The sequence below is a fragment of the Leopardus geoffroyi genome, chromosome B1, assembly GCF_018350155.1.
Source record: "Leopardus geoffroyi isolate Oge1 chromosome B1, O.geoffroyi_Oge1_pat1.0, whole genome shotgun sequence".
Lineage (NCBI taxonomy): Eukaryota > Metazoa > Chordata > Mammalia > Carnivora > Felidae > Leopardus > Leopardus geoffroyi.
Genome location: NC_059327.1, coordinates 173,656,870 through 174,186,337, shown reverse-complemented (window position 1 = coordinate 174,186,337; position 529,468 = coordinate 173,656,870). Strand labels below are relative to the sequence as shown.

General features: G+C 43.7%; 2 protein-coding genes and 6 long non-coding RNA genes across 15 annotated transcripts; 6 read left to right on the top strand and 2 right to left on the bottom strand.

Annotated features, from left to right (window-relative positions):
- Positions 1 to 111,232: 111,232 nt before the first annotated feature.
- Positions 111,233 to 150,531, top strand: PGM2 (phosphoglucomutase 2). Its single transcript, XM_045474285.1, has 14 exons — positions 111,233 to 111,422; positions 116,435 to 116,602; positions 121,520 to 121,626; positions 125,319 to 125,403; positions 127,572 to 127,655; positions 127,796 to 127,989; positions 131,944 to 132,133; positions 133,328 to 133,425; positions 134,523 to 134,703; positions 134,792 to 134,885; positions 136,301 to 136,430; positions 137,547 to 137,736; positions 143,259 to 143,392; positions 149,152 to 150,531. Exons 1-14 carry the CDS (start codon positions 111,372 to 111,374, stop codon positions 149,252 to 149,254), a joined length of 1,809 nt encoding a protein of 602 aa, XP_045330241.1. The 5' UTR covers positions 111,233 to 111,371; the 3' UTR covers positions 149,255 to 150,531.
- Positions 150,532 to 186,276: 35,745 nt separating this feature from the next.
- TBC1D1 (TBC1 domain family member 1) lies at positions 186,277 to 410,988 on the top strand. Of its 7 annotated transcripts, XM_045474277.1 has the most exons (22): positions 186,277 to 186,388; positions 195,457 to 195,964; positions 291,802 to 292,320; positions 295,159 to 295,248; positions 298,560 to 298,664; positions 299,648 to 299,780; positions 305,333 to 305,424; positions 311,707 to 311,817; positions 317,598 to 317,726; positions 319,208 to 319,294; positions 322,931 to 323,211; positions 325,157 to 325,318; positions 326,125 to 326,244; positions 327,195 to 327,334; positions 364,168 to 364,353; positions 370,545 to 370,706; positions 376,371 to 376,529; positions 390,912 to 391,156; positions 393,152 to 393,311; positions 399,978 to 400,147; positions 406,634 to 406,807; positions 410,487 to 410,988. In XM_045474277.1, the coding sequence occupies exons 2-22, from the start codon at positions 195,548 to 195,550 to the stop codon at positions 410,688 to 410,690; spliced, it is 3,846 nt and encodes a 1,281-aa protein (XP_045330233.1). In that variant the 5' UTR covers positions 186,277 to 186,388; positions 195,457 to 195,547; the 3' UTR covers positions 410,691 to 410,988. The 7 variants fall into 7 exon arrangements, with proteins under 7 accessions (XP_045330233.1, XP_045330234.1, XP_045330235.1 ...); XM_045474278.1 differs by lacking the exon at positions 326,125 to 326,244; XM_045474281.1 differs by lacking the exons at positions 186,277 to 186,388; positions 195,457 to 195,964 and adding an exon at positions 260,287 to 260,470.
- Positions 410,989 to 415,294: 4,306 nt separating this feature from the next.
- LOC123596074 lies at positions 415,295 to 425,431 on the top strand. The gene is made up of 3 exons (XR_006711515.1): positions 415,295 to 416,090; positions 417,673 to 417,830; positions 425,207 to 425,431. It is a non-coding gene; the product is annotated as an uncharacterized LOC123596074 (long non-coding RNA).
- A 1,225-nt stretch (positions 425,432 to 426,656) lies between these two features.
- LOC123596073 lies at positions 426,657 to 449,370 on the top strand. Of its 2 annotated transcripts, none has more exons than XR_006711514.1 (4): positions 426,657 to 427,169; positions 429,404 to 430,117; positions 442,682 to 443,452; positions 447,806 to 449,370. It is a non-coding gene; the product is annotated as an uncharacterized LOC123596073 (long non-coding RNA). The 2 variants fall into 2 exon arrangements; XR_006711513.1 differs by lacking the exon at positions 426,657 to 427,169 and adding an exon at positions 438,342 to 438,452 and having other exon boundaries at positions 429,781 to 430,117.
- Positions 449,371 to 473,873: 24,503 nt separating this feature from the next.
- On the bottom strand, positions 473,874 to 478,407 carry LOC123596071. The gene is made up of 3 exons (XR_006711511.1): positions 477,311 to 478,407; positions 474,525 to 474,855; positions 473,874 to 474,323 (listed from the first exon to the last, which is right to left on the bottom strand). It is a non-coding gene; the product is annotated as an uncharacterized LOC123596071 (long non-coding RNA).
- Positions 478,408 to 478,532: 125 nt separating this feature from the next.
- LOC123596072 lies at positions 478,533 to 487,015 on the top strand. Its single transcript, XR_006711512.1, has 3 exons — positions 478,533 to 478,617; positions 481,539 to 481,634; positions 486,832 to 487,015. It is a non-coding gene; the product is annotated as an uncharacterized LOC123596072 (long non-coding RNA).
- Positions 487,016 to 487,574: 559 nt separating this feature from the next.
- Positions 487,575 to 496,944, bottom strand: LOC123583540. Its single transcript, XR_006704931.1, has 3 exons — positions 496,076 to 496,944; positions 489,278 to 489,286; positions 487,575 to 487,587 (listed from the first exon to the last, which is right to left on the bottom strand). It is a non-coding gene; the product is annotated as an uncharacterized LOC123583540 (long non-coding RNA).
- Positions 496,079 to 521,267, top strand: LOC123583549. Its single transcript, XR_006704936.1, has 5 exons — positions 496,079 to 496,172; positions 502,943 to 502,948; positions 506,853 to 506,855; positions 519,718 to 519,728; positions 521,256 to 521,267. It is a non-coding gene; the product is annotated as an uncharacterized LOC123583549 (long non-coding RNA).
- Positions 521,268 to 529,468: the final 8,201 nt, after the last annotated feature.

The following is a 529,468-nucleotide window of genomic DNA, read 5'->3' as shown; positions in this document are numbered from 1 at the left end:
TATAACAATAGCATTCATTACTTCATCCCTTAGATTTAACCCCATCCCATGGTGAGGGTTTCCTTCACCAAATCCTCACAAATTTTTATTTTAAGAAGTATTGTTACTGACTTTCTCTTCAAAGCTGAGAAGACTAGCCTTTGAGGATTAAGGAATCTACCCAAGTCACACAGCCTCTCCATGGTGTCACTGGGACTCAAATCAGGATCAGCTCACTGCAGGCCTGCACTTCTGCCTATACTGCTCTGCCTCTGAAATGAAGAATACTAGCCAAGCAGCTCCCCTTTTCCAATATGAAGTCTTATTCTGTCTGTGCATGCTTACTCTAGCCTTCTTGAGCTCCGCGTCAACAATTACGTGCTCTTTTCTTCAAGGAGAATATTTGTTTATAGGGAAAGGTTATAAACAAGAGTTTGGAGGAATCAAATTCACAAACTTATGCAATGTGCTGTCCTGTTTTTTGTTGGGTTTTGTTTTGTTTTGTTTCCAGTGTCTCTGCAAGAATTCAGTTAGTCATTCCCCTTAGTAGAAACCTTTCCTGTTTTCCTAAAGTGGTCATTTTCATCACCATCATTTAAATGCGTAAGACTTAGTTGGCTGGTTTTTACTTTAATTAATGTTGAAAACACTTCCGCAGAAGATCTCTGTAGAATTTATTCTCCCTGTGATTTAGATGTAGTCATCTTTCCTTTTGAGACGTTATATCTAGGAGAAAAGCTTACAATTTTACATATATATATCTACATATATATATGTAGATATACACACACATATATATACATAGCAGGGGAATAAAATGATATTTTATAAAACCTACAGTTATTTTGGTCTGATAGCAAGTATATACGATGTTCCTAGTACTGGGCTGAGGGTAGGCAGTTGGAAGGGAGAGTCACTGCACATTTAATAAAACATCCTAACCTTACTTAAAGAAACTCTTCGGGGCGCCTGGGTGGCTCAGTCGGTTGAGCGTCCGACTTCGGCTCAGGTCAGGGTCTAGCAACTCTGTGAGTTCAAGCCCTGCATCGGGCTCTGTGCTGGCAGCTCAGAGCCCGGAGACTGCTTCGGATTCTGTGTCTCCCTCTCTCTGCCCCTTCCCCACTCATGCTCTGTCTCTCTCTGTCTCTCAAAAATGAATAAATGTTTAAAAAAAAAATTTTTTTTTTTAAAGAAAAAAGAAACTTCACTATACCTGGAAAGAAGGAAACAACAGCATGGCAGAGTAGAAATGGTCAAAGGTTTGGGGGAGAGTGTAGAGTCCTGCCAGTAACTCACTCTGACTTTCAGCAGCTTCTCTTTGGTTAGTCTTCTTACCCATAAAATTCAGGGGGGTGATAAGCTGGTTTCTGAAGGTTGCCATCCAGCCCGAAGACTCTATGCCATAATAAGTAATCAACTGATAGGTTGCAGGGTGCCAAAGTCAGGCTAGACTGAAGCGTTTCTCAAAATTATGAAAACATTATGGGCCAGATAATTCTTCGTTGGGTGGCTGTTTTGAATATTGTAGGATATTTAGCGGCATCCTCTGCCTCTACGAACTAAATGCCAGAAGAACTCTTCCCTCCAAAACCCTGAGTTGTGACGACCCAGAATATCTCCAGATAGTGCCAAATGTTTCCTGGGGGACAAAATCACCCCTGGTTGAGAACCACTAGGCTAGAGAAAAATTCCAAGAAGACCAAAAGGATTGCAGCCGGAAGCTCTGAGCAAGGCTTCGCAGAGAAGGAACAATTCGGGCTGAGTCCTGGGGATTATCGCAGAGGTGAGGGAAGTGTATGAGCAAGTGCTCTGTGAGAGAATTTGCATGGTGTTGGCTGCACAGTGATGAGTATGCAGGAGGGAAAGAAGGAGAAAACGGGTTGACAAAACTGTGGGTCATAGCTGAGCATAATAGTCCATAAAAGGAGAATCAAGAACTTCAAATACCCTGAAATTGTCATAAATTATAATAAATTATTCTATCACTAAAATAGTTGTGTTTTTTTTTTTTTTCTTTTTAGGGATGGTGAGAAGAATTTCCATTGTTCAGTTTGATCTTTTTCATCCTCAGTCAGGAGCTGCACATACCAAAGTCCTAATTTTGCCAACGTGCTCGGTAAATGTCAGTGAAATCTGATGAATAAGTTAGCAATAGTGTCCATAGTCCCGGCCTCCTTTCCTGGACATGAAGTTGTGTTTTGTTTCATGGGCACACATTCTTCTGAAAATTGTGTGTAAGTGACTCAGGCCATGTGGTGGTAAAGCCTCAAAGCCAGGTGGATATACGTTGGCATGGCTGTTCTCAGTAAAGAACAAGAGAAAATTATAGGAGGGAACCGCATGGCTTGGGCCCAGTAAAACCCACAATGCACATTTCAGAGGACATGCTCTATAGGGTACAAGGTGTCTGTTTTAGTCAAGCTTCCTTTTGACTGCCATCAACAGAAATTTAAACACTAGCTCAATAAATACTAAATGTATTATAAGGGTAAACTCTCTCATGGATACAAAAAGGGCCAAGCCTCAAGTCCTCAAGCAAATTAGAACCAGGAGCAATAAAGAGTAAATGTAAGAGGTGAGGGGCCTTCTCCAGCTCTCTGGGCTGCCACATCATTCTCACTTCTACCTCTTAGCAAGTATGTGCTTCCTCTCTGTCTTTCTGTCTTTCTGTCCGTGTCTCCCTTCTATATCTCTCTTTCTTCCTCTCTCTCTCTCTCTCTGTTTCTCAGCCCATCTCTCTCTCTCTGTCTCCTCCCTTCTCTCTGTCTCTGTTTTCTCTTTGTCTCTATCTCTGTCTTTGTCTATCTCTCTTTCTCTCCGACTCTCTCTGCCATATGCTGCTTATTTACTACTTATTTATCTTGGCCGGGGCCTCCCAGAGCTTCCTCACACCCAGGCCCCGTGCAGCATGACCTCCACGGTTTGGCTGTGGATCGATCTCCCGTGTCTCAGGAGAACACAGGATTGCCCAGCTGAGCGCAGCTGGTCCTCTAGATAGAGATGTTGGGCATGGTCCTCACCCTAACCCGCAGAAGCCAACCGAGGCAAGGTTTTCCTGAAGATAGAAGTGATCATCAGTGTCAAATGGATGAAACAGTCCAGCAAAATAAGGGCTGAAAAGTTATCCGGCAAATCAGGCACCATGGAGGTTCCAGAGGCCCTGTGAAAGAACACTGAGGGGGAAGCCAGAGCGCAGTGGACGAAGAAGTAAAAATAGTCCCAGAGAGTTCTCTTTCCAGAGCGTGGCTGAGAGAGAAAAGAAAAGGAGTGGTAGAGGGGCCTTGGGCGCCAGGAGAATGCTTTTATGAAATGGAGTTCATTTTATGGGACAACTGGAAAACAGAAAGGAAGATGTGATGAGGGGGACAGCTAACGCAGCAAGGTTTAGGGAAGGCTCCTGATGGGATCAATAACGTAGGATATGTTGGCCATGAACAAAAGGCAGATACCTTTTGCTCTGTAATTGAAGGGAAATGGCAAAAGAAAAGTGCAGATGTGAATATACTTTCAGGTAGGAAATAGAAAATTGAGGAGGTTCACATTAACAGACGCAAAGCCATCCTCTGACAATGGAAGGGAAGGAAATGATACAAGGGTGTTGAGGAGACCATGGTCAGAGCCATCAGTACAGGCATCTGTGTTGTGTACTGCACAAGGGCATCATTTACTAACTTATCCCAGGACACGAAGGCAAGAGATTCTGGCTTTCTGGTCAAGTCTTGGAAAAGCAGAGGAGAGCCTCCCCTGCTTATGAGCTCGCACTGCCCACGAGGCTGTGTACTCGCATGGAAGAGCACACATGTACACTCTAACCAGTGCTCACACACACATGCACACTCAGGCGTGACTGTGTCCTATGTCAATCGTGATCTGGGCATGGCTTGAGATTTTTCTCTCCCGCCCACAGAAGCCTGAGTCATGCCAACCAAGATCCAACCTTGCTTTTCTTTCCCTGGGGAGGGGTAGAGTTAGCCCCGAATGTGCTGACTGCTGACACCGTGGAGACCCAAAGTCAGGGGTCGGTGGCAGGGGAGGGGGACAGGTTTTAAGCACTGGGGTGTGTTGCCTTATTGTGTGCTGCCAGGTACGCTTCCCCCTGGGACTCTGCAAGTCCCGTTTCCTCCTATCCTGAGGACAGAGCTCTCCAGATTGCACGATATCAGAATAAACTCACTGGAGGGAAGGGCGCTTTTTGCCAATGCTTAGAGATTCTGAGAGTGATGAAGGTTTGCACGGTCACTGAAGGGAACAGGAGAGGGGACTGGTGTAGGCAGTGCTGTGTGTCACTGAGGGAACAGCTGGAGCTGAAGCCCATGAATTTTTCATGGGCCAATCTGCTCAGTTGAATGATGCTCTGTTACGGTGCCTGGGGGGGGGGGGGGAATAAAGAAGGCAGCCTAGGAGATGTAGCCAGGTTTAGGGTTTTTCCAGGAAAAAGCCTGGCATCCTAGAGGGTTTTCAAGTCATTTAGCAGTTTGGAAGGCTAAGGGGTCCAGGAGACAAGCTCACGTGTGGGCTGGCACGGGGAGAACTTGAGGGGTCTGGTGGAGCATGAAGTGCATGAATCAGGGCGGCGGGACAGAAGCTATGAGATGACAAGGGCCCTCTTGCCACATAATCCAGATGCTGCCAATGTCTTTGGAGTTCTGAGAATCCCATATGGGCCATTCGGTTGCCAAGACCGTACGTAGCCACGCGTACCGTAGAGACCTGGCTTGAGCCCCTAATTCCTTTCTCAGGTGGTAACTGAAAAGCCTCTTGGACTCCTACCCTCTGCTTTTACTCCCAAGGGTCGTGCTTTCCAAGATTTCTCTATCTTTCTGAGCTGCAGGAGGCCCTGGGGACCTGGGACTCCTTTAGTGCCTCTGTGCCCCCTGTGTCTGCAAACCCCGTGAAGTCACAACAGTACAAATGAATGACAGCTCATGCATGGTATGCACTAAATAGAGCTTTAAGGTTCTGCCCCAGGGCTCAGCACTCATGCAGAACTGTATCACCAGAAACATGCTTGGCCGAAGGTGAGATTCAGTGCAGTGAACATCCCTCCCCCACCCAGCAGTGCACTCCCGTCTCACTCCCCACCGTGAGACTCAATGAAGAACTTTTTATTTATTTATTTATTAAGGTTTATTTATTTATTTTGAGAGAGACAGAGAAAGCATGAGTGGGGGAGGGGCGGAGAGAGAGAGAGAGAGAGAACGAGAGAGAATCCCGTAAGCTTCCCGAGGTGCACAGCCCAATGTAGGGCTCGAACTCACCAAACCATGACATCATGACCTGAGCCGAAATCAAGAGTCAGAAGCTTAACCGACTGGGCCACCCAGGCGCCCCTTGATGAAGAACTTTGATGCTTTGATTTGTAAACTTAATGCAGCTTTTGGGGTTTTCGTTTGTTGTTTTTAATTTTTTTTTTGTTTTTGTTTTTGGGGTTTGTTTCTTTGTTTTTGGTTTTGTTTTGTTTTAATTACCTCTCTTGGAATCGAGGAGTGTCTATGCATTCAGGTCATGGGCATGAAGCAGCAAACAGTATATTGAAATGCCACTTGGAGAAATCAATTCCTCGACCTCTCTTAAGCACTTGGCAGCAAAATTATGTGAGAAATGCTGAAATGTTTTAGATGCAAAATACGGTGAAGTGCAGCACATATCTCCTCACGGGGATTAAAATTAAAACTTGAAATTATTTGATCGTCATATGAACCAAGGTGACTTGGCAAGCTCTCAACTGATACTAAGGGTTCTTTGGTCCACAGCATACCTCAAGCAGCCACTCCATGACAAGGTGACTTTTAGGATTGTGGTAGGGAATTGCATCCATCATGATTCGGGGCAACATTGCAAAATGTTGGATGGGATTTGCCTTTAGCTCCTCCACACCTTGTTTTTGTTGTTGTTGTTTTTAAATGTTTATCTATTTTTTGAGAGAGAGATTGACAGAGTGTGAGCAGGGGAGGGGCAGAGAGAGAGAGGGAGACACAGAATCTGAAACAGGCTCCAGGCTGTTAGCCTCCAGCACAGAGCCCGACGCAGGGCTCAAACCCACAAACCGTGAGACCACGACCTGAGCTGAAGTCAGACGCTTAACAGACTGAGCCACCCAGGCACCCCAACAACTTTTTTTTCAGTAACATCTTTTTTTTTTTTTTTTTAATTTTTTTAATGTTTATTTTTGAGAGACAGAGAGAGATAGCATGAGTGGGAGAGGGCAGAGAGAGAGAGAGGGAGACAGAATCGGAAGCAGGCTCCAGGCCCTGAGCCAGGCCCTGAGCCGTCAGCACAGAGCCCGACGCAGGGCTCGAACCGTGAGATCGCGACCTGAGCTGAAGTCGAACGCTTAACTGACTGAGCCACCCAGGCGCCCCTCCACACCTTCTTTAATTCACTCTCTTCTCATCATACCCTCAAGAAATGTTCCCCAGCCTAACATCATGCCTTTTCCCATTCGCCAGCTCAAAAACCCACAGTACTGGTCTCAGCCAGAGTAAATGTGGTTCATGGATTCACACTCGGTCATGCTGATCAGTATTCTTATTTTCACTAGGAACTCAGCTTTTAAATCAGTCCCTTAACAATGTTCTCAGTTGGCTACTTTTTCACATTCACTAGATAACTTCAAATTATCCATGTATGTGAGACAGCCATTGAAAAGGAAAGACTGGGCAAAATTGGTTCATTGTAATAGCTAGTGTTAATATACTTATGCGTGTACATATTCCATTTGTCTTCATATCAATCATTATATATGGAAACGTATAGTACAAATACATCTCAAATGTAAAGTATGCAAGATTGGCATTCATTTACGAAATTGCTAAATCCCTTCCACAAAATGATAGGGAAGGATCTGCCTGAGTGTTGAGAACGTCTTCAGAAAGCTGCTTATATAAAATTACTTGTAAAAAGTTAAGAGAGTCTATTTTAAAATCATCGAGATTGGGTGAAGAAAATGATTTTGTAAATGACTTCATGGTTTTTACCTGAAGAAAGGTAAGATTTTGAGTTAGCTTCCTTTTCATGCAGTGACGTTTCGATCTTTCCGGGTTTGAAACGGCTTCCTTCTTGCCATCAGCAGATGGTCTGGTGCGTTGCCCTTCACTTCCGCCTCACCTCCCTCAATGCTGCCAGCCCGCAAACTTCTCTTCCTAATCACACGCATTAGATCCCCGAAGCGTAACAAGAATGAAGGCAGACTGAAGACAGTTCCTAGACCTGGAGATTGCTATCAACATGCTCTTAATGCCACCAACTTTTCAATTCCCTCTTGGAGGGAGTCCACAGGGGATCTGCTTTGTGCTTTGCATGTTACTCATCTATTTGTCCAAATTTCAAGTATTTGTATTTTTCAAAAATTTTTTTCTTGAGGCGCCTGGGTGGCTCCGTCAGTTAAGCATCTGAGTCTTAATTTCCACCCAGGTCATGAGTTCATGGTTGTTGAGATCAAGCCCCACCTTGAACTCTGTGCTGACAGTATAGAGCCTGCTTGAGACTCTCTCTCTCTCTCTCCTCTCTCTCTCTCTCTCTCTCTGCCCCTCATCCACTCAAGTCTTTTTTTTCTCTAAATAAATAAATAAATAAATAAATAAATAAACATTTAAAAAATATTTGTTTTCTCTAGCAACTAGTTTATGCTCATTGAAAAAACTACACAAAAATAAATTTTATCATAAGTTAATCACTGAGAAATTACCACATGGAGTGTTTTGATGTCATATTGCATTGTTGGGTTTTTTTTTTTTTTCAACTAATATCATTAGCATTTTCTCATGTCATTAAATGGTCTCCAAAAACATGATTTTAGTGACTGTAAATCATTAACTATTCTCTTAATAAGGGCATCTACACTGATTTCTGTAACAATGTGATGAGAAACAGTCTTATTCACTAACCATTATCTGCATATCTACATTTTTTAAAAAGTTTCTTTATTTATTTTGAGAGAGAGAGGGAGAGAGCCAGTGGGGGAGGGTAGAGAGATGTGGAGAGAGAGAGAGAGAGAGAGAGAGAGAGAATCCCAAGCTGGCTTTGCACTGTCACTGCAGAGCCCAATGTGGGGCTCGAACCCACGAACCGTGAGATCACCACCTGAGCTGAAGTCAAGAGTCCTACTGTTAACCGACTAAGCAACCCAGGCGCCCCTGCATATCTAAATTTTAAAGGATGTATTTCTAGAAGTAACTTTCCAGATTCTTAATGAATAAGAATTTCTAGAAGTAACTTTCCAGATTCTTAATGAATAAAGGAAAACCCATTTTATCCAAGCTTCTGCGAGGATGCTTTCTAGTTCTTTTTACTGAGTAGACCTTTTAAGGCAGTACCATTCAGAAGAACTTTGGGTGATGATGAAAACAATCCAGATCTGTATGAATACGTAGCCACTCACCCCATCTAGATATCGAACACTTGAACTGAGTAATGAGAATGAGGAACAGAATGTTACATTTTATTTTGTTTTAATTCATTAAAATCAGATTTAAACTGCCACTTGTGGCTAAAGGATACTGCATACAGAACAACTGGAAAAAACAGAATGCTATTGATTGTACCTGGAGTTTACAAAGCAATATATTTTTTTAAATTTTGCTTTAAGTGCAAAATCCACATTCTCTTTAGTTACTGGCATTTGAAACCTTAATTTTTTAGCCAAATCACCTCTCCTCTACCCCTTATTTAATAGTTTAGTGATTTTGATGACTGGCAGGATATAAATGATATCCAGCAACCGTACAACTTGTACCTTTATAGACATCGTGGTGATTTTCACAACCACAAGGGTCAAAAGATACTTAAGAAATCATGTTTGACAAAAATCAGTTATGTTATTCAGATTTTCAGAAGTAGCTTGAGAGAGAATAAAACTGTGGCGTGATTCAGAACACCAGAGAAATTTGAAAGGCATATTACTCTAGAGTTTTGCTAAGTATTTCATGTTCTGAAAAAAGGAAGCACAAAAATCAGCCCATTTTGTGGTTCTTAGTTCACATCTGAAAAAAAAGTTAAATGAAATTGTGGATCATGTTCGGGAGGACACTAATCAAGGTTCACACTTGCAGGAAAAACTGTGTCTCAGCTATGATCTTACCTAATTCATACCTGATTCAACTCTTTCACTGCTGATATAGCCAACATCAACAAAACCTCAGAATTGTCTTCTTTCTCTCATTTCAAATACTCTTTCTGCCTCCTGCTACTTTTTTCTTCCTCACCAAGAGGCTTCTACTCATCTTCCACCTCCCTATAGAGCTGGAAGTTCATATCATTCATTGCATTCCTTACTTGTTTTTTTTTTTTTTTTAATTTTTAAATTTTATTTGAGAGAGAGAGAGAGAGAGAGAGAGAGTCTGCATGAGCAGGGGAGAGGGGCAAGGGAGAGAGAGAGAGAAACCCAAGCAGGTTCCACACTCAGCACGGAGCCTGACATGGGGATTGTTCCCACAACACTGAGATCATGACCTGAGCCAAAATCAAGAGTCAGACGCTTAATCGGCTGAGCCTCCCAGGTGTCCTGCATTCGTTACTTGTTAATCAACACCTGTCTTCTCCTTTCTAGTAGAAACTTCTTGAAATTGGACCAGGGATCATGTTGTCTTCTCCATTGTTATATCTGCAGTGACTGACAAACAGCTGTATCTATATCTAACATGTATCTATATATCTATAGATATATATGGTGGGGTGTTCCATAAATATTTGATAAATGCATAAGTGAATTAAATTGCCATAACTACCGTGGGTGGGAGCAATGGGTTTTTATCCCTACTGTGAACGAGGAGAGTGAGGCTCAGAGACAGTACAAAGTGCTTCCTCCAGGTTGCACAGCAAAGAACTGGGTGAAATGGGATTTGAACCCAGATCTCTGACTTCTAGTCTGGTGTCCTTTCATTACATAGAAGCTGTCTTCTCATTTTCCTTCTCTAGAATGGCACTGACATCCATCTCTACGTCCCCAGCCTAAGACATACGTGAACAACAGAAGCAATTGCGGTAAGAACACGGCTACAGTGAGAACAGCTGCTGCCACAGAGGACAGAAATGCGAGCACGGGGCTGTCTCAGAGCCAGTGCTTTTCTCATTCAGAATGAGTTACCGTGCTCTCTCCAGTCTGAAAACCCAAGATCACAGGGGACAGCTCCCTTTCTTTGTAATAGATACCACAACTCCACTTCACCACCTTAAAAAGAAAAAAAAAAAAAAAAATCCACATGGAGTACTATGAACCTTTGACAATTATCACGTTTCTGCTACTGTCCCGTGGTTTCTGCTTTAGTTAACCAAATTGTGCCGCTCTTTATATAACAATGTATTTCACCAGATTAGAATGAGAATGGATTTTAGATATATCCCTTTCCTTCCATTTCTCTTTTCACATTTAGGAAGCGAGGTCCAGAGAAGTGAGAAGCCCTGCCCAAGCCACACAGCGCTAGGGTGAGAACAGAGCGATCGCTTCTCTGTCTGGTGCTGTCCAGTTTACCAATGATCTGCAGACCCCGGGGCTGCACGGGGCCACCACCTATGACCCAGCCCCTGGGAGTCCAGCCCATGAGAACGCTGTCAGTACAGTGAGCTTTACATTATAATGACCACAGTTTATAATCCGTTGTTTGCTCATTTGTATGTTTTGTACCGGTCTCCCTCACTAAAATATTAGCTCCACATGTCAGGGGGCACGGCGGTCTTGTGACAGTTCTTCCTTTCACACCTGGACAACTACCAATCCTTCAAAATTCAGTCCAAACATCTCCCTGTCAGGGAAGCCTTTGCTGATCTCACCACACAGAGCAAGAACTGCCTCTTTGCTACTTTTGTAGTAACTTTTCTTCTTCTTCTCCTTCTTCTTCTCCTTCTTCTTCTCCAAGATTTTAGTTTTAAGTAATCTCTACACCCAATGTGGGGCTCGAACTCACAACCCCAAAACCAAGAGTTGCACACTCCACTACATGTTCTACTACAGCCAGGCGCCCTGTAGTAACTTCTATTTGATGAATGAATGAGCCTTAAGTGATTTTTTTTTTTTTTTTAATCCTAAAGATGTCATCCGTACTGTATGTTTTAGGTTGCTAGGGCTGCTGGAGCAGAGAACCACAGACGTGGTGGCTTAAAACAACAGAAATGTATTCTCTCACAGTTCTGGAGGCTAAAAGTCTGACATTAAGGTACCAGCAGGGCCTGGCTCCTCTGGAGGCTGGAGGGCAGGATCCTTCCTTGTCTCTTCCAGCTTCTGGTGATCCCACTTTCTTTGGTTCGTAGCAGCATTACCCCACTTTTCTGCTTCCGTCTTCACACGGCCCTATTCCTTCTGTGTTTCTCTTCTCTTCTCCTAGGGCATTTGTCATAGGCATGAAGGCCTCACTCTACTCTGGGGTGACCTCATCTAACTAATTACACCTGCTACAAGCCAAATTCCAAATAAGGTCACATCCTGAGGTAGCAGGAGTTGAACATATCTTTTTGAGGAACACAGTTCAACCCATAACAATAGATACCCAAAAATGTACACTTAAGCACTCGGTTCTAACTCAAAGTGGACTGAGCCATGTAATCAAAACTCAGGACAAGAGACGGAACATGATCCGCACCCCGAAGTCCTCTCGTGCTTCCTTCCAGGCACCTGCCCACATCATCACCAGTAACCACTGTCTGCCCAACAGAATGGATTAGATTTTTCTTTTAGTCATAATTCACATACCAGAAAATTTATCTTTTAGAGTAAAAGATTCAGTAGTTTATGGTATACCCACAAAGTTGTGCAACCATCACCATTATCTAATTCCAGAGCATTTCCCTCACCTATGAAAGAAACCCCATACCCATTAGCAGTCATTTCCATCACACTCTGATTACTCTAGCGCCTGAGGAGCCACTAACCTACTTTCTGTCTCTATTGACTTGCCACTTTGGACATTAATTTCGTATAAATGGAATCACACAGTATACGTCTGGCTTCTTTCATTCATGTCGTGGCATATGTCAGTACCTCGCTTCTTCTTACAATAGAAAAATATTCTATTGTATGCATATACCACATTTTGTTTATGCATTCTTCAGTTGATGGACATCTGGGTTGCCTCCATTTTTTAGCTGTTAGAATAAAGCTTCTATGAACATTCTTGCGTATGTTTTTGTATTGATCCATGTTTTCAATTCTCTTGGGTATGTAAGTGTATGTTTTTGTACTCTAATCGTCCAGCACAGTTCAAGGCCAACAGTAGATACCAGTTGACTGATTGCAGGCTAAAAGCAACCCTAAGCTCTGAAAAGGCTAGCCTCTCCTACATAAGAGAATAATTTGGACACTTGAGAGGATTGTAACTCTCCTACGTTTATTGACGTTTATTGATGCATATTGTCTCTTTTCATTCATTCTTCCAAGGAGTTAATAATCATCTGCATTTCCACATCATTGTTAGTGCAGGAAGCAGCACACTGCTCATGTGCTCAGAAAATGTCATCTGACGTCACCATGAAAGGGCATGTGCTTAAAATAACAAAATAAAATATTTTGGAAACTGTGAATTTTGGAGGAAAGAACCAGCAGGAAATAAAGCATATGCCTATTATCTTTCCCTGATGAGGGCATCAAAGAAGTACAGTGCTAGTGAGATCCCATGGGCTCTGCCCTGGACATCTGACAACAATGATGTAGACGTAGTTATAGAAGCATGTTTCCAATTCTACCTCTTTACTTTTTATCATGTTTCAAAAGAGTGGATCCCTAGATAGATGATAGATAGATAGATAGATAGATTCTTTTGAATGAATGTATAGCAGATAAGATACAAAAAATAATAAAACAAATACATATGTATCTACTAACCCTGCTTAAGAAATAGAATCTTATCAAACTTGTTGAAGTCTATCTTCCCCAAAGAACCCACGATCCTGAATTTTGCGATAATGATTTGTGTTTTTATAAGTTTATTACATTTGTATGTATCTCTAAGCAATTTATTTAGTTTTGTGTCCCTTTGAATTTTATAGAAATAGTATTCTACTGCTGCATTCTTCTTCCACGTGTCTTTTTCACCAATATTCTGTTTGTAAGATTAATCCATATTGATACGCTTTTTTTTTTTTTTGTATAAATTTTTTTTTAATGTTTATTCATGAGAGACAGAGCAGGAGCGGGGAAGGGGCAGAGAGAGAGGGAGACGCAGAATCCGAAGCAGTCTCCAGGCTCTGAGCTGTCAGCACAGAGCCCAACGCGGGGCTCGAACTCACAAACTGTGAGATCATGACCTGAGCCGAAGTCGGGCGCTCAACCGACTGAGCCACCCAGGCGCCCCCCCCCCATATTGATACACCTTTAGTTTCTTCACCCTCGCTGCTCCGTTTTATCTAAACACTATACATTTTTTCCTTTATGATGTCAGACGCTTGTTTGCATTTTTTTGCTATTATAAGCGGTATTGCTGTGAACATTCTCATGCATATCTCTGGAATATGCATTTTTCTAAAGTGCGTATACCCACACCCAAGAATGGTACTGCTGAACCATGAGGTATTTTCCTATTTATAAGATAATGGTCAATTAGTTTCCAAAGTGGTTTTTATCAGTTTGTACCACTGGTATGTTAGGGATTCCCATCGCTTTATAGTCTCACTAACTCTTGGCATTGTCAGACTTCTTAATATTGCCAGTATCGTGGGTCTAAAATAGTACCAGGAGCAGCTAGTCACTGGTGCATACCAGCTACCACAAAACTTAGTGTCTTAAACCAACACCCATTTATTATTTCTCACTAGTCAAGGGTAGGCTGGATGCTTCTGTTGATCTGGGCTAGGCTCTGCTGATCTCACCTGGGCTTGCTTGAGGCCTGCAGACAGCTGTCAGGTGATCAGTGGGTTGGCTGCTCTAGGATGGCCTCATGATTTAGCTCCATTCCACTAATGGAATCATCTGGTAGGACAGTCCAGGCTTATTCTCATGGCTTAGAGAGAAGAGTAAGAGAAAGAACAGAAATGCACAATTGCTTGTACAAGCTCTGCTTGCAATAAATTTGCTATTGTCAGGTTGGACATGGTGAAGTTCCGAATGAGTGAGGGAGAGCACTACCAAAGAGCACGGACACAGGGAGGTGTGAAAACTTGGGACGCTTCGCACACTCAGTTCTCCTAAGGGATTTATGTTTCCTTGATTAGTATTGAGGTTAAATATCTTTCAAAACTTTTTTGGTCATTTGTACTTCCTCTTCTAAAATGCTACCCCGGGCCTTGGGCACCTGGGTGGCTCAGTTGGCTAAACGTCTGACTTTGACTGAGGTCATGTTCTTGTGGTTCATGAGTTTGAGCCCCCGCTTTGGGCTCTGTGCTGACAGCACGGAACCTGCTTTGGATTCTCTCTCCCTCTCTCTCGGCCCTTCCCCTCGCTTGCCTCTCTTTCTCTCTCAAAAATAAACATTAAAAAAAAATAAAATGTTTCTACATGTCTTTTGCCTATTTTTATGCCAAGATTTTCTCTTTTTTTTATTCATTCAGAAGGGATTATTGTTGTTATTATGATTATGAAACTAAACTTTAATCCTTTGTTAAGCAAATGTATGTTTCAAATATCTCCCCCTTTCTTTTTATTTTCTTTCTTTACTAAAATCAATTCATGATTTTTTTCTTATTTTTGGTATATGTGTATGCTTTTTTACATCTTATTTATGACATCTCTCCACATTCCAAATCATTAGGATACTTTCTTATGTTCTCTTCTAATATTTTAAAAGTTTTTGTTTTTCATACTTAATATACCAGGAGTTGATTTTTGCATCTGGTATGAAATAGGGATCCAACTTCCACTTTTTCCCATAGAAAAAAAAATCACATCCTGGCACCATTTATGGACTAAACTCCCCTTTGCCCACTGCTCTGACTTGCTATAGTGGTAAAATGTCGTGTTTCTATCTTTGTTTTATCTTTATTTCTATTCTGTTCCTCTGATCTCTTTGTCAACCCCTGTCCCACTGCCATACTTTTTGCAATTATAGTTTTATAATAAATTTTAATATCTGTTTGCAGCACATTTCCACACTTTGCTCTTCTCTAGAAGTATCTTGACTATTCTTGGCAATTTGGTTTTTCAGTTAAGTTTTGGGATCAGACTGTCAAGGCTCATGAAAAGCCTATTGGAATTTGGATTGAAATTGGCGTTTCCTATAGACCAAATTGGGAGAAAACTGATGTCTTCACCATATTCTGTTTCTCTTGCCATTAACATGATATAGCTTGGTATTATTTTATGTTTTTCTTTTTTGTTTTTAAGTTTATTTATTTATTTTGAGGGAGAGAGAGCACAAGCCAAGGAGGAGCAGACAGACGAAGGAGAGAGAGGATCCCAAGCAGGCTCTGCTCTGACAGCAGGCTCAAGCCCAGGAACCATGAGCCGAAATCAAGAGTCAGATGTTTAACCAGCTGAGCCACCGGGTGCCCCTACTTTATGTTTTTCAATAAATGTTAATAATTTTCTTTCTAAAGGTTTTGCCCAACCTTGTTAAATCTATTTATAGTTACCTTAATTTTCTTTCTGTATTGCAAATCCTTTTTTTAAGTATATTTTTAACTGTTGCTAGTATACAGAAAATATAACTGATTTTTATATCGTTCCTTGTGAGTTTTTTGGGGTTTCTGTGCCTATATGTGCAGATAGTCATATTATCTGCAAATGACCATAGTTTTATTTTTTTCCTTTCCAATCCGTAGACCTATTCAATTTTTGTCTTACGGCTCTGGCTATAACCTTCAGCACAATACTGACTAGACTAAAATTGGTGACAGTGGTATCTTTATTTTGCCCCTGATTTTAAAGGAAATGGTTCTCACATTTCATTCCTACATCTTTCTTCTTCTCTCATTGTGTCGCCGCTCGACTGGTTCGGCTCAGGACGCTGAGAAGTTCGCAGCAGTTCAGCCACAAAGTATTGCTTCCTAATAGTTAACAGTTTGCTGATTTTCAAGTGTCTCCACGATAGCAAAGCACAGTTATATTCTAGCTAATTAATTATTTTCTAGGGTTATCACATATGGTTCTCACCTCGCTGCGGAGTTAGACACTCTTTTTCTCCTGTGCTGTGACGGATCAATTATATAATATATCAAAATCCAGTTGTTTGCACAGCTCTTGTTTTCTTCAGACGATAAACTTGCTCGGTATTCTTACACTTCCATTCATCTATCTGATGGAACACAATAGTATGAAATCAGTGTTTTTTCAAACATCTAAATTTTTAACTAAGGAGTTCATCAGAGAGAAGAGACAGTGAATGAATATTTATTAATGGCCTTCTGTATATGCTTTACATTTTTACACGTAACCTATTTCCTATGTGTTATTATATACATATTACTGCCATTTAGCAACCAGAGAGCAACTACAATAATTCTATGATGTTGTCACTCTAAGTAAAGCAAGAAGTTAAAGGAAAATTTTCTCGCTTCGTCTCCTAACATAACTAATTCAAGACTGAAATTGTTCTGAGTCAGGAAGGGAAACTTTATCCCATAAAGCACCATTGTACTTCCCACCTCTTCCCTATTATTAGTAGGAAACCTGCAGAAGGAACTAGCACAGGCCCGAGATGCCTCCCCTCTTCTCTGAGTCACTTAACTTTAAATTACCTAGTGGTTCATGTGAGGAAAAGAACAACTGTGAATGTTGTCAGACTTCCAAAAGCCTGGTAACAGTTGGGATAAAAATATAGGTGTTTATGTATGATGACATTATTGGGATCACAAAGCTTTCCTAAGATATGTTCCGGCCAGCGAATGGCTCTGTTCTCCACTCTGCCTGCTGGCTCGCCTCTTGGCAGGGATTTGCTGCTTTTTGTATGAGTAAAGAAGCATTATAGTCATTGCCCTCAGAGCTAACTTCTATCCATCAGCTCATTTTATCCTCTGGTAAAGTACATGGAACCTGTATTGTATACTCATCTTCTATCTTACAGACCTGTTCATCATTAGGCTTAAGATTGTATAGCTGTTTATATTCAGTCCTAAAAATAGAACACGCTTTTAGGGTCCTTTGGACTCAAATGATGCATTTCCCTTTCCTTACCCTATTTTTCTGCCCGGACACCAAACCAAGTAACAACAGCAGCGGGAAAAATACAAAACAAAATGCTTCGCGTGTGTATCTAATTTCAGATGTACCCGAGAAGCTGCTTTCTCCTTTATGACTTCTTACAAGATCACCTGGGAGCTTGAGAGAAAAGGTTTTCCGTGGACTATTTGTTCTGGAGGAGCGGAAGGGAACTACAGATTGGCAAATGGGCTTCCAGAGGAAGCATCAGCTCTGAGAAGGTCCCAGGGATATTGGGCCTGATCAGAATAGGTGCGGCAGGAATAGGGACTCGCTCTAAGGTGCCAAGAGGGCGAGGGTGACAGGAGAGACAAAAACATGAACTTTGCAGTCAGGTCTTGAGCAAGTGGTTAACTTCTCCATGCTTCAATTTCCTCTTCTATACAAATTCAGTCTCGTAATATCATGAGCACCTACCTTAGAGGATAGTGATGAGGATTAAGGACAGTAATGCAACTTTAAAGTAGACAAAGCTTTCATAAATAGCACACACAAGGAATTGGCCACAAGAGAAAAGGTTGGTAAATTGGACTTCATCAAAATCAAGAACTTGTTTTTAAAGTTTTTAATTATTTTTTTTTTTTACATTTATTTATTTTTGAGAAACAGAGTGAGACGGAGCGTGAGTGGGGGAGGGGCAGAGGGAGAAGGAGACACAGAATCGAAAGCAGGCTCCAGGCTCTGAGCCAGCGGTCAGCACACAGCCTGATGCGGGGCTCGAACCCACAAACTGTGAGATCATGACCTGAGCTGAAGTCGGAGGCTCAACCTACTGAGCCACCCAGGCGCCCCAAAAGTTTTTAATTTTCATTCCAGTATAGCTAACATACAATGTTATATTAGTTTCAAGTGTGCAATATAGTGATTCAACAATTCTTTACTTTGCTCAGTGCTCATGATGATAGGTGTTTTCTTAATCGCCTCCATCTATTTCACCCATCGCCCCACCCGCCTCCCCTTGATGGTAACCATCAGTTTGTTCTCTAGAGTTGAATCTGTTTCTTGGTTTGTCTTTCTTTTTGTCCTTTGCTTGTTTGTTTTGTTTCTTAAATTCCACATATGAGTGAAATCGTGTTGTATTTGTCTTTCTCTGACTGACTTATTTCATTTAGCACAATATACTCTAATTCCATCCATGCCGTTGCAAATAGCAATATTTCATTGTTTTTTATGACTGGATAATATTCCATGGTGTGTGTGTATGTATATATATATATATATATATATATATATATACACACGTGTATACATATATGTATACATACACACACACACACACACACACCACAGCTTTTTTATCCATTCATCAGTTGATACACACTTGGGCTGCTTCCATTTTGGCTATTATAAATAATGCTTCAGTAAACATATGGGTGCATGTATCCCTCTGCACTCGTGTTTTTGTTTTTTAGGGGTAAATACCCATTAATACGATGTTGGATCATGCGGTAGTTCTATTTTTAACTTTCTGAGAAAACTCTGTACTGTTATTCACAGTGGCTGCACCAGTTTGCACTCCCACCAACAGTGTAAGAAAGTTCCTTTTTCTCCACATTCTTGCCAAGACTTGTTTCTTGTGTTTTTTATTTTAGCCATTCTGAGTGGTGTGAGCTGATATCTCATTGTAGTTTTCATTTATATTTCCCTGATGATGAGTGACGTTGAGCATCTTTTCATACGTTTGTTGGCCATCTGGATGTCTGTTTTGGAGAAATGTTTGTTTGTTGTCATCTGTCCACTTTTTAATTGGATTATTTGGTTTTCAGGTGATGAATTGTATCCGTTCTTAATATATTTTGGATACTAACCCTTTGTTGGATATGTCATTTACAAATATCTTCTCCCATTCAGTAGGTTGCCTTTTAGCTTTGTTGATCATTTCCTTTGTTGTGCAGGTTTTATTTTGATGTAGCCCCAGTACTTTACGCTTCTTTTATTTCTCTTGCCTTAGGAGACATATCTAGAAAAATGTTGCTGTAGCCAATCTCTGAAAAATTACTGTTTGTGCTCTCTTCTAACATTTTTATGGTTTCTCGTCTCACGTTTAGGTCTTTAATTCATTCTGAGTTTATTTTTGTGTATGGTGTAAGGAAATTAAGAACTTTTATTAACTATAAGATATCATCAGCAGAGTGAAAAGTAAAGTGTGGTAGATTGTATTTTCCATAATATTTCCTAGATGATATGTTCATTCAGAACCTTTGGCATGGTCCCATCAAGGTCTATGTCTCAGGTCTCTTCCTTGAACCTGGATGGACCTCTGTGGCTGTTTGACTAATTCAATATGGCAGAAGCAATGCCATGGCACATTTAAGGCTAGAGCATAAAAAAACAAAAACAAAAAAACCATACAGTTTCCACCTCTCTTGGGATAGTCACCCTTGGAACTCAACTACCATACTATGAAGAATTAGAAGCCATATGAAAAAGCCCATTTGGATAGGAACCAAGGCCTCCATCGCTCAGCTCAGCTGACAGTCCACATCAGCTTACATGAGTGAGCCATCTTGGGAGAAAATGTTCCATTTATATAAAGTTCAAGAACAGGCAAAACTAAACTACGGTGAGAGAGGTCAGAATAACACCTGCCATGGAAAAGTTAAAGGTATTGTCTGGGAAATGGGAATGAGGGAGTCTGAGTGTTGGAAATATGTTGTATCATGATCTGGGTGGTGGTTATGCAGGTGCATACATCTATAAAAATTCATTGAGACTCACACTGTATAATAAAGATTTATGTACCTTACTGCATGTTATATATCAATCAATACTGTTCAGTGCAAGTAAATCACAAAGCACAGTGTCTGACATATAGTAAATGTTCAGTAAATGTTTGATAACATGAACCCAGATGCTTCTTACAGTAGTCAGTTGCTATTAAAGAGTAGCAAAGAACCCATAGCCCTGTGTTTTCCAGTGGGGTGCAGTGTATTCCCTGAGAGTTTGAGTTCTCTGAGTTGAATGTGACTGGAACAAGGCAGAATATGGAAGAAGCAATCTGATCATTTTGTCTTCTCAGATCCAGGTTTGATAAAGCTCCGAGGCAAATCTTTCTTATTCCCAAGTGAACTATCAGCGGTACAGGTCCAAGGAAGAGTAAACACAAAATAGACTTATGTTTTAACAACCCTAGGACTGGGTCTGAGCTAATAAAGTGGCCACGATAAATGTAATGTCTGTTAACAAAATGCCTTCTCCAGGGTTACCTTTCCTCAGAAAACAAACAAAATTACATGAGCTGGTGCATTTCACAGGGAATGTGACCAGGTAAACTGCCCAGCAGATAATCTGAAAATGAAATTGACTGGAGAAAGTGTCAAACACAGATGAACTGGTTTGAGAGGAGTCCTTTGTCATAGTTCAGAAGGAAGCTATGATTACCAAAGCAGCCATCAACAACAGAGAGGAACTCATGTCCACACGGATTAGAGGAAATTTACCAGTTTCTCAAGTGAGGGTTGGATAATGGTAGTCGACATATTACCAAACTCTAATTTCTATAGGAAATGTTCATCATTTAATCTATGTTTGATCTTCCCAGCAAACCAATGGGAAGCTCTGATCATCATCCAACATGATGGTCAACAGTTACACTTAACTATGGACTAATTTCTCCCTAGCAAATCTTAGTTTCTTAATTTTTCAAGACAAGAGCAGTCTATTTAAAAATTACAATATTGGGACATCTGGATGGATCAGTCTGTTGAGCAACTGACTCTTGATTTCAGCTCAGGTCATGATCTCAGAGTTCATAAGTTCAAGCCCCACATTGGGCTCTGCAGTAACAGCACGGAGTCTGCTTGGGATTCTCCTTCTCCCTCTCTCTCTGCCCCTTCCCACCCCCAAATAAATACACTTTAAAAAAATTATAGTATTGAAGTAAACTCAAAAGATGAACACAAAGTATTGGAATATTTTCCAATATTGAAAATAACTTTGATCCTTCCAAGTAGTCTTTGTTCATCCTTGAAACCTCTATTTGTTCATTTCTTATAGTCAAACCATCACTGAGTCCTAAAAATACCTGGCATCTACCACCTTCTCTCCATTTCCATCCCAATAGATTGACTTCTTTCATATCTCACCTGGATAACTCCAATGGTCTGATTGAACTGGTTATAGCTTTTCATCTTAGTCCTCACCTACCTTTACCCTACACTAACACCAAAGTGGGGTCTTTTCAAAACACAGATCTGATCACTTTACCACTTTTCCCCTCCACTAAACCACTTCAATAGCTTTCCATTGCTTTGAAGATAAATACCAAATCCGTAGTATGTCTATAAGGCCCTGCGTAAGTTTGACCCCTGCTCATCTCTTCAGCCATGACCTTGTGGCCACCAAATTAATTCAGGTCACATCTTGATTGCTCTTATGCAGGGACTTTGAACATTCAGTTGCCACTGGCTGGGAAGTTCTTTGCCTCTCTTGTTACCTAGTCAAACTCCGTTATTTCTTCAGGTTTCATTTCAACCATCATTTATCAGTAAAGCCTTCCCTGAGCTCTTAGCATTTAGCACAGTTGAAAATTTTCCACTTATTTGTATGATTATTTGATTAATCACCAACCCAATAAAGCAGAGTGCAAGCTTCTTGAGGCCAGAAATGATGTAGTTTTTGCTCATCATTGTATCACCAATGCCTGGCTTAGTGACTAGCACATGGAGGTGTTCAATAAATATTTGTTGAATGAATAAATGCATGAATTAATGAATGACATTTCAAGGTAGTACAGTCAAGAGTTATTCTGAGCCAAAATTTGGCCTTCTCTGATGTTACGCTGTAGGTAATTCTGCCTCCAGGAATTGAGGAAGATACATGACTCATGACCCAAAAGCAGTGACTATGCCCATACTCTGAAAAGCCTTAGCTGAAACTCACGATGAAGCAGTTCATCCCGTAAAGGAATGCCCTATGGGAAAGGGGACTACAATAGGAATCAAATGTGTCACAGTAAAAATATCCTTGTGGTGCTCTTCATCCTGGTGTGAGAGAGGCTTCTCCTGAATGGAGATATGAGCAGCTGCCATTTTCTTAACCTGGCATCTGACTCTGCTTATTGTAATGGTTACAGAATTAGAATGTTCTATATTCATACTCAATGAGCCATTCCTAGTGTTTAAAATAGAAGAAAATGGACTAAGGGAAAATGGAAGCCAAGAGTGCACTTCAGAAGGGATGGCATCTGGGAAGAGAACAGAGAAACATCAAGATGTGAAGCTGGAGAAGACCATGCTAACTACATAAAGGAAGAATACTGTCCCACAACTCTAGCGTACGTAGTAAGGTCCAAGGAAGTAGGGGGTGTTGGTTATAATGGTTGATTACTTGAATAGATTAAGATTAAAATTAGAGCACATTAGGCACCTGCTACCAAAAAGTTAGCATTTGCTACAAGTTTCTGCTTAATCCAGGGATAGGAGGTACCTTGTGTTGAAAGTACATCTGAGACCATGATGATGTATTGATAATAAGATTACTTGAATGACCTCCTACATTCATGGTCTCTCTAGCTTCTAGGATAAATTGTCCTCACCATATTTCCCTGTCAATGCCAAAAATTCAGAAGCCATTTTATTTCACCAGGAAATAAGCTTTATATCTTGGAGAATGCCTCATATTAAAGACTCTAGTCCTGGTCAGAGATATTTTGTACAGAGATTTTTGTACAGGTCACATCCATATGTGAGACTCAAAAGTTTTTAGTTACAATCTAAGAAACTAGTCATAAGAGACCCTCAGTGTGCAGAATGTGGGCTCAAATCAACAGATGGTTCCAGTGTGATATGGAATGCATTAAATCACCCATCCAATACTGGAACCCAAAACATGACGTCTAGGTCAGTGAGTAAAAAGGGAATATGAAAGATGTTTTGTTTGTCCTACCTTGTGACTGAGCATAATTAGGATCATTATTCAGTACTGAGATGCTCACAGCTGGCCTGATTAGTGGTTGTGTCACATGGGTCAGTAGTTTCGTCTATGGATTGTGTGAAAGTTACAACAGGGTAGGTAGGCTCAGTATGTCACAATGCCTGCCTGGTGCTAATATTCTTTTCTCCAATTTTTCATTTTAAGAATGCACGCTCTTGGGGCGTCTGGGTGGCGCAGTCGGTTAAGCGTCCGACTTCAGCCAGGTCACGATCTCACAGTCCGTGAGTTCGAGCCCCACGTCAGGCTCTGGGCTGATGGCTCAGAGCCTGGAGCCTGTTTCAGATTCTGCGTCTCCCTCTCTCTCTGCCCCTCCCCCGTTCATGCTCTGTCTCTCTCTGTCCCAAAAATAAATAAACGTTGAAAAAAAAAAAAACTGTTTAAAAAAAAGAATGCACGCTCTTAAAGTGTGGTATTCAGAATATGACCTAGGGAACTTTGATATCTCTGTGTAGTAGTTCCTGGTTCCAGTGACTATATCATAAAATTGGTAGAATAGGATTATCCACTTACCTTACATCAATCCCACCCATTTCTAGTGTCAGTTATTGATGAGAGGCCCTTGGGAACAAGGTCATATTGATAGAGAGAATTCAATCAATAATGAAGGGGAATTGCTGAACTACTAAATGTACCCTGCTTGAATCAGAAAAATACACATACCTCAAAATTGTACTTGGCAAGTCTCCACAATGCCTGGTTGTGGGCACTTTTCAGTGTTATTAATACAAATACTTTTATGTGCTCCAAAACATGCAAAATTAATCTCCTACCAAAATCCATATACAGTATGATCATATTACAGATTTCATTTTCTAGAAATTCAGTGACTCGTGTGAAGGTTCACAAAATAAGAAAAACAACTTTATATTTTTTAATTTTTTTAATGTTTATTTAATTTTGAAAGAGAGAGACACAGTGTGAGCAGGGTAGGGGCAGAGAGAGAGAGGTTCACAGCATCTGAAGCATGCTCCAGGCTCTGAGCTGTCAGCACAGAGCCCAGTGCGGGGCTCGAACCTATGAGCTGTGAGATCATGACCTGAGCTGAAGTCGGATGCCCAACTGACTGAGCCACCAAGGTGTCCCGAAAAAAACTTTAAGTAATGTTAGTATTATTGGAGATCTGTTCAGAATCAGATGGATCTATGTTCGAATATTATCTTCTCGAATTAAACAATATGCAGAAATTATTCTTAGTTTTTATACTCTAGTTTTACATGATAAATTCTAATATAAGCTATTTAAACTCAGTAAAACAAAGGTTTCCTAGGGACTTGGAGAGAAACAGTAAATATAATTACCATCAAGTAAAAACTACTATAGTCAAAAATTCAAGTGAATTGTTCTTAGTTTCCTAGCTATGTCATAAATGGAAATAAAGCTTATACCTATTTTTTAAATGCTAAGATCATAGGAAACTTCTAAAATTTTGATGCAGTATATTTCTGTTAGAGATACTGATTTATTAATATACTTCAACCTAGATATAGTGGAGAACTTTGATTGAACTGTTCTAACCACAAATAAATTGGTGAGTTTTCCAACAAATAAGATGTAGTAGTTTATTAGAAACCAGAAAAATATTTTGGAGCAATTCTTTCCACTCACATTTGAGTTTCAAATGTAAAATGAAAGGTCACACGTTACACTGCAAATGTGCCAGTATTTGTGGACTGGCTGTCTCTGAGTCATCACTTTACAGTGATGTGGACATTCTGGACACCATGTCTAGACATCTGCTTATTCAACGAGAACATGGGGCTTCTTGGGCCTCCTGCCAACTCTTGTACTCTCTGCTTAGCCCTGGATGAATCACTGCTGATCCCTAGAGCAACGCTTTTCAGCCGTTCAAATAGGATGAAAATCTGCCAGCCATCCCATCTTCTGTTCAACATAGCAATCAGCGCTAAGCAAAAATATCATCTCCGAGGATTCTTCTGAGGTCTAAATAGATGATGTTGACACTCCCCAGAAGATGCTGTGTCAATAGACGGAAGGGACTTATTATGATGGAATTGAAAATCCTTATGAAAGTACTGCAGATAAGACAGAATGTTTCAGTGCCTAAATAAAGTTTGCATGTCCAGCATGGCATCACTTTTCTGATTGCAAAAATAATACGTGTTGGCTTTGGAAAAGAAAAATATATATATATAATATAATATATATTATATTATAATATTTTATATATTTTATATATTATATACATAATATATAATATACAATATTATATAATATGTAAATATATATAATATATGCACACATATAATTATATCAAATATAATATTAAATATTAATATCAATAATATTAATATATTAAATAAGTAATATTAAATTATTAAATAATATTAATATTATTTAATATTAATATTAATATATTTAATTAATATAATATATAAAAATATATAGTATATTATATATTATATAAATAATATTAATATTAATATATTTCATTAATATATAATATATTTAAATAATATTAATAATATTAATATATTAAATATATTAAATTTAAATATTAAATATATTATAATATATTATATGTGTGTATATATTATATATATTTACATATTATATAATACACATGTATATTTATATATAATATATATATAGACGATAATTAAAAAGCCTTGCCTATAATATAATTGAAAATATAAAAAAAAAATTTTAAGTAGATTGGCCCTTTTCCCCCTAAAAGTAATACTCAAAATAATATACTGATTTTCAAACAAACATCTTTGTTGAATTAAATGCATTAATATAAAATTTCGAAGTGTTTTTCTTCTCTGTCTCTCTGAGAAATGTACCAAGTTCCTGGGGAGAATTTGCTATATAGTTAGAAGGATTTATATACACAATTACTAATATATATACATATATTATATATATATATAAGCATGTAGTACACACATTTATACAAGTTTATTTATTTTGAGAGAGAGAGAGAGTGTGTGAGTGCACAATCAGGAGAGGGGCAGAGAGAGAGGAGAGAAAGAATCCCAATCAGGCTCTGCACTGTCAGCATGGAGCCCCATGTGGGGCTCGAATTACAAACCATGAGATCATGACCTGAGCTAAAATCAAGAGTGGTACGTTTAACCAACTAAGCCACCCAGGTGTCCCCACATATCTGATATTTATAAGACACACATATAATACATGTTATACATAATATGCATACATCACACATAAAGTACATATGTATATATATACACACAAACACATGAGTGCACAAACACACATATACTGATACCTATATGTACATATGCATGCCAATATATGTATGTACCTATACATGCACATATACATAAACTGAAGTCTGCAGGCTTTAATTTACCTTTTCTTTAGATCCACCTAGATTCCTTGGTTTAACAGTAGGAGCCCCATCCTTCTATTTTTCTCCCATTACCCCTTTAGTCAAGCTAAACGTTTTTTTTTTTAACCTCATCATGCATTTTCTGTCCTCCAAGACCAGAAATGATGTTCACATCATTCTCTCCACCTGCAAAGCACTCTGTATCGCTCATGCTTGAGTCTTACAGACCATTTAGTTATAGTAGTTAAGAGCATAAGTTTTGGTATCAGTTTGGGATCAAATTCCGAACCTGCTTCTGGCTTTGGGGTTTAAACAAGTTATTTAACTTCTATTTGCCTTTGTTTCCTCACCTAAAAAAGAAAGATAATAGTTCTCTATTTCATAGTTTTGTTATGATGATTAAATACATTAAAATATGGGAGTGCCTGGGTGGCTCAGTCTGTTAAGCGGCCAACTTCAGCTCAGGTCATGATTTCGCGGTCCATGAGTTTGAGCCCCCCGTCGGGCTCTGTGCTGACAGCTCAGGGCCTGGAGCCTGTTTCAGATTCTGTGTCTCCCTCTCTCTGACCCTCCCCCATTCATGCTCTGTCTCTCTCTGTCTCAAAAATGAATAAACGTTAAAAAAAATTAAAAAAAAATACATTAAAATATGGAAAGAATTGGGGCGCCTGGCTGGCTCAGTCGGTTGAGCGTCCAACTTCGGCTCAGGTCATGATCTCGTGGTTTGTGAGTTCGAGCCCCGTGTCGGACTCTGTGCTGACAGCTCAGAGCCTGGAGCCTACTTCGGATTCTGTGTCTCCCTCTCTCTCTGCCCTTCCTCCACTCATGCTCTGTCTCTCTCTGTCTCAGAAATAAATAAATATTAAAAAAATTTAAAAAATATATGGAAAGAATGTCCATGCTTGACTCATAGAATGCACTCAGAAGAAGTTATATAATATTACCCTCTTTTACTACTTATCAATTATAAATATACACTTATTTTTCATAATCTAGACTGCTTCTCCAATCTAGACTGCTTCATGAAATCAGTGATGTCTTAAAATTGCTCGTAGGTGAGACGACAGCAGTGTGAGAACATTGTATTGACACTTTTGGCTAGAAATGCTAGCATCGAAGAGTTTTAGTTTCCAGAAAACATGGATGTCTGGAACACATATAGAATCGCTGAAAGCATGAACTCTAGACTTACCCACTGGGTCTAACGCTCCTTGAGTCCTTGGTAAAGCTCCATAACCTCCCTGAGTCTCTCCCTGACATCTGTAATTTAAAAGTTTGTGTCATCATTGAATTACATAATGGAAAGCATTAATCTGGTACAGAAAAAATAACATGAGCATAATCATAACTGCAAACATCTTTGAGGGCTTACTATGTACCAGACATGTTAAAATGTGTGTTCTAAAGGCTTCACATGGTTAAATTTATTTAATCCTCCCCCCAAATCTCCTGACAGGGCACTACTATTAACCCTACCTTCCAGTCAAGGAAACCAAGACCCAGAGAGGTAAAGTAACTTTTGCAAGGGTCCCGCCGCCATTGCTAAATGGCAGAGCGGGAGCTCCTAATCCTTGTTCCTCATCTCCACGCTATGCCGCTGCTCTGCCTGAAGTAAAACCAGCCATTCTGTGAACGCTTCGGAGAGACTGTGTTCCGGGGGGGTGGTGCGTCTGTCTGATTCACGGTGGTATCACCTGCCAGCCTTACTGCTTACACTAAGTAAATGTTCAACAGAGGAGTGAACAGATGATGTACTCAATATCCAGTGATCTTTGGGGAGTTCAGACAAATCCCAGCAAGGACCAGTGATTGCAGACTTTATTAAACCTGAAAGAAATGGGCAGCACACTGACGTCTCTTATCCATTAAAAAACAAAACAAAACAAAAACCTTTACAAAGAGAGAGCCCTCTTGCTCCAGGCAATGGAAATGTCCATCCTTAAGAAATGTTAAAACAGTTTCCTTTTGTGGCAAAACCCCAGCCAGAGCCACAGCAAGGGCTGGGAGCCAACAGCCGTCTGGGAGTTCAAGAGGCAGGACTGGGTGTCAGGGTCTACGTAACTGAACTGGAACACCAGCCTCAGTTAATAGCCCCCAGTTGATTCCTGGCACAGGTCTTTGTTTCCCTTGAAGCAGAATGGGTTTCTTTCCATTATTCTGCTTCCCAGGTATCCCTTCAGGCTGCATTGGAGGACGCAGCACGGGAGGGACCCCAATATCTAAGGAGCATGGTGAGGTTGAGAGGAGTATTTTCCCTTTCCATGTGGGGGTCTACAGCTGACACAGTAAGTTCTGGCACTGCCCAGGGTTCTGCCCAGTGATGGACTGACTTCAGGACCAGTGAGTTTGGATTAAATGAGGAGGGGGTTGGGGGCATAGGGCAGCCTGGGCTGGGAGGCCAGGCTGACTGTAGAGACCACAGGCCTTGCTAGCGGGCCTGGACCTCACAGTGGCACATGCTTCAGGTTGGTGCTTCTTAACTACTGAGTCCCCAATCTTGAGTTCTTCTATAATTGTCTCTCTGAAACATTAACTTCTGTCATGATCCTAAGCAAAAAAATAGGTCAGAAAGCTTCAGTGGGAGATGTTGAATACATTTTTAATTAGGTGAAAAAACAAATACTTTTCTTTACCTTCCCTCCAACTTACTAATTAACTTAAAGTATATGTTCTACAAGGAGAGGAACACCATCTTATTCTTCATTGTCTTCTTAGCACCTAGCACATAGTAGGTATTCACTAAATTTTTTTTAAAATCAATACAGAATAAAGTGACCATAAGAATAAGTGGATTCAACTCTGGTTTGGGGCATAAAACCCAGATTGTTGATTCCTATAACAAGGATCCACATATCTCTGGGCTCCCAATGGTGCCCTCTGTTCCTCTCCTGTTCCATCTTGAGGCCACATCCGGCACAGTGATACATTTCCCCCTTTGTACCTTCTGGCCAAAAATCTAACTTCAAAAGGCAAAGAAGAGTGGTGGTTTTCATGAGCTGGGGAGGGGATTAAACAGGTGAAGCATGGGATTTTTTTTTTTTTTTTTTTACGATAGTGAAACCATTCTGTATGATACTGTAATGGTGGATAAATGACACTATGCACTTGTCAAAACCTGTGGAACTCTACAGCACAAAAAGTGAACCTTAATGCATGCAAATGTTTAAAACATCTTGTAGTACAGGGAATCCTAGGATGGAATGCTGAACGTGACAAAACAATCTAATGTATTACAGATGCTGGAAACAATTTCATCGCAGAGTATAGGGGAAAGAGATGCTGACCCAAGTAACTTTAGATGTGAGCAGAGTCTGTGAGACCAAAAGTAGAAGAAACCATACACAAGCACTGCACTCTAGTTGAAAAAGAGGTTTCCCACAGAGGTACAGGTTAGCAATTCTGATGCCACTATACATGTGTACTGAAATGGAACAATTTAGTAGATGGATGGTGTCTCAGCGTTAGAGTGGGAGTTTACAGGTAAGCAAGGGGAGAAGACTAGAATCACCCATAAGACAATGGGTTAGGGTCTGAGACCTCAGTATAAATGGATGTGTAGCTTAACATAGATATAGATGGTTATATATAGAAATATTTATAGATATGTGTATACACAGGATGAAATGCACACATCTATCTCCTTGCCCTGTCGGCTGAGACAGCCTGGAAGCCGTGACACCCCAAGAGCAACAAGCACACCTAGCAACCAGAACTTGGTGTCTAATACCGTTGTTCAATAAATAAACCATGGCTTCTTGGAAAAACTGCTGATTCTAGGGCTGGGTAGAAAATAGACAAGATGAGCCTGGAGAATCTTAATAGTTCCAGAAAGTAAGGAAGTGCTAACATACACACATACACAATTAAGGGATATGTCAAATGGACACAAGAGCCAACTGAAAGAACTCCCAAAGGTCAAAGCTGGAACAATTTGAGAAACGAAATCAATAAAGTAATATTGCATTATAACCCAAAGTATAAAATGAATATCCATGAGTTCATACTGATGTAAATAAATGATTAAGTAAATAAATAAATGAGAAGAAACAAGTCTGTTCAGAATTCAAAATAATTTATATAGATACTCTGCTCTCAAGGAGGTGGAGCCTACCTCACCATCCCTTAAGTGTGGGCTGTGCATAGTGACTTCCTCTCACAAAATAACTGTATGGTGGAGAATCTTGACAAACAGGTAATCAAGGTCAACTTCAACAGCAGCAAGCCATGTTGGTAGTATGTACCTTTGATATACTATGATGAGAGTATCACGTTGTCTTTGTAGCCTTCCTTTCAAAAACTTGTAATCCCAATCTAATCACGGAAAACATTAGACAAGTCCCAACTGAGGGACATTTTACAATGTACTTGACCAGTATTCCTCAACATTCTCAAGGGAAGCAAAAACAAGCAAGTCTGAGAAACTGTCACAGCCAAGAGGAGCCTAAGGAGACATGACTACTATGTAATGTGGCATTTTGATGGATGGGATACTGGAACAGAAAAAAAAAATTTTTTAAAGGACATCAGGTAAAAAACGAAGGAAATCTAAATAAAGCATGGACTTTAGTTAATAATAATGTACCAATGTTAGTTCATTTCATATCTTGTCTGTAAATCTAAAACTGACCTAAAATAAAAAGGTTATTGGCCAAAAGAAAAATCTAGCTATAAAACCAATTTTATAGATTTTATGGGAAGTCTAAGGAGAAGGTTATATCACACTTTGCAGCTAAGCTTAATCATGCTTCTCCACTCACTCCCTTTTCCCTCTCCAGATTCTTCCTTCTGTGTCCTCCCAGCCATGTCTCTGTTCCCTATTTTCACTGCCGCAATCCTTTATTTCACTCCAACCTAACAGCAACGAAAAATCCCCAAGCGTTTCAGGTTTTGTCCTCAGTCTACAAGGTCCCCTCAGCAGAACAAATTCCCATATTTAACTGACCAGCATTTGAATCTTTTTCCTCAAGCATGCCCCTTGGATGGATCTGCTCTGCTATCATATTCAATTTAGGAAGATGTTCTAAAAAGGTTTCGTTCTGACTCAGTGTGGTTTCCAGAGAAATTCCAAAACAACTCCTAAAGTAAAAACTGCATGTGGAAGAAGCTCCTAAACCTAACCTCAAACAGAGAGACGATGTCCAAAAGCCTATGGGATTGGAGGAGATTTTTATAAAGCTCAATTATAATTGTCATAAAAGTTACAAAGAAAAAAAGAAGGCTCAAAGTGCAGGCACTTAACAAGCTAAGAGACAAAATTGATGAGTGCCAAGAGAACACACACACACACACAAACCAAGCTAAAGGAAAAGGTTCTCGTTGAATTTTAGGGTCCCTACCACCAAATTATCTCCTGATGATAGATGCTCGTTACACAGGGATGAATTCATCCTCAGATGTGGTGATGGTTCATGCAGACTCACCCACTCAGTCTTCTGATTCTTCTGGGTAAACAACAAGTACCTGAAAAAGAGCCAGGCAGAGCCAGAAGTGCCTGAGGTGACCAGAAGGCAGCCGTGTCAACTGCCTGTGAGCTTGTCCACACTCCCATCATCCTCTACCCACACTGAGTTCAGTAGGCAGCTCTCTGCCTCTGGAGAGACCTAAATCTTTGAAGGTATTGACTCTCTTAATAAACCACAAACAGCAATTCCCTTTAATAGTTGACTAGCCAGCAGTATAAACCAACGATGCCTGCCAGAAAGAAGAAAAATAATAGGGTAAGTGACATTCTTCTTAAAAGAATCATTATGTATAAATGTATGTGTTTATGCATATGCAAAATCATAGCACTCTGCTTTTAAAGTCTTCAGTGTCTTCAAGATAGTTTTGTTTCAAGAAACAAACGCATGATTTTACTTGGTGCTAACCTTACAGTAAGGGCTGAGCAATCTCTACTCACCTCATCAGGTTCTGCATTGGCACACAAACCTCTATGATTTACCTGTGTTTCCTGACCTCCCATTATTGTGGCCTCAGAAGAAAACATAGAATGTAAACTGAAGGCAGAGAAGGGGTCAGAGCAGTGGCCAAGGGGGCTTGCAGATCAGGAAGTCGGAGAGCAAGAGCAGAGCTTGCCAATGGCCGAAGTAGCCACAGCAAGAGCAGAAATTACCCCAGGAGGCAGAAGCTCTAGGACAGGAGGAAGCAGGAGAGGGTTGGAACAGCCCTACTCAAGAATCACCAAAAGCCAAGGATAATTAGGGACCGAGTCCTAACATCTTTAAATCCCAAATTCACACATTGTCCATCCCCAGAAATTCTGATAATTTATTCTATTACTCCTGCATTCCTCATGTAGTAAATGGGACTTTGAGAGTTTTCTAGCATTGATGCATTTTTTTGTCTTCAAAGACTTCATCAGAGATGTCTTTGTTTTTTAATTTTTTTTTTAACATTTATTTATTTTTGAGACAGAGAGAGAGAGAGAGCATGAACAGGGGAGGGTCAGAGAAAGAGGGAGACACAGAATCTGAAACAGGCTCCAGGCTCTGAGCTGTCAGCACAGAGCCCGACGCGGGGCTCAAACCCACAGACCGCGAGATCATGATCTGAGCCGAAGTTGGCCGCTTAACCGACTGAGCCACCCAGGCGCCCCTCATCAGAGATGTCTTAATGGAAGGACTATCAATAATTTGGGGCCATAATTTAAAACTGCCACAGTACCTTTTGATACTAAGAGCTCTGCACTGCCATTAAGAAGTTTGACTACTCTGAGGTTGCCAAGGCTCTAAGGAAGCCCACGCAACATGGGGAGGCCACAGGTGAGGACTCCAGTCAACAATCCTAGCCGGGCCCATTCTCTAGTCATCCCAACTCAGATACGTAAGTGAAGACACCATCTTGGCAGTAAATCCTCCAACCCCAGCTCCATCCATTCCATTTACCTCTGGCTGTTCCCGTCACTCCAGCTAAGACCCCAGACATCGTTGTGGAAAAGAGAAGAGCGGTTTCTATTGGCCCTTTTTGAATTCCTGCTCCAGAAAATGCCATGAGCATGAGAAAAAGGTTGTTGTTTTACATGACAACACTTGGTGTGGTTTGTTCCTTAGCAGTGGACAACTGGAAGAGCTGCTCTTTATTAAGCGCTTATTCTGTACCAACAGTCCACGCGTATTCTCTAGTCCTTACGATACTATCAGATGGGTACCATGTATAGATAATAACGAGGTGTAGAGGAACAAAGAACTTATCACAGATCACATCTCTGGAAGCAAAGATGGCACAGTTAAACCCCATGCTCCTTCAAATCCGAAGCCGAAGCTCTGACCCACCCCAGGGGTCATGGGAAATCCTGCTGACTGGAAGCGAGAAGGAGGGGGAGGAAGGTGGTGGTCCTGCCTTCCTCCCAATCTGGATGGACCCCTCCACCTTAAAACGTACTTAAATAGTAAGTGCTTCTTTCTCTTGAACATTTCTCTTCTCAATTCTAAGTCCTCCCCAGGCTGAAAGATGCTTACCCACTAAGAAATGTCTGCAGTCTTCGTAATTTGGAGGGGGAGAGTACCTACCTTTTCATATGATCTTTGAAGTTGCTTCCTTTGTTTGCTTGAGATCATAAAATGACCCAACTGGGCTGCTGACTGTGGGTTTGTTGGTGACTCAGATGGGACATTCTCTCTCTCTGTCCTCTGTCTCTTTGTCATTTGCTTTCTGTTGTTTGTTTAGGTTTTTGTTGTTGTTGTTATTTTACATTCTGAACGTGTTTGAAGTTTCTAGGCCATGATCCTCAACGTAAAAGGAAGAAGGGTATTATATGGCTCAGGTGGCTGGATTCAGTTTATACATCATCCAATCTTTCTATCTGTTCCCAAAAGTTGCAGCCTCCACCCACAATGATCACTATAATCATAGTCAAAAACCAGCTGTGATGGAAATAATGATTTCTCCTGTTAAATACCTCTATGCAAACAAATAAACACTTTGAACAAACACCCACATGCTTGTCAATACTTAAAGTTTTTAGTGGGAAAAACGAGCTGTTTCTTTCTTGTTAATTTAGCTAATATATGTTAGATTTGTGGCAACGCAACTTACTGAGAATAAATGTAAACTGCTTCTCTATTTTGTCTTATTAATAGAACAGAGAAACCAGCATCACAGAAGTATGTGGATAGAAATGGAATAGAGATGCTAAAGCAATTTTAGCAAGCTCAGGATATTTATTGACTCATCCAAAATAATTCATCTTCAATCTTTCATTAGCAGCCAGTTTTAACTGTTTATTCTATAAAATTTTAGCTAAAATTGTATTATCTTTGGATGAAAAAAATAGATTCTAGCTCCAAGAACTTTTTTTTGTGGAAAATCAAAGTCCAAATGTTCTATCAAATTCATAGATTGTCTGGTGATAAGAAAAGGTGTGAAATATCTAAATTATCACCTACTTCACTGATAATTAATGTTAAGTTCAGAGAAATGTCATAATACTTTTTAAAAACTCAACTATTCCAAGTTTCTAACTTCCATTTTTGCCCTTTCATTTGTTTCTGTCATTAAAAAACAGTATCACTTTTTTCCTTGCATGGAATACTAAGATTATTAAAAATATGAAGATGTCAGACAATAAGAAAGTTGGAAGACGGGTTTCTCATCTTGCAGAAATGCTCAAAGTTTGCAGTTTTAATATTTCCAACAGAATTTCCCCCTCGAAACCCAGCATATCTCAGAATTAACAATTGTTTCGGTCAGCTTCTGTATCATAAAATAATAAAGAGGATAATCTTGAGTTTAACACGTTAACCTCTGCATAAATTCGCAACTGTTCTTACACCACAAAGTGCGTTGTTTAGTTCAGCCAACCTGTTTTTCTTTAAAGCAAGACTTGGTCAATGAAGAAAGCAGTTCAAGTTTTTAATCAGGATAATCATCCCAAAATACTGTTCTGTCATCGCTGCTGTGTCATGGGAAGAGACCTCTACAAAAACCTAAAACCTCAAACCGCATTTGCTAACCCTGTATCACGAGCTTGGATTTCATGGAGATATAAAATAGCTCTGAAAGTTTCAAACTGCTTACTCTCGGTTTCTGTACTGATCTCACCACCGACAGGTAACAAATGGTTCACAGACCAGCCCCATGGCCGAGAACACTGTGAAAGCACAGGGTGAAGGAGTTAATCACTGTTCTATAGCCCTCCCACGCTGAGGACAGGGCCTGGCCCGTGGTCGGCACTTGATAGTTGTTTATTGAATGAATAAAAGGAGTCCAAGGTTCATTCCTGAAGCACAAATTAGGCTCTTGTGCTCAGTGATGTGGAGACATAGAAGTGTGGCATGGTCCCTGCTCAATGCTTTCCAGCCTAGTGGGGACATGATATGTATACAAACCGCTGTAAATCAAACCACTGTAAGGTGGGTGCTCACAGGAGAGCCTGCATTAGTTTCATGGTTCAGAGGAGAAAAACAATCACATTTGGCTGAATGTAGAGGGTGGGGTTTGCGCTGGGCCTTGATAGATGAGCACAGCTTGGATGGGAGAGAGGTTTATGGGCAAGGCAAGAATGCCAGTATATCCCTAACTTTAGTCTGCGAATATGAGTTCTTATTCGAGAATTTATTTAGTCCTTATTTAGATTAGCCCAGAGCCTTGCTAACACTGGGGTAGACATGTCTGTAAGAATAAAGCAGCAACAGCCTGAAACTCAATTTTAATTTGTCTGAAACTCTTTAGAGCCATGTATATGTTCATCAGAACTATGTGAAGACAAATAACGAGAGGAAACTTTACAAGACCGCTCAGAAACTAGCTGAGCAGTCTTGTAAAGTTTCAGTTACGCAAGACGCATAAATTGTAGAAATGTGCTGTACTACATAGTACCTATAGTTAATAATATAGTCCCGTGCACTTTAAAATATGTTAAGAAAGATAGATCTTACGTCAAGACCTTTTACTACACACACACACACACACACACATACAATCCCACAAATGATTAGTATCAATCAAGGGATTATGGTGATGGCATCATGGGTCTATGCATATGTCCACATTCATCAAAATGTGCTCATTAATTATGCGTACATTTTTTGTATATAAAGTATACCTCAATAAAGCTTGAAAAATAAAGATAAGTAAATAAAAAGAGTGTAAATAGTAGGTGCAATATGGAGTTTGGGGTCAACCAGACAGCCTGTGCCCAAATGCCAGCCCTGGCACTTACCAGCTGGTGTCCTTGGACAATTTGCACACTTTTTCTATAATCTCTGTTTCCTCCTCTATAAAATTGGGGTGGTACCTTCTTTAAAGATTTTTGGAGAGGATAAAATGAGATAACCTGCGTAAAATATTTGTCTTAAACTAAGCTCTTAACTGAAACAGGTACCTAGATGTACTCTCAATATGGGACCTTGGAGCACCAGCAATCATTCTTTAAAGTCAAGTGGCATCCAAATATACATGAACTGATTAATACTTGAAAATGTGTCAGCTCTACAAAAGTTTATTCCCAAAGTGTCATAAAAAAAATAAAGGGCTTATTAGGTCTTACTTAAGAAATACTTGTTGAACATCTATTATGTGCTAAGCACTATTCTGAGGCTGGGGAGAGAGTTATGAATAAAAAAGGCAAAAATCCCTGCCTTTGTGGAATTTACAGTAGGTGAAATAGATACCAAAACTACAAATCAGCAAAATATATGGTAGATTTGATTATAATATGCGTTAAGGAGAAAGACAAAGCAGTGAAGTTGGGGGGGGGAGGTGAAGGAAAGGAGGAAAAAACTAGATTAATATCCAGAGAAAAGAATTCCCAAAAGAGGGAACATGGGTCCAAAGGCTCTGAGATAAGGTCATTCCTGGCTTGCTCCAGGAACCACAAGAAAGCCTGGCTGACTTGGAATAAGCCAGGGGATGGGATGGGTGAAGGACAGAAATGGGGGGAAAACGAGTGTGGTGCCCTAGAAGCCAGGTGGAGGAAGGATTTAAGGAGAGGAGAGAGACTGCTGTTGAGTGCTGCTGATGGATTACCTCGGGATGGGAATTGGCCATTAGATCTTACCCAGTGGACATTGCTGGTGACCTTGACAAGAGCAGGCTTGTTGGAATGGCAGGATGAAGACTTGATTCCAGTGAGTTCAAGAGACAGCAGTTGAAGACTTTGAATTCCAAAACCTCCTTCAAGCAATGTTGCTTCAGAGGGAAGGAGAAATACAGGGTAATACCTGCCAAGGAAGTGGGTTCAAGAAAGAGGATTTTTCTAATTTTAAAGGAGAAATGACAGCATGTTTGGGTATAGATAGGGTCCATGAAAGAGAGAAATTTTGATAAGACAAGAGAGAGAAAGAATTCCTAGAACCAAGTTCTTGCATAGGTAAAAGGGTATCGGGGACAGTGGATGGGTGGCAGTGTTGGCCTTGATCAGGAGCACAGGGTCGGCCTTAAACAGGAGAGAAGCTAGAGTACATGAGCATCATGTACGTGCAGAGCAAGCTCTTGTCTAGTGGCTTCTATTTTCTTAGTGGGTTAGTGAGCGAGGTCCAGCTAATGAGCCCAGAGTGAAGGGCTATTGCAGGTCTTGAGGAGAGCAGAGAGGTGTGAGCAGTCATCTAGAGGAATGAAGGGCAGAGGCAGTGTTCAAGGGTTCGCTTTGGTCAATCATGCTCCATGTTAAGTGAAACCAATCAATGTGGTTATGTGTGTTTTGCCCGTTTCTATCCAGCTACACCGAAAACGTACACACAAAAAGAAGGGGTCTCATGGAAGAAAAGATACCTGAATTTGATACAAAGAAGAAATGATGAGACTCTTAAGAAAATACGATCAGTTCTGAGAGAGGGGATTTCTCATGCTAATGAGCTACATTAATCAAGAAGAACTGGAGGCAATAGCTGAGATATTCATAGTTTGGATGTTTTATTAAAAATCCAGTGAGTGGAATTTCCTTTGGATTAAATGAGGAATTTTAATTATTCATATCACTTGCTAGTATGAAATTTTAAATTAAAGTTTTAGATGTATGAACCCAACTTAAATAATTCAAACTACTTTCATTAATCCTTAGCCTACATTTGATGGATTTTTTTTTCAAAATAATGTCTTTGTGAATCTAATGCTAAAGTTTAAAAGCGCTTCACATATATCATTTGCTAAGCATAATAACCCTATGAGGGGGGTCACTAGATCAGAAATTATCTCAGTTTTAGAAAAATAAAAACAAAAGCTTTTACCAGCCAAGTTACCAAGAGTCATAAGGCTATTTAGTCTCAACTCTGGGATGTAAATCCTGTTTAAGACAGGAGCCTATCTCTTATAGATACAGGAACAGTCAGGGAAATAAACTTCAGAAGACAGAGGGCAGGGCAAAGGGCACTTGCATGCCACCAACTCAGAAAATCTGGGTCTGGAAGCCCCTGAACTCTAGTCTACCACTGGTTCCTACCAACACCACTGGATTTTTTCTGCTGTGCTCTTTCTTGACATGCTTCAACATCAAGCAATAGCTGGAGTCACTGTGGCCAGAGGTCCATGCCCAGTGAAACAAGCTTCAAACCCCAGGGTTCCAACTGGGCCTGAGATTTGCCTACCTCAGTACATATTCATTCTCCCCTATTCCTTACTAATAGCAACACTGATTTGTATCATGGTGCACCGCTGCCTGGGAAATGACCAATATATTTCTGCAGCTTTAGCCAATGAGACGTACATGGGAAGGGAAGACAGATTTTAGGAAGTCTCCTTAAATTACAGCTGGTTCTCCTTTTGCCCTTTCTGATCTCTATCTTACTACCTGGAAAGATGCTGTAACTGCTACTGCCATCTTGGACCATGAGGTTGGGGGTCCCACACCCTGTGGATGAGAGAATGAGGAAATAAAAAGTGACCCAGCAAGTCCCCAGTAACTTTGTGGAGCCGCCATCCTAGCCCTGGACCACTCATCTCTAGACCTTGTTTTCAAGTAAGAAAAATGAACTCCTACCTGGTGTAAGGCATTGCTTTTTTTTTTTCCTTTAACACATAGAACCCAAATGAATTCTAACAAATATATCAACTCTTAAAAGAAATCTAGGACTACAGTCACCAGTGGAAAAGACAGAAAATGTGAGAAGTAAGGGGAGAAGACACCCATTGTACCATTGTTGTACCCTTGATCTCATCATGTCATTTGTTTCTCATTCCTCACAGCCTGTGAACACCACTTTAACAAAAATTGCAGGTCCATTTTGGGGATCTAAAATTAATAAGAAATTAATTATTGATTTTTTTTTTCTATCTTCACTGCTCAATCCTAAATTTCTATTCTCAAAGCCTGGTCCATGGGCCATTTGCATCAGCATCTTTTGGGGAGTTTGTTAAATCCATAGAATTCTGTACATAAACCCAGATTTTTCCCACCAGAATCTCTCAGGTGGGGCACAGGAATCTGCATGTTTAACATGCTTTCCACCTGATTCTTAAGTCTGTTCAAGTTGAGGACTGCTCCTGCAATCTCCCTGTGTGCCACTCATTTGTTTGTCTTTAACAATTATGTGTGTTCACATCTGTATTCCCCAGCGCTTTGCCTTTGGTGAGCCATATGTGTGCACATGAATGAATAAATCCTATATTTGCACCTGTGAATTTTCATTTGTAAATTTTAGTGATTTACACCATCTTGCTCAATTCTTACATCACTTCTTTGAGGTAGCAGGTCAGGGATTATTGTTCTTGTTTCAGAGACCAAAATAATAGATCCAAGATGGTAGATGGGTTTTTTTTTGTTTTGTTTTGTTTCACTTTGCTTTGCTTTGTTTTGTTTTTAGAGCTTGTAAAGAGCTGGTGTTTAAACCAAGATCTTCTGACTCAGAGGTCAAGATGCTTTCATCCAACATCATCTGATCCTGGGTGATCTATTCTATGTATTCATCTGAAGATCTGAAATTGCTCTACTCTGAGTATCTCATTCATCTTCATAAAATGAATATTTTATGTACATTCATAATCAGCCAACAAGACAACGTAACAAACAGTTCTCTTTCTTTCTCTCTTTTTTAATGTTTATTTATTTAGAGAGAGGAAAAATGAGCTCCTGAGCAGGGGAGGGGCAGAGAGAGAGAGAGAGAGAGAGAGAATCCCAAACAGGCTCTGCACTGTCAGCATGGAGCCTCACATGGGGCTCAAACTCACGAACCATGAGATCATGACCTGAGCCAAATCAAGAGTTGGTGGCTTAAATGACTGAGCCACCCAGGTGCCCCTCTTTCTTTCTTTCTTTTTTAAGGAGATGGAGGTTTATTGAATACACTGCAAGGGAATGGTGGGCAGAACAGCAAAGAAGAAACTTTCTGCCATGAGGGGGTGGTGAGGGGCTTTAGTGATGGGGAGAAGTGAGGAGGTATGGGAACATATGGAATTTTCTTTTTTTGGTGTCTGTGCCCGGTTGTAAGTAGCCCATTGGGCAGCTAGGGTATACGGTTATTTCAAGGTGTGTTGCTTAATGAGCCCGTTTGCAATCAGTCTAGTGACTGTGGGACCTTTTACCCTACTCAGGTTTCCACTGCTCAAGCCTGTTGCCTAAAAGCAGCATCTACATTTCCCCCCTGCCAGAACAACAATGACAAATCTTTGGCATTTGGGGAGGAAGTCTCATCTTCGGTAGCTGCTTCCTTGTGGAGGGGGTGGGGGTGTGCCGTCCTCCACCTAAACTTGGTCCTTCAGGGGTTCTGTGCAGTTATAGAGCACAGAGCTTGGTATTAGCGTTCTGACAGGCAATTTGAGTGAAATTCCTTGGGGACCAGGTGCATGGGATTTAGGGGGAGGGAACCCTCCCATGGTACGGACTGGGATCCTTATTGAACCATCATTCTTACACATGATTTTTGGATTTACTCAGACGCGTAGAAATACATTATATCTGCAGATCAAGTTGGTGGCCGGATCCGTGGGAACAAAGGGAAAAGGAGGCCCCGAAAGAAGTGAGGCAGCTGAGAGGCAGCTGGCATCAGGAAAGGGTCCCAGTGGAGCCTGTAATGTGTGCGGATTCTCCCTGGACGAGCAACCACTGCCAACTGCAGCACACGTTGTGAACAAGAGGCCTTGGGGAGATGGAGTGGGAGTGGGAGAAGAGAGGACTCCTTCACCCTCACAGGCATGGACAGTCCGACCTGTTCACCCTCAGACCTTCAGACCACATGGGGGAGCCGCCCTGGCCACAGATCTCGAGGTGTCTGGGACGTACTCGGGGCAGACCACAGAAGGGCCGAAAAGAGAAGGGAGGGGGAGGAATGATCCCTCCAAAGGGCAAGAGGGGAAATCCCTTGCCCGAAAGGTCCGGCGGCTTCCCTTGGATCCTCACCGAGAAGTAGGCTCAGCTGGAGGTCATCAGTTCTCCAAAGAATACTAGGAAAAGTCCTGAGAAATTCCTGGAGAATCCAGGGAGAGTCCCAACCGGCACAACAGAGGTCCCCCATAAGGGTGTCACCAAATGTGGGGTGGCCTGATCCAGAGGTGGCCAGCAGGGCCGGTGAAAGAATTCGCCCAAGCAGAACAAAGGAGATAGAAGACAAATAATTCATTTTTTTTGCAACCTCACGAGCGTCACATTGAGCTAAAATCTCCTCATTGATATTGCATGGAGATATGATCTAGAAACTCACGGGGTATAACTCAGCATTTTAGTTCAGGTTATCAAAAATTCAGCCAACTCCTACAAAGTCATAGGTTTGTTATTAGATACTGGGGGCACAAAAACAAAATAAACAATACACTTGCAATTCAAGACAAAATACACAAATATGATTCCTACCGTTAGGATGGAAAATTCTGGGCGTGTTGGAGAACAGAGGCCTGGTTCAGGCAGAAGGCCAGGGTTCTGACTAATGTGTCAGAATCCTCAAAATGGGAGATTTTAGAGATTTACTTGTGGAGGATTTTGCAGGGTTGGCAGTGTTGGTGTCCGGGTGTGACCCTGGTGACGGAAGACAATACGTTCTTATAATTTCCAACTGTGGTTTCACAAAAGAAATCATTATAAATGTGCTTCTGATGTTTAAACTTTGAAAAATATACATCTAACTTCAGAGGCAGATGTTCAGAATTGTGCATCTTAAACTTACGTTACAGAAGCATTTCTGATAGATGAGCCCCCCTTTGCCGAAGAAACCACACAGGAAGTCACAGACAGATGGCAGTGACAGGAGCTCTAGGGAGCACATAATGATATTCCATATGGCATATGGCGTGGAGCTCATAAAAGTGGTTCTAATGTCCAGAAATGAATGAACCGGCAGTCGCAGAGGAATTAAATCTTCTTCTGTGACCTTCTCTGCAGCACAGGACTCCATTTCAAATCAGCGCACAATTCAGCAAGAGTAAGTGTGCAGAGGTGAGGAGAGCAAACTTAGAGGTAAACCAAATGAAATGCAGATCAAGCCACCAGCAACCAAACCGTGAACATTTCCTGATTCACCAGCACCAGCTCCTGTACCGTTGTTGGCAGGGGTGTTGATCTTTTACATGTGCAGAGTTGGAATTTTACCACGGGAACAATATTCCAACTTGGGGTCGAGCATACCACAGCCTGCAGGCAAAATAGGGCCTGCTGCCTGTTTTTGTAGAGTCTACAAGCTAAGAAGAGGTTTTACATTTCTAAGAGATTGGGGAAAAAAAATCAGAAGAGGAGTAATATTTCGTGACACATAAAAATGATGTGACATTCAAAGTTCTGTTGGAATCTCCAATAGACTCGCAAGGCTTCCAATAGTTTTATTGGGCTACAGCCATGCTCGTTTGTGTAGATATTGGCAAGGCTGCTTGGTGTTACATCAACAGAGTTGAGTAGGTGGGACAGACACAGCCCATCCTGCAAAGCCTAAAATATTTGCTATCTCCCTTTACAGGAGAACTTTGTGTATCTTTGTTCTAGCTCAACATCAACAATTTAAAAATAGGAAACTGGGAGCGTCTGGGTGGCTCAGTTGGTTGAGGGTCCGACTTTGGCTCAGGTCATGATCTCACAGTTCTTCAGTTTGAGCCCGAGTCGGGCTCTATGCTGACATGTTGGAGCCTGGAATCTGCTTCGGATTCTGTGTCTCCGTCTTTCTCTGCCCCTCCCATGCTCACACTCTATCTCTCTCTCTCAAAAAGAAATAAAAACATTAAAAAAAATAATAACAAATAACAAATAAGTAAAAATAGGAAACTAATGTATACATTACTTATTATATATATATATATATGTATATATAAAATAAGGAACTATGATTATATAACATACGCACACACAACGGCCCTAAAAGAGAATGAGATCTTGCCATTTCCAACAATACAGATGGACCTAGAGAGTGTTATGCTAAGTGAAATAAGTCCACCAGAGAAAGACACATACCATATGATTTCACTCATGTAGAATCTAAAAAAAAAGGAACAAATAAATAATAATAACAAAAACAGAAACAGACTCACAAATACAGAGAACAAAATGGTGGTCGCCAGAGAGGAGGAGTTGGGGGGATGGGCAAAATAAGTGAAGGGGAATAAGAGCTACAAACTTCCAGTTGTAAAATAAAGAAGTCATGGGACGAACAGGACAGTGTAGGGAATATACGGGAATGGGGAATGAGAGACTGAAGCCTGCTATGCAGGGGTTTTACCACAAAAATAACTTCTTCAGCACGAGAATTGTATACTCAGAGCAAGAATCATTAAAAACAGGTTTCTCCATATAATACAAGTTTTTACATTAATAATTATAGTTTAACATGGTACAAACTTAGAAAGGCACAAAAAGAGATATGGTGAAAAGTGAATTTCCTCTTACTCAACCCCCTCCCACCTAATTCCTCCTCCCAAAGACATATACTGCTGGTGGTTTCTTGGGTCTCTTACCCCTGTATTCTATGCAGGGGTACCTGGGTGGCTCGGTCAATTGAGCATCCAGCTCTTGGTTTCAGCTCAGGTCATGATTTCATGGTTTGTAAGATCCAGACCCGCATTAGGTTCTGCACCGATAGCGTGGAGCCTGCTTGGTATTCTCTCTTTCCTTCTCTCTTCCCCTCCCCTGCTTATACTCATGTTCTCTCTCTCTCTCTCTAAAAATAAATAAGTATGCATTAAAAAAAAAGAATTCTATGCAGAAATAAGCATATATATATATACTCTTATTTTTAATTGAAGCATATTTGGCATTCAATACTCTATTAGTTTCAGGTGTATAACACAGTGACTCAACATTTGTATACATTGTGAAATGCTCACCAAGATAAGCCTAGTTACCATCTGGCACCATACAACATTATTGCAACGTGACTGACTACATCCCCCATGCTTACACTATATCCCCATGACTTCTTTATTTTATAACTGAAAGTTTCTACCTTTTGATCTCCTTGACTTATTTTGCCCACTCCCCCCCGCGCACACACGCATATATTCTTTATCTTACCCGGGGTTAGCATACTGTGTATACTGTGCTGTACCTTGTTTTTTCATTTAAAGGGCATTTTGAAGCTTGTTTTATACCAAAACATAAGATGGCCATCAAGTCTAGAAGCTAAAAAGACAGCTTATTGACATATAATATCTGACAAAATAATGTCTATGTTTCTAGACTTTATAGTCAGGCAGTGTACATACTGAGATAAAAATCTTCACCTGCCTTTAAAAATTTTTTTTAGTATGTATTTATTTTCAAGAGACAGAGAGCGAGTGGGGGAGGGGCAGAGATAGAGGGAGACACAGAATCCGAAGCAGGCTCCAGGCTCTGAGCTGTCAGTGCAGAGCCTCATACGGGTCTCGATCCCACCAACCATGAGATCATGACCTGCGCTGAAGTCAGATGCTCAACGGACTGAGCCACCCAGGTGCCCCCTCACCTGCCTTTTAAAATTCTCCCAACAGGCTCCTTCTTTCTCTCTTGGTCAGTGCTCTTCCTGCACCACCTGGTAGCCCCTCCAGTCTGGGACCTGGATGAAACACCACAGGGTAAGGCAGAGGTCCCAGTGTCCCAGGTGCCACCCGGGGTCAAGACATAACTAGGAAGTGAGAAGTTCCACCAATTGGAAACAAGAGACGGGAGAAGCCAAGCAGTTGCCTTCTCCCTCCTACCTGTCCGGCATAGACCACTCTGAGATGGCTCCTGCTTGTGACCCACCTGCAGAGAGAACGCTGCATCTCTACCATTCGTTGGTCTGGTCAGCATGCTAACACATGGCTCTCGTTCCACTGAACCTACTCTTGATACTCTGCCCGTTAGCCTCCCTCTGAACCATCCCAGGCTTGAACCTCCCTAAATTGTTAGCTTTTCTTTCTAGAGAACCTGATCTAGGACACTGTAGATTTGTCTAACTCTGTTTTAATAGCTGCACAGTTTTTCATGTATGTATATACAAGTTGTATTTAACAAATCCCCTATCAGTGGACATTTAGGTCATCTCCAATCTTGTGCAGGCATGAATAGTTAAAATATTAGCTAGCTTTCACATCATCTCTTGTTTGGTGACATCACATTGCTGCATAATTATTATTTTGATTCCGAAAACAATGAAACTTCAACACTTTTAGAAAGATCTGGCGCTTGCTTTCCCCTAGAGACTCATTTTCTGCTACTCTTATCTTTAAATTTCATGAGCCGTCAATACTGAACTACTTGTAATTCCCAAAGCTCTCTTAAACCTCCCTACCTTTTCACAGACTGTCCTCTCCGTCTGGCAAGCTCCTTAAGCCAGCATCTTGTGTCAACATTTTATCTTCTGTGAATCTTCCTCCAATACTCTTCCAGGTAGAGATTTCTTTGTCCATAATCCACCTCCGTCCTGAAGATGTGACCACTGTATCAGTTACCATGTTGAGTCTGTTTGCATTTCTGTTTCTCCACTGGTCAGTAAGTTCTCTGAGAACAGGGATCACATTTTTCACCTTTTTAATTCCAAGCCTATAAAAGTTTAGCAATAACTATGCAAAGCTACATTATACTTGCCTCTCAGGACATCAACAGCAACCCAGCTTACATGGATTTGGTACCCTTTTTTATGAACAGCTAAAGCTTTTATCCATATATCAAATATTTTTTCCTATGACTCTGTCAAAAAAAAAAAAAAAAAAAAAGCAGCATGTATTCTCGCAAAAAGCATGGGTCAGTTGAGACAGACCTGAGTTAATTTTGCTGCTTACTAACTTATCTTGCAAACTTCACTCCAATTTTCTGAGCTTCAATTTCCTCTCTGGTCAAGTGGCTATAATAATACTTACCTTGTGAGGTTGCTTGTACTGATGAACGTGACATAACACAGGAATGTGTATTGTCTTTTCTGTGCTGGAATAAGGATGATCAGAGAGGGTTCCTTCTCTTACCCTTCCCCTCTCTCCACTGCTGTCTCATTAAAGTACCATCTTTGTATCAATCATGTGGTCTCTTTTCATTCCAAAACAGTTTTGAGATCTCTAATAACACCACCAACAAACACTTTATAGAGGGCTCACTATATGTCAAGTAGTATTTTGTGTGCTTTACATATGTTGACTTAGTTATTGAAGTTGCTTAGAGCTCTGCCTTGGGGATGTTACCCTTGGATGGTCTCAACTCTCAAAGCACTGAGGTGGTGAACAATTTTTTATACGTTAGCTTGGGTTCCAGCGATGCTATGCAGGACTAGAGAATTTGTATGAGCATTGGTGTTTTACCCATACAGAGAATAAACACACATATTTATGGGCATCTGAAAAGTGGCAATTACCAAAAAATGATTTTTGAAAAAGTTGATATTGTTATCAAAAAAAAACAAAAACAAAAAAAAAAAACCAACGCTGAAGTGGTTACTAGTCATGGTGGTTACACGCTAAGACTTATGGGTTAGACTTTGTGTTTAATTTTAATCACTTGGGACGAGGTGGGAAGGAGAAAGAGGAGTCTCCAAATCTTCCCAGGGCTTAGAACTTGTGGTGTTATCCCATTACCACCGACAGTAGTTTCTCAAATAGCATCTGAACATCGATAGCTGAGAGCAAATTCCAGGCAAGGCATCTTACCCAGAACGTGGACGTTTCCTTCAGAATACAAGAAAAATACATTTCTCATGTGGTTCAGCAGCCTGAGCCAGAGCTGCGATAATAGGCGTAGCTATAGCTCCTTTCTTGCAAAACCGAGAGGTTTGTGGTTTCCTAATTCCTATTTCTCTTCTTTTTCCTCCTTTCAGCCATTTCATTGCTTGCTTGTTGCCAACAGTTTATTGGCTACCCGATAGCCAGTCACCCCACTTCTTCTCTGCTAACAGAACTCAGCCACTGGAAATCCATTCATCTCAGGGAGGGAGTCATCTGTTCCAGTCACTGGCGGTTCATCGTGTTAGGTCTGAACCATCACGCTGCCCCATTCCCCTTTGATAGTGCTGGGTTAGAGGTGGGTAAGTGAGTCTGTTCTGGCCAAAGAGATGTAGGGGGATGTGGGCTTGGGGGGGGGGGGGGTGTCCCCATCTCAGATAAAACGACAGAGCCTCAGGAGAATATAGCCTGTATGCACTACCCGCACCTCCATTCTACCTTGGACAGCTGACGTGAAGCCAAAATGCCTGAAGCTGCGGCAGCCATGTTGTGATCATGAAGTCACCAAAACAATAAGGAGGAGCCAATAGCTGACAATATCCTTCTTTGGAGACAGCAGGGGTCATTGAACATGGAGCTTCAGAACAAAACCTGGAATCACCTCCAGACTTCTTGTTAAATAAAATCAAATGTCTTTTGAGTTTAGCTTCTGTTATCTGGTTTTGCTGCTCATTTTAGCCTACAACATTTCTAAATGAGACGTTGCCTTCCCCATGGCACTTTCTGTGTTGTCACTTATAAAAGATGGAAGATCAGGAACATTTAGGATGGTGAGATTTTGCGATTATTTTTCACTCTCTTTTCTCCATTTTCCGTGTTACATGAGTAAGAGAAAGCTGATATGACTTTCTAAAAATCTTGAGAAATAGTAATCAGGCTCTTTAATTCCCCTAGGTGTCACAAGTTCTAGTTCTTAATACTTGTTCAAAACACTATTTTCCAAAACAGAGCCAAAGTTGTGGGGAAAGTCATGCATCCCAGCTTCCCTTCTCGGTAAATGCGCTCAGCTGTCCTCTCTGCAGACTGCCTTCCTCTCTGCAGATGCTCGCCTGGCTCTTGCTCCTTTCAAACTCTGACTAGCCTTGCATCACCATATTGGCAATGTCAGTTCCACTTTCACAGTCCTTTTTGATTCCAGAGTGCAGCAACAACTCATGACAATTATCTGTGTCACTCATCACAAGTTCTTAAGGAAAATTCCAGTGAGGTTCTGGGAAACTCATTCATTGGCTCCCCGTGGGTCAGTGGCCACCCACTCTGCCATAGGATCACATGATACAAACATGGGTGCCTAAGCCTGGCCCCGTGACAGAGCAACAGGGAAGGGATCTGTTAGCAGGATAAATAATGAAACAAGGGCTGCAGTAGGTCTCGCTGAGCTGGTATCATGTTCCTTGAATATTAGCAAGATTCTAGTGTATTTCTCAAACATCAACTGACATGAACCTACAATTATACTGTGTATCCTAATCAAAGGGAAAAGGTATTGAGAATGTGGTGGACAAAATAATGGCCTCCCCCAAATGTCCACACATCAATGCCCAGTACCCATGAATATGTTACATTACATGGCAAAGGGGAATTGCGGTTATTAATCAGCTATTTTACAAAAAGAGATAATGTTGGATTATCTGGATGGTCTTTATTTTTTTTTTAATTTTTTTTTTAACGTTTATTTATTTTTGAGACAGAGAGAGACAGGGCATGAACAGGGGAGGGTCAGAGAGAGGGAGACACAGAATCCGAAACAGGCTCCAGGCTCTGAGCTGTCAGCACAGAGCACGACGCGGGGCTCGAACTCATGGACTGTGAGATCATGACCTGAGCCGAAGTCGGCTGCTTAACTGACTGAGCCACCCAGGCGCCCCTCTGGATGGTCTTTAAACGTGGAAGAGAGAGGTAGAAGGGTTTTGGTGATACAGTGTGAGAAAGATTACTGGCCATTGCTGGCTCTGAAGATGGGAGAGGGACATGAATGCAGAATGCAGGTGGCTTCTAGAAGCTGGATACAGCAAGAAAACAGACCCTACCCTAGGGTCTCCAGAAGGGAATGTGGCCCTGCCAGTATCTCAAATTTTAGCCCACTAAGACCCATTTTTGACTTCTGGCCAACAGAACTATAAGATAATAAGCTTGTGTTGCTTTAAGCGACTAAGTTTGTGGTAATTTGGTACAGCAGAGATAAGAAACTAATACCCGGGACAAAATGGGTACAACTTTTATGTGCTAGCACATCTATTCTCTTCCGATCCAGAAAACAAGACTGTGAGTTAGCATAATTATCCTTCTTCTCCTAAAAAACAATTTAAGCTAAGAAATTACAGAGGTAGTGAGCAGCAAAGTTGTTTGATTCCCAAGTTCATGTTCTTTCAAGCAAACCACAGCTGCCTGTTCGGTGCAGTGGTTCCCAAACCTGGTTGGGCTTTGGACTCACCTGGCATCTTTAAAATGTTCTGATGCCTGGTTCCCATGCCCAGACATTCCCATTTAATTGATATAGGGTATAACCTGGCCATCAGGAGTTTTAACGTATCCCCAGGTAATTGTAATGTGCAGCCTAAGTCTAGCAACCATTATTCTGGAGAAAGGTCTATAGCGTCTTGATATTAAAGGGTGACCATTCAATTACTTTTCCTTTTAGAAATAAACTTCTTTTTCAGTGGTTCCCACCTGGGTTGCCCAACAGAATCTCCCGGAGAACTTTTAGGATATATTTCTGCTTGACCTCACCCTCAGGGATGCAGATCTAAATGGTCTGGAGTAAAAGTATGCTATTGGATATGATTATTCCATTCAAATGGATTACAAGCTTCCTGAGTACAGGACAAGCTTACTCATGACGTTTTTTCAGAATACTTTTATTGTCAAGAAAGTAACAATGCCAGCTGTTACTGAACACAGACTAAACTTTTTTAGTATCTGGTCTTATCATTGGCATCAGTTGTTTTTGATTGACTAGCATTCATTCCATCTCATTGTAACAACTCTGATGTTTCTTGGAACCACTTCCCTACTTCTAGTCCACATGGTTCAAACAGTCTGGCCTAACTTTAAGCTTATTGGGTGGACATGTAATTCAGACCTGATCAATCAGCATGGTCCATCTCCTTCACCATAGTAATTGGTTCTGGAATGGCCGTGTGATTCAAGCTGGTCCAGTGATACTCAGCCCTAGGGGTTTTACTGAACTGTGGAGGAGAGGCTCAGGAGCTCTCTTTACTGAGATTGCTTAACTTTGTAGTATGAAAAGTTCTAACCAACAGGACCCACCATATTAAATGAGCCAGAGAATGAAGCCAGTGCAAAGGAAAGCAGAGCCAAATGATGGAGAGACTTGAGTCCTAATGACAATGTTTATGCCCCTGGATCCAACCGTGCCTGAAGCTAGTTTATCCCTATGGACTTTTCAGTTATGTGAGCCAATAAATACCCTTTTTTGCTTTCTAAATAAATAAATAAATAAATGGTCTGGAGTAGCCCCGGGAGAGTTTAAAGCTCCCCCAGTGATTCAGATGTATGATCAGGGTTGAAGCCCCCTGAATGAGGAGAGCGCAATGGAGTGTGGAGTACTTGCTAGCAGCCTGCCTATTTTGTGAATCATTCTGAAAGTCCTGGGTGCTGGTGGAAAGTAAAGAAGATTTTCACAGCAAAGCCGAGTGCTCCACTACCCCATGGGGATGTTCAAGGGTAAATGTTTCCAGCTGTCTCTGACAGGAAATGTTTACACGTGTTTGCGGAACCTCTCTATCAGCATTGAGCAAGATTCTGTTTTAGAAGCACAGCCAGATGAACACTTGTAACCTAGGATTCATAAGAAATACAAAAGAGTTCGTTGAAGGTATTCAGAAATAGTGCTGTGAGCATCACGAGTTGTTGTCAGGCAGGCAGGGTAGCCAAGGCTGTCGTTTTTAAGGACTAAACCATTCGGCGAAGATTGCTACAGACAAGGAGATGTGCCAGGTGCCAACTTATCTCCCCACGGCTTTCCGGTTGCAAGGGAGGGGTGGGGGTAGGGGGAGAAGAGCATGTCCATGGAAGGTTCTAGCAGTTAGCACCTTCACCTGGTGGTCACATTTAGTGTCAAGGTAAGACCCCGTGGCGTTATGTGACACTTGCTAAAATACAAAGTGAAGTTCTCAGGGTCATCTATGCAGGACGCATGCCAGAGATGCGTAAGCTGAATCTCATCAAACCTCTGGACCCTCCTTCCAGCTGTCAGCAAATACCTGGATGAAAGGAACAAGGTGTGCGACACCATGAGATAAATCCAGACCATGGAACGCTCTATAAGACAACTGGCCTTGTCTCTTCAAAAGGGCAGTGTTTAAAAAAAAACAAAACAATACAAAACAAAACAAAACAAAACAATAAAAGCACACAATTCTTTCAGCACAAAAAAGAATGAAGGATTGTAATGACCAAATGCAATGCCTTAATTAGATCCTTGAGGGGGGCAGAGGAAAAAACTACCTTTACATATGGGAAAACTGACTTACAGGAAAGTTTCTTGGCTCGTTATTTCAGAGCCAGGATTCAAACTCACAAATTCAAAGGAGCAACGGACCATCCAAAAAGCCTAGCTTGCAATGTTTTTCAAACAATGCTAGTATTACCTAAAACATTTTATTTTATTTATTAGGGGGGAGGGAGGGGCAGAGAGAGGAGGAGAGAAAGAATCCCAAGCAGGCTCCACACTCAGCACGGAGCCCGACTCAGGGCTCTATCCAATGGCCCTGGGATCGTGACCCGAGCCTAAATCAAGAGCTGGATGCTTAACGGACTGAGTCACCGAGGTGCCCCTTACCTAAAACATTTCTGAACCACATTTAAAAGAATTATTTATCAGAGCCAGTCTGTTTCAGAAAATAAATATCACTGTGCATAATCACAGTTTGTGTTGGGACTGAAGGGAATGCCTGCACTTGCTTAACTTCTTTATTTACCGCTTGTGACCCCTAACGATATTTAGCAGACCTCACAAATCAAATCCACCCGTAAGGGACAAAGGTGTGCGACCATTGAAGAGAATGTAACATGGGTTCTGAAGGGCTTGCTAAAAAGCAAACTGCAGGGGCGCCTGGGTGGCGCAGTCGGTTAAGCGTCCGACTTCAGCCAGGTCACGATCTCGCGGTCCGTTGAGTTCGAGCCCCGCATCGGGCTCTGGGCTGATGGCTCAGAGCCTGGAGCCTGTTTCCGATTCTGTGTCTCCCTCTCTCTCTGCCCCTCCCCCGTTCATGCTCTGTCTCTCTCTGTCCCAAAAATAAATAAACGTTAAAAAGCAAACTGCAAAGCTCGTGTGTGCAAGATATGCTTCTGAAGAGGGTATTTAAATACATAAATTACAGCATGCTGTTTTCAAAAATGTCAACACATCATGCTCACACATTACTACTTGTTCTTTTAAGTATGTATGGACAGAGGCAAGGCATCATGGCGGCATGTGCATTAAGGAATGTGGCGACTCTAGTTGGTGTCCAGGTGAGCCAGCTCCTCAGACGAGCCTGAGGAAAGCCATTTAACTCCAGAACCATAAGGGCAAGATTGGGAAAGAAGTGGCCCATTGATGCGGGCAGCACTTAGAAGACCGTGCCCAGGACTCTAGCAGAAAGGCTGCAGGAATGACTTCCATCTCTAACACTCTCAGAGATCAGATCTTAAGGAGGCACTTTCTAGTGTGGAAAGACTAGGAATAGAGATATTTATCCAAATGTTGTGGGAATCAGTCTTGGCCTGACAGAAGCATCATCCTTTTTCCAAGACAACTGTAAAATGTGGAAAAGATATGTTCAAGAATGGGGGAACGGCTAGGTCCTCGTCAATCTGGTTATAGAAAGATCGACTTGGCTGAAGCCGTCTGGGCCGACTGCTAGTTGCCTACCCAATAATCATTCCTTTTATTCCTAGGGCAATATTGTGATTCATAAGAAATATGTATATTTGGCCTTCCTCCACAGTTCCTGGCCCACACCTCACAAAACCCTTTGAATCTCCTGAGAATAAGAACAATGCGAGCATCTTTTGTCGTATTTGGTCTCTTGTCCTCAGTCTCTGAAAAGCTGCAGACCCATGAAGGTGAAATGGGCATATTGTTTTTCATAACAAGCCCTTTTCCGCCACAGCTGAGTTTATGTTAAGGGGGTAACTTTGGGAAAACATCTAAGGATGGGGGCTTATTGCCGGTGAAACCAACCAAGAATAAGGGGTTGGAAATTTCAGTCCCACCTCCTTATTTCCAGGGAGGAGAGAGGGGCTGGAAGTTGAGTTAATTGCTAATAGCCAATGGTTTAATCAATCGTGCCAGCTATGTCATGGAAATGATAAAAACCCAAAGGGCATGGGGCGCCTGTGTGGCTCAGTCAGTTGGGCGTCTGACTTCGGCTCAGGTCATGATCTCACAGTCCGTGGGTTCGGGCCCCGCGTCGGGCTCTGTGCTGACAGCTCGGAGCCTGGATCCTGCTTCGGATTCTGTGTCTCCCTCTCTCTGCCCCTCCCCTGCTCATGCTCTGTCTCTCTCTGTCTCAGAAATAAATACAAACATTAAAAAACATTTAAAAAAATAAAATAAAATAAACCCAAAGGGTAGTGTTTGAAGAGCTTCCGGGTTGGTGAATGCAACCACCTGCCGGAGAGGAGAGTGGCACACCTGGACTGGCATGGATGCTCCCCGCCCCTTCCCACACAACTTGCCCTATGCATCACTTTCATCTGGCTGTTCCCGATTTGCACCTTTTATAATAAACCAATAATCTAGTAAGCTAATATTTCTCTGAGCTGCGTGAGCCACTCTCGCAAATTAAGAGAACATAAGGAAGGGTTGTCGGAGCCTCTAATCTATAGCCAGTTGGTTAGAAGCATAGGTGATACCCTGGGCTTGGGCTTATGACTGGTGTCTGAAGGGGGGTGGGGGTGACAGTCTTGTAGGACTGAGCCCTTAACCTGTGGAATCTGATGCTATCTTCCAGTAGATAGTGTCGGACCTGAGTTGAATTGTAGGACAGACACCCAGCTGGTGTCTGAGAGCTTGATGGGGGGGTGGGGGTGGGCAGGGGAGAAAGCGCTCCCCACCTATTGAAATTGGGTCCCAGAACACTCTTACCTCATTATCAGAGCCCCAATTTTCTGTAATGTTGGGCATTCCCATGTTATATGGGTCATTCGCCAGCTCCAGGGGGGTAAATAATGCTCAATCTAAGATGATTATTATAGTCTGGGTTCCTTCCAGAGTAAGGAACAAGGATCTGGGGAGATGATCCCGGAAACTGCCTAGAAACACAGTTTAAGAGATTAAGGGAGATGTGTGTATAGCACCAAGCCCAAAGCTCTGATCGTAGTAGGCACTGACCTGTCATAGCTTCATGATTACCTGGGTGTAACTCTGTCTTGCCTTAACACAGCAGTATCCAAAGCCCTGTGGGATCTGAGTGATATGCGTGCCAGAATCAACGATTTCCTGACGGTGGGCACATTGTCAGCATGTGCTAGAATATGCGCTTGGGGCCAACTAGCACACTTGAAACCCATGGCAACGGTGTTGATTCATGGCAACAAGGAGCACCGCGCCAAGGAAGGGAGAATAACAGCAGGACCGGACTTGCTCTGTAGGGATGGGGCAATCGCCTCCTTGGAGGGCAGGGGGAAGCATGGAGATTCTCCCTGTGCTTAATGGAAATTTTAAAACCTAATGACAACTCTGGTAAAGGGTGGGAGAAATGAGAAGGGATTTTGGTCTGGCGCTAAAAATCCCCACTACCGTGAGGAATGACCCCACCAAATCTTTTCTCACTTTCTCTCATGTAATGAAGTTTTAGCTCTGGCGCAGGGCTAGAGACTGCATTTCCCAGCATCCCTTGCAGCTTGGTATGGCCATGTGATCACATTGTCACCAATGCAGGGTGTCACCAATGCCACATCTATCTCTTTTGCTTAGAGGAAATTGCCGTCTTGGACTATTTATTTTCCCCTTCCTGGAAGCTGGATCTTCTCTTGACTCAGCTTTGACCATACAGAAGAGGGCTGCTTTTATTCTGAATATTAACTGGGAAAAGCATGATACAACCCAGAAGTTCAGCATGTCAAAGAGTAGTCGCTATCAAAAAAAGCTACTGATCACACAGACACACGCACAATTAATGCAACATTTACGTTTATTTCCTTCAATAGGCAAGCTGGGGGGCGCCTGGTCGGCTCAGTCTGTGAAGCATCCAACTTTATCACAGGTCACGATCTTACCATTCATGACCTCAAGCCCCACGTGGGGCTCTGCGCTGACAGCCCAGAGCCTGCTTCAGATTCTGTCCTCCCTCTCTTTCTGCCCCTCCCTGCTTATGCTCTCTCTCTTTCTTTCTCTCTCTCATAAAAAAACAAAAACAACAACAAAAAAATAGGCAAGCTGGTAGAGAGTTGGTGGGGAGGAGGAGGGGTGATGAATGCACACAACCTTAACAGTCTGTTTAGTCTTTCTCTTCCTGCTTCCCTGTTCACTCCCAGGCAGTATGTCACCGACCTCTGGTACCAAGAGTTCTTTCTGTTGTCCACAGGAGGCGATCGGGACCTCCTCCAAACTGCGCGCCACAACCTACAAAATCCAGTTGAGTATTTTCCCAAGAAGATGCATGAGATGGATGCCCAATGTTTGGGGACAGTAGGGAAGGTGGGGGTCTTCGGCAAAATGGGATCCCTAGGGGACTGGGAATTACAGGAGCATCGCCTTGGATACCAGTGCTTCGCACTGGCTTTCTCTCCGATGCAGGCAACTTATTTTTGCTGCTCGCTTTCGGGGATAAACACGCTCGCCTTTGTATTCTAAACTCTCCTCAAAAACAACATATGTAATAACAAATTCGTATCAACATGTTTATGACATCTCTGAAGTTCAACGCGTTTACAGCTTATCGCAGTGAGGCGTAAACACTCTGTCAAAACAGTTTCCCTTTTGTGGAAAGGGAGAGTGAGACATCCTTTAAGTACCGAGACAAAGCACATGCGTCCCCGGGGACAGAGTGCGGCATGGAAGAGCCACAAGATCCCGAATGATACACTAAGACACGCTAAGTAGACGATAACATTTACTGACGAAATGAATGAATGCATGAGCGAAGGGCAAGTGAAAACAAGTTCCTCATACTTTTACAATAACGAAGCAACATATATTGTTTTGCTTTGTCTGTTTCTGGAACGGCGTGTCTCCAAAGAGGGCTCCAGCCTGACAAGGGCCAGCCTGAGTCACCCTGCGCCTGGATGGCAGTGCGGGGAGCTGGGTCCACCTCTGCGTCCTACAGCTTCTAGGGACCCCTGAGAAACCAGGGCGGGGATTCTGGTCACCAGGGCCTCTGGGGGAGGAAAACAGCAGCAGCACCTACCCTCCCAGCACAAACGCTCATGGGTCAGGGAGTTTTGAGTGAAATATTGAAGAACAGATGGCAAAATAAAGGCTCTTTATACATGTGAAGTCTGTGCTTTGTGTGTATGCGTATTACACTTGTGTGTGCGGTGAATATTCATGCCACTTCTGCCAGATGACGAGTTGACATTGCCAGCCCCATTTACAGCTAATAACAATCAACAGTCCTAACTCTCGACATCGTCTTCACTGCCACCTTCTACCACATGAACATTTACGGTCAACTCTGACACGCAGAAAAGAAAATTATTCCAGAGAGCTACCAACCCGGGTCTCGGGGTAAAAAGCAGTCTTTTTTTGACTCTAGCCCCTTTGAGGAACCACTGCAAGATAAACGCTGACATGGCGGAAGTTTTGGCGGAAAACATTGATTGTTAAGATGAAGGGAGAGAGCCCGTGGGTGGCTCAGCTGGTGAAGCCTCTGACTCTTGATTTCAGCTCAAGTGATGATCTCCTAGATTGTGAGATCGAGCTCCATATTGAGCTCTGTGCTGGCAGTGTGGAGCCTGCTTGGGATTCTCTCTCTCTCCCTCTCTCTCTCTGCCCCTTCCCCGATTGTGTGTGCATGCTCCTCTCTCTTGCTCTCTCAAAATAAATAAATAAACTTAAAAAAAAAAAAAAAGATGAAGGGGAAAAGAAAGCGAGCCAGCACCCAGTAGGATATGCTGGATGTAATGATAAGCCAATGAGAACAGTCTACAGGTTCTACAAGCAAAGAGCCCGGACTAGTCTAAGTATTATCTTATGCTCAGGGATCATGTTAATGAGCCCCATTTCCTATACACGACAAAGTGGCTGGATAATGACCACCTTGACTAAAAGGGGCACAGAGAACATTACTGGAAAGATAGTCTGAGGGCAGGGGAACCTGGGTGGCTCAGTAGGTTAAGCATCCAACTTCGGCTCAGGTCATGATCTCACAGTTTGTGAGTTCGAGCCCCGAGTTGGGCTCTGTGCTGAACAGCTCAGAGCCTGGAGCCTGCTTCAGAGTCTGTGTCTCCCTCTTTCTGCTCGTTCCCCCCGCCTCACGCTCTGTTTCTCTCTCTCTCTCTTTCTCTCTCTCTCTCAAAGACAAATAAGCATTAAAAAATTTTTTTTAAAAAAGTCTGAAGGCAGATATTCTACTTACATGTTCCAAAAGTGACTGGTGGCATTTCTAAATCATAAACTCCTATCATCTTTAAACCACTAACCACTACAATTTTAGGTTTCTGTTTTTCGATGGCTTAGCTCTTAGCAAATACACTAAGCAAGACAAAGTAAGTTCTTAAACAGGTGTTGAAGCATGCATGCATGCAAGCTTAGTTCTGAGATGAATCCATTGGTATCATCGGGGTGGGGGGGAGGTCAAGGAGGGTGTGCTATCAGAGAGGATAGTTCTAGAATGGCAGAGGAAAAGGAGGGTGAAAAGAAGCCCTTGGCCTGGGGTTGGAAAGAGAGAGATCATAGGGGACTCTGTTTCTTCCAGTAACTTGTTTGCAGCTTCAGTAATGATGTTAACTCACAGTCATATGGTGCTTACTTCCTCTAGGAACTATTTTAACTTTTATGTGTGTTAAATCATTGTGCCCTCGTGAGAACCTTTGACATAGGTACAGCTATTCTCCCCACTTTATAGATAATGAACCCAAGTCACAGAGAGGTTAAGTCCATTGCCTAAGGTCACACAGCAGTCAGTGGGGGAGTGATGCTCCAATCCTGGAACTAGGCTTTGACCCATTCTGCCTTGCTGCCAGGGCCCAGGGGACCATGGGGAGTAAAATGCTCCCAGTGTTCTACCTTGGCAGGGGCTATGCTATGCAAAGAGAGGGGTACCTTTTACTAATTGGCTCAAAGAGATTTCTGCTGGCCCAGGTTGCTTCCGTCCAGAGAGGACCCTCTTTTCTATTTTTCCATTTGTGAGAGAGAACCCCTGGCAACCACCCGTGCACCCTCTGTCACTAGTACAGGCGAACGCTTAGGGCGGTCCGTCGGCGTGTGTGGCATCTGCTGGTGTGCCTGTTGGTTCAGCCACAACCCACTCCCACTCCTACCAATCCTGGCTCCCAGTCATCCACTTCCCTTCACACGGCCATCGCGGCAGAAGCGATCTACACTGAACAGGAGCTCGAAGCTGCGGGCTGGCCCGGCCACCTGCCAGCACCTCTGAGCGGAAAGAGCTGTGCTGAGTGGGGCAGGAGCAGGGCGGCTCTTCCGGGATGGTTGTGGACGCTCAGAACAAAGTCAAGGGCTACCCACAAAGTTACAATGCTCCACCACAGAAGGCTTTTACTGCTGCTTTCTGAGAAACAAAATTAAACAAATGTTCTGATGATTCTCCTTTTCAAAATAAGTAGCAAGAAATTAACACCTCAGTCTTGCAACCGTGAAATGTACATTGTGGTTCTATGTCAAAGACAGATGTGGAGTCTTTGTGGAGAGGATTCGGGCCAGGGTCGCGGCTCGGCCACCTCCTCCTACTCCGTAGAGTTGGCAAATTACCTCAACTGTCTGGATCTCACTGTGCCAATCTCTGACAAAGTAGGAAATATATATATTTGGTCTCTGTCCCTGGTCCCTGACACAAAGCTCTCAAATCCCTTGGAATGTCCTGGGTGATGAGAGCATATTTTGTTATAGTGAGGTGACCCTTAGTGGGCTCCTGAATAGCTTTGGGACAATCACCAGAAAGACTAAACTATGATTATGGAATTTACAGCCCCACTTCTATCCTCCAGACTGGAAAGGAAGGTCAGAGATTGAATTAATACTCAATTATGACTATAAGATGAAGCTTCCATAAAAATTCCTAAACTATGGGATGTGGAGAGCTTCTGGGTTGGTGAACACATCCACATGCCAGGAGGGTGGCTCACTCCAACTCCAAGGGACAGAAGCTCCTGCACTTGAGGCCCTGTGTACCTCTTCACCTGGCTGTTCATTTGTATCCTTTTTTATTTTTTTATTAAAAAAAATTTTTTTAACATTTATTCTTTTTTTTTTTTTAATTTTTTTTTTCAACGTTTATTTATTTTTGGGACAGAGAGAGACAGAGCATGAACGGGGGAGGGGCAGAGAGAGAGGGAGACACAGAATCTGAAACAGGCTCCAGGCTCTGAGCTGTCAGCACAGAGCCCGACGTGGGGCTCAAACCCACAGACCTGAAGATCATGATCTGAGCTGAAGTCGGATGCTTAACCGGCTGAGCCACCCAGGTGCCCCTGTATCCTTTTTTATATCTTTTATAATAAGCCACTCAACATAAGTGTTTCCCTGAGTTCTATGTGCTATTACAGCAAATTATCAAACTTGAGGCGGGGATCATGGGAACCCCCACTTTGTAGCCAACCTGGAGACTCACCACTTATGATTGTCATCTGAAGAGGGAGCAGTCTTGTGAAAGTAACTTCTTAACCTGTGGGGTCTGCCCCAGCTCTGAGTAGTTAGTGTCAGAATTTATAAGGCACCTTGTTGATATGCAGAGCATTGGAGAATTGGTTGGTATAAGGGAAATCGCTTCATCCTTAGTGTCAGAAGTGTTGTGAGTGGAGTAAGAAACAGACTTCCCTTCACAATGCAAAGGAAATAGATAAATCTGACTTACAAAGTTGTGATCAGAAACAAGCCAGACAACATACGTGAAAGAGACTGGGAGATGCCAAGAAAGGTTTGCTGAACCCAAAAAGACAGGAGGAAGAGGAAGAGAGGAAAACTAGCACTGATTTGAGTTGGGCATCCCAAAATTGTCTCATAATGGAGCATCTGGGTGGCTCAGTCAACTGAGCGATTTTGGCTTGATTTTGGCTCAGGTCATGATCCCAGGGTTGTGGGATCGAGTTCCATGTCTGGCTCCACACTAAACGTCTGACTTTGGCTCGGGTCATGATCTCACTTGGGATTCTCTCTCCACACAGAGAGGAAGGAGATGGAGAGGGGAGACAGGGGAAAGGATAGACACACACGGCAGTGAGAACGGGCATTGAGAGATGCCGATGAAGGTGCACAAGGCAGCAAGCAGAGGAAGTGGGTGGTCAGCCTGCTTCAGCTGTTGGGGGTCATGGGACTGGGGCCCTGCATTCATCCTGTCACCTTGTCACTTGCCTTCATTGTGTTTCGAACTAACTCTTCAGTAGTGAACTCACTATCTGAAGTTGGCTTTCTCAATTTTCTTCTTCTTTTTGATTTTTTTAAATGTTTGTTTGTTTTTTGAGACAGAGAGAGATAGAGCGCGAGCAGGGAAGGGGCAGAGGGAGAGGGAGACACTCAATCTGAAGCAGGCTCCAGGCTCTGAGCTGTCAGCATAGAGCCCAACGCGGGGCTCGAACCCACAAACCACGAGATCATGATCTGAGCCAAAGTCGGACGCTTAACCAACTGAGCAATCTAGGTGCCCCATCTTTCTCAATTTTCAAGTTTTTCCTTCTTGGAAATTCCTTTCTCCTTCCCTGGGTACCTGTACAAGCCTGAAAAGCAGCTGCCTAAACATGTTCATGTCCTAATCCCCAGAACCTGTGAACACCGCACCTTATTTGGCAAGCACAATTTGTATAGGTAATTATGTTAAGGATCTTGAGATTCGGGGAGTATCCTGGATTATCCAGGGGGCCCAACGTCATCACAAGTGTCCTTATAAGAGGGAGGCAGTCGCGTCAGGGTCCGGGGAGTTGCAAGGACAGAAGCTGAGGCCAGGGCGGAGAGAAGACGCTCTGTTGCTGGCCTGGCAGATGGATGAAGGGGGCTGTGACCCCAGCAACGGAGTCAGACTCTAGCAGCAGAAAAGGGCAAGGAAACATTTTCCCCTAGAGTTCCGGAAGGAGCCAGCCCCGCCGGCCCCTTGACGTTAGCCCAGTGAAATGGATTTCAGACGTGACCTCCAGAACTATAAGAGCATAAATTGGTGTTGTTCCCGGTGATTTGTTACAGCAGCGACAGGAAACTGACATATCTCACCCCCTCCCCTTGCGCACTTTCACCTCTACAGTTTGGTGCTGCTGGGCCTTGGTCAGAATTCCAAAATCAATAGTAGCTATGTGCACAGTGCTTCAAGATTTGCAAAGCAAGTGTAGTAAAGCCTGAGCATTTATCCTGTGCCAGACATTCTGTAAGGGCTCTCCATGCACTGACAGCCGGGTCCCACGGATATCCTACCATCGTCCACAGCGTGCTGAACCGAAATCCAAACCATGTATGTCTGCCCTCACAACCCATGCTCTCAATCAGAACCTTCAATTGCCGCTTCACTTTATTCTAAACATTCAATAATATCTCCTTTGCTCCTGTGCAAAGCCTTTAAAGAGGGCACTTTTAAAAAAAGTTTTAAATGTTTATTTTTCAGAGAGAGAGAGAGAAGACAGAGCGTGAGTGGGACAGAGAGAGAGGGAGACACAGAATCCAAAGTAGGCTCCAGGCTCTGAACTGTTGGCACAGAGCCCAACGCGGGGCTCAAACCCACGAACCGTGAGATCATGATCTGAGCCAGAGTGTGACCGACTCAACCGACTAAGCCACCCAGGCGTCCCAAAGAGGGTATTTTTTAAGTCATCCTTCACTTATAGAGGAGGAAGTCAAGGCTCAGAGAGTTTAAGTGATTTTACTGAGACCATTCATGCAAGAGGAGTCAAAGCCAGCCCTCAAACAGGTCGAATGCTTCCTTCTCTCTGACCCATTCATGACAAAGAATTGCTCCTCCCTTGAATCCCATAAGACTTTGTAAATAAATACCTCTGTCACCACAATGCATTCTAATTATGTATGTGTGTAATGTGAGCCTTGAGAATGTCAAACCTTTGTGGTTCAGTCTTTCTATGAGGTCATCGTTAAAGGGGCACAGGCAACCAAAAACAGGCAAAAAGGAAATCTTTATTCTTTGACTCTCAAAAATAAAGGGGGAAGGATCAAATTCAAAATCTCCAGTTGCATGTGTTGTGTGTGTGTGTGTGTGTGTGTGTGTGTGTGTGTGTTTTGAGAGAGAGAGAGAGAGAGAGAGAGTACACATACATGAAAGCAGGGGAGGGGCAGAGAGTGGGGAGGAACGAGAGAGAATCTTAAGCAAGCTCAACTCGGGGCTCCATTCCACAACCCTGGGATCATAACCTGAGCTGAAATCAAGAGTTGGATGAGTCACCGACTGAGTCACCCAGGCACCTCTCCAGCTATATGTTTGTATCCCCTCTTCCATTTCCAATTCCCTGAGCCCACAGCACCTACCCTCCCGACCCTGTCCTGTCCGGTCCTTAAGAGGCATTTTTCTTTTACCTTCTCATCTCCTCTCTCACTCAATTCTCTGTTAGGTCAACTTGGCTTCTCCTCCACATGTGTCGCCTCCTATCAGCTAGTTTTTTGTTTGTTTTTTTTTTTAAGTATAGTTGACATGCAATGTTACATCAGTTTCAGGCGCATCACGTAGTGATGTGACAATTCTATATGTTACTCAGCACTCAGCACAGTAAGTGTGGCCATCATGTGTCAGCATACAGACTTACTACAATAATATCTTCCCTGTGCTGTACTTTTCATCCCCGTGACTTATTTTATAACCGGAAGTTTGTGCCCCTTACTCCCTTCGCCTATTTTCAATTTTGCATCCGAATCTTTTGCCTCACCTCCAAGTGTTTCACACCTGCAGAAGCCTGCCAGGGAGCAGCCCAAGAAAGCACTCTCTTCATTTAGAGGAGCCTTGGGGGGGGGGGGTGGTGGGCAAGGAACAGTCTGGAAACACTATCGCTCAGTAACCTTCTACCCTGTCACACTGGGAATGACAGCAAGCCATTTTGTGAAGACCACTGTTGTCCCAGATGCTGCTCTGGTCAGCTCACGTACGCTTTTCCTCATCTTCCCCACACCCCTGAGAAGTAGGTTCTTCATTTGAAGAAACCAACTCTGAGACTATGTGGTGTATCCTGCTTTCCACAGGACTCGCCACGAAGCCCTCTTCCCCTCCCCATCTGACGCTACCTCCCGCCAACGTCTTCTCACTAGACTGGGAGTTCCTCAAGGTCAGGTAGCCTGTCTTACTCATCATTTTATTCCCAGAGACTACTATGGGGCCAGGAACAGAAAAAGTCTAACAAATGCAGTGTCCTTACTCCCCCTTCAGCACAGTCTGGAAGAAGTCACCCTCGCGCCATCCCATCCCCCACCTCAAAAGCGAGAATTTCCCTCGCCCTCCCTTACTGAGGCCACATGTTCACACCTCTCTGGGTTCCTAGAATCCTCCCTCAGGCACTGGTTTTGCATACACACCTGGTCCAAATCTCTTACTTTATCCATGAGTAAATGCGCCCAGGGAGATCGCTCCTGTGGTCAATGACCTTGTGCAGTACCTTTTCCATTGTGTGACCCGGTGTCTCCTTGCTGAAGGGTAGTTGCGGGTACAAAGCAGGAATTTGGCATTGACATTCTTCAAGGGGTTTTCTAGATGCCAACCTGGACCTATCCCCGGCAAGCTATATGGCAAGCAGGTTATCTTTGTGCATAATTTTCCAGGAAGCTTGATGCTGTTTCACTGAACTCTGAAATAGGTTGAGCCAAAATTCTCCTTCAATTCTGGGAAAGCCATTTGACCTCTTAAGTATTTATTCAATTAAAAAAAAAAAAAAAAAAAGGAAAAGTCACGGAGCTGAGAACCAAGAAGGTCTGAGGTCTAGTCCTGACTTCGATATTTGGTCTTGGGCAATTTCCCAAACATCTGACAGCCAACTTTCACTCGAGGGCTCCTTGATGGCCTTTCGGAAACTGCACAGCAATCTAGGATGCTTCTATCCCAACCTTCCTTTTCTCTCTGCCTTACTCATGGTCCAGTGGTGCACCCAGCCTTGCCTGCATCCCTCTTTATTTTGTCTTGGGTGCTTCCCTTAACAGAATCCCTGCACATTTTACGCCATCTTGGCATCTGCTTCGTGGAGGACCCAAATTAACACAGGGTTCCAACCTGCCTTTCCAAACACATTGCCTCCTTGTTCAGATCAACCTCATTTGCGTCCTTCTTCCAGACCCAGAACTTATTCTCATTCAACCGGTATTTACAGAGTGTGCATCTTGTACCAGGCACGTGTTGGGTGCTGGTGGCAACAGTGACAAATAAGCCTGACATGGTCTCTTCCAGAGCATTGTTCTTCCACCTTTATCTCTCCTTATCAAAATCCTGCCCCTTCTTCAAGGGGTCTGAGCCCTTGCCAACAATACTCAAACCATCCTACCGCAGAGTCATCTGGTGCCTGCAGAAACTCCCTAGCCTCGTTACTTATATTACTCTTTTGGTATTTACACTGCCTTTTGTATTTACATATTATCTGTGCAGCTTGATTACTAAATGTTTGAGAATAGGAGCAATCGCTCATATTTTTGTGTGCCAAAGCACAGTTAGCATGCAATAAAAATGATATTTAGCATTTACTGAATGCCTACTCTTTTCTGGTCAAAGAGGTTTTCAAAGCTGTGGGAAGGGGCGAGTGTATTAAGCATGTCTTTTTTTTTCTGTATTCTGATGCTTTGACGTCTGGGGCTCTGCGGACCTGGAGTGACTGCTTCTCCCAGAGTTGGTCAATTTCTAGGGAAAATAAACCACTCACCCACTAGTGTGCTCCTCAAATACAAACCAGCCAATCCAGAATCCACATCGCAAACATCTCCTTCTCTCACCCTCCGAACAACCTGTCTGCCCTAATCATCACAACGTCAGGTACCAGACAATACGAACAGCTCCTATGCCCTATGCGTAGTTCTCTGAAATTATTCAAACTAGCCAGTTCCCGAGACTCTCTCTCCTCTTCACCCATTCATGTCTCCAGTAACAACAGTAAAGACTCTTGCCCACATCTCCCTCTCTTTCTGCCTCCTGGCCGGGACCCCAGTGCTTTCCTGTGTGGTCCCAGGCCCATGGGATGGCATGTTCTCTCCTTCTGGGAACTATAACAAATGATCTTTTCAATGGCCGTCAACTCCTGATCTGTTGGTCTTACTATACTTCAAGTTTCTATTAACAGACTATATTTTAAAGCAGTAAGGGAGGTATCAGTTTGTTTTTTTTCCAGAGGGGTGAGGTTGTATGGGAAAAATTAAGTAAGATCATTTCATATTTGGTAAAAATATCCACTTTTCTGGAATTTCAAATAAAGCCAAGTCTGAGTCCATTTTTTTTTTTTTTTTTTTTTTTTTTTTTTTGGCGGGTAGAAATACCCAGAATCTGCATTTTCCACCAGAGTCAACAGTGGAGAAAATACGGGGCAGGGGGTGGGGGGTGGGTACGGAGAGGGAGAGACTTTTATGTTTGTCTAAATGGATCTATGTTTGTTAGGATAAGGCTAGGATGTCGTCACAAAAGGGAGCAACAGGAGCTTAAAGACAGTAGAAGTTTCCTGGTTTCCCACGTAACATGTGAGGTGGGTATTTGAGGTCGTTAGATGCTCTGCTCCAGGCATTCAAGGCCTTGGGGCCCTGGCCTCCTCCACAGGGTCAAGGCTGGGGCTTTGCCGGCTCTAACTGGGGCAGATGTAAGGAGGAGACACATCCAGCGTCTTAGCCAGTAGCCCAGAGTGGCCTGTCCAGTCGTCACATTCCATTCCACTGAGTCATGTGACTATGTCTAACTGCAGGCAGGGGAGTGGGGAACAGAGAGTGGCTGAGCAGTCACATGCCCAGCTACCGCTTAATTACCATGGCAGAGAGAGGACTGACCTGGCCGGAGACAGGCTGACACGGCTACAGTACCAGAGACTGGAGAAGCTGAGAAATACAGCTTCGCAGGCATCTTAGGAGGTATCATTATGTTCATTTGACAGATGGGGACGCTTGAACTCAGAGTGGGAAATAATTAATTAGTCCAAGGTCACAGCCTCATTCAAAGTAGAACTGGAATTTGAAGCCAGGACTATGGGATTTTAAATCTTCTTTTTCTTTTTCTTTTCTTTTTCTTTTCCCAGAGTTATTGAGGTATAATTGACAAAACTGTAAGATCTTTAAAGTACAACGTGACAATTTGCTATACATATGCAACGCGGAAGGGCTCCCTTTCCCAAGGTAACTAACACACCTGTCACCTCATGTACCTACTTTTGGGTTTTTTGGTGAGAACATTTAACTTCTCAGCACATTTTAGTTTTACTCTACAGTCTTATCAATCACCAAGTTTTACATTAGATCCTCACACGTTATTCATCTTAAAACTGGAGGTTTATTGTACCCCTTGACCAACATTTCCCTATTTTCCCCCAGCCTCCATAAACCACTTTTCTACTGTTTCTGAGTTAATTTTTCCCTTTCTTTCTTTCTTTCTTTCTTTCTTTCTTTCTTTCTTTCTTTCTTCTTTCCTTCTCTCTCTCTCTCTTTCTTATTTTTTTTTTTCTTATTCCACATGTAAGTGATAACATGATGTATTTGTCTTTCTGTGTCTGGCTTTTTTCACCTAGCATAATGCCCTCCAGGTTCATCTGTGTTGTCACAAGTTATAAGATTTCCTTTTTTCTTTTTTTGTAAATTTATTTATTTAAATTCTAGTTAGTTAATATACAGTGTAATATTGGTTTCAGGAGTAGAACCCCGTGATTCACCACTTAACATACAACACCCAATGCTCATCCCAACAAGTGCCTTCCTTAGTGCCCATCACCCATTTAGCACATCCCCCCACCCACCGCCCCTCCAGCAACCCTCAGTTTGTTCTCTGTATTTAAGAGTCTCTTATGGTTTGCCTCCCTCTCTGTTTTTATCTTATTTTCCTTCCCTTCTCCTATGTTCATCTGTTTTTTTCTTACATTCCATGAGTGAAATCCTATGATATTTGTCTTTCTCTGACAAATTAATTTTGCTTAGCATAATACACTCTAGTTCTATCTTTTTCTTAAACATTTAATACTCTTTGTATCCCTTTCTCTTCTTGCTAATATTCTTCAGTTAATATTCCTGACTCCATCAGTCTGCAGTGAAGTTTGTATTTTAGTCTCCCTTTTTTCCTTAAGCCTATAATTTACAAAATGTGTCTATCAATATTGATTTTTTTTCCAGCTCATGTTTCCCTAATTTGTTTATCTCATGTTCATTATTCTTGCATTATTCTTGCAACTTCTTTCTTATCCGAATTATAACTGAAACGTTGTTCTATTCTATTCACTATATCATGTTTTGCTGCTTTTTCTTACCTTACCTTTCTTCTAATAATTTATTCCTGAGGATGTAGGCTAACTCAGACCAAAGATAGTCCTATCTTGATTGAAATCAGTCGATAAAGCCCATGAAACGTTACCTTAGGTTTCCAAAATGTTTGTGTATTAAATGTCAAGCTATTTTATTAAATAAACTGGCATTCGTATTGATTCTTTTAGTCCAATGTACAAAACAAAGTGTCCTATACTAGGGTCATTAAAATCACATAGTGGGTTTCTGCAGGCAGCTAAATTCTAAGCAATGACATCATTGTTCCCAAGAAAAAAAAGGTAAGAAAGGTAAATGCAAAAGCGTAGGGACCAACTGGACAAACAGCAACAACTTTATCTCCTGGGTTTTCTATGTAGCCTCTCAATATACTTGGGCTTTTGTTTGGGACAATGTTTATATAAATTAATCAGATTGATAAAAGGAAACACAATTGGATTTCTAATTTACTAATTTCAAGAGAATATTCAGCTGGTAAGAGAAAATTTATTTTCCTGCTACAAGTAGATCTAAGCAGACATTGTCCTAAAACTTCAATAGCTTATAGAGTCAAAGAAACAATTGAATACCAGTTTATCTCCCCCACATAATATTCTCTTATATTTTTTGTGTTCTAGTCATCATAGGGTAGGGATTATGCTTTTTGTCTAAAAAAAATAAAGAAAAGTAACAAAAGCAACAACAACAGATCAACGATGCTCCTCTAAGTATCAATCAGGAAGCACATGCGGATGAGCCCTGTGGCCAGAGGCACGGTGAGATCCGGCTGCATTGGTCAGGAGAGGTTAACTGCTGTGACGGTCAGTGCCCAGGACTAAAAGTCCACTTTCACACATGAAAATGTGCTGTTCCTGGCCAGCCGGCCCTCCCATTTGACTCTTTTCCAAGCAATTACTCAGGACCCAGGCTCCTTCAACCTTGTGTCTTGACCATCCCCAAGGGCAGTAGAGCCCTCAGATTCCTAAGTTCCCAGATGGCAAGAAACCAAGGGAGTGGAGGATGGTGTGGGAGGGTAGTGCCTGGGCAGTGTCGTCTGGCTTTATACCCCAAAGGAAAAGGAAATGGTCAGTGAACACATGGCAATCACTACCACCATAGCCAAAATAAATAACAATTAATTTTCAAAGTGTTCCCATCTACACCTACTTTCCTGGGACAGCAACCCTGGAAATAAAATCGGTGACAAGGTACACTAGGTGTTCATTAGCGGCCCATATTTGCACCTCTGGAGGTTTAAAAAGTGCCAGCTTGAAGCCAGCTGTATCAGACTAGGGTCACTAGTTCCAAACATGAATCCATGAATGCTGGTGTCGGGGGGGGGGAGGAAAACATTTAGCAGAGGTAAACAGAGGTATCCAAGGATAGCCTCTGAAAGGTTAGCTTCCATTTGGAGGATACCTATGAATGGCAAAATTTGAAGATGACCTCTAAGATTACCACTCCATAAGATAGCACTCCTGTGATTAGGTTATTTTATATAGCACAGGAGAAGGGATTTTACAGCTGTAATTAAGGTACCTAATCAATTGATTCTGAGTTATTCAAAAGGGAGATTATCCTGAGTGGGCCTGACCTAATCAGGTGAAGCTATGGGGACAACCAAGGTCAGAAACCGAAGTCAGAGAGATTCAAAGCAGCAAACTCTCGGGGCGCCTGGGTGGCACAGTCGGTTAAGCGTCCGACTTCAGCCAGGTCACGATCTCGCGGTCCGTGAGTTCGAGCCCCGCGTCAGGCTCTGGGCTGATGGCTCAGAGCCTGGAGCCTGTTTCCGATTCTGTGTCTCCCTCTCTCTCTGCCCCTCCCCCGTTCATGCTCTGTCTCTCTCTGTCCCAAAAATAAATAAACGTTGAAAAAAAAAAACAAAGCAGCAAACTCTCTTACTGGCCTTGAAGAAATAAACTGCCACGTGGTTTTGAAGAAGTCAGAGCCCATCACAAATGGAGATAATTTCTATCCTATTTACAAACAAAATGTAGTTTTCCAATTTAACTATTTTATGGAGGTGGATGAATCAGCAAGTAACTTTATGCTGTACAGGTCACCACATATATATTATCTACATTTGGGCATGTGTACATGTGGTGGTTCCATTGTTTCCTGCAGCTCCTCTAAGGGTTTTGAGCCCAACATTGCTACCTAGCAAAAACAATTCCACCATTAGGCTTTTGCAGTTGCCAGCGCAGATACCATTCCTGCCCCAAAGCTTCCCAAGTATGCAGAAGCCATTTAACGTTGCACCTTTGGAAACACTGAAACCACAGGAGTCTTTTAAATTCACAGGTCACGCGCCCTGCTTAAAATTACGAGTGACGTACCACTGTCTACAGCATGAAGTCCAATCAGTATCTGACGATTAGCCACTGGCTCCCTGTCTTGCTTCATCTCTGGCCCGTGTGCCTTTCCAATCTTCTTGTTCTGAATGCAAGTTGTTATTGCTTCCCTGTGTGCCTCAACCGTTTTGGTCTTCTCCTCCGTCTTTGGGCTAACAGCTCCTTATCCTTGAGGGTTTTATTTCAAAGGCCAACTCCTGTTGCATTTGTTATATGCTTCAGTTATTTGGCTCTTATATAAGTCTCCCTACCTCTCTGAATATCCGGCTTCTAATATTGAATGGTGAGGGCTTACATAGCTATGGTGGATGCCATATCATCTAAATGCATTTAATTCCTGAGTTCCAAATAGTACTCAATAACAATGTGGTTAGTGTAGGCTCTGAGCTGTATGTAAGATCTATGAATACACACACGCACGCACGTACACACACACACACACACACACACACACACACACTGCCCTAATCAGTTTCTGATTTTGGATAGCAAGAATTCAGAAAGTGAAGGCTACTTGATTACAGGTTTGTTTCATAACTGACTTTTTACATGGGTATGTGATATATGCTATATAGTATGGAGCTAAAGGCATGGGGTCTATAGCAAAACTGCATGGGTCGAAATCCCAGCCCTACTGCTTATCAACCTAACTCTCTTCCTCACCACCATAGCTGCATAGTGGGGATAATAATAGTGCCAGTCTCATTAAGTTATGGGGATTAAATGACTTGCATTTGCTCCAAAATGATAGAAGGTGTGTGTGCGTGTGTGTGTGTGTGTGTGTGTGCATGCACTTTACTCTTCAAGTTGCTTGCATGCTCCCTGGGGGCAACAGTCATGCTCTATATTTCAGTAATGGTGAGCAGAGTGTCAAGTATATGGTGAGCATTTATTAAATATTAATTCCTCCCCTTTCTCCCAAGAATACACACCTACCAGTACCTCTGTCTACTCCCATGATGCTGAGCACTGTGCTTGACTCAATGGTAAATGTGCGTTGGTCAGTTGGCTGAACTAGAGTTAATTGCTGCCGGCAGTCATGTCCTACATAAGTGCCTCAACCTAGGAAGGATATTCACTGACCCATACAACAGGGTTTCAACGATCTTGGCCACCAACCTGTTCGCAGTTCAGGTGAGTCGTGATAATGGGCTGTGACGAGACAGGAAAGACCAGCCTCATAATAACAACTTAAAATAACCCACTATTCTCGAAGGCAAATAGTTGTAATTACAATGAAATACAATGCTTATAAAGAAGATTATGACTGCCCTCCATTTGAGAGTGTGTCTTACATTTAAAACTATGTGAAGATCAATGAGCCTGAATGAATACAGTGATTCAGAATGATCTAAACGGTTAGTGCTGCCAGAGAAGAGAAAGCTGTCCTGAGGAGTACCTCCATGCTACCCTCTCTCGAAGTATATTGCCTGGGCGCTTGATGGTGAATTAAAGCCTCGCAGAAAGCTGATTGGGGGATTCAGGTATGGGAGGAGGGTTGTTTCAAGCCATGACAGAATGTGTGGGTGTTCTTCATGACCTTCTTGTAACCTCGGAAAGCATGCTATCTACATCATCTCCTGGGGCCACAAGAACTTCTTTGTCCTTCATGGACTCCCCCACAGCCCGGCCAATGGAGAAGCCGGCTCCCGCTCAGAAAAGGATTCTGCACTATGCAAGTGGCACGATACTGCTTAGGAAGGCAAGATGATTTGTCAGGCTGAACAAAAACAAAACAAAAAAACCCAAAAATCTGCACAGAGGCTCATGCATTTAGACGCTAATATAAACTCCACAGCTTATGGGTTCTTTCTTATGTGTCCACCGTCCCTTACGTACCCAAATTACCCGTTTGCTTTTATTTTCCTTTGAAAGAGAAAAAGAGTAACTTCAATCCCTCCGCCTCCTCACATCTAGATGGATCTTAAGATGAGATTTTGCTCCTCCCCACAATTTTGTGGTGGCTCAGGAGGAGAAGAAGCATGAAAGGGGAGACAAAAGCAAATAGATATAAAAATAAATGACCTGCTTTGACTATGTCCCCTTTCTTGGTGGAATCTGAAAACTTCCTTTATAGGTTCTTTTATGGCTGCTTCAAAGCTGTCTAAGCGGAGACACAGGTAAAGAGCAGAAAGGGACTGGGCTGGAAACCACAGTGATTTCCTAGGGAGAGAGTGCCCCTGGCTGGTCCATGGATCGTCACTGTCTCCTACCAGACACACAGACTTCTCGACCTCAGATAAAACTTGAGCGTCACAAAGGTCTGTTTGGAAGGATGCTTTGTATGTATTTCTTTTATTTATTGTTTTCAATATTACCTACAGTTTCTGAGCATATGTGCCAAGATTTTGCAAGTGCAGAGAAAGAGCATTCTGGTTCTACACCTTCAAGGTCCTGGAAAACAATTTTAGCAACACAAAACGTGTTTGCATACTAGCTGAACAGCATGGAGTAGCTAAACTGGTTGAGTTTCTACATACTTTTTAAAGGGCAGCGTTACTAATTTGACTTAAATGCTCAGCATGTTAAATCTAAACCAAATTCTTTTGCATGAAGTACTCTCTCAACACTCAATTGAGCATGGGAAAATTCAGAATTCATACCTCTGTGACCTCAGTAATACTGGGGGTTAGCAGAAAGTAGGACCGTACACAAAGAAATCACAAAGCTGATCATCTAAGAGTCATGGAACAAAAATGCTCTGGGAGTTTATAGTCTACCATTGCAGCCCATTTTGTTAGCAAATTGATCGTTTTGTCCCTAAATACAGCTGGATTGATTTATCTCCAAATCCGTCGCCCTGTTGGAAATAACCCCATGGGAAGACACTTGCTGGTACCTGTCTTGAAGTGAGAGATAGCAGATCTGTGGGGTTTGGAGCTGAGTCAGGGTGGTGTTAGCTTCTAGAATCACCCTGGCAGCTTTTGTGACAGGCTCTATTATCATGTGATAGTTTTAAAATAACATTTTCTGATTAGAAAAGTACTGCAGTTTCATTGTAGAAAAACTAGAAAATACAGATGAAAATAGAGTAAGAGCCTTTTTATAACCCCATTATCAAAAATAAGGCGCTCAACTTTCTCATATACATGATATCCATTTAAATCTTCTTTTTTAGGGGTGCCTGGGTGGCTCAGTCAGTTGGGCGTCCGACTTCAGCTCAGGTCATGATCTCTTGGTTTGTGAGTTCGAGCCCCACGTCGGGCTCAGCACTGACAGCTCAGAGTCTGGAGCCTGCCTCGGATCCTGTGTCTCCCTCTCTCTTTGCCCCACCGCTGCTCATGCTCTGTGTCTCTTTGTCTTTCAAAATTGAATAAATGTTAAAAAAAAATTTTTTTTTAATCTTTTTAGGAGCTCCTGGTGGTTCAGGTGGTTAAGCCTCCAATTCTTGATTTCAGCTTGGGTCATGACTCACAGTGTCATGAGATGGAACCCCATGTTGAGCCCTCCCCCCAACAAACCGGGCTCTGTGCTGGCACTGGACTTGGAGCCTGCTTAAGATTTTCTCTCTCCCTCTCCCTGTGCACCTTCCCAGCTCGCTCCCTCCAGCAAGCTCTCTCTCTCTCTCTCTCTTTCTCTCTCTCAAAAGAAAGAAAAATAATTTTTTTAATGTGAATATGGTGAAGTATCAATTGATTCAAAGTTTAATTCTAAAGTCAGCTTGAAAGGAGGAAAACCTTGCAAACTATTCCTGAGCTGACCTCAAATCACTCAGAAGGTACAGCATATACTTTTTATGGTTACAACCCTGGAAAGTGCTTCTTAAGCATACTAAGAGAATGGCTCAGCTAGACTGAAGGAAGAAAGGAAAGCAATATCTTAAAATAACCTGGGGAGAGGGATGGAGAATTCTAAAGTCCTGCTTACTGGAAGTTTCTACTCTGTTATGGTTTAATATTAAGCAACTGTAACCTTGATACATATTAATAGATTGGTTATTATGTAGATTAAACATGATAATGGGGCCACACCTTCTCGGAGACTAAATTCTAAACTTAGTGCCAAAGATACACATATAATGCAATATGCTGCTCCCTCCCTCTCTCTCTCTTTCTCTGTCCCTCCCTTGTATATGAAAAAACTCAGGTCACACATACTGTTTTGGAGCCCACTTCTTCCATTTAGCAAGATATTTTAAGCATTTTCCAAGATAAATATTCTAAAACACGTTTTCTGTTTATAGTTACTGCTCGAAGTTTGTTTTAATATAATTATATTTCTGTTGCTTGCTATGGGAAGATATAACTTACCGATTTGAACTCTGCAAATGATTTCCACCAGAAATCATTTGTACCTGGGAATCTAAACAAACTCTATGCTGCTCTGGCAGGGGGCTAAAGATCTGAGGTTGAAGGACATCTGTGTTTGAAGATGGAGTTCGCAGCAGGAAACGAGGGGACATCTCCACCCCAGCATTAGGATGAATGTTTCTGTTGTTAGTTTCTTACCACCATCTAAGACGCTCTATTTTCTAGCCACTTATTATAGCATTCTTATGCTATTTCTCCTTGAGAACAATTTTGCAGACAGATAGATAATCTATCTGCAACAGCTAGATAATCAACAAGCTACATGAAGCCAGACTAGGAGAAAAACTGAAGGCAGAGAAACAAGGCAATGATGGAAATTCCCAGAATGGCATGAAAGACATGAGCTTTGAAGTTGAAGAAGAGACTGTGTGAAAGTGGCAAATTTGAAGACCACAGACAAGAATAATTAGTAGGAATTGGTGATTAACTAGAGGTTAGTTAGGATAACTCAGTCATGAGGGCTGATCGTTATGATTACCCCACCCCTCAAATCCGCAGCATGAGAGGCCCTAAGCTCTCACCACGATTTTCTGCTCTTTCTGGAAGGCTGTGTCCTCCCAGCCATTCCTGCTCTGTGACCTCTGACTCTCCTATGAGCTGCTTCTGTTCGCACCAGATCAATTTCCAATATGAAACTCATCGCCCTCGTTCATTTCCCAAACTAGCTCTCAGCAGCCAACATTTATGAGCTCAGCAGATGACCCAGCAGCAGGCCTTCCCCCTTGCCTGCCTCTGTGAAAGAGGATATCAAGGCTAATTATATCCTGTCACGCCTTGAATTCAGGGAGGCCATGTGGAAGTAGAAACCTGTTAGGGGTGTTTCCAGGAAAGATTTTACTTTCTTTAAAGAAGAACAGAGCCATCATTGCTAGACTTTCCCTCTTTTTCCTTCTTCCTGCCTCGATGTGTGAGCCCACAGCAGCTACCTGAGACCATGTGTGGAAAACGCGAGCAAAAAGCCACCAGAATTAAGGATGACAAAGTGGAACTAGAGAGAGTTCCTGGGCCCCTGATGGTATCACTGAGCAGCTGAATCCATGCCAGCAACTACATATCTCTGATTTTAAATAAACTCCCATTTATTTAAGCCACCAGGAGTCTGATTCTACTTGCTACTTCACAGCCTAATACGCCCCTGACAGTAGAGAAGATTTTTACTTGGGGGAACTAGGGAGGGAGAAAGTTGTACACTTTTACCATCTTGCTTAGCCCACCTCCTCTCTATTTCTCCCTTCCCCTGTCCCTTTAATTTCACCCTCTGGGCCAAAAAGCAAAGCAGGATGATCCCTTTGTCTCACATGCAGCGTTTGTAAACACGAAGCCCCTTCTCACTTAAAATGTAACTTAGGCGTCTCTTCCTTCATTCCACATATTCACCAAATGTTTTTTTATTTTTCAATAATATCCCTAAAAGGAATTTTGATGCCAAATATCCAGATAAAAATGTCCTCCACTTTCATCCATAAAATATAATGCATTTCTTAAAAGGATACCAGTGCTTACCACCCTAGAGACTGAGAAGAGAACATTGCCAGTATTGATGAGGTCATTCTGCACAGCAACGAGAATCGATCACGGGGTTTTGACGCCATCTGAACAGAGAGCACTGCCCGTCAAAGGCTGAAGGATCTGGTGTGCTCTCTCCCCACAGGGAAGGTCATTTCGGTGGGGTTTAGTCAGCTGAGCGTGCTCCCCATGTCGTGCACATTCACTTTGTTTTATTTGTTGTTTTTAAGTAATCTCCATGCCCAACATGGGGCCCGAACTCACAACCCTGAGCTCAAGAGTCTCAGGCTCCTCTGACTGAGGCAGCCAGGTGTCCCCCGCTCATCCACTCAGAGATGACTTTGTAAACACTGAGAAGAGGCCCTCCACCCTGCCAGCTTCCCCTACGAAGGAGCCTGCCCTGAGGCTGATAAGCCAGAAAATGCTCACCAGATAAAAATGTGAGAGCCTGCCCCAGACTAGGCCCAGAACGTTCCTGCACTCAGCCAGCAGGGGTCAGCTGCCAAGAACTTCCCAACCTTGGTTTGGGGAGCTCAAGAGAGCTGGTAGCTTTTTCAGAAATAATGTTTTGTGTGTTTTCTACCAGAAAGAATTGAGACTACGAGGCATAAATGAGAGTGTATTTCGTTGTATAGGTGTTATTAAATGTCTTTTTTTTTCTCTCTGTGCTAACCCCACACTCTACCCCGATATATTTGATCCTTTATTAAACCTAGTCACGACTTAAAAAAAAAAAAATACATTCGTCTAAATTAGCGTTTCTCAAGAGGGGTGATTTTTGTCCTCCAGAGGACATCTGGCAAGGTCCGCAGACGTTTTTGGTTGTCACACTAGGGTGAAAGAATGCTACTGGCATCTAATAGGTAAAGGACAGAGATGCCATAAGCATGCTACAATACACAGGACGGCCCCAAACATCAGGGAATCATCCTGCCCAAAGTGTCAGTAGCACTGGGTTGAGAAACCCCAGTCAAATCCAAAGACTAGCAAAAATTAAAAGAGAGAGAGAGTTTAATTTTTAAATGTATTGATGCATTTTTAATATATCTGTTTTGTTATTTGTTGTCAATGCCTCTGGTTATATCTATTGTATCCTAATATAATAAATATATTTTTATAATCTTATGACATTAACTGGATATTTAGAATCACTTGCCAATATTGATTTTCTTGCCTGCCTTTTTGTATTACATTTTTGTTCTTTAGTCTTAAAGCAAAACCATCCCTTATCCTTTCTAAAGTGGAATCATTTATCCAGCCTTTTCCCCCATCTATCACAACCTGAGCATTTCACCTAAGAAAGACTACAGACTTGCCAATCAGTGAACACAATTGTTTGGCCCGCAACAGAGGGCCCACCACTGTGCTGCCTCCTTTAAAGCTGTTTCCACAGGCTTATGTCTTTACCAATTCCATGATTGACAGAGAAATCATGTTTGGGGGATGGAGGAGGGTGGGGGTAGGGGGGCAAGTAAGAAAACTTTCCCACATACCATGTCCTCCTCTGACCCTTGTTATTTCAAATTCTTCAAATCTCATCTCCTTTTCCTTTCTAGAAACTTCTCTGAATTGTCTTTAATCAGCTCTCTCCCTTCAGAATTCTAAATGTATATTCTCTCTTCCATTTAAACGGTGCTTAACAAATAAATATACCTTATGATGGCTGCCATATTTTGGTCTGTAAAGTTATTAAACATTTGTTTTCTTTCCAACTACAGAAGCTCTTTTGGGGGACGGACCATGTCTCACCCTTTACTAAACCCCCGAGGTACCAAGCTATTATAGGGCCCGAACAAAAAGCCATCCAAAAAACAGTGTATTCATAAATAAAATATAGATCACGGGTGTATATGCTTAAGACAGTATGGATATACTACTTTATGTCCTCAGACTCCTGATTTGGCAATAATGAGATGGAAAAAAAGCATCTTGTCTCCCTGAGAAAACTTTTCCTACAATAAAAGTCATGGGTAAGCTTGGCTGAAGTTCATATGACTAAGTCATGACCAAAAAGAAACTTGATCCGTGACCTTCAGTGAAATGCTCGATGTAGAAAATGTAAATGTGCTTAATGATTAGTGATGCTTGTTAAAAATTAAGTCTTTAAAAAATCTATTTATCTGAATTTTAAGGCTACACATACCTGGAGGTCATAGGTGATACCCTTCTGACCAGATTTCTGTTTCTAATACTTTTATTCTAATGGCCTTCAAAGCAAATAGAACAACTAAGTCAATGAGAAAAGCAACAGGAAACATATTTTCCATACATCTATTGTCTAATTTCCTTTTAGACAAATCCTTGATCCTCAGACAAAAGACTTATTCCAAAATAACTTGATTTAAAATACCTCATTTCTGTAAGTTTCATAGTAAAACTATGTTTAGCATTCATACGGTATGAATGTTTATAACTTCCTTAAAAACTGTCTTTTGAGGGGTGCCTGGGTACTCAATCGGTTAAGCATCAGACTTCGGCTCAGATCATGATCTTGCAGTTCCTGGGTTCAAACCCTGCATCAGGCTCTGTTCTGTCAGCTCAGAGCCTGGAGCCTGCTTTGGATTCTGTGTCTCCCTCTCTCTGCCCCTCCCCCGCTTGTGCTCTGTCTCTCTCTCTCTCTCAAAAATAAATAAAAACATTTTAAAAAATTAAAAGAGAAATAAATAAAAGTTTCTCTTTTGACATAAATGTATATCCTATTTGCTGCAGCCTTGGAGTTTGCCAGTTTATCAGGCACTATTTCTCTCTAAAATATCTTTGGGGACTCCAAATGGAAAAAACACAACAAAAGAAAACGTCTTATGGGACAGTCCACCATTAAGGAAAGAAGTACAAGATGGGGCAGCTGGGCGACTCAGTCAGTTAAGCGTCGGGCTTCGGCTCACGTCATGATCTTTCAGTTCGTGAGTTCAAGCCCTGCATCGGGCTCTGTGCTGACAGCTCAGAGCCTGGAGCCTGCTTCGGATTCTGTCTCTGTCTCTCTCGGCCCTTCCCCTGCTCACACATTGCTTCTCTCTCTCTCTTTCTCTCAAATATAAATAAACATTAAGAAGAAGAAGAAGAAGAAGAGGAAGAAGAGATCTGGAGCACGTCCCTACTGCAGCCAGTGAGAGCCACGGTCCTTCCCCGAGTGCAGATGCTCTGAAGTAAGCATTGCTCCTCTCTTGTGCCCTCTCTTTCTTGCCGTACTAGCTCCCAGTTCCATCCATTGGCTGACAAAACTTGAGCAGCTGATAGTGCTGGGCCTGTAGTAAAAGGAAGACCTTCAGGCTGAATGTTAAAAAATGCAGATTTTAGGACAGCAAAAGAGCTATCAAGGAAAAGGTCAAGGAAATCCAGGATGAGGAGTAACAGGCGATTAGGCATCGGTGGAAGAAGCCCTTTGACTTTGTAAAGGGCTTTAGAAACAGCACGACCGCCCAGCAAGGCTGACCTATGCCAGAGGACACAGTGGCCACAGGCAAGGAGTGACAGACATCAAGGGAGAAGGGCCCTTGCCAACGCGTGAAGGATGGATCTCGAGGACTGGGATGCCATGGGCCCGTGAAGAACTCAATGTCCCTTTCATTTAGAGTCCTCATTTCCAGGAGGGAGTTTCATTGTCCCCAGGGACAATTAAGAATATGAAATCATTTGGGGCGCCTGGGTGGCGCAGTCGGTTAAGCGTCCGACTTCAGCCAGGTCACGATTTCGCGGTCCGTGAGTTCGAGCCCCGCGTCAGGCTCTGGGCTGATGGCTCAGAGCCTGGAGCCTGTTTCCGATTCTGTGTCTCCCTCTCTCTCTGCCCCTCCCCCGTTCATGCTCTGTCCCTCTCTGTCCCAAAAATAAATAAACGTTGAAAAAAAAAATTAAAAAAAAAAAAAAAGAATATGAAATCATTTATTTTTCTTCAAATTTAAAAGCAAGCACCTTGGGGCGCCTGAGTGGCTCAGTCGGTTGGGCATCCGACTTCCCTCAGGTCATGATCACGGTCTGTGAGTTCGAGCCCCACGTCAGGCTCTGTGCTGACAGTTCAGAGCCTGGAGTCTGCTTTGGATTCTGTCTGTTCCTCCCCCATGCGTGCTCTGTCTCTCTGTCTTTCAAAAATGAATAAACATTAAAAAATTAAAAAATAATAAAAAAATAAAAGCAAGCATCTTTATTCTCCACATTCAACTAAGTTAAGTTAACTAACATGTTAACTAACATCTAGTTAACTAACATGTTAACTAACTAACATCTGTTAACTAACAGATGTTCAACTAACATCCGTTAAGTGTCCTTTGCTGAAGACTGAAGCTGCAAAGGCAGCAAGACAAAGGTTTCTCATGAGAAGCTCACAGTCTCGGTGAGCTCGGTGAGTCCTGCTGGCTCAGTCAGGGGGAACATGTGACTCTTGATCTCAGGGTTGTGAGTTCGAGCCCCACGTTGGGTGTAGAGATTACTTAAAAATACAATCTTAAAAAAAAAAAGGAGTTCACGATTTTATAAGGGCAGATGCTGAATATTCCCCGTGGCCCCACTAGATCCATATACCACCCTGCCCAATGCCCCTGTGGGTTGACTTTCTGGACAGCATCAACCAGGCTTCTTTGGCCCCCCGCTTTAGATAGGCTCAGTCAATGGGCGGCACAGTGGGAGAAGGGTAGGGGAGAAAATAGTAAAGCTTTTTATTGCCTTGGCTCCTTCTGCCCTCCCATGACTTGCCAGTGGTTGTATCCCCTTCCAGCCACAGCTACGACCTTCTCCTAGAGCCACAGATGGAGCCAGATCTTAGTAACCATTCTGTCTCCTTCAGCCCCAGGGCTGACAGTGGCTTTCCCCCTGATGTAGAGTGGGAGTGCCTCATTACCCCTTTTGGTTCTCCTTGATGTGTAAACATCCTGTCATTAAACTCTTTCATCTGTTTCCTCTAGGCTGATATAGGAGGCAAGCTGGACCACAAGAAAATGTCATAGAGTATCAAACCCAGGGTGAGGGTTCAAAGGAAGGAGTCATCAGTCCTGACTAGGAGATCAGGTGAGGCTGTGGTTTATAAAATCCTTTTCCTATTTACTCTTTCAATTGCCCATTGACATTTCCCTAGGGGGATGGAATCGGCCACATTATTTTCCAGCAACTGCAGTGGAAAAATCTAACGACACCATCAGGGAAAAGTTCAGCGGCCATGTGATTGACTATATAATGAAGTTCTAAAATGTATCTAAAAATGTATCTAAATGTATCTTAAAAAGTATCTAAAAATGGTACGTAACTTATACTGGTGAGTCCGAAGGTTATATGAGATACACACAGAGGGTGAGGAAAACTACTTTTAAAATCCAACCCACTTTCTAGTTGACTAATAACTAAGATGACTAACAGTTATGTATTCTCGCTAATGACTGTACTAATTAATATAATGTAGTATAATATAGTAATTATATATGGAATTACATGTATAGATATTATCCATAGTAATTACTTACCACATCACCATGGGATACTATTATTCTTATGTCCATTTTAAAGCAAAGGAAACCGAGAATTAATGCCTCACGCAAAGTCAGAACAGCCTGTGAGTGACTGACTGGGGATTCCAAGCCCATTTACTTCCAATCTTAACCACTGTGCTCCCTAATAAAAAATTCCCTTAGGTTATATATTAGTTAATGTAGCATTAAATGCTATAAAAGACAAACTCCCAAATCTTAGTGATTATCCTGAAGAGTTTGCTCTCACGCATCTCAAATCCAATTGGCAGAGGTCCGTGTGAGAAGGGTCTGCTCCATGTGGACACTCAAGGACCCAGGCAGGTGAAGGCTCTGACATTTTCAGCATCTTCTTTCAGAGCTGCCCCAAATGTTGAAGTCCAGTCAGCAGAAAGGGGAAGAGAAAGAGAGAAGGAAGCATTTTATGGATCAGGCCTGGAAACGCCAGGTATAAATTCTATCCATATTCCATTTGCCGGCTATCCATTGTGTGACTGGGAAGGAGTGTCTGGGAGGAAAGAAAAAGGACTTGATGAAGGGCTAGGCACACTCTGCTTCAGATTAGAACCCCCCATTTGAACAGAAGTGTTCTCAGGTGACAGCAAGCTCTGAGTCTGATGACTTTGGAATTCATCTGAAGGTCAAGTGAATTCCACAATATTTAGTTTTCGCTACGAATATTAGATCAGCCAGGATCCTGTTAGAACAGCAAATACTTTAGGGCTTTCAAATAATGAGAACTTCAAACAATGAATTTATAAAAGGACTAGAGAAACTAAGTATGAACAGTGAGACTACCCAGATTTTAGAGATATGGAGAACCACCCCCAGGATGAGAAGGTCAATAGGATGAGATGTGTTGTCAGAGCCCCAAAGCTGGGACTTTCCAGTGGGAGATGCCCAAAAGGAGAGAGGAGCTAATGGGCAGGAAGTCGAGGTACAACTGTCATAAGAGACTTTACCAGAGAGAAAGAGGGACATGGTGGGGGGGAGGGGGGAGAGAGAGAGAGAGAGAGAGAGAGATGGAAGGGAAGGATGCACAGACACACAGACAGAAATACCCTGGCTTCTCTTCTCCTCCTTGGCCCAAATCTTCCTTTAGTGTCGTCCCTTTAACTGAACTTATCAAGAAGCCAGTTGACAAGGTAGTCTGAGAACTGTAGGTCCCTGCATTAGAGAGCAGATCAGGGAGAAGGCAGAGAATGAATCTAAGAGCAAACAGGTAAGTAGTCAGCAATAATATCTAATCCCCTCCAAATGCACCCTTTAAACCAGAAAGCAGACAAATGTACTGAAATTGTTTAGCTTATACCTATATAAATAAAGCAATATGAATACCTAGTTAATGAAGCAAAAATCTAATAAGACTGGGTTTTTTGGTCCCTGTGTGTCTGTTGTATCATACCTCAAAGCCATGGAGAAAATCAGATTCAGTCATTATCAGGGCAGATACTAAGCACAACTCTTTTTTAATAAATCAGAAACATAGCTCAACGGAAGGAAAAAACCTATTCAACATTCATTCACTTACATATTAAGTGCTGGGCTCTCTGCTATGAGCTCGGTCAGGTCTAACACATTGAGCACCACCTCTGTGCCATTCCTGGTGGCCCACATTTTCTTTTGGTTGGTTGTCATTGAGGTATAACTACATGGTATCCGCGCTTAAAAAACTTGTATGCTCTGCCTTTTTTTTTTTTTTTTTTTTAACGTTTATTTATTTTTGAGACAGAGAGAGACAGAGCATGAACGGGGAAGGGGCAGAGAGAGAGGGAGACACTGAATCCGAAACAGGCTCCAGGCTCTGAGCCATCAGCCCAGAGCCCGACGCGGGGCTCGAACCCAGGGACCGTGAGATCGTGACCTGAGTTGAAGTCAGGCGCTTAACCGACTGAGCCACCCAGGCGCCCCATCTGCCTTTTAATTTTAACTCCTCACATCCTACTCTCTGACAGTCTATCTTTCTAGGATTCTCACTCCTGACTTTCAAAAATGCATCAAAATCTCCAGTCTTTTCTCTTTAAAAAAAAAAATAAAGAGAGAGCATACTGGGACTCCTGGATGGCTCAGTCAGAAGAGCATGCAACTCTTGACCCCAGGGTTGTACATTAGAGCCCCGCGTTGGCTGTAGAGATTACTTAAATAAAAACTTAAAAAAGAAATCTCCAGTTCCTTTATCTCTTTCTTTTCTCCAAATTTTTCAACTACCCCCTTTTCCCACATCTTTTCCTGTCATCTCAGAACCAATAGCCCAATACTCAACCACTCTTTTATTACAGTGAATGCGTTGTTTCTTGGTTTTCCTATTCAATGTGTCTATCTTTCTAACTGGGGGGAGTCCCCAACGTGAGAATCTGCCATGAAGTAGAGATTCTTTCCACAATGGAAGCTGAAGGGGCCAGATACTTCTCCCTTCCTCCTAGAAATAGAAGTTGGACATACAAGGGTTAGTCACTTGGATATTCCTGCATGAGGTCAACTCTTGATCACTGACAACAAATGGATAGCTTCGTACATATTTATGGCTGCAGAATCCAGACAAGGTGGGTCCAGAGGCAGGGGAAGGGTGTCCTGGTAGTAGTGGGCCACCTTGGCAACAGTGGTAGCCATTCCAGCAGGGAGCCCCGGTCATTCGTTCCCGTGTGAGCCGTCTGATCTCCCTTGAGTCCCACCTGCTTTTTTCAGCCGGACTCTCTACTCTTCCCTTTGATCTATGAGCTATTCATTATATACTTAAGTTAATGTTTCCTTTCCGTTACTTTCAAGGGAATGACTGATGTATTTACCAACGCTTCAACTCACATGTTCATTGTCATTCTTTTCATCTCTCGATAAACTCACAACTTGTGGTTATTGACTCTGCCCCCATGTTTTGCTCCCACATTCTGGCTTTGGATCATGCCAGGAAAAAAGAAATCACTCTTCAGACTGGAACAAATTCATGATCTGTAACTTCAGTCCTAGTCCTTCCCAGAATACTTGTTCTTTATCCCATCCCCCAAAGCAGCTACTTAAATTCTTAGCCTCCTCTGGTTCCCCTCCATCATCTGCCTTCTTCATTCCCAAGCGCTTCCAATGAACAACTCAGTCATCTGATTCGCAGAGGAAATAGAAACCATGAGATATAAACCCAACTGAATAATCATTACATGAATGGTTTCAGCTGCAATCAGTATATGACTGTCTTATGCTTCTCCTTTTTACCTTAACATTATTTTTGTAAAAACAATTCCAAGTATTTACACAGACCACATTATTTTTTTCTGCCTAGAGAATATGTCAATGTATGTGTATTATATATGTATATTATATATACATATACACATATATATGCATATGTATGTATATATGTATGTATGTCTGTCCCATATTTTTTCTCTTTGGTAAAATAAACTTTCTTTCCCTCTCTATTTATTTTGTGCTATAAATGGAGAAGTTATATTTGTGCTTTTACTACTGATGTCCTTTCCTGTAAGTTTATTTCCTTAGGGTATATTTCCAAAATAGAATTAATGGGTGGAAGGGTATGAATAACTTTAAAAAAATTTTTTAATGTTTTTATTCATTTTTGAGAGACAGAGCACAAGTGGGGGGGGGCAGAGAGAGAGCGAGACATAGAATCTGAAGCAGGCTCCAGGCTCTGAGCTGTCAGCACAGAGCCCAACACAGGGCTCAAACTCACAAACTGTGAGATCATGACCTGAGCTGAAGTCGGATGCCTAACCGACTGAGCTACCCAGGCACCCTGGGTATGAATAACTTTTAAAGAGCCTGCTATATATTGGAAACTTATTCTCCAGAAAGAGGTAACTCTTCTGCAAGTGAGAAAGCACATTTTGTTTCCTCACAGTGACCAAGTAGCCCTAGCTCCTTTGAACATGCTAATTTTTATTAATTTTTGCTACCTTATTTTATATTCCTTCTTTCTATTGGCTTGTAGACACTGTCCATGAGACAATGCACTGTCTCTTGTTCTGGATGACCTTCAATGCCTACTAAATGAACCCTACCTGTTGATTTTTGCATTGATGTGCTGGCTGTATCTGAATAGTAAAGCTTTTATCAGATGTTGTTGTCACATTTGTTTCTTCTCTCCGGTTTGTTTTTTTCACTGTTCACTTCAGTATTTAGTATGCACACAAATTTTAGTCTGGCTTCACGTATTTGATCATATGCATTGTATCCCTGGTCTTAGCCAATACTTCTTAAGCATCAAAGACTTAGCCCTCCTCCACAGCTGGATTAAATTTGGCATCCATTTTTCCAAGGGTTTTTTTTTTTTTTTTTTTTTTTTTTGTCGTTAATAGATTGGTATTAAATATTTAACTCTTTGATCCGTCTGAGGTTTACTTCAGTAAATAATCTGAAGCACAGCTCCAAATGAATATCTCTCCCTACTATCCTGCTTGCCTGACAGCATTTATTATCCCCCATCATCATTTTTTAAAACTCTTGACAATGATTTTCAGTCCAATTATTTTTTTAGTAGGCTCTATGCCCAATGTGGGTCTTGAACTCACCCCAGATCAAGAGTCGTATGCTCAACTGACAGAGCCACCCAGGTGCCCCTCAACCCAGTATTTCCCATTGCTTCATTTACAGGAGTGAATTATTGTAGGAAATTCAGACCTGAAAACCCTCTGAGAATCAGGAATGTGGGGATTCAAAAAACCAACTGATCGGCACATGGGGACTTAGGGCTAAAAGGGATTTTCAAATTATTTGTTTCTTTTTTTTTTTTCTGTTCTTTTTTTTTTTTAATATATGAAATTTATTGTCAAATTGGTTTCCATACAACACCCAGTGCTCATCCCAAAAGGTGCCCTCCTCAATACCCATCACCCACCCTCCTCTTCCTCCCACCCCCCATCAACCCTCAGTTTGTTCTCAGTTTTTAACAGTCTCTTATGCTTTGGCTCTCTCCCACTCTAACCTCTTTTTTTTTTTTTTTCCCTTCCCCTCCCCCATGGGTTTCTGTTAAGTTTCTCAGGATATACATAAGAGTGAAACCATATGGTATCTGTCTTTCTCTGTATGGCTTATTTCACTTAGCATCACACTCTCCAGTTCCATCCACGTTGCTACAAAAGGCCATATTTCATTTTTTCTCGTTGCCACATAGTATTCCATTGTGTATATAAACCACAATTTCTTTATCCATTCATCAGTTGATGGACATTTAGGCTCTTTCCACAATTTGGCTATTGTTGAGAGTGCTGCTATGAACATTGGGGTACAAGTGCCCCTATGCATCAGCACTCCTGTATCCCTTGGATAAATTCCTAGCAGTGCTATTGCTGGGTCATAGGGTAGGTCTATTTTTAATTTTCTGAGGAACCTCCACACTGTTTTCCAGAATGGCTGCACCAATTTGCATTCCCACCAACAGTGCAAGAGGGTTCCCATTTCTCCACATCCTCTCCAGCATCTATAGTCTCCTGATTTGTTCATTTTGGCCACTCTGACTGGCGTGAGGTGATATCTGAGTGTGGTTTTGATTTGTATTTCCCTGATAAGGAGCGACGTTGAGCATCTTTTCATGTGCCTGTTGGCCATCCGGATGTCTTCTTTAGAGAAGTGTCTATTCATGTTTTCTGCCCATTTCTTCACTGGGTTATTTGTTTTTCGGGTGTGGAGTTTGGTGAGCTCTTTATAGATTTTGGATACTAGCCCTCTGTCCAATATGTCATTTGCAAATATCTTTTCCCATTCCGTTGGTTGCCTTTTAGTTTTGTTGGTTGTTTCCTTTGCTGTGCAGAAGCTTTTTATCTTCATAAAGTCCCAGTAATTCACTTTTGCTTTTAATTCCCTTGCCTTTGGGGATGTGTCGAGTAAGAGATTGCTACGGCTGAGGTCAGAGAGGTCTTTTCCTGCTTTCTCCTCTAAGGTTTTGATGGTTTCCTGTCTCACATTCAGGTCCTTTATCCATTTTGAGTTTATTTTTGTGAATGGTGTGAGAAAGTGGTCTAGTTTCAACCTTCTGCATGTTGCTGTCCAGTTCTCCCAGCACCATTTGTTAAAGAGACTGTCTTTTTTCCATTGGATGTTCTTTCCTGCTTTGTCAAAGATGAGTTGGCCATACGTTTGTGGGTCTAGTTCTGGGGTTTCTATTCTATTCCATTGGTCTATGTGTCTGTTTTTGTGCCAATACCATGCTGTCTTGATGATGACAGCTTTGTAGTAGAGGCTAAAGTCTGGGATTATGATGCCTCCTGCTTTGGTCTTCTTCTTCAAAATTCCTTTGGCTATTCGGGGCCTTTTGTGGTTCCATATGAATTTTAGGATTGCTTGTTCTAGTTTCGAGAAGAATGCTGGTGCAATTTTGATTGGGATTGCATTGAATGTGTAGATAGCTTTGGGTAGTATTGACATTTTGACAATATTTATTCTTCCAATCCATGAGCAGGGAATGTCTTTCCATTTCTTTAAATCTTCTTCAATTACCTTCATAAGCTTTCTATAGTTTTCAGCATACAGATCTTTTACATCTTTGGTTAGATTTATTCCTAGGTATTTTATGCTTCTTGGTGCAATTGTGAATGGGATCAATTTCTTTATTTGTCTTTCTGTTGCTTCATTGTTAGTGTATAAGAATGCAACTGATTTCTGTACATTGATTTTGTATCCTGCAACTTTGCTGAATTCATGTATCAGTTCTAGCAGACTTTTGGTGGAGTCTATCGGATTTTCCATGTATAATATCATGTCATCTGCAAAAAGCGAAAGCTTGACTTCTTCTTTGCCAATTTGGATGCCTTTGATTTCCTTTTGTTGTCTGATTGCTGATGCTAGAACTTCCAGCACTATGTTAAACAACAGCGGTGAGAGTGGGCATCCCTGTCGTGTTCCTGATCTCAGGGAAAAAGCTCTCAGTTTTTCCCCGTTGAGGATGATGTTAGCTGTGGGCTTTTCATGAATGGCTTTTATGATGTGTAAGTATGTTCCTTCTATCCCAACTTTCTCAAGGGTTTTTATTAAGAAAGGGTGCTGGATTTTGTCAAAGGCCTTTTCTGCATCGATTGACAGGATCATATGGTTCTTATCTTTTCTTTTGTTAATGTGATGTATCACGTTGATTGATTTGCGAATGATGAACCAGCCCTGCATCCCAGGAATGAATCCCACTTGATCATGGTGAATAATTCTTTTTATATGCCGTTGAATTCAATTTGCTAGTATCTTATTGAGAATTTTTGCATCCATATTCATCAGGGATATTGGCCTGTAGTTCTCTTTTTTTTTTTTTTTAATTTTTTTTTTTTAATGTTTTATTCATTTTTGAGACAGAGAGAGACAGAGCATGAACGGGGGAGGGGCAGAGAGAGAGGGAGACACAGAATTGGAAGCAGGCTCCAGGCTCTGAGCCATCAGCCCAGAGCCCGACGCGGGGCTCGAACTCACGGACTGCGAGATCGTGACCTGGCTGAAGTCGGACGCTTAACCGACTGTGCCACCCAGGCGCCCCTGTAGTTCTCTTTTTTTACTGGGTCTCTGTCTGGTTTAGGAATCAAAGTAATACTGGCTTCATAGAATGAGTCTGGAAGTTTTCCTTCCCTTTCTATTTCTTGGAATAGCTTGAGAAGGATAGGTATTATCTCTGCTTTAAACGTCTGGTAGAACTCCCCTGGGAAGCCATCTGGTCCTGGACTCTTATTTGTTGGGAGATTTTTGATAACCGATTCAATTTCTTCGCTGGTTATGGGTCTGTTCAAGCTTTCTATTTCCTCCTGATTGAGTTTTGGAAGAGTGTGGGTGTTTAGGAATTTGTCCATTTCTTCCAGGTTGTCCAATTTGTTGGCATATAATTTTTCATAGTATTCCCTGATAATTGTTTGTATCTCTGAGGGATTGGTTGTAATAATTCCATTTTCATTCATGATTTTATCTACTTGGGTCATCTCCCTTTTCTTTTTGAGAAGCCTGGCTAGAGGTTTGTCAATTTTGTTTATTTTTTCAAAAAACCAACTCTTGGTTTCGTTGATCTGCTCTACAGTTTTTTTAGATTCTATATTGTTTATTTCTGCTCTGATCTTTGTTATTTCTCTTCTTCTGCTGGGTTTAGGCTGCCTTTGCTGTTCTGCTTCTATTTCCTTTAGGTGTGCTGTTAGATTTTGTATTTGGGATTTTTCTTGTTTCTTGAGATAGGCCTGGATTGCAATGTATTTTCCTCTCAGGACTGCCTTTGCTGCGTCCCAAAGCGTTTGTTGTATTTTCATTTTCGTTTGTTTCCATATATTTTTTAATTTCTTCTCTAATTGCCTGGTTGACCCACTCATTTGTTAGTAGGGTGTTCTTTAACCTCCATGCTTTTGGAGGTTTTCCAGACTTTTTCCTGTGGTTGATTTCAAGCTTCATGGCATTGTGGTCTGAAAGTATGCATGATATAATTTCAATTCTTGTATACTTATGAAGGGCTGTTTTGTGACCCAGTATATGATCTATCTTGGAGAATGTTCCATGTGCACTCGAGAAGAAAGTATATTCTGTTGCTTTGGGATGCAGAGTTCTAAATATATCTGTCAAGTCCATCTGATCCAATGTATCATTCAGGGCCCTTGTTTCTTTATTGACCGTATGTCTAGATGATCTATCCATTTCTGTAAGTGGGGTGTTAAAATCCCCTGCAATTACCACATTCTTATCAATAAGGTTGCTTATGTTTATGAGTAATTTTTTTATATATTTGGGGGTTCCCGTATTCGGCGCATAGACATTTATAATTGTTAGCTCTTCCTGATGGATAGACCCTGTAATTATTATATAATGCCCTTCTTCATCTCTTGTTACAGCCTTTAATTTAAAGTCTAGTTTGTCTGATATAAGTATGGCTACTCCAGCTTTCTTTTGGCTTCCAGTAGCATGATAAATAGTTCTCCATCCCCTCACTCTCAATCTAATGGTGTCCTCAGGTCTAAAATGAGTCTCTTGTAGACAGCAAATAGATGGGTCTTGTTTTTTTATCCATTCTGATACCCGATGTCTTTTGGTTGGTGCATTTAATCCATTTACATTCAGTGTTATTATAGAAAGATACGGGTTTAGAGTCATTGTGATGTCTGTATGTTTTATGCTTGTAGTGATGTCTCTGGTACTTTGTCTCATGGGATCCCCCTTAGGATCTCTTGTAGGGCTGGTTTAGTGGTGACAAATTCCTTCAGTTTTTGTTTGTTTGGGAAGACCTTTATCTCTCCTTCTGTTCTAAATGACAGACTTGCTGGATAAAGGATTCTCGGCTGCATATTTTTTCTGTTTAGCACACTAAAGATATCGTGCCAATCCTTTCTGGCCTGCCAAGTTTCAAAAGAGAGATCAGTCACGAGTCTTATAGGTCTCCCTTTATATGTGAGGGCACGTTTACCCCTTGCTGCTTTCAGAATTTTCTCTTTATCCTTGTATTTTGCCAGTTTCACTATGATATGTCATGCAGAAGATCTATTCAAGTTACGTCTGAAGGGAGTTCTCTGTGCCTCTTGGATTTCAATGCCTTTTTCCTTCCCCAGTTCAGGGAAGTTCTCAGCTATAATTTCTTCAAGTACCCCTTCAGCACCGTTCCCTCTCTCTTCCTCCTCTGGGATACCAATTATGCATATATTATTTCTTTTTAGTGTATCACTTAGTTCTCTAATTTTCCCCTCATACTCCTGGATTTTTTTTATCTCTCTTTCTCTCAGCTTCCTCTTTTTCAGAACTTTATCTTCTAGTTCACCTATTCTCTCCTCTGCCTCTTCAATCCGAGCTGTCATCGTTTCCATTTTGTTTTGCATTTCGTTTAAAGCGCTTTTCAGCTCCTTGTGACTGTTCCTTAGTCCCTTGATCTCTGTAGCAAGAGATTCTCTGCTGTCCTCTATACTGTTTTCAAGCCCAGCGATTAATTTTATGACTATTATTCTAAATTCACTTTCTGTTATATTATTTAAATCCTTTTTGATCAGCTCATTAGCTGTTGTTATTTCCTAGAGATTCTTCTGAGGGGAATTCTTCCGCTTGGTCATTTTGGATAGTCCCTGGAGTGGTGCGGACCTGCAGGGCACTTCCCCTGTGCTGTGGTGTATAACTGGAGTTGGTGGGCGGAGTCGCAGTCAGACCTGATGTCTGCCCCCGGCCCACCGCTGGGGCCACAGTCAGACTGGTGTGTGCCTTCTGTTCCCCTCTCCTAGGGGCGGGATTCACTGTGGGGTGGCGTGGCCCGTCTGGGCTACTTGCACACTGCCAGGCTTGTGATGCTGGGGATCTGGCGTATTAGCTGGGGTGGGTAGGCAAGGTGCACGGGGGCAGGAGGGGCAGGCTTAGCTCGCTTCTCCTTAGGTGATCCACCTCAGGAGGGGCCCTGTGGCAGCGGGAGGGAGTCAGATCCGCTGCCGGAGGTTTGGCTCCTCCGCAGAAGCACAGAGTTGGGTGTTTGCGCGGAGCAAGTTCCCTGGCAGGAACTGGTTCCCTTTGGGATTTTGGCTGGGGGATGGGCGGGGGAGATGGCGCTGGCGAGCGCCTTTGTTCCCCACCAAACTGAGCTCTGTCGTCCGGGGGCTCAGCAGCTCTCCCTCCCTTTGTCCTCCAGCCTTCCCGCGTTCCGAGCAGAGCTGTTCACTTATGACCTCCCAGACGCTAAGTCGCGCTTGCTGTCGGAACACAGTCCGTCAGGCCCCTCCGCTTTTGCCCGCCAGACTCGGGGGCTCTGCTTGGCCGGCGAACCGCCCCTCCGCCCCAGCTCCCTCCCACCAGTCCGTGGAGCATGCACCGCCTCGCCGCCCTTCCTACCCTCTTCCGTGGGCCTCTCGTCTGCGCTTGGCTCCGGCGACTCCGTTCTGCTAATCCTCTGGCGGTTTTCTGGGTTATTTAGGCAGGTGTAGGTGGAATCTAAGTGATCAGCAGGACGCGTGGTGAGCCCAGCGTCCTCCTACGCCGCCATCTTCCAAATTATTTGTTTCAATCCCTCCTTTCTAAGACAAATGAGGAAATTGAGGCATCAAAGAATTAAATATGACACAAATCACTCTGCTTCAGACTGTGGCAAAATATAGAGAATTAAAGAACATAAGCAGTAATTAAGGAGATGGATTTCAGATGAAAAATGCATACAAGCATTAAAAATACCACTGACAAAAAACATACAGCTAATGATACACATAAAATATATAGCTAATAATAATAACAAATATACAGCTAATAGAAATATACAACTAGCAATAACAGCAGCTTCTATTTTTTTTTTATTTTTTTTCAACGTTTATCTATTTTTGGGACAGAGAGAGACAGAGCATGAACGGGGGAGGGGCAGAGAGAGAGGGAGACACAGAATCGGAAACAGGCTCCAGGCTCTGAGCCATCAGCCCAGAGCCTGACGCGGGGCTCGAACTCACGGGCCGCGAGATCGTGACCTGGCTGAAGTCGGAGCTTAACCGACTGCGCCACCCAGGCGCCCCTAACGGCAGCTTCTATTAATTGAAGATCTATTGTGTTCCAAGCACTATGCATCTCTCTCTCTCTTTTTTTAATATTTTATTTTATCTTATTTTATTTTATTTTTGAGAGACAGAGAGAGAGAGAGTGGGGGAGGGGCAGAGAGAGAGGGAGAGAGAGAGAATCCCAAGCAGGCTCTGCTCTATCAGCACATAGCCTGACACGGGGCTCAATCTCATGACCGTGAGATCATGACCTGGGTTGAAATCAACAGTCAGATGTTTAACCAACTGAGCCACCCAGGACCCCCACTATGCATCTCTTTTAAGCCCTATGACAACACTTTACAGTATATATAATTATTCCCATTTAGACCCCTAGTAAATTGCCCACAGTCTGCCACAAAGTGGCCAGAGCCAGCTCCCTGTTCTATCTCTCTCACTTGAAAGCTTTTTCCCACTATACAACACTGCCTCCCAGCTACCCAATGTTATAACACTGGGCATGCCAAATGCCCACGAAATCAAAAAACAGCCTGCTGCTTAAGTCCATTTGAAACTGGTTAAAAGAGTTATCTCAATTAGTAAAATTGTGTGATTTGGGACAAATCAAGTGAACACGTTAGAACTCAATTTACTCAGATGAGGGCAGCCGTCCTCAGTAGGGGACACAGACAAGATAAACTTTCACATCTAGTTTTCACTTCTAGTTTTAAAATTAATAGGATTTGAGGGGTGCCTGGGTGGCTCAGTCAGTTAAGCATCCAGCTTCGGTTCAGGTCATGATCTCTCAGTCCCTGAGTTCGAGCCCGGTGTCGGCTCTGAGCTGAAGGCCTGGAACCTGCTTCAGATTCTGTGTCTCCCTCTCTCTCTCTGCCCCTCCCTGCTTGTGCCCTGACTCTCTCTCTCTCTCTCTCTCTCTCAAAAATAAACATTAAAAAAATCAATAGGATTCTAATTTCTGTCATCTACTTTTTGTTCTTCCACACATAATGAAAATAGCATATGTTTTTAAAAGCAACACAACCCATTTTTTACTCAACATGTGTTTCTAAAACCATTTTACGGCCAGTAAAACCCCTCATAGAAATTCAGTTGATGGTAGCCATGAAAGAAACGAAAGATAATAACTCAGGAAATGTTTGGCAATTTTTCAAACTAGTGTATAATGTTTAAAAAGGAATTTTTTAAAGATTATTTTCAATACAATGGTGGCATAAGATAATCTGGGAGAATAAATACTATATTTAAGGTTAAAATGATAATAATCACAAATAAGGGCTTATTCGGTGAGTTAACAAAGGAACAAATTTAAATATATTGTAGTGGCTGGGTCAAAAGAATTGATTTATTAATCCCAAGCTACTGATGTTACAACTTCAACTATATTTTTAGTAATTAATGACTAAATGGTAATTTTTGTTCAGATCCTTTTTATAAACTGTAATGTAGTACATATATTAAATGGAGGCATAAGCTAAATATTTGAGCAAACCAGAGTAGTCCCCACAAGATTTTAGATCTAAATAGATTTTCCTTCTTTGAATAGAAATAGAATTCTGAAATATTTGCAAGAATATATAAGCTATTGCCAAGGACAAGAAACCCAGTCTTTCCCACCTACTGGTGTTATCACAGGCCACGGGAGGCATCTCAGGGTAAGCATTTCTGTGGCTGTATCTTAGATATTCCAATAAAGGACTCTAAGGAATTTCATATACTGATAAGAAATAGAAATTAGAATATAAAGGAAATGATTTAAAAAACTAAGCCTAGCCATATTATTAAACAAAAAATAGAAAAAATGCTTCCCTAGAGATTTCTAAAAATAAAATACTTCAGGCTGGCTAAGAATAGGTGTGAAAGACCTCACAAAGTACCTCTTAGTCATGGAATTCTATGAACGTCTGGTATTTTTAAGTCTACGTTTGCTGTGAAAAAACTTTCACAACGTTGGACGTATTGCCAGAAGAGGGCACCCTTTCCCACAAAACCAAGGTCCGTTTGCTCAACTAACCGGTAAACCAACCTGTGGAGTAAAGCACTAAATTAACTTCCAAGTTATCAGTAACAATGCTTTTAAAAAAATTATATTGCTAGTAATAAGTGTGGATGTATATGTATATGTATATGTGTATTAATAATTAATAATAATAAGCTATTAATAATTATTTTGACTATATCTTGTTTAACCTTGGATAAACTTTCTTAGTTTAAGTTTGTAAATAGACAAGATCCTGGAAGGTTGATATTTTCCAGACCACATCTTAAACTACCATGCCTTGACCAAGGCCATGTGTATATGTATATGTATATGTATATGTATATGTATATGTAATTTAAAGTGTGAGAGGGAAAGGAACTTCTGCATACCTGGCATGAGAACTCAGGAAATAGAAAAATTCCATTAACTTAGAAGTTCCTTCTGCTTTTCTCTGCTTTTCTCTTCTTCGTCCTTCCTCATCCCTATGGGAGCTGCTATTTTAAATTATATGTTAATAATTTCCTTGACTTCCTTTATAGTTTTATCACCTACGTATTGCTTAATTTTGCCCCCTCCCTTTTTTTTTTTTTTTTTTTGCCCTTAATGTAACTTACTTAACTTTTGCCCTTAACTTAATGTAACTTACTTAACTTTTGCCCTTAAGGTAACTTACTGCATGAATTATTTTGTGATGTGCTTTTTTTGATCAATATTCAATGTTTGGAATCTATCTGTACTGATACCTGTAACTGTATTTCATGCATTTTTGGCGCTTTGTAGAGTTCCGTCCTATGACTATATCACAAACTATTGTTCATTGTCTATGCTTCTTTGGTCCACTTTTTATTTAGTTACTATTACAGGTGACACTGCTGGAAACTTAGCAAGAGCCTCTCACTACAGATGTACAACACTTCATCTAGGAAATTCCGCTGCCTGTTTTTGTATGGGCCCATTAAGGTGGGAATATTTTTACATTTTAAATAGTTGAAAAAAGAAAGAAAGAGGAAACTATTTTGTGATAGGTGAAAACAATATGAAATTCAAATCTCACTGTCTACAAATAAAGTTTTACTGGAACATGAACACACCCATTCAGTTCCATGTTGTCTATGGCTGCTTTCCAACTACAGCAGCAGAGGTGAGTAGCTGTGATATCTTGAATATTAGCTACTGAGCACCCGGCATGAGTCTAGTCCAAACTGAGATATCTTGGCCCACAAAGCCCAAAATATTTACTATCTGGGTCTTCACAGAAGAAGTTGGCAGACCTTTGCTGTAGATTATATTCCTAAGCTGGAAGTGCTACAGCATAGAGTATGTACCTTTTCAATGACACTTGTTTTCCAAGGTAGCTCTACAATATACCAATTTATATTCCCATTGCCAGTACATGAACGTTCTCAAGGTTCTCATAATGGGGACAGGAAAACTAGATAGGCTATGGAGATACAGAAGCTACGGTTCTGCGCATATATGAGTTGTGGTACTCATTTGCAACACTTTTTAAAATTCTAAGCTGTTGCAATCAGCTATGAATAATTATTTTGCCTATATCTTGTCTAACCTTGGATAAACTTTCTTAGTTTAAGTTTGTCAGCAGACAAGACCCTGGAAGGTTGATATTTTCTAGACCACATCTTAAACTACCATGCCTTGACCAAGGCCATGCATGCCCTGGGACTCCCAGCTCCTTCACCTAGAAAGATTGCATCTAGCTAAGACCATTCATGGGCCTCCTATAAAACCAGAATGGTACAACATGAATGGAATGTAACTGGCCCAAATGCCATGTGCATGTGCATTTATCCTTCAATCTTCTGCTTGTGAGATCTAGAATAAGCTATAGAGTGCTCAGGTCCAAGCCGTCCTCATCATAACTAATGTGTCTTATGTAGCAAATACGTTAACACACAGCTACTGAGCACTGGAAATGAGTCTAATCCAAACTGAGATGTAATCCAGTGTAATATACTCACCAGATGTCAAAGAGTTAATATGATAAAAAGAATGTAAAATCTTTGTTGTTTTTAGGTGCTAAACTTGGGTAATTCGCTATCCAGCAATAGAAAAGTAATACAGTAGGGGGAAAAAAAAGAAGAAAATGAGATATTTCAAGATACTCTTAAGTTATTTTATTAATTTTCTCTTAATATTTGTATTATTTTAATTCGCTTGGCCAACACTGAATTTTTTAATAGATATTAAGCATGTAATACAACTATTTTCAGACATTTTTAAATGGATTGTTTTAATTCTGGCAATGGATGGTGCTGGTAGTAGATGATAATAGGGAAGTATTTAATACCGTAGAATCATACACTTAAAAATGGTTCATGGGGCGCCTGGGTGGCGCAGTCGGTTAGGCGTCCGACTTCAGCCAGGTCACGATCTCGCGGTCCGTGAGTTCGAGCCCCGCGTCAGGCTCTGGGCTGATGGCTCAGAGCCTGGAGCCTGTTTCCGATTCTGTGTCTCCCTCTCTCTCTGCCCCTCCCCCGTTCATGCTCTGTCTCTCTCTGTCCCAAAAATAAATAAACGTTGAAAAAAAAAAAGGTTAAAATGGAAAATAAAATTATATTTTATGTATACATTTTAAATAAAATATATTTTATTTATATATACTATATTATATTATGTGATATATATTTTACCACAACAAAAAAGAGTTGTTTTAAAAAAAAAAAAAAAAAAGCTTTTTTAAATAGTTACTTTCACTTTCAGAGAAGAGTTTTATAAGGTTGCAAAAAAGAAATAGATAACCATTAATGCAAGAAAAAGAATTTAGTTTTACTGTGACCGGAAGTCTTTGTGGCTTCAAAGATGGCTGCAAGGGGGCACGGGCTGGCTCGGGGGTAGAGCACACGACTCTTGATTTGGGGGTTATAAATTTGGACTCCACCTTGGGTAGTGATTACTTGAAAATAAAATCTTTAAAAGTATTAAAAAAAAAAAAAAAAGACACAAACTATCTCCAAGGTCTGAATAACAAGGGTGCTTGTGCATGAGAATAGACATCACCTGTAATAATGTGACATTCCAGAAGAAAAATCCCTCACAAAGTGCCATCCATTGACGTTCTTTAAGGAAAAATGAACATTTTAAAACAGGATACTGAAAAAGATACTAGATATGAAGCCCACATTAACACAAGCTTCAGATATGGGAATTATTATTGAGAACACAGTATCTCAAGTTTGAGAAAGGGCAGGATTTGTGGGTGTGGCCAATGCCCAACTCTCAGCTATTGTTCTGGATATAGTCTAGCCAGGCCTGTGTTCCCCAGGCCTTGCTGGCCACCAGAATCAGAACTTTGACTTCTTGAAATGCTAATTTCTTTTTTTTTTAATTTTTTTGAATTTATTTTTTAACGTTCATTTATTTTTGAGACAGAGAGAGACAGAGCATGAACGGGGGAGGGGCAGAGAGAGAGGGAGACACAGAATCGGAAGCAGGCTCCAGGCTCTGAGCCATCAGCCCAGAGCCCGACTTGGGGCTCGAACTCACGGACCACGAGATCGTGACCTGAGCTGAAGTCAGACGCTCAACCGACTGAGCCACCCAGGCGCCCCTTGAAATGCTAATTTCTAAGTCCCATGCCATAAAACCCAATGGTCTACCTATAGTTCAGGTTTGGAGTGTTTGTGACTGTTCAGGTGTGTGAGTGTAAATCCATGCGAATGAAAGAATTTTTTTAAGTTTATTTATTTATTTTGAGAGAGAGAAAGGGTGAGAGAATCCCAAGCAGGCTCCACACTGTCAGCACAGAGCCCTATGTGAGGCTCGAACTCACAAACCGGGAGATCATGACCTGAGCCAAGTCAGAGGCTTAACCACTTAACCAACTGTGCCACCCAGGTTCCCCAAAGGAGCTTTTTTTAAGGTCCCCAGGTAATTTTGGTTTGGGAATCACTGAACTAAGAGGCCAATCACTTCTTTTTGTCAGTTGGACATCTCAAACAAATATCTGCAACTTGCATGTCCTTTATTCCAGTGGTAACTTCTGGACTTCCCTTCTTTCCTCTCAGTGGCATTTAGGAAAATTGACCATTCCCCTCCAGAAGCACTTATCTCACTCACCTCTTGGAACACCACACTCTCTGGTGTTCTGGCTGTGCCTTCTCAGGCATCTCTGAAGATTGGGGGGGCGGGGGGGCAGAGCTTAGTCCTTGAAAGAAAACCAAGTGGGTCAAATTCACATACAGCCTATTTGGCTTTACCTCAAAGCTTCTTCAATAGAGATTTGTTGGTTTATTTAATACTTTTAATTGATTTTTTTAAGTAGGCTCCACACCCACTGTGGGGCTTGAACTCACGACCCTGAGATCAAGACTTGCATGCTCTACTAACTGAGCCAGCCAGGTGCCCCCAATATTTTTTATTAAATAAAGTTACTATGTCTATAAAGAGTTATACATAATTCTAAAAGGGCTGTTATGAAAAGCAGCAGCCTTTACCACCACACCATTTCCAAAACACAAGTTCATTTAACTCTTTTTAACTGGTTATTTGTATTTTCTTCAATAATTCTAAATAGCATGCTAATAGAAATAAGCGTTGATTTTTTTTTTTTTACTTTAAACATTATTTACTTATTTCCCACCATAGGAGATGATGATTTTACATTTTCTAACACATACACTCTCTCTCTCTCTCTCTCTCTCTCCTCAGTATCTCACCCTTCCAATGTGTTATAAGTTTGGTTAGATCAATATTCAGAGTTTACATTTTATGGCCATGTAACATGTAAACACTACTGAAAGCTAATTCATGGATTATTAATTTTTCTTTCCTGTGCCACTCATCTCTTGAGAGTTTTAGATGCTTTTAAAAGTTTTGTTTAAATTTCTAATACTTATCACTAATTTATCTCCAATCTTGTCTCCAGTTGAGTAAATCTCCCAGCACGTCCAAATACGTCAGGCACTTTATCACTTTCCATTTTTTTAAAGACTTAATTTTTTAGAGCAGTTTTAGGTTTACAACAAAATTGAGGTGGGGGGTGGTACAGGGATTCCCGATGTAGCCCCAGCCCCATTTATCTTCAGTCTTTTGAAACCATATCTCTTGCTGCCTTCTGACCTGCACTTAGACTTCATGCACTGACATCCGGGCCAGCTGCACAGGGGCCACTCAGATGGCTTCCTTCAATATCACCTTAGGGATACCTTTCATCTTATTCTTGCAGATACCTGGTCCTCAGATCTCATGTCTTCCTCTCATTTGGTTCACTCCCTCATTTGGGCAGAGTGTTCTGAATTTCACTATCCCGTGTTTTAATGCAGGTCTTTCCAGGTGTACTTTGTCAGGTACTCAGTGGGCCATTCATTCTAGAACCTCATGTTTGGGAAATTTTCTTGAGTTATTTTTTTGATGATTTCCTTCCCTCCATGTTTTCTGCTCTCCTTTTCTGGAATTCCTAAAATACTCTAATGTCTTTACATGTTCCCCCTTTGTGTATTTTGGTCTACTTTTTGGGAGAGTTCCTTAACTTTTTCTTTCAACCATTCTTTAGGATTTTTTATTTCTATTATGCTTTTAATTTCCATGATTTTAATTTCCACTATTTTCTATTCTCTAAATCCCCTTTTGTTTTTTAATCATCATGTTATTACTTAATAAATTTTCATTACTTTTTCAAGATACTAATTTTTCCCCCACATTTTCTTTCCCACAAATAATCTCTTTCATATAGGTTATTTCCTTTCTCTTGTTTTATTTTGTCTCTGTCTCTCAAATTGGAGGATGCTTAAAATCTGGTGATTCTTAGCTATCTTCTCATACTTAGGAGTAGAGCACATGGGCACCTGGCTGGCTTAGTTGGTGGAGGCGTGCAACTCTTGATCTTGGGGTTGTGAGTTTGAGCCCCATGTTGGGTGTTGATATTGCTTCATGATAAAATCTTAAAAAATAAAATAATAATAAGTTTGAAAAAAAAAAGAGTAAAGCACAAAAGAGCTGGTTGGAAGTCTGATGTACTACATGGCTTCAGGGTTAGATGACTTAGCTGCCCATTCCATTGGGCTTCCTTCTCCTTGGACTGGTTATACTCTCCAGATAAATCTCCACCCTCTACCCCATTCTGGTAAGATGGATTGTCAAGAACCTGGGGCAGTATCAATTCAGCATATAAATTTTTACTTATTCTTCCTATTTTCACTTTGGTAATCTGATCCTAACCCATATCAGGGATTCCTCAGTCAAGAGACCCTCAATTTAAACATCAGAGTATAAACCTGCTGTCCTCTGCTGGTATGTGTGTCAAAGGAACAATTGTCACTGGCATGAAGGGCAAGAAGTCTAGAGATCTAACTGCTTCTTATTTATAATTTCTAAAATGAAAATTTTTTTTAGTGAAAGAGAGAGCGTGAGTGGGGGAGAGGGACAGAAGGCGAGAGAGAATCTTAAGCAGGCTCCATGTGCATCATGGAGCCCAAGGTGAGGCTCGATCTCACGAACCTAGGATCATAACCTGAGCCAAAATCCAGTCGGATGCTCAACCAACTGAGCCACCCAGGTGCCCAAGATCTAACTGCTTCTTAAATACACTTTCAACTGATCTTTCTATTCTTAGCCCCATCTTTACTTCCGGAAGCATCTTTGTCTACCAATTCCTGAGTCTTTTGGGGTTCTGCCTTTGAACTAGATTGTTCCTGGCTTTCTGCACCAGTTGAGGATTCAGTGCTCTTAAGGCTGCTAAGTCAGTTACTTTCTTCCAATGGCTTCCCAGCCTCCAAAATTTGTTGCTGTCTCCCACCTCTTCCCATTCTCTTTGTCCGTGTGGGTTTATATCTTCTTAAAATGTCCCTTTCTTTGCATCCTAGTATGGCTTTAGAAGAAGGAGAAGGAGATACATAGCCAACCTGCTATTTTTGGTGCAAAGTCTCAATCCAGGTCTTACTATTAATAAAACTTATATCTTAATGCTTATCTATGGGATTGATCCTGTGGTTTCAGGTTGTTTACCTTTCTGTTTTTCTTGTTCATCATAATAGTTCCTGCATCTAGCCTTCTCTGTATTAGATTTATACCACCAATGTCGGAGAAAACTAAACCAGTCAATGTTAGCACATTCTTGTGAGACACAATAATGTTTTAAAACATAGTTTTAAAGCTGAGTGTGGAACTTTTCCTGCATTGCTAAAACAATTATAAAAAATTATACACACATACATGCGTACGTAACACGTAAGTGAATGCTAAGACATAAAGCTAAGCGATGGAACATTTGACATTCGGAAATGATAAAATTCACTGAAAACCTTTAATTATTTAGATGTCCAACTATATAATTATCTAAGCCTTTAATTTGAGAAGGAGCCTGTCTAGAGCAAATTACAGTTGTCAAGCCACATTTTAATAAGATTTCATCAAGTCAAAGTAGGACATAGCATTTTTCAGAATGTGATCATTACCAGTATTCAAGAACTGTGGAAAAAAATTCATTCGTGCTTTTTTGCATAAGCTATTTATCTGTGTGCTAGTCAGAGGACATTTTGAAAAGCCAAACATGAAAAATTTAATAGCAAAACTTTTCAGTTATTTAAGGCACGTGGTGCCTGGAGTTGGCTGAGAAACAATTGGGGTTTTTGCCATTAAGAGGAGGCTGGAAGCCCTGATTGTCCCTCATCAAGCAGGTGATCCAGGGGGAAAGGTCATATGATCTGCGGACCTTTACTGAATTGTTTTATCTTCATAGGCTACAGGAAAACTTAGGCTGACTTAAAACCCAAACATTCCCTTATTTCAGTCCTCTTCAGAGCAGGTAAAGGTCACTCTGGGATGACTCAGTCAGCTTTGCTGTGATAAGGAATGGTCCCCTAAACCCCTCGTGGTTCACAGTAGCAAATGTGTCTCTCTTGGCCACATTACACGGCAGTGGCTCTGGGTCAAAGCCAGACTGAACAGCAGCACCATCTGGGACACGTGGCTCAATGGCAGAGGGAAAGAGAACCGCCTGAAAGATGTGGCACCTGTTAAAACGTTTTTCAAACGGGACCCATGTCTCATGTGCCCACATTCCACAGAGCAAAGCAAGTCACATGGCCAAGCCCAACACAGTGATGAGGAGGGGAAGTTTCTCCTCCAGCAGGAAGTCCCTGCATGTTGTATGGTAAGGGGTGGATATAGATCTACAGTAGAACCTTTGTTCGCGAGGATAATTCATTCCGGAAACATGCTTGTGATCCAAAGCACTTACGTATCAAGGCGACCAACGTCATGATCAGCGTCAGCGATCAGGTGATGTTCAGCGTCATGTCCTACTCCCGTATTGCAAGGCATCTCTCGTTTGTCAAGTTAAAATTTATTAGAAACGTTTGCTCGTCTTGGAACGCTCACAGAACAAGTTACTCTCAATCCAAGGTTATGAAAATAGTATAATCTCTACAGGTAGAAAAGACAAAGTGAGAGAGAGAGAGAGAGAGAGCAAGAGCAGGGGAGAGTGAGGGAGCTTAACTGATTTAAGAAAGAAAAGAGAATTTGAGAAAAGTTGAACAGTGATTAGTATAGGAAACTTTACAGGTTGAAAACGTTTTTGTTTTTGTTTTTGTTTTACTTCAAAACAGTGGTACTTTAAGGAATTTAAGGTTGGATTATCCACCTTAAATAATGATTTGTCGGTTGTCCTTGCAACATAATTTATCGGAGACCAGTATTTCTTTTAACAGTACGCTCTTGGGACTCCTTTCTAACGCTATCCGTTCAAGCAGTACAAACTAAATTCCACTTTAACGCAGGTAGAATTAACAGACTGAGTTGAGAAGATTGTAGATCAAAATGATTTGGGTAAAAAAGCAAAACACAATGTATCAGCCGGCTTCATTCGGAGCACAGCCATTTACCCAGTGGCTACCCAAACAGAAACTGTGGGTCCTCTGGGTCCTGGCTTAAAAAGCGAGGCTTGGGGCGCCTGGGTGGCGCAGTCGGTTAAGCGCCCGACTTCAGCCAGGTCACGATCTCCCGGTCCGTGAGTTCGAGCCCCGCGTCGGGCTCTGGGCTGATGGCTCAGAGCCTGGAGCCTGTTTCCGATTCTGTGTCTCCCTCTCTCTCTGACCCTCCCCCGTTCATGCTCTGTCTCTCTCTGTCCCAAAAATAAATAAATGTTGAAAAAAAAATTAAAAAAAAAAAAAAAGCGAGGCTCAATATTCAGTTGACAAAACAGTAATGTCTCAGAAACACCAGGAATTATGTGGTGCTCAGGAAAAAAAGAAAAAAGAAAACAAAATTTCCCTTCCTAGTAAGTCTCTTAAATTCAACACTTTGTAGGGGGATGGATACATTTTTTAGTCTAAGGCTTAGTCCCAAGCTGAGTGTACTAGCACTTTAGCGTTAGTGTTTAGAGGGTGTTGAGCTTTTTTTTTTTTTTTTTTTTAAGGTTTATTTATTTTTGAGAAACAGAGACAGACCATGAGCAGGGGAGGGGCAGAGAGAGAGGGAGACACAGAATCCAAACCAGGCTCCCCTGACAGGGGGCTCAAATTCATGAACCGCAAGATCATGACCTGAGCTGAAGTCGGACACTTAACTGATTGAGCCACCCAGGCGCCCTGAGTTTTTAAACACAAACCTCTTAAGAGAGTTTTACCCTCACAGACTCTGACAATGTGGTCAGGGCATCTCTGCATCTGACCAAGGCAGGAACCAAGACATGCAGCAGTTCGGTGACAACACTTTCCTGAGCCTGCTGGCTCATCAATGCCTGGCCAAATAGCCCAATACCTCAGGCCAAAGGACACGGCGATGCTTAACTGGTCACCCAAGTTCTAATGAGAATGAACCACTCTTTCTCTGAGATCTATCTCGCTGTGACAGGTTAGAGGTGAGGGGTAGAGGGCGGTGTGCTAGACTGGGCACCACTGAGAAGGAAAAAGAGATGTGAAAAATTTGAAAGCAGAAGCTGGGGTGAGGGAACACAAACCAGGCCTGCTGTTCAATTTCTAATGATCAGAAGGCCCAGTGGGGATTCACGTGCAAACAATTGTTAAAATAAGTAATCAGAGAGGGGCATCTGAGTGTCTCAGTAGGTTAGGCCTCCGACTCTTGATCTCTGCTCAGGTCAGGATCTCGCAGTTCGTGAGATCGAGCCCCTCAAGAGCCAGCCTGCTTGGGATTTTCTCTCTCTCTCTCTCTCTCTCTCTCTCTCTCTTTCTCTCTCTCTCTCTCTTTCTGCACCTCCCCTGCTTGCACTCTCTCTTTCACTCTCTCTCTCAAAAATAAATAAACTTATTTTAAAAAAGTAATGAGAGGGAACTAAGCAGTTTCATGAATTTATTTAATGAAAATAGGCATAAATAACAGATATTTAAATCTTTTCACTGAGAAAGACCTTTGACCTCCAGCTGGTCTGCAGAAATAATTGCTCTGTTTAGGTTTATGGCCAGTAATGAGTACACTGATAAAGTCTATTGACGGATTATTATTCATTCTCTTGTCAACCTTGAAGTTGGGGCACTAGGGAATAGTGACAAGCATTTCATTTTCTTGCTTAAATTCAGAAATGCTGGCTTGTTTTAGAGAAAAGGTTTGTATGGGAGTAACTTGTATTATTATTATAATCCATCTTTTTTCTTTCTTCATGAATATAAGGGAACCCAATGACTCATTCTTCAATACATACTTATTGAACATCTATTATGAACCAAACACTGTCCTAAGTGCTGGGGACTCAGACAAAAAAGAATTTAATTATAGCAGAGTAGAGAGACAACATTAAAATCAAATGTATAATATCATGGCAGCTACCGATAAACACTTTGAAGAAAAATAAAGTAGGATAAGAGTGGGGGAGATCCATTTTAGGAGAGGCAACGGTGTGCTGGTAACAGCTCTCACCACTTTCATCAGAGCTGACTACGAAAGTTTTAGGAATTCTGCTGGTCAGATGTTAAAAACAGCTATTATTATAAATTAAATTGTGCAACCTTATAAGTAAAAATACATTATAATAAAAGCAAAGGTAATAAATACTCAACACTCACCATTTATATTTATTTTTCTACTTGTTACTATCATCTATGCTCTTTATTTACATCTATTATATCTGTGTGTTGGAAATTTTCTTCCCAACTCTGTGTTTAGTGATGCCACGGTAGCTTGAAATCAGCCATGGCGGGTATAATTACACCATGGAAATGGGCAAATAATACTAACCACGGTTTTTTCCTTTCTTTCTTTTTCTTTCTTTCTTTCTTTCTTTCTTTCTTTCTTTCTTTCTTTCTTTCTTTCTTTCTTTTTTTATTTCAGAGAGCCAGTTAAACATTTACCGCACTTTACAGAGAAGAGTCCTTCCGATAAGGTGATATTTGAGTAGAAGCCCGAATTAAATGTGGGCATTGTCATCAGGATATCTGGGGGAGAATAATACATGGTCAAGTATCAGCACAGAGAACAGCATGGCTGTTGATTGCAGTCAGTGAGAAATGTGGCAGGAAATCAGGACAGGGACAGATTAAGTAGACCTTTGAAGCCCGTGGTAAAAGATACTTTTTATGATAAGTACATTATGAAGCCATGGAAGGATTGAAAATAGGAGAGGCACACGTGCTGATGTCTATCACAAAGGAGCATTCTATTGTATGGAGGAGACTAGACTGTTCTATTAAGTGATTTGTTCTAAATTTCAAGTGAATGCTGTCTGAGAATTACTCCTTGCTTGTTGCAAATCTCCCAGAACCGTTGATATTTGCGATCATGCTAACATTCAATCACAGGCAACATAGAACATGTAGAAGTGACTATGAAGCCTCATTCCTATCCACACTCCTTCCTGGGCACACGGGTAGTCAACACATCCCAACACTCTTGCAATTAAGCGGGTTCATATGATGCGTTTTAGCTCATTAAACGTTGAGTCGAAGTGATGTGTCACTACCAGGCAGAAGCATTTAAAAGCCATTGTGTGGCCACTACACTTTTCTCTTGTCTTCCATGGTAACTGCAGAGGCCACATATTGAGATGAAGGAAACCACAAGATGAAAGCATCCTGATCCCTGAGGGACTGTGAGGCATATACCAGCCACCAACTTACTCTGGACATGTAACATGAGCAAGAAAAAAAAAAAATCATTGTATCTTTGTTTCACAAAGCCCTGTGATTTAGGGATTAACTTATTCCTTCAGCTTGACCTAGCCTATTGTGACTAATACAGAATTTCAAGTTCGCAGTATTTTGAATAATAGCTGACACTTGTTGAATGCTTACCCTATGCAAGGCACTACAGTAAGCATTTTATATGTAGTTCCTCATTTAAGACCCACATCCCCCCAGTGAGGTGGACACTATTACTGCTTCGTTTTACAAATAAGGAAATCGAGGCCAAGAGAGGTTAAGTGGTTTGCCCAGTGTTCCCCAGAGAACCAAGATTCAGCCCTGACTCTGGTGCCTTCCCTTTTCCTACATAAGGAAAGAACACACAGCCTTGCGACTTCATCCATTTCTTCACCCACTTACCAGGCACCTACAGTGGTAACCTCCTAGTAGGCAAAGATAAATAAAACACCTCTAGGAGCTCACAGTCTAGTGAGGGAGACATTTTGAAGAGCAGATTATAAAGAAGTGAATTTACAGGAAATACAGGTGACAGAGGAAGGTGCTGAGAGACTCCAGTCAGCAAAACCCAGATTGTGCAAAACCCTACAGGACAAATAACCCAGTTTATTCAACGAATAAATTGCAAGGAAATAGAGGCAGAACGTATAGATTAAAAGAGATAACAAAAGACTTACCAACCAATGGCAAGATTATCTGGCTCCGGATTCAAGCAAACTGTTAGCAAACAAACAAAAAGTGAAGGTACTTACTAGATACTTGAAAATTTGAATATTAAGTGCACATTTAATGATATTAAGAAATTTTTATTTTTTTTTTTTTTTAATTTTTTTTTTCAACGTTTATTTATTTTTGGGACAGAGAGAGACACAGCATGAACGGGGGAGGGGCAGAGAGAGAGGGAGACACAGAATCGGAAACAGGCTCCAGGCTCTGAGCCATCAGCCCAGAGCCCGACGCGGGGCTCGAACTCACCGACCGCGAGATCGTGACCTGGCCGAAGTCGGACGCTTAACCGACTGCGCCACCCAGGTGCCCCAAGAAATTTTTAACTTTAAAAAGTTTGGGTGAGATAATGGTTTTGAGGTTATTTTTAATGTGTCCTTACCTTTTAGAGATACATGCTAAAATAGTTATAGATAAAATGATATGATGTCGAGAATATCCTTCAACATATATAGGAGGGGGAAGTGGATAGACTGGCCATGGATGATCATTGTTGGCCTGGTGATAGTTACATGGGGGTCAATTTTAGTAAATATTTTAAACTTTCCAAAATAGGAAGTTTTAGAATAACTGTTCCTGGGTTGGATACAAAGGAACTGTCAGTTTTGGAATCACTGACAAGGTGTTTGGGGAAGTTGGGAAAGCTTCCAAGGAAAACAGGACATCCACGTGTGAAATAGCTCTTAGGCAGCAGCAGAACACGCACAAACAAATCAAATTATTTTAAGCATCACCCAACATTATCAATGCCAGAGATGGTTAATGTTTATTCTCCAACCACAGCTGGCTGCTAGCACAAGGAAACAGGTTACCAGAGTTCATGAAACTTCCTTCCATGGACATGTGCAGAAATGAGCTGAGGGAACAGGAGATTAAACGGTGGATTAGAAAGTCAGGAGACTGGGCAGTGAATCGTGGCTCCGTCACTGACCAGCTGCGTGTCTTGGAGAAGGATGCTTACATTTTGGGTCTCTGTTCCCTCGTCTGCAAAACAAGGAGGCTCGAACTGTTCCTGCTCCAATTATTCTAACAAATGTTATTTGAGGTCCTGTGTGGGAATCACCTGCCCCAGCAGCATCATTATCACAGCAGCATCATTATCAGAACTGGAGAGACTTCCAGTTGGGGCATCTCAGTTACAGCAGACTCTGGGGAAGTCCCTTGCACATAGAGATCCCCTGAAGCAACCATCTGGAAGAGTTCTGGCATAGGAGAGGGAAACAAAGGGCAAGTGAGACTGCCTGGTCTCTGATTCTCTGGGTCCTGCAATTTCTGTCCTAGCATGATTGGAAAGAAGGTTGGTCTGGGGGAGAGAATGAAACAACCCCAAGCAGGGCAATGTGCAGACAACCTGACAGATGGGGACACTCTGTCTGCCCATCCTTCTTCACTGCCATTTGCCTATGCTCCAGTCTCTCAGGCCTTTTGGTTCAGGAGAAGGACCACACTCCCAGGGTCTATCTGAAAAGCATTTTCCAGACCGCTTCCTGCAACATTAACCGTGTCCTTCCCTCATGTCTCCACATGTGTGCAGAGAAGACTCCCAGAGCAGGACAGCCCCCTAATGAGCATCCTTCTGGAATTTCTTTGTTTCCAACCCAACAATTGTATCAGTCTGTAATTATGTAGAAACTGGTACAATTATATGATTAATCTGTCTCTATAAACAGATATCATAAATCCTGGATATTTGTTTTCTTTTTAAAATTGAAATAGAACCTATAGAAAATGTACAATTCATAAGGTCAGCCCAGTGAATTATTACAAAATGAACACATGTGGGCACCCACTATATGGGTCAGTAAAACAGTCCGGACATCCCAGAAGGCACTCTCCTCCTTCCTAAAGTCACCACTTCCCCTGACATCCATTGATTAATCTTGCCTCCTTTTTAAAGTTTTTAATTATTAAGATTTTTAAAAATTGAGATATGTGGGGCATTTGGGTGGCTCAGTCGGTTGGTCATCCGACTTCGGCTCAGGTCATAATCTCACTGTCGGTGAGTTTGAGCCCCGCGTTGGGCTCAGTGCTGACAGCTCGGAACCAGGAGCTTGCTTCAGATTCTGTGTCTCCCTCTCTCTCTGCCTCTCCCCTGCTCACATTCTGTCTCTCTCAAAAGTAAATAAACGTTAAAAAAAAACTTTCTAAAAAACTTTATAAAAATTGAAATATGTACCATGAGTTTGTGTGCAGTGAAATTTACCTTTTAGAGTATGCAATCCTATGAGTTTTCATAAACAGAGCTGTGTTTATCACAACCTCAATCAAGATACAGAACAGTTCCCTCACCCCCAAATTCCCTTGTATCCTTTGTAGTCAACCCCTCTCCTTATCCCCAGTTCTTGTAACCAACTGATCTTTTTTCTTTCCCTGTAGTTTTACCTATCCTACCATGGCATATACATGGAATGGTCCAGTATTTGGAGGGATGGGGGTGGGGGACGGGTGGGGGGAGGTGGGAGAGAAGGCCTGGCTTCTTTCAACCTAATATTTGTAAGATTTGTTCATAATGTGTATAACAGTTGTTCATTTTCATTGCTGTATGAATCACAATTTAGTTACATTATTGAGTGAACATACCACAGTATTATCCAATGTATTGTTGATGGACATAAAATTGTTTCTAATTTGGGGCTATCAGAGATAATGCTGCTAGAAACGTTCTTGCACATGCCTTTTCATGCTCACTCTATGCATCTTCTTCATGGTTTAGTGATCCCAAAGTAATGAAGATGTACTCCTACCTTAGTTTCTAGAATTTTCATTTTGCTTTTCACACTTAGACCTACAACTGACCTGGAATGCGTAGTATTTGTATGTGATATGAAGCAGGGGCTCAAGTTTCTTTTTCCTTTTTGCTACCTAGATATCCAGTTGACCACCACCATTAAATAAATAAATAAATAAATAAATAAATAAATAAAAAGTCCTTTCACCTTGCTCTACAGTGTCACCTCTGAAATAAGCTGTGTATACATGTGTAATTTTGTTTCTGCACTCTCCATTCTGTTCCACCGTCTAGTCATGTTAATCCTCCCCCTGTGTTCTTCTTTTTCCAAAATTTTCTCATTTATTTGTGACCCTCAGCATTTCTACATAACTTTTATGCTCCTATCTGAGTTTACTCATCCTTGGTCCCAGCACTGACAAGGTGCCTGCGCACACTAGGAACTCATTGAATAGCTGTTGCGTGAATGGAGGTGACCTCAGGAACTTTCAGGAAGATGATAAAGACTTTCTCGCATGCCTGGTCTCAGCAACGCCCTCCCCACCCCCGGGCACCCCTCTCCCCCCCCCTCCACTACGCTGGCCCCCTCCCAGACCACCCACTCATCTGGCCCAGCTCCTCCTCCCCCACCCCCTCCCCACTCCCCGTCCACGCGGAGGCACTCGGCTAAACTGCTAGGAGACTGAGTTCATCACTTTCCTCCAAAACACACCCTTCCCAGCAACGCGTTCTCCCAGTCCCGTCTCCGCCTCTCCCGGCCCCTCCTCCGCTTCTCTCGGCCCCGCCTTCGCCTCTCCCGGCCCGCCTCCGCCTGGCCTGGCCCCGCCTCCGCCTCTCCCGGCCCCTCCTCCGCTTCTCTCGGCCCCGCCTTCGCCTCTCCAGGCCCCGCCTCCGCCTGGCCTGGCCCCTCCTCCGCCTCTCCCGGCCCCGCCTCCGCCTCTCCCCGCCCCGCCTCCGCGTCTCTCGGCCCCTCCTGGGCCTCTCCCTGACAGGCCGGAAGGGCAGTCCTTCCCCACTGGGCTGCTGGCAGCGCCTGGAAGGCAGCGGCGGCGGCTCCGGGAGGCTGCGGTCTCGGCATGGACACCCGGCTGGACCAGGAGACTGCGCGGTGGCTGCGATGGGACAAGGTGAGGGACGACAGGGTGTGGGAGCGTCGGATGGAGAAGTGGGGTTCCTCTGCACGCCCCAGGAGCCCCCACCTTTCCTGCGGGGAGTGCGGGTGCCTGAGCTTCCTTCCCTCCGGCCGCTCGCACCTGCAAGGCCCACGGCCGGTGGAGAAACGGAGGTGGAGTACCGAATTATGAATATGCAGATTACGACCGCTACAACCTGTCATTGGGAGACACCTCCTTGAGGCCACAGCTCGCTCCCTCAGCTGCCGGGCTTCCTCTTTGGGGAAGTGGAACCCACCGGGGCATATTGATGCAAGGCGCGGTTGCAATACATCCACACAAAGGAAGTAGAGCCACTCACTGGTTGTATTACTTACAGATTCAAGGGGAGGGGGGCGGTATGCAGAGAGCCGGGGCAAGGTCAGTCCTCCGTCCCAGGTATGACGTCCCGGGGGGCCGGAGAGAGGGTAGGGTAGCAAGCACCCAGTATAAGGTGGTTAGGGCGGCGGTCACTAACTTTTCCCTGGGCTGAACTCTAAGTGGTTATTTAAAAGATGCCCCGGGAAAAGCAAAGGAAAACTTGGGGCGGAAATCCCTCTGGGTGTGAGCAGGGTTATAAAGTAAAATGACTTGGCAGCAACCCAGAAAGACTAAGTTGTTTTTCTCATCAAATGCGGGAAGACGGAAGAGGAGGAAGCTGGGGTGGCCAGGCCTCCTTGTGTTTGGCCTGCACGTGGCAAAGCCGGGGCAAGCCCTGAAAAGTTGTCCCGGGACAAAGCCAGCCCTCTGGCCGTCTGGGGCTCCAAGTTCGGGAGAGGGAGAGCTAGCCCGAGCTGATCTGAACTCGGCGGGGCTCTGGGGCCGCGTCCAATTGGGGCGTGCCCGCGTGCCCGCGTCACTCGGACCGCTGGCTCGTCCTTTAGTAGTACGCTGTGCATCCCCAGAAACCCAGAATCGTTCCGTCCAGCCTATTCCTTTTGCTCCTGGGAACTTTGCAGGGAGCAGTATTCCCATCCACCTCTCCCAGGTGTTTGGTTGAGAACGTGCGTGCTCCTGATTGGGCCCGCCTGGTTCAGGCGTTTTCTTCGGGTCTCCGACTTTGTTGGAATGACAGAAGGGAACTCCTTGAGCACAGCACCGCTAGCTTTTCTCCTGTTCACTCTCTTAGGTGCAGGAGCAAAGAGACCCCGCAGCAGACAGCACCTCCTCCCTTCTTTAACTCTCCTACTTGCCCCTTGGGGCAGGCTGTTTGTTTTCCCGGGGATGTTCCTTCCTCTTCTGCTGAATTTGTTTCTCAAGCTGTTACTCCTGTTTCTGGCCTGAACTTACATGTGATTTATGTAGAGGGGCCTTCCCTGGCAACCAGTGATAAATTATGTCTCCCTAATTGGTCTGCATTGCTCAAAGCAAAACAAAAAACAAACCAAAAAAAAAAAAAACCCACAAAAACTTGTTTGTAAGTGTATTTGTTTAATGTCTGGCCCACCAGGGCTGACTTCGAAGGCAGGACATGTGTTGGGTGGCACGACCCTGTTCTAGGAGGGTCCAGCACTTGGTAGGATCCTCTGCTGTCCTGTTTTGAAATTCACTTGTTGAACAAGGAGTCCCACATTTTCATTTTGCACTGGGCCCAGACAAGTTATACAGCCGTGCCTGTCCACTCCTCCACTAACGTACATGGTTTTTAGAGCCTGATACAGGGCACTGGTCTTAGCAGACACCTAAAATACTGGTAGGGTGAAAGTAAGCTCTGTCAGCAGGGGCCAGGCCTTCCTCCTTCCCTGGGGCCCCTGTACTTGAAATGTGAGCACATCCTGCCCAGGATGCTATTGGCAACTCCTTGGGTGGCTTTTCTTTTTCTGGAAAGACAGCCTGGTAATTCTTTAGGGAGGGGAAAATGTTTCCATTTGTGATAACTTCGTAACTTGAGGTGGGTAGAATCCTTTTAAAGTCATAATTGATCGTGTGTTTTAAACCCATGAAACATTCTCTTTGAAGAAGTCAAAACCTAACTTCTGCAAGATCTTGTATCTGTATATGGAGAGAGAGTACTTCGCTGGGTAGAGGCAAAGGGGATGTTATCCTTTTTAGTTTTTAATTTCTATGGCTCCTCTTGCTTGTTTTTTCCTGTCTCAGTGTCTTCCTTGGTTTGAGACAGACACCGGGTGGGGAACGTCCTGCCCACCAAAGGCACTGCAAGCCCTCTGGTCTGATTCCCCCACGTTGTATAGCTGACCCTGTCCACTCCCTCACTGGTGCAGGGGGCCTGACACAGCACACTGCACAAGGCAGGCACCCTCTGCATTTCCACTGTGCCTTCATCCCCTGTGTCTCGGCTGTCAGCTTTAGTCACACTCAGGGCCGGTTCTGATCTCTGCCGCCCTCTTGCTTTTGTATTCTTCTCTCTCTGCCTCCTTTGGTTTCTCTCAGGCTATTATTAGGTCTTTGATGGCTATCAAAGGCCAGGTGGCATTTTCCAAATCTACCCTGTACACAGGGGAATCACTGGATATTGGGTGTGACCTTAAAGTCTGTGTTTTCTCATTCACTCAGCAAATAGTTATTGAACCTCTTTAATGTGCCAGATCTGAGCCCTTCCTTGAGGGCACCTGACAATCTGATTGCTCAGATGGTGCTCTAGGATCACCGGCTATGGCTCTTAACCCAAAAAGTGGGGTTTTACTTGATCTTAATCAAGGTAGAACAATGTGGAAATGTGGGTTCCATTCCAGAAAGCAAAGGTTTTATTGCAATAGCATTTCAAATTTTAATGGCATGGCATATCTTGGCTGCAGGTTCATTTAGTTGGATCGTGACTGTGAGATAAAGTGCTTACTCTCTTGTTCCTCTGAAGTCTTACTTTAAAAACCTGATGTGGAATTAATGTGATTGTCGTTTTCCTCCATTCTTAACATTTTCTGCAACTCTTGTACAAAGAAAATAGGGCAATGTAAAATGAACTTAAATGGTTCCTATGAGCATCTATTTGAAACAGTTCATGTAATAGAAAAAGCACTAGATCAATGTTCAAGCAAGTCACTTAACCTCTGAGGATCCCCATCGACGAATTGGGGTTTTTGTTATTTGTCTCTTGCACCCACTGCATGCGTCACATTTGAGAGAATTGTACAAATTATGACATGACAATACTAAATTTTTTTTAAGTTTGTTTATTTATTTGAAAGAGAAAAAGCTTGAGCGGGGGGAGGGGCAGAGAGAGAGGGAGAGAGGCAGAGTCCCAAGCAGGCCCTTCATCGCGGGGCTCCAATCCAGGAGTCATGAGATCATGACCTGAGCTGAAGTCGGACGCTTAACTGACTGAGCCACCCAGGTGCTCCAGTAAGGTTTTGATTTAAATTGTATAATCTCACAACTCTGTGGGGAAATTTGAAGATATTAGGGAAGAAAATGAACTAAATGCCAAGCAGAGAAAAATGTTTTACATTAATTTGATGTAAAGTACCTCCAAACCACCTTGTAAAGGAGGTTCTAGACTGTTCCCATTTTACAGATGAGGAAACTGAGAATTCAAGAAGCTAAGTAGGCTACCCAAGTACACAGAGTTGGTACATGATGATGTGACTGGCATTCCATTCTGGGTGTTAGATCCCAAAACCATGTGTTCGTTCCATTTCTCCGAAAGCACTTGCCTTGATGGGCAAAAAAAATAACATATTACAAAGGAGAAAACAGGGCTCCTGGGTAGCTCAGTCGGTTAAGTGTCTGACTTCCGCTCAGGTCATGATCTAACAGTTTGTGAGTTTGAACCCTGCATCAGGCTCTGTGCTGACAGAGCGGAGCCTGGAGCCTGCTTCGGATTCTGTGTCTCTGCCCCCGCCCACACCCCTGCTCATACTCTTTCTCTCTCTCTCAAAAATAAATAAACATTAAAAGAATTTTTTAAAAAAAATAAAGGAGAAAACTATTTTCTTATACTCACAACACTTCCGACCCCAAATGTGTGGTTTTTCCACAGCAAGTTAATTTCCAACTCTCCATGGATACCAACTGGGCATCCTACAATGTAACTCAATTCCGACACTAACTACCCAGAGTCGGCACAGACCTCCCTCTCTGAGTTTAGGGGCTCCGTCCCACAAAACTACCCCCACTTCAGATGTCAGTCCAGAGCCCCAGGTTGTCACCTGGCCAACCAGTGATAAATCAGGGGTTCCCGAGACCCCCTCCTCGGGTTTGATAATTTACCAGAACCGTTCACAGCCCTCAGGAAAGCACTTTACTTACTATTACCAGTTCTATTATAAAGGATACAACTCCGGAACAGCCAAATGAGAAAGCTGCATAGGGTAGGGTGTGTGGGAAGGGCTGCAGAGCTTCTACACCCTCTCCAGGGATGCTGCCCTCCCAGCACCCCAAGTGTGCACCAGCCTGGAAGGCCTCAGAATCCAGTTGCTGAGAGTTTGTGGAGGTTCTGTTAACCTAGGCGGGATCGAATCATTGGCCACTGGTGAGTGGACTCAATCTCCGAGCCCACCAATCCCAAGCTGGTTCCCCTGGCAACCAGCCCCACCCTCAGGAGTCACTATTAGCATAAACTCCCGGTGTGGTTTGTAGGCGCTTATTGTGAATAACAAAAGATACTCTCACCCCTGCCTCTCAGGAAATGCCAAGGGTTCTAGAAGCTCTGTTCTAGGAGCCGGGGACAAAACCAAAATAGTATTTCTTATCATATCACAGTATCACACATTATAATTTTTAAAAAATTGAGTCATGGTGTTGTACACCTGAAACTAATGAAACATTGTGTTTAACAATAAAAAAAACGTACTCATATTTCAAATTGCAAAACTGAGAAGCCATATATATATGGCTCTTCAAATATATATATATGTATGTATATATATTTATATGTATACATATTTACATATATATGTATCTTTCAGATATATACATTATTCCTCTATAGGTTCAATCACTGTGTGTTTTTTTTTTTTTAATATATATTTCAGATTTTTTATTCTGCTCTTCAGCTGGCTGTGTCTGTTGTATACATTTCTGTTTTGCAGAATCCTTTAACTTTGGAGTCAGTGAAACAACTAATTGCAGATGGGAATAAAGAAGAACTAGAAAAATGCTTTGGGGCCCGAATGGAGTTCGGGACAGCTGGCCTTCGAGCCCCAATGGGAGCAGGAATTTCTCGTATGAATGGCTTGACCATCATCCAGACTACACAGGTACCACATTTTCATATTTCTTGGTCATTCTTAACACATCCCCAGCATTAAAAGATAAAACTGAGGCATGGTAAACGTTTTAAGAGTTCATTTCTGGGGCGCCTGGGTGGCGCAGTCGGTTGAGCGTCCGACTTCAGCCAGGTCACGATCTCGCGGTCCGTGAGTTCGAGCCCCGCGTCGGGCTCTGGGCTGATGGCTCAGAGCCTGGAGCCTGTTTCCGATTCTGTGTCTCCCTCTCTCTCTGCCCCTCCCCCGTTCATGCTCTGTCTCTCTCTGTCCCAAAAATAAATAAACGTTGAAAAAAAAAAATTTAAAAAAAAAAAAAAAAAAGAGTTCATTTCTGTTTGAATTGGTCAGTGCCAAACCGGAAGTAGTTAGCGTCCCACTGGCAGGGGCTGGAAGAAAGACTTACATAGGAGAGGAAGAGGCAAGGCAAGGCAATTCGCGGATTTGGGAGTGGTTGCCTTATTTGGGAATGTCTTGCAGGCAGTTTGTGATTAGCTGTCCTTAGGTTTTAATTTCTTAACCTTTAGGCATTTACAGGCTTGGCCTTTGGTTTGCTTCTATAGATACACTACTAAGGCATTAAGCCTCCTCAGTTAATATAACCCCAGGCTCCTTTTGCATTTGAGGGACCTAATTTGTTTTAATTATGGCCGGGTCTTGTGGGTTTGCCAAGGCACAGGGACATTTACTCAGTAAAGTAAGGCTTGTGCAGTTGGTTAAAGGGGTAACTTGTTTCAAAATTCATACAAAACTCATACAAATTCAAAATTCATACAAAATTCATACAGCCTAGGTGGCTCAGTTGGTTGAGTGTCTGTCTTTGGCTCAGGTCATGATCTCACGGTTCATAAGTTCGAGCCCAGCATCGAGCTCGAGCTCGTTGCTGTCAGAGCAGAGCCCGCTTCCCTATCCTCTATCCCCTCTGTCTTTGCCTTCTCCCCACTTGCGCTTTCTCTCTCTCAAAAATAAATAAAAACATTTAAAAAAATCATGCAGCCTTCCTTTCTTCCTTTCATTCAGCAGAGATTTATTGAATGCCTACTCTGTGCCACGCTCTGGAGATATAACAGTGTGACTCAAACAGACAGATTCCCGCGTGGAACTTTCATTCCAGTGCCAATCCACCTGCTAAACTGATGACTTTTAGGGTTTTGTAACTTTTGCAATGGTGGGGCAGGTGCAAGCATTGAAAAGTGTTTCTAACTACCAGAGTACCCGGGAGCTGATTCTATTTCATTTAATTTGTAGTATAGGTGGAAATTACTGCCGAGTTCCTTTGCCTTCATTTGTGAATTTTACTGTCAGAGTCTACACCCAACTGCCAGGAATAGACATGAATCCTTTGATGAAACAGAAGAGCTCCGATGGAGTACCCGGAGTTTTGTTTATGAGGGGAATGAAGAACAGATTATTCTCTTTCTTCAACTACATATGCTTGTTTAAAAATGAAGGTGGCTTTGGGGCACCTGGGTGCCTCAGTCGGTTAAGCACCTGACTCTTGATTTCCGCTCAGGTCATGATCTCACGGTTTGGTTTGTGAGATCGAGCCCTGTGTCCGCCTGTGCATGGACAACGCGTAGCCTGCTTGGGATTCTCTCTCTCCCTTTTCCTCTGCCCTTCCCCCACTTGTACTTGTGCACTCATGCACACTCTCTCTCTCTCTCAAAAAAAAAGAGAGAGAGAGAGAGAGAGAAAATGTAGGTGACTTTAACTCTGAAAGGTAAAAAGGCTAGAAAAAATGACTAATGATTACGTGTACCTTACACGTATCTCCCAGCATAAAAGGCAGACTTGAGCATGTTCTAGTGAAACCCAAATAAGGAAGTCTTGTGTAAGGGTATGGACTTATGCCATGGGAACCCTGGCTACAAATTTCTGTAAGCCATAGGGCTCCCTGAGATCTTCTTGGAGGGAAGGCTTAGAATGGAGCGAGCCTGGGAATCCTGTTCTAGTTTATGGTTTGCATGGGATCGTGCCGCTCGGGAAAGTCACCCTCTGCTCTAGGTACCAGGGCTGTATAACTAACCGCCCCAAACATAGCGGTTTTGAACAACAACCACATTTATTTTGCTCACACATCTATAATACAGGTGGAGTTCAGTCGGGACAGCTCATCTCTGCTGGACCTGGCATCCCTTGAGCCAGCTTAGAGGCTGGAATCACCTGAGAGCTCATTCAAGCACACGTGTGCAGTTACTGCTGACTTTTGGCTGAGAGCTAAGCTGGGGCTGGAACGTTCTGTGTGCCCCGGGCTTCCTTACAGTATGGCTTGGAGAGCAGCCAGTGACAGCATCCAGAGAGAGTGTGCACAGGTGGAAACCCTATTGATTTTTATGACCTAGCCTTGAAAGTCACACGAATTCACTCCCATCATGCTCTGTTTGTTAGAACGACTCAAGGCTGTTCCTGTTCAAGGAGAGGGCACATAGATACCCACCTCTCAATGGAGGAATGTCACTGTCCCATTAGAGGAGCACAGGGAATGGGATGTATCCATATGGCTGTCTTTGGAAAGTCCAGTTGGTTACGTCTCCATTAGGCTTAATTGCTAGGGGGTTCTAAGGGATTCAAGATGAACTCAGAGCCTTTTCTCCTACATTCATCTACATCTAGTTTCTGAGTATGATGAAATCTATCCTCAGAAAGGTCTTAGGCCCTGTCTCACACATCGTCTCCCCTAGGGGAATTGGCCCCTTCTGAGAGGAGACCTTGTGATTGTTAAGAATCCCACAAAACTGAAATGAGGAGATCCTTTAAAGGTCCGCTGATTCAACCAGCCACCCCTTGTGATAATTTCTTCTACAGTCCCCACCACTTTGACCTGATTATCCAGCCTACTCTGGAACATTTATAATGGGAGACAAGGATGTTTAAATGTACGACAATTTTATGACATCAGCAGGTACGTTTTTAAAGTCTTAGGAGTGGTTTCAAAATCAGAGAAAGAGGATTCCCAGGACAAACCACTCATAGTTTGAGATTTTGAAAGCGTACAGAATTCCTTTATTATGTCCTTTGATAACATTTCAATTCTGAAAACCTCCCTGATCCCACACTGAGTCCTCTCTAGAATAAACTTTCCCTCTTCCCTTAGCCATTTTCTCGAATCCTTAGTCTCAGCTGGCCCCAGTGTTTTTTGTTTTTTGTTTTTTAAATATTTGTTTATTTTTGGGAGAGTGCAAGCGGGGGAGGGGCAAGGAGAGGAAGACAGAGGATCCGAAGTGGGTTCTGCACTGATAGACTGACAGCATCGAGCCCAATGTGGGGCTTCAACTCATGAACCCAGGAGATCGTGACCAGAGCTGAAGTCAGACACTCACCTGACTGAGTCACCCAGCTGCCCCAGCCTCAGAGTTTTTTTTTATTTATTTTTTTTTTGGGGGGGACAGAGAGAGACAGAGCATGAAGGGGGGAGGGGCAGAGAGAGAGGGAGACACAGAATCGGAAACAGGCTCCAGGCTCCGAGCCATCAGCCCAGAGCCCGACGCGGGGCTCGAACTCACGGACCGCGAGATCGTGACCTGGCTGAAGTCGGGCGCTTAACCGACTGCGCCACCCAGGCGCCCCAGAGTTTTTTTTAAAGAAGTTTGGTGCTGTGAGGGTTCTGGGCTTACACTGAGTGCTTTTTGTGCCCTTAAACACTGGGGCCATAGGACAGGGGTTGAGTGGGGCTGGGGAGAGGGTGCTGTCACTCAGAAGCCTTAGAAGCATCTGAGTACCTTCTGGAAAACCCACAAAACCAACGTACATGTGTCCTTATTTCCTATATCACTCAAACTCAGAAGATCAGCCCAACACAATATTTTGGGGGAAAACTGAAGGTATTCTCAATTGGCACTGCTCTGGCCACAAAACTGTGAAGTATCTCCCCTACCAAAAATAAGTTATATTTATTTTTAAAAGACTTCCTTCAAGGGAGGGGACCAAAAAAAAAGACTTCCTGCAGTCGAAGTGAAATAAGTAATATTCTTACCCAATCAGCCAGAGTTCTATTTGTTCTGTAATAAAACCTGTTTTGTCCAGTGATATAAACCTATTGAGTTCAAAGTTCACTGTTTTCTAATCTTTCATATTTCAGATCGATGTGAGGTTATTGCACACACTGAGATACAGGAATTGCATGTTCCGTGAATTGTAAGCAGATGATGATAGCCCAAACTCTGCACAATTTTTATGTGTATGATTGGCTATGCCATGCAATTAGACTGATAAGGCCTCCATAAAAGTTTGGCTTGCTAGAAAACAAGATCACAAGTAGAACAGGTTTAGACCAGATGATTGCCAAAAGCTTATAAAGCATATTAAGTTTCTTTGACCTTCTGATGTTACCGAGCAGGCTGAAACGTCTGAAACACCTCCCTGTCCCCAGACATTTTAGAACTAGTGTAAAGGAAAGAATATAGACTTTAAAGGAAAATAATAAAAATAATGTTCATAACAGCAAACACATAGTGCTTACTTGGTGTTGGATTGTCAGCACTTAGCATATTAATTCAATCCTTAAAACAGCCCTTTGGGGTAGGTACTGTTGTTTTCCTAGAAAACAGAACAGGAAACTGAGGCACCAAGCGATTAAGGGATTTGTCATTTGCTCATAGGTGGCAGAGTGGAGTATGAAGCCCACAGATGCTGTGTGTTTTGAACCTCTGCACAATCCTGCCTGCAACTAGACCCAGGCAGAAATCCAGGCTCTGCTATTCATGTGTCTGCTATTCATGGCTCCGGCAAGCCTCCCTGAGCCTTAACTTTCCCATCCATAAAATGGGATTCCTTGGCAAAACTGATCTGGGGGTTACCAATAATAGATACTAAGTATCTAGCACAGTACCTGATACATATAGTTAGACAATAACTGAAGCTGTTAGTTTCTTATTGTTCAGTGTGTTTCATTATCCATGGGATATTTTTTAGGGATTTTGCAGATACCTGGAAAAACAATTCAGTGACCTGAAGCAAAGAGGTGTTGTGATTAGCTTCGATGCTCGAGCTCATCCACCAAGTGGAGGCAACAGCAGAAGGTATTTAAGGATATTGAAGAAACCTTTTTTTGTAGTGTATTTGGTGGGTTTGTTTTTAATCACTTTACATTCATTTGTCAGCTACATGGCTAAACTATAAAAAGGAGTCCGTTCTGCCTTGCAACTTTAAGAATTCTGGTTTTTCATTTAAGGGAATGAAATTATTTAGACAATTTAGAAGTTAATATGTATCTAAATGAAAGACATTTGGCAACATTATTTCTCCCTCTTGCTTTCTTCCTCTTATGTCATTTTTTTCCTCCACTATTCATAAGCCACAGGAGCTTCTTCCCATTCTTGAACACCTGCTTTAAGCTGCATTCTTATATTGTTTCCAAACCACTGGGACCCTCTTGTAGCCAAAGGCAGATGATGATGGTGATGAGGGGAATAGCAGTTATTTGAGTGCTGAATATGAACTAGGCCCTCAGGTGTTTACTCATTTCATTGTCACAACAGCCTATAAAGTGTACTTTTATCTCTGTGCTCTGAGATCATGACGTGAGAGAAGGAGCCACAATTTCAGTGTAACAAAGCTGACACCAGCGGTCAGCAAACTTTACTTCTAAAAGGTCAGTAGTAAACGTTTTACATACTGTGGACTGCACAGTCTGTCACAACTACTCTACTCTGGCGTGGAGCACAAGCACAGACATAGGTTATACATGCTGAGTGGGCATGGTGGTGTTCCAATAAAACTTCATTTACAAAATGGGCTGCAGATTGCCAACCGCTGCTCTCGACTCCCTTTTTTACTTGAACACTTCCCCTATTGTGATGAATTTTTTTGTCACTCCAGAGTAAGAGTATTAGTAGTTTCTGAGGTTGGAAGAACATACAAATATTTAATATTGATGAAAAGTCTCCATAACTTTAGATAGTGCAGGATGAGTTCATAAAGTCCTAATCTTTGCCCATCAGGAGTTTCTAATCTAAGAGAGAAGCATTGACGGGAACCAATGTGCAGCTTCGAGGAGGGGAGCATAGCCAGGGCATAAGATTAGATGACACCAGCCACCAGACTGAACTCAGAATGACGTAAGATTTTTGCTTTTAAGCTGCAGGCTCAAAAATGTGTTTTTTGTCAACAAAGCAAGAGAGAAACTCTAGCCCTGTGTTTGTAAGAGAGTGATGTAGTATCAGCCAGAATATCAGTTTGTCAGTTTCCACTTCGTGAATTTACAGTTAGAATTAGGGCATAAGCATGCGCTTTCCTGGCCCCAGGGGCAGGTTACATCCTCCAGCCAGAGCGCACCCAGTGCACGTATGTGGCCAACGGTGCCTGTTTAGCTTCTGAAATTGCTTCATTTTAGGCTGACTATCCTGCTTCTGGTTGATATATCCTTCAAACATGTTCACGTTATCAGTGAAGTTACAGATATCTCTTGCTCTGGCCTTGGAGCCATATCATTTCCTTGAAGTGACTGCCATATGAGTTTATGGTTCACGTCTCAGTGTTTGATGGGATGGAGTGGAGCTCAGGGTCGCTCTCGATCACCTACAACATGCAAGATGTTTAGAACTTGTAGCATAAATATTAAACCAATACCTGGTAAAACCTTCATGATGAGTAAATGGAAACTTCTTAAAGAGCTAGAAATGATTGGTCTCAGAATTTTATGTAAGGAACTGTTTATTTATTCTTTAATCTTCCAATTTTAAATATCTGGTGGGAAACATAAACAGTAGCTGTCAAGCATATGCAGAGAACACATTGGATCTCTCTTGTGCAGATCTGTAACTTAGTTTGTATATGTAACGTATATGCTGAGTGTCTCCCTTGCTCCTTTTAAGTCAGTGCCTTTAAAAGCAGCCAGAACACATGATAAACATGTCAAGTCACTTCAATTCTAATAAATGAAGTTTAGACTTAATTCAGATTTTTATTAATATTGTTTTTGCTGAGTTTTATTTTTTATGAGTCTCCTTGTATGGAGCCTTTTTTTTTTTTTTTTAACTGTCAAAACCATTTTTGTGTTTCTGTGGATCCTAAGAATTTTAACACTTGAGTTGTTAAAGCACAGAGATCTCTTTGTGCCCACCCAGCTCCAAGAAGAGTGTTGGATAAGGCTGGTCCTCAAGAAATACTTGGGGAGAGAATGAATATATATCTGGTTGCTTAATCCTGTAATGGTATAATGTAGTTCATTGGAAGAAAACTGCTCAGTTATTGTGATAAAATATTTCACCGCAAGCTGGAAGAAAGATTCAATGCCCAGTTCTGTGTCCTGCCCTAGGCTAGCCACCATGGAAGATGAGAAAAATGTCAGTGTCCAAGATTTAAATCTTCTTTTACCCTCTTGCACTGTTGGTGGGAATGCAAACTGGTTCAGGCACTCAGGAAAACAGTGTGGAGGTTCCTCAAGAAGTTAAAAATAGTACTACCCTGTGATCCAGCAATAGCACTACTAGGAATTTATCCAAATAGCCAGGAGTGCTAATGCATGGGGACACATGTACCCCAATGTTTACAGCAGCACTTTCAACAATAGCCAAATTATGGAAAGAGCCTAAATGTCCATCAACTGATGAATGGATAAAGAAGATGTGGTTCATATATACAATGGAATACTACTTGGCAATGAGAAAGAATGAAATCCTGCCATTTGCAGCAATGTGGTTGGAACTGGAGGGTATTATGCTAAGTGAAATAAGGCAGTCAGAGAAAGACAGATATCATATGTTTTCACTCATATGTGGAATTTGAGAAACTTAACAGAAGACCATGGGGGAAGGGAAGGGGAAAAGTAGTTACAGAGAGGGAGGGAGGCAAACCGTAAGAGTCTCTTAAATACAGAAAACAAACTGAGGGTTGATTGGGGGGGGGGTAGGGAGAGGGGAAAATGGGTGATGGGCATTGAGGAGGACACTTGTTGGGATGAGCACTGGGTGTTGTATGTAAGCGATCAATCATGGGAATCTACCCCCAAAACCAAGAGCACACTATATATACTGTATGTAAGCCAACTTGACAATAAATTATATTAAAAATAAAAAATTAAATAAATAAAAAATAAATTAAAAATGAATCTTTTCTTAAACGACTGAATGGAGCCAAGATGTATATATGCCATATATATATGTGTGTATACACACACACACACACACACACACACATCACATGCACACTCACATATATATGTCAATATGCCTTACGTTTTATGAGAACATCTAATCAAATGCTAGTCTGTGTAGCTCATGCTGGATTGTGATAACTTCAGACTGGGATTTCTCAGCCTCTGCGCTGTTGACATGTGACTTCATACTGGGTTGGATAATTCTTTGTTGGGGACTGCTGTGTGCATTATAGGATGTGCAGCAACATCCCTGGCCTCTAGCCTGCTGGTAGCACGTACCCCAGTCCCCAGTGACAATCAAAAATGTCTCAGACACTGCAGACGTCCCACGGGGGCAGAATTGCCCTCTGCTGGGCTCAGCCCTGGCTTAGCTGCTGTGTGGCCGTTGGACGTGGGATGACTTCTCTGGCTTTCCTTGGCCTTAGTCCCATGTCTGTCAAACAAAAGGGTGGAACGAGACGACTCCTAAGATTCCTCCAGCTTGAATGTTCTATGCCAATGGAAATATAACAAATGGACCTAAAGAAGAGGGCGGGCATTCATTTCCTGCTTCACTGTCATGCACAGTCCTGACAGCCCTGTTCTCCTTTCTCCCCCATCACACTGCATTTCCAGATTTGCCCGACTTGCTGCAACCATATTTGTTACCCAAGGGATTCCTGTGTACCTCTTTTCGGATATAACCCCAACCCCCTTTGTGGTAAGTATCCCTTTTGTTTATAATTTTCTATCACGGGGTCAGGGATGGGACATGGCTGCATTTTAGTCTTTGGGCTTTGGGTATTTATAAATTTTTTTTTTCAACGTTTATTCATTTTTGGGACAGAGAGAGACAGAGCATGAACGGGGGAGGGGCAGCGAGAGAGGGAGACACAGAATCGGAAACAGGCTCCAGGCTCTGAGCCATCAGCCCAGAGCCTGACGCGGGGCTCGAACTCACGGACCGCGAGATCGTGACCTGGCTGAAGTCGGACGCTTAACCGACTGCGCCACCCAGGCGCCCCTGGGCTTTGGGTATTTATGTGACAGAAGAGCCCCTTGGCATTTATCAGACATTCTCTCATCTCTCTGGATATGTTTTCCCACATTCTAGTAATACTTGTATGGTGTTCAACTTTCAGTATGTCAGAATTGATTTTTTTTTCTTTTTTTTAAATTTTTATTATTATTTTTTTATTTTTTAACATTTTATTTATTTTTGAGAGAGAGAGACAGAGTATGAGGAGGTGGAGAGCAGAGAGAGAGGGAGACATAGAATCCGAAGAAGGCTCCAGGCTCTGTGCTGTCAACACAGAGCCCAATGCTGGGCTCAAACTTGTGGGCCGCAAGATCCTGACTTGAGCTGAAGTCGGACGCTTAGCCAGCTGAGCCACCCAGGTGCCCCAGAACTGATTTTTTTCTAAGTGCGGTTTTCCTTTAGTTACCATTAAAAGGATACTTTAGCTAGTTAGCAAAATATTTTGTTGGTCATCTGTGTTTTCATTTGATTTGTAGTTCTTTTTCTCACTGGCACAATGTCTTGGGTCCCAAAAGAAATGTCTTGGGTCTAAATCTGAATTTACCTCAAACTGTGCCTTACCCCGAATATTTTTGACAAGTTGATGCGCCAACTTTTTATACAAATGTTTCGTTCTAAACGCTATTCATGACCAGGACAAGAAGCATGCTTGGCATATTTTAGTAAGATTTTATATATATATATATATAAAATATTTACATATATATAAAATCCTTAATATAGCAGAACCTAAAGAAAAAGACAATAGGGACTATGACAACTGTTGTTTTTAAGTAGCTAGAACTTTTAGGAACAGGGCCAGATGCTGAGAATATGCATTTTCAGAAATTAAGCCAACAACATGCTTAGAATGCAGTTATTTACATGGAGTGGAGAAGAGAACGTATAAATACAGAAGGCAGCCCCACAGTGTGGTGCTTCCTGTCTCTAGTGAGCTGACAGGTAGGTGCATCACCTCCCAGATTGTAAATAAGCCAATTCACACGCAATGTCCCATGCAAACGTAGCTCAGATTTCATGGTTTGATGGAAAGATTGCAGTGTGTTCAAGCATCCTTGGGCTTCTGTACTATGTAAGTGTTAACTGTCATGATTTTTATATCAGACACGAATCATAGGAGTGTGTCGTGATCATTTCCCCATGCTGTAGAGTGGTTCTCCTTTTTTCTTTGCTTCGGGGATGCTAAATAACTCCTAAAGGGACAAATGACCACAGAGATGCTTGCTGGGAGGCTGGAGGGGGGCAGACGGTTAGAATCTCCGGTTGCCTGTGTGTAGGAAGTCTCAAAAGCAATATCACAGGGAGGCTAAGCCAGCCCCTCTCCCCATTTGGAGAAGTAGTCTTGTAAAGGTGGGGGGCTGAGTAGAAATATAAGAGAAGGATTTCTAACCCTGGAGTAGGACATAAGTGAGCAAGCTACGGGAGCAGTCTCCATTTCTTCATTTCCCTCCACCGTTTCCTAAAAGCAAATGGGAAAGAAGAGAAAGCCATTGGAGGGGAGAAACTGAATCCAGACGCTTCTGTCCCAAGCAGAAGGCTTAAAAGAATGTGAAATGAAAGATTAGACCTTTTTGTTTGAACAGTTGTCTCGCTCTACCAAGTGGAAGACAGAATGAGAAGAAGGCACCTAGGAAAATCCCCACGTGCCTTGTTAGGGTGCACATCCTAGAGTTTTGAGCCGTGAGTTGGCGCTAAGAGAAATGCAAGTATACTTGGGTGTGGCACAAAAATATTGAATGATGCGTTATTTATGTTTATTAAAGGAAACATTGATACAAATAATATACAATAAACACACTAAGTATATCCTGTTCTTTGTTTGAAACGGTTCTTTTTTCCTGCCTGCACAGCCCTACACAGTGCTGCATCTGAAACTCTGTGCTGGAATCATGATAACTGCCTCCCATAACCCAAAGCAAGATAATGGTTACAAGGTATTCATTCTGGTTTTTTTTTTTTTTTTCTCTCCACACCTGTATCCTTCTATGCGCATCCTATACCTTTACGGTATAGGTAACAGAGGCTTTATTTCCATTGACCCTAAGCCATCTGGATATGTTCCTACATCCTCCAGGTCTACTGGGACAATGGAGCTCAGATCACCTCTCCTCATGACAAAGGGATTTCTCAAGCTATTGAAGAAAATCTAGAGCCATGGCCTCAAGCTTGGGATGATTCTTTACTTAATGGCAGTCCACTGCTTCATGACCCAAGTGCTTCCATCAATAAGAGCTACTTTGAAGACCTGAAAAAATACTGTTTTCACAGGTAAATGGATTGTAAATTCACCTCAAGTGAGTTGAAATTTGTGATTCAGCCAAGTTCTATCAGTTTTCATGAATTTTTTCTCTTCACTCGGTATATCTTCTGTAGCTGTATCTGGTTTTAGAGGCCGTAGGTCAGGGGTTGGGCATTTTTCTTGAAAGGACAGAAAATAAATTTTGTTGGCTCTGTGAGCCATTGTATTATTACAGCTACCCAACTGTTGTGGTGGTAGGAAAGCAGCTATAGATGAAACACGAGTGAATGACAACAAACATAGCTCGGTTAAAAAAAAAAAAATTATTTACAAAAGCAGGTGGCTGACATATTGGCCGTACTTCGGTGACCTCTGTGGTAGAATCATAGATACATATATATATACATACATCTACACACACGTGTATATATGCATGTGAGTGTGTGTAGATGTATGTAAAAAAAAAACAAAACTAGCTGAAACATGGCAAAAGGAAACACTGATGTTTTGTATCTTTCCAGAAATTTTCTGTGCATATGCTAGCATATTGTATGTGTAGTGTGTTTCAAAACCATAAACAGGAATATAGCGTGCATGTAGTTTGTTCCGTGCCTTTCTCCCCCCAGTTAGTCATGGATACCTTCTGTGTCAGCCCCTACTAGTCCTGACTCCTCTGCTGTACGGGATGCTGTACACATTGATTTAACCCGGTGGCTCAGAGACTTGATACGTACAGTTAGGTAAGAAGCAGACCAGCTGAGTAACCGTGTGGTCCTTCTGTAGCATGCTGTGGGTCCCACCACTGCTGACTGTCCTCCAGCAAGAAAGCACTGGTTTTAAAGAAGCATAATTTCTAGACCGTCTCTAATATTGTATTTGTTGGACCACTGGGACCAGTTGCAGCTGAAGGGAGTGGCCCTACAGGCTGGGTGTTAGCATGTGCAAATGGAAGTCCAGAGCGGCCAGATCGCCTGATTTGTTCTCCGTAAGAGAAATGAGAAACCTAAATTTTCCATGTGAAATCTCCTCATTTTTAAATATTGGCGACCATTTTGCAAATGGCGTGTTCGAGGGTAAGGGTCTTGAGTTGTATGCTACTCAGAGCACTGGCGGCAGGCAGCACGCCTCGGCACAGTTCCTGGAGAACCTGTGTGTGCGCACCTGTGCGTGTGCGTCATAGGAGACATTTCTGGCATCAGCGTTGTACGTGCATTTACAAAGTTGGCAATGATTAATAAATTGCTCTCCAGAAATGTTATTCTAGCGGACACTCCCACCAACGTCATCATAACAATATCAAATATAATGATGGAACATATCGAGTATATCTTAGCAGTGTATGATCCACACATCTTACCCATACTGAGTATTATCAAATTTCTTATTCTGCTAGATGGAAGGAGGGTCTGGGGGCGCCTGGGTGACTCAGTTAAGCGTCCAACTCTTGATTTTGGCTCAGGCCAGGATCTCCTGGTCCTGAGAGCCTGCCGGGAGTCGGGCTCTGTGCCCTCTGCACCGGCATGGAGCCTACTTGACAGTCTTTCTCTCTCTCCCTCTGCCCCTCCCCCACTTGCACTTGCGCTCCTGCTCTGTCTCTTAAAAAAAAAAAAAAAAAAAAAAAAGTAATATTGTATTTGGATTCTTTAAGTATGAATAAACTATTTTTTCATATTCATTTAGCCTATATTTTTCTATATATTTATTCATTTTTTGCATCTGTGAAACCTCTTTGCTTACATAGAAAACTAGTCTTCATTTATTTCAAATATTGTTTTCCATTCTGCTCTTGTTACCTTTGGACTTTTTTATTGAAACTTTTGGATGAAATCTTATAAAAAATTGATTAAAAAGTTGACTTTTTAATTTATGAGTTCTGAGTTTTATGTCAGATTTAAGACTTTCTCTACACCAAGATTATTTTTAAAAATCCCCCTTTTTTCCCTGGGACTTGCATATTTACATTTTATAATGTTTAAATCTTTTCTTTCACTGGTGATTTTTATTTTATTTTATTTTTTTAATTTTTTTTTTCAACGTTTATTTATTTTTGGGACAGAGAGAGACAGAGCATGAATGGGGGAGGGGCAGAGAGAGAGAGGGAGACACAGAATCGGAAACAGGCTCCAGGCTCTGAGCCATCAGCCCAGAGCCCGACGCGGGGCTCGAACTCACGGACCGCGAGATCGTGACCTGGCTGAAGTCGGACACTTAACCGACTGCGCCACCCAGGCGCCCCTCACTGGTGATTTTTAATTGTGCCTGAGACACAAAATAAGAAAGCAGATTGGGGCTTTTTTTTTTTTTTTTTTTAAGTTTTGTGGTTATATCAATGCATTAAATTGAAGAATCTGTCTTTTTTAATTGGAACTGTCTCTTTTAATTGGAAATATCACCTTTATCAAATAATTTCTTTTTTTTCTTTTGAAGTTTATTTATTTATTTGAGAGAGAAAGAGGGCATACCAGTGGGGGAGGGCCAGAGAGAGGAAGAGAGAGAACCCCAAGCAGGCCCTGCACTCTCAGCACGGAGCCTGACATGAGGCTTGAACTCACGAACCTTGAGATCATGACATGAGCTGAAATCAAGAGTTTGATGCTTAACCGACTGAGATACCCAGGCACCCCTATGAAATAATTTCTAACAAAAATTGAGTGCTTATATAGATAACTTCTATAGGACTTTCACTTGTGCTAATTAATTTAATCTCATTTTAATCCTCACAGTAATGCTGAGGGTAGGTTCAGGTGTATTATCATTTTATAGATGAAAAACTTGTGACACAGAGAGGTTAAGTTAATAACCAACAATCACAGAGCTTATAAGTGGCAGAGCTCCTAAATTCAGAGTCTGTCTTCAAAGCATGTTAACGATGAAGCTTCTCATATATATTTTCTATGTCAAATTTGATCTACTTCTGCTCTCTATTCTGTTTTTCTAATCTGCCTTTTTATATCTAGTTCTAAACCCTTCTAATTATGATAGCTTTATAATTCACTTTAATATCTGAGTGATTTTTTTCAGGTTTGTTCTCACTAGTCTTTAGCATATTTATTTTTTTGGATGCATTTTATTTCTTATCTTAAGAGAAGACCTCATGCATTTATTCCCTTTCAAAAGAAATGGACAATAACCTAAGATTCTAGCAGTCAGAGCACTGGAATTTTTCTAAGTCTTATTTTTACCTTTCTATTACCTTTACTTTTGATATTTACTGTTATTCTATTTTAAGTCGCCGGAGCCAGGCAGTTTGACCAATAGGATTGTTACTTGACAAAGAAAAAACATTTTTATACATCCCTATATAAGATGTTCCATCACATTTTGTTAAAAGGGACATTTTGAAAACCATTTTGAAGCTAGTTAAGAGTACTTGGAACTGAGGCCCTAGCACTGCCACAGGTGGGCACCCACGAGCAGCTGAGTCTCTCCTGGAACCTGAGCCCAGAGTTCTTTCTTTAAGACTACTCTAGGTGCAAAAGCTATCGCATAAAACAGACTCTGAAAGTAATCAGATTTACTGGAAATAACTACAGAGTAAAATTTAAGGCATGAATATGTTGGGAGTAGGGTATATATTTGGGAAAGAGTGAGTAAGTTTTACTCTTTTGAAAAACTTTTTAATGTTTCTTTATTTTGAGAGAGAGAGAGAGCACGCACAGGGCAGGGGCAGAGGGAGAGGGAGAGAGAGAATCCCAGGCAGGCTCCATGCCGTCAGCACAGAGCCTGATGCAGGCTATCCCTTAACCCCGTGAGGCCATGACCTGAGTCAAAATCAAGAGTTGGACACTGAACCGTCTGAACCACCCAGGCACCCTGCTTCTTTTTTTAAATGGAATTAGATAGTTGTCTTGTACATCTTTATTACATTGATTTCTTCCTTTCTTAGCAATCTGGTTCCTTAATAGCAAAGTTTCTAGTTTTGCAAGCCATATTTAAATATTTTATCTATATTTTATCCTTTCCCATCATGTGTTTAATCCCAGGAGTGTGAACAGGGAGACCAAGGTGAAGTTTGTGCACACCTCTGTCCACGGCGTGGGTCATGACTTTGTGCAGTCGGCTTTCAAGGCTTTTGACTTTGCTCCTCCTGAGGCTGTTCCTGAACAGAAAGATCCCGATCCTGAGTTCCCAACAGTGAAATACCCGAATCCTGAAGAGGGTAAAGGAGTCTTGGTAACCTAATCTTTTTTGTCCTAAAACTTACCTCTTATATTGAAACTTCTTACTATCAAGTAAAATTATTTTTATGTATTTTTTTTTAGTTTTGTAAAGTTTTATTTATTTAAGAGACAGAGAGAGTGAGTGGGGGGAGGGGGGCAGAGAGAGAGAGAGAGAAAGAGAGAGAGAGGGAGAATCCCCAAACAGGCTCCACGCTGCCAGCACAGAGCCTGACGCAGGACTTGAACTCACAAACCATGAGACCATGACCTGAGCCGAAACCATGAGTGAACACTTAACCAACTGAGCCACCCAGGGCACCCCTTTTTATGTGTTTTCATTGTGCTAAACAAAAAAACCAACTTTATCATGAGAAATATTTATATCTATTAGTCATGCATTTCTTATAGGAACCTTCAAAACACATATCTTAGCATCAGGATGTGAGAGCTGAAATTGAAATGATATTTTAAATTGAATTAATGAAGTTAAAATTTAGTTTACCCTGATTTTTTAATGTTAAAAAGAAACAGTAATGGAATGAATATTTATCACATGATTTTTATTCCCGAATATTTTTATTCTGGAATTTTCCTAATATGAAGCAGAGCTATTTAAATTATGGTTCCTTTAGCCTTTTTTTAAATTTATTTTTTTAACATTTATTCATTTTTGAGGAACAGAGAGAGACAGAGCAAAAGCAGGGGAGGGGCAGGGAGAGGAGGAGACACAGAATACAAAGCAGGCTCCAGGCTCTGAGCTGTCAGCACAGAGCCCAATGTGGGGCTCGAACCTATGAACCATGAGATCATGACCTGAGCTGAAGTCAGATGCTCAACCGACTGAGCCACACTGGCACCCCGCTTGTAGCCTTTTTAAAGGTTAACAGTGATATTCAGCAAATTGGCTTACTTTGGTTTGTTTTGAGGTCGATCACTTGGCAAGGCCTAGAAACACCAGTCCAGCCACACATACGCTATTAAATGTGAGGTGAACCCCACGGGCAGGTGTGGGTTGTGTGTTGATGTTCCCATTATCTGACCTCTGGCTTAGGAAGTAATTCGTGATCAGCCAAGACCAGCTCCAGAAATAAAACTCAGCCTTCGTTTGGGGAAAGTTTTTTTTTTTCCTCAAGAACTGAATGTTTTTAAAGACGGCAATATGCTCAGTTCTTGACTGAAATAATCTTTTCTTTTCCTACTTTTTCAGACCTTATCTTTTGCCTTGGCTGACAAAACCAAGGCCAGAATCATTTTAGCAAACGACCCGGATGCTGATAGACTCGCTGTGGCAGAAAAGCAGGACAGGTACAATTGATTGGGATTACCTATGTAGTAGCAAACATAACGGGTGACATCTTGAGCAGTTAACTGCTCCTGGAAATATTTCCTGTTCATTGTACACATCATCACCTCACGGAACTTCCTGTCACTGAACCTCTAACATACAGTAAAATGCAGTTCTGGGGCCCACACGATGATTGGCGAGCAGAGGGCAGAGTAAACAGCCCAGGGTGTATTTGGAATTGAAATTACTATTTCTCTTCTCTCGTTTCATCGTCAATTTTATAATTAATGACTCAGTTCCTAATGCAGGCAAGTACTTTGTTTAGTGCTGGATTTACAGGTCAGTATTTACTGAAGGGTTTGCTGAAGGAGCTGTACCTTCAAGGAAACGTTGAATTCAGGTCGAGCGGACCAGAGAGGAATAGCACTGGGGTACCCAGTGTTTAAGACAAGTTTGGCCATAGAGTTTGTGCAGAGGAATAGGACGTAAGTGGAGGGGAAAGATGAAAAGCAGGCAGGGTCCAAGCAGTTTTGGAGGTCAAACGGCACACGCGATGTTTTGGGAGCAGCGAGCAAGCAGGTTTAATTCTAATCACTTTCTAGAAAGTTAAGCAAGGTGGTACATGCTAAAACACAAGATGTACTGCTAACCACCCGACTACGGAGAGGAAAATGAATCACACATCTGTTCTGTGTGTCCTGACCATTTTAGTGCAAACTCACTCTTGAGACACACTAGGATATTGACCTCTCAGAACCTCAATACTGACCAGACCGAAAATTGATATTCACACACTATAATCCTGTGGGGGGCAGGGGAGGAAGGGGGCAGCATATTTCTGTCATCTTTAAAGCCAAACCCTTTGACAAAGACAAATAAACGTGTTATGTGTCGTCGCTCTTCAAAGATGGGATGTTGGAGCAAACCGATTGAGACAGAGTAGCTGCTCAGATGTTTGTGGTGAAATGACACTTTTTCGAGCAGTTATTTAAGCAAGAGTGACAAGAACACTCGTATAGAAACCACTTTGGGCCTCGTTTGGCTTAATTGTCCCGTCCCAGTCACTTCGGTGTCTGTCTTAAGATCACAGCAATGCATTGGTTGTTCTTTCTTTCAGCGGTGAATGGAGAGTGTTTTCAGGCAACGAGTTGGGGGCCCTCTTGGGCTGGTGGCTTTTTACTTCTTGGAAAGAAAAGAACCAAGATCACAGTGCCCTCAAAGACATATACATGTTGTCCAGCACGGTCTCCTCCAAAATCTTGCGAGCCATTGCCTTAAAGGAGGGCTTTCACTTTGAGGTAAGGTGTTTCTGGGACTCGCTCTTAAATTTCTTTTGCTCTGTAGGAGGTCTAAGGCATTTCTTTCTCTTTTGGGTTATCCCTTTAGGAAACACTAACTGGCTTTAAGTGGATGGGAAACCGAGCCAGACAGCTAATAGACCAGGGGAAGAATGTCTTATTTGCATTTGAAGAAGCTATCGGTAAGAAGCGATAATAGTGATTGTAGCATTAGTTAATATATAGAGTGCAAATAAATGGGATTTGGATTTGGGTTCAAAAAATTAACAGTAGAACAGGAACACACCGGTGCTCAAAGAGCACTGAACTGTCCTACCCCAAAATTGGCATCTCAGACATGCTTTCAGCTAAAAAGAATATCTCCTTAAAAGCCAAGCCATTAATATAAGAAAGTGAATCCTTTCCCTGGATGACTGAAAACAGTGATGTTCTGCCCATGAATGCTCGTAGCTCAGGAATCATGTATTTGGGGGAGTTGTGGTATTTCCTCAACTGTGGTGTTGATCTCCAGGTCTGATATGGTTCACTCCTGTTCTAAAAATGCTGGGCAGACGTCTGTCCAGAGGAAGAGACAAGGCCTGGTTGTAGGGCTTTCATCAAAGTGACTGTCACCCAAAAGGACAGCCCGAGTCAAGTCAGAATGACTGGGAAACGCTCGCCAGTTTACTTAAGGAAAAAAGGGAGCTAGGTGTAGAAACTTGAAATTCAGATGTTTATGTGAGGGATATTTTAGCTACATGTTTAGTAAAAGCTATTATACCTTATACTTATTATATAAGAAGATTCACCTATTCCCTGCAGCACAGATGCTGACATATTATTTAACAAATTAATAATAGCTCAGCTTTTGCTTTTTCGTCACAAATGTCAGTCTTATCTTTCTATAGCTTTTTATTAAAAAATGTTTTCTTCAAATATTTATTGCATATCAGTTAAGAAATGGATGAACACTGACCTCAGTCTATAGCACTTTGCATCGATCTAGTTAGTAACCACACAAGAGAGCATAGGCTAGGTGTCAAGGTGAAGGATGTAACTCACAAGAACTATTGGAATTCAGAGAAGACAGAAGAAGCATTGACTAGAGCACCTGGAAACTATTTTGTGTGAGCTGAAGGAGTTGGGGCTGGACCTAGGGAATGAACAGTTGATCTAGGAGGGAGAATCTCCTTATAGGTTATTCAACCAGTACATCTTGAAGGCCTGCTATGCACTAGACAGTGGCCTGGATTCTCGAATGTAAAAATGATAAATGAGGGGCGCCTGGGTGGCTTAGTTGTTTAAGTGTCCGACTTCTGCTCAGGTCATGATCTCGTGGTTCATGTTTGAGCCCCGCATCGGACTCTGTGCTGACAGCTCAGAGCCTGGAGCCTGCTTTGGATTCTGTGTCTCCTTCTCTCTCTGCCCCTCCCCCACTCATGCTGTGGTTCTCTCTCTCTGTCCAAATATAAACATTAATTTTTAATTTTTTTTTTTAAAAATGGTAAATGGGAAGCATTCACATGAGATGGGCAAGTTGCATATAGGTGTGTGCGTGTACAGTGTTATAAAGGAACTCACTCGTAAGCATGTGTGTATGACACGTGTTTCTCTGCAGGATATATGTGCTGCCCTTTTGTTCTGGACAAAGATGGGGTCAGTGCTGCTGTCATAAGCGCAGAGTTGGCTAGCTTTCTAGCAACCAAGAATTTGACTTTGTCTCAGCAGCTGAAGGCCATCTATGTTGAGTAAGTGTCTATTAATTCTGTTTAATTGAAGTAATAGTGTTAAATATTTTCTTATGGTTCTACATGTGAGATACTAATATTCTTTCTAATGCTCTTTGGTTGTGAATTCTATTTCTTTTTCTTTTTTTAATGTTTATTTATTTTTGAGAGAGAGAGAGAGAGAGAGAGAGAGAGAGAGAGAGAGAGAGAGAGAGATGGAGTATGAGCAGGGGAAGGGCAGAGAGAGAGAGACACAGAATCCGAAGCAGGCTCCAGGCTCTGAGCTGTCAGCACAGAGCCCCACGCGGGGCTTAAACTCACAAACCGTGAGATCATGACCTGAGCTAAAGTCGGACACTTAACCGACTGAGCCACCCACGCGCCCCATGAATTCTATTTCTTATGAAAACTAAAGAGTCATCTTTTCTTTTGATACTTAACCATGTAATGGTAATTATCATTCATGATTGCACGCATCCTTAACAAATGAGGGCATCAGTTGCAGAAATAGCTAATTGAAGAATGTGATTTTAAGTATGTGATGTCAAAAAAGATTAAAGGTGTTCATGAAATCTCTATTAAGTTTTTAGAGCAATGACCCAGGTCTGCCTTTATAAAGTGCAAAAGCAGCCCGTGGCAACACGTTGCAGTAAGACTCTTACTTACAAATACAGGCTAAAGGCCAGGCAGCAGTTAGGCAATCCCCAGGGTCAATTGTTGTTCCTCTTTTTTATGCTAAATTATTCCTTTGAAGGTACTCATGGCTATTTGTTTCATTTGGTTTAAAATATACCGGTTGACAAATGTACACTGTGTGGAATTATGCGTTCCTCATTTTGCATATTTGTATTTCCTTAACTGAGATATAACTGACGTTAGTTTCAGGTATGCAATATAGTGTTTCAATATTTGTATATATTACAAACTGATCATCACAGTACATCTAGTTAACAGTCGCACCACACGTAATTACAAATATTTCTTCTTATGATGAGAACTTGTAAGATCTATGCTCTTAGCAACTTTCAAACATATAGTGTAATATTATTAAATATAATCACCATGCTGTATTTTACTTATTTTATTCTAATAAATTTTTTATTTAATTTCTAAAATGATTTGTGTTTGTTTCCATAGGTATGGCTACCATATTACCAAAGCTTCATATTTTATTTGCCATGATCAAGGCACCATTAAACAATTATTTGAAAACCTTAGAAACTATGATGGGAAGAATAATTATCCAAAAACTTGTGGCAGATTTGCAATTTCTGGTATTAGAGACCTTACAACCGGCTATGATGATAGCCAACCTGATAAAAAAGCTGTAAGTAATATCTTTTATCAGTTAAACACTTCTCTATTTACCTTCTATTACACTTGGCATAGTTTGACTTATTTAATCATGGAGTTAATTGAAGCTGATTTTAGGCATCCAGGCATTATTATAAATAAGCTATCAAAATACATAGAAAGAGTAGGGCAGCCCACCCTGGTGTCTCTGAATGAGTAGATCTGGGGCGGAGGCCAAGAATTTGCATTTCTAACAAGTTCCCTGCTGATGCTGATATTACTGGTACACATTTGAGAACCGTTGTTTGCTTCCTGGTTAGTTTTACCCTATTCTCTGAATGTCTGGGAGCTGTTAGCTATAAAGCATGAGTTTGCATTCTTCACATCATGTGGATCCTCCACTGGAGTCAAAAGAAGGCTCAGATATGGCCAAAGAGTATTGCTAACTAATGGCAGGAGATAGGAGGAAGAGAGTAAGAATAGCCTTATGAGATATTAGACATCTTGTTAGTTACCTTTTTTTAAAATTTTCATCTGCACACAATGTATTTTTTAAAAAGAAGTGTTTTTGGAAGAGTCCTGATGAAACATGACAGCTCCAGACCCTGCCATCTCTTTGCTATGCTGAAACAACCATGTTCCCTCTCAGTTGTTTCTCCTGGTATTTACCACCAGATTTTTTTTTCAATGTTTATTTATTTTTGAGAGACAGAGGGAGACAGAGTGCGCGCAGGGAAGGGGCGGAGAGAGAGGGAGACAGAGAACCCCAAGCAGACTCCACATTGTCAGTGCCGAGCCCGACATGGAGCTCGAACCCACGAACCGTGAGATCATGACCTGAGCCAAAATCAGACACTTAACCCACTGAGCCACCCCGACGCCCTTACCACCAGATTTCTAAATAATGTGCTCATATGGCAATGTTTTGACTTCTCAGCATTGTACTTTATTAATTTTCTATTATGGAGGTAAGGATTTAAATCTTACGTTTCTTACATTCACTATTCCACCTTCTCTCCTGTCTTCACAAACACATATGCCACAACATTTGATGAAATCAGATTCCGTGCGTGTATTATTATGACTAGTAACTATTGTTTCCTGCTTAGCTAAGTAGTGTACTTTGATTAGTTTCCCCTAAATTGTATAATCATTTTTCCTATAATTAATAGTTGCTTTGTTCTTTTGTGTGCTTGGATTTTTATGTAACTATCACCAGTCTTTCTCACATCCTTCAGATACCTCTCAGTAGGGTTTTCCACATGGTCCAGTACTGTTTTATCTGTTCCGTGTTGTTTCCAGCAGCTTCTGTCCTGATCCCTCCACCCGGGCAGGGCCAACTCCTCTATGTGTTGGGTACACACACGTCATCCTGGGAATGTCCTTCACCACTTACCGAGTCAGGTCCTTTGCTCCTGCACCCCATGACTTCCTCTTCCTAGATTTGTTTTCCTAAATCATATCCTCTAGTAGATTCCTTAAACAAAGTGAATAGGAGGTAAATTTTGAGAGGCATTTAAATCCGGAAATATCTTATTCTACCCTCACATTTGATTGACTCGCAGTTTTGAAAGCAGCAGTGCTCTGTCATTTTTTAGTTCCCAGTATTGCTGTGGAGGGTCTGATCTTTCAGGAAATAGTTGAGGCCTGCTGTGAGCCACATAAAGGGATGTCGATGCCATACTGATTCAGTCCTTTCCATGCAGCTTGTTTTTTCTCTATGGGAAGATTTCAGGAATTTTCTGCTAAAACTCTGAGTTCTAAAATTTCAGTGATTTGCTTTAATATGGGTCTCTTTTTCAGTCATTTTTCTGGGTAGTCGGTGGGTCTCTGTTGGTCTTTGGAGTCATTTCTTTCAGTTCTGAGTAATTTTCTTAATTTTGTGTCAAAGAAGAGGGCTGCATGGTCATTTCCCAAGTATTCTCTTGCCCTGAGTTTCTGGCCTCCCTTTCTTGTTGAGTTCTTAGTTAGAGGCTGGCTCTCCAGGACTAATGTTCTCCTTTCCTTGTTTCTCTCTTTCTTACTGTCCATCTATATCTTCTTGCCCTACTTTTTGGGAGATTACATCAACATTAATTTTCAGTGCTTCTGTTCACAATTTTAGCTCTTATTGTCCAACTTATTAAAAATAACACCCTGAGGCTTCCAGCTGACTCAGTTAGTGGAGCATGCGACTCTTGATCTCAGGGTCGTGAGTTCTTGAACGTTGGGTATGGAGCCAACTTAAATAAAAATATTTTAAAAATAAAAATAACATCCTATTCTTGTTTTATGTATATAATATTTTTCTTTTTTTTAAATAATGTCATGGTTCAACAGTTCTATACATTACTTGGCTGTCATCACAGTAAATGTACTCGTGACCCCTTTTGTCTGTTTCATCCATCCCCCACCCACCTCCCCTCTGGCAACCACCAGTTTGTTCTCTACGTGAAGAGCATATATTTTCTGATGTTGTTGTCTCTCTTTTTCTTAGTTCATTGTTTTGTTCCTTAAATTCTCCATATGAATGAAATTATATAATATTTGTCTTTGTCTGTCTGTCTTAATTCACTTAACATTATACCCTCTATGTTGTCCATCCATGTTGTTGCAAATGACAAGGTCTCATTCTTTTTTTTTTTTTTTTCTTAAGTAATCTCTACACCCAACATCGGGCTCAAACTCACGACCCCGAGATCAAGAGTCACATGCTGTACTGACTGAGCCAGGCAGGTGCTCCAACATCTCATTCTTTTTAAAGGCTGAATAATATTCCTGTGTGTGTGTGTGTGTGTGTGTGTGTGTGTCCACACACATACACCCTTGGACTGCTTCCATATCTTGGCTATTGTAAATAATGCTGCAATAAACATTGGGGTACATATATCTTTTCTTTTTTTTAATTTTTATGCTGCAATAAACATTGGGGTGCATATATCTTTTCTTTTTTTTTAATTTTTATTTATTTTTGAGAGACAGAGACAGACAGAGCATGAGTGGGGGGAGGAGTAGAGAAAAGGGAGACACAGAATCTGAAGCAGGCTCCAGGCTCTGAGCAATCAGCACAGAGCCCAATGCGGGCTCGAACTCACGGACGGCGAGATCATGACCTGAGCCGAAGTCGGACACTTAACCGACTGAACCACCCAGGCGCCCCTGTGTATATCTTTTCAAATTAGTGCTTTCATTTTCTTTGGGTAAATACCCGGTAGTGGAATCATTGGATCATATGGTAATTCTATTTTTAATTTTTTGAAGAACGTCCATATTATTTTTTATATTGGCTGCACCAATGAACTTTCCTACCACCAATGAACAAGTATCCCTTTTTCTCCACATCCTTGCTGACACTTGTTATTTCTTTTTTATTTTAGCCATTCTTATAGGTGTAAGGTAATATCTCATTGCAGTTTTGATTTGCATTTTCCTAATGATCAGTGATATTGAGTATCTTTTCATGTGTCTGTTGGCCATTTTTATGTCTTTGGAAAAATGTCTATTCAGGTACTCTGCCCATTTTTAATCTGTTTGTTTTTTGGTGTTCTGTAAGTTCTTAATTCATGTTCGATATAAACTGCTTATCAGATATATCATTTGCAAATATCTTCTCTCATTCAGTAGATTGCCTCTTTGTTTTGTTGATGGTTTCCTTTGCTGTGCAAAAGCTTTTTATTTAGGTGTAGTCCCAATGGTTTTATTTTGCTTATGTATATAATATTTTATCTCTCTTAAGTATAGGCATTATAACTTTTTAAAATGTAGACTTTTTTTCCTGTATTGTCTTTATATCTCCCAAGTTATTTTTTTATTATTATTCAGGTTTTTTGGATTTTGTCTTTAAGCTATCTTTTCCCAAAGTCTGGTAATCCCTCATTATTTGGGGGCACTCAAAAACTGATCGGAAGTTCTACGTACATGAGCAAACCTTGTCAACTGACAAACTTTGCTCTCAGGAGATTGGGTGCCAAGTTAACTTTTACACGGCGGGCTCCCTATCTGGGGAAGCCTAATTCTCACCCTGATCTCTTGCCTAAAGGCTGTAAGGTGGGTGACAGCAGTGGAGAGTTGCCTGGGAGTCTGGAGGGAGGACGGCTGGTATTCAGGTTGTTGACTCTGAGTTGCTCTCTGTTTTCACCATATCCTGCCCTTGTACACCAGTGCCTGGTGTACCCAACTCCTGAGCCTTTCTTGTTCAATTATACCAGAGAATTAAGCCATCTCCTATTAAGGTGGTTGCCTGACTGTGTGGGCAGAGGGTGAGAATCTGGGAGGGTCTGATAGGTCTTTTCACATTCTTTCTTTGTTTCCCACCTGCCTTTCACAGTGCCTGGTACCTCCAGGTAGTGAGCTTTGCCAGGGTCTTGTTTGTTCCTTGCAGGTGCTCAGCTGTCATTGTCCTGTGTTCCATCAGGTCAATTCTGCCCCTTCATCTGTCTTGTAACTCCCAGGATTCGTTGGCAACCTAATTAACTACTGTTTTCCTTTTCCTCTTTGCCCTTGTGTTTTATATATTCACACACACACTTCCATCATTTTAGCTGAGTATGGGGAGCGATCAGCTATGAATACATCTGCCAGAAATGTTATATTTAGGAAGATCTCTTTAGGGGCGCCTGGGTGGCGCAGTCGGTTAAGCGTCCGACTTCAGCCAGGTCACGATCTCGCGGTCTGTGAGTTCGAGCCCCGCGTCAGGCTCTGGGCTGATGGCTCGGAGCCTGGAGCCTGTTTCCGATTCTGTGTCTCCCTCTCTCTCTGCCCCTCCCCCGTTCGTGCTCTGTCTCTCTCTGTCCCAAAAAAAATAAATAAACGTTGAAAAAAAAAAAGATCTCTTTATATAACTTTTTTTTTTTTACAAAGTAAAATAAGGTCTAGTTTATTGTGGGTTTTTTTTGGTCACATATTATCAATCTATTTAAATCAATTTCTCATGAAATGATATGTTTCCATGTTAGTAAAACTTTAGTAGCTTTGGGGTGCCTGGCTGGCTCAGTTGGAAAAGCATGAACTCTTGATCTTAGGTTGTAGATAGGAGCCCCACATTAGGTGTAGAGATTACTTAAAATCTTTAGGGGCACCTGGGTGGCTCAGTCAGTTAAGCATCCAACTCTTGATTTCGGCTCAGGTTATGATCCCACATTTCATAAAATCAAGCCCCACATCTGGCTCCATACTGTCAGTGCAGAGCCTGCTTGAGATTCTCCGTTTCCTTCTCTCTCTGCTCCTCCCCTGCTCACTCTCTGTCTCTCTCTCTCAAAATAAATAAATAAACATTTAAAAATAAAATAAAATCTTTTAAAAAACCCCAAAAACTTCAGTAGCTTTAATTAACAAGACTAGGGAGGTAAAATGCAAGTATACAAGTTACTTAATTCCACAAATCATTTTATGATTATTATTATTTAGTATTTAATTCAGAAGAAGAATTTTTTTTTTTCCCCTAGAAAGTATCCTTTTCTTTTAAACCAGTATATTTGCTTGGCATTTATTTTCTTGCCTATACAGGAGGAAACTATTATTTGAGCCAGAACAGTTCATGTTACAATCTAAATGTATAACGTGTAAATTAATTCCTAGGTTCTCCCTACTAGCAAAAGCAGCCAAATGATCACCTTTACCTTTGCTAATGGGGGCGTGGCCACCATGCGGACCAGCGGGACTGAACCCAAGATCAAGTACTATTCGGAACTGTGTGCCCCCCCTGGAAATAGGTATGATATCGAAGGCAGCACGTGTGATTGCTGTTCCCTAAAGTTCCTAATTGGTTCTGCAAAAGTGCTAAGTAAAACCTTTTGCTTTGCCAGTGTTATGTACTTTAATTAGGAATGTTGTTTCAAAGCCTGCAGCAATACTGTGATATTAACAGCTGTTTGGAGCATCCACGGACACAGGAGCTCATTTTTACTTACTTATTGCTGTCCTACCTTTCTTTGTATGGGAAAATTTCATTCCAGAGTTCAGTCATAGTAATACAGTTTCCTTTTTCTAATACTTTAATTTGAGACTAGCACCAATGAGTTTTTCTCTTTTTCTCCTTGTCTCTGATACAATAATTAAAAAAACACTTTTTTAATATTTATGTCTTTTTGAGAGACAGAGTGTGAGCGGGGGAGTAGCAGAGAGAGGGGGAGACATGGAACCCGAAGCAGGCTCCAGGCTCTGAGCTGTCAGCACAGAGCCTGACACGGAATTCGAACTCATGAACCGAAAGATCACGACCTGAGCCGAAGTCGGCCGCTTAACCGACTGAGCCACCCAGGCGCCCCAATAATTTGAATTCCACTGTACATGCCTTGAACAAATATCTTTGAGTATCTATTGTGCAGAAGTCTGTGCCGGGTTCTGGGGAGGATAAAGAGCCATAGCAGAAAGAGTCTTGCCTCCAAAAAGCTGACGGTCTGGTAGCTTCAGGGTCGTGTTTTTGTGACCTTGGTAAAGGGTTTGAGTTTACTTTGCAATACCATAACATCTTAAACTTTAACAACCATGGTGCATGTAGTTAGCTTGTGTAAATGTGATCCTGCACACTCATTTAACCCCCAGGTAACTAGCACTTCTCCATTCGGAGTAAAGAATCAGGAAAAATTGTTTAAAGACTAATTAAGTCAGTACTGTGCAATGGAAATAAAATGTGAGTCACATAATGCAATTTGAAATTTTCTACCAGACACATTTTTAAGTAGTAAAAAGAGGGGCGCCTGAGTGGCTCAGTGAATTGAGCGTCTGACTTCAGCTCAGAGCATGATCTCACAAACCATGAGTTCAAGCCCCGCATCGTGCTCTGTGCTGACAGCTCAGAGCCTAGAGCCTGCTTCAGGTTCTGTGTCTTCCTCTCTCCCTGCCCCTCCCCCATTTGCACTCTGTCTCTCTCGCTGTCAAAAATAAATAAACATTTTTTTAAAAAGTTAAATAGTAAAAATAAACAGGTAAAATTAATTTAGTAATTTATTCTACTTTACTTAACATGAAAATATTGTTATTATACCATATACAATTTATATAAAATTAATGAGATATTTTACTTTTCAGCACATTTTCAAGATCCATTTACTATTTTACACTCACCACATATCTCAGTTAAAATGCTTGATTTTTTTAAGAAACATTTGTTCCATACAATTGACCCTTGAACAACACAGGCTTGAACTATGAAGGTCCACTTATATGCGGAATTTAAAAAAATTTTTTTTCAATGTTTATTTTTGAGAGACACAGAGAGACAGAGCATGAGTAGGGAAGGGCAGAGAGAGGGAGACACAGAATTCAAAGCAGGCTCCAGGCTCTGAGCTGTCAGCACAGAGCCTGACGCAGGGCTTGAACCCACGCACCGTGAGATCGTGACCTGAGCCGAAGTCAGACACCCAACCAACTGAGCCACCCAGGCGCCCCAATGTATGGATTTTTTAAATAAATACAGTATAATATTATAAATGTATTTTCTCTTACTATTAATGACTTTTTTAGTGTATTGCAAGAATGCATGTAACAAACAAAATATGTATTAATTGACTGTCTATGTTATGGTATGTTTTCCCGTCAAAAGGAGGCTATTAATAGTGAACTTTTTGGGGTGTAAAAAGTTATCCATTGATTTTTGACTGCATGGGGGGGGGGTCACTAATGCCCTAAATCCCAGGCTGTTGAAGGGTCAAATGTATTAAGAGTTCATAAAATTTACCGTTGAAAAAATAGATTTGGATACCTAAGTTGTTCCAAACATACTTCAGCTTTCCAATAATTGAATTAAATGCAGCTTATTTTTTTTTTTAATGTTTTATTTTAGTTTTTGAGAGACAGAGAGAGACAGAGCATGAGCAGGGGAAGGGCAGAGAGAGAGGGAGACACAGAATCCAAAGCAGGCTCCAGGCCCTGAGCTGTCAGCACAGAGCCCGTTGCGGGGCTCAAACCCATGAACACAAGATCATGACCTGAGCCAAAGTCGGATGCTCAACTGATTGAGCCACCCAGGTGCCCCTAAATTTCAGCTTTTAAATTTGAAAGTCAGTTAATTAAACTTAAATTCAGTTTTCAGTCCCACTAGTCACATTTCCAGGGCTCAGTACTGTAGTCAGGAGCATGGGTCTGATGTTTCCCAACCAAAGCCTTGCTCATTGCAGAGTTTTTCTGATCTTGTGAATCCAATTTGCACTATGTGGAAATAAAAGCTGAGGAAATTTTCTGAGCATCTTCAGTTGGCCAGCCAGTAGCAGATTAAATGTAGCAAATTAGAGAGGTGAGGGCAGAATTATTAGTGTTAGACTTTCCTCGGACAGGAAGAAATGACTGCTGATAGCAAGGAAAGAAACATTAAAACAAAACAAAAACATAAAACATGGACACGGTAACTCAGAATGTTTACTGCTTTATCATAAGGGAAATAGCATTCCACTTCCAAATGGGCCCTGAATCTTCTTCTGAATAAGAGACCCAGGTCAACAGTTAAAGTCATGATAATGGCTCTTAAATATCATGATAATCCAATATATTTAAAAAGTCATACGGGGCGCCTGGGTGGCGCAGTCGGTTAAGCGTCCGACTTCAGCCAGGTCACGATCTCGCGGTCCGTGAGTTCGAGCCCCGCGTCAGGCTCTGGGCTGATGGCTCAGAGCCTGGAGCCTGTTTCCGATTCTGTGTCTCCCTCTCTCTCTGCCCCTCCCCCGTTCATGCTCTGTCTCTCTCTGTCCCAAAAATAAATAAACGTTGAAAAAAAAAAATTTAAAAAGTCATAGACTGTGTGTCCTATATTTTGCTACAAATTCCCATTCAAAACCTTTTTGTGCTGAAAGGGCAAAAACTCAGCTAGTAAGCAGCTTGAACAAACACATAAAGCTTCCCATTTTCTAAGCATTCTGTATTACCAACATTTGATTGTAATATTGTGCAAGTATCACTGTTTCTATGTGTGTTAAATAGTAAGCTGTTTGCTACTCTATTGGGTATGAGTTTTTCCAGACATTTCTTTGTAATTCTCATTCTCACGTAATGTTTTCATATTTCTATGCCTTTCTTCTGAAAAAAAAAAAAAAAAGGGACATTAGTCCAACTTAAAGATCCATTTTCTCTATATATTAGTTCCTTCCTTGTCATTTCTCTGTGAAGATATAATAATTTGGAAAACTTTATAACAACAATACTATTTAATGTTTAAGGATCTGGTATTTTACATTTTTCACATGGCTTATTAGGTGGACTTAAATTCAAATATTAGTTTACAAATTCCTGAAGACACTTAGAAAAATTGTCCTTTTATTATATTCATCAAAATGCTGTTCTAATTGACTAGTTGGGACATTGGTCACTAGGTCAGTCCACGGATATGCTATCAGGGCTCAAGCAAGTTACCAGCATACCTAACGTACAAGAGCAATAAAGCCATGGCTAAGGTTTCCTTACTCTCTGATCACCTTAATATTATCGCTGTATTTTATATCATCAATTTCATTTATTCATAGAATTCCATAACCTACTCATCCTTTAGAATGGAATATCCTTTTCAAGTTTAAGTCCTGCTTAAAATATTTTTTGATCAAAATATTTTTTGATCGGTAGATGTCTTTTGTCCAACTTTTTATTTTGGAAATTTTCAACAAATGCCCACCACATACCTTTCGCCTAGACCAAGGGTTGGCAAACTTTCAGTAAAGAGCCAGATAGTAAATATTGTAGATTTTACAAGCCATATAGTCGCAACCACTCAGTTCTGCTGTTGCTCAAAAGCAGAAAGAAGGAATACACACAAAGGAATAGGTGTGACTGTGTTCTAATAAATCTTTATTTATAAAAACAGGCTGTCAACAGACTGCCAGCCATAGTTAGCCTACTCTAACCTAAACAGTCGCTAACATTTTGCAATATTTGCTATCTCTCACATATATTATTGTATATGCAGGTTTTGTACCTGTATTGTATATGCAGGGTTTTTTCCTGAGCCATTTGAACATAAGCTGCAGACCTTAGTACAACTGAACAAGGATGCTCTAAGGATGTTCTAAGGAATTCTTGGAATTCCTTGGATACTGGAATCCTTGGATACTGGATTACAATATCACAATTTAGCTAACAATTATATCAGGCAAGCTTCTAACAGAGAAACACAACCAGTAGGAGATATACACTGTACTTATATATTTGTGTTTGTGTATTCCCTGGGGAGTTTAATTTTAGGTATATTGTTTAAAAAAAAAAAAAAACCGTAGTTGTTTAGTTGTGTGCCTTCCTGAGAAATGTTGTTTTCTTCAAAACACATTTGTGGAGAAGGAAATAACAACCAATGTGATTCATGTGTATTTATGAAGCATAATTACCTTGTATGTTACCAGTGGGGGTAAAAATAATTTTAATGACAGCTACATTTATTGAGGTTTTGGGGCCAGGTTCTGTGCTAATTGCTTTATATAATGTATCTCAATCTACACAACAACTCTCTTGAGAAGATAAAGTCTTTATCCCAATTTTACAAATGAGAAATCTGGGCCTCTGAGAGGCTAAGAAGGGCATACAGCTAGTAGAGCCAGAATTCATGTCTGCAATAAAATGGATTGTTTTAGTTGTACCGAGTAGCTCTCACAGTGTAAAAATGAACTTAACTAATTACAAGAATTGCCATTTCCATTTAGATAAAGTTGCATATATTAAAGACAGTCGATTATGAAGTCATGTGAGTTAGAATTGAAGGATTTGGTTTTTTAAATTCAGCTTTTTGGTTTCAAGTCCTTCCAGTAAACGCACCGTGCTAGGAGCCTGACCCTAACATGGGCTGCTGGAAACCTGTCTAATCACAAATTCATTTTATCATGATCTACCTTCCAATTGTTTGCATGTAAATGAGTGTTGTCCGCATGCTTGAAAGTTTGGTTTCCTTAGAGGGAACCAGTTCCCTGGATTTTTGCTTATACTTCGTTGTGACCCTGGAGGTAGAATAAGGAGAAAAGCTGGGGAACTGAGTGCCTGGTATGTGATTAGCAGGCCCACTAGGAGGCTCCCATTCTCTGCTGCTTAGCTTCCAATATTCTGAAGACAAACTGCATCGGGAACGTTCCTATCCTGGGAGACTGAGGACTTAACAGAGGGGTCATTGGTAAAAGTTTAACAGGATTAAATGACAATTGAAGTTATAAAAGTTTTCTTTGCACTGTTAGGTACAAAGTTTGCAGATCCTACAGGGATGCTAAGGCAAAAACTGTGCTTCTTAAAAATTCTTGTAAGAAATGCAAAGGGACGATTTTATTTCTAGTAGAGACCTTGGGAAAGCCTTTGGGGGAAATAATGGATATTGTCTCATGGGTTTTTTTTTTTTTTTTTGTCCAAGTCAACAGATACATTCCCATGCTTCAGTCACTGGAGTTCTGTTTTGTCTGATTTAGCCTTCCTCTTAAGGTTAAATTTCAGTGTTACTTGACCAATGCAGGGAGAACTTAAAATATGCTTTGGAATAATCCACTGACCTGGAATTTCCCCTCTTATCTTCCAGTGATCCTGAGCAGCTGAAGAAGGAACTCAATGAACTAGTCAGTGCTATTGAGGAACATTTTTTCCAGCCACAAAAGTACAACCTGCAACCAAAGGCAGAGTGAAATATATCAACCATGGGCGTAATTACAATCAAGCTACTGGTGATTAATTAAGCAATGTTTTTGAGGACCAAATGATTTAAATGGTCGCTCTAAGTATTTATATTTTTTTAATAGGCCTACATTCCTCATTGTTCTATTTTTTTACCTTTAAGATGAATAAAGATGGCCAAACCCAAGAAACCAATTAAATTTAATTCCTATTAAAAGGTTAAGCCTGAGCATTTCCTGAATTAAAAAAATGAAGATTTTAAAAATAGCAAACTTTCAAAACTGTACTGTAATTCATATGCTTTAATTAGAATAAATAACAAATGTGTCTTTTCTATCATTCTTTTTATGAATAATTAAAATCACCAGAAACCCTATACAATTACTAAATTCTGGGCTGTCATATCATAGGATAACCACTTTTTAGGTATATGTATATTTACATTTGTATCACTTGCTTATAAAGCAAAATATTTAAACAAATTGAATGTCCTGTTCATGTTTAGGGAAAAACAGGAACCTATAAAGTGGAGCAAAAGATACTTTAAAAAGAGAAAATTTTCCATCTAAAACTTTTTAGTTGTAATAATCCATCATTGTACAGTGTTTACATGCTAGGAAAAAACAGCCTTATCATCTTTGTTCAGTACACTAACATTCATTTTCTCTCTTTAAATCTTGAATTTAAAAATTGGTTATTTGAAACTGCAAAGTTCTTTATTGCACAGTTGTTTGCTTTGGTACAAGTTAATGTAATTTTTGGGACTGAGGCACAAAGACTATAAGCTTTAACTATTTGCCTGACTTTGCTTTTTTTGCTTTGATCATATGTAATTAAAATCTAAAACTATTAGATTTCCTTTTCAGGTTTATATTTAGCCTGTGCCTTCTATTCTTCTCATAACCAATGGCCTTAAAACCATCCAAAATTACTCCCTTTGAGCCCCCATGAGTCAGGACCAAGCCGTTCTTTATATACTTTGTATATTTCATGTGGTTTTCTGTTTTTAAAACAAATGATTCCCCATTATTATTATGACTAACCTAAATGCTTACTAAGTTTCAGAATGATGAAAAATTACAATCCTATTGGCATTTTTTTCTAAAGTAAAAGGGAAAATGTTTTTATGTCTTAGTGATACATAGTTTGTGCCCTATCAGAACTTTTAAATCTGTAATATTCGATATATTCTGTCAGCTGCTTCATTGTAGCTGTTATGTATTTTTGTTTTATAGTGTTTTGTAGTCTCACACTGCACCCTAGAAATAAAGTCTGTATCCTCTCTACAGTTTTTGGAGCTTGTAAACTATACCCCATCATGGAGTTGGTTTCTGGAAATACAAAGGTGGTGGAGACCCACCCTACTGTGACGATGCTCACAGTTTGACTGGCGGGCTAGTGAGTAACTGTCAGGCTTACACATTCTCTAATGGAGTCATTTGCAAAGCACTCGGGGTTGAGAAGTGCGAGAGGGGGATCCCTTCTGCCCAGAGAAAGCCTGGAAGAGAGGTGAATGACTGCTTTGCTTCTGGGGGTTGGGGAGCTAGGAGCTGGGGATGAAGGAGAAGGGCCGCCAGGCACAGAGCACAGCACCAGCAAAAGTATAGAAGTGCTGGCATGTGTTGGGGGGGGAGGGGGGTGTTTCGGGTGGCGAAAACACACCCCAGATGTTCACTTTAGGACAGACCCTCACTTCTCTGCCACTCACGTGAGCTGCTGATTAAACTGGACTTGGAGGGGGGGGGGTCCCCCAACTCTATTTCTCACGTGTATTTCTAAGAAGTAACACACCATGGGGGTACCTGGGTGACTCAGTTGGTTAAGCGTCTGACTTCGGCTCAGGTCACGATCTCACAATTCTTGGGTTCCAACCCCGCCTCGGGCTCTGTGCTGACAGCTCAGAGCCTGGAGCCTGCTTTGGGTTCTGTATCTCCCTCTCTCTCTGCCCCTCCCCCACTCACGCTCACTCTCTGTCTCTTTCAAAAATAATTAAATGAACATTAAAAAAATTTTTTAAAGAAAAAAAATAGCACACCATGTATGCACACTATTTTATGAGTTTTTTATGTTATTACGGGATGCCAGGTAGCCTAATGCGTGATGCATAAAGCTTGCAACATAAGATCCCTCTGGGTTCTAATGATGGTCTGCTGTGAACCATCTTTGTGACCTTGGTCCACTTAACCTCTCAAAGTCTCAACTTTGTTATTTTTTTTTTTAATTTTTTTTTTTAACATTTATTTATATTTGAGACAGAGACAGAGCATGCACGGGGGAGGGTCAGAGAGAGGGAGACACAGAATCTGAAACAGGCTCCAGGCTCTGAGGTGTCAGCACAGAGCCCGATGCAGGGCTTGAACTCATGGACTGCGAGATCATGACCTGAGCTGAAGTCGGACGCTTAACCGACTGAGCCACCCAGGCGCCCCTCAACTTTGTTATTCTTTTAAAAGACCTTTTTTTTTTTAGGGCAATCCTACGTTCACAGAAAAACTGAGAAGAAGGTGTAGAAATAACCCATCTCCCCCCTGCTCCCCCACATAAGTAGCCTCCCCCATTATCAACATCCCCACCAGAGTGGTTCATTTGCTGTAATTGATGGAATACACTGGTATGTTATCACCAAACTGTGGAGACAAAAGATCATTGGTTGCCAGGGGTTGGGAGGGGAGCAGTGAAGAAGTGAAGCCCAGGGGATTTTAAGGAAAGTGAAAATACATCTTAATGGTGGATGTGTGTTCTACATTTGTCCAAATTGATACAGTGTACTACACCAAGAGTGAACTCTAGTGTAGACCGTGGGCTTTGATAATTTTCAGTTTTTATTTTATTATTTTTTAATGTTTATTTATTTACCTTGAGAGAGAGAGCAGGGGAAAGGCAGAGAGAGAGAGAGAGAGAGAGAATCCCAAGCAGGCTCTGGGCTGAGAGCACAGAGCCCAATGCAGGGCTCGATCTCATGAACCATGAGTCAGACATTAGAGTCGGAAATCAAGAGTCGGACATTAAGCGAGCCATCAAGGCCCCCCACGTCAGTTTTTAAATTAAAAGATTTTAGGGGCGCCTGGGTGGCTCAGTCGGTTAAGCGTCCTACTTCAGCTCAGGTCATGATCTCATGGTTTGTGGGTTCGAGCCCCGTGTCGGGCTCTGTGCTGACAGCTCAGAGCCTGGAGCCTCCTTCAGATTCTGTCTCCTTCGCTCTCTGCCCTTCCCCCACTCACGCTGTCTCTCAAAAATAAATAAACATTAAAAAGTTTTTTTAATTAGAAGATTTTATTAAACGATATCTGAGGTCATTTCATTTGGCAAGTCTTCAGATGATGTGGAAAATACATAAAGGACACTATCAGCAACAATAAATCATGGACAATTCTCTTTGGCAGGATGCTTAACTCGTCCTCTTACAAGACTCAGCATGGGAGACGGGGGGGACACACTTGGTAGCAAAGAGGGGCAGGCAGCCTCGTGTTCACATCCTGCCTTGCCTCGCAGCCCGAAGGGTGTGTGCTGAAACTGGGGACAAGCAAGGCACCACGTGGCCTGCGGAGCCAGGAAAGTTCTGCAGGGGACTAAGGGGAAGGTCGGGACTGACCACTGTCACACCTACACCTGCTTGGGGAAGGCGGTCTGATTGGAGTGGAGTGGTGGCATCGTTTTGGTGCCTAGAAAGGACAGATCCCAAGTTTAGTCCGAGAGACTGAGTTGCAGGAGGAAATGCAGGCCAACTTCTTATTTTCTTTGTGGGCTCGGAAATAACAGCTGTTACTCTTTAAGGAAAAATGGGAGTGCCTTTCATTTATCTCATCAGTTTCCCTCAATCATCATACTATGGGAAAGTATCATTCTTTTCTGACATTGGAAACTCGACTAAAAATTAAAATGGGATGCCTGGATGGCTCAGTCAGAAGAGCATGAGACTCTTGATCTTGGGGTCATGGGTTCAAGCCCTGTGTTGGGTATAGAGACTACTAAGAAAATAAACTTAGGGGCGCCTGGGTGGCGCAGTCGGTTAAGCGTCCGACTTCAGCCAGGTCACGATCTCACGGTCCGTGAGTTCGAGCCCCGCGTCGGGCTCTGGGCTGATGGCTCAGAGCCTGGAGCCTGTTTCCGATTCTGTGTCTCCCTCTCTCTCTGCCCCTCCCCCGTTCATGCTCTGTCTCTCTCTGTCCCAAAAAAATAAATAAACGTTGAAAAAAAAAAAAATTTAAAAAAAAAGAAAATAAACTTAAAAAAATAAATAAAAATAAATAAATGCTTTAAGTGATGGAACAAATGTGTATCTCCTACTCTGGAGGAATTTTGAAAGTTTGGCATCTAAATCACATTTACAGTAAAACCTTGGTTTGCGAGCATAATTCGTTCTGTAAACAGGCTTCTAAACCAAAGCACTCATATATCAAGAACCATTGGCTCATTTGAGATCATGTGACACTTGGTATCACGTACTACTTGTATTGCAAGACATCATTTGTTTCTCAAAATTTAGTAGAATTATTTTCTCATCTTGCAGAACACTCACGGAACAAGTTACCCGCAATCCAAGGTTTCACTGCATAATTTCTACGTTCTAAAAGACCGGATCCTCAGAGCTATTTGTGCATTCCTTCACATGTTCACTGAGTCACGTTGGAATCCTGCTGTGAGCCAGCCACTTCTCTGGACACTGGTGGCACACTTGCTGTCCTGCATTCAGACTTAGTCTAGCAGGGGAAATACACACATGCACAGATCACCGCGGTAGGGTGTGCGGAACCACAATAGCGAACTATCCCAACTGTGGGCAAGCAGTTCTGTAACGCCCCCTTTTGGACTTGTATTTTTCGACACCACCAAATTCAAATCCCTAACATTTTTGTTCAAAACGGTTTCATTCTGCGAGGCTATTTGCAGCTCATTTCCCTGCATCATCCTTTGTTCCATCCTTGCTCCAAACACATTTGTGTAGAATGACAACCATTGAAAGCAAGGTGTCTCCAGGGCAGGTGAGCATCGAAGTTTAAAATACTGTCACTTCCGGGGCGCCTGGGTGGCTCAGTTGGTTATGCGCCAACTTGGGCTTAGGTCCTGATCTCGAGGTTCGAGCCTCGTGTCAGGCTCTGTGTTGACAGCTTGGAGCCTGGAGCCTGCTTCAGATTCTGTGTCTCCCTCTCTCTGCTCCTTCCCCACTCACACTGTCTCTGTCTCTCAAAAATAAATAAACATTAAAAAAAATAAACATTTAAAATACCATCACTTCCATAGACTTCTTGTAAGCAGAGTGCAGTAACTACCGGGATGAACTGGAGGAGAAAGACAACTTTCTGGAGAGGTGAGACCCTCAGGCTGACCCTCCAGGACCAGAACATGGGCACCAGGATGGAGAACAGTGTTCCAGGGGCCAGGTTTATTTTGACCTGGCTCCCCTTTGTCAGTCCTTGAAAATACACAGTGGAAGACAGAACTGTTTCTCTGTCTCTTCCCATTCGGGTCCAGTTAAAACAGCTTAGGTATGTGGCCCGAACGTGGTACAGAATGGAGTTGGGCACACAGACTAAAGAGCCGGTTCCAAGTCTAAGTAGCTCTTGAAACCATTTCAAAATGGCACAGTGAAACTCCCAGAGGGAAGTTCGGGTTGCAGTTCAGAGACAATGAGCCTGATTGTGTCCTTAAAATACATATTCTGAGTTATTTCTCTTACCCAGGGGGAAAAAAAATGAAAAGAAAATCTCTGGGCGGCAAGAGTGAAATGCAGCTCATCTGTCTGACAAGTGCTCCTATCATTTAGTACAACTAACAGAAACTTTAGGAGGAGGCTTGGGCTAATTATCTGCCTTGTTGGCTCAGCAGACTTCCTTTTATTTTTTTTCCTTCTGAACCCTAAGGTGGTTCATTCCCTAGGGTATGATCACTGATTCTCTGCACTCTTGAAAGCTTCTCTGTGCTTGTGGCTGTAATTGTCCTAAGTATAGGACTGCAGACCTCTTCCAGGCTCCGACCCTAGGTTCCCATCTGTCTACTTAAACCTTCCTACTCAAGGGTCTCAGACTGCATTCGGTGCAGCTCTGCCCCAAGTCAGTTTTCCCCACTCAGGTCACCAGCTGCACTCCTTCTGATCCACTCAACTCACCTCGGCTTCAAACACCTGCCCAGAACCTTCAGTGACTTTAATGTCAGACTTTAACCCAATCTTTTTTCTAAACACTTATTATGGGGAGAACTTCAACATAGAGAATTAGTACAGTGGACCTTGGAGCATCCATCACTGAGCTCCACTCATGGCCAATTTTCCATTCGTGGCCAATCTGCTTACATCCACAGCCCCCTCATGTCCCATTCTGAAGCAAATCCCGGACCTGTCCTTACATCTGTAAATATTACCATAAAAGATAGGACTCCTTACTTACACCCATAGTTATATTGTGGTCACAACTAAAGACGTTTACAGTTCCTTTCTCCATCTACTCTATTCTTTCTTCAATATCTTTAAATCTATAAATCCTTAATCTCTTTTTTTTTCCTTTTTGTAATTTGTTTCCACTGACCAAATCATTTGTCCTGTAGGATTTCCCATATTTTGGATTTTGCTAGTTGCCTCATCATGGTGTATTTCACATATTTCTCTGTGCCTTACACTTCCTGTGAAGTGATATAGAGGATGGAGAGGCATGAGCTGATTCAGATTTGATTTTCTGGCAAGAATACTTGACAGAGGTGGAAGAGGGGTGCTACTCATACCATCTTTTTTCCAAGTTCCCTGGATTAGCTGTCATCAGCCAGTTTGCTTGACCCTTGCTCTGCCCTGCCTAATGAAAGAGTCTCCAGGGAAATGACAATGGGGCTTAGTTAAGAAGAAGGATGAATTGGGGCTCCTGGGTGGCTCAGTCAGTTAAGTGTCTGACTTTGGCTCAGGTCACGATGTCATGGTTTGTGGGTTCAAACCCTGCACCGGGCTCTTGCTGTCAGCTTGGAGCCTGGAGCCTGCTTCCGATCCTCTCTCTCCCTCTCTCTCTGCCCCTCCCCTTTTTCATTCTCTCTCAAAATAAATAAATAAATAGAAGAATAAGAAGAAAAAGAAGAAGGAGGAGGAGAAGAAGAGGGATGAGTTGATGTATCCAGTATTACACAGAATGCCAAAAGACTGGTGGAGGCCAGCCTCCCGCAGAAGGAGCGGGAGTTGCTGATACGCGATCATGGATGGGATTTGCAGCTTATGTCAACCTTGAATGAAGGGGCACTGCCCCCAGTTCTCTTGGGCTCCAATGGCGCACACACACACAAAAGTGAGTTGGCACCCCTTAAGGATTTTAGTGATTTCCTTTTTTTTTTTTTTTTTTTTAAGTAAACTCAGTGCCCAACATGGGATTTAAACTCACGATTCCAAGACCAAGAGTCACATGCTCTACCGACTGAGCCAGCCAGGCACACCTTTAGTGATTTCTTTCAATAGATTACTTGCCTGTTAAAGAACAAAATTGAGTTATGAAGACCAACAAAGAAAGGGAGGAGTGTGAATGAGGTGTAAGAATCCACAAAGAGATCCAATGAAGGCTTTGCTTGAGTGGACCAGCCACATGGTGGATGGATCCACAAGTCAGGAAATATGATCATCTTCCCTCAGACGGTGTGTACTCTGGTGTGCAACCAGAATTGCAACCATGATCTTTGTGTATAAGATATCAAGAGATTTAAATGAGCATTTAAGTGAGATCATTTGAGATCTACATTCTATGTCTATTCAGAGAGTATGCATTTAGCACCTGCTGCGGAAAGGATGCTGGACAGAAAGCTGTTAAATTATGCAATGCCATGAAATCTGCCTTAGAGTACGCATTTGTGTAGCAAGCAACAAAAATAAATTTCACAAAGTAAGACAAAGAAAGACATTCTGAAAGAAAGAAGTCTGTGAAGCCATCACATTTCGTCAATGTTGTTCTCTATCATCAGTATCGTCTTTATCACCAATACCAAAATTAAGATAAAAGGGTTGTTCTGCTTTGAGAATCACCAGTCACCACACAAGCCAGAGGCGGGCTGATGAACGGACACCTAAAAGAATAGAGAAGTATAGTTGCGGTTGAATCGACTGACCTTGTGAATGAAACACATCTTGAGTGTGGCCAAGGTGTATGTCTTAAATGGGACAGTCTTTCCTATAACAATGATGAAAGAAATATTGAACAGACCATTTTCTGAATTTAGAAATTCAGATGGATAAAGAAGTTGAAATATGCATTTGCTCACAAATGGTAGCACGATACGCACATTGTTCTGCTCTGCTTTTCAGTCCCTTAGTTAGAAGAAGGACATCTAAGCTGTTTCCAGTTCTTTGCTGATATAACAACAGTGAATAACATTGTACATACGGCATTTTCCCTCTCATTCTACTATAGGATAAATGTTATTTTAACAGCTAAAATACCTGCTGTTGAAAGAGTAACATTATGTGATCTTTGTGAGAACACTATAAATTGCAAAGTGTTAAGTATTACTGTCAGTGGATAAATTAACAAATCAGATTTGTAAACTATGTTTCATAATTCACCCATTTAGTATTTGTAAGTCTGTTTTAGAAAATCACTTATCTTTTTGCTGCCCTCATTTTCCATATATTGACAGCAATTTTTAAAGAGAAAAGAAAATCAGTATTTCTAGGTTGTACCCACTATGACCTTTGGGGTTAAGGTTGTGACTCTGTAGCAACTACCTGAGTTTCGATTCCAACCCCGTTACTTTCTAACTGTGAGATGCTTCTTAACATCTCTTAACCTCAATCCCCTTATCTCTGATGGGGATGAAACCAAATTATTTTCCAAACTCACTGTTGACACTTTTCCATTGTCTAGGTCATATAGGACACTAATGGGTGATTAGAGAGAAACTGAAGATTTCAGGAGAAATTTATTAACTACAGGAGAAATCACACGAAGGACATTAGGCCCCATGGACGGACATGCAGATGTATCCACTACTGCTCTTGCCTGTAAGAAAAGTTTGCCCGGGGAAATGGGAAACTCATGCAGGACCTAGGGACGCACTGGAAGAAAATATGGGATCATTTCATTTGCAGCCTTAGAGTGAGAAAAGCCTTTCTAAGACTCAAAAGACAGTATTGAAAGCTGTCCACATTAAATAAAATCGGTGACAAACTGGGCAAAAATATTTACAACTTCTATCACAAAGGGCTTCTCTCCCTAATGTACAAAGAGTCCTTGGATATCAGTAACAAAAAGGATCAACAATCTAATAGAAAAGAGGGCAAATGTGTGGAAAGACAGTTCACAGAAAAGGAAACATATGTGACTTTCAAATCATTTTTTTAAAAAGGCTCAGGATAGTTTGTTTTATCCCTCTTTGTATCCTGTGCCATCCTAGTTGTATGTTCAATTCCCTGTGTGTGTGTGTGTGTGTGTGTGTGTGTTTACTCTTAAAATCTTAACATGTATATCTCCTTAAACATGTCTGAAGTTACTATCTATAGTCTCCACCCAAACAACACAGGACATTGAATTCTTGCTTAGATCATATATCCAAATGATAGGAAATTCAAAAGGTATAAAAGGGTACATAGAGAGTGAAATGTCTCTAGTCTACCAGTATTCATGGCCAGTCATTTCCTCTGCATGAAGGCAATCGCCTTTGCCAGTTTCAAGTTGATTCTTCTAGAGATATTGTATCTAAGACAATTATGTGATGGATTCTTTTGTTTTGATTTGACCCAAATGGTAGGACATTGTGCACTCTGTCCTGCATTTTTTTTAAACTGAGCAATTGTGAAAGTGTTTTTTTTAAGTAGGCTCTATTCCCAATGTGGGGCTTGAACTCATGACCCCAAGATCAAGAGTAGCCTGCTCTACCAAAGGAGTCACCCAGGTGCCCCTGTATTTTAATGTTTGCAATTACTCATTCCTTCCCTGTAGATGGAGTGTATGAAACTATGAAAAATCCGTGTTCATCATTATAACCAACTGACACGTTGTAGCTGTTAATGAGTCGGAGAAATCTGACTCATATGGAAATACATTTATTCTATGCCATACTCAAAAAAATTAATGGCCAAATAGTATTTCAATGTATGGATGGATGAATATTGAGGTTCTTTCTAATTTGCTGTTTCAAACAACACAGCAGTGAATAACCTTGTCATGCGTCCTTTTGTGTGCATGCATGTGTGTGTGTCTATGGTATAACCCACCTAATTTTGAAAACCCTTCAAAATAATTATTATTGAAACTAGTGCTTATATATATTCACTAACCTTGTTTGCTAATGTGATTTGCTTCTTGCTAAAGCACACATTTTAGAGGTTGTTTTAGTTTTGACCTGGAGATGTCTTTAGTCCCCTTCATCTGTTAATGATAGCTCTGCTGGGTAAAGGACTCTAAGCTGATGTTTATTTTCCCTGGCACTTTGAAGTCACCATTGAATTATATCTTGGCCATTTTTGTTTCTGTTAATTTAGCTGTCATCCCTTTGTAGGTAATTCTCCCCCTCTTTTCTGATTGCCTTTTTAAAAATATTTTTTTATTTTTATTTACTTATTTGTTTAATAAATTCTTTTTTTTAAATGTTTATTTATTTTTGAGAGAGAGAGAGAATGGGGAGGGGCAGAGAGAGAGGGAAACACAGGATCCAAAGCAAGCTCTACGCTGACAGCATAGAGCCCTACAGGGGACTTGAACCCATGAACCGCATGATCATGACCTGAGCTGAAGTTGGATGCTTAACCAACTGAGCCACCCAGGTGCCCAAAAGTACTTTTATTAAGGAATAATATACACAAAGTTCATAAAATTGTAAGTGTAAAGCTCAGTGACTTCTTACGTATTTATACAGCCATGTTACCATGAAGGTGTAAAACATTTCCAGTGTCTGAAGGGTACCCTGTGCCCTTTTCAATGGGAACCCTTCCCTCTCACCCTTCCCGCCCCACCACCCCGAGATAACCACTATTCTAATAGTTAACATCATAGGATTAGTTTTGCCTGTTTTTGAACTTCATGTAGGTGAGATTGTATCTTTTGCTCACTATCTGCTTGCCTGTAAGACTTTTTTTGTGCTTGGTGATTTGTAGTTTCCTTATAATTCTAGGAATACATGTATTGTTTTCCATTTCTTGATCTCTGAGCTGCTATCTCAGCAATTTCCTCGGAGCTGTCCTCCAGTTCACTAATCTCTTGTTAGCTCTTCCTAATCTGCTCTTTTACCCTTCTTTGAGTTTCAGTTTTCAATTATTTTTTTCCCTAGAAGTTCTGTTCGATCTATTTACAAAAGCTTCCTTTTCTTCATTATTCCATTCCATTCTCTGGGTTCCCATTTTTGCTTTATGAGTTTTTAAAAATAAATTTTCATTATGCTTGTTTTATTCTCTCAGATAATTCTATCATCTAAAATTCTTCTGATATTTCTTCAGATTGTTGGGCTGTTGACTGTCTCTTGCAGCGGATGGTTTTCTTGTGTTTGTGAATTTGCTTGTTTTTATTTTCAACAGAAGTTCATTTTTTATGTTTTGTTTTGTTTTTAAACTTCAGGGAGTCCCTTGTGCCCTATTTGGAGAAATGTGATTAAAAGGCTATTCTGTATTTATTTCTGCAAGATCCCACAGGGCTCTCTGTTTTGTTGCTATAGTTACTGTTGTTTTTTTGTTGCCTTTTTATTTTATTTTTTTTTTTAATTTTTTTTTCAATGTTTATTTATTTTTGGGACAGAGAGAGACAGAGCATGAACGGGGGAGGGGCAGAGAGAGGGGGAAACACAGAATCTGAAATAGGCTCCAGGCTCTGAGCCATCAGCCCAGAGCCTGACGCGGGGCTCGAACTCACGGACCGCGAGATCGTGACCTGGCTGAAGTCGGACGCTTAACCGACTGCGCCACCCAGGCGCCCCTTTTGTTGCCTTTTTAAACTATTTTTGTTGTTAATTTGTGGTTTCTCTTTATTTATTTTTATTATTTTTTTAAGATTTTATTTTTAAGTAATCTCTACACCCAAAGTGGGGCTCAAACCAGAACCCTGAGGTCAAGAGTTGCATGCTTTACTGACTGAGCCAGCCAGGAGCCCCTGTGGTTTCACTTTAAGCTGTTAATTGCTTTGCATGCATATAATTATGGTTATTAATTAATTTTAAGATATTATTTATATGTGGTTGTAAAAAGTATATTTTAAGTGATTTGTATAGATTTATATCTTGCAACAGTTTATCCAAAACAACTATGCAAATTGATTTTATTTATTTATTTAATTTTTTTAGTGTTTATTTATTTTAGAGAGAGAAAGAGACAGAGTACAAGCAGGAGAGGGGCAGAGAGAGAGGGAGACACAGAATCCGAAGCAGGCTCCAGGCTCTAGGCTGTCAGCGCAGAGCCTGACGTGGGGCTCAAAGTCACTAACCAAACCACAAGATCATGACCTAAGCCCAAGTCACACACTCAGCTGACTGAGCCACCCAGGTGCCCATGCAAATTGACTTTAAAATTCACATGGAAGGGAGTGCCTGGGTGGCTCAGTCAGTTAAGTGTTTTACTTGGGCTCAGGTCATGACCTCACAATTTGTGAGTTCAAGTCCTGAGTTGGGTTCTGTGCTGACAGCTTGGAGCCTGCTTGGTATTCTCTCTCTCTCCCTCTCTCTGCCCCTCCCCCCCCCCCCCCACACACACTCTGCACACACATACACTCTCTCTCAAGAATAAACATTTGGGGCGCCTGGGTGGCGCAGTCGGTTAAGCGTCCAACTTCAGCCAGGTCACGATCTCGCGGTCCGTGAGTTCGAGCCCCGCGTCGGGCTCTGGGCTGATGGCTCGGAGCCTGGAGCCTGTTTCCGATTCTGTGTCTCCCTCTCTCTCTGCCCCTCCCCCGTTCATGCTCTGTCTCTCTCTGTCCCAAAAATAAATAAACGTTAAAAAAAAAAAAAAAAAGAATAAACATTTAAATAAAATCAAATAGAATTCATATGGAAGAATAAAGGGCCACAAGAAGCAAAATAATACCAAAGCAGAACGGATGCTGGAGGACAATGCTCCATTGGGGTCCTACACCTGAACACAGGCACTGACAGCTTTTTTTCGAATTTCAAGGACATCTGTATGGCAAATTGTCTTGGAAGACAGAGATAATGTCTCCCTCCAGGGCATAGGGCAGATTTGTTGGACGTACAGGATATTTACGAAATGTCTCTCCCTGGGTAAAGGGAAGGGTAGGTTTGCTAGCATTACCCCCCACTTCAAAGTTTCAGGTTTCCTAACCTTGGTTTTCTCCCGGTGATGTGTGCAGCACTGATTTCAGCTCTTCTGGGTCACACATGGGACTTGGAGACCAGGGTAGCTGAGGTGAATCTGAAATTTGCACGATCTGCTACACTGTAAGTGCTGAAGTCCTTTGCCCCTGATCTGTCAGCCGCTCAGGTCTTGGGCTTGTATCCACGGACCAGCAACAGGCTAACTTCCTCGCTCGCAAATGAGATAAATTCTCAGACTCTTCAGTTAACAAGGAGAGAGGAATCGTACTACCAAATATTAAAATTTACTGTAAAGAAATATTGAGTAAATGTGGCAGAGAGATAAATAAACCAACGGAAAAAAAATAACAAACGAGCACATGTATGTAGAAGTAGAAGAAGTTGGTATATGACCAACATGACATCGTAAGTCTGTAGGGAAAGAACTTTTGAGTGAAAAATTCTGGACAATTAGTATCCAAAAGGAAAAGCTAAAGTTAGATCGCACCTCAAGCCATATCCAAAACCATATCCAAAAGTGAATTGCAGTTGGACTTAAAATCTAAAGGGGAATAAGCATTTTAGAAGAAATCGTATGAGACCTTCTCTACGATATCATGGTAGAGAAGGATTTCTTAACCAAGACAAAAAGCCTAAGCCATTAAAGATCCAACCACATTAGAATTTAAAACTTTTGTATAATAGAAGCCATAATAAACAGAGTTAAAAGACAACACACAATCTGGGAGAAGATATTGGCAACTCTTCTAACAATGCTAGTGATGAGTTTTTATGTGACTTTTATTAGCTTTGGATTCCTTTTTTTTTTTTTTTCTTTCTTTTTGTTTCTGTTTTTTGTTTTGTTTTAACTTTGGATTCCTATAACAACTTGTGAGCATAAATTCACACTTCATCCACTCAGGCTTGGAGTTTTGATTTCCGGTCATGAACTCGTTCTCCTCACCTCTGCCCCTGCCCATCCTCCCCCAAACCTATCTCCCCCCAACCCCCACCCTCACCCAGCATCTCAAGCAAACTGCCAGCTTCCCTGATCCTGGATCAGGGGTACTTTTGTTTTGAGTTCCCTCTCACAGAGGAGCATCCTTTCAGGTTTCTTGGACACTAAGGGATAAGATGGGACACGATTTAGCGGAACAGGAGATTTGAAAAAAGAATCCAGTAGAAGTTTTTTGGGGCTCCTGGCTGGCTCAGTCGGAAGAACATCCAACTCTTGATCTCAGGGTCATGAGTTCGAGCCCCACGTTGGGTGTAGAGATTACATAAATAAAAACTTAAAAACAAAGAACTTTTTTGTGGGGGCCGGGAGGGACAAAAGCCACTGAGTTCCAACTCCCTGCCTGCTACCAGCCTGGGGCCCCCAGTGTGTGTGTGTGTGTGTGTGTGAGAGAGAGAGAGAGAGAGAGAGAGAGAGAGAGAGAGAAGAGGGGGGATAGAGAGAGGGGTGACAGACTCCTAGCCCTCGAGGCCATGGATGTTTCAGCTGCTGTTTCTCTGCACTTCCCAGTTCACCCAGGAAACTTTTTTTCAACACCTAGGAAGCTTTTTTTTTCTTTCTTTGGAGTTCAACTATATATTTTAGAGCATTTTACAAATATCTTACCTAGCACTAATATGCACTTTGTGAGGCTTCTCCACACCTGCACCGGCCTGCATGTTACCCGAACTGACTCTCACCCCTGACGGTCCTTTCCCGCACACCCTGCCAGCTCCGGGCAACATCTCATTTGGGGGGAACAGGGCTTGAAAGAATTCTGAAATCTTTGCAAATTGTTGTTACATTTTAACTTGGTAAAATGTTATAGGCTTTGGATAAGCTTGCCTGGCAAAATCCTGACCATTTAGAAGAGAAAATAATTTCAAACTTTTTTTTTAACAGTAATCATGATACTGTTTGAGAGCAGCACAGCTGTGGAATTCCTGAAGAACTCCCAAAAGATCAGAGTTTGCTTAATTTTCACCTGAAAGAAACAGTGTGTTAGGTTAGCATCTTGCGGCCCCTACAGAGAGAAAAGAAGGCTGATAAGATCCAAAGAGAGTAAAGACATATTGCAGCCCTGAATAATAATGATAATCGCATGCTTTACTACATGCTGGATTCTGTTCTAAGTAGTTTACCTTTATTAACTCGTTAATCCCGTTGACAACATTGTTGGTAAGTACTATTATTTTTATCCCCATCTTATGGGTGAGGTCATTGAGAACCAACAGAAGTCACTTAAGTAGGGGCACCTGGGTGGCTCAGTCAGTTAAGCGCCCTACTTGAGCTCAGGTCATGATCTCAAGGTTTGTGAGTTCGAGCCCCGCATTGGGCTCTGGGCTGCTAGCTAGGGGCCTGGAGCCTGCTTCACAATCTGTGTCTCCCTCTCTCTCTCTCCCTCTCTCTCTCTCTGCTCCTCCCCCACTCACGCTCTGCCGATCTGTCTAAAAAATAAATAAACATTCAAAAAAAATCACTTAAGTAATTTGCCTAAATTTACAAAGCTAGGAAGTGATCTTTGGTTATCTAATGCTGGTCAGTGTGACAGGTATGGGGTCGTTCTTCAAAGGAGCATTCAAACCTATAGGAGCTTCTGTGGTTCTGCAACGTCAAAGAGGAATTCAACACGGGTTTGTGGAGGGAGTCTTGTCACTGGTAACAGGACAATGTGAGTTGTGATGATTGGTAGGCGGTGTCGAGTCCAGGTGTGATTTTGTAGCCTGCCAAGAGTAACTGGAATTTGAAGCCCCAGGTGGGTAATGAGACACACACAAAAATACTGGTTACTCAGAAGAACCTCTCTGGGTATTGAGAACATCTCTAGATATTATCCTAACACAGAGTGTGTTAATGTCGGAGAACTTGTGGAATATGGGGAAATTGCCAGGAACTGTAGATTTGGAAAACATGTGACTCACTTGTATAAATTAGTTTTTACTGCTTAAGAACCACCCTCCTCCCACCGCACCCCCCCCCCCCCAAGTGACGTAAGGCAAAAGCCATGTAATTAGCACAACCTGAGGATTGCCAGTGTGAGCTGGCCTCAGATAGGCAGTTCTGCCCTGGGCTGGGTTTGGGGGCACTTGGTTGAGGCTCACTCCAGTGTTTGCAGGGCGAGCGGATGCGAGATGAAGAAAATGATTACCAACAGGTAGTGGGGCCTAGTTAAGGTTGAGAATTGTATAGAAACCTAGTAGTTTCTTTGCTTTTCCTTCCTCCCATTTTTCCTTTTCTTCCTTTCCTCTTTCCTTCCACCTTTTCCTCCTTTCTTCCTTCATCAAATTCTAATTTAATGTTGAGGAACAAGGCTGACTCTCTCCTGCAGTGAGATATCCCAAAATGAAGAGCAGAGATAAACCTTAAAGACTTTTCCCATAACAAAATAATACACACTTATTGTAGATAATTAGAAAAATATGAAAATATAAAAGCTCAATGAAAATAATCATCATTGTTCCCAATAATGGAGTTGGTAATAAGGAAGTAGCAAGTGCTTCTGGCCAGCTGAGTGTCTTCTTCTTCTTTTTTTTTTTTTTTTTTCCTATTTATTAGGCATCTAATATTTTCATTTATTTTATTTTATTTTTTATTTTTTTTAATTTAGATCCCAATTAGTTAGCATATAGTGCAACAATGATTTCAGGAGTAGATTCCTTAATGCCCCTACCCATTTAGCCCATCCCCCCTCCCACAACCCCTCCAGCAACCCTCTGTTTGTTCTCCATATTTAGGAGTCTCTTCTGTTTTGTCCCCCTCCCTGTTTTTATATTATTTTTGCTTCCTTTCCCTTATGTTCCTCTGTTTTGTCTCTTAAAGTCCTCATATGAGTGAAGTCATGTGATTTTTGTCTTTCTCTGACTGACCAATTTCACTTAGCCTAATACCCTCCAGTTCCATCCACATAGTGGCAAATGGCAAGATTTCATTCTTTTCATTGCCGAGTAATACTCCAGTGTGTGTGTGTGTGTGTGCGTGTGTGTGTGTGGTATATATACACACACCACATCTTCTTTATCCATTCATCCATTGATGGACATTTGGGCTCTTTCCACACTTTGGCTATTGTTGATAGTGCTGCTATAAACATGGGGGTGTATGTGTCCCTTCAAAACAGCACACCTGTATCCTGAGAATAAATGTCTAGTAGAGCAATTGCTGGGTCGTAGGGTAGTTCTATTTTTAGTTTTTTGAGGAACCTCCATACTGTTTTCCAGAGTGGCTGCACCAGCTTGCATTGCCACCAAAAATGCAAAAGAGATCCTCTTTCTCCGTATCCACACCAACATCTCTTGTTAATATTAGCCATTCTGACAGGTGTAAGGTGGTATCTCATTGTGGTTTTGATTTGTATTTCCCTGATGATGAGTGATGTGGAGCAGTTTTTCATGTGTCGTTTGGCCATCTGGATGTCTTCTGTGGAGAAGTGTCTATTCATGTCTTTTGCCCATTTCTTCACTGGATCATTTGTTTTTTGGGTGTTGAGTTTGAGAAGTTCTTTATAGATTTTGGATGCTAACCCTTTATCTGATATGTCATTTGCAAATATCTTCTCCCATTCTGTAGGTTGCCTTTTAGTTTTCCTGATTGTTTTCTGAACTGTGCAGAAGCTTTTTTTTTTTTTTTTATGAGGTCCCAATAGTTCACTTTTGCTTTTCTTTCCCTTGCCTCCAGAGACGTGTTGAGTAAGGAGTTGATATGGCCAAAGTCAAAGAGGTTTTTGCCTGCTTTCTCCTCGAGGATTTTGATGGCTTCCTGTCTTACATTGAGGTCTTTCATCCTGTGTGTGTGTGTGTGTGTGTGTGTGTGTGTGTGTGTGTGGTGTAAGAAAGTGGTCCAGGTTCATTCTTCTGCATGTCACTGTCCAGTTTTCCCAGCACCACTTGCTGAAGACACTGTCTTTATTCCATTGGATATTCTTTCCTGCTTTGTCAAAGATTAGTTGGCCATACATTTGTGGGTCCATTTCTGGGTTCTCTAGTCTGTTCCATTGATCTGAGTGTCTGTTCTTGTGCCAGTACCATACTGTCCTGATGGTTACAGCTTTGAGGTATAGCTTGAAGTACGGGATTGTGATACCTTCTGCTTTGGTTTTCTTTTTCAAGATTGCTTTAGCTATTCAGGGTCTTTTCTGGTTCCATACAAATTTTAGGATTACTTGTTCTAGCTCTGTGAAGAATGCTCGTGTTATTTTGATAGGGATTGCATTGAATATGTAGATTGCTTTGGGTAGTATCGACATTTTAACAATGTTTGTTCTTCCTATCCAGGAGTATGGAATCTTTTTCCATTTTTTGTGTGTCTTCTTCAATTTCTTTCATAAGCTTTCTATAGTTTCCAGCGTATAGATTTTTCACCTCTTTGGTTAGATTTATTCCTAGGTATTTTATGTTTGTTTGTTTTTTTTTTTTTTTTTTTGTGCAACTGTAAACTGGATCGATTCCTTGATTTCTCCTTCTGTCGCTTCATTGTTGGTGTATAGGAATGCAACCGATTTCTTTGCGTTGATTTTATATCCTGCAAATTTTCTGATTTCATGAATTAATTCTAGCAGTTTTTTTGGTGGAATCTTTTGGGTTTTCCATATAGAGTATCATGTCATCTGCGATGAGTGAAAGTTTGACCTCCTCCTGGCCAATTTGGATGCCTTTTATTTCTTTGTGTTGTCTGATTGCAGAGGCTAAGACTTCCAATACTATCTTGAATAACAGTGGTGAGAGTGGACATCCCTGTCTTGTTCCTGACCTTAGAGGATAATATTAGTGTTGGGTCGTTCATAAATGGCTTTCGATCTTGAGGTATGCTCCTTCTATCCCTACTTTATTGAGGGTTTTTATCAAGAAAGGATGCTGCATTTTGTCAAATGCTTTCTCTGCATCTATTGAAAGGATCATATGGTTCTTATCCTTTATTTTATTGATGTGATGAATCACGTTAATTGTTTTGCACATATTGAACCAGCCCTGCATCCCAGGTATAAATCCCACTTGGTCGTGGTGAATAATTTTTTTAATGCATTGTTGGAGCTGGTTGGCTAGTATTTTGTTGAGGATTTTTGCATCCATGTTCATCATGGAAATTGGTCTATAGTTCTCCTTTTTAGTGGGGTCTCTGTCTGGTTTTGGAATCAAGGTAATGCTGGCTTCATAGAAAGAGTTTGGAAGTTTTTCTTCCATGTCTATTTTTTGGAACAGCTTCAAGAGAATAGGTGTTAACTCCTCCTTAAATGTTTGGTAGAATTCCCCTGGAAAGCCATCTGGCCCTAGACTCTTGTTTTTTGGCAGATTTTTGATTACTAATGCGATTTCCTTACTGGTTATGGGTCGGTTCAAATTTTCTATTTCTTCCTGTTTCAGTTTTGGTAGTTTACATGTTTCTAGGAATTTGTCCATTTCTTCCAGATTGCCCATTTTATTGGCATATAATTGCTCATAATACTCTCTTATTATTGTTTTTATTTCTGCTGTGTTGGTTGTGATCTCTCCTCTTTCATTCATGATTTTATTTATTTGGGTCCTTTCCTCTTTCTTTTTGATGAAACTGGCTAGTGGTTAATCAATTTTGTTAATTCTTTCAAAGAACCGGCTTCTGGTTTCATTGATCTGTTCTGCTGGGTTTTGTTGTTGTTGTTTTGTTTTGTTTTTGGTTTCGACAGCATTAATTTCTGCTTTAATCTTTGTTATTTCCTGTCTTCTGCTGGTTTTGGACTTTATTTGCTGTTCTTTTTCCAGCTCCTTAAGGCGTAAGGTTAGGTTGTGTATCTGAGATCTTTCTTCCTTCTTTAGGAAGGCCTGGATTGCCATATATTTTCCTCTTATGACCCTCTTATGTCTCAGAAGTTTTGGGTTGTGGTGTTATCATTTTCATTGACTTCCATCTACTTTTTAATTCCCTCTTTAACCTCTCGTTAGCCCATTCATTCTTTGGTAGGATATTCTTCAGTCTCCAAGTATTTGTTACCTTTCCAAATTTTTTCTTGTGGTTGATTTCGAGTTTCATAGTGTTGTGATTTGAAAATATGCACGGTATGACCTCGATCTTTTTGTACTTACTTAGGGCTGATTTGTGTCCCAGTATGTGGTCTATTCTGGAGAACATTCCATGTTCACTGGAGAAGAATGTATATTCTGCTGTTTTAGGATGAAATGTTCTGAATATATCTGTTAAGTCCATCTGGTCCAGTGTGTCATTCAAAGCCATTGTTTCCTTGTTGATTTTTTGATTAGATGATCTGTCCCTTGCTGTGAGTAGGGTGTTGAAGTCTCCTACTATTATGGTATTACTATCAATGAGTTTCTTTATGTTTGTGATTAATTCAATGTTGTGTATATATTTGGGTGCTTTCACATTTGGCACATAAATGTTTACAATTGTTAGGTCTTCTTAGTGGATAGACCCCTTGATTATGATATAATGCCCTTCTGCATCCCTTGATATAGTCTTTATTTGAAAGTCTAGATTGATATAAGTATGGGTACTCCGCCTTTCTTTTGTTGACCATTAGCATGATAGATGGTTCTCCATCCCCTTATTTTCAATCTGAAGGTGTCTTTAGGTCTAAAGTGGGTCTCTTGTAAACAGCATATAGATGGATCTTGTTTTCTTATCCGTTCTGTTACCCTATGTCCTTTTATTGAAGCATTGAGTTCATTGACATTTAGAATGAGTACTGAAAGATATGAATTTATTGCCATTATGATGCTTGTAAAGTTGGAGTTTCTGGTGGTGTTCTCTGGTCCTTTCTAATCTTTGTTGCTTTTGGTATATCTTTTCTCCCCTCAGAGAGTCCCCCTTAAAATTTCTTGCAGGGCTGGTTTAGTGGTCACAAACTCCTTTAATTTTTGTTTGCCTGGGAAACTTTTTATCTCTCCTTCTATTTTGAATGTTTGAATGACAGCCTTGCTGGGTAAAGAATTCTTGGCTGCATATTTTTCTGATTCAGCACACTGAATATATCCTGCTACTCCTTTCTGACCTGCTAAGCTTCTGTGGATAGGTCTGCTGCAAACCTGATCTGTCTTCCCTGGTAGGTTAGGAACTTTTTTCCCCTTGCTGCTTTCATGATTCTCTCCTTGCCTGAGTATTTTGTGAATTTGACTATGATATGCCTTATTGATGGTTGATTTTTGTTGAATCTAATGGGGGTCTTCTGTGCTTCCTGGATTTTGATGTCTGTGTCTTTCCCCGGGTTAGGAAAGTTTTCTGTTATGATTTGCTCACATAACCCTTCTACCCCTATTTCTCTCTCTTCCTCTTCTGGGACCCCTATGATTCTGATGTTGTTCTTTTTTAATGAGTCACTGATTTCTCTAATTCTTAAATTGTGCTCTTTTGCCTTAATTGCCTCTTTTATTCTCTATAAGTTTGTCCTCTATATTGCTGATTCTCTCTTTTGCCTCATCCATCCTTGCCGCCGCTGCATCCATGCGAGATTGCAGCTCAGTTATAGCATTTTTAATTTCATTCTGGCTATTTTTTACTTCTTTTTTCTCTGCAGAAAGGGATTCTAATCTATTTTCGACTCCAGCTAGTTTTCTTATTATCGTGATTCTAAATTCTGGTTTAGACATCTTGCTTGTATCTGTGTTGGTTAAATCCCTGGCTGTCATTTCTTTGTGCTCTTTCTTTTGGGGTGCTTTCCTTCATTTTGTCATTTTGAAGGGAGAAAAGGAATTAATGAGGTAGAAAGATTAAAATTTTAAAAATATTAAAATTACAAAATTAAAAACACATATACACACAAATAGAATAAATGATGCTAGATCCTAGGTGTGTTTTGGTCTGGGTGTTGAAAGTGGTTTGGCAAATTAGAGAAAAAAAAGGAGGGGGAGAAAAAAAAAGGAAATCGTTTGAGAATTTGAAAAAATGAATACACTGAAGTAGACTAAAATGAGATGATGGAAGTAAAATAGAATTTGAAAAAAAATACACAAAAGTAAAGAATTTAGTAGAAAAAAGTAAAGAAAAATATTTTGATAAAAATTAAAAATAAAAATGAATTTTTTCTTTTTCTATATTTAAGAAAAAGAAACAAAAAAGAGAAAAAAGAAAAAAGAAATTGTTTGAAAATTTGAAAAAGTGAATACACTGTAGTAGACTAAAATAAAATGATGGAAGTAAAATAGGATTTGGGAAAATTTACATAAAAGCAAAAAATATAGTAAAAAAATTAAAGAAAAATATTTTTAATAGAAATTGAAAGTAAAAATGAAGTTTTTCTCTTTCTTCACTCAAGAAAAAGAAAAGAAACAAAAAAGAGAAAAAAAGAAAAAAGAAAGGAAAAAAAGGAGATCGTTTGAAAATTTGAAAAGGTGAATACACTGAAGTAGACTAAAATAAAATGATGGAAGTAAAATAGAATTTGGAAAAATTACATAAAAGTAAAAATATAGTAATAAAAATTAAAGAAAATATTTTTAATAAAAATTGAAAATAAAAATGAATTTTTTCTCTTTCTGTATTCAAGAAAGTGTAAAAGAGAAAAAAAAAGAAAGAAAATTGAATAGATGGACCTGCTAAGAGATTGAAGTAGGACTGAAATTGCTTCATTTTCCCCTAGAAGTCAGTCTATTTAGCTCTTTATAGTCCATAAATTAAGCTGGCGGTGAGGCTTGTGTTCCTGAAGAGCGAAGTTGGCCCCATTGGGCGGGGCTCAGTGTAACAGTTCCGCTCTCCAATAGATGGCGCTGCTAGCCTACTGGGGTGGATTGTTGCGGGGCTCGTAGGTGCGTATGCGCATGCGTGGGAGCAGTGTAAAATGGCGTCACCTGGCCACCCAGTCTATTCTCCCCGGTCAGCAATCGCACACCCGTCCTTTTGTCTTCAGCGCTCGTCCACTCCCCGCTTTTTCACTCTCTGTGACCAGGCCCAAGGCAGTACCTCTCTCCCGAGTTTTGTCTCAGATTCAGCTGTTTTCCCCGGCCCCTTACTTCCGAGGGACTGCGGCTTTGACCTGTACCGCCCCTTTGTGGAGGGTCTCACCGAGCAATGGCTGAATGAGCAATGGCCGAATATCAGCTGCACCCAGGAATGCTTGCTGGACCCTGCTGTTGCTGGTGCCCCGAGACTACAGCCAGGTGCCAGCCCATCCCAGAAAAAGTTTGCGAGATAGTGTAGCGGCAACGTTTCAGGGATTATGGAAAATCACAACACACATCTGGCACCAGGCTTCACCCTTAACAACCTTGTTCCAGCACCAGCGAATGTGGCCGTTTTCTGGGGTCTGCTGGGACCATGTGGCTTCAACAGTCTCTACCAAATGTCCTTCCAGCAGTGGAACCGCTTTTCCCCATGTAGCCCGAGAACATTCCGGACCCCACTCTGCTCCTGGGGATTCGCCCTTCCCACCAGAGCACCGCCAGGTATCAAGCTGCGAAGTTGCAGCCTTTGCGCTCCCCTTGTTTACAGTCTTAATGGAATTTAAACCCTCTCCTTTCTCCTTTCTCCCTTTTTAGTCTAGTCCCTGCAGCTGTTTCCAATTTTCCACTTTCTCTCCATATGCTTTTGGGGAGGGGTGCTTTTCCCGTATTCTCCCCCCCCCCACCCTCTCTGTCCTCTCTCCACTCACAAAAGCACCTCCCTTCCTGCGCCTTCTCACTTCCCAAGTTCACTTGTCCGCGTCGCGTACCTGCTAAATTCCGTGGTTCAGGTTGTACAGATTGTTGTGTTAATCCTCCAGTCAGTTTTCTAGGTGTGTAGGATGGTTTAGTGTTGGTCTGGCTGTATTTCATGGACGCGAGACACTCAGAAAACTTCCATGCTCCAGCTGAGTGTCTTCGTAGAGGGGAGAGTAAGTCTATCCCAAACCACTTGTCCCATATAATGCTCCAATAAGATTCCTTAAAGAGTCCAAATGACAGACAACATTCTATCTGAACACTTTTAATTTGCCTGGTTTGCATGATGGTGCTACCATATCATAAGAACTCCACTACAGAGCTCTGTCACACCAGCATAGTCTTCTCTTAAAGGAGTAGTGGAACAGGCCACATGGATGGGGACAGACTTGCATATGGCAATTAGAATTCCTCTCTCCTTGCTAAGTCAATTCATGTCACTGTAGCCTCTGTCTTCTCCTCTCTATTACAACTGTGTTCTCAGGATGCCAGTCTGGCTCAGTCGGAAGACCATGCAACTCTTGATCTCAGGGTTGTGAGTTGCAGCCCCACATTGGGTGTAGAGATTACTGAAAGATTTAAAAATCTTTAAAAATTTCTTTAATGTTTGTTTATTTATTTTGAGAGAGAGCATGTGAGTGTAGGACAGGCAGAGAGAGAGGGGGAGAGAGAATCTCAAGCAGGCTCCGTGCTAATAGATCAACATGGAGCTCAAACTTACAAACCATGAGATCATGACCTGAGCTGAAATCAAGAGTCAGACACTTAACCAACTAAACCATCCAAGTGCTCCAGATTTTAAAATTTTTTAAAAAAAATTGTGCTCTCAAAATCCTCAATAAGATACAAGCCAACTGGATCCAACAATACATTAAAAAAATTATTCACCACAACCAAGTGGGATTTATACCTGGGATGCAGGGCTGGTTCAATATCCACAGAACAATCAATGTGATACATCACATCAATAAAAGAAAGGACAAGAACCACAAGATCCACTCAATAGATGTAGAGAAAGAATTTGACGGAATACAGCACCCTTCTTGATAAAAAGAAAGTAGGGATAGAAGGATCATACCTCACGATCATAAAAGCCATATATGAAAGACCCACTGCTAATATCATCCTCAGTGGGAAAAAACTGACAGCTTTCCCCCTAAGGTCAGGAACAAGACAGGGATGTCCACTCTTGCCACTGTTACTCAACATAGTATTGGAAGTTTTAGCCTCAACAATCAGACAACACAAAGGAATAAAAGGCATACAAATCAGCCAGGAGGAAGTCGACCTTTCACTCTTCACAGATGACATGATACTCTATTTGGAAAACCCAAAAGATTCCACCAAAAAACTGCTAGAACTGATCCATGAATTCAGCAAAGTCACAGGACATGAAAGCAATGTACAGAAATCAGTTGCATTCCTATACACCAATAATGAAGCAACAGAAAGCAAAATCAAGGAATTGATCCCATTTACAATTGCACCAAAAAAACCCCATGAAACACATAGGAATAACTCTAACCAAAGAGGTGAAAAATCTATACACTGGAAACTATAGAAAGGTCATGAAAGAAATTGAAGAAGGCACAAAAAAATGGAAAAATATTCCATGCACCTGGATAGGAAGAACAAACATTGTTAAAATGTGGATACTACCCAAAGCAATCTACATATTCAATGCAATCCCTATCAAAATAACACCAGCATTCTTCACAGAGCTAGAACAAGTAATCCTAAAATTTGTATGGAACCAGAAAATGTCCTGAATAGCTAAAGCAATCTTGAAAAAGAAAACTGAAGCTGGAGGCATCACATTCCTGAACTTCAAGCTGTATTACAAAGCTGTAACCATCAGGACAGTATGGTACTGGCACAAGAACAGACACTCAGATCAATGGAACAGAATAGAGAACCCAGAAATGGACCCACAAATGTATGGCCAACTAATCTTTGATAAAGCAGGAAAGAAAATCCAAAGGAATAAAGACAGTCTCTTCAGCAAATTGTGCTGGGAAACCTGGACAGCGACATGCAGAAAAATGAACCTGTAAGAAAGTGAACCACTTTCTTACACCATACACAAAAATAAACTCGAAATGGATGAGAGACCTCAATGTAAGACAGGAAGCCATCAAAATCCTCAAGGAGAAAGCAGGCAAAAACCTCTTTGACTTTGGCCGTATCAACTCCTTACTCAACACGTCTCTGGAGGCAAGGGAAAGAAAAGCAAAAGTGAACTATTGGGACCTCATAAAAAAAAAAAAAAGCTTCTGCACAGTTCAGAAAACAATCAGCAAAACTAAAAGGCAACCTACAGAATGGGAGAAGATATTTGCAAATGACATATCAGATAAAGGGTTAGCATCCAAAATCTATAAAGAACTTCTCAAACTCAACACCCGAAAAACAAATGATCCAGTGAAGAAATGGGCAAAAGACATGAATAGACACTTCTCCACAGAAGACATCCAGATGGCCAAACGACACATGAAAAACTGCTCCACATCACTCATCATCAGGGAAATACAAATCAAAACCACAATGAAATATCACCTCACACCTGTCAGAATGGCTAACATTAACAACTCAGGCAACAACAGATGTTGGCGAGGATGCGGAGAAAGAGGATCTCTTTTGCATTATTGGTGGCAATGCAAGCTGGTGCAGCCACTCTGGAAAACAGTATGGAGGTTCCTCAAAAAATTAAAAATAGAACTACCCTACAACCTAGCAATTGCACTACTAGGTATTTATCCAAAGGATACAGGTGTGCTGTTTCAAAGGGGCTCATGAACCCCAATGTTTTAGCAATACTATCGACAAGAGCCGAAGTATGGAAAGAGTCCAAATGTCCACTGATGGATGAGTGGATAAAGAAGATGTGGTATATATATACAATGGAGTGTTACTCGGCAATCAAAAAGAATGAAGTCTTGCCATTTGCAACTACGTGGATGGAATTGGAGAGTATTATGCTAAGCAAAGTTAGTCAGAGAAAGATAAATATCATATGAATTCACTCACATGAGGAGTTTAAGATACAAAACAGATGAATATAAGGGAAAGGAAGCAAAAATAATATAAAAACAGGGAGCAGGACAAAACATAAGAGACTCTTAAACAGAGGGTTGCTGGAGGGGTTGTGGTAGGGGGGATGGGCTAAATGGGTAAGGGGCATTTAGGAATCTACTCCTAAAATCATTGTTGTACTATATGCTAACTAACTTGGATATAAATTTTAAAATAATAAAATAAATTAATTAAAAAAATTGTGCTCTCAAAGATGAGGGCCTCCTAATTGCCCAATTTCCCCAGCCCACATTCTCCTTGACTTCTCAGGAGCTCTTAAGCTGAGATCAAAGATTCTCTGATGGGGGCACCTGGGTGGCTCGGTTGCTAAAGCATCTGACTCTTGATTTCGGCTCAGGTCATAATCCCAGGGTTGTGGGATGGAGCCCCGCATCAGGCTCCACGCTGAGCACTGAGCATGGAGCCTGCTTAAGATTCTCTCTTCAACGACTCTATGCATATAACGACACACCATAAAAGTTTATCCATTCTCATGACTTTGTCATCAGTAGAAGTCACATTTCAGTTGTCACAGTATCTCGGAAGATCATATATATACATCACTACCTCAAAGTCGTGATAGTTATTAGACCTGTGGCCAGATCTCTTTACTTAATATGTGAATCTTTAAAGAAGCATCTACTAACCCTTATTGGATCTGTGTAAATGTTTTCTCCCATGCCATAGGTTGCCTTTTCATTTTGTTGATGGTTTCCTTTGCCGTGCAGAAGCTTTTCAGTTTGGTGAAGTTGTTTCACATTTTAAATTATTGGAAAAAGAAATGAAAAACAAAACTATTTCATGATATGCAAAAATGTGTGAAATTTGAGCTTCAGTGTCCATAGTCACTAGAACACAGCACACATGTGTGTGTGTGTGTTGTTTATGGTGACTTCTGCCCTCAGTGACAGAATGGCTGGTTGAGACAGAGACCAAATAGCCTACAAAGGCTAAAATATTTACTGAATGGGCCTTTAGCAAAAATTTGTTGAACCTGAATCAGAAGAGTGTAAGAGTGTTGAGGACAGGGACAAGGTCTCCTCTGTGTTTCCATTACTTTAGTGCCTAGCTCAAGTCCATGGAAAGAATCGCAGATCAACAACAAAACTCTACAGGTCAAAAGATTCTACTAAGCCCTTTGTAGCATGTACCTGCCTGTTTAAGAGGCTTGGTATTTTCAGTCTTCTCTTTTTCTTAATCTTTTTGTCTTTAATTTTTCTCTTAGCTTCACATTCAAGGACTCACGCTCCTTTCCCTTGAATAATAGGATACCGTCAGCTTATGTTTTCTATTTAGCAATAGGAAAATGAGAAGAGGGCCAAATGTCTCTAGCTCAGCTTTACTGTTAAAGGAAATTACTAAGTAATGAAGCAAGCTCCCACTATAATGCTGTTGCACAATGTGAATGGTGATTCAATAGAAAGAGTGATCAGAAGGAGACTACCCTACAGCCCATTTTTTCAATATGTGCTGATCAAGGGGACCTTGATTCAGTTTAGGAGATGCTCCCTCAAGCTAAAGGATCAGAGCAGCCAAGGGGACACACAGCCCTCCCACGGAACAGCTCACAACAAAGAAGGTTATGCTGAAAGGCAAGGAAATAACTAGACTCTCCTGATAATCTCCTTAAAAACAAAAACAAAAACAAAAACAAAAACAAAAACAAAAACAAAAACAAAACCTCTGTACATTACCATCCTCAAAAACAGTAGTTTCAAAAGGTGGTAATATTGAGGTGCCTGAATGGCTAGTTGGTTAAGCATCTGACTCTTGATTTCAGCTCAGGTCTTGATCTCAGGGTCATGAATTCAAGCCCTGCATTGGGCTCCATGGTGGGTGTGAAGTCTACTTAAAAATTTTTAAAAATTGGGGCGCCTGGGTGGCACAGTCGGTTAAGCGTCCGACTTCAGCCAGGTCACGATCTCGCGGTCCGTGAGTTCGAGCCCCGCGTCAGGCTCTGGGCTGATGGCTCAGAGCCTGGAGCCTGTTTCCGATTCTGTGTCTCCCTCTCTCTCTGCCCCTCCCCCATTCATGCTCTGTCTCTCTCTGTCCCAAAAATAAATAAACGTTGAAAAAAAAAAATTTAAAAAAAAAATTTAAAAATAAAATAAAAGGTGGTAATATGGCATGGAAGAAAAGAATTAGGCTTGGGGGCAGAGTATCTAGGATGAAATTCCACTTTCCCCCTTGACAAGTTTTCTGCCAATGAGAGAAAGGTGGAAAATAACCCCTCTGAGGGCTCCTGGGAGGATTAATTAAGATGAGACATGTCAATTACAAAGCAATGTATACTTGCAGATAATACTCAGGGTGGTGATGAATGAGAGTGTTTGGTGTAGTGTGGAGCCAGAGGCCATGCTAAGCAGGTTGATATGTTCTTTGCTTTGTATAAGCCTGTTCATTCATTCATTCATTCATTCATACATTCATCCATGTCTGCCACATCCAAGAAATGATTGAAAGTGTCTTTTGTTTTTACATTCAAAAACCCTTGGGATTTTTATTTATTTTTTAAGTAATCTCTATACCCAATGTGGGGCTTGAAACTCATGACCCCGAGATCAAGAGTTGGGTGCTCTACTGACTGAGCCAGACAAGTGCCCCTTGAAGGTGTCTTACATGCATACAAGGCAACAAAAAATTTAAAAACAAGTAAATAAGAAAATAAGACTAAAAGATGGGAAAATAGGTGAGGCCGAATGAAGGTAGGAGCAAGGTAGAAAGCCAGTGCTTCCTAGACTTTGGATTTTCTGAACCAGTAAAATTTTCCCAAATACTAGGAAATGACGAAAGCATGCTATGATATTCTTTTTGCCAGGTAAAGGCATTAAATAACAAAAGTAATAATAAAAAATTAATTAATTAATTAATTTTAAAATGTAAAACAGGCCAACAAAGACTCCTACCATTGACTCTTACCATCATGTCATAAAAGACTCTTATTAATACTGACAAAGTGGGAATAACGTGATTTCAGAATACAAGATAGTCTAATTGAGTTTTATGAGATTATACATTGTTATTTATATTTTGTCTCAAATGGATGAAACACACAAGCTGGCAAAGGGTAGAAAACGTATTTGTGAATCAATGACTTCATATGCAAAATGGCCTCAATACTTGCCAAGCAACAGATCCCTAATCTGACTAATGAGAACATTAGTTAGTGCAAGGAGGAAGATACAAGCAGTTGCTCAAGAAAAGTTATTCTTTGTAGAACCCTAAGAGAATTGTTTTTCGTGGATTCACCTTAAAAAGACATTGTGTTAGGTATTAATATCCTCAGACTGAATAGGGCATTTTTATAAAATGTATTCCCTTGATATGGGCAAATGGATGTGAAAATGCAATTCAACGAAAGGAATTTTTTTTGATACAGTCCAGGCAAACTGCTCTTCGCTTGGGTTGACCTGATATAGAAACTGATTTGAACAGATTCAGATTCTAGAGGGCCAATCAGACGGTGTATCTTTCAGACAATTCACCAAGTGGTGTTTGTCTTAACCAAACTTTTTTATTTATTTATTTTTTTAATTTTTTTTTTTTTAACGTTTATTTATTTTTGAGACAGAGAGAGACAGAGCATGAACGGGGGAGGGTCAGAGAGAGAGGGAGACACAGAATCTGAAACAGGCTCCAGGCTCTGAGCCATCAGCCCAGAGCCTGACGTGGGGCTCGAACTCACGGACCGCGAGATCGTGACCTGGCTGAAGTTGGACGCTTAACCGACTGCGCCACCCAGGCGCCCCATTAACCAAACTTTTGACAAACATTGAATTCCCAGTTGTTCCATGGTTTTACAACCCTTTTACAGTATATCTGGAAATCAGATCCTATGTTGATAGTGAAACGTGGTTAAACAAATGTGCGTTACCATTCAGCTCACCTGGAGGGGAGGACTGAACTCTTAGGACAGTTGAGAAACTGGATGAGGGCACAAAGGAGTAAATAGAGGGAAACCTTGAAAGTTTCTTTCTTTCTTTCTTTTTAATATAATTTATTGTCAAATTGGTTTCCATACAACACCCAGTGCTCATCCCAACAAGTGCCCTCCTCCATGCCCATCACCCACCCCCCGTCAACCCTCAGTTTGTTCTCAGTCCTTAAGAGTCTCTTATGGTTTGCCTCCCTCCTTCTCTGTAACTTTTTTTCCCCCTTTCCCCTCCCTGAAAGTTTCTAATTTCAGGGAAGTATTATGTGGAACTCAATGAATCACAAATGTCATGTGTTACAAATTATATTCATTCAGCACCTATTTATTGAATGTCCACTACATGCTAGATTCTATTCTGTGCATTGGAGATATAGCAGTGAGCAAAGCAGAAAAAATTCTCTGCCCTCATGGGTTTGGGGGGTGGGGAAACAGGACAGATAAGATACATAAGTAACAGCCAAAAAAGATACACAAGTAACATATTCCAGGGCAATAAATGCTATGGAGAAATACAGATCAGGAAGAGGGATAAGAAGTGGGGGGGGGGGGGGGGGGTAGCAGTGGTTTCTATTTTCAAACACTTGGCCAGAGAAGGCCACATGGAGAAGATACTATTTAAAAAAAAAAAAAAGACTTAAGAAGGTAAACTAAGTAGGTCTAATGTAGATATCTGTGAAAGAACACACCTGGCAGAGAAGATAGTGAATCAAAGGCCCTGGGGCAAGCATATTCTTGGCACGTATGAGGAGCCACAAGATCAATGTGTCCAGAGTGACCCAAAGCTGGTAGCAGGCAATGAAGTACAGAGGTGGTGGGGTGGGGGTGGGAGGAGGGGAGTGAGAGGGTCCCATAGGGCTTTATACACCATTACAATGACTGACTTTTACTCTGGGAAACGTGGGAAGCCATGGGAGGGTTCTAAAGTAGAGCAGTGACATGGCCCAACTAATATTTTAGCAGATTCATTTGACTGCTGTTTTAAAAATAGACTGCAGGGTGGCAAGGACAAAAGCAGGGAGACCAGTTAGCCAGCTACTGCATTTCCTGGGTGAGATTACACATTGTGTCCCAGCCATGTCATAATGGAATTTGGGATTAGCTCAAGTGGGGATCTTGCCGTGTTGGAAGCTTGGTCATTTTACCCACTCGGGTCTGGGTAAAATCCCCGAAATCCATAACTCTTACAATTTATACCAAGAAATGCTCACTGACTTTAGACAAATTCAGATGTCATCACAAAAGGTGACATATGCTATCTGACACTTGCTTAACTTGGTGCTTGACACCCAGACCCACAAAACCAGCTCAGGTGAGCAGTGGGGACCCCAAGTAAAGTAAAGGCTGGATATTGTCAGAGAGCTGCATGGAACCACTGCTTGCGTAAAGAAACTAATGATTTAACAACCAGAAGAGGAAGCTGAAAAAGGAAATGGAACCAGTGCCCAGAGTTTTATCTGCTTTGTCCATAAAAGGAAATTGGACGTTTCGCAGAAACCTACTCTATACAGTTCCTTTGCTCTGACTCCACATAGATTTATGTTGTCTCATCCACTGTAAGCACAAGTCTGCCATGCGGTGCAATTTTTGTTTGTTTAAATTTCTGAAATTCCGAGATCCACACTGGTTGTCTGCTCATTTTATTTTATTTTTTACTATCGTGTGTTTTTATCATCCCTGTGCCTTTCAGAAAGCAATCACAAGGCTCTAGTATTGTAGGCTAGACAATGTAATGTGCTCTCTGATTTAACTTCAATCCATTTTCTCCTCAATGAGGAGTATTTCTTAAAGCTAATGACTTAATGTATTGTTTACATGCTAATAGTTACTCCCGGGTTGGCAGGATCTGGGAGACGCCCCAGGGTTGCTGCTGTCTCTTTCGATGTTTTAGATGCTGCTTCTCCATCTTGCACCCTTTTCCACCGACCTTGGACTTGCCTCAGAGACCTTCTCCATCTCAGGCTCCAGAAAGTCACCCCCAATTTCTGGGAGCAAGCATACTCAGTGAACCACCTTACTGTCCTAGGGTTCTTTCTATCCAGTATAATCTTAATTTCTTGCCTTTATGGGTGCCAGTTTTGGAAATAGGCCCACTGATAAAGAACGCTTAACCTCCTTATGCATTTTTGGAAATTAGGTGAAAACTTATCATAGCAATAATCCTTTGGGTTCCTAACAACTATGAAGATTTAAACAACTGATAGATTTAATAATAATGAGTAATTTTATTAAAGTTCTCTTTTCTACATTGACCAAAGACTTTTTCATTCTAGATTTGTATATGGTTCCCTTACCTTTTCAAAAGTAACGTGACCTCTGTTTTTTCTCTCAGCCCCTGGGCTTCCCACTTGATTTAATGGCATTAACAGCTCATTGTCTAGAGCTCCACAGCCCTCTTAAAGTTGATATTAATGTTCCTGGTCTTTGACCACGAATAATTAAATATGCTGCAAACGACTAAATTAGGAAGTATCTATAGGGGATGCCCCACAAGAATGATTCCTGGCAGGATTTCAGGAGCTAGTGGAGGTTGTCACACAAGGAATGGTGGCAGCCATGATGTTGACACCTTCCCATCAGGGTTTTCACTTACTGAGCCAAAAGGCCAGTAAATGCCCCACGTGGGGAAGAGCTCTACACTCCTGTTCCTGGGTCACATCAGTCAAGAGAATTAAGGGCCTGGAACAAAGTCACAGCCATGTTTAGCCCCACTCCCTGCTTAGTGTTGTTACTGGTGACTTCACTATCAACAGAACACCTTCCTGGGCAGCCAGAGAGCTCTCTGTCGCTGTCACCAAGGCCCTGTGGCCCCAGCTTCAGGCATGGTGTTGTACCTGCCCTGCTGGGAGTTGTGCAACTGCACAACAAGGGCAAGGAGCTCCTTGCACTTGGCAAGTACAAGCTGGGTGGTTAGCTCTTGCCTTTCCGCTCTAACTGGGACAACATGGATGTCCCTTCCCTGTTTGACAGTCTTCATTCTGCTATCCCAGGTGTCACCATCAGTTCCAAAGTCCCTTCAACTATTTCTCCAGATCTGCTAGAAATGAGTGCAAATGAGGTTGATGGCAGGCTATCCCCATTCTCTGAGACAAGGCTTTACAGAAAAAAAAAAAAAAAAAAATTGAAAATCCTTAATCACATAATATAAGGAGGTTCTGTATCCAGGAAGCTAAAAGTATAAAATTCCTCATTATCATTTCAAGGGCACCAAATGGCCCTGGAAATTGGAAAAGTGATACAGAAATCACTGCTTCTCACAAGGCCATGGCCCTTCCCTAACCCAGGTTGGGGTCAGGGCAAATGGTAATTTGCCACTAACTTGTAACTCTGAGCTGCAATGTGCTAGATTTCAGCAGTGGGGTTGGGGGAAGGAAGGTTTCCCCTCCACGCCTCAATAATATGAGAGACTTGGGTCTAGATACCCCCCTGCTCCCCGCACCCCTTCACTTTCTACCTTGGTGGCCTGATGAGCACCCCATCTGGACTAAGTTTTCCTGCACTCTGGACCTGGGGTGTGGATGGAGTGGGGTGAAAAGGGCTAGTGAGGAAGGGAAAAGGGAGTGGAGTGGCAGGACAGGAGTAGGTTCTAGCATCCAGGATGTTCTGTGTGCAGTGCCCCGTCTTGGCCTGACCCCACCTCCCAGGGGCAGTGGCTGGCAGGCATGGCTGTTAGGTCATTGTTTCAACCATCGTCTGGCAGGATATGTATGAAAGGCAGTTTGGGGGTGTCAGTGAAATGGATGAGAGTGTACCTGTCTTGACATCGCAGCACTCTGGAGGTAGGTGTCTTCAGAAGGCTGCTGCAGAGAGGGAATGAGACTGTACAGGGAATTGGAGATAAAGATGTGAAATAATCATGGTGTGATCCACGAGACAACAATATGGCTTAACTGGTTTACCTCATCTTGTAACCTAATGAAGAATAATTTCCATAACCCAATAAATGTTCTAATCATTAAAGTATTAAAGCCTGTATGTACTCTTCACTACTCTTAAAAAATTTTTGAGGCTAAATACACAAATAACTGTGCTATAACAAAGAATGAGCTGAGTGCTACAAGAGAGGTACACAGTGGCAGGAGAGAAAGTGTGTTACAAGTAGCTTTGGATCTTGGGAGGTCCCAGTACCTATTAGCTCTGTGGCTACCATGAGGCATTAACCTCTTAGTTTCCTCCTTAGTCAAGTAGGATTTAATAATCTCTATACAGCAGACTATTTGTTAGGATCAGAGACAATATATGCAAAGTGCCTACCACAGTGTCCCAAGTAGCTTGGCCCCTCTACAAATAACTGCTATCACTCTTACGAGAATTTTAAATCAAGCCGTGGATAAAACTTTTGTGTCCCACTTAAATATACCTTCCCTGAATGGGAGCATTCAGAGGAATGGGATCAAGGAATCCCAGAGTTCTAATCAAAAAGGCTTCAAGAGTTTCAGTTAATTCGAGGAACACACGGCTCGGGTTGGGGACCAGGAGAGAACCTTGGATTTCTATTTGTCTCCGGAGCCACGGTATAGATGGCCAGTAGTTGAGGTCTACATTCGCACCAGCGTGCTAAGCATTTTACATGCACTTTCCCACTTTATCTTCACAGTGGTCCTACAAAGCGTGTATCTGTCCCATTACACAGGTAAGAGAATGGAGAATAGAGGTCCAGCAGCTTGCCTAAGCCACCCCAGTGGTGGAATCGGATTGGGGTTTAAGTCCAACCCTGCAGCCCAAACTCTCAGCCACTACTCTAAAGTCGGCCTCCAGCTACACTGAGCCCCAACAATCCTGCAAGAGGCCGCCTGGCTTCTCCACCGCCGCCCCCTTCAGCGGCTGCCTTACCCGCCGCCGCGTCCCACTCTCTTCCCGCTCTCCCTTTCCTGATTACTTGTCGCTGGGGTTGATGTCACGTCCCCTACTTCCCTCAGATCCTCCCCCCCCCCCCCCGGGGAAACCGCCCCGATTTACCTGCTGGGACAGGAATTTGGCAGGCTTGCCTGTTCCCTGCGCCTTGCCATCCCCTCATCCTGGGAGACCACTCCCCGCCCCCGGGTCTTCCATCTCCCGGGTCTCTCTTTCCACCCCAAGGCCGCTGGGAACTTCCCCGAATCCCACTCTAGGGCAAGTGCAGAGAGGGGAGGAGAGGAGAGGCGAGGGGTGTTGTGAGTGAGTGTGTGTGTGTGTGTGTGCGCGCGCGCGTGCTTGCGCGCGCTGGACCGGCGGGAGGGAAGAGGCGCCGTATCGCGCGGCTGCGTCACCCGCGCAGTTCAGAAATGGGGCTGACTGGGGTTTCATTGGGGGACGACGACACTTCAGCCTTCGCTGTTTCCCTGAGCCGCTGATTTTCCTGTCTCGCCTGCCAGCGCCCCATAGAATGGCCCTGCCTCGGTTCACTCCTTGCCTTTGTGTGCAACCCTGGGACAGGAAGAAGGGGTGATGGGGAGAAGGGCCAGGTGGCTTGGCCGCCCTCCTGTGCTCCGCGCGGTTTTCACTGTGTCCATTTCGCGAGGTGAAAGCGAGGGTGCAGATGAGGCGACGCTAGCGCGGGGCAGCGAAGGGCGGGCTGGCGGTGCCACCTGCTGAGAGCGCCGCGGGACGCGAGCGGCGGGCAGCACCACCTGCTATAAATAGGCTGCCGAGGACAGGGTGTGCGACCGCACATCCCGCCGCGAGGGCCTTCATCACGCGCGGGGCCCCGAGTCCCCGGAGCCCAGGCGGACGGCGGGCCAGGACCCTGCGTCGGGGCTGGCTGGGGCGGCGCCCCGACACCCCCGCCCCCCACCCTCCGGCCTGGCGGGCTGAGAATGGGCCGTCCCGCAGGGGAGAGGCACGGAGAGGAGGGAGGCCGCGGCGGACCCGCACTGCAGCAGCTGTTGCCCGCGTGGGACTCGCCTGTCCCGGCCGCGCCGCTCGCGCAGAGTCACAAGGCGCAGAGAGGAGGGAGGGAGCACCGCGTCCCCCTCTCAGGTCCCTGGGGACCAAGTTGGGAGATCCCGGCTTCTGCCCTCCCTTCACCTCCCCCGCGCTCGCCCAGCCCGGGGAGGAGGAAACGCGAGCCGCGCGCAGACACCTCCCCCTCCTCCTCCTCTGCCGCCGCCGCCGCCGCCGCCGCCGGCGCAGCCCCCGCGCCACGGTGCCTGTTGCTGCGGCCGCCGCGGGACCTGCCGGGTCCTCAGCCCGGTGAAGAAGAGGCGGGAGCCGAGCGGAGGGGATCCCCGCCGGCCCCCCGCAGCGGAAAAGCGCAGCCGGCCCGGCACGATGGGCGCCCCGCCCGCGCAGGCTGGCCCCACGCCGCCCCCGAGCACCTGCGCGTCCCGGAGGGGCCCCGGGCTTTGAGCGCGCCGCGGCACAGGTAGGTGCTTTCTGGGTCTCCCGCACCGCCCGCGGCATCTCGCCCCCCTCCCCCCGCACCCAGCGCCTGAGCTCCCCGGCCGGCGAAGCTGGAATTCAGCGGCCCAAGGGCGTTCTTGCTGTGCTCGCCGCACGGTGGGCTTCCGGGGTGGGTGGGGTTCATTGCCACCTTCTCGCCCCCTACTTGGACGAAAGTGAAACCTTGAAGTTCATAACCACCCAGGAGCTCCCACGGGCACCTTCCTCCTGCCCCCTTTCACTCCTGCTGGCTCGGTATCCACCCCTCCCGCCAAATATCTCTGGGGCTGTTGTGTTTGTAGGGTGACCGGATTAGGAGGAGAGTGGTCAAAGTGACCCCATATCATCCTTTAAAAGTTCAGGGTACTTTGCAGTAGTAACTTTGGCAGCTCCACCGGAGCGCACAACATTTCTTTCTATGGGCACATCCTGTACCAGTCATTTTGAAACCCTGCTTAATTGTTTCTAGCAGCTTCCTGATCGGTCTGTGATTATGAGGCTCCTCAAACTTTAGCACACACCGGTGTTGTTTTAAGAGATTGTTTTCTTTGAAATCCACCTAGAGGTGGCTTTACCTGTTGTTGTTATTTTATTTAAAATATGTTATTCTCTGAAAGTGGCTTAAAAAGGAAAAGAAATTGAAAGTGGTGATTGTTCCTCCCACCGAACAGTTTAATTTTCAGAGTGCTTTACATTAATGGATATGTGTAGATGTCTCATTCTAACTTTTAGATGGTTGGATGATTGCACTTATTAATATACTCAGACTTTAAAAGAGCATTTTGGGATGAACTGGTTTAAATGGCTCACGCCAAGAAACTCCGTTATCTCTACAAATCCAGACTTCAAAACTCCTGGCACTGTACTTAAGCTGAACTACAGGGATCTTGACAGAAACCCCTTCCTCTGGAAAGCAGACTCTCACTCCCTTCCCAGTTTTGATGCAGTTGGTAAGAGTTGAAGCATAGCCACCCCTGGGTTTTGTTATGTTTTCAGAGCCTGCTCTGGGTGGGAGGGGCAGAGGGTGGAAGACTGACTGGAGATCTGTGGTTAAGAGCCTGGGTATCCACCTTGCTAAATGACTCTCCTGTGTTTCTGGGCTCTTTGTGTTCTATTGTTCTGTTGGGTTAGGGATCCCTGAAGCAGCTAGACTTGTGATGCCTTCTGTTGCTTGGGGCGGAGGTGTTCCTCATGATCAGCTCTTCCCTGAGAATCCTGAAGATTGTCTAAAGGAATAAGAACATTGCATGAAACAGTTTGTATAAAAAAGGATTGACTGCTTTGCAAACAGGTGTTGTAACAACTGTTTGAAATGGAATGCTTATCACAGTCTTGAATCTCCCTGTTTCTCTCTCTCTCTCTCTCTTTCTTTCTTTCTTTCTTTCTTTCTTTCTTTCTTTCTTCTTTCACCAAGTTACAGGGAAATTAGACCATAAAAAGGGCTTTCTCCTGAGATTCATCTGTAAGTAACCATTGGCATAGTATGAGCTCCTGGATTGTGGACACAGCTGTGAATTAAAGGGTGCATGTGAAATGTTTAGGGGATATTTTCCAAAGTGAACACAAGAGGAGTATCCTGAGACTATTAATTGAGTGCAAGGAGATGTAAAAGGGACTAAGTGTGGCTCACATCAGTAAATAAAATCATCAGGTGATAATTAAAATAAATGTCTTTACATTGATCTGTCCAGGCATTTGCAAACCAGTAAAATGGGGGGAAATTCGTTGGTGTAGTTATAAATTTTATTAACATCAAATTAAAGTTTTGCAGATGGGACTCCTGCCATAGTCTACCACTGTCTTTCCCACTGAGAGCTCTGGGGATTTCCCTTTCACCATGATAGCATTTCTGGTTGGGTGCAATTGTATCAGTATTGGGATGACTTTTCTCCCCATGACATTGTTTGTCACAGTACGGGAGGCTATGAGGAAGGACTGAGTGATTCTGAGGAAACTCAGCTTGCCTCTTCTCCCTGATTATCCACCTGTCGACACAGACAGTCTTTGTCCTCCATTTCCCGAAAAGGCAGCCTCGACCCGAAAGGCTGCCTCACACTCAAATACATCCTGTTGGAGCCAGGTGTGGGTGGGCGCCTCCTTTCTGCCAGATCTTCTAGGACCTTCTAGGATGTACCACAGCTAAGCAGTGTTGCGCCAAGCGCCCCATTCACGCCAGCTTGTCCAATCATTATGGCGCCAGGAGTAGGGATTCCTGCTTGAGAGGATTGTCTTTGAATACGCCTTTAATTTTATCTTGTCAAAATGACAACTCCCTTAGGCCCCTTTTCCTCTTTTCATGGCGGCATGTCTCAAAGTTCCCCAGCCTCTGTTCTTTACGCTCCCCAGATGACCTAAGTCTGCTTATGTGTTGGTGTGGTTTGCTTTACCCTTTTCCCTGTTTGCTGGGCTGCACTTCTTAAGTATAATGGCCACGTTAGTCCCAACATGTGACATGTTTTCCAGCCTTTTTCTTTTGTTGAACATTAGAATTTGGAGGATCAGAGTCTGTTCGTTAAAGTGACAGGGAGTCCCCTCGGGGGATAAGCAGTGTTGGGTTTGTAGCCCCCTGGTGATGGCAGAGGATTTAGGTTTTCAGAGCAGAACTGGTGCCTTACCGTTGCCTTTGCTAACTTTTATCTTCATTTTTTCTTTCCCAACCCCACATTCCCCACGTCTGGTTAAAAAGATTTTTTTAGAGACATGAAGGTTTCTATTTTCACAATTTTTGACATTTTCAAGCTGAGATTTCCATTTGATGGGTTCTTAGATTTTAAGGGCAATGTGTCGGTTTTCAGGTTTTGAATGTTTAGAAAAGAATTTGTCATATTTGGGCCATATAAAAAATCACGACACTTGGGTTTCAGTAAAGCTGTGCAGAATGTAGGAAGTACGTTTTAGCACCAATAAAGGGGCATTTAATTTTGAGTATGCCTGTTTCCTTTGTGACAGGCAGAAGTATTTTTCTCTTAAAAAGAGCGTGTACTGGGACACCTAGCTGACTCGGTCAGAAGAGCATGTGACTCTTGATCTTGGGGTTGTGAGTTTGAGCCCCATGTTGGGCATAGAGATTACTTAAAAATAATATCTTACAAAAATAATATCTTGAAAAAAGAGAGTCTACTTATTTAACAATACATTATTTATGATCAGTAAATCTAAGCTTCCAAAGAAGGTAAGTACTTATGAGATTGTTGTCAAACTTAATGAATTTATACATGTAAGGTTCTTAGAACAGTGCCAGATACATGGTGAGCACACAATGCACATTACTTATTGCTATTATTATATCATACCTTATATAACATATTATTATAGTATACTTACTATTATATGATACCTTATGTATATAATACCTATATTATAACATAAGGTATAATTTTGACATTAGATTTGGATTAATGAGACCAAGCAAAATTTAGATAGAGAGATATTTTAGAGTTATTCCCTTCTAGAGATGTTTATATCACAAAGAACAGAAATTTGGGCATAAGACAAATCCTACCTTCACCATTAGCCAGGGGACCTTTATAGAAAATGGGGATGATAGAACATACTTCTCAGAGTTGTAAGAATACAGAAGATCATATATGTAATGTCCCAGAAGAGGTGGTTGGTCAGTAAGTATTCCTCTAGCAAAGTGGTTAGAGCAAGCACAAAGTCTGGAGTGGAAGGATCTGGGTTCAAAACTTGGTTCTGCCACTTGTTGCTAGTATGACCTTGGGCAACTGACCTTATTTCTCTGTGCCAGCAACTTCTGTCTCATCTCTTCTCTTTCAATTGGAGGTGATAATGGTAAAAGTCCATTAGAGTCCTTATTTACATATGATAATAATCGTTTTAATTGTCTGGGGTTGTTGGAAGAGCTAAATCAGTTAACAGTCACACAGTAAGTGCTATTATGTGTTAACAATTATTATTATTATTATTGGGAGAATAAGTTAAAGCAGCCATGCCGGAGGGAAGTGTATGCATAATCCTTGAAGGCTGCTAGGACCCCCACTCTCACCCCTTCATCCTCTTCCGTAAAGTAGCAGAGAATACAAGAAGTGGCCATGGCATTCTAAAGGACTAGTCTAGTCTTAAATTGGCTCTGATTTATGTAGGAAGGAAGTCATTCAAAACATCAGTACTTTATGTGTCAATTTAGAAAGGTGCATACCGGGGCTGGAGCAGCCTTGGTGATGAAAAGGTTGGATCTGCCAGCTCTAGGAGCTCTGTGTGATGGCTCTGTGACATCGCCTACCACTCAAAAGATCTTTGGAACTCAAGGGCAATTCCTAGGTAGCAGCACACTGCTCTGATTGGGTGGGATTCGGGGACAAATAGTGGAGCCACGCCACAGTGATCTTACTGCATGAGATTAGAGTATTTGGGTAGCAGAATAATTCTGTTCAGCCGTGTTCCCACTCTATCTGGGGTGAAGAACAGAAAAACTAAACAACTGATTTCTAAGGGGAAATGAATAGCTATCTCGGACTCTGCCCATCCTAGGGGTCTCCAACAGCTACCCAGTCTTGGTTGGTTCCTAACCTGGCTTGGAGCTAGAAGCTTCAACATCTCTCCCTCTATCCCTCTCCTTCACCCTCCTCCCCTCCCACCAGCACACTGAGAAGGTAAGGGCTGAGTCTGCAGTGGTGGTGTCATTGCTAGCTTCTGGAAAGTTCCCCGTCATACCCCCTGTGGTTTGCTGGGAGGGCATGGAAAGGGGCTGGGAAAAGAGAGCGTTCCCAATGGCGGCTTGCTCACTCCCACCGTCTCTTTGCTCGCTTCCTGATCAATAAACCCTATTCTTTCTTCATGTACCTCCCCCACATTTGTATTCTTGACAGGAAGATGAAGCAGCTTTCTATCCCCACACAATGTCGGGACATTTGGTATTATACATTGTGAAAATTAGATTTACCAGATTTTAGAGATAGAAGACAACTTGAGGATGATCTTGTTCCATTCTCTTACTAGAATAAATTTGAGATTTGGAGGTTAAGTGACTTGCTTTCACAACTTCACGCTTGAAAGCATTTTCGTGAGGAAACTGAGGTTCTTTGCAGTACTTGGATGGCAGTCAGTGATCGGATTGTCCTAATTCTGTCACCCAACTTGGACAAACCACTTAACTTCTCCAGAACCAAGTTTCCTCAGTTCAAATATAAGAGCTTAAAAGAGCTTAAAAGGACATTCCTAGCTTTCAGATTTTATAATACTAAGTGCATGGGATGTTTGATATAGGATATTTGATCTAGGACTCACTAAGAAGATTATCACAACTGTTCTAATAAAAGAGTATCTTTGTGTTTGGGGTGCCCACCGTGTTTATGGACTGTGGTAGGTAGGAGTGGTGTAGAATACAGATGGTCTCTGTAAGGGATAGAGCTTTTACATATGAATCTACAAACGAAAACGTAACTAGAAGTCCCCTGGAGTAACAGATCATAGTATTTCTTACTGAGGGTACGATGCACAATGAGATGCACAAGACAGCCCTCTTAGAATAGATGGTTCTATCTGGGAATTACAGTCACATGGCATGCAAATGATGTGGACTGATATGGTTTAAAACATGATCTAACATTATTTGAATAGTTCATCTGTTTCATGGAACTTTTTATTAAAAAGTAGTGCAATTACTCACCTAGTCTAAGTTATCATGAATCTTCTGTCAGCAGAATTTGAATTGATTATAAATAATTATCGTCATCTCTGGGGTAGAACTTATTTTTTTAAAGTTTTATTTATGTAAGTAATCTCTACACCCAATGTGGGGTTCGAACTCATGAGCCTGAGATCAAGAGTTCCATGCTCTTCCAGCTGAGCCAGCCAGTGCTCCCTGGGGTAGAACTTATTATGTGATAGTTAACAAATGGTATTAAGGACCAATCTATGTTTTACAGGGAAACTAAGAATGTGCCATAGCTGGTTCAAAAATGAAGACTTTAAACATTCAAATAGTTTTGTCAGTGACTTGGCAGAACTAATTTGGTGACTGATTATTTACTAAATGTTTGGAATGACTACATTGTGTACATTTTGTACACTAGGTGTATATTGCCTTACAAGAAAACTAAAAATAATTTTGTATATTGTTGCCACCATATTAAGAATTGCCTCATCTACACTAATTGATAGATCTCAGGTCTCTCCTTTGTAATAATTCTAGTACTTCTTTAAACATGTCTTGGGATTAGCGGCTGTCAACAGTTAGAACTTGAACCAGATTCAGTTACAAGAGTGAAGTCGAGCCAGACATTTAATCTCTCACCAGGTGAGAGAGAGAAAAAAGAAGAGAGAGAGAAAACATTTATGGGGTTATATGGACTTCAAGTCTGTTTTCATCAACGGGTTTACTTTAAAAGAGAAGAGATAAGGGAATACATTTCCATGAACTATGTTAGAGCTCTAAAGTATGAGTTTATTTCTGAACTTTTGAACATTTAACATAAAAAACTAGCTCCAAACTGTGTTCAAACCCTATTACAAAAGTGCAATCATTGTATATGCATATATATCACATAGAAAGAGATAGAGTTAAAAGAATAGACTTTAGTTCTATGTCAGAAAAGGTTTAGAATTTGAATATTGAATATTCTCAGCTCATACATAGCTGTCTTTTCTCTTATCTCCTCACATGTTGGAAGGGGGCAAGGGAGTACTCTGAGTCTCTATGAGGGCACCAATCCCATTTATAAGGGCTTCAGCCTCATGACCAAATCACCTCTCAAAGGCCTGACTTCCAAATACTATCACATTGGGGATTACAATTTCAGCATTCAGTCTGTAGCAGTGACCCCTTGGCCTTTGGCTTGGCCAATGAAATAGCGATGCTGTTTACAGAGACAGAGTTTATGGGAAGGAAGAGAAGTTCTGGGAAGGGGGGAGGTGAGACTGAGTCAGTTTAAAAATAGTAAATTGTGGTTGAGGGGCCTCTCGGCTATTCAGCTAGGAATATTGAATGGCCTGCCCTCATCTGGATCTCACGAAGGAGGTTCAATGGGAGACAAACGCACGGGGCTCATCAATGCATATGTGATAGATGATGTTCTTGTGTAGCATTCAAGGGGATGGGTGGAGAATCAGGAGCAAACTCTCCCACGCCCACCTGTGATGAGCACCTCAAGCTCTCCAGGTCTCAGTGACCCAGGCCGTAACGGTGGCAATACTAGTAGTCTGTAACTGAGACTAAGGTTGGAGATGAAAGTTGTTGTAAAGACGGAATGAGATCACCCCTGCAATGTGCCTGGGTTGCAAAAGTAAGCTGTTAGCAGCAGCAGGAATATTAGAATGTGGTTGTGGACACCAAGCCATTAGGTAAGACTGTCCAAAGAAAGCAGGTGGAATGAGGAGAGGGAATGGAGTCAAATGGGAAAAAAGCCATCAAAGAACCTGAAAAGAAGCAACCAGAGAAGTAAGATGAGAAACAGAAGGGTTTCAAGCAGGAAGGAGTGGTCCCCAATGAGAAATTCATCAGAAAGGACAAGACACTTAAGGACTACTTTGGCCCCTTTGGATTTCACAGCCAAAGGACACGGGTGACCTTAACGGGAGTAATTTCGATGCACAGGCAGTACATCTGGTCAAAATCCAGATTATAGATGGGCAGTAGGAAGTGGAGACAGTAAGTGTAGACTTTACTGTGAAGAAAGTTGTGTAGGGAAGGAGGAGTTGGGGCTGGAGGTTTGAGGTCAAGGGAAAATGTTTTTTGTGGGTTTTTTGTTGTTGTTGTTGGTTTTTTTTAGATGGAGGAGACTTCATTCACTTGTTTATAATGTTACTGAGACTCTGTTCTGAGCCAGACACTGCCAGGCACTGGGGACAACAATGGTGAATCAGATAGATGCAGTGTGTAGGTGCTCAGGAAGAACATGAGAGAAGAAGATCCAGCGAGCGGATGAGGAAGGATGACAACTGAGATCCTGTAGACAAGTCAGCTCTATACAGAAGGATTTTGTTACCAGTGGAACAGGAAGGCGTTAGCATACATCGAATGCGTTTGTTGAAAATCACCTGTAGGGGGGTGGGGGGGAAGCAGGTGAGAGACTTTGGGTCTCCTGGAAACAGCATCTTCTTTTTTTTTTTTTAATGTTTTTTTATGTTTTACTTTATTTTTGAGAGGTGGGGGAGGGGCAGAGAGAGAGGGAGACACAGAATCCGAAGCAGGTTCCAGGCTCTGAGCTATCAGCACAGAGCCCGACGCGGGGCTTGAACCCACAAACGCTGAGATCATGACCTGAGTCGAAGTCCGAGGCTTAATCGACTGAGCCACCCAGGAGCCCCTGGAAACAGCATCTTCTATTGATGAGGAGAGTGTGCACATGATGGTTTATAATACATGAATTAAATGAAACAAGATTTATGGCGATATTTGGAGCATAACTGGCACCAATTACATGTTAATGGAATTTGAATTCTTGTTCAGAACCTCTGGACTATGTCAGGGAGAGCCCTTTAAAACTTATGCGGTATCATAATTGAAAAGGTCAGTTGTTGAAAACTGGTCTGGTTCAGTAGACTATGATAATGGTTAGCTGATATTTTTTCTCTCAAGATTACTTTTTTGGGGGGTAGACTCACCACTACTGAATTTGATTATCTTTACAAAATTCCTTTTAGGGACACCTGGCTGGCTCAGTCCATAGAGCATGTGACTCTTGATCTCGGGGGCTTGAGTTCGAGCCCCACATTGGGCATAGAGATTACTTTAAAAAAATTCCTTGAAATATATGTTGATAGAACAGGGTTTAAAAGTATCTGAGCAGGACTGTATTGTTTTCTGTCCTGCTTGCTTCTGCTGGCTCTATGAGGCTTTCGTTTCACAGGAGTTTCCCGGTGGGCTCTTTGTAACCCGTATTGAGTGTGACAGTTATGGCCTTCTCAGATTCTATATGAAGCACAATTTCAGGGCACCTCTTTCTAGGCAAAGCAGATTGTTCGTATTAATATCCGTTTCTGCCTGCGTTTGGGTTTCGGGCTTTTAAGTTCTTCTGAAATAATAACTCTCTGAAAGTAGCTATTGCTGTGATTTCATTAAATTCTAATGCCTCTATTTTTCTCCCGCAGGATTCTGCCTCAGAAGCACATAAAGTAGATTGCTCATTCTAAAGTAGAAAACAGTGGCAACGTTTTGCTGAGCTTCCAGACCTTTCCCAAAATGGAACCAATAACATTCACGGCGAGGAGACATCTGTTTCCTAACGAGGCCTCAGTGGACTTCGGCCTGCAGCTGGTCGGCTCCTTGCCTGTGCACGCTCTGACCACCATGCCGATGCTGCCGTGGGTCGTGGCCGAGGTGCGAAGGCTCAGCGGGCAGTCCTCCAAAAAGGAGCCTGGTACCAAGCAGGTCCGGCTTTGTGTTTCACCCTCCGGATTGAGATGTGAACCCGAGCCGGGCAGAAGTCAACAGTGGGATCCACTGATCTGTTCCAGCATCTTCGAGTGTAAGCCCCAGCATGTTCACAAACTGATCCACAACAGCCACGATCCAAGTTACTTTGCTTGTCTGATTAAGGACAATGCAGGCAGCCAGCAGAGTATCTGCTACGTGTTCAAGGCCGACGATCAAACAAAAGTAAGTGGAAGTGGGGGTGAAAACGATGAAGGGGTCGCTAGATGGGTTTTCATCGTTTGGGGATCAGGACACTTACTTTACAGAGACTGGGATAAACACGATAACGCGGTGGTTATACATAGATTATTTCACCGGGTTTTTCGTTTGTGGGGATCATTTCTTTGCGGTTTTAAAGAACATTTGATAACAGATATTAGGAATTATAAATTTATGAGTTCAAAAATTCAACAGAGAACTCGGTCTCAACTTATAAATAAGAGCTGAAATGTTAGGCTTCAGATCATTTAAGGTATGTGCTCTAAAGCAGTGCTTCTCAAACAGAAATGTGCACATGAATCGCCTGGGACCTTGTTAAAATGCAAAGTTAGGTCCAGGAGGTCTGGGATGGACTGACCGTAAGACTGCATTTCTAACAAGCTGCCAGGTGATGCTGATGCTGCTTCTTTGCAGATTGCAGTTTGAGTAGCAAATTCTAGATCAGTGAGCTCCACATTGTTGACCCTATTAATAAAAATATATTTATTTAGAAGCTGTAGGGGCACCTGGGTAACTCATTGGTTAGGTGTCTGACTCTTGATTTCGGCTCAGGTCATGATCTCATGGTTCGTGAGTTTGAGCCCTGCATCAGGCTCCACATTGACAGCACAGAGCCTGCTGAGGATTCTCTCTCTCCCCCCTCTCTCTGCCCCTCCCCCGAGCGCTCTCTCTCTCGCTCTCTCTCTCTTGCTCTCTGAGAAATAAATAAGTTAATTAAAAAAAAAAAAAAAGAAGCTGTGTAAGGATATATTAGCCAATTTCCTAAGGTATCACGTTCACTTAGGCAAAGACCGTTGACAAGAATAGTGGATATGAATCCAAGTTTTGCTACTTTCAGGTTTTGTGTGTGTGTGTTGCCAACTTTATGGCAGCTGGTCAACTGGTTATTGTTATATCTCACAACGTGGCTGAGAAAAATGTCCTATGAGAAATGGTAACAATATCGTCAGGTCTGTAACCTTCCTGTGTATTGGAGCTTGTGCTGTCGTTACGTCTTGCGGCCCTGTGCAGGACTCACTTAAAGTCACTTGTCCTTTTCGTGAGGGTCAGTTTAGGTAAAATTGAAAATCTAATCCCTACGGCCGCTTTCTCAGTTGGGCCCATATGAGCTGCGCTTGGGTATAGCCTATGGAAAGCAAACAGGTGAGGGCCCCAGTGCTGACTAACCCCGTGAGCTGGGGAGTGTCCATGGCAGGCCTTGCATCCCTGTGTGGCTGTCTGCCACGCACACCACACCGAATGAGGAGGCCGGTGTCAGTCATGTGCTAAATGTCAGGAAATAGAAATAGAAATGCTAATGTTTTTCTCCCTGCACCGTACTGGGTTTGGTTTTGTTTTGTTCTGTTTTGTGTGTGGTTTCTTTTGTTTGTCTTGTGTTTTGGGGGGGGGGGGGTGGTTTCTGCACACCCTCCAGAGTGTAGAAACTTCCTTTAGAAATTAATATTCTTGGTGACTAAGTAGATTTGTAGAGATTCACTTTTGTTTGTTCACACCTTGGTTCTTTCACTCATTCATTCAGTGAGTGCTGCTCCAGGGACCATGCAAGACGGTATTAGTCCAGTTTGGAAGGAAGGCAGAAGGAGAGATTGGTAAATACCACGTGGCCGGTGCATGGGTCATGGTGGGCGACAGCACGGAACCTAACACGCCGGCATGTAATGAAGGCCTTTGTCAATAAAGGCTAATTTGCAGCTTAAATCCGCTATTTTACCCACAGAATTGGATATCTCCTTGTTAATAAATCATTTAATGTTATTGTCCATGCATTTCAGGTAGACAGGACGGCATTCCAGTACAGAGGTTCAGAGGGGACCAAATTCCGGTCCCATCTGCCACTTATAAATTGGGTGACCATAGGCAACACCAAGCCTGTTTTCTCATCTGTAAAATAGGGATAATTATTGTGTCTATCTCATCGAGTTGCTGGGGGGACCAAATGAGCTAGAAGAGGACCTTAGCCCTTACGGCCATAAAAAATTTTCGTTGAAGAAAGTTTTACCAGAAGCAGATTATATGCTCATTTCACTTCAAGTCTTAGGTAACGGGAAAAAGGAGACCGAGATGAGTGTCTTCAGTTCCCAAGATCCTGGTCATCCATGAGCAACATTTTTATAAACTAGATACTTTAAAAATGGGATAAATAAACTTAATGCTTCCTATTATTTGGGCAGACTCCAGAATGTAAATTGAAGGACTGAACAGCCTGTGCCCCAGGCCAGTTCTATATAAGGACTGAATTTCCTTGGGGAGAGTTTTCTCATGGAGGAGTTGTTCAGCACTTCACACTTTTGACTCTTTCCCAAATTTTTTTACAGCCATCTGAGAACAGGCTTCTGGCCAGTCATTCAGGTACCTGACGGGAAGAAGAGATTTAGAACTAAATTCCGTAATTGGAGCTTCCAGTCTGGCTGAAAGTAGACAACTGGCCTGACTCCGTGTTCTGAAAAGCCACGGTAGAAATATGAATTAGTTCTTGAGTTATTTTTGGCTTGCATTCCCATTTTTCCAAACACAGATTGCCAGTACTCAGAGTAATAGACTGCTGTCACCCTGTTCCTTTTGTGAAAGGGTAATTTGTACCAGAGGTACCTCAATCAGCGATCCGCTTTTGTGGGAAACTGAATGGCAAGCGAGATTAGCCCTGATTCTCCATCTGGCCTGATAGCTTTTATGTTCTTGGGACACCTCTGGCAGTGAATCTCATAGTAGAGGATTATCTGCTGTAGGATCACGTTAACCTATGTCATCGTTTCTCGTGATTTTTGGTAACATTTGCTCGGTGAAATAATTCTTGAGATCAAGGCCTCTTCTAAACAGACGAGATCACTTTCGGTTGTGCCTGCCAGGGGAGAGATATGTGCGTTTACTGCCAGGGTCATAGCACAAAACTACTATTTGAGAGAAAACCCTTTGAGAGCATATAAATTAGCTTGCTGAAGTGTGTCTAGGGAGAAGAGGCATATAAAGGAAACATTTTTAGAACACAAGATGAATATATATGAATACATATTAGAATGAATATATATTAGAATATAATCAACGTGTTCCACAGAGAAATACTTCTGCGATCAAAATGCGTTAGGGTAGCGTGTCCAACTTTTTGATACGAGGACCCCTTTTCAGTCTTAAAAAATTATTGAAGATCCCAAAGAGGATGAGTGTGGTTTCTATTAATAACTACTGTGTTAGAAATTAAAACTGAGAAATTATAAAGGAACTAATTTCGTAAAAAGTAATAAGCCCCTTATGTGTTAGCATAAATAACAATTTTGTGGGGTACCTGGGTGGCTCAGTCGGTTAAGCATCCGGCTCTTGGTTTTGGTTTAGGTCATGATCTTGTGGCTTTGTGGGTTCAGGCCCCACATCGGGCTCAGTGCTAATAGTACAGAGCCTGCTTGGGATTCTCTCTCTCTTTCTGCCCCTCCTCTGCTCTCTCTTGCTCTGCCCCTCCTCTGCTCTCTCTATCCCTCTGTCTCTCAAAATAAATAAACTTAAAAAAAAAATACTATTTTTGTGAAAACTATATGGTTTCCAAAAATATTTAATGATACGAGTGACATAGTTTTACTTCTTTTTTTTTCCCCCCAAATCTTTTTTGTGTGGATTAATAGACAAACTACTGGATTCTCAGCTGCTTCTCCATTCATTCTGTTGTGATATGTTGTTTTGGTTGAGTATATAAAGAAAATTTGTCCTCATGCAGATATGTGGTAGGAAAATGGAAAAACATTTTATACCCTTCTTAGAAAATTGTGGATATATATGTTTTTAATGTTCTATTATTTTAGGGGGAGAGAGAAAGAGAGAGTGTGAGCAGAGGAGGGACAGAGAGAGAGGGAGACACAATCTGAAGCAGGCTGCAGGCTCTGAGCTGTCAGCACAGAGCCTGACGCGGGGCTCGAACCCACAAACCATGAGATCATGACCTGAACGGAAGACGGACACTAAACCGACTGAGCCACCCAGGCGCCCCCGTGTGTTTTACTACTATACCAAAACTTGACAAGTGGTAATTTCTTAAAGGTTAGATGCAATATGATATCTGAAACTGTATCAGAGCAGTTTTGTACTTTGTTATTTTAAAATCCATTGGTCTGTCCTGTACTTTAATGAATGTTTTAAGAATGTGTGATTGTGTAACATCACGCATTGATTATTTGGAAGACATTGGTTCACTGAGTTATATAGACCATACTCTGAGAACCAGGCTTTTAGGAAAGCTGTCTTTTCTATTTCACTCTCGAGTTGTACATGAGTCCATTAAATCACCAAATTTATTGGGCCATAGATTACATTTTCTTCATAACATCCCTCAGAACACATGTGAACACCGTGGCATAGGTTCTGGGTTGAAGTATAGTTTTGAGATTGGGCCCATGGTAGGAAATGAAAACATCCATTCTGGAAAACAGGTGGTTGCAATGGATGACCCTCGCTAGGTCTTTCCCCCTCCACATCACAAAGAAATCAAGAGTTCTGCCCAGACTCAGCCCTTGAAAAAAACATAGTCTAGGAAAATTGTCTCGAGATTCTTTCTTCCAGTTCTTCAGCTTTCTCTTCTATGAAAATCTGTACTCAGAAGAACATCAGATTCACCACTCACTTGAGTTTTACTTGAGATCGTTCATTAGAATATTTTTATTTCTATCCTTTTCATTATTTATGGGGTGAAAAAACCCTGCTTCCTTGAAAGAGACTTTCCATCACTGAGTTACGGGTAGTGTAAGTACTGGGGCTTCTGAATGGTCTGTTGCTGTTTTATGTCAATAGGAAGAAAGAATGGATTTTGAGAGGGGAATGGTGGGGACTATGGAGATGGTAATAAATGGAGAAGTGTAGGTTGGTGTGCAGGTGAAGGGAGAGGACAGCTGGTGTGGGACCCACAGTAAGTGAGTGATTGGGTACATGAGAGCAGTTTTGCTGAATGCCCACTGGTTTTTTGTTTGTTTGTTTGTTTGTTTGTTTGTTTGTTTGTTTTTCTGGCTGATTTTCCTCCTCTATTAGAATATTTCCTGACTTTTTAAACACTGTTCTTGACTCTCCTCAGATTCTGATCTTCTGGATGCTGTGTCCTGTCTGGGCCCAGCATGGGTGTTTCGTAATTGTGACAGGACACATATCATTAATGAGGGAGTGCTCATGGACTTCCCCTTCTCTACCCTGCCTCAGAGAATCTGCCAGAATCTTGCTAGCCTTATTCCTCACTCTTCCAAAGAGGAAGTGTTATTTCTTACTGTGAGACAGGCCAAGTTGATCTCCCGTAATAAAGTGCTAAAACTCTATGGGTGAGGAGGAGGGGGAAAGTGTGGGAAGGGAGCATGGGGTTGGGGGTAGAGTAATTGCATGAACTTATAGAAGTAGAAGTGTAGAAAAAGTAGACTTCTAGAAAGAAGTTTGCTTGTAGAAGAGGACTTTATTGGTGTTAAGCATCCTACTCTTGATTTCGACTCAGGTCATGATCTCACAGTTGTGAGATCGAGCCCTGCTTCAGGCTCTGCACTTAGCATGGTGCCTGCTTGGGATCCTCGGTCTCCCTCTCTCTCTGCCCCTTGCTCCCTCAAAAATAAATAAACTTAAAGAAAAAAAGAAGAAGACTTTATTAAATATTGCTGAGGAAGATGTATTTGAGAGGAGGTCAGTGTCCTTTGAGAGAATGGGTTTCCTTTCCTATGATTTTTGGCATCTAAACTGCATGTCTATTTTTTTTGAGAGAGAGACAGAGCACAATCAGGGGAGGGGCAGAGAGAGAGAGGGAGACCCAGAATCTGAAGCAGGCTCCAGGCTCCGGGCTGTCAGCCCAGAGCCCGACACGGGGCTTGAACCCACAAATTGTGAGTTCATGACCCTGAGCCAGAGTCAGACGCTTAACCAACTGAGCCACCCGGGTACCCCTAAACTGCATTTCTTGACTGTGACACATACCAGAGACTGAACCCCATGGGACTCCCTTACTACTAATATTAAGAATACTTAACTATTTGCAGACTTAAAAGCAATACATATTTCCTTTTAAAATTTCCAGCGAAGAACCAGTGTATTCTTCCATGATGCCCTGTGAGGATGTTGGCTCTCTCACTAACCCGTGGGTTCCAGAGCCACCTCACCCAGCCTGTCTGGATTAGGTTATGTTACATGTTCAGTGAAGAGGCGGTCTGCGTTTTCTTTCCTGTGATGAGCAGGACTGAGACTTCAGTCCTCTATATAAAGGGCCAGAGTTGCTTTGGCTGAGTTTTATGATTTAGTCTAATACTTTGTCGGAATTTGACTTTTGACTGTAGCTTTGTTTTGGTTGCATTTTGTCCATTACTGATTTATCTTCGTAATTCCCCATCTGCTTGGAGTTTCACGTTAATCGTTTAAAATCGGCCTCAGTGACTTCAGGATTTTCAGTCGAGTCCGGCTTCCATCGCGTCTCCAGCATGGCTATTGGATTTGCCAGCTCATGACTTTCTTTCTTTGCTAGAGTGACGATGGAAATTATGACACTGAGCTGGAGCGTTTTGTTCCTGAGGGCGATGATTCAACATAGGATTCCTTTTCAGATATTCCTATCTGTTGCCCTTCCTGCATTTGATCTTCAGAATTTCTAAATTTCAGACATTAGTCTTTTTTGCTCCTCAGGGGATGGTTCTGAGCAGGTTTTGTTGTGCAGATTTTGGAGGACTGTTTAATCTATGTTAAATTCCTGCCGGGCATCTTTAATCCTCTTCTGGTTTATTATGTAAGGTTTCATTTGGGGTCCCACTCGGCAGCTATGACTCAGTGCGTGGTTGCCTGGAACAGTGTATCCGTCAGCTAATCAACACTTGACCGTCTGTCACGCTAGACAGAAGTCAGTTGCTGGGTGCAAAGGTTGGCAAGGATTCTTTTTCGTCTATAAAAAGAGTGTCCCGGACTGCATGAACTCCAAAGTATTTGTTGGAGGGGTTGGGTTCATGACACGGGATTGATTACATAATTTATTTTTGACTTTGAAAAAATGAGTCTGAGGGCTTCAGAAGCATCCACCTTGTTATGGATGCTTAATTTTTTAAAAACTGTTTGTTTTTCAATGCATATCACTTTAGATAGCTTTGCATTTTTGCCACGTGCTTTGAGTTTGAAAATTACTTTTTAATATAAACCTGTTCCTAAGAATAGAGTTTACAAGTATCTTGAACCTAAAGTTGACTGGTGTCTTAAAAGGATTTATTTATAGCCCAGACCTTTCCTGTCCAGTGCCGTAATCAGTAGCCATATGTGGCTTTTGAGCACTTGCAGTGTGGCTAGTCTGAATTGAGATGTGCTGTAAGTGTCAGAACATAGTGGATTTCAAGGCTTTCTTTGAAGAAAAAGGACTTGACATATCTCAATAATTTTCCGTATTGATTATGATTACATGTTGAAATGATAGTATTTTGAATACATCGGTTAAACAAAACGTTATACTAGAATTAATTTCACCTGTTCTTTTTACTTTCTTTCATATGCCTACTAGAAAATTTATAATTACATATGGGGCACCGGGAAGGCCCAGTCAGTTCAGCATCTGCCTCTTGGTTTGGGCTCAGGTCATGATCTCACAGTTCATGAGATTGAGCCCCGGGTCAGGCTCTGTGCGGACAGTGTGGAGCCTGCTTGGTATTCAATCTCTCTCTCTCTCTCTCTCTCTCTCTCTCTCTCTCTCTCTCACACACTCTCTCAACATAAATAAATAACATTAAAATTACATATGTAGCTCGTACCCTTTCTGCTAGTCAGCACTGGACTAGGCCAGCTACCTAGGAGTATTTCCAGAAATAATCTGAACATTCATCACAGAGTGACTCCAGAGTTTCCAACCCTTTTCTTTGCTGCCTTCTTTTTTTAACGATAGAATTTTGCTCAAAGTTCTTCTGAAAAAAATCATATTCAAAACTGTATCTATTTTTTTTGAGGTGGTATCTCATCATAGTTTTTTTTTAATTTTTTTATTTTTTAAAATTTACATCCAAATTAGTTAGCATCTAGTGCAACAATGATTTCAAGAGTAGATTCCTTAATGCCCCTTACCCATTTAGCCCACCCCCCCTCCCGCAACCCCTTCAGCCACCCTCAGTTTGTTCTCCATATTTATAAGTCTCTTCTGTTTTGTCCCCCTCCCTGTTTTTATATTATTTTTGCTTCCCTTCCCTTATGTTCATCTGTTTTGTCTCATAAAGTCCTCATATGAGTGAAGTCATATGATTTTTGTCTTTCTCTGACTGACCAACTTCACTTCGCATAATACCCTCCAGTTCCATCCACGTAGTTGCAAATGGCAAGATTTCATTCTCTTTGATTGCCGAGTAATACTCCATTGTATATATATCCCACATCTTCTTTATCCATTCATCTATCAATGGACAGTTGGACTCTTTCCCTACTTTGGCTATTGTTGATAGTATGGCTATAAACATGGGGGTGCGTGTGTCCCTTGGAAAAACTGTATCTATTTTTAACTCTAGATGTGTATTGCAATGAACAAGAGCCCTGTGAGCCATGGTATGGGACATACTGGAAGAGATAAATCTCTTCTTTCTACTTTGTCTTCCTTCCTTCCTTCCTTCCTTCCTTCCTTCCTCCCTCCCTCCCTCCCTCCCTCCCTCCCTCCCTCCCTCCCTCTCTTTCTTTCTTTCTTTCTTTCTTTCTTTCTTTCTTTCTTTCTTTCTTTCTTTCTTTCTTTCTTTCTTTCTTTCTTTCTTCTTCTTTTTTTAAATACTTTTCCTGCCTCTGAATACTCAGGCATCTGCTCCACTAATTGTTGCCTGTGAGCCTGAACCAACAACCAGAGCAGGCCACGTGTAGAGCTGGCCTGGCTCTGAGAGCCTCAGAAGAGGCCAGATGGCAGGTGGGGCTTTGGGGAGGAGCTGACACAGGACACGTGAGAGAAGAGGCGGCCTCGAGTGGTGCCATCACTGAGGTGGGACCCTGTGTCTGACCGAGCACTTTAAATGTGACTTCTTGACAACCAGTCCTGCAGAAACACTCTTAGTTGCTTTAGTTCTGGGCAGTGTGTCAGAAGCCATGATTTCTTGTGGTCGAGTGATGTAGGTATTTGAAATGTTGCAGATGGAACATTAATCCATGCGCTGGAAGGCTCCCAATATGTCATGTACTTGGCTGGGTGCTCTGGTACAAAATCAAGTAAGATAAGATTGCACCCTCAAGAGGTATAAGGATATTTTTCTGTTCTGATTGCTGCACTGCCAGGAGTTTGCAACATCTGTAAGTTATAGAAGACAACATGGGGGGAGATCAGGAGGAGGTCTAGTGGAAGTGCCTGCAGTTATTTGAAAAGCTGACATATATATCCAAAAAGCAACAGACAAATTATGAATTGCTCTGGAGGGCAGAAGTAGGAACAGTAGACATTTGTAAAGAGACGGATCTTTGGCCCTTCCTAGTAATGATAGGCAACTAATTATGTTTAATTATTTTTAATGTTTATTTTTGAGAGAGAGAGACAGACAGGCAGATAGAGTATGAGCGCAGAGGGTCAGAGAGAGGGAGACACAGAATTGGAAACAGGCTCTAGGCTCCGAGCTGTCGGCACAGAGCCCGACATGGGGCTCGAATCCATGGGCGGTGAGATCATTACCTGAGCCAACATCGGATGCTTAACCCACTGAGCCACCCAGGCGTCCCGATAGGCAACTAATTATTAAAGGGTCTGTATTGAGCAACGGATATGGATGGATTTTGTCCCAAGGAAATTTCACCTGGCAAGTCTGGTTCTTGCTCCTCCTCCGGTTTCTACACCTCCTCTTTACGAGGAATGTAGTCCTGACAGTGTTCACCTTTCCTTTCAGACAACTGACTGGCTCCTAAATCTATTTTACATTGCAGTGAAGTTGTTCCCTGTAGCGTCTGTTTGTCATAGCTCTGTCTGCTGGAAGGACTCTGAGTGAATTTATCTTCCATGGGACATTTGAATGGGTTTTAAAGACCCATTAGGAGTTTTCCAGGCGAATGAGTTGGGTACAGATCGAATGGACATGCTAGGTAGAGGATACGGGGTGTACCAAGCCACAGCAGGACAAGGGAATGTGGAGGCACCTGCTGTGGCTGGGGCTGCTGTGATTAGAGTTTTGCAAGTTGCAGGGTCTGAGATGAGACTGGGAGGAAAGGCTGGGGACAGATTTTATGGGGCTTTGTATACCGTGCTGAGGGGGTTAGATATTCTTCTTGAGAAGGTTGCTATTTAAAGGCATTGATCAGGGAAAGTGAGATGACTGGGCTTGTTTTTAGATTTTGGAGAGGAGGAAGGGTGGAGGAATGAGAGATGAAGCCGATCAGTGAGGAGGCTTTCGCTGTAGTGAGTGGGAAAGCTCAAAGGATGTCTTCACCCAGGGAGCCTGGCTGGCTCGGTCGGCAAAGCTTGCAGCTCTTAATCTCAGGTCCTGAGTTTGAGTCCCACACTGGGCAGAGGGGTTACTCACACAACTAAATGAGAAGTGTCTTGATCCGTAAGTATGATGTGAAGGGACTTGTTCTGGTGGAACCAAGTTGATGTCTTCGATCATTTTCCCCCTCTGGAAAAATGAATAGTTTAAAATTTTTTTTATGTTTATTTATTTTTGAGAGACAGAGTGCGAGTGGGGGAGGGGCAGAGAGAGGGAGACACAGACTCCGAAGCAGGCTCCAGGCTCCGAGCTGTCAGCCCAGAACCTGACGCAGGGCTCAAACTCATAGTCTGCGAGATCATGACCCACGCTGAAGTTGGACGCTTAACTGACTGAGTGACCCAGGTGGCCCTGGAAAAATTAATAGTTTAATTTAATAGTTTATTGGTCTCTCCTGGACAAGAAAGTCAGTCACATTCTGATTTGCTGTCCTATTGATGCTGACCTGCCTGGTTCCTAAGGAATGGTAAGAAGAGTAACATAGAAGTAAAATTTGGATCTGGTTGTGCTTAGACTTCTAAAAATATATATCCTCCTCTCTCCCATCTTAAAAACAAACCCTCCACTGACCCCATATCCTAATCCAACTTCCTGCAGTTACTGGCCCAATTTTCTGCTCCAGTTTTTTTTTTTTTTTTTAAGTTTATTTATTTATTTTGAGTGAGAGAGGGAGAGAGAATCCCAAGCAGGCTCTGTGCTGTCAGCACACAACCTGACACGGGGCTCGAACTCATGAACCGTGAGACCATGACCTGAGCCAAAGTCAAGAGTCAGATGCCCAACCAACTGAGCCACCCAGGCGCGCCTTCTGCTCTGTTTGTTACGAGCTGTCGTGGAGATGCCTTCACTTTCACTCACCCATTTTCTCCTCTTACCAATTGGCCTTCTGTCCTGATTATTCTGCTAAAAAGCCTCATATCAAGTCACCAGCCATCTCCAGCTTCTGAGATCTGGTGATCCCGTCACTGCTTCTGTCATCCAATTTCTCGGTAGCTTTTGGCATTGTTGGCAAGATAGCATTTCTTCTATCTTGAAACACTCTCTTCTCTTGGCTTTTGGAGAACTATACCCTTCTGTTTCCCTTTCACTTCAATAGTGGTTCCCACCCAGACCCCTGTGTTTGTTCTTCCTCTGCTTCTCAATTCTGAGTTTTGTTTTAATACTTTATCTTTAAGAAATCTCTACATCCAATATGGGGCTTGAACTCACAACCCCAAGATCAAGAACCACATGCTGTACTGGTTGAGCCAGCCAGGCACCCCTCAATTCTGAGTTTTATGTTCCCCAAGTCTCAGTCTTCTACATTTCTCTTTTCGGTCCTCTTTCTGGATGAGCTCATCCAGTCTCATAGTGTTAAATATCACCTGTTTGGTGCCGACTCCCAAAAGTGAACCTATTGCTTCCAACTTGCTGATGACTTACAGACTTGTCTAACCAGCTGCCAACTTGACTTGTCTACGTGGCTGTTGCATAGGCATCTCAAACTCAACCTGGTTAAAAAAGAACCCTTGACTTTCCTCCCCACCAACCTGTTGCTTCTTCAGCCTTCTGCCGCTTGAATGTGGCAATGACAGTCGCTCCAGCCAAAATCTAGTTGTCTTTTTCTTTTTTTTTTTTTTTTTTCAACGTTTATTTATTTTTGGGACAGAGAGAGACAGAGCATGAACGGGGGAGGGGCAGAGAGAGAGGGAGACACAGAATCGGAAACAGGCTCCAGGCTCTGAGCCATCAGCCCAGAGCCCGACACAGGGCTCGAACCCACGGACCGCGAGATCGTGACCTGGCTGAAGTCAGACGCTTAACCGACTGCGCCACCCAGGCGCCCCTAGTTGTCTTTTTCAATTTTCTTCACATTCTCTTTTGAATTATTCAGGACCTGTTCCAAATCTGCCACTTCTCTGATTCCATTGCTAACCCTGAGCTCCAGGCCCCATCATCTCTCATCTGGACTGGTGTAGTACTTCCTAACTGTTCTCCCTGTTTCTGTCCTTGCTATTTTCTCCACCAGCCAGTCATTCAGAGAGAACCTGGAAGCACTTTTAGAAAACCTATGAATTCATGGCACTTCCCTGCCTAAAACCTCTCTATATAAACTAGAATCCCGTGTCCTTGCTGGGGCGTACCATGTGGGCCTTGTTCCTCACCTTCTTTCCAGTGCTGTCTGGACCCCAGCCACCCTGGTGTTCGTATTCCTAAAATGTGACAGCCCAACTCTTCACTCAGGGTCATTGCATTTATTGTTGCCTCTGCCTGGAAGATTCTGCTAGTTCCCTAGACCATGATGGACTTGGTTTAAACCTTATTCTCTGGCCACCCCGTTAAAAGTACCCCCACACTAATCACTGTGACTTCATCTGCTTTTTATGTCTTCATAATACTTATTAGCATCTGAAATTATCTCGTTTGTTGATAGGCTTCCTTGTTTACCATCTCCTCACCTGCCTAAACTCCTAAGAGAACAGGACAGGGCCTTTGCCTATCTTGTTCATTGCCAGACCTGGGCACCCAGAACAGTGCCTGGCACATAATGGGAACTTCATGAATGAATGAAGTGAGCGAGTGAATGAATGGGTGAGTGAGTGAATGTTATCTTTTTGTGGTCATTCTTGGGGATGTGATTCTCCTTTCTGTTTTTGATTTTTTAACCCAATCTCCTCTGGAAACCCCATGTGCAGGCACATTTGTTTATTTTCCTGTTTCGCCTTTCCTCTCTCATGAGGACAGATTTCTCTTTGTTCCGTCAGGATTTTGTTCTCAGATGCTGTCCCTCTCTCCCCAGCCCTCCTGAGCTTCTTTCCTCCCAGTCTTTGTTCATAAAATGGTATTCATTGGCTCTCAGCTCTTGAAATCTGTGTAGTTCTCGTCCTTGCTTTTTATGAACTCAAAATTTTCATGGCATTTATTGGTCACTATTATGGGAAAGATTTCATGAATATTGAGCAGTCTATTACTGAGAAACTTTTGCTTGCGTGTAAGGTAAATCCTTTTAGCAGTGACTTGAGCCCATTTTTTTTTTTGTATAAGTCTTTGTTTTCCAGAATAAATAGTTTTTCCGATTATACAGGCAATAATGTGAAATGTAAAAAAAAAAAAAAAAAAATTAGTACAAAAGTGTTAAAATTTAAAGATTCCCCTTAATCCTACCTCCTAGAGAGAAACCAATATGAACAGATTGGCGTATATTCTTATTGATATTATTTTTTATTACATAAAAAATTTTTCTATATGGAATTAATTTATATATTCATTTTGACCATTTCTTTTTTAACTGTGCTCTTTGTCTCTCTCTCTCTCTCTCTCTCTCTATATATATATATATAATAGAAATAAATACACACACAGATACAACTATAAACATAGATATACCTTAGACACTTTTTGTGGCAGTTAAAGTACATTTTTTGAGTGATTGCACAGTTGTATCAGCAAGGAAAAAGGAAGGGTTGGTTTCATAACTGTGGCATAGCCGCTCTTGGGTGACAGCATCATCTTTGGTTAGCTTTGATGAGCCATTGTCATTATAAAAAGAGAACATAGACAAGATGGGCTGCAAGTGACTCAGAGATGTCTAATCTGCTTAGCATAAGAAAGAAACAAGATTTTGGAGCAACAAAAGCAAAAATAAGCAGTTGGGACCGCATCAAACTAAAAAGCTTCTGCACAGCAAAGGAAACCACTAACAACAAAATGGAAACCTGTGGACAGGGAGAAAGTATTTGCAAATCACATATCTGATGAGGGGTTAATATCTAGAAAATATAATGAACTCCTACAACTCAAGAGCAAAAAACCAATTCGATTAAAAAAAATGGGTAGAGGAACTGAATAGACGATTTTCCAAAGAAGTCATACAAAAGGCCAACAACATGAAAAAGTACTCAATGTACAGGGAAGTACAAATCAAAACACAATCCTAAAGATGTCACCTCACACCTGTTAGCATGGCGATCATCAAAAAGACAAGAGATAACTAGTGTTGGCAAGGATGTGGCGAAAAGGGGTTCCTTGAACATTATTAGTGGGAATGTAAATTGGCACGGCCACTATAGAAAACATATGGAAGTTCACCAAAAAATTAAAAATAGAATTACCTGTATTTCTATTAAAAATAGAAATACATGTATATATATATATATATGTATGTATATGTATACACACACACACACACACACACACACACATATAAAATAAAAACAGGATCTCAAAGAGCTGTCTGCACTTCTGTGTTCATTGCAGGATTCTTCACAATAGCCAAGGCACGGAAACAGCATGGAAACAACTAGGTCTCCATTGGGTAAATGGATGAAGAAGTTGTGAGATGTGTTGATAAAGAGTTGTGTGTGTGTGTGTGTGTGTGTGTATACATATATAATATGTAATGGAATATTACATATATAATATGCATCACATAATATATAACGGAATATTATGCAGCCATGAGAAAGGAAATCCTGTCATTTGTGACAACATGGATGGACCTTGAGGCCATGATGCTAAGTGAAATTAAGTCAAACAGAGGAAGACAAATACCATATATGATATCACTTAAAAAGCTAAAAGCATAGAAACAGAATAGAATGGTGGTTACAAGGGGCTGGGGGTAGAGGAAATGGGGAAATGGGGTCAAAGAGTATAAACTTCCAGTTATAGGGTGAGTAAGTACTAGTGATCTAATGTATGGCATGGTGATTACAGTTAATATCACTGTGTTGTATACTTAAAAGATTCTAACGGCGTAGAACTTAAATGTTCTCACCCCTAAAGAAATGGTAATTATCTGGTGAGATGGAGGTATTAACTAATGTGATGCTGTGCTTTGCTATGGTGGTGATCATTTTGCAATAGATAAGTGCATCAAATCAATACCTTGTACACCTTAAACTTACACAGTGTTAAATGTCAATGATATCTCTGTAATGCTGGGACAAAAAGATACACGAGAACAATGAAAAAATAAAGTGAAATAAAATAATAAAAGACAAGACAGGAACCACAAAGGGTTTGGAGAAAGCCAGGCCTCAACACCGAAGTATGGGAAGCTGAGGCCAATTTTCAGTGGAAGAATTGGGGGAATGGCCAAAGTCTTCTAAGAACAGGAGGTCAGATATTAGTTTTTAGTTAGCCGCAGTGGTGTATTATGTTACAGTAATATATCTCACTCCTCTCTCACCATGGCCTCTGCTTGCTGATATCCCCAAATAGCTATTAGCGTCTACTACACAAAGAGGTCGTGTGAATATCATTTGGGGAAATCAAAGGACAGCGGCTATGTGGTCTGTCTGCACAAAGTGAGCAGGGAAAGGATGAGTGATAAGAGTGATAGGAGGTAGGACAGGAAAGAGAGCCAGTGGTTGCTGGGGTCTGGAAGCTAGAATAGAGGGAGCAGAATGAGCCATGGACTCTCAAGAACCCCCTGGAGAGTTTGCGATGGATGCTGGCCTTCTCTTTCCCCACGAGAAGAGATTTTGATCCAATTCTTTAATCTCTCAAGTGACACAGTGGACCCTGCTGCTTATCTGGTTTATATATGGATGTACCATAATTTAGCCAGCCCTTATGAATAATCATTTAGACTTTCCCTATTTTTATTCTATAGTTTTTTCTGCAACAAAAACCTTGTGCAGCTTTGTATCTGCTTCTAAACAGAAATAGTTAATTCATAGAGATTAATAGAAACTATGCTGCCTCTTCAAAAAAAAAAAAAATGTTTTTGGTGATCCCCTTAGCAGCAGTCATGGCTTGGAGCCCATAGCTGCCCTGTGCTACCTCTGTGATGCTAAATTTCAAACCAGAGATTACATTTTAATTATGATGGCATGTCTTGATGAGATTCAGAGCTTTGAAAAACAACTGGAGACAAGTCGCACATGCAAGTGAATAAATGTCACATCCATGTGATTTCCATTCTCAGAGCTTGATTTATGACACTTGGGCTTCTGAAACCTGTTCTTGCCTTTCTCCTTCCATGGTATTATGGATTTTCTGAGGATTGCTTATAATAAATGAGGTCACTACCACTGACTTTTACAAGAGGAGATAAAGCTGTATATTCCATTTGTGCTTTATGAAGCAAGTAAAATTATATTAAACAAGATTTTATATTTTTCTTTCTTGGCTTTTATGTCTTCAATAGTGAATAAACCAATGTCATTGTGGAGTGGTTCTGGCGTCTTCTTTGTAAGGCTAGCCTACAGTTTTTGATCAGTATCCAAAACCCAGATGTACAAAAGGCATACTTCATCTATCAACTAATTGTAAATGACGCTTTTATTTTTATAAGTACACAATATATGCTATTTTAAAATTTCTTATTACATCCTCATATATAGAACTTTTAAAAAATGTTAATTAGTATAATTCAACGTAATTGTCAAATAACTTTTCCTTTAAGGTTTTAGTTGATATTTTACTTGTAACAAAATGTCAAACAGGGAGAAAAGATATGAAAGAAAATGATTCCTATCTAGACGCTTGAAGACTTATTCCTCACCCCCCACACATACACCTTTTTTTTTTTAATGAGAAATGTGCATTTTAGAAATAAAAGGTTCAAAAGAAGAAACAGACCAAAGAATTTTGAGGCCATAGATTTTAATTTGATCAGACAGTTTCTATACAGTTAACTATACTGGGAAAAGAACATCTACTTCTATTTGAAACTCAAAATGTGATCACTAGTTAAAAATGCATTGCATATTTCTCAAAATAAATACAATAATGTAAATTCAGAATCTGCTATATCATCTGTTTCATAGTTGAGAGATGTGAATTTCCCCCTCTTTTGACTCTTATCAGTGCTGAGTGATTACATTAAATTATCTATACGGACTTTTTTTTTAAGTTTACTTATTTATTTTGAGAGAAAGGTGGGGGAAGCGGGGAAGGGGAAGGGAGAGAGTATCCCAGGCAGGCTCTGCACTGTCAGTGCAGAGCCCAACACAAGGCTCAGACTCACGAACCATGAGATCATGACCTGAGCTGAAACCAAGAGTCAGATGCTTAACTGACTGAGCCACCCAGGTGCCCCATCTATACTGACTTTTGAAAGTTAACAAATCATTTTCATCACAAGCAGAATGGTCTTATTGAGCTTTGCTACGACTGGTGCGGATTGATTTCATTCAGGAAACATTACCTGAACATGTACTATATGTCAGACACTGTGCTAGGCCTAAGGGGTACAAAACCCAACCAACTCCCCATGCCCTTGAGGAACTTAGTGTCCAGGGGCCGTGAAAGGGGGGGGGGTGAGAGTTTGGAGGATAGTCACAGACAGATGCTTCAGTATAACCTGGTAAGGGGTAGTGGGGATCAGTTGTATCCACGGCACTAGATGAACTCTCCTCCATCTAGGATTCCAGGAAGCTATCTTGGAGAAGATGATGTGTAATCTGAATCTTTAAAGAGGTATGAGAACCAGGTGAAGATACAAGGCACAGAGCCATGGGAAGCGTGAGGTGGGGAATGGCCAAAAAGAGGAGGGAGGATGAATGAATAGGTGTTTGGCCTTAGTGGCTGGCTGAGATGGGGAATTGGAAGAATAAGGGTGGTGACTTTCATTTGGGGCTTGTGGGGTGTTGGAGTTGTTTGAGGGACACCCCATGGACTGAAGCTCAGATGAGTAGTCGGGACTGGAGATACATGAATGGAGCCTGTGCATGGTAGTTAAAACTATGAGAGTGGGTGACAACAGTAAGGAGAAAGGAACATCGGGGAACATGGTGGGTATTTTAGGAGGTGGGCAGGGGAAAGGGAGTCCGAAAGGGAGTATCAAGACAGGAGGCCCATGAGATAGCAGTATCCCAACAGCCAAGACAGTAGGGATTTTCAAGAATGAGGACAAGGACAGCAGTGTCAAGAACAGTAATGAAGTTTGGATGGCTAATAGCTTGACAAATGTTCCCTAGTTGTAGCCCTGTGGGTGCTCCCTACAGGGGGACCTTTGTTTCAGTGGAGTAGCAGCAGGTCAGTGCTAGATGCCATCGAAGATGGCACATCAAAGACATTGAGATGCTGTTATGACTTCTAACCCAACCCAGGAAAAAAATGTGTGTATACACACACACACACACACACAGATAGATTGATAGGTAAAATTTTCATTCTGCTTGACCTAATTTTTCTTCCTTATTCTATTTTTATCTCAACGCCATTTGTTTTTTTTTTTTTTTTTTACCATCCCCACCTTTTGACTGTAAAAATAATGGCCACAACTAATTTGCATGGCTCTGTAACTTACAAAATGCTTTTACATACATCATTGTATTTGATATGCTCACCCACCTTTTGAGTTGATACTGTAAGTGATTTACAGTTACTTAGGGTGAAGGCTCACACACATGGGGTCCTGGATGCCTTGTAATTCAACCCCCCTTTTGATATTTAGGAAACTGAGGTTCAGAGAGACTTAGTGCCTTATGTCAAATGTCACCTCTCTCTGGAGGGTCCTAGCACCAGAGACCAGCCTCCTGATGTTTATTGCATGATTCTAATTACAGGGTGGGGACATTGGTGAGGTTCAGGCAACCGTGTTAGCATTCAGTACAAAAGAAGCTTTGACCCATCGCCAGCTAAGATCCTGTACATTTAAACCATCTTCCCTCACTCTAATGCCATTTGCCTGTAGGCAACTAAACCAAAGACCCTCCAGCCTCATCTGTGTTAATTGCCTAAGCTTCCCTCACTGTGTTCCCGCCCATGTCCCCTACTATTGGAATTTGTTCGTTTTGCCTGGGCAGTATTCTATTACTTAATCTATCAATAGCCTCTTCCTTTGGTCCACTGGGAGTGACCCATGGCTAATTAGCATATTCTGTTACCTTGGCTTCAATGATTGGTTCAGGGGTGAGTTTATGATCCAAGCCAAGCAAGTCAGAGTCAATCTTGGAAAGACAAGCTCTCTGCTGGGGCTGCTGGGGACCACGTGGCCACTGCCTGGCAAGAGCCTGTGTGAATGAAGCCACCATGGAGGCAGCACAGTGATGGATGGGGTAGCTGGGCCCTGATGATGTCATCTCCGCACTGGGATCCAGCCTGCCTGGGAGCTGGAGCTCTCCCTGCACTTTCAGATGCAGGTGTCCAAGCCAGGAAAGTCCCCATTTATGCCTAATCCCTGTGGGTGGCAGTTGCAACCACAAGAACTTTAATAATTCTCTTCTTGTTTTCTTTTTTTTTTTTTCTTTCTTTCTTTTTTTTTTTTTTTTAGCTCATTTGCCCCATGCCTTGACTTGACCCACTGGGTTTGATGGTTGCATTCTCTAGGATTTGCTTCAGACCTATCCTCTTACTCTGGGCTTTTTCAAAGAGGCTGCACTTGCTGGCTCCTGCCCCGTCCCCCCTCCCCCCTCCCCAAACCCTTTCCTGGGCTGTTTTTCTCATCACTGTGCTATGAGTCAGAGTTTATAAGTTTATGAGCAGCCTGTGCTTGGTATGAACTGATTATTGCTGTTATTAATAATGGCAGAAGAAATTCCTACCATTAATGCTGTACTGTTTTATTGTGGTAAAACACGTATCACGTAAAATTTATCATTTTAACCATTATTAGGCTACAGTCTGGTGGCATTAAGTACATCCGCTATGTTGTACAACTATCAGCACCATCCATTTCCAGAACTTTTTCATCATCCCAAACAGGATGTACTCTGTACCCATTAAAAGTAACTCCCCATTTCCCTTCTCCCCAGACCCTGGTAACCTCTATTCTACTTAGTGTCTCTGTGAATGTGCCTATTCTAGGTATCTTTTTATTTTTTTATTTTATTTTATTTTAATGTTTATCCATCTCTGAGAGAAAGAGAGAGACAGAGCACAAGTGGGGGAGGGGCAGGGAGGGAGGGAGACACAGAACCCGAAGCAGGCTCCAGGCTCTGAGCTGTCAGCACAGAGCCCAAAGCGGGGCTCCAGCCCACAGGCCGCAAGATCATGACCTGAGCCAAAATCAACTGACGCTCAAGTGACTGAGCCATCCAAGCACCCCTCTAGGTATCCTAAAGAAGGGAGATCCTGTAATATTCGTCCTTTTGTGTCTGGTTTATTTCACTTAGCAGAATATTTTTAAAGTTCATGTTGTAGCATGTATCAGAATTTCTTTAAGGCTGAATGCATTCCATTGAGTGTTATAGTCCGCATTTTGTTTATTTGTCCATCACTTCATGGGCATTTAGGTTGATTCCACCTTTTGACTATCGTGGACAATGCTGCTATGCACACTGACATACAAGTGTGTGTTGAAATCCCTGCTTTCACTTCTTTGGGTTTATCCTGAGAAGTGAAATTGCTGGGTCAACCCTGCACTTTCTATGTGCCAGGCACTGCTGTGCTGTGTATTTTATGCTCATTATTTTCTTTAAGTTTCTCAACGACTTTATGAGGCAGTGTTATTATTGTTACTACTTTACAGCTGAGGAAACTGAGGCTCAGGGAAATGAACATGCCCAAGGACACATCCTTTTCCATGAATAAGCCATGCGTGTTGGACTCCAGAGGCTATCCCTTTGTTATGTCAGAATGCTTGGCTGCTCTAAAGTCGGCCTTTAGGCCTCCAAGAAACACGTGTCATACCCTGAGTGCCAGGTGCTGGGCTGCAAGCTGGAGGACCTAGCCGCGTGTTCATCGTGCCCACGGTGCTCTTTAGTGACTCGAGATGAAGGGCAGTCACTCCACAGCTTATAGCACAGACTGGAAGGTGCCTGGCCCGTCTCTCGTGATGCTGTCTTCTCTTCTCCATTTGCATTGCTGGGCTTTATTCTCGCCTAGCTGGTGACCAATTTGGCCAGCCCCTTTCAGAGCATGTACAGCTGCTTTCTTTTGTGAACCCAATTCTGTGTGTAGGTGGAGGGAACAAAGAAACAAGCTAAAAACAAATTTACATGTTTCTTGAGGTTAAAAAAAAAAAAAATGAGACATGACCATTGCAGATGGTTTGGGGGAAAAAATAGAAACATATAGCAAAGAAAATAGAAACTACCCTAAAATTATGCTATTTGGAGATCATTGTTTTTGATGAAAGTTTAAAATAAGTGAACAAGATGCTATATTATCCTCTATTAGGAAAGATCAAAGTATTTTGGCATCCATTTACTCTGTAAAACTAAAGGGAGAAATTGGCCCTAAAAGTCCCCCCATCTACCTCTAATATGTTTAAATTACTCAATTCAGTTACTGAAGATTTATGTCTTTCTGTTTGGAGGACATTCATCCTACAGAATTTGCCAGATGGTGCCCTGCGATGGCTGTATGATTATCCATCATCATTAGAAGGAAATGCTCTATAATCTGCCTACATTAACTTTAAACTGTTTCAAAGGCATGCGTGTGCTTGGGAAGAAAGGTACTACATGAGGAAAATGCACAGGAGACCTTTCTAGAGAAGATGGGGAATTCTAGCAGTAAACAATATCTAAACTCTAATGCCAGAAGCAGAGAGAATGTAAATGACAGGTGACAGAATATACCCCAGGACATAGATTCCTTCCCTTTGTGCCCCCTATAGGATACCCTGTGCCCCCCATCCCTTAGGTCAGGTTGCTGTGCCTCCTTAATGCTTTAGCATTGCTCTTCAGGGCTGCTAAAGTCCTATAGCACCTTTGTCCGCATTAGAAAAAGTCATCCCTTCTTTCCTCTGAGAGGAGGCGGCCCTGCTCTACAACTTGGCCAGTGGAACAGTGGTGAGTTCACTCCTACTTGTTTTTCTTGGCCAGGCACCCTTGTTCGGTGAGCAACACATAAAACTACATAATGGTCCTGGCTCTGTCTTTTCTTTTTTTTTCTTTTTTAATTGAAGTCTAATTAACATACAGTATTCTATTAGTTTCAGGTGTACAATATAATGATTCAGCAATTCTATACATTCCTCAGTGCTCGTTGCATCCCCCATCCACCTCCCCTCTGGCAACCACCAATTTCTTCTCTGTATTAAGAGTCTGGTTTCTAGGGCGCCTGGGTGGCTCAGTGGGTTAAGCAACTGACTTCAGCTCAGGTCATGATCTCACGGTTTGTGGCTTCAAGCCCTGTGTTGGGCTCTGTGCTGACAGCTCAGATCCCGGAGCCTGCTTCGGATTCTGTGTCTCCCTCTCTCTGTTCCTCCCCTGCTCGTTCTCTGTCTCAAAAATAAATAAATGTTAAAAAAAATTAAAAAGAAAAGAATCTGGTTTCTTTTGTTTCTCTTCTTTAAGAATCTGGTTCCTTTTGTTTCTCTTCTTTTCTTTCTTTCTTTCTGAGAGAGAGAGGGCGCAAGTGAGCAAGGGCAGAGAGAGAGAGAGGGAGGGAGTAAGAGAGAGAGAAGGCAAGAGAGAGAGAGAGAAGCAGGGGCTCACCCAGAGCAGGGCTTGGACTCACTTGATGTGGGACTCGAACTCACGAACAGTGAAATCACGACCTGAAATCACAACCTGAGCCGAAGTCAGATGCTTAACGACTGAGCCACACAGGCGCCCCATTTGTTTTATTTCTTAAATTCCACATATGAATGAAATCATATGGTATTTTTCTGCCTGACTTATTTCACTAAGCATTATACTCTCCAGCTCCATCCATGTTGTTGCGAATGGCAAGATCTCGTTCTTTTTGTGTTAGGGTAATAAGGCCATTGTGCGTATGTATATCACACATCTTCTTTATCCATTCATCTCTTGATGGCCACTTGCGTTGCTTCCGTATCTTGACTATTGTAAATAATGCAACACGTGAAGCTTTATGTAATGTTCCTGGCTCTGCCTTTTTAAAAAAATTTTAATATTCATTTTTGAGAGAGAGAGACAAAATGTGAGTGGGGGAGGGGCACAGAGAGAGGGAGACAAAGAATCGGTAGCAGGCTCCAGGCTCCGACTTCTCAGCACAGAGCCCGACGTGGGGCTCGAACCCACGAACTGTGAGATCATGACCTGAGCCAAAGTCAGATGCTAAACCAACTGAGCCACCCAGGCGCCCCTTGGCTCTGCCTTTTTGAGGCTTGCCTCTTTCTGGGGACTTGGAGGCTGTATATAGTCTAGATGTAGGTGACACGGCTCCAGTTCTAGCCCTGGCAATGTGGTCCTCGATTCGACACGCATTTATTGAGCTCTGTCCAAGCCTAGTCCCCACGGAAAGCTACTTGGACCTGGACATCAATCCTGCCTTCTCTTTGGCCACTGCCACCACCAGCTCTGTTTTTTTAGAGGCTAGTATTTTCAACAAACTCCTCTAAGCCCTGGCTGAATTTACTTGAAGTAGTTTTGCCTCCAGGTGCTTGAATTATCATTTTGTAATTATTAGTAGCTATTCAGATTCACACAGACTCCTAATATAGTCAGGAACACATCAGCAAGATCTTCCAAAGCTATGGTTCCATCTAAAACTCTCCTCATTTCTATTTTTTTTTTTTTTTCATTTGAAGCTAGTTCGTTCTCCTGCTAAAACAAATTTTGTTTCTTCTTTGGGTCTCTGTTCTTAAATTTACCAGGGATATTTGGTCTCAAGTCTTTCTCTCTTTTAAGCTACTCCTGAGGAGTCTCTCTTACAAATATTACTACTTAACTCGTATTTTCTTTGGTCTGGAGGGGCCACATCCATGGTTCCAGCTTTAAGAGACATCATTAGTTTTTGCTTTACCACGGTGATGTGTGTGTTAAAGCAAAACCAGCAATCATATTGTCTTAGATGTGGCGGATGAATTTTTTGTGTTAGAAACAATCATTGTGCCACGATGCAAATGAAATGTAATTTTATGGAAATATGTGATACAGTGTGAAGCAGAGCTGCTTAGACGCAAATCCGTAGGTTTTTATCTGGTTAATGCAACTTCAAAAATATTGGTGGCTTGAATTCAGGTCATTTTTGTCCCTTCTCCCAAACAGTAATGATTGATATATGACAAATATGGTTAAAAGCTGCACTCTAGAACCACTTATTAGCTTAAAGACCTTAAAAAGTTACCGAATTTCTCTGTGCCTTAGTTTCCTTGTCTATTAGACGAGGATAAAAATAGTACCACTGTCTTGGGTTGTTGCAAGGATTAAATGAGTTGATATGTAGACTGCTAGAATAGGGCTAGCACATCGGTGGGTAATAATTGGTGGGTAAGTAGTAATACTACTGTGTAAGTATTAGCTAGTATATGAAAAATACTGGATGAGGATCTTTTGGAAGTCAGACAAAATGTAGGTATGCATTTTTGTAGTGTAGTGTTACTTTTTAAATGTGTTGGCTAAGCTAATTGTGATTTCAACCGTGATAAATACCAAATGTTTAAATGTTCTAAAACAGAGAACTGTTTTATTTTTGCAATTCTGTTTTATTCTGCAAACTTTTGATAATTGAGTGACCCCAGGAGTTTTCCGCCTTAGATGGGAAACAGAGTTATCAGAGTCAAGTTAAGGGTAAGAAGAAGAATCTGAATGTTTCTTTTACATCTCATTGGGTTTTGTGTGTGTTTGTTGTTTTGACATCTGATTGTTGAATCTCTTCCTCTGTTACTTTTTGTAATCCCCCGTGGCCAGATACTCTGCTCTGTTTTGCTTCTTGCACAGTTTGTTTGCATTTTACTTTCTGTCTTACTCACTGCAGTAAGGCAGCCAGCTCTCGCAGTGGGTACCGTTTAGAAAATTTAGATCTCAATTTTGCAGCTTGTCTGTGCACAATAAACAGTCAACCTGTGCCAATTTTTTTCCAGGCTCTTTTTCCAGGCAGAGGAAGGACAACTGGCCACGCTGGGCAGGAATGCCCTGTACTCTGCAGTGGGTGGCTAGGAGCTGAGCTAAAATACAAGAGAGCCAACCTCAATCTAATTTTTTCTTTCACAGATTTGGATATCATTACAACTGAAAAATTTGTGGTGGCCGCTTAATTTCCCTTTTTACACTGTTGTAGTTGTTTTTTTTAACAAGTTACTTCTTGAAATTCAAGGTCATACACACCATGAGCAGCATTCCCTGAAACGTTGCAAGATCTTCCTGAAAGGTGTCTGGTCTGGGTTTGGGAACTGTGTGTCAGAAACAAGGAATTTACTTCTGCACTGCTAGTCTGAGCCCATTGATGTCTCCCTTTATCTGTTGGTGCTTTAAATTTGTCGTCATGCAATTATAAATGGCTCAGTGTAAAACCACATATAGTAATTTGTGTCTTCTTGATTTTTTTTTTTTTTTTGATAATTTCATAAGTGACTAGTGGTATCTGTAGTTAAGGGATACCAGAACAGTATATCTAGTCCAGCATTTATCTATCGATTCGGTTATTTTTAAAGTACTTACTTAATTAATTAATTTAGAGACAGAGAGAGAGAGAGAGAGAGCAGGGGAGGGGCAGAGAGAGAGAAAAAGAGACAATCCCAAGCAGGCTCTGCCCTGTCAGCACAGAGCCTGGCACGGGACCCCATCTCATGAACCAAGAGATCATGACCTGAGCTGAAATCAAGAGTCAGACCTCCAACCGACTGAGCCACCGGGCGCCCCTATCAATTCAGTTCTTGAATCAGAAATGATCATAGGTGATTTACAAGCATATATGGAATATAACAATATCCTGTGTGTTAAAAGTTGGGTGACAGAGGAAAGAAACACAGTAAGGAAAAACTATGGAGTCAGAAAGACAAGTTAAAATACAATACTATAACATTATATTATACCAGTGGTTTCTAAATTTAGCATGCATTGACCTGGGTATTTGAGTATTTGTTAAGAATGCAGGTTCTTTGGCCTTGCCCCATGAACTCTGGCCCCTGCATTGCTAACACGCGCCTCCAGGCGATTATGACGGGCTGCGTAGGACCACCCCAAGCAGCACTGACCCGTCTACTTGCTGCAGATGGTAACTATGGTTCCAAGCTTTCTGGCATTCAACATGAAAAGGGAAGGTTGCCTTTTCAGTGTGCAGAAGATACCATCTTTGGCTTAGGTATAAATAAAGGTTTAACTATACTTATATTAACTTGGATATCTAAATAGAATCTTGACGTGCACAGGAATTTGGAAAGAAATGTCTTCTCTTACCCTCCCTAACATAAAGTATGTCAATGAGTCTGTTGTATTCAACTAAATGGTATTAATTGACCTTTTAGGGGTATGTACCAAAGTCGCTTAGGGAGAATAGAAAAGATGGAAAAAAAAAAGTGGGAATGGGGGGATGGAAAAATACAAAACAGGAAGAGGAGTGAGAGAATGAAAAATGCAGATGGCCACCAGTTTGGACAAGAGTTTGGTCTTAATTACAAAAGGTGAACCTACTGCCTACCCCATAACCCAGCATTTTCCTTACTAAGAGAATACCTATGAATTTGTGCACACTAATGCCAGGAAACAGGAACAGAAAGTTTATAGCTGCAGAGTTTGCAATAACTAAAAATTGGAAACACTCATCCACAGGAGAAGGGAGAAACCGTGGAATACAACGGATTTCTAAACAGTGACAAAAATGAATCAACTACAGTTACGTGCAAAAATATGAATTAATTAAAAAACAATGCTCAGGTGCCTGGGTGGCTCAGTCAGTTAAGTGTCTGATTCTTGATTTTGGCTTGGGTCATGATCTCACAGTTCGTGGGTTTCAGCCCTGTGTTGAGCTCTGTACTGACAGTGCAGAGCCTGCTTGGGGTTCTCTGTCTCCTTCTCTCTTTTCCTCTCCCCTGCTCGCTCTCGATCTCTCTCTCTCAAAATAAATAAATAAACATTAAAAAAAAATAATGCTTATCAGAGGAAGCCAGATTGAGGAAAATGCACATTGTATGATTCCATTTGTATACATCTCAAATGGGGAAAAAAAGAGCTGACCCATTGTTTAAAGGTGCGTAGTCGGAAGTCGGGAGTCATCACCTTTCCAGGGAAGGAAGGAGCCGGGATCATGAAGGGGGCATATGGAGATCTTGGGCAGATGATGGTCATTCATTTCTTTTTCTTTTGCAGTTTTATTGAGATATAATTGACATAGAGCACTGTATAAGTTCAAGGGGAGTGGGTATAATGATTTGACTTACATGTGTTGTGAAAGGATAACCAACCACAGTAAGTTTAGTTAATATCCATCATCTCATATATAGAAAAAGAAAAAGAAAACCAGTGTTTCTCCTGGGGTGAGATTTACACTTTTAACTTACACATATACTGTACAGCAGGGTTAGCCATAGTCATCATGCTATATATTACATCCCGTTTATTTATTTATCCTATAACTGGAACTTTGTACCTTTTGATCACTTTCTTCCAAGTCCCCCTCCCCTCACCTCTGGCAACCAACCACAAATCTGATCTCTTTTTCTGTAAGTTTGTTTTGCTTTTGTTTTAGATTCCTCATATAAATGAGATCATGTAATATTTGTCTTTGTCTGGCTTATTTCATTTGGCATGATGCCTTCAATGTCCATCCATATTGTCCCAAATGGCAGAATCTCCTCAGTTTTTGCAGCTAAATAATATTCCACTGTATGGATATACCACAACTTCTTTATCCATTCGTCCACTGATGGACGCTAAGTTGTTTCCATGTCTTGGCAATTGTGAGTAATGCTATTAACATGGATGTGCAGCTATCTTCAACATAGTGTTTATATTTCCTTCAGATATATTTCTAGAGGTAGAACTGGATCATATGGTGGTTCTTGTTCATGTCCTCACTTGGCTGGTAGTTATATAGGTGTCTGTTTTAATATAATTCGATAAGCTGCTTTTTGTACTTTTCTGTATGTGTGTTACTTTTCACAATAAAAAAGTTTTTTAAATGTGGAGGGAATGTTATCAACAGGTTCATGGATAAACACATGGTGGTATATCCATACAATGAAATACTACTTTGCAACAAAAAAGAACGAACTATTGATACAAGCAACGAATAGATGGTCTCAAAATCATTACACTGAAGAAACCAGTTAAAAAGAGGGTATAATCTATTATTCTATTTACATACAATTCTAGGAAGTAGAAACTATTCTGTAGTGGCAGAAAGGTGCTCAATGCTTGCCTGGGAACTGGGCCAAGTAGGAATGAGAGAGAGAGTTTACTAAGGGCACAAGGAAATTTCAGGAGTGATGGAGATGTTCATTATCATAATGGTGGTGATGATTTTGCAGGTAGTTAGCAAGGCCCGAATTTATCAAAGTGTGTTTGTTAAATATATGCAGATTGTTGCCTGTCGATTATACCTCAATTAGGGTGTTAAAAAAAATGTTGAGGGGAGACAAATAAGGTGTCAGAAATGCCAATGTAATGGAACAGTCCTGATCAAACCCTCTCACAGTGAAGTGTGGAAATCCTTCATGCCAAAGGGGAATGAGAAGTGGGCAGAGGGAGAGGGAGACACAGAGAGTCCCAAGCAGGCTCCACACTGTCAGCAGAGAACCCTATGTGGAGTTCGAACTCACGAACCGTGAGATCATGACCTGAGCCAAAACCCAGGGTCAGACACTCGACCGACTGAGCCACCCAGGTGCCCCACTCAGTTAAATTTAAATAAAATCATTTCTTAGAATCAGATCTAATTCAAACTAATGTGAAATTATAAGTGCCAAGTATTTAATTAAATTGAGACTTTGAGTAATTAAACTTTTTAAAGGTAGGATAAACTAATTATTAATTCTTTCTTTAAAGATTTCTTTAAATCTTTCTTTAAAATGCTGAGACTTGGGATGCCTGGGTGGCTCAGTCGGTTAGGTGTCTGACTGACTCAGGTCATGATCTCGTGGTTCGTGAGTTGGAGTCCCGTGTCAGGCTCTGCGCTGACAGCTCAGAGCCTGGCTTCTGCTTTGGATTCTGTGTCTCCCTCTCTCTCTCTGCCCCTCCCCCAGTTGCACGCTCTCCTTCTCTTTCAGAAATAAATAAATAATAAAAAAAATTAAAATAAAATGCTGAGCTCTACAGTCAACACGTTTCTAGGGGGACAGGTAGCACTTCTAAGCATCTTCTGAGATGCTCTAGGCATCCAAAGATTTGATACCGAATGAAATGAATACGTATTTTTTATTTTTCTGGAGGAGTATTGTCAGATATTAAAATAATAAATAATTATGTAAAACTATAATGAAAGGTTGAAAAGTGAAGGTACACGCACAAGGTAAAAACTCGCCTCAACAAAGGTAGAGAAAATCACATTGGATTATACTTTGAGTACTCTACCTGTCACATGCATACGGACAGAGAATGCATTCGGAGACTTGCTGGGATCGAGTCCATACAAGAAGAGTGATGGCCACTGCCATGGTACTCTTTCGTGCCATTCTCCATAATAGGTACTTACGTATTTTGTTTGCAGTTGTCCCCCAAATTTATGAGAATGAAGCCTTGTTCTCCCCAGGCCCCCAAACCTTTTCTGTTGTCCTCATTCTCCTTTCTGTTCACCCTCATCCACACCAGATGTTCCTCAATCTCATCCTTCAGTAGAAAAGAACTTACTCTTCCTTGTGCCTCTTACCTCACTTCCTTTGTCCTAATGGTAGTATCTGAGCAGAATCAAGAAATAAACTGTGAAAAAATGAGTTGGATCTAAAATCCTTATGGGGTGCCTGAGCAGCTCAATCGGTTGAGCATCCAACTTCGGGTCAGGTCACGATCTCATGGTTCATGAGTGCGAGCCCCGCATTGGGCTCTCTGCTGTCATTGCAAAGCCTGCTTGGGATCCTCTGTCCCCCTCTCCCTGTACCCCTCCCCTGCTCATGCTCTCTCTCTCTCTCTCTCTCTCAAAAATGAATAAACATTAAAAAAATAAATAAAAGCCTTGTATCTATTCCATTTTTCCCCCCATCAGCTTCAGTTCATAGGATTTTGACTAACAAATTTGGAATCATCTGAGAAACTTTTAAAACTCATCTGTCATTGTTTTTTCCCCAGTGGCAGCTAAAGATTGCATTCATGGGGTTTTGCCAGAATAAACAGTCTGAATCTTTAGTGAGATCTCTGAAACCCAACTCCCAGCCATTTCTACAGGATGGGTCAAGACGGGGCCTCTTGAGTTTGCCCTTTACAGAAATAGCTTCTCTATAACTGATTCCTGGCATGGTACATTGTGGAGCCCACTAAACTTAGAATATGCAATATGTTTTTCATTTTTGAGCTTTTAATCGACATGGGAAAATAAGAATTACCACCGGTGCTCCATAATTGTTACGTTTTAATGTATTCATTAGATTGGAGGTCATATGAAATCAGCTTTTACTGTTTTCATTGATACTTGGGGAAAATAATTTTACAGAACTTTCTGGATGGAAAACGGTACTAGAACATCAAAAGTGCAAATACTAGTAACCGTTATGAGCAAGCATTAATCTACTTTATAAAGCTGTTATTATAAGAGGGATTTGATTTGAGATTTCATGTCTCATGAATTGTGGCAGTGTAGAGCAGGAATGGCTCTGATGAGACATCAAGTCAAATTCCTTCATTTTACAGATAAAACCCTGAAGGTATGTGCTGCTAGGCAATGTCAGAGGTGGGACAGGGACCCAGGACTCCGGGCCTCCTACCCTTACAGAGCAATTCCTAAATCACTTTCACATGAAATATAACTTTAGAAGAGTTTATTCGAGCGCCCGGGTGGCTCAGTCAGTTAAGCGTCTGACTTCAGTTCGAGTCATAACCTCACGGCTCATGGGTTCGAGCCCCCAGTTGGCCTCTCTGTAGTCAGCACAGAGCCTGCTCTGGATCTTTTGTCCCCTCCACTCTCTGCCCATCCCCCACTAGCACACGTGCACACACGCACACACTTTCAAAAATAAACAAACATTAAAAAAGAAAAAAAAAAGAGTTTATTCAATACACTTAAAGCTCAATAAATTTCAGAGTCGTAAAACTTCTGTTGGAACATTGTATGGTACTAGGTGTGATACCAGGTGGTTAACACACGGTGTATTAGAGGCCCTTGCATGACTCAATCGGTAGAGCATGTGACTCTTCATCTCAGGGTCATGAGTTCAAGCCCCACATTAGGCGTAGAGCTTACATTAAAAAAAAACACACACACGATAGGGGTGCCCGGGTGGCTCAATTGGTTAAGCCTCCGACTCTCGATTCCGGCTCAGGTTATGGTCTTAACAGTTTGTGAGTTCGAGCCCCGCCCTGCTGGTGCAGAGCCTGCTTGGGATTCTCTCTCTCCCTTTCTCCTTGCCCCTCCCCACCCCTCGCTCTCTTTTAAAATAAATAAATAACCTTAAAAAAATACAGTATATCACCTACCATCTAACCAAAGATTGGAAAACTTTGACACAGCTATACACACGTGCACGTGCACACGCAGACAGAATAATAGAAAATAAAGGCTCTGGAGAACTCGGCAAACCTACAACCCTCCTGGTACTGGCTGTGTTTCCTCAGGCCATTCTGTAAAGTCCTAAAACCTGAGTTTCACATTTGTGAAGTGAGGAGAAACAAATCACTCTTAGACTGCGAGGGACAGAGTGGACAGTATGTTAAGCGTTTGGCACACTGCCACCTGACAAGCTTTCTACACGTGTTCGTAGTAACGAGATGTACAAACTGTTGTCATTTGGAGGGAGGGGATGAAGGTATGTTGCTTCCCCTGTCATCTGTGCCCGCATGCTCCCTGTGAGGGTTGGTGCCCGTAGGCCCGAAAACTTATGCAAACGGCTTCTGACAAAGGGAAAAGGAGCAGAGTGAGCAGAGATAAAAGAAGGGGTTTGCTTCTGTCAGGACAGAAATGCCACAGAGGAGTCTGAGAAAGGCTAGTCTGCAGAAGTTTCTACAGAGACTGGGGCAGGAGTAGACTTTCTTTGTAGGCTCCACTTTACCTGCTGCTTTTCCTCAGGGTTACCTGCTTCTCTCCCCACCCGTATCAGCCAGAGTAGGCTTGATTTTGCCACAATAACCCATGATCCCCAAATCTCAGAGGCTTCTAACAATAAATACTTAATTACCACCATTGCTTGGTTGCTTGTAGTCTTTATTCTGAAACCCAGACCGACTGAGCGGCCTCTGTCTGGGATGTTGTTGCTTGTCATAGCAGGTGGAAAAGACCATGGAGGACCTTGAGCTGGACCTCAGAGCTGCACAGAAGGGAGGAGACACACATAATTTCCATTCGCGTGTCGTTGGTCCAAACAAGTAACGTGACCAAACGTGACATCAACAAGATGGTAAAATCTAAACTTCCCCAGGGAGGGGCAGTGAAGCTTTGTAACAGTAACAGTTCACTCCATGACTGTCCTGACCTCAGTGTCATCTCAACTATTCCTGTGGTCAGAGTGACTGTCTGTGTGATCCTAGATTCTGTTGTCTACCTCACATCTCTGCGCTGAAAGCCAGACCCACACACACAGCTGCAATCAGGCAGCTGTCCTTGGTTACTTTAATATAACCAAACTGAAGTCATTTCCTCTTTAGCATTTCATTTCTTTTTGATTAATGACCCACTGTCCACCTGCCCACCCAAATCAGACACCTGGGTGTCATCTTTGACTTCTTCCCCTCCTTATTCACCCCATCTCCAGCCCAACCAGAAGGTCCTCTTGATTGTAACCAATAAATGTCCCTTGAATATTTCTGCTGCTTTTCATGTCTCCTACCCCTACTAGTTCAGGATATAGTCCCTTCTATTCTGGACTACTTTGGTGAGCTCTTGAAAATCTCAATGGCTCCATGTTTCTCCTCTCCAATTCATTCTACCCAAGATCCGAGCAATCTTTCTGGTTTACAGATCTGACGACACGCCCTTCTGTTGACCCCTCTGCATAAGCCCTTGTGTGGCTTGTGATTGAGAATAAAGCTGTGGAACACTAATACGATTCTTCGTCTGCCTCTCCAGTCTCTCCTAAACCATTATCCCACCCTTCACACCTGCTTACATTTCATGCCCCTACCACAATGAGCCCCTTCCATTTTCTCTAATGTGCCCTGCTCTCTCTTACTTCTAGAATACTGTGTGTGTTGTTCCTGCTGACTATTGGGCTCTATTTCTTCTTCAGCTGGCTATGTAGTTCATCCCTCAGATCTCAGCTTAAACATCACTTCCCCCAGGAAGCCTCCTCTGGCTCCTTCCTAAACTAGGTAAGATGTTCCTATTATGCATTTCTGTGTCACCATATTTCCTTTTCTGTGTCACAGATCACCTGCTTACAGCTTACTTAAGCTGTCTTTGCTCCTACACGGTGATCTCTAAGGGCAGTGACTGGTTCAACATTACATTTCCAACTCCTAGCAGAGTGCCTTGAATAGTCTAGGGGCTAGTAAGTGTTTATGGTACAAGAGTACATGGCCATTCATGGTGTCAAACAGTAGGGTTTGGCCTGAGCTCAAGAGCAAAGCCAGAAAGACATGAAAAGGTGTTTGCTTTCTTAATGTCAAGGCAAGCTGAGGAAGGCTAACTGGGCTTAGGGCTAGAGGTACAGTATCAAAGTGAAAAAGACCTCTGGATAAAGGTAAAGGAAAGCAGGGTTGGGAAGAAGTGAGATCCACTGGAATAGAAGCTTCTCAAGAGAATGGATTTTTGTTTTGTTCACTGCAAAATCCCTGTGCCTAGAACAGTGTTCAACACATATTAGCCAGTTAAGAATTACTTTATTGAATGAATGAATGAATGAATGAATGAACGAACAAATTGTGGATCAGGGTCCTTGGGTTCCAGCACCAACCGTGGCTGACGTAAGCAGAAAAGGAATTTAATAGAAGGACATAGGTCACTAACAGAATCAACGTAAAGACCAGAGAATCGAGCCTTGAAAATGAACAGCAACCAAGAAGAGGTGAGCAGGTGGAACCATGGCCAAGCTTCCATCACAGGAATACCTGCTAAGGAGCTGCCACTGGCACCGCTGCTGGCAGACACGGCTGTCCCTGGCCCTGCCACCACTGATCATTAGCTGTAGAGCCACTGAACTCTTAACGCCACTGCCCTCCTTGTGAGTCAGGTCTCACCGACCCTGTGACCTGACTTGACTCCTTCAAGATTCAAAGTCCCGGACAGCAATACCTGACAGGCTGAACCAAGGTTGACTGCCTGCTCAGTGGCTGCCAGAAAGAGGAAGAGAGTAAATATTTGTCCCCTGTCAGCAGAGGGGGCCATGTCACCACCTGTTTGAGATTCCTCCCTAAATGAGATATTCTGTGCAGGGCAGCCTAAAAAAAAATCTTTTAAGTGTTCACTGTGGGAGGACCGGACAGAAAAATTGAGAACCAAGGAAATATTTTCTCATTTAAATTATTTAATCGTAAACATTCACTATTAAAAACACAATCAGTTCAGAAGTTTGTAAAGTATAAAATGTATGTTTCCTCCCTACTTCCCAAGCTCCATCTCGCTGCACGAAGTAACCCCCACTGTCAGATGGGAAGATGTTCTTACACACTTCTTCAAGAAGGTTCTTGGCTAAGAATTGTTTCTTTTAATGTTTGTTTGAGAGAGAGAGCAGGGGGCGGGCAGAGAGACAGGGAGAGAGAGAATCTCAAATAGACTCCGCACTGCTAGGGCGGAGCCCGTGCCGGGCTCTAACCCACAAACCGTGAGATCGTGACCTGAGCCGAAATCAAGACTCAGATGCTCAACCAACTGAGCCACCCAGGTGCCCCAAGAATTGTTTCTTAAACCACACAGGGCTGGACTCCATAGCTATTACTGGGTGCTTGTAATTTACATATAGAGCTTTACTGGCTGATGTTTTTTCCTTGGGAATCAAGTGGCTGCTTGGAGCCTCGTGCCTGGTGATGGCATCTGTCACTTTGATGAGTGAGCACAATTTGAATTCTGTTGGAGGGAACATCCTCGCTCTGCCTTACTTGATTTCTGTTGCCAAGGAGACAAGTTCCTATTCAGGATGTCTCATGTGGACAGTTCTCTAGATTATCTGAAATAAAGCTTTGCTGGGATTTTTAAGAAATAAAGTTCTAGAATGAACCCATCTTCAACTAACCTCCGGTGAAGTTATTCTGGGGGTGTAGCTGTTAATTTTTCTTGTTGTGCTCGTGGCTGGCTGGTCCGTAGTACCCAGGAAGCAGCACTCAGGTGCCCCACTGTGGCTGGGCGGTGCAAACGTCAGACTCTTCTTCGAGACCATTTCACACAGAGGGTTGCTCAGATAAGCAAGTTGAATTTTAACAAAGCAGAACTGGTTGTTAAAAGATTGTATTTGTAAGAAATACATGAAACAAAGTTGGAAACTGAATAATATGCTTAAGTGAGGTTGGATATAATGTGTCTCGGGTTGTCACGTGGCTGACCCAAATCAGTGAGACTAGCCCCCAAATAAGTATCCAGGGTGGTATCCCATGGGGCCTTTCAAGAGCCTGGAAGCAAATCTAGTACTTTATTCCAGCCTGCTTTGCTCTCTTGTCACATGACTAGGTTTATGTCAACGGAAGATGTTGCGTATGTGGTTTCTGAATGGTGCCAGGTGCTGCTTCTCTACCGAAGAATGTTTGGTAATATTTGGTATTTCCACATGGACGGGAGCAGATCTGTTAAGATTTAGATGAGATCTCAGGATTCCCACCCAAAACCTTTATGTCTGAAATTCATGCAGTGTTAGTACCTAAATTTTAGGTCTTCTTGATAGAATCTAGTAAGCAGATATGGGTTGAGATTTTAAAATGTGGGTTAATTGAGATAATGCCAGTTTGGAATCTCAGCCAAAATAAAAGTCCACTTTTGGGGGCCATTTTGAGTGTTGATAACAGAGAACTGTCTTCGTTTAAAAATACCATGTTACAACAAATAATTACAGCAAAGCAGTGGTGAATATGACAGAAAGCCATAATATTTTACAAAGAAACACTGGCTCTTTAAAAAATAAGGTACCGGGTCAAGTGGCAACGTTTAAAAAGAGGTGCAAGCAATGAACTTTGATGTTTTCAATTGAAATTAAATTTAGCCCTTGCCTTGGTGTTCTTGACTGTTATACAAACAATCCTCAGTAGACAAGAAATATTGGGAAACTCAGTATCACATGCATCTGTTAAAATACTACCCTTGTTTTGTCTGAACAGGAAGTGAACAATTCTGCTGTGTCCCCAGAGAGAGGCTAGACCATGCCCGGGGCATTGAAGGGTCAGCAACTGCCCAAGGAAAAGAATTAGAGGCATCAGCTGCAGAAAAAGCAAGCTTCGCAGCGGTGGCCACGATGATGATTGTGGTGGCAGCATCAGGGGATCAGTGCTGCTTGGAGAGGGGGTTTGGGGCTGGAATCTGTGGCAGTGCTGATTCTGGTTTCCCTTTCAGTCTCTGGGCCAGAAGCCAGGTGCTCTACTGAGCATTACAAAATTTTGATACAGTCACAGTTTTCTCCACGGAAATGAAAATACATGTCCATGGAAGTCCGGAACACCAGGGCTCCTAGTGGCTCTATCTAGAATAGCCCCAAATGGAAAATAGTCCAGAAACTGAAAACAACCCAGATGTCCGTCAACAGGTGGTAAGTTGAGTGTTACTCACCAGTAAAAAGGATGCACGTGGTGATGTGGAAAGTCTCAAAATTTTTATGCTGAGTGAAACAAGTCCCCTACCCCCAATGAAAAGAGAATATGCTATATAATTCCATTTATGTAAAACTCTAGAAAATGCCAACTCATCTTTAGCAAAGAAAATAGATCAGTGGCTGCTTGTGGATGGGGTAGAGGGTGGGATGGATTACAAGGGGGCACATGGAAGGGCATCTGGGTGGCTCAGTCGATTAAGCGTCCAACTTCGGCTCGGGTCATGATCTCCTGGTTCATGAGTTTGAGCCCCGCATTGGGCTCTGTGCTGACAGCTCAGAGCCTGGAGCCTGCTTTGGATTCTGTGTCTCCATCTCTCTGCCCCTTCCCTGCTCACTCTCTCTCTCTTAAAAATAAACATTAAAAAAAAAACCCCAAAATAGTAAAAGAATATCTGTTTTATAGATGAGGAAGCTAAAGCCTAGAGAGGGTAAGTAACTTGCCCAAGGTCATGCAGCCAACTGGTAGTTTGACCAGAATGCCATCGACTCCAAGACCTGAACCCCATAGTAGGAAAAGAAGTGTGAAGACAGAGCTAGAAGAATGAGCAGACCCAGAAAGAAGATTGCAAGAGGCAACATGCCAGTGAGGCAGCGAGGGGCAATACAGAGCAAAGAGCACGGGAAGAACATCCACTGAGAGCATCTCGTGGGCACTCTTTCTTGTGTACAGGAGCCTGCCTTTTCTCTTTTCTCGTTCAGTTTTTGACTCACCATAAAATTCACCATTTCAAGTATACAACTCAGTGGTTTTTATTATAGTCACAGGGCTGTGCAATCAGCATCAGCTAGTTTTATTTTTTATTTTTAAAAAATGTTTAAATGTCTTATTTATTTTGAGAGAGAGATTTAGAGTGTAAGCAGGGGAGGAGCAGAGAGAAGGTGAGAATCCCAAGCAGGCTGCACACTCTCAGCGCAGAGCCCGATGCGGGGCTCGAACCCATGAGGTGTGAGATCATGACTTGAACCAAAATCAAGAGTCAGACCCTTAACTGACTGAGCCACCCAGGTGTTCCAGCATAAGCTAGTTTTTTGTTTTTTGTTTTTAACAATTTTGGCAGCCCCACAAGAAACTCTGTACCTGTCAGCTGTCACTCTGTCTTCCCCTTCACCGCACTCAGTCCCCCCATTCCTAGAAACCACTAGTCTACTTTCTGTCCCTATAGTTTTGCCTCTTAGGATATTTCTTATAAATGGAATCCTACAATGTGTGGCCTTTTGTGCCCGGCACCCCTCACGTAGTATAATGTTTTTACAGTTCATCTATCTTGTAGCGTGTGTCAACACCTCATTCTTTTTCATGGATGAATAATATTCCGCGGTACAAATGAGCCACATTCCGTTTATCTGATCATCAGTTGTTGGGCATTTGGACTGCTTCTACTCTTGGTGATTATAGATATTGCTGTCGTTCTCAATCAGTTTAAACAACTGATGGTGATTTTTAAGTGATATAGGGAGAGGCAGGTATCAATCATGGGCACACATACCATCCAAGCAGAAGCCTGTTTATTTGCAGGCTTCTGGTTTACCCTACGGTTAACAAAATATGTAGGGACTCTTCTGAAATATTTTCCCACGTGGTAAAGAATTTAGACTTAGGCTGTATAGGTTATGGTGATAGTGTTTCCTAATACTAATGTTTAGGGAAATTATTTGCAAAATAAGTGACAACATTTACTGGGCCCTTTTTAAAATTTTGCGAGTGTGTTTTCTAGTATAATTTTACACTCATCTCTGTGCTAACTAGGATTATTATTTTTGTTATGGAAGAGGCCTTGAGGCCCAGAGAAGTTGTACCTAGCACGCGCTGTTGATGTGTGGCAGGGGTCTCTGACCCACCTCTGAGCTCACCTGCAGCTGTATGCAGATAGCTTCTCATTTTAGCCACCGCCATGAGGCTCTCTCAGGAGCCACAGGGGTGAGCTCAGATTGCCTGAGAGCAGCTTTGCAGGGCTGGGGATCTAGTGACCCCAGGGCAACCCTAAACTGATGAGGTAAATACCTACTCTGCTTCCCTTTTTTCTTCCGGATGTTCTATAGCAGGAATTAGCAAAGTTTTTCTCTTAAGGACAGATAGTAAATATTTCCCACTTACACGCCAAACGGTCTCTGTTGCAACTATTCAAATCTGCCCTTTCAGCAGGAAAGCCCAGCCACAAACCGTGCTAAGGGAATGAGCCTGGCTAGGGGCCAGTTAAACTTTATTTACAGAAAGAGGTGGTGGGTCTGATTTGACCTGCTGGCTGAAGTGTGCTGACCCCTATTCTCCGTGATTCCTCTGATTCCCCAGTGGGGTTGAACCCCAGATGCCCCCAGAGGTAACCCATTCATTACCACACGCTCTGGGCTTGTCTTTCTTTCCCGTGCTGTCACTTGCACATCCTCACTTGTGCTTCCTGGGATTTCTAACCAGACAAACGTCCTGCCCCCAGTTCCTTTTCTTAGGCCTGTTTTGGGAGGAACCAAACTGAGAAGCCAGGACAACGCTACTCAGTGTGATCTTTCGACGGGCAAACCATGTAAAGAGGTCACTGGCTCTGGAGTGAGTCTGAGCTGCTGTTCTGTGCCTGAATGGCCCGGGGTGAATGAATGCTTTGACCTCCTTGTACTTTGGTTTCTTCATCTGTAAAATGGGTATTATCACAGAACCTACCACAAAGTGTTGTTAAGATTTTAGGTTAATCTTTGTAAGAGAGGGTGGAGGGCCTAATATAGTGCATTTAGATATTATAAAGCATAGCAACTTTTGCACAGTTTATCAAGTTGTTGTTGTTGGTTTTTTTATTCATGGAAAAGTGCCTTGATGGTCTCTTTGCAGGAAAACTTTATATTGAATTGATGGAAATATGTTATTTATCATGTGTGAGACATATAAATGGCTGACCAAGAGTATGCATTTATACCCAGTTTGGACCTTGCTTATTTGAAAATCTGTCGTCCATCATTTTAAACAACACAAAGCACAAAGACTCTTTATCTTTTAGAGCTATATGCTGAAATATTTATGGACGAAATAATACGTCATGGATCATTTTTTAAATAATCTGTTGGAGGAAAGTAGGCGAGGATATAAGTTAAACAAGATTGGTCCTGAGTTGACAGTTGTTGAAGGTGGGTGGTGGGACCTAGGAGTTTATTATCATATTCTCTCTACTTTCTTGTTTGAAAATTTCCATAATTTTAAGTTTTTAAAAAAATCTAAAGTTTCAAAAAAATAAAAATAAAGTAAAAAATTAAAACCCCACGGTTTCAGGGGCACCCAGGTGGCTCAGTTGGTTGAGCATCCAAATTCAGCTCAGGTCATGATCTCACAGTCTTGAGTTCCAGCCCCACGTCGGGCTCTGTGCTGACAGCTCGGAGCCTGGAGCCTGCTTCGGATTCTGTCACCCTCTCTCTGCTTCTCCCCCCTTGCGTGCATGTGCTCCCTGTCTCTGTCTCTCTCTCTCAAGAATAAATAAACATTTAAAAAAATTAACAAAACCCCCCCACAGTTTCAGAATTTAAAAATAAAACCTTGCTGTTATAAGGACTGCACTGTAGGAGGGAAGGAGGGGGATTATCTCCAGCTAGAGTCTGGGTACCACTATACCCCAATTGTCAATATATCAGAAGTACAAGATCTTTCTTATTCTAATTTTTTAATGTTTATTTATTTTTGAGAGAGAGACAGAGACAGAGCATGAGTGAGGGAGGGGCAGAGAGAGGGAGAGACAGAATCTGAAGCAGGCTCCAGGCTCTAAGTTGTCCACAGAGAGCCCAATGAGGGGCTGAAATTCATGGACCACGAGGTCATGACCTGAGCCTAAGTCTGCCGCTTAACTGACTGAGCCATCCAGGCTCCCCAGGGTCTTTCTCATTCTAAGTATACCCGTGACCCCCAGCAAGGGGGTGTCTTACGTGGTCAGCAGCAAGGGAAGGGGCCTCACAACACTCAGGTGGAGAAGACAAGTCCCGGTAACACTCAGCAAGGATGGGAATGTGGACCTTATGGTCACAAATTAGCAAACTGCAAAAAGAATATCTGAAAAAGATGTCCAAGTAAACATTTTAAAGAGATCAGGGTATCCTCTCAGTAAAACGCTTAGGATCTACAAAGTGGTGATAGTATTTGTCCGGGAGCATAAAACACTGAAGATCTAGAAAAGGGTCACAGTCTTTACCGAGAGGAGTAAGTCATTAAGAGTTTTAGGTTTTAGGGGCGCCTGGGTGGCTCAGTCAGTTGGGCGTCCGACTTCGGCTCAGGTCACGATCTCGCGGTCCGTGAATTCGAGCCCCGCGTCGGGCTCTGTGCTGACTGCTCAGAGCCTGGAGCCTGTTTCAGATTCTGTGTCTCCCTCTCTCTCTGACCCTCCCCCATTCATGCTCTGTCTCTCTTTGTCTCAAAAATAAATAAACGTTAAAAAAAAAAAATAAAAAATAAAACTTTTAGGTTTTAGAAAATTACCCTGAAGTTCAGTTGACAATGGACATGGGTTATACCATGGCCCCCACTCTGTGAGTGTAACCAATCTACAGATTAATGCCCAAGAGTCCTCAGGCTATAATGAGCCTTTCCCTTGACTGTAGTAACTCTCATTACTGTAGGAGACCTTGAAGGAGATGAAGGCAAAGGTGGGGAAGCCCAACCAGAAAGCAGTGCTGAGCTACAGGTGTCGGCAAAGCCCAGGGGCTTCCAGTTCCAGTGGCCTTAGATGATTTCTCCTGAATCTTCATGCTGCTTTTTGAGATTGTGTTGTGGTCTTCAGATGGCTCAGAGTGTTTTCAGATTTTTAACCTTCATGGTATGTGATTTAAAGTTCTTGTGGCTTGAAGGCACCAGGGTGGCTCAGACGGTTAAGCATCTGACTCTTGATTTCAGCTCAGGTCATGATCCCATGGTTCGTGAGATCGAACCCTGCATCGGGCTCTCTGATGACAGGGTAGAGGCTGCTTGGGATTCTCTCTCTCCCTCTCTCTCTCCCCCTCCCTCCTGTGCTCTCTCTCTCTCAATAAATCAATAAACTTAAAATAAAATAAGATGAAATAATATAAAATAAAACTTCCATCTCTGGAGTCTTAGTTTTTCTGTTACCACTCATGTCCCTGTCATGTGCACAGATAATGTGATGGTTTTGAGTTGATCCGGGCTGCAGAAAAAGTGTGCTGACTTATGGTGGAAATCAAAGCAAATCCACTCACTTGACTGAGTTTGTGAAGTCTTCACCATGTATTGACTGATGTGCAAGGTCTCTGACAGCTGTAGAGACTCATTACCCACACACAACTCCATTTGTCTCTCACCCCGGCACACAGACACATTTTGCATTCAGGTCAGGTGATCTGATTCCTTTTCTGGCAAGTTTGGGATGAAAAGCATGAGTGCTGAATTTTGGAATAATATTTTAAAAGATACATGGGAACCCAGTGTGGTATGAAAAGCATGTTGTTAATTAATGAACTAGAATCAGGTAGGAATTCCTTAGATAAGAGAGGGGTAGTGTCTTTAATCTGGGAGTGATCATGAATAATTCCTCTGAGCACCATTTTAAGCTGATACATATTAATATCAGACTTTTAAAAAAAAGTATCGGAGTGCTATGTGCAATTAGGGCTTAATCAAGGAGGGGCACATGCATGTCACGACTGGCAACAGAACACTGTTCACGTAGTTTGAAATTCCCACATTACTGTAGCAGAACATATCCATTACATAATCTGATATATAAAATCTACTAGACTCCACAGGTTTGTATAATACCCATGGCCGCAGGCTCAGATGGCAGGCATGTCCCTTCCTTTCCACAGGAGGGAAAGATGTGAGTATACGTGGTACGTGATACCATGCAAGGCTTTTGTCCCTCACGACCATTAAAGCAATAAATAATATTATCCTTTTAGAGGTGAGAAAACTTAGCTCATCACAAGCATATACAGTAAAGGGAGAGGAGAGTTGAGATTCCAACATTGCCTGTCTGACTCCAAATTCCAATTTTTCTTTTACCCTATACTGCTCTTTTGTAAAAGTTCAGAACAGATTGTCTGATGTTTTTCTTTTCCTTCGTCATTACTTTTAAAAAGGTCACTTCTGACATTTGATTTACATTTCCGACAAGCTACATATCCGTTCTCTTCCTCCCTTTCTCTCTTCCTTCCTTTTTTCTTGCATTTATAAAAATGCAACAGATGATGGTTTTCCACGATGTCCTGTGGATGGTATGTTTTATTGAAAATGCCAGACCAAAAAATTTAAGTAGTCGCTGGTGGAATCCTGCACTGGAGATATGATTTCAGCTATAGTTCTGTGGTTCTAAAAATGCTATTTTTGCTGATCTGTACTCAAGAACCACAGAAACAGATGGCCACATTTGCTGGATTTGCTGCTGGTTTTGTGCCCCTTTTCTCATATGGTGACCAAGTTTACTTAAAAAAATTTTTTTTTTCAACGTTTATTTATTTTTGGGACAGAGAGAGACAGAGCATGAACGGGGGAGGGGCAGAGAGAGAGGGAGACACAGAATCGGAAACAGGCTCCAGGCTCTGAGCCATCAGCCCAGAGCCTGACGCGGGGCTCGAACTCACGGACCGCGAGATCGTGACCTGGCTGAAGTCGGACGCTTAACCGACTGCGCCACCCAGGCGCCCCGACCAAGTTTACTTTTAAAAACATATGCTAAGAATAATGACATTTTTCAGATTGAAGTTGTCTAGTAAAGAAGTATGGTTAAGAAACAGCCTATTAGATCATGGGTGCCTGGCTGGCTCAGACAGCAGAGCATGTGACGCTTGATCTTGGGGTCATGAGTTCAAGCCCTACGTTGAGCACAGAGTTACTAAAAAAAAGTCTGTAAGATCAACATAGTAGATTTGTCTCCTAGAAAACCCATTCTCTGACCTGTCCACCTTCCAACCCCAACCAATAAATGCCAAACTCCTCAGCTTGACTGTCAAGGGCCTTGACCATGAGGATTTTCATACTTTTCTAATTCCAAGATTTTGTACCCTATTCTCCAACAAAATGGAACTGTCTATTCTTCTTTTTAAAAAAAGATTTAAATTTTTAAAAATATTTACTTATTTTTGAGAGAGAGAGAAAGACAGAGCATGAGTGGGGGAGGGGCAGAGGGAAAGAGAGGGAGACACATAATCTGAAGCAGGCTCCAGGCTCTGAGCTGTCTGCGCAGAGCCCGACGTGGGGCTCGAACCCATGAACCATGAGATCATGGCCTGAGCCAGAGTTGGTTGCTTAACTGAGCCACCCAGGCATCCCTTAAAAAAGAATTTAGTTTTAGGTCATCTCTACACTCAATGTGGGGCTCGAACCTACAACCCCAAGATCAAGGGTCGCGTCCTCCACCGGCTGAGCCAGCCAGGTGCCCTGTTTATTCTCTTGAAATAGCCAAGCTTTCCTCTTTTTTGCTCATTGCTGTTTCTTTTATCTGGAGAAGTTCTTCTCTTCCTTAATCTACGAGAAGCATTCCATCTCTCTCAGCTCAAATGCCATCTCCTCCAGAAAGCTTTCCTGGATTCGATTTGCTTTCACATCTCTACACCTCACTAGTCTTTGTTTATCCCTTCTTTAGGACACTTAAACTACATTTTTTACTTTATTTCTGCACAGATTCAGAGTACCATTTAGCCCATTTAAAGGATGAATGTGCCAAAACACTTGGGAAGATGGCAATTAGCAATAGTTTCTGCTAATGGCATAATGGGGCAAGGTTGCAGACAGGTGCCTACAGATTTTTTTTTTTTTTTTAAGAAGAAGAAAAGCAATTCATTGAATGCCTGCAGATTGGTGTGCGTGGCCTGTTTTGCCAGTCTTCCCACTCTCTGTGCCTTCCACCTGGCATTTTACATATTTACATTGACTGCCTGACCCCTAATGGTAACTGAATTCACAAGCTCCGTGTAGCAGTTAAATTAATCATGTGATACACCAGATCCAAATCATGGCTCTGTCACTCATTTGAACGGCCTTTTGTATTTGAGGTGGTCCTTTTGCAAATAAACAGATTTTTCTTTTCTTCTCTTTTCTCTTTTTCCTTTTCTTTCTTTCATACAAACTTAAATGCAGACATACCCATGGCTATCGGTAAAAGTTCCTGGAATGATTTGGAGAACAAGCATATTTATCTTTGAACTGAAAGGACTCTCGGTAAAACTGCCTTCAACTTAGAAACAGAAGTGACCCTTTACTGCTGTGCATCAAGATATTGGACTCGGTTGGAGTGGGGTTGGCAAATGTGTGCAGTTGTTACAACACCCCAGGACCCTGTGCCCATGGCAAACATCATTAGTACTCATACTGCCCAGGACACGACTACTGAGTCTAGCAGATCCTTACGACTCTACTCACCACTGTGTGGTGTATTTCTACTACCAACAGAACAATGCTGGTAAAAGAGGTATATTTGGCATCTTGCAGCTGCTTTAGTCACAAGGGGAGGACTTGAATTTACTGGAGGTTAGTAGGAAGTGAGATCATGTATGCAAAAGTACGTTATAAATTAGGAAAGGCTATGGAGGCAGCTGCTGTTTTCTTTATTGGTTGCTCTGCACTTGAGCTATGTGGTTTTCGATCATTTCAAAATGCCTGAAAAATCAACAGTCAAGGCATGTAAGTTCATGATCACAACAATGATCTCTACCATAATGAACATTCTATTTGAATATAAGGTGGATCGTGTTCTTTCTTATTTCCCTTCCGCTATCCCCTGGTTCTACACTCCTTCCGTGCGAAGGCTCCCACCTTTTGAAATATGTGAACAAGATTTGCTCCTTTTTAGGATATATGAACGAGATTTGCTCCTGCAGAGAAACAGGAGACAGGAAATAGCAAAGGATAAAAGAGAAGAGACCAGGGTCAGGTCAAGAGTTTCCCACGCCTTCTCCCCAGTCTAGCACAAACCAGATGAAAGCCTTCAGGAGATCCTAGACGTGAAAGGCGGTAATCAAGAGAAGATTGAGAGTTAAGTGGAATGCTGAAAAAAGAGGAAACACATTTGCAGCTTGGACTAACATTGATCTTAAAATGTCTGAATGGTTAAATAGTATTTATGAACTCTCATTTTGCTTCTAACGTCTTATTGCTTAAGGCAATGTATGCCCATGCCTTCGATTCTGTACAAAGTTTTTTTGGACTCATAGACATCTGATGTCCATCTAGATGACCTGTGAGGCTTTAGGAGTTCCTCTGTGGTTGATGAATTCCAGGATATAGTGATTTTTCTAGATCAAGAGTTGGTATTTATCATGCATGTTAGTAGTTTGCTGTGGCTACTGACAGTGGGTGGTAGTTATGTCTCTGAATGTCTTATTCCATAAAAAGCCAACTGGATGTGGCTATTTAAGAACCATCCGAGGCAGCCAGAGGCCAGGGGTTCCAGATTCCTTCCCAGTCAAAGGATGCTCAGAAGTAACCTTCAGAAAAGATAAAGTCTCAGTGTCAGGCTGCCATTCAGTTCCTTATAGAAGAGTCATGATCATGTGACCTTCTCTCCCCCTCACACTTCCCACTGGAGAGTGTTTATTAAGTTTAAAAACTCAAGACAAATCATGAAATGTTTGAGAAGTAATTGTAGGCAGTTCCTTACTCACGTTTTTTAAAACGTAGAGGTCATTCTTGATTCTTTTGTCTTATACCATACTTTCTATCCTTTTGCAAGCCCTGTTGGTTCTTTTTCCAAAACATATCTTTAATCCGTCAGCTCCTACGTAATTTTCACTGCAAGCCCCAGCCTAATTCACGCCACCACAATAGCCTCCTAACTGGAGAACTGGTCTCTTGTTCCTCCCATCCTGCCCGAGTATTCCATTCTCCATATGGTGGTCAGAGTGACCAGAATAAAGGATTGAGCCATGTGATTCCTTTCCTTAAACCCACCAATATTCCTGATTACATTTAGGATAAAGTTCAGCTCCTTCCACAGCCTTCAGGGCTTTGGCTGCTCTATCCCTTGCTTATGTCTCTAGCTTTATCTTGAGCCACTTTCTACTCACTCTCTCTGTTGTATTCACAGGGATATTTTTTCCCTTCCATTCTCAGAACCTTTGCACGTGCTTTTCTCCTGACTTGTGACATGGCTACCTCATTCAGGTCTCGGTTTTAGCATTAATTGAGGTCCTTATTGACTACACATTCTAAAGTAAGTCTATGCCCACAAGACTTTCTCTCTCACATTACCTTGTTCCTTCCTTCATAGCACTTAGCACTTTGTAATTATGTATTTCACTGGTTTCCTTACTTGCTTAATGTCTGTCTGCTCCACCAGACTGTGAGCCCCATGAGGGACAGGGACCATGACTGTTGTTCACCATGATGTCCTAGTACTTACTCTTCCCCTGGAGCTGACTGTACGGTGGGTTCTCCACATAAGTACTCTTTGTCTTGGCTCATTGGACACACAGGTCAACAAAGAGTTTCTATAACATGTGGGCATAAGCCCCAACCCATCCATTGCCTTCTTCAATGAAGGAACTGGATCTCTTCTCATATTGTGTGAATGCTAGGGCCCTGTTCTCCTGTAAGGTTCATATCTTTATGTTTTGAACTTAGGCCAAGCATCACTAGTGTATCTCATGACAAGACTGAAAGTATTGTTGGGGTCAGAATCTTTGCCTCTTAACCCTGCATTCCTCTACTCATAAACCTTACGCAGGCTGTTTAACTTCTCAGATCTTACCTCTTGAAGCTGTCGTTAGAGACCTCAAACGTGTCTAAATTTTGTTTTAATGTCTAATGTTTACATTTATGTGAAATTCTTAGCTTAATGCCTGGTACATAGTATAGAAGCTCAGTAGATATTTGTTGAGTGAATAAACATGAATAATTTAGTCTCTCAGACTTCAGCTTCATTACTTGTAAATAAAGAGGTTTGGCTAGATGATAGCTTTCTAGTCTGTTAGCCTATGGATTTAGTTATGTGGGTGTTGGACGTTATGATAATTTGTTGTTATGTGATTATAGATTTTTTTTCAGGATTGTTATAAACAATGATAAAAAGTCAAATTCTATACTGAAATAAATCAAACGAATTAAACCACAAATTGGACAAAAAAATATTTTAAAAAGCACCCTAGTCCAACAGTAAGCTGGTCTTTGATTTAGTGTGCCTGTGGTCAGAACTGGGCTCGCAGCTTCTCTGAAGGCCTTTCAACGTTTCCAGGGCAGTGATTAATCATTTAGTATAGGTATCTCCTACACGAAATGAACATGAACTCTTCATTTCAGATATCTCTTTGCATATCCCCAAGGGCAGAAGATATGAAACCATTAAGAAAACACAAACCAGGGGCGCCTGGGTGGCTCAGTTGAAGTGTCTGCCTTCAGCTCAAGTCATGATCTCATGGGTCCAAGCCCCTCATAAGGCTCTGTGCTAACAGCACAGAGCCTGCTTGGGATTCTCTCTCCTCTCCCTCTCTCTGCCCCTACCCTGCTTGTGCCCTCTCTCTCTCTCTCAAAATAAATAAATAAACTTAAAAAAAATTAAAAAGAAAAAAGAAAATACAAACCAGGGGCATCAGCCTGGCTCAGTAGGTAGCATGTGCCAGCTACTCCGGGTTGTGAGTTCAAGCCCCCCCGTTGAAAAGATAGGCAACAGTCTAGCAACCAGTCAAGGGCAGAGTAAAGTAAGAAAATAACATCACACTCATTAGAATGTTGAAATTTAAGAGCTTGATAACATCAGGATTGGCAAGGATGTGAAGCAACAGGAACCCATGCACGCGGGTGTAAGTCTAAATTGGCACAGTGATTCTGCAGAGGAGTATGGCCATGTGCACCAGAGTTGAAGACGTAGACACCTGTAGCCCGGCAGTTCCACTTTTAGGCATGTGTGGTGGACATGTGCACAAGGAGACAAGGAAGAGGTGTTGTTCTTATGGTTAAAAAAAAAAAAAAAAAAAAGGAAAGGGGCGCCTGGGTGGCTCAGTCAGTTAAGCCTCTGACTTCGGCTCAGGTCATGATCTCACGGCTCAAACAGCTGTGAGTTCGAGCCCCGTATCTGGCTCTGTGCTGACGGCTGAGAGCCTGGAGCCTGCTTCAGATTCTGTGTCTCCCTCTCTCTCTGCTCCTGCCCTGCTCACACACTGTCTCTCTCAATCTCTCTTTCTCTCTCTCTCAAATATAAACATTAAAAAAATTAAAAAAAATTTTTTTCAATGTTTATTTAGTGTTTGAGAGAGACAGAGCACAAGTGGCGGAGGGGTAGAGAGTGAGCGAGAAACAGAATCGGAGGCAAGCCCCAGGCTCTGAGCTGTCAGCACAGAGCCCGACGCAGGGCTGGAACTCATAGACGGCGAGATCCTCACCTGAGCCAAAGTCAGACGCTCAACTGACTAAGCCACCCAGGTGCCCCCCCAAAATGTTTTTTTTAAAAAAGGAAAAATTCTATATCCATGAAAATTGGAGTAGGGGCGCTTCGTGGCTCAGTCTTTTAAGCATCTGACTCTTGATCTCAACTCAAGTCTTGATCTCAGGGTCGTGAGTTCAAGCCCCATGTTGGGCTCCATTCTGGGCGTGAAGCCTACTTTAAAGAAAAAATGGAACAGATATGGGATAGTCATACAATTTATTACAACTGAATTTCAGTCAGCAGTTAAAATACACCATGTTGAATATAAAAAAGAAACTGCCAAAAATATAGTATACACTGTGATACTATATAGGAACAAATTGAAAAGCACAAAATGCGAGTTAATATAGTTTGTGGATTACTATTCATGGGGATAATATATAAAAACAGAGAGGGAAGATAGACCTAGCACTAGATGGTGGGTACTCCTGGGCCTGTAGGGAGATCTCTATAAGTAACATTTTATTTCTCTTAAAAAAAATACATTTATGTACCTATGTGTAAATATTTAAAACTGTTAAAACCGGGTAGAAGGTACATGAGTATCTGTCATATTATTCTATTTGATTTTTTGGAAATTTTTTTTTCTTTTTTCTTTTTAAAAAAACATTTTTTTAAATGTTTATTTCTTTTTGAGAGGGAGACAGAGTGCAAGTGGGGGAGGGGCAGAGAGTGAGGGAGACAAAGAATCTGAAGCAGGCTCCAGGCTCTGAGTTGGCAGCACAGAACCTGACATGGGGCTCGAACTCATGAACCATGGGATCATGACCCGAGCCGAAGTCAGATGCTTAACCGACTGAGCCACCCAGGCGCCTCTGGAAATATTTTATAATTGAAAAAACAAAAAACAAACAAACAAACAAAACTTAGAAAACAAGAATGTTGGATGTAATAAAAAGTCCAGCATCAGATTCTGCTCTTTTGTAGATTAGGGATAATCTCACTCGTTTTTCCTTTTGTGGCTAACTTCTGCTTGACTTTGTGTGCATCTTTAAGCCTCAGGCCCTCTGGGTGGGTTTACAGGCAGCAGCGTTGGGTTCCAGGCCCTCTCTGCGTGCTTTCATAGCACCCTCTTTTCCTTCTTGCGACACTCCTCACCCGGCTGTGCAGTTTCCTGTTTACTTGCTGCGCGGGCCCACTGGAGCCTAGCACGCGCCTCTGGGGGCAGGTGGCTTATTTGCTGTAGCATCTCCAGGGACTGCTGTGCACTGTTGTACAACAGATACTAAGAGACAAAGAATTCATGGATGCTTCCATGGTTTAAGTTCCCTGCTGTGCACACAGGGGGCCACAGGTGGATGCCTGAAATCACCAACTATCAGCTATGAATTGAAACTATATAGCAACATTTCTAGCAACATCTGCGTGCACCGTGCTTGGCTTGGCCCGCCCTTAGCCCTTGTACCACAACATCGCAGTTGGAGAGGAGGAACAGAGTGATGGGCTGCTTCCTGTGAGGAAACCTTGTCTTAGACCCACTGACTCCTCTAACTGAAAGAGTCAGGCTGTCATTAAACTTTGGCAGGAGACATACCCCATTCAGCCAATTTTCTGGCACTGTGAGGTCAGGGTCTTTCATTCCGTTAGCCAGGCCACCTCTTCCTAGGGAGGATCACTGCTGCCACCTGCCCCACACCCAGGAGCCCCAGCCCCTGCTTTGTCCCTGGTCAGGTTCCGGTTGGGTTGGGCTTGCCAGTCCCCAGGGTGGCCTCAGCGGGGAGTCTGCTGGAGGCCTCATTTCCTTCTTACTAGCCCCCAGCCAGCTGTAGCCTCGGGGAAGCGCCCTGCTTCCTCAGTCCCAGAGAGGACTTGCTTCCTTTTCTTTTTCTTCCTCTCTTTCTTTTGATTATTCATTAGAATCTGCTCCTGTTTCAAGCCCACCCCCATGTACCCTAGCTGCCATTGGCTCATCCCCCAGCCCCACGAAAGCAGAAGTTCCCCCCCCCCCCCCCCCCGACAAAGCCAGCTGTTGGTTGGAAGGTGGTGGGTGTCTTCAGAACGTTTCTTGACTAGAATAGATCCCTGAAGTCTTAGAGCACGAAGCCCAGTTTTAATAGCACTGAGGACCATTTGCTTTCCTGCACCGTGGAGAGAGCCTCAGCTCTACCCAGGCTCGACCTTGGGTGAGGTATTTTACCTTTCTGACCCTCAGCTTCTTTGTCTGCCAAATAGAATAAATAGTATCTTTGCCGCAGACTTTTGAGATGATAATTAGGGGCTACGTGATAAAGTGGTTAAGTTGACAGAGTGTTTGGGCCTGAAGCCTGGTTCTGCCCCTGCAGTTTCCCCATCCAAAATCTGGCCATCCTGGTCCGTCTGCACATTGGAAATGCTCAGAACAACGGCTGGCCTGTAATGAGTGCTTTCCAAAGGTTTGCTGTTTTAAGCACTGTCTGGTAGATAGTAAGCACTCAATAGACATCATGTTCTATTACTATTATTTTTACTTGTCTTAGTTCCTTAGGGTTACTGTAAAAAAACCACCACATTCCGAGTGGCTTGTGAACAACAGAAATTTATGTCTCACAGTTCTGGAGGCTGAGAAATTCAAGATCAAGGTGCTGGCAGATCCAGTGTCTGGTGAGGACCACTTCCCGGTTCATAGATGGCCGTCTTCTCCTGTCTCCTCACATGGTGGGAGAGGCAAGGGGCTCTGTGGGATCTCTTTTACATGGATACCAATCCTATTCCTCATGGCTCCACCCTCACGACCTAATTACTTCCAAAGACCCCACCTCCAGCTACCATTACGTGGAGGACTCAGTGTTAACATCTGAATTTGGGGAGGCTATGAACCTGAAGCCTACAGCATTTTGTCCCTGCCCCCCCCCCAATTCATGTGTTTCTCACATGCAAAACACATTTATTCCATTCCCAAACCCCCCAAAGTCTTCACTTGCTCCAGCATCAACTCAAAAATCTAAAGTCCAGCATTTCATCTAAAGGTCATCTAAATCAGATGTGGGTGAGATTGGAGATATGATTCATGCTGACATACATGGAGACAAATTCCTCTTTAAGCTGTGAATGTGTGAAACCAAACAAATTATGTGCTTCCAAAACACAGTGATGAAACAGGCATAGAATAAATGTTCCTATTAAAAAAAAAAAATCCAAACTACAAGGCAAAACTCCATCAGATCTTAAGGCTTAAGAAAAATCATCTTGGCCTTGATTCTCTGCCTTCCAGACCCACTGGGACAGGAGTCCCACCTTCTGGACACACTGGGATGGAGGTCCTGACCCTGCAGTTTTGCAGGGCAGTGGTTGGGCCCACAAGACTTTGGGGTTGTTGTAAGGATTGATGAGATAATATATGAAAATACTTGGCATGCAACAGATGTTCAGTAGATGTCGTTTCCCTCCTTCCTGACCCTTGATCTTGGAGAAGGGGTACTGCAGACAGGAGGCAGGGGACCCACCCTACCACTGAGCTGTAGGCACTCATTCTTGCAAGCTTCTCCCCTGAGGTAAGGAACCAACTCTAGGTTTCCTGAAAAGTTCCAAGGGCTGCTTTGGCATCCTTGCAACATCAGGACCTTGAGATTGGTAAGCAGGTTTGTTTAATTCTGCCTTGACCCTGAGCTAAGGCTTCCAGGCACGAACCCATCACGGGCATTTAATTTAGCACTTATTTCATAGCGTTCCCAAGGGAAGCTTGGAAGGGACCTTGGAGATCTTGAGTGTAACCTCTGAAATGTACAAGGTGGAAATGGGCCCAGAGATGCGACATGAGCTGCCTGAGATCACACAGCCTGTCTCGAGTAGGTAGAAGCTGGCAGTGCACATTGGACGCCCATCCCTGCGTCCCTCCTCGGCCGTCTCTGGAGATGTGTTGCCTCCACAGAGAGAAAGACTCCAAAGGACTGTGTTCAGATCAATCAGATCACTTTAGATGAATTCTGAGCCTCCTCTGACTTATCAGGCTGATTTATCTTCACTTTACCCTGAGCATGGCCTCTGTCAAGTCTGGAAAATCCCAGGTGAAGAGGGCAGTGTCTCAGACCTCCCTACGTTAGAAGCATTGGAGAAATCAAAGAAGACTCGAACATCAAGGGAAAAGGGAAGCCATTCCCTTCTTGTACCTTCTTGTCCCTAACGCCTCCTGTCAAAGCCAGCAGAAATTGTTTCCAATTATGTACCTGCTTTAGCTGTGTATAGAGACTGGGAGGCAGATGGGTTATTTTATAACCTACGTATTACTTTGCTAAGCTGTGAACCCAGAGGGACCCTTTATCTTCAAGTTCTGAGAGGGGCATTTACCCAGGAATGTGGTCTCAACTTCTGGGAAATGTGCTTGCTCTGTGCACCTAAAAATTGCACTGAGCATAACCAGCACTCTCCTCTGGGTGAAATGCAAGCGTACATGGCTCGGTGGACGTTTTGGAGGTATCTATCTCAAGCTATAGCGAGGAAACAGATGTGAATTGCTTTGCGTGACTATAGAGGTATGTGGCTCTGTACCAGGCACAAGTTACCAACATGGGAGAGACATTGTTCTGCTTTTTAGGTGCTTGCTGTGCAGTTCCAAAACTATTGTGATCCAAAAATACCAACATATACAAATTTAGGCTTTGAAAAGGGTGAGAGCGTTTACAAGAAGAGTATCCATTGTGTTTCAAACCTGATGCTATTGTTTAAGACCTCATTTTTCTAGAATAGTTTTAGATTCACAGCAAAAAGTGAGGACAGAGTGTAGAGATTTCCCCTACACCCAGCCTCCACACATAAATAGCCTCTGCCATTATCGGCATCCGCCAGCAGGGTAATACATTTATTACAACTGGTGAATCTGTATGGACACAACGTGATCACCCAAAGTCCATAGTTTACATCAGGACTCACTCTTGGTGTTGTATATTCTGTGGGTTTGGAAAAATGTAGAATGACATGTATCCATCATTGTAACAGCATAACAAGTAATTTTCACTGCCCTAAAAATCCTCTGTGCTCTACCTATTCATCTCCCTCTTCCCATTCCCAACCGCTTGACAACCATTGATCTTTCACTGGTTCCATAGTTCTACGTTTTCCAGAATGTCATATAGTTGGAATTATATAGTATGTAGCCTTTTCAGATTGGCCTCTTTCCTTTAGTAATGTGCATTTACAGTTCCTCCATGTATTTCCATGGTCTGGCAGTTCATTTCTTTCCAGCACTAAATAATATTCTATTATCTGGATGGACCACAGTTTATTTATCCATTCACTTACAGAAGGACATCTTGGTTGCTTCTGGGCTTTGGTAACTAAATAAAGCTGCTACAAACATCTGTGTGCAGGTTTTTGTATGGACATAAGTTTTCAACTACTTTGGCTAAATACCAAGAAGCACGATTGCTGTATTCAAAGTTGATGACTTTAAAGAACTAGATGATAGTGGGTAAATAGAAATTGTTTTAGAAGTGGGAAATCACGCTAATTAGAGGTAAACTAAGCCACTTTTTTTTTTTTTTTTTTAGGAAATTGTAGTCTATGAAATAAGGGAGAAAGGGGAGTTTTGGTCCAATTTTTATTCACTAATGGATTTGGGAATTAATATTTTTCAGTCTCATTTTTTAGGAGAAACATAACTTTCAGTTTAGAAAAAGTTATTTTTTGGTGAAAGTAATGCTGTGCAAGGTGGTGTTTTTAATGTTTTTATTATAAATTATAATAAAAATATCTGAGCTTAAAGCTGAGCATCCGTGTTTAGTTATAACACAGGGTGAGGATGTCAAAAATCTTATGACTAAATTTTCAGTGTTTTCTTTTATGAGCTAATTGCTGCTGGGTTTTTCCATGATTTTGAAACGTGTGTGTACAGTACTTTTGAAAAAAGATTATTTGCTTAAACTTTATAGACTGAGCTAAAGTTAGAAAAACATTGTTTCTATTTTTGGAATGTCTTACCAACTAGAAAATGAACAAAATGACCATACATATTAAGCAAAAATACTGAGGTGGGAACAGATATTAAAACAGCAAATATAGGAGCGCCTGGATGGCTCAGTCTGTTGATGTTAGACTTTGGCTCAGGTCATGATCTCATGGTTCATGGGTTCGAGCCCCACGCCAGGCTCTGTGCTGACAGCTCAGAGCCTGGAGCTTGCTTCAGATTCTTTGTCTCCCTCGCTCTCTGTCCTTCCCCCGCTCACACACTGTCTCTCTCTCTCTCTCTCAAATATAAACATTTAAAAAAATAGCAAATATATTAATTTAGCTGGTTAGAAATGTCATAAGCCTTTTCATGAATTGTTACTTTTAATGAAGAGATAAATCTGCCATAAATTGAATTTGTTTTAAAAAGACTGCTGAGGGTAGAGAGAAACTGGTGTGAACTTTACTCTTGAGGGGGTCTGTCACAGACTGGTCCTCTCTAGAATTAACAATTCAATGGCTCACTTTTTTACACTGCAAAGTCTTAGGATTTCTAATTGGGCTGCAGCCAGATTTTAATTTTGCAAGGCTTTTTGATAAATGTACTGAAGGTGACTGGAGCCATTAAAAATGTTATTAAATCTGTTTGCTGTTATTCTGGCTAACAAGAAACTATAACCTGATAACGGAAATCAAAACAAAATTAGAGACCTAAATTTAAACGTTGATATGGATGCATTAAAGTAGAATGTTCTTTAGCTAATAACCTGAATTTATTATCTACCTTCAAATAAGTCTTCACCAAATTTATCTTTCCTCTTCCCTCCCTCACCAATTTACTGAGCATCGTTTGTTCTGAAGCTGGTCTTCGGGTGCTTGGGCTTGCCACCCAAAGACTCCATTTTGAATTTAGCATGATTTAAAATGTGACTGCATGTATGTGCTTGAGAGAAAGTGAGAGATGTAGACAGAAGGCGTGGGATGGGTGGGAAGAGGAATGGAATAGTAGTAGTGGGAATGAGCAGGGTTTATTGCTGAAGTAGGAATTTCTGAGGTGCCTGAAAGTGTGTGCGTGCCTTCCAAGTCTCTGCCCAGCGAGAATTGTACGAATTTACCAGAGAAACTTGGAATCATTCACAGTGTGCCTTAGAGTTAAGGTAACAAATGGAGCGCAGTCATGCTGCTAGACTTAGCAACTCATAAAAAGGGAGAAGCAAATATTGAAAATTGGGGAGGCCCACTCATTCTGGAATTAGTTTTGGCTAACACACAATCTCCACTTTGATCTCAACTGTTTGTCCTGTCTATAAGCTCAGTCATGAACTTGAGACCTCCAGCCCATCATTTGTTTTATTTTTGCATTTGTACCATATAGTATATTAGGGTTCTCCAGAGAGACAGAACCAATAGGATATAGGTATATGTAAGAGGAGATTTATTACAGGAATTGGGTCATATGGTTACGGAGGCCAACAAGTTCCACCATCTGCTGTCGGCAAAGCTGGAGAACCAGGAAGGCTGGTGGAGGGGGTGTGAGTTTGGGGGCTGATAGTGTAAGTCCTGGTCTGAAGGAGAAGACGCAAGAACCAGAGCACTGATGCCCATAGGCAAGGGAAGATGAATGTCTCAGCTCAAGTAGAGAGCACCAATTCGCCCTTCCTCAGCTTTTTGTCCTATTCCTGCCCTCCACAATTGGATGATACCAACCCGATGTGCTGTGCCTGAGAGCTCTCTTCTTTAGTCTGTCTACCTATTCAAATGCTAATCTCTTCCAGAGACATCTTCACAGATATATCCAGAAATAATCTTTACCAGCCAACTGAGCATCCCTTAGCCCTTTTAAGTGGACACATACAATTAATCACATCATTAACCGACAGCAATCCCTGCTGGCACTACTCTTCCTACTACTGCTACTACTACTATAGCTAATGTTTCTTGAGCACCTACTATATGCAAGGATTCAGGTGGAAATGCTTCATTTGCATCTCATTTAATCCTAAAACTAGCCCTCTTCGCCTGGCTGGCTCAGTCAGTACAGCAAGAGACTCTTGATTCAGGGGAAGTAAGTTCAAGCCCCATGTTGGGTGTAGAGATTACTTTAAAAAAAAAGATCCTAAAACTAGCCCTCTACAGCGTGGGCTCCATTAATATAAAGCTTCATGGAATTAACTTACCTGAAGTCACTTAACCATTGTCACATAGGATTTAAAAAATTGCAACAGAATTCACATACCATGAAATTTAAGTCTTTTAGTATATTTAGTATAGTGAATATACTAAAAATTCCAAAATATTTTCATCATCTCAAAGAGAAACCCTATACTCATTAGCAATCACTCCCCATTTTTCCCTCCTTCCAATTCCTGGAAACCATGAATCTACTTTCTGCCTCTATGGATTTGCCTATTCTGGATATATATTATAAATGGAATCATACGATATGTTCTCTCTTGTGTCTGGCTTCTTTCAATTAGCGTAATGTTTTCAATGTCCATTTACACCTAGCATGTATCAGCACACTACTTTTTACGACAAAATGATACCCCGTTGTGTGGGATACTACATTTTGTTTCTCCATTCATCAGTTGATGGACTCTTGGGTTGTTTCTATTTTATAGAGCTGTTATGAATACTAGTACTGTGAACATTCATGAGCAAGTTTTTTCATGGCATATGTTTTCAGTTCATACAGAGGGATTTTGTTGCATATTTCTTTGGACTTGATAGTACCCTCAGCAAATATTTTTTTTGGAAACAAAGTTTTATGCCAGACAGGGATAACTGCACACCTCCAAACTAAAATTTACTAAAAATTCTTTTTACAATGTGAGCTCTGTTTTCTGCCTTATCTTAGTAAGGCTTGATTTCCAGAGATAAGCACCAATTTTTTATGCTTTTGTCCAGCTGATCCTTCTTCCTAGAAAGCCCACTCCCTCATCACCATCTGTGAAAGTTATAGAGTCTTGGGGCACCTGGCTGGCTCAGTCAGTAGAACATGTGGCTCTTGATTCTGGGTCATGACTTCGAACCCCTCATTGAGTGTAGAGATTACTTAAAAAAAAAATGTCCTGTCACCTTCCAGCCAGGAAGCTCGTGCTTCCTTTGCAGACTGAAGTTACCTTTCGTTTTTTTTTTCTGGGAACTCCGTGGAGCTTTACCTGGGCCTCTCCCATGGTGTTCCCTTTCCAATCTTACCAGCCACCCTCTATCTCCCTTGAGGTCAGGATTCAGGCCTTGTCACATTTCTATTCCTTGCCAAGACTTGTGTTGCTTTACACAATAGGTGATGAATATCCTAGAACTGAATCACTCCCTGATTAGTTGCCGTGATATTGTGATTTATAATAAGAAACATACATTTGATCTCTGTCCCCTTTCCTGGCACAGAGCTCCTAAAACCTTTGGAATTTCCTGTGAAGAGAGCAATGAAGGTGTCCTTTTGTTATGTTAATCAAGAGACTTTTGGAAGCCCCTTGGTCACCTAAGAAAGGAGACTGGTTGCCAGGGAATCAACCACAGGATTAGAGAGTAGGGACATTCAGTCCTACCCCCTGACCTCTGGGGGGGTGGGGGGGGCGGGGAGGGGCTGAAGTTTGAGTTTTGTCACTAGTGGCCAATGATTTAATTGATCATGCTTCGGTAATGAGGTCTGCATTAAAAATTCAAAAGACAGGGTTCGGAGAGCATCTGAGTTTGTTGAACACTTAGAGATGGCAGGACACTGGCACTCTCAGAGAGTGTGCGAGTGCACTTTCTCCACACTTTGCCCTAGGCCTCTCTGACGTCTGGCTGTTCCTGAGTTACAGCCTTTTATAATAAACCAGTTATCTAGTAAGTAAAATGTTCTGAGTTCTGTGAACTGTGCTAACATAGGACTTGAACTAGAGGAGGGGCATGGGAGAACCTGTGGCCGGCTTCCCAGGTGACAACTTGGCCTTGTGATTGCCTTATGGGAAGTGTGTGTGGGGGCCGCAGTCTTGTGGGACTGAGCCCTTAACTTCAGGTTGATGGTGTCAGAATTGAGTTGAATTGTAGGGTACCCAGCTGATGTCAGAGAATTGCTTGATGGTGTGTGTGGGCGGGGGAGAACCCATATTGTCATTGGTATCAGGATCATAGTTGCCGAGTGGTTCTGATTCACTTGAAACCAAGTTGAGTTTCCTCCTATTACGGCTGCCCTATTTTTAGCCAGGTCTTATGGGGGAGGAATGGGTCGTCAGAGTGAGGTCAGGCTTTTGTAGGCTTCCCCCTTTCTGCCTCCACCTCTGAGCTGGTGGAGCACAGCCGAGGAGGTTCATCTCCTCTGGAATTCTCAGAGGAGACTGCGGTCCTTGCCTCTTGCTTCTCCTCAAAGGAAGTACATGGCAGAAGAGTGGGAGCAGTGTGGGGGTTATTTCGGAGGGTTCCGGTCAGACTTAGAAGGGAAGCAACTCTACCAGTTTCTGGGTCTCCCCTCCACCATCTCTTTTCAAGTCCTCCTGTAATGTCTCAGGAAAACTGAGGTTAAATCATCCTTTTAAAGTTACTTAGAGGGGCACCTGGGTGACTCAGGTGGTTGACCATCTGACCTCTGCTTAGGTCACGATCTCGCAGTTTTTGAGTTTGAGCCCCCATGTTGGGCTCCTAGCTCACTGCTGTCAGCATGGAGCCTGCTTCAGATCCTCTGTCTACCCACCCCCCCCCACCCCACCCCAGGCCCCAGCGCTTCCCCCACTTGTGTTCACTCTGTCTCTCTCCTTCAAAAATAAATATTAAAAAAAAAAAAAGTTACTTAGACAGCAGTCTTGAAAAAAAAATAGGGGTGCTGGATGGCTCAGGCAGTTAAGTGTTCAACTTGTCATCTTGGCTCAGGTCATGATCTGGGGGTTTGTGGGATCAAGCCCTAAGTGGGGCTCTGTGCTAAAAGCACAGAACCTGCTTGGGATTCTCTCTCTGCCCTTCCCCTGCCTGCACTGTCTCTCAAAATATATAAAATAAACATTAAAGAAAAAAAAAAACAGTCTTGGATTTTCTATAAATCATTTGTTTAGATCTCAGAAGTCCTATTTGGATATATATTTTTTAAAATTGTTATTTATTCAATTCATTCATGCAAGTAATCTCTACATCCGACGTGGGACACACATGTTCTTCCAAGCTTTCAGCAAAGCTAAAGGTCAACACCAGTATTGACCTCTGGCTGAATTCATTTGGGTGACCCATTTTTGCTTGGCTGGGTGGAGTTGTTAATAATTGGGTGTCCCTTCTCCAAGATGCCACAGCTCATTCAGTCCTAATTGTCTCACACCTCACACCTGGCTTTCTTCACACATTTATGTGACCTGCCTGCCCTTTGACATCTCTGAGGATCTGACCCTGCCCCCAATTTATCTGCCCTTCTTCCCCACCCCCCGGGCACCACAGGTAACTGTGATAGATAGGGCTGGGAATCATCAGCACCTTTGAGTAATGATTCGTCTGTCATAGGGGTTCTCAATTCTGACGGAGAGACAATCACCAGGGAGCTGTTAAAAATAACCAATGCCTGGGAGCACCTTGGGGGTTTAGTCGGTTAAGCTTCTGAGCTCAGGTCATGATCTCATGGTTTGTGAGTTCAAGCCCAGCATTGCCCTCTCTGCTGTCAGCACAGATCCGGCTTTGGGTCCTCTGTCCTCCTCTCGCTGCCCCTCCCCTGCTCTTTCTCTCAAAAATAAACATTAAAAACAACAACAACAACAACAACAAAAAACCAGTGCCTGGGCTATCTATAGTCCTTCCCTGTGGGAATATACAGTTTCTTGGGGGGGAAGGATACTTTTTTTTCAGATGGTGGTGTTTTGATGAAAATTGTTTTATTGTTTTATTTGAATGTGGAACCAGTAGCTTGTCTGATGTTAATGGTTTCCCTTTTGTGAAATTCCAAGTTATAATAGAATTTTTCTTGCAGTGTGACTGGCAAGCTCCATGCTGGCAGTGAATTAAAATAAGACCTTTCTCCTCTATTTCTTAAACTATATGCAGAGCTCTGCATTTTATAGTCTATCAAGTCTATTCAATGGAAAGGCCCTTATGTTCCCATATTCCCATGAAATGAGTGATTTTGCCCAGTCCAGGATCAGGCAGAGATCTGGGGCAGAGGGAGACCTCTGTGTCCCTAAAGGATATCCTCTAAAGGATATATAAGCTTTAGGCAAGTCCAAACCAGGTTCTGAGAAGCCTCCACCCAGAAGTGCATATTTGGAGAATTGGATCCAGGTTGAAACAATGAAGACTTGATGTCCCTTTTTTCACCTGCCAGCACACTTTCCCGTTGTAAGTGTTACATCCAGGATTTGGTCTTTTTCTTTTTTTGCAAGAAGTGTATGATTTTATCTCCTAAATTTAATCTAATTTCTTTTAGATCTCCTGCACAATTTGCAGAAAATTTATCTTGGTCAGAAGAAACTCAGGTTTCTTTCATCAATTTCAGGTTCCTTTCGTCCTTTCAACCCTAGAGTTGCTTCTAAATTCTGGGGTATTTTTATAGAGCTCAGTCTGGAGATTGGAGTGACAGAGTATGGTGATGACTGTCATGGGCCCAGCTTGTCCCACCTGGTCCTCAGCTGCCCATCCAGTCCCATCAAACCGTGTTGCTGCCTAGGAATCTTCCAGGTCTCTCTCTACCTGAGCTAGTGCATACCATTCCCAGGACACCAGACAATTTTAGCTGTTCTCTCTAGGGGCTGTTGGCCAGAAACCCATTTTAAGCCTCACGTCAATGACTCTCACATACTAGTGCATCCCAAACTTGAACGTGCACACTAGACATATGGAATCAAGGTAAAATCAAAGTTCTGACTCCGTAGGTCTGGATTAGGGCAGAGCCTGAGATTCTGCATTTCTAACAACTTGCCAGATGGTGTCTAGGCTGCTGGTTCTTTGAGTAGCAAGGTTGTGGAGGACAGAAGGGCTCTTGGTGTAATGGACTTCTCAGACTCAATCTCTTCTATTTGGAGGAAGTGATTTGATAACAGGGAAGGATTTGGTTAAATGGCTGCCAATGCACTCCCTTTTTCTAGCTTTTCATTTTTTTCATTTTTTAGTAATCTCTACACCCAGTGTGGGGCTTGAACTCATGACCCTGAATTAAGAGCAGCATGCTCTTCCAACTGAGCCAGCCAGGTACCCTGATTTTTTTCTTTTTTTTAAGTAAACTCTACCCACAATGTGGGGCTCAAACTCACAACCCCAAGATCAAGAGTTGCATGCTCTTCCAGCTGAGCCAGCCAGGTGCCCTAGCTCCTAATTTCTTTTTTTTTTTTTTTTTTTAATTTTTTTTTTTCAACGTTTATTTATTTTTGGGACAGAGAGAGACAGAGCATGAACGGGGAGGGGCAGAGAGAGAGGGAGACACAGAATCAGAAACAGGCTCCAGGCTCTGAGCCATCAGCCCAGAGCCCGACGCGGGGCTCGAACTCCCGGACAGCGAGATCGTGACCTGGCTGAAGTAGGACGCTTAACCGACTGCGCCACCCAGGCACCCCTCTAGCTCCTAATTTCTTAGGGAATAATAATCACTGTTTAAAAGAATGAAGGAACAGCACTTCCTTAAGATGCTCTTAGGACCTTTTTTACCCAGGTAGGCTCTGTTAGAATGCTGTCACTCTTGGCTTTCCCCATGCACTCTATCTGGAAGGAGAAACAAGAGGATGACATGTCCCTCACCTCCATGATCCTCTCTTCTTGGCAGTCATACCTGTGTGTAATACCCCTTGTCTTGTGTGTGGACTAATTTCCTTACATTTAATGAAGAAAATACAGCGGAAGTTTTGGGCTGTCACTTCCGAGATCAGTTTCTAAAACAACTGATTTCCTTCTTGGACACATGCTGTTTCTCAGATCATTTGTACTTGGGGGGGGATGCGAACTGACATTTTATGAGCAGCCCTATGGGGAGGACCACATGATGTAGCAAGAAACCCAAGCCCTTGGGGCACCTGGGTGGCTCAGTCAGTTGAGTATCTGACTTTGGCTCAGGTCATATGCCGGTTCACCAGTTCAAGTCCCATGTCAGGCTCTGTGCTGACAGCTCAGAGCCTGGAGCCTGCTTCAGATGCTGTGTCTCCCTCTCTCCCTGCCCCACCTCTGCTCACACTGTCTCTCTCTCTCTCTCTCTCTCTCAAAATAAATAAACATTAAAAAAAAAAGAAAAGAAAAGAAAGAAAGAAAAGAAACCGAAGGCCTGAGTCCAACAGCCTGTATGGAACAAACTATGGGAATGAGCTTGGAAGGGGATCCTTCAGTCCCACTCCAGTTTTGGGATGGCCTCGGCCCCAGCTAAGGCTTGAACTCAACAAGAGAGACCTGAGCCAGAGCACCCAGCTAAGATGCTCTGGATTTCTGACCCCCATAAACCGGTGTTTTAAGCTTCTCAGTTTTGGGATAATTTGTTACACAGCAATGGATAATATACCCACCTGACTCAGATGCCAGACGTTTGGAGACCGTCCAAACCGTTTGAATAAAACGTTCTATTGGCCTATCATGAAAATAATGCACAATATGACAAAAGGAAAGAGAAGCACAGTTCTCGGTCTGGGGTTGCTATTTGGCCTGATTCACACAGTGAGTGGCTCAACATGACTTACATTTACACGCTGGCTACTAGACCTTTGCACTTTTTCTTTTTTTCTTCCAATGTGGAACTCTGGGGTGTCTTGAGTTAGAAACTCAGCTTTAACCTTTGTAGCTATAAACTGACTACACTGTCTTATCGTCTTGTCTTGGGAGAGAAGAAAACCGGTGCAGTCACCATTTCTCACGTGGCTGAAACCTGCCGGCTGGCAGGAGCTTCGTTTCCTACCCCCACCCCGAGTCTCAATAGCTTAGTTTCCTGACTCCAAGAAAACCACCTTTGATTATATAAAGGTATTAGGGGCTAGGGAAACACTAGTCCTTTTGTTACCCGCCATCTCGAGCGCTTAGAAAGAAACGCTGTGGGGGTGGGGGCAACCCCGGTTAAGTTGGGCGGGCTTTCTCAACTCTGGGGCTTGTATCCAACCTGAGCGAGAGGACTTCCCGGTTCTCCGAAAGTTGTGCGAAAGGGACGTCCGAGGCGTGTGGGTTTCCTCCTCCCGGAGCTGCGCAGCCGGGGACAGCCGGGAGGTGCGCGACCCCCGCGCGTCCCAACTTCCCGCCGCGAGCCCAGCGTGGGGGGTGGGGTGGGGGTGGGCGGGGTCGGCCGCGCTCCGTCCCCTCCCCCTCCGTCCCCTCCCCTTCCCCGCGCTCTCCCCACCCACTTCCCTTTCTCGGCCGCCCGGGCAGCCCTGCGGGCGCGACCTCTCGGAGCAGTGACGAGCGGGGAGGAGCCCGCCGCCGCCGCCGCCGCCGCCGCCGGAGCCATGCCCGCGCCCCGCCGCGCCCTGAGCCCGCCCCCGGCTGTCCGCCGTCCCACGGGCCGGCGGCGGGAGTGAGCGGGAGCGACGGGCGAGGAGCCGCCTCCCGGCCCGCGATGTCACCATTGTTCAGCTGGGTGGCCAAGGTAGGCGGCGTCGGGGCAGCGTCGGGCCGGCGCCCGTTACCGTAGCGGACGGCTCTGGGAGCCGGCGTCCCGGCGGGCGCGGTTCTGGGGACGTTTGTAACCGTCGAGCCGCGGGGGGTCCGGAGCGCGGGAGGAGCGCCTGCGGCGGGGGTGGGGGGGTCTGACCGTGCCGAGACCGCCGGCGGCGGGGGACGCCCCGCTGACTGGGGACAGCGACCGGAGAGTGGCGGGCGCGGCTGGGGTCGTTTCCCCGGCGGTTCTCATTCATTAGTTGGCCTAACGGGCTAGGTGGCGTCACGCCCATTTGACGGGTGGGGAGAGCGAGGCTCGGCGCCGGACCCAGGTGTCCGCACCTGGCGGCCGGCTGCCTCTCTTCCCCCGCAGCCCATCACGCGCCGCGGATTCTCCGCCGGGTGTTTCCCCCGCGGCGGGAGCTTGGGTGGCATCCTCCTTGCCACCGGCTTGTGCTTGTTTGCCTGGGTTAGGGCGCCGAGGATGCCGAAAAGCTGGACTTGGTGCACACGGAGGGTGTCTGTCCTTTGTTTTAAACTCCCTGATTTCAGAGGGTTCGGTGGTCTGAGTTTTGAATGCAAAATGTTTACCTTCTATTTCCATAAAGTTTTATTTTCAGAACATTAGCGCCTTCAGAATAACTGAGCGTTGCAAACCCCTGCCAATTTCACTATCGCTAAAACGAAGGGATGGGAGTAGATTTCTAGAGTTCCCACCAGTTTGCGAACATAGAATTATTTTAATACCCTGGCGGAGTCCAGCCGTTTAGGTGTTTTTGAGTGATGGATCCCTCTCAGCTTCTAAAAGGCCGGCAGGACAACTGGGCACCTTTCTCACACTCCAGGGATTCCTCTTAGCCCTTAGCAGGGCTCACTCTTGGAGTTTGACAGGTTGAGTAATAAACTCTTATTGAGAGAATCTGTTAGCCATTATGTGACCCTTTACAAATAATAATTAGGTGGTTGTTATATCTTCTAGTTAGGTAGTGCTTTTAGAGTGCTGGTTTTATAAATAAATACCTGTTTGTGAGCCACATAAGGCTTTAACTGTCATTTAAGTGGTAATAAAATGGAGACACAGAAACCAGATTAGTTATTAGGCACTATATCCTATCTTCTCATTCTCACCAGAATTTTCACTTCCTGAAACACAGCTGTGATAAAATGAAATGACTTTCAACAAAGTTTTGAGCCCTTGTAGTTCTGTGCTGAATAAAAGAATGATAAAGTCCAGATTTTTTGGTTTGAAGTGATACCTTATTGGCTTTTATAAATAATGCTAAATTTAAAAAAATGTTACATAGTTTAAAAAGTAATTCAGGGTGTGTTGTCTGATTATATTTTACGTATTTTAGGTTGAGGATTCGAGTCCACCTTTTATACTGTTTGACTTTGTACCACAAGGCCAAAGGGAGATAAACCAAAAAAACAAAAAACAAAACAAAAACTTACTATATATTTTTTTACTCCAAAATTGGTAAGAAGTAAATCTAAAACAACAACGACAACAACAACAAAAACCAAAAAGAAAAACCTATCAACAACCTTATTCCTGGTACTGTTTTATAGTTTTGTTTACTTTTCCAAAACATTTAATAAAGATGCTTTTCACTATAAGAGTGAGGTGGACTTTTGTTCACGCTGACCTATGAGATGATAATGAAAACACCAGACTAAAGCTTTCCTTAAAACATTAAGGACTTTTACAAGGATTGTCAGCTTTCTCCAACTGGCAGTACTTTTGAAAAGGTGATGTAAATGAACTGTATATTGTAACTTCCTGTAAATTCTGAATCGTGTTATTCCAGAGTTATTTAAACTACAGAACAACAGCAAAACTGTGAAATGTTTTTGGAGCAAATTTATCAGCAGAAAGTGTAGCTATTTTATGTTTCGTGTCTTCTACATGGTGTACTCTCATAAATTGCATCCTGAAATTGATTCTTATAGACGATATGTTGTGAGTTTTTAGAATGTGAAACTATCTGAAATCATTTCTTGGGGTTATAGATTGTAAGAGTGAGTTTCTTTGGAACCTCTTTGGTTTACTGTTAAGAGATCAGGCATTAACGCAGTTGGCATTATAAATCAGGGAATGTTTTAAAAGCAGAAACAAGAGCTGCAAATAAGACAATGTGTATAATCCCAGAGTACATTTATATTTGATTTTAGAATGACTCTTCAAGAACACACAGCTGACTATGAACACACACTTCACACAAACACTTGCACATCTAATTACTTTTCTGTCTCGACCTTTGCAGACTGTGTCTCGATACCTGGTAGGGAAAGAGAAGGGGAGTAGACATCACTTGATGCAGGTGGATACCTGAACGGGAGTTTGTTTTTCTTGGGTGCTGCATTAATATTGTATGAATATTGAATGTGGAGTGAGCAGTTTCATGGTATAGGAATACAGCCCAAACAGGGAAGAATTTTATGTTAAGGAAGGAAAAATTAAGACGTACTTTCTGTTAAATTGGACATGACATGGAGCAGGGGTGCAGGTGTGCATTGTATTACCAGTGGGGCAGGTTTTATAGAGGTGTGGTTTCTTGATTAGTCTTTCATTGGGGCACAAGAGTTTTTATGTAGATTACAAAGAAAACCTAATTTCTCAAGAATCATGATGTTTATGCTAAACCCCCAGATGTCCTCAACAACCTGGCAGTTTTGAGTGTTTCTGTTCACTGCTTCTGTGTCTCCCATGCAGCAGCTAGCGAAAACTGCAGAACTGTCGGGTAATTTTCTGAATTTATCTGAATTTGCACCTGCCTGTAAAGGTAATGGCTAAGATTATTGCTAGTGTCTCAAAGTAGTGGGTTTTAAATGTATGTGTTACTCTGTCAGATAACATGGAAAATGGGACCTAAATATATCCGGATTTGCTGTGTTCTCGAATTCATATATGCAGTTTCATATAGTTCATGCCTTGTGTTATTTCCCAGTGCTCATTATGCAGGGGATGTTTATTGGGTACCTTCTGTGTACCAGGTACTGTTCATACCCTGGAGGAGTGAGTTCAGTTTGCACAATAGGTTTATCCTTTTTATTTTTAATCTTTTTTTTTTTTTAAAGTTTATTGATGCTGAGAGAGAGCATATACAGAGAGAGAGAGGAGGAGAGAGACAGAGAGAATCTCAAGCAGGCTCTGCACTGTCAGCGCAGAGCCCAGCACGGGGCTGGAACTCATGAACGATGAGATCATGACCTGAGCCGAAATGAAGTGTCAGACATTTAACTGACTGAGCCACCCAGGTGACCATAAGTTTATCCTTTAAAAAGTGTGCACACTGGGGTTGCCTGGCTGGCTCAGCGGGTAGAGCATGTGACTACTGATCTTAGGGTTGTGAGTTCGAGCTCCACGTTGGGTATAGAGATTACTTTAAAATAAAATCTCAAAAAAAAAAAAAAAAAAAGCGTGCACGCTGAAACTCTATAAGCCAGATATTTAAAAATACATTAGGTAAGGAATCCTTCTGTAAAATAGTCACTAATTAATATTTTATGTGAAACCAGGTTTTTCATATTTTGGCCTTGCCGAAAACCTAGGGGTGTACCTATTATTCATTCAGCAAGTCATTTAACAAATGTGTTCAACACAGATATTTATTGAACACGTAGTATGTGCCAGGTACTGTTTGAGGAGTTGAGGGTTTAGCAATGACTGAGGTAGACCAGGCTCCTATTTTCATGGAGCTCGAATAAGAGGTGGGAGAGACTGCAGAGCAGCAAGCACATAGGTAAACAAGGCCATTCCAGATGGTGCTAAGTGCTGGGGAGAAAAGTAAGCAACGAGGTCTGGTGGAGAGTGACTAGGGGCTGGGGTGGCAAGGAGGTAGCAGTTCATCTGGGGAGTGAGGGTGCTCAGCACATTCCAGGCAGAGGGGACAGCAGGTACCAAGCCTGGGGGTGGCCCAGGTGGGCTCGTTAAAGCAGTGGGAAGAAGGCAGGAGTGACTGGAATACAGTGAGCTGGGGCCCAGTGGGAGAGCGGTAACCAGGTCCGGGCCCTTTAGGGCTCTGTAAGCACAGAATGGGGTTTGGATCTGCGTTTAAGCGCAGTGGGAAGCATTTAGGGGGCGTCAACCAGAGGGGTGACATAGGCTAAGGTACGCTTCAGGCGGAAGCAGAGGGCGGCCATAGTGGTAGCTTCTGTAGTAGGGAAAGGATGCCTGTGGATACCTAATTGTTCTTTATCTTCTGAAATGAGCTTGTTCGTCTGATCTTGGAGCAAATGATGAGAAACTCCTTGCTTCTGTGTGGAATGCAGCTTGTCCTTGGTTAGCTGCGGCTTACCAGGGCTTTGAGGCCCACTTGTGTCCCGATGCGGGCCTTGCTTGTTTACCTTTGTGGTTTCCTGCCCCCCGGCCCAGCCCACCTTGGGTGCCTCTGACCAGTCGGGCTTGCCTGTTCACTGTCACAGGGTGGCCTTCCTGTAAGGAAGCCACTGGCTGTGAGGGGGCAGGTCTGCTTTCTTGGGTACAGTCGGCTCGGTGTTGGCTTGTCCTAGGTTAATGTGATGGATTCTTTAAAACTATAAAATGTTTTTCCTTCGGTAGACTTCTATTACGTTTAATTAGTGGATGTTTGAGTTTAATAAAGAGGGAAGACCTCCTTGTCAGAGTCAGACCATTCCTTGAATTTGAAACATTTGCTGCCTCTGCTAAGTGAAACTGGTGTCGTCGCCCCGACCAAGGCTTTGGCCGGGCTCCTGTGGGGCTCGTTTGTCTGCTGGGGGCAGGAGCCCCTCTTTGGGAGCTCTGGTTGTTCACAGTGACAGTACCTTGGGCACAGGTTGGTTTTATTAAAAGGGAATGGAGAAAAGCAGGAATAGAATCCCGCCTCATCCACAGCAGAATAGTGAGCCCAGAGTGGATCTCATAATGAGAAAAAACAGGTCCCCCCCCCCCCCCCCCCCCCCCCGCTAAACAAATTCGCTAAACTGATCTTAACCAGTGTATGTCTCTGCCTTGGTCTTCCATTTCTGACTCTCTAAACCCTTCGCATCTTTCACCACCTCCCTGAAACATCTGTGATTGTTCATTCATTCCTTGGGTGAATATATCAAAGGGGAGGTGAATATATAGAAAAAAATAGCCCCTAAGGCATTTCCTCTGCCTTGTGGTAGCTCCTCTTGGTAGAGGAGGGTAGACCACTAGCTATGGGGGTGCGGGACTCGGGGGGGGGGGCGGCTGTAGGGAGTGGCTGCTGCTCCAGCCTGAAGCAGGCGGAGGAGTTCCGGGGGGGGGGGGGGCGCGCACGCCCTGCCAAATGGCCAGAGCAGCAGGCACGGAGCCCTGGAGCCACAGTGGAGGAACCTCAGCCCCAGTATGGTCAGGCTGGCTGCAGAATGTGTTGTAGGGATCAGTAGAGGATGAAACTGGACAGGTGGGCAGTGGCCAGAGGGCACATGGCATACAGACCCAGGGCTGGCATTTTATCCTGATGGCAGTGGGGACCCCCTAGGGACCAAAGCTGAGCTTTCCCCAAACTCTTGTAGCCACATAGTCCAGTCTGTATGATGCCTTGTGTTGTGGTTATTTTGTCTCCTTTACTAGCCTGTAGACTCTATGAAAACAGGCGTGGTGTTGCCTTACATACCAGTGCATACCAATCACTTGGGCATCTTGTTAAAATATAGTTCTGCTCTAGTGGGTCTAGATGGAACCCAGGATTCTGCATTTCTCACGGGCTCCCCGGTAATGCTGATGCTGCTGGCCTGGGGACCACACTTTGTAGCCAAGTTGTCTGTTATACCTACCCTTAGACACAGCAGTTGCTTACAGTTGTTGGAATAAATGCCAGGATTTCAGATTAGTCACTTGTATCTGGGAGGATAGTAGTGGAAATAGAATCCCATGAAATAAAACAACAAAAAGAATTAACCTTGAAATACAGTGTCTGGCAAATAGGAGTGGAAGGAAAAATTTGCACTGCGTACTCTTGTACCTTTTAAAAATTTCAACATTTTATGTGTTAACTATTCATTTTATCAGATTTAAAAAATACTTTGGCCTTTCATCTTTTTCAGTGTATTTAACTTTGCCTCAAAGACCATTAGGATATTATAATAGACTAGGAATCAGATTATCGTTGAAAAATTGACTCCATTGCCCTCCTATCTTTTCTCTTAAAAAAAAAATTTTTTTTTTAACGTTTAATTTTTTGAGAGAGAGAGACAGAGCATGAGCAGGGGAGGGGCAGAGAGAGGGAGACACAGAATCCGAAGCAGGCTCTAGGCTCTGTGCTGATAGCAGCGAGCTGGTTGTGGGGCTCGAACTCACAAACCGTGAGATCATGACCTGAGTCGAAGTCAGACGCTCAACTGACTGAGCTACCCAGGCGCCCCTTCTTTTTTTAAATACACTTATTATTATTTTTTTAGAGAGTATATAGGGGGCAGAGTGGTGGCGGGGAGAGAATCCTAAGCAGGCTCCACACTCAGCACAGAGCCCCACACAAGGCTCCATCCCACAACCCTGGGATCATGACCTGAGCCAAAATCAAAGAGTCAGACACTCAACTGACTGAACCACCTTGGTGCTCCTGGACTTCCATATTTAAAAGCAATTTTTAGATTCACAGCAAAATTGAGCAGAAGGTACAGAGAGTTCCCATATACTCTGATCCCACACGTGCATAGCCTTTCCCATTATCAGTATCCCCAAACACTTGTTAGAGCTGATGCACCTGCATTGACACATTATCTCCTAAAGTCCGGGATTATGCTATAGTTTATTCTTGGTGTTGGACATTCTGTGTGTCTGGACAAATGTATAATGGTATGTGTTTTTACTATCATACAGAATAACTTCACTGCCCTAAAAAACCACTGTGATCTGACTTTTAACACATCTTGTCCTCTCTCCCCAATCCCTGTCAATCACAGATCATTATAGTTTTGCCCATTCCAGAATGTCCTATAATTGGAATCATGAAATGCATCCATTTCACATTGGCTTCTTTCACACATGTAGTAACGTACATTTAAGTTTCTTCTGTATCTTTTCACGGTTAGATTGCTTATTTCTTTTTAGCTCTGAACAGTATTCCATTGTCCAGAGTACGTCTTAGCTGCTTCCAAGTTTTGGCAGTTGTGAATAAAGCTGTAAACATTTTTGTGCAGGTTTATGTACAGACAGCCGTAAGTTTTCAGCTCCCTTCGGTAAACATCACAAGGAGAGTGATTGCTGGATTATATGGCAAGCGTATGTTTAGTTTTGTAAAACGCTGCCAACCTATCTTCCAGACGGGGGTACCATTTTTGACTTCCCACCAGCAGGGAATGGCAGTTCTTGTTGCTCCGTATCTTCGTTTAACGTTTGGTGTTGTTATTGTTCCAGATTGTGGCCATTCTAACAGGTGTGTAATGGTATGTTGGTTGCTTTAATTTGCATTCCCCTGATGGCATAATGTAGAGGCCCCCCTTCCTTTTGATTGTTAACTTTTAGGCAGTAGAAATAAAAAATTTTCCTTTTGAATTTTACTTCATAATATATAGTGGTATTCAGGTACACGTACAAAGGTTATAGAAAGACAAAAATTTAAATGGTTATATTTGTGTATGTATACTTAAGTAGCTTTAATTTTCCCATTATTTCTATTGCTTCTGACTTTGCTGTTGGTAGAATGAATCAGCCACTGACATTTTTTTAGATTTAAAAGAAAGACATGATGGAAAAGAATTTCCTTAGGTTTTTTTCTTTTTAACGTTTATTTATTTTGAGAGAGGCAGAGTGTGTGAATGGGGGAGGGACAGAGAGAGAGGGAGAGAGAGACCTAGTCCTTGCTGACAGTATGGGTGGTGTCCCGACTCAGGGGGCTTAATCTCCCAAACTGTGAGATCATGACCTGAGCTGAAATCAAGAGTCAGATGCTCCACTGACTGCGTCACCCCGGCACCCCGGATTTCCTTAGTTTTTATGTACTTTGGTACTTCATTTGCAAATTATTTTTATGTCGGTCATGTGTTATAATGATTAGACTTCTAGGCCTTGTTCATTTACTTTGGTTGAGCTTAGCTGAGTTAATTTGGAGCCTTTCTCGTCTATAAAATAATAATGTAGTCTGGATTAATCTTTTTAAAGATCCTGTTCTAAAACTGAACAATGTCAAAATTGCATAGGAAATTGTGAAGATCATCTGCAAGTATCAACTCTTTGAAACATGGTCGAGTTTGCAGTTTGTCAGTGGTTTTTGTGCAAGAGTGGCTTAGGCACGTGGACCCAGAGACAGGCCCAGCCTTAGAGCAGCTTGCAGCCTAGCAGAGAGAGGTCCACCTGTGAAGGTAATTTAATGTAACAGTACAGATGTGTGCACAGAGAGTCACTCGGCTGGGGATTCGGGGAGATGTTTTAGAGGATATGAGGTCTGAAGTAAGTCTTTAAGGAAAGATGATTGAGGCGTAGGTCATTGATGTGTGGGGGATTATGAAAAAGAATTGCTAGGATATGCTTGTGGTAGTTTTCCAGCATGTCTTGGAATCATTCAGGGTTGCTTTCCAACTCTGTTGCCTGTTTTTGAAGCCAATGATTTTTAACCTTGGGGAAGGCAGTCACTTTAAACAAATGCCCAGATACAGGAGGTTCTGAAATAAGAGCAGCCCTCTTCCTTCACCCTGGCATGCCCTAGGGCTTACACACCCCTGTCAGTAATGGAGGCTGGTGAGGTGGTCATTCTGTTGCAACCAGAATATTATTCCGTCTTCCCTTTTCTCCATGAGGAAGCCGAGACCCAGAGCCAGGAAGTAACTTAGTTTGAACAAGATCACATAGCTCATTGTGGCAGAACTTAAACCCAAGATCTTGGACCCCTGGATTTTGCACACCTTGTTAATGTTGCCCTGCCGATTTGTTCGCACTTTTGTCCTTAAGGTATTTTGCTAAAATCAAAAGTATGTATGTCTGTCAATATATTGTATTTTAGAATACCTTATTTAATCACCGAGTCTTTAGATGTGTATTTCACAGTAGGTCCCAGTACCCGCAGAGGAATGGACAAAGGAAGTGTGAAGGTGAGCAGTCTGCTGGAGTGGGTGGAGATCCTCTGACTTGTGAAGGGTGTTCTAAATCCTCCACTGCCTGGGAGGCTGGCCCAGTTGTGTGAACTGTGGGTAGGAAGAACCCAGGGCCTGAGGATTTGAAGAGAGTGGAAGTTGCCCAAGTCCAGTGTGGCGACACAGCTCCCTGGTGCTGGGCTCCAGTGACCTGCTGATTCACTTAGTGCTCTGTTTCCTGGAGGGCGTCCTGTGGGAGAGAGTGTAGGTGCGTATAATAAGTCTCTTCTCTAATACGGGAGATTGACTTTGTTCAGAGAAACATCATTTGCAAAGCGGAATTAACGGGGGAGAGGACTACATTAGTGTTAATGCAGCCGTAGAAAGGAAGAGATGATTGCGTTTTTGAGCACTTAATATGTGCCAGCTGTTGTGTTGGGAGTAGTCCCCTTCTAAATCATCGTGGAGTAGGGGTGTTATTTCCTCCTCCTTTTACTTTGGGGAAATAGTATGAAGAAACTGAAGTTCAGAGAGGTTAGGTAATTTGTCAGAGCTATTAAGGTTAATGCTTGAATTGTTTGGCTGTAAATTCACATTTTATCTGTTATACCTGTGAGATCTCTGTAATAAAGGGATTACAGCACATGTTCAAGATATGGAACAGAGTTGGTCAGAACTTAAAATATTTTGTCACACCAAGGATTTGAATTTTTCTTCCTCCTTAGATGAGAGGCATAAAATGTACAACTAACTTGCTTTTAAAAATAAGTGTATAAGGGGCACCTGGGTGGCTCCGTCGGTTAAGGATCTGACTCTCGGTTTAGGCTCAGGTCATGATCTCACGGTTTCATGAGTTTGAGCCCCGCTTCTAGCTCTGTGCTGATGGGTGTCAAGCCTGCTTGGGATTCTCTCTCTTCTCCCTTGTCTCTGCCTCTCCCCCACTCATGTTGTCTCTGTCTCTCTCTAAAAAAAATAAACTTAATAAAAAAAGTAAATAAAAATAGGTGTATAAGATTGAAGTTACATGAGATGCAGAACAAATTTTTTAAAGGCCTGAATTTCATGATGTTCTTGGTTAGAGAGGGAAGACAACAGGAAATAAGAGGAAAATCACTGGCAGAAAGATTGAACATGGGTCAAGATTGGCAGGGAGGCTAGGGGCAATTAAATGACAGACCGAAAGAGGTCAGCTTTGAGGTGACCATAGCTTGATTTTTAATTTTCTTGTCAAGTGGTGGACTTTAGAGTATTATCACTTATTATCTGATATTCTCCTCAAAGCACCATGGAAGCATGTTTTCAGCCTCTCTGGGAAGTTCTCTTTGTGTTTAGAGACTATTTTGAATAGGCTGTCCAGAGAATCTTATCACAGTGGACATTTATATACACAAGACTGGAAGTTAAAGGCTGGAGTTGGAGGTCTCGGTTTGCCCCGAGTTTGCTGTTTAACTGTGGCTAGATGCCATGGGAGTGGTGATCACTGCCCTGTGCCATCATGTGGTCATGTTTGGGCATCAAATGAGATGATGTAAGTGATGTAAACTGTTGAAGCAGTTTTTAGGATAAGCTTACCTAGGAAGAGGTTTGGGTGTACATTTCCATTAAATTTCCTGACTTATACTTCAAGTTATACTTCAGTCCTTCATCTGTAAAATGAGAACATTGTGTTGAATGATTGCTGTAATTGTTCTCAATTTGGACTCTATGTCCGTATTACTGCAGGTTGGGCCAATCATCTTAGATTGTCCGCCTCTGATAAGGAAGAGAGGTCCCGTGGAGCTACTGGCCTGGGACAGATAGAGCCCTTCTCCACCTTTACCAGTGGAGGTGTGACCGCAGACAAGTCCCTTCTCTGTAAGGAAGAATGTGTTCATCCACAAATGGGGATGGTAGCTGTCCTCCAGGCTGTGGAGGATTTACCCACATCGTGTACTTAGAACAATGCCTGGCTCAGATTAAGCACTTACTAGGGGTGAAACATCGCCATCCTCATCATTTGAAGTCAGAGGTGGAGACGACATTTGTGGTTGCTTAGTTCTGTTCCCCCCTGTTTGAAGATGAGAAATTGAGCCCTCCAGAGGTGACGTGGCTCTCCCAAAGTCCCATCTAAGATTAAGGTGTTCTGACTTTTTAGCCCAGAGTTCTTTGTGTCACCTTGTACTCGCTATGATATTTAGGTTCTTTCTGTTGTTGTATCACATTCTTCATGAATTAAACATAAGCCTTGGTTTAGTAGTATGGAACAGGAGCAAAATGCTTTTGTCAGGTCACAGATCAGATAAGGGGAAAATGGGGCAGAGAGAATTACACAGGCCTCTGCCACCAACCCCCCCCCCCCTCCCCTCCGTGTGACCTTGATGAAGGTCACAACTTCGCCTTGATTTCTCCTTCCCTAAAATAGAGGTGGGGGGCAGCTGACTGGCTGCTTCTGAGGTCCTTTTTCTCTCTCAAAATACTGTGAAGAGTTTCTTCACTGCCTGGGCTGTAAGTCCAGGAAATAGTGTGCCAACTAAAGATGTAGATTCTCCAGTTTTGGAAAACTTTAAAAATAGGAAGGAAGTTTATTTGTTTAGCAGAGTTCATAATTGTAGGCCTGCCGAAGGCAGAGAATTGGCCGAATGGTATTTTGCGGAAGTTCTTTCTACAGGGTGGACCCGGAGGAAATCAGTCATTAGGTGAAAATAAACTGTAAGATCTGTGAGACAATATTTGCTTAGAGATATTTACATAGGTCTATTGTGAAGGTCACTATTGTGTCAGGTTTTTTTCTTTTATGTGTAAGTTTCCAAAGTTAAAATATTAGAGGTTTCATTGTAAAAATTGACTTTAGAAACACAAACCAAAAGCCTGATTATGAGTAATAACTTTGTGGCCCTTTGTGCATTGATTATTCATTAATTGTATGAGTATGAAATACTGCCAATACTTGTACAGGGGTTATAACTCTCTTGCAGTTCCAGAAATAGTCGTATTACTGAATTTCTAGGTGAATGTGAGGGATTCTCTGCCCTTATTTGAAGATATGTGAAGGAACTATCTAGGAATTTATATTACACTGCAGTTTTAGTAAAAGCAGCTCTTTGAGTCTGTACCACCCAGGATTTGTTAGCCGAAAGAGCATTATACTAAGGTTTGATGTCGTTATTTTGGTAGTGTTGAAACTAGCTGAGATTGGGATCTCTGGCTGTTTTCCCCCGAGGAGGGAGTTCAATGTGCTAGACCACCAGAGCATACAGGTCTGTATTAATTGTTTTGAAGTTGCCACACCATTTTGGGTAGTCTTGTGCCACTTCCAGACATCTTGGCCAAGAAATTCAGCTTCTTCAAGTTCGTTGTTGGTCATGATACATTAATTGCGCATCCTCTCTGTGCCGGGCACTTGGACACGGATGCAAGGGGAGAAAGATGTGATTCGTGCCCTTGTGGAGGTGAAGACTGTGTTCGAAGGTGCTTACACCATAGGCCTGCAATAAAGCGGGCTGAGGGAAATGTAAAACCTCTGAGTAGCCTTTGGTACACGGAAGTAATTTTCCACACACAGTAAATCCCACCTGACAATCTCGTTGTTTTTAATCAGCAGGGATAGTCAGGACCGATTGTATACTTTTAACTTAAATGTTGTCTTTCTAAAAAAAAAAAAAAAAAATCGTTTTCAATTTGGAAGCCAGTAATGTAGTTTGGATGTGGGTGTTAAGGAGGTCTACAGTGCCCTGGAGTACCTCTCTGCAGATTTTGGGGGGCTTTTTAGATCTAATAATTTTTTGCTTTGATCCTGATTGAATAAATAGAGGCAGGGGAGCCTACTTGGCCCTTGTATGGGGGGGAGAGGATAAGTCTTCCCTCAAAGCCCTTCATGCATACCCCAGAATGGGCACCAAAGCCTTCATTTTCACACACAGTGCCTGCTGTTAAACGTGAAAGTGCAAACCGAATAAAGCTTGTGAGTCTCAGAGACTAGAAATGTGGGCACTAGCTGGTGCTCTGTTGTTTTGTTTTTGGGTTGTGTGTGTGTGTGTTTATTTTTTAATTTAATGGGCTTAGAGGCTTTAGTCTAATAAGGAAATTTCAAACCAAAGACTTTATTTCCTCCTAGTTAAAAACAGATCATGGGGACCTGGTGTGGCCTAGAAAGAGAGTCCTGAATGGGGTGGTCCAGTTCTGCCCAGCCTGATGAGCGGGTGCCAGTCGTTTTGGCTCTGTGAGGCTTTGTTTCCTGATAGAATTGAATACGTTGAGTACATGGTTTGAGGGTCCCATCCAGGGGATGAGAACATTGAGATGGAAGAAGCTGCATTAAGCCAAGGCATGAGGTAGAAATCCAAATGAGCAGAAGCCCAGGATAGGTTTGAGTGGAGTTGCATGAACCCCCATGCCCCCCATCCTCGGTGAACTCACAGGAGGAGATGATCAGAGCCTCCCCATGGAGGGTTCTAAAGGCCTGGCCACAGTGTTGGTATTTGGTAGAGATTAGAGAGAAGCCCTGGCAGGTTTGTGAGTGGTAGGCTGACGCCATCAGGGCTGTCCGTGGGGAGGGGGATGGATGGGCATCTATCCTGGGAGAGGCTGGGCAGAGCTGAGCATTGGGGCTCCTGCTGTGGCCTGGCAGGTCCTTGGGGTACATACAGGCTTTGGCCAACGCTTGAGGTTTGGGGCTCATAGTGATAGAACACACAATCTGATGGCTGATGGCAGGTAGAGGGAGTAGAGAGAAGAGTGGAAGACACTTCCCCAAACTGGTTACCTGGAAGGCATTTGGGTAACAAGTAAAGAGAGGGGCCTATTTTAGGGCAAAGACATGAGCTTGGTTTGGATGCTTTAACGTCATGGTGCCTGAAGTCTGGGGATCCTTAGGGGTAATTGAAAATTGAGTCAAGTTGAGGAAAGAATTCAGAGCTAAAATGTAGATTAAGAAATTTTTGTTGGTTTTGGGGCAGTGGTTTGAGATCCCTGGAGAGAGAGAGAGAGTAGAGAGAAAAGTAGAAGACCATATGGAGTCGTCCCCAGGATATCTGAGAAATGGAAGTGCGTTTCACTAAATACTTCTAAAGGAGCTAATTACATCAAGAAGATTTCATTACCCCATTCCTTCCTTTAGGGCTTATTTTTATTCTTTTCCTCTTGTAAATCAAGATGAAGTCTCACTTTTGAAAATACCAGGATTCAGAGACGACAGTTCCCACTGGGTAGGTAGAATTCTTGTTCCTTGATTGTAGAATTAATCTGGAGTAGAGCAGAGTTAAGTTTTAGCAAGTCACTGAAGCTTCTCGACACACATTAGCCATTCCCTTGGCATGGGAAAAACAACGGAGCTTTGAATACATTCCTAGCAGCAGCTCTTGGCTGGAGCAGCCTGTCTTTATCTCTTGTCAGCCTTGGTTTCAGTGTTGGCTCTCTAGGAATGTTCCTGATTGTAAAATATCTCCTCTCATGAAGATGAAGTCAGCCCCCCACCCCCACACGTGAGGGAGGCTGAGCCCGAGAAGGAACTGTGCTTTCAAACTCCTGCTTGGTGGGAACCACTGACTACTCAGCACGACCTCAAAGGTGGAAGCAGGTGCCTGTCTTTAAATAAGGCCCTAGACTCGAGGAATTGAAAGTCTGACTCTGAGCACTGGGGACTTGCCCCCTCTGTCTGTGTTCAAGTCTTCTCCAGGGATGCTCAGTATCCATATCATCGCACATAGCTCTGACTGAAAGATTTTTATATTCTGAGCAGAAATCTTCCTCGCCTTGTGTCTCACCCCTTTCCCTTCCCTTTTATGGTGGGAGGGCACTAATGCCTCTAACCTGCGACAGATTTGGAAAGGCAGTGACCTGCTTCCCGTCTTCCCCTTCCCACACCGAAAGCCCTGGTCTCCATTCATGGAATTTCAGGTACCTAGTGACTCTTACTGCTGCTACTTTTAGAGTCTGCTAAAACCGAAAATGAAACCTAGTGTGGCCCAGTCTGCGGGAGGATGGTGAGGCTATGACTCCCCTCTTAGTGGAAAGATGACATTTCTCCTAATGCTGTAGGCTTTTTGTTCCTTTTCATTCTTTTGGTATCCAGGCCATTCTGCTGGATTATCCTGGGCTTATGATCAACTAAAATCCTTAAATCTTTTTCACATGAACTTTTGGCAAGCTGGGTCTGCCCCACAGATACTTACTTACCTGCCTGAGGTATTTGGGGATTTTTGTTAGTTTTGCAATTTACAAATACTAGACTTTACATATGTTCTTGATGTTGGGATTTTTTGGTTTTCATTCTATATTCTAATTTATTTTTATAGAATAGTAGAATTTTGGAACTGGAAGTGATTTTGAGGGTACTGCAGTTCATTCCTTTCACTATGACACCTGAGTAAACCGCCTTAGGGACACTGGCGTGGACATTTGGTGAGGTGCTAGGACAAGATCAGATTTTCTTTCTCACACTTTAGGAGGGTAGGGTGAATCAGGGAGGGTGAGAAATGTTAGCCGAGGGCTAACATTCACTGGTTATGAATTCAGGCCTGGGCTGCTTTATTCTGTGTGCAATTTTACTCTCTCTTTTTTGTCTTGTGTGTTTGTTTTATTGATTTCCTTCATCTCTTTAAAGCAGGAAGAAAGTGTTAAACATGTACTCTCCTTTTGCGGTATTTTGCTGGGATACAATCTGAGTTTTGTAAACATTTATTGACGTTATCCACGTTTATAACTTCTGAGAAAGCCAAGGAGCAACAAATAGTATTGTTGGTATTTTACAAGGTGAAAATATGTTAAATGGAAAGTAGATTAGACCATTTCTAACTAATATCCTTTACTGGCCAAAGTTGTGATTTGCCTGTTGATCAAGATACAAGAAAAGGAACCACTCCTTGGTGAAGAGAGTTTATTTCATGGTAAAATGAGTTGAGAGAAAAGTCCTGTTTCCACCACTGATCTGAATGAAGTTCAGGGTTTTAGAACATATGTGATAGGTTTTATTCAAGAATGTAATCAGTGTTCTAAAAGCTAGTGTGGTATGTTTAAAAACTGTAAATAACTGATTTATTTATGATACACCAGATTGTGATTGGGTCTGGCAGTCATGCATTAGTGACTTTAAATTTCTAACATTTGCTTGGCAATTACCATGGACCTCCCCGATGCTGGTGACAGGGCTATGACTAGACTGCTGTGTATGGTTGTGCAAGTTACATACTGCAGAAGGGCAGAGCCTGAGATCCAGCCCATACCTGGCTTACCGAAGTCTACCACACATGGGCTTTCGGAAGAGAGGTGGAGGAGGACAGAGATTTGGCTTTGAATAATTTGAATGGTGCCTTAAAAAAGGCACCGTAGGGGCACCTGGGTGGCTCAGTCAGTTAAGCGTCTGACTTTAGCTCAGATCATGATCTCACGGTTTGTGAGTTCAAACCCCGTGTTGGGCTCTGTGCTGACAGCTCAGAGCCTGGATCCTGCTTCAGATTCTGTGTCTCCCTCTCTCTGCCTCTCCCCCACTCATGCTCACGCTCTCGCTCTCTCTCTCTCTCTCTCTCTCAAGAATAAACATTAAGAAAAAAGGCACTGTAAATGTGAGGGGTAGCCCTATGCTATCAAAACCTTTGTGTTTAAAAAAAATTAATACTGTTGTCAAGGTGATTTGTACTGTATCCACAAATGTCATAATTTGAATTACATTCATTTTACTGCGGTTCCTAGGAAGTAGCAAGAATTTTTATCTGGTTCACAAGGTTAATGGTTATCTAAACTCAAGTTTGAACTGTCAGCTTCATAAAATAGACCAGTTCTTACTATTAACGCAATTTTGGTTTAAACTAAAATTTTTGTCTTAAGTAATCACCTAGGCATATAAAAGGACAGTCTTCTGAATATTGCTTTTTAGACTGCCATCTAAAGTTTTTAGTTTCTATAGACGTTGATGTTTGTTTTTCAGATTGTATTTCATGACTTAAAGACTTTTTGTATGTTAATATAGTTGAAGCATTTGGGGCCACTTAGAATTGTATGCCATTTCACTTGTACTGTTGAAATAATTTTTCATCATATATTTCAAGATTTTTTTCCACTCTAAATCATTTCGTCTCTGGAAGGCCTCACCTAATAACAGTAGACCATAATCTCTAAAATTCCTTAAAGTTTAAGAAAAATGTACTTTTTAAAAAATGAAAAATAGGGGCACCTGGGCGGCTCAGTTGGTTAATTGTGGACTCTCAGTTTCAGCTGAGGTCATGACTTCAGGGTTTCCTGGGTTAGAGCCAGGTCAGGTTCTGTGCTGACAGTGGGGAGCCTGCTTGGGATTCCATCTCCCTCTCTCTGCCCCTTCCCCACCTGCGCTGTCTCTGTCTCTCAAAATAAACAAACTTAAAAAAAATTAAAAAGTGAAAAATAACCTTTAAGATTACAAAAGCAATACAGTACATGAAAATTGTAGAACAATAACCTACTGATAAGCAAAGGTAACAAACCACCGCATTCCTGCTACCCAGAGACTACAGACCACAGCAGCCCCTTCCAAATCTTTTTAAATTGTGTTATCTCTTTGGCTGGAAATAAGTAGACATAGCAGCTCTTGAACACACACTGCATTTTGTTCAGCCTGTGGGAACTTGTGGCCAGAGTGCCCCGGGGACTGAGGGTCAGTGGGCGGGGTCCCTGGCTGAGCCGCGGGCACACCCGGCTTTGTGGCCCGCACCCTTCCCACTGCTGGTTGGGCTAGAAAACGTCCTTGAAAAGAGCGAGAACTCGTGAATAAATACTGGATTGTAATCGCTGCTCAGGTTTCTGGGGGTTTCTGAGTCTGTGGGTGGATGGATCTGCTTGGTCTCAGCTCTCCCAGTATTACCTTCTGGATGTGGTCCATTTCCCCTCTTCTTGCATGTGTGCAGCCAGAGCGCAGCCACTGCCACCAGGACACGGGTGCTTCTCCCTCCTGGGTTCTTCGTCACATATCATGGGGGGGGGGGGAGGGTATTTATCATGGGGATGGGGCGGGCCCTGGGTAACTCCCTCAGCATCCTTCTGCCCGTTGTCCTCCCCTCCAGCTCTGTCCCCCCAAGCCACCTCCCTCACAGGGCCCTGTGGTCCCCTGGAGGGCACACGGGCCCAGCCCCACCTGCCGGGCCCTGGAGCTTGCGGGCTGGCCTGGGCTAGCCGGGTTCAGGGTGGCTCCTTTGGGCCGCATCTCTGACCCGCCTCCTGCCCCGCTGCCCCTCCAGCAGTCGGTGCCTCTGCTCTGTTCACCTGCTGAGTGAGGCTCCTGTTGTTCCCACGGCCTCCCTCACCTTGCTTCCTACAGAGTGTCATGTCTCCGTCCCCAGACGGTGCCACGTTGGTGTGCAGCCCCAGCACCGGCATAGATCCCATCCAGAAGAGTCTGCCTTTCTGTAAAACGGAAATGTTTTTCTCAGAGGCGTGGGGTGAGCATTCAGTGAGAGTATCTGTGTAAAGCACGATGTCTGGCAGTTAGCCCCCATAGGTGGTGGTGGTGCCTGAGATGCTGTATTAACTCCATGTAAGTGGAGGTGTCAGAAGTTTGGTTTTTCCTTCTGACAGTGTGCAGTTGGTTATATAAAATACTGGGGTCATACTTTCTCTACCTGATTTTAGGTAAGGCTAGAAAATAAAGCCCTTATTGTTTCATTTCAGTTTAGAGTTCACCTACAGCACTTTGGTGTATTTTCAAGTAAATATATTTAAATTGAGTTTAATTAGTATTGCAGTATCCACTTTGCACATTAAGGTGGAGAAACAGAAAACTGCCATTTATTTGCCTCTTGCATTCAAGTTGTGTGTTAAGTAAATGCTCGGACAAGGTCTGCAGGGTCCACATGATGAGTTAGACACCCTTCCACCCCCTAACCAAAGTGTGGTGTGGGAGACAGACTCAGTGTTGTGACCTAGGTGACAGTAGAGGGCCAGGTGCCATGGGAACCTGGGGAATGGAGCAGAGGAGAGGTTTGAACTGGATCTAGAAGAATGGGCAGATGGTAGTGGAGAGTGGATGGAAGGACATTCTAGAAAAAAGGCTTCTCTGCCTGTCTGAGGTTGTCACATGTGAGCTGCAGCCCAAATAAGTTTCCTGAAATGAGGATTCAGAGGCATTTGTCACATTTTCCCTCTTCTCCCAATGGTAGGGATAATATAAAATTTAGAGTAGAAAATAATTTTCCATCTGATATTAAACTGAATTGTCATATTCAGGGACTAGCTGGGCAGTAAATCACATTAGACTTAAATTGGATCTGGGTAATCTTTGAAAAGAGTTGTAATCTTTTTATACTGATGAAGAATGTACATTATGTAGAAATTAATTCTGTAACTCTAACTATGGACACTTGAGTTTTACCCAGTTAGAATTTGCTTTCCATATTGATGGCCCCTTGCCGTTTTAGTTTCTCTTTGTAGATTCTGATGGCTATGGCTTCTGGTGGAGCTTCCCCATCGCCAGTTGGATTTATGTTTGCACTGGAATGGCGTGCTGGTGTTGTTGCATTATTCATATATACAGTGCAAACACACTACAGCCCCGAGACAGATGCCTGGTGGTGGTGGTGATCTTGTCTTTGAGTTAGTTGTAGGTAGCTGGTTTCCCTTACCCGCTGGGCTTCCAGTAGTCCAAGAGCCCTTAACCTGGGATCTGAGGGGAGGCTGTCCATGAACTGGGAAAAAATTACATCTTTATTTTTACTAACTTCTTTCTAACTAAAATCTAACATTTTATTCAATTATTAACACAGTCATCAGATCCAGTAGCGTTAGCAGCTCCTGTGATGGTAACATCGACAAAACCAGTTATTTTCATATGGCATTATAATAGTTACACATTTCTAAAAAATACTCTGGATGCTTATCATTACTTTGAATTACAGCATTTATTTGACTTGCCTCTAGATCTTGTCAAATATGGGAATAAGCACATACTGTATCATAATTATTTGGATTATTCCCTTTTAGTGTAATTAAGTTCTTTTGTATTCCCTTGTGTTCTATTTTGTACATGTAAAAACTTTTTTCTGAGAAGGGCCTATAGGCTTCACCATGCGGTCAAGACAGAAATTTAGGAACCTCTCCTTTGGGGTGAATGCATTTGAGAGAAGAGCCTGCCAGCATTGGCTTTGGGAGGTGAGTTGGGAATGTGAGATGTTGATGGAAAGCTGGGGTGTCGGCTCTCACCCAAGACGCCTACTAATCCCATTACAGTCTTGCCTGTTGCTTTAGCCCACGGCAGTACACAGCTCAGCACGACTACAGCCCTCGTGCCATACACGTAGCTCATCGCAGCAACGAAAAGGTTAAACTTCATTCTCTGTGGTCTTTGAAAAGAAATGCACTCAATGATTCCCATCTGAAAATTCCCATCTGAAAATAAAAATAGCTTAGGCGTTTAAAGGGATTGGCCTTCAGCTGTCTAGAAAAATCTTATGATCCAAAAGGACTTAGTCCCGCTGTTTCCGGTTTACTATTTTTGCAGCATTTGTCCTCTGCAAATACTTGTTGCATGCATACGCTCGTACATCGTGTTAGAGATATTACAGAGTTATCATGGTTCTCTTCTAAGATCTGCTTGAGATAGTTCTCATCACTTTAAAACCTTGAAGCCCCTAAATTTTTATTTTCAATTGCCACCATACATTAAGCATTTATTGAGTACTTGCTCTGTGCCAGGCACCATCCCAGGCACTTTGGGCTGCATCAGTGAGCAAAACAGACAATAATTCACTCTTGGAGCAGACATTCAGGCATTTGGTGTCCTATGCTCCGAAGTTTGCAGGCCTGTCCTGAACGCCAGAAAAACTGCTTGCCACCCACAGACCTGTGTGTTTTGTAGGTAGCAGTTTCCATGCTGTTCCTGTGGGTTGTTGTGCTCCCTCAGGTCTGGCTAAAGGAGGGGAAGGGAGTGTTCTGCTTTTTCAGCTCCATTTGAATCAGAGCATTCCTGCTTTTACACATGTGGGATTGCTGGAAGGTTGGAGGGTGGGGTGAGGTGGGGGAGAGTTGTGTTGCCTGCTGGATGTTTGGAAAGATGATCAAATTTTTAATGTTTGGCATTATCTGTTGCTGGCTGGTATAGAATAAATCTTCGTCAGCTCTGTACTGAAAGGCCCTTGGCATAATAGCAAGCCCATTTCCTTTAGGTACTGTTGCTTTAGTTAAAAATTTTTTCAATTGGCTTAATACAACCATTTATTATGCATGCGATTTTGTGGGTAAGGGATTTGGGAGGGCTCCTCTGGGCTGTTTGTCTGCCTGGCTTCCTGTGGGGCAGCGAGGCACCCTCACTTCCAAGGTGGCGTCTTTGCTCAGGTGTCTGGTGTCTCGGTGGTCCTGTACTTCTCTTACTGTCCAGCTGGGGCTTCAAACCCCAGGGCTGCTTCAAGTGGCTCGGGCTCCTCAGGTACTGTCACTTTCATGGGGAGCTGACCTTTTCTTTGTAAACATGGCAACGGCTAGCAATTATTGGGAGTGAATATGTGCCAGGCTTTATACTAACAACTGTTCCATTCATTGTTTAATTTTATCCTCAAAACAACCTCCAATTAGCTGGCAATACCTCATTGTGATAGAAGAAGAGTCCGAGGTTCTAAGAAGTGGGTGACCTGCCGAGACATGCACCTGAAGCTGCCGAGGTTGGGGGGCCCTATTTCAGCATTCCACTTACAGAATTGCCCTTAGGATCTGGCAGTGTAGCAGGTGCATGGCTGCAGCTGGGGCAGGAGTTAGGGCTGACTCTCTCCTCAGCCTTGTGACCTGCAGCTGTGAGAGTTTATCTCTGTCTTTTTAGGGGTTATTCTGTTACGCTTTCTACTCCTAAAGAGCCCTTTCCCTCCAGTGGAATGCTTCTCTCTGGTCTAGTAAGCAATACTGGGTTCCTTCTCATCGTTTCCACCTCTCCTGCGCCCCCACTCACCTCCCGCTCACAACATGCACACAAACACCCAGCTACTCAAACAACAGCTAGAGCTCCAGGCAGTTTATGCAGAGGTTGGGATGTTCATCACACGTTTGCCAAAATGACGTATTATTGAGCAGAGTTTGTGACAGCTGACAGAGGGGCATTGGAATTGGATCCTGAGTAGGTTTAAATTTGCGTGTGTTTCTGTGTGTACAGCGTTTGCAGTGAATGGAATTGATGCTGAGGTTATCAGAAAGGAATGAGATGCTTCTCTGAGGGATGGCACGTCAGTGCAATATGTCCATGACGGTAAAAGTTGGTTGCACAACACTGATCGTGTGCTCACGTTTGTTTGTTTGTTTTTGGTAAAGGAAATTAGTATTCAGCGTGCTCAAAGAACCACCTCCTGTCAGAAAAAAAACAAGCTGTTAACTGTGGATATTTCTGGGTTTGGGATTATACGGGCAACTTTAAGTATTGCTGTATTTTCTTTTACATGGATGTGTATTAAACTTACTAGAAATAAAAGATGACTGCAGAATACATCCTGCTGCTGTGTTTAAAAAGGAGGCTGTATTACTGAGAAGTGGTTTTTCATGGTTTTTGAGGTTGGCCCTTTCACACCTCAGCCTGGCCAGGTCCGCGATGGGGCCCAGCCCTGCCCTCAGCCCTTGGAAGGTGCAAGGTGTTCCTCTTCTCTGTTCCTTCTTCTCAGTAGGAGCCTGCTGATCTCCCAGGGGCTCACTTAGACCTCCGTGTAATACGTATGTGCATACTTTGTAAATTTCTCCTCTTTTTCGGTCCTGTTTCTGGTCCTTTTGTGTGTTATATATGAAGACCTCCGTGTAATACGTGTGTGCATACGTTGTAAATTTCTCTTTTTCGGTCCTGTTTCTGGTCCTTTTGTATATCACATATGATTGCAGTCCTTTCTCGTTCAGCATGGCAGGGCGTGGAGAGGCACGGGAGTAATGTGTAATCAAGTCATTCACACGTGAAACCTACTTTGGCTCTTTCTGAACATTTTTTGATGTGATCTAAAATTTTACATATTCCCTTTTTTTATAGAGAAAAAAATGAGTCAGTTGGACTCCCTGAGCGTCTTTGGTGGCTGCTTTTATTCTAAGGGCAGAATTTTGGTAAATATTTGGTAAAGAATTTGGTAAAGCTTCAGCTTTAAATCTTCCTATTTGCTCTTAATAATTTGAAGTGCACTCCGTACTGAGAATTTGCATTTCTCTATCTTCCTACCCTCCGTAGCACCTCTCCTGTAGTGTTGGTGTTCTACTCGGTTTGGTCATTTGTGTATTTTTTATCCCCTCTGTCTAGATTGTAGGTTCCCTGAAGAATAGGATCTATGCGATTCATCCTTGTATTCACCATAGAATTTGGCATAGATTTTTGTCTGGTAGGAGTGTGAACAGGACTCTTAGTTGCAGATGACAGACACCCAGTGTAAAATGGCATAATCTAAAATTTATTGTCATAAGAATCCCAGTTGATTGCTTCAGGTATGGCTGGATCCAGGTCCTCAAACATCAGAACCATCATTCTCTCTTGCATTTTCTGCCTCCTTGTCTCTGTTTCACCTCCTCTGAACTGTCTAGCATGGCTCTACTTGTGATGGCACCAGCAATTCCAGGCTTAGTCCTCAGAATTCTAAGTCCAAAAGCAGGATTCCTCAACCTGGGCAATACTTCACTTGGGGGAGGATAGTTCCTTGTTGTGGGGCTGTCCTGTGCCTGGTAGGATGCACAGCAGCATCCCTGGCCTCTACCTATCAGGTGCCGGTTATGTTACCCTCCGGTTGTGACAAACCAGTGTCTCCAGACATTGCCAAATGTCTCCTGGGGGGCTTGTGGTGGGTAGAATTGCCCCTGATTAGAGAGCCACAGCATGTTTTTGTTTTTTTCATACCAGTCCCTTAAAATGCGTGGGCCTAGTCCTGGTCTGGATTGGGTGACCAACCCTGAACTAATTATATGGTAGGGTGGGGTGATAGAATATGCTGGTTGGTTTAGTCTGGGGTTGCCAGTCCACTCATGAGGTGGGACTGGGACCTAACCGTGGGAATGAGAGGGAGTCAAGGTACTACTTATTATTAGGGGAGAGGGCACTGGATTCTACATAGGCAAAACAAACTCCCAAAGCAAAAAAAAAAAAAACAAAAAACAAAAACAAAAAAACATGTGGACCACTGCAGGAACTGGGAAGTCTTTTTGAATTGAGAATGAAGTCTTGGGTAGTAAGAGGATGTGTCTTGGCATCAGGCAGGTGCTGTCCTGACTCTTCAGCTCATTAGCAGGGTAACTTTGGGCTAGTTTTTTTACCCTTTCTCAATCAAATTCTATTGTGCTTGTGAAAATACTATTTTTTCATAAAATTCCATTGATGTTATATGAACAGAATTATACATAAGTCGTGTACTCGGGGCCTTCAAAGTTTGAAAAATCTTGTACAGTCAGCACCTGGATGAAGAAACCGAACAGTCCAGAAGTCCACAGGCCCACTCCCTGTCACTCCTCTAGAGATAATCACTATCCTGTCCTCTGTCTTCGTAGTTTAGTTTTGCCTGTTTTTGAAATTTTGCAAAAGTGAAATTCTGCCATGTGCTTCTGTTATACCTGTTGTTTTCACTTAACATGACCATTATGAATATTTACCTATGTTGTTACACATAGAATAGCTTGTTCATTCTCCCTCTACGTGTTTTTGATTATATGAATATAGCATATTTGTCATTGCTGTAGCTGGGCAATGTTTTGTCTCTAGTTTTTGACCGTTAGTAATGCTGTGACCATCCTTGCACTCATCTGTTGTTGAGTCAGGATGCATCTCTGCTTGGGGTGCCCTGGGCTGGGGTATTGGCTCCTGCACTAGGGCTTTAACTGCTTTTAACTGTCCTGAGATTCTCAAGGACTTTTGTTTTGAGGTATAAATGGGAACAGGTGGAAAGGCTCGTGGGTCTGTTGCCTGGTAGAGGGTCCATATCTCCTATAAGTGTTTCATCTAAGATTGATTTGGACATGAAAAGACAATACATGGGCACTTGCTAGCTTGAAAATCGGTTTTAATAAGTTCAGTGTATTTGGTCGTGGATGATTTTAGGTGGAAGCAAACTGTAGTGGTGCCCAGTCCTCTAGCTGATTTTGCTGTTTTGTTTATAAATATACACTATATGACCAAATGTTCCTTTATTCATGATCTTGTCAGTGGCAGAATTTCCAAAGGGCATTATTTATAAAAAACTGATTGTGGCATTCATCCTGGAGAAGGAACTGGAGCTTTGTTTAATGTTTTCTCTCAGTACATTTACATGTTTATAGTTCCTGCCTTGTAGAAAAGGGATCTCAGTGTCCCTTTTCAAAGATTATGTGACATACATATTAACATTGGGTGATTGCTGTGATTAACTGCTAGTTTATTATATTTGTGAGTGTTTCTTAATCTTTGAGAGATTAAGTTAGTAAACTTTGATCAGAATTATAGAGTAGCGTTTCTTATAGGGCATTAACACATATGCATTTAAAGAGCTGAGACCTTGGAGATGTGGTGAATTTATTTGCAAATCAAATTTGTCCTTAAATGGTATAAACGGCTGGTCAGATACCTGTGTGGCGATTTTTTTGTTTGTCTTCACTAGTTTGTTCATGTCTGCTACAAGCATGGTATGGGGCTGTGCTGGTGGTCTGCTTCAATGCTGCTAAAGCACACAGCTCCCCTAGGACCTTAATAGTCCATAGGTTTTGGGTATGATGGTGTGGGGGACAAGGTGAGGAGCGAGCATTCCTTTCCTTGGGACGTGAGGAAGGATGGTGACAGATACATCAGGGATTCTGCCCATCAGAGCTGCCCGGTGCTTCTGAAGACTGCAGGTGCCGGGGCCCCACCTCCAAACAGGCTGCTTCATCCAGGCTGGGGTGGGTCTAGACATTGTTTTTTTTTTTGTTTTTTTTTTTGTTTTTTTTTGTTTTTTTTTTTTAAAATCCTGAGTTGAGAACCAATGCATCAGCTGAAGGGGACTGGATTTTGAGGCCTTCTGTTCCCCAAGTTGATCATTCAGTGATTTACTGCAATGATCTACCAGTATTTATGCTAGCCAATCAAGACTTTTAAATATCATTTTAGAAAATTTACAAAATAATTTCACAATCTAACAGCGATCCCTTCTCTTACTCTTCCTTGCTTACCTTTTCCACCCTTTCCTCAGCCCCTGCAGCCATTAAATCACTTATGTTGGTTTTTGTCTCATTGTTTTAAACATTTGTAGAAACTTGTTGGTTTGGTCAAAAGGTTGTAGTGAACCTTTCAAATGATTATTTTGGAGTAGGATGCTGGGTTTTGTGTTTGCAGAGACTTCTTTTCATGGGGTTTGAAAGCTAAGAGTTTGTCCAGTTTGCCATTTCAGAACTAGAGAAGCTGAATACTACTTCTGTTTTACACAGGAGGAAAGATCAAGACCCAAAGGACAGAAGGATGGGATGAATGAGGTGGGTGGCCCTGTGTTAGGGGCCATCGGTCATTAGCATTTCTTACGTGCCAGCTGCTTCCTCAGTCAGCTAATGAGCAAGTCTGATCTCTCAGGAAGACCGAACCCATGAGTCTGACCTTTGGGCTAATTGTAAGCATAAAGGAGGAGCTGGGGCCTTCACCGTGAGGCTCCATGACCGACAGGCAGATAAGAGAGGCCTCTACTCAGGACCGGCCTTGTCTAGCACACATTCAGCCGCTTTGCTCATGTTTGTATTCTAGCATCTGTCACATTGTACTGGAGATCATATATTTAGAGTGTCTCTTATTTCCTAGACTGTGAGCCTCTCAGGTCAGGAGGAGTCCTGTCTTATTCATTGTTGGAGTGTATTCACATCTCTGTGTTGACTCTAGTCTCAACAGGCCAAGCTGTCAGACAATATGAGGGTTCACGTGTGTCTTATCCGGATGGTGTGAGACAGGTGTTTTATTCTCTTTAAATAATTTAAGTAATGAACACTCGTAAGAAGATATTTTCTTAAGTATTTTGTATAAAATTCAAGGCATATATGCTAGAGGAAATACTTGGTTTAATTTAGTTTTCTTCCCCTATTTACCTTCTTTCTGACCAACAAATACAAAAAAACACTCATTACCGACAAAATTGAAACACAAGTCTGTTCCTTCTGGAAAATAATTATGCAGAATAATTTTCCCTTAGCATGTTGTTTTCACTTTTTGCAGTGAGAGGACATTTCATCCAAGGGACAAAGCACAGTGTGGCCTGCTGTATTTTTGCAGTTTGGGAAGGATTTAATGTTAAATAATAGGAAAAATTGCTAGAATTTTAAACACAAATATGGGCTTCTTCAGATTCAGTTAATACTTATTTGTTACTAGTTGACAGCAAAACACCAGGTATAAATGTAACGTAAAATGATTTTTCATTCCAAATATTGTTTTAGAAGCTCTTTCCTAAGTCCTTGTGAATAAAATTACACTTGCTATGTGTTTATCATCCTTTAAAATCCCTAAATCCTTACCAAAACAGTTGACCCAAATGTTTAAATGAGGACTTTATTTACGGAAGTGAATGTTTCTAACTGTCTTATACTATGGTTTTCTGGTGACTTCTAAAACAATACTCCCTTAAGCCTGCTGCAGAAACCATATATATATATGTAGTGTTACCGTGTGAATTCTGCATTTGTTACTGTGAATTCAGGAGAAAGTTGTTGTGGTTGTGAAATAAGGTGCAGATTTACTTTAAGAAGGAGCTTTAGTATAAACTCAAATAGGCTGACAGAAGAGCAGTTTAAGAAATTTTATATCTAAACAGGGCCTTTTTTTTCATTGTTGGGGAATCATTTTAATTAACTTTTTTTGTTGTTGTGATTCCCAGTGTAAAAGGAGATAAAATCTCAAACCCATTATTGAATTTATTGCAGTATGATGCTTTTCAGATTCTTGTTTTTACTGTAGTTAGTTTTGATTTACTCTGCTGCTGATCTGTGGTCAGAAATGACGTAGATATTACAGCTGTGGCTACGCTAAAAAAAGTATTTTTTAGATTGTATCAATGGAAGTAAACCCCACTGGCCTGGTGTATTTATTTGCCCTAAAAGGGTCACTGTGTTTGCGGTCAATATTGTAATTTGAAGTATATGTTCTGATAGCCTGAAGTTTTACCTTGAGACCCTTTTTAGTTAAGTTTGTTTATTTTGGGGGTTAGAATTGGCATCCCCCCTTTATTTACTTTTACGTATCCCCAGCCACTGCTGACTCTCCACGGCCTCCTCTCCCTCGGTTGACATCTCTGATGTCATCCTTGACGGCTTCCCTTTCTCCTCCTCTGCCTTCACTCCCTCAGTTTCTTTGCATCTGAGACATCCATGTAGCCTACGGTCCCATCCTTGCCTTCTTCCTTTGCTTCCCCTTTTTCTGTTCCCGGGGTGTCAGCCGCCGCTTGTATGTGAGCCGTTGACGTCCCAGTCTACGTGTCCTGTCTTGGACTCCAGGCCCATTTGCCCAACTGCCCACTAGATGCCTTTACTCTCAAGCCCTCCTGCTGTCACTCAGCCTGTAGGGAAGCCAAGCTCCTCCTGTCTCCTTCAACCTCCTCCTGTGTTTGCAGCCTGAGGCAGTCTCTCCAAGCCACCTGCTGTCTTTCATGCCCTCAACTCCCCCACCCAGATAGCTGCCGATTCTTGTGTGTGCGGTCTTCCAGAATCCTTTACCCGGCCTTGCTCTTGACTCCCATCTGCGTTCAGGCCCCCAGCAGACCCCATCTCAGGACTGTACACGTTCTGGCTAAAGATCCTTGGGCCCCACTCCCTGCCTGGGCAGGACTGGCTTGCTTCTGGACCCCTACCTCCTGGCATCGAGTGATACCTAGAAAAAGGTTTGGAAATAAAATGAGGTACATGACTCAGTTCCCTCCTGTAACAATTAACAGTGTAGGTGGGTCCAGGACAGAGTCACAAAGGATGGAGAATTCATGATTCATCGCAAGTGGATGTTGTGCCTTCATTTCTCGAAAAGCGTGCTCCAGGCCTGTTCTGGTAAAGTGAACCACGGATTTACAAACTTACACACAAGTGGAGCCCATTTTTTATTTAAAAAGTCTCCTATCTTACTTACGGTGATTTTGAAACATTCGATTTGTAAGTGTTCACAATGTATTGCTGTATTATGCTGTATTATGTTTGACAGTATTCTGTCAAATATTCTGAGATGGTTAGGCTCTTGTCAGGATCACAGTGATTCTTTTTAACCCAGTCCTCTCCTTCATACGCGTATTGCAACTCACCGGAGCAAGGAGGAGGGCTCTGGTCCTGGACTTAAAGCCCGCCTCGAGAGGATGGTGATTACTGTGTAGGAGCGAATGGCGGTCGGAAAAACTTCCACAGCCTCAACCCTGACCGAGGTTGTGATGAGCTCCTCAGCCTCTTCTGAGCTTGTGAAGTGAGGGACCCCTGTCAGGCTCTCCACTTGGTGTCTTACTTGTGTCTGTGTTGTTTGCTACCGAGTCACCGTAAGTTCATGAGACTTCACACATTTTCTCTGTCCTTTGATTATATAATGAAAAACACCACAACCTCAGAGGCAGTGGAAGGTCCAGCGTACAGAAATGAAGTTATTCTAACAAGCCTAGAAGGCTGTGTAAGCTTTGACTTTTCTGTTCAGAGAGTAAGTTTAACAATGGGAAAGATTCATGTGACTCCTGACAAAATAATTTCATACACTTGCTCAGAAATGCGGCCAGGTTTTTACTGCAGGAATTGGCTGTTTTCCTTTGAAAATTATTTGCCAAAATAACTTTGCCTGAAAAATCTTATAAGCTTTGTTTGTTTGTTTGTTTTGAGAGAAACTGAGGCAGTTTTTGCCAAGGGCCTGTAGTGACACGTTGGCAAAGGTGTGAATGGAACCTGGGCTTCCTCCCTCTCAGTCCTGTCGTCTTTCCCATTAACCGTCTCCAGGCTTCCGTGTGCTATGCGATTTGGCAGTAGTGGCCTGTGTTACAGCACAAGCACATACTCGGTGCAAATAGAGGCTTGACATATGCTGCAATGTTGGCTTATTTAGCATTGTTTGGCTCTTATGCTTCAGGAATCAATTTTTAAAATATAGAATATACCTAGATATATTTGAACTCCTTGCATGATAAAATACCTTGGAAGGGTATATCATAATCTTTATGGTAGAGATTCTGTCTTTAAGATGTGCTTGATATGAAATCACAAAGAAAAGTCTTTGGAGCCATTGGGCCTTACGGGATATAAGCATACATTCTAAACCTGCAGGTATCTCCCTTTATTGTATGTGCTGATCTTTGACCTGAATTGTCACAGGCTTTTTGTTGTTTCTGTTCTTCCCTCTATAATGTTGTTGGAAGACATTGAGCCTATGGGTATTGGGCCTTAAATTGAATTTTTTTACATAGAAAAAAGGGAAAAAAAATTGCTTTGTGGTTTAGGTCATAACAAAAACTAGGTCCTTCCTTAGCAAGATTGAATTCATGCCCGTCTTGTGTTAGTGTCGTGGCTGTACTTCATCTAAGTGACCACACAGGTGCTTTCTGTGGTCGCAGATTTATATCTGCTGCTGCTTTGAAGGCTCTTGCTGGCAGCTCACGATGAGAGGATGTTGCCGTAGGAATGACGATAGCACATGAGACCCTTTTGTTTGTTCTCTTGATCGTGACTCTGCACTGAACCCAGAGGCTTGGAGTCTCCGTGGGAAGAGGCCCCAGTGTGTTGCCGTGATAATGATACAGCCTTGGTTACTCACTCCTTGGTTAAAACCTTCTAGCTCTGCAGTCAGCACTGCTCAACTGTGAGGAAGTATGGGACCGAGTAGTACATTGTCAGCTGTCTTTGAAGAAAATAACAGCGTTGTGATTTGAAGAAGTATTTGATAAGATAATTGCCGTCCTCACTTGTCATGGTCATCCCACCCATGTATTGCGGAAGACACTCCAAGGTCTACCACCCTGAAATGCAGGAGAACGTTTTGGTGGAGCCACATCGGAGACAGATCTCTTTGGGAGGTGACAGCTGCCGCAGAGGGCGCGCAGGGTGGCTTGGAAGAGGGACTAAGCCACATTTGACTCCACGGCCACACTGGGTTGTGTGTCCGTGGGCTCGTCACTCAACCTTGTGGAGTGTTGTGGGCATGTTAGTCCCCTAGTGTAGGCCCTGGCACATAAGAGGTGCTTCCTCAGTATTGTTCCTCTTTTCCTCTCTGAAAGTTGTGCATCTCGTGGGAAGACATTTCCGGAAAGTCCCGGATTCCCCACGGATCCTACGTCAGTACCATGGAGTATGCAGTGGAGGGGTTGTGGAGAGCATAGCGTTGGTTCCTCACATATTCCTGCCGTGTGTGTGTGTGTGTGTGTGTGTGTGTGTGTGTGTGTGTACACACACGTGCATGCGCACCAGCGTGGGCATACCTACTACAGCATGTTCCAAGTAACACTCTTCCTTTCTTGGCAGGTGCCTGAGATCATCAGCTCCATCCGACAGGCTGGGAAGATTGCCCGCCAGGAGGAGCTGCATTGCCCGTCTGAGTTCGATGAGACGTTTGCCAAGAAGTTTGAGGTGCTCTTCTGTGGCCGGGTGACAGTGGCTCACAAGAAGGCCCCTCCGGCCCTGATCGACGAGTGCATCGAGAAGTTCAATCACGTCAGCTGCAGCAGGAAAGCCGAATTTGACTTGGTCTCCCAGGATTCTGAAACCCCAAATCCTGTGGGAGGGCTTTCCTTCACGGATAAGTTCCGATCTGTGCTCCAGCCGGTGGGGAATGGGGAGCAGGGCGGGAGGCCCATGCGCAAATCCTTCTCCCAGCCCGGCTTGCGCTCTTTGGCCTTTAAGAAGGAATTTCAAGATGGAAGCCTTCGAAGTAGTAGTCTCTTCAGGTCCTTTGAGGAAAATGACATTGAGAACCACCTAATTAGCGGGCACAATATTGTGCAGCCGACAGATATTGAGGAAAATCGAACTATGCTCTTCACGGTAAAATATCATCAAGCCCCGGGCTCATCCCTAGTGTGAGATACACGTTCAAAAGAAATCTTTATTGAGAATGGATTCTTAGTGAATTGCTTTTGGATTTATGTGTGAATCTATCTAATTTTAGAGCAAATAATCCTTTTCTCAGGATAAAATCCTTTAGTTTTAGACCTTTAAAATCATCGTTGGAGGGGCGCCTGGGTGGCTCAGTTGGTTGAACATCTCACTTTGGCTCAGGTCATGATCTCACATTTTGTGAGTTCGAGCCCCATGTCCGGCACTGTGCTGACGGCTCAGAGCCTGCTTCGGATTCTATGTCTCCCTCTCTCTCTGCCCCTCCTCTGTGCGCGCTCTCTCTCTCTCTCTCTCTCTCTCTCTCAAAACAAACATTAATAAAGATACATATAAAATTATAGTTGGAAACCTAAAGAGAATCAATCATTTTTTTGTTTTAAGTTTATTTGAGAGAGAGAGCACAAGTGGGGAAAGAGCAGAGAGAGAGAGAGAGAGAGAGAGAGAGAGAGACGGGGAGAGAGAGAGAGAATCCCAAGCAGGCTCTGTACCACCAGCACAGAGCCCAGTGTAGGGCTTGAACTCATGAACCATGAGATCATGACCTGAGCCAAAGTCAGACGCTTAACCGACTGGTATGTTCTTATCTCTACCCACTCCTCACCCTCTTGGTTGAAAGGTACCTTTTCAATGGAAGGAACAGGTGACACATGTAAGAGACTCCAAAAGGATTTTTTAAAAATCTACATTAATTTCAAGAAATATATTTCAACAAATCTTTTAATTGGAAATTACTCCCTCTTTACTGTTTCTGTTAAATTATAAAATATTTATCCTTTGTTAATGAGAGTAATTGGTTTGGGGAGAACATGATATTTAAAATTTATACCCAAACTGAAATAATAGTTTAGCCAACTGCTTACTCCCTTGTTTTCTAGAAGAGGTTTGGCAAACTAATAGACAAGTACCAGAAAAGGAAATGGATAGGGAAGCTGTCCTCGGCTTGGGATTCCTGGGTTCCGTGCTGCTCTGGGCTCTTCTGTATGGGCTTGCCCTCCTTGGGAGTCTCTGGGTCTGAGCTGATGGGACTCGGGGCTGTCCCAGCAGGGAGCTGGCCTCTGATGGTACAGGGAACTGATTGTTCTCAGCCCCCTTCTAGAATGTCACGGCTGATATTCTAGTGAGAGCAAAATTACCATAAGTGTAATGTTTTTGTGCCTAACTCAGCTCAGTGAGGTGGCCGACAGGTAAGGAGGCTGCCACTTAGGCTAATGGGTTGTTGGATGTAAGCAGGTTTAAGATGAAGACGATGTGTCAGTGGGTAAATAGGGCTGTTTTCATTGTTAACCAGTGTACTGAAAAGAGCTATGTTGGCATTCAGGCTTTTGCATTTTAGTCTGTGATCTGTATTTAAAAAGATAGTGGTGTCTTTGTGAAAGCTACTCAGCGCATGTATTTTCAAGTACTTAGTGTGTGACTGCTGTGTGTAGGGTCCCTTTCAGAATGCTAGAAGTCACAGCAGTGAATAGGGCAGGCATGGTCTCTGCCCACATGGAAGTTAGATTCCAGTAAGGGGGACTGACAACCGATTGTACAAGTAATGGCCTCATTACAGTTGTGATAAATGCCACAAAGGAGAAAGAAGTGGAGGATGCTGTGAGAATATCTGAGGGTTCCAGGAGGGCTGCTTGGAGGAAGTGATTTCCCACTGAGCAGAGGTTCAGTGTGGCCAACTAGATACTCTTCTAGTAGGAGTATCGTGAATTCAGGGAGCAGCAAATGAGAAGGCCCTTGAGGCAGGGATGGGTTGTGGCAACACAGTCCTCTGCTATAGTGGCGTTTATTGTGCTGACCCAAAGCTGTAAGGCAGTGTTAACATATGCTAATACTCTAACTTTATTTTTTTTAATTTGTTTAAGTTTATTTATTTATTTTGAGAGAGAGAGAGAGAGCGAGCGTGTGCGTGAGTGGACTGTGGAGGGGCAGAGGGAGACAGGGAGAGAGAGAATCCTAACCTGAGGATCCTAATCCTGACCTGAGACTAAGTCAGATGCTTAACCAACTGAGCCACCCAGGAGGCCCTAATGCTCTAACTTTAAAAAGTCAAGTAAGTGGTATTTGAACGCCTAACAAATAGTATGTACTCAACCATGGTAGCTTATTTTAACAGTAATTCTAAAAGACTTTGCAGTTAAAAAAAAAAATGTCATTAGAAAGTGTTTTGGAAGTTTCAAAAGAGAACCCTTTCTGGAAGATTCGCTTTTATAGACACCTCACTTCTTACAAAGGGGAGATGTGGCATCTGAGGTTTGGTTGCTAACTTTTGGATATTTGGTTCTTTCATCTCAAAGAAGACTGCTTTAGGGGCGCCTGGGTGGCTCAGTCCGACTTCGGCTCAGGTCACGATCTCACGGTTTGTGAGTTCAAGCCCCGCGTCGGGCTCTGTGCCGACAGTTCAGAGCCTGGAGCCTGGTTCCGATTCTGTGTCTCCCTCTCTCCCTGCCACTCCCCCACTCATGCTCTGCCTCTCTCTCTCTCTGTTTCTCTCAAAGATAAATAAACATTAAAAAAAAGAAGACCGCTGCCTTACACAGGTGGATGTACTCACACACGTGAGGTGCTGCCTGAAATCCCCAGGGTAAACCGGAGCCCCGGGAGCTGTTCATCCTCTGCAGTGAACTTGCAACTTGAACTTGCAGTGAACTTGAACCTTAGAAGAGCTTGCCCCTCTTCTTCTGCATTTCCATAGGTCACAACAGGAGAATGTTTGTATGATAAATTTGAGTTCAATTTTCATGAAAAACTGGTTTCTTTTTTTTGTCTTTTAAGATTGGCCAGTCTGAAGTTTACCTCATCAGTCCTGACACCAAAAAAATAGCATTGGAGAAAAACTTTAAGGAAATATCCTTTTGCTCTCAGGTAAATGGAGATGGGTTATTGGTTCATTGGCGTTTGAATTTTTAATGAATTCTTTTATTATCTGTCATTTAACAGAAGTGCTAAAAGGTTGCAAGATGTACACTTTCTGGGTGTACTTGATTTGTGATCTTGCATTTCTTCTTCAATTCGGTGTATTAAGGCAAAATTTACATAATTTTGAAGTTAAGTTTGCTGTCAGCAACGGTAATCTGGAGAGAATATATCTACTTTTCTTTTTCCAATTATTGGTAGTAACGTTCTGTAGTCACAATTTCCAGATGTGTGTGTGCGTGTTTTACTATATGTATTCATATATATACATGTAAATGTTTTTAAATAGGTGCTCATTTCTACTGTATAAAAATTCTTCACTTCTTTTGGGTGCCAGTCATTATTTCTTCTTCTTTGAATTAGTGATTATCTTTAAGGATGTTTTCCTCGGAATACAATGCCTACTTGATTCTTTCTTGATAGTCTCCCTAGGCGTGTTTCATAGAGAGATTCTGGAGAATCAGTTATAATAAGCTATGTCAGTTGTACTCAGGATCTTCCTAACAAATATGAGGTCATTTAAAGTCATTGTTTGGCTATTTTTTAAAAAGTCTGGCTTCTCATTTCCTCACTTCCATTTTCTCATAACTAGATGTAACAAAAATCTCATTGCTGATTTATAACATGATCTACATAAAAAAAATTTCTCTTTCGCACCCTTTTCCCAAAATGTGAAAATAAAGAATGTTCCTTTTGTAGTTGGATAGGGAACCATTTGCAAAATAAATTTTTCCAAATCCTCTTCCCCAGAGAATTAATGCCTGGCATGTGTTTTCCTTGCTGTTGGGGAGCATTGATTGAGATACGTCAGTGATTGCCCATTTATTGGAAAATGTTCAGCCTGAGATTATCCACAGAATTTAATCTCAATTTGCTGCTATTTCTATTGAAATGTTAATGTTTAAGGTTTGCTTTTTCGTATGACAGTTTTATTATTTCCTAAAGGGTGCAGCTTACAAGTTTACATGACAACCCGAACTTCAAGTTCATAGCACTTGTATCTCTGAATGCTGGTGCTTTCTGGAGATACTCATGTATTAATAATTATGCTCTAGGTCTTATCTGTATCAAGGTGCCTCTTAGCTGATACTTACAAAACAAGTTTACATATTTATTCAAAAGAGCTCTTGAGAAACAATAGCGTACAACCCTGGCCTTAATATCTTACATTTAAAAGCCCCTCTACTCTCTGTGTGTATGCTTTGTGACTCATTCTTAATACCAGTGAAGTACTTGTGTTTTAGGAGTACAAATGTGTTTTAAAACTTTTTTTTTTAACCTCTTTGACTGTGTTTGCATGTGTGTGTGTGCGCATGTAGTTGTGTTTCTTCATTAATCTCTTATCTACTTTGGATTTTTGAAGTAGTTTTTCTTTAATACCTAAGAAAAGTTCTCCTCTTCCTGTGTCCACTTTTCTGCACTTCCTTTTAGTACTAAAATGAACAGTAAAAACTCTGGTTTTCAGTTGTTCTTGTATTATAGGGGTAATCAGAATAACATTTTAGGAGAACACTGTTAATCTTCATATTTGAGAGATGTTTTTAGATATTTAAAATATCTGAGAAAATCGTCTGGAACCACAAAAGGCCCCAAATAGCCAAGGCAATCTTGAGAACAACAAAGCTGGAGGTATCACAATTCCAGATATTAAGACAGACAACAGACTTGTAGTAATCAAAACAGTATGGTCCTGGCACAAAAATGGACCCATGGATCAGTGAAACAGAATAGAAAGCCCAGAAATAAACCCATAATTGTATGGTCAATTAGTCTGTGACAAAGGAGGCAAGAGTATACAGTGGGGAAAAGGCCATCTGCTCAACAGTGGCCCTGGGAGAACTGGACAGCTACATGCAAGAGAAGGACACTGGACCACTTGCTTATACGATACACAAAAATAAACTCAAAATGGAACAAAGGCCCCAAATGTGAGGCATGAAACTCCTAGAAGAAAACATAGGCAGTAATTTCTCTGACATTGGCTATTGCAGAATTTTCCAGGTATCTCCTCCAGCAAGAGAAACAAAAGCAAAAATAAACTTTTGGCATTAAACCAAAATAAAAAGCTTTTACGTAGAGAGGGAGACCAACAACAAAATGAAAAAAGCAGCTTACTGAATGAGAGACGATATTTGCAAATGATATATCCCGTGAGGAGTTAATATGCAAAATAGGTAAAATACTTAACACAACTCAACACCAGAAAAACAAATAATCTAATTGAAAAACAGGCAGAGGAGCTGAATAGACATTTTCCCAAAGAAGATATACAGAGATCCAACAGGCACATGAAAAGATGCTCAGTATCACAGTCATCAGGGAAATGCAAATCAGAATCTCAGTGAGCTATCCCCTTATACCTGTTAGAATGGCTAAAATAAAAAAGACAAGAAACAAGTGTTGGCAAGGATGTGGACAAAAAGAAACCCTTGGTACCCTGCTGGTGGGAATGTAAATTGGTGCAGCCATGGTGGAAAACAGTATGGAGGTTCCTCAAAACATTAAAAATAGAACTACCATGTGATCCAGTAATTCCACTACTGGGTATTTATCCAAAGAAACAAAAACACTAATTCAAAAAGATAGGTGTATTCCTATTTTTATTGCAGCTTTATTTATATAGTAGCTAAGATATGGAAGCAATCCAAGTGCGCATAAATGAATGGATAAAGAAGATGTACACACACACACACACACAGGAATATTACACAGCAATGAAAAGGATGGAGCTCTTGCCATTTGTGACAACATGGATGGACCTAGAGGGTATTATGCTGAGGGAAATAAGTCCAAGAAAAACAAATACCACATGACTTGACTTATATGTGGAATCTAAAAGACAAATGAGTAAACAAAAAGCAGAACTAGACCCAAATATGCAGAGAACAAACTGATGATTGCCAGAGGGGAGAAGAGTTGGGGATACAGGCTTTCGGTTGTGGAATGCATAAGTCCCAGGCATGGAAGGTACAGCTTAGGGAGTATAGTCAGGGGTATCCTAATCGCACTGGATGGTGACAGATGGTAGCTACACTGGTGGTGAGCATAGCATAACATGCAGACTGATCCAATTCCTGCATCATACACCTGACACTAATGTAACGTTTGGTATCAACTGTGCTTCAAAAAATCTGAGAAACTAATTTTATAGTGCTCCGGTCAGTCAGACTGTGCTGTGTCAGTCTTAAGTTGCCCTCTGACAGTTGTGCGTCTTGTGGATACAGCTCAATGTTCCTTCCTCTTTTCCCTGCCTTCAACAGGGTATTAGACACGTGGACCATTTCGGGTTTATCTGCCGAGAGGCTTCAGGGGGCGGAGGCTTTCATTTCGTCTGTTACGTGTTTCAGTGCACAAATGAGGCTCTGGTAAGTGCGACTGAGAGTTCTCCCCTGGAAACCTTATTCATGTGGAATTTCAACCTCACTGATTTTTTTCTTCCCTTAGCAAACCATATAGCTTCATCAGTGTGTCATTATTTGGCTTCAGTTATTCATCATGACTATTCAACAATTAGCTAGTATACATACAAGACTTATTTGGGCATGTGTCTTCAATTTTCATTGTTTTTGTGGAATCTGCTCACTTTGCCCTCTGGCCCAGCGTTAAAAAATGTCATTTTGGATTTTTGGTCCAGAGGAGTTGGCTTTTTTGTCAGTATTTAATTTATGGTTTTAGTTTTTACCTTAGTTCATTTAAGTGTTTTGAACATCTAGGTAGTGTTTTTAAGACTATAATCCTAGCAGATATTACGATAATGACTATGTTTGTCAGTGATTAGTGGTCCCCCCCAAATCTTCAAATATTCAGTCTTTGCAGAGTCCTGAAATCTCAGCCCACTCATCTTTTTTTTAAGATATTTATTTATTTTGAGTTTATTTATTTATTTTTTAAGTTATGTCTTTATTTATTCATCCATTCATCCTTCCATCCATCCATCTATCCCTTCCTCCCTGCAGAGGAGGAGCAGAGAAAGAGAGAATCCCAAGCAGGCTCTGCAGTGTCATCACAGAACCTGACGTGAGGCTCCAAATCACAAACTATGAGATCATGCCCTGAGCCAAGTCGGAGGCTTAACCAACTGAGCCACCCAGGCACCCCTCAGCCCCACTCATCTTTTTGTTGTTGTTGTTTATTTTTGAGAGAGAGCGTGAACAGGGGAGGGGCAGAGGGAGAGACAAAATCTGAAGCAGGCTCCAGGTTGTCAGCGCAGAGCCTGACGTGGGGCTTGAACCCACAAACTGTGAGATCATGACCTGAGCCAAAGTCCGACGCTCAACCGACTGTGCCACCCAGGGGCCCCAGCTCCACTCATCTTAAATGGGCTTTTTGCTATCTTCTCTCTGATCAGGTTGATGAGATTATGATGACCCTGAAGCAGGCTTTCACTGTGGCTGCGGTGCAGCAGACGGCTAAAACACCTGCCCAGCTGTGTGAGGGCTGCCCCTTGCAGGGCCTGCACAAGCTGTGTGAGCGGATAGAGGGTGAGTAGGGGCCCCCTTCAAGCCTTAACATTTCGGGACTTAAAGGTCCCAGGAAAACCTTAGGCAATCTGCATTCCTTGAAAGGTTCTGCCTGAGGCTCATGTTAGTTACAGGGATTACAGGTGAACTGTCAGTATGCTGAGGGTGTCTTCTGTACTGTGCTAGGTGCTCAGGATTTGAAGATAAACATCCACGCCCCTGTCTACCATCGCCCCTCTAAGGGGCTGAGTAGAGAGCCAGAAGCTGCCTACCGGCTGCATGGCATTTATCAAGGTTGTGCGTGATCAGCCCTATTGGCTGCTATGAAGAGATCTAGTTAAGATATGAGCTGAAGAATTTCCACCGAGTGTTTCAATTACAAGGTCATCAGTAACCTCTGCCAGAACAGTTTTCATGGAGTGAAGGGGGCAGAAGGAGGGTTGCAGTTGAGCTGAAGGGAAAGAGTAAAAAGGACTGAGTGTGGACGATAGTTTCTAGAAATTTGGTGTCAGGAGAAACTGTGGTAAATGTTACCATTTGCAGCTGATATTTGTTGAGCATTTAAGGTGTGCCAGGCACTGTGCGAGGTGCTGTAACTTGCACTGTTACCAATTTGATCTTTAGCGCATTGTGGGAGGAAAGGGGATTGGTCATATGCACATTTTAGGGGGAAGTAAATCAATGATGAGTGAAGTGTAGGGGTAAACTAGTGTGTGAGTCCAGGAGTCCTCCTGTGAGGGAAAGCCCTCCCTGTTACCTGCCCCTCAGCTGCACCCCAGGAGAAGGCTGTGCCGGGGGGGGGGGTGGTGTTGGGAGGGGGAGAGCCAGCTGACCCAGCTTTGTGCAGCTGGGGAGGTTTCAGCACATCCAGAGCCACAAGGGCCAGGTGGGTCAGAGTGGAACAGACGAGACCCTTCCTGAATGAGAGAGGGAATCTTCCTCAGGTGGGAAGAGAGATGCTCCATTTCTGGGCCTGCGGTGAGGGGGAGGCGAGGGGCAGAGAACAAGGTAAGCCTGTGATGATGATCCTCTGAGGGAACCTGCCATTGAAGTGGTTCATTTCCCCTCTCTCCTTGCTTTTGCATTTTTTTTCCATTTATAGGAGGATTTCTAAAACTTTGTGTGCGATTCTGAGGGGAGTCACAGGATTTAAACGGCCTATGTTTTTGTAAGCATCAAAACAGATGTGATAATTTCCTATGTCTCTAGAATACTTCTTTGTTTTATTTTTATTTTTGAGAGAGAGCACGATCCAGGGAAAAGGGGCGGAGGGGGAGAGAGAGAGAATCCCAAGCAGGCTCCACACTCAGCGCAGAGCCTGACACGGGGCTTGATCCCACAACGCTGGGATCATGACCTGAGCCGAAATCAAGCATCAGACACTCAACCGACTGAGCCACCCAGGCGCCCCTAGAATACTCCTAATAAGCGTTACTTGTGTAGAGAAGAAAACAATTGCTATTTGGATTTCATTTCCCTTTTTGCATAATTGTGGTGAAAGTACATGTGATATAAAACTGACCATTTTAGCCTTTTTAAAGTGTACAGTTCAGTGGCATTGAGTAGATCCATGTTGTTATGTGGTCATTGCCGACTTCTGTCTCTGGAGCTTTGTAATCTTTCCAAGTGGAGAATCAACTCAAGTGTAACTCCCTCTGCCCCTCCCCTGGTCCCTGGCCACTACCACTCTACTTCTGTCTCTGTGAATGTGATGGCCCTAGCGCGTCATCTAAGTGGACTCATGCTTCCTTTGGCAACTGGCTTATTTAGCATAACGTCTCCTAGGTGTATTCACGTTGTAGCGTGTGTCAGGATTTTATATCATTTTAAGGCTGACTAGTAAATACATTTTGTGTTTATACCACATTTATCTATTCATCTGTCCATAGACGTTTGAGTTGTTTTCACCTTTTGGCTGTTGTGAGTGATGTTGCTCTCAAGTTGGTGTGCAAGTATCTGTTCACGTTCCTGCTTTCAATTCTTTTGGGAATATACCGACATGTGGAATTGCTGGATCATATGGTAATTGCACATTTAATTTTTTGAGGAACCGCCGTTATATTTTCCACAGTGGCTGCACCGTCGTGCACTGCCATTAGTAGTGCACAGGGTTCCAGTTTCTGCACATCCTTGCCCACGCGTGTTACTTTCTTTAGGATAACCATCCAGTGGGTGTGAAGTGGTATTTGACTTCCCTTTTTAAGTGAGATGGATTGACAGTTATCATCTTAAGTTTCAAAGATTCGTTTACAGACATTATAGTGCTCTTTAAAATAAATCAAAATGATTAATATTTTCAACTGTGCTTTCCTAGTTGCTACTGTTTGCTGACATTATGCAAAATAGAGCTGGAAATGAGAAAAGTTGTGCTTTACCTAGAGATCTCATCTGAAAGGATCCCTAACCCTTCCCTTAGTGGATGGATGACAGAAATGTCCCTTGAGAGCTTATTAAGAAGCCAACAAGGACTCTGGCCCTGAAGATAAAGCAGACCGAGATCTGCAGGAGCTGGAAGGATTCCAGAGTTCCACCTGATAAATCTTTCTGTGGTCTGGCCTAGCTTTCAGAAAGTGAGAGCTGAAAAGTTCCACCAAGGTGGGGATTTTGCTGCTGTAGTGTTGGAATTATTATTTAATTCGTCTTTTTTACCTGATAAAATCCAAGCAAAGCAGAGAGCTCTGCTCATGTAAAAACATCCTCAGTAGCACAGGTAGAAGGCTGGGAGGCTGTGTAGTGCCCACCCTGATGGGAAGCATTTCTTAAGTATAGATGACACAGCGTTACAGGCATCCTTAGGCGGGAGATGCTTTTAGGAACACTTGGAAGCCCATGCTTTTTGCTATATTGTGTTCCTAGTAAGTAGAATGAAGCGGTTTATTAAAGCTCCTTGTAGGTTCCCGTAAGAGTAGTTCTCATAGGAAGTCAGGCTCTGGCTGAGCACTCTGTACATGGACCAGTGACGTGGCCACAAGAAGAAGGACTTAAAAGGCTGCTTTCTTGATCGGTTGAAATCGTCAGTCTGTGCCCCGGGATTTCGACAAGAATACGTACGCTGTGCACAGCAACCACGGCGGACGCGCCACTCACATCGTGTAAGCGGGTCTGGGTTGGAACTCCACACAAGTCCTAGTGGTGCGGAGCTAGCATTTTGTGCATTTTAAAGTTGAGCGGAGCGTTTTGGGAATTGCTAGACTGAATTGTGTGTCCACCGAAAAGGAAAAAAGGTTGAACTGAGGTTTTCCTTTGCTGTCCAGGTTTGCCTCTGGCAAAGCAAAGTCATTCATCAGACCTCCCTTAATAAGAGCCTTTTCTGCGTCAGCAGTGTGAAGGTGGCCTCACTAACAACCAGGCCGGGGGGATCATAGCTTTCGAATGCCCTGGACTCTGGTTCCCTGTTTCTGTGTTCCTCATGTCCCCTTTCCCCGGTAAAGCCTTGTAGCATCGTGTCGAGGGTGCCACGTTCGTGCTGCTGGAACCACCTGGGGCAGCGCAAGGTGTTGAGAAGCACTGTGGAAAGTGTGCTGTGAACATGGGGTAGACAGCCAGGCACCGGGGCCTGCGTGCGTGAGAAACCTCACCTCTGGTTTGATGTGGGGCATGCACTGAGGCATCCTGGAGGCAAGGATAAAACTTGTTAAGGCATCTCTTCATACCTGCCGAATGTGAATAGTCTGTGTTGCTGCCCATTTGTTAGAAGTGTGGACTTAGTCTCTCATATAATTAGTTGAATTCTTCATGGAGCCCAGGGGTTCCCTCTGCGTGTGAGTGTCTGATCGGACAATCCACGTTTTTCCAAAATAGGATGCTTACATTGTGTCCAAGGCCTGCAGGGAGGGCTTTTGGTTAGTGATGACTGCTTATTTTACTCCTAAGTTTAAATACCGTTTTGAGTCAACATTTAAGTAGTTACAGCACAGTAAAAGCATCTCTGTGTTCTCGGCTTGCCGGAAGAACACCTGAATTGTGCCCTGACGAAACCCATCTGTCTTTTCTATACTCTCACCTTCCTCTGAATTCACTTTGGTATCGAAACTACTTGTGTGTCAAGCGACTTGAGTCTTTGGGCAAAGGGAGGCAGTGGAGAGTTTGAAGAGTTGCTCGTGGAGGCAAAAAACGTGGTTCAGAGTCTGACTCTGTCCCCGACCTAGCCAATGGCCCAGGGCAAAATACTGGACTTCCCTGTGCCTCAGTTTCTTCATTTATGCGTTGGGATTACTAAACATGGTACCCACTTCAGGGAGTATTTTGAGGAAGGTGATACACGTAATGTTGAGCGTAGTGGCGTGGCAATCACTTAAGAAACCTTGGCTTTTATTTTTAGAGTATTTTCTTGGCAGAAAAAGGGGGGGTGGTGTTGCTGGGAGGAAGGACATCCTGGAAGCCCAGAGAGCCCCTGCAGTTTAAGGAACAGCTTCCACCAGAGCTGTCAGCAGGGAGGCGGTGGGGGGGGGGGGGGAGGGGCTCTGCATCCAGCTGCATTCGGGGGGTCGGGGGGAGGGAGGGCAGCTAGTAATTGGCCTCCTGACTTTTGACAAGTCGCCTCGCTCCTCTAGACCTCAGCAGATGCCTCTTAAAACAGAGGCTTGATTTCTGATGTTTCAGAGGTGTCCTCTCCCAGCCATCCTTAGCTCTGTAGATGCATTCACAGTGTTCTCCGGAGTGAGCGGCCTTGGCCGGGCACCTGCCGGGTGCCCAGCCATAGGAGGAGGGGAGGGAGTTGCAGCAGGTGGGTGAGGCGAGGGCTGCCCTTGGAATCAAAGTAACGGGGCGGCAGTTCTCCCACGGTGGTTAGGTCAGCCTGTTTCCAGATCTTCTCAGCGTGTGTGACATTGATCTCTGGCACCAAGAAAAGGCAAAATAGGATCTAAGCCATGTATGTGTGGAGAAAGCACTTTGTGAAGTATCAGATTCTCACTGGCACTGAAATTGTGACTTTGTAACTTTTCTTCCTAATCCTCTGTGATGGTCATCTGATGGTCTTAGGACTGTTACTAAGGCAGTGGTGATAAAATGAAGGTTGTTAGCCACATGAATAATCCATTTTATTGGGAAGGAGTCTACCAAGGAAGAGGAAAATGTTTCAAACGGAGCCGTAGTTGTTTTCCCTTGAGAAGAATCATCAGGGTTTATGTATAATTACTCACAAGAATTTATTTTCTGAGGACAAGGTTCTGATTGTGTGAGGTGTGTTAACATGGTCTGGTGGAGAAAAAAGTAATTGGGAACCACACAGATGCGAGGTAGAATCCAACGTGGTGGTCTTGGGAAATCACATAAGCCTCTGGGTCTCGGTTTTCTTAACTGTACAATGGGGATAACTAAGTCCTCTTCACGGATTGTTCCAGTGTTACATAATATGGGCCTAATGTTTATGACAGTGCCCGGCAGATGAGGGCTCAGCTAAAAAATGTCCGTTGTCCCCATCGGCGTCATTAACATTGTTACCAAGTAGAATGTCTAAAATGTCAAAAGCTTGAAGTAGGTGGGTCAGAACATAAAGAGCTCAAGTATGGAAGTTTTACTCTGCCTTAGAACTTGTACTTAGAGTGTTTTCTTGTATCTCTTCTTAATAGGAATGAATTCTTCCAAAACCAAACTAGAACTCCAGAAACACCTGACGACATTGACTAATCAGGAGCAAGCAACTATTTTTGAGGAGGTTCAGGTAAAGTACCAGTTTTTCATTTCTAGACTGAAGGAAAAGGTAAGCAGCTTACCTGAGAGATGTTACTTATGAAAAATCGCAAACCAGAGCCGTCACAGCTCCGAGGAAGTGGCCCTGAGTTCCTCTTGCTTTAAAGTTAAGCCCCACTCAGAGGTGGGGGATGGGGTGGGAGGTAGGTGAGGGGGGTGGGGGCAGGTCAGATGGCAGACTGACACCAGGTCTTGGTTTCCACAGTGAATGCAACTAACCCAGAAAGAGGACTCCCTTAAAAATATTTTAGAATAAAGAAAGGAAATTCTAGAGTGGAAAGAGCCTCAGCCCAGGGGACAGAAGACCTGGACTTTGGTCCCCAAGCTCTACAAGAGTTTCTCTGCTCTACAAGAAACTCCTGCCAGCCCCTTCCTGCTCGGGGTTTCAGCCCCGAAGTGTGGGAGTCGGCAGAGACAGTATTTTGTACGTGAACTTGGTCATTAACTGTTCCTCCCCTCTTAGTCAGTGTTGGACACAAATTTAGGTGATGTTATCTACTTAGAGCTATATATCAAACCTAACTGTAAAAAAAAAAAAAAAAAAATGCAAAAAAAGCCAGCTCGTCAGTTTTCTGTTAAACCTGGAAACTCGCTCTTGTCCTTGTGCGTAGATGTGGCGTCTCTCCGGGAAACCGTGCTGTGTGTGCTGGCATGCCCGTAGTGTGTTCGTTCTGAATCTTTAATGAGCTCATCAAAAATTTCCTGTCTGCTTTAGCTGAGGGGCATTTTCAATGGTTTCCTGGCACTTTTGTAGGGAGGAAGGCACATCAGAACAAAGGATAAATATTTTTGTGTGGGGAGCAGAGTGAAAGGGCCTTGCAGAGCAGTCAGTAAACCAATCCAGAAGGCCTGTAGCTCTGGGTTCCAGGTTCTGTCTGTCTCCACACTGGCTGCAGGACTCCACCCACCAGGCCCATGATCTGTTTTCTGTTAGCATGAAGAGTTAGAAGACTGTCTTTTTCTCTTTAATCCCATTAGAATTCTCTTCATCACCCTTGTTCTCCCGTGGTAGGATTGGCACGTGTTTGTAGAAGGAAAGCACGGGAAGGTTTTTTACTTTCATAAATAGCTTAGAATGTAATTTTCACAATTTCCACTTGCCTTTAAATTTTTTCTTTTGAATCGACTTGAGACATGCCATTTTTTTTTAAATGTTTGTTTTTGAGAGAGAAACTGAATGGGGGGTGGGGGAGGGAGAGAGGGACAGAGAATCTGCTATGTCAGTGCAGAGCCTGACGTGGGGCTTGAACTTCTGCACCGTGAAATCATGACCTGAGCTGAAGTCTGACGCTTAACTGACTAAGCCACCCAGGTGCCCCCTTGTTTTTACGTAAAGGGTCTTTAGAGTTCTGAGTACACAGTACTCAGAAAAACTTAGTGTGATTTGTACTTGGAATTCATAATGGACAGTTTGCTTCCGATTGTTAATGCATTTACAGTGGAAGCCGGGCCTTTTCCTCTGGTGTTGGTCCATCCGCTTGCTGGTCTGGTGCTATCAAAGCCACTTCAGGGAATGTCTTTGCAGCAAGCTTAGAAGATGCACATTCCTCCCCCAGTGTGAGTTTTATTTGTTATTTAGACAGCACCATGTAGCACTTTATTACCTATGCTGATTCATCTGACCAAAAACAGTGCAATTAACCAGCATAGGTAATAAAATATTGTCCAGCAATGAGAAATTCCTAATGAATGTGATTCTGAGATTCTCTTTGGCCCGTGTCAGTTTTTAGACACCCAGTACATACGGAAAAGAGATTTTAGAGACGAGTGGAGACAAGGTTTATTTATTTTTAAAAATGCCTGTAGTTAATATCTTGGGGCCCCCATGTGTTGTTCTAGAAGGCTCTGTAAGTTGATTAGCTTAAAGACCAAAGGAAGGTCACTGTTGTGAAAAGCCAGCTCTTACTATGTCCTCCATCGTCGTAAGTGTGGCTTTTCCTTGAATGATACAAATTTGACATGGATCTCTTCCTCTAACGGCCTGAAGGTTTCATTGAATTATTTCCAATGACCATTCTTGATTCTGAAATGACATTTTATAAACCAAGTCATTGATTTCTTTTTAGGTAGCAGTGCCGGCTAATGTGTTTGAAAATCGTACATTTCAGAACGATCATAACAAAAAAGGTGGCTTTTCAATGTCAGGATCCCTTTTGTAAACAGAGTGGTTAATACGTTCCTTTGTACCGTCTTTCCTGGAGGGTAATTTTGTTTCTGAAGAACTCTCCAAGGGCAAATTTTCGTAAGACAAATGGAATTACGATTGAAATTAGTGGCACATGATTATGTAGTTGTTAAAGCATACATAATCAGTGTTTTTGTAAATAAATGCTTAATGCAAAGAAAGAAGTGCAGAGCACACAGGACATGAAGAGCGAGCCGTCAGCAATGGCCGTGATGCAGGAGATGGTCGCTGCTGCAGGGAGCTGACCGTGAGCGCGCTGAGAGAGCTTTGTGCCCCCTGAGTGTGCTGGCCCGTTAACCCTTTGTAAGAAGACTCATGACACGGAGAGAAACTTTTTAATTTATGAGCTCATGAAACAGGTCGTATAATTTTCCACATATCTTCCTGAGCGGGGGGCCCATGGGGTCTTGCCGTCTTCCCATGCTGCCCTGCTGCTGGCTGAGTGAGCCGGATCAGGCGGTCCCCCGGAGGGCTTTCAAGCCGAAGTAGGGCAAGGAAGGGAAGTGCCTCAAAAGCCCAAGTCTTCTCATCTGAGTGAGTGTATTTCAGGGAGTGGCTGAGTTAATGCTGAGTAGGTAAGTCGAGTAGGTTCCTACTCAGAGATGTCAGTAATGGATTAAAGAACATGATTTTCCACAAGTTTTAAAGAGGAATGGAAGAACTTTCTCTCTACTTTGTAAAGAATATCAACTTCTTTGGATTTTCCACTGCTTTAAAATGATTTCATTTAAGATTTGATTATAACTTTTTGAAAAGATGTCAGAATGTAGCGTCCCAAGTGAGCACTACCATTTTAAGGAGTACCCTCAGAAGACCACAGACTTTCTCAGCATCATGGTGTTCATTAGTGAGTGTTGGAAATTCAGTGACTTTTACCACCAGTTCATAGGCCCTCTCGTAGAAATAAGGTCAAGAAGCATGTAGCAGAATTGGCTTGGTTATTTTTGACAGTCAGTTGTTTTGTATTTAATGAAATATAACTGTAGAAAAACACAAATCGGTGGTGTGTGTACTTCAGTGAATTGTGCTAAGATGAATACACCTGTGCAGCCGGCACCAGGATGAAGACATAGAGCGTTTTCAGCCCCTCAGAATCCTCCCTGAGTATTGTCCCCAGGTACCTACTGTCCTCACTTCTGACACTGCAGATTGCTTTTGTCGAAACTAAGTTAATTTTTGACTACAAAGTGATGTCATCCGGCTCAATTCCCCGTCATTTTCCTCAGACTTGTCTCTCTGACTAATGAAGTTTGGTAAAATTAAATCACCTGTGGAAAGTAATGATTTGCCACGGTGGAGGGTGGTGAAGTCACATGAGAGGTATTAAGGAGCAGGCACCTTGCCTGATTACATTTTCACTCAGTAGAAGAGTAGCCCATAATCATGTTTCAATTATTTTAAGGAAGGACTTATTTCTTGACCTTGTAGGGCAACGTGAACAGTGGCTTCCCTCTGTGGTGGTTAACGAGCCCCGGGACGCAGTCTCCGGCCCTTGGTTTCAGTTTTTAATGGGCAGTGACTGTGTTTGTACATTGTGCTCAGCTGTCTCATGTTCTGTCCCTTTGAACAAATTCTTGCGTATTTTGAGGGAAAAAAGTTTCCTTCTTACTCATTTTTAAGCCTTTATTGATACTTTTGATGTAAGCTATTGCACAGAATTTCTCTAAGAAAAATACACTTTTTCTTGTTGAGAACAGCTTCAAATATTTAACCAAAGATATGGAAGAAGAAATGGTTCCACTTCTTGGCTGTCTGTTCAGAGGCTTCTCATAATTCCTGTCTGCTCCTCTTTCGTGGACTTTTACTAAAAAAAATAAGACTTTATTATTATTATTATTATTATTATTATTATTATTATTATTATTTTGTTGCAGCAGTTTTAGTTTTATAGAAGAAGGGGATAGAAAATATCGAGTTCCCACATGACCCCTCACACCCCAGCCCTACCCCCAGGCCAGTTTTCCCTGTTGTTAATATCTTGTCCTAGTGTGGTACATTTGTTACTACTGATTAGTCCGTATGGATACATTATTATTAACTGAAGTCCTTAGTTGACTAGTGTTGTTACGTTCTGTGCGTTCTAACAAATGTATAATAGCATGTATCCATCATTATAGGGTTATACAGAATTGTTTTTCACCACCCTAGAAATCCTCTGCTCCATCAGTTCATTCCTCCCCCCCCCCTCCAGTCCCCAGGCATCCACTGATCTTTGGCTGCCTCCATGGTTTTGCCTTACCCAGAATGTCATCCAGCTGTCATACGGTGTGCTGGAGATTGGCTTTCACGTAACAACATGCATTTAAAGTTCCTCCGTGTTTTTTCATGGCTCCCTAGCTCTTTTTATTTTAGTGCTGAATAGTGTTCCATTTTATGGATGTATCACACTTTGTTTATTCACTGTTGAAGGACATGTGGGTTGCTTGTAAGTTTCGGCAGTAATAAAGCTGCTATAAACATTGGTGTGCAGGTTTTAGTGTGGGCATAAATTTTCATCTCGTTTGGGTAAATACTAAGCAGTGTGATTTGCTGGATTGCATGGTAAGAACATGCTTAGTTTTTTATGAGAAGCTGTCGAACTGGTTCGCAGAGTGGCTGTATCATTTTGCCTTCCCACTGGCAATCAATGAGTTCCTCTTGTGTCCTGGGCTTATGGACCACAGGTCATCTTCTTGGGGTATAAAGTTGGGATTGTGGTGCTTGACCGTGCCTTTCCTTTGGTGAAGATCCGATGGAACTTTCTTTGGAAAAATCCAGTTGTTTCGTAAAACATGTACAACTTCATAACATGAAGGTTCATGACTTGGAATTGAGATTGAGAGCATCTGTTCTAGCTTCCAAGATATTTAATCCTAAAATCTGAAATTTGAAAGAACAGGGAGTCCTCAGTGAAAACAACCCCTTCTAATCATTTGCTATCTTTTCCTTGAGTTACAGGAACAACTTATCATTTTAAATGATCTTTTTCTTAAGAGAGGGAGTGCCAGAAGGTCTGGGTTAGTGTTACCTTTGCTTCTAAAAGCTATGGCACAAAGGGTAAAATCATTGTTTCTCGGTTAACTTGGGGAGGAGTTTGCCAAGAGTGTAGCTGACCCAGACTGGATGCTTGTATGTTTGATTCATGTATTGCACCCCAACTGTGTTTTGAAGGGCAGGCTAGAAGTTTGGGATGGGGGGGAGAGAGGAGGAGCAGGAAAATGGATAATTGTCGTTATGAAAAATACATATTTTCAAGGTTGATAGACTAGACGCTTTGTGTGTCTTCAGAATAAGTCAGGTTTTTCTTCATATTCAGAGAAACAAATACACTAAATTAGATGGTCTTTAAAAACTGAACACAGATATTTCAGATCCAGAGACTTTGGGACCTTGGAGTTTATTTTGTGCATAATCTCCATTTGAACAGATGAGGAAGCTAATCACTTGCCTGTGGTCACACTTCTAGGCAGTACCTAGAACCTGCATATCCTGATTTCTAGTCCGGCATGCTTTGCTACTACCTATATGAAGAATTAAAGGTGTATGGAGAACGTTCTTAAAAAAGAAAGAGGAAAAAGAAATCCATGCCATAAAATACTGTGTGCAAGTTCACGCCTTGTTGGGCTTGCAAGAAGTGCTTCACGGTGAACATCACATTTGATGCATATGGAACCATGACCCTGGATACAGTTGCTGTTTTCCTTTCCAGTTCCCTAACCATGAAAGTTGATGAACATGTAACCCTTACGGCTCTGACCTCTGGATGTTTACACAGTTTTTACTATTTTCTTGTTTTCAAGACTATTTATTTCTTAAATATTTCCACTGTGCCTCTGTCCAATGTGAAATATTTATTTTCGGTATGAGGACATCAGAGGTCAAAAGTGAATCGGGCTCACTGGCTCCATTGTTCTTTTTAGGAAGTGTCTCCCTGTCTAGCTTAGGATCATTGGTGCCCCCTGGTGAGATGATTGGGTAAAAGCACCCATTGATGGATGGGAGGAAGCTGTTTGTATTTTCAAAGGCGTGGTTTAGCAGTTTTGTTAACAGTTAAAAATAAATGTGATATATTGATTTTTTTTTTTAAAGAAATTGCGACCAAGGAATGAGCAGCGAGAGAATGAATTGATTATTTCTTTCCTGAGGTGTTTATATGAAGAGAAACAAAAAGTTCACACCCATGCTGGGGAGATAAAGCAGGTATGGCTTTTTTTTCCTCTTCTTTTAATTTTACCAGGATGCTGTGTAAAACAAAATCTTGAGGTTTTTTTCTCACGTTCTGAAACTTTTTTTCTCCCTGTATCTTATTTTTATTTCTTGCACATATGAGGGAAATTTGGGAATACTGAGACCGTGCTTAGAGGGGGTGTCGGCCTCGTGGTGGGAGTGGGGCAGGCGCCTCCACAGGAGGGCTGGTGTAGAGCTTCCGGGATGAAATTTAAGAGTAGGTACTGCTACAACAGTCTACTTGACCTGCAGGGAGGGAGCCAGTCTCTGTCACCTCCCCTTTCTCCCTGGTAAAATAGGAATGACGTTGCAGGGTTGTCTTCAGAATCCTGTAGAGTCCCTGGAGGGTCTTTGTGACATAAATGCTACGTGAATGCAGGAGAACACTTCTGACAAATTAGGTTATGACGTTAGAGACCCTGGCGTGTGTGCTCTTCAGATCTAGAACTTGCATTGATTCCATTTCACGTGAGGGAGGTCCAGAATCTGCCTGCCTTCCTCTCCTGGCCACAAGCATCGTTTAGCTTTTCTGTCTCGGGGTGCTGGGTCAGAAGCTGGGATTTCCTGCAGATCTCTGTCTTTGAAGCGCTCCAAGTCTGGGATTCCGTACACATGGTGCCCCAGACCATTTTCCTATGTCTTTTGGACTCCATGTAAGTCAATTCCTGATAACTGTTATAGCTTCAGATGTGCATTTTGTATTAAAGTCCCTTGTGAGCCAGAAAATCTAAAGAAAAATCACTGAAGGATGTTCAAAACATCCTTCATTTCCCAAAAGTATATTGCTTTTTAAAAAAAAACAAACACTTAACTGACACGTCCAAAAGGCGCTTTAAGGCTCAGTGGCCTGCCCCCTCCCTTGCCCTCTTCCCTATGACACCCCTGCCTTTGTGGCACCCTAACTGTGATGCAGTTTCACGTGGACCTACACATGGCAGCTGTCCCCAGATTTCTACCTTCCAGTTGGCTCTGGCAATCAGGTACCTTTCCTGAGCTCACAGAGCTTACGTACAGTGTCTGACATTGTTTTTAATCTCCTTGGCCGACTGTAGCATCTCTTGGCAGGGACCCCGACACCAGTGCACTGTGCGTGTGTGTCTGGCCTTCGTGTGTTGACACTCCTCCCTTCCCAAGACGGGAAGTCTTGGGAGTTCTGTGCCCCTCCGGTTCACTCGGGTGGGCCACCCAGCCTAAGCTCACAGTTAATTCTCTACTTTTTTTCAACCTATTTCTCGTCTCGCTTTCATTCCTTTTTTTTTTTTTTTTTTGGTGCCATTAGTAGTTTTTCCCTAACTTGTTCCAACAGGAAATTGATAATTTTGAAATAATTTATAACTGCTAGAGGGGAATGAAGCATTTATGGTGGATGGAAAGTTTTGACCTAAGTACAGACTCATATTTAGGGAACAGAGTAGTGTCTTTTTGATTTGAGCATAGTTGAGTGCAGAGGAGACATGTAATTAATTTTATTTCCATTTGGAAACATCAGAGAATTTAATATAAAAAGCAGAACTGTCAGCACTTTGTGTAGAGGATTCTGAACATTCTGTTATCCCATGCCCTCACATCTGTGCCTGTAAAGATGTTGCCCCGATTCCCAGTTGTGGTTGGGTCTCCCCCAGACTGGACACCCTCTTGGGCTCTGAGGATCAAGCTTTTCAGAACAGCAGCTGCTTTTAGATGAATCAGATGAAGCTCTGAGATTTACCAGGACATTCCTGGTCTCTTTATGCTACGGATTACTTTAACTACATGGATTTCATTGCATTCTTGTTGCACCTAAAAATCCCCATACCCTTTGAAAACATGTCATGACTTGACCTAGAGAGGAGTAGAACCATGGCTTTGACAATGAACTTCTCTGACCACCGGTCTTCAAAAGTGGACAGAGAGAGACACTGAGCACAGGCTCAAGGCTGCACTTCGTTAGAGCCAGTGATCTGTTTGTGCTTTTCAGTGACTAAAGTGATAGTGTTGGATAGCTGCCAGAGGACTCAGTTTCATAAAATAGAAAACAAACTGAATGAGATTTTGTTCTTATGGAAAAAGTAGAATCAGTTTGGGCAAAGACTTGTAAAGTAATAAAGTTAGAGGATGTTGCATTTTAGTCGATGAACATATTATTTCCACTTGTATATATAGAGCTGGTGCAAAAAACTTACAGTATTCACTCATCTGACACTTAATGAATGTTTGCCATGTACCAGACAAGGTTCTAATTTTTTGCATGAATGATTCCATTTCTTCTTCAGCTCTTTTGAGGCGGGTGGTCTAATACCATTGTTAGGGATGGGGACGTGGGAACAGAAGTCAAGCAGTGTGTTAGGGAATGGCAGAGCCATTGTGTCTGAGGTCCAAGGACATTATCATAATCATGATGCTTTTTAGGAGCTTACCTAACAAAGTTAAATGTTCTGTAAGTACTCACTGATTTGCCCGGGTCCGTTTTCCAGTAGAGTTTTTTTCTGACATTTTATTTTGAAAGATTTCAGACATGCAGGAAAGTTGAAAGAAACAGTGAACATTCACATACCCACCATCCAGATTATACCGTTTGTAGCATTTTGTAATATTTACTTTCCCGTATGTCTATTATATCACCTTGTTTTTGATGACTTTTAAAGTAAGTTTCTGATATTAGTACTCTTTATTCCCAAATACCTTAGCCCGTAGCTACATTTTTAACTGTACTCAGTATTTGTTCACAAGTTTTTGGAGATTTAGATCTTGTAAGTTGCACAGATCTTGAGTGTACCATTTGTGGAGTTTTGAGGTCTTCATACATTGAGGTGGCCCAGACTCCCATCAAGGTGGATGGCAGAATGTACCCCCGGACCTCTTTTCTAGTCCTCACTACTCCTCCCTGCAAACCATGGTTTTGATTATTTTTACCATAGGTTAATTTTGCCTGTTGTAGGACTTTAATGGATGGAATCATACAGTACGTGCTTTATTGTTTCTGGCTTCTTCCACTTCACCTGATGTCCCTGCTCGTCATCCACGTTGTTGTGCGCGTCAGCGCTTCCCTTTCCTTCCTTGTGCCAACACGACAGCTTTTGTCCATTCTCCTTTTGACGGACGCTCAAGCCCCTTCTAGGTGCTAGTTGTGACGAATAAGGCCGCTAGTAGGTACGTTGTGGCGCCACAGGTTGGTGGGTTCTGACCTGAGAACTTAGTGTAGCCGCAGAATTTAAAACTTGGCTCCAGACTCTCGTGCACAGAGCTCACCCATCTGTCGTGGGTTGGGCCATGTGAGAGGACCGGCGGTGAGTCCAGGACAGGCCCCCGAGGGTCCTGTGTGGCTCCCTCCCTTTGCACTGGAGGCTGCCTCAAGTGTGGACAGCCTCCTTCTTGGTAAATGATCACACAGGACCAGCTGCAGTGAGTCAGTCACCTGCCCGTGGTGCCTCATGTTTGGCGGGCACTTAGTCACTATTGGGTGAGGGGGTCTGTTCCCTCAGGCACGTGTTTCCTATGGGCCTGCCTGGTGCTCACTGCTCATTCACTCATTCTTCGGCGAGCAAGCATGAAGTGTCCAGAGCATGCTCAGTATACCCTGTGAAAACACAAAGATAAGTGATGGTCTCCCCTGAGGGAAGTCCTAAGCTGGTCGTCGTTCTTTTAACGCACATTCTAATTCTTACGGAAGTAAAACGCTGATGAGTAGACAAAGCCAGAAGGTAGCTCTTATCAGAACCTTTCTTTCTCATTTATGCCTCATGAAAAACGTGGCAGTCATAGGTGAATTAGGATTTCATTGTTTGAAACAAGACATGAAGTCTTTGACCAGCAAATAACTGAATAAAATAAAAAAATTGCTTGATGACGTAGGAATCAGGGGAAGACAAATTAAGAGACCATCTCTATCCGCCAAGTCGGTAGAAATTCAAAAATCCCCTAATACCATGTAAAAGTGAACTCTCATGTACTGGGACTATGAAGTAGTACCATTTAGGGGAGAGAAATTTGACAGTATCTGGTACATGTGAAGACACACAGACGTAGAGACCCAGCAAGGACATTTCTAAGTATTTCCCTTGCAAAACCTTTCACCTGAGTGGTAAGGAGCTCTGTTCAAGAGAGATAAGCGCAGTCTCCTTTGTAAAAACAGAAGGGAATCTGTGTTTAACCACAGGAACATGAACGCATTGTGTTGTCATATGGTGAACTGCTACACTCTAACTAAAGTGAGTGAATCAAAGAACATTTGTCAACGTGGATAAATCTCAAAAACAGCATTGAAAGAGAAAAGGTCATTATGGAAGAGTATGTACAGGATGATACATTCATGTAAAGCTTCCACTGTATGTAAACCATCATATATGTTTTATGGATACATATGTATATATAAAGTTATAAAAAATGAGTTGATGGACACCAGACTCAGGAGAGGGCTTATTTGTGCAGATGAAAAATGGAGAGTGGCTCCAGAAGGCTTCAGAGATGTCTGTCATGTTTTCTATTAAACGTAGAAAACAGTAGCTAATAATCACGATTGTTGACATCTACAGAGTATCAGGCATGTTCTGAGTGCTCTCATGTGCATTAATTCATCTAATGCTTGTGAGCACTCTGTGAGGAGAGCTCCCTGTGTGTCGTCAGTCTGCAGGTGGATGACCCAAGGGGGCAGCGGGTAATTACCTGTCCAAGGCCACAGAGCTAGGAAGCGGCAGAGGACCATCTCACCCGGGCAGAGCTCCAGAGCCCGCGCTCCTCACTCTTCTCGACACCTGCATGTTCACTTGGCCAGAGCTGGGAGTGGGGGTGGGATCTGTTGTATTAGTCTGTACACTTTGCTGCATGCTTTGAATGTGTAACAACAAAGAATGGTCGGAGTTTAGAGTATTGGAGGATGGGCTCGTTCATGTGGTTTTCTTAAAAAAAAAAAAAAAAAAATCATTGTCTAGCAGAAAGCAATCAGGCAAGACTCCATAGAGGTAGGAAGCAATTTAATGTAGAGGTTTTTTGTAGTTTGTTTTTTTTTTTTTTAATATACCTCTTTGTTAATGAGTAACATTAAACCTCATTTAGCGGTTGGCATCCAAATGCCATTACGTTGTCAGCTTCATCTTGTGGTCGGTTAGGGGGACAAGCTTGGGCACAGAGGGAAAGGGTGACAGACACAGTTAGGAGGGAGAGAGGAAGAAGTGGAGGAGACAGAGCTCCACAGAAAGCAACGAGGGGATTAATTTAGGATGATGGAGTGGATTCTTCAGTTGGTAAAATTTATTTTGTTTCAACCTCTGAGATGCCCCCAAAGATAAATTATAATGTACTTTGAAGAGCTAATAATGGCCACCTTTGTACCAGAAACTCTGCTCAATGCTTTATATGATTTACCTGTTTCAATCTCACAACACAGCATTATGATTAGATCTTCAGGTGGGTCTGAGTTGACAGAGGATTCTAGAAATGAAGGCTAGGAGAGAGAAAGTAACTTGTACAAGGCCAGTTAGTGAGTGACACATCTCTGATCTGACCGCAGAGCCTGAGCTCTCGGACTTTGTTAATTGAGTGGTTTCCAAGCACCTTACATCCTTTCATTTGGAGCGGTCAGAGCAACTCTTGGAGGCAAACTAGTTGCCTGCAAGCCATGCCGTGGAGGAGCAGACGAGGGCGAGGGCGCAGGATCAGAATCATGGCCTGGGGGCAAAAAGATGCATCCTGGAGACTTATCATTCCTTAAGGAAGGAAGGAAAGAAGGAAGGAAGCTGTAAGTGACTTACTTAACTTTCCATGGTTTCACTTCTTAGACATCACAGATTGCAGCGGAGAATATTGGAAGTGAGTTACCACCTAGTGCCGCTCGACTGAGGCTGGATATGCTGAAAAACAAAGCAAAGAGATCTTTAACAGAGTCTTTAGAAAGTATTTTGTCCCGGGTAAGTAGCATAATCTCTCCTAATTTAAGTGAAAATCACTTTTAAAGAGAACGTAAGATTCAGTTCTTTGCCTTTTTAAATAAAATTTTATTTATTTATTTATTTATTTATTTATTTATTTATTTATTTATTAAGTAAGTAAGTAAGTAAGTAATTTGTACACCCAGCGTGGGGCTCAAACTTGACCCCAAGATCAAGAGTCACATGTTCTACCCACTGAGCCAGATAGGCGCCCCTTAAATCTTTGCTTTTGTGCCATGAGTGTTTGCTATAAAATTTAGGAGGTAAAAGCTTTTTAATGTCTTCTCTGTCTTACAGCAATGTTACCGACACTTTTTAACTTGGTTTAGGTTAAAACCAATTCTCTTATACTCCATGGTATTTTTTGTTTCCCAAAAGGATGTTCTTCATTGGCCGGCCTCTGTGAAGGGCACAGAGTACGGTAAAGTGTGGGTCCAGTTCTCCCTAGTGCCACCAGGCACAGCCTAGAAAACCATTTACCATCGGCTGCTGCTGGTATGTGTCTGGAACTCTCTGTGGCGGGTCAGTAAACTGTGGCTCTTGGGGCCAACGCCACCCACCTCCTGTTTTTGTAAATAAAGTTTTGGAACCCAGCCACATCCATTCATTTACCTGTTTCCTTAGTTTGCTTTTGTGCAGAGTTGAGTAGTTGCCACAAAGCCTAAGATAAGAGATTTATTGTGTGGCTCTTTAAAACAGAAAAGTTTGCAGACTGCAGCTCTACAGGAAGAACGAAGTATACGTATACACCAATGTGGGAGTTCCTTAAGAAATTACCTGCTGTGTTCCCCACCCCAACGGGTGCAGATAACCTTTCACGGCACTCCTGGGAAAGCAGAGTTTGATTTTCTTTAAACATTTCACACCATTCTGGAGCTTGCAGTATCTGATAGTTTTGTTTCTGTTTTTGTTTTTTTAATTTCATGACACAATCCATTTAAGTCATACTTAATTGTTTTTGAAAGAAAACTGAATTTTATTTTGTTTGAAGATATTTCTGAGCACTTTGCAGCATCCTTAGAGATAATTCAAAAACATCCATTTACAAAACCAGGTGGCCACCTTTGGGAGCCCCCCAAGTAGAATGTTGTCTGGTTGTCATACAGCAGGCAGGTTGTGACAGCTCGTGACTCGGGAAAGAGGTGTTGAGTGTGCTTGCTCTAGCACTTGCTTTTCTTCACAGATTCTCTCTTCTTCCTGCCCATCGTCCCTGCCAAATGACTAATCCACGAGGTGCTCAAGAACATTTAGGTTGATGTGTTGTTAAGAAAAAAAAAAAAAGACAGCAGTGTTGGTTATCTTAATGCACGTATGTGCTCAGCAGCATTTCTCACTAGATGCATTTTTCCTGAGATGCTTAGCTGGACCACGCTGCTTCTAGCTGATGCCTTTGCAAAAGCCTAAGGGAGCGTAACTTGACTGCTTTTCTTTATGTAACTTGACTGCTTTTCTTTTTGTAGGGTAATAAAGCCAGAGGCCTACAGGAACATTCTGCCAGTCTGGATCTGGACAGCTCCTTGTCTAGCACATTAAGTAACGCCAGCAAAGTAAGCGCCTTTCCCTCTATGTGACATGGTTCATGCTCATCTGTCACCTGCAGAGCCTACAAAGGGAATGAAGGAAGCCTCCTGTCTTTAATCATGAAAATTTTGGTGCCTGCAGACTTCTTGGTGCAGGGGGAGGGCTGGTCTTACAATTCTGTAACTTAGAAGTTTCACATAACAAAGCAGATGGCCATTCTGTAAGCAAAGAAGCAAGATGACAATTTAATTTTATTTTATTTTAATCCTTTTTAGTGTTTATTTTTGAAAGAGAGGAGACAGAGTGCAGGCGGGGGAGGAGCAGAGAAAGAGGGAGACACAGAATCTGAAGCAGGCCTCAGGCTCTGAGCCATCCGCACAGAGCCTGAGCGGGTCTCAAACGCACAAACCGCGAGATCAGGACATGAGCTGAAGTCGGACGCTTAACCGACTGAGCCACCCAAGCGCCCCAACAAGATGTCAATTTTAGACCATTAAGAGATCATTTATCACAACGCAGCCAATGGACTTCTTTCCCTGTGTTGAAAATAATTGAAATTGGGAACACCTCAAGAGTGGGTCTGGGAGTTCCATGAAATATGGAACCTGAATTCCTGAACGAACTTTACCCTTGGGCTAGCTCTGTGATTATAATGAAATACTACTGTTTTCATAAATAGCTGAGCTCCACCCCTCGCGTCTGTCACCAAGCACGGCTTTGTGATAGTGAGCAAGCCTGTGGTTCTGTTCAGCAACAAACCTGTGTCTCTGTCCTTGTGTTAATTTCTTACTTTCTAGACATTTAAGCATTTTCAGCTTTTTTAACCACCAGAAAGTGAATTTGGGGTTTGTGCTAGGGAGGCCAGCTTTCCTTCTGCTACCAGAGCTCTGACAGATGCAAATGAGAGGGAAGTTTTGTGGAGGCCAGCTCCTGACCACAGGAACTCTTAAGTTCTTCTGAGTTTCCTCCTGGGCATGTGGCTTTCAAAGTTTTTAGACCATAGCCAACAGCAAGAAACTCATTTAATGTAGCAAAATGATTCACAAACATACATACTCACTTATACCCAAAATTAAAATTTCACAAAACAATATTTGCTGTAGACAACCTGATACATAATGTTATTTTCAGTTGTTCTTTTACTTTAAAAATGTCTATTGCTTGGGACAAAAAGTCTATTACTTGAGAAACACTGCCTTGAAAGGGTGCTTCTCAGATTCTCAGGTGCACCTTTAATGGGGTTCTGGTGAAAATGCAGATTCTGATTCAGTAGACCTGTGTGGGGCCTGAGATGCTGCATTTCTGACAAGCTCCGAGGTCTGTGCACCGCTCTCCCCCCTGGGGAGCGAGGCCCTGGACACCAGTCTTCTGAATATGATTTTCTGAGTTAAAATCTAGTGGGACAGAGCATCATCTGACCTCCATCCACCACATACTGGTTCTACCCCACAGTTTATTTCAAGTTTGGAAGTGGTATGGTTTATCTGCCGTATACAGATGAGTGGGACAAAGCCCCTGCCCTGAGGAACTTATCTGGGAGATGACAGATACTCAACACCAGCATCAAGCAGAATATAGTAGGAGCCCTGAGGGTTTCGAATAAGACAGGGTGGTTACTTAGCAGTCCCGGGAACAAGTGGAAGGGAAGTTATTTTGATAACGGAAGCACAGAAAGCACGGGAGCAGGAGCAGTGGTGCTTTTGAATTTTGTTTTCAAGTATAGGCATTCTACCTGTGGCAGTGGACAGGGAGAAGCATTCCAGACCAGTGCAAGTAAAGATAACCGTGACGTTCATGTCACTCCAGTGACTTTTCCAGGAAGTCTTATTGTTTGTTTTGTATTCTTCTCCAAAGCCCAGATCTAGGAACACACATGTAACTTGAATTTCTAGGTAATCTTAAGAGAAACACAGCTTTCAGAAGCCACCTGTTTGAGTTGTGTGTGGGAGGATCTTTACTTCTTTACATCTTTTTTTATCCTGAGATTGAGAAACTATTGTAAAGATACTTTTTTTATGTAATTGGATCTTAACCCAGAAATTGATCATCTAAGAGTTGAGGAACATCCGAGTAGCCCTTTTAGGTGTAAGATTAAGCTGAGGATTAGCTTTCCTGTAATTTGGAGGGATATTAATAAAAGTTGAGATGAACAGCCTTGCATAATGGAGATTGTTTGCTATGATGTATTGTCTTAGACAAAATTTTATTATTTAAAAAAAAATTTTTTTTTTTAACGTTTATTTATTTTTGAGACAGAGAGAGACAGAGCATGAACGGGGGAGGGTCAGAGAGAGGGAGACACAGAATCTGAAACAGGCTCCAGGCTCTGAGCTGTCAGCACAGAGCCCGATGTGGGGCTCGAACTCACGGACCGCGAGATCATCACCTGAGCCGAAGTCGGCCGCTTAACCGACTGAGCCACCCAGGTGCCCCTTAGACAAAATTTTAAATCCTTAAAAGGATCTTTGGAACTACAGGGTCTTAAAGAATGGAAAATTTCTGCCATGTTTAAAGGTAATTAATATTTCATAGTATGTTGGGAATTAAGTTTTTCGTATCTATTTCCTTGAGAATTAAATGTATATAATCTCTCCCCTCAATAAACATATATTTCTAAAAATGAAAATCTTTAGTGCCTACCGTTTGAAAGGTACGCCACTGTATATCAAGTGAACACATAGAATTTAGATTCTCCAGTCCATCATGACATACATTCATTTCATTTTACTTTTTTCATGTTGATTTATCTCTTCTAGCAATTTCCTCAGGGGCAAACTGGCATACCTCCCCTTATTTTACATTTTTTGACTGGAAAAGAATCTATTGGCCACCAACCATGTCTTGGGTGCCACACTAAGTGTAGGATTGCCTGAGTAGTAGTTCATCTCTTTGAAAAAGTATGAATCTTGAAAGACAATGGTATTAAAATATTGTCATGATTCCCAATAGATGTGTGAGTTACCCACTCAGTAGATCCATTGAATTCCTGGTACAGTAACTTATATTTGTATAACATTTTACAGCAAACTCTCACTTATATTATCTTGCTTACCTCTTGAAACCCAGTGAGATAAATCTTTGTTCTACCCTTTTATAGATGAGAAAATTTTAGGTACAGAAAGAAGTTAAGTGATTTGCCCTGAATCGTGGCAAGAAGTGCCTAAGGAGAGATTTTTCATATTGTGAGAATAATATAGGATATAGTTTTTAACCTCAGGATTACCAAGTTGAATGTCAACATTAGATCAAAATCAGAGAGCCTTAAAATGCAGGTATAAAATACACATACTCGGCAGAGATAAAGAACTTCTTGATTTGTTTAAACTGGGCAGACAAGTTCTACAAGACTCCACATGCTTCTTGAAAGCACAGTAGAGTCTTTTACAGGGAGAGGGGATTATTTACAGCTTTGCTCACAACAGTCCCTCCGTCAGCTTGCATTGGGGCAGTCTCCTTGGTGGTCCAGCAGCCTAATAACATTTTGTCTCTGATGAGCTGGCACTTAATGAGCCTTCATTTCCTTCTATTTTTGGTGGCCTCTAGGTGGCATTATAGTCAGATGTGCTTATATATCAAAATGTTTTCCTGCCACTGGGATGAGAGGTTTGTAAGTCTCACAGATTCCCTGTGATGTGTCTGACCTGCTGTCCCCCCACCACCAGGAGCCATCTGGGTGTGACAGAGAGGCCGTGCCCGCCTCTGACAGCTCCTTCAGGCTCCTCGGCTCCTCGGATGACCTGTCCAGTGACTCGGAGAGCCGGCCTGCTGAAGAGCCTGCCCCACTGACGCCCCAGCAGGGCTTCAGAAGGCGGGCGAACACCCTGAGTCACTTCCCTGTGCAATGCGAGGAGCCTCCAGAACCGGCACAGGGGTCTCCAGGGGTCGCCCAGAGGAAACTTATGAGGTATCACTCAGTGAGCACAGAGACGCCTCATGAACGAAAGTAAGATTTGTTTAAAAATGTAAATCTGTTTTTACAAAAATAGCTGGGGCATATCTGTTATTAACCAGGTATGTGCAGCCCAGGTATGTTTATTGGGTGAGAGAAAGACTTGAGTCAGGTTCTGCTCTTGGCTTAAAAAGCCAAAGCCTGAAGGCGTGTTCTGTTCCTCCCCCACCTTCCTCCCATGGGAAACGTGTAGACATAAGAGACCCTTATTACTTGTTCAAGTAGCAAGTACAGGGATCAGGAGGAAGCAGGTAAAAACAGAGCAGAAATGGCCCTCTAAGCGCATAGTAATCACGGCTCCAGCACCGTGAGAGGCAGGAGTACTGGAGCTTAGCTGCTGGCTGTGACGGAAAACAGCCAAGGGGCGAGCAGGTGAGTCCACTCATTTGTAAACCTGGAACATTTCTGTGGTGGGAGGGAGAGGCAGCGTTCAGCTCCCAGCAGAGCGCGAGAGGCGGTGTGATGCCTCTGCAGACGCACGGGGTTGGGTTCTGGGTGTCGCTCTGTCCCGACCGGGCAGGCCTTGTGACCTGGGCAAATTCGCTTAGCTTCTGTGGGTGACACAATTGGAACAGAGGCTTTCTGAAATCTTCCGTGGGAGAGTTCTAGATTTTGCTAACCAGATTTACTAATTTCAATAATTTGTCTGTCATGAGTGTTTCGAATTTCCTGGTGATAGAGATGGGTAAGCAATGTGGTAGTAGAAATTCTCCTGGTTCCTTCTGGGGTCCCTTGGCAATTAGTTTGACCCTATAACTGTCAGAGACCATAGACGGTCATAGAGTTTAAAAATCTTTAAAAAACTAAAAATCTTTTAAAATCCTTCACTTCATAATATATGTAAGGGCCACACCTACACGTAGTTGCTGCCCTCCCTGGACTGACATGTGTCCGTGAGGGTCATGCACGGGTAATGCAGAGTCAGAGTCTGTACAAAGGTGTTTGAAATGTTACGAGTACAGAAATGAAACCGTATTTGAAGGACGTAGCAGTCTCTCGGCTTTTTTCCAGTCGGCCATTGAGAATAGTTATGATGGTTTTTGAGAACTTGGCTGCATATACGACCCCAAAGCAGGAGGCACAGCAGAAGGTAGTATTTAACATAGGACATTTTAGAGACAAGCATAGTTGGAGGGTGTATGGGTTTCTGTCATCTTCTTAAAACCCTGTATACCCATTACTTCTGCCCCCTGCTGCCTTCCCAGCCCTCTTTCTGGCATTTTCAGCGATCATGGAAACATCCTTGTCCAGAGATTCCTAGTTCTCTTGCTAAGCCTGCGGTTTTCACACGAGCCGAGGTGGTAGGAAATGTGTCCCTGACAGTACATTTCCCTGCTCCCCCAAGAATGCAGCTTCCTGATGCGTCTTGCTGGCCAGAGGTGAGGAGACGATGGAGAAGTGCCCGCCTCCCCCCCCCCCCCCACAGCAGACCCGTTTTGCTTTCTGCTCCCTTGTGAACTCTTCCCTCATTTACACACGAGAAATGAGACACTGAACTCAAGGCCAGTTATTGTTCATTTTAAAGAGAAATGTATCTTAAAAACTCTGGAGTTTGTTTTGCTTTCCTTTGCTTTTGGTTTAAATAAAAAACAAACAAAAAAAAATTGCTGTCAGTTCCTCAAAAGGGAACAGAGGAAAAAGTACTGTTGGGTGCGCACATTTGTGAGGAATGGTCAAGAATGCTCCTTTTTTTTTTTTTTTTTTTTTTTTTTTTTTTTTTTTAAACTGAGAACTACCTTTGCCAACGAGACAGTGGACTCAGAAGAGAAGTGAAGAGCAGCCCTCTGGCTCCGTGACAGCTGGTGTTTACATATGGGGACACCGGCAGTCTAGTCCGTTCTTGCCTGATCCCTCTGTGTCTGTCCCCCCCCCCCCCACCCCACCGGTGTCCCCTCCTCTTCCTGCTAATCGCCCTGCTTTCTCTCTAATTGCTATTTAGTGTGAATCATCCACCCGTTGGCGAGTCTAAAAGTTGCTCAGGTCAGTCTTCAGCTCCTGCTCCTCCACCTCGTCTTAACCCCTCTGCCTCCTCGCCAAATTTTTTTAAGTACCTAAAGCATAGCTCGAGCGGAGAACAAAGTGGGAATGCTGTGCCAAAGAGGTGAGCACACTCACACGGCAAGTTCAGTGTGGTTTGTCTTCCTGGGAGGTTCACACAGAGAGGATGAGCTGCATGGCATGCGGGAGAGAACCCAGGGCCACTGCATCTGCGTGTGTGTGTGTGTGTGTGTGTGTGCATGCGTGCTGGTCTGTTTTTGATTTTATTTTCAGTCTGTCATCCGAACTGACTTAATTTACCATGGATTACTTAATTTACCATGGATTAGTTACTATTGCCAGGTCTTGATGTCAAGCCATTTCTTATATACTTATTTTCACCTACCCCTGCCCTGCTGTACACACATAGACACACACACACACACAATCAGCAACTGCATTTGATCGTATGTACTGGGGTTTGTGCCAAATCAGAAACTTCATCATTAATTTAGGAAAGTTATTTTTTTCCAGTTGAAAGGAAAAGTCATTTTGGGAGATGGACTGATTTTTTACGTTTTACTGTATTCTGGTAAGAATGCTTAACATGAGATGCTCTTAGTGCATTTTTAGAGTGCACAGCCCAGCATTGCTAACCACAGGCACTGTGTCGTACAGCAGGTCTCTAGAGCTTATCCACGCGCATGGCTGAATGGACTGATGTTCTCAAAGGCACTCGTAGATTCCACTCATTTAAATAGAATTTTATTGACTGAATACAAAAGTTAAATCTCATTTGTAAACTTAAATTTCTTACCTGATTTAATTTTCTTAGCGTGAGAACTGAAGTGTTTATTTTGAAGCTTATATTTTATACTTTTTGTGTTTGTATCTCTTTATCCTAAACTCTCTTCGCAACCAAACTCTCAGCATCTCCTACCGTAATGCCCTGCGGAAAAAACTTCGTTCTTCTTCCTCTGTGCCAAACTTTCTAAAATTTCTGGCTCCTGTAGATGAAAATAACACCTCTGATTTTATGAGCACAAAAAGGTAGGGTTTAATTTAGATATATCAAGCCTGGGTACAAGTGTTGAACTATTGATATACAGGGATTTTTCAGCTGTTTTTTTTTTGACACTTAAATCATTTTAGCTAAAGGATTGTTATCATCTTCTTTCTTATGCTTTCTTACCGAATGTCACTTGAAAAAAAGTCAACTTGTTCTCCAGTTTTGACTAGGACTAGTTTATTAATGCCTTGTTTTCGGAAGGCTCAAGAAAGTCTCAACCGGTTCTCTCAGTGGTAGCAGTGTTTCTGGATGGTGAGCATATGGCTGCGGCAGATGAGTCAGGATGTCTGATCTGTGAGCTATGGTGACTGCTTAGCTGCAGGTGGAAGTCACCAGGCTCCCCACGGTATCCTGCAAAGGGGAAGAAAATCACTGACTAGACTACAAGTGTTGTGTTGATAAACATACTTTTTTTGTACTTTTAAAAATATAAACATTAAGATTGTTGTTGTTGTCAAGTAACCGTGTAATCGCTGCCTGGATTGGCTTGTGTAATTGAACTTTACTCATGTTTGTGGCCATCTGTGGAGGTACACACCTGTGCCGAGAAAACACTCCCATCCGCAGCCCAGGGGGGAAGGTGGTCCTGGTGCCAGTGCCCCTGTCAGCACTTTCTCTTTTCTCAAGTGGCACCAAGAAAGGAAATGGGAAGCTAATGATCTGTGGAGCGTATTTCTTAATGCCTTTTACAGGGGAAATGAATTAAGGGCATGTAATCTTGCTCTTTTCATGAAATGCATCCTCTGAGAAAGCAGTGCCTTCGGAGCGTTGACCCCCTGTGGGCTTGATTCAACGTCCGTGATTATCTGATTATGTCCTCTTATACGAAGATAATTTATAATGTAGTGTTTTGTTTAAGAACAAAAAGTCAAGCTAAAATACCCGATTATATCTCCCCGTCAGTCATAAAGCCATCATCTTGTGCTTTCAGGGACTTTGACTCCAAAGCTAACCACCTAGGCGATGTCCGCGGGACCCCCGTGAAGACGCGAAGACACTCCTGGCGGCAGCAGATATTCCTCCGAGTGGCGACCCCACAGAAAGCGTGCGATTCTCCCAGCAGATACGAAGGTACCGTACACCCTGGAAACAAACCGGGTGGATGCTGGCGTGCGTCACAGCAGGGCGTTCGGTGAAAGGAGAGCTGAAGTGAGATTTCAAGTCAGAATTCTCCCGAGTTTAAAGCTGCCTCGCTAAGAAGCTCAAATGACAAGGCCTGCCGCTGTTTGCAGGGGATCCTCAGGTTCCAGGGAAGCCTGTGAGCGGACCCGGCAGCTTGCGGCACCTTGTGTGGAAAAGGGCGCCTCTGCTGAGCTGCGCCGACCGCTCACCCGGGGCACGTGGGGATGCGGAGGGTCTCAGCCCTGTTTTCAGAAGACTCAAGAAAATCTCAACCGGTTCTCTCAGTGGTAGCAGTGTTTCTGGATGGTGAGCATATGGCTGTGGCAGATGGGTCAGGATGTCTGATCTGTGAGCTGTGGTGACTGCTTAGCTGCAGGTGGAAGTCCTTGATGCCCCACTTGCCTCCTTCCCTTGGCCCCGCGTTCCCTGGCTGCAGTCCGAGTGTCGGTTTAGCACAGCCTGGCTGCAGGGGTGCTCCCCGACCCGGCGCTCCGGTTCCCCTCGGAACCTCCGTGCCTCTTCTGTTGCTGCCCCTCGGTCTGGAGTCGGGGGAAGACCGTCTTGTGCCCTCCCATTCCGCCTGTGTCTCCCAGGCAGAGTGTGCTGGGACTGTCTGTCTCTGGGCCTTCCTATGTTGAGTTACGATGTAAAAAACGAGTTTAAATCCAGTTCTAAACTTAAAGCTTTTTCTCGACCCAGATTTTTCAACAGCAGGTATTTCTTTTCTGTAATGTTCTTTAATCAGAAAGCTTTTGTTTTCTTTAGAAAAGCAAAGCAAAACAGTAGACTTTCAAAGATTACTTGAGTTTCTCAGACCACGTGTAGCACAGATTCATTCTTGTCCCTTGATGCACTTCTGTGCATCTGTTAAGAAGCAGCACAGGCTGCCCTGAGAGTTTCCAGAGTACTTTCCACACTGCTGCCCTGAGGGAGGACCCCTGCCCACTCCTCATGCCCCTTGCCCTCTGCCCTCTTTCTTGCTGCTTCCCACTCTTCCTCCTTCCCCTAACCTCACCTCAGAGCTCTCCTTAATATGTAATTTAAAAAACACATTCTCTGCTAATTTTTTTTGAAGTTTATTTTGAGAGAGAGAGAGAAAGAGAGAGAGAAAGAGTGCACATGCAAGTTAGGAGCAGAGAGAGAAGGAGAGAGAATCCTAGGCCAGCTCTACACTCTCAGCACAGAGCCTGACACGGGGCTCGATCTCATGAACCATGAGATCATGACCTGAATTGAAATCAAGAGTCAGACATTTAACCAACTGAGCCACTTAGGCGCCCCTCCTATGCCAAATTAAACAAGAGCCTGGTTTGGGCTCTGCCAGCTTTGTGATATAAATCCTATAACTTCACTTACCTTGAGTCATAAAATGGTTAGAGTGAATGTTGGCTTTTCCAGGCTCATGGGATGACAATAAATTATAAGTGCAAAAGTACTTTGGAAACCTAAAGACATACAAATGTGAAGTGATACAGTTATTTTTGTTAACCGTTATTGAGATTGGAGCACTGGTGTTAAGCTTCCTATACTGTTGTTTCCCAGCAGGAGCAAGATTAAAGGAACGCTGGAAAGACTGGCCTTATAAATGCAGTGAGATTTTTTTAAGTCATTAAATGGAGTTATTTCAGTGTGTATCGGTTTAGAAGGTTGAAAGGGTTCATTTTCATTTTTGTAGAATGTCTGGTAAAGTCCAACAGCCAGATGGTGTGACCTAGTTCCCTCTATACGTTTCTGAGCCAAAGGGGTCTGCTGGGCTGGTAGCTGTGGAAAATACCAGGCTTGTAAAGTGCGCAGCCTAGGGGGCTGTACTCCTCGTGGGCGCTTTGACCGCTGAGGAAATGCACTGAGCTCTGCAGGCCCCGCCCCGGGACTGCTTGCTCTCTGCCTGTGTGAGGAAGTGTGGCAAGTTCCCAGATGGACACTGGTGTCTCCCAGTCGGGGTCTGGGGAACTGGAGTCAGAAGGTTAGTCAGTGCTGGCAAATGTTTGCTTCTCTGGGGGGACCCCAAGGTCAAATGGGCGAGTGGAATGAGCCATGGGCAGCACAGGAGAACATGGGCCTTGTGTGGCCCAGCAGGTAGAAGCACCAGCCCCGCTGTGGGTGTCCAGCTTCTCTTTTTGGAAGCTTCTGTTTTTAATTGGTTAAGCCTGGAGATACTGTACGAAACGGATGTTTCACCCCAAACTGCATTCTTGTTTGTGGCGTTTGCAGTTGACAGGGTTCCTTGATGAATTCTGGACTAGCCAACACTGTTGGGCAAAAGTTTGTAGTGAATGGATGGGACGATGGATTGTTCCGCCAGAGGCTGGAGTGCTGAGCGGATCCCCCCAGTTCCCCGAAGCCTGGGCAGCATGGTCTTCCAGGACCTGAGAACAGGGCTGATGCTCTCAGATGGTATTTTTCATCACCCCCACTGGACACAGTGCTCAGGAGTACCTGAAAGTCCACCTGGCAGGCCGCTGAGGGTCGCTCGCAAATTGCTGGAGAGCAGAGAGCTCCCCTGTCAGCATGGGAGGGCCTGGGGTGGCCGTGAAGTTGCACTTAGGGAAGGAATTTAGAGCTCACTGAAGGACGTCTTCCGAGGGCTGGAGCAAAGTGGCCTCACTTAAATCCCAGCTTTTCCCCTTAAGAGCCGTGAACTGGAAGCTGTTGAAACTTCTCCCCTGTGATACAGGATTAATTATGCCTGTTACCACACTGACTGATGTGAGGGAGCATGATGTTTCTACTGACAGTTTTTTAAAATGTTTGTTTATTCTGAGAGAGAGCCAGAGTGCATGAGTATGAGTAGGGGAGGGGTAGAGAGGGAGAGAGAGAATCCCAAGCAGGCTTCATGCTGTCAGCGCAGAGCCCTACGCGGGGCTCAGTCTCACGAACCGTGAGATCATGACCTGAGCTGAGATCAAGAGTTGGATGCTTAACTGACTGAGCCACCCAGGTGCTTTCAGAATTCGTAGATTAGAAAGAAAATCAGTGAAGCGAAGGTTTCCAGTGTAAAGTTCCCTCCTGTGGTGTGGAAGGTCCCTCTGGTACTCTGGGCCCACTGCTTCTCCTGCCTCAGCCCCTCCACATGGGGGCGCCGTGGGGCCTTCCTGCTGCGTGGAGCCCCTGGGGGAGCTGCCTTGCCGAATGGCAGGGGTTTGGATTTCTCTTAACTGCCAGCGTGAACGGGATGGCCTTGCCTCACTCTTCCCCTGCCTCAATGGAGAGGCCCACCCACCTCTGAGCTCTCTCCCCCCCCAGGTCCTTGCAGCGCCCTGTGAGGGGTTGGGGAGGGTGGGGAAGAAGGGTCAGGGACTGGAGGGAGACCCAGGAGGGGGCGCTGAGCTGTGATTTGTGGCTGAAACAACAGAACAGCAGTAACACCAGCAGTGGGATTTCGAGGTTTCAAAATAGCGCCCCAGTATCGTAGTGGCTGTGCCTCACGGGGATTGTGGAGACAGGCCTGTGGTGATGTATTTAATGTATTGAAATGTGCAACAGTAATGGGTTTAAAACTCTTGGTGCTGGGTGGCTGGGAGCGTAGTAAGGCCATGGCAGCCTGCCCTGTTTTAGAACAGTTCTGAATTTTCAGATGAACTTCTTGGATTGAGCCACATCCTGCTCCCTGTCCTTCCATCCCTCGTCTGCGGCCACACGGAACATACTTGTACTTCCTGTTCTTCAGATGGTAGGGGGTCATGGAGACCACCGCTTCCTCTACAGCTCTTCCCCAGCCTAACTGCCCTCATTCCTTGGTGCTCACACGGGTGACTGCTGAGTCTCGTCCAGCCCAAGTCCTGTCCTCTGAGTGCACACTGCCCCTGCTGCGGGGCCCTGCACCCCCCGGGGGCTCCTGCTGGCTCGGCCAGGCCCTCCCCTGCGCCTCCTCCTTCCTTTGAGTGGCCATTCAGTGTTTTCTTAATGTGGCCTCCCCTACAGAATCTGTTTCTGCTTTAAGTAATTGACTCACATTCCTGGCTCTTACTAGATCTTGTCCTTTGGGGCATTAGCTGTTATTTAAAAATTGGGCTGATTTCTCTCGGTGCACTCGAAAGAGGTTTTTTTTAAAAAGCTGTTTCCCAAGCACCTTGTACCTGTGAAGTGCTAGAGCACTGGTTTTGGCCAGTCCTTTTGGAAATTTTTTCTTTAATTCTTTTTTTTTTTTTAACGTTTTATTTATTTTTTGAGAGAGAGAGAGAGTGTGTGTGCTCAAGTGGAGGAGGGACAGAGGATCTTAAGCGGGCTCTGTGCTGCTAGGCTGGCGATGGAGCCACTCAGGTCCTCCTTTTGGGATAGTTCTGAAGCTTGATTCTCGTGATGAGTACGTTGTCCAGAGCAATGTGAAGTTGGCGGGCCATGCCCTCTGGGCTTTTAAGTACTGAACACAGCAGAGCCCTGCGTGCACGCTGCTCCTGCCCTGCCTGCCCAGTCCATACTCATCACTGAGTCTTCCCCAGCTATGGAGCCACTGTCCATTTTCCGCCCTCTCCTGCAGGAAGGGTCCTGAGAGGCCCCCATGCAATGCCAGGTGAGCGCCATGATACATTGGCCACCTGGTTGCTCTGATGGAGGCTTCGGCGGGGGCCCCTCATTCTTGCCACCCATGCCCCACCTGACAACTTTGCATAGCTGTTCCCTCGGTCTGGAATGCTCTTCCCTGATATTCTCATGATTCACTCCCTCCTCTGCTTCAGATCGTTGCTTAACATTAGCTTTTCAACAAGGCCTCTCCTGGCCACTCTGTTTCACACTGCACCTTCCCCTCCTACCACCAGACATTCCTGACCTCCTTATCCTGACTTTCCCGGAGCACTTATCTCCTTGTAGAGTGCTTTGGCAGTCACTTATTCATGATTTCTGTCATTGGTTTCTCTAGCCCTTGTGGGTTTGATGACTTTTAAAGGAAGGCAAGTAAATTGCTCAGATTTTTACAAACTTAGTACTTGTTCATTAGTGATTTCTTACCAGCCTCTCCCTTCCTCCTCTATAGGAACTTGTCCTTTATGTTCTTTTTTTAGAATTAAATACTGTATGAATTTTTGGGTTGTATTGTAGGTACTTTATATGAAAGAGGAAGAGAGGAGAGAGAGAATAAAAGCATTTAGGACTCTGAATTGGTATAATAATAATCACTTATGCCGTCATCAATGGCAAGTGCTTTATATGAATTATTTCATTCCCAGTCAACCTTATGAAGGTTGGCATTTTTATTACACCTGTTTCACAGATGAGGGAGCAGATGCTTGGAGTGGCTTAAATCACTTTCCCCAAACCGCAGAGCTAGTGGGAGACAGAAGCAGGACTAGATCACGTGGGTCTATGCCCCAAAGCTCAAGCTGTGAACTGCACACAAGCCTGGCTGCGGTTGGGGATGCACAGCATCACTCCCGGGTATGCCCCCTCTTCGGGAGTGAGCTCCCCTGCAGGCACCTGCCCTGGACATCTATTCTGTCTCTCCACGGGTCTCCCTGTTTGTCCACGGGGCACCCACATGTTTCTGAGTCTTTTAATGTATGGATTCGCCTTTGGTCAGCCGTCTCTTCTTCCATGTCCATATTGGGTCTGGAGTATACAGGGGACGGGGAGAGATTTCTCAGTATATGTCTGTGAATTTTCTTCTCCCAGATAAGGCATCTTCATCCTCTGCCACTGTCTGCTCCCCATCTTTGGGGTACAGCGATGTCACCACTTTCTGCTTGGACCCCTTGTAGCTCTCTGTGTGTTCCCTTGCAGCTGGTACTCCTCCAGATCCTCAGACACCTTACAGCCCCAAGGTTGCTGCTTTGGATAGACTGTCCCTGCAGACTGTGTGTTGCTAGAGGTGGCTTGTGGCCTCTGTTCCTGCCTTTCCCTGGGGGCTGGACCCGTGGGCAGCCCGGCTGTCTGCAGCAGGTGGCCACTGTGGGCTCATTCCCTGACTTGGGCATGGCGAACATAAAAATGTGTTTGCAGGGAGCCCTGAATGGTGCCTTTTAAAATGTTTCAGATGCTCAGAGTGACCGCCTGTGACTATTTTGTGTTTATATTCTGGCAGTGCAAACTTAAATGGACAGGAAACCTTTTTAGCCTTTTTTTCGAGCTGAAAAAGTGAGGCAGATATTTGTACCGTCCCGCCCATTTCATCCCACTTACAAAATACTAATAAAGCACCAGTGACTTACAAACCGTTTGCATAGTGTTAAGGATACAAGGGAAGGAGAAATAGAATTTCCTGTAACTTTGGGGTTCTCATTTTTTAATACATGGGCTAAAACCTGGAGAAGATGGGTGTTAGTGAGGAATGTGGCTCTAACTAACTATAGTGCTAAAAGAGAGGAAACTACAAAGGCAGTGTGGACAGAGATGGAGACAGAACTGGACAAATGCTGACTCCAACAGTATCAGCCTGCCATTTACTCAGGGTGTTTCACTGTCTGTATACAAAATATCTGTGAAATAATTAGGTTGCAAGAATCTGAATTTTGTTTTGGAGACCCATCTGGAGTAGGTAGGCAATTTCTATTTAGAAATTTACCCACCCATGTCTAGGAGGACCAGCACAAATGTTCCCAAATCCCAGACTTTTATTTTTGTAATTCTTGTAGGAGTCCCTGCCTGACTTTAGCAAAGTCGAGGAGGGATGGTTTCCATTCTGAACTTCAGAGAGGCAGGTCAGGTGTATGAATGCATTGAAGGGAAACCATAAGTGGGGGAACCACCAATTCGTACTTGAAGACTTGGCAAGGCAAATGTTTTTGTAATGAAACAAACACAGGTAGGGCATAAAATAGAATACAGAAAGCCGCCTGGTTGCTTAAATTTAATGCAAAATTCTTCAGTGATGCTTTAAGTTTGTGGTGACCACTTATGGCTACTGCCCCAGAAACCCCAGGAAAGCACGTGCTCTCTCCTCCGTGTTCTGAGTTCTTTGGTTGAGGAGTTGGTGAGATGCTGAGCTTATAAAAGGTCCCCACTTGGTAGACTATAAACTCCACAGATGTGGTATCATGGGGATGCCGTCAAATCTGCCACAGGGCAAAGCTGCTGAGGGTTGCGAGTGTTTCGGGCTGAATTTGTCGGGCACGGCTGAGCGCAGACATGATTGTTCTGAGGGGGTGGTGGTGCGGGGTCTGGATGGCAGCTTTCTTATTTTTAGAGCCTTCCCACGGGTGATCCCACCATGGCCCTGAAATGAAGATAAAGCGGGGGAGCTGCTCTCATCCCCGCAAAGTCATGAATGAACCTGTATATTGAATGGCTTCCTCTGGACATGGTCTTGAATGTTCATGTGCTTAGGATCCTCTGAGGTGTTTGTACAGAGACAGGTTCTGGTCCTGGGGGTCCATATAGATCCGGAGGGTCTCCCTTCCTAACAGGCTCCCCAGTGATGTTGATGGTGCTGGTCCACTCTGGGTAGCAAGGGCTTAGAACGAGCAACCACGGGAAATCCAGCCCAAACCTTCTAGACCTAGAATGGGGGCTCCCGTGCCTCTTCCTGCTATTGTGCATCACTGACGCTGCCCTAAGGAGTCACCCACGAGTCTCGGACCTCCAGGAAATCTGGGTCACCAGTGACATTTTTTGAGGAGGTTTGTGTTGCCTGGAGAAGAAACGAGTTTGTGTGGGAAAAATGCAGTGGTAAACATGTGCTAAAAGGGGTAAGACAAATTTGATATGTGCCAAATGAAACCAAGCATATGGCTCTCTGCCTCTTTCCTGCCACCTCAGTTTCCAGGGATGCTTTGTGTCTTGGGTGGCCCCCAGGGCACAGAGACCGTGCAGGTGTTTTCTTAGCAGTGGGCTCTGACCTAATTGTCAGGCCTGCAAAAAATGCAGAAAGTCAACTTCCGACCAGGTACTTGGTAGTAGAAACACTGCGTGGTTTTGCCTCATTGTGTATCATACAAGAGATAATTTTTTCGTGTTAAATATTTTTTTAGGTAACTCTCGATTCTGGAAAGATGAAAAATCATCTGAATTACCTCTGTGTGCAAAGGAACAATTTTGGTGTTAGTCTGATACCTTTCATTGAAGCTTTTCAGATTACATTGTGTGTTGACAGACTTGACCACCAGTAGAAGCCATCAGGCTTTGCATGCCTTGTTTAAAAGAGAAAATAGGAAAACCCATCTAATCTAGATAAGATTTATTGATTGGAAACCCATAAACAGTCCAGTGAAACTACTGTTCAAAGAGTTTTGTGTTTGACTGTAGCTGTGTCTAGTTGATGATAAGCTTAAGTCTGTTGGGTTAGATGTAAACAGTAATGGCAAGACTAAGGAATATAATCTAAATCTTTATAATGATTACTTTATGTCATGAAAATATAGAAACTATTGTATAACTGTGATTTATTTGTGTTGTACATTGCCAAATTTTCAAGAATTTATATACCATTAGTAAATTTTAATGGATCGTGTAAGCGGAACGACTACAGGTAAAACTTTACTGAAAATATGAGCATCATAGTGACATCTGTATGACCTTTTGTTACAATCCCTCGTTCTTAGCTTTCACTGTGTGCACCAAAGTCACTTGGGGAGATTTTAAAATATGGGTTGCACCTGCCCCTCTGCATTCTGCCTCACCTCACGAGTCAGTTGCGTATGGAGCCTGGGCATGAATTCTTAAAAACAAAAAAACAAAACAAAACAAAAAAACCCCAAAACTCCCCACAAAGGATTTTGATTGTTGTCCCAGTTATTACTGGTCTAGACTTCAGAGGGTGACTTGAGGTGCTGTCACCACTTGGTGGCAGTGTTGTTCCCTGTGTCTTTATGGTCCTACATTCTTTCCAAGCTCAAAAATCCCTTTTCTTCCCTGTGATTTTGTTTTTGGTCTTGTTTTTGTTACAGTACGTATCTTCCTTGCTCATTTACAGCTTATTTGAATGGAGAGCCACTTTCTGAAATTGAGATGTTTTTCTTTTTCTACAGAGTTTTAGGGTGTGGGTAAAATAAGAAAGAAAGAAAAAAAATAGTATCTGATTTCCAGAGTCCCATGGTTCTTTAAAATAGTTACTAATTTACTCTCCATATAACTTTGCTTTTCTGTAGTGAATAAAGACCAGGTTCAAGATAAAATATTGTAAGCCAGAAATCTGATTGTTCATGGATTCCTGTAGTTTGAAGCTACTAGAATTTTTCCCCTTTATTGTGCTTCTTGGCACGTCATTACTGGCGTTGGGAAGCCATAGTGAATGGCAAGATTTTGCCTTAGTTTGCTGTTTTTGTGCATGATAACAATTGCAAGTTAGCTCTGACAGAGCTTTTCCTAATTAACCATTGGTGTTTAAACAGTTGGTCCTTAACACTTGGTGCAAAGCCTAGAGCTAAGGTTGATGAGACAAACATACCATCGCAGCCTCTGCTGCTTGGTAGGAAGGCTGCGGTACACAGAGGGCCAAGGGCCTGGGCACTGGAGGCCCTGGGGTCTGAAGGCCTGGCTCTGAGTCCCTGCTTCCAGCACCCTAGCTGGCAGAGATTTCCCCCTCAGGGCTAATCTTACTCCAGAGCCTGTGCCTGTGTGCCTGTAGGATTGAAGTCCAAAGTGGAAGATCTTGATTTGTCACCTTTCAGTCTTAATCTGTAGGTGTTAGGGAGCCATTGAAGTTTATAGAGCAAGGGAATGGTAAGAAGTTTGAAAATACTTCCAGGGGAGTAAAATCTGTAGACCTATCTGAACATGGAACAGCCTCGAAATCAGGGCAGGACTAGAGTGAGGCAAGCAGGTGAGCTGCGTGCAAAATTCAAGGAGGCACTCACTGTCACGGTCCCGCAGGTACAGGCCCTGCACCTACACAGTCCTAAGAATGAGCATCTCCTTGAATCTTGCACCTGAGGTGCCTGCCTCCCTCATAATCCTCTTGGCCCTTCTCACGGTTATGCGGTTTGCCCTATGGCCTGTTCGTGTGACCTGGACAGCTCTCCCAGGCAGGTTAGCTTAGCCCTGAGGACGCATTTGGCAGGAAGGGTTTGCTTTGTCTAAAAAACAGCTTTATTGCACTATAATTCACATACTGTACAATTCACCCATTTAAAGTGTACAATTCATCGTTTTTATCCTTACACTCATGGAGTTGTACAACCATTAGCACCATCTAATTTTAAAACGTTTTAGTCCACCCAGAAGGAAGCCCATGGCTGCCACTTCCATGCGTCCCACGTCTCCTTCAAACCTGAGACAACTGCTCATCTGTTTTCTGTGTCTCTAGACTGCCTGTTGGGAACGTGTCATAGATGTGGAATCACATGCTCTGTGGTCCTTTGTGGCTTTCTTCACTTAGCGTGTTCTCAAGGTTCATCGTGTTGTAGTACATATTAGTGCTTCGTTCCTTTTCATGGTCTGTTAATACTCCCTTGTATGGATGCGCCACATTTTGTTTGCTTACCAGCTGGGGGGGTGTTTGGGTTCTTCCCACCTGTTGGCTGTTAGCAACAGTGCTGCTGTGAACATTCAGGGTTGTGTTTTTGTGTGGATGCATGGTAAGGGTTTTTATGGATGAGCTGGTGTCAACCCGTCCTCCTCTGGGAGGGGCTTTGAGTTGTCACCTGTGATTCTGACCGTTAGGATTGTTAGGCCAGTGGGGGCCAGTGGGGGCCAGTGGGATTTGATGCCCCAGGAGCAGGCTTCTCTCCTGGCTGGCCTTGTTAACCTTTCTTCTGCTTCAGGCTGAGTGAGAGGGTGCGGGGGACTCTGGTGTTGCCCCCAGCAGCACCTGGACAGGTGAGGGATCAGGGGAGCCTCTATCATCCCCTCCCAGGAGCCATCAGAGGGCCACAGGTTAGTGGTATTGACCCAAGACTACATTTCCTTTAGCCGTTCTCAAAATGAACGTGCTCAAGACCCCCTTGGAGGACTCAACATACATTACTGTTGCTCAGGTCTAACGCTTCTGGTTCCGGAGATGTAGTTCTTGGGGGAGCCTGAGAATTTGCGTTTTTTACGGGTTCCCAGGTGATGCCGATGCTGTGGGTTTAGTGACCACACTTTGAAGCCCTCTGAATCTCTCAGTGTAGTGGTTGATAGGCAAGGGTTCATCCTATTCTGATTTAAACTCCAACCAAAAAAGCCCTCAGTGGTTCTTAGTAAAATGAAGAGAGGATTGAGAATTAGAAATGTGTTCAATGGCAGATTATGAAACAGCCAACAGATCCTTTTTTTTTTTTTTTTTTTTTTTTTTTGCTATAAAGGTAATCAACTATTAATACTAGCCATTATAATTCTCCTTATCGTGTATTAAACACGTGGTGTTTGCATTCTTACGCAGCTGGGTGGTAATTCTCACAGTGACTGTGCTGTAGGTGGCACTGCCCACTACCTGGGAGGTGAGGCTGGAAATGCTGGTCAATATGGCCACGGCGCCCACGGCACTTGGTTCACACAGCTACGAAGCAAGCCGTGCCGGTTCTAAATCCAGTCTCGTAAGCTCAGTGATGAACCGTTGCATTTTAGGAATGTTTGCTTAAATCTGTGTGTGTGATAGGTGAAAGCAATTCTTAGTCTGGAAGGACTCTAAAATTCACCGTTAGCCCCTAATACAGCACCCAGTTTAGGCATTATTGTATCGTATTTTTCAAAAACAGAATTAGAATCTTCCTGGTTGAATAGTTTCTGTTAATCTCACTTATTTAAGTGAAGGGACGTGTATCTCCTAGAGGTGGCAAAGCCGTACGTCCCCACTGGACATGAGCTGGCGGCTCCAGAATTACAGCTGTTGGCGCACTTGGCGAGTTCTTGATTTTGTAAAATCTGGAGATAAAGCCAAGGACGCATTAAACTACTTTCTAAATGGATTTTTTTCCTCAAGTAAATTTGTTTTATGACTTTCATATGAATGAAAATGTTTGCGGAATGGATACTGACAAGATTTTAAACCTCACTTATTGATCTAGAAATGCTACATTATGGTCTTCTATAATTCTGAAAATAATTTGTAGTACTAAACTGTGCATTTTGTACTTGAGAGAGCATATGTTTTTCACAGGAAGTTGAAGTATTATGGTTCATTTCCTGACCAGGTGTGTTAGCTTGAGAACTTTCGACTAAGGACAGTTCTGGTGATGAGAGATTGTAGTCTTACCTCAGTGGGTTCGGGTTTTAGATTTTTTTTTTTTTTTTTTTTTTTTTTTTTGCAGCGTCACCTTTCCCCAAACAGTTACTGAGGGGAAGTTTTTCTTTTTTTTCCTGGCACTGGCCTTGTGCTGGGGGGCTGGGGCTGGGGCGGGTCATGGAGGCAGTTGACTTGTTCAGCCTTGCAAGGCTTCAGACTGAGGAACTTAAGGGTCGGAGGTGGGAGTACCTGCCTTAACAAAGTGGTCTTTCTTCCTATTACTGTTTGCAAAACGTGTTCATCATTCTCCCCTAGAGAAATCTGTACGTATTGCATTCTGGAACTTTTCTTCCACTATTCCCAATACTGCAGTGTGTCCTATCAGGTGTATGTCCCAGTGCAGAACCGGGTGCGTACAGTTAGACCAGAGGTTTTACTGGCTTGTAGTAAAGTCACTGGGCTGCCATTCATTTGTTGGGGGTTCCTCCTCATCTCCTACTGCCCGATTTCTCTGCCCTGCCAGTTGCACATTTTTTTTTAGCTCCTCACTTCTCGGTGCCATTTATTGTCATTTAGGGACTGTCTGACCGAATGTATTAGAAATCTTGCTACTCTGGCATACCTGCGGAGGGACTGATTTTTTTCACACACACATACACACAAAAGCAGTATGGGTAGGGGCGCCTGGGTGGCGCAGTCGGTTAAGCATCCGACTTCAGCCAGGTCACGATCTCGCGGTCCGTGAGTTTGAGCCCCGCGTCGGGCTCTGGGCTGATGGCTCAGAGCCTGGAGCCTGTTTCCGATTCTGTGTCTCCCTCTCTCTCTGCCCCTCCCCCGTTCATGCTCTGTCTCTCTCTGTCCCAAAAATAAATAAATGTTGAAAAAAAAAATTTAAAAAAAAAAGCAGTATGGGTAATGTTAGAACAAGGCTAGTTCACTGTCTCCATGATCTTACCAGTGATCTGGGATCCTTCCTGTTTCATCCTCCTGCATGGCTCATGGTCACAAGATGGCTGCCCCACCTTCAGCTTCCCCTGTGTTTCCAAGCTGAATGAAGAGGGAACCAACAAGGAGGAAAAAAGGTGATCCCTCTATATCAAGAGAGCAAGGCTGTTGCAGAAATCCCAAGTAGAGCCCCACTTGGTCTCATTATCTGAACTGTGTCAGGGGCCACTCATCACCACAAGGGAGGCTGGGAGATGTTGAATTATGCCTGAGCATGTTGCTACCTTATGCAATATCCCCTGTTGTAAGGACGAAGGGGAGAATGGCTATGGGGTGGGGAGCCAGGGCGACTGTGGCACTGCCCGTGCACAGTGCTTCACTGCTCACTCATGTGCCGTGCTTCTTGCGGCCATGATTTCTCATGGATGGTGTCCTTCGCCCAGAATGCTCCTCTCACTCTCTTGTCCCCTCTGCACCCAACATACTGCACATCAGCACTGATAGACTCTCCTCCTCCTTCCAGGCCACTTCAGTGTCCCTGTCTCTTCCTCTTTCTCTTGGACATAGTCAGCCTCTCCTTCTCTGATGCTTGTCCCTGCTGGAGAGCTACTTTGTGTTCGGGTTATCTATCTGGACCTCTAGATCTGTACTGGTAATTGCCACTAACCACATAAAGCTGGTTGACCTTAAATGTTGACTCATTGCCCTTAAATACGGTACAAAATTTAGTTCCTCACTCTAGCCCCACTTCAAGTGCTCTAGAGCCACATGTGGCCCGTGGCTGGCTTTAGGACATTTCCCTCCGTCAAATTCTCTTGGCCTGCACTTGACTGCTCTAGATGATGAGCTCTTTGAGGGCTCATTTTGCCCTGACTCCATCGCTCAGAACCGCAAGTGCAGCGTTGAGGTTGGTGCTTGTGTTGTGTCGTCTCCTAACTGAAATCGTAAACTTTGGGCAGGGGTTATAGACATTCCACAACCAACATGGCTTCTAAAAATATTGTTACTGGATACGTAAGAGGTATTGAGTCCACTGCTTTTAAGGAATCATAAGAGCACATGCGGACTTTGAAAGTCACGTTTCAAATTTCTCGTTTAGAGATGAAGAAACGGAGACTCAGAGAAGGAAAGGGACCTCTGTAAGGTCATATAGGCAGTCGGTGGTAAGAGGACTCAACTCTTGGTTGTCATAGCTGCATTCGCTTCTGCGTCCGTGAAACCAGCCCTGATTATCACCAACCTGCTCTCCCTAATTATGTTCTATTCTTGCCGATCCACCAGCTTCTAGTTTCTTGAGAGAGGAAGTTGTTTGCAGCGCTCAGCTGTCCTCAGATGCCCACTGCGTATAGGCGGCGCTCAGGGAATGCTCAGGAAACAGATGAGCCTTAGTCAGTCAATGATGGTTTTGTTGCAAGAAACAGAAAATGAGTCAAGCAAGCTTAATCAGAAGGAGGCTTTTAGAAATCAAAATAAGGGCAAGAGCTGGAAACTAGAAGTTGTAAGGAACGAAGGAAGTCTCTCTGGCTCCCTCTCTTTGGGGCCATGTAATTTTTCTTCTTTTGTCTGGTTTCCTCTTTATTCTACACACCAGCTTTCCCAGCTGCCTCGTCACTCTGTAGGGTCACACCAGCCTCCACGTCTGTATGACCTCTTAGCTCCAGAGGCATCCAGTCACCTAACTGCCAATCTGCTTTACCCCCAGACCTTTGGGAGCTGATTGGCCCAACTCACGGAGGCTCCTCCAAGGAGGGATGGGAGAGAGGCGTGGTGCCAGCATGGCAGAGGGGACCTACTCAAGTTTGTATCCAGCCGTGAGGGAAGAGGGTGGGGCCTGCGCTGGGAGGGGAGGCATAGCCTGCAGCTACCACAAATCCGTGTATTCTTGTTAACTATGTTGTTTACCAACCAAAGGGGGAATCATGAAACCGACTGGAGCTCACTAGCTTTTTTACAGTTGATGGCTGTCTGGAAGTAGGTGAAATTGCGTCTGGCAGGTATATTTCTTCTTACTAGAAGCACTTGGAAAGAAGTTGGTGACCTTCTGTCAAAAATTCCTCTGCTGAGGGTGCCTGGGTGGCTCAGTAGGTTAAGCGCCCTTGGATTTCAGCTCAGGTCACGATCTTGCGGTCGCGAGATCGAGCCCCTCATTGGGCTCCTCGCTGGCAGTGCAGAGCCTGCTTCAGATGCTCTTTCTCTCTCCCTCCCCCATCCCCCTAAAAAATAAATACACATTAAAAAAAAAAGTTTAAAATATATTTAGTCTCATAGAGGGTTATAATGGAAACACATTCCTGTCACAAATCATGATAGTAACAAGTGTTCAGATTCATTGGAAATGGGCCTGGTTATAAAATCATTTCTCTCTCGTGGACTTGAACTATAGATGCTCATTTGGTGATTTTTTTTTTTTTTTTCCCTCTCCTTTTTCTTCTATGGAATTATTAAACTTGGCATAACTAGTAATAAAATGACAGCCTTAACTTGGAGAAATCTAGCCTAAAAGTTAGAGATACAGCTCTTCTTTTTTTTTTAATGTTTATTTATTTTTTTTAGAGAGAGAGAGTGAGAGAGAGAGCAAGAGTGAGCGAGTGAGCGGGGGAGGGGCAGAGAGAGAGGGAGACAGAATCCAAAGCAGGCTCCAGGCTCTGAGCTGTCGACACAGCCCAGTGTGGGGCTCAAACCTACGAACTGTCAGATCGTGACCTGAGCTTAACTGACTGAGCCACCCAGGCGCCTCATAACCCATCTTTGAAGGGTGTTCTTGTTGCCCTCCAGCCACTGTCATCTTTGGTGTCTCAGATGCCTTTGCCTCCTGAGGGCCACTCGCTACCTGCTTGCCGTCCCAAGAGAGTTGCACAGTTGTCTCAAAGCACTTTGATGCGTAATGATCTTTGAGATTCCAAATTTCTCTGGTTCCAGCAGAAATAAAATTGCAATACATTATGCTTATTGTTTCAGAGAATGGTTTGAACATTAATTAAAAAATAAATGAAAGTTAAGAAAGTTAAAAGCCCATGGAACCTTTTTCTCTGTAGCTTCAAAGATCCTACATTTTGTCTTCGTGGATTGCTCTGGCTGTACAACTAAAAACCTTTTTTCTTTGAATTGTAATTGATTAGATTAGTCCCAGTCAGTATGTTCTGTTTCTAAATTAACATAGTTTGTTAAAGTTTAAACTCTGGTTGAAGTCATTCTAAGGTTCCCGACAGTATGTTTTATTGTTTCTGAAGAAGTCACATCAGTGATAATAGAAAAAGCAAACGTATCATGGTGTCTTTTTTTAAATTTCATCTTATTTTTACTTTTATTTATTCATTTTTTAATATTTTAGTTAACATACAGTGCACTGTTGGTTTTAGGAGTAGAATTCAGTGATTCATCATGTAATATGCAACACCCAGTGCTCATCACTAGTGCCCTCCTTAATCCTTAATCACCCATCTAGCCCATTCTCCTGCCCGCTTCTCTCCAGCAACTCTCAGTTTTTTCTCTGTTGTTAAGAGTCTCTTGTGGTTTGTTTCCCTTTCTTCACTCCACCCCACCTCCCAACCTGGAAATAAAGGGGGGGGGGCAGGGGGAAGCCTGATCCCAAAAAGAAAAGGAAAGGGAAAGAACAAGATCCATTTGGTGAATATAATTCGGTGTCTGTATGCATTACAAAGTGATCACTGCCAAAAGTTTGGTTACCATCCGTCACCATACAGTTGCCCCCCTTTGCCCATTTTGCCCACCCCAGCCTCCTTCCCTTCTGATAACCATCACTCTGGAAGTCTGGTTTGGTTGGTTGGTTGGTTTTAGATTCCATATGAGTGAAGTCATTCTGTTTCTCTTCTTCCGACTTATTTCACTTAACATAGTACCCTCAGGGTTCATCCATGTTGTCAGACATGGCAAGATTTCATTCTTTTTTATGGCTGAGTAGTATTCCACTGTGTGCATGTACCACCTACTCCATATTCCTTCATCTATCAGTGGACACTTAGGTTGTTTCCTTTTCATGGCTATTGTAAATAATGCTACTATGAACATAGGAGCACATCTCTTTTCAAATGAGTGTTTTTGTATTCTTTAGATAAGTACCTAGAAGTGGAAGAGCTGGACCGTAGGGTAGTTCTATTTTTAACTTTTTGAAGAACCTCCATATGCTTTTTCCATAGTGGCTGCACCAGCTTATATTCCCACCAACAGTGTACTGAGGGATCCCTTTCCTCCACACCTTCATCAGTACTTTTTATTTTTTGTCTTCTTAAGAACCCTTCTAACTTCTGTGAGGTGATAGCTCATTGTGACGATTTACATTTCCATGGTGATTAGTGACGTTGAGCATCTTTGCATGTCCCCCTTGGCCATGTGTATGTCATCTTTGGAAAATTGTCTTTTTAGATCCTCTGCCTATTTTTTAAAAAATTTTTTAATGTTTATTATTTTTGAGAGAGAGAGAGAGAGAGAGAGAGACAGAGAACAAGCAGGGGAGAGACAGAGAGAGAGGGAGACACAGAATTAGAAGCAGGCTCCAGGCTCTGAACTGTCGGCACAGAGCCCAATGTGGGGCTCAAACTCACAGACTGGGAGATGGTGACCTGAGCTGAATAAAGTTGGCCACTTAACTGACTGAGCCACCCAGGTGCCCTTCTGCCTATTTTTTAATTGGATTGTGTTCTGTTGTTAGGTTGTATGAGTTTTTTCTGTATTTTGAGTGTTAACACCTGGTTGGATATGTGATTTGCGAATATCTTCTCTGGTTCAGTAGGTTGCCTCTTCGTTTTGATAACAGTTTCCTTCATGGTACGGAAGCTTTTTAGTTTGATGCCATCCCATTTGTTTGTTTTTGCTTTTGTTTGCCTCTTCTTTGGAGTCAGAGCCGGAAAAATATCGCCAAGACCAATGTCAAGGAGCTTACTGCCTAAGTTTTCTTCTGAGAATCTTATGGTTTCAAGTCTTACATTCAAGTCTTTAATCCATTCAAGTTAATTTTTGTATATGGTGTAAGAAAGCGGTCTACTTTCATCCTTTAAAAAAAATGTTTTTTTAACGTTTATTTATTATTGAGAGAGCGAGACAGAGCATGAGCATGGGAGGGTCAGAGAGAGGAGGAGACACAGAATTCGAAGGAGGCTTCAGGCTCTGAGCTACCAGCACAGAGCCCAACGCAGGGCTCAGACCCACCAACTGCGAGATCATGACCTGAGCCGAAGTCAGACGCCCGACCCACTGAGCCACCCAGTCACCCCTACTTTCATCCTTTTTAAATGTTTGTTTATTTTTGAGACAGAGAGAGAGAGTGTGTGAGTGAGCACGAGTGGGGAAGAGGCAGAGAAGAGGGAGACAGAGGATCTAAAGCGGGCTCTGTGCTGACAGCAGAGAGCCTGACATGGGGCTCAAACTTCGGAACTGTGAGATCATGACCTGAGCCGAAGTCAGACACTTAACCAGATGAGCCACCCAGGCGCCCCTGGTTTCATCCTTTGCATGTGGCTGTCCAGTTTTACCAACACATGGTGTCTATTTTTAGTGGTATAATGACCCAGGTCATTGCCCCTGGATGCTTCTCAAAAAAGCCCTGGAGGCTTTTTGCCTTTTCTGGTTGCCCATATTAACATAAACTGGTTCTCCGCCACAGTGCCTGGTTGTCCTGCCCTCAGTGTGTCACAATAACTCCTTTGGTTGTAACCGGTAACCGTTTTACCTGCTGTGGGTCAGAAATGGTTTCATAATCATCCTTTTGCTACTTCATTATTTTGGGGATAGTACAAGTCTGTCTCCGTAGTCTTTGGCACGTATATCTGTATTGGTTCTTGCCCAAGATGGTGGACTTGGATGGTGGGGTTCAAGGCTTTTTCCCATGTTAAATACCTCTGTTTCATGCTCCTATTATGGTACCCTGAGTCTGTGGAGCTCAGTAAAGTCTCTTGGATATAGTGGACAACTTAGATGATCTGGAGCTTTGCATGTTAGAAAGAAAAGGGATTCTTTACCCAGTGCCTCATTTTACAGATGAGAAGACTGGATCTCAAGGACCATATAACCCACAGGGCCTTCATCTGCATTGTATTTAGGAATACCCAGTGTTGGCCAACCGCAAGGCAGCAGGTGCTTAGGGGCTGTGGAGGTGGGTGGGTCTGGGTGTGGAGTGCCAGCGCTGCCCCCCCTCCCAACCCTGGGACTTTGGGCCTGCTGCCTTATCTCAGTCTCCTCCTTTGTAACATGGGGTGGGCAGTAACTGTCCCCTTCCATGAGAGGCAGCATTGCATAATGAACGAAAGCTCAGGCCCGAATAAGGCAAAAGTGCATGGCCTTGGAAAACCTCAGACCCAGGGAGAGACACGTGTTTGTATGGCAGAGAGACAGAACTTGGGAATGTTCTGACTTCATGTTTTGAATTGGAGTGACCTTTGGGAGGATATCCTGGAATGTCAGATCTTCATCTACATCAAGACTCTTTCCTTGCACACCCACCTTTTCTGAGTTGCCAGAGTTTTAAAAATGGGCCCTTGGAGCTTTTTTCATCGCCTCATTCCAACCTGTGGTCCTCGTTTTTCTTTGTCATGAGGAGAAATAGACTGAAATTCGGTGCTAGTTGATAGCTCCCATTGTAATGAATAGTTTTGCAAATGGCTTCGGCTTCTGGCTGCTTGAGAGGAAAAGGGTCCTGCAGAGTTGCAGAAAGGCATGATCAACTGGAGAATCAGTGCGCAGCATTTTGGTTAACAGCATGGATTTAAAAAAATATTTAAAAAATTTTAGTTGTAAAAAAAACACATAAAATTTACCATCTTTACCATTTTTAAGGGTATAGCTCAGTAGTGTTAAGTAAATTTATATTTCTGTGCAGTGGTTCTGCAGAACTAAAACTGAAACTCGATACCCATTAAACACTAACTCTTTAACCACCCCCCCCCACCCCCCGTCCTTCCCCGCCAACCACCATTCTACTTTCTGTTTTCTAGGAGTTTGACTACCTTAGCTACTTCGTGTAAGTGGAATCGGTATGGTATTTGTCTTTTTGTGATGGCTTATTTCACTTAATATTGTGCCCTCAAGGTTCATCCAGCATGTGACCGGATTTCCTTTTTAAGGCTGGATAATATTCCTCTGTGTGTGTGTGTGTGTGTGTGTACTACATTTTGTTTATTCACATGTCAGTGGATATTTAGGTTGTTTCTACCTTTTGGCTGTTGTGAATAATGATGCAGTGAACATGGGTGCGCAAGTAACTGTCTGAGATCTTGCTTTCAGTTCCTTTCCATACGTACCTACAGCTGGAATCATGGGATCACGTGGTCATCCTATTTGTAATTGGGAGGAGCTGCCGGACTGCTCTACAGCAGCTGCCTCACTGACATTCCTACCAGCACTCACAAGTGCCCCAGCTTCTCCACATCCTCACCAGTAGTTGTGTTCTGGGGTTTCTTAAAGTGGCCATCCTAATGGGTAAAAGGTGATATCTCTATTGCGGCTTTGATTTGCATTCCTTTAATGAATAGTGGTGGCGAGCATCCTTTCATATGCTTATTGGTCATTCGTAGATCATTTTTGGAGAAATGTCTTTTCAAGTCCTTTGCCTATTTTGTAATGGAGTTGTTTGTTCTTTTGTTGTTGTTGAGTTGAGGAGTATGGATCTTTAGGTCAGACTGGGTCTGGGCTTAAGTCCTGTCTTCTCCATTTATGAGCCGTTAGCCAAGGGCACTTGCCACAGAGTCCTCTGCTGTCTCTCGGGTGTGGTCATAGCACCCACCTCATGGAATCCGGGATGTTAGGACAACCAGAGAGAAAGTACCAAAGAGACAGAGGCTACATAAAAGAGCGTAGACAGTCTGTTCCTAATAGGTTTTCGAAGGAAACAGAAACAGCTGCCTTCTCAGTCCCCACCATAGATGGCAGCCATCCTTTAATTCCATCCCCCACCACCTTCCCTTTTATCATCACTGGACTGTAGGACAAGCAAAGGGATGTTCTTGGGCAATCAGAGACTCGGGCATATAGAGGACATGCATGTTGCCAAAAAGAACCTCTGTGAGCCTTCCTGGGCAGGGTGCCGGTGGTTTGCACAATAGCTTCAGCTTGTCAGCAGAGTGTATGTCATCACTTGAAGTCACAGCCAGAGGAACCTGGGTCCTGCTCCTGCCCCACCCCAGGTGCACACCTGTGGCGACAGGACCCACCTTGCCGAGCCACACCGTGCTCTGGATTCACAGGTAGAAAAGCCACATGGAGGCCAAGAGTGCTGACAGACACAGGGAGTGGTTTCTCTTCAGTCCCTTGATGGGGAGAGACAAAAGACCAGAATTATTGCCAAGAAATGTCCTAGATGTTGCACTCTTTAAAATCATCCCAGCAGCTTTCCAGATGTCCAGGGGTTGACAAGTGCAGAGAGCTGAGACCTGGCCGGCTAAGCACACGGTTCCCAGGCTCTCCGAGGGTCAGTTCCCGCCGTGCTGACATTCTTCGGAATTTAAGATGCCGCTTTGGGGCCGTGTGCACAGCACCTGGTATCCTGTGTTGTGCCAAGATGTTTAGAAAAGTGTCCATCCTTGAGAGTGGAGATACTTTAGCAAATTACTTTCGTTCGTTTCAGTCAGAGCAGCCAATATTTCACATTTGTTTTGTCCCATGCACACATAATACCTCTTACTTCTTATGCATTCCAAATGGAAGCTCAGAATCCTGGGATGTGCCATATTCAGTTATGGTCAGGAGAGACTTTCAAAAGGAAACGTTACTTCTTTAATGAGTTTTTGGGGTGAAGTCAGCTCTGGTAATGTTTAAAAAATTTGCTTACTACAGAAACAGTTTTCAGAGAACATTCGAACTTGACACATCCACTTTAACTCATAAACCAGATTGGTTGAAGTCTGTTAAGGTTTTGAATGAACATCAAGGTACTGACTTCTAAGAGATGGAAGCCGTCTCACCGATCACACAGTTTGTTTCCATTTTCTCATGGAGGACAAAGCCCAAAGTTTTACACAGCAAAAGCCCAAGCTTCCCAGCTTCCCAGCAGTCATGGACACCCAAAAAGAGTGCTGCTTTCTGAGCTGGCTTCCTTCAGGATATGGGCCCTTATAAGGAAGGCTGCAAGGCCGGGGTTTTCCAGGTGGAAAGGTCACATTTCCACATATAGCCCACTGAGCACTGTGTCAAGTCGGGGGAAGAACCGGGGTCGCTGCCGTAAACTTCTTGTTTCACAGTGTGGACTTCCCCATCCCCTCTTCCCAGTGAAGCACAAAAGTATTTCCTAACTTTTATTAAGTCATGGGCTTCCTTTCATGGAGTCTGACCTTAGATCATATCCAGATAAGCATTGTGTAATGGGATGGGTGGGGTTCGAGTTTTTAGCCACAGATGCGCGAGAGGAGGAGGGGAGGGGAGGGCAGCAAAGTTTGTAGCTGGGGCTAAGTCACAGTCCTCCTGCAGGGCCGTCCTGCGTGCAAAGCCCCATCGAGGTTTCCTTGCTGCCTGTGCAGGTCACCTGTGTGTGCCTCTGGGACCTTTCCTTCCTCTCTTCTGCCTCTTTGGTCATAGATTTCAACCTTACAATCCCCACAGTCCCCTCTCCTGAACTCACTGCCCCCCTCCCCCCATGTTGTTTTTTTTTAAGTTTATTTATTTATTTTTGAGAGGGAGAGAGAGAGAGAGAGAGAGAGATACGGGGGTCAAACCCATGAACCATGAGATCCTGGCCTGAGCTGAAGGCAGACGCTTAACGGACTGAGCCACCCAGGTGCCCCTCTCCTGAGCCGCTTTACGTGACAGGGCTTCCCGTTCCCACCACTTCCCACCAAAGGTCTCCCAGCTCTTCTCTGGGCATTAGGGGACTGTGATGTGACCTCATTTTATATTATTCCTGGCTAAATAGCTCCAAATACTCCTCTCCAGAGGGGAGTCCTAAGTGTGCCTGCCCACCTTGATCCCTTTCTATGGGGCTGGGGTCATGATCGCACCGTCTCCTGTGTCTTGCTCCTGCTTGGTGTGTGCCAGGCACTTCAGATGCTCATGCCCTGTTGTGATGCTGCTTTCAGAGGGAGGTGGGTTGTGGACCGAAGAGAGATCGTGCCATGCGGACAAAAACCCAGAACTATAGTCAAATTCCTGCAGATAGAAGGCACTTTTATATGTGCAGCGCACATCCAAGAAAAGACCAGAGGGAAACGTGAATATATTAAAAGAACTTACCTTTGGGAGGTGGGATTATAGTCGTCTTCATCTTCTTCTGTCCTATTTTTCAGTATTTCCAGTTGCCCTGTAATAAGTTAGCATACTTTTTTCAGGGCACCATTTGCTGCCCTTCAGGGTCCGGTCTGCACGGCCGCAGCAGCTTTTCCTCTGCCTCTCAGCATGGCCCTTTCTCTATATGCCTCGGACTTTTATCTCACATCATCAGGGTACAGTGATACGGGCTTTAACCAAAGTCCAAAATGTGCGTGTAAAATGCAGTCCCTACCCCTGGCACACTGAGGTAGATTTATTGTGTTATTTAACATGTAAATGTTCTGAGTGCACAGCTGTATGTGAAGCACTGTCCCAAGAATCGGGCTGAAAGTGGATTGGGGCTGGATAAAGGGGTGTGCAAGCATAGTAAGGGAGACATGACAGATACCAAGGGAGAAGAGAGGAGGAGAAGGGCTGAGTGCAAATATAGCCAAGTTCAAGGTTTTGAGTTGGAAAGCTGCACTGCTGAGGGGAAGAGCCTTCCCGACCCCTCCCCGGAGGGTTTTGCTGTGGTCTTGTAGTGATGAAACGCTCTTTTGTGCCGTAAGCACCAACAATTTGGGGTCTACCACTTTGTCGGGATAAAATGGTCTTTTTCCATGCCAAACTTAATAAATATTATTTAGGTACAAATTAAATACATTAAATCCACCTGTTTGTATTGTAAATGTCTGTGTGGCAGAAACTGTATCTTGATTTTTTGATTCCTTCACAAAGCTTTAATGTTTTTCACCTTGAATGTACAGTTGACCCTGACCATTGTGGGGTTGAACCACACAGTCACTTCTCAGATTTCCTTTCAAGGAATACAGCACAGTACTATAAATGTATCCTCTCTTCCTTAAGAGTTTCTTAACCCTTTCTTTTCTCTCCCTTTGTCATAAGAATACAGTATATAATACAGATAACAAAATGTGTGTTAAATCAACCATTTATGCTATCAGTAAGGCTTCCAGTCACCAGCAGCCTCTTAGTAGTTGAGTTTTGAGGGAGTCAAAAGTTATGTGTGGATTTTCGACTGCATGGGCATCATTCCCTTAGCTCCTGCGTTGTTCCAGGATCAGCTGTTTTCTGTGATTTTATGTCAACAGATTGTTTGTCTCATGTCCTGAGGCTGTGGAATTGTTCTGTTTTTCTTCATCATCGTACGAGTGTTCAAGTGACTTTCACTGGAAACTGGGCTTATCACCCGCACGCTGGAATAGGACGCCAGGCAGTCTGGGGACGTGGAGGCACGTTTGTTCGGTGCCTGGTTGGCGCCCTGGAACAGGTTGGGTTGGAAGTACCATTTGCAGTCTTCTTCCTTCGGGGGTAAGTCAGGTTGTCCTGCATTGACAAGGAAGCAGGCTGGGTGAGGAAGTGGGAGTCCACTTCTAAGCCCTGTCCCGTGACCTGGGTTATACGAGATGCCACGACATGAAACGTACAAGGTGGTCACCTGGCAGCACAAGCCAGTTGCCACGCTGATGTCAGTAGCATGTGCTGTGGGTTCAGGAGGAAGGGTGGCTCTGAGCTGGAGTGCCTCGGTGCCTCTGCCAAGCAGCTCCTCCTTGCAGGCCTCCAGGTCTCCCCTCCCCCTGCAAAAAAAAAAAAAAAAAAAAAAAATGTTCTGACTTTTGCCAGTCCATCCTGTTCTTCCAGTCACAATAAAACCTTGTTACCTGTACCTTGAAAAATTTTTTCTTGGCTACTGACTGAACTTTTTAATTTTTTAAAAAAATGTTTGAGAGAGAGAGAGAGAGAGAGAGAGTCCTAAGCAGGCTCTACACTGTCAGTGTAGTTTGACAAGGGGCTCCATCTCACAAACCTCCAGATCATGACCTGAGCTGAAATCAAAGTCAGACGCTTAACCAACTGAGCCACCAAGGTGCTCCCTGACTGAACTCTATTTATTTGTTTGTTTTTGAGAGAGTTAGCACAGAGAGAGAGAATCCTAAACAGGCTGCCAGTGCAGAGCCCGATGCAGGGCTCAAACTCAATGGAACTTGAGATCATAACCTGAACCGAAATCAAGAGTTGGAGGCTTAACCTTCTGAGTCACTCCAGTGGCCCTGACTGAACTCTTTTTAAAGGAAAGTTTTTAGAGGCCCTGAAAAACATGAAATCCAACTGTTTTGCCGAACTGGAGGGAAGGGGTAGTTCAGAAAGACGCTGGCTCCTGCTATGGATTGAATGTGTCCCCTGAAAATTCACGTGTTGACTCCCCCAGTACTTAATGTGTTGGTATTTGGAGGTGGGGCCTTTGGGAGGCAGTTAGGTTTAGATGAGGCCATGAGGGTCGCGCTTCTGTGATGGGACCAATGGCCTACTTATAAGTGAGAGAGGAAGAGACCATGTGAGGGCCCGACAGGAAGGAGGCAAGCCAGGAAGAGGGCCTTCCCCAAGGGCCCGATCGTGCCGGCACTCTGAATTTGGACTTTCAGCCTCCAGAACCACGGGCAGCAGATGTTTGTTGTCGTGGCCGCTCAGCCGGTGCTGTGTTGTTTAGCAGCTGAGCCGAGACTGCTGCACCCCCCACCACTGCCCTGGCCCCTGCACGGGCTTTGCTGTCAGCTCCACGGGGTGTAGTTGGAGAGCTCTCCTTCCACAGTTAGCCGCTAACCCGTACCAGGTCTAACCCTGACCCCACAGTACCCTGTGCTGTGGTTGGGAGGAGGCGGAGGGATTTCCTCTCCAGGCTTCCAGTAGGAACAGTTGCAGAGCGCCCCCTCCCACCCTCCGCCCCAAGACTGAGCACATCTTCCTTGCAGGGAATGGGGCAGGGACTCTCCTCTTTGGGGGAGGCTCACAGGGAGAAGGTGCTGGAAGCCGTGCTGTAAACAGATGAGCTGCTTTTCTGCAGATGGTCAAATATCACGAATTGAGAAGTCGCGATCTTAGCTTTTAGTAGTATATTTTTCTGTTTCTGCTGGGTGACTCATCAGCCTATGTTTCTGACTATTTCTGTTCATATCTGGAAGTTTTCTGGAAGGAAATTTATTATCACGGTAATAGTGTGGGTAGTTGATCTGGGTCAGCAGTGGGGGAGGGGGATGACTTTCTGAATGCATTTCTTGAGAAACTGGTATTTTATTTTGAACCATTACCTTTGACAAAAGTTAAAATGAGGTTTGACTGGCATTTGAAAGTCAAGATATGTTGTATCTAAAATTTTTGTTTAATGGTCAGGTTATCCATAATGGATAGAGTCCTTAATTAATTTGAAATAATCTATTTAAAAGGTAACTCCGTTTCCTTGTGTCATATAATGTGAAGCCACCAATTAAGGTAAAGGTACAACTTAAACTAAGTGGCTAAAAAAATGCTGAATGCCAGAGGCCAGACATCCTTGAACTTCAATGTGTGTAGAATTCTAGACGTTAAATCCCAGATCACTGGGTCCCACTCTGGAAATCGTGAACCAGTAGGTCTAAGGTGGGGCCGAGAATTTACAGTTCTGCCAAGCAGTCAAATGATACGGTTGCTGCTGTTGTGGAGACCACACTCAGATCTGGTCCCATAGACGGAACCCCTGGCCTAGATTCTGTGGATGGTGGCTGTGTGTGCTGTTGTGAGAAAGGGTCGGGGAGACATTTGTCCTCTGTATCCACAGTGAAGTCCAAGCAGGTGGTCTTGGCCGGCGGTCGTCATGGGTGTCAGTGATGAATGTCGGACGGCCTGACACTTTTTAAAGGCTCCATCTGGCCGAGATCAGAGGGCTAAGTGTGGGTGGCAGAGTGCCTCCCCACGTTAAATGCCCACTGGCTCTCTGAAACAGAACCCAGCAGCTTGTAATTTTTTCACTTCTCTGGAGCTGCTGTCAGGATGGCGGTATTGCTTACTAGCACAGGCGGCCGCTCACCCTTGGACCTGACTCATTTCTTGCCATCTGCGTGGACTCCCCCTCCCCAACATACATACACACTTTCCCAGGGGCATGGGGAATTACCTGAAATTCTCAAATTCGTCGTGACGTTTTCATTCCTGCCCTTCGCGTGGAGTGACCTTCCCGCTCTGGCAGTTGACCTTTCTGGTCATGCTTTGGCACCTAGCGCTTGACTGCTGTCTCCAACGCTGTCCCTTCCCCCACCCCCTTGAAGGGTCAGATTGGGATCATCTCTCCTGGAGGTTGGTCTTCCATGGTGGCCCTCTGCACTTTACCCTATGTGGGCTATTCTCCTATGGGCCCTTTCTCATACTGGCCTGTCATGGTGGCCTACTCTGCTCCTTCCTTAGGGACAGAGGTTGGTTTCATTTCATTGTTCTTGGGATAAAAAGATTGGTCACAGGAGTGATTAACACCTTCTTTGTAATGTTTGTTATAAAGCTTTATAAAAGTTATATGTATACATATCAGGTATCTGTACTCACGTGTAGATGTATAAGGTTTATGTAAAATTTTATTATAGTTTTTGCAATTTAAGACTAAAACTGTTGAGAAGAGCTGAGGCTGACACTTGAACCAGAACTGTGGGTTCCACGCAAGTTGCTTGTTTCTCCTTCTATGCACGTGTGCCCTTGTCCCCTCCATCCAGATTGTCCCTCTTTTATTTCTTTCCCTTCTGCTTCGTCTTTCCCTAAGATGCTCCATGCTGCTTGATCTCCTGCTTCCCTGAGCTCCTCTTGAATTTATTGTCTGTGCTCAGGACCGTCATCATCAACCCCAGGGATGCCATTCTCAGAATTATGGGAGCTCGGCTGAGGTTTGCCACATAAAGGTCTGGCAGGGCAGGAGGAGTCTCCCCAGAGGGTGTGACCTTGGAGCCGAGCTTTGAAGGAGGAGGGAGTCAGCCAGACAAAGAAAGGCCAACAGGGCATCCCAGCCATTGTAAGGGTGGCCATCCCTCTCCAGCGCTTCCCTGCCTCACATGCACGGGTCCTGGACACACTAAGGCAGTGACCAGGGGCCCCCTATTGTTGGGGAGAGCCCCTGGGATGACACTGTTCTTTCCCTCATAGAATAAGTGTCTGTCTTCCCCACCGTTCTTCAGGAAACCAGATTTCCCCAGCCCTAGTCTGATTGTGGAGAAGTCTAAGCAAAAGAAGGATTTTGCCAGGTTTAGAGTAAAATAGATACTGTTGATGATAGAAATTCAGTATTACCCCTGGCCAAGTACGATGTTATGTGTTCACAAGGATTTTTCATTTAGTCTGTGCAACAAAGCTGTGGGAGGTGGATGCTGTTATTTTCTGTGATTTATGGTTGAGGAAACTGAGGCACAGGGAGTCAAGGGGCTTCTTTCCTGGGTAGTAAGTGGCAGCACCGATGCCATAAGGTGCCTTCTCTTTCTGCTCTCTGCATTCATTCCCAGCATGTTGAGCCCCTGGAGTCTGAGTTCTAGTCCTGGCTCCACCAGCTAATCAGTTCTGTATCTTGGGCCGTGCCATTGTGGGGGTTAAAAACAGACCTCGCTTACCAGGTGGTTATGAGGATGAAATCACTGGGTACTTACAGTGCCTGGCACACGGTAACTGCTCAAAACAATGTGAGTCTGTATGTCTTTGAGCCTCAGTTTCCCCATCTGGGAATTGGGTTGTTGAGCTAAGTCATCTCATAGCACCCCTTTCAGCCCTGAGTTTGTGTTCCTGTGAACTTGACCGTTTCCCCCTCATCGTCCAGAAGAAGGCGGAAGCAAGCAAGGGTGTCTAGGGCAGTCGTCATGCAGTGGCTGCTGGTGGACAGTCCCAGGACACCCCTCCGGCTGGCACTGACCTTTCGTGCTGGTGGTGGTGTTTTTCCACTCAGAGGGGTCTCAGAAAATCGCAAGAACCACAATTTGAAATCCAGCATTCTGTAAGTGGTAATAGGAGAGAGCAAACTACGACCAAGCTCAGTGTTCTGTATTCCGACAGGCTGGATATATGTTCCTCTTTATAGTCTTATTGACTTCAATCCAGAAACAAGAGCCCTGACCTTCAGCCCCTTTGAAAAGTATCCGTGTCATTCCCCTTGCAGATGCAAAAACAAATGCTATTTATTTCAAAGGATAATTTTATCTCCTGCATTAAATATAAAAATTCATCTACAGCATTTTCTTGGTTCTTTTCAAGCTTATGTGGGCCTTAACTTTCGTCGCTGCCACCTCCCCACCACCTGGGTGCTGTGTGCCTCTGCTCTCAGAGCTCAGCCCGGAAGGGGGCGGCCAGGGGTGCGGTGGCCTGTCCAGGAGGAGCCCCCTGTCCGCCTTGAGCCCTGGACCCTCCACCTGGCTCTCTTCCCTGGATTTTCCACCACCATGCTGCCTTCACTGCTGCTCGTTGGAGCTGTCCTCGCAGTTCCTGAGCGGGTGGATTCATTCAGGGCTTCTGGCTTCCTCGACTCCCAAGTCCTCTTCATAGAGTCTTGGAGACTTCCCCCCACCCCACAGAGTTAATACGGAAGGGTGTAGAGCCGGAGGCCTGCAGGGTCCTTGCTTCTGTTTCTAGTTTCTGCATATCTTGTCTGCTGCTTTTTTATAATGTGTGTGTGCCCGACTTCTCAGCACACAGCCTCCCTCCCCTGCAGTGCATCTCAGGCTGAGAGTTAGGCTCACTTTTGGGTCTTCAGAGCTCCCTCGGCCCCAGCAGTTTGCACATGGTTTTTTACAGTAGCCCTTTGTTTTTCTGATCCACTAAGCTGTGCATCCCCTGACAGCCGTGGTACCTTCCCCTGCTGAAGAATGCATACATGAAATACACTGTCCTTAAAAACTGGAAAAACCTCAAATCTTCCTTGATTCCCGGTTCCTTACTGATTAATACATTAACCATCCAATGCTTTCTGTAATCTAGGCTCAACCATTCTTGTCTTGTTGTCACATACACACCATCTGCTCATTGGCCGAAATGGGTCACTGGTTGAGTAATCGCTGGTCACCTGTACACCTTGTTTCTGCCACCCCGTTTGCCTGAAATGGCTCTCGTCCTTTCCATCTGTGTGACTTTTCCTGTCCTTCAAGAACCACCACTGCTTCCAGAAAGCTGATCCTGATGATGGTGGCAGGAAGAATGTTGGTTGCCATTTTATGGAATGCTTGCTCTGTCCAGGCATAGGTACGTATTTAACGCTCACACTGCTCCAGAGACCTAGACAGCGTTATGCAGATTTGTAGTTGAAACAGGCGTATAGCGTCAGACCACATGTTTGAGGTTGAGAAGCTAGGTTAGTGGCGGAGCTAGGATTTGCCTCCTGGACATGTGCCCCCAGAGCTCACTCTCTACCTGACAAACAGGAAAGATTCATTTCTTTTGCTAAATTTCTCGAACACTTTCTCTGTCTTTCCTAGCAGTCATGTACTTCTCCCAGTCACCCTGTTGAAACTTGAGGGACTGTGTCCCATTCATATCTGCCACGTAGCAGGTGGCAAAAAACTTAGAAACATTTCTTTACGCCAAATGTTGTCTTTTTTTTTTTTACATCCTGTTTTCTTACTGGTAGACCATTATATAATGTGACTGGAGAAAACGATGAAATCCTTTTTATTGTTACTATTTTCCATAAAATATCCAAAGAAATCATGGTAGGGTTTAGAGCAGCCTTGGGTAAATGACCTCTTTTGTTCGGTGACTGTCTCACATGCACCTGCTGTGTCAGCCCGCACAGGCAGAGCAGGGAACATGGAAGCCTCTGCCCCCCGGGCAGCTGCCTCCTGTCCAAGGAGCGGTAAAGCAGCTCGTGCTTTGTAAACAGTTTGACAGCATTCATGGAGGACTGCCTGTTCCTTTCTTAAATCTACACGGTTCTTTTACTTTGTTTTTTTAAGACGTTTTCTTCAGCTGTTGGTAACAACAGATGCTGCAGACGCTAATCCCTGTTGTTGTTAACTTATCTCCAGAGGCTTAACGTTCAGTTGTAATTCTCATTTCCAAGGCCTATTCATGTTGTTAAAACAGAGGATTCAGAAACACTGGAATTTTAAACATTTTTCTTTTGGTGTGGCAGATCAGGAGTTTTGAGATGGAGAGAGTTATAAAGTGCTCTGTTGATGGGGTAACAGAAAAATCCAGAATACTGGAGAATAAGGGCCCATCTCTTCATGTTCTTCCTGGAGCTCCCCTGTCTTACAAGGCACTTAATGTGTGATTTAATGTTCTGTCTGTGAAAGGAGGAGAGCTGCAGCGCAAGCCCGACAACAGCGTCTTCTGCAAGTAGCAGCAAGGAGCCCTGCCTTCCATGCTTTACTGAGTCGGGAGCTGGGCAGATGCAAGGCTGTATGCGTGCGTGGTCCTTTCTCCCCTCCCCTGCCCTGTCACGGCCTCGGCTGTGTGCATTACCAATGGTGCGCACACATCTGTGTGCAGAGAGAGAGTAAAGAATGTGGCAGTGCGGTTGCAGGAGAACAGTTTGGCAGCTAAAATATTGACACACCAACATAAATCATATTTGTGACTCTGTTGAGAAGGTCACAGCAAGGATTTCAGTAGAGGTGATTGTCTCTCAAGGCCTCTGAAATGTAGCTGGTTTTGAAATTCTCAGAACCCATTGAAACCCATCGTTTCTGCAAATCTCTATGATTTAAGCATGCTACATCCTGTCATTATAGGACATGTCAAAATAGTAAAGTGTAATCCTTTGCTAGCGTGTTATTGTGGCCCTTGGTTTTGTGGCCTTGCAGACTTCATAAGTATGTCTGTCAATGCCTGTGGGCGCCACAGTTGGGGCAGTCAGGGGCGAATCTCATTTCTCACATTTGGTACCGAGGGACTGGCACCCAAAAGGTGTAAGTGTTTACAGAGGTTTTCAAAGAGGGACCGCCAGACTGGCCTGCGGGTGGCAGAGCCCCCCCGGACCAGCCTCGACCGTACTACTCCCTGTCAGCCTCTGTGCAGCAGCGGGTCAGCAAGAGTGTGGGTCAGGAAAGGAAGCCAGATCCCCAGTGTTGTTCTAAAGAATGTTAGAAACATCAAAGGAACCTCTCTTAGACCATCTAGCATATCCCATCCCAGGTACATATAAGTGACTCAGTAAATACTGGTGAAAATTTGGCTTAGGAATTATCCAAGTTAAAATAATGCACATACTGGGGCACCTGGGTGGCTCAGTCAGTTAAGTGTCTGACTCTTGATTTTGGCTCAGGTCATGATCTCATGGTTTGTGAGATCAAGCCCTGTGTTGGGCTCTGCTTTGACAGTGAGGAGCCTGCTTGGGATTCTCTCTCTCTCTCCCTTGCTCTCTCTCTCTCTCTCTCAAACTAAATAAACTTCAAAAAAATAATGCACATATTTATTATTGGAACAAGGCTCTCAGCTGACTGTCCAACATCTTAATATTATTCTTGCCCTGACCCTGTCACTCCACTCAACCCCATGCATGTGAATACACATGGACTGTACCTCAAGCACATGTGTGCATGCACCCATGAGAAAAGACTGTTAGAAAGCTATGACCCAAATCTAGATCTTTTTGCATTGATAAGAAAACAGCCCACTAGGATTATACAGGCCACATTTAGAACAAAGGATATGTTTAAAAATTGTTAATTATAAACTATAACATCAGTAATTGTCACCACATAAAAAGAATTTGGGTGAGGGGGAATATATTTTTACCCATTCCCAGGGTTTAGGAGAGGATTAAGTGATGGGGAGTTATACTCTGCATGGAGTTCTTGCTGAGGATGATTTTGTTTTCCTTCTCCTCCCCAGGTGTGACAGTTGGCAATGTCAGGGCGTTTTTGATGGTCACTCCTGGGGTGGGCAAATACTACTGTCCTCTGGTGTGTAGAGCCTAGGGAACCTGCTAAATCCTCTAAAATGCACAGAACAGTCCCCCGTGACAAAGAATTATCCAGCCCAAAATGTCAATCGTGCTGAGGCTGCAAAAAGCCTGCTGTCAGCTGTTAGGTTTATTTGGTGACCTTTACAGTGGATTAGCTTTTATTTCGTGAATTCAGAGGTGAAATTAACACTAGGACTGGTCATTTTTCTTTGTATGCTGCGCTTGGCCTTGGCACCCCGGCTGAGGCCGGGATAAGCCGTGGGCATGTGTGAACGCCTCGATTCACGCAGTTGATGACAACAGTGCCTGCACGAAGTTTTAGCTGCTAGTGGTAGCAGTGAAGGGAAATGAGCTGATGTGCCCAGTACAGGGGGCTGTGGGAGGGAGGGCCAGGGGTAAAGCTGCCTTGTGGAGAAGGAGCTCTGAGAGCCAGCGGTGGCGGCATCGCCTGGGAACTTGAACCGCATTGTTCGGCAGAGTTTCAGCGGCCAAGATGGTAAAAGAAAAAAGGGAAGACAAGAGCTCAAATGGAAGAGTTGAGGCTGCAGAATAAGATGAAATAAGAACACCGACTAGAATTCCTTCTGAAAAATGCAAACTCTCGGCCTCCCCAAAGATCTGCTAAACCAGAATCTGGGTTTTAGCAAGATCCCATGTGATGCTTGCGCATCTGGAAGTCAGAAGAGCCCTGGGTGAACGTTTTGTACTTCACATCGTGGCCCTGACTCTTGCCAGCCATGCGGCCTGGCCCAGGTTACAAAACTTCACTGCACCTTAGTTATAATGGCTGTAAAATGGGGATGACAGTGTCACCTGGTTCGTGAGATGGTTGTGAGACCCAGACGTGCGTATTTGTGTTGAGGACTCAACAGTAAATGCTTACCAGGCTGAGCCGTGACGGATAATAAGAAAACTAAGCTCAAGGAGAGCACATTAGGGAGGCAGTGCGTGTCCTCATCTCCAGGCAATGCCTGTACTCCTTGCAGATCTACTTCTTTGGAAGAAGAAAATAGCAAACTCTGGAGCTTCAAAAGACTCTGGTTTTTGTCAGCAACCCAACTGGCAGAGAGTGATGGACCTGGGGACCAAACAGCCGAAACTCCCAGACGTGTTCCATCAAGTCCAGCCTGGGCTATGCTCTGTTCATTACCTTGCAGGGTCTGAAAGTCAGTAGGACTGTGCAAGATGCTCCGGAGGAGAAAGGCGTTGAGGAGGGGAGGGCAGGTTGGAGGCAGGAGGCTACGCGAATGAGCCCTTGACTCATTAGTGGGGTTTGAGAATGGGAAAGAATTTCTAGACTGACTGCTCCTCGTGCTCCGTCACCAGGTGGGTCCCTGGCTGCCTGCTCTGTGCACATGAAATCATGTGTGGCGAGCCTGTCCCCCTCCCTGCCCTGCCTGCCCCCCCCAACCCCCCGCCCCACAGTGAGTCCGTCTCCTAGCAATCACCTTTTGGAAACAAGACCCTTGCCAGACAGTGGGCGTATAAATCCTTCAATATGAGACGAAGCAGAACTTGAATCACCACCGCATTGTTCAGCGGAGTTTCAGCAGCCAAGATGGTAAAAGAAAAAAGGGTAGACAAGAGCTCAAATGGAAGAGTTGAGGCTGCAGAATAAGATGAAATAAGAACACCGACTAGAATTCCTTCTGAAAAAGGAAGAGCTTGAGCTATGTTGTGTTCAGGAACGACTAATGCTAACAGCTGTTGGGGGGGATTGGTTTGTTTTCTGAGTGTTTTGCAGAACATTTTTCAATCTCTGATTTACATCATCACAGGTTTGCATTATTTTCCCTCAGTTTTTTAATTATGAAAATTATTCATTGTCACAAATGTAGGAAATACAGAGGAAAACAGCAAGCACGCCCAAACGTCGTACCCATCTAGTTGTTCTTTTAGTCAATAGCTGTGTGCCAGGGACCTGCTGGGTGTCAGGGACTATGCCGGATGCCAGGGAAACCCTCAGGGACAAGGTGGCCTTGTCTTGCTTTCTTAGAGCTTACAGTTGAGTGGCTAAATCTTGATGTGTTTCCTTCCAATAGTTTTTTGTGTGCCCTTAATGACTATGTAATAGCAAACAAAGCTAATATTCACTGTATTCTTACTGTGTGTTCACCCCTGTTTCAGGTAGTGTATGTGATATGTATTAACTCAATCCCTGTAACAGTTCTGTGAGGGAGGTGCTGTTATTTCTGCCCGGCAGATTGGGAAACCGAGGCATAAAGAGGTTAAGCAGCTTGAAGATCACAAAATCAAAAAATGTGGAGTCTTGGTTAAAACCCAAACAGCTTGGCTCCAGAGCCTGACCTTTTAATCACTGAACTATACTGCTTCTCATCATATTTATAAGATTGAGATCATTCTGTACAGACAAGTGTGATTCCTGCTTTTATACTGACCATTACACGTGAGCACCCTTCTATAAGAACAAATGTGCACAGACTACCTCCGAGAGAAGAATTTTAATGTATTCATTCGTTTAATAGGATCATAAATAAACAGATAGAAATGTGATGATAAGTATTTAAATGCTTACAGAGATCACAGAGCATTCTTAATGCTTATCATAAATTATTTTAATCCAGTAACTTTAAGAGGAGTTAAGATGGACAAGTGACTTTAGGAAATGAAATGTTTTGTAGCTTATGTTTGATTTCATAGATTTCATAGCAGCAAATCAAACCCAACCTTAGCCAAAGATAATGAGAAGTCAACGCTAACAGCTGTTCTGGAAATTAATCGTCATGTGGCATTGTGTTGGAGCACTGGAACACTGGAAGAGACTGAATGTTGTGATCTGGGTGGTTGTGAGATTTGAGCTGTCTGAACGGCTTTTCACAGCATGTGTTAAGACCATGGTTTTGTTTAGATTCAGTTTAGACTGACATTCCCACGAATCCTTCGCCTCAGGTGAGGTCCGCTCACACAGGAGCTTTTGCTCTTCTCCGCCAGTTTCAAAGTGAGCAGGTGGGGCGTTCTTTCTGCTGGTCTGTAAGGTGTCTGTGAGTTATAACAACTTTGTGTAGCAGTGGGGTCTGCAGTTGAGAAAGATGCACATGCATGAAATGTGAAGAGATTTCAACTAATAACTAGAAATTTGGAAACTGGTGACATAGGAAACCTGAATTGTAGGGATATCTAGCAGAAGGCGTGAACTTCCAAATCAGGCAGACATCGGTTGCGATCCCAACACACCTGTGTATTCACCGCCTGACCCTGGGCAAGTTACTTTGCTTGGCTGAGCCTTAGTTTTCTCTTCAGGCTAATTAATCCTGCCTCTGGCGTTGTCATCAGGATTAAATGAGTCTGTCTGTATAAAACTCCTGGCGTGGTGCCCAGCACTTGGTAGAGGATCCGTTAATGGTCACTGTTATTATTGGCTATTAAATATGCTTTCATCTTCTTCCAAAATACCTAGCCTTTAACATAGTGGTTAAGAATGCACATGGAGGCCAGACTCCTTGGGCCCCCAGTCCTGGCTCCGTACTTCCAGGCCGTGTGACAGTTGGCAAGTGTCAAATGTGCTTCAGTTTGCTTTTCTTTAACACTGAGTAATTACAGTAGCTACATTTGAGGGTGGTTGAGTGTTAAATAAACTAGTATCCATAAAGCCCCCAGGACGATGTGGTACAGAGTGAGCACTCTAGAGCGTTTGCTGTTACCAATAATACAGTCATTAACTCAGAAGAAAATAGAAATATTACACCTTTGAAAGTAGGTATCTTTGAACATTTCTTCAGCTCCTACAACTTTTGCTTACTGTTTGATGTATAATTTGATGGTTGTAGCTCACACCCAATTTATTTCAATGCATATTAAAACTTGAATTTTGAATCTGGTGATACCATTTCATAATATGCGAGCAAGCAGAATTTTCTGATCTGACACTATGTTTAAATATAAGTCTTACCGTTCTGAAATGTCCTTTTCTGTCCCCAGATTACTCTGAGCTGGGAGAGCTACCGCCACGATCTCCTTTAGAACCGGTTTGTGAAGATGGGCCCGCTGGCCCTGTCCCAGAGGAGAGGAAAAGGACATCTCGAGAGCTTCGAGAGTTATGGCAAAAGGCTATTCTACAGCAGATCCTGCTGCTCAGAATGGAGAAGGAAAATCAGAAGCTGCAAGGTTGGTTTGCCATGTTTTTTAGAATGAACAGGGCTGATAATCTTAAATTGTCTTGGCTCTGAAGTGAATCGCATCACACAGAAGAATGCCATCTTTAAAAAAACAAACAAACCAAGATGCTCTAACATACGTACATACATACATACATATATACAAAATATCTGTTTACTTTTTGAAAGTGGAGTTAGTGCTTTTTACTTTCTGGAGGCTTCATGATAACCTCACCCAGTGCATTAAATTATTCCTGGATGGTCGTTTGAGCCATAACATCTGGAACTTCCAAGAGACAACCCTCAAATGTAAGCTTCAACTCTCTGAAGAGTGTTTTTTTTTTGTTTTGTTTTCTCTTTCCCTCCTTACTTTGTCCCCAGCCACAGTCTGTGCTGGGTGGTAGGTGTGAACTAATCCTGCACAAATCAGTGAAATTCATAACCTCACTCTATGTGCCTTTTGAGTGGGTTGCAGGTAACCTAAAGCAAAGAGGACGAAGCTTCAGCATTAGCTGAGTTCTAACTGAACAAGATCGAGATGTTTTATAGACAGACTCTTTTAATGCTGCCGAAAGCTTTCCAGAAGGCAGGTGTTAGCCTGAAGAGGAAACTGAGGCTCACACCAGCCAAGTTCTTGCCTGGGGTTATGTCAGTATCAAAATACGACTTGAACTTTGAAAGTTTAGATTTTGTTCATTTCCTGTTTTCTTTACTGTTGCTTGAACCAAAAAATATTATCTTCATAGCAGCTAAGTGAAGTGGGTGGTATGGTGGAAAGAACGTGGGTCCTGGAGTATAGAGAGCTGACTGGATATAAAATACTGGGCATTTTGATGGGGGAAATCTGAATGTACTCTTTCCAAAGGAGGCTGTGCGGGCAGTTCACTTGTGCCACCACGGCCCAGAGCAGTTTGGCAGTTTGGCAGTTAGAGCACATTTCATTGAATTTACTCCTTGGCCACAGATCTTCGTCTTTTATCTTGATGTCTGCATATAGAGCTGAAGGTTATTAAGGCACCAAATCTCGTAAGGTTCATAGTCCACTAGCGTATGTCATCTTTGACCGAAAACACGAAGTCAGATACAAAGTAATAAGACCTTTGAATATGAAAATAGTTGAGCATTTGGCGTGGGCTACTTACAGGTGCTGTGGGCTCTCCCTGTATCCAGTATTGAGGCTGAGAGACCCTCGAGGTGCTGTGGAAAAGGGTGCAACCGTGAGGGGAGTTTACTGCAGTGATTGCTAAGATTTCTTCCAACTTGGTTTTTCTACCATTTTCTTGGGTGTTCTTGAAGGCAATTCTAAAAGCAGATGCTTGAAAGAGACTTGACAGTGATCACATCGCTGAAGGTACATCAGCTACATGACTGCTTTGGAGCACAGGACTCATATTCATGCATATATTGGGTTGGGGTCTTTGTTGAAAAGCAGAGAGGCAGTTCAGTTCATCATGTAGGCCATAAGTCCTGACACTTCTCCGGGCCAGTCTGCTTGCAAATGACAGCCACGGAAAATCAGGGCGTAGCTGCAAAATGGGCATGGCACCGGCTGGCTTCTTGGGACGTTGGGGGCGTCATGGCTGCCATCGAAGAGACTGATCAGTGTGCCACGAGAGCAAAGCTTCTGTGAAGCTGTGTAAATGATGATTACAGACAAGAGTGAACAGGGAAGTGTTCCCTAAGGTGACCTGGAACACCTGGCCAGGTGTTGCATCAAGTTCACTGGGCCTTGCCAACATCTTGCCACCGCTTCCTCATTCCATCTGGCGGTGGTCCATCCTGTGAGGTCTTGCATTCTTGCTATTTGCATTAATTTCTCTTTTTGTCTCTATAAAGTTCAACATATGTGTTCACCATTGTGGTGAAAGCACAATAAATTGTTTAATTCAGAAAGCATTGACTGTTTCTGTGAGTATGGTACCTATATTGCTGAGACACTTCATCATCAGTAAGAGCCTGACCGTGAATTGCCTAAAAAAACATTTTGTAAGCTTTGTTGGGGTGGGATGGGGGCAGAACTTTCTCATTAAATACAGAAGCAAGATTTGACATGAACCAACCAGGAGTATACCATGTACTAGAGAGACAGTCATTCTGCTACACTGTTTGTTTGTTTGTTTAACTTCTTTTTAAAAGAAAGTTAAATTGTAGCTGGGTGTGGGATGCTGTTCTTGTAATTGATCTAGTGTTTAAGCTAGATTGCATGCTGTTTGAGAAAGAAATGAGAAGAACATGTGTGAGGAGGTTCTTCCATGGTTAATTAAGCCTATTTCCTAGATTAAAAAAAAATTTTTTTAATGTTCATTTATTTTTGAAGCAGAGACAGAGCATGAGTGGGGGAGGGGAGGGGAGAGAGAGAGAGAGAGAGAGAATGAATATGAATATGAATCCAAAGCAGACTCCAGGCTCCCGAGCTGTCAGCACAGAGCCTGACGCGGGGCTCGAACTCACGGACCTCGAGATCATGACCTGAGCTAAAGTCAGATGCTTAACTGACTGAGCCACTAGGCACCCCATCCTAGATTTTGAATATGTGGATTAAGTATCTGTTACTATTCGGGAAGCATTGCATCTGAGCAGGAACCAAACCACATCATCTAAATTCTCTTCAGTCCCTTATAGGCGGTTGAAAGCTGAATTCTAATTTCCCCAGATAACTTTTAATGGTTCTGGGACCAAAATACATTGCTTGTCTCCCAAGCCAGCAGTCTCCACCATGTCCCTCTGCAAGGCCATTCCTCCCCTATTACAAATGAAGATGTGAGAAGCCCAATGCAGGACAGGATGTGTGGTTCAGTACAACCATGGTTTGGGGTCAGAACACTATTGCTTATCTCACTGACTGATGTAATTCAAAATTTCATGCTTCAGATTAAAGTGTTACACTATATCTGCATAATGGTATGATAACACATTGAATTTTGTATTTTAACTGAAATGTAATTGATATTTTTTTAAAGGGTTTTTCCTGGTTAAGCAAACGCATTATGTTGGTTATGAAAAATAAATAAATAAAGACTGCGGTTCTTCTAACATCCCTACAAGTTTGGCGGTCACTTAATCACTGATGCTTCCAGCCTCTTAGCCTTTCCTTACTAAAGTTTTAAGAGATGATGGTAATTGGGGCACCTGGGTGGCTCAGTCAGTTAAGCAGCCAACTTTGGCTTAGGTCATGATCTTGCAGATCATGAGTTTGAGCCCCGTGTCAGGCTCTGTGCTCAAAGCTCGGAGCCCGGAGCCTGCTTCAGATTCTGTGTCTCCCTCTCTTTCCCTCTGCCCCTCTCCCACTCATGCTCTGTCTCTCTGTGTCTCTCAAAAATAAATAAAAACATTTAAAAAATTAAAAAAAAAAGAGGTGATGGTAGTTGGAAGAACATTTTATTTGTGAAGGCAGTCACTAGCGATGCAGGATTGGGGACAGGCAGCTACAGCCCACCCTGTGTAAGAGACATAAATCAGACCTGAACGTCATTAGTCCGAAGTCTGAGTAGGCTCATACATTCATGGTAGATGGTAATAAATGTTTTAGATGAATCTTCTGTAAGGTTACGTTTGCTCTCGTGTAGTCCTAGTGTCCCATAGCCCCAGAAATACTCAATTGTGGGTTTGTAGACCCTTATTTAATATTTTAAATGGTTTGGTCTTGTACATAAAGACCTTGTCTGGGAGCTTTGACATTTGTTGCAAGCGTGTACCATCCGCGTTGCTTAATAAGACATTTTGGAGGCTCTGGATTTTAGGCAGCAATGTTAGGACACTCAAACTGCAGGATAGTGCTTAGGCCAACGGTAAAATACATGGATTAAGCCTTTTCAGCGGAATCTTCTGGCTAGATGTTATTGTCCTGTTGAGTTCAGAGAAGGCTCCTTGCATAGCTTGCTGGGCTCTTTAGTGCAGCCAGACAGGCTCACAGCAGAGCTCACTGTCAGAGAAATGTCCCTTGGCACTGAGAGCCCAGTGCTACCTGCAGTCACTGGCCAGCAAGGCTAGTCCTGAACCTGCTTTGCCACAAGGTGGTTTAATGGGACCTTAAAAAAAATGTATTCTTCAAAGTGAGAAGGAAAAGAATAAAGATGGTAGGTAGAAAATCGCAAGAGAGGCAGCACCAGGCCTGGAGTCACTTGACTACCCACCAGCCAGTAAATAACTTAGGGCAAGCCCTATACTTGCTCTGAACTTCAGTTTCTGTGTCCATGAAGTGAGAGGCTGGATGAGGGACGTGTTCAGCACCATCTTTTCTTGCATTTGTACTTGAAGGCAGTAATCGAGTCCATTAAGTACATAATCCATGCATCACATGAATAAGGTCTTACCATTAGGGTAGTGTTAACTAGATTAACTGAGTTAGCCTTTGCTCAATTTCTAACACGGAAAAACAAAATATTTTATTTCATGTTATCAGCACTTAGTTTGTAAAGCAACATTTTAGACCTTTCCTTATTTGTCTTTATATTTTTGATAATTTGTGAGTACTTGCTGATTAGCAGAATTTTTTGGATGCTTGGTATATTTCATCTCACTGAATCCTCACAAGAATAACTCAATGAGGTAGCTGTAATTCCCGTGTTAAAAATAATAGGCACTGGAGTTCAGTGTAGTGGTTGGACCTGGAGGAAGGTATGGGGGGGGGAGGGGGACTTTGGGTCCTGCTCCAGCACCTCTGACTTCTGTGGCCCCTCCTCTACTCCTGAATCAAGTGGGGATGGGGGTGGGGAGAGCGTGTGGACTTTCAGGGGGCTGGGGGAGGACACACTTGGAGGGGCGGGGGTGGGGGGAGCACCGGGACCTTCAGGGAGCTGGGGGAGGACACACTTGGGGGCGGGGAGAGCATGTGGACTCTGAGGGGGCTTGGGGAAGACACACTTATGTGATGTCTGCGTTGACTTAGCAGTGTCTCTAGGACTACGAATGGCTGTATGCCAGTAAACTTAACTGTTGAGATGCAATAGACAAACTGCATGAGAAGTACAGTTTACCAAAACTGAAATGAGAAGAAAAAGATCTGAATGGCCCTGTATCTGTTAAAGAGATCACATTTGTGTTGAAAATCTTTCACTCGAAAAAACTCTAGGCCTGGAAAGTTCCCCTGGGTCCTGTCAAACATTTCAGGCCCCTGATGGATACATGCCTAGTTGCAGAAAAAAGATGTGTAACCATAAGCCCCATAGTGCAATGGAGAAGGGCAAGGGCCCCAGGCCCGCCCCACCTCCTGCTCAGGGACCTGGGAGTTGCTGGTCAGCCTCTCGGCCTTGGTTTTCTCAACCAGCGCCCTGCCTCAGAGAGTCATTAAGATTAACTGCTGCTGAATATAAAGTACTTAGGACATAGCATTTGTTTATTATTATCATAAAGACCACAGTTGATCGTCTCTGCAGAGGCCTGTGTACTGGCTCATTTAGCTGGGCAATGCTATGTGTTGTCAAGATCTGAGACCTGAGGTGGGATGGATTTGGGGGCTCACGACATCACCACTGTGTTGAAATAGAATATCATGGTTTTAGGTGGGAGTGAAGTTGTCAGATTTAATCCTGAGAATCATCAATTTAAACTTTTCCTTTATCGATTCCCTGCCTCTCCCCCCGCCCAACCCCAGTTTGGTAATCCAGGTATAATTCTTAAGGCAGTTTAAGCTGAATAAAGTTGGTGGGAAATAACAACTACCTTCGTACATTTGGGGCGATGTCATATGAAAGGAAAGATTTATTCTGTTGAGCTGCAGGAAGCAGAAACATGACGAGGTAGAGGCTACCTAAGAAGGTTTGGCTCTAAATAGGGAGGAACTGTCCTTGGAGAGGCTCTCCTGGTTCAGATGAAGAAATTGTGTTCATCTCTAACCATGCCAGGCACCAGGAATCTTAACGCATAGCTCCTGTCCTTAAGATGTTTGCAGTTTAGTAGGGTAGCTGTGAAGATTGATAGAACTGGACAGGTATGGGATATATTTTAGTAGTGGAGCCAACAGGTTTCTTGGGGCAGGGCGGGGCGTTGTGCAGGGGTCAGAGAAATAAATCAAGGACACCTACTAGGCATACTCAGCTTTTTCTAAGGTAAGGAAAATGGGGTGGCGCAGGAACAGTGACTTTAGTCTGGACCTGTCAGCTTGGCTGTAACTGCTCACCATTCCAGTAGTGATGCTAGATGCTAGGAAATGAAGACTTGTAGCCATAGCATTCTCTAACACTCTTGCGTGATCTCTTCTAGCCTCTGAAAGCGATTTGCTGAACAAGCGCCTGAAGCTTGATTATGAAGAAATCACTCCTTGTCTTAAAGAAGTGACCACAGTGTGGGAAAAGATGCTTAGCACTCCAGGAAGATCAAAAATTAAGTTTGACATGGAAAAAATGCATTCGGCTGTTGGGCAAGGTAAGCTTTATGGGGAATCCATCCCGCCATCCTTACCTCCCATTGATGTTGGGAAGAGGTATGGAATAAAAAAACATTAAAGCCCAATTTTGGTGGCTGTTTCTCTCGTAGTTACCACACCTTTCTCTAGTCTGTTTCCACATATCTTAATTTGTGTGAGTTTCATCACCTTTCATGATTCCTCTTAATTAATTAAAATGCCCAGAAGCCTAGGAAGCAGGAAGAAGATAGGAAAACAGGGCTTAGTTGCCTACAAACTGGGTAATGATGACATATCTAAGTTAGATGGTAAAGCAAAAACTGATTGCATGGCTTCTCTGGGGAAACAACACAGTTTTATGCACAGACTTCAGACAGGTCATCCCAGGTTTAGATCCCAGCCCTACTGATTTGCCATGTGATCTTAGGCGAGTGACTTAGCCTCTCTGAGTTCCACTTTCCCTGTTTGTGAGGTGTGGGCGATGACAGTGATTGCTGTGAGCAGTAAAAAAGCTGATACCTGGAAGCACACTGCACATCCCTGCTACCCTGGAGGGCCCGGGTGGGTAGGCAGTGTTTGTGGGTTTTTAGTGTGGTTTACTGACAGTGTGCCAGTCCACACTGCTACTGGCCTAAGAATAGGACTTGGGACTAAACATTTAGAAACTTTTCCAGTAATTTGACAAGGGTGATCCAAAAAAAAAAAAGTGGACTTGTCTTTTATCAGTCTTTTTTTTCTGTTTCATTTTTATATAAATTCATTTTTACCATATTTTATAAAAGTATCAGCAGTGGATTGGAACATTTTAAAAGAAAACAAAAACTGGTTCTTCACAAATAGTTTGAGTAGCTCCATTTTACAGCTTAACTTTGATGATTATTAGTGTTCAAGTAAAACAACCATTTCTTTTAAATAAATGTATATTAGCATCTGCTGGCAAGATCAGAGACCTTTGGAGTCTCATTTTAGTGGTTATCAAGTTCTGGTCAGTTTAGTCAAGAATAACCAAGAATTCAGACAAAGCAGTTCAAATATGTATGAAGCTTAGTTTTTCTTCTGTGGACTTTGTTAGCAGCTCAGCGGAAGAAGTTACACAGTGTTACTTATCTCAAGAGAGTGAGTGGGCCAAAGCATTTACTCCTACTATAGTCTGTGGGCATTATTTAACCTTTATCTGAACTTGACTGTGTCAGTTTCAGTAATAATATGTAGTGATTGCTAGTTACGACTTTCCCCTTTCTATGGATAAGGAAACATGACTGTTGTAATGGGCCCAGGGCCTGTTCACACACCCATCTCCTGGAGTTCTCACCACCACACAGCACTACCTGTGGTTGGACCTGCCTCGGCAGTGCTCTCCTCAGAGAGCAGAAGTGTGGCGGGTGGTGAGGACTCAGACTCTTAATTGGCCAGCGGCTTCCCGTGTGACCTTTGGCAGGTGTCCTCGCCCTCTTGGGCTCCAGCCTTCTGGCAGCTAGAGTGAGAGGCATAGACCCTACAGAGGGTCTCACAACTCTCTTCCAGTTCTCACGTTCTTTTGCCCCTAGTGATTGCTGGAGGCTTACCATTGCACCAAGTGGCCCCAGATTGCCGTTTGGAAAAGGGAGAAAGCAGAGAAAAGAAGGACTCTGTTCTTTCCCTTTTCACTATTGACTATATGATGGTCTTCAGGTGGCTTTGCTTGTACAAAAGGTAAATCGCATGGGTCTGTGACAGCTGTTCTGAATGTTTGAGTTTCTTAGAAACCGGCACCTGGAGATACTGGTTTTTGTTATGTATTTGACAAGAGGGAACTGATGGAAACACTCCAGGCATCTGGAACCTGTGTAGTGAACTTTGGGATAGGTGATTGTACAGTTTGTAAACTGAGATGAGCTGAGGCTAACCCTCTTGTGTCCATTGACATGGTCATATCATACCTTCTGTGGCAGAAACTCTATTTCTAACTGCACAAGGGGCTTTTTCAGTTATTCGGCTGGTTTTAACACATAAGATGTAATGATTCCAAACAAATGCCCACAGTCCATCTTGTAGCTCAGAATAAAAAAACGAGATTAAGGGGGGGTCAGAACCACCCCTTTGGCCTCTTAGGTAGAGGCCAAGTTACTACAGAGACTTTGAAAGAGAAGATAGTCCCTGTGTGGGTGATGAGGCCCTTCCTCTTAATGATCTGAGGACCCCTAAGTGATGAAAAAAGGGATTTATAAGCCTTCCCAGTTAAAATTGGATCAGAGCAGCAGGATTAGTGTGTCAGCTTAGGAGAAGGAAGAATAATTCTGTAGAGCTTTAAATAACTCAAAGCTTAGTTTGGGTTTAAATGATTTCACTGAAGATAGCAAGGTAGAGCTTTGTGAACCGGAGTATACTTTTCTAGGATTGAGATTGCGAAGAGGGCACCTCAGCAGTTGGCAGTTCAGGCCAGATGCAAACACTGCTTACCTGTGATCCAGCAATGCCACATGTAGAAACCTGTTCTAGAAATTAACCAGTCAAAAAGGTACTGCAGTAGGAAGAATGCATATTATGGCGTTGTGTAGCCAGTAGCTAAAACAGAACCAGAAACTCCTGCCATGTGACTGCCCTGTGCCATAGTCCTCGAAAATGGCACAGTAGATTTGTATTTACTGGTGTAAGAGATGTCTGAGATAAGTAAATGAAAAAAAAAAAAATACTGTGTGGTCTCATGTACAGTTGTATATTTCTGTATGCACATAGTGTGTGACACATGCATGACACAATTGCACATATCCGAGTAATAGGATGACCATACATCTGGTTTACCTGGCACAGCCCTGGTTTACAGCTTGTCCCAGTGAAATAATAAATAGCCTTCCTCACTGCTTTCAAATGCTTCCTGCTTTGGCGTGGTGAATTATGTGTTCACTCTAGTTATGAGTGAGTGGTTTTTCACTTTCTTTATATCTTTTGCATTTTTAGAAGGGCTTTTTTTTTTTTAAGTGGTGAGCACAAATTACTCTTGAAGTCAGTAAAAATAAAAAGGTGTTTATATTCAGGGGGAGAGTGGCCTCCTGTCCACCCGGAACCCTGCCTGCAGGCCCAGGGTACGAGTGGAGGCAAAACTGAGCATGGGGAAGGCTGTTCCAGTCCTTCTCAGCAAAAACATTGGCTCCAATTCACATGACTCTTTGTTTTTAAATCACAAAACCTAAGCTCTCTTAAATACGAGAATATGTGGTACTGTCCAATGACACAAGCGATATTCTCTTCTTCCAAAAAATAAACGTCTGATAAGATAATGGGAATGACTTAGTAATAAGAGGAAATTGGTTATCTCATACCTTGGGAAAATATCCCAGTTTGAAAATAATAGTTTGTGAAAAAGCCCCACTATAAATCACAACGTGGTGACTGTTTTTTAGGCCACATTTACTTCTATTATAGTTTGAAATGTTAAGGGCTTGTGTGCGCGTGTACACACACACACACACACACATACACACACACACACACACACACACACACACACACACAATGATATTCTTCGAAGCAGGGAGAGAGGAATGGAGTAATCTAAAAAGGCAGATGTCAGGGTGTGTTAGTTTCCTGTTGCTTCCGTAACAAATTATTACAAAATTGATGGCTAAAACAGAAATTTTCTTCTCACACTCCTGGATGCTAGAAGTCTGGGGTCAGGGTGTGGGCAGGGACGCACTGGGCATCCCTTGGCTTGTGGCTGCGTCACTGTGCTCTCTGTCTCCATGATCACATTGCCTGCTCTTCTCGTCTTCTCTGTGTCTCTTGTAATGACACACGTCATTGGATAGAGGGCCCACTTGTATCATAAGGATGCTGATCTCATTTTCAGACCTTAATTATGTCTACAAAGACTCTTTTTCCAAATCATGTTCACAGGTTCCAGGGGTTAGGATGCAGACACACATCTTTGGGGGCTACCATTCAGCCCACTACACAGGATCATGAGATTAATGCCAAGACCAGCATTTAGAGAGGGTGTGAGTTGTGGTCACAGTGAAGTGTGGCCCTGTGTTTCTCCCACAGGCTCGCCTTTTTTGTTTTCTTTTACAACTGGGCTGTGTAAGGGAAAAGTCAAATTGCTTACCGTACCCAGGATATTTCTAGGAGATGGCTGAGTGATTGTTCTAAATAGTTCCTTGTGGATCTGGTAATAAATGAAATTGACCATTATCTGGTTCAGATCCACAAATGATGATTTCATTATTAACCGCCAGGCAAGAACACAAAATATATGTTCTCTGGTCCCCACCCGAGTAGCAGCTTGCTGACTGCTCTGACAGAGACGACAGTCCCTCCCTCTGCTCTGCTCCTACCCAGCTGGGTGATCTCGGCTGAGGGACCTGTTCCTGTGGGCTTCAGCTTCCTTGTCTTTACCAGGAAGGGTCATCATCCAGTGTCCCTCAGCGGGTCGTGGGGACAACGACGCAGTACTTAGGATGGCGACAGCACCTGGCAACCTCGTGCTGGTCTAACCTGCCGCTGCTGTCTTGCCAAGGGTACAGACTTGCGTCAGATGTGGCCAGTGGAAAACCAGGAAAACTGTCTTCCTGGGCAGACGCTCTGATGAGCAGGAAAGTGTTCAAAGCGGTTCCATTTTTTCGTGGAAGGAAGGAGACCTCAGTCCCTCAATCAGAGGCTCCTTTTCTCTCCAGAGGGCTCCTGTCAGAGACGAGACAGATCTGGTGTCTTACTCTGCAGGCTCCCTTGTCTCCCCATTTCTACATTCGGGCCTTGTAACAGCTTAATGGTGAACCAAAAAGTTCTGAATCAAAACCGTCAATATTCCTGCAAAGTTTGCCTTAAATGACGTCATTGGCTTTAAGAGAACTTCTCCTAGTTTCAGAGGACATTTTTAATCACGTCGCGTAGTCAAATCAGTTGTACTGAAAACGTGGAGTAGAGGCTCTCGGGTGGCTTTTCTTGTTTTCCCGTCCCAGTTGAATGCTGCCCGAGGCACGTTTGTGTGGACCGCGGCCAGTCCGGCCTCTTGTCCCTTTCTTAGCCCACCTTGTAGACGGTGTCTAATCCGTATTCCCCAATTAGGCTGCCCCCTCCCCAGCTCAAAAACATTCCGGGGTTCCCCAGAGCTGCCACATAAAGTGCAGGTAGCTTGCCTTTTATTTCGCCTCTAATAAATCCCTTCCCCCTTCCCACTGCCACCTGCCCCCACCACACATGCGCCCTGCACCCGAGGCAGAGAAACACGGAGAGTTTTCTTCCTCCGGCGTGTCTTCTCTCTCCCTTACCCTTCCCACAGTCTTACATCTTGGCACAAGTGAAGGATTCTGTGAAATCTTGCCATCCTTCGTCTGAACCCTCGTATGAGACAACATTTTGCATTGTAGTTTTACACGCCTGGGAGTCTTTCCCTCGAACATTAATTGGCACCAGATGGGGGCTCGTATTCCACCCCCCCCCCCAAGTGTAGCACAGTCCGAACATCATATATATTTGAAAGCCGTAAGAAAAGTGCGAGGGACCAGTGGAGGTGGGGGGAAGGACGGGGGTGTGGAGGAAGGAAGGAAGGGGAGCAGGTAGGACAAAATTTTAGTTGTTTCCTTTCCCTTTCGACGCTGCTAATTCATATGAAACAAGAGGTTGTCAGTGGAGTGAAACCTAACTCATTTTTATTATTATGTCGTACTCTGAGCATGAAATCTCTCTGTTTCCTGCCCCTTCTCCTGAAGGTGTGCCACGTCATCACCGGGGGGAGATCTGGAAATTCCTAGCAGAGCAGCACCACCTCAAACACCAGTTTCCCAGTAAGCAGCAGCCAAAGGACACGCCATACAAAGAACTCTTGAAACGGCTCACCTCCCAACAGCACGCGATTCTTATTGACCTCGGTAAGTCTGCATTTGGTTCGACACGAAAATGGAAGGTCCACTCACTTGAAAAGTCTGGAGAGACTGTCTGAGTTATTTAGTGATCCGCCTTTAGGTTTAGCAATCAAAATTTACTGCTGAGACGTTCAATTGGAAAAGCCCTGGAGTAATCACAGCTGCCTGGAGTCATGTACTTGAAAGTGTATAAAAAGTCTCTCTCTCTGTTGTTGACTCCGCTCCGCACGAAGGCTCTGCTCGTGATCATCGTTCAGTTCAGTAATTCAGATACTGATAGGCAGTTTTATCGTCAACCAAAGGAACGTCCTGGAAAACAGAAGTGTCCATACCAAGGCTTGGTCTAATCACAGGAGCTGCCCCCTGGTCTTTACTAATTACAAACAGCACTTACAAGAAAAATTGTGGAAAGCAGTTTGTGGGTGGGTTGTGGGTCATTTTGTTTTGGAAACGGGGTGGCACCTGGTCTCTGGAACAGTGTTAAAAATGCTAAGACGGACACAGTGTATTGGCTGTATCCGCAGGTGCCCCGGTGAAGGACTCGTGGAATTGGGATGTAGCTGTGGTATATGAAAAGGGCCCCTGACCTGTCCGTGGCCGTGGGTGCAGGTGGGGTGCATCCTCTTCTGGCCCCACGTGGCAGGAGCTTGGCCCTGTGGCTTTTAGAGGACATGGTCCTGCTTCCAGAACGTCCATCCCGGCTGCTGCTGCCACCAAGGGCGCCCGAGGGTCCGTCTGTGCTTTGGGCCCCGCAGTGGCCGTGTAGTAGCCAGGAGGTGAGGATATTTCCCAGTAATCTGGGGTGTGATCTAGATCAGACAGCATCGAGTTTTATCTGTCTGGCCACAGAGCAGATTAAAAGGTCAGCTGCATAAAAGTTCTTCATTAGGTCCGAGCTCAGATGTCACCTCTGAGAAACTGTGCCTTCAGACGACGAGGTGCTGCTGCTAAGCCTCTCTGTCCCGCTCCCTGATACTTACACATTCATTATTGTTCCAATTACCGTTGTTACTTAAAGCTACTAAGTAACTTTACCTTGAGCCAAATGCTGTGTAAAGTTACTTAACTCGCCTTCTTTAGTTTTCACACCAGGACCAGCTACCTATTGTTCTATCTCTGTTGGGAGTTGAGAAGATTGAAACACTGAGAGACCTTAAGTGACTTGCTTAAAGTAACACAGCTGGTGTGCTGCTGAGCAGTGTGGCTGCAGGGCCTGTGCCCTCTACCCCTCCCTCCCCAGCCAGTGTCCTCAGTGAATGGGCAGCGCCTTCCTACTGCCCTTCTCAGTCTAATGCCGTGCTCTGTGGGCTGGACTGGGGCTGATGTACCTTCCTACCCCCAGCTCCTGGGACAGAGCCCATCATGTAGTAGGTGCTGAGAAGTCTTGAGCTGCTGAACAGGAGCCACCACACTGGCATGCCACTCTCACATGACCCCCGTAACGGCCCTGGGGAATGGGCCCTGTATCCTCTTAAGAAATGAGGAAACTGAGGCACAGAGAGGTCCGCTCTCGACCATAGACACACAGTTAGCTGGCAGGACCTCGCCCCACTGTGGCTGTGTGCCACAGTAAGGCCCCTCTGTCCTGAGGCCCTCTGAGCCCAGGATCCCTATGTGTTCCCGTGGAAATGGCTGGCCGGGTGAAGGGTGATGCTGACGGACCATGATGACTCCGTGGGGACAGTGTACAAAGCGTGGGGCTGGAGCCCGTTTGGCCCACTGACCCCAAGGAAAGCAGTTTTGTGACCTGGCAGCTGTGTTTGCTGATGTGATGAGTAACAGAAAAATGACACTGTGTTCCTATCACATGAAATGAAGTGAAAAATAAATCGAGAGTAGGAGGTGGAAGGGGGTGGGAGGCACAGCCGTTTTCTGCATCTGCCCCCCACTCCACGGTGGGGTGGGAGGAGGAGGCGGGACCATGTTCTCCCTTCTTCAGTAAAGATGTTCCCTTCTCTGTCTCCTGGTGCTCTCCTGTACTCACTTTTCTGCAGATGGGGAAGAGAAGGCCAGGTCAGCTCAAGAGCCTGGGGTGGGGGTGCCGCCCCTGCTGTGAGCCCACTGCAGCCTGTCCTCCGGTCAGCACTGGGCTCGTGAGAGTTGAGACGCTGCCTTTTCTCGTTCATGGGCAGGGCCAGGCTGCACTCACATCCTCTGGTCCCTGCCTGTCTCCCAGCACCCCCTCGCACCCCCAGAGGCCGGCTGCAGCCACCCTCCCCGACCGCTCTGTCTGCCTCTCCGCCTCACCTCTTTCCCAGTCCTGGCCTGGCCTCTACTGCGGGCCCTCCGAATGCACGCCCGAGGCCTGAAAAAGCTCTTTCCAGCAGTGCGTCTTCAAGAAACCTCTGTGCGTGTCTCCGGGTTTTATCCAGGGAGCCTTCCAGAGCCAGACTGCTCTCCTGACTTGAGCTGGGAAGACCACCCAGCGGTGGGCCCTGGCGTGCAGCCCACGGGCTCTGCTCAGTCGGGTTTCAGGGAGCGCTCACGCGGGAGTTCTAGCAGACTTTGCCACTGCTTCCCCCTCACTCCTCGCCAAGGGGCAGCGTGTGCCCACCTAGTTGTTTAGTCTATACTCTCTATTTAGTCTGCACTGTGGCTAACGCGAGGCCTAGTAAAGGTGTGCAGTGCTGCCCAAAAACAAATCCGTATTTCAGTTTTTCCTGGAAGGCGGCATCTTTATCCTGGCCACAACAGAATGCCTGTTGATTGGGGTATTTTGGAACTTCATGGGTTTTTGTTTTCCTGCTGCTTGCTTTATTTTCTGAAATGAGCTGCTAATGTAATCAGCTTTTTATAAGATTTTTCCCTGCAAAGAGTAAGAATAATAGGTAGTCAGGCAGTTTCATAGTTTATCAAACATATTGCTTAGCCTTGTCGGGTTTCAACTTTACACAACACTATGTGAATGTGGACACATATTATTTCCACTTTAGAGATGATAAACGAAGCCCAGAGAGGTAGTGTGCTTTGTCCCAGTTACAAGCTGCTCGGTGGCAGAAAGTTCTGGAACCTAGGTCATCTTAGTGTCTGTATCGTGTCCCTTCCAGGACATTCTGTAGCTTCTGTCTTTCTTGGATCTGCCTCCCACCTGCCAACACAGCTTCCCCACCTTAGGGATGACCACACCCAGCCCAGGGAAAATAGAGCAGAGGATACTTAGCGAATCATTCTTAGTTCAGGAACCTGCCCCAGCCTCTTAAGCCTGGTTCCACCTACAATAATTCGTGCTGCCCCCAGGTAATTGCAGCTTTTCTCTTCTCTGGCTCTCCCTACTGAGTAGATCACATGACAACCAACATCCTGCCTTCTGGCTGTGCCTCTCACTGTGGTCACGGCCACACTTAAAAGCTGCCGGTGACAGTGAGCAGCTAGCTGGAGACCCCCTTCACGCTCCCTTCCTCGGTCTTCTACCATTTCAGGGCTCCTGTCCCTGGCATCCCAGCCTGGATACCTTTCAGCACTCAGAACGTGCACCTACGAGGCTCTCCATCCTCTCCCCTGATAGGAGGGATTTAGCCAGAACAAAATGTGAACAGGTAATCCGAGAACACAGATAGAAACTGCTCCCGATCCTCCCCCACATCAATTACTTGTTTTATTAATCTGTGTTCTATAGGTTAGTAAAGCGGTGGCATAGTTTATATACTCCACAGAGGTCTAGAGAGTCTTTGGTGACCAGTAATAGTATTTTTGAGGGACTTCGAGTCTTTTTTTTTCTTTTTTTTTTTTTTTTTTTTTTTGAGAAAGAGAGAGAGAGAGAGAGAGAGAGATTGAGAGAAAGAATATATCCCAAGCAGTCTCCATGCTCAGCACAGAGCCCAACATGGGGCTCAGTCCCACCAACCATGAGATCATGACCTGAGCTGAAATCAAGAGTCAGACGCTTAACCAACTGAGCCACCCAGGTGCCCCTGATGGACTTCTAGAGACCCTTCATCAGTGACACCTACACGGGGTTAGCCATGCCCGTGCTGCAGCGAGAGGCAAAGCAGGTATCCACAGACATGGTGGGGTCCACGATCCAGCATGGGAGCTGTCGTACTGATTTTTGCTTCCACTTAACATATTGTAACCAAAGGTGTAAAGCCTGCCTGGTATCTTGAAGAAAAGGAGCTGTAATCCAAGTGTTATAAAAAAGAATTTTCTCCTTGCTTTTTTAGAATCCATAAAAGATGAGGAGAAGAGCCTCCAGAGTGAAGGATGAGCCGAGAGTGTTTAAGAAGACTAAATATAGAAGGGCAGACAGGGTTTTCCCTTCTCCCTCCCTGTTTGGTATTTGCCTCACTTGGCCATGCCACAAAAGCTGAGTGCTGTGCGCTTTGGGTAGGAGATGGGGCTGTTCGTTAGCAGAGGATGGGTGCTGGTAGCCGTTTCAGTTTTGGGTTGAAGTCCTGTGTGAGAAGCTAAAAAGCGTTAATGGCAAAACCCAGAAAAGTAGCCAGAATTTGTTGCACAGCAGTCTTGCTATGTAACACTCCTCTGTGTCCAGTTGGGGACTTGGGCAGGATGGAGGTCAGATGAACAGTCACAGCTCAACAGTCACAGCACCAACGGCTACATGCATAATTTCAGCAGGTCTGTCCTTGGCTCTGGTATTATCAAGACCACATTATGGGAACGTATTGATCCCCGAAATAGCATATTGATCACTCTTGAACCTCAGAGTGACAGGACTAAATGTGGATGTGATACAGCAGGGTGGCTTCATGTCTCCCTCTATTCTTCAAGCCAGTCACCGGTGTGCTGGCAAACAGCTCCCCCAAGCCCCTCAAAAGGAGGCCTGATGATAGAATTTGCAGATTTCCACAGTGTAAATGGGCTAATTTTAAGCCACCCACTTGAGGTCACTGATTGTGGGATTTAGCAGAGATGTGCACAGACACGGGAGGAGCCAGTTCCAACGGTCACTGGACCCAGCCAAATGTTTCCTAAAAATAATCTGCATACAGAAGATGCACTCTGTATGCACTCTCCCCACTCTGCCCCCGTGTCATCCAGTAGTCATTCCACACATGCTTCTTGAGCACCTGGTACATTCCATGCCTTCTCAGAAAGACACATTCTAGCGGGGAAGACCAACACGAAACAACCGATGACCAAATTATTTCATTAAAATTGTGAGGAGTTGCGCAGAACATATCTTTTCCCCAGTATTTCTCAAATCCGGCTCAGAGCTAAAACGCGACCATTTCAGAAGACCTTGGGATCACAGCTGTCATCAGGGAAGGAGCCTTGGAGATCATTCAGTTGTTAGGGTTACTGTTCCTTGTGCAGATGAGGAAGCTGAGAGGCAGAGGGTCACGTCAGAGTGCTGGTTTGCCAGAACCACCCCCTGGAGACGCAGGAGTCGCCAGGTCCCTCGTGGAAGCAGCGAAGAAAGAAACTTGTTTGTCAATTGCAGACCGAATAACTTTGCAGGTGGCCTGGTGTGTGAGAGACCACTGGCCTCCCGTAGCAGCTGCAGCGAAGTAAACCAATGCTGAGGGGCTCATGGGTCTCCCCAGGATTAAGTCAAGTGGGCTGTGGAGAGACTCGGGCAGGACACTCTTGACACTGGAATGGTATTTCTCCCGGAACCAGGCACGGGTCACCTGAGGATCCCTTGAAGGCCTTGTGAGAAACACACATTCCTGAGGTCACCGTCCCCGATGGGCCACTGAAGAAGACTTTCCTAGATGAGGGCCGGGAGTGTGCATGTTTACAAGTGCTTGGGTGATTCACATGTCATTAGTGTTTGGAAACTGCTGGGAGAAAGCCCATCTTCACCCTCAAAGTGACAGAGAAGGAAAGATTCATCCTGGAAAACCATCCCTTAGCAGGGTCAACACTTAGACTGTTGAGCACTACATGAAATTAAGTTGTAGGTCATTTAGAAATACGTCTGAATTGTGGGTCTCCTTCTAGGTCTTTCTAGCACGCGTCACCACATAGACGTATGAGACACAAAATCATTCCATGTCTTTTTAATACAAATAAGGAGTTTCTTTCTATTCATATTTGACTCTGGCCACTCAGCAGTCTCCTCGCTCTATATGCGAGGGACACCCTGCCCTAGAGAGAAATCTGAAGGCCTACGTTTCTCTACTTCATAGCAGATGATAAAATGGTGTTTAAAGAGGCAGGTACCGTAGCCTGATGCATGTGCAGGAAGGAAGGGCTTCACAGTTTTTACCCCGTTTCCCTCAGGGTTGGCAGGAGCAAGGTACTTTTCCCAAGCCGGAGTCTTTCTTTCAGTGCTCAGTATGCTGTTCCTGGGCAGGCAGGTGGGCGGGCAGGCGGGTGCAGCTTCTACCCTTCTCACTGAGTCAGACCCTTCTTCTAGAATCTTCACAGACTTTGAACAAACATGCGTGGTAAGCAGCATTTTACTTGTAGTTAATAATGTGCGTAGTGAGGTCCAAGGGGCTAAACAAGTCCTGATGTGTGCACTGCCCAAGACTCCAGTCACCAGCGACAGATTAACATGCAGATACGTGGCCTTTATAAAATGCAGGGCTCTTTCCTGGCGCTGACTTAGTACCTTCTAAATGGGGTTGGAGGGTTGCATCACTCAGTCCTGGATTACGTGAATGCAGATGCAGATTCTCCAGGAACGTTTTTAATCGGCCTGGTCCATTTTCTGCTCACCAGGCTCGCCTCCTTCCTTCCCTCCCTCTCCTGGGTGTGTACTCAAGAGCGTGGGTGAGCTGCGGTGTTCTTTTAAAAGAACTATGATAAACACATACCTATAAACATACCATTATGAACAATGCATTTTCCAAAATAAAAGAAATTTAGAGGCACTGTTTTACACTTTTAACGTCTGGATAAATAGAATTAACTGATTCTCATTTTTGTTTCTGCATTCAATCTGTTGCGTTTATGTTGTTTGAAATACATGAAGACAAAGCCAACCTTGCATAGATAGATACATAGCTGGAGAAGGGAGGAAGGACCACATGGACCCTCGAAAGACTGACCATACATTGAGAACTATTGACCTAGAAACATGTAATGTAGGGAAACAGCGTCCCCCCAAATAGAATTCAGTACACAGACTGCACTACGAAGTCAGATGGGCAGTCCTTCTTCTTGTCCCTTTAGTCAAGAGCTTAAGACCAGAAGCTTGTGACTGTCCCTACTTAGGAGTCGGTGCGGGGGCCTCTCTTGCTGTGCCTAGTCCCAGACGCTGTGAGACAGGAAGTGGTGTTGGGAATGGCATTGGGAACACTGGGACGTTTGTTGCAGCTCAGTCAGGTTTGTGTGGACAGGTTTCTTGCATAAAGAAAATCAGTGACAGCTTCTGACACTGCAACATGGGAGACTAGACCAGTCTGGGTAGTTCCTGAAGATCTGGAAGTTTGGGGCTCACTGGTGTTTTGGTAAATCTAGATGGTGATGCTGTTTATTCCTGTTTTTATTTGGAATTGTCATCAGCGTTCAGTTCCACGTGTTGATGAAATTCTAAATTCCATGGAAATCAGTTGCTAGGCCTGTACTTTGCCTCAGAAGTTTGTTAGAACATGAGGTTTTCAAACTTAGGTGGAACCTTATAGTCAGTAGAGAAAAAGTTGTGCCTCTACCTTGAAAGAGAAGTTGTGCATTTTTGCTACAGAGCTGTTGTGTGTATGCTTTTTTTTTTTTTTTTTTTCCCCTCCTGTCTTGGTTGGAAGCTGGGTTTTCTATGTTTTCCGTGTGGCAGATCTGAGGACCATTGCCCATGCTTGAGCACCGTTAACTGCACCCACTTGTGTGGGGCATTGAACGTGTATGTACTCCCAGCCCCACAAAGTGTGCATTCTGCCCTTTAAAGAAGAGGAAAATGTGTGTCAGACAGGTTTGGTGGTCCATTCCGAGCTACACATGCTGCGGTTGGAATTGTGGGCTACTCCTCTGCACTTGACCACGCTGCCTCGTGGACAGATCCACGTAGGAACATTTTCTCTCCATTCATCAGAGCTCATCTGTCATGTTTTATGTAAGACACTCAGCTAAGTTCTACATTATGGTTGTATTGTTTTGTTTTTTTCTCCACTATTAAAAATGGGAAGGGGGCGCCTGGGTGGCGCAGTCGGTTAAGCGTCCAACTTCAGCCAGGTCACGATCTCGCGGTCCGTGAGTTCGAGCCCCGCGTCAGGCTCTGGGCTGATGGCTCAGAGCCTGGAGCCTGTTTCCGATTCTGTGTCTCCCTCTCTCTCTGCCCCTCCCCCGTTCATGCTCTGTCTCTCTCTGTCCCAAAAATAAATAAACGTCGAAAAAAAAAATTAAAAAAAAAATGGGAAGGATAACACCTCTTGTTGAGGTTGCATGGGTGAATTAAGACTGAGCCTGAGAAGCAAGTTCTGTCCGTCCCGGTCCAAGATGTGCACCCTAACCCACACACGTGTTACCTTTCCTTTCCTTCCCTTTTTGTGAAGTTTCCGAGGGCTTAAAATAAAACCTAATTGTTCCTCACAAGTGGCCCCTAGCTTTCTACTTCCTACCTGGTCCCTTCTGTATGGGTAATTACCCTGTTTTCACTTTCATAAAAGTGAGTCCTCCAGGGGAACCTGTGTGGCTCAGTCAGTAAGTGTCTGACTCTTGATTTTGGCTCAGGTCATGATTCACGGTTCATGAGATCGAGCCCCATGTTGTGCTCTTTGCAAATAGTGTGGAGACTGCTTGGGATATATTCTCTCTCTCTCTGTCTCTCTCTGTCTCTCTGTCTCTCTCTCTCTCTCTCTCTTTAAGTAAGTAAGTAAGTAAATAAATAAATAAATAAATAAATTTAAAAACATTTTTAAAAGTGAGTCCTCCGGGAACAAGGTTGAATAGTAAATAGCGCTTGCTAAGCCAAATTCAAGCATTTGGAAGCAGAAGGGTACTTTCTCTTAAAAATATTCTGTGATGTATTTTCTCACCTAATTTGTTGTAAATTGTGATAGAAATTAACACAGGTCTGTAGTCCTAGATCTGTAATTCCAAAACCCAAAAGGATGATGAAAACCAGAAGTTTTTCTGTAACTCCTTTTTGGCAGAACGTCACGAGTCCTGGACTCTTTGGAGGCAAAGTTTGACTCAAACTGCCATGAGGCCTTTCATAGACTTTGCTGTTCTCCTTAGTGTGGCTTTGCATTAGTATCGCTGCAGAATCGTAAGTGTGATGACGCTGCAATCCTCAGCCCCGCTTGCTGGGGTTACGTAACGTACAACCGATGTGTCACCTTTCTAAAATTCAGACTCTGAATTGTGAAATGCATTTCCTTCAAGGGTTTTGGTCGAGTGACTGCAGAACTATACTGAGTTGGTTCCATTTATGAGGTTCTCAAAGCTTTATAGGTCCCAATAGGAATTTGCCCCACCCTCTACCCTGTCTGCTCTTCCTGATTAGTTCTTCATTTTGATGACTCACCTGGTTTCCCAGGCTAGAAACGCCTCGGCCTGCTCTCCGCTCTCTCCTCAGTCTAAGCCCGTCCCGAGAGTAAGTCCAGAGTCCAGTGCTGGTCACACTGCCCCACCACTGGTCTCCCGGGTAAGGGCCTCTGACCGCTCCCTGGCTCGTGTCTGGGCTGACGTCCTCTGGCCCCTGCCGGCCCTGGGTTGTTTTGCAGGCCGGCTCCTGGAGTTTTCTTTAGCGAGGAATCATGTCTCTGACCCCTCAGTGACCGTGCTGACTCCATGGCCCTCATACGGCCCATGGGCTAAGCCTGCTTTCCAAGCCCTTTGCTTACAGGCCCTGCTCTTAACTCTCCCGTCCTCTCTCCTGATGGGCTGACCCCAGACCTGGGGGTCCTGCCTGTGTGATCGCTGCTGCCTGCGTGCTTTCCCCATCGGCCTGCTTGGTTCACACCTGTTTCCCCTGCTTGGTTCCGCTGAAGAGTCACTTCCTCCAAACAGCCTTCCTGGACTCCTGGCCTGGGCCTGGGCCAGGCCTCTTGGCTTTCGGGCTCATCTCTATAAACTGTCCTTCTGTGCCTGTCCTTCCAGTGCTCGCTGTCCCCATGCGATGGCAGAGAACCGCTAGTGTCTTCAGTCATGTGAAATCGTCTCTCTCAGGTGACAGCCTCATGAAGGCAGGGCCATGACCTCCCGTCCTCAGCATCCTGTGTAAGACCTGTGGTCACTGAATATTGAGTTTTCTGGATTTATCCCCCCGTTTTTCTCCCCTACCAGACTGTGAGTCTCTTAAGGGCAAAAAAAAAAAAAAAAAAAAAAGGTGCATCTTTCAGTTCCATGGCACAGTTCCTGTCCCCAGGGGAGCACCGAGGCCGGGCTGGGGGAAGGATTCTGTTAGCGTGCTCACATGAGGACTTTGGAAAGCCCACATCTAGCTTGCATGTTCTTTGGTGCACGAAGCAGGCCTAATGTGTGCTGCTGCTTGAACAGACCTTTCCCATGAATAACCGTCGTCGTCAGAACCCAGGCTTGGTGGTCACGTGGGGCACCCCGCCCCCGTGGCGGGTATTTATTCGGTGCCAGCTATGTGTGGCATCACAGCAGGCACGCACACCCTCTTGTGTCTAATCCTCACGGCAGCCCCAGCAAGTGCAGTCGCACTCCCTCCTTCGGGGCGAGAAGGGGAGGCTCTCAGGGATCCACCGAATGCCCAAGGTCACACAGCTGGAACAAATGGAGACAACAGTGCCTGGTACAAGGGACTGTGTGAAAGTGCTGAGTGAGAAGTAAAGCAGAAAACACTAACCGAGTTGGAGGAGCTGGGACTCCCCAGGGGAATGCTTTGCTGAGGTGGCAGAGGACTTGAAGTCTTCATGAAAAAAAGGAAGGCAGGACTTTGGCTCTCCTGGCAACTCGTGCTGTGAGCTGGGGACACTGTGCGTGGTAATAGCTATTTTTCCCCAATTCCCATACCTTTTCCTTTGACATCTACCGTGTGAGAACTCTGTCTCCGGAATTAGGGACCGGAGTTCAGATCCTCGGTTGGCCACTTAATAGCTGGGTGATTTTACTGAAGGGCCTTCACCCACCGCGTTTTTCTCAGTAAAGTGTGGGTAATGTTACTGTCTGCGTGGTGACTTCCTAAAACGCTCCATAGAGTATTATCAGTGTGATATACGGGCTTCTAAGATAAGTCCTGTCCCCACGTAGAGTGTGTGGATGGCTTTTTGAAGTTTCCTAAGTCAGGGACCCACAGTCCAGAGGTGTTTGCATATGTACTTCAGATGCTATCCAAGTGTGCATCTGAAGGCTTGTTCTTAGCAGAGGAGATGCTACGTGGACGTTTTTCTTGGTGAAATCGGATAACATTCCAGATCTGTAGTTGATCAGAAAGTGTTCGGGCCTTGCCACCAGCGACTGCGGAGCAGAGCTTGAGGCCAGCGCTCTTTGGGTCCTGCGCTCCATGGAGCCTCGGTGTGACACCATTGGTGGCCTGGCTCTGCCGTCAGACTGTCCCGGGACCCTCCTCCAGCTGAACCTTTTCCAAGAGGTGCTTGTTGGAAGCCTGAAGATAGAGCATGAGAAGTTCTCATGTGGTTCTTTTTTTCACGTCAGTGTGCTGATAAAGGTCATGTGTTGGGCGGAATTTGGCCTAAGGTTTGCTTTCTCATAACATACTGTTTGGTGGCAAAGCTGCGGGGAAGGCAGCTGGAGCAATCCCTGAAGCTTCCTAGGGGGCCGCCTGCCTCAAACAGGGTGTACAGTTTGCAGGACCCGTTGCAAAATGAAAATGCAGAATCGCTTGTTCAAAAATTATTAAGAATTTCAAGACAGTGGGACAGCAGAGCATTAAACCCAGCACGAGACCTTTCTAAGCACACAGCCATTGTGATCACACGGGACACGATGCCTGTGAATGCCCCGCCCCAAATCTGATAATTGTTGAGTGCTCTAATTGCCAGAAGTCACTCTGTGGCTTGCTGGGCTCATCTTAGTAGGAGTCTTTGCAAGGATTAAATGAGAAATGTCCACCATTGATAGATGAATGGATAAATACGTGGTATATATACATGGAATATTATTCAGCAATAAAAAAGACTAGGATCTTGCCATTTACAACATGGATGGACCCAGAGGGTATAATGTTAACTGAAATAAGACAGAGAAAGACAAAGACCACATGCTTTCACTTACATATGGAATCTAAAAAACAAAAATGAGCAAACAAAAAAAACCCCAGAAACCGACTCATAAATACAAAGACACTAGTGTTTCCTAGAGGGGAGGGGTGTCAGGATGGGTGAAATAGGTGAAGGGGATTAAGAGGGGGTATAAATGTCCAGTTATAAAATAAGTCACAGAGATGAAAAGTACAGCACAGGAAATGTAGTCAGTACTGTAATAACGTCGTCTGGTGGCTACACTTCCCGTGTTGAATATTGAGTAAGGTACAGAATTGTCAAATCTGTACACCTGAAACTGATATAACACTGTATGTCAACTGTGATCATAAAAGTAAGTTTAAAAATGCCCCCTCCACACACAGGCCATTTAGTGCTGGCTCTTGTTTCTGTGAGGGGTAGCATCTAATACGAGAGGGCGGCCCGACTAGCAGAAGCGCCAGCACGGACAGATTGAAAGGTGACCGATCTTCCCCGGCGTTCCTGCACGCCACATGAGGTCTGTGTGTTCCGCCTCCTGTACCTGTTTGAGACCCAGAGGAGGTCGGAGGGAGGGGTGCATGCTGGGCTGGGGCTGGGGCAGGGGCATGCGCAAGATACGCAGAGGTGGGAAGAGCCCCGTCCGCTTCGAAGCAGGTGGGGGAAACGGAGTGAAGAGCTTCCTGTCTACTTTTGCCCTGATCCCTTTGAGAATCCAGGGAAAGTGATACACTCACGCTGTCAATACAACGGGCACGTGCGTTACTGAGCACTTGCAATACAGCAGCTCCAAACTGAGATGTGCTGTCAGTACAAGGAGTACAACTTGGTTTCAGAGGCTTCGTATGAAAAAAAGGAACGCAGAATGTTTCAGTAATTTGTGTATTGATTACCTGTTGAAATAACATTTGTTTATGTTGGGTTAAACAAACAGTCTTAAAATTAATTTTACCTGTTGCTTTTTAATATGGCTGAAGGAAAATTTTTAATTACATGTGTGCTTGTCACCACAGTTGTTACATGCTGGAGACTAGGAAAATGCACAGGAGGCATAGTACACCCTCTCATGCTCTCACACACACTTGCAGGGCTGCGCGCAGCCCAGGGAGGTTCAGAGCCTCCGAACACCCCCTCCCTGCTCCCCGGCCATGCCCTGGAGTAGAGGATGAGGTGGGGAGAGTAGGTGAGGAGGTGTGCAGAGCTCCCAGGCTGGGGGGGGGGGGGGGGAGGATTTGTTCTTTGAGCACGGGGGGCTATTGATTGCTTTCCAGCAGTGGGAGGTGACGTGTTCAGGGTGTGTTTGGGGACGATTTGTTGGGGGAAGAGGCAGAGCAGGCACTGAATGAATGCAGGACAAGAGATCAGGAAAGTAGTTAGGCCGTGGCTGTCCTCTTAAGTCAAGTTCAGACAACGCGATCTGGATTAGTTAAGTGCTTTCTCGTGAGCCTGAGGAAGAACACATAAATGCATCCTCCCTTTGCTGAGGCTAAATAAGATGAACAATGAACTTGAGGCCTAGATGCACCTTCTGCCTTTACTGATCCAGACGAGGCTGTAATTCTCACCTGGGTCCAAGGTTGGCCCTCGGCTTGGCTCTAGACGTTTCCTCTCTCAATCAAGTACTTTTCTCCCTGGGGGCACATTTCCCTGTCATGTGCATTCCAGAAGGAGGGGGGTGAGGTGGTATTTGACAGGTATCAGCCACAAAAGCCTACGGGACAAAAGAAGTCCTTAAACCTTATCTGAATACCAGCTTTTTATGAAAATAATCAGGATGTTGAGGGTTTGGGTTGTTTTTTTGTTTTTTTTTTTTTCTTTTTCTTTCTGGAAGGTAACTGTTTTGTGTAAAAGAAAACACCTGCTGCTTCTCGGTCTGTTTCAAAGCGCTGCCTGTGGTTTAAGAGTACAGAAATATGCATGTGGCGTGAAGCATTTGCAGGCAGAACATGGAAAAGCTGGTCGGGGCGTGTCCATAGAAAGGCGAGGCCTGTGGCTGCAGGTGGGTGAGGTGGGACAAGCTGGTAACAGAGCCACAGCTGTCCCCTCCTCGTGAGAGTAGAGGTATGTTCAGAGGATCGACAGTTTTCTTTTTGTTGTACATTGAAATCCAGATAACTGCAGGACCAAAGGTGGTTCTCATTTCTTTCACCTGAAGCACCGTCAAAGAAGGCACGGATCATTGCCGATTTTTTAATTGCTAACGTTACTCTAAGAGCAACCACCTACTCTTGTTGACAGAGCTGGTTTGTAATCCACCTTCCAAAGATCTGTTCTTTAACCTGAAGCATATCGGATTTCTGGTTCAATAAGCTTGCTTTCTTTTCTTTCTTTTCTTTTTGTTGATTATTATAACTAACGTGCATTATTTTTGCAGGGCGAACCTTTCCAACACATCCGTACTTCTCGGCGCAGCTGGGGGCGGGCCAGCTCTCACTTTACAACATTCTGAAGGCCTACTCACTTCTCGACCAGGAAGTGGGGTACTGCCAGGGTCTCAGCTTTGTAGCGGGCATCTTGCTGCTTCACATGGGTGAGGAAGAGGCATTTCACATGCTCAAGTTCCTGATGTTTGAAATGGGACTGCGGAAACAGTACCGGCCGGACATGATTATTTTACAGGTAGAGAGCGCTCCTTATGCGTATGCCGGAGACAAATGCCAAAAATGTTTACGATCCCTTTCCAGGTCTCTGTGAGGAGCTTTCCCCACCGTCCATTAACACCGGAGTAGCTGTCGTTGCCGGGCACTGCCCGTGTGCTAGGCGTTTCATATTGCCCTTCTCCCCTCAGCAGCCCTCAGGGAGACACTATTCATCAGCTCAATTTATAGATGGGAAGACTGAGGCTCAGGTTACCCAGCTAGCGAGTGGCGGAGTTGGGGTTTAAAGCCGGCCCTGTCTGACTCCGGGCCCTCCCTTTACCCTCCATCACACCCCCTTCGGGGGATCTGATTTCTGCCTCCCACTGTGTCAGCCACTTCCTCTGCCAGGGATCCCCCTCAGCACACCCAGGCTTCAGCTCAAATACCGAATCCTGCTAGAAGCTCTTCCTGACCACCTGATGTTGTGTCCCGCATCACCCCTCCCCAGGCATGTGTACTGTGTTATGCCGCCTCATTTCTTTTGCCATGAAACACTCTCTGCCTGAAAGTATCTATCTTGTTTCCTTACTTGTTGACCTGTGTATCTTCTGACTTCTCTTAAAACATACCATGAGAAGGGAGGGATCTTACCTGTCTTGGAGCTTCATCCCTAGTTCCTAGAACAGTGCCTGGGATGAAGTAGGCACCCGGTCGGTATTTGTCGAATGGACAAGTGGCAGGGGGCAGGCCAGAGCAAAAGAAAAGCAAACAGCGGTGTGTGTAAGTGCTGCCACTGCAACCTTTCAGAGGTAGGAAGAGCTCCGGGCCCTGCTGTGGGACTGTTCCGAAACATTGGATCACATGGATACACGTTCACTTACCAGCAAGTTCTCGGATAGCAGAGCCTTAAAAGGTATTTTTTGGACAGGATACGTGAGAGCCAAGGACTCTTCGAGAGCACCAAATTGGGTGCTTAAAAATGCTTTTGCCTCCACCTGTGAATACGAACCACATGAACATAAAATTCCCACAAAACAAAGCTATTTCACTAAAAAATTTGGACCCACAGAAGACTGCCCACAGCTACAGTCAGGTTCTTTCTATGTGCTCCCCATTAGCTTCAATATAGGCGCATCTCCCGTCTGAGAGAGCAGAATTTTCAAGTTAATTGAGCATTGTAGCACACGGCCATCTTTGGGCTGGGGGTCTTAGTGACTAGATTCCTTTTGATCCAAAAAAGCCACAGCTACTACTGAAGACGGCTGCGTGGTCTGGGCCTCTGGAAACACTTGTTTTTGCCAGTTTGGAAAGTATGTGTCCAACCTATAGCATCTCATTGGGGTTCTGACCCTTTCCAGATTGTTTCTTTGGGCTCAGCCATCACGGACTGCAGAAATCTGGGCTGACGCTAGGACCCCTGTGAGCCATGGGACCCATCATGGGCTTCCTGCCAGAACCATAGCAGTCTCTGAAGAGGGGACCCTTTGGAAAAGTTATTTTCTCCATCTTGAGATAAACACTTGTCTTCCTATTTTAACTTGCCTGGGATCTGTGTATATTTCAGGGGGCACTCGGGGTCTAGAGCTAATTTACTAAGTGAGCGGGTGTAATAGAGCCTTTCCATAGTGCCATCATGTGCCCCCCTTCGCTCTTAGCAGAGAGGCTGGCTTTACGTTTCGGATTCCCCTGGCTTTGAGTTTTGCTAGGAATGTGTATTTATAAGAGAGTTTGAAATGTTCCCAGCAGACAGATGTTTCGATTCTCTTAGCCAAGGAACACAGGGAATGGTAGAAAGAAAGGCAGTGGTAGGAGGAGCCCAGGTGTAAGTGTGCTGGGCCACACCTGGCCAGGACCTCGCAGGCACTGGGCACCCAGGACGTGCCTGTTGGATAAGAGTAGTGGAGATCAGTGATTATCACAGTCCAAATAGAGTGTTTGACACCGTGATAAATCTCTCACAGCCTGAGTGGGATGAGTAACTGAACACACGTAGCAGGAATCTGATTGTGACACCTGTGCATGTGTGTCCCCGCAGATCCAGATGTACCAGCTCTCGAGGCTTCTTCACGATTACCACAGAGACCTCTACAATCACCTCGAGGAGCATGAGATCGGCCCGAGCCTCTATGCCGCCCCCTGGTTTCTCACCGTGTTTGCCTCACAGTTCCCTCTGGGATTTGTAGCCAGAGTCTTCGGTAAGTGTGTGTAATCTGTTTGCCCGAACCAGCCTTCTCCTGTCAGATGGGAAACATTTAGTCTCGTCCTGTGGGGAGTCTCGTCATTTGTATACCTGCATCTTCTACGAGAATGGGGTGATTTGATGCTCTGAATCTAGTCAGCATTGGGTTTTGTGGATTTCAAGACCTGCTTCACCTCTGATACTTACCTGGTGGGGTTTAGACCCACTCTTCTCACTGCCAGCCGTCCCCGGAGCAGACGTCTTAAAGACGTGGCCAGGGAGCCCCATGTTTGTATTCCAGGCGTGTGTCTCTCGTGAATTATCTTCCGCAACCTCTCTGACCTGCGGTTCTGTTCGTTGATGGCTCCTTGAAACTTTTTGTCCCATGACTTCTGGGCTCCTGTTCTTTTCTACATTCCCTTGGCATCTCTTCCTCCCATGTCTCTTCTTCCCTGCCCTTGGCTCTGCATTTCCTTTGTCCACTCACTGTGGGAGCCCCTCCCTGCTGCACCTCACGTGGCCCCCGCCTCATCTTCCCAGAGCCCCCAGCCCTTCACCACTGTGCCCACTGGGACCGCAGGCAGCTCACATTTCAAACGTCTCCTACTTTCTTGATTTACTTTTTGAGAAGATTGTCTCTGTCAAAGTTAAACGGTTATTCACATGCAAAGTCTCCAAGTGGCCTTGAGACGGCAGGGGTAATAATCACATCTGCTCAGGCTCAGGAGCCCAGTGACCCCTGTGAGCCTGGGCAGCTCTCAGACGCTGGGTTTTCCCTGCTTCAGAGTGAAAGAACTATTTTGAGAATTCAGGTTCTTTTTAATTTTGTTCTCTTACTGCGGAGATTATTAAAAAATTGATAATCCTCACACATCGAGTGTTTTAAAAGTGTCACTGATGGGCGCGTGGGTGGCTCAGTCGGTTAAGCATCCTACGTCATGATCTCATGGTTCGTGTGTTCGAGCCCCACATCAGGCTCTCAGCTATCAGCTCACGGAGCCCACTGCAGATCCTCTGTCTCCCTCTCTCTGCCCCTCCCCTCCTCTCTCTCTCTCTCTCAAAAATAAATAAAACTTTTAAAAAATTATAAAAAATAAAGTGTCACTGATGTTCAGTCACTTGATAGCTTAAAAATCTGTAGTCTTCTCATACTCTTTCAGATTTGCTTCTAGAATTAGAGACCATCTCAAAGGGAATGTCCAAAAACATTGCGAGAGCACTCCTTTGGCATGCTTGGGAAAGACAACTTGTAGATGCAAATTCTAGATGCCTGAGATTTTCTTTTTAACATCAGTAGGCATTGAGTTGGTCTTTGCTCCTCTTTTCCCCAGGGTACTAGATTTTTATTCTTACTCCTGTCCACAAGGACTTCTAAAGACTTTACCATTTGGCTTTACTAGAAGAATCCATATTCTGAAAATACTTTCTACCTGCATCCCCTTTTGCATAACTCCCTCCCCAAACTGATTCTTATTTTATGTCCCTTAAAAAAAAATCATTGGAATGAAAGAGATACTAAAAAAAAAAAAAAATCTCTCCTGGTTAAATAAATCATTAGTGAGATTTCATGAACTATTTATATTTATACCATAGTTTAAAAAGAAGATAATTAAAAGCCTCAATTAAAAAAAAAAACAAACCACCTCAGAATTGTCTGCTTAGTTTATTAATGAAAGAGTCACCGAAACCATACGATCTCTAGCTGTAGGCTGTAGTCTTTCTTGCCAAAAATGTCTATATTTTCTTTTTACTTTTCTTACTCTGGAACTTAAAAGAAAATCATTAGTGCACTTTAGTTTTTCTCCTGATTTTTTCAAACAGGAGAGGAGTGAAGATTGAAATAGGTGGGAGTGGGGGTGGGGAGAGTTGATGTTAATGGTTTGAAAATAGCTCAAGAACCGAATTACACCATTTGTGAGAAACCGTTGCATTCCGCCAAGGGGATTTGGATGGGAGGGTCAGCACTGAGTTCTTCCCCCACCGCCCCGCGCCCCCACTTGCAAGTAGTTCTGTGGTACCCTGGCCAGAGAACTGTGTCTGGAAAAGTCTTCCTTTAGGCTGCTTAGGTAAGAGGACAGCAAACAAACCGATTCGGAAACAGCCCTCCCACTGGAGAATATTCGCATCTCTAAAGCTCATTTTGACTTCATAAATTAGAAGCTAAAGCCATCAAAAGCAGGGTATTTATATTATGTAATCAGTGGTGAGTCTCAGAGGCTCTTATACATTATGCATAATGATGCCAGTGTCTGTAACTCCTGGATCCCACAGACCCCTGCCATACTAAGTGGGTGCATGTCCGGCTGGCTGAGGCTCCCCAGATTGTAGGCAGGAAGTGGGAACTTGAGGCAGGACTGTGTTATGTCATTTTGCAACAACTGTTGGGGTTTTTGTTTTTGTTTTGCACAGTCTGTTCCATTTATCAGTACTTAAAACCAAACCATTTTATTATTAGTAGGTTCCATAGAAAGGTTTTTTAGAAACCACTTCTGTACTTAGCGTCGGTCGGCGACTTAAACCATGTTTGTTTAGCTCCGTGACGCTCGATAGCTTAGTTTTAATTGCCCAAACCTGCCATTCATACGCTCTAGTCTTTTTTGGCCTGAAGCCCATTTCATTGTAAGCCTTTAGGCCTGAATAAACCATAAAAACAAATGGACCTTTGTCAACTATTCACCATTTCATATGTAAGTACAGGATTCTCAGCTTGCGGACAGCATAGCTCGTATGTTAATTAACAGGTTGCTTCACATTAAGTATATGCTCTTTGGAGGCACACCAGCCAGCGATGCATGTGCCTGAACCTTCACATGGTAATCACACTTCCTGAATGTCTGTCTTCTGATGGGGTGTCCCATAAGGTAAAATAGCCTCCTCCTGTATGTTTCCAGTTTGGGTGTAGAGGGGGCTTGGGAGAGCTGTTTACTCTGTTCACCTTCAAATCACATCTACCTTTGTAAAAAAAAAAAAAAAAAGAAAAAAAATCTGAGGAACAGGACCGGCTCGCGCCTGCTGGAGGCGGCGGCTGTGGTGCTCAGCTCCTGGTGTTTGCTGAGGGAGACACTGCCAAGTAGATGAGGGAGGAGGTGGGAGTGTAAAAATGAAGGGTTTGCAAAAAAAAAAAAAAAAAATACAGAAGCCACCTGTACTACAGGGAAGGACTCAGAGAGGCTTTAGGACTAAGATAGATTTAGGAAAACAAGATGGTTTTCCTAATTTAAATGGCCAGGAAAAAAAAAAGCTCCCCAGGGAACGTGACACAGAGTTTAGGGAAGTGAGTTTTTGTCAAATCTGCTTGTACTGTGTCTGCCGTCATCCTTCATTTTCCCCCCACCTGGTCCTGGGAGGAAGGTAGGGCCCTCATACCTGGAGGACTCCAGGCTCCCAGGGGAAAGTCAAGGAGAGGGATTGCCCTTGACAAAAAGACAAAGGTGGCTGGAAAAGAAATGCAGGAGAAGTTGGCTTACTGGCCACACGCTTTGCATTGATGGTTTCCCCCTGTAGGAAACTGCATCTTTATATCACGGGGGGTTTCAAATAGAGTTCCAACACATGTTAGCACAATAACAGGGAAGTGTCTTCAAAGGAAAGTAGTAGCTATTTGCCTTGTTCTCCTCGAATAATTGGCAAAGTGGTGGAGTCAGCCGAAATTCAGGCCCCCTTTACTTCCTGCCTGATAAAACCCTTTGCCTGCTTCTGGGTGGCTCGAAACAGGAGAGAAGGGAAGTTGGCTGCAGTGTGGTGAGCGGGGCTTCTGTGGGGCTGCTGGGTGGCTCTCGCAGCTCACTTTCTTGAGCACCGATTTTCAGATGCAGGAAATTAATTCACTTTTCAAGGAGATTATTGTTTTTGGATTTTTTTTTTGTTTGAAATTTCCAGAATGGGAGTGCCTGGGTGGCTCAGTTGGTTAAGCCAACTGATCTCACGGTCAGTGAGTTCAAGCCCTGTGTTGGGCTCTGTGCTGACATCTCGGAGCCTGGAGCCTGCTTTGGATTCTGTGTCTCCTCTCTGTCCCTCCTCTGCTCATGCTGTCTGTCTCATAAATTAAATGAATAAATAAATATTTTAAAAATAATAATAATAAAAATAAAAATTTCCAGAATGTAAATATGTAAAGATTGGAAGATGAACAAAAATGAAAGTAATTCTTTACTGTTATTTAAAAATTATTTAATTTGGGGGGGCGCCTGGTTGGCTCAGTCAGCTGAGCGTCTGACTTCGGCTCAGGTCATGATCTCAAGGATCATGAGTTCCAGCCCTGCATCGGGCTGTCTGCTGTCAGCACAGAGCCCGCTTTTGGATCCTCTGACTCCCCTCTCTCTGCCCCTCCCCCAGTCGTTCCACTCTCTCCCTCTCTCTCTCTCTCAAAAATAAACAAACATTAAAAAATGTTTTAAAAAAGTGCCTCCCCCAACTTTTTGTTTTGCTTTGTTTTCTTCATATAGTCCAGAAAAGTCTAAGTTTATAATGCTAGGGAGCACTCTCCTAAGTAGATTTGTTATAAAAACCAAGATCCTAGGAGAACAAAATTTGGAGGACCAGATGTCAACCTTAAGAGACCACAGATATGGGGCACCTGGGGGGCTCAGCCGGTTGAGAGTCTCTTCGGTTGAGGTCATGATCTCATGGTTTGTGGGATGGAGTCCTACATCGGGCTCTGTGCTCACAGTGCAGAGCCTGCTTGGGATTCTCCCTCTCTCTCTGCCCCTCCCCTGCCCGTGCTCACTTGCTCACTCTCTCAAAATAAGTAAACATTAAAGGAAAAAAGATTGCTGATACTGATTGCATATTTGATAATGGTCCTAAAACTTCACCAATAATTATGTATCTTAATTGGCTTAGATGCAGCACTCTATCTAACTTTAAGGTACGCGTCTCTCAGAGACTAAAGGCACTAAGCTGTGGCATTCGGTCCGGTGCCATAGTCCTTTTCTAGGACCTTGCACAGGATGGCTTGGTATTCTGATAAATGCTGTCAATTTTTGTTCGGCCATAAATGTTGATATATTGAAAGGAGGTCTCGCTGGCTAAACCACAGAAGCTTCACCTTTACCTAGTTTTGTTTTGGGGGAAATGTCATTTCTGTTTAAAAATACATCTCAGTTATAGTGCTATTTTATATCTTTTTTATTTTCTATAGTGGTGAATTACACGGTTAGACTGTGTATTTTGTAAAGCAGACATTTCACAAGAATATTCTTCCACAGGGCAGTCTCGATGCCCGTAATACTTCCGCTAAGAAGCTCACATTTCAAAGATCCCATCAGTTCGCTAATTTATCTTCCCAGCCTCTACAGCCACACCTAAGAAGGAGGCAGCCCTCCATCCTTTCCAGCTTCCTGGGGCCTCCCGAGCCGTGAGCACTGTGATGTTTGTGGAAACAGTGTGCCTCTGAGCTCTGTGAGAGAGCGGGGCGGACCTCGGCGGGTGGCACGCACCCTGGCACCGAGTCTGCTTCTGCAGTTGAGGCCTCGGTGAACGTCACAGAGCATCTCCGGGGCTCACCCGGCCGGCTGGCACCTAGGTGTGCCCTGTGCAGAGACCTCTCTGATTCAGACATCTTCCCTGTGTGTGCGGCAGCTTCCAGCCTCTCCTGTTTCTTGATGGCTTTTATGTGCTATCGCACTGAGCCACCTAGAGACACCCAGCAAGGCTGGGGACTCCTCCTCTCACCTGCTAATGCCTTCCCCAACTTGATGTGATGGACAACTTCTTTGTCTCTTCCATTGTCCTGCAGCACCACCCTCCCCCCGCCCCCCAAATTGACAGGTGGCCTTTAATTAGATTTTTGGCTCTCATCATTAAAGTTGTATTTTTTTCTTGTATTGTTAACTCCAGTTGTTAGGTAACTTGCCTGAATATAGTCACTGAACAGTTCGTTGGTAGGGCTGTATGTTTTATTCTCAGAACAATTTGACTCTTTCTCGAGTGGCTTCAGCTCTTGAGGAGGGGGCGCCAGGCCTGGACTGGCTGCTCGCCCAGTTCCCCGGGCCACTTGCCCTCCCTCGCACCATGTACAGCCCATGTAGGGGTTGCTAACATGTGCCAGCTGTTCTAAGAAAAAGCTATGACAAGAACTAGAAAATAACTCTGACAAAGTTCTTTGAATTTCTCTGAACAAAGATGGTTTTCACTCCATTATTATGCTAAAATGTAGTGTATTGCAAGTATTTAATAATGTACTTTTGCAATTGCAGACATTTTATAGATTTTAGAGATCTTTTAATTCAATTCTTTATTTCAAAACAGGAAAGAGGAGCATTTTTAAAAATTTCTCATGTTTTATATCTAAAAATCTTTCAGTTTTACCCATAAAAATGTGTTTTAGTAACTCCTTTAAAATCCAGAGCATTTCTAGAAAAAGAGTGATAAAAAGTTTTCTTTTTCTCAGTTTAACTTCTGAAGCATGTTTGAATTTAATATGTTTTTAGAACAACAACAAAAAAGATTTATCTTAACCTATGACAAAATCTTAGCAGTATGTTTATTTATATTTCTTCTGTTATTTGCAATATTGTCTTGACAACCTTATCTGAAATATCAGGCACTTAAAAAGTAAATAAAGTTTGCAATTTGGACTTACATTTCCCACCATCCTGCTCTGATGTGTGGAAAGAAAATGCAATGTTAGTTCATCAGAAACTGGTCTGCTTTAACTTTCTGCATTTCTGTGTTTCCCCAGATATGATCTTTCTTCAGGGATCAGAGGTCATATTTAAAGTGGCATTAAGTCTGTTGGGAAGCCATAAGCCCTTGATTCTGCAACATGAAAACCTAGAAACCATAGTTGACTTTATAAAAAACACCCTTCCCAACCTGGGCTTGGTGCAAATGGAAAAGACCATCAGTCAGGTATGATTCGATCCGACCTTCAGGCTTAAGCCATCCTGGATACGGAGAGCTTAATTTTCTTTTGATCGGGACCTATTTCCTACCACTTTGTATCCTGGGCAGTATCTTGTGTGATGCCCGGCATGTGGGAAACACATGTGTACACATACGAAACACATAGCCGGATGTGTGTTCAGTGATGCGGTGCGTGAATGTGACGGGGGTACGCCACCTGGAAACACGGTGGCGGTGTTCAGGTGCGATAACCACAGGCCACCAGTAGTTTCTTGTAATCGAGAGGCTTCACCGCTAGTTGTTTGTTCTTCTGAAACACACGTGCTATTCAATGTAGGCTCTTATGCATGCTTTGATTTTTTCTGCTGCGTAGTATTATTTGGAATTCTCTAAAAACAACCCTTTGATAGCAAAGTTGTGATAAAGAATATATATTCTAGAAGTTTGTTCCATGATGTGGTTTTTGAGATAGAAGTCAGCTCCCCATCTGTGACCTCAGCACTTGTTGTAGATAGCCGAACCATGAGGTGAGGGCGGATTGAGCCAGAATTACACCAAGGCCAGTTGTTAAATGGTCTGGGCTAGGGGCGGGAGCAGATTTTGACTGTGTATAAAGAAGAATCTACTAGTAATGATTGTTGACTCTGAAGGACTGAGCTGTTTGGCAGAGGGTACATCACCACTGGAAGTGTCCAGAGGCCGGATGGCTTAGAAAATGCTCTGGAAGGGATTTCTGCATCAGGGCCAATGGTCAGGCCCCTTCTAAGCCTAGAACTTATCTCACCTGCTCAAAATACGATGAAAACATAGAGCAGTCAGGTAAAAACAAGTAGTGAAACAAAGCTATTTTTTTTGAACAAATCTTTATTCTGAGGATGTCTGATAGTCCCAGAGAAATTCTGCGACCCCAGTGGATTGCACGCACACGGCGTGTTTGTGGTCTTATTGGCTGCTCCTCCTTCAGTGTTGCACACTGAGAAAGCAGCAGTCCTGACCTGGGGTGGGGGTGGGGGCAGGTGGCAGCCGTGTGGCTCTGGGTCTCCACACGTTTCCTGGGCCTGTGTGAGAGGGCGCTCCCTGCCTTTCCACTCTGCATTTCCGTTTTTAGTTAATTGATAGGCTCTGCATCTCTCTGTATTTTGCTTCCCTGGCACGTTTCTCTCCATGTGAATAGCTTTGGCTTGTTCGGGCCCTACTTTCTGCCAGATTCTGTGTGAATCTACATATACACATGATCTCATTTAATCATGACCAAATTCCTGAGAGGATAGATGGACTTAACCCATGAGGATCTCAGGGCCTGGAGAGGTAAACTCACTGGCCCACAGTCGCCCTGCCACAAAGCAGGACGGGAGGGTTTCTCTTGCCTCCAGGTGGTTTAGTAGCTACTCAACACCGCCAAGTGTCTCCGGGTGTCATTTAATTACAGAATTTTTCTCTATTTCACCAGTGTGTTAATACTGAATTCTCAGCTCTTTTGATTCTTTAACTTTTGGCATTCATGTGCACGGACGGACTCCCTGTTAGAGCTTTCATTGCATATATGTCTACTTTATGGCTGCTGGGGCATAAAGCCTTGGCTACCTAAAGTCTGTGCCAGTGAATGCCTTCACTTTGCACCTGGCTCCTGGCTCTAAGACAGGCAGTCTCAACTGACATTCAGTTTACCTCCTAGATATTGAGCCCCAGAAAAGAATCCCATTTTTCCTCCTTTTCTGTAAAGAATATTTATTCACAGTATCAAGTTCTCTCTAAATGTTGAAAGAATAGAAATGGACATAGCATGGAGAGAGAACATTGTGTGTGTGTGTGTGTGTGAGTGTGAGAGATATGTTCTAGGCAACTGTCTTGAACTTGGCATCCTTTATTCTGTTGACTCCTTGACAATCCTGGGGCATGTTTTATAATCCCCATTTTTATAGGTGGGGAAACTGGGCATAGAAAGAGTAACATGCCCAATGCTCTGTATACAGTGGCAAAGCCAAGAATGTGAGGTGTCTCTGACACCAGAGCCCATCCTGTGCAGAAAATAAACATGTAATCCAGTAATTTCAAGTGTGGTAAGAGCCACAGTAGTGCCTGTGCAAGGGCTTATGGGAGCCGGGCCTCGAGCTGGTGGAGTGAACATTGCTGATTGAGAATTGGGGGAGTTGAATTCAGCTGGGCCCAAAGAATCAGTTAAGAACAGAGGTCACACATTTTCTGTCGTGGGCCATGTAGGGAGTCTTTCGGACTTTGTGAGCCAGAAGGTCTCTGTTGCAGTCACTAGTCACTCTGTCTTTGAGGCACAAAGTCAACCAGATAATATGTACATGAATGAAGTGACTATGTTGCAATAAAACTTTATGAAAACATGCAGTGGGACAGATGCAGTCCACAGGCCGCACTTTGCTGATGCCTGATCACAGGCAGGGGAGTGAGAATAGAAATTCTAGATGCCTCTGCAGTGAGCTTTGAAGGGGAGGGCGCCTGGGGATTGGGAGCAGCAGGGCAGGCAACACAAAATCTGTTTCTGGGCCCGGATTTTCAACCTGCCAGAAGTCTTGACGGGAAGCTGTTAGAATGCCAGGCAGCTCACTGCCCCTCACTTCCAGAGGGTGCTCTGGTTTCAAATCCTACGCAGAGATGAGGCCTGAGGTACAGTGTGACTCCTGCAGCCTCAGAGGACCCCCAAGCTCAAATCTTGGAGGTCCACAGAGTGGAAGTGAAAGACCTATTCACTGCACATGACAGAGCATTCGGTCCTGTGTACGAATGGGCAGAGTCTGGGTGGTCCTCTGTGATGGCTAATGGCTCCATCTCATTACATACCTTTTCTACAGGTGGCCTCAGCTTGAGCCCCTGGGATGCAGCCTGCATCCGGGACATGGTGGGGAAGGCCGCTAAGGATAGGGTTCTGTAGCTTTGGCTTAGTTTGGGTTGGCGGGGACCAGCCACGGCAGGGAAGGTCCAGAGTGGACAGTGTCCAGGGCAGAAGGACAAGTCTCTGTGGCAGTTCCTCAGTGTGACTTAACTGTCTGTCATATGTGAGCTATAAAAATCCTCTGACCCAAGAAGGGGGAAACCCTGGGGATAAACGGAAGCGAAGAGGAGGAGGTCCGGTTTGTATGCTTGTCACGGTGAGTGCCGTCTGCCTTTGCAGCCTCATTGCCGTGCAGGGAAGAACAACAGAGTTGGAGAGGGACTTTGGGAGACAGAGCAAACAGCCTGTTTTCAACATCCTTTGGGCTACATTCACAGTGTGGCCCCAGACCAGCACTGTGTGTCATTGTATCATGTAGGAACTTGTTAGAAACGCGGAATCTGGGGCCTCACCCCAGACCTGCTGAGTCAGAATCTGCATTTTAACAAGATCCCCAGGGTATTCACACACACTGGAACATTTGAAAAGCTCTGCTATGGGCAACTTCATTAAAAACACACTAGACAATTCCCTGTTCTAGTTGAGCTTGTAGGATAGAAACCAGAATCTTAACAAGGTCCCTTTTGTTCAGAAGACGCTCCTCAAAATCACCGTGTTGAGGCCGCCCCTTCTGCACCGGGAGGGGCCTTCACCGCTTGGGCAGTTTACTGTTGAAAATGAGTACTTTTTAAAAGGCCAATCAGTGCCATACCAAAAGGGTGGGGTACAGTGAGGAGGAATATTTTACCACTGGTATTGTTAAGAATTGCTTGCATGTGGTGATAATAAAAAGCAGACCGGTTTTTAGTTGGGTTTATTATTTTTAAATTCACGACAGGCACTGTACTCCCTGACTGCCGATACCGGGCACACTGCCCCACCCTCCAGCCCTTGGTATGCCACTGAGACGGACAGACAGACAGCTGTGGGGAGCGAAGGGTTCTGGAGGTGGGGAAGGTGGAAAGTATGTGGCTGGTTCTGCAGACATCAGGGTTAATGGCTTCATTCTACCGAGTGTCCACAGACTGCAAAGAGAAACTCGCTGGGTCTCCAATAGCAAATGAGCCAAGAACATAAACAGACAATTCACTAAAGAGGAGATGCATCTAATAAGCAAATATCTGCGAAAATATTTTGCTTCATGCATAATTTAAAAAACATGTAACGCTCTACCTACCAGATTAACAAAATGAAAAATTTTAAGGCCAGTAGCCAGTGTGGAGGGCATACTGTATCTGGCACATTGGTATGTTGTTGTTAATGGCATTGTGCGTTGATGATTCCCATTTGGGAAGCGATTTGGCAATGTGTATCACAAGCCGGTAAAATATTCATACCCTTTGACTCAGTAATCCCATTTCTTGGAATGTATCCTTAGGAAATAATCCAAAATATGGGAAAAGCCATATGTACAAGGATGTTCAGGGTTGTCATTTAAAACAACAGAAACTTTGCGAGTAACTAGATATCCAGTGCTTGGTGAATGGGTCCACGTGGTTATGACATGTTGAGCACGTAGAATAACGAAGCCATTGGTAATTACAGAAATGCAGAATCTAGAGCAACTTGAAAAAGCACTGTTCGAGGACCTGGGCTCTCCTTTCTCCACCAGTCACACACTGCCATGGTTTGAGATCAATTCTAGGGCGTAACTGCAGAATCAAGGGCTCTAAGTGTTTCAGCCGCCAGGAGATAATGGTGCAGTTAAGCGGCAGTGATTACGACCCAGGATGGCTCCTGGGGATTGATGGAGTCCCGAAAGAGTTTACAGCTTTGGGCCCAGCTGAAAGCCATTAACCTTAGCAGGTCGTCAATCTGCATTAAAGGCCACAGGTTTTGTTCCCAGGTTTTCCAGATTAGTAGCTCATTTAAAAAATCTCTGTGGAAGAAAAAAAGTGTGGGTATGACATTTATTCTGCCTCATATTTATAATTATACACAGTGCCACAGCAATCTCGGTTTTAATGTTTGTGGTTTTTACTCTGAGCTATTCAGAGGTTCCGTGATGCGGCATCCTTTGCGATTTTGCTGAAGCACAGGGTTGAATGTGAAGCATGTGGAAGCAGCTGCCTTAGCTAAGCCAGCACCTGCTCACCTTGCCAGCATGTGCCGGGCACCTCCACGAGTTGTCTCACGTAACTCCCGCAGCGATGCCGGGAGGTGGGTGCTGTCACCCCCATGTCAGAGGCCAGGAACTGAGGCCGGGAGAGGTCGTTCAGGGCGTCGCCAGTGGAGCCCTGCTTCAAGGGGCTGAGTCCGTTTTCTTGACTGTAACATAGAGACGATAATCCCTGCTGACCTCACAGGTACTCTGAGGGACAACAGAGACTCCGACCAGCGCAGCAGACTTTCACACACATACATGCCACGAACACGCCGTGTATTAGTTTCTCAGCATAGAATGACTTTTGTGCCTAATTGGTACTGTCCACTGAATTAAACTGAAAAGGAGGAAGCTAAAAAACTAAATCACAAGGAAGAGAAGATTGTTGGGAATGGTGTGAAAGCAAACCTAGATTTTGAAAATTGCTTTCAGGGAAGGTAGGATTCATCTGTGTTTGAATGCTGATAGGGTGCCATCAGGGGAAATGAGTTTTCATTGATTTTAACTATGTTGGCGTTTCTTAAGGAAAGACAGTGAAGAGACCTTTTGTGCCCTTCTAAAGTCTAACTTTGTCCTCTAAATGTGTGTTCTGATGGTGCCGGCCATCTGTGGTCCCAACGTGACTAAAGGCTCAGACCTGCACACACAGTCATGTTGGAACGTCACTTGTGTGCTGAGAGGCACGGCCCGTGGGGCGATCCCACAGCAAAGGCTGGGAAGAGAGGACGCGCCTTGGACGGCCGCAGCGTCTGCCTCCTGACCCCCTCTTGAGCCCAGCTTCCATGCAGCTCACTCATCAAGAGAAAGTACAAACTTGAACAACTCACTTGCGCACTTTGGGGCTGCTGTTCACACGGGTGTGTTTTGATCACTGTCACTATTCTAGGCAGGAAGGCAGTGTTTCACATGCACTCATCTGTGTGGGCGGCATTTGGGGTTTGGCTCATTTCTGCATATCTTGTGTGCAAAGGAGGGTTTTTTAGTAAACAGTTCCATTACTTAGCTGTTCTTGTAACTCTAAAAAACCCAACTGAACTATAATTAAACTTTGACTCGGTGACTGGGCAAATAGGGCTATGATTCTTTTGTTTTGTTTTTTTCCTCTCTCTTTGACCCATAGCTGACGTATCTAACATAATAGAATTTTCAGAGAAAAAGGAAATAAGTACTGAAATAAGAACTAAAAATATATTTTTATAAGCCTTGTGAAAAATAAAGTTTTGGCTTCTGGAAAATGAGTATCAGAGACCCACACTTGTTGTTACCTTGGGTTTATTTCTAAATGCTGCTTTTATTTTTTCTTCCCAAGTAAAATTGTTACCTTACTAATGCAGAGGGTTTTCCTTTTTTTTTTTTTTTTTAATGACTAATCGTAAGAACCAGGCATAGAGTGGGTACTTAGTGGGTGCTTGTCGACATGGTTGCATGTGTGTGCACGTGTGTTTTTCTCATTTTCAGTGCCTGATGACTTTTTTGTGTATAACAGGTGTTTGAGATGGATATCTCTAAGCAGTTACAAGCCTATGAAGTCGAGTACCATGTGCTTCAAGAAGAACTTATCGATTCCTCTCCTCTCAGTGACAACCAAAGAATGGACAAATTAGAGAAGACCAACAGCAGCTTGCGCAAACAGAACCTTGACCTACTGGAGCAACTGCAGGTGAGCACGTGTATAAAGCAGCTTCCCGAGCCTGGAAAGCACGGTAGATCATTAGCGCACCAAAGCACCAGCCGGCTGGGTTTTCCCACGACCACAGGACCTCTCTCCCTCCCCTGGTCTGTTTATAGTTGGGATCAAAGGTACCCCAGGAGAATTGGGCCTTTTTATTAGGAAGCAGACAGATTATCCTGTGCTGGGGTCAGATAGTCCTGGAACTTTCTGAGAGGCTGTCTCTGCACTTGATCCTTTTAGGAGAGAGGGACAGCGACGACCTTGGGTCCAGGATGCCGAGGGACTCTTCGCTGAATGCCAGCAATTGTGCCTCGAGTAATAACCAGAGAAAGGCTTGGGCTTCTGTGAGTGAAGCCAGCTAGGTCGTGGAGAGCAGTAACGCAGAAATCTACCTACAAAATAAACCAGAGCATGTGGTCATGATTTGGGAGTCCGTACTTCAAGTATTGGATTAATGAAGGACACTGTTCTTCCCTCTAGAAGCTTCCATTTTAGCATGGATAAATGTGCATGAGGACATACGGCGGAAAGGCAAACAGACGATGTGTACAGAAGGGTGAAATGGGCCAGGCCAGGGGTTGCAGTCCAGAAAGCCAGCTCTTGCTAGGTCCAGTGTTGTCCCTGCCCAGACTGCCACAAGGCATGCACTGCTGACCTGCTGTGTCCCGATTCCCTCATCTGTACGACATAGACGGAATCGCTAACTGCTTAGCACAGCCCCTTTACCAATCAAATGGGACAAGGTAACCACACGGTGTACTTCTTTAGAGCCATAAATGGGTGGTAATGCTGTTAATACTAAGGAATTGTTTGGGGGGAGGGGTATTTTAAAATTTTTTTGAGCTGTTGGAAAGGCAAATACATATTTTTCCCCAAAGTGTGTACCTTATGGTGTTCCTGGGCTGTCCTTATAATAAGCTTTCCATCCTGACCTAAGCCTCTTATTTTTCTCCATAGAAAGTTGCCGCTTTGCAGACACAGGCTTGGCAGTGATATGAGAAAGGCCAGCGTTTGAGAGCTTAATAAATCAACCCTTGTCCAAAATGCATTCCTCCCAGCAGGGATTTACCCCAGGAGACCCCGGTGGCTATTTACTGTAGAGGAACAAAGAAAAATGCTTTAGGGAAACCAGTCCTAACTACCAGGCACATTCTGAAATTTGGCTGCTTTTTCTCCCCCTAAGACTGAGATGTCCTAACCAAAAATGTGCTTGCATACAGTGTCTCCAGGGTGTCTCAGCTGTAACCTGACGGGAGGCTCCAGGGGATAAAGAGCCTTATCTGGCCTGTAATGGTCTGCAGCTGAAGTGGTGATTTTAAGTGACTTCCAAACAAACAGTATGTCTCTGAAATAGAACCTGCTGGAATGTTTCTGACAAAGCTCAGATTTGCATTTGAAGCATTCGGCTCCTTAAGATAGGCAGTACGGAAATAAAAAGATTCAGTTTATTGGGCTAATGCCCATGTGATCTTTTTTGTGGTGAAGGGTGCACGTAATTTCACCTTGCCTCTGTGATACTATACCCCTTTCGTGACAAGAGGAAGCTGTGAAAAGTTGTTGAGATCTCTAAATTCCTCAAGAAAGGCATCAGGCTGTCATGCCTGACACCCTCCTTGGAATGGTCTTTCTTTGAGCAAGTGGCTCTGCACTTCTGGGGGTATCATTCAAGACTGCAGAGGTGCCCGCCCCCCAGCATTTGGGGTCCTTGCCTTGCTGGCGTGCCAGGGGCCACCAAGGTTCAGAAGACGCTGCTATCCAAGAGTTGGGGCAGGGATTGCGGTGTTTGGGGGTGCTTGAAGATCGTTTTCCCGTTGCCATGTGTGAGTCACGTGGGTTTACTGTCGTGCAGCCAGACTACACATACTCTGTAAGACTCGCACCTCCTTTCCTTTTTTTTTTTTTTAAACAGTTTTCAGAGTCCAAGCATAGGTGTGGATAGGTGTTCAGTATAATAGTTTTTGACCATAAATCTTTGGGGTTTTTTGCCAGAGTATCAAAATTGACCTGTTTTCTAGCTTTGCTCTGTTCATATAGTTTCCAGACATACCAAGGTCCCATTTATTTTCTTGGTAAACATTTGATGTTATCTAGCTGCTGGAGAGCAAGGTGTCCAACCCGCTTTGTCCAGCAGCACATACAAGACGATTGCGTTAATATACAAATGGTGCCAGATGATAATGGATGCACGTTTGTTACACTAGGCCGCTATGAGTCATCGAGTGCCAGTGAACTAGGTGCTGTGGGAGGCCAGACCCATGTGCAGGAAGAGACGTGCTTCCTTCCATGAAAGTGCTTCAGTCTCACTGAGGAGACCGACATTCACGTAGAACGTAAAGGGTCAGGCAGAACCGCTCACCGCTAACTGGGTGGCACACTTGGGAATGCCGTGGGCCTGAAGAACAAGGTGGACCTGTCCCAGGCCTTGACTTTGGGTGGGAATGTGAGGATCGCAGAGTACTCCTTGCAGGTGTGCACTGAGCGTGAGCACCTGCCCAGTAAGCAGACAGACTTAGGCTCTCAGTCCTTTCTCCTTTCTACTTTGAGTGTTTCAGCGGCACAGCCAGAGCTAGACTTTGAGTCGTGAGTTGTCTGTCTGGCACAAGTGTTGTCTTGTTCAAAAACCTGTTTCCCTTGTTTTGAAAATGAGAGAAAAAAAAATACATGTGCCATTTTCCCCACCCAAAATAAACGGGAGCGTGTGCGGGGCTGGGCTGAGAGCAGCAGCTTAGGGACCTCGTGACCTGAGCACGGCAGGATGTAGCTGTGAGCTGAGGGGTGGGCCGGGAAGGCCTCGGGGACGGCAGCAGGTGAAGGCCGGACTTCCTGTGGTTTTCTCAGGAAGCCCCTCAGCTTCACTGGAGACCCCTCAGTGCCGGAGAAGCCGGCTCTGCTGGATTGGGAAGAGGAGGGACAGTAGTTAGAAGCACCTGGGAAGTTCTGCCTCGCTGACACTGGGTGCCAGGTGCTGAGGATGCAGACTGGGTGCGACTGAGGACACCGCTGATCTTGGTGGTGCTGTGACCGGTCAGTGAGACCTTGTAACAGATGCTCGGACCTTCTGAGCGCTCCGCACATGTTCTGGGGGAAGTGCCCGTGTTCCTGGATGTGCTGGTGTCTGGTTCCTGTCAGGAAGACAGAGAGGGTTTTGGATTCGAGGACTGGTGCTGCTGGGGCCTTCACATGGAAACCGTTTGATCATCAGGGTGAAATCGGTCTACGTATGAGTATGTGTATCCGTACAAATAGGCCAGGCCGTGCTGCAGTAATAAAGAAAGCTCGACATCTCAGTGGCTTGGCACAGCAGGAGTCTTTTTGTCCCCGAAACTCCACCTCTTGTTCACGAAGCGTTCTTTGCCCATATCAAACCGTCTTCCCTATCGTCAGTGATGGGGATCAGGCTCCCTTTGCGCCGTGAAGCCACCGTCTCAGAGTCACCACAGCAGGGGAAGAAAATGCTGGGGAGGCTCGCAGAGTGGCCCAGGCTTCCTGCAAGGGGACCTGGGAAATGTAGTTTTCCTGTGTGCCCAGAAGAACTGATGACAAACACATAGACTTATCTCTGTCCAAATAGGCCTCTGAGGTGTCCCCAAGGCCAGACAGCAGAGCATTTGGTGGATCCCCTCATGTTATCACTGGACAGTCCACATTCTGTTCTTCTGTTCCCCAGGTGGCAAACAGTAGGATCCAGAGCCTGGAGGCCACCGTTGAGAAGCTTCTGAGCAGCGAAAGCAAGCTGAAGCAGGCCACCCTCGCCCTGGAGCTGGAGCGGGCCGCCCTGCTGCAGGTGGTGGGGGAGCTTCGGAGGCAGACGGCGGCAGAGCCGAGTGGCCCGGAGCCCGACCTCGCACGGCCCGGGCCCACCGGGGACTGACCGCACAGGAGACGGCTCCCGAGGAGACACTGTGGCCCTGCCCCAACACTGTCCAGGCCTTAACTGAGAGGGACAGAAGATGCTGGAGGGAGAGAACGAGGCACGACGCGTGCTTCTCAGGGAGGAGACTGGCTTGCCAGCCTGCAGACTGGCCTGAACTAAAACTTGCAAGTCATGGGGATGGATGTCCCGGTGTTTCTGTTGTCGTTTAGGTTGAATTTCGTCCTTCTCCAGTCCTGATTACTGTACCCGGTAGGTTTAGATGGCATGGACGTGAATAAATGCACCTTTCTGTTTCTGTGTTGTTTCCTCTTTCAGTATCACTGTGTTTGCAGAGAGCATTTAGTGCTGTGAAGTTCACGAGCCGGAAGGAAGGGCTGGAGAGGAGTCCTCTGACACAGATGTGGGCCCGTCGCTCTTCCACAGCAGGTTCGTGGGCCTGCAGCCTCCACGTCACCGGTGGGCTGTGTGGCTCGCCCTTGTCTGTCCTGGCTATGGAAGCCCCAGATAACCATTAGGACATCTTGAATTTATCACTGTCCTTGGTATTTAATGAAGTTTGCCTTTTAAAAAAATTAGTTTTCACTTTTTGCTTCATTCTTAAGTATCAAGTCACTATAGATAAATGTTTTATGGGCAGATCACCAGTTTTTAGGCTCAAACCAAGTGTTACTAGCGAGCGGCCTGCATTTGTAGACTCTGAGATGTTTATTTCTTTGCGGGTTTTCATCGCCATTTATAGCCATGTATTTATTTTTGCTGTTGTATGATACAGTGCAGCTGTGTGTCCCTCTGAGTCTCCACCCTTGGGAATCGTATACCCTGCAGGAGTAGCTGGGCACGTTGGGATTTTCATGGGTGCCAGAGATTCTGGGACTTTCAAAAAAGCAATCAGCCCAAAATTGTAATCAAATACATGGCAGCTAAGAGAAGTTTTCCAGAGGTAGGAGGTGTGTTTTTTTAATTTTTTTTTTTTAATGTTTTCATTTATTTTTGAGACAGAGCATGAGCAGGGGAGGGGCAGAGAGAGAGGGAGACACAGAATCCGAAACAGGCTCCAGGCTCTGAGCTGTCAGCACAGAGCCCAACGTGGGGCTCGAACACACAAACCATGAGATCATGGCCTGAGCCGAAGTCGGACGCTTAACCGACTGAGCCACCCAGGCACCCCAGGGGTGTGTTTTGAATGTAACTCACAGTCCCTTCCCTCGGGATGATGAGGGCCCTGTGCCTTCAACAAGCAGAGACCGCTCACGGTTGGCGTGGCTTCATCTGGTCACCGTGCGAGGCCTCTTCACAAGCGCTCTCAGAACGGGCTGTCAGGTGAGAGAGGAGCTCTGTGGGCACATATCCCTTTGTGAGGGCAGGGTCACTCTGGTCTTTGGCATCGTAGCCCTTCTACCCCTTCTAGTCCACAGATGCTTCTAGTGACTCTCTCAGTGGTAGGCATCTCTTTAAGCCTGAGGTGAAAGGAAGGATTTTCATATTGGAGATCATCGTAGATCTCCCCAGACATCTCAAAGGGTGACAAACATGCTGTCCCCAGTGCCTAACAGTTGGCTGACACTGGGGACTGTCCTGTTCCTGTATCAAGGGATAGCAGTTCTCCTCACAAACCAAGATGACCAGTCCAGGAGCCTCTGTCCCAAGTCGTTCCACCAGATAGAACTTCAAGGAGTTAACACTTGATGGCTTCTTTCCACATATTTTATTGTTCAAATATTTAATAATGTTGAATTTTGGACGTCTTATTCCTCAAAAACATGGACTCTGCATTCAATAAAAAACAAGACAACAATAAATCCATGCCCATGCTTTATGGTGTCTGTTTTATTTGTAAACTTTGGATTTTTGCTTTTCAGCCTGGGCGAAAAAATGCCTGCCTGAGCACCAGTGGGTCAAAGTGGGAATGATCACCTAACCGGAAGTGAAATCATTTGAGGTTTTGGTATTGGCCTCTTTTGTTTCCAGTATTGTGAACCAAGTGCTCGTTATATTGTGGCACCTCTACACCAGCGTGAGTAGTAACAGGAATGAGTTGCAGGTGCCAGCCAGTGCTGTTGTGAGATTGCACTGGGCAGACAGAACACAGGCCTGTGGATACAGATTAGACAGTCTCAGCCAGAAACATCCGCAGAGCCAATTCATGTTACCGCGTGAGGATTTGTGGAAGCAAATTCTTAAACCAAGTAAATGTCATGTTCTGTTTTTCCCCCAACACCCAGCTAGATGCTCACATGTGTGTACTTGAAGGTTGTCTTTCTTTTGATGCCATTTATGTTCTCTTGGACTTGGGGCATCGTGAGCCCTCAGAAACACACGATTTATAGAGCACTCAGTCTCGGGTGGCTCTTAGAAGTTACATATGGTTAGAATAACAGCGTCCGTCGTTCGGTTTGGTTGCCCCAAACTCCATGGGCTACAGGATCATTACAGGAATCCCACCAAACACTGCTGTGTGCGGAGCTGGAGAAAAGAAGGTGCAGAGGGAGGTACTTGAATCGGGGGGGTCACCAGTTGGTCCATCTGAGAAAAGCATCACGCACTCGGGTGCCAGACTGGGCCTGGCCAAGGTGGCACACGGGAGCTCTCTGGGGCTCTCTTCTGCCACACGAGGAATGGCTGTATCTGCGGGCAGGTGTCTAGTATGGGCCTGGGGCCACTCTAGGTCAACACCCAAGGTCAACACTTGAGAAGCAGAGGTGGAGCAGAAGACTGCCAGGCACCCCTGTGTCTGTCTGTCACTTTTAACTATGATGTCCTTCAGAGAAAAATGACCCTTGCTTCACTATTGCCTTCCAGATCTCACACGTGCATGCCTTTAAGCCATGTCTGACTTAGAACCACTAGGGAAGGGGGCCCTGGAAAAGGTAGCTCGGGCTTAACCAAGTTGACCTGGTATAAACTGCCACAGTTAATTGTGGAATCCACCTGATTCGAAAGATCGCATGTATGTGTGGGCATTTTACAAAGGCCCTCCATCCAAGTATCTATGATTAGTGATCCATAGAGTTCAGATTCATAAGTTGATTGTGACTGTGGAAGTCACTGGTGGTGTCATCTCGGGAGACTAAAAAGTACAGCAGATCACTGCTGGCATCCGGGACGGCCACCCCCTTCATCTGCTGGCCTCTGTCAAGTGTTACCAAATGGTCCTATGGATTAAGATCCAGAAAGTCTATGTGGTATAAAATAATTTACAGGCCACATTGTCTGCCACTGACACCGCTGTAAAGGTTTGGAATAGCTCAAAATAATCTTGGCCTGAGAAAGCCAGAGGGAATCTTCTACTTCATACTAGAAAACCACTTTTCACCTCATAGAGGAAAAAACTACGTGAGGTGAAGAGAGGTTTTCAAAATCACCTCATTGTCAGCTGCAGGATCAGAATGGATCCCCAGTCTCCTGACTGCTTAATAGTCAACACCTTTAATTCCAGTGGTTTCTGGGAATCGTTTCTGGTGACATCAAGCAAGAGCCGGAGCCACGAAGATCTGCTTCATTTTCTTTTTTTTTTTTTTTTTAATGTTTATTTATTTTTGAGACAGACACAGCATGAGCAGGGAAGGGGCAGAGAGAGAGGGAGACACAGAACCTGAAACAGGCTCCAGGCTCTGAGCTGTCAGCACAGAGCCCGACGTGGGGCTCGAACTCACAAACTGTGAGATCGTGACCTGAGCCGAAGTCGGACGCTTAACCAACTGAGCCACCCAGGCGCCCCAGATCTGCTTCATTTTCACGAGGATGATCTTGTATTAGTTAGGAGCCCAAATCAGGTTCTCTTCTAAGATGCAGGGTCTTCAGGGGGCCTTGATTTTTCATGAGTTAAAACCAAGGGGGTTGGGTGGGGGGAGTTCTCCAGCTCACTCCTGTCTGTGGGCTTGTAGGCTAAGGAATCCTCCTTCACCAGCGTCTAAATTAGGTACGGTGTTTGCTCCCAATAGTCAATTCTTTTTTATGTTCAGACTTTTGAAAACCCTTGCATTGTAACGTTTTCAAAACAACAGAGAATTGCCTTTGGTTTTATAGAAGTGAAACTTACCAGTTATGTAAAGGGTTTCACTGCCATCTTTGGAAAGGATTAGAACAATTAGGGAAATGGAAGAGCTGTGGAACAGCCACAAGGGACTGTTCTTTGGACAATTTGAAATTGGTAACAAAAGATGAATATCCTTGGTCTCCAGACTGCATACTATCTGCCTGTATATCTCTAAACTGAGTAACCAACTATGTTGGTTGCAAACCCTTACTGGGAAAGTTTGAATTTACACCACTATATGCATATTAAAACATTTTGTATGTTAGTAAGTTTTATCATAAAATAGAAATTGTAAATGAGGTGAAACAAACTAGTTTAAAAATATTAATGATTAAGATGTTGATATCCAGTGTTTCTAAGGAAAGCAATGAACACCTGGTCATTTCAAATATGGCTTTAAGATTGTGATTCAGTAATGCAGTAATGTTAGCTTCCAAGTTCAGCCCACTTTGTTGGTTTTATTATTTTTTTTAATGTTTATTTTTGAGAGACAGCACACACAAGCAGGGGAAGGGCAGAGAGAGGGGGAGAGAAGATCTGAAGCAGGCTCTGCACTGAAGCAGAGAGCCCGACACGAGGCTCAAACTCACGAACCGTGAGATCATGACCTGAGCCTAAATTGGACGCTTAACTGACTGAGCCACCTGGGCGCCCCTGATTGTTGGTTTTAATGCAGTGTCGAAGGTGGAAAAAAGATGGCTTCCAAATTCTAAGTGGAGGAAGGGCACTGCTGGTCACATTAAGTCATGATGCTCGTTAATTCACTTTTATTCACCGATTATGCAAAGGTGTTTGTTGAAATCCGGCTAGTAAATTTCCATTCCATCTTCTCTCATGGCGGACTAATGCAAACTAATTGAAACATGTTACAAATTTTATGTTTTTTAACCAAGGACTTTAAAGCACTCAAACTCTTCACTTGGAAAGTTTTGAGCAAGTTATAAAAGCATCTCCAAGACTGTTTGAGCAACGTTTACATGGTTCTTGGCCAAGAGCTGACCTAAGCCCAGCAACACTTCCAAACATCCTTTTCTGAAAGGCCCTTTCCTTGTCTGTAGTCTTGCCTTGGTTCCCCCACTTGGAGCCCTCTGCCCTCAGTAATGGTGCAGAGCAAGGGTGGAGTAGGTTCTGGTGTGCAACTCTGTAGCTAGCTGCCTGCTCTCCTGCCTGCTGCCTGCTGTAGACACATGGTCTCACTGCCCGCCCCTTTCCCGCAGCCCCTCGAGATCCCAGAGGTTCTGGAGGGGAACAGAGAGGAGCTGAATGGCGAGCAATAAAAATAGTGCCAGTGACTCACTGCACTTTATTGCTGCAGTGCCCTTTCCGCAGAACCACCAAGATAGCCTGGACAATCTGACAGGGTGAGGGGGAACAACTTTCTCACAATCTTTCGCCCAGTCGGATTCCTCTGCTTTTCCTCACCCTTGTGGCTATTTCCTTCTGCCACTGTCTTTGTCTTATTCCATATTTAGATCTATGTTGACCAATTTCTGTGTTGACCAACTCTGGGTGTCTTCTTCCCGCTCCCATAGACATCTCTTATTCCTAAAACCCTGTGTTTCTCATTTCTTCCAACTGTTGGAGAAGCTGACTCTGATTACTGTTCAACTCTGGCTTTGGCTCTCAGCACCCTCCAGGATGACATCCTGAGGCGCCATCTTGAGGAATCTGCAGATGATGACGTAGCATATTAGGGAAGTAGAGGCAAGCTTGCTTGAGGTAGGGAGGGTGGGTGGGGGCGTCTGTTTCATGTCATCAAATGTCTGCCCACCTTAGGTCTTCCTGTACTTGCTACCAAGGATATGACATGATCCATTTTCCTTCTTTTGAGGTACATGGCAGTCAACTTTATTGCTAAGTTTCATATGCTCCAATCATCTAAATGGCTTGGTTATTAGAAAGGACAAAATGAACTTTTTCACTCGGGATCCTTCTCTTTTCCCCCATATGCTTCTGTGATCATTCCCAGGATCACTTTCATCTGCTGTCTTCCCACAGTGAAGAGAATTGGACTGGCCTGCCTCTCAGGCCCCACCTCTGCAACTCTGATACCTCCCTTGCTTGCCTACCTTCACTCTTGCCAGCAAATGGTTGTGGTTTCCCCTCCCATGGTCACTCTGATTAAGGTCCTGGGACGACAAGGTAAGTGTCTGCCATCACTGAGCTTTTGTTTAGCTGGGGAGATAGGTAATTAAAATAAACAAAAATCGATTACGGGGTGGCAGCTGCCCACATAGAGTGGTCAGAGTAGGCTCCGCTGAGGAGCTGGTATTCAAGGTGAGATCTGAAGGGTCCGAAAAGGACGGAGCTGAGGAGCAGGTGGGTGAGAGTGTTCTGGGCAGCTTGATGTTAGAAGATGGAAGAGTACTTTCCAAACGATACAGAATTCTCTCCTAACCTTGCATCTTGTACCAAGAGATCTCTTTCTTAAAATCCCAACACATTTTTTTTTTAATTTATTTATTTTGAGAGAGAGTACAAATGTATATGGGTACACCCACATGCATGGGGGAAGGGCAAAGAGAGAGGGAGGAAGAGAGAGAATCCCAAGCAGGCTTCACGCTGTCAGTGCAGAGCCTCATGCAGGGTTTGACTGAACCCACAGACCATGAGGTCATGACCTGAGCAGAAACCAAGTTGGACGCTTAACCAACTGAGCCACCCAGGTGCCCCCCAACACCCTTTGAATGCCAACTCTTTTTCAGATGGCAAGGAAATACCAATATTTTTCAAGATAAAAATCCCATTACTCTGTAGTCCCATAAAGATAAATGATAAAATATTGGTCCCATCCACTGGCTGTTTCAAGTGCCCCAGGGGGATCTGCTATTCTTGACTTTGCATCGAGCTACAAGGAGGAATGAATTGGTGAAATGGCATCGCGATGGACACCTACCTGACAGAGTGACCTCTTTATTTCAGTTCGTGCTCATCTCATTGCAGATCTCACAGCCTGTGGACACGGCCATATCGGCTTCATGCCGGGATGATCAGCAAGGGGAAACTCGTGGGGAGAAGACACTCGTTAGAGTTAGGTGTGATTTCATGGCATGAAAGCCCCAAAGGGAAGGTGAATCAAGAGACTGTGGAACTCTCCAAAGGTAAATCCTGACTGCCCACATCACATTCCGGGGTACTGAGGAAATGTGAGCAAAGAATTGCTCAATCGCAATGTTCTCTTGGAACGAGTGGAGGACGGTGGATGAAGTGCTGGAAACAGGAATGCAGAAATCTTTGCAGAATTCTAAAAGTAGCCATAATACCCCCCCCCTTTTTTTTTTAAGAAGGGAGGAAGCGGATGGTGTAAATTATGGTTTGTTGAGACCTGCGAAGCTCTTGTCTGCCTGAATCATGAGATTATTCTTGCAGACCTTCCTTTAATCCTCAGTGTCTTCTTTCAAGAGCCCCAGGGCTTCTCAGGTTCATCCCCTGAGCACTGTTTGTGTGTAATCCATTGTCAGCTGTGCGACTGAGCATCGCATTGACATTTCCAGCACACTCAAAGCCAAATCGGTGACCCTTCCGTGAGCAAATGTGCAAGCATTTTGTTCTGACCCGTGACTCATTTTGACCCTTTACTCCAGTCTTACTTTACTCCGGTTATTTCATGCTTTCTCATATTGCTAATATCTTTGTAAGTCATTGTAAAGCGTTTGAGGAACAAGATGGAGCCTGGAAAATATAAATAGAAACAACATGTAGCGGTTAAGAGCACAGGCCCCAGAGTCAGCTGGAATCCAACCCCCCTTCCGTATCTGTAAACTAGAAACAATAATAGCTATCTTGTAGGATTATTTGAATATTTATGAAGAATACTGAGCACTGTCACTGAGACAAAGTTAAGCAATACATATGTAGCTATCATTCCGTTACGGTTATATAACTCAATGGATCCAATCCTGCGAGCTTGAAATTGACCCCAGCCAAAATTCCTCATCAGATTGTAAACATATTTAAAAGATGATCTTTAAAATTAGTATGATTCCCTAAGACCATGTCATACTAGGCCAATATAATTGCATGTATTTTTTTAATTGTGATGACTGACTATAAGAGGGAAAGCTGTAGGAAAACATACCTTGATACCAGCAAAGCTTTTAACATCTCACAATAGCTTAAATAAGTTAAAGCTTATTTAACTTATTAAAGCTTTTTTTTTATTTAAACTTTAGTTAAACTTATTATTTAACTTATTAAAGCTTAAATAACTTAAAGTTAAATAACTTAAAGTTACATGGAGGACAGTTCAGTTAGGTTGATTCAACCCATTAGACCAGTAAGACCTCTAGATGGTCGTTCTCAGCCCTGGTTACACTTTGGAGATTTTTTTTTTTCTTTTTTTTTTTTTTTCTTTTTTTCTTTTTTTTCTTTTTCAAGTACCGGTGCCTGTGGGTACTCCAGGTTGACAAACTCAGCCTCTCTGAGGTGGGGCATGGGCATTGTGTTTTGTTTTGTTTTTGCTTTTTAAGCTCCCCTCTGATTTTAAAGTTTAACCAAAATTGAGAACTACTGCTGTGATTATATGACTTGATGGGAGACTAAAAGCCAAGGGTTTAATCACCCTATCTGGATTTTGTCCTTAGCCTGCCCGGTCCACATTTGTCTCAGTGACCTACAGAAGGACCAAGGGGACATAACCTGTCAGATGCATGGATGCCACAAAGCAAATGCAGTGGCTTGACTGCATGAATGACATGACAGACTCTGATTGATGTTGACAAGCTGGACCCATGACCTGATTTGAGCAAAATGCACTTTTAAACGTCAGGTTCTAAGTTCATGTGCAGGGCAGTGGGTCCCAGAGCGTAATCCCCAGACCAATAGCATCGGTGTCATCCGACAACTTGTTAAAAATGTAAATTCTCAGGCTCTACCCCAATCTACTAATTTAGAAACTGTAGAGGGTGGAGCTGGCAGTCTTTTTGGAAATCTTTCTGGGGAATTCTGATGCCTGCTAAAGCTTGAGAACCACTTGTGTTGGGGGAGAAAATCTCAATGGACCAAGTGGGAGACACCTGTGATTGAAACAACGCTGCGAAGAGAGTCTCTTTTTTTCTTAGTGATCTATTATCTCTTTCTTCGTGATCTTTTATTCTCACTTGCCAACTGCCATGAAGACCTCCCATACTTTGTGGCTCATGCCACTTGCTTATCTCTTTGTACCTCATTCATGATATAAACTTGTTCATTGACAATCTAAATAATTCTAGGGACAAATAGAAATGTAGAATATGATGATATATGAGTGTAGAATATGATGATATAATAGCTAAAAGAGAGCAGTCACCATATTGCTGGGCAATATTAGGAGCCCTTTAGGTGAATATTAATTCATTTAATGAGGAAAGACACCATTAGGATTTGATCTATTGCAACCGTAGAACGATGGCCATTTTTGGTGGGTTAGAGTGGAAGGGTGGGCTCAGTTAACTTCCAGGGCTTCTGCTTGGTCTCTAGCTGTGCTATGTGCCTGAGGAGGTTTTGGGTAAATAGTAAAGAAGATTAAGAATGAACGGATCACCAGGATTTAAAATTTAAACCCCTCTCCCTCATTCCTTCCCCATTCTCTGAAAAGGGGCAGGTGAGGGGGAGAAGAAAAATCTGTCTCAACACATTTGAGGGAATAGAAGAAGGCAAAAAAGTAGGGGGTGGGACCCTGCAAGGCAGACAATTGGCCCTGTTCCAGGGAACATGGACAGACATGCACCTCTCCAAGGCCACGTGGGAATGGGGTGGAGAGGGTGAAAACATGTTTCCAGCAGTGGAACCCAAACACGTGCCCCCTCCTCCAGCTCCTGGAGGACTTGCAGGTTGTTCAGCCACAAGGGGTGGTACAGACCACAGACACCCAGACTACCTGTGTGGCTTTTTCTTGAGAGAGAATCGCTTAGAGCCAGCCAAGAGTTGCCTCAAAGAATTGTCATATCTCAAGGCATATTTCTTAACTTAACGTAGAAGGAGCAGGCCCATTCCAGCAAGATGCCTGGAATAAATTTTTCTGTGGCTGTGGCCAGACTTTTAACTGTTTCCTAGATTTGGAGGGCTCCAGGAAGCAGCGTCCCAAAGTGCTCTGGGGCACACACCATTTTGGATTTTGCTCCTCTGGGAGATTAAAACTCGGTTAGCATGTGTTAAGGATGCTAAGTTTTATAGAAGACGTGCTATTGTGATTAATAATAAGAAATACATAGATTTTTTCCTTCATCCGGGTTCCTGGCACAGAACTCCTCAGACCATTGGAACTTCCTGTGTTGGGAGCAATAAAGGTGTCATGTGTTATGTTAATGAGGTGACTTTTGGAAAGCACCTGAGACTGGCTGTTGCCACTGGAGCCAACCATGTGATTAGAGAATTGGAACTTTAGGTCCCACCCCGTGACCTCCTGGGAGGGAAGAGGCCTCCTCCTCAGGTTGGATCAGTCACCAATGGCCAATGATTTCATCAATCATACCTATGAAAAGAAGCCTCTATAAAAACGCTGAAGGACAGGGTTCAGAGAGTTTCTGGGTTGGTGGACACATGGAGATTCTGGAAGAGTGGCATGCCCAGAGAAGATCATGGGAGCTCCACACCCCCTCCCTACACCTTTCCCATCTCTCCCACCTGGCTGATCCTGATTTATATATAGCCTTTTGTAATAAACCAGTAGTAAGCAAACTAAAACTGGTTTCCTAAGTTCTGTGAGTGGCTCTGGCAAATTAACTGACACCAAGGAGGGGGTCATGAGAACTTTGATCTACAGCCAACAGGTCAGAAGCACGGTGACAACCTGAATGTGTGATGGGCATCTGAAGGAGGATGGAGGAGAGGGGGAATGGTCTTGTGGGATCGAGCCCTTAATCTATGGGATCTGACACTATTTCCAGGTCGATAGTTCTAAATCAAGTGAATTGTAGGACACCCAGCTGGCGTCTAAGAATTGAAACCTTGTGTCCATTTTTCCCATACGTGGTCCTTCCACAACATTTCCCCACGTCGTCGCTGTGGTAAAAGCACACAACAGAAACATACAAAATAAAAGCAAAGTCCTCCAAAGTCCCCTCTACGCACGTGCTACAACCTAAGGGTAATCACTCTTACTATTTTATCATTTATTCTTCCAAAAATTAATATGTGTGTCACAGGAAACGTGTATGTGAGTGTTTGTGGAAGCCTTTTAGGTTGTAAAAACCTGAGGGAGAGGGGGGTACGTGCCTCTGTCTTCTAGTGGGTAGAGGACAGAGTCGCTACTAAATGTCCTATAGTATGAAAAACAGCCCTCATGACAAAGAATTATCGACCCAGGGTCAACGCTGCTGATGTTGAGAAACTCTGCTCTAGGGTAGAGTGGTTTTGAAACCTGACTGCATTAGAATCCCCTGGAGGTTTGTTAGAACACAGATTGCTGGGCCCCACCCCCAAAGTTTCTAATTCAGTAGGTCTGGAGTGGGGCCCCACAATTTGCATTTCTATAAGTTTCCAGGGGATGCTGATGTGGCAGGTCTAGGACCACACTTGATGAACCTTGCCCCGGGGACCTTCCGTGTGGGGCCTTCCCCTTGTCCTCATGGACAAGGTGGGCTCACCAGCACCTGCCCTGGGTGCCGCCAGAAGGAAGGGATAAAAGCCCACTCTGTGACTGCCCAACCAAGAAGTAGCAGAAGTAGCAGAAATCATTTCCACTCCCAGCCCGTTGGCGAGAACCCCACAGAGAAGCCACACCCAGTTGCATGAGAGACTGGAAGATGTGAGTTCTAGCACACCGTTCACGAGCCCCGAGAAGACAGCCGGGGGAGTGGGGGGCTAAAAGGAGGGAGAGAGGATGGATGTTGAGGACAGTCTGCTGGAAGGCACGACGCGATCTGCACCCCACCCCAGCTCTCTGTCATCTCCCTTCCCTCCTGTCCCCTCACTTGCTCTTCCCTAGACACACCCAGCTCTCTGCTCTGCGGCCAGCACGCTCCCCGCGTGGCATTTGTGTTCCCTGTTCCCTCTGCCTCGGAAGCTCCTCTCCCAGTCACTTGGCTTGTTCTCTCACTTGGTTCTGGTGCCAGCTCAAATGTTCCTCCTCAGAGTGGCTGGCCCCGGCCACCCCGACGGGTAACCCCCCTCCTCTGCCCCACTTGCCCCTCTGGTCTTTCTCCCCTTACCCCACTTTCCCCTGTCCATGTCGGTGCTGTCAGCAGCATGTTGCATACTTATTTGCTTCTCTCTTTGCCCCTGTCACAGGAAAGCAAGGTTTATGAGGGCAAGGCCTGTCTTCTTCACTTTTATATCCTGGAACAGCTCCTGGCACAGAAGAGGCGCTTAAATCTTTGCTGAACAAGTGAAATCTTCCGTTTTTGATAGGCACTGCCAGATGGCTCTTCAAATAGATTTTTGGGTTTAAGTTCTAAATTCGCGAGTCGGTTCAACCCTCATTAATGTGGAATATTTTCTTTGGGCTTCTTGTGTCCAATGTTTTTGCAAATCATGGCCCTGAAATATTCATCACTGGTTCCTCTGCCTCACTGGGGCGGCCTCATCAACCCAGGTCCTGGAAGCTACATTTCCCAGCTGGGGTGTGAGCCAGAAGAAACAAAGTGGGCTGGCAGTAAATCTTCCTAACTAGGCAACACTATTTCTCAAAGGAACATGTGATAGTCACACCCATTTAATGTAAGAGTCCAATCAAGGGAGAGGCATTGATTCAGCTGATTTAGCCCCCATCAGAAAAATCGTCCCCTATCTAAACTATCTTGATTTACAAGATTCTTAATGGCCCAAAAGTGCTGTATCAGCTTAAGCTGATCTAAGAAAATAAACATTTCATAACTGTGATAATATAAGTGCCTCCAGACACAGAACAGCTCAGCCCCAATGGATGGTTCTTATAAATAAACCAGGCAATAGCACACTACAGAAATAACCAGAATTTCTGTGACTTCATGGGGAGCCAAATGGAAATGCCCTTGCCAAGTGAATGCTAAAGTCATCTCATAGTCAAAATATGGTCAGGCCCTAGATGGGAGCCAGACATTTTGCTCCAACGAGAGCCATTTCTCAAGTGGAAGCTGGTTAACTTGAGCCCTCAAAATAGAATTTTTATGCTTTGAGTTTAGGGAAAGGGGATGTACTACAAGAAAATGAGTTCATCTAAGGGGTCTGGTTAAAACCAGACAGAAACAAGACGCCAGCCGCAGGCCTGGAACCAGCTTTGACGCAGTGGCTTATGTGTTGTAGGCCGACAGCCCATGTGTCTGGATTCACCGTGCCCCGCAGCCCAGCAGGGTCCTGTGTGATTACAAGCAGGCCAGGCCCTGGTCCACGAGACAGAGATTTTCAGCATCGCTGGTTAAAATAAAAACAGCTTCCTGTTGATCAGAAGAGGCCAGTTATCGGAAGAATCTCATTTCCTGAACATTTTAATTTTTGAGATTTTACGGTGATAAGAAGAAAGCAAATTAATTTTCAAGGGTGTGTGCTGTGGCAATTTCTCTGGGAAATTACATTTTCTGGGACAAGGTGTCCATGTGGTCATCTTTGGATGGACATAGAAGTAACCCAGACAAAATCAGGGACACCTCCCTGCCCCCCCACCACCTTTGCCCACTGGCTCGATTCTGGGACAACTGGTGCCTCTGTAAGGGCTGGGCTGCACCGAGGCCAGGTTGGCCAGAAGAGATCATTTGGTTCAGACTGTCCCCATAATCTTCCCTGCAGCATAGATGGTGATTTTTCTTACTCCCCAGATTCCAGATCCTCTCAGTAACTAGCTTGGCAGTCTACATGATGGGCAGTAACAGAGAGGAGTGAATGCGTCAGAAAGCAAGGCCAACCTGAGGCTTGGGAAGGCCCTAGGTGGGTGGGGACCTGTGCAAACCCATGAGTGGTCACCTCTGTGGCTTCAGGACTAGCAGGCACCAGCCACAAAGTCCCATCTTGGTCCCATTCAGAGTCTTCTAGAAGGTTCTAGCATTTTCTGCACAAGGCAAGCACAAGCACCATAATCCTGTGGTTTAATGGGGTGAGCACAGCTGATGCTAGGGCAGCTTCCCCCTCAGGGAGGGCCTTCCTCCATATTCACTGGCAGGATCAGACCTCAGTGAGCTCAGGTGCTCAGAGCACAAAAAAATTATTTTTCATCTAATGTGTTTGGAAACTATTCCTCGTACAGAGGCACACAGAGCCTTCAAAGGCCACAGACCTAACACTGTTTCGGACACTTTGGAAGCCAAAGAAGCTTTTCCAGATTTTGAGGCTGTGTGTAAAGGCTGTCACTCTTCCTACAGCTGGTGGTTCAAAGATTCTCCCCTTTCAATCTTTCCTCTTTCGGTTTCTTCCCTCATCAGATCCCTTTATTCCCCAACTGTGACAGCCTGGTCTCAGCCGAAAGCCTCACTCCAGCTGTGAACTTGGAGGGAGGTGCAGAAACCATGTCCTCTGAAAGCAGAAGTCCCGGGGTCCCATTGCCCTCCAGATCTCTGGGGGGCCAGTGGCTTTTATGTTTTGTTCACAGTGTCCATGACCCATCCCCACCCTGACACTAATACCGACACTGTCAGGGGCTCCAGGAGAAGACAGAAGAGAAGCATGACGCTTGGAGCCTGGACGTCCTGTCTCTGACGCCATCTCTGACTGCCGGCTCTCTTGCCAACCTCCCCACACTGGCATTAACATCCTGTTCTCCTCCAGACGCCATCGAAGACCTGAGCTGGAGACCACGCCAAACAATTCCATGGCAAATCCACTGGCCACGTGTGCAGACTGAGCACTTGAAGTCAATTCCACGGCAAATCCAGCCGGCGCTCTGGGACTGTGCTGTGCGATCCAGGCTCCACTGGCCACGTGTGCAGACTGAGCACTTGAAACGTAGCTACTGTGCATGGAGATAAGTATAAAATACACAGCAGATTTCGGACGCTCAGCATAAAAAGAGAATGTAAAATGTCTCATAATGTTTATATTGATCACATTTTGAAATGATGCTATTTTTTATATACGGGGTTAAATAAAATATATTAAAATGAACTTCATCATTTGTTGCTTTTTACTTTTTTTTAAAGCTTTTTTAAAAAAAAGTTTATTTAGACAGAGAGAGAGAGAGAAAGAGCATGCTCAAGTAGGGGAGGGACAGAGAGGGAGAGAGAGAATCCCAAGCAGGCTCCATGCTGTCAGTGCAGAGCCTGATGTGGGGTTTGATCTCATGAACCGTGAGATCATGACCTGAGCTGAAATGAAGAGTCAGATGCTTAACCAACTGACCCAGAAAGGTGCCTCTCTTTCTTCTTTCTTTCTTTTTCTTTTTCTTTCCTTCTTTCTTTCTTTCTTTTCTTCCTTCCTTTTCTTCTCTTTCTTTTTTCTCTCCTTTCTTTCTTTCTATCATCTTTCTCTCTCTTTTTCTATTGTCTCTCTTTTTCTTTCTTTTTTTCTCTTTCTTTCTTCCTTCCTTCCTTTCTATCATCTTTCTTTCTCTCTCTCTCATCTTTCTTTCCCTCTTTTCTTTTCTTTTTTCTTTTCCTTTCTCTTTCCTTTCTCTTTTCTTTTCTTTCAGTAGGCTTCGGGTCCAGTGCAGGGCCCAATGTGGGGCTTGAACCCTTGGATCAAGACCTGAGCCGAGATCAAGAGTTGGACACTCAACCAACTGAGCCACCCAGGGGCCCCCTGTTTCTTTTACTTTTATTCACATGGCTGCTAGAAAACTTAAAATGACCGGCATGGTCTGCATTCCATTCCCACAGGATGACGCCACACTAGAAATTCTGGAAGGAACTCCAGGGTGGTCTGAGGGTCAGGAAAGTTCCTGAATGGGGGAGCGGAGGAGAGGATTTCACCAGAGAAGGAGGAAAGAGCTTTATGTTTGGGGGGGGGGGTGCAGGGAACTATTCTAACTCCCTAGCAGACCAGTGGGCAGGGGCAGGAGGAAGCCACCTGTATCATCAGGTGCCTGTTTCAGGTGACTTGTGTGCTCAGGCCAGCCTTTGGTCACCCACAGCACATGGAACTGGGAAGCTGGGATGTGATCTGACTCCAAGCCCTTCAGCCCTCCGGGAGGAGAGGGCCCGGAGTTTGCCCTGCAAGTCACTGGTCCAGACAGTGGCTAACACGGAAGCATTTTTGCATCCGGGCGAAAAGTCCAAGAGTGACAGCGGCTGTTTCAGTGCTGCGGCACTTTCCTCAGCCCTGACTGTTCGGTTTTCTCAACAATCCTACTCAGTTGGTTTAATTACTGCCAGTGTTTCCCAAATAAGAGTCGTCCAGGGGTTCCTAACAGGCATGAGGTCATGCCAGGTAAGAGGGGGAAGCCAGGACTTGCCCCCTGCCCCTGCCTCTGCACTCTGAGCACCAAGCTCCACGGTGTTCCAGCCTCTGCTGGGACCTGGGCCCCACCCCAGCGGCCCGCCCCGCCCCGCCCCGCCCCGCAGCTGGCCGCTGGCCCGGCGGGCTTTCCTGGACTCTGCTGTCTGCTCCTGATCCAACAGGTACAGCCCGGAGTCCCTGCCCAGCACCCGGCCCTGGGCCCCAGGCTGTGGAATGTAGGAGAAGCATCCAACAGCCCGCACTCCCAATTTCCTGCCGGCTGGGGCAGTGCCGCTTGGGTGAGAGGGGCGGCGGAGGCACCGGCTGCCTCCGCCGCACCCTCGCCCTGCTGTCCCCCCGCCGCTCACTCAGGCTTTGCTCCCCTCGGGGCTCGCGGGGCCTCTGCCTTTCGTCCGGCCCTCTGTTTGTTGTTTCGCCCTGGCAGGTTCCATCTGGCACTTAGATCTTATAAATAGCCGCAGCTAGGGTGTGACTCGGGTGGAGACGTGGAGCTGGTACTCCACCCTGAAGGGGAAAAAAGCTCATTTAATTCATTTCTGCACTTGGAAGCCTCTCCCTTTTCGAACGCCAATTAGGCGGCAGCTGCTGGGGACTTTTTTCCTCTCCTTATCCCAAGATGGCAGGCTGATTTTCTGCGCCTGTTGACTTAAGCTCTTACAGGAGGTTGGGTGGGGCGGGCGTGGTAGGACCGCGGCCGCTCTGAAGTGGGCTGGCCGAGTTTTGCTGACTTTCCGCGAGAGCCTGTGGGTGGGAGCGGGTGAGGTTCCACAGAGGACCCAGCCCTCGTCTGTCTCTTCCAGGACGCTGGGGTTTGGGGTAGGGAGAGGACTTCCCTGGGAGGGGGAGATCCGGCTGGCCAACGCCTCGGGAAGCCCCCCGGACTAGCGCCCTAACCAGATTCCCCGCCGAAGGGCTCTGGGCCTCTTGTCTCCTGTAGGATTTGGGGCTCTGCACCACGCATCTGGCATCCATCCTGTGCTGCCTTGTGGTTTAAGTTGGCTCTAAAGAGCTGTGTCCTCATCAGTGTTAGTGGGGGTTACAGTGCCCGCCCAGAGTTCTCGGGCGGGTGGCTTGGTTCAATGCACGGAAAGCATTTGGCATGGAGCCTGGCACACAGTGAGGGCGCACAGATGCCAGCTCTCGCCAGCTTCCGTATTAGGTTGAGACACAGAGCCAGATAAACGCTCAAAGAACAGTTCCTGAAGGCTTGCAAGCAACTTATAGGAAGACCAAAAATAAACTGGAGGGTTTCCAGGTATCAGCCAAATGTTAATATCTTAAGAGATTTTTAAAAATGAAAGTATTAGATAATAAAATGTAGACTGCATATTAATACATAATGAAAGCATCACAAGGTAAAATAATGACAAAGAAGCAGAGCAAGGGGGTATGTCAGCAGACAAAAAATGAGAAACACCCAAACAACACTCACCCTCCAGGGATCATTGCTATTGTGAAAACTCCTTGATGTGTGACCTTTTGGCTCCTTTTCTATACATATATTAATTTGCGTGTGTGTGTGTGTGTGTGTGTGTGTGTGTGTGTGTGTGTGTCCGGGCAGGCAGGAGAGGAGGTTCTGATGCAGTCAGCGGAAGGAGTTCTTTGGATTTCTGTGGATGTGCCTGGGGCTTGTGTGACTGAATGGGGGAGACACAGACCTGGGGTGTGCAGGGAGCCCCACAGAGAGAACAGGGATGGCGGGAGAGGGATGTCATGGCCTTTGTCCTCAACCCTCCTTGGAATCAGGCTTGAGTGTTCTCCAAGGAGATGGGTAGGAGCCATCGTCTAACGGGACTGCCCTCACGAAAGACTGGGAGACTCTGGGCTTAGGCCTCAGCACCCAAATGACAAGCTGTCCAACAGAGCTGGGGAGGCGGTCTCAGCACTGCCGGCAATGGGCAGTCTCTTTACGGCTCTGTTTGGTGGCCCCCAACGATGGTGACTCACTGAAGACAAACCCGATGGAGAGCTCTGTGTGGCTCCTGTGGCCAAGACATTGAGACCCCTTCAGAATCGCCTGGAAATAACAGGGAGGGTTCAAAGAGGGGCTCAGGTCCTTCTGTTTGGCAAGGGGAGCTCGGAGTCATTGGAATTTGGGTGTAAATGTGGATATGATTTCATTATTAGATAATATTCAGTCATTTGTATCATTTCATCAGTAGCTCCTGCATGGTTAAATTAGGATGAAAACATTGCCTTGATTTGATTATTTTTTTATTCGAGTATAATTAACATACGGTGTTATATTAGTTTCAGGTGTACGATATAGTGATTCAACAGTTCTCTACATTTCTCAGTGCTCATCATGATGAGTGTTTTCTTAATCCCCTTCATCTATATCACCCGTCGCCCCCACCCGCCTCCCCTTTATGGTAACCATCAGTTTGTTCTTTAGATTTCAGAGTCTGGTTTTTCTTTGTTTCTGGAGAGTCCATTCCAGCATCTATTAAACAAGAATCAGAAGGAAAGATTCGAAGCAATATCCCAATACTCTTTAGATTCTATCAACTGTGAGACACTATGGATTTTCTTTTTTTTTTTATTAAAAAAAAATTTTTTTTTCAACGTTTATTTATTTTTGGGACAGAGAGAGACAGAGCATGAACGGGGGAGGGGCAGAGAGAGAGGGAGACACAGAATCGGAAACAGGCTCCAGGCTCTGAGCCATCAGCCCAGAGCCCAACACGGGGCTCGAACTCACGGACCGCGAGATCGTGACCTGGCTGAAGTCGGACGCTTAACCGACTGCGCCACCCAGGTGCCCCAGAGACACTATGGATTTTCAAAGACGGCTGACTGCCTTTCATGCCTCTGAACTCCGCCCTTCCTTGGCATGATGGAGAAGGAAAATGAACTCAAGACCCACCTAGTACAGCATCTGAAATCTAATTAGGTACCCAAACAAGCGAATTCTTTGAACTCAACGCATCCCAAGTTGCAAAAGTGGGCCAAGTCTCTTGGCTCCTAGGACTGCAGCTTTGCCTCCTTCAGGAGCTAGAGAGCTGATGCTCAGGAGAACTGCAGGTATGCGCCAGGCCCTGGGAAGAAGCACACCTTCCTGTGTAATGCGAAGGCCTCGGTCCAGACTTCATTCTCGCCGGGTCTCAGGGTAAGTGCAACAGCGGAGGAAAATCTAACTACAGGAGGGCGAAACCTCTTTCCGAGTGATAATGCTGCCTAGCAGGGTGCCTTGGGAGAGCTCGATTGTACGGTACGTCCCTTCTGTACACAGGGCCTGTGAGTCATGCTCCTTAGGGAAGATCAGAGGAGAGAAAGCCTAGTGGCTGGCAGGTGCCTTAGGTCCTTCAGATAGGTCCTTGTCTCGGGGCCCCTGTGACCTGTGAAGATCTTCAGGGGTCAAACCTCTTATTCTGTCTTCTCTGGGCCCCCTCTTCCCAACTGGAATGAGTATCACCGTCTCCTCAGAGCACCATTTCATTTCCTCTTCATAGACTAAGCCTTTATCAGATGTCACGATGTTTTGCACCGAGGCATCAATGTCACTGTTCAGACAGACAGTATTTTGAAACCTGAAGACAGAGAAGAGCGTGGAATAGCTGCAGATACAGACAGTTGATTTCATCCATTCATTCATTTTTCCCTTGAGTGCTTAGAGAAACACTTAAATCCTCTGTCTCCTCTGCTGGTGCGTTGCTCAAGCCAACGTGCTCTCTGAGCTGGACCGGTGCAGTACTTTCTGAATAGTTCTATTTGCTCCCATTCTTTTTTTAAAAAATATTTTTAAAAGTCTATTTATTTCTTTTTTCAAAATGTTTTTTTTCAATTTATTTTTGAGAGAGAGACAGAGAACGAGCAAGCGAGGGGCAGAGAAAAGGAGACACAGATTTCAAAGCAGCCTCCAGGTCTGAGCTGTCAGTACAGAGCCCGACTCAGGGCTTGAACCCACGAACTGGGAGATATGACCTGAGCCGAAGTTGGACGCTTAACCAACTGAGCCACCCAGGTGCCCCTAAAGTTTATTTGTTTGTTTGTTTGTTTGTTTTTTAGTTTATTTATTTTTTTTTAGAGAGTGACAGAGCACAAGCAAGGGTGGGCAGAGAGAGAGGGAGACACAGAATCCAAAGCAGGCTCCAGGCTCTGAGCTGTCAGCACAGAGCCTGACGCGGGGCTCGAACTCACAAGCCGTGAGATCATGACGTGAGCCGAAGTCGGACGCTTAACCGACTGAGCCTCCCAGGCGCCCCATGTATTTATTTCTAAGTTACCCCTAAACCCAGTGTGGGTCTTGAACTCATGATCCCAAGATCAAGGGTCACATGCTCCTCTGAGCCAGCCAGGTGCCCCTGTTTACCTCCATTCTTGATTTTCTCCAACTATTCTCATCAAGGTGATCTTTAAAATTAAAACAAAAACAAAAACAAATTTCATCTTGTCTCTCGGATCCCTGCTGAAAGTCACTGACTGGCTTTTTCACTTCCCTCCATTCTCCAGGCTACTGCCTCCTCTCAGGGTCAGCTCCCCCTCCTTTGTGTGCTGCAGTGACCTTGCCTCTCTTTCAGATCCTCAAATCTGCACGAGCCTCCCCTCTGGCTCCAGAACCTTTGCCTGGACTCACCCCTCCCTTTCCCTCTTCATGTGAAATTAACTCCTTTACTTCAAATCTCAGTTCAAACCTTGCTTCCTCAGAAAGCCTTTCACAGCCTCCAGGCTTAAACAACTTCCTTGAAATACGTTCTCTTAACACTTGGTGGTGTGTTTCATATCACTTAACTAGAGTGGGTGCCTGTTTGTTTTTCTGGGTGGTTATTTGATACTGACGGGCATTAGTCTGTCTCCCCCAGTAAATTATAACTGCATGGAAATTGGGTCTGTGCCTGTTCCCTCTTCATTATACTCTCAGAGCCTAGCACAGAGCCCATCGCAAGAGCGTTCAATAAATGTTTTTCAGATACTTGTCAGATACGTAGACTTGGCTCCCAGGAGTTTGTCATCAGCTAGGAGAGAAACATCCCAACTTCTCCTCCAAAGCCCTCTTCTGACGTCATCTTCATTGTGATGCTTCCCTGCCCATTTCCCTTTCCTCACCTCCCTGGGCAAGAGAAAGCCCCTCCGCACGTGCCCCAGCCTACTCCGTGTTGCTTAGTAACCCCACCTTGGGCTTTCAGAAGACGGGTCTGCCCTCATCCATACTGTCAACTGGACAGCTCCCCCTGGATGCCTGTATCCCTTTGTTCGGGATGCTGTAACAAAGTACCACAAACTGCTTAAAGCAACAGAAGTTTATTTTCTCACAGTTCTGGAAGCTAGAAGTCAAAAATCAAGGTGTTGCCAGGGCCACGCTCTCTCTGAAACACAGAGGAGAGTCTTTCCTTGCCTCTTGTAGATTTTGATGTTTTCTGGCAATCCTTGGTGTTTCTTGGCTTGTAGGTACATCACACCAATCTCTTCCTCCGTGGTCACCTAGCTGTCTTCTTATAAGGACACCAGTCACATTAGATGAAGGGTCTACTCTCCTCCAGATGACCTCATCCTAATAGTAACCAATTAGATCTATAACTACCCTATTTCTAAATAAGATCACATTTTGAGCTCTTGGGGGGGGGCGTTGACCTGAACATATTAAAAAAATTTTTTTTTAAGTTTATTGATTTGGAGAGAGAGGGAGAGGCAGAGAGAGAGAGAGGGAGAGGCAGAGAGAGAGAGAGAAAGAATCCCAAGTAGGCTCCATACTGTCAGCAGAGAGCCCAATGCAGGACTCAAACTCATGAATTTTGAGATCACGACCTGAGCCAAAATCAAGAGTTGGACGCTTAACTGACTGAGCCACCCAGGTGCCCCACTGAACATATCTTTTTTTAAAGTTTTTATTTGATTATTTTGAAGTTTATTTATTTATTTATTTAGAGAGAGAGAGCAATGGGGGTGGGGGGCAGAGAAAGAAGGAGAGAATCCCAAGAGGCCCACACTGATAGTGTGGAGCTCGACTCAGGGCTCAGTGTCACGAACCGCGAGATCATGACCTGAGCTGAAATCAACAATCAGACACTTAGCCTACTGAGCCACCCAGGCGCCCCAAGCATACATTTTTGAGAGACACAATTCAGCTCATAACAAACACATTATGTAACTCAAATTCAGGTCCCAAATCGCCCTCAGTGTCTTTCCCCCCAAGCCCATTCATCCTCCTATATTCCTTATCTTAACGGGTGGCACCGAGATTCATCTAGAGCAGAATAGAAAGTCATCTTATTTTTCTCCTTCTTCCATATTGAATCAGTCATGAAGTTCTACTGACTGTCTCTTTAACGTTTTTCATATTCATCCCCAGTGACTCTATTTTAGTTCCTCCATCATCTTTAACCCGGACAATTGTGGGAATCAAACTGGTCTTTCCATCTCCTGTCTCAACCCTTTTCTAATTCATCCTGCATGCTGCTTCATGAGGGATGCACTTAAAATGCAAAATGACTGTGATACTATGTTTAAAACTCTTCAAAAGCTTTGCTTTGCACATACGGTGGTCCAAACTCTTACGCAAGGCACACAAGATTCCATCATCTTACCCCTACCTTTCTTTTTTTTTTTTTTTTTAAAGTTTATATATTTATTTTGAGAGAGAGAGAGAGAGAGGGAGGGAGAGAGAAAGCACGAGTGGGGGAGGGGCAGAGAGAGGCAGAGAGAGAGAGAATCCCAAGCAGGCTCTGCATTGTCAGTGCTGAGCCTGATGCAGGGCTCGAACTCACAAACCGTGAGATCATGACCCGAGCCACAGTCAAGAGTCTGTCGCTTAACCAAATGAGCCACCCGGGTGCCCCTTCCCCCTACCTTTCTTAACTCAATTTTTGCTACTGCCTGTCTGCACTCTCTTCTCTAATCATTTTGAACTATTCAGTTTCCTAAACGTAGGAAATGGTTTCCTGTCTTTGAGCTTGTGGCAGAGACGTTTGCCACACTCACAGAACAGCCACGTGTCCCTGTACAGTTCATAACCTGATGAAACAGGTGATTTGTTCTGGCCAATGAGTGGGAATGGAAATTATCTCTACCACCTCTGTGCTGAGGAATTCACCTTCAGTGTGTTACCTTCAAGCTTTCTGTTCCCTGCAGGGCCAGCTTGGAAGCCACATGTTCTGGATGGTAGGGCTATTAGAGCGTATGGACTCTGCTCGTTTCGGGCCTCAGAGGACTGTGGAGAGCAGAGCCTTGCCTATTACTCCTCCTACCCACCCCCGAACCAGCTGACCGGCCTTGGACGTGACTTGAGTGAAAAATAAATCTTAGTTATATTTAGCTACCAAGGTTTCAGGGTCATTTTGTTACCATGGCATAACTTAGGCCATCCTGACTCATGCAAGGGGTTCCCTCCGCCTGGAAAAGTCTTACTGATCCTTCTAGCCCGATGCTGTTCTCTTTTGTGAAACTGATCTGACCCATTGCCACTGCACCTTGTATATAATGCCACCGTCGTCCTTATCACATGTTATCACAATCATTCAATACCCAGTGAATCATGAAATAGTAGATGGTGTGTGCCTCGAGGGCAGGGTCTGTGTGCTGGTCAGCTGTCAGGTTTTTATCTCCAGCACCCCACAGGGTGTTGGGCATAAAGGGGGTACCCAACCCAATAAATAATGAATGAATGAATGAATGACCTGACTGCATGTAATCTGTCAGTAGAGAGTGATGGGGAAGGCCTCAAGGAACATGAAAACACCGTGTGGGACTCCGTGGCCTGGAGACACGAGGAGTCAGTGACTGCAATTTTGAGCTCATGCCATGTTCAGAGCAACATGGCCTCTATGATATATATCCCTGAGGCTTCAGTGAGTGAAAGGATTATAGACGATAAAACTATCGTGTGCAATCAGGAAGTTTAAAAGGGAGTCCAAAAAGTACTTTTAACTCATGAGCGAGTACACTAGAGTGGAATAAAAATGCACTTTCTTATTGGCAGAAACTGATGATTTAGGGGGTGCCCCAGGTGGCTCAGTTGGTGGAGCCCCCGACTTTGGCTCAGGTCATGATCTCGCAGTTTGTGAGTTCGAGCCCTGCATGGGGAGGATCGCGGCTGTTGGCGGAGAGCCCGCTTCAGAGCCTCTGTCTCCCTCTCTCTCTCAAAAATAAATAAACATTTTTTTTAAAGAGAAAGTGACGATTTAGGAAATAGCATTGCATGTTTTTGACACAGCCAGAATGACTGTCAAATTAAAATCGTGTATAACTGGCTCACTGGAAGAGCATGAAACAGGGATTGTGAACCAAATGGAACTCTCCCCCTCTTTCTCTCTCTATCCATCTGTCTATCATCTCTCGCCACTGGGAGCAGTAGGGGCAGATCCAAGTTTTGTGGGGGCCCCCATTGTCTCCTTCAATTTTATTCGATGGCGGCAGCAGCCCTCTCCCTCCAATGATGACTTGGGCCAGTGAACTTGCTGTCGTGCTCAGATAACACAATACTCCTTTGAGTTGCAAAGAAGTAGCCTGCCTTCGGACCTTCACATTCTAAGTCCCAGGTAATAGTTAAAACTCTGAAACTGATTTAGCCTGAAATCTTTTCTTCTCCCTTGGCTCAGACCCGCCTCATCCTGGAAGCCTGCCCTGGGAAAGGGGGCATGGCCCTTCTCCTCGCCTCCCCCTCTGCTCACCTCCTCCCCCTTGCTAGCTGCTGCTTCCCTCCGTGCTTGGAATGAAGCCCAGAAAGGGGAGAGGTAAGGGAATAAGATCGTTCTCACGTGGCTGGGTGGCCTAAGCCCTTTGGGCCGGCAGCTGGCCTCCATGGGGTGGCCTGGCAGATGATTAAAGCTGGCCCTGTCACGGGCTCTGCAGAGGCCTCCAGCTGGGCCCCCCGTCTCCTGTGGTTCCCTTGACCCAGGCTGAAGGTCTCTATCCCTCTGGGTGGTCTCATATGACTCCTTCCCCAGCTCCTGGGATTCCGGAGGTATAACGGCCAGCCCCTTTCTGCTGAGGTCTTCTGTTCATGCCTACAGGCCCCAAGACCACCCCACAGTGCCCCACACCTGCGCCCTTTCCCACGGGGACCACATCTGGTCTTGGGACACTCCCCTTGCTCTGCCACCAAAGTAGTATCCGCCACTGACGTTTAAATGTCTCTCACGCCGTTCTGTGTGCTTTAACATGTGTTATCTCAGTGAACGCTCATAACCACCTACGACGTGGGTAGATCTGGCAGGCCACGTCCGTGAGTGTTTATTTAACAACTTCTGCCTTAAGTTCTGCTGTCACAAAACACTGCAGGCACCTTTCATCTGTCACTGATTTTGATTACAGACCTAGGAATGCAGAGATTGAGGCTTTCCCTTAGCTTGACCGCAAACTCACCGCGAGTCTCAGGGCCGATCGGTAATATCTCTGGAATGGACTCATCAACACCAAGGTTCCTTCTCACCCTAAAATTCTGTGACTTAAGAGCTCATTCTAGGATAAGGAGTTGCATGTAGGTGTTCAGGGTAGGAGGTAAGAAAAGGCTAGTTGGGACCTAGGGCATGGAGAAGCCTGGACAGTGTGGATACAAGTAGCCCTGAAAAGTCTCGAGCATATTTAAGTTCTGACAAAATGATCATTCAGATGTCTCCAGACCTAGGTGTCTATCGTTTCTTTTACAATCCTAACGAGAGATCTCAGTAAAAAGAGAGGTTTTCACTCTTGGTTTCAGCTCAGGTCCCGATCTCATGGTTTGTGAGATCGAGCCCCACGTCGGGCTCTGTGCACTGACAGTGAGGAGGCTGCTTGGGATTCTGTCTCCCTCCCTCTCTGCCTTCCTCCCCTTGTGCTCCCTTTCTCTCTCTCAAATAAATAAATAAACTTAGAGAAAAACAATTTTAAGAAAAGGCTATAAAATTCAGCATGAAAATGAATATTGATTTGGAATGAAAAGAAAAAGTCCCCGGAAGGCTCCTCATTAGCTTTATAGTGAATCTGCTTCAAAGCGAAGGCGGCTTGGTCTGTCTTGTTCAAAGCTGTGTCCTCTGGACTTCGAACAGTGTCCGGCACATAGTAGGTGCTCAAGAAATACTTGTAGAATCAAAGGGTGATTGACACTAGAGAACTGGTTAAAGGAGAGAGCAAGAAGAGGTAGGAAGTGTTTCCGTAACTTGCCCCTAAACGCGATCAGTAATCACGAGAACTGGATTTGAACGTGGGTGTCTCTCCCCTCCTCTCTGGGTTCGTGACTGCACAGCTAGACTCCATCCCCAGCCTCCCTTGCAGTCGGGGGTGATGTGACCATATGACAAAATTCTTGCAAGTTAAAGGTGAGCAGACATCAAGGTGCTACGTTGTGGCTTGAGCCTTAAGATGATGGGTACGCCTCCTCCCCACACCCCCTTTCTACCTGCTGGCTAAAATCTGGATATGGGGCTGATTCGGTTTGACAAGAACACGGAGGGGTTGGCAGAGTCACCACTTGGAAAAAACCATGGTTCCCGAATGATCACAAAGAAACAGAGCTCCTCCACTGGCCTGCACAGTTCACGTCAGGATTGTGCCTTGACGGACAAATAACCCTCTTTGTTCTGTAAGCCACGGTGTTTTGAGACCTCTCCGTTTTAGCGTCACACTCGTACCATTTTTCGAACGCAGGCCCTTGGCATCACACTGTAGTTTCCCTGAGCAACACTGCCAGAAACGGGGAGAGGGGTTCATTTGCAGTCTGCCTGACAGACGCCTTGTGTTTTTCTCGTGGCTGTCCCTCACGCTTCCTTCCCTGGGAATATAACCGTGGCCAGCTATGTGTCCGGTACTGTCCTGAGAACCTTCCACGAAAAGACTTATAGTGCAGACAGTACTATGATGTCCGTTTTACAGCTGAGGAAACTGAGGTGCAGAAAGGTTAAGCAACACAGCTAGGGAGAGAGCTGGGATTTGGACCCGTGCGGGTCGCTTCCACTGCTTACGCGGCCAGTCGCCTTGGCATGTTCTTCTGACCCCCTTGCTTCCTTTCTTTTGCTGTCCTCCCATCCTTCAGATCCATTCAATTCTCCCATTGTGAGTAGGCCAACAGAAACACCAGCTGGCCATAAATAAAAAGAAGTTTCTGCCTCTTTCTCTCTGTCAACGGTTCCACTTTTTACATCTCTTTGGTGTCTTCATACAGTGTTGGGAACTCTTGGGTCTGGGGAGTGCCATCAGCCAGCATTACATCAGGCACACCAGGCACAGTGAAGAGAGCCCCGAATCAGAAGCTGGAGTTTCCATCTCTTGGCCTGGCTCTGCCGTGGCTTTGTGCACAGCCTTGACCGTGGCACTCCTCTCCGTAAAGTGACAGGCATGGACGGTCTCTAAGATCCTCATTGCTCTGAAATCCATAACCTGTGAGTCTTTCCTTCCTTGGTCCACTGTCCGTCCTCTGGCAGTGCTGGCCCATTTGCGGAAGACCAGGGAGCAGGGAGCAGCTCTGTATTTGAGATCTTGAAGGACACCTCGTGGTGCCACTGGAGTCGGAGACGCAAAAGGAAAAGATGAGGGTAAGTCGGACTCTGTCAGTTTCCTGGCAGTCCAGCCATCTCCAGGCTCAAAGGTCTCCCGCGTACACAGGTGCAAGTGAAATAATATTCGAGAGTGAGAATGGGGACAAGAAAGCTTCCAGGCTTGGAGAGGGAACATGAACCCACTGACCAGTGAAATGATCCCCAGATCATTCCAGAATCCCAGTTTGCCTGCAAGCAGGGACAGCATGCCTTCCAAGAGACTAACAGATAAATGTAGCTCCATCGCCTATGAACTTCTGTCAGTCATGGCAAAACACGGATCTGCTAAAAGAGTCTGGGAAAGAAGAATCTGAAGATGCGTGAATGAGTAAACGAAATAAGGGGCGAGGCAGTTTCCCTCCTGTGAACATCTTGAGCAATCAGACGGCTCTCCGAGATGGCGTAGATGAATCTCCCCGTCACTACTCCATGCTGAATTGGCCGTGGCTTGAACATGTGTAGGTTATGGGAAAACTTTGAGTCTGGCTCTCTGCTGAAATCAAACTTTTCCTCCTCCCTGATTTTTACCGTAGTCACTCTTCTGGAAATTACTTGCACGTGGTTGAGAGAGTATCAGTTTGGGGCTAAGAAAATGGCAGCCAGGACCCATTTGGTCATATGATGAGCAGTAACAGGAAAAAACAGGGAAGAGATAAAACCTAAAACTGGGTGGGCCTCTGCCAAGGGGAGGATGTCTAGTGCTCTTTTGCTTTCTCAACAAAATTACGAAATTATGCGCTTTGACTCGCGTGGCTAAGCAGATGTTCTCTTTGCTGCGAATCTATTAGCTCCTTGCTTACTCTGCCGAGTGGGTGGCGCAAAAAAAGATGAGCTGCAAAGAAGGAGCCGGCAGGGACAGGAAAGGACACGGGGCGTGAGAGATTAGGAGCTGAGGGACAGCGACCCTGAATTGAGACGAAAGGGGCTTCTGAAGGAGCAAGGCTGCAGCATGTTTAGTTAACGTCTTTCCAACAAAGGAGAAATTTTGTGCAGCCACAGATCATTTGCAATTCAAAGAGCAAGAGGCAAACCGAGCTGAGAACATACTTTGTGTGGAAAGGCATTCATAGTATCCATGCCCCAAATACCTCCCACCCAAGGGAAGTCGTCCGGTACCTTTGAGAGCTTTTCACTGACTTGGGGCCCTCAGTGCCGCCATTTTCCCTCTTTCTCCCTCTCTCCCTTTCCTCTTCCCCCTTCCGTACTGGTTGCCTGTCTGTCACTTCAATTCAGTCCAGCCATCTGGAACCTTCCCTACTAGATAATATCTCCACCTCAAATTAAAAAATGGCCCTTTCCTACTTGATCAGAGCCCTGGTATCTGGATGGTTGAGGAAGATTGCTGAATGGCAGTGTGAGGTGGAGATTTCCCGGGGATTTCAATCACCTTGCTCCCCCTCTACCCTTCATGATAAAGGCTAATCAGGAGGGGAATGAAAACAACACGCAATCTTACGAGAAATGAGGAATGGGCCAGATGCAACCCACAGAGGCTGGCTGAGATTTCAATTTTCTTACTGTAATGAAAACTGCATTTCCATGAACCGTTGCGGTAGAAATTACTTACCGGCGGTCACCTGTGATAGCATCACCCCGCGGCTCACGTGGTGGGCACGGATGCCGCCAGGGACGGTTGCTGAAGCGCCTTCTCGTGATCACCTTCCACGCGGTCCTCAGGATGCCGCAGATGGGCGGAGGCGGCGCTTTCGTGTGGGAAACGAGGCCCGATCCATAATATGATGGTGATTTAAAACAGTAGTTCCTTCTCCTACCCTTTTCCTGTGACCTTTCCTTCACGGTTCGAATCTGTGATTTCCTGCTGGGGTCCTGCAGGATGCCAGATGGAGGTCAACCGTAATAAGTGATGGCATTACGTTCAGGTACCTGCTACGTGCCTGGCAGTGAGCTGGTGCTTCTTTTACGTTCTCCCTCATCATCTCCATTATCCTGTGCACCAAAGATTGTCCTCCAGTGCTCTCCTTTCCTTTCTTCCTTAATAATATAATTATACATGTTTTTTTCTTTAAACGAGGCCCATGAATTCCTACAAGAAGACCACATAGCCCAGCCTCCCCTGTGGCTACGTGTGCCCATGAGGTCATTGTGTTGGAAGCAGAAGTGTTCTGTGCGGTTCTGAGGAAGTGTCCTAAACAGGAAGAAACATGCCCCTTTTTGTCTCTTCTTTTTTCTATGCCAGTTGGAGCGTGGATGTGATGGCTGGATGTGAACAGCCTTCTTAGACCATGAGGTGGAAACCACTTGTTGAGCATGGTAAAGCAACGAGAAGGAGCTAGAGTCGCTGATGATTGTGGAGGAGAATTTTGAGGGTTTTGGTCACCTGATCTGATCCTGTCCTACCAAAAGCACCCAGTAAGAAAGTCGTAGAATGAGGTGTTGGGGAATATGGGCTCTGGGGTCAGACACACCCGGATTAAAATCCTACCTCTCCTACACTTATCAGCTCCATGATCTTAGGCAAATTACTTAACTGTTCTATGTCTGATTCTTCATTTGCAAAATCAGTATAAGTAAAAAGTAAGCAAAAGGGATTTGGGGAAAAATCTTTAAAAATTTTCAGCATAGTGCCTGGCACATGGTCAGTGCATGACAAAGGATAGATAGTATTATTCTAATATTATAGATGAGGAAACAAACTTCAGCAAAGTTAGGAAACTTCTCCAAGGCCATGAACACAGATAAATAACTGAGAGTTTTAGATCCGGGAGCTCCCGAGTTTTCCATGACATTGACCACCATGGATGCCCAGATGTCACCATGAAAAACAAGGGAAAAAATTTGAACTCTTTTTTATACTTTCTAGTGAACACATGTACACACACACACACACACACACACACACACACAACACACTTTAGGTAGTTCAGTGCATTCTTCGAATGTAAAATGAGCAGTTTTACAAAAGAATCTACCAAAATGGAAATGTTTGTTTGAACTAACATGTACTAATATCACTAGGTACAAAGTTTCCAGCAAGCTATGCTGCTGTCTGCTGACCCCTCAGGGTCACCTGCTGGTGATCAGTCCCCTGTGACATGGTCACATTCTGCATTTCCTTGTGTCCACACCGAGCTCAAGCTCATTTTTCAATTTGCAGATGAGTTGAGCTCAGAATATCAGTCCTTAGTATGTCAAGTCTGTGCAGTGGTGTCCTTCCAACCCAGACTTTCTGTCAGACCAGGGCTAGGGTTTGGATGGGATTGTTTTATAGCAACTGTGAGCTTCTAACAATGAGGGTGGCTCAGTGGCCTATAAGTCAAAGTGGATGAATTGAGAAGGCTGTGAACTCTATCAAGGCAGGGACTGTGTCTGTTTTGTTCACCGATGTATCTCTACTCAGAAGGACTTAATCACTATGTACTGAATCGTGTTTGGATGAATGAGGTCTCTCAGGATCACCATGCAATAAACCATCATGGCTGAATCAAACCACCAAACTGATGCTCACTGGACTTCCCCGTGGGGCCCAAGTATGGGGGTCACTTGTCCAGCACCCAATCCTACCATTCCAATTGTACTCCTTCTGTCTTTTAGGGAGCTTCCCACCATGAGCTGCTTTGGGGAGGGCAGATGGTGGAGGGAAGTGCCTGCTCTTATAAATCAAAGTGATCAGATCCTCTCTCTGGGAGCTTTGAATTCAAGGATGTAAGATGATTGGAGGCTGTTCACTGCAGGACCTGGGTGGAGTGTAGGCCATATGCTTCTGCTCTGAGTTTTGCTGTGTCTCCTTCAACCTTGCCTTTACCAGCTCCCTTAGTCCTGCCCACATTCCCACCCTCGACCTCAAACCTCCCACAGATTCTGATGTGCCTTAAAGTCATTGAATAATCCCCAGCCCCTTTGTTTCTTAAAATAGCTTTCAAGCAAAATTGCAAGAGGGATTTTGCTGCTAATCTTGGTCTTCACTGATAGACCTAAAGCTTATCTGGTAAATTTCCAAATAGCAACTTGGGAGAAGTTGTGCAGTCAAGGCCAATATTTTTCAATTTGAAATATGGAGACTGAAGTAATTGGAGAAGGTGACAGTGACTATTTTTGAGATGATTATTAGGAGCAACTCTTTGGCACTGAAAAAGTTGGAGAGAAGTGAGTTGAAAACTGGCTCCATGGCTAAATATGGTGCCAAACACCTAATTTTACAATTGTCGGTGAATTTTTTCTCATCAACAAAGAATGTACTTTGGCACGTTTCTCTCCCACCCTCACAGGATGGTCATCGCTGTGCTCTTCACACGTTGTGAGAATTCTGGGTCATTTTCTCAAGTTTGGAATTGTGGATGTGGCCGTGGCTGTTTCCAGACAGAAAACAGTGGAATCCTGGAAAGAGTCAAACAATCAACTGTGATTTTGTACTTCGATCCAGATGAATTAAGCAAGCAGATCCTTTGGGTTTTACACATCTATGAAATATCAGGCCCTCATGTTCTCCTTTTGGGGTGTTCTTCCTCGAAAAGAATGCACTTTCACTATTTAAATCATATCAGTAAATAGTCATATTGTGTCTTATGGTTTTTTGGTCCTTCTGTCTTAAAAAGAATGATTTCAAGAATGAAGTTTCACATGCCGATTTGAATAGTTTAATTTTTGTTGGAATAATTAGTTCCCTTCCTTCTCATCTTTTTCTGAACCCACTGGAAAAAAAAAAAAAAAAAGACAAAGGAGAGAGGCAGAGAGACACCAAAATAACATCTTTCCTGTTGATAAAGCTGACATTGGAGAAAGTGGAATATATCTGTGGCCAAATGGACTTCCTAATCGTGAGTCCACGTGCTGGCTGCACCAGCCGATCTGGTCAGAGGCAGAAGCAGACCACTGCTGGCCTCCACACACGGTAAGCGTGGAGAGCTTTACTGCTGTGCTTGCCGTGGGTTTGACAGCCATCTAGAGCATGTTTTCTCTGCTATTTCCTAAAAGGAAGAAGAGACAGGAAGGGGCTGGGCTGTGCATGCTTGGTTTCTTCCCACAGATTCCTCAATTAGGTAAGTCCCTCTGCTGTCCAGGGGAGGGGTGAAGAAGGGCTCCAGGGAGATACTCTGCTAATGGGGTTCATGCTGCTGGGGAAAGAGCTCCTGAGTGGGAAGAAGCACCCTCCCTAAGAAAGTCTTCAATGACAAAATCTATTGTAGTAGGCATTTTTTATTTCCCAGTTTTGATTTCTAACCCCCTCTCCTCCTCACGTCTCGTTGAACATTCTAATTTGAGCAAGAGAAAAAACTGCATAGTAAAAAGAACACTGGAGACCTGGGTCCTGGTTGGGCTGGTGGGTAAGTCAAAGGGGCTCTCCGGGTCTTGCCTTCCTGCAGTCTGAGAGTGTAGGAGAGGTTGGTCCTTGCTAAAGCCAGTCCTATGGTCTGCCTCCCATACCTTTCCTTCTGGGAACCTTGCCTTCTCTTGTATTTTCAACTTCTTTTCTCCTCAACTGGATTCCTTCCATGTGCTTTTAGACATTTACGGATCTTTCCCACTTAAAGACAATATCCTCACTTGACACCTGCCTTTTCTAGCAGCTTCCTTATCTCTGTGTCTTTTTTTTAATAGAAAAACTTCTTTAAAATGTTATCAGAATGGGCTGCCTCCTTCATCTACTGCTCAAAGTTACCTGGCTTCTGTCTTCTAGCCTTATGATACCTCCCAAATGATTCTCACGAAGGTGGCCAATAATCTGCAGCTCAATCCAGTGGACATTTTGGTTCTTATTGTACTTGATTTCTCAGCATTATTGACACTGCTGACTGGTCCCTGCTTTTCAGAAATCTCATTTCCCTTTGTTTTCCTGACATAACACTTTCTTGGTTATCTGCTTCTGAAGGCGAATTTTCTTCTAGTCAGCTAGATCTTGGAGTTCTGCAATACCCAGGTCCTCTCTAGATTTCTCTTTATTTTCTTTCAGTAAAAGAATGGTTAGACAATATATTTATCCAACACATTTTTATAGGCCCTTATTATGTGGTAGGCACTATCTTAGGCGTGGAAAATTCATGCCTAAGAAGTTATTCCGTGGAAAAAAATATTCCATGCTCTGATGGAGCTCCCACATTCTAGTGAGAGAAGAGAATCAATCAATCAATAGGAAAATAAGTATATTTCAGGTAGTGATAAGAGCTATGATGAAAAATAAGTTGAGGCGAGGGAATGCATATGTGTGTGGGAGGAGGTGAGACTATAGTTATATGGAAGGGGAGGGCAGAGTCCTGAAAGAACTGCGGGACTGATTTTGGTATCAGAAGAACACTGTCGTCATGCAATGGGTTAGGAGGTGTTCCCCTCTACCATATTTTGGAGGAGATTGAGAAGGATTGGTATTACATTTTCTTTAAATATTTAGTAGAATTCACCTGTGAAGACATCTGGTCCTGAACTTTCTTCCAATGGGAGGTTTTGATTACCCATTCACTCTCTTTACTTGTAATAGGTCTGTTGTGGTTTCTATTTCTTCTTGAGTCAATTTAGGTAATTGGTGTGTTTCTAAGAATTTGCTATTTCATGTAGATTATCTGATTTGCTGGGGTACAGTTGTTCACTGTATTCTCTCCTCATAATTGTTATTTCTTTCAAGTTGATTGTAATGTCACCACTTGCATTTCATTTTATTTCTTTTTTTTTTTCCTCAGTCTACCTAAAGGTTTGTCAGGTTTTGAAGTGCACGACTGAACCATAGAGTTATCTAGTGGCAGAGCATTCTAGGCAAGAAGACAAATAATATGAGCCAACATTTACTGAGAACTTTTCTGTGCATCAGACATTTATTCCAAGTGCTTTCCCAGATAGTAAGTGTAGTAATTCATTGTCATCACTGTCATTGTCTTCGTCTCACTTTCCAGATGACAAAACAAGGGCATAGAAAGAGGTGAATGGATTGTGGAGATCCCATGTCGAACGGGGTAGAGCCATGAATTGTGGCAACAGTCTGACTCTGGGACCCCATATCTACCTCCACACTCTTTTTTTTTTTTTTTTTAAGTTTATTTTGAAAGAGACAGAGATGGAATGAGTAGGGGAGGGCCAGAGAGAGAGGGAGAGAGAGGGAGACTCTCAAGCAGGCTCCGCACTGTCAGTGCACAGCCAAAGGCAGGGCTCGAACCCATGAAACCACGAGATCATGACCTGAGCCGAAACTGAGAGTCGGATGCTTAGCCAATTGAGCCACCCAGGCGCCCCACTACTTACACACTCTTACCTTACCTAGTCTATGAGTCCAGTGATAAGAATTATTATCAGAACTGATATCAAAACAAAGAAAAAAACACAAAGCCTCGTCTCCTAGGTCTCAGTATATCATTTTTCTTTTGTGAGAAAGATATGAGAAATGTGTCCTTTCCAGCTCGGAATAAGAATGGTACAATAATTTCACCACCTAATTTTACTCCCCAGCTGGTTCCAGGATATTAATAACTAGAGCTGGACCATTCCTGCTACATTTTGGTTTTCTTAAAAATCTCCAGCTATTTTCTAATATATGCCATTTTATAAAATATATTTTTCCCAAGTATTTTTTTTCCTTCCCAGGGAAACAAAAGTATGTTTTCATAGCACACAATCCATATGCTTCTGATTTACTTGTACTCAAATCTCAAAAATGTTGCTTTATAAGAGCTATTTTATTCCTCTTCAAAGTGACTTGAATAAAAGTTTCTTAACATGTTCTTCCTCTTGAACACTACGTGGTATTTTGCTAGGGAAAGAATATTCTGTTATCACCATAACTTGATTGGTTCAAAACCAAAAGCCAAAGCTTCTTAAAAGGCCCTGGAAAAACATGCTTCCCCATGCATAACTAAATCATGGGATGATTCAGAACCTCTAGGCAACTAATGGTATAGGTTAAGGGTGATGATGGTTCCAAAGAGACAGAAAAGTTTTTAATCATTGGCAATTCCTATGCACCCCACAGTGGAATTGTATTTTTTCTTCTCTGTATACAAAAAAAAGTGGTGAGTGGGAGAAGAAATTTCTCTTGTCAGCTTGAGCTTTAAAAAGAAGAAGGAAGTATGGGGTGAGTGGATGTTTTTAAGCTCAGGCATATGTTAGAGGGGGAGGAAATGAGACTGAGTGAGAAACAAAGTGCTGACGCTGAAGATCCTCCATGGCCTCAGAATGACCCAGGAATCTCACCAGTTCCTATAACAAATGCCACATGCTAAGAGCAAGTTTTGTCAAGGAAGCACTGGCACTGAGTGGAGTCAGCAGAATTAGGAGTGGTGCCAACCAGGGCTCCTGTGTAAGGGGAGAACTTAATTTCCATCCAGCCATCCAACCATCCATCCATCCATCCCTCCCTCCCTCCCTATTTCCCTCCCTTCCTTCCTCTATCCTTCCCTCCTTTCTTCCTTCCCTCCCTCCATTTCTCCATCCATCCATCCCTTCATCCATCCATCCCTTCTTCCATCCATCCATCCTTCCATCCTTCCATCCATCCCTCCCTCCCTCCCTCTGTCCCTCCCTCCCTCCCTATTTCCCTCCCTCCCTTCCTCTATCCTTCCCTCCATCCATCCATCCATCCATCCATCCATCCATCTATTCCTATTTCCCTCCCTCTCTTCCTCTATCCTTCCCTCCCTCCTTCCATCCATCCATCCATCCATCCATCCCTTCCTCCCTATTTCCCTCCCTCCCTCCCTCCCTCTATCCTTCCCTCCTTTCTTCCTTCCCTCCCTCCATTTCTCCATCCATCCATCCCTTCATCCATCCATCCCTTCTTCTATCCATCCATCCATCCATCCATCCATCCCTCTCTATTTCCCTCCCTCTCTTCCTCTATCCTTCCCTCCCTCCTTCCATCCATCCATCCATCCATCCATCCCTCTACCCATCCCAGAAACACTGAGGAAGGCAGGCAGGAAGGGTAGAAGGGAATGGAAATTAAATTCCACTGATCACTTGCTATGCAAATAATGACAAACAGGCTTAATCTCAGAACAAGGCTGATGGATTGGTAGTGTTTGCCTGGAATGCTGTATTGAGAATGATTCTGAGTTCTGATCTGTCTTCTGTAGCAAGGAGTATTGGGATCAATTCAGGGATATTGGCTATGAGCATGACTGGGGCAAAGGTCTGCAGTTACACACATACTCAGAACCACCATACTGTGCCACACTCCAGCTCAGGGCTAGTTAGGGGAGGAGACAAAGGACATTTCTCCTGATACTCACCGAGGGTGGTTGGGAGAGAGGAGCTGGCCATGGTTAGGGGGCAAGGGTGGGATTTGGGAGATGAGGGCTTGGCCTGGGCAGTCCCTGTCACTCTGCCTGGAAAAGCATTAACGATTTGGGTGCTAGTGAACCTTTTTCTGCTCTGAGTCCTGCCGTGTTTTACACAGTGTCCTGATCCCTTAGGTCCTGGTTACTGTGCCCAGTAAGTGAAAGCTTTCCTGGGTCATCCGCTGAAATGCTGGGAAGTCCAAAGAGGTGAGGAGCGTAGCTTTGCCAGTGAGACTGTCCCGGAGTTCAACCCCCCACCACTGAGAAGCACCTTACACTCCCAGAAGCCTTCCCAGGCTCAGTTTTCTCATCTGTAAAACAAAAAAACACCCACCCCTACAGGACTTCAGTGAGGATTAATATATGATATAAAGGGCTTGGCCTCTAGTAACACTTTCTAAATAATTCATATTTTATAAAAATGCTCTCGGCTTTAATTTGGCTTCAGGCTTTTGATCAGACAATAATATTTATTATACACTTAGTAGGTATGAAAGGGAACAGAAAGAGGTCTGAAGTCTAGGGTGACAGGTAAGACACACACAGAATAGAAAACTGTGGGATCAGGGACAAGTGGCTTATTTCTACCCGACATCTGGAAGAGGTAGAGAATCTGAATAGGGTGTACATTTGAGGACAAACAGCGAAGTGACTTCCCTTTTCCTAGCTATGAATTTGGGATATTCTTCTCTTTTCCTGTTTGGGCTTTTGTGTTCCTCAGAGAGGAGACCTCTAATTCTGAGAAGTAGGCAAGAGGAGGTCAAACTACTCACAGAACAATGACTCAAAACCCTGAGTCTTTTCCGGATTTACCTACATTTAAAAACCAAAAATCCTTTGACCCCCCCCCCCCTCAGGACTGCTGGAGGAACAGGGGCTCCTGTGGCTTTCTGGCAAAGGCAGTCAGGGTGTGAGGAAACCAGAAGGAACCAAAACACAATGAGAAACCCCGTTCAGCCGACCACGGAAAAGTCCTCTTTGTTGTTTGAAATTTTTATCTTGTTTGTGGCAAATCTAATGATTCAGTAACGACCACAGCTGTGTTGGGGCCCACGAATTTCCTCAGAGGCTTCCCCCCACCCCCACCCCCCACTTGAGAGCAGGAACAAGGCCAGCTGGGTAGGCCACCCTCCTCCAGCTCTCTTCCCAGTCTCTGCAATGTGTTTGGGACAAGCAGCGCTGGGGGCCGCCGGTCCGGAGATTTTATCCGACTTCTCCCGAATCTAATTCCGTGGGGGAGGAAGCGAAGTAAAACTGGCTGTTTTAGGTTCATGGACGATGCATTTCTGGGCATGAGGTTCAGCTCTCTGTATCCTGCTGTTGAAGTAAGTTTGAGAGAGTCAAATCGTTTCTCACTGTGGTCCTCACTGTGGTAATGACAGAGAGTCACAGAGAAGATTCCGGTTTCCCAGACCCCGCCGAGGGGGGCAGCTGGCACCTGCCGGCAACCGCCTGCTTGCCTCTGATTTCCCTGGGTCAGCATCTCCCTACTGTGCGCGCTGAGCCAAGGAACAAGAAGGAAAGACAAGGCAAGGTGGCCGCCGAGTGGCTCAGGGTTCTGCATGATCTCAGCGCGCAGCTGCAGCTGGCGTGGGTGCGGCTCCCGTGGGGAGGCCCTGGGGGCTCGGTCTCACTGGCATGCTAATGTCCCTCCCTGCCTCACATGCCTCATCTGGGAAATGAAGGCATGGGGGTGTGTATGTGCGGGGGTGGGGAGGGTGGGGAGCTGTGCATTCATTCATTCATTCATTCATCCATGGATCTGTTTGTTTATTCATCCACGTAACTTTTTTTTTTTTTTCCCCACACATTGATTCTGTGCTGGGTGCTGGGGATGCAGAAATGAGTAAGATTGGGCTCCTGCCGTCCTGGGATCACAGTCTTATGGGCAGGATAGGTAAATACGCAAATAAACCCAGAAAAGTCATCTGCGTGATAACAGGAGTGTAAGGTGCCCAGCCCTGTTTAGAAATGTCGAGATAGCTCAAAGGAAAGGATGAGTGAAGGATGCCAAAAGCGTGGAAGAGTGGCTTCCAGAGGGAAGCCTAGATCTTGCAAAAGAACTTTGCCGGACGGAGAACGATAGCAAGGCTGAAAGATCTTTCAGGGAGGGAAAGGCAGAGAAGGCAGTGGTGACTCTCCAGTTCTCAGCATCCACCTGAGATTCCAGTTTATCGAGTCAAAGGAATTTTTCCTTCCTCTGAATTTTGAAAACCATTCTGGCCCTTCTCAGACTCTCCCAACTGTTTAAATACCACAGATGGGGCCGCTGACACTTGTTACCAGGTCAGGCATGGAGAGATCTCTTGTTGTATTTTTCACACAGACCCTTGATGGAGCCTGAAGACTTTATGGAGACGGCTGTGATTCTTATGTTCTGTGGGGTCAAGGGCCCCTCGGAGAATGGGAAGAAAGTGATAAATCATCTCCCCAGAAAATACACATCATTTCCGTAAATTTTCAGGCGTTTCCAGAATCACCCCCCCCCCCCCCCCCCCCCCGCCCAACCCACTCATATGTTGCAGGTAAAGAACTTCCCTCCTAGCCTTGAGCCATGGATCAGGGGACTGGCGTGACCCAGTGCAGACGCTGAGTTTTGTGGCTATCTGACCTGATGTGGGCATTCAGCTTGGACATTCTTGAGAAAGCAACACCCCAAGGCAGACCCTGGGCTGGCATGCAGTGTAGACAAGTGCACTTTGCTCAGACTTACAGCCCAGTGGTCTGGGACCTGGCAAAAGCAGGGAGGCAAGTTAGCTGCCCACTCACGAGCAGTGATCTGCGGAGGTCAGTGATGGACAGAGGTCGGTGACAGGCAGAGGTCGGTGATGGGCGGAGGTCAGTGAACCGCAAATGTGTTTTGTCAGGCTCCCCAGCAATTACACTGAAGTGTGTCCCCGTCTGGGTACTTTCTTTTGACTTGAGTTGGCGAATTGGGTAGGAGGGATGGTGGTGATGCCAAGGCCATTCTCAGACGGGATAGAGCAAAGGCAGATGAGCAAGGAGACCACAGGAGCTGTTGTAGCTCAGGTACCGACAGAGCTTTGAAAGGAAACAGAATCCTTTGTCAGAGGACCTCAGCAGCCCCATACTAGGGTGAAGCAAGAGGAGTTTTCCATGGGTGCACGATGTCGGGGGGAGTGCTCAAAACTCAGTAATTAAGATAACTAATATTTTAATGCACTTTTAAAAGGTCAAAATTAACGCAAACATCCACGATGAAAAGAATTTCAAAAAAAAATTTTTTTTTTAATTTTGTAATGCTTATTTAGTTTTTAGAGAGAGAGAGAGCATGAGTGCAGGTGGGGCAGAGAGAGAGAGAGAGAGAGAGAGAGATACACAGAATCCAAAGCAGGCTCCAGGCTCTGAGCTGTCAGCACAGAGCCAGACGTGGAGCTTGAACTCACAGACTGTGAGATCATGACCTGAGCCGAAGTCAGACACAACCAACTGAGCCACCCAGGCGTCCCAAGGATTTCAAAATTTTAAATGCAGATGAGATGCAGCCTTTGCATGGATGGGATGCCTCCTACTTCACCCTAATCCCAGCCCTAGGCTCTGGAACCAAGAAATGCATGCCTTTAAAGTCCCAAACTTGTATTCGAGTAATACTTTGAGTTTCATGAAGTTAGTGCCTAGACAGTGGTGAGTTGTTTCTTGTAGTTGTCTAGGAGTGGTTCCCAGACAGCGTGAACGCTGGTCAGTCCCCCTGTACCTGCAGCCTGACAGCGACCCACCTTTGCCCAAGGAATATTGTTGGCAGTGACCCAAATATGCCACCAGGTGGCACTCTTGCTTTGCTCCATCCAGGTGCCCCTGCAATGGGGATTCTTAGCCAAGCTAAAGAGATTTAAACTAGTTGCTAAACTGTTGCCAGTTGTTTTCTGAAAGGCCAGAAAGAATCCGGAGCAGGAATGAGGGTAAGCGGAGAGGCCATATGAAGAGGATTGGAGGGATCGCCTGGAGAGCCAGGAGCCAGGTACAACCTGATTAGTAACAATAGGCCGGACTGCTTTTCAGCAGGTGAGAAAAACGAGAATTTTAAACCATCTTTTGTTCTCCTGTGCAGTATAAACACACGTGACATGGGAGAGAAAAGGGGGATTAATGGTTTTCTGTGAAGCAAAGCCTGGTGGGAAGAGCTCTGATGCTGGCTCCACCACCAGCTAGCTGTGATCTTGGACAGATAACTGGACTTTGCAAGCCTGAAATTCTTCATCTTTAAATGGGGATCACTGTAGCCGCCCCCCCGCCCCGGGGGATCATTAGAAGATCAAATAAACTGATGTGCAGGAGGCTATGGACATGATGCCTGGTACCCAGAAAATGTTCAACAAAAGAGAGGTGCTATGATGGACTTTTAGGCATAGCCTGAACGGCTAGATTTTGTGCCCCCCTCCCCGCCCCGGCCCCCTTCCTGCTGGCTGTTATTGATTAAGAGATGACCTCAGAGTGACCCAGAGAAATAACTTGATAATGAACCATGGCTTTAGTAGAGTCAACCAGAAGAATTTCCCACCTGGATTGAGTTTCACAGGTGTGATTTTTGAACCAGGAAATCAAGCTGGGTTCCCTGGCAAAACTGTCTCACCCTTGGCGACCGGGGAAACGTCTGACCACCGGGTGACTGGCCCCGCTTAAGCTGTGCATTGTTGCCGAATGGTTCCTGTTTATCGAGGCTTACTTTGTGTCAGTCACTTCACTAAGCACTTTGCACCCACTGTTTCATTTATGCCTTAATACCACCTGGAGAAGTAACTGAGTCCATTTTACAGACAAGGAAATGTAGGTTTAGCGAGACTTAGTACCTTATCAAGGCTCCTTCTGACAGTAATTGGTTTAAACTCAGGTCTATCTGACTTCTAAATCAATCAATCTATCATCTGTCTGGCTACCTATCTACCATCTGTCTAATGGCCTCTCATCTGTCTATTTGATGTGTTAAATACAAACCACTTTGATCTACTAATTAAGACAAGTTCCTTCGAAACCTCGAGACTCTAGGGAAGTCTTTTTTGACCTCAGTTCAAGCTTCTCTTTTGAAAATATAGAGATGTATTCATGGCTGGAGTTGTGCAGCTACATCATCCATAACACATACACGTGATCTTCTGAGAAGCATGTTGTTACTCAGAGGCCCTGTAACCTAGGTTAGGAGCCACTCTTGTGTTGACCACACTTCCGGGGGTTCTGGGAGAGAGAATGGTGTGCTGTGTCCTCTCCCTTGGGAGGACAGACAATGCCACTCTCGTTCTGCGTTGAGCTCCCTCTGCTGCCACAAACAAACCTAGTTGACCAGAACGGTCTCACTTTTCAATGGGAAACTGTTGGGTGAGAGAGGAAGTGTCAGAACATCAGATCAGCCTGACTTGGTTGCAAGACATGGCAGAGGAGCAAATCTGCCTTCCCGAGGGAAAAACATCACTGGCCATCGGTGGAGGGAATTTGGCTTTTGGTTCCGAACTGGAGAAGACAGCTACCTGTCAAATGGCGTGGAGTCGACTGGGGAGCCAGTGTGGCTATGTTCCCACTTAGCGATGTCTGGTTTTCTCTCCAGAAATGTACTTTATTTCCTCTAAATTCGTATTGTAGCTCATCTCAGATTAATAAAGTTTTCTCTATTAAAGGAGGTCCTTAGAGAGTCTACTTTATTACATTAAATGGGTTTTAATTAGTCAGAGAATGAGTTCTTCTCTCAGACTTAAAAAAATGTGTTGTCAAATATTCCAGTGGAAATATGGTTGGCTTTATTTATTTAGTAACTTTGAAAAGACAGTCACTTCCTGTTTATATTATCAGAAATTAATTCAGTCTTGGGGTACCTGGGTGGCTCAGTTGGTTGAGTGTCCGACTCTTGGTTTCGGCTCAGGTTGTGATCTCCCCATTCGTGAGTTCAAGTGCCGCATCGGACCCTGTGCTGGCAGCTGGGAGCCTGCTTGGGATTGTCTCTCTCCCTCTTTCTCTGCCCCTCCCCCCCCCCCCCCCCGTCTCTCTCAAAATAAATACATAAAAACTTAAAAAATATTCCAAAAAAAAAGAAATTAATTCAGTCTTAAATGTCACTGAGGTTTATGGATTAAAAGAGAGGAAAAAATAATGTTTTCCATTTTTTAAAAAAGGTACACATTATTTATTATTTAAAACATTCTTTAATGTTTATTTATTTTTGAGAAAGAGAGAGAGAGAGTGGGGGAGGGGCAGACAGAGAGGGAGAGAGAGGATCCAAGCAGGCTCTGCTCTGTCAGCACAGAGCTTGATGTGGGGCTCGAACTCATGAACGGTGAGACCATGACCTGAGCTGACGTTGGACACTTAACCGACTAAGCCACGCAGGCACCCCAATAATGTTTTTCTTTTGCGCATAAATCTTTTTTTATTAAAATAAAAATAAGCTAAAGTAGTATAATAAAATATGAAATGACCACAATCTCTTAGGGAAGTGGATGTATTGAGAGACGTTTTGACGTGTTGAGGCTGGAGGAAAGGGCCCACTATTTTTCATTGCTTCATCCTCAGGCCCTAGCATTGGGTCAACAGGCGGTCTGTGCTCAGCACTTGTTTACTGAGTGGAAATAAGGTCCAGCACGCAGACTCCCTGAGATGGAGAGGGCCAGTCTTGTATCAGCCCTGGCTCCCTCTTTAGAAGGCACGGCACAGGAGCCTGGCTTCCGGGTAGGGGGAGTAGAGAACACTGGCCCCATCCCCCCTCCGTATCCATGTGGACGGGAGAGGAGGGTAAGAATCCGCTGAGCTGCAGGGCAGAGTGGAGTGGAGGCCCTTCTATTGAGTACCCATGAGAGCGCATCAGAGCTCTGTTCGGTGCTTTATTTATTCTTCTTCCGCTGAATGCCCACAAGGAGGTTGTGAAGACACTCCCATCCTTCATCACCTGCACAAGGGAAGGACCTGGGGTTCACATCTGGGACTTTGGAATGGAAGCTCTTTCTAGGAGCTTCCTCTCTGCAGTCGGGGTCCATGCAGGAACAAGGGCTCCACCTGCATGGTACTGGGTGTTCGAACTCTTTGAACAAATTTGAACGAGGGCATTTCTAAGGCACTAGAGGACAAGTAGTTGACTGGGCAGGCAACTCACCAGAGAGCCAGGAAATGAGCCGACTTGAAACTGAGCAATTTCATGTTTGAATTTTTTTTTTTTTTTTTTTTTTTGCTCTACATCTACCCACTGAAAAATCCTAGGGCAGGAGGGGACCTAAGAAAAGTGTCAAGATGAAAGCTAGTAATGTCTTTCTTTTGCATTTATTTATTTTTTTTGAAAGAACCTTATCTAAAGCTCCCTACATCTGCTTATGTCTTATATAGGAAGATGAGTGCGTCCCAACTCTTCAATTAGAGAACCATCTCCATAACTCAAAAGAGCCAAAGGACTCCACTCTGAGGTTCTATTTACATCTTCGAAAAGAAAACTTCATGGCTAAGTTCAATACGCATTCTCCTTTCACTGACCCTAATTAAATTTCCATTTGTCTTTTTGTCTGGCATGCGTGACCCTGAAAACTACTGTGAGTGGCCGAGCTGAGATGCTCATTTCCTGCCCTGTCACTGCATCCCTGCAATCTGTGAGCTCTGTTTATCCTGGTCCCTGCATAGGAATCGGGCAAAGAAGATCAATCTCTGTGCCCAGGAAAGGGTTAGGCAGGAGAATTCAGTAGAACAGCCGTGAAGATGGGGTTTGGGATGAGATGTGAGGGACAGAGTCCTCTCCCTTGAGGGACTCAGCAGCTGGTGGGAGGTGTGCAGGTCACTGTTGTCCAGGAACCCCTGGGCCACCCCGTGGGTTCCTCTGGGGGGGGCCTGATTAAGGCCCCCGTGAAGCTTCCTTTTGTATCTGGAAACTGTCCCTACGAATCCAGCTCCTGGCCAACTTCTAATTCTAAGAATTTTCTCCTTGCCAGGGAGACCTCAGATTTTTAATCGATTAAAGAGAAAGGCTCCTTTGATACGAAAAAGGAGAGCATCGCAGTTGCTAGGTGATTTAATTCAATTACCTGTCCTGCTGCTGACCGGCTGAAATGAGCAAGGGAGAGAACTGAGTGCAGGAATGGACACAAACCAGTTACTTTCTCAGTAGCTATCAGCTGGTCAGGATGGTCACTGAGATTTACGATGCTTCCTGCGGCAGTGTGAACCGCGTTAAACAAAACAAAATGATTTCTTTGAGTTTCCAAATAGTTTCCAAAGCTTTCCAGCAATTTCGCTACCTAGAGAGATTCTGGTTTTTTGTTTGTTTTAAAGTCCACTTGGAACATTTGTGTATGGAACTTCTGTTTGCTGTTTTGGAGGAAACTCCCCGTGTGGGCTTGCTAGGGTTACTGGAACAAAGTCCCACAAACTGCGGGCTGGAGGTCCGAGATCAAGGTGTCATCGGACTTGGGTCCTGCTGTGGGTGCTGAGGGAAGGATCTCATCCTGGCCTCTCCCCTGACTTCTGGCGGTGTGTTGGCAATCCTTGGTGTTCCCTGCATTATAGATGCATCACCCCCATCTCTGCCTCCATGTTCACATGATGTTCTCCCTGTGTGTGGGACTGTGTCCAAATTTCCCCTTTTTATAAGGGCACCAGTCATACTGCTTTAGGGGCCCACCCTACTCTGGTATGACCTTATCTTAACGAATTATATCTGCAGTGACCGTATTTCCAATTCAGGCCACATTTTGAAGTGCAAGGGGTTAGGACTTCAGCAAATGAATTCTGGTCGGGGAGGGAGGTGGGGGGCACAGTTCAACCTCTAAGTCCACCTGAGGCACCTCCCCACTGCTGGCTGGAATCAGAGGTGTGGGCATGCATTCACCCGCTTGCTTCTGGTGCAGGAACTCTCAGCCCTGGGTGCAAACTTGGAATCACCTGGGAAGCTTTTGAAAAAAAAAAAAAAAAAAACAAAACAGCAAAATGAGGGGTGCCTGGGTGGCTCAGTTGGTGAGGCAACTGACTTCAGCTCAGGTCATGATCCCGCATTTTGTGAGTTTGAGCCCCACGTCAGGCTCTGTGCTCACAGTTCAGAGCCTGGAGCCTGCTTCAGATTCTGTGTCTCCCCCTCTCTCTACCCCTCCCCTGCTCACACTCTGTGTCTCTCTGTCTCTCAATAATAAATAAACGTTAAAAAAAAAAAAAAAAACAACAAAACCAGATATCCAACAGGATCTCCCGTAACACGTGAAAAGCCTGGGAAAATACTGTTTGGTGGGGCTCCTGTCTATGAAACAAATTGATTAGAAAACATATTGCAGGAGAGCCTGGATGGCTCAGTCAGTTAAGCGTCCGATTCTTGGTTTGGGTTCAAGTCACGATCTCATGGTTTTGTGAGTTCAAGCTCCGCTTTGGGCTCTGTGCTGACAGCACGGAGCCTGCTTGGGATTTTCTCTCTCTCCCTCTCTCTCTCTGCCCCTCCCTGACTCGCACTGTCTCTCTCTCAAAATAAATAAACTTTAAGAAATATTGCAAAACTCATGGGCCCACGTGAGTGATTTATTAAAAAATATTAGAGGGGCGCCTGGGTGGCGCAGTCGGTTAAGCGTCCGACTTCAGCCAGGTCACGATCTCGCGGCCCGTGAGTTCAAGCCCCGCGTCAGGCTCTGGGCTGATGGCTCGGAGCCTGGAGCCTGTTTCCGATTCTGTGTCTCCCTGTCTCTCTGCCCCTCCCCCGTTCATGCTCTGTCTCTCTCTGTCCCAAAAATAAATAAACGTTGAAAAAAAAAAATTAAAAAAAAAAATTAGAATAACAGGTACAGAAAAGCTGTTTATATGTTTATTGTCGGGTATAAAACAAGTCGATTATAAAATGTATTATAAAATTCATAGGCCCACGTGAGGTATAGTGATTTACTGAAGAAAAATGAGAATTATGGGTTGAAGAACTACTTTAGGTATTAATTATCAGTGTCTAGTCATTGCACCCGAAGATTCTTTGTAGGGTCCAGACACACTTGTTTTCTCATTCTTTACGTTGTCTAACACCGCATTCCTGGGTAACTGCACGCCTCCCAGCATTGGAAGAGAACAGCCGAACATTGGAAGAGTCATCCCAATGCCGGGGCTCCTCGAAGCCAATCTGTATTGAAATGGAATAGATCCTTAACACCATTTAAGGTTGCGCCTTTCTTACTGGCAAGCTGTCGCGTCATAGCATTGCGGGTGAAGAATCCGCCCCCCCCCCCTTGACCCTCTCGAAAGCTGGACCCCGCTTCCCTCTTGATAAGCACGAAACACAGGTGTTCCCCCGTACGCAAGAAAGTGTGAAGGCTAACATTTCTCTTTGGTGAGGTTAAATTTGTCATTTGCAATTTTCCAGCACAAATGTTAAATTATCTTCCACGGTGTTCTGAACCCTTTGGGTGGTGATCATCGCCTTCCTAGAATGTGATCTCTTTCAGTGGGGACCACAGCCTGGCTGCGCAGGGCCACCAGCCCAGAGGGTAATGGCCTGCGGCAAGAGTGAGCAGAACTGTCCCATTCCCGCAAAAAACATCCACCGTCATCAGGCGTGGCTGAAGACAGGGACAGCACGAGGTCACTACCAGCAGGAGACAAAGAGAGGAATCTGACCAGCAGCCTCCTTTGGCATCGAGGAGAAACAGCCCGGAAAGCCACCTGCGGACCCTGCCCTGGGGTGGTTGTTCATCCTGTGTGTCAGCCAGGGGGCGGCGGGGGGGGCTCACAGGGCCAGGCTTGCTCCCCATACCCCTCCGTGCTGTGGACCCAATGGTCTGAACGGGGAGGGGCAAGAACCACGCATGTGGGGCCCACACGTGCAACTCGATAAGGGTGGATGGCGGGTAAACCAGAGCCCCAACCATGCTGCATGTTTGATGGGAGTTGTCCCCCGCCCCCCCCCCGCATCAGGTGTTAGCACCACTGGCAGCCAGTGCATCAGGCAGGAGTGACCCAGGCTTCCCTCCTGGAACCACTCAGGCCACAGGCGTCCTGGCAACGACAAAATCATGAGACATTGAGCTCTGAGAGCATCTGTCTCCTGGTCCCTGCTCGGGGCACCCAGGGGACAGCCCCGACAGCCCCTGTGGGTCCAGGCATCCACATAGGACTTAGGAGATTGCAAGGAAGTTGCCCCAGAATGCAGAGCTAGGGGGTGCTGACTTCCTCCCCAGGTTTAAGGGCCACATGGATACCCACGCCCAAGCCGCAGAGATTCTGATCTACTGGGCTGGAGACTGGACTCCTCCACCATATGTATAAAAACACCCTCAGGTGGTTGTAATGTGTGGCCAAGGTTGAGAACCACCAGGATCCGGCTCACTGATTTGCAAACTGGTGGCACATTGGAATCACCCTAGAGGTTTAATAAATTCTAACACCTGGACGCCATTCTGGCTTAATTGGTCTGGAGTGTTAACCTGGCATGGGGATTAGGGAATCATTACCTTTCACCTGAGGTGGCATTTTAAAACCTCCAATGGTGGGGGCGCCTGGGTGGCTCAGTCGGTTAAGCGTGGACTTCGGCTCAGGTCATGATCTCATCTTGGGTTTAAGCCCCGAGTTGGGCTCTGTGCTGACAGCTCAGAGCCTGGAGCCTGCTTCGGATTCTGTGTCTCCCTGTCTCTCTGCCCCTCCCCTGCTCGCACTCTGCCTCTCTCTGTTTCAAAAATAAACAACATTTAAAAAAAATTTTAAACCTCAAATGGTGGCCTGCATCTAATTGGCGATCAATGCAAATTCAGCCTGGGATTGCTCTAAATCCTAATTTTTTTTGGAGAGAATCCACTTTGTCTGCTCTGTCATTGCTGACTGGTTCCCAGTGGCTTTTCCTCCTCTGGTATTTTCCTCAAGTCAATCAACATGGCAGACAGCCATGGCAGACAGAAAGGGAAGTAGGACAAACTTACTTGAAGAAGAGTTTTTGGAAGACACTGTAACTGTGGTCAAACTCAGTCAACAGGCATAAATATGAGTATGAAAAATCACTTGTGTATTCAAAGCTCTAGTCTCCAACCATCTTTAAAAAATATTTTTTTTAATGTTTACTTATTTTTTTGAGGAAGAGAGAGACAGAGTGTGCGTGGGGGAGGGGCAGAGAGAGCGAGAGGGAGAGGGAGATACAGAATCTGAAGCAGGCTCCAGGCTCTAAGCTGTCAGCACAGAGCCTCACGTGGGGCTTGAACTCATGGACCATGAGATCATGACCTCAGCCGAAGTGGGACACTTAACCAACTGAGCCACCCAGGCGCCCCTCTGATCATCTTTTAGTCTTTGTAGTTGTTAGGCTGGATAAAGACTGCCTTTCTTTCAACCCAAAAGGTCAACAGGAAGCTTCTTTTTCCATGGAGGATAAATTTTATTTGACAGTGTATGTTTGGAAAGTCAATCTTACTGACTGAAAGTTGAAAACATTATTTTAATATCAAAACATGGGGCACCTGGGTGGCGCAGTCGATTAAGCGTCCGACTTCAGCCAGGTCACGATCTCGCGGTCCGTGAGTTCGAGCCCCGCGTCAGGCTCTGGGCTGATGGCTCAGAGCCTGGAGCCTGTTTCCGATTCTGTGTCTCCCTCTCTCTCTGCTCCTCCCCCGTTCATGCTCTGTCTCTCTCTGTCCCATAAATAAATAAACGTTGAAAAAAAATTAAAAAAAAAAACAAAAAACATGTGAGACTGTTACAAACCATACTACACAAAGTATACAGTTTTAAAAAATGAAAATAAGTAAGAAATTTCATGCTACCTGAAACTAATCTAATGTTATAAGTCAATTATATTTTGATAAAAAAAAAAATTCAGGGACGCCTAGGTGGCTTAGTCAGTTAAGCGTCCAACTCTTGATTTTGGCTCAGGTCATGATTTCACGCTTCGTGAGTTCAAGCCCCGAGTCGGGCTCTGTGCTGACAGTGCGAAGCCTGCTTGGGATTCTTGGTCTGTCTCTGTCTCTCAAAAATAAGTAAAATTTTAAAAAATCATAAAAAAAAAGAGATTTCATGTTTGTACTAGATGCTTCAGAATACCCCTCAGTTAGGTCAATCTGCAGTTATCAATTAATTATTTGTTAGACAAGTTTGAAACCCATTGAAACAAGGGAGTTCAACCTGTTTTTCTATGATTTCAATCACTTTTAATATGCTTTCCCCTGCCGGGGTTGCTCTTCCCTTACTAGGCTGGTAAGTTGGTAAGATGAACTCCTATTTTTGCCTCAAAACCCCATCAGGTCTCCCATCCTCTGGCACACCTTTTTTCCCTACCCGTTAGCACCACTTTCTCTGTACCGTGCAGAGTCTGTATCTCTACCTTTGTACTTATTCCATGTTAGTGTAACTTACTTGTTCATGTATGTATTTCATCTTTAAGACTGGATACCCTTTGAGGGCAGGAATGATTTTGATTCACTTCTTTTCCCAGTGCTTTGCACTGGGCCTGACAGAGAGCAGTAAGAGTTTGTTGATTAAAGAGTTTGTTGATTAAAAGCAATGGTTTTTTTTTGTTTTGTTTTGTTTTGATTTCTTAAAAAACAACTGAAGAATCTCAAATGCTCCAAGTTGCTGCTACTTAAAATACAAAAGGAGATTGTTAGTGTTTTGGGTTTTTTTTTTTTTTTTTTTTTTTTCTGAGTCAGCTGTGTGACTCTGACTGTGTTCAGAAAACATAGGAGTTGCCCTGGCAGGGGGCTCAGGGAGGGATTGTCACTAGATCCTGACCCCTTGGCGGGAGGGGGAGAGGAGGACATTGGGGGGGGGGGCAATCCAGCAGCTGGCCCAGCTGTAGGGCCTGCTCCCTCCTCCCTCCTCCCAGGCTCTTTGAACAGCTCTGTACTTAGAGCCACTTGCACAAGCCCTGGCACTGTTTGCCTCTAGTTAGGGTCAGAGGCCTTATAGGAATGGCATGATTCTACTTCCTTAAATAGCGACTTGGGAATGAAATGAGTAATCATGTCTTTAATTAGCCATACCCCAGAGGCCAGGAGGGGGCTGGTAAATGGTGGGCCCCCAGCCAAGATCAGCATTGTGCTGCTGGTACTCAGTCCAGGCAGACTTAGCGCCATGTTTGATTTGCCTCTCTCCCCCGACTCGTCCTGTCAGCCCATCCTCCATTCTGCCATCATTTCAGCCTGATGGGCTGCTCAAGGTTGACAGAAGGGAAGAAAGGAGGAAAAAACCTAACTTTTTCTGAGCATCTCACATGCACCAGGCTCTGGGCCACATGCTGGGAACGGTAAAGCGGAAGACCCGAGAAGCACGAGGGTGGAACTGGATAAAAGCGTAATCCACTCGGTCCGGCCCCCGTGTCAGAGAAAGAGGGTCCCAGTGACCAAGAGGTATTTCAGAATAACATAAGTCCTTTACTTATATTTTCCAGTTCTGTAAATGGAATCCATATGGATTCCTGAGCTACCCTGATACAACCTCTTCCCTTCTCTGTCCACCTGCTCGCAGCCTGAGCCTCCCCGGGGCACTCTTTCTTCAACCCCACCCCCACCCCACCAGAAAAGTGCCCTCATCCATGCCAGTTTCCTTTCCTACCTTTGAGAAAACATCTTTCTGTCCCTAGCCCACATGCCTCTCATCTCTTCGAAACCTTCTTCTTTCCTTCTGTCTCTTCATTTTTCTGTCTGAGCCTTTGGGTCTGTACCACGGAAAAGAAAGATTCGGGCAAGGGAGACCTCTATCCCTGGAGAGTGACAGAACAGTAGCAACCAAGTGGGAAGGGTCTTTTTAGCCACGAAGGAAGGAGAGCACAGGCTGGGAATATCTAGAGGTTGATCATCTCTCTGCTGCCACTCAGGTGCATAAACAATATGGAAGTGTGCGTGCAGTGTGGCGAGCATAGAGAAAGTAATGACAGCTCTCCCCCGGGGTGCTGAGGGATCGCCTCCCAAAGCAGCCCTGAGACGAGTGTTGAAAGCAGACCAGGAGCTCACCATGAGGTCAAGGAGGAAGGGATTGCCATTCAGAGGAGTAATAGGGATGAAGCCACTTTGGATACATCAAGAGAAGGTTGGGGGAGAGCCTGTGAGGCTCAGTCCGTTAAGCCTCAGACTTCGGCTCAGGTCATGATCTTGAGGTTCGTAGGTTTGAGCTCCCTGTGGGACTCTGGGCTGACAGCTCAGAGCCTGGAGCCTGCTTCACATTCTGTGTCTCCCTCTTCTATGCCCCTCCCCTACTCATGCTGGGTCTCTCTCTCTCTCTCTCTGTCTCTGAAAAATAAATAAACACTAAAAAAAAAACAACAACCCCAAAACCAGAAGGTTGACTCCCTCAGTAGACTGTGTTAGGCCCCCACTCTATTTTCTAGGTCTTGACCTCAGGCTTTCTAGAAGTGTAATGATGGGCAGGGTCCCTACCTTTTGGGTATTTATACTGAAATCTCAGATCCCCAACAGGGACCTGATGAAGGGTATGTTAATGAACTGGTAGGGCAAGGCGGGCACATGTCCCTGTCTTCCCAAGGCAAGAGAACGCAAATGCAGCCATTTGTGGTTGGGAGGTAAATTTACTCTCCTGAGGCAGAAGAGAACACCTCGGGCAGGTCTGGGCTGCACAGGGCAGGGCCGACTTTGCCCAGACCAACTTTGGGACAGTTAGGAATGAAGTGGAAAGACTATCAACAAGCCTTTCTCTGCCAGTCCTTTCAGCTTCCCTCAGTCTCCTGTCCCTGAGACGTGTATTCTGAAGTGTCATTCAGCTCGGGCTCAACCTGTTCACCCCCTCTACCTCTCACTTCTCGCATGTTTGTGCTTCTGGGATTTGAAAGACCACGTTGTGCTGGAATTGTGTTTTCAGCTGTGAGTCATAGGAATGCGTTTGCTGGTACTAACCTGGCACCCAGAATTCTACAGCGTAATCTCTGGAGACACAAAGTAGGGCCCCCAGACCAAGAGCGTCACCTGGGGACTTGCTAGAAGTGAAGCCGCTGGGGCTCCCTCCCAGACCTACGGCACCAGCGGGATGGTGCTGGAGAACACAACGGGGGGGGGGGGGGGGGGGGGGCGCGGCGGTGTTTGAACAAGCCCTGTGGGCATGCTCTAGTTTTGCGGGGGAGGGTTTTTGCTCGAGGGTTGTTTAGTGTCCTGGTGCTAACTGGTGATGACTAGGACTGAGTCCCCAGGTTTGTAGGGGTTCTGAGGCCCCAGAAAACGCAGTTTTCCTAAGGGCCTCTTCTAAGAATGCATACAAAAGCACTCTCTGCCCTTCTCCATGAGCACTGAGCGCTTGACAAAATGCCAGACATGTTGCATCAGAGGCCAAATTCTGACTTCTCGGCAGGCAAATGAACCTTTACTCTTCAACGGTGGGAGGAGCGCGGGCTTCCACCAGGATGTAACCAGGGCTCCCGAGGGCTGCAGGCGACCCCCAACGCAGGGGCCCCCACCACAGGCGACCCCCCCCCCACAGGGGCCCCGGACGCAGGCGACCCCCCCACCGCAGGCGACCCTCCCTCCCCTCCCCCCTCCCCCCCCCCCCCCCCCCCCCCGCCGCAGGCGATCCCTCACCGCAGGCGACCCCCGCCCCCACCGCAGGCGGGCCCCCACTGCAGGGGCCCCCACCGCAGGTGTTCCAGTCCTGGGCGTGAGGAATACATCTCTCCCTTCAGTGCCTGCTCTAGGACCAGCCCTGCCCCTTCCCCTTCCACTTCTCAGAAGCTGCCATGCCTAATTCTGCAGCTCCCCTTGGAGCTGAGCAAGAGGAAATGGACTGTAACAGAAGAAGAGAAATTCAAATTCCCTGGAAGGGACTTTCTGAGGGCAAGCCTGGAACGGATTTTCAGGGCAGGTTGCACAATCTTTTTTGGACATCTCTCGTAGGGGCCGAGAAATATAGTACCTAAAGCTGGGGCCTAAACTAGGTCCAGTCCTGGCTTTCTGTGATTTAGCTCTGTGATCTTGGGGAAATTACTTAGCCTCTCAGTGCCTTCATTATTCTTGGTCATAAATTGGGGGTCATAACAGCAAGACACTCATAGATGAATGGGAGGATTAAATTAGATAATACATCCTAAGTCAGTACTAAGTCAGTACTCAGTACCTGGTCTGTAAGCAGGTATTAAGTATCAGCTATTAGCTATTGTCAGTGCCATTCGGTGCATGCCTGCTGGAAGAATGACAGCCGGAACACCACTGAAAATATATTCCACTGCTACCATGGATTCCCTTATGTTCTGAACAATGAGATTACCGGGGAGTGGTCCTATTTCTTAAGGCTTACTGAAGCTCTGGGCAGTTATTTTTCACAGTGGTTTTCTATTGCTGGAATGTCTTCTCTTTTCTGGTCTGTTGTCATCCAGTAGGCTGTTAGTGGGGAATCAGAGTGACTTAAATCGCTCCCCTGGACGGAGGCAGGAAACAATGAAAAAGAAATGGCAAAAGAGGCTCCTCGGGTAGAGTTACAAGGCTTAACACCAGGTAGCATTTCCTGACAAGACTCAGCTTGGAATCTCTTAGCAACTTGGAAGAGTGAGTCCTCACATCTGCCTGACCCCTCCCTCCATGCATTCCTAGCAGCCAGAACTTTATCAGTGTTGATGTCTGATAGAGGCTCACTTCCTTGGCTGAGCTGCTTACGGGGAGAGAAACTGGCTTTTCTCACTCACACTTGTACTCCTGGGCAAAGGCACCCTGGGCAGCAACACGTCCGACCCGGGACCATGTAATCACCTGGAGATCTGTATTCTTCATATGCTTTTATATTCACATAACGTAGGTGGTTTCTCCCTACTGTTGATGGCGGGCAGTTTTTGGTGAGGCTGTTAAGAGACGCCAGGGCAGGGGCAAAGGGTAAGGGGTAGGAACGTCTGCAGAGTAACTTGGGATTCACTCCCTGCAGCATCCTCCAGTCTGCCGGGGAATAGGACGGAACACCCAGCAGCAGTGACCTGGAATGCATGCTTTCGGTTTTGCCCAAGTGGCCTGATTTTCCCTGGGGATGAATCATCCGGTTCCTGCAACAGACCCCCCCCCCCCCCCTCCACAGCCCACCTCCCCTGCAGGGACCTCCGGGTCACCTTGATGGCTGGACATTCCTCTGTGGCTGTCACTAGAACTTCTGCTTGTGGCTGAGTTTTTAACCACCATTTAAAAACAGGAACTCACAAAACAGATGAACTGGGGAAATGGATGATTATTTGTATTTGCTATATATAGGAAAGAGTCAGTTTATAACAGAATTATTTTTATATGCTCTTTTTTTCCAGAGCTCAGAACAGCCATCCAATCTAATGATGCCTCTAAGCATTTATTTTTATAGTATCTCCTCTCTCCCTCCTTGGGGTCACACATGAGCTCGTCCCGACTCTTCTACCACGTATATGACCTTTCCTAGTGCCTGGCTCTGAGCTCAGCACTCAGCAAGGTCCCGCGACTGATCCTGACTGCTGGTGATCCTGAGGCGTGAGCTAGGGGAGCCATCCGGGTGTCTTGGAGTGTCAGCCATGCTGCTAGAAGAAGGAATCCTTCTTCCTCCAAGGTAGCCTGGCAATCAGAGGGCGAAGCAGGTGTGTTCACCCCACCTGGCCTTCCCCTGTCCTGGCTGGAATACTCTGTGCAACGTTGGAAACAGCCTGGGGGTGCTCTGCACGGGCCTGCCTACGTGACCCCATTCCTCTGTGACTTGGAAACAGGCAAAGCGTGAAGCATGAAAATATATGGGCTGCAAGGAAGAGGGCTCTGCGCATTACTGCCGTTTGACTTTCCACCTCTCGGATTAAGTCTGATTTATTTGGCTGTGATGGAGTCTTATGTCTGTAACTAAGGGGGTTGTTTGAAAATGAGGCGTAATCTCTGAGCCTTGTGAGGGTCCAGCTGTCAGCATGGACTGCTCAGCCAGGGGTTCTATGCAGTCTGGGCTTGGTGCCCACAGTCCCTCTTCAGCTTTATTCCCAAGATGTCCCCATCACACCCATTTTGCACCTTCTCTTGAACATGGCCCCCACCGTTGTGCCTCTGGAGTCTTTGCTCACACTGTTTATCTAAGCAGGAAGCCCTTGCCCTCTGTCCAGATTGCCAGCCCCTGGTGGGGACAGAAAGTTCTTTTTCTTTACATCTCCAGCGCCTTAAGATGATGCTTGGCATAGCCAAGAAACTCGATAGATGCCTATTAAATGGGTGGATGGATGGATGGTTGTTTCTCATCTCACCTGTCCTGCCTGCCCTGCAGGTAGGGAAATTTATCGAGTGCTTATCATGTGCCAGGCTCTAGTCTAGGCACTTGGGATACATCAAAACGCAAAAATCTCCGCCCCTTAAGGAGAGACCTTACATTCTAGTGGGGATGACAGATAAAAAACAATAAATAAGTAATGTGGCAATAAGTTCCCTGGGAAAGCAGGAAGAGCAGGAGAAGGGAGGGGGGAAGCGTGTGAGGTGGGGCAGACTGTGGTATTAAATAGGGTGGTGAGGGCAGGCCTCAGCTGGGATGAATGGGTCCCCACCTGAACAGTCACAGAACTTCATCTGAACCTATCCTCTGGCATTTTGCATATTCTTTGTACGTGTGTATTTACACACACACATTAATACATGCACTTACACATACATACACATCTGTACATACATGTTGGACACGTATGTTGGCTCTCTTACTAAGCTGTCAGTGTCCAGAAGTGGCTTTTATGCCTGATTAGTATTTGTATCCTTTTCAGTATCTAACACATAAAAGTGCTCCATAAAAAGTGGTCAGATGAATGCGTGCTTAATAATTGATTTGCTGAAAAGAATTATACGGACTCATTTTTTTCCTTCCTACAGAAGTAATAAGTGGCATATTGACTATTTTACACACACACACAGAACCTGATGTCTTTATGTGGGGTAGCAAATAAATACCTTTGGGTGCTTTGTGAAGAGCACTCACACTTAAATTCGGCTTAAGGGTTGATCTGGGACAGTGGCCTTTAGGAAGAAAATATAATAAGCAGGGAACACGCACAGGGTGGGCGGGGGGCGGGGCAGAGGCAGGTGGGGCAGTGCTTTCTGTCTATAAAGGATCTGCTTTTCTAAACTGCACCAATTCTTTTAGCCTGGCCAGGCAAGCTTTGGTAAATGTTTTTGCTTCGGGGGACTGATGAATGCTTTGGTGTCCCTAAAGCATGAATGTGGTTTTTACAAAGGATGGTGACATGTGGACCCTGAGGAAAAGCCGTGGGATTAGGTCAGGTAAATCCCTGTTTGGGAGGGAAACCAGGTGCAGAGAGATGGGGCGGGCAGCAGAAATGAGTGGTGTGAATGCCTGACCTAATCTGGAGAAAAGACCTTCCCCTAAACCCCGAAGGGGACAACTGGTCTTGTCTGTTGCTGTGAAACTTAGATGAAATTTACTCTCTTGAGAGTTCCTCTGTGCTGTGCTATATCCTGCTTGAAATTTCTCAAAGAGAATAATAAAAATGGTGCTATTAATAAAACAGCTTCCATTTACCACCATGGACCCATCTCCGTGTTCAATTTCTATCCAATATTGCGATTCTTATAGCAATTCTGGGAGCTAAGGGTCACCGTTCCTTTTTATGGGCGACAAGACTGCCGTTTCAAGAGGCCAGCTTCACCAAAGTTGCCCAGATAGTAAATTGTCAAAGTGAGGGTTTGACTCCAGGCCTGTCGGACTCCAAAACTTGGCCTCACAACCACCACAGGAGAAGAAAATTGTTTTTTCTTTAAAAAAAATCTGGAGTACCCCTTAAAATATAATTGTGGAGACCACAGAAACACAGAGCATTGGAGGGGCTGCATTTGCATATCAGCGTGTGTTGTAGTGACAATTAGGGATGACAACATGGTACCCGTGTGATGGATGTAGTAAGTGGGCCACTTATGCGTGCCAACAAGTGCTAGAAAGATGTGGCAAAAGTGGAAGAGGTTAGGTGAGCTTGGTGAGATTATGGAGGGTTTTCTTGAATATCATTGATATATATTTTTAAACTCTCTCTCTCTCTCTCTCACACACACACACGTTCACACACACATACACACAAGCATGTGCAGTATGTTTAGCCTCTTCTTGCTTCCATGATCCAAGGCCAGTCCAATCCAAGGTTACAGTGATGTCTGCCACCCCCCACCCAACACTCTCTACCAAATTCCCTTCTTGGGTTCATATCTACCCAAGTAAATCAACAGCTTTCTCAACAGTGATCGATGGTCTTGCCCATTCCTTTCGGTCAGATCCTTTTCTTCTGTTTAATCTACCGTCTATTTCCATATACCAATCCTGGAACAAATAGACACTCTGGGAATACTTGTGTAAACAAGTCCCATCCCACCAAAGTACAGATTTACTCTCTTGTACTAAGCTTTCAAGTTCATTTTGCTTAACAGCCACAGTTAGTCCATGGGTGTGAATGTCTGAGACTATAAAGCACCCTTTCAACTTCCTCTGCTGCCGCTCTTCCCACCCACCGTGCTAGGCTCCAGCCAGACAGACTCATTTCAGTTCCTCAGACCCACTAGATTCTTTCCCGCCTCAGGGCCGTCGCAGATACTGTTCCTTCTCCTTGAAGTGATCTTTCTTCCCTCCGCCTCCAATCTGACTCTTCACAGGTCCCGCTGCTTCTCATCTTTGGACTCTCAGCTTGAGCATGGTTTCCTGAGGGAGGCCCCTCACCCCTTTCTGCACAGTAGTGCAGGGGGAGGGTTAACACGTTATTTCCTTTGCAGTCAAGCATTATTTGTAATTATGTGTCTATTTGTCTGCTGCCTTGCTATCTGTTTCCGCAGGATGTCAGCTCCACGGGGAAAGGGATGGATTCTGTCATTTTCAACAGCCATACCCAGCACCTGGAAAAGCCTGGCACAGAATAGTTGCTCAAGTATTAGGTGAATTGAATGGATGAAGGAATGAATGAATGAACAATTGAATGAGTATTTTTCATGATCTTTTTTTCTCCTTTTTTTTTTTAATTTAAAATCAAAAACCTTTTTTTTAATTAAAAAAAAATTAAAAAAAATTTTTTTCTTAAATATTACTGGGTACTTTCTCACTGTTGTTCTTCTGGTTATATAAATGGATGACTTTTCCCCTTGAATGTGGTTTTAGGGTTTTATCTGTAAATGTTTCTCCTTTAATTTTCAGGGGGTCATTTTATGCTCTTTGAACAATGATGACAGATCTTCTATCCTGTTCTTCCTTGCCCTAATAAGATGTACCCCTTGTCTGGACCGCAAACTGGGAAAATCAACATGATTGTAGAGAACACTATGTAGAAGGGAGGAAATTGGGGAGTGAGGCCCTGGAATTAAGGCAGAATATCAAAGAGAAGAAATACTGCCCTGGGCATGTGCCCCAGACTACTTTCCAGGTAGAGGTACCTGGAGGCAGAGATAATTTAGGGTTGAAACTACCTATTCAAAATGTGCTCTGCTAATCAGCAGCACAAACAGCACCTGGAGTGTGTTCGAAATGCAGAAGTTTTGGGCCTGGCATTGGGCCTAGTGGGTCAGAATCAGTCTTTTTGACAGGCTACTTGGGTCATGCGTATGACCAAAATGCGCATGACATTTTCCGAATCACCAGTCTACTCAAGATAACAGCTGGAAATTCAGTTTGCTAAAGGCAGAAGAGGCATCTACTAAATTATTGGCACATGTTGCTGACAAGTTCATCCACCAGGCGTGAGGGATACTGCCTGCGTGAGCCCTTCCTCTGGCCGCAAACAAGGCTGAAGCGGACGTGAGCTGGGATAATTTAGGTGATCTTCTCACTTAACTTGGAGTTCTTGAGAGCCAAGATGGGGACTTGGGGCGACGGTCAAATATTGTTGGCGACAGAGGAGAAGATTTCAAAGATAAGCTCCAGGCAAGGTTTTTTAAGGGCAGATGGCATGACAAGGTGAGAGCCTTTCCAAACAGGGCCTCTGCTATGTAAGAAACCAAAAATGGTGCCAGTGAGGAAGAAAAGGAGGGTGTCTAAAAAGGTGGGTGTGGCTGCCTAAGGTAACTTACAGAATCCAGACATGCACAGAAGGAGGAAGGAAGAACACACGATCAAGCATGAATTTAGAAAGACTTAACTTGGATCTATACCAAGGGTGGCAGGTGGTTAAGGAAAGAAAAAATGTAACTTGTTAAAGTGTTGACGACAAGAGCTTCTCTGAGTAAGTGTGGAGCGAGAAGGGCTAGAAAGGACTATTTCTGCTATTTGGAAAGCAGACACTGTCACTGGCTCAGTGAGGTCAGCCTGACCACTGGTCCCGGCTCTGTCACTGTCTATCACATCGTCCTTTTGTATTTAGTTCATGGCACTTTTTCCTGCTTGGAATTGTGTAGTTTATTTATTGTTTTCTTACTTGTTATCTATTTCGATCTCTTCTAAGAGGTAAGCTCCATGAGAGTAGTGCCTTCATTTGTCTTAGTGGCCACCAGATTCCCAGTGCCTGGCACACGACAGAGCCACAAAAATGTGAATGAACAAACCCAAGTCTGAGACAAAGCCAAATGCCTCAACCCCTGTGTTCTGGGAGAGGCGTCCAAACTCTATTCACTTCTTTCTGCTCTGTCCAGGTCTGGACATGAGGCTCTCCAAAGCACAATAAACTTATAAAGAAAAGAGGAGAGTTACTCACCTTTCTTGAGAACCCTTGCCGTGTCCACATGTGTGATATAAGTTATGCCATTTAGCCCTCACACTAACAGGGGCTGGTATTCTCATTCCCCTTTAACAGATGAAGAATCAAGTCCAGGGAGGTTAAATGACCTGTCCTAGGTTACTCAGGAAGCTAGATAGGAATTAAGTCTCTCTGGGCCCAGAACCCATTCTCTTTCTATTATATTGAGGCTTGGCAGGAAATGGAGTAAAAGAGAAATGAACCCTTTAACTGCTTTAAATTCGCTTAAGTCGCCAAGCCTTGGACAAGGTAAGTATAAATTATTGCCACAATAATGCCGCTTTAAAAACCATTTCAAAACCCTGTGGTGGACAAAAATGAGCACTTATTTCTTGTTCGTGTGCTTGTGGGCTGGCTGGGGTTTGGCTGATCTGGGCTGAGCTCTGCTAGACATGGCTTCAAGCTATGCATTGGGTCCAACTTTGCTCTGTGTGTTGTGCATTACCCAGGTACCAGTAGGCCTTCTGGGGCATATCCTTCCCTCGGTCGTGGCAGAGCACGACAGGATGAGAACTATATGATACGATGTGTAAGGCTTGGACTCAGAAGAGCCACATCGTTCCTTCTGCCCACATTCCAGTGGCTAAAGCGAGTCACAGGCAGCCAAGGTCAACGCCAATGAGACGGAAGATACACACCATCTCTGGTGGGGAGAACTGCGAGTCACATGGCAAAGGGTACTGATCCTGAGAGGAGTGAACCAAGGGGAGTAAAGGTGTGGTTGGCCATAGGAACGCACGTGGAGCCTACATGGTATACGGGGGCCGTGCCGTGCGCTTTAAATACGTGATTTTGTGGAAGCCTCACAAAGACCCCATTTGGTGGGATTACTGTTATCCTTATTTTTTCAACAAGAAAATTTAGGCTCAAGTTGGTTAGTTCTCACTGAAGCAAAAGGCCTCGTGGGGACATACATCCAGGTCTATCAGGCACCAAATCCCATATTCTTAGCCCTGACTCAACTCTATTGAAACAACCAGCAGCTTTGATGGAGAAGGAGCTGCTAGGAATGTTGCAAAAGCCGCGGCTGATGGAGAAAGGGCCGGAAGACAGGCACACCCCAATGGATGAATTTTCAGGAGGTGGGAGAAACTGTATATAAGCTTGAGTTTCTGTTTGTGTCCTGGGTGGATGTCCTATAAAATACTCTAGGGAAAAAGCCTGTGGTTGGGCTAATAAATCAGGCTGGGCACTGGTAGGGGTTCGGTGAATTCATCTGAGCGTCCTCATGCCTCAGCTTGGGTGGGTAACGTTCAGTCAATCCCTTCTGCTTCCAGTCTTGGTTTTATACTCTTGCGATCAGGTGCTGCTCTGTCATGCCTGACCACCTTAATTCTCAGTTTACCTATTCCCCAGACCTTTGACTGCGGTCACTTCAGGTGTGGCTTTGCAGACTCCTTGTGTGAATGCCCACGTACATTCCTGCTGCTCACCCGCACACTGCCTTGCGTGTGGCTCCCAGACAAAGATAGGCACCTGACGCCCTTCTCTCCTTACTAACCTGGCATGCCATCAGGATTCTCCCAAGGCCTATCAACCAAAAGAGAGATACCTCCCTGGAACATTCTAGAACAAATTTAGAACAAGTGGCCTGTGGGGATTTCTACAGGATGCGTGGGGGTAGCATGAGCTCAGGAAGGATGAACCTGGTGTAGCAAATCTGATTTCCTTTGTGAAAAAGCTGGACAGGCAGATCAAGGGAGGGTCATGAGGGTAGCGTCCTGGATTTTAAGGGGTTTGACAAATCCTTTCATGATCTCTTTGAGAAGATTGGGAAACACAGGCTGATTTAGGACAAATAGATTAGTTCTTGGCTGGTTAAAAAATTTTGCTGTCATTAATCAGATGTGCTGATTAGTGACAGCTTGAGGGAGGCTGCTGGCATTGAACAATAGAACTCTGTCCTCAGTCAGTCCTGTCCGGGTCCTCCCCCACCTCGCTCCCCTCACCCCTCCCCACCCTCCTTTGTGTCTTTTTGAACAACTTAGATGAAGATACAGGAGGCTGGTTTATAACATTCGTGGGTGGCAAAAACAAAGGGGGAGTAGCTAACACCCAAAAAAGCGAGGGTCAAAGTTTCGAAAATAATAATATACATATACAGCACCTTACAAAGCCCTTCTCTAAAGAATGATCTTATTTAAGTCTCTAAACAACTTTCAGTGGTAGGTATGACCAATTATTCTCATTTTTTAATTAATTAATTAATTTACTTATTTATTTTTAAATTTGAAGTAATTTTTTGTATTAAATATAATTTATTGTCAGATTGGTTTCCATACAACACCCGGTGCTCATCCCAACAGGTGCCCGCCTCAATGCCCATCACCCACTCTCCCCTCCTTCCCACCCCCATCAACCCTCAGTTTGTTCTCTGTATTTAAGAGTCTCTTATGCTTTGCCTCCCTCCCTCCCTTTCTGTAACTTTTTTTTCCCCCTTCCCCTCCCCCATGGTCTTCTGTTAAGTTTCTCAGGATCCACATATGAGTGAAAACACATGGTATCTGTCTTTCTCTGCCTGACTTATTTCACTTAGCATAACACTCTCCAGTTCCATCCATGTTGCTACGAATGGCCAGGTTTCATTCTTTCTCATTGCCAAGTAGTATTCCATTGTATATATCAACCACATCTTCCTTATCCATTCATCAGTTGATGGACATTTAGGCTCTTTCCATAATTTGGCTACAATTATTCTCATTTTAGATGAGGCTCAGGGCTTACATAAACTCCCCAAGATCATTCAACACAATACTGCAGAGCACCCAGGTTTATATCCTGGTTTTTCTGATTTCAAATTCTATACTCTTTAAAATGGACCCAAACAAACAAGAGAAAATTAGTAGCAACATTAAAAAAAAAAATACAAGCACAAGTTGGGAGAGAGATCTGGTGTACCAACTGCCATGGGAAGGCCACTCAGCATCACCCCCGGGTCCAAGATCAGTGCCAGTAGACCAGTGTCTTGCTCTTTGGCAGAGATGACATTCTTCTCCCCAGCATGGCCTCCTCCAGACCACTAGTAAGTTCATCTCGCGGGAGCTGAACAAGAATGTGAACTTGGCCGCCACTCTCATAAAGCTACCACCTCCTGGTCTGGTTCAGGGGTACCTGGAGCATGGAAAGACACGAGCTTAAGAGTCTTGCCAATTACTGGCACCAAACTCTCACCCTTTCGGACTTAAGACCTGGCTTCAGTAATCAGGAGACTTGAGATTTTGGTTTCTCTGGAGAATGCCCACATATGGTTAGCCATGTTTATTCTGCTTTACCTCCTGGGACCTTCTCATATTGCAAAAGGTTGGAACTTACCCTTTTTAGAATCATCCAGGTAGGCAAGTAGATTGAGTAACTCATCTCCTTTCCTTTACCTCCTGGGCTGTTTGGTAGAGGGGAGAAGAAGGGCAAGGTGGAGGAATGTGCAGAAACTGTAGGCAGAGACGCCTTTGTGAATTTCTTTCTCCGTGTTGCATTTTGTCTTTCTGAGTCCCTCTGTCTTCTGGGTGATACAAGGAAGCTACTGTTTGCCTAGAATTTAATACTCCCTTCTGTTTGTTTTAATCCTTACCAGGAACAGGTGTTCCTTTTGGTTTTTGAAGTTTTCATCAACAGAAGTTTACTCGTTTGGCACCATAAAACTGTACTGTAAACCAAGACAAATGATTTTATACATCGTAAAAGTAGAAACAAATTAAGTATTTTCAAAGCAATAATATTTTGGACTACATCCAAATACCAAGTACTTACTTAGGGCAATAACTGAACTCTCCCGGAACAATAGATTGTCAAGTTGATTGGTTTCTTTTGTACAATAGTAGATAATAATTTACCAAAAGCTTCTTATGCTGGGACTTTACTAGCAAAATGCGATGGCCAGAAGCTACGTACCCTCATCTTACCTACAGGTTAAGTTTCTGATGATGGACTTAATACCAACTTCTGATCTCCTGAATTTACGTTAACAGGCGTCAAAACTTGGTGGTGGTCCTCTAGCCTAGCACTCAACACTTTGCCTTTGTGTTAATCACTTTCCCTCCTCCATTATTAACATCAAATACATACCATAGCACCTATTTCCTGCATTGTAGCTTTCACTACGTGTCCTTCACTCTAACCCTACAGCCAACAATCCCTCCTGTACACATGGGCCACTTTCACCCATTTCTCCCCACTTCCTAATTAATCTCTTTGAGTTTCACCGTAAATGGCACACTTCCTCCTTCTCCTCCTTTTGTTTTTCTTTTATCAACTTTATTAAGGTATAATTTTACATACCATAAAATGTGTCCACTTTCAGTGCACAAATTCAGTGATTTTAGTCCATGAACAGAGCTATGTAACCATCACCATAATCCAGCTTAAGCACATTTCCATCGCCCCATGATATCTCTCGTGGCCATTTTTCCCAACCCCAACTCCAGGCAACCCCTAATGTACTTCCTGTCTCCTCGGGTTTACCTTTTCTAGATATTTCATGCAAATGGAATAGTTTTTTTGTGTATTTTTTTTTCACTTAGCATAACGTATCTGTGTTTCCTCTTTGTGGCAGCATGTATCGGTACTCTGTTGCTTCTTATTGCCGAATAGAACCCATTGTATGGACGTACCACCTTTTGTTTATCCTACCACTCAGTGAGGGACATTGGGATTGGGCCCACTTTTTGGCTTTTGTGAATACTGTTGCTACGGACATTTGCATACAAGTCTTTGTGTGGACATACACAGGTTCTCGCTTCTCTTCGGTAAATACTCAGGTGTGGAATTGACGAAGGCACACGTCTTTTTAATAGTAATTTTAACAATGTCATGATTGGCTACATACAGATATACTAAATTTGGGGAACAATTCGCAAAGCCAGTTGACCATTCGGTTCAAACATTTGAACAGTTATTCAATTTAGTTGTCATAGCTTCATTGAAGCGGGACGTTTTACTGCATCTCTCAACTGGCATTGCCCCTTCCACCATCCTGAATATATGGAGAATTATGCATTTACTCAGTGAAAATTGATTAACTATAGCATTTTTTTTTATTTTTTTTTTTATTTTTTTTTTAAAATTTTTTTTTTTTTTCAACGTTTATTTATTTTTGGGACAGAGAGAGACAGAGCATGAACGGGGGAGGGGCAGAGAGAGAGGGAGACACAGAATCGGAAACAGGCTCCAGGCTCCGAGCCATCAGCCCAGAGCCCGACGCGGGGCTCGAACTCACGGACCGCGAGATCGTGACCTGGCTGAAGTCGGACGCTTAACCGACTGCGCCACCCAGGCGCCCCGACTATAGCATTTTTATAACTATGCTTTAAATACTTTAAATACTTCACCAAATGATATTTGCCCTGCCATGTTACAACGTCAATGATTCCCCTTAAAAACCTGGACCCAAGTGGTCACTCTAAAAATGGTATCATACTTAATTAAGAAGCACAGTACAATGGCCAAAAGTAATTAAAAAGGAATTCCACTCCCTCCTCACGTCTCCGGAAGGACAGCAAAGCAGAGCTAAGCACACAATAAGCAGAAAATCCCTTCTTCACACATACATACTTCACGCCCTCGGTTCAAGTCCCCCCGCCCCAAAACCCTTCCCTTTCTCTACTGTGTTATTATTTTTTGCTCCTCTCCACACCCTCCTTTCTTTCCTTATGTGGATGCACTTAGCTCCTCTCCCAGTACAAAAGAATTCTTTCTGGATAGAGGAGGAAAATCAGGTTAGCACTTCAGGATTTCTCTTGGAAGGATGAAGGACCACGAAGTCTTTTCACATGTTATAAAGTATAAAACATGATGAAAATGTAATATATTACTCTGATTTTTGCAGCCATCAACATTATCAATGATATAAGATGATAGAATAGATATGCCTTGTACCCCAAACAAATCACTCGTCTGCTAAAATACTCCCAGGTCTTTAATATTGTATTTTATCCATTTTAGAACCCTCTCTCCCATTTTTTAACATTTCTGAGATAAGAATGTGCCTTTTGACGAAGGATGTTTTATAATCACCATTAGCCACCCCCCCCACCCCCATTTTAAAGTGTCTGAAATCTTATAATCCGAGAGGCCTGAGATAAACTAAGGGCTATGGGTTTCACCTGTTTGGTGCTGTATACCGTTGTGGAGCAGGTTTGCCCAAGAAGGGGAAAGATCTGTAGCGCTGTCAGGACGGTGGCCATCTGCCCTTGGGGTTTGGTAACTTATCTCACTCATGAGACCCGGGTAAAAGGGAGGTTGGGGATTCCATATGCACCTCACTGTGTACATTCCACTTCCCGACTCCCTGCTGGGCACGTGGGATTCCTCACCAGCCAATTTCAATAGAAGGCAGCCTATCTTGGAAATATATACCACGTCTCACGTCAGGCTTTGCATTCCTGTGACATTCGCTCCCGAGTTGCTGTAAGCTCCTGCAGGGCGCCTTAAGGGACCCGTGATTAGAAGTTCTATGGAACAATTTCGACTGATGCCAAATGATGGTGTATCAGCCCGCCTGCCGCCCAGCGGCGCCGGGAATGTGCGATAATGTTATGGTAAGGAAGTGCAGAAGCACAGGAAATGAAAACAATACAGTGGCCTGGGATGGAGATCCAGGACAGAAATGACTTCAGAGCGGTCAGGGTCTGTTTGTAAAAGCATAGGCTGTCCGAGCCAAAAACAATTGGGGCAGAAATCTATAGCTGCCGCTCCCAGTAAGCAGCTTGCCCGGAGAAGGGCAAGTTTTCAGAGGCTCCTCCAGTCTAACGGGGTCTCTGGTGGAGACAGCAAAGCCGCTGAGTGCAGGGATGCTATTTGGTCTGGCTGATCCCCAGCAGGGCCAAGTGTCCAGACCCTAAGTAAATAAAGGGCAGTAAGAACGTAGAAGGGCTTCTCTTTCAGAAGATGCATTTCTATCTTCCTTGCTTCCTCTTACGGTTTGTTGATTTAGCACATACTGTGATAGTTTTTGCTTGCCGGACGGTTGGTAGGCCGGTCAGGGAGTCTGGATATCTGGAGAGAGTTTGCGATTTGGATCTCTTGTCACACGTGGCCGATCTGACTCCTTGTGGCCTTTGAGTAGGCTGACCTGGGGCTCTTCTAGTTTCAGAAGGTGCTAGATGATGTGGCCATCATAATCCCAAACCTGCAGGAACCCCGCAGTAACATCTGAACGCGTGGCTCTGAAATAGGTGACTTTGCTCCCAGAATATTGTGGGCAGGTGGCATGTCATCGTATCCTCCTCCTGCCTAAAGCCAAGTCTTACATCACCTGTAGCCTATGAGATAACAGTGCAGGGGTGAGGCTGCCAGCAGCTGGGGCCCTGGGCTTGTGGGGGTGGAGAGAAAGAGGGAAGAAATGGAGCCAGCTAGAATCATTTGTCTCTTTTTACCACTTATGGAGAGATTTGTGCATACCAGGCACTATGTAATTCAGCTTTTATAAACCTTATCTCATGTTATCCTTTTAAGAATTCATATGTATCCGTCAGGGTTCTTCGGAGAAACAGCCCCAACAGAACTGTGTGTATATAGATATAGTTACAATATACATAAATGTAGATACAATATGGATAGCGGTGGACTTTTATGTCTGATACAATATACATACAATAGATAAGATACAATAAATAAATGTCCATATATAATATATGTAATAATGTCTCTCTATATACACACAGCACATAGAGTGTTATATAACATATATATGTGCTATGTGTATCTCTCTCACATATATATATAATATACATTTAAAATATAAATTATATATAATATATATATGTGAGAGAGAGAGTTTTTAAGGGATTAGTCCACGTGCTGGCAAGCACCAAATCTATAGAGCGGGCCTTCAGGCTGCCTTGGGAAGAGTTGATGTTGTGGTTGAAGTCTGAAGGCATTTTCCTGGCAGAAATAACTCTTGCTCGGGGGAGGTCAGTCTTTTCGTTCTGTTCAGTTCTTTGCCTGATCGGGCCAGGCCCACCGACATTACAGAGGGTGATCTCAAACTCTATTGACTTAAATGGCAACGTCATCCAAAAACACCCTCACAGACACATCCAGAGTAGTGTTTGACTACGTATCCGGGCACTTTGGGCAGCCAAGTTGACGTATAAAATTAACCACCACAGGTATGCTTTCCTGTATACATTTCACCGATGGAGAAATTGGGTTCAGACATTTGAAGCAATGTGACTGAGACCACAAAGCCAGTAAATGGCAGCTGTAGGATTGTTTGCCCTTATGGTTTTGAACCCAGGAACTCTGTATTTGAAGCTTAGGCTCGTAGCCACTTTGTCGTATTATCTCCTTACGTGCAGTGCTGCTGGAGGGACCTGACGTGGAAGAAAGTCAGTGTTTGTGTGGGAGCTACTATGAGGATAAACGGAGCCTAAGTAGCTAAGAAATGTTGGCCAGAGGAGGGCCTTTGTGGCTCTCAGGAACCAAACAGGAGCGGGGAATGGGGGCTAGTCAGACCAAGCAGACAGTGCTGGGTGGTTTTTTGGCGGTGAGCCGCACAGCGTAGGGTCGTTTGGGCGGGATTAGTGGCCGGTGAGAGAATGGAGCAGGGAGAGACCAAGAATCCCAGCATCCAAGAAGGCGAACGGATTGGTGAGGAAGCTCACGCTCCAGAAACCTTCCCATTTCAGATAAGGGAGGAGAGACTCCACTTCTCAAAAAGGGGTTGTAGGTGGGAAGAGACTCGCCTAGTTCCCTGGCCAACAGTCCCGCTGGCCCGTTCCGAGGGGGGAGGCTGGTCTCGAGGCGGAACTCTCAGTGCCGGCTCATCCTTTGCTTACCCCAAGACCAGGAATCAGACTTAGGAGAATCCTGTCTGTGAGGAAATCCTAGCTCCAAAATGCTTCTTCCCCGAGAATGAGGTAGACATTCCGAAATCTGAAGGAAAGCCCCAGGGGCCTAGGTGCCCCAACACAAAGCTCCAAGAAGACTTACAAAACCTGGAGGGAGGAATGTAGGAGACTCTCCGAAAGTTCCGTGGCAGAACTTAGGATCCTATGATGTTAGACATAAAAGAGACTCTAGGAGTTTTCTCAAAAAAGACTTGTGATGATTTATAAGTTTTGAGGAAGCAATTAAACAAAAAAAAAAAAAAAAAAAAAAAAATCAAGGGGCTCCTGGGTGGCTCAGTCGGTTAAGCATCTGACTTTGGCTCAGGTCATGATCTCGCAGTTCATGAGTTCAAGCCCCACGTGGGGCTCTGTGCTGACAGCTCAGAGCCTAGAGGCTGCTTCAGATTCTGTGTCTCCAGCTCTCTGCCCCTTCCCCGCTTGTGCTCTGTCTCTGTCTCTCTGTCTGTCTCTCAAAACTAAACATTAAAAAAAATTTTTTTTAAATCAAAAGAATTTAAATAAAAATCCACATTTCAGGGCTCTCTTAAGAAATTGGAAGTCTGCCAACACAGAGCTCACATTCCTGTGGTGGTTGAATGGTGTTGCTGTAGTCGAGAACAAGTCCTCACTTCAGGAGGTGCCTGTGCCAGACCTCCGCGGTCCCCACCTCTCCCTATTGCCTCTGGACGCCAGCCTTTTCTGACACTCAGTGCCTGACTCTGGAATTCCTGCAGTAGACCAACATTTCCTTTACCCAGGAGGAAACTGGGGCCCACAGAGGGGATATATCCTCCCCAAGACGACGTAAATGAGGACTTTAATCCAGGACCTTTCATACCCAACCCAACCTCTTTTTTCCCACACTCAGAAAAGAAACCCTTGTAAAACGATGATCTCCCGACTCCGGTCTAGCATGCGCTCCATTATCACCCTTGGAATGCTAGAAGGACTCTGGGAAATAAGAAGCAGAAAGGGAAGGTGAAGGTGATGCTGTAAGATTTTTTTTTTTTTTTTTTTTTAACAGTAAGAGACTGTGACTCGGAGAGGAAAAAATTTCCCCAATCGCAAAGACCAAGGAAGCAAAACGCAGAAGAGAAAGAGGAAGGAAGTTCAAGCCTGCCCCAGAATTTAAGCTTTCGGAAGCACCAAAATCCCCCCTTGACTTGGGAACCTAATTATTACAGAAAGCCTTGCTTAGTTCAGAGTCTGGGGACTGTCAAAATTGAGAAACTTTAGAAATTGCAAATATTTTTTTTTGTAGATGAAAGATAAAAACGAGCTTGGATGGGGGAAAGAGGAAGTTCTATTTCTGAAGTGGACCCCGGGGTAGAATAAATACCGTCATAAAAGTAAGACAATGATATAGGCATGCTGCTTCAAAAACTTCAAAAAAGCAACTTGATTTGCATTATCTTCCTATGTCATGAAAAGCTTATAATTGTTTTATGGCCAATAGGGTCTCCTACCTTTTTACTCCCCTGATGGAATCCTGTGATTTCAGATAGAGATGCCTAAACTCTAAGAAGATGCTTGGAAACGTCTCCGACCAAATGGCCATGAGAACGGAGTCGTTGCTGGAAAAGTGGTTTTATTTCACGTAAGGGTGCTTGGTATTTTTTGTTTCTAGCGACCGTGTGTAGAAATTAGCTCCTCCAGGAAAGGAGTCTCCATCTCTACTAGTCCGGGCAGGTCTTTAGTGATCTCTACAGGGGATGTGAGGCAGGCACTGGCCCCTGGGAGGGCAGTGGGGAATCCGAGCTTTGTGGCTCCTGGACTCACTCACAGGGCTGCTTCAATCCTACTGTGACTCACTAAGGCTGGATATGGTATGACATTTCAACAATTTCTCTTCTTCTTCTTTTTCTTTTTTTTTTTTTTAATGTTTATTTTTGAGAGAGAGAGAGAGAGGGTGCGAGCAGGGCAGGGGCAGGGAGAGAGGGAGACAGAGAATCTGAAGCAGGCTCCGTGCTGTCAGCACAGAGCATTAATATAAAATTTCAAAGTGTTTTTCTTCCCTGTCTCTCTGAGAAATGCACCAGGTTTCTGGGGAGAAATTGCTATATAGTGAGAGAGATTTATATGTATTTCACTAATACAGATACATACACATGTATAAGCATGCAATACATACATATATACATTTTTTAAAGTTTATTTGTGTATTTTGAGAGAGAGCGTGCCCATGTGCAGGGGAGGGGCAGAGAGAGAGGAGAGAGAAAGAACCCCAACCAGGTTCCACGCTGTCAGCACCAGAGCCCGATGTGGGGCTCGAACCCACAAACTGTGAGCTCATGACCTGAGCTGAAGTCAGATCAACTGACCGAGCCGCCCAAGCGCCCCTCGACAATTTCCAACAGCCTTTTGCTCTTCCCAATATTAATTTTTAATTGACCTGTAATATGGACCAGGCACTGGGCCTTCCACGCATGTCCCTCCAAAAATCCCACGCTGTGTCCCAAAGCCTTACGAGTAGCAGGACTTGAATTTACGCAGCATGCAGAAGATATCTTGGAACTTTCCCTGCTCCTGTAACCCTTTTTTCCACAAAGTCAGCCTCGGGTAGGTCCTCAGGAGATTCTCTCTTGTGGCTCCTCCCTCGACTTGTAACGCAGGCCAGGATCTCCAGCGTGATGCCCAGTACAAGTGGCGGTAGCTGTTGACTGTTCCCCATCCGCAAGGGAATGCTTTTGGTCCCTGCGTTCTCTGCACTCACCATTTACTATTATGTGTGGGGTAGGTTTTAAGAAGAATACTTTCTTCTTTTTGTAGTGTAGCAACTATTTCTTACCATGATAGATGCTGAATTTTGTAGAATGCTTTTCTGCATCTATTAAGGCGATCAGGAGCTCTTTCCCGTTTGATCCGTTATACAGTCAGTTCATCCTGTCGTGTTGTCTTTTTTGTTATTTATAAGTGGATTTGATTTGCTGGTGCCTTGTTGGTGATTTTGTGTCAGCGTTTATGAGTAAAATCATCTATGAGTAGTTTTCCTTTTCCAGACTATCCTTGATGGTCGGTATGGGTTATGCCAGCCTCCTAAAGTGAAAAGAGTTACGTATTTTCCTACTTTGTGGAAGAATTTATCCAAGACTGGAATGGTATGTTTATTTAGCGGGGACATTTTTAACTATGGATTTGATTTTTAAATTTTTCACCAAATCATTAGGTTTTATTTTTTTGATAACATTTTGGTACTTTTTTTTTTCCCTAAGAATTTTCTTCTTTTACCTGTTTATAATTCCTTGGCACAAATCTATGTAGAATAATCTATTTTTATCTGCAGCAAAGTTTATTTATTTTGAGAGAGAGAAAAATTCGAGTGGGGAAGGGGCAGAGAGAGAGAGAGAGAGAGAATTTCAGGCAGAGAGAATTCTGGATGTGGGGCTTGAACTCACAAACCAGGAGATCATGACCTGAGCCAAAACCAAGAGTCGGATGTTTAACGGACCGAGCCACCCAGGCGCCCCCATAATATGATTTTTAAAAATGATTGTTCTTTTTTTTCCCTCTTTGATCAGTATTATCAGAGGCTTGTCAACTTCAGAACACTTTTCAAAGAATTATTTTGGATTTATTGATCCTCTCTGTTGTATGTTTGTATTTGTTTTTATTAATTCTGTTCTTAATATTATTTCCTCTTCTGTGGGGTAAGTTTATTTCCCATTTACCCTAATAATGACAGTGTTGCTCTTAGAGATCGACAAGGGGGGACCCTCCACAGTTCTTTCTCCGGATGAGACTGAGGCTTTGAGTTTTCACTGTCAAAACAGAAGTTCAACACCAGGGTTTGGCTTACACCCCCAAAAGCAAAGTGGATTACCTATCGGAATTCTCACTTTTACTTTATTTTTTTTTAAGTGTATTTATTTATTTTTGAGAACGTATGAATAGGGGAGGGGCAGAGGGAGAAGGAAAGAGAGAGAATTCCAAGCAGACTCCACACTCAGTGCAGAGCCTGATGGGGGGGCTCGAACCTACAAACCAAACCGTGAGATCATGACTTGAGCCAAAGTCAGACGCTTAACCAACTGAGCCACCCAGGCGCCACCCCTAAATTCTCACTTTTACGTTATTTCTGGCTTCTGAGAACGTCTTTTCTTAGCAGCCCAGCGATACCCTTCACAGCGATAAAATGTGAAGTGTTTGTTAAGCACGTTAGCCGTCTTCAGTAGGCGGCTGGCTGGGGGTGTCTAATCTCCTCTGCCTCAAGGACTAGAAGACATTCTGCTCGTTTCTTCCCTGAGTCTCCTGTCTTTTGCTCCCAGGTTTCTGGCTTCAAATTCCAGGGTGTGCATCTGATCCTTGGGTCTTGTGTGGCTTTTCTAAGGTGGCTTTAAAGACTTCAAAATGTACCTCCAAACACCAAATAACCTTTTTTAGGGCCCATGTCGATGGTCCTTTACTACCTCACTAACAGGCCATATTATATTCACCCTGTCTCTGTTTCTTTGGAAAGGCAGGGGAGTGGAACCGGGGAGAAGGAATAGGAGGAGAGGTGGGTGTAGAATAAAATCCCTGTCAGTCTCCCGAGCTCTGAGATGTCCTGGCTGCTACCACATGCATAGGAGGGACCCATTCTACACCAGCTTCACAGGGCAGGCTTCTCCCTGAAGATGAAGCAAAAGTGATCAAGGGCTGCCCATTGTTTTTTCAATTATATACTTTTAGCTAATAAACAGTTTATGCATACACACGAACATAAGTTTTCATAAGTGTGAGCATAGCCTGTAGTCTTTTTTGTTGTTGTTGTTCCTTGTCATTTTTTGCTTGATTTTCCCCTCAAGTTCCTCCGTATTTCTCCTTGTTCATCATCCCTGGACCTCAGTCTCCACCCGATAAAACATGTTATGGCCCAGGATGTGTTCTTCCAGATTTTTCTCCATGCCCATGTAATCATACAAGTGAAAATTTGCCGTTATTTATTCTACAAGAATGGGCTCATATTATACACACTTGTGTTTTTCACTCAATAATGCTTCATGGAAATCCCTCTAAGCCAACTGGTATAGCTCTAACTCATTCTCTTAATGGTTATAAAAATCTCGTTTTGTGTGGATATACATAATTTATTGGATCATTCCCCTACTGATGGGCATTATTTCCGGGTTTGTCACTACAAACAAGGCTATAATAAATATTCTTGTGAACGTGTCCTTTGTACCAGAAGTTTTATGTTTATGGGATAGATTCCCAGGAGTGAAATTGAAGGGTAGAAGGGTATGTGATATTTATTACATTTTAATAGACATTGTCAGATTGTTTCCAAAAGGCTGTGACAATTTCCACTTCTATCAACAATATGTGAGAGGACCCTCTTCAGTGCCTCCCCGAGTTTTTACTCCATTTGTATTCATTTGATGCTTTCAATTTAAAAACCTTTTGGCGTATAATAGGAGTAAAGTGATATCTCATTGTTGCATACATTTGCATTTCCCAACCGTAATTAATTTAAATACTTTTGCTATTTGGATGAGCTCTTTTCTGAGTCCCGTACTTACTATCTTTTGTGTATTTTTCTGAATTGCTTTTTTTTTTTTTTTTTTTTTTGGCCAATTTGTCAATGCTCTTTTTATCTTATAGACATTAATCTTTGGTCTGTTACTTGTGTTATATTTTATCCCAAATCTATTATTTTTCTACTAATTTTATTTGTGGCTTTTTTTTTTTTTTTTTTTTTGCCCACAGATGTATAACTGTATTTACATAGTTAAATGTGTTTATCTTTTATTTTCAACATCCTTCTGGTTTCCAGTCTCAGTCTGAAAGGTGTTTGTCAACCTTGGGATTATAGGTCCTAGCAAAGAGTCCCCAGAGCCATTGTGTGAGAGGAACTTACACTAAGATCCCTTAACCTGGATAATGGATAATGAAGCGAGGACGTTTTGCTTATGATCGGGTAGACTCAGCTCTGACGATGGCTAGTGAATCGGCCTCTGGCTAAAGGGACCATCCAGCAAGAATTGACCAGTAGGATGAGATCATACCTGTGCCATATCCAGGGAGGACGACTGATACCGTCACTGCAGAGTGACCCAGAGCCCAGGGAGAGACCTGAAGGAGGGAGGACAGACTGACAAGGAAGTGTCTTCCTCTTCCCCCAGAAATAGGGTAGGACTTGAGAGATGAGAAACCCAAGTGTGGGTGAGGAAATTAAAACTCAGAGAGGGACAGGATTGGCCCAAGATCACACAGCTTGTTCAGGGGCAGAGCGGAAATTTAAATCAGGTCTTCTAACTCCAAGACCTGTGCATTTCCCAGATTCCAGAGACACAACTGTTATAGTGCTGTGGTCATAACCATGTAAAATTCTGGGTCAGGGTGAAAACTTACTCTGTTACAGGCACTGTTCTAAGCACTTAGCATGTAATATCGTATTTCACCCTCATAAAAGATTGGAGCTGGTATTTTCTCTACTTTTTAGAGGAGAGAACTGAGGCATAGAGAAATGAAATACTTCATCCAAAGTTACATGGCTAAAAAGTTGTAGAGCTTTGATTCAAACTCAGTGTAACTCCAAAAACCTATAACACTAACCTCTGGCTACACAGCCTTTTGACATAAGTTCCCTGCCTCTCTTCCTCTATTTCGCTTTCTATCCTTTGTACGATAAATTTATTAGTATATATATTCATTGTGTTTGTTTGTTTGCTTTCCAGTATATCATTTTTAAGGTCATTTCTTAGCCACTCCAGTGAGTTGAGGTGAATAAAGTTCGTTGGGGAGTTGTCCTGTGGCCAGGCCTCGGTTATTGATGTAATAATTGACCTTATGAAATGTATTTGCTGATGTTCTAGATTACAAAGACAAACCAAGCAAAGAGGAAGAGTTGGAGAGGAGAGACCGAGAAGACACGGAGAATTCCGGGATTCTGCTGTCTATCTCCGCATGGGCTTGCTGGGATCGGGGCGCTGCTGATTAGCACTGGCTCTTGCTTAAGAGAAAGGAGAAATATCTAAAATAAAAAATAGTGACAACTGAGGTTTTCCCATTCTCTGTGGTTATGTTCACATTGCTGAAGGGGTTCAGGAATTCTTTTTTTCTGGTAGAGTCAGCACTATTTTAAGCACCTGCTGTGTGCAGGGCATAATGGCGGGTCTCACTGGAGACCCACACGTGCCATCGGCTTTAGTAGGTGCTGGATGGCCTTAGGGAGGCAGAGATGTATTAACTTTGACATAAAGTTGATATCGTTAAATGCCCTACTACAGGTCAAATCAAAGTACAAAGGGAAGGTAGGAGAGAGAGGAGAGGGTTCAATGGGATTATGGGAAAATCATCCTTGCATGATGTGTTAATAAAAAAGCAAATACTATATTTGAACGGGCAGATTTGTGGGAGTTGTGGGGAGGTAACAGAGGTAACGGTTTCTTTTACAGTTTGTTTTTTTTAAAGCTTATTTATATATTTTGAGAGAAAGAGAGTGAACAGGACAGGGGCAGGGAGAGAGGGAGCGAGAGAATCTCAAGCAGACTCCTCACTGTCAGTGCAGAGCCTGATGCGGGGCTCAAACTCACAAACCATGAGATCGTGACCTGAGGTGAGGTCAGACGCTTAACTGAGCCACCCAGGTGCCCCAACAGAGGTAATGTTTTTATTCACAAGTCAGGAAACCTGGGTTCTAGCCCCATGTCTGCAATCCTTCCCAGTGGTGTGACCTTAGGCAAGTCGCTTAATCTCTCTGAGGCTGTTTCTTCACCTGTAATGTGGGGGCATTAAAAAGTACCTAGCTTTAGGGTTATTGGGAGGATTTTAGCTCTGTATCTGGTACATTGGAGGTTCTCAGTCAGTGCTTGAGATGAAGTGTGCGTGGGCATGTGCATTAGGGCTCACGCGTGTACGTTGGGAGACGGTTGGCTGGTGGGCAGGCAGGTGGGGAGCAGACAGGTAGGGAGGGCTGTGGGTGAGTGTCGGGAGGGGTGACAAAATTGGGGGAGGAAGATATACTGAGAGATAAGAATAGAAAGCTACATAAGAATCAAAGAGTGGAAAATCTTAGATTTTACTCTGTTGGAAACCGACCCAACCCTGTTTTTGATCTGATGATTAGAAAGTGCCCTCAGGTCATGGAAGAAATGACCAGACCTCGTGGTTGTAGACTCAAATATTTACTTAGTGTCTATTTAGAGCAACAGACTGTACCACTCCCCGACGTTGTACCCCTCTCCCGTCCTTCTTTTTATTTTCCAGGCTGTCCTTCCCGCGTGTTGGGAGGGTTAGAGGACAAAGGTGATATTTTTGAGAAACAAACAAACACCCAAAATTATGTCTCATCCGGTGACATCCTCCAAACCCAGCTCTTCGTAAGTTTTCTTCATACGGGCTCCAAAAAATAATGGGATTAGGAGGGGAGGGGCTTATGAGGTTAGCAGAAAACGTGAAACCACCTGAGACTTTACTTACTTCCACGGAACTGTCTTTCCTTCCCTGGAATAATACCCTGCAAATTGTAAATAAGGTACAGCAGCTAATCAGTCACAGAAGGGCCTTCCTGCTGCCAACCCATCCTCTGGAGAATGGAATCCTGAGGGCAGATTTAGAGAACTGAAATCCAAATCTGTGGAATCGCCAAAGCTCCCTGCCCTGGCCTGCCAAGTTCAGTGTGAACTTCTGTGAACTTTGTAACAGAATCAGCCGCCTTTGTGCAATGCAATTCCCACTTTCTTCCAACTATCTTCCATTATGGAAGACAGGGTTTTAGGGAGATACAGCAGGCCAGTGCTCTTACTTAGCTCATGAAGCTTCATTGCCGATGTTAAATCTCATGGCTCAGGTACTCTTTTCTGATTAAAAAACTGCTAGGGGCTCAATCTGTCTCCCCTCTCCTCTATTACTGTTCTTTAGAAGAAAGTCTAAGAATTGAGCCCATCGTGGGAGTTAAGATTTCAAGCCAATGATTAATGGCATGATTGCATGTGTTTTCTTTCTGAATTAACCCGTATGACCCATGGCATTTGCACTTCCCGTTAACCATTTCACATATCAACGAGCCCTGTATTTATTTGGGTGCTGGAATCCTAGAGCCCTCTGTTTCACTTTGTAGGGAGAGAAGTCTGTGATGGGCAGGCCTTTTCCTGGAGAGCAGGGATGGGGGGCCCTGCCTTCCGTCCCTCTGGAGGAAGAATTCTGTTGGTCTCTGTTTGCCCCGTGACCGAGGCTTGTCACCGCGGGACCTTTCAGTGTTTCATATAAAAGTCCCTTTGGTGATGCATGGCTCACCAAATCTAGAACTAACATGACCACTGTGCACTTCTAATGAATCAGGCCTTTCTTAAAAAATGTCTGCTCTTCTTACAGCAAGTATGTAGTTGTTAGTCTTCAAGCTCTCTCCATACTTGATGGAGAAAGAGGTGGTCTGTAGATGTACTCTTGCCAGGTTTAGTCAGCTCAAATTTGAGCAATAAAATGAAAACTCTGATTTTCAGTTTCTGGGGAACCCCCCTCCTCCTGCCAGAAACTGTGTTGAGCCCAGCAACACCCTGCACCCCCCACCGCAGTTGTTTTCACGGCACTCCCTGAGATTGTGTGTGTGTGTGTGTGTGTGTGTGTGTGTGTGGTTTTTTTGTTTTATGTTTTTTGTTTTTTAAGGGCCAATGATGCCATGGGGAGGTAGGGAGGATGTTCATAGTTTTCCGGTTTTGGAAAGGGTCACCTTCACATTATTTGTTCCTTTAATAAGAATTGGGTGGGTATATTGTTGAGGGGGGAAGAGACAGAGACAAAGAGAGGGAGAGAGAGGGAGAGAGAGAGAAAGTTGGAGGGGGGGACTTTGTTTTATTTAATTACTTCAATTTGTTTTAAGTGTTGATGTTTAATTTATTTTGCGATCCAAATAACATTAAAGGAGGATGTGGATTTTTTATGTTTATTGAAAGAAAGAAGAAAGAAAGAAAGAAAGGAGAAAAAGAATGGATCCTGGAGTATCATCTGACATGTAACATTATATAAATTTTAGGTGTACAACATGTTGTTTTGATACATTTATGTATTGTACTATGATTGCCATTGTAGCCATAGCCAACACCTCTCTCGCCTCACGTAATTACCATTTCTTTTTTTGTGCTGGGAATAATTGAGATCTAATCTCTCGGCCAATTGGATGATCATAATACAATACTGTTGTCTGTATTCAGTAATGTGTGCACCAGGTCTCCAGGATTTATTTATCCACACGTTGCAAGATTGTACCCCAAACAACCAGGCACCTGCAGCCAAGAAAGCATGAATTTAAAAGGCTGGGGAGTGTTAGTATAAAGCCCCCTACTATATGCTCTGTCTTCGCCTAGATGGCTTTCCTCTCCCTCCATCTTCTCTAAAGGGGTATGCACTCATTTCTTAAAGCCCAGCTTACAGGGCGCGCTCCCTCGGAGAAGTCTGTGCTGACCATCCCAGCCAGGAATCTTTCCTCTTCTAAAAATCCTGCTGTATTTTGAAGCTTCTTTGAAACAGTGTTCTTCCATTGCTGTCATTTATCCACATCTCTGAAGTTTGTATGTTTTTGTATTTCTGCAGTGCCCAGTCTGGCTTTTTTTTTTTTAAGTTTATTTATTTATTTGGGGGGGGGGGAGGAGAGAGAGAGAGAGAGAGAGAGAGAGAATCCCAAGCAGGCTCTGCACTGTCAGCACAGACCTCGATGCAGGGCTCAAGCTCACGACCTGAGCCAAAATCAAGAGTCAGATGCTTAACTGACTGAGCCACTCAGGCACCCCAGGCCCAGCATAGGTTTTGCATACAGGTAGGTATGTACCTGAAGGTATATATTAAAAAAATACTTATGGTGTAAAGAAAAGGATGATCTGGAAATTCTGAGAAAAAGAAAAGAAAAGCAAATGATTATGTAGTTAGATGAATACACAGGAAAAGGACGTAAGTAAATCTTAGAAGACATCTCAGGTACCTGCCCGCCACAGAGCCACACCCTGTGGCCGCAGAGAAGCTAGGAATGCGCTTACCCAGGAGGAGGAAGTGAGAGGAGCTGGGGCTCAGAGGGGGTCGGGCTTCCTCTTCCCCTGGGGCTCTGAATTCTGTAAGGTGGGCGATCAGTGGCAGAAACACATAGTCATTGGTTCTCTGAAATAACCTTTAAGAGTTTTTAAAAACTATTATTATTATTGCTGTTATTGTTATTGGTCAGGAAAATCCAAAACATTTGCAATACAAATCAGAGTTCCCACACCATTGGCCAGAACTGTTTGGAACCTCATGAGAACATCGGATCTTCTTTATGGTGTCCAGAGTATGCTGTCAGTCTCTTCACTGGAGAATGTGGGTCATATTATGCTTTCACTCTTCTTCCTCTATTTATTCTGGGGTCCTCTAAGCCAGATTTCCTGCTTGTTGATCCTGACTGAAGTTTCAATTTGTCTACACTTTCTTCTGAAAACCTACCTTGGAGGAAGCTTCTGGACCCTATTGTGGACTAAGTCCTGCTGCCCCCTGAATACTTCCTTCCTCCTTTAGCTCAGACCTCTGAAGGGGGGTAAGGGGGGCACTCTCTGTGCCTGTTTTGTATCTCTCACCCGAATGCCAGATTCCTATATCCAACTGTCTATGTAACATCTTCCCACGGATGTCTGGTAGGTGTCTTACGATTGATATGTCCCACACCAAACTCTCCACTGTGCCCCGGGCACCCCTGCTTTTTCTCCTAACTGTCCTGTTTCCATGAATGTTGGATCCAGCCCTCAGCCATCCAGGCCAGTTATCTTACAGTCAATATGGACACGTCTCTTGCTTTCAAACTCTACATCCAATGTATCAACAGTACTTTCAGAATATATTCTTAATTCACCCGGTCACCTCTCGCCACCTCTACTGTTCCTTTCTGGCTTTGAGCCACCAGCATCTTTTGCTTGGATTCTTGCAATGGCATCCGACTGATTTACCTGCTTTTGTCCTTGCCCCACCTCTATGACCTCTTCTCAGCAGGCAGACCGATGGCCAAATCACGGCATTCCCTGCTCAAAATCTTCCAGTGCTTTCCTAAATCTCTTAGGATAAAATGAGGACCTTTTCCTGTTGCCTTTAAAATCTTTCGTGATCCACCCTCCCACCTTCCTGATTTCATCTCCTGTCATTCGCACCTCCACACAGACCTCCTTGCTGTTTCTTAGACGTGCTGGCTGTGCACCTGCCTCAGGTCCCACTTTATACTTAGAATGCTCTTCCTCCAACAATTCAAGTCATTTCATCAGAGAGGACATCCCTATGCGCTCTCTCCCAAATGGCACACCTTTCTCGTCACTGTTCGCTGCTCTCCTTAAATTTCTTCTTAGTCCTTCACATGTATTAATTACATATGCATTTGTCAAGGACATTGTTTTACCACCCACTTGAATAAAAGCTCTGTGAAAGAAGGGACTTTCTTTTGTTTGCTTTACCTAGAACTGTGCCTAGCACCTGGTAGGGGCTCATTTAATCTTGGCTGAATGAACAAACTGCATGAGGTCCAGAGAGGGACACTCTGGCTGGGTATAATAGGATGCGCTCTCCCGTGGCAGCTATTGGGGTTGAAGAAATGAGTAAAAAGGCCAAGGAACATACGGAAGAGCAAACCCACCTCTGAGTTAAGTCCTTCTCTTTTCTACAAGGAATGGTTGAACTATTTTGTATTGTTTTCTCAAGAGAATGAGACAACTTTAATGGCTACTCAAGTTAGTATTTTCTTGTGGTAGATCAGTTACTCCTGCCGTTGACATACCAGTGTGTGTAACATCCCATTATTTCCAACTACGTCGGGATGAATAACTGTTCCGTATTTGAGCCTGGCCAAACATCCTCACTGCTGGCTCCAATCATAATATGACCCATATTCTCCAGTGAAGAGATTTACAGTCTATTCTGGACACCACAAAGAAGAGCTAATGTTCTCATGAAGTTCCAAACAGTCTTGGCCAATGGTTTAGGAACTCTCTTTTGTATTGCAAGTGTTTTGGATTTTCTTAAACAACAACAATAACAGCGATAACAACAACAATTTTTAAAAACTCTTAAAAATTATTTCAGAGAACCAATGACTAACAATCTTATTGGGAAATCTGGGATGTGTAGCTAGACCTAAAAACTGAACATATTCTGGCTTCATGTTCAGATGGTCAATTAAACATACTTATCTAAGTTAGCTCTCTCTCTAAATCCAACTGAAATTACAGAAAAGACTTCAAAAACCCCACAAAACTCCCAAGGACGGGGAGAACAGGAGAGGAGACAGCAACAACACAATTTTGGAAATTAAACGATAGATGGGCACATAATAACTGACTTAACAGATTGGAAAAAACCATAACCCAAAATGGCAGTGAGGGAAGTGAGGAAAGGAACCTGTACAAAAGGTGTAGATACTTCTGGAACTGTGCATGAAGGGGGAGCTCGTATAGGAAGAAGGGTGAACGTATTTGAGAAGGTACTGGATCTCTAGCTCACCTTCCTCCCATCCATGCCTCTGAAAGATGTTTGGAAGTTTATTTTCTGAAAAAACAGAAGGTCTCTGGTTGAGAAATACCAGGTAGATGGGCACCATGGCCAAAATAGGGAGATTAAGTGATTGTATGTAGATTAAATACTGAAGGTACAGATTCCCACCCCCCAAAACTGGCAGAAGATATTTTAAGTAAGGCCTAAGTGGGAAAGGGAGAATGAACAAAACTTACCCCAGTGACTGAGCCTCTGTAACCAGCAGGGTCTTGGGCCTTGACGTAGTGATATTTGTAATGTTTAACAACCCACAAGGGCACAAGCTAATCAGAAAGATTCCAGACAGAAACAGTTGGTGAGGCTATACCCAGACCTGCATTGTATGATTGTGTGGGCCGTGCACAGTACAGCCGTAGGCAGGAGTGTGGTCGTATCAGGGCAGACAGGATGAATGTCAGTTCTAGTCTTGAGATATCTGTCCTCCCTTCTGAAGTGGCTTGAACACCTTACAGGTAGAGTCGAGGATATCCCCAGCATGATGTCTTCTGTAATTGGTTATTCTAAGGTTGGGAAAACATTCCACAGACCAGGGTCGCCCTGCTGGTCCCAATTTCCCCCCTTGACATTTCATATGAGTCAATGGATTTTGGACTCATAATTGTTAATGAAATAGGCACGAGAAGCAGGTGCTGCTGGGAAAAGAAAGATAAAGACTCCAAGCCGGTCTCCAAATTAGTGCAGTTGAGAAACGATGTTAATTGAAAACAGTTTAATTCAGCAAAACTCACAAAGTTCTTTCCAATGTGTTGCTAAATTAATCATCTTAACATTCATCCTGCATTCTTAAAACAAGATCATTTGCAAATAAGTGACCTGACTTGCAACCTTCCTTTGCTTTTCAGGATGAGGGAGCCAGAGGAGAGAAAAAGGCACCTTGGTCTTCCCTTTCTGATTAGTTAAGTCCTGACTCTGAACGGCTCTTCTGATTTTAATGAGCTTCAGACTTGTCTGTGGAAACACCGGCCTTTAATTGAAGAGGGCTGATTTCTTTAGTTAACGTCTGAATTTAGGCAAAGTTTTAAAAAAAGTTGCCGTTATTAACCCACTGCCTGCTATGTAGTGTAAGCCTTCTGGAAGCTTGCATTTCAACTAAGTTTTCTTAATTTATTGTGGATGAATGATCCAGAAAGTTAATGTGCTCCTTTTTATAAATAGTCTAGCTGTAAATCATTCGCTAGTTCCTAACCGGTCTCCATGTAGGGAGAGAAGGAGATGCTTCTGGGCCCGATAGCCCCTCCCTTTGTTCCAGACTTTGCCTGTTCCCTCCTGGATTTCCATAGAAGTTTTGCTCCCTTGGGTCCGGCTGCAGACCTGCGCTCTGGGTGCACGCCTTTTGGCAGGGTTCAAACCAGATTTGGTGCTGCCACCTGTTATTTCTTGAGGTGGAGCCGTGGGTGCGGCTGCAAACAAAAATAATTTCATCCCGATGAACCAGATGGTCAGGATTGCTGTCAGCAGGGGCGGATCCCTGCTCGGTTTCCCCAAGCTCAAGGTAAGAGCCTGGAGTCACAATCTTTATCTCTGGCTCCTGCCCCGGGGTCAGCGCGCCAGTCCACCCGGCTTTCAGGCCTCGTGATGCATCTGGACACTGGACTGTGGAACGTGGTTCTGAACAAAACACATGTTGCTCATCATCCGGCAGTGACAGAAGCCCAATTTTCTTTCTTGGAAAAATCTGGAAGTGTTGTGGATTCGTTTTTCAGTGGATTAAAAAAGACTTCCCTGGGGCGCCTGGGTGGCGCAGTCGGTTAAGCGTCCGACTTCAGCCAGGTCACGATCTCGCGGTCCGTGAGTTCGAGCCCCGTGTCAGGCTCTGGGCTGATGGCTCAGAGCCTGGAGCCTGTTTCCGATTCTGTGTCTCCCTCTCTCTCTGCCCCTCCCCCGTTCATGCTCTGTCTCTCTCTGTCCCAAAAAAATAAATAAAAAACGTTGAAAAAAAAATTAAAAAAAAAAAAAAAGACTTCCCTGAGACAAATGACCTTTTTGAATACTCACGTGAGCTTGAGCAGGCCAATATGCTTAACTCCAGTTCCCGTTAGCCTCCAGCCAGTGCTCTGAGCTTCTGTCCAGAGCCAGCTCCTGCCCCATCTCCCAATAGTGCTGTCCTGTGAACGTGCGCACGTGGCTGAGGCCACCGCTCGGCATCCAGTGGGTGTGTGAGGCCTGTCTGCTGGTCTGCAAGTCCCTGTCACTTGTCCAGACCCCTGTCCTTGGCTTTCTTGGGGAAGGTCTCACCTGGCCTGGCACATGTGACCCCCATGAAAGAGTTACAGAGCGACTCTTGTACACTCCCTACAACTCAGCCAGAGATGCAAATTCAGTTTTCAGCAGAGTTAGAAGATAATAAACAAAGGCCCTGCATGTCTCTGCCAAACATCAGCCTCGGGTGAACTTCCTGAGTAGGAAGGAAGCTTTCTCTGAAAAGGTTCAGCTAGTAAGGACACTATAAGTCTTACTATTCCAGAAACATTGCTGTCAGTTCGGTTCAATGCATGTAAACCTTCTTGTCTAAGAAGGGCCTTACACTCACTCTCGGCCTTAGCGCCATCTTCTTGGAAACCTTTGCACCAGGAAAGCCAAGTGGAGGAAGAAACGAATGCTCAGGCTGAGAGTAACAGAAGAAAGATGAGGCAGAGGTCCAAGTAAACCGCCAGCTTGTGAACCCGTGGAAGCCACAGGAGCAGAAATAAGGAAGCCAGAGACCAGGGACGCTGGTGCTAATTGTTGGACCACATGCCTACTTTCTAGAGCTTGATTCAATGGATCTAGAACACCCCTTACCATCCGATTACAACAACTACCTTTGGGGGAGATCTGCCTTGCTCATACCAAATAGTCCTTTTTTTGTCCCTTGCTCTGGACCTGTGACTTTTGGGACTAATTCTGTTTTCATGTTTGGTTGAATGCAACATGTGTACAATCGATCACCTTTTCTGCTATCTTAGCTGAAGAAAAAAAAAAAGAGCCTTATACCCAGATGGATCTTGCTGTTCTACTGCCTAGCTGTGTGATCTTGGAAAAATGACTTAACTTTTCTGAGTTTCGAGCTCCTTGTTTGTAAGATGGTGATCATAATGCTTACCCTAGAAGGTTGGATTGTTGGAAGGATTCAACAAGATAATATGTCAAGTGTGGGTGAAGAGAGAGCATTTAACACATGGAAAAGCTGTTGCTATTATTTAACACGTGTTGTCTACTGGGCATAAAGGTAAGAAGACATGGCCCTATCCGTCCACAGTTTATGGACCTGGGGGAAGTTGGGCCCGTGAACAGGTCATTTCAACAGGTTGTGGGAGCAACATGCTAGAAGACCACAGATGGCGCTAGATCAGCTCAGCCGAGTCCAGCCTAGAGTCTACTAGTACCTGAATATCTTTGTTCTGTTTTGTAACTGACTGATAGTGATCTATTTTCTGGCCAGTCAGAGTCATGGTTGTAATTAGGTGGGGCAGGTGAGACCAGAGGCCAGGCACAGCCTGGGGAAAATGTGTGGGCATGGGAAGGGGATGGGGTGGGTAGGGCTCTGCTGTGCCATCTGAGGTCTACAGGGGTGCTTCTTGTGGGAGAGGCAAGACCTCCATTGTCAACATCAGCGGTGAGGTTCATGACAGTCCACTGGACTACTCAATCCCTCTTTACCCATCCAGTACAGACCGTAGTCTAGAGCATGAAAATACTTGCAAATGTACCCATTGCTAAGGAGTTCTTTCTCCTCTTTCCCCAAATACACAGCCTGTTTATAGTGCTTCTGTAGTGCTTGGTTGTAGTCATGGAAACCATCTTGTCATATTCAACAACATCTTTTACCTCTAGTTGTTTTTGTGGTGGTTCAGGCTGTTAGTGACTTGACATTCTCAGAAAAATCCAAACTCTGGGCCTGGTGAAGGGTGTGGTCAACACAGATGTGATGGATTTAATTAAGTGTTCAGTCATTCTTGGGTTGGACAATAAACTCAGTGGCCTGGCATTGGAAGCTGTTCACCATTGGCCTTCACTAATCTTTCCATTATACCTCTCCACATTTCATATTCTGTTCCACCCAGCCTCTGCGTCTTTGTTCCTTCTGCTTGAGATGCTTTTTTTCCACCCCCTTCTGATTAGATACAATCCTTTTCTTTTTTTAAATAGACCCCTAGCAAATTTCTGTCACTTTTCTCAAAATACTTTTTATGTGTTGTCTTTAATTAGAGTTATGTGAGTATGCATTCTTTCCATGAGATGGCAAGCTACTGAGTTGATGGTAGGAGCCTTCTCCCCTCTGCATTCCAGTCCCTTACACAGAGGATGTATTCAATCAATATTTGTTGAACTAAAGGATATTGAAAAAACATGATGAAACACCTACGGTGCACCTTATGGTGACCAGAGAAGCCTCTAAAGACACATTGCTAGTTTTTATGTCTTCCTGACTTGCCTTGGTCTTGGGTTATAAACCTTAAACTCATTTGGGGCCTTTAGAATATTTCAATAAGTGCTTGCCCTTGATGTGGTTGATGTTAACTTTAGAAATTGATAATCACCAACAGAAAACAAAGTGTCTGTGGGTAGCAGTGATTAACAATAGCCTCTGTATAAGGGCTGGCATTGGGTATATGGGATTTCTACAGGTACTTTAATATGACGGCTAGATCAATACATTTTGTTGAGACAGCTTCCCGCACCTGAGTCGTAGTTCTGCAAATACCTTGGATGGATGAGTGAAACTTAACACCTATAGGATCATACAGATTTTGATTCAGAAAGCAAGATAAATGCCAGAAGATAGGTTTGGAATATAGTTGTGTATGGACTGCATTACTCAGTTCTTGTTGTGATAATACGGTAGAACAAACAACCTCAAAGTTTCAATGGCCTTCAGTAACAAATATATACTGTCTGTTCATGTAATTTGTCAGTGGCTATGAGTTGGTGCTATGGCTTAGGGCTACTCCCATATATCTTCTTGTTCTGCGACCCAGGCTGAAGGAACACAGCCCCACATCAGCCATGTTGGAAGGCAGGTGTTCAAGACAGCTGGCAGATATTTGCAATGCCTCTTTAAGGGTTCACTTGAAACTGGCATGTTATCACTTCTGCCTACAATGCACTGGCCTAAGTGTTTTACATAGCCAAGCCCCAAATCGGGGAGAGTGAGAGAGGAGAGTGGAATATCTGATAAATTATAATTCAGTCTGCCACAGGGACACTTAGAATATTTTATTCCTTCTACTGATGGAAGTATAAACTCCTGGAAGAGAGATCCCCATACCTTGCTCTTTGCCTGGCACATTGGTGACACTCTGTACATGTTTTTAAAATGTTTATTTAGTTTTGAGAGACAGAGAGAGAGAGAGAGAGAGAGCATGAGTGGGGGAGGAGCAGAGAGAGAGGGAGACACAGAATCCGAAGCAGGCTCCAGGCTCTGAGCTGTCCGCACAGAACCTGACGTGGGGCTCGAACTCATGAACCACAAGATCATGACCCGAACCAAAGTCAGATGCTTAACCGACTGAGCCACCCAGGCACCCCTCTAGGTATTTGCTGAATGCGTGATTGGACCACCGCGGCTCCGTTTAACTAGGTGCATGGCCTTTCTCTGTCTGTATTGTGGAGAAAGTTGTTGCTTTTAGAAACACAGATGGTATGGAGGCTATATGTCATTGGAAGCTTTAATCCTCATCAGGGTTGAGTGTTCGCTGCTGACCTGTGTGGTCAGGAGGGCAGAATCTGCAGCCAGTGTGATCCTTGAGACTACTTGTGGGTGAGCAGATGTAAGGAGGTGGTTTGGGTGGCTCCCCACCCAGCTGCCACACCCAGCGCGCAGCAGCCGGCCTTGGATGGGGAGTAAATAGGAGGTTTCACCTGGTGAGGCTTCCCCCACCCAGTAAGGAGGATGGGTGTGGCTTGCCCAGGGAAGCTCATTACATAAAAGTTTAAACTTAAAGTGGGAAGCTGGAGAGGGGTATTTCTGTGGCAGAAGCGTGCTCCTTTCACGAGAAGTTAGAACACGATCCCTTTAACTAGTGCAGTGGGGAAGGCGAGGAGGTTGGAGTTTGGAATTTGGAATGGGGCAGGCCTGCCTTGGAGTCCCAGCTCTACTATTTGCAGTGTGACCTTGGGCAAGTCACGGCACCTCTCTCAGCCTCTGTTTCTTTGCCTGTAAACTAGGCAGAATGACAGTACTTACTTCAAGGGCTCCTGTAAGGATTAAATTGGCTGATGCCTATAAAGTTCTCAGTACCATGCCTGGAATGAAGAAAACATAGTAATTGAAAGCTATTATCATCATCACCACCATCATCATCAACAACAACAACATCAACATCATCATCATTATTTTAAACATGTTGACAGAATTTTGAATGTTTTAAACTTTACTTACTTTCAACCTCCAGGAGAATATCTGTTCTTCAAAGCAAGGAATTCCTTCTTGGGAAGAGTGAGAGGCAAAATGTAGAGAATGTAGAAAAATGTAGAGAGGAGAAAGGAGAGAAGGCACAGAGGGAGAGCGGAGAAGAAAGAAAAGAAGGAGGACTGGGTTTTTTTGCAGTCTTCGAAGATGAGAAATTAAGAGGGGGTTGACTGGAACAAGAACTCTGGGGCTTTGGGGTTAGTGAAGAGGAGGGTCCAGGGCTCATGGTGGGAGCTGGGCCTCAAGGGACCAGCACACATGGAGTGGCAGTGCGGGGTGTGGACAGCCAGAAGGATGTGCCACATCAGACTCCCTGGAAATAGACAAGAGTCAAAGACCTGGAAGGCTGAGAAGAGACGCCAGTGTCACAGGCGCAGGGCAGTGGTGGTAAAGGCGGCTAAGTGCAATGTTTCGTCTCTAGAAGGACGTGGGCTGGGAGTGAGACCAAGTCAGCAAGAAGAAAGAGGGTCTGGGACGATGGCTGGGAGCATTTTGGGACATGCACACCTTGCCTAACAGGCTAGGTGGGTGAGGGGTGAGAATGAGGCAGGCACGGGAAAAGCAGAGGCAGGGCAGATGGCGGGAAGGTGACAAGACCTGATCGATCAGCTTCACGGGTGCTCAAGGCAAACCTTGATTACAAGGATGCTGAGGCTCTCCTCCCCTCCAAAGTCTTCCTTTTGTTGGGTCGTGTTACCTTCCTGTCTTCCGAAGCTCTTTTCAGATATCTTGAAATGTTCAGTATGAACCCAGAAGGAAAAGGCACTAGGCTTCAGCTGGTTGTAAAACATCTAGCAAAAGGCGTCTCTCTGCAGGAAGCAATTCCTCTGCAGAACATTCCGGGTTGCTGGTTTCACAGCGCCAGCACTGAGCACGTCCGCTTTGCTCACAGATGTGTGTGTGGTGTCTAGCTCAGGGTCTGGCGCGTTGTAGGAGGTGCTCAAGAGATATTTGTTAAATGAACAAATGGCAAATGCTAGAACACCTGCAGTAGCTCTTGTTAAGAGAATGTCAAAATTCTTTCATATTAAAAAAACGTGAGCACTCCGAAAGTGCCGAGCGTTTAATGGATCTGAGAGAAGGATGACAGGCTCAACTCCAGAGGGGATTTGGTGTCATTGCCACACCCAGCCCAGTGCCATAGGAGTGTTAGCCCAGGCATATTCTATCAGTCAGCGTCCTAGTAAAGAACAAATGGCACTCTCATATTGGGTAAGTTGAGAAGAGTTTAATAGGGACTATTTGCAAGAGATGGGCAAGGTGAAGGGAAGCCACAGGGATGGGTTGGAAGCCTGAGGGTGGTACAAAAGGGTTCCCACCACCCCTGGGACTGAAAGGGCAAGAAGGCGTGGGTGGGAAAATATGGAGAGATTGCCAGGTAAGGCAGTGACCTTTGGTGGAAGGACTTGGCAAGAACTCTAAGGGCGAGAGCTCATTGAATGGTTGGCCTGACCTCACACTCCTCCCTCCCCCCACATCCCCTATAGTGCTCCCTGTTGGCTGATCCCAAGTGGATGTCAGAGGGCTGTGGAGTCTACTGAGGCAGCCCCTATAGGTCAGCCTCCTGAAGTATAGAGCAAGCTGGAGAAGGGTAGAACATGCAGATGGAAAGGTACAAGGAAGGTTTCCAGCTCGGGGTTGGGGTGGGGGGTCATTAAGACCTTGGGGAAAATAAAATGTGAGGTGGAGTCTTCAAGTTCCCAGGTGTGGTCACCACTGAAGGCACTATGTGTGGTCTGACCATGGGGTCCGGCTTCTTCAGTCCATGTGTGATCACTTGGGATGGAAATTAGAAAGCACACAAGTGTCATGGAATACAGGATGAAACTGACACAGGGTGGAGCCCTGGGTGGGGCCAGGGAGGTCAGCTTAGGTGGGGCCCATGGAATATTAATGATCCATAGGTATAAACACCTTGATGAAATTGGCCAGGGTGACCAAATTATAAGGTGTTACAAACTCTGGCAGAGAGAAACTCATGACAGACTTCCCAGTGGAAAATGCCCCTGGCCTTAAAAGAGAGAATATGGACCAATGACATTGAGAGATCTGGGGCCAGCATGATTCAAAGCACACACATCTTCTAGGAGGCAGAAAACAGGAAGGTCGAGATGTGAGCAACCAGGACTACTAGAGAAACAGGCTGCTGGAAACGCCGACCCGCTGGAGACTGCTGGGAGAAGGGAAAATCTGTGGTGGGTGATTCATTTATAGCACATACATATTTGCAAGTTGGCAACCATGAGTTAATAACCAAAATCATTTCATTAACCAGGAACCTGCACAAAGCTAAGTTCCAGAAGAGTTGTACGTGCTGATGAAGGCCTCTCACAAAATCTAAATCAAAAGATGGTCTCTCATGGAATAAGAATAAAAGAGTTGTTTCAGGCTTTTTACATATACGTTGACCCAGAATTCTGCGTTAAGGAATTCATCCTAAAGAAATAATCGGGGTGATTCTTAGCAGTGTAGGTACAAGGATGTTCACTGTAGAATTTGTTATGACTCCAAATGAGAAGCAACCTATGTCCAATGGTAGGGGATTGCTGAAAGAAATTTTGCTAAATGCGAGTAGATGTTATAGAAAAATTTTAATGACTTTGGAATATGTTCAATGTGTAGTTTAGAGTGGAACAAAACAGATTCTACAACACTTTGGTCTCATTTTGGTTGTAGACACACGCATAGAAGATTGGAGGGATCTCTGAAATGATTAAACGTGATTAACTCTAAAAAAGATAGTATTAAGAGTATTTTTTCTTTTTTTTTTTTCTTTTTTCTTATCCAAACGACCTGTTTTTACAATGGACATACATTACTTTGTGGTGTGAAAACAAATTACTTTTTCAAACCCACAGAGAGGCCTTTCTTGCCCCTCCTACAGCCGGTTAGCTGCCTGGAGCTATACCCAAATCAGTAAGGTGGATAGAGTCAGATGTGCAGAGATGCTTAGAGGGCAGAGGACTGAGGGGGTTGCTTTGCAGCACAAAGGAGGTCATCGTGTGTTTTATGGTGGCACTGACGAGTGTGTGTGAAACCAATAGAAGATCGTGGCTTACTGAACTTCAAGGGGAAATCTCATTTGGCACATGCACTATTTATTACTCGGCTTTGAATAAATATCATACCAAAGTCAATTGCAGGAGGGGGATGGGGTGGGGGTATATCTATTAATAGACTGTCAACTGAAAAGGATCGTAGACATTAGTCAGACACGCCAGAGGCCCACTCTAGGACCAGATATGAAAGCAAAACCTTGGCAGGATCTGAATTTCTAATAGAAGGGGATTTTATTTTTTTTATTTTTTAAAATTCTTCTTTTTTTCTTTTTTTTTAATATTAAATATAATTTATTGTCAAATTGGTTTCCATACAACACCCAGTGCTCATCCCAACAGGTGCCCTTCTCAATGCCCATCACCCACCCTCCCCTCCCTCCCCCCCCTCATCAACCCTCAGTTTGTTCTCAGTATTTAAGAATCTCTTATGGTTTGCCTCCCTTCCTCTCTGTAACTATTTTTCCCCCCTCCCCCATGGTCTCCTGTTAAGTTTCTCAGGGTCTACATATGAGTGAAAACATATGGTATCTGTCTTTCTCTGTATGGCTTATTTCACTTAGCATCACACTCTCCAGTTCCATCCACGTTGCTACAAAGGGCCATATTTCATTCTTTCTCATTGCCATGTAGTACTCCATTGTGTATATAAACCACAATTTCTTTATCCATTCATCAGTTGATGGACATTTAGGCTCTTTCCACAATTTGGCTATTGTTGAGAGTGCTGCTATAAACATTGGGGTACAAGTGCCCCTATGCATCAGCACTCCTGTATCCCTTGGGTAAATTCCTAGCAGTGCTATTGCTGGGTCACAGGGTAGATCTATTTTTAATTTTTTGAGGAACCTCCACACTTTTCCAGAGCGGCTGCACCAGTGTGCATTCCCACCAGCAGTGCAAGAGAGTTCCTGTTTCTCCACATCCTCTCCGGCATCTATAGTCTCCTAATTTGTTCATTTTAGCCACTCTGACTGGCGTGAGGTGGTATCTCAGTGTGGTTTTGATTTGTATTTCCCTGATGAGGAGTGATGTTGAGCATCTTTTCATGTGCCTGTTGGCCATCTGGATGTTAGAAGGGGGTTTTAAAATGGAGTGACAGAGAAATATCCCTCAGTCCTTGCAGATGGCTTCTGAGGAACCTCCTCAGGTTTGCAGGACACAAATTTGTGAACATCTGAGGTCCTCTGAGCTCTAAAATGCTATGATTTCATGGCTCTAAGATTCCCAATTGCCCTAGATAGCCTGCCTAATTTAAGAGAAATGAGGAGGCCAGGATGTAATTTGCAGTCCAGAAAATAAGGAAGAAAGGTTTTTTCCTCTCCATTTACAAACATTTATTGGGCATCTGCTCTGCTCCAGGTCTCGTGGGAGGTGGCGGAGGTAACAAGATGAAGACATGATCTTCTCTTTAAGGGGTTCGTATCCAAGTGGAGGAAACAGATCCTGAAACAGACAATCATAGTAAAATGTAACATGTAACAGCAAGGAAAAGAAAGCCCTTGAGGATGACTGAAGTAAAGGGGCATTTAACCTGGGCCTTGAAGAACAAGTGAACTTTTAGCAGTCAAGGAAAGAAGGGTGTGCATGTGTGTGCGTGTGTGCGTGTGTGCGCGTGTGTGCCGTGTGCGTGCAGGTGCATGTGTGAGTGTGCGTGCGCATGTGCGCACGTACTTGGAGGACAATGCACTCGTTAGCAGGATTGAAAAAGGCATGGTGTTTTTTGGTATATCTTCTTCAGTCAAGTGTTAAATCTTTTGCCCATTTTTTATTGGGTTATTTCCTCACTATTTCGTTTTGAAGTTCTTTATATTCTGGAGTCAGGTCCTTTGTCAGAAGTACATATTGTAACATTTTCTTCCCATCTCTGGCTTGCCTTTTCATTGATGTTGTAATTGAGGAGCAAAAGGTTTTAATTTTGATGGGGTCCAATTTATCATTTTTTTTCCTCTCTGTGATTCATGAGTTTGGGTCCTATCTAAGAAATCTTTGGCTACGCTAGAATTAGAAAGATTTTCTCTCATGTTTTCTTCTGGAGGTTTTATACTTTGAGCATCTACTAGCATTTCCAGTTAATTTGGGGGTGTGGTGTAATTACAGGTCAAGGTTCCTTTTTCCCATATGACTATTCAGCTTCTCCAACATTATGGGTTTAAAGCACTGTTCTTTCCAGGGTAGGAAATCATTGTTGAAAATCAATTGACCGTATCTGTGTGGGTTTATTTATGGATGCCTATTCTGTTGCATTGATCTACATACCTATTCTTATGCCAAAACCAGGCTTTCTTGATTACTGTAGCTTTATAGTAAGCCTCAAAATCCTGTAGTGCCTCTAACTTTGTTCTTCTCTTAAAAGTCATCTTGGTTACTCTAGATCTTTTGCGTTTATATATAAATTTTAAAATTAGCTTATCAATTCCTATTTAAAAATGGCTGTTAGGATATTGATTGGCATATTGTTGAATCCATGGCTCAATTTAGAGGGAATTGGCAATTGAACACTATTGGGCCTTGGAATGCATAAACATAACATATGCCTACATTTTTATTTTTGCTTTGATTTTTCTCAGCAAGGGTTTTTATAGTTCTCACTGAACAAGCCTTACCTATATTTTGCTAAAACTATCTCATAATATATTATATTTTGATGCTGTTGTAAATTGATTTACCTTAATTGTGAATTGTTTTTTGCTAGTATATAGAAATATTTTTATATTGATTTTTTATCCTGCAACCTTGTTGAACTCATTATTAGTTCTAGTTATTTAAAGAAAAATTTTTAAATACTTATATTTATTTTTGAGACAGAGAGAGACAGAGCATGAGTGGGGGAGGGGTAGAGAGAGAGGGAGACACAGAATCTGAAACAGGCTCCAGGCTCTGAGCTGTCAGCACTGAGCCCAATGCGGGGCTCAAACTCATGAACATGAGATCATGACCTGAGCCAAAGTTGGACGCTCAACCGACTGAGGCACCCAGGCACCCCTCTATTTTATTTTTTAATAAATAGAATCTTTAGGATTTTTTTTTTTTTTACATGCAGGATCATGTTGTCTCCAAATACAGACAGTTTTACTTCTTTTCTGTTGTTAATGCATGTCCTTCTTTCCTTTTGCTCTCTTTTTCTTTTTGCCTTACTACCCTGGCTCTGATCTCCAGTACAATGTTGACTAAGTGGCAAAAGTGAATATACCTTGTCTTGTTCCTGATCCTAAAAGGAGAACATTTCACAGCGTGCCTGGCACCCTAGAACGGTCAGAGTGCCCAGGGCTCCAAAGGATCTTTGAGATGGACACCAACCCAACCCCTTCTCCCTTCTTCACTGTGGACTTTGGTCTACACCATTATCATCTACTCATAGCTTCCTGACTCGTCTCCCTGCCCCCACTCTGCCTCCCTGACTCAGCCCCACTCCCAATTCTAGCCTCCATCAACACCATGTTATCCTTGTAAGGCACAGGCCAAACATGGCCACAAGGGCTCCTCTTCTCTCTCCTCCTCTATTTTACTACAGTGTCTTGATTCATGTTCCCTGGAAGTGATGTGCCTGCTCTTTCCACACGGACCAGAACACTGGTGGATCTTTATTTTCCTCTCTTAGCTACTTCTGAAGCCTGGAACTAGGCTCACTGTACCCGGCAGGGTTGCTGATGGGGCTCTTAGAGCCTCGTACTGCGTGCATCTTGGTGACCAAGTGTAGGAGAGTCCAGGAAAGCTGGTAAGTTTGCCAAGTCTCAGAAGGCAGGCGTTCCCTGGGGCTTCTCACTGGAAACCCTAAGTAATGTGAGTGCTTCCTAAAATGAGATGTAATGACTTTTTATCTTTCTTGCAAGTCTTTAATTAGAGACTCCATCACAGACATGTCACGTTAAGTGGGTCAGGAATTCTGTAAGAGGAGGGAGTGAGTAGGAAAGTCTTTGGCCAAAACACAACCAAACCAGTTTGATGCTTGTAATAACGTCTTTGCCCCTGAAGACTATATCCATTATCCCTTAGCTTCTGGTGAAAAGGGTTTTAAAAAAAGCAAGGAGGCCTTGTCCCCCAAGGCAGTAGCAATCACTCAGGCAGTCAGTCAATCAGCAAAAGCTTTGCCGGGTACCTATCATCAGCTCATTTGTGGAAGGTATGTTCGTATGCCTTATCTCATTTTTTTCCCTCAACCACGCTGTGAGGTGGGCAAGACAGATGTCACTCTCAGGCAGATAAGGAGTATGAGTCCCTAGAAGCTGAGTGGCACGATCACATTGCTAGACAGTGACAAAGCTGGAGCTGGAACCCCGTGATGAGGTTCGGGGCAGACAGCCCCAAAATATGGTGCTTTGGCATATTGATTATTTTGAATTAAAGTTACTTAAGAAACAGCCAATGTAGGGAGGACACTCTGACCCTCCTTTGCCCTCCTGAACGCAAAGAAATAAATCTCACACGTGAAAGGTGCCTTGCCTGTAGTTGGAGGTAAGGAGACATTCTTATCACCAGAGATGGGGAATTCAGGGCCAAGAAGGCATATAAACAAACTCTGTTACTTCTTCACTGATTTACGACCCTGAGCCCAAACTTCTTTCTCTTGTCAGTGCGTCACAAATGTATTATTTCTTGGTCTAAAAGGTATAAAAGCTGTCTGTTTTGGTTACTTCTTTGAGTCTCATATTTCTATGAGCTCCCGTATGTATGGAATTAAAATTTATGTTTTCTTCCGTTGATCTCTCTTGTGTCAATTTAATTAGACCAGCCAAAGGACCTAGAAAGGAAGAAAGGAAAAATTTTCCTCCCCTTTGGTTTTCAATGCCCAATGCGGAGCACTTCGCCGGCTGAACAAGGCTTGTTCCGTGGCTTCGGTGGCTGAGAGATCCCGGGACCTGGGACCAGAGCCGGCAGAAGGTAAGAATTACCTTTTTGCCACATCAGCCTTCCGGGTCTCTGCCTGCAGAGTCTGATATACACAAGAGTGGCTGGCAAGAGTCTTTTTTTTTTTTTTTTTTTTTTTTAATTTACCAGGATTACCAGGAGAAGATTTTTGTGGGAGCTAATTCTTTGGGTATAGTGAATCCGGTCAAGGTTTGGTATGAGTACTCTTGATTTCTGTCCATCTCGTTCCTCCCAGAGAGGGCCATTGTTTTCCCTTGCCTCTGTCTTTTGTGCCATTTGTCATAGGATGCAGGCATAGGCTCTCTAAGTCTGTTCGAGTTGGCCTCACGGTTGGGTGAGGTCTCAGTTCTCACCAGGCTGGTGTCTGTTGAGATGAACTTTGCTGTGGGTTCCCTGTGTAGAAGAAAACCTGGGGCGCCTGGGTGGCTCAGTTGGTTAAGCATCCAACTTTGGCTCAGGTCATGATCTCATGGTTCGTGGGATCCAGCCCTGCGTCGGGCTTTAATGCTGACAGCTCAGAGCCTGGAGCCTACTTCGGATTCTGTGTCTCCCTCTCCCTCTGCCCTTCTCCGCTCGCGCTCTGTCTCTCTCAAAAATAAATACACGTTAAAAAAAAAAGAAAAAAAAACCCCTGGATACGGTTTTCCTTTTGTTTTGTTCTATGGCTTGAGAGCTTGGCCATGTGACCAGTGAGAATATTCCCTCTGGCCTCAGCCATCTGGAAGGTGTACATGGTGGTGTCCCTCTGATGGCCAGTTGAATAGACTGGGTTTCTTACACACACAGTCCCAGGCACTACTCTCTTTGTCCGGCTGTGACAGCTTTCAGGGAGCTTTCTCATAAGGGGTCCCAGTCCACAAGAGGCCTTTGTCATCTCAGCCTTCATTGACTTGTTAGTTCTGGAAAAGTCCTGTCCCAGTAGTGCCTGTCTGGTGTCACAGATTCGTGGGTCTTATGTTCTCATGAGAGACTGAAGACACCATTTTCACCACACACACTTTTGCTTTCTTAGGCTAACTCTAGAACTTTCTGGATCTTGTGGGGACTGCGTCTTTTGCACTGTCCTTTGGGATGCCTCGTATATCCTAGGTTGAGCCATAAAAAGGCATATTGGTTTGAGTCACTATTGAAATTAATAGATCCACCTTCTTCATGGGAAGATGATGGATCTTCTGAATTGGAAAAATTTCTATATTTGAACTATTTTCTATACAGAGCTCTCATCCTAAACAATGGTCTTATTGGTACCCATGGAAAGAGCAAATTTTAAAAAGTGGGTACAGAGAAGTAAGACAGCTAGCCTTAGGGATCCTCTTAACAAGATGAAAGAACTGACATTAAACTTAAAGCAAAATTAAAGGCCAGAGCCAACATAAATTCCCTTTCTTAAATTTGATCTCACCTCCTCAGCAAATCCCCTTAGCTCCCCAAATTCCTCCACCTTCCGGAGAAAATTCCTTAAACACCCAGTCTGCGTGTTTTAGCTTTTCTTTCCCTACAAGATTTATACAAAACACTCCAGCTTAATCTTTAGGTGCAGGTACGCATTCTTTCTCTGTCCCTTAAAGATGTAAATCTTACCAGGTCTTTAGAACCTGGGGTTTAGAAACACCCCAGGAGGTAACCAAAACTTACTGGAGAATGAAGAAAAAAAAAAAGCAAAAGAGGGCAGAAAAGCCTTTTAAACTTTTTTTTTTTTCAACGTTTATTTATTTTTGGGACAGAGAGAGACAGAGCATGAACGGGGGAGGGGCAGAGAGAGAGGGAGACACAGAATCGGAAACAGGCTCCAGGCTCTGAGCCATCAGCCCAGAGCCCGACGCGGGGCTCGAACTCACGGACCACGAGATCGTGACCTGGCTGAAGTCGGACGCTTAACCAACTGCGCCACCCAGGCGCCCCAGAAAAGCCTTTTAAAAACACAAACTGCTATTTGGTTTTTTGGGTGTTGAGTTATATAAGTTCTTTATATATTTTGGATACTAACCCTTTCTCGGATACGTCATTTGCAAATATCTTCTCCCATTCTGCAGGTTGCCTTTTAGTTTTCTTGATTGTTTCCTTTACTGTGCAGAAGCTTTTCATTTTGATGTAGTCCCAATAGTTTATTTTTGATTTTGTGTTTCCCTCCTCTTAGGAGACAAATTAGAAAGAAGTTGCCAAGACCAGCATCAAAGAAGTTACTGCCAGTGTTCTCTTCTAGGATTTTTTGGCTTCAGGTCTCACATTTAGTTCTTTCATCCATTTTGAATTTATTTTTGTGTCTAGTGTAAGAAGTGGCCCAGTTTCATTCTTTTGCGTGTTGCTGTCCAGTTTTCCCAGCACCATTTGAAGAGACTTTTTCCCATTGCATATTCTTTCCTGCTTTGTCAAAGGTTATTTGACCATATAATTGTGGGTTTGTTTCTGGATTTTCTATTCCGTTCCATTGATCTATGTGTCTGTTTTTGTACCGGAACCATACTGGTTTGATCACTACAGCTTTCCAATATAACTTGAAGTCCAGAATTGTGCTGCCTCCAGCTTTGCTTTGCTTTTTCAAGATTGCTTTGGTGATTCAGATCTTTTGTAGTTCCATACAAATTTTAGGATTGTTTGTTCTAGCTCTGTGAAAAATGCTGTTGGTACTTTGATAGAGATTGCATTACCATATGATTTTAGTCATATGAGGAATTGCTGAAAGAAAACAAACAAGCAAAGGGAGAAAAAAATAAGAGAGAAAGCAAGAAACAGACTCTCAATGATAGAGAACCATCTGATGGTTACCAGAGAGGAGGTGGATAGGGGATAGGTTAAATAGGTGATGGGGATTAAGGAGTGCAATTGTCGTGATGAACACAGGGTGATGGATGGAACTATTGAATCACTATATTGTGTACCTGAAACTAATATAACACTATATGTTAACTAACTGGAATTAAAATAAAAACTTATGAAAAAATAAAATTACAAACTGCTAGATAGGCTTTCCTGCCCCCAGCCTCTGGAAGATTACTTGTCAAGGACAAGTACAAATCTTAAAAGTCTTCTCCACAAATATTAGCAAACAACAACAACAATAATAATAATAAACCCCAAACCCTTTAAGTGGGTAACCTTAACTTGTTCCTTCTGCCAGAGACATAGTTATTTTTAAGCTAATGAGTTTTACATTCTACCTGATTCGTGGCTAAAGTCTTGGAATTAAAGCTAGGAGATGTCTGTTTGTGTCTGTCTGTATGTTTTTGTATGTTTATGTATGTGCATTTTAGGCATGATATTTCTCTACCTCTGAATGGTATTGTGAAAAGTTATCTGTAAAAAGTTCAATTTAATTGGCTTAAACGTAAGTGCTTGTGAATTATTTTTATTTAAAAAAAAATGTTTATTCTGAGGGAGAGAGCATGCATGAGTAGAGAAGGGACAGAGAGAGAGGAGAGAGAGAGAGAGAGAGAGAGAGAGAGAGAGAGAGAATCCCAAACAGGTTCTGTGCTGTCAGTGCAGAGCTTGACTTGGGGCTTGATCTCATGAACTGTGAGATCATGACCTGAGCTGAAATCAAGAGTCATGTGCTTAACTGACTGAGTCATCCAAGCTCCCCTAAATTAGAATTTATAAATTTCAGAAATATAGTAGAAACTAACCTAAATGTTTTTCAAGTTCACGTGATCTAGGATAAGTTTTGGTAAATAAAAGCTTATTCAAGTTTGTTGGTTTAATTAATACAGATATGTCTTTAGAGTTAGTAGCATTATGTATAATACTTTTATTCTACATAGGTTTACTTAAAGTAAAGTAAGCTTGTGCTATCTCTGTTACAAAATCTGTCAGCAAGAAAAAGAACTTAAGATGATGGCTAACCACTTTAACATTTCATGAAATTTTCCTGAGTAACCTATGGTTGTTAAGAACAAATTAAGGAGATGTAGGTGAGATAATAGTTTTTAAGTGATTTTTTTTTTTTTTACAGTGATTGTTTTATGGTATATGTACTTAAAAATAGTTACCCAAATCATTTTGGTAACCTCCACTGTTAAGACTTTTGCTAAATTAATTGATAGAATTTTATTATCTAGATCCTTTCCAAATAAGATAAAATACTACACATTAATTAACAAACCCAGGCTTCCTTTTACAGAGAAACTAAAGACAATGAGGTCCAATTGTAAACATGTCCTGAGCTATACTGAAACATTTAATATAAGAAAACATATTTCTAGAAATCACAAAAAGTATTTGTAAATGTGTTAAGACACAGAATACTTATATAAAGGACAGTTGTTAATTGTTTACTTCTTTATTTTTACTAAAAAATTAAGTTTTTTAAGGGTTAAAAATTCTAATATATGTAATTAAAGCCACCGGAAATCATAAGGGAAACGTCTTTAAGTGCCAAGAAAGCAGGTTGTGTGTTTTCAGTTATAAAAAAAAAAAAGTATGAGGAATGGAAATGTATTTTGTTAAGGGGAAATCAAATAATTCTGTCCTAAAGAGAGGCTAATTCTTTCAAAATGGAAAAGAGGAAAAACATAGGACAAAATCTGAATGCATAAATAAAGTTGTAGAAAGTTGGTGGAAAATGAATCTTCGGAAAGAAATTTTCATGTGTAGTCAAACTGGCTAAGATTAGAACAAATTTAATTAAGTTAACGAAAATTTAATATCAAAAATAAGCTGGTACGAAATTAGAATTTGGTTTTTCTGTCTGTTAAAAGCACAAAGTTTTCTTGGACTACTGATCTGCTGTTTATAAGATATTATAAAAGATTTTCCTTCCCTTCCCTTTCCCTCCCTTCCCCTTCTGTTTCCCCTCCCCCTGCCCCCTCCCCCTTCCCCCTCCCCCTGCCCCCTCCCCCTTCCCCCTTCCCCTTCCCCCTCCCCTTTCCCCCTTCTCTTTCCTTCCTTCCTTCCTCCTTCCTTCCTTCCTTCCTTCCTTCCGTCCTCTCTCTCTCACTCTCTCTGTCTCTAACTCTTAAAAACATATTTTGTTCATGTGACCTACAGAGACTATTCTATGTACCTGAGTGTGGTAAACATATTTTTCAATGAAATAGGACTGCACATATGCTCATATTCAACCAAAAGTCTTAGAAACAAAGTTTTTGCATGTGTTTTTAGAGTATTTTCAATGAAGCACTTTTTGGTAAACATATTCATTCAGCGAAGTACACTGTGCTTACTTATTCACATGCATATGTGCCATTCCTGGAAACATCTTTCTTTACTTTGAAAAGTAATTTGCCTAAAGAACAAAACTTCGGTATCTTGGCAAAATAATTTCCTGTGTCTTTATCAGGGTCTTGAATTATTTAAGAAATCTGAGTTTTCTCTATGAAAAGAGCTAAGGGTTTTGTTTTGTTTTTTTTTTTATAACTATTTAACTTTCTGTATTTGCCTGTGAAGTCTTTCATTGTCACTGTGGTTAAATGGATAACTCAATATTGCTTCACAGTGACCTACGATTCCTATTGGACCAAATGTTTCAAAACCTCTTTGATATTTTTGACGAACTTCCCCCAAATCAACTTCTCCAATTAAGTCTTTTTGACCTTGAACTAACGTTGTGATATTTCTGAGGATCCCTGGAACATCTCAAAAAATGTGTGTTCTCTTCTTATGAAAAGGGAGAGGCTACAGTAGTTAGGCTTATTTGGTACCTCAAACATGGGAAATGTCAAATAAAAAGTAATGCTAAGTCTTCCTTGTGTTGTATGGTACAGGTGTATGTTACAGATGTTTTACAAATTGCATGAAATTCCTAGAAATCTAGTATGTCCTGGTATTATGTAATCAGTCATCATTCCAGATTTATCTCAAAATGTTATGTTCCTTGTCAATTGCTTGTAATGAACCCTCACCAGATCTTTAATTATGGACATTTTTAGGTCTTTCATCATTTACATACAGTTCTTTTTCTCACTCTGATGCTTTTGCAAAAGTGTTTGCGAAATGCTTCATCCTCAAGTAGACTCGTGGAGAGTACTTTAGAATACAGGTTTCTGATAACTTTAATATATATTTAAAAAACCTGAACCTGCTGAGACTTTCCAGAACTAATGGAAAAACTGGATTCGAGCAAAACAAATATTAGTTACAAGGGACTGAATAAACTGAGAAGGATGATTATAATTTTTATGACTTTTTAAAAAAAAAAACTTAGCTGATTTTTTAATGTTTTGCTTTTCAGATTAAAAAAATTTTCCTCTTTTCTCTTAAGTTACCACTTAGAGCAATTTGATAAAATATACCTTAGTGAACAAAGAGGAAATATTTATCTTTTTCTCCCCACCTGATCCCCTCCACCCCCTAGAATTCAGAAACTCTCAATGAATAATCTTATTTTCATGGCACTATAGTTATTTACATAAGTTTACAAAACCTGTTCTTGTAACAGGACACAATTGGGAAACATTGGTTTTATATTACCGAGGCTTTGACTGGAATGTCATATTTGAGGGAGATCTACAAAGACTCAGATATGACCAGATGGCTTTAAGGATCTAAGATTGACTTTATGAAGCCAATAAAGCCCCTTGGGGGAAAAAAAAAATCAGTCTGCTACCTTGCTTACAGGGTTACCAGCAGCCTTACTAGTGAGCAAGGAAGGTTACTTCCTTCTTGGCAGGTAGAAGCAGCTGAGGATATTTTGGGGACTTAAAAAGAGAGAAATGAACCCCAGTCTAGAGGTGTGGTGGCAAGTCCTTGGCTTGGCCTCTTAGCCTCAAAAAGCTTTCAAAAGTCCAATCTGAGATCCTGTGTAGAAAGAGCCAGCAAAGCAGATTAACAGATTCTATATGGTCAAGCACTTTTCTTGCTGCCCTTATGTAAATAATCAAGCTAAGTTTGTTGAGACTTACTTTGCAGACATGTGTCTTACTTTAATTAGCAATGATAGAAATGGGGTGAACTGTAGACAGAAACATTATGTTTCAGCAAAAATCTAGAAGAAATCTTATGGATATCAAATTTTAGTCCTGTTCATTATTTTTGAGGTTTTGTTTTTTACCTGTAACATGGACTAGGTCCTGAATTCTTCTAGTTTTCCCCAATATCTGGCTACATCTCTCCAAACTAATATTTCCAGTTTTTCTCCCACCCTTCTGACTTCGAATCATTGAAAACTAAAACTGCTTTTCTCCCCACAAAGCCATCACACAAGTTAAAATTATACGACATGTTATAAACATCAGAAAATTACCACAACAGCTCATATATAGAGAGACAATCTTCATGCCTGTTGCTGTGTGGGCCACTCAGAAAGATCACGAGAGACATTCAAACTGCAAACCAGGAAAATCTGTCAGATTGCCACGATCTGCCCTCACTCTATCTAAAGGTGCTTCCAGCCTGGCATTTAGAAATCTTCTTGACTAGCTACCCTCAGAATTCAGAAACTGGTTTATAATTTGCTTGAATAATTAACCACTGTTTTTCTTTTGTTTGCACAGAGATGTTTCTTTTAATTTCTTTTAGTGTTTACTTTATTTTTGAGAGAGAGCGAGCCAGAGTGCAGAGAGAGAGGGAGACACAGAATCCAAAGCAGGCTCCAGGCTCCCAGCTGTCAGCACAGAGTCGGTGCGGGGCTTGAACTCACAAACAGTGAATCATGACCTGAGCCAAAGTCGGAAGCTTAACCCACTGATCCACCCAGGTGCCCCTGGAAGTGTCTCTTTTACATAGCTGATTGCCTGTGCAATACAGGCCTAACCTTGGGAAGCCAGCTGCATCACTGCCTCCTGCAATGAGTCACAACTGTTCGAAGGGACTGAGACTGGTTCAATGAGATCTAGAACAATCTATTACTCAGCTACTAGCCTGATTCTGCTCTCCACAGACATCAGCTTTTAATATGTAAACCTTCCAGGGAAGTTTCAGAGGAGGGAACTTCTGGTCTTCAGGGGAGGCCCAAAATATGCCACTTTGGCAGTGTGAATCTTTTAAATTAAAGTTACTTAAGAAACAACCAGTGCAGGAAGGGCACTCTGACCCGCCTTTGTTCCCTTGAAAGCGGGAAATAAATCTCCCACGTGAAAGGTACCCTCCCTGTACCAGGAAGTGGAGACATCCTTATCACCACGGAGAGGGGATTCAGGGCTGAGAAAGCTGTATAAACCCACGCTCTGACTTCACTAATTCACTACCCCAAACTTCTCTGTCTCGTTCACAAATGTACTGTTTCTTTGTCTAAAAGGTATAAAAGGTGCCTGCTTTGGTCGCTCCTTTGAATCTCATATTTGTCCGAGCTCTGTAAAGACAAAATTAGCATTAGGCTTCTCCCCCTCCTGTTAATCTGTTTTATGTCAACTGAATTATTAGACCATTCAGAGAACCTAAAAGGGAAGAAAGGAAATTTCCCCCCCCCCTACACCAGGTCTCCTGATCATGATTTACTCCTTTCTCTATACTCAGATAGCCTCTCTAGGTGCCTAACACTGACCACACAGCCCAGGAGGTGGCATGGGGTGGCGGGGGGTGGGAGGGGGGAGAGGGAACATGCCAGCTCCCTGCCTCCAGACACTTTTTAAAAAATATATATATTTTAAGTTTATTCGTTTTGAGAGAGAGAGAGAGAGGAGGGGCAGAGAGAGAGGGAGACAGAGAATCCCAAGCAGGCTGTACACTGTCAGCACAGAGCCCGAAGTGGGGCTCCAGCCCACAAGCCGTGAGATCATGACCTGAGCCAAAGTGGGATGCTTAACCGACCGAGCTACCCAGGCGCCCCCAGAGACTTCTTTATAATGACTCGTGCTTTGAGTTTGCTGGAGATACTATCTGAAAAAGACTTTCTGAACACAAAAATCAAGTATGACAGGAAAAGCCTGGGGCGTTAGGGGTTACCACCACCCACTGCAGAGACAGGACGAGAAGGAGGGAGGGGTGCCCTGGACAGTTGTGGGATGGGGGTGGGTAGAAACGAAGGGAGGCCACCTCCAGGGTTTTGCTGGCTTCCTAGGCTGCTGCATCCCTCCGAGCTGTTAATCTTGGCTCCTTTCTGACCCCTAAGTTCTCTTTAAAGAGTTGTTTCCCCCACTGCTCTTGGAGAGCCCTTAAAAGCAGGCCTTAAGTTAAATAAACACGCAAGTGAGACAAGCCAGGGCAGTCAGATGTGAAGGATGCAGGCAGGAAGGTCAGGGAGGCCAGGGTCTTAGGGTGTGTGTGTGTATATGGGTGTATCACACGTGTGTACATGCATGTGTGCACGTGTATGAATGTGTGTGAGTGTATGTGTGGATGGATGTGTAAATGTGTGTGGATGTGTGTGTGTATGTATGTGTGTGTTGAATGTATGTGTAAATGTGTGTGTGAGTGTGTGTGTGTGAGTGTTGGGGGGCGGGGGGATGCGGTGCTGGGGCCCCCATAGCCCTTTGCCTCCTTCTCCTTTGCTCTGTTCCCGGGCCCCTCGTGAGCCTCTTAGGCGATCACCACCTGCCTTGATAGACTCATCTTAATCTCACTTTGTTTTAATCCGTATCTGCCCTCGGCCCGCCAGCCTTCCTGCTCTTTCTTGCTCCCTCCCTCCCTTTTCCAGTCTTTCTCTATCTTTGTTTATTTTGCCAGTAGAGTAGATCTTCCTGTGATCTTAAAAAATGAACACTTAGCTGATGGACAGTAGGAAGGGAACGGGCCGGGGGGGCACGGGTTAAGCCTCTCTGACCTCAGCTCTCCAAGTATGAAATGGGGTTAACTGTGGTGACCCTGTTGGTGGTTGGGAAGATTAAATGGGATAACACACACACGACATTTCAAACACTGCCTGGCACACACTGAACATCCAGTGTTGCTGAGCATTAGCGTTATTGCAGGATTTCCCATTAACAAGGCACTGGGGCCGGCAACAGCAGGACCTACTTGGGATCCATGGACCACTCTTTCTCACAGTATATAAATGCTGGTTTAATTTTAGTCCATTTTTTTTTGCTTTTCTGGCTAGAAAACGGCTGGGCTACATAAATGATTTTCATGAGATCCTCAAACCCGATGGCGAACAGAGAGACCCCTAGAAAGATCTGCAGCATAACAGTTGGCCCCACCTATAGTTGAGACAAGGCAACTCGCTAGGAGAGGAGAGTAGGGGCCCTGCCTTTTGTGAGAACTTCATGACTGGGTAAATTAGTCTTTCTGGGTTTTAGTTCTTTTTTTTTTTTAATTTTTTTTTTCAACGTTTATTTATTTTTGGGATAGAGAGAGACAGAGCATGAACGGGGGAGGGGCAGAGAGAGAGGGAGACACAGAATCGGAAACAGGCTCCAGGCTCTGAGCCATCAGCCCAGAGCCTGACGCGGGGCTCGAACTCACGGACGGCGAGATCGTGACCTGGCTGAAGTCGGACGCTTAACCGACTGTGCCACCCAGGCGCCCCTGGCTTTTAGTTCTTAAGCAATAAAATAGGGATGACTTCCCAGGATTTTGCGAGGGCCAAAGAGCTGAGGTCTGTAAGAGCACTTAAAATTCTAGTGCTACGCTGGTAGGTGTTGACCTACTAAGGCTACTCTTTCTCACTGAAAAGAGCCTGGGGGGGAGGGAAATCGTAGAAATTTAGAGCTGGACTGAGCTGGGGATTTATGGTCCAACTGAGGCATCTTACAGAGAAGAAATCAGACGGGCAGAGCCAGTGACTCGGCCAAGGCCACACAGCCGTTTGATGACAGAGCTGACACTGGGGTCCCAGCATGTGCTCCTTTCCCTGCACCGCGTGGAAGGGCGCCCAGGGAACGCAGGTGTGAGGACGGTCCCACCAACAGACTTCCCGAGGGCAGTTCTCAAGGTTTACAGCCCTGTTAGTTCTGACAGCCGCACGCGGTCACGCCCCACAACACAGACCCAGAACGTCTCCATCACACCACGAGAGCTCCTTCGTGCCCCTCTCCCCACCTTACTCCAGCAACCATGGCTCTGGGTTTTGCTCCTGGATCAGTTTGCTTTTTTTCAGATCGTCATATGTCTCAGTCCTTTCAGGGCTGTTATAGCAAATATACCATAAACCGGGGAGTGTAAAAAGAACAGAAATTTGCCTTGCGTAGTCCAAGAAACTCGGAAGCCCACGGCTGAGGCACCAGCAGATTCGGCGTCTGGTGAAAGCCCGCTTCCTGTTCTTTTCGCTGTGTCCTCACACGGCAGAAGGGGCAAGGGCTCTCCCCTCTGGGGCCTCGTTTATAAGGGCACTAATCCCATTTATGAAAGTGCCCTCATGCCCTAATCGCTTCCGCAAGGCTCCACCTACAAATACCGTCACATTGCAGGTTCTGACTTAACGCATGAATTTTGTAGACACAAACTTTCAATCTATGGCATCACGTAAATAGAAAATATAGGGTGCAGCCTTTGAATCTGGCGTTAGTCACTCGGCATAATGCAGTGGAGATTTATCAGTAACTGCTTCACGTATCAGTAACTTTTGTATGTGTCAGTAGTGGGCTCTTTATATTAGCATTGCATGGATACATCGCAAATAGTTTACATACCGACTGACGTATCTGTGGGCTCTTTCAAGTCTTTGACTATTAAAATAAAGCTGCTATGAATATTCACATACATACGCTTTTTTTTTGCTCTGGGAAAATACCTAAAAGTGATATCTTCAGACATCAGGCAAGTATATGGTAAGTAACTTTTATTATTTTTTTTTTAAGTTTTATTTATTGGGGCATCTGGGTGGCTAAGCTGCTTAAGCAACCGACTCTGGGTTTTGGCTCAGGTCATGATCTTATGGTTTCATGAGTTGGAGCCCTGCATGGGGCTCTGTGCCGACAGTGTGGAGCCTGCTGGGGATTCTCTCTCTCCCTCTCTGTCTGCCCCTCCCCTGCGTGCAGTGTCTCTGTCACTCTCAAAATAAATAAATAAACTTTAAAAAATGCTTTAAGATCTTTTTAAAAATAAAAGCAATTAAAAATATAAAGCTTATTTTTGAGTGAAAGAGAGAGTGTGTGTGCACGGGACTGGGAGAGGAGCAGAGAGAGAGAGAGAGAATCCCAAGCAGGCTCAAAGCTGTCAGCACAGAGCCCGGCTCAGGACTCAATCCCCTGAAATCCCACAAACTGTGAGATCATGACCTGAGCCAAAACCAAGGGTTGGACGTTTAACTGACCGAGCCACCCAGGCGCCCCTGGCAAGTAACCTTAGAAGGAACTCCCATACTCTTTTCCAAAGTGCTGCACACTTTGTATGCCTGCCAGAGGCCAATGAGAGTTCTACCAGAACCTGATATCGACAGTTATTTTATTCTTTACATTCTAGGAGATGTGAAGTGGCACCTTCTTATGGTTTTCATTTTTGTTTCCCTGACTACTAATGATGTTGAGCGTCTTTTCATGTGCTTCCTTGCCATTTTTATGCCCCTCTTGGTAAAGCGTCAGTTTAAATCCTTTGTCCACTTTCTAAAATTGGACTTTCATTTTCTTCATATTGAGTTTTGAGAATTATTTAGATTTACTGGACATAAGTCCTCTAACCTATATAGACTTGGCAAATATTTTTGTCCCAGTTTGTGATTTGTCTTTTTATTCTCTGAGCAGTGTCTCTTGAAGAGCAGAAACTTTTTATTTTGATGAAATCCAATTTATCAGTGTTTTTTTTAATGGATTCTGCTTTTGGTGTTGTAACTAAAAAATTTTTGCCTAAGATTTCTAAAGTCACAAAGATATTTCTCCCATATTTTCATGGCTTCAGGTTTTACAATTATGTCGAAGATCAATTTTGAGTTAATTTTTGTATATTGTACAAGGCGTTTATTGAAGTTGCTGTTTTTGCATAAAGAAAGTTTGCATTTGCTGAAAACACTACCCTTTCTCAACTGAATTACTATTGTACATTTGTCAAACTCAGTTATCCTTATATACATGCATCTATTTCTGGACATTCTGTTACTGTTATACTGATGTATTTCCCTACTATGATTTTAATACCACTGGTCTTGACTATTGTAGTTCTATAATGTCATGAAATCAAGTAATGTTAGCCCTCCAACTTTGTTCTTTTTAAAACCTGCTTTGGCTATTCCCCATTCTTTGCACCTCACTGTACATTTTAGAATCAGTTTGTCAGTTTCTACCAAAAAAAAAAAAAAAAAGCCTGCTGCCATTTAGAATGGAATTGTGTTGAATCTGTAGATCAACTTGAGCAGAACTGACTTCTTAAGAAAATTGAGTCTTTTGACCCTTGGACACAGTATCATGTACTTGTTATTTAGGTCTTCTTAAATTACTTTGAGCAATATTGGTAACTTACCAGATTTATCCTTAAGTATTTCGTATTTTGGTGCCATTGTAAATAATATTTTTTGAAATTCAATTTTGCATTATTTATTGCTAGTATATGGATATGCCATTGATTTCTGTATATTGATTTCATATACTGTGACCTTGTTAAACTTGCATGTTAGTTCAAATGGTTTTTGTTTTAAGTCTATTTATTTTGGGAGAGAGACAGAGAGAACGAGCAGGGGAGGGGCAGAGAGAGGGAGAGAGTGGGAGAGAGAGAATTCCTAGCAGTATATGCTGTCATTTTGGAGTCATCTACAAATGTTGATTAGGTCAAGTTAATTGATAATGTTATTAGGTCTCTGAGCCTTACTGATTTTCTGTCTGCTTGTTCAATTGATTACTGGGAGAGGAGTGTTGAAATCTCCGACTCTAATTGAAGATCTGCCCATTTCTCCTTTCTGTTCTACCGATATTCACTCTATATATTTTGGAGCTCTGTTGCTAGATGCGTACATATTTAGGATTGTTATGTCTCTCTGATAAATTGATCCCCTTTGATTCCATAATGCCTCTCTTCATCCCTGCTAATATTCTTCGAAGTCTGTGCTTCACGCAGATTTTACGGTCAGAAGGCATTGGGACCCACGTATATGAGGAACAAACAACAACCCTCCAAAATTTTTCTCTCTGTTCTCATGTCCATGATGTGGCCTTCTCAAGGGTTTCTTGGGCACTCAGCCCGCTGAGGGAAATGAGCTAAAAACATCAACAACAACACAACCACAACAAAACCACAGGCTGAATGTTGAGAGATCTTTTGGCTCTTAAGAGCTAAATTTGTGAGACATTTCAGTAATCGTGGGGCTACGGGCTGGAGGGAGATATGGCAGTGTGGATGTTGACATGTGCCCAGCAGGCAGGACAGTAGGCAGTACTTGGGGCGTGCCACGCCCAAGTGTCCTGTGGTTCCCCAAACTAGGCTTATGTGACAGGCAAATGCATTCACATGGGAAGAGACAGGAGACTGTGGAGCCTCTGTCCTCAGCTGGAGATCTCCCAGCCCAGGGAAAATGGCAGGCAGCCCTTAGGGAGATGAAAAGGCTGCGTGTGCGGTGGTTATGAGGGTTCAGGTGTTTGGAGAATGGCATGGAAGAGAATGACCTGGACACCCAGTCATGATGTGAAGAAAAACAGCTAAAACGACCTTCTGCTCTTATATGGGTCCCTTTTCTCCTTATAGTATTCACTTTAAATCTCTGTTGTCATGTCTGGAACACAGTAAGTGCTTATTAAGAATTTGTTGAATGAATGAATGCCTAAACTTGAGAAGAAAGGATGTTCCCTCTATGTCATATATATATATATATATATATATATATATATATATATATATATCTCAATACTGTGACCATGTCATTTTCTTTGAAAGACAGGTATTAGTTTCCATTGTGTTAATGGTATGTGATAAACAACTCGAAAACTCTTAGTGGCTTATAGCATCAAGTACTTATTTTTCTCAGTGATCTTTGGGTCACGGGTCTGTGGGTTGACTGGGTGACTTTATCTTAGTTGGGGCTTAAGTCTGTTTCCCAAATCTGTCATTGTTAGATCAGCAGCTACCAGAGACAAAAACTTCTCAGTGTTGGGTTTGGAAAGTTAAGAGCCCAAGCCAAACCAAAAAAGTTTATTTAAAGCCTCTGCTTGCGATACATGTTCTAACATGTCACTGGTTAAAGTAAGTCATAAAGCCCAAAGTTATCTGGGGAGATTTTGCATGCGCACACACACACACACACTTTTACATTGTCCTCTTGGCTACTCTGGGAGATACAGCAAAGCCAGATGGAAGATTACAGACATGTAATTTCATTACAGGGACAGAGAGAAGAGCCTCTAATCCAATCTGCCACAGGTACCTTCCGTAATAATTGTGAACACACACATACGTATACACAAAGCACTCTTCTAATCATTTTGTGTATATAGACACGTCAGGTTTAGTAATGCCTTTTCTGTGCATTTAAGGATGGTTGGAGATATAAACATTCAAACTGGTTTTTGCTTAGACTTACAGAATTGTAAAGGATACTGGAAGTTACACATGTGATGAGATGATATTGCAAAAGGCACTCAAATTTTTAAATTCTGTGTAAAAAACAAATCTGCCACGGAAAAAGTCCAGATATTTTGTATTGTTCTTCAAAGAATTGTCTGAAAATATTTCAGTCACTTAAAAAATCTGTATATGCTCTTCGCATTTATATCAATGGATATCAATCTGTAAATACTTACTGTATTCCTGTTGTATACAAGACTTCACATGCTGTACTGTGGGGGCTCCTGCCCTCTGGGAACTTAAGATTTAGCCAGGAGGAGAAAGGCATTTCCATGAGGACAACGAACTGTAACTCAAGGCAGAAAATGCCAAGTGCCAAAAGACAGCTGAGAGGACAATGGACTTTCAAGGAAAGCCTGGTCTATGCCTTTGTCCTGCAAAAATACTTAGAGATCTGCCATTAAAACATCTACACGGACTAGTCATCATACAGCCCCGATGCCTCCACATGCCTCTTTATTTGGCTCATGTCCTGTCTGAATATCTGTTTCAGACACTGAGAAGAAATGTGGATTGTCATACATTGCATCACTTCCTAGGACTCCAAAAGTTCCTTAGAGAAGGAGGGAGCAAACTGTGTTGCACTTTATTGATTTGGTGAACCTATTTAATGCCACTGACTCTCCCTTTCCTCTTTCCTTCACTCTCTATTTCTAAGGACCAGGGCGTGCAGCCCAATAGAAGTAGATGTTTGTTCAGAGCCTTGGCACCAATGCTCACAAAACCATTTGCCTCCTTATACTTAGGTGTCTTGATTTTTTTGTTTGTCCAAGGGGACTAAGGCAATTTCTGTTTACACATGGAGATTTCTATTTACAATGGAAAGGGAGTTGGAAGTTAATTTCCTTTCAAGACCCTGTTGTTTTTGCCAATCCCAAGTCTGAGACCAGGGTGGGGAGAGAGGGGGGTGCTGTGTGGTTCCTGAAATAGGAGTGCTGTGAAAAGTTACATTTGACCTTGAGTTTTTCTCTTTGAATGATATCCTAGAGATAAAAGATCCCCCCCCCATTTTGGTTTTTCAGCCATTTCATTATTGATTTCAAGTATTTTTGTTCAGACACATTATACTTTTCATATTTTTAAAATATATATCCCCTTAACTCATATGAAACACTATGTAAAATGGAGGTCAGTTTAGGAACTTGAATTCTTACAGGTTATAAAACACTTGTGGAGTAGCTCTGGCCTTATTTGATTCTTGAAATAAGATACCTGTCCAAACACTCCATTACCCTGGAAAATGGGTTATACTGACTGGGGTTTCAATTAACTTCCACAAATTTTTGGATTGAAAGTGATGAAATACGCCCTTCAAAACCAAGTAATAGTAAGTTTATTTGTGTCCACTTATTTCTACAGAGCAATCCCCATTTTATTTGAATTTTGAGACACAAGAGGAAAAATGCGTGCCCACCTCATTTTTGAAGATTGGCTATGAAGTGTGTGAGTTTAATAATCCCCTTAATCCCAAGGCTGCAATTTGCATCTTTCTGTGATCCCACCCTGTTTGCTCATGTACCTTTCATATGCTTTTGACTTATGTCTTGAAAACCAGTGTGCACAACCCCTCAAGAAGAGCTGGGCTTTCATTGACCATTACCTTACGCTCTGTACATCTCTCAGGCTTTTCTTGGCTAGAGAAGGAAGGAGGGAGGGAGAAAAGGAAAGAAGAAAAAAGGAGAGGAGGGGGACAGAGAGGGAAGGGAAGAGAGAAACAGAAAAAATGTTTTGTTTTTTTTTAAATATAAAAGTAACATTCACGCAAATCAAAAAGTTTGTTAATTTCACTTCGTCAAAATTAAATAGTTCTTTTCATCAAAAGATATGATGAACAAGGAAAAACAGGACACAAATTGAGAGAAAATATTTGCAATCCATACATGATCAGAGACCTGAATGTAAAACCTGAGGCTATAAAGCTCTAGAAGAAAACACAGGAGAAAATCTTGGTGACCTTGGCACAGAAAAGATTTCTTAGATTCCATAGAAAGGCACAATTCATAAAGAATGAATAAGTTGGGCTTCATCAAGATGAAGAACCTCTGCTATTCAAAAAATACTGTTAAGAAATGAGCCACAAACTGGGAGAAAATATTTACCAATCACATATTGCTAAGGGATTTATGTCTCGAGCAAATAAAAGACTTGTAACTCAGGAATAAGAGGACAATCCCTCCAAAAATGAGTGGAAGGTTTGAATGAACCGCACCAGAGAAGAGATACAGATTCAAATAAGCATATGAAAGAACACCCAATAGCATTAGTCATGAAAGAAATGCAAATTAAAAGCATAAAATACCCCTATATTCTTATCAGAATGGTTTTTGAAAAATAAACAAATCTGGCAATACCAAGTGCTGGTGAGGCTGGGGACAGTGAAGCCACTTTGCAAAATGGTTTGGCAACTTCTTCTGAGACTAAACATATACTTACATATGACGCAGCAATCCCACCTCTAAGTATTTATATAATACATATGAAAACATATGTCCATACCAAGCCCTGAATGAAAATATAGCCGCTTTATTCACAATAGCCCCAAACTACAAACAACCCAAACGTGCCTCAACTCGTGAGTGGATGTACAAATTGTGGTGTATCCATAGCATGAACTATTGATTTATGCAAAAGTATGAATTAATTTTAAAAGTTTGATGTTGAGCTCAAGAGGCCAGGCCCAAAAGGTTACACATGACATGATTCCACATACGTGAGAGAAACAGATCAGTGATTGAGGGGGAAGAAGGGATTTATGAGAGAGACTCAAGGGAACTTATTTGGGCTGATGGGAAACTTAAACTTTGATTGGGTTGTACGTGTTTGTCAAAAGTTACAGGATCATAGGGGTGCCTGGGTGGCTCAGTGGGTTAAGTCTGACTCTCGATTTCGGCTCAGGTCATGACCTCGTGGTCGTGAGAGCCAGCCGTGCATCGGGCTGGGTGCTGAGTGTGGAGCCTGCTTGGGATTCTCCTTCTTTCTCTGCCCCACCCCCACTCATGCACTCGTGCTCTCTTTCTCTCAAAAAAAATAAACAAAACATTTTTTTTTTAAGTTTATAGGATTATGCACCAAAATTAATTTAGGAATGTTTCTATATATCTAAAATATACCTCATGAAACCCGATTAAAAGGAATTATCCACCTTTACCATAACATTAATAGATGCACTTAAAATTAAAAGAAAAGAAGAGCCGAACCACATGGAATGTAGAAAGTTTAGAACATAAATAAGCAAGAAAAAAAAATTAATCACCTATAATTATAGCTCCTATAGACGGTCAGTGTTAACAGCTTGAGGTATAGACATTTTTTATGTGAAGTTTCATAGCTCAGTTTGGTTTCTCAACATGTTGGCATGACCCTTTTCTCCTACATCGTCCTTTCCCATGGCCACGTGGGATTCCATTGTACAAACGTACCACAGATGATTGAACAAATTCTCTGTTACTGGACATTTAGGTTATTTGTAATTTGTCGCTTTCGTAAGTGGTCCTGCAATAAGCATTCTTAGATGCGTATTTGTGGACAACCATGATTTATTTCTTTAGGATAAATTCCTAGGAATGACCTTGCTGGTTCAAAGGAAAGGCCCATTTTTAGGGATATTTATATAAGTGTTACCAATTTGCCCTGCAGAGAGTTTGCACCAGTTTCCATAAGTTTATTTTTAGGCTCTATTTTACTTCCATTTCACAGCCTCCCTTCTAAATTCATCCTGCCCCCTCTTAATAGAAAAATTCTAGCCCAGAAACTAAGCAGAAAAGGACTTTTTGAAGGGCTGCATATAGAGGAAGGGGGTCCTACAAAAGTATCCTATCATAGTTCCCAGGCCTCGCCCTCTCTCTTCTCTTGCCCATGGGTTGGAGCTTACTTTTTTTTCACTAAATAAACTTAATTTATTTATTAATAATTCATTTTTCTCACAGAATAATTTTAGTTACCAAGCTAAGGGGACTGAAGTTCAATAAAAAAAAAATCAGCTTCACACTGAATTCAGTATACAAACTTATGTTCATGTGTGACTGCTTTAAAAAAATTTTTTTTATTTATTTTTGAGAGAGAGAGGGAGAGAGACATAGAGAGAGTGGGGGAGGGGCAGAGAGAGAGGGAGACACAGAATCCAAAGCAGGATCCAGGCTCCGAGCTGTCAGCACAGAGCCCGATGCGGGGCTTGAACCCATGAGCCATGAGACCATGACCTGAGCTGAAATCGAATGCTTAACTGACTGAGCCACCCAGGCACCCCTCCTGTGTGATTTCTGATTTTGTGTACTGAAAAACCCTCAGAGAGCCCTGTGCTGATTTCAAGGACTCTCAGAGGTTGGAGACCCCAGGCCAGCCCACGGGGCTGGTGGGAACAAGCAGGAATAAGGGGCCCCATGTTCTAAGGACCTCCTTGTCACTGGGCAGTTCTGAGCTCACACCAACATCGCACCTTCCAGTAGCCTCAGGTGCTTGCTAATTACCTGAGTGAAGTATAAGTCCCCTCCTACCTCTTGTGAAGCTAAAAGAAGACAAGTCTTCTGAAAGGCATCAAGTGTGATTCGAACATTCATTTGAATGTTTCCTATTTTTGTTGTGATAACGGGGGAGAGTATTCCAGAGGGGACCAGCTTCAGGTGCTCAAGCACACTCAGCTCCACTCCCCCCGGGGTGGGGGGGCGGGCAGGAGAGCGATCACCCCTTCCCTTGTTGGGCCTCAGGTCTTACCTGGGGTGCCGAGGGCCGTGTTTTCAGAGATCCTCTCTGAGCAGCCTCTCAGATACACTCCCTTCAGAGTCTGGTCTTTATCCTGTAGATGGTGAGGGGCTGTTCTGATTACATTTAGGGGAGCAAATGGGGGAGAAGCCAGGATACCTTCACTCCTTCCCTCTCTGGCGGGGCTCCTTTAGAGGCCGCATTTCCCCAACCATTCCAGCTCCAGCTGTTTCCAGTGCTGGTCACAGAGCCTCAGACTCTGGCCAACCCGTCTCCCCACCCTAGGAACCTGCAACTTCCTGCAGAGGCTAATCTTTGAATCGCCTAAAACCTCCTGTTGGGCCTCCCAGCTCTTCTGTCGATTGCAAACCAATTCCCTGTGTTCAGTTCCCACTGTCAGAAATACCTAGAAAGGTTTCTCTTATCTTGATTGGATTCTGACGGACAAAGAAGGGGACGAGAGCAGACAGCAATTCAGTTCAACAGGCATTCATTAGAAAGAAACTGAGGGCGCAGGCCCAGTCTTCAAGGGGAAGACGAGCACACCCGTGGGCAAGTTCCGGAGACCGTTGTACTCAGTGCACCTCGGGGCGCGTGCGCGACGATGAGGCCGGGGAGGAGGCAATTGCCATTGCCGTGGTCCAGACTTGAAGAGTCACTAAGAGCTTGAACGGAAGCTGTGGTGGGTGATTGGGGAAAGGACTTGATGGTCAGTTGGTTGTGAAAGATGAGGGAAGAGAGGAGCTGAAAAAAGTCCACGGCTGGCCAGTTCTGCTTTCACCACCTCTAGAGAGTGAAGTTCTCTCCATCCTGCAAAAGGCAGCTCAAAAGCTATCTCGACCATGTTTTTCTCTACTATGAAAATAAATTTTAAAAATCTTATTTAAGGGGCTCCTGGGGGGCTCAGTCGGTCGAGCGTCAGACTCTTGATTTCTGCTCAGATCATGATCCCAGGGTTGTGGGATCGAGCCTGTGGGACTCTGTGCTGAGCGTGGAGCCTGCGTGAGATTCTCTCTCTCTCCCTCTGCCCTCCTCCCCCGCTAGCCCCCCCCCCCCCCAAAGAAGAAAACAACTTAAAAACTTCATTTAAAATGGAGCCAGGAAAGCCTGAAGCAGGAGCCCTGGCAAACTACAGCTTGCCTGAAGAAGCACATCCCCAACTCCCCAGCAGGAAGAAGCCTGTTTGCATACTACAGCAGGAGGAGGAAGGATTTCTCTTTGCTCAGCAACAGCCCAGCCAGCGAGAGCTCAGCAAAATAGCCCCTCCCCGCTTCCTCCTTTCCCCTAGAAAAGCAAGCTCCTCTCCTCTTCCTCTGGATTGCCTCAGGATTTGTCATCTTTGCTTGCCCCAAATAGCAATTCCTCTGCTATTCCTGAAAAAATTCATTTTGTTGGTAAATGATAACTGGCTTTTTTGGTTCTTTTCGAGGTCCACACCATTGATATCCCCAGTGGAAATTCTTTTTCTTGCCCCTGTGTTTTCATAGCACCCACCCCACTTCTCCTACGTCCTGATAAGAAGAACTAACACTTACAAAGCACTTACCACGTGCCAGAAAAGTATGAACTTGTTCACCATTTTGTTCTCACAACAACCCTACGAGGTGGGGGCTATTAATAGTCTCTGTATCACAGATGAGGAAACTGAGGTGT

Excerpts from the sequence above, each read along its gene's own strand:
- TBC1D1 (XM_045474277.1), top strand. The coding sequence starts at position 195,548 with ATGGAACCAATAACATTCACGGCGAGGAGACATCTGTTTCCTAACGAG. Across the intron at positions 298,665-299,647 it reads AGTGCACAAATGAGGCTCTG|GTTGATGAGATTATGATGAC; the intron begins GTAAGTGCGACT and ends CTCTCTGATCAG. Across the intron at positions 370,707-376,370 it reads GCATTCGGCTGTTGGGCAAG|GTGTGCCACGTCATCACCGG; the intron begins GTAAGCTTTATG and ends CTTCTCCTGAAG.
- PGM2 (XM_045474285.1), top strand. The coding sequence starts at position 111,372 with ATGGACACCCGGCTGGACCAGGAGACTGCGCGGTGGCTGCGATGGGAC. Across the intron at positions 125,404-127,571 it reads TAACCCCAACCCCCTTTGTG|CCCTACACAGTGCTGCATCT; the intron begins GTAAGTATCCCT and ends CTGCCTGCACAG. Across the intron at positions 137,737-143,258 it reads GCCAACCTGATAAAAAAGCT|GTTCTCCCTACTAGCAAAAG; the intron begins GTAAGTAATATC and ends ATTAATTCCTAG.